The following is a 576,716-nucleotide window of genomic DNA, read 5'->3' as shown; positions in this document are numbered from 1 at the left end:
AGGTTTCCAAAGCATCATTGTTAGGCCTTTTCCAAAAATTCTGGGGGAACGAGTGTCTTCTGTTGCACACAGAAGAGGGTTCCTCATTTCCAACAGTGACACATTGTTCAGTATATTGGATGTCTTCCATGGGGTTTTTTCTCTGACGCTGTTTTTAAATCGTGAGTAGAGGTAACACCCTCTGTTTTGCACTAGTTGGAAAAAATGAATGTCCCTGGCAGCTGGACACCTGCAGAGGCTCTGGCCTTCCTGCCAGGCCAGGTCACAGAAATGCACGTCTCGGGAGGGTGAGCAGTGGCAGGTGGAAATGGGAAGCAGAGGAGCCATCCCAGCTCATGGGGAGCCTCAGTCCCAGTGTCTGGCTCTGGCAAATGTTTCAATGCTGAGCTGCCTAAAGGCAAGCGCACAAATACTGAGGCCATGAGTTTGGTGTCAGCAGCTGCTGACCGCTCACAAACAAAGCTCCTTTCCTTTAGCCACCTGACCACTGATTATACACGTCTAATTTTATCCTGCCAGTTTGAAAGAACTATCATTACTCCTTGACTAATCCTCCCTCTAAACATCCTGTGCTGGGACTGGCAGGCTGTGGCTGTGGGAGGCAGCAGGCATGCACGGTGCGAGAACAAAGCTGCAGAGGAGCAGGGATGGATGCCATGTCCTCGGGGATGGACCGTGGTCCCAGGTAGGCCTGGAGAAGGTCCAGGAGGTGCATCGCTGCTCACCTGCTTTCCACATCTATCGAGATCTCAGCAGCTTCAAAGCCCAGTCCTAGGGAAGTTGAAGAGCAGACCTCAATGCTGTTGATGTCCTGAAAATATACAAAGCCGTGCCCTAAAAATTGTGCCATGACATGGCAGGCCAACCTTCTTACCAAAAATACACCCTGCAGTATGCTGTGCATCCCTCTCCACGCACTGTGGGGAATGCCACCCGCCATTTCAGAGAAAGGAGAAAACAACCATTTGTCCTTTTCATGGTGAGAGATCGGCCAAAGTTGGACTGCTAGGAAATCTTTTGAAGGCCTGGAAAACATGGCTACAATTTGGCCTGTTTGCATAAGCATCAGTAGGGCCAGATCACCCTACCTCCTCTTTACCTGTTTGCTGCAGCCAGGTAACACACAGAGCCAGGCAGGGATCACCACCAGCTGGGAGTCCACCACCCTCTTTGGTGACCTTCTGGTTTTCCAGACCTAGGTCACGTGTCTCAGCTGCTTTCTGCTTTTGATCAAAACCATCTCCTTCCCCTCAAAACGAGATTAATTTTTTAAAGGCGTTGATATTGTACTGCTAAAGGAACGTCAGAGCTCTGTACTGGGCACTCGCTGGTAAAGCTTGTGTGAGCACCCTGGAGTGCCCACTCCTGCCCACATTCAGCCAGTGAGCTGCTTTGAAGCCATTGTGTTTCTTTACAAATCTCTTGCAAAATGTCCTTTCCTTGAACAAGGTAACAAGGAAGGGTTTCTTTACTACAACCCCAATGCGCTTTCAGCCAGCACTTGGCCCAAAGGCTTTCTCCCTCTTTCAGTGCTTTTTCATTTCCCTCAGGGATATTCTCCCTCTGGCTGTTCAAGCAGCATCCGATGCCACCTGGGTGTGTGCCTTTTCAAGTCTTCCTGCTGCTGTTTGTCACCGACGTGTGGTGACACATGTTTTCAGCAAACGCTGTTCTACCCCCACTGCCTGAAACCAGCAGCCTAGAGGCCCTCTCCAGCTTATATGTGTGTGTTTATATGTTCCTGTTTTGCCATGTGCATATTTTCTGGAGGGTGATATCTGTTGCTTCAGCTACCTGGTTTAAGGAAGGTAGTCACTGGCTTCTTTACTTGCAGCATCTGTGGAAAGGTGGTTGCTGTATTCCGCAGTTTCAGTAAAGCTTTACCAATTTTTAGCAATACTCGTGTTGGTTTAAAATTGAGTTTAAGATTTTCTTCTCTTTCACTTGATAAATGGCAAAACAAGTCAGAGAGTTGTAAAGTATTACACCAAAATTTTTCAGTTATGATATTTGGTCCAGGTCCCACAAGCAGCTGTGCAAGCTTATGTCTTAGAATTTTTAATGCACGCCCTTAACTTTATTGGAAATAACTTGGCAGGATGAACTTCTTGCAGAATGAGAGTCCCAGCATGAGACCAGAAAGTAATTTGCCTCATTGTGCCAGGAGTACTGTATTTAACAGTATCATGTTTTATCTCCAGCAATTCACTGTAATTTAGGAAGACATTTATGAACAAACAATATCCAGAGGTGAGTCTGAATATTTTTTCCAGTATTTCAAGAGCATGACATTGTAAAGAACCTGAAAAACTATGGGGAATGCTTGAAGGTACATGGCTGTAGGCTGGCAGGCAAGAAAGAAGCTGCAACAAGGGAAATTCTGTTTGGATATAATGATTTTTTTTTCTCTGTGATGATGGTCAAATATTGGACTATGTTGCAGAGAGCTGTTGTGCAATGTCCATCATGGAGATATTCCAAACTCAGCTGGCCACAAGCCACCTGATCTATCTGAACCTTCTTTGAGTAGCAGATTAGATAAGATGACCTCCAAAGGTTTCCTCTGACTGAAATTGTTATTATTATTCTGTGATTATACCCAGTAAAAGCACAGGGTCACCTTTCAGATATTATGGTGAATGCTGTGCTGTGTACAGACAGGAAAAGCATGGAATAAACTAAAGATTCAACCTGTTTGCCTCTTCCCACTAGTACCCAGCCTTTTACTTGCCTGTTCTCTACTATGCAGAGTAGGTATCATGTCTATACAAAGAACATCTCTTCTGTTATTGCCCCACTAGAGGGTGCTTTAGCAATATAAATCTTAAACACTTGATTTAATATTTCATAACAGTCATCATGCTAGACGACTACTTTTCATATTGAAGACTTCCAACGCTTTGGAGACACTTCGAAAAACTTTGCACTAATGATTCCAGGATGCTGCTTTTATGCATGTATGATAAGCATGCAAATAACACAAATACAAAAAAAATGTTAGGGTTTGTTTCCTGAAAGCCAAGAAACAGAAAAGACTTTGCACTATCTCTTTCAATAGCAGCTGTCCTGCAAAAGGACCTTTTTTTTTTTTTTTCAGTTTGCTGGTATCTGGTGTGTTGGGTCAGCTCTCTACAACTAAATGTAAGAGCTAGTCTATACTTGGATCATTTGAGTTGATTGGGATTGAGTTGAGGGGATTGGACTAGATGATCTTTCGAGGTCCCTTCCAATCCCTAACATTCTGTGATTCTGTGATTCTGTGAGTTGCTGTTGGTAGGATTTGCAGGGTTGTTAACTGTTGTGATTTCACTGTGAGTGTCCTGATACTGAGGTATTTTGCTCTTGTTACTGTTTTCAAAGGACAGCCCTTACGGTATGCTGTTTGCTGAAAAGTGTTAATGGTCCTTGGAACAAAAAAACACAATGAAAATACAGCCCCTCTGAAACCATCAGCAAAATCCTTGTGAACATCTGTGGAACCATCACTGGCAGACAGGCTTAAACAGTGACTTTTAAATCTTCAAACACAGAAGGCAAATTCAAATAGGTCCCATCCTGGTAACTCTGCTGAAGATCCTGGATACACAAGAACAGAAGGAAAATGTTCTTTAGCCCTTGTCACAGGAGTGGTTGCAGATGTCATGTACAATTTTTTCATGTTAAGAAAGAAATGTGATAGGTAACAGAGATTGTTGGTGACGCTGTTTCACCCAAGGTTTTACTTGCCATTATCTGCTCTGCTGCTGGAACTCAACACAGACCTGACATTTGTCATCAGGTAAATATGGCAAGTAGTGTCTGGAGCATTGTTCATGTTCACTCTACTGTAGCTTTTGAAATGCATGACAGCACAGTAATAAACCTGCAGGCAGTTTTACTGTAAACTACAAATCTGTCATTTAGCCCCATGAGCAAAGCGTTGTGCTATTGGCAATGGTAGTCCCGGCTTCAACAGTAAGAGCTCAACTAAAACCAGCCTTGGTTTTGGCGACAGTTGTGAAAACTTGTTCGGAATTAAATGCATATATATACACATACACATATATTTATAAAATAATGTGAGAAATGGTGGGATGAAATAAAGTCGTTGGAGCCTTACCTTCACTTTTTATTTATCAGCAATGGCTGAGTTTCAATGCATAAAGATGAGACCTGGGAGAAGTCCACTTCAAGTTCTCTGGTGCATCTGCCTTCATCTGTAAGCTAATCTACTTACCCAGTGATGGGCTAAAATAATCTCTGATTCCATTTCAGAGACAGAAAAATGTTTCACTCACCCTGGCTATGTCTCAGCTAGTCCTTTTTATTTCTTGAAAACTCTTCCTTGTATGTTAGCACCTTGTCCAATTCCATCAGAAGCACACAGCTAAGTGTCCAGGCATTGGTTCAAGGCAGGAGGAGCTGGATGAAAATGGGAAGGCAAAGGGCCATGTGCACTGTGAGGGTGTTGACAGCTCCTGCAAAAGGAAAGAGAGAATGGGTTTCGCAGGATTAAAAACCTGTTGCAAGTAAGTAAAATCCTACTGGAATTCTTGGAGGGAAGTGAGCTTGCAAGACTTGGGATCTCCTTGAGGAAGCTATATGAAGGACAGACAAGCAAACTCCCTCCTGGCAGAGGAGGCTGTGAAGCACAGTCACAGACCAGCACCACCAGCCACAAGGTCTTGTGCCTTCTCAAGGGAAGGAAGCTGCCAGAAACCTCATGTAATTATGGGCAGATATAAAGGATAATTGTGCAGGGACATAACTACAAAAGCTCAGGAGAAAACCAAGATACAGCTCTCCAGGGACACAAGTAAACAGAATATATTAATACTTTAGTAATGACTAAGGCAAGAATCATCCAGACTTGTAATGGGGCAGGAAAACTGGCTGATTACATTGTGAAAAGTGCCATCGATTGTCACAAAAAAAGGCCACCTGGGATCAGGTAGTTAGCATAGTTAAACACTAGCAGCTGAAAATAAGAATTCAGGCTACAGCAAGGTACAGGCAGATTGCCTGTGTTCATGCAGGTTAGAGGCTCTCAGACCTGGTGGTTCAGAAATACCAAGCAGTGTGTTGTGCTCTGGTCACACATTTCGGTTGAGGGGTCACTGCTCAAGCCACGTTAGGTGTTCACAGTCCTCCAGCAGCTCCCCTCCAGCTGGGAGACAGGCACTCCTGCTGCTTTGTCCCCAACAAAGAAAAGGCTGTTTTTCAGCCAAATCACAGTTCCTGGTCCATGTCCCTGCTTGGCCATGCCCGGTGGAGTGGGGGTAATGGGGCAGGGACCAATGGCTGCAGCCACAAACTGTGCTGAGAAGTCACTCTGCAAAGCAATCCATCAGGACCCAGCCAGAGAAGCCTCAGCAGAGAAATTTAGAGAGCTTAGATAATAAAAGAGATTTCACAGCAGAAGAGGGTTAATGCTGTTCTTATCTCTGAAAAGGGCAGAAAAAGAGACAAAAAAATTATTGGCTAATCAGCTTATCTTGATATCCTCTCCCAAATCTGAAGGAAATAATCAACCAACTTGTAGCCATCTGAAGGAGATAAATGACAGCCAACATGGATTTGCCAAGAATAAATAATGGAAAGTTTATTTCCTCCTATGACAGGGTAACAAAGCTCTGTGAATTGGAGAGAGGCATTCACTGTCATTGCTTTAGTACCTTCACTGTCACTATCATCTCTTTACTGACCTATACAACAGTCTCATAAACAAGCGAAATGTATAGTAGCTGGAGGTGTTATCAGTGGTATATGACTGACTGGGGAACCCTTACTTAGGTAATAGTTACACATAGTTCACAATCAACACAGAAGGATTTATCAGGAGAGATTACCCGAAAAGCTGTCCTCCATCCAGTATTATTCAATATTTTAATTAATTACTTAGATGATGAATTAACAAGCATACTTTGTTAAATTTTCAAGAAACACCAGTGCTGGAAAGGCTTACAAGCACGTAAGAGGACAGAACTAGAATTTTCAACATTCTTGATAAATTAGGAAAATGGCCTGAAAGTAATAGGCAAAAATTCAATAAGGGCACACAAAGTTCTACATTTATTTATCCAAATGCAGGATGGAAAATGCCTGGCTATGCAGCACTGCTGTAGAAAAGCACTGACCTTTACGCTGAATCACAAACTGATCAAGAGTCAAGAGTATCACACAATTGCAAAATAGGCAAAGAGCATCCTGATGTACCTGGGCTAGACTTGTCTCTGAGCTAGATGAAGAAACTTCTGTCTGTACTTGGTTATAATAATGGTCCAGTTTTGCACAGCACTAGTCATCAAAAATAGTGGCCAACTGGAGAAGGACTGGGGGAGAATGATGAAGTTGAAAAGAAGTCTAGAAAGCATGACCTATGCTATGAGAAGAGATTGAAGAAAATGAGGCTGTTCCGTTGAGAGAAGGCTGAAGAGAAATGATATCAGTTCTCAAACATGCAAGACGCAGCCAAAAATAGAGTATGAGTAAACTCTTTTCCACATCCCTCCAGAGAAAGACAAGGAAAAACAATAATGAGTTGAAATAAAAGGAATTTTGAATGGATATCAGCAAAAACAGTAAGACAAGCAAAGCCTTGAACAAATTGCTTAATGACAAACTCTGTCTTTAGAGGCTTTGAAGGACAATTTAGACACTCACCTATCAAGAATGAAACAAGTCTAAATCACACTACCTGGGGCAAGGGAATGCTCTCTTGCTCTTAAAAAAACCTCATAAGCTCAACTCTCTAAGACTTTAGACTGGTCGTATAAAAGTTTTCAATTAAAAATGTTTGACACAGCTTGAACTGGTTTGAAACCTTTCTACAAAAAATATTCATCAGCTTAAGGGAAGATACGTTGTTCTGCTTACATTACCACATGAAGTACATTAAAAAAAAAAAAAAAAAAAGACCCAGCATCCCAAAAATTTGCATCTGGAAGTTGAGAGCAGCTGATGTGTCAGTTCTCCAGCCTGGGCCATGGTGGGATCCTTCCACACCTTTCTGTTACCCTTCTTCCCCAAATACTCTGAGCAAGCAGACATAGGCAATGTCACTTGCTGGTGTGCCAGATATGTCTATCAAAGTATTTATCTTGTGTTTATACCAGCAATACTGGCATAATCTGGCCTAACATTTCTGACAGATTCTAGTCCAATCTGAGGTTTCTTCTTTTCTCTGTTATGCTCAATTGAAGGCAGCAGCATCTGGAGACTTTCCTTTGCTGTTTCCAGCATCTCTTGAGAGGGAGTATACTTGGGTGATCATAGTGCCCATATGCCACCCTTGGCAGTTGTGTAACTCCACTGCTTGCACAGATATGCAAGTAGGATTTGTAAACCATTCAGTTAAGACTGATTAGCCAAGGTTAGAAATGCCAGCCAGGTGTTTCTGAGCTGTGCAAGGGTCCAGAAGGCTTATAGGAAGAAACAATAAATAAGTTTCTCCTGCTCACTAAAAGTAGGTACCCTGAAACATGTTTGCAGGAAGTAACCTCATTGTACAGCTTTCATCAACAGCACTTTTACAAGTCCCTGCTGATCACTGCACAGGGGTGAGCTGCAGATGTGCTGTGCACATGCAATTCATGACAACTTGGAGTCGAAGCATTTTTTAAAATACCCTTCCAACTTGGTAAGCTCTTACAGTCAAGGAGAAGCAGGGAGGTAACTGGAAGGGCAGGAACTTCTTAACCCACTGGAGAAGCTTAACCTGCCTCCCCTCTTGGGAAGCTACTCATTCCTCACTGTGCAAAGCTCACTTTCCAGGGTAGGTCCAGGGAAAAGAAATGTCAAACAAATCCTCTCATTAAACTCATAAGTCTCTCCCCTAAACTGCTCATCCTGTTCGATCAAAGAATGGTGGAGCAACCAGATTCTGCAACCAGGTCATAACTTTGCCTGCATAATTATTTATCATGACACCATAGGTCCTGTCTTGCCTCTGAAAATTGTAATAGGTTCCACCTGATGTTATTTCAGATTGCTAATGAAATCCCATCTCATCAGAAAAAAATATTAACTCCTTGCCATTACTGGTCTTATTTCCTATCAGTAGTTTCTTTATTAAATTGATTTACTTTAAAGCATTCACCTAAGACACTGCCACACAGTAACCAAGGAACTGCATTGGGCAAACTCTGCCAACATTGACAAGTCCAATAAACTCCATAACCGAGGACATGCCCGTGTTACTTCATTTTAGCATGCTCTTGTGCATGCTCAACATGATACAGCATTTAATTACAAGGTCACATACTATTTCTTCCATGTTACTCCTGGACAACTTACTGCCCTGAATGGACAGCAATCAATTAATCAGCAATTTTATTTTGTCTTAATTAGTATGTGGTTTCGTGCACATGTGTTGGATCCTGACCTGAATACAGATTTGTTAATTTTCTCATGGGCTTTCTACAAGTGCTGTCCTCTTAATACCTTATAGGTCAATTCACCATCAGATTTAGGTGGCAAAAGTGGTCTGAGGAGTTGACCACGACTAATGAAATTACCACATCTTAAAGTCGTCTTTTCTGTCAGCTGAGCCACAGCACTGCATATTTTCTCTTGGCCTGAATAATTTGTTACACAAATAGATTACCTTCAAATTCATTTGTTACACAGGTCAGCTGAAGTATCCAGCTCATCTGTGGGAAGTTCTTAACATAAAGCAACTCAGCCACATATGGTAGGGCCAGCTTTCCCAGGGACCCAGTCGCTGAGAGAGCTGAAAGGCACCGGGCAGGGACCTTTCAGGATGGTTGGTGGGGGAGATGATGGGATCAAGGGATCCAGAGGTGCCTGAAGAAGACCGAAAGGGATCTGCGGTGTGCAGAGAGGTGTCTCTCCAAGGGCAGCTGGGAGGAGGTACTTGAACCATCCCTGGATTTTGGGACAGATCCTGTGGGGCAAATGGGAGTGAGGGAGCAGAGTTCCTTTTAGCCCCTTTGGCCAAGTACATGGAATTCATTTGGTAGAGACCCAGACATTTTGGAACGGGGAATCCATCTGTATCAATGTCCTTTATCACTTCTACATCCATTCCCAACCACAACAGACTGTAGCCTCAGCCTCACTGTCAGATCTAGAAGTGCTGTTACTGGGTTCAGTCACAAGTGAACACAATAAGCCCTTGTTGAAAATAAATATAATTGCATTTATTAGAGAAACCTCACTGGAATGCTTCTTTGCTTTGAAAAAGGTTTAAATCTATATATTCTAGCCCTATGTGGAGAGCTACACAGATGTGAGTGGATCATGAGAGCCCAGGAGTGTAGGGCTGGATCAGGGCAGCACTATGCACAGATTACGAATACAGTGACTATGGCAGGGACCTTGAATATGTTCCCTACAAATAGGAAGGGGAATCACAGTTTTCACCATACACACTATGTGTTTGCACACTGTGCCTGCTGCCTTTCAACATGTAAGAGAGCGGAATTAATGTAACATTTTGTTTGAGAAACAGTGGAATATCGTTGCAATATTTAAGCTATTGGTTATCATATTTTATATAGATACAAGTCGTGACCACTACTGAAGTGTGAAGAAAACAACATGTGTCATTATCTTACCTTCTGTGGGGAAAAAAAAAAAGGAAAAAAAAAAAGTGAGAAGCAATTGTTCAGCCTAATAGTTGTATTTGGTTGTGATTTCTATGCCTGTCAGATAGCAGTTAGCAGGACTATTAAAGTGCATTAGCTCTCTGTTGGTGTTAAATGACAAACAGACATGGTCCATATTCATCAAGTAATTATTTATATCACGACCCTTTATAGAGCTGTGAATTACCCTTAGGACTTTTGCAATGAGTGATATTTCTAATAAACTCTTAATTTTGCTCCATAAATCGTTCATATTTTTAAGCTGGGAAACTAAAAACTGTGAAATTAAACCTTCAGTGCAAGCTGTGCAAATGGGATCTATGAGACCAGGACACAATTTCAGGTCATTTTAATATAATAAAAGTGCATCATTACAACAGAAATTAAAGGGAGCTGCAGATATTAATATCGTCACAATAGACTTTTATGAGAATAAATGTATGTGACCTGCCAAGGTAAAGAATGTACACAGATTTCTTCGGTGCTGCCACTGGGACAGGCTCAGAGGTGGCATCTGCATCAGACTTACCCTCAGACCTTCAGCTGTGGTGGCTCTGTTAGACACCTTTACTCCTCACAGCTGCTCTGTCAGCTCAGGATGGCACTGACACACATGCTCCAAAGCTTCCTTGTTGTAGTAACACATTTATGCTGCAATTCAAAAAGTAGAATGAAATTTTGAGGGTCGGGCCGTGCACTTCTCAGAAAGGCCAAATGTTCTCTGAGGCTAGTGGAAGTGTTGTCCCAAAGAGGAGCACATGCTCCAGACACATGTGGCTCCTGTCATAGCGTGCACATCCCAAATCAGAAGCTTGCTTAGGCTTTGTTCAGTTCTGCCAAGGAGCCTGATTGTACAGGTTCTTCACAAACTAATGTTGCAGATGGGCATCTGGTGACTTTATCATGAGGGCCTTGGAGCTTAATTTCCTGCATTAAGACACCTAAATTATTTAAGGAAAAATCTGGTCCTAAGTGACCGTGAGTGGCTTTGCCTCCTTTTCAGAAGTGATGGAGGCTCTGCAGACCCTGTCCGCCAGCCTGCAGAGAGGCACCTCCTTCCACCTGAGTTTCCCCTAGATCAGCCACAGAGTGCCACCAACATCCTCCAATCTACTGCTGGCCATGAAGTGCCGTTGATGTCCAAGCCCCACCTGCATGGTGGACCAAGCCACACAGGAGCCCAAGTGCTTCTGAGTCCCAATCAGCCTCTGCCTTCTAAGGCTGGAGCCACAGAGACTGGCACTTACCATTGTATCATGCTGGGAGATACTCGCATGCATATTTCTTACTAAACACAATTTCTTCTCAGTAGACAGTTGGGTAATGTACTAATATAATCAGAATTGAGCACTTACTATTTGTCAAAAGCATGAGAATGAATCTTCAAATAATAAATTCTTACATTTCTCTAGCAGGACCCAAAACCAGGAGAATAAGACAACTCTTCTCCAAGACTGCCATCTTTATTGCTACATTTCAGCACAAAGCAATTTTTCAGAAACAACTTCAAAAAATAGAGTTCAGTACAAAAACACTGATATTACAGTTTTGAACAAGAACCTTATCATTCCTGTTTCTCATGAATGTTTTATATCTCAAAAATTTTCTGTTCCTCAGCAATGTACAGCACCAGAAAGCTTACCTCATTATGTGCTTTCTAAATGAATTTTCCTCTTCTTCTCAATGCAGTATTGCCTCATATCATGTGACTGATTTAGCAAAATACTTTAAATTTTGATGCAGAACATTAAAATGCAGTTTATATTCACTCATTAGAAACACATTTCTTTTGTTACCTGTTGCCTTGTCTTTATCCAAATTCCAGACTAAGAATCTGCAACTTTTCACCAGTACCAGGGCACCAGGGCTTCCTGGGTGTTGAGCTGAAATAACAACTAATTAATTAATTTTGAAGCCTGTGCCTCTTTTTGATGATACCCTCTGATCCCCAAAAGATACAGCATAAAGTAGGGCTCTTATTTTACCTTTCTGGGTGCCACCTGGGATGAAAGGGATGAAAGATCATGTTTAACCCTGTAGAGAAAGTACCGTATCAAGCAAAGGCTAAGTGCATTTTATCTACATGCATAAAGCAGCATTCAGGGAGAAACGTAACTGAAGCAAAGCACCTATTGCATCCTCTCCAGTTCACACAATCATTCCAAACTGGCATTTATTTGTGAGAAGATACTGGTGGAGTTAGTTCTGACTGCTTCATTGCTAGCAAGATGCAACCCTGAAAATAATGATTCAGAAATGTGTGGGGTTTGTTTGTTTGTTTGTTTTTTCTTCCAGTGCATCCACCAGGGAAAAAATAGAGTACTACGATAAAAACTGCAAAACCAGACTGTTATGTTTTCTAGCTGTCCACAGAGAAAAGTGAAAATAATTTCTTTTTTTATCACAAAAGTGCTTTTGTACAGTCTTACAATATCTCACGGTCTAATTTTGTTTCAAATCCCAACTCCCAAGAAAGTACCAATAAGAACTAACAAGAGAGTACAGTACGGAGCATATTTCCGTCATAAAGAAAAATCCTAACTCACTTTCAAGGCTGTTGTGATTCTAGTTTTTGGAAAATAATTGAACAATTACAGTACATGTAGCTTCGGTGGTGGGTAACTGTAAAAGATGAATACTTTCACCTTACAGTTAATGGAGCGATATACTCCATTTGCTTAAGACTACAGTAATACCATTGAATGCAATTGGTTTGTGAATCCTCCTTGAAATACAGGATGAAATGGCAAAGAGGGAAAAGATTTCTCACTTTGAAACATCTCAGGTGGATTAGTAAGTATCAGTAACATTTTGTAACTTCAGCTACTGATGTTATTTCTAAGTAGTAGAACCTCATGGCCTTCCTGGTGGCATTTTTCAGACTGTTGACAGTATAGATATTTGTGGACACAAATGTGAAGGTACATTTCATTACAGTGACATGACATTCCAGGAACTCTTTTTATTTATTTAGGCAATTGCCATTTAATTTTTATACCAGTTAATGATCTAGTAGATAAGATGCTGTTGATTTCCATAGCATGTACTGGCAAACATCCAACAGTCTCTGACTTCTGTAGCCCCACAATTAATTCTTTGGAGAGATGTGGCTAATTTAAGTAATCTTGAAAAGACTTCTTGTTGCCAGTGACTGAAAATAACTTAACCCTTAGAACTGACTGAGCTGTGAAGTTACCCTCAGGAAGGCCATCACAAAAGAAAATGTGTCCTTGAAAGCTGAAGAATCCTGAAAGCATCCTAAAACAATAGAATCAGAAGTGAAGCAGAAAAAACAGATACTTATTCTATGGAAATCTTTAGGAACAGAGAGACCTATACATCCCCACATGTCAGTGCCAGGCATATTCTGCTTCATGTACTCACAAACTGAGTATAAATAGGTATGAACCCAGTTTTACGAATAATGTAAGAATAAAAAAATATAAGCTGGTCTTTAGTGATAGTTATTGAAAGCGTATACACCTTCACAACAGGAATACAGCTCCAGTTTATCTCTTCAAAATGGAGCTGGGCAAGCTGATACTGAAAATACCTTTTTTTTTCTGAGATATTTTTCTTCAGGAAAGCTGTCAGCGAACAGGCTGGATGCTTCCACATTTCTTCCTGGTTAAAATATTTGATTGTTAGTTTAAGTAGGTACACTTCATGCCTTGAATTAGTTGCAAACGGTTTGCTGACAGGATTGATTCTCGTAGCCAGATTTCAGCCTTCAGACTGAACTGGGAGACCTCTACTCAATCAGTAGCTGTGTGTGCAGGTCTCAAGGGACCGTTCTTCTACTTTAGAGTGACCAGAACCACCTGGACTTGGAGAAGGAGTAAATAACTCTGGTCTTTGAGCAAAGGGCACCTGCCAGATGGCAGAAATGCCCCTGACAGATTGGCACCCAAAGTTTCATTCATCCTGAAGGCTTGTGTACCCAAGAAGTGAGTCTTTTATAACAGCCATTCGATTAGCTGTCACTGCTGACCAGCCAGAGCTCCATACAAGAGTTAACAAGTCCTCACTGTTAATCAAACATCAGCAGTGGCACAGCTTGAGAAATGACAGGCTTTACATAACATGTGAAGCTGCAAAATGACATGTGCATTGTCGATCCTGTTGAGAAAATTAGCATTGTGTTGACTGGACATTTTTACAGAAAAAAGTGTGACCTTCCTGTGACCTAGCAGCAGGTAAAACATCTCATTGTAAAATCACAGAAGTACTGTGCATTGCTGACCCTATGCCTATAAAGGAAAAAGAAACAAAAGAGTCAAAGCAGAATTACAAGATTTATAAATTTACTAATTTTGTATGAAGTATCGCTATTTTAAATGTGCTAAATATCAGCCCTGGGAGAAAAGAAGTAGCGCTACATCTATAAATTTATATATAAATGTCATGACTTAAGTAGAGAATCATATGATCAATACAGAACGACCTGAGGTGCTCAGATATGCCTCACAAATGTCAACTCTCACAAAAAGTCTGTGATGTAGAGAAAAACACCCTCACCTCCATTTTATAGAGAGGGCAGTCTTCAACAGAGACCAGGAATCACCTTCCTGACCATCAAGTTTTTGATCACTGTGTGACAAGCACAGAGAGAGACAGTTCCAAAGCACGAGCCGGTCTTTTAAGTAAAAATGATTTTCAGTGATGATGCTCTTCATTTAAGCATCTTTCTGTCTCAACACAAAAGGCTTTCCAAAGTGACAGGACATGGTGGTGCAACAAACAGGAGACCTCAGTAGTCCCAGTCTCTAATACTTCATTTGTGATTATTTCTTTCTGCAAAAAGCAGCTTTCTTGAGTTTTCTTCAATTTTTTTTTCCATAGTCATGTTTCTCAGACAAATACAAATCTGACAGATGTATTTGGCATTTAGTTCTCCTCTGTTATTACTCTACAGACTGCCTGTTGGAGTTACGTGACAGCAGAAGAGGGATTTAAACATTTGTTGTTACTTGTCTCTGTTACTTGTCTCTTCACAAGCTATTGGCCATGAAGGATTTGCCACAGGCTTCTCAGAGAAAACATACAGGTCCAGAAATAGTGTTTTGGTTTTAGCTGCCAGCTTCAAATTAAACTTCTTCAGGGTGTTAACTTGGAAGCAGCAATGAACCAGCATCCAGTGAACTTCAGATCTGCTCATCTCAGACCGGCAGAACAAATCAATGCATTTCTGCCCCTTCTAACAAGGAGGTCACATATGCTAAGACTAGGTACCATTACTTCTGTAATGGAGGGGGGAACATCTCTTCAAGCACAGCAGGATCCTCGGAGTAACTGACAAGCCTCTTTTCAAACATCCCTGAAACATGCACATGCCACCATCAGCATTTTAAAAGCATTTCTTGCAATCATAGAAAAAATCAGGTTGGAAGGTATAAAGACGAGTGATGCTTCTCAAAGGCTTTTCTTTGCAGAGATCTTTGAAAAGGGATCCTGTAGTGGTGGAGGACGGGCCTACTCCAGTATCCCTTTAGATAAGGCATGGACCACTCACTAGGGCAGACAACTGTGTGGCAAAGGGCCTCTAGGAGAGTGTTTTTCAGTGTTGCCTTGGAGCAATTTTGTCCCCTTTCTTTTTGATTAGGATTAATTGTAGTGGGAGTACAGAAGCAGGAACCTCAGGTTCCTCCTAAATCCCCATTCAGGGCATAGGCTTCAAGAGTATCAAAAAAATTTGATGGAAGATGCATTAAAGTCAATTTGCAGCACAAAAGAGCCTTCCAGCAACTTGCAGTAAAACACAAAATGTCTCAGTGGCAGGGATGCTTACTAAGCTAGGAGTGCAGCAAGGAGGTAAAATGGGGATTGGGATTGCCTTATTCTCTTTAGTAATGAAGGAATTAAGTCTGTGCTGTACTGCCCTGTTCCCCTTTTATACAACCAAATATGAGTGGTTTCTTCTGCTTTTTATTCTATCTTTTTAAACCACATATTCCTTGTGAAGTACTGAGGAAGACAGGGAGATCACAAACAGTGTAATACCTCCACAAATACATCTAACTCCTGTAAAAAGCAATGGTATGGGTTTGTGGGTTAAGAAATACAAAAGTATTTGTAATTGAAATAAGCTTTGTAAATTGTACTGATTTCTAAAGGCTTCATCCAAAATTCATAGAAGTCAGTGAAGACTTTCCACCAAGTTAGTCTAACTTGGAGATCAAGACTAAGTGATATTATTACTAAAATAATTAGGAATAATATGAAATAACTAAAATGAGTAATCTAAAATAATTATGAATACTTGGAGATCATTAGAAAAGTTAGGAATAATATAACTATTCCAAAGATAATATAGTTGTAAAATATATAATGAACATCATAACCCCTAAGTAAGATGGTGCCTAGAATCATTAATTATAGCCAAATGCAACCAGCTATATATCTGTTTAAATCCTTCCCAATTTCATCAGGAATTTTTACTTACTGGTGCAAATTATGGCCTGGTTTAGGGTAATTTTTTGGTTCACCAACTTTTTTCATGTAGGCAATTCAACTGCCATCAAAAGCAACAACATCTGAATGAAGTGCATAATCCTCAAGTGAAAAGCAACACATGCCATTTTCAATCTCCTTAGCCATCTGGTCTTTCATCACTAGATTATTTTTAATATTCACAGACCACAGCCACAGGGAATAGAGAAAAATATAATTAATTTCTATGACCTGAACTACATTTTTTCTACATGGAGGACACTGATTGTTTAATTAACATTTTGCTTGATTGTTCTGAAGCACTGGAGGTATTATTATCTGGACTTAATTACCGGCATTTCATAAAGCACTACATACTCCGATCAGAAACGTTTACAAATCGAACAGATGCAATATCTTTGTCTGGTGCACAAGTTTGTCACTCCTAATTAGATGTCCCTCAAAAAAGAATGCCAAAACAAAGCTTAGGATGGACATGACACTGTAGGCATCAACAGGGATAGACATAATTGCCTCTCTAAAACCAGAGGAGCATTGTGCCACTTTTTGTTCTTTTGAAACCAGCATGCACAAGGCAAATGCTCCATCAGAGAGCTGGAGGAGAGAGAAGTGTGTGCACATGCATGCGTGTGTGTGTGCAGACCACATGTGCTTCAGAACACCAGCTCTGCACCAAAAACATAATGGGGCTGCAGAAACTGCAGGTCATGGGTGCAGCCTTGTCCTAGGAGGTCCCCAGGGGAAAAAGCCCAAGGCTGAACCTGAGCCAGAACTAATTGCCACAGGCAAAGCAGTGGTCACTGAGTGGACATTAATGCCAGGTTATAGCGTCACTGAAATATCTCCCACTGGGCCAGGGGCTCACAGCCATCCCTGAGCACGTGTCCCCTGAAGGGCTCCGGCCTGTGAAGGGCATGGATCCCATCTGGCAAAACTCTTCACAAGCCTGTGCACTTCTAGCCCACCATCAGATAAAGAATGATGACCCTCGTGCTTATGCACGACCCAGGCTAGTTGTCCCTGACTGCAGCGAGTGAGAGTGAGAAAAGGAGAGGGAGGGTACAGCAGCTTGGTAAAAAGCCATGGCACAGAGGATGGAGAGGACTGTCCTGAAGTGTCTCTGGTGCCCTGATCTGCATATTGACCGCAACCAAGATCTTGCCATAGTGCCTGAGCTGGTTTTGGGGCAGGACCTGGGCACTGAGATTGTCTCCCTTTGCCAGGGACAGGTACAAAGCCGCAGGCAACTATGTTAGTCAGCTCCTGGAGAGCCCTGCGAACCAGGGCTTGGGGAGTTTCTCTCTGTTCCAAAATCCTGTCCATCTCCCAGAGGGTTCCTGACCCTCCTCCAGGTGTTTCCCTAGACAGGACACCTTCTCCTCTCCTCCAGGCCACGGCAGAGGCAAACTGCCCCTTGCAGAGGATGCAGTGTGCTCCAAGGATGGCCGTTTTGCTCTTTGAAGTGTGTGTGAGCCTTCACCAGACAGTTACAGAGCAGACCTGGTGGTGCAGCACTGCTCTGCAGGCACTCAGAGGGTGATGGGCCAGGATCACAGCTGGTGGGTGTGATGTCCAGAGGGACAGAATAGAGCAGAGGGGACAGGTCACAGCAACTGGTGAGACCAGAGCAGGTGCCCAGCCCCTGGGACGAGCTCCTGCAGCCAGTGCTGAGCTGCTGGGAGGGTGTATGGCCTCGGCCACATTGCAGGGAGCACAGCTACCACGGGCACATGTCCCTCACAGCCAAGACCAGACTCTCTCTGCACGTTTGCATCCAAGCAAGATCCCAGCAATTTGGTGCCAGAGTCTGTAGGGTGGGGCTGACTGTCCCTGACAGCTGTGCCATCAACAGCATAGGTCCCTGATGTTGCCACCCCTTCCTCTCCTGGGCTCCTGGAGCTCAGTAGCTCCTCTTGCTCTTCCTCTCCCGGGCTCCTGGAGCTCAGCAGCCCAACTTGCTCCCAGCAGACACTGCACACAGCCCACCGCCCCCGCTTTGCACGGGCTCTGCAACATCTCAGGCTTTGTCGTCCTCTTCAGAGAGGGATGGGGAGAAGAAGGGGAGGAAGGGAGGCTGTCACGACTAGTCTCGTTCAAAATGCAGTTGGTAATTTTGGGGTTTGAGAGAATCCCTCATGAGGCAAATCTGAAGTCATATGGGTTTCTTAATGAACCCTTGCGTGGCTTTAGTAAGGCACTTCTGGGAAGAGCTGATTAGACATAGTAACTTAATTTCAAATACTAAGATTAGACAATGATCTAAAGATAGCTATAGTTACAGGGCTCTGTGGCATGTCAAAGTTAAGTAAGGCAGAAAGGATATTTTTGTTAAAAATCAATATTATGACAAAGAGGTTAACCATAGAGAGACTGACAAAAAGCTGTACAGCCCTAGGGTGCAGCAAAGTGGTTAGTGATCTGATTCCCTTCAGAGGGAAGGGAACAAAATGATTAAGTGATCTTTGAAAATATTAAGATCTATGGTCTGACTTCCTAGAATAATGTGATTAATACTTTTCCTTACCTATTATGAATATGCCCCTGCTCCCCCCAAAAAAGATACTTGAATTTTTTAAGCTAAAGAATAAAAGTAGAAGTTAAGAGAGCACACCTGAGAGGGAGAGAGGAAGGGCAGGGAAGGGAATCACAATAAGAAGGTTCCTAGTTTTCCTCACTACCCTTTAAGAAATACGGTTTCCTCCAAAAAGGTGATTTCTGGTTTTGCTGACACTCTTTCTGATACACCTTTCTTGTAGTATGACTAATGGCTTCATTAGCACAAAAATCCATGTTTTCTTTTTATTATCCTTTAAAACTGGTTCCTCTCTAGGTTGCATTTAAATCGATCGATACATGGTCATCTGTGTTTGCAGCCCTCTGGCCTGGTTTCATCTTGTGTTTGCTCACTCTAGTGGAAAGATATATGCACACATGCATATAATCCTTTCTTCACCATAGGCCTTTAACACCTGTTTACAGCAATGTTAAAGGGACTTATCAAACTTATTTACTTAGACTCATTAAATTCTCTTCAGACTACCACACATCTGACAACCAGAGCTGCTGCACACCCCTCTCTGCTTTTTCTTTGTGGAAAATTTGCACAGCTTGACCAGAGTGAATATTTGCAGAGCGTTTTTGTTTCAGTCAGAAAAGAGTGACGTTGGCTACAGCCAGATGAACAATTGCTGAGCCCTAAGTGCATCAGTGGGTCCCCAGTAACCACCTTTGGGCACGTTTGTACCCACGCAAGGCAGCTGAGAGGCTGCTGCGCATCTCCCACGTGCTGCAGACACGGACGCACACCCGGGGCACTGCTGCAGGACGGCTGACATGCTGCTTCACCTCCCTGCAGTGTGTTCATCCCTCCCTTACGCTAGATTAGCTTAAATAGCAAAATCTGCGGGGAGCAGCTGGCCCCCGTTCTACCAAGGGAACCGGAGAACCTGTTTTACAGAGGGGCAGGGTTGCTCAGCTGTGCTACCAGCACACACACAGGCTTCAGCAAGTGTAATTAGTGATTTGTGGATAGATTTGATTGAAATGATGCTGATTTAGGTTTAGGTCAGACCTTCACGATCAGAAGTAAGAGTGTTTTAAATAAAAAGAAGACTGTCTATAGAGGCAGCTGAAGCAGGGTAACTAAATCAGATACAAGTTGCACCTGGAGGCTTGTTTTTTCAATCTGGACCATAGTTAATGAAGTGAAACTGAGCTGCAAAGCTGATGCTGGGCTGTGATTCACACTCCTTTTATTAAAAACCTATTTGCCTTTTAGATTGCTACTTCAGTTTTCTTTTCTTCCAATTTGTTTCTTCCATCTCCCTATTTTTTCCTTCCTTTGCTGCATTTTCTCTTCAGTGTCTCAATGATGGGAGAAGTACTGTGCCAATTATCTAATAAAATTCTGGCAGAAATTCAATCACACTCAATATGTATGACATTTAAAAAAAAAATCTAAATTATGATTGAAAAGTCAGACATCTGGTTATCCCAATAGCGATAAAATATCAGACTTCCTTTTGTTAACACTCTCGTCTTCAGAAGGCAGTTGGAAAGGACACAAAGGCGATTTGGGTAAATGCAATTATCAAAATATATTTATAAAAGACAGATCTTTTTTCTCCACCACCTGCCTCCTGCAAGACAACAGTATCTTGAGCTCAGCCTGTCAGTACCCACAGAGTCACTGCTGACAGTGCATATGACAGCTGTGGAACGAAAAACCGTTTTAAAGAGTTCTGCTTAAAAAACTGAAATCACTGGTGTAACTCACTACAAGGTGCCTGACATAGAGCGGTGAATGGGAGACAGCCCAAAGCTTCCAGGTAGCTGAGTCTGTGCTGTGATGGACACCAGAGGAAAGGTGGGGTTTGCTCCAGAGAACATTGCACCCTGAAGTATTCAATCACAGATTGTCGTTTTTACTTACAGAGTACTTTGAGTACAAACACAGCTTAAATAGGCTCAAAGGGTAGGTCAAAATCATGCAACTACCAGCCATCACAGCTTCCTGATGCTGAAGAGGTCTTCTCCTGTCCCTGTCCATCTCTGGGTGGCCCTGAGTGCAGGACTGCCCCAAAAGAGCCCTGCATGGGACCAACCTGGGGAGAGGGAAACATTCTCCAGCCCTCAGAAACCCCGATCCCACCACACCTGGTAAAACAAGTGGCCCCAGACAATGAGCAGGGAGTTCCAGAGTCAGTGGAAACACATGTGGTGCTCATGGATGCTGATGGTCCACGCAGTAAAGCGGAGAGGCTCCTCCCGTTGCTTGCGGCACAGCTCTAGCACGGGAACTGATGGCAACTTCTCTGCAAAGTGTGAAGCTGTTAAGAAAATGTCAGAAAAAGACAGCTCAGTGACCACATTTTTCAATCTTAACTGGCAAGTGAAAAGAAACATTAATTGTCTGTTTATGTCATCTCCTCCCACAGCTGACTGATGCAGAATACAGTTTAAGGTGGCATTAACATGTAAGGTGGGTGTTATAATTTGCCTGAAGTACTTCAGCAGATTTTAGGTTTTGTTCCAGAAATTATCTAAAGATTGCCATTCTACCGATGTCCTTGTAAGTCACTTACATCCTCTGCCATTCGGTACAGCAGTTTACAGCCCCATGATTTACGCAGCATTTCCACGAATGACAGAGCCTTAGTACATGTTGTACTTACCCACCTCTGATATGCTTTTAATGCAAAACAATGAACAAGTCTGGTACTCTGCAAACCTCAAAGCCAAATTCTGCCCCAGGTGCATCAACGCCTCCCACCCCAACTCCGCTTTCACCACCATGGGAGCTGTGCATAGGCAGTGATGCTCAGACTGCATAGGCTGGCACCCACCATGCCTTTCTGGAAGTAGATTTCCAGATTTGTATTTTAAAACATAGGAACTTGCTTGATACTCCTTAAATAGGCATGTTCCTAGCCTCCTAGCTTAACCTGATTAGTAGAAACTCAGCATCTTGCTGCTTTTTTCGCAGCACTGATGGGTCCTTTGCAGCCTTGAAACAGCTTTTCCAAGGTCTGAGTACATCTGTGCCTCCACCTGCCGCACTGAGATGTTCTGGCTGAGGGCCCCAAATCTGCCAATGCTGCGCTGAGTGCAGGAGGGTGCAAAAGAGCAGCTCACAGCAAACCAAATGCAAGAGTCATCCTGTGCATGAATCACCACTCCTGCCTGCACTCACACAAGGGAAACAGCTGTAGCCACCAACCAGGCAACTTAAGAGGTCATTGCCCTCACCAAGTATTTCCCTTCGAGCTTTTCTCTAAACAATATAGAAGAAATGTCTGATCATATTCCCTCCAACAAGGGGTGTAGACAAAGTGAGTAAATCTGCCAAAATATGCGATCCACTCACTGACCAGTGAGGTGTAACACCCGAATCCTGCTAACATCATTACAGTGAAGTCACCACCAAAAGTGTTCAGGTTTGTGAACTGTCTGTGGGTTTGGTTTTTTTTTTTCTGGACAGGCAGCTGACAATGGGGGGATTTGCAAAAATCCTGCTTCATGCAAGCACAAAGAGGGTTAGATTTAATTATCTTGGTGGCAGTAGATACACCACACTGTACCCAGAAAGGGGGGGAGTGTTCCCCCTGGGGATCACCTGGTGCAGCACTGACCAGGGGCTGCATCTGTCATACCCACTCTGAAGTTGTGCATCATTTACTTTTGGCTCCCTCCTAGGCTGCCTTGCACCATTTTTCTGCCGGGGTGGGAGCCATATCAGCTTTAACAAGCAAGCAAGCCACAGGCCTGTGGTCTCTCTTCAAACAATTCCCACTCCAGGAAATGCCCCATCTCCTCCATGGTTCATTTTGCTCCTCTGAAATCCCTCTCCTTCTGCAGCCCCCGAGGGGTCAGGCCAACTAGGGACTGAGGGGTGAAACCACTATTTCCACCCCTCTCCACGTACGTTCTTCTCTACCTGCTTGCGCCTCTTATACTTGTGCTCAGGACCCCTCAGGGCAGCAGAGCTGTTGCCTCCACTGGGTAGAACAGGTCAAGCTTTGGGTCAAGGCAGAAAAGAAGTGAACGTTGGACCACCCCTGGTGAAAATGTAAATGGAGAAAGCATCAATGTATAAGAGTCCTGAGAGGTTCTTCCCAAGAAAACTTAGATCTGCTATACATCAGGAGAGGGGTTTTTTAATATAAGCCTCTCAGGTATCCTGTTATTGGAACGTTTAGGTTGCGAAGGAGATCTCCACAGCATGCAGTGCCGTTTCATACCCATTAGGGTCCAGCAGAATGCTGAATATCTGAGGACATGTAAAATTATCATAAAGTGGCTTTTATATGCCATTACACCTGTTTTTCTGGAAGCAACTCTTCATCACAGAAATGTTCCCAATGCTATTTATACTACAGCCTGGTGAGAGGTCAGTTTTCTGCTTTGTATTCTTCTGAGCTGTACTTTTCAAACCAGCATTTATTAGAGATGGGAAGAAAGCAGAGACTGTTACACAGAGCATACACAGTATTAATGAAACTGCTTACCTAGACAGAGATAGGAATTGCCACAACAAGACTTAAAAACATTGAATTGAATTTAGTGCTATAATAGCTGGCTATGCTAGATGGACTAAGACAGAGGCATAAAAACCCTGAGGAGTGCCAATATGCTTTCCTCTAGCTGATTCATTCACTGAATGATCCCACTGGGGTTCTATTCTTTATTTTATTGTAAAAAATTATTTTAGTACACAAACAGTAACATAGAAAAGGTAAGGATCCCATGATTTTACATACATCTTAACATAAAAAGGAGCCACAAGAAATATACAGAAGAAAGAAATGCTCTTTTCAGAGCACAAATACTGATTATCTGGGATGCTGTGGCTTTTGCTTTTGTGTTTTTGAGTACAGCTTTTCTGATCACATTTACTTCCACATTGTAGGTGAGGATAGTCCAACAAAATCCAGGGACCCAAAGTGTGAGAACAGGAGTTGGTATTACCATTACTGACAAACTATAGGGGTTTGGCAGGGATCCCAGTTTGCGCACCAAAGGTCCGGGTTTGACCAGCTGAGCCATTTTGGTGAGGTGAGAGCTGTGCACAGCCTCTTCTCATGTGCTAGCACAAATTTGACACAGAAAAATTTCTGGGGCCCTTTCTTTACAACTGGTTGAAAGTGTACAGAGGGGAGGGGGAATAAGGCTGAATAGAAACATTTGTTTCCAGCTGAGCACCCAAAAATCATGAACCAGCTCCCTTCTCCCTCTTTCCACATTCACTATATAGAATTAAAACCCAGGGTATTTTAGCAAGCAGCAGGCCATGTCTTTTTAGAAGCCTCTTCTGCCTGAGCATCTAGGCACACATTTCATAGTTCCCTTCATATGCAGCTAGAAATAGCCTTGCTGAGAAAGGAAGATGAAATGACTGACTGGTGACGTCCTTCTATTCCCACGATTATCATAAATCCACATGAACATAGATGCTGGTGCTACCTGAGGCACTGGTGGCCCAGCCAAAGTGCACAGGAAGAGGATGAAGATGGGGGAAAAGGGCAGGGAAGTGGCTGATACCTGCTCCTGTCCCTCAGACCTGCCAGTGGCTTGGTGGCCACTTGAGGATGAAACCCCAGTTCACATTTGTCTCATTTCACCTTTGATATTTGCCAACCCTTTCAATGAAATGTCTCCCCTTTGAGTTTACACAGGCAAAGAGACATGCTCTCCAAAAGTCATAGGATATAACAGCTGCTTTGAATAATTTTTTACCTCTTTGTGAGCTTCAGTGGGGTTTTGCTCACCAGGTTTCCATGGCCAGCGTGTTGTATTAAAGCTCAAAAGACTTTTGCCAGCCCCCACCGCAGCCTTCATTCTGAACTGCAAAGAGCTGCTAGCAACCTGCATTAATCCAAGTTAGCCACGTACCTTTCCAACTCCAGCTGCCTGGAATTTGTAATTCCCACAGGGAGACTAAGACAAAATCTTGCTAAGATAGTGAGGCAGCCACCGTATGGCGATACAGAGCAACAAGGAGCTGATTCTCTGCTGCAGCTGGCAACCATCACAACTAAGTGTCCACCTTATAAGGCACTTCCTACCAGAGTGAAAAAGGGGAAAACACAGGTTCCTAATTACTGCTGATATAGCACACAGATTTCCACTCAACCAGAATCTACAGTAAAATTCTCTACAGTCACTTTAAAAAAAAAATCCCATTAATTAATTTGTGGTATTTCCAAGTGACAATTTTTCTATCTGACTTAGATTCGTTCCAGGTTACCTAATTAACTCAAATAATAGGAATTGTCATTACGCTGCAAGTTTGACAGGTTGTAGGTAAGCACCTGAGCAGAGCTCGCAAAGGAGGCACAACTTGGGGGGTTGGAGGGGGCCACACCACCAGGGAAAAGCCCACTCTATTGCATTGTACGTGGGGTAAGGTACTTCAAGTTTAAAGAACATGGCTGTAGCATACAAACCCGCGTGGCTGCCAAAATCACGTCATTAACCCTTCTTACTTCTAAGTTACATTAAAAGAGGTTAAAAAGTGCAATAGAAATACACATTTTCCATATAAAAATGGCCTGCTTTGTTAGCAACTGTGTGACAACGACCAGGGAAGGCAGAGGGCTGGGCGAATGCAACACCTGTAAGCCAGCCTCGTGTGGATAATAGCTGTCCAGTTGACGAAGAAATGAGAAACATCAATCTAAGGCACCTTAACTACATTTTAAAGCATAAATGTACATACATACCTCAGGTACACTTCAAGAGGAAGGGCTTGTATTTTTGCACGTTTGGTTGTTCTGCTGTAGGGTAGCTGACATTTTTCTGTGTGACTTGGCCTGGGGACAACCAAAGGCCCTTTGAAAAGCTTTGAATTTTGGGGTAGGTCTCCTATCAAATGATATAAAGGAGAAAAAAACTGTTAGCAGTCTGAGGAGGGAAGGAGGGTGGCGTGAATAGAAGCAACATTAACTGAGTGCCTGAAGTAATACTTGGTCAGGGAGAAAAATGCTTAAGTAAATTTAAATATAGCAGCACGTCATCTCAGCCCATTTCCTTGACAGCACATGAAGCTGAACCTCTTTTTTGTTGCAGGTGATTTTCAGGGGGGTTGGGTATTTTTTTCCTAAAGAAGCTGGTAAATCAGAACTGATAAATGAAATGAAAAATTATTTCTTCACACTTAAATGCAGCTCATTGTTAATACCCAGGTCTGACTCACGGTACAGGAAATATATTTTAGTCCTCGCAGGCTATTGTGACAGTCACCACGAGAGCTGAAGCTCAGACACTCTGACGTGTGCCGAGCTGCAACAGAGCCAGGTACCACCGTCCACCTGTGGGGAAATGTAAAACGTACTTCTGGCTAAGACAGATAAGGCAGCCAATTTAAGATGCATTTTTAAGCAGTTCTAAATGCAAATCATCTTTTGAAAACAGATTCAAGTTAAGGCCCTGGTGCAGCAACGCAAAGCTTCACATCAAAAGTCAGTAATTTTCTGCCATTTCCAATTGCTGTTTGGAAAGCAACAAACAATCCAGGTCAAAGTTAAAATGTTTCTAATACCAATGCATTAAAAGCGAGTTAATATTTCTGATTGATCTGATTATTTAACTTTGACTCTTCCTGCTTAGAAAAAGCTGGCCATACAAAAAGTGCCCAAGCCTTTGGACTATTAATATTCAATTAATTAAGTTTATATCTTGGTTTAGATGACTTAATTAGAATCCACCGTCAAGTTTTAAAATGCAGTGAAAGGAGTAGTGGAGAAATTATTTTCAAAAAAACAACAAAATCTGTGCCACTACTGATGAAACAGGATTTCTTACAGGGGGTGTGGAAATACAGTATTTCCAGCTGACTTCAGTGGGGAAGATAACTTGAACAACAGTAATCATCAGGAACACAGTAGAGTGAGTGAATGGATAAATTCAAGAAAATAATTCCTGGCGACAAAAAAAATTTGCATCATAAAGGCAGAATAACATCAAATTGCAATCCTTCTTTTCTGCCATATAAAAGAAACCAAACTCAGGACAGAAACTAAGAAGGTGCTTTTTAAAGGAAAAGAAGCCTGAAAATGGGACACAGGAACCTGTGGAAAGAAAAAGATGAAAATCTCTGAAAGAGGCGGTCACCTGCTTACACAGAGTTTCCTAAGCCCTCATTCTTAATTGATACAAACATATTTCTTTGACAAAGAGCATTTCACACCCTTGTACCTCTGTGAGAGGCTGCTGATTTACAGCTGCCATGGGCAGGCTGTTACAGCTGTGTTTAGTGTTGATCACCGTCACCTGCTTCTGCAAGGACATCTCATGGCTCTCCTGCTCCCATCAATTCCACTTTTTTGAAGGTGGGATGCCTCCAGCCACATTTCCAAAGGTGTTTAGACATCTTGAGACTCACACCTGAAAGACAGAGATGTTAACAGCATCAGCAGCTCACGGCCCGGGACCCTCTATCCAGTGCACAGGAAAAAGAGATTAACAAAGCAGTCTGAAATCCTCTGAGCTGACCACCAGTCTCTGTGTGAGAGTTCACAACATAGATCCTATATCCACAAAGCTTATTGTGAATTTAGGTGCAATCATATAGCTCGAGGTGGCCTGTGGGATTTCACTATGCATTTAAGCAGCTATGGATCATTAGGAATTAGGCAACAGAGTGCTTTAAAAAAATCCCACAGGTTGTCCATCTGCATGTCTGGGCACATAATTGTGTTTGATCATCTGGTCCAGGTTCTCTTATGGAAGACCATGGTAATTCAGGAGTTTTCATTCTCATTCTTGTTATCTGTCCTGGCTGTTGGCCCCATACAGGGCTCCAGGCAGAGATGCCACCTGCAGTTTCTGGTCTTCTTCCCCATTACCCAAAGAGCCATGTGCACAGCAAAGAGCATCTAACAAATCAAGGACAAGCAATAACTCTGACGTTTTACACTACAGAATAACCTGTCTAAAACGCAGGCCCAGCCCTGCCTTAACCCAAACCCAAAAAATGGCCCTAGATCTAAACAACCATCAATAACAACCTCGAGATACGCTAAAACCAATCATGCACAACAGTTATCTCTAGCCAGTTTCTCCGATTCAGAGTGTACCCAGTATACTCTCTGTAACCAGCACCAATAGGCTGGCCCCAGGCTGAGGCTAAAGTGGGCGGTGGGCTCACCCTGTACCTTCAGGACTGGATTGGCCTGGGGCATGTTTAAAATCTTGAATTTAGTCAGAGTTTAGCGCAAGTCCATGATCTGCAGCGATTGCAAGACCAGAGTGGGTGTCCAACACAGGCAGGTGGGAGCTGCCTATAGGTCCAGGCTAAATGTAGCTTGGAAGGTCTCTGGGCCTGGCAAAGAGCTGGTCATTAGAGAAAAGCAAATAACACAGGTGAGGAAAGGCTTAGCAAACACACATATTAACTGGAAACAAGATAATGTTGCGCTACCTCTTTTATAGCACATTCTTATTTGCTGTAATCAAAGAGTCTGTAAGGACAAGATTGCAGGTGCAGTAAGACCACTATAACCTACTTATCGTATTTATTTTATTAGCTTGAGTTTCCTCCCACTTTCTTTCTTTGCATATGGATGGAATATCTCTCTAGTCTAAGCTTATTTTTTATTGTGGTCCTACAGACTGGAGCACAATGAGCCCCATATCTGGAGTCTCCAGGTGCTGCTGTAGTACAGATAAATAAATGACTGATAACAATACAGCCAGATAAATAAAATACACTGGCCTGATGTGAATACTGCATTAGTTAGGCAATTTCCGCTCAGCAGCAATTTGTCACTCAGCATACTAACCCACCAAAACAAAGCAAAAGGGATTTTTTTTCAATTTTCATTACTGTGTGTGTTAAATTACACTTTAGTAATTTTTAATAGAAAACCATTATTAAATATTAAAATTAAACACCAAGATCTGACATGATTTCAAATTGTGATGTGATAATCTAGAATCTGTGAATTATTGACTGGAAGATACTGATTTATAACCCTGGGGCTCTTGAGAAGTATCCCAGGCTCATAAACTGCCCCCAGGTGATAGATTTTGCATTTAGTTTTATGACTTCGCTGAAATCCATACAGAAACTCTTTTTTCTTTGGTGAGAATCCACCTATTTGGTTCACACACAAGACATCCCAGCTACTGTATAGCTGCCATAGCTTTCATTTGCTTTTGAGATCCATCTGGTTTAGATGGCAGCATAGGGACTGATATAAACCACTTTCTTTTTGCCAGTTCATATCTCCTTTATCAGCTACACTTTCACACCCATGAAAGCTGTTTCACAGAGCTGTGTATCTACAAAAGCGGGCAGTCCCAGGAGAAGTTTTTCCTTTTCTTATTCCTAGACACACATTTTGCAGCTCTCAAGGCACATTTGGACTCTGACCAAACAAAACAAACAAAAAAGTAACTGTAAAATTAGTTATGGATTTACTTTTAGAAAACGTTCATTTTAATACCTTGCCGAACATCACTAGAATTCTATCAACATCCAGTAACAGTTATTCTAATTTTGTGAAACAGTTGAGTTGTGCGGAGTGGGAAGATGACAGCATCTTTTCCTCTCAGTTACCGTTTAGAGAAGAATATTCTGAACTGAATCTTGAAAGTAATCAAAACCTGTAATGCTTTTGGTTTCCAGAGAAAAGACAAATTAATGAAAGAAAATATTTTATAGGAAATATTTCCTAATAAGATTTTTTCCTAATACTTGAAAAATGAAAGCCTTTCTGAATGGAATTTATTCTGACTAGGTTTTTTGGTTGCGTTTTGGGGGGGAAAAGAGAAGGGGTGATATAAAGCATCTGTACAAAGGAAAGTGAAGAGCATCCACTTCTTATAATAGCTCCATTTGGAAGTGTAAAGGAGGCATGTTCTTCTCTTGAATTTTGCATTACAAAGCCATGACGGCTCATTCCTGGTATTCTGCTGTTTCTCATCTTCTGATCTCAGCTTTTCACTGGAAAAAATCACCAGACAAATAGAGAATCTGCCACAACAAATTCTGGCCCATCTTCTGCTGAATTCTGGTTTGAAATGTTTGTTGACTTTTAGTGACTAAGGTCATCAGGTGATAACACAAGGGTGAGAAGGGGAAAAAAGATCCTGTGTTGGTTTTACATCGGCACTTCTGAAGGTCGTGTGACCATGCAAGAGCGGGTGCAATCCCATGGGAAACACAGAGCAATGGTCAGTTCACCTTAAAAATCCCCCTCCCACATGTGCTGAGGGCTGATGGGCACCTCACCCTTAGCACCAGGGTGAGGGGCCAGCAGAGCATGGAAAGGCAGCACAAACCACTATGGAAAACATTCGATGCTGCTGCTGGAACTTATTTATTTGCCAGCTGCCAAGTAAATCCCACCTCACCCCAACATAATGAGACGGTTTGGGGCAGCACTACCCACCCTAGGGCACTGTGAGGGGGCCCTGGGACTCTGCAATGGGTCCCATCCTGCCCTCTTCATCTCCGTGCTGAGGAGTAGCTGCCTGCTTGGGGCAACCCATGCTGCTATGTCCAGGGGCCGGGACATCTATCAAGATCACTCCTACCTTGGATACCACCTCAATGTCACCAGCACAGTCCCCACCTCCCAAATCTGCTGTGCCCATGTCTTCTCCTGCTCTGTATCATCAGCACGTCTCTGCTTCCCTGTGTCTCCTGGCAGGTGATGGTGGAGGCTGCAGTGGGGGTGTCTTCCCCTCCCTGACAAGTCGTGATCCCCTGTGCTCGGGATTGTCTGGCAGAGCAAAGCTGCCCCGCCAGCAGAAGGTTGTGCATGCCTTCTTCATGCCTCCCAGATGACAAAGGATGAAAACTGAGTTTGACAGGCAGTTTTTTCTCCTTCACCATGGGAGGGGGACAGCAGGTAGCCAGCGGGAGGGCGGAGGGCACCCACGCTATCCCAGTTTGGTTCAACACCAGTCACAGGCACAAAGTTTCACTCCATGGCTGAGGAGAAGGGAAATACCCGTCAGAGGAGGAGTGGAGAATTTGTGTCTTTCATCACAGAAGACTTTCGGAGCAGAACGAGTTGCAATGGGCTGGGTTACTAGGGATGGGGATGCAAAAGGATAGAGAGAATTTCCTCTCCTAGCAGAGAAGATACATGGAGTCATCCAAATCCCCTCTTTGCTTACATTGGAGTTGGGCATAACTGTGACACATATTACAGAAATTGCCAAAGGCAAAGACAGACTGTCTTTTAAATGTTTTACACCTACCTATGTACATTCTTCATGATTTCAAACCCACAATAAACAAAGGAGAAAATACTATCACCTACTTTTGTGATTCTCACTTCTGTTTTTTCCTTGCACTTCCTCAGATTCTGACATAAATTTCAACCTTTGTTTTAGAAACAAGGCTGTTTCTCATGGTTAGAGAGAAAGAGATGAAAAGGTTAACCCTAAAGTCAAAATGCAGAAGTGAGGCCAAGCAAATCTAGCATTTGTCTTTATTTCACAGCTCGTTTTTGTAAGCCTACCCTGTAACTGGGAGAGCTGATTCAATATTTTCTGTGTCCTGGCCTGTCAAAAGTGGTATATGAAGTACACAAGGAAGCTAAGCATTAAGCAGGCTGGACTTCTACAGAAATGTTGTGTCCAACCCAGAGAACACAGGAAGATTTTAGAAAGAAAATCATAGCGCAGTATTGATAGATAAATATTATGTGAGTGCTTCACCTTGCTTCTGCCTTTGACAGCTTACAAGGTAATAAACTTGGCATTGTTTAGATTTTTCTGGCTTTGCTATACAGATGAGTGTTCTTAAAGTTCAAGAAAACTCAGGTAATTGAGTAGAACAGCTCAGCATGAACAATTACCAGGCACCAATTCTCCTTTAACACTTTCTTTCACCACTAAAGCACATTAGTAACAATAGTGCTAAGCAACATGAGTTTATTTTATCATCTGCCGATTTAATTATCTACATGGTCATTAATATACATATAGATAGTCAGAATTACCAGGAATTAGAGATATTACATAGCAGATACCTCACTAATTTCCAATTTTCATTTTAATAATTATTCAAAGCAGAACTTTATGTGGACTCTAACCCAGCAGGTCCTGGCCTGCACTTGATGGACTCCTGCCAGCCTCAGCAGCCTGTGGCCATCCTGGAGTCCCTCTGAACATCGTCACTTACTGCCTTGAGTGGCAACGGTTTGTACCAGGGGCCCCAAACATCTTTGTAGTGCTAGACTGCTCTTAATCATCAAATTTCACATGTAGTGCAAGCCTGTAAGTGAAAGTGCTGCTGCTGAAAGCAAAATTTGACCATTCCAGTGAAACCCACGTGTTTTATGAAAAGGAAAAATAAGTTATGCTTTACCGAAGACAGTGTGACCACAAAAACTGGCCACTCCTGGTAACCTGGTAATGCTTTGCGAAGGCACCCGGTGTGCATTTATAGAAATCTGGAACTTACTGGCACTGATGCATTCCTCCTGGGGGCAACAGCCGTGCAGAAGCATTTGAAAAGCAGGAACGAGATGTAAATACATTAAACCTTCACACCAATTCTTTTCCTATCTGGAACTTTTAATGTGCTTTATTACACAGTGTTTAGTCATAGTGTCTAAATAAAAGAAGTTGTGCCTAAATATCAGGAACCAAGGACCAGCATTTGTGTCATGCCCAATTTGGGACCTGACCGTGCTTCAAGATACATCTCGGTGAATTAAAACCACTTAAGAACAAGAGTAACGTGCTGACATTATTTTATCTTACTTTGGATAAAAACTCGCAGAGTTTCTTCAGAGGTCCTTGTGTCTAAGTCCCTTGTTAGGCTAGTGATGAAATTAATAAAATGAAAAAGAAAATAAATAAAAACCTGAAGATACTAACAGTTCCCCTTTTTCCTGTTTCTGGTACCTTCTCATGGTAGAAACAGAAACCATAACTGACTCCAAATGAGAGAAGCTCAGAGTGCAGGTATCCAAAGGGTTGTGATTTATCAGTGTGCCCCTTTACAAGGCCTTAGGCAATGTTACATATCTCTTTTCTGGCACAAATAGCTGTAGATTTGTCTTGGTTTATGAATTACTTCAGATATTGTTTTCTGCTGCTTTGCATATTGCCAAAACAAAGATGTTACATCTGTTTCATTTAAAATTCCTAATTTGGGCTTACAGCCAAGCTTCAGATCAGTTTTGAAGAGTTAGCAGAATTAAGCAGTGACTTATTCCTTTGTATTTTGAAAATGCTATTAATTTTAATACAATTGTCAATGTAAGTACTAAGTAAGTTTTAGTACGGTCATTCTGAAAAATTGCCCCTCAGAACACTATTTTCCTAAATTATGTAGTCTGTGATAAATTATTTTAAACAGCTTTGCATAAATCAAGCAACTGAGCTGAGTCTGAGGCCACAATAAATGGTGTCTTTGTCCTACTTTGCACATTAATTACTGTAATAACTGTGACACTATTGTTGTCCATACTACTTTAGAATGGAGAGAGGTTATATTTCAGTTTTAATAGTTTAAAACAACTCTTTGCTACACCAATGACACGGCTGTTTTCATTTAGTATGTTATATTTTGGAATGCACAAATAATTTATTTAAATAAAGGTATATACAAATATGATGAAGGAAAAACTCTACAGAATTCAGTACAATGGCTGCATGCACGGGGAATGATGCTATGGTTTGCTTCATAGGTGTGGAGTATGAACTGAAAACTAGGAAAAGTTTTGATGGTGTGCTGAAAATCCCATCACCACATCGAAGGTTCTTCAAACCTGTAATGCACATGATGAATAAAAAAAAAAAAAATTAAACACGTTTTAAAGACTCTTCTAAAAAATCCAAAGTTAGAGCTACCTAATATTTTCATTTTAATAATAGCAGCAATAAAGAATACATATGTGCATTTGCAGCTGAAAATTGTATATGCAACTCCCCGCAAAGCAGAAACATTCTGGATGACCAAAAGTCTATACTTTGGTACCAGAACTTGCCCCTCCATACTGCTGTCCTGGTGGCATGTTTTACACCACTGAGACTCACCCCAAAACTGCTTGATGCCATCAAGTAGCATTTAATGAATTCAGCTAGAAAAACTATGATTCGTTGAAATACAAACATTTTTAAGACATGTTTTCCACTCTAACTTAGGAGTAAACAATTTCCAAAGTGAATTCACTGAGCCAAACAAAATCATGTCATGCTATAAGCACCTTCAAACAAAACTGAAGTTCACAGCCACAATCCTAAAATATTGTTGTGATATTCCACTACTCAAGATCAAACATTTGTAATGTGTTGAAAGGGGTGCTGAGGACAGGATTTGATCCAGCGGTCCTCAGCTTGAAAACAGCTGTTCTGTCTACACAGAAAGAAAGTATGAAGTGGAAGAACATGAAAAGAGACCAGGAGAAATGCATTTGCCGTCATTTTTCCCATCTAAAAGCTGGCCATCTAGTCTTGATTAAACATCTAATCTGCCTCCACAGTCACTGGAGAGACACTGGCACCTTGAGAAAGCAACCAAGATCCTGCCCATTTTAGGACGGAAGGCTCAGTTTGGAGATACCCGTTGGAGATCCCCATTGACTGCAAAGGCAGCCTAGACAACTACTTCATGCTAGATACCTAACTTTTAAAGAGGCACCATTAGAAGAGGCACATCCTGTTACTGAGTATTAAACATTTTCTCCTGACTCCACAAGATCGACAAGATCAGAAACATGCCACATCACACGTTTTTAAGAACTCACTTGTACTCTGGTCAAGGAGCCTCCTTTGTTTATTCCTTAACTTTCTATTTTTTCAACTAGTTTCAATAAGAATCTCTCTAAACTTTCCTCCTATGGTCAGACATACTCCTAGACTGCCAAATACTTCGGGACATATTTTAGTAAGCAAAAGTGAAATGCCAAACCGGGCCAGCCGAGCTGGATACAATGAAGTCGCCTATTAATACCTCAATGTTTAGTTACAAAGTTCAGCTCCCGAGAACTCATGAAGTGTGTCTCCCTGCCACTGATTCACTGAGTGCAAATTACATCTGCTCCATAAGTGGCTGAGTATATCACTATTTCTAAAATATATATTTCATTAATTTAAGTTCAGAATAATACTAGCCTGGCTTTCATTCCTTCAGCCTGGCTTCCCTCAGGAGGAAGGCTTAGGCAGCCGTGTTGTACCTGGGTATATTTGCTGTGTGTGGAGCTGCCCACCCCTGCTTGGCTCCCCTAATTTCCCCACCAGCTTTCAAACCCTCTAGACAATTTCAGCCAAGCCAGAGAGGTACAGATATCTCAGAGATATGAAGTTCCTGATGTGCCACGAAACACAAGACTGGGTAGAAAGAAGATTGAATTACGTCCTCACATGGAGGAAAATGCTGGAGTGGGGTTCAGAATCCATACAGGGTTTTATCCTAGAAAACATATCTGTAGGAAACTAGACATCATTGTTCCCAGTACTCCCATAATTGTCATCGATGAATGACAAATCCAGTACTCAGTCTAAAGTGCTGTTACAGGGGGTACAAAATAAAAATCTGTTTCTCATCAATTCTTGATCTTAAATGCAGACTAGTTTGTTATTTTGCTCATGAATTTTTGCTCCCTGGTGTGTTATAAATAGCATTATTGAAAGAATAATAATAACAACCATAAAGTTTTGTTATGAAGGAGTGAAAATTACAGACTTTGTACTAAATTAGACTTTGTACTACCCTGTGTGTTGCCTCGAATTCATGGCAGTGGAAATTTCCCATTATGTGAGGGGTTGGCCTTGTCATTACCAAACACAAAATAGTCTAATACGTTTCACTGCACTCCATGCAGTTTTCTACATAAGCATCTGCAGAGAAAACTGCATCCCCGCAGCTGTGGTTAGTCATCAAACCGTAAGTCAATGGTCTCCCTATGTGAAGAATCGCAAGTGTCATGGACAACCCTCCTTGATGGCAGTAGAACTTTTGGTCACATTTCAGTGACAAGCTCATGGCCTAAATTCAGCGCTACAGACTATTATGCTGAAATACTTAACTAGTTTAATCGAGCCTTTGCACAGCTGGTGACAGTGCAGAGCCTTTGCTTGTAGATTTTGAGATGACTGTTGCTAAATGACTCTTGAGACGACTATTGCCCCTCTGCTGTGCACTGGTGCGGCCTCACCTGGAGCACTGTGTGCAGTGCTGGGTGCCACAGGATAAAAAAGATATAAAGCTATTAGAGAGTGTTCAGAAGAGGGCTATGAAATTGGTGAAGGGTTCGGAGGGGAAGCCGTATGAAGAGCAGCTAAAGTCACTTGGTTTGTTCAGCCTGGAGAAGAGGAGACTGAGGGAAGACCTCATGGCGGCTACAGCTTCCTCACCAGGGGAGGAGGAGGGGCAGGTGCTGAGCTCTTCTCTCTGGTGACCAATGACAGAACCCGAGGGAATGGCAGGAAGATGTGCCAGGGGAGGTTTAGGTTGGACATGAGGAAAAGGTTCTTCCCCCAGAGGGTGGTGGAGCACTGGAACAGGCTCCCCAGGGAGGTGTCACAGCCCTAGGCCTGACAGTGTTCAAGCAGAGACTGGACAACACCCTCAGACACATGGTGTGAACTGTGGGGTTGTCCTGTGCAGGGACAGGAGTTGGACTCGATGATCCTTGTGGGTCCCTTCCAACTCAGGACATTCTATGATTCTATGAAAACATTTGTTTCTGCAGTAGAAGTATCATCAGCAAACTTCAGGCTATCAGTAAAGGCTTAAACTGAGCTCATTCATGTTTGATTGTGAGTAAAATTGAAACCAATATTTTCTTTCGTGACCCAAAACTCCCCCTCCAACTTTCTTTTTCAACATAATTACTTTTCAGCTGCGTAAACTGCAGTCACTACTACAGTACCTTACATTAGAGCTAAAGTGTCATTACCTAACTAGATAAATACTGTATGTACATTTGAAATCCCACCGTTGCTTGAAACACCACTGTTATTTTAAAACAAGTGCAAATGGAAATATAAAGGCCTTTTTTCTCTTTGTAAAATAGTACGTACAAAACCAATGTGAAACACTATATTTCTTGCATTCATAGATGGTGCTAGCTCTTAACAAAAAGGAAATTTAAAGTGTTTTTAAGGACATGTTTATCCAGCCGTTGGTGGCATATGTTTTCTCCCTGTGAAACACATTTATTGATAACAAATGTAACTCTTAAATCTAAATGAGAAGTGAAAGCCGCCATAAAACCTCTTCATACATACCTGGATCTAGGAATATTTTCTGTGCTTTCCCTCAACAAGAGGTCTGAGATCAGTGTCTCTGGGCTTGATCTCTTTCCATATCTAAGAAAAGAGAAAAAAAAAAGTATATATTTGTATGTGTCAATTTTTAAAAATGAAGAATAAACACAGAACCATTAGACTTTTTTTTTTTCAGGAAAAATGAATAGAGCAGATATAAAGACAACTTTCTAGCAAGAATTTTAACTTAACTTGAATTAACCATGTGAGAAAATACTCACTCTTCAGTATTTCTTTGGATATATTTTTTTCCATAATCATGTTACATGATAATATTGAGGAACTCTGAATATTTCTCAGTTCAATGGCTATTTCTGGATACTCTAAGGCCTTGCACCTTACTGATGTGAGCATGGAGGGCGACGAAGGTGTGCATGACGTGACCTCTGAGCTTGTCATTCCTGCCTACAAACCCAGTTCCATCATCTCGTTAACTTTCACATTGTTTTAGATGCTGCCGTATTGTAAATGAGGAGTCAATTTTATCTATTAAGTGAATAGAAAACTAACTCAGATGTGCCCTATTATGCAAAGAACTGGCCAAGATTTTTTCAGATAGCTAGTACATTTGGGGCTGCCCAACATATAGCACATTAAGCTGTAAAATACTGAGCTACCCCAAGGTAATCATCACTTTTGAGTTACATGGCCATGGGAGAAAAAGCTTTCTGAATTTTCTTCAATTAAATGGAACCTTTGTCCGATATTTACACAGCAGTCTTTCTATTGCCTTTTTTTTTTTCTTTCTTTTTTTTTTTTTTTCCTTAAATCCTGGTTACTATACATTGCTCAACAGCTGAAAGTACTGCAATTCCTGATTCTTGGGAAGGCATTTGCTCTCTTTTCCTGAGAAAACAGAAGCAACAATGAGCAGCCAGCTCGACAGACACTTCATCACTATAAGGATTCATTAGCCTAAGAGTGATAACTATAAGCAAATGCTCCCTTGGTTGGAAAAAATTAAGATCATGGTTTGTAGCTTGTGTATGTAATGAGTCTGAATCACAAAGGACATTAACAGATAACAGCATTGCGAATGCTGCTTGAGTGAAATTCTGATTCCAGAGAAATGAAAAGTGTAATTAAGGATGTAGATTTTATCCATTGCTATCAAGATGTTTCTCCAATGACTTGATCTAAATTTTGGGAAATTAAAAAAAAAAAAAACTAAAAAGACAAAACAAAAAAAACCTTCCAAAACCATATTTAAAAAGCTAGCAGCTTTACCAGTTGATGGCATGACTTACTGAAAAGTGGAAACATATTTCACTTTGCAGTCATTTTATTCAAGTTTTTGTATTTTTACACTGCCTCGATCATTTTAGTACATCACCTGTTCTGCAGAAAGATAAAACATCAGTTTCAGAATTTTGAAGTAAATTTATTTATCTAAACTGACTGAAAGCAGGTATTTGAAAAGAACCAGCCAGACATAGTAAAATGCTATTAAATAACACAATCGAGCATGGTACTGAATCAAATACCTTGCACTCCATTACCACAAAGGGATTTCTTTCTTTCTAGTTCCCTATTCCAATTAATATGGATGTGACCTGGACTTCAACTGAGGGGGAATCTAATTTGCCATTGTTTTAAAGAAATTGATTTAACAAATCAGCAACTTGCTTCAACAGCTTACACTTGGGCAAAAATCCCACTAATCCCTCAGAAAGTTTTGTCTGAATAAGAAATGGGCAGCAACCCTCTGGAGTGCAGAGGTTTGGTCAAATCATAAAGGTGACTGTGTTGAAGAGAGACCTTTTGTAGGAGTCCCTGCACCACCTGGGCTAGACCAGTGGTGCTGCCTGTGCTGATGGACCCACCATGTCCTCACACAGCAAAGCTGCTGACTGTGACCAGCTGGGCTGGCCAAGGAGCAGCATCCTATGTCAGATGCCTGAGCCTCCTGCCTGCCCCGTAATTTTGCCCTTGAGAAACAACCATGCTCCAGCCCTGATAAAAAGGGTTCATGGAAAAAGTCAATCTCTTCTAACTGAAGCAAATGTCTTGGGAGATCTTTGCTCCAGCCGCTTCGTGCTTGCTCCTTGTCTACCCTGCCCAACACTGAAACAACACGAGCGCACGAAACTACACTTTCATCAAGTATCATTGCTGTTTTAAAAGAACAAGGCTCCAAGCTTTGTGAAAATATCTGGTCAGGTTTTATGCTGAGCTTGAGACATCAAGGCCTTTTTTCAAGCATGCTGATAACCCATGGTTCCAGTTGAAGTCGAAGAGATTCATGATTAAACATACTTATTCTGATTAGGGACACAGTATCTCAGATTTAGTGAAATCTCAAGCTTTCTATGAAAACTTGGGTCTTGGGAGTCAAAGCCCACCAACGTCCAAGGCTGCCAACAGGAGCTGAGGGATTTCAGAAGCACAATGTGGGTCTGATTCAGAAAACTTTAAAAAAAATGCAACCAATGGACCAAACAAGCAAACAAAACACACATACACACACACAAAAAGAAAAAAAAGAAAAAAAAAACAACAACAAAAAAACCAAAACCAAACAAGCTCTCAAGATCTGCTCCCTTCCACATTAAAGGGTGCTGACATGAAGTGGGAGCATCAGTACTGCCTAAGTCAAACGCACTTTCATATTCTCTGCCCTGCCTATAGTTCAAGCCCCCTGAACAGTACAGTAGAGGGGTATGAGGCAAGCACCACAGGATGGCTTTGAGGACAGAGGTGGGACTAATCCAAAAACACACAGACATCTGCAAGGTAGGAGTCTACATCTGTGCTGATCACTTTAGACTCTCTGCTAAGTCACACAGATCTGGAACATAAGGAACACGGGATCTCATGAGAAATGAGAAGTCTGAAACAGGCCTCATGACATGCACCCTACAAGTACCTGTTTCCTTCAGCTAACCTTAGAAGACTATAAAGCTGACAGGCTCAGGTGCCTAAAGCTGAGATGGATCTGAAAGAGAAGGATTTCAAGCGAGAGAGCAAAGCAGCCACATAGACAAGGTCTAAAGACAAGAAAAGATGGTCTGGAAGGAGGAAGCTTCAGGGAAGCTGGGGTGAAGACCTTGTGGGTCACAGTAGCAGATGGGAACAACACTCAAATGCTTTGGTTAGGTCAGAAGCAGAAGCCAGGAGGATGAGCCAGAAGGTTATTCATAACCACAGAAACATCAAACAAGACTAGACAGATGAACCTGAAGAGAAAAAAGCATCAGCCTCGTCTTTCCTGGTGTGCTCTTACTGGCTCCATCTCACCAGCTGCACAGTGACAAGGCTGCAGGCACCAGACCTGGTGCACAGCTCGGTCACACACCACCAGGAGGGGCAGGACGAGCCTCCAGGCCCCTCACCTTTCCCCGTTACAGGGCTCCCGACCAGCACCAAGCACAAAAGGCAGAGGCAAAAAGCAGAAACAAAACAGAAAGCTTCAAGCACCTCTGCTGAAACAGGCCAAATGATTTTTGGACCAGTCCAGAATGCTTCAGAAGCTATTGATTCATTCTGCAAGTGACTGTGCCACTGCTGAAACAGGGAACCTCCAGGAGCTCAGTTAAGCTTTCCAAACGGAGGCGGAAATTACTTTATTTCTGCACTGTTAATTCAGCACATAGTGGAAACAGCACGCCTCTTTTTTTTTTTTTTTTTTTAATTAACCTATGTAGTCAAAAATGTGTACCATGAAATTGCCATTGTGGTGTTTTTGTCTGCCAGTTTTCTTGTAATTCCAGGTCAATTCTGTTCCCTTTAAATATGAGGGAGAGGGTGGGAAAACTAGGTGAAACCTGAAGAACAACATATAAGTTCTGCATTGTTTCATCCATTGGTAACAACAACTCTTTTGGTTCATTTCAGAACCCAAATCCACATGGAAGAACAAAAGCAGTCCCACTCTGCAGGCTGTGTACTTGCACTCCAGAAATGAGCAAAAAAGCTATACAGTCAACACTAAAGCAAGTGGAGGCTGAATACAGAAGTTTTCACTTGGTTGGTTCTGGGGCTTTTGTTTGGTTTTTTTTTTAAATATGACCTGGGTTTGGACAGGAACTACCTTTGAAGTCAGAGATGAAAGAAACAAAAGAGATGAGAGACCAGCCTGGAGATCCCACTGCACACAAGGGAAAAGAGCAGCAGAGACAGAACTTGAGGAGCCAATTATTTTAGCATTAATCTAGGCAAAAAGTTATCCAAGCACAGACTATCACACAGAAGCGCACCCTACACGTGAACAAGTTGTGAATATTGCTTTAAAGTCCAGGACAGAAGAACTGTATTTCTATCAGCCTCTTCATCTGCGTTATGCTATTAGTACACTGGCAGACAACATTATGAGTTTGCTGGGAAAGCTCTCAGTTACGCAATAGCCTCCCTTCTAATTTAATTCTTCAGACTTCTAGAGGGACAAATGAAAGCCTAATTTTAGACCTCTCATCTGGTTTTGATATTAACAAATAGATAAAAACGTCAAAGCTCTTCTGGGTCACACACTGTTCAGGCACCTCAGGGGAAACTTCTATTAATCACAGAGTATAAACTGGACAGATGCTCCCAAAGAAAATTATTTCTTTATAATAATTTGCTCTTTTTTTCAGACTGAGCCTTTACCCCTACTTTAACAAGCACAGTCATCCCCAGAGAGCCACAGTTTAGAGCCAGGCAGGTTCAGGTCACACTCTTTTCTCTTTCAGCTTGGGCTTGGGTTCTTGCTTGTGATCTTGAGAGAGGTTCTGTTAGGACTAATGGGGTCTTTTGGCACTCACAGCTGCATGAAGTAGCTGGCAAACCACAAAGCATCTGAACTACTACAACTCCTCAGCAAGACTAAAGTGGCACTTTTCTCATCAAAATCTTCACTAGAGTTGGTAGCAGCAATAGAAGTGGGAAACTTCTCCTACAGCCCAATCTAACTCTCTCCAGCTCCCAGGTTAGTTATGTTTTTTCTCCCTTTTGGTGGGGCCAGTGCCTGTGCTAGAAAGGGCTGAGAGAGCAGAGGCAGTGTTGACACTCCTGACACATCTTCCAGCTTGGATGGTGAAAATTCACCTGTGCACCCAGAGAAGACTCAGGGGTGCATGGCTGTCACTCTCTAAAGGGAGTCTGTGCACCACCTTTCTCCGTGTCAGTGGGAGAAGCAAGGTGAAACACCGAGGTGTTAGGGGGCACGCCACTTTCCCCCCCTGAGCCTCGCCAAGGAAAAACACAGCTTGGGTAGCAGGAAAGGGGGATGCTAGCCGGGCCGCTCTGCCTACCTCTGCCGGGTGATGAGGTTGATGTAGTGCCTCAGCGCCGAGTAGTATCTGGCCATGTCCTCTGCGGGGGCGTCCTCGCCGGGGCTGTCCGGTTTGGAGGGGTACGCCTCTGCCAGCGTCCCCAGGCAGACCAGCAGCGACAGGGCGAAAGTCAGCACCGACACCCACAGCCTCACGGTACCCTGCATCTGCACGGCGGGGTGGGATGGTGAAGAGCCACCGTGAGCAGCTGCCCCGACGGCGGGAGCAGCGCGGCCGCCCCGGCGCGCCCCAGACCGGCCCGGGCCGCTCCCCGTACTTCTCCCCGTCCCCATCCCCGTGTCCGTCCCCAAACCCAAGCCCATCTCCATGCCCGTCCCGTCGCGGCACTCACGGCGGCGGCTGCAGCGGAGCTGCTCTCGGCTCAGCGAGGCGCTTCTTGGGTCGGGGCTCCCGAGTGCGGGGCTCCGCGCCTCGCCGGGGTGTTTTAAGGCTTCCCCGGTAGGCAGGAGGGGCCTCGGGCGATCACGCCTCGCCGGCTCCCGTCCCCCCCGCGCCCCGCTCCGCCTGCCCCTGCCTCGGGAGGGGCACCGCGGCCGCGGCCGGGCGGGACCGAGGGGGCGGGCGCCGCCGCCCCCCCACCCGCGCACCGCCGCCCCGGCAAATCCCACCCGCGGGCTGCAGCCGGGCGCTGCCCCCCGCCACGCGTGTCCCGGGTCCGGCCGTGGGAGCCCGTCTGCCTGTCGCTGTGGAGCCGCTGCCCGCTGTCCGAAGCCGACGGGGGAAGGAGAGCGAGGGTGGGGAACGAGTTTACCCCGCTCCTACAGCACCGGAGGGGTCCCAAGCTTGAGCTTATTAGCAAGAGCACTGGCGAACATAAAGCCAAGAAGGCAAGACGGTTTGGAGCAATCAAAAATACCAAGTCAGTGCCATAAGCTCAGACACCATACCTACTAAAGGGGTAAATCTTGAGACTTAACTCCCCAGGGACTGGCAGCGAAGCTGCAGCAATGAAATTGTACTTTCTTCCATGCCCATTCTGCCAGGGAGACCCTCTACACCCCTGCTCAGGGCTACCTTGTGAGTGGCTTTTCTGAAGTGACCATAATCTGTTTTATTTCTGTGCCTGAGCCACATGCCGCAGAAAACAGCTCACCAATGCCATGGGATCACAGCAGCCTTTCCAGTAGCTGTCCTGACCCAAGGGAACCGCTGCTGGATTTGGGACATGGCAACTTCTCTCAGCAACATGGGACTGCAGGGACTGATCTGACCAAGGTGCCAGATCTATGTGCCTCCCTAAACCTGCTGAGACCTAGAGTCAGTGGGGAGAGACAGGCACCCTGACAGTCACCTGATCCCTCCTACAACAGAGGCCTGAAATAAACAGAGCCAGTGGCCGCTGGTGACATACCCTTCTCCACTGATTACAGCAGCAGCCTAGGCCACTAGGCTAGACTAGCCACCTGACTTACCAGAGTGCCTGAAGTTGAGTAAGATGAATCCAACTCAAACAAAGTCGCAGAATTTGTTGAAGAGTTTGGTGGAGTTGGAAACTATTCATACGTATTAGTAAAATTAAGTCAATTCTTTTGAAACAGGTAATTTGATTAGCATCTTGATGACCAATGACTAATTCCAATTGGAATGACAAATCATGACTCTGATCATATCTTATTTTTACTTTAATTCGATGGTAAAATAACAATCACCCAAGTAAGAACATTAGGCATAATGACAGAAAGCTTTAAGACATATTCTAAAATTATATCATACATATACTACTGTAAATGCAGTTATTAATTTTTATAGTTATTATCATATGCAGTTATTGGCTTAATAATAATAATCCAGCAGATTCTGAAAAACAACATTCAGTTCACAAGGGGAATGCCAGAAATTGTTTTCATCAATCCAGAAACAGCATCTCACCATTATCTAAAAAAACCCTAGCAAATAAATGGCTCTTGCAGTGTGTGAGGCAGCTCTACTGAACTATGTCCATTTCAAGCCATGGAAGCAAAGAAAATTCCAGAGCTTTTAACATCAAGATATATTTTGAAATCTTCTTGACTCCATAGTCCACTGGCCACAAACCTCAGAGCAAGATTACAGGCTACCTTTTATCACATACCGAGTGAAGAATTTGAATGTGCATTAATACTTTTCCGTGCCACAGCCAGCAACTCTAGCTCCTGATTTCAGCAGATCTGTGCATGGGGTGACATCACATCTTACAAAGTGGCCTCACTGCATCCCCACACTCCCTGTCCTCCCAGCAACACTCCTGCACGTTCAATGTTCACGTTGTCCTCACGCTGGCTCAGCAGAAGCAGCTGATGTGACAGTCTGGTACCTGTGACACTGCAAATGCCCTAGAGAGCAATTGTGCTCCGGCTCCATCATTTCCCCTTTGCCATGCTGACTCCAATAAGCTGCTCAATGCAAAGCTTGCATTGATCCAGTTTATCAGCTTTTATGGGGTGTAGGGCACAAGGAGTGACAGCATCAGAGACTGAAGCACCTGGGAAGGTGTGCCACGATGACAGCTCGCACTCGCTTCAGCCTGATTCTGCCACAGCCATCTCCCACCAGCTCATAGGACTGGGGGTGACTTTCTCACTGTTACACTCTTTCACTACCTAAAACTCAGATTGCTTCTCTCCCACTAGCACCACTATTTTTACACTATCAATTTTCAAACATTTCAAAGAAAGAGGATGAGTTGACAGAATAGCAGCAGAGCAAGATGAGCAAGAAGTCTGGAATCTACATGCTTACTTGGGGTATAAGGAAGCACCAATATTCCCCCACCACAGGGATGTCTGTGCTGCTCGATGCAACAGTGTGTCATGCAGCTCCAGACCAGCGCCCAGGCAGTTGCCTGGTGACATCTCCAGAAACCCTGGACGAGTCCTTGCTCTTTTCCTAGTGCTGAGGTACAAGCAGTGACCTGCTCCCTCCAAGGAAATGGTTATCGAGTCATACCTGCTAAGGCCCTCTGCAAAACACTGGGTCAGGAGCAACAGCTCCCCACAAAAATAAGGTACACACCACACTAACAGTCAGTTTGCTTCACAGCGTGAGGAGGACTGAGGGAAGCACTCTTTCTTATGTAGCAGGAGGAATCAAATTTGCCTGACATATGAGACAGCAGCTCCTGCAACTGCAGGCTGCTTGGCAGGGTCTGGGGAGAGGCACTCCATGGCACCACAACCCTGGTCAACTCATCTGTTGTATCCTACCTTTGGATGAAGTAGCATCTCTCAGTTTGTCCTGAGTTTGCACTCACGTCCCCCCAGTCTGAGTGGCCTAAAGGTTCACAAGATGTCAAACCTTACCACTCTCGCCACACCTCCAGAAAAACACTTCTTTCCACACGGTTCCGGCATTTAATTTGGGAAACCCAAAACACTGAACGCAAAATTCCAAATACCCTGCCTTCTACAGTGCCTGTTTCTGCAACAGTATTGAGGCCCTGCTCAGCACCAGGTGTGTGCTTATGCCCCATTTCATCATTTAAGATGAAGCATTCACCTCAGAGCTTTGTTGAGTCTGGAAAGTTTCATGTTTGGAGCCATTCTGTAAGTTACTACAAAAATTTCCTCTCTCTTCTTCTGTTTTGAAACACTGGAAAATCCACACAGGCTCATAAAGTTCCTACCATAAACATATACTAAGCTTAAATAACACATAAAAAACATGATTTCGATACATAATATATTCATCAGCATAATCCCAGTGCAACGAATATTGACATTTTTAAATTGACTAAACAAACCTAAAGTTTAAGACACATATAGGCTCCAGTGTATCAGTGAGACTGAGTGTCCCTGTGTCACGGTGATCTTAATGGGTGTTTTACAAGTGGTCCCAGAGTCAAGGTCTCCTGCACCTTTGATGACTCCTGTTGATGATGACTCCACATGGTTTCTTGCCCAGCATTGCTGTCCTCACACAAAGCAGGCAGGGATTTGTATTCTGGCAAATGGCAGAGCTGCACTTTCCACAAGCAGCTTTAGGACGGACTGTAAAGGGGAACAAGAAGAAGGCGAGGGCAGCTGGAAAGAAATGAGTAATACTCAGAAGAACTGGTGAAGAAAGTTGGGATAAAATGAATGGAGTTCAAGAATGCAGCCTGGGAGACAGAGCAGAAAGACATGGGCTTAGCTCAAGTATGGCTGCACTTAGATATTAACATTTTTTCTTTGCCAAATACTACGGGCTTGCAGATGTGCATCTCCTAGCTACACTACAGCTGAGCAATGAAGAGCTTGAAGTGTATTGAACTACATAGAGAGAGAAACACGGGAGTTTCAAAGCTCCAAGCAGGTATCAGTGATGGGTACAGCACTGATGGGAAAAAAAGTGAAAAGGAACATGACAATCAAATTTTGCTTACGTTTTAGTGTCATTACACTCAAAGATTCAATAGACAGCTGTTTAGCCTACAAATTTCAGACTACGCTAAGAACAAGAAGACTTGTGGAATATCAACATGTTAAAAGATTCTATTGCTCTACAAGCAGCATAAATGTGAAAGAAAATTCAAGTTGTTTATTAATAGTAATATATACAATTGCATTAAACAGGGGTATGATATTTGCCTTAATTAAAACAAAATTTAGTGTGATTAACTTTCAACAGAATATTATTTATAGCATGCTTTGTGTGGACAGCACGGAATCAAACCTTTTCTTTATTATTATAAATACGTATCATGTCATTTTCTCACTGAAACAAAGTAAGGCTGTGTGCATCAGTGATGCTAAACTAACATTCCATAATAGCACATACTGTTTTAAATACAAGAACACAAGATCAATCTCCTAGTGCAGGGAAATTGTTAAAAACTGGAGCCCCAGGAAGAGAATATTTATGCAGTACTAGAGACCTGGAAATGGCAGATTTTATCAGACAATGTTGCCTGTGCTCTAGCAGTTAAAATGTCTCACTAAAGGTTTCCATAGCTGAGGGAAGCTTCAGAAATGTTGAATCTTTAGGACTGGAAGTTCAGTCAGATAAGTAGTGTATAATTATGCAGTAGTCACATGAATTTATCTGAACTTACTTGGACAGAAAATAGGGCTGTTAATCTCACAAAATCGGGTTCTCGCACACTTTATGGTATTGCTGATTTCAGTCTGCTTAGCGATACTTTGAGAAAAGCTTCTCATTGTGCTTTGGTACATGCCACCAGTACCCACATTTCCAAACTTTTACGCGTTCCTTCCTATACTTTTATTTGCTTCCACCTGTACTCACCAGTTAGAGTTGAACAGAGCACCCTCTACTCCCAAAGCGACCACCCCCTCCTGTCTGCTCAGCACTAGTGCTGGTTTCAAGAGGCATCCTTGTGAGCCCAGCAAGCGTTAAGCAGCTTTTTAATACTCCACCAAAGAGTAGAGCTCTGCCTAAGTACAAACTATAATAAATGAAAATGTAAGAAAAAATAAAAACATAAGGGATCAAACCAAAGGCCCATCTATCTTGTCCTCAATGGCATCTAAAAGCAGATTCCTAAGACTGTCAGGATAGGAAAAGCACATTACACCATTTTCCCACTACACTTTTCCCAGCCTCTAGAAAATTGTGGCTTAGGGACTTTCTAACTAGCGGTTGAGGTTTTGTACATTATAGTAAATTCTGTGCATCACCAGCCTCCTGTAGCAGTCCTGCAGCATTCCTGCTGTGGATTATGGAACAGGAATGGAAGTCATCAGCTAGCACCATCCCTCTGTTACTGCTTAATGTGACTACCTGGTCCCACATGTCCCGTCTCTCCAGAGCATTGGTACCCGGGAGATGGGTGGCATTCACACAGCAAGGTGGTGAGTGCCTCCACGTGCAGCCTGACACCAAGGTACCACGCCGAGCCACAGACCTGTCTGTGTGGCACCTCCTGCCCTCCAGCAGGAAAGAGGAAAAGCAACTCTTCTTGACGTGAATTGTGTCTAGTGATGCACGAAGGGCCCCTGTACAACGACTCGACTGTGAGCTGCAGACCCGCGATGTAACACAAATAAGTTCTTTGCTGTTTAAAGCAATGTTGTTCATAGCTTCACATCAAAGGCCTTGCAAGCGTTTGACTCACAATCACAGCAACATATGACTGGAAGCCAGAAAAATAAACCCGGGTTTCAGTGTAATCTTACAATGAAAGTTGTTGTTTCCCTTTTCTAAAAACAGTCTGAGAGACTTCTGAAATGCTGCAACAAGGTCAGAGGGGCATCAGCAATTGTCCTGAGGACACACAGTACAATGCACAGTTTTGACAGGAACACAACACCCAAATAAGCAACAAAACCAAACCCAGTATTTGCAACTGTAATGACATTTGTTTTGCTGTAGCGTCCTCCTTTTCCCACTCCCTCAGGACAGCAGAAAAACAAAGACATAGCAGGATGGAGATCAGAACACTACCTCTGGCAACGTGTCTACTGCTGAGACTGAAGTCAGTAAGGAATAGCTTACAAGAAGACAGTGGTTCAAAGGAAGTGAATCGAGTGCTTATATCAGAAACAAAAATTTCTCCACACTGAAAGAAAGTGATTTTCCATGTGCATAAGACAAAGAAGTGGGCAAAGCTATCATGACTTAAAGACAATCAGAATTACTAGAATTAACCATTCTCTGTTGCAGTGTATGTCTTGACTTCAATCCTGTTAAAGAGGGAAATGGATGAAAAAGTGAACGATGTCCAGACAGGCTACACTGTAAGATTGTGCTGCGTGACTCTGCCTGAAAATGAAACAGGACTTGCCTGAAACATAAGAGATATCAGAGCTTGATGGGATTGTGCCAAGGACTGAAGAAATCCAATCACACGTACATGGAAAACTGTCACACATCTTACCTGCTGGGAGTAAATCAGAGAGGCAGATATAAGAAACACATCTGCAAAGGCTTCTGAAAAACCCTGCTATGTGTGTTCATTCGCAGACCATTACCACTTACTGGTATGTGTACAGAAGTGAATTCATCTACATCCGAGGCACTGGAGCTGAAAAACAGTCTTATGATTCAGATGTGGATATTATACACAAAAACGTCTTCTCTCCTGGCAGGTTCACAGTCCAAGCACAGTCATAAGCACTTTTGCTTCCTGTCCTGCAACACAGACACAACCGAGAGTTAACTTTATCCCGGTTAGCTTCACCATTTTGCATGTGTAGAATGCTTTATTACTTGTCATGGCAAGCAGCACAGGAAATTTTAAGTGCCAAAGTTGCAGCATTTTTTAAAAGCAGATCTAAACTTGAAGACAGGGGTGATAGATTGATTAAATCCACAGTAATACAGAATGCTATTTGCCTCTGATAGCTTTGGCTACCCCAATAGTAGACTCCTACTTTAAGAATTGGTCCAGGCTGTCCTTATGTTCTACAGGCAGCTGCAGAGCAATTTGGCCAAGATGAATGTCCATCACAACTGGGACCCCACCAGGAGATGCTCCTCTCTCTGTCATCTTAAAACATAGAGATCTTAGACTATCAAATCATGCACAGTCAGAAAAACCAAAGAATAAACCACACGCTGGTGACAAGGAATCTTTTGGCATCACAAGGGCTTGGATACCACAGAGGACCACAACAGTTGTCTAGACTAGAGATCACACTTCGTTTGTACCCTGACATGCATATGACAGGCCTAGGATTTTAAAAAGGGCCATACACTTAAGACAGCATCATACTAACTGTACTGCTGTCACAGCAGGGACACATGGAAATGCCTTGATAGGCTCCTAAAAAAATGTCCAAATGGTTTTAGCTGTGCACTGGCTTTATGCAATTTGACTGTATCTTAGCTAACAGTTTTTCACTCCTGCTAAATGGGTGAGTTCCATCAAATAAACTCTGTGTTCAGCCATTCAATAATTCTGACGTCAGGAAAGAAATGTTTTTTCATTATTCTGTGTTTTGGTTTTTTTCCTTGCACACTGGTGCATTTTGGGGCAAAAGAACATGATATAACAGTAAGGGCAGGCTTATTTTGTATATGACAAGCATAACAAGAATATGGATTGCAAACTCTAGCATGGAAACATGCCTTCTAAAGGTCTTACCCTGTTAAAACCAATTATCTGTTCCACAGTTTAGCTCATATTGCGTCCTCTTAATCCACTCACGCAACTTTATGTCAGGCACTCAGGTCCCAGTAAAGTAAATTAAAATATGTCTTCAAAAAATATGACTGAAAATGGATTCTGTCAGATTTAAGCACATTTGTTCTTTTTTCCTTTGTTTGCATTTTGACACTGTGTCCTTATTTATTAATATCATACATCAGTTTATTAAAATTAGCAGTGATATTATTTATGCAAATGGCAGCATTTGAGCAAGATGTGATGTGGTGCTCCTCACTCTACTGCTGTGCTATTTGTAGCCTCACCTGTTAATTGTTGCCTGCTAAGAGACTGCATAAGTAAATATGGACTTACCCGCTTTGTAATCATCCTGATTGTATTTGAGTTTAAGATCTTGCAGAAATGGCTTTCTTTCTACTTTCCCATGAGGGAAGGAACAGACTTAAATACTTTTGGCTGTCTTTATGCATTACACTAACCTCCACCCAAAGCAGGAAAAGACAAAGGGCTTTCTAACAGCTGTGATGCTTGAATGGGAACCAAATTCTGGGAAGGATCAGTGTGGGTCGGATGACGGCTGGAAGCCAAAGGCGGCACACTGCTAGCCGTGCTGCATGTACAATACCAGGGCTCTGCTCATGGCTGGAGGGATGCTCTACAGAGAAGACAGCAGATCAGGTGTTGACTCTGCTCAGATTTTCAAAAGCTTCAAGCAATAGCTTCACAGGAGAATATTTTTTGGCCTTTGCTCTGCAAAATGCACCTGGTAAAGTGCAGACTTGCTACACGGGACGTCCATCCTTTGAATCTTGAAAGGTCTGGATGTGAAATAGCAGCGCTGTTGTTTATATAGGCATGAGCCTTTCATTCCCATTTGTTGACCATGTGTGTTTGAAGCAACTGATGTGATCAAGCTGTCATTTGCCAGAACTTTGCACAACTCCCTCAACAATTTCCTGGCCACCTGGCAATGGGAGACTGTCACCTCCCTGCTGAAGAGCCAGCGCTCAGTCACAACAAACGTACTGGCACAAAATTTATAAGTTTTACACATGGATTAAAGTATTATTAGTCAAATAAATATAATCAGAAATCAGAGTAGAACAGTATACTTCATTGAGGAGGAGGAAAGGTACCTATCCCCACAGTATTTGTCTGCAACCATATACAGTATGCATGTCTGTGAAATTATCTGTACATCTGTTTCTGGGCATATAAGAACTTGCCAAACCTGTGATTGTTTGCACACTTCAGTATGTTCAACTGGAACCAATAAAACATTGTTCTCAAGAAAGAAAATTTCAGCTGCACAGTACAATTCCCCAAATATTATTTGTTTCATCACAGATTCGATAGATATTTGTAAAACCAGCCAAAATTTCACCACTTAGAAGAACTGTCATGATCACTAAATAAATTGCAAAGATTTTCTGGCATTTGCTTGGATATCTGTTCTGTGGGGCGTTTTTATGCTCTTAACCATTCAGAGCCATTCTCCATTTCTCAGAAGTTTCCAGACAATTTTTGCCAAGCAGAAGAAAATCACATTCAGAAGATGATCCATTATTTAAAGGTGTTAGATCAAACCAATCCCTACTGTAACGTTCTGAAACTCAGCGGTGCTATTGAATTGTGGTAGCTTCACCATTGTGATGAATTAGCACATTTGCTTTTAATGTACTGACCTTGCAGTGCAAAATTAATATGACATTACTTTTGCATTGTCATGATGACATAATTATTGAGTTTATATTCCCAGGTTTTAGATTTTTTTAATTTTTTTTTTTTTTAAGTACAAGTAATAGCAATCCGTGGGCAAAAGTCAAACAAAATCTCTCCCCTAAGCCCAACCAGACAAGTGGAGGCACATAGGAAAACTTTTGGTAACATTGGCTTATCGTGGGGTTGTAGCTGCTTTCACTACTGGAAATGACCATACTAATTCATCCACCACCCAGGCTATATAACTACTAATGGAAATAGTTTTAAATATGTTGCACCAGCACACGCTAGCCTATTTAATTATAGTGTGGCCACCTGCTCAGCTTGTATGAGGGGATGGACTCTCATCAGCTATGTTTAAAAAACAATCTCAGGTATTTTTTCAGGTAGAGTTTTAATCTCGGTGTTTACTGTGTTCAAAACCAGTGTTTTCAGCATATTTGTGCCTCCAGAAGATCTTAACGTGCCCACTCAGTCATGAAATGGATGACAAAAGTACAGCACAGGAAACAAACCAAAAGGAGACACTTGGAGGCTGATTGCCCAGTTCTACATATTTTCCAAAAGTCAGACATTTATAGAATTGGTCCTTGCCCTTCTAGGGAGCTTGAAGAAAACTAAGATAACCCAAGTCTGCTTATGTACTGAAGCAGATCCATCCAAAGGGGCAATCTCATTACAGTGTGGTATCACCATAGGACTGGAAAGGTTTTTTAGTCCTGTGCAGCTTTTATGGACAAATTATTCTCATGAAGGACTCCCAAAGTCTCATTTAGCAGCAGCTTTGACTGCTAGTACAGGTCAGACTCACTCTGGGTGTATTTGACTAAAATGATATTTGTTAGCTTGTCTGTGCTGCTCATTACCAAAGTATCCAAGCATCTCATATGCAGCAGTAAATTCACCTCCACAGTGCCCTATGTAGTCAGAAAGTGCTGGTTTTGTGTTTGGCAGAGGAGTGACTAAAACCAGGGGAGAGGAAGAACCTTTGCAAGAGGAGCCCTGGCAAGAGCGGGAACACTGACTCCAAGAGGTTTAATTTGCCAGGGAAAAATACAGCCTCATTCCCCATCAAAAGCAAGTGCCCTAACAAAGTCAATGTACCTTTTGAGCAAAAAAAAATTGCAGTGTCTTCTGTAGGAGTTCAGTAGGCATTCTTTGCTATACCACATTTTGCTTGAACTAGAAACTCAGTGCACATCCCCTGAAGCTGTTGCTGGTCCCCCAGGAATCACACAGCCTCCAAATCTTGCCCAATGACTAGGCATCTATATCCCACCTCAATCTCAGTTTAGGTGGAACTGAGATAGTATGATTTCTGCTTTTTTTAGCTTGCTAAATTAAAACTACTCCTGAGATCAGCATGGGCACCAGGGTCTGATTGCATTGCATGTCTCTGCAAGTATGAACATCGGAAGAAAAGAAATCTAAGCTAAGATCACCTCAAATGAGGAGCTGCCTCTTCCTTGTAGCTCTGAGGGGCATTCTGCAACTTCCCTATAATTTCAGATTTCTAGGGGACCAGGTTTACATTGTGGTAGGGCTAGTGTAAGAGTTGCACCTGATGGTGATTCCCAAATTCCTCTCAGCTGGCTTCAGCACTGCTAGCAAAGGTGTGCTAACTCTTATCAAAAACACATTTCCACATGGAGGAGGTTGTGTCCACTAAACCAAAAAAATAGTGCTACTGCAGAGCATGCTGCAAAATAAATTATCCTCCATTGGAAAGTGTCTGGATGACAGTCTTATATCACTTCATGTGAATTACCTATTTGTAAGGGGTTTTTTAAAAGCATAACACATGCAGTTTACAATCATTTAAAAAATCATCATAGAACATAGTTGAAAAAATATCTATGTGATAGTGTGGACAAAGATAATTTTCTTCTCATTGTGTTCAGACTCCAACACTATTGATCTGCAATGTGACAGATAGCATCCCAATGCACCCATCCCCAAGCCATGGTGTCTGTGCAATCAACCACTAGCATCTGGTCTAGCTTTCCTTCTTGTTTTTTTTTTCATTTGGGTTCTCTAGTCACTTTTTACTCTGTTTGAAATCCCAGGCTCTTCTAATTACTCTAACACAATTCAATGGGTTTCTGTTTCATTCTTAAAACAGTTAATTCATAAAACAGTTATTGCATCATTTATGCCGGCAAAAGTCCATGCCAGGGCCTGATTAGCAGTCCTCAGGAAGGTGCTGCCTTTGTTGGGGTTTAGCCTGGGCCCATGTAACTTTTATTAAAGTATAACGTCACCTATAGACATGCTCCCATGAAACACTGATGAATCTGCAAACCTCCATGTTGTTTTTTGTCTTCACTTTTAGTAGCTTAAACATTTGTTGAGACATTACCAAGAAGAAGGACCTTTCTGAAAGAGAAACCACATCAGATTAAGTCTCAACGTTAACCTCATTTTACAAACAGGTAGAGAGAAAATGCACAGTAAGCTTAAAACAAAACAAAACAAAACAACACGGGTGGTTTTTAAATTTAAACATACATTTCCTAAGATAAATGCTGGCTGCTGTACTGGAACAGCAAGGACACGGTCACCGCAGAGTTTACATTAGCTAGCTTGGACGTGTCCCTATGAATAAGTCAGGCCTTTTGAGATCCACTGAGCTCATCTTTGAGAGCTGACTGCCCACGGTTTGTGGAGGTGGGAACACGCAGGAAAATGACATGTGGCCGTGTAGCAGAAGTGGCCACATCTGTGTTAGCAACTGCAATGATCCAGGGCAGTTCTTCAGCCATCAACACAAGGCGCCAGCGCAGCTTTTGTCCCCACAGCTAAACTGTTTTCTCATCCCTAAAACAGAGTAGTCTTGCCTGAACACCCTCTCTCTGTTCTGGACAGAAGTCTTGGCTTTTACTTCATTTAGCATTTCATTTACTCATTGGGATTACTTTTTAAGGATGTTGCTAGCCTCCATGAGTCCAAATCACTGGGGATAAAAGGATCAATGGGCCAAATGTGAATGACCATTTGGAGATGTTCAAGACCACACCAGCTACAAACACAATTCATGCTTATTTTAAAAGTGAAGGTCACAATTGAAAAAAAGGCAAAAGAAATAAAATGGATGATTATGTAGATTTGAATATAGATTATGAGCCATGAATTTTAAAGCAAGGAAACTGGTAAGTGAAGCAAAAGGCATGTTAAATAGGGCTAACAATAGTCAGAAAGACTTTTTGAACATAAAAGGAGCAAAAGGAATCTTAACAGTGGAAGTGGAAATTATAAAATTGCCAAAAATAATCCAGAAAAGGCAGAAGTGTTCAATAAATAACGGTTGTGTAGTTGGCCAAGGATCAGATTATGTGATCATTTCATAAGAAAATCATGAAACGATTTTCACTCCATCAGTGCATCAGAGGGATGTCAAATAAGAGCTACTGATTTTAGACATATTTATAGCACTAAGTCTCAAAACAAGCATATGAGAGTTTAAAAGGAACTACATGAAAACCCCTCAAGACCATTAGTGTTGATTTTTCAATAACTCTTGAAATACCAGGGAAGTTCCAGAAGATGAGAAAAAGCAATGTAACACCAGTATTTAAAAAAACCCCAACAACAGAGAATAAATGATACAACTCAGATAATTACAAGATTGTCAGACTGACTAACATCAATCCCAGGCAAAATAAAGGAATGGCTGATCCAGGACCCAATTAATAAGGAATAAAAGAGAGGCAGCATAATTATCGTCACTCAGTGCAGGTTTTTGGCAAATAGATCCTGTCAAACTAACTTGATATTTTTCCCTGATGAGATTATAAATTGGCTGATAGAGGTTATGGTGTCGCTATATTTGGGCTTCTACGAGACATTTTATGCAGTCAGTACCATATATTGCAAAAAACGTTGATTAAGAATGTTATGAATCAACACTGCACACACTAAATGGATTAAAACTGGCAAGTGGTTACATACCAGAACATCACTGTAAAGACGTGTGTTTTTAGTGCAGTTCAGTGGGGTCCGGTCATACATCAGTTAACTTTTTTGCCTGAGATGCAGAAGCATAAAGTCATCATTGATGAGAACTATAGATAACACAAAGACTGGGTGAAAAGTATGTAATTAAGATGATAGGTGGCTGATGCAGAGGGATTTATGGTGCTTTATGGTGCATCAGAGGTGACGTATGATATTACTGCACGTCAAAAAATACACGCACACTTTCTCCCACATATACACAGACCAGCAGGAAGACACAAAAAATGGGGAACATAAAAGCAAACTTTAAATGCTTATCCAAATTTTACCACATAGCAAGATGGACTGAAGAAAAAACCCCATGGTATTAGGATCAGCTGGTGGTCATACGTCTAGAAACAAAGGAAGAAGGGCATCTCTGGGGACTCAATTTGGAGAAACAGTGTCCCTTATGAATATGAGATCTCATCCAAGAAGGAACATAACTCCCAGGAAAGAACATGTGTTCTCAGTTCAGTTCTGTGGCCAAAAAAGGAGTCCCAGATCTCCTAAAAAGATGAGGTCCTGCTTTTGCACTGAACATTGATGTAATCACAACTGGAATATCATGTCCTGGAAAGGACATCGATAACCGAGAAGGATCAAGGCAACACCAAGAAAGATTAAAGAACAAGAAGTATCTGTTAGTAATACTCCAGGAACTCAATCTACTTAGTTAATGAAAGAAAAGGTTAAAAACTAATTTGATGAGTTTGTAAGTACCTACGAGGGAATACAACTTTGCTAATGGGTTATTCAGTTCAGCAGACAAAGAAAAGCAAGAAGATGAAAGATTAGGCTGGAGTTCTTTACAACAGAAAAGAGATGCCAAATCTGGTTTTGGTAGAAAACAAGCTTTGAAGTACATTTTCTGGCAATAGCAATTTTTAAACAAAGGCAATGTTGTTCAAAAGCCAGTACTCTAGATCAAACACAAATCAACTCGGGAGAGTCCTACAGCCTGTGACACACAAGAGGTCAGACCGTAGGACCTACTTCTGCCATTGCTACCTATTTATGGGGTAAAACCCGAGTATAACTGACATAGGGATGTCTTCCTGCATCTGCAGAGAGCCTGAAACAAGAAATCAAAGAGGTCAGCACTGCCACCAGGCTTAGTGCCAAGGCTTGCTGAGCCAGAGTGCCCTGTGCAACATCAGCAGAAGGCTGTAAATCTGACAGTAGGTAAGAGAAGTAGACAATCTTGCTGCTCTTGCAGGTGAACTGCAGTTGGCTGCTGGAGACCAGTGACCTACCACCCCAGTGATACAGCGTACTGGAGAAAGGAATAAAGCTATAGAATGGTGTTCAATGATTCCTAAGACCCCATGTTGATTTAGCCCTCTCTGGAAAGTGACGCTACAATGGGGTAGGCACCCTTACAAATTCCCTGACAAGAACAGTGCATTCTGGATGCTAGATTCTATGTCCTTACTATCAACACTGCCCTCAAAGCACAGGTATATAAAGAAGGGAAAATACTATTAGCTCTGTGAGAATAATGTGCAGCAGATGAGCAAAGAGGAAGAAATCAAAACCAGTCTATATATTACAAAAATATTTTTTGTATCTATTATCAAAAGGTACATGCACTGGGACATATAGAACGATGTTTGTAGAAAGGGTGTGGACAGAAAATCATGGGAAGACGAACAAAAAGAAGCAGTAAGAGGAGTAATTCTTAATAGAAGCAGTTTGTAATAAAAGGAAAAGCTATATCTAGGGCTGTGTTGTGTGGTATATAACTCAAGATTTAATCTAAAGGTACCAATTTCCTTCACAAAACAATAGGTGATATTCTAAACTGTCAAATTAAATGGAGGAAAAATATTATCTGCCACCCACTGCTTCCTGCATTTTGATAGTTAAAAACCTCCACTTTACTTGCAGAGTGCTTTAATTTGAGCCTTATGTTTTCAATTTCTCTCAGATTGAGCTCCTCATCTCCCTGAATTCTCCACAGATTCAGGGCTGGCGTGAGAATAACAGAGGCAATCACTTGTTGTTAACAATGGCAAATAGAAAATAAGCAGGAAAAAGACACATTCCTTGCCAGGCCTTGTAATCACAAATTTGGCTTGGTTCATGCAAGTTCAACTCAATCCAGATTTTTCTGTAAAAGTTGAAGGTCCAAATGCAGCAGAGAAATGTTGCTGGAATTACACAAAAGATGAATTTAACCCAGACAGCTTAATGCCTCTGGGTTTCTCCTATGCATGTCTCTGTTGGTTTTGTCATGCAGGAAGTGAATGCACAGAGTATAAACCATCAACAAAAGCATTTTACGGGGAACAGCTGGAAATTTTTGCCAGTTCCAAATACATTGCAGGTATGAGGGTTTTTTTTAGTCAACACACAGACTTTTTTTGGCTTTTGTACTAAACGCTTCAGTGCATGGGCACAGTCCAGTTATACTTTTTACTTCTTTCCTTTGGTTCTGCTTGATGAATTTTTATTTCTATTTTGCAGCCCCACCACAAGTAAAGACTCCCTTACCTTTGCCTCAGCAGTGCTCAGGGGAATGGTCGATGTGAGCAAAATGATCAGTGAACTGGTGTTCACCAGGAAGAACTTGATTCAAAAGTAGGTGGTAGACACCCCAAAAATGGGACATTTCCAGAGCAGTACCAGACTCCAGGAACATAGAGGGGATGAGGTGAGACAGAGGTGTCCTCCAGCCCAGAAGTGTATGTCACCACGGCAGATGACCTTTTTCAGGTTCAATTCAGGATGTTTGGTGTTGCAAGATACAAATATACAAAGTGAATATAAAATTAATTAGACTTTATCAATCAGATAAAAGCAAAGCCAAATTTAATCTTGTTAAATTTGCCTACACCTTCTCTAGACTTGCACCTTGCACAAGTGTGGGCTTATATATGCACTCTTTAGCACAAACAGAGTAAAATTTCTGCTGGATGCATGAAAGTACCTTAATTCCTTCCTGTGCACAGGCTAGTTCTTTAGTCTTTTTCGGATCCTTTTTGACATCTTTATTCTTTATCTTTGACCAAGAATATTTTTTTTTTCTTTGTAGCATGCATTCGGTAGAGAGAAACAGCTTTTTTTTTTTTTTTTTTCCTAGCCCAATCAAGCATATAAATTACCTCCTGGCTGAGTATTCTACAAATCAATCAACAAATAATTATTTTTTGACTAATAGTACTGTGTCTTAAATGTTCAAGGCGGGGGTAAGAAAGGCTATGATATTTAAGGAAGTGATCAATTTCCACAGTATTAACTGGTAATTCAAAGGTGTGGCTCAGGTCCTCCATAATCTGGACAGGTTTATTGATGCCCTGAGAGCCTGGGGACTGATTCAGCTCTGCGTACTAGAGTCTTTTCTGAGGACATACATGGTCCTTGGTCACAATTCTATTCCATTCAAACTTCAGAGAATTTCTTTATCAGTCCTTTTTTAGGCTAAAAGTGTCTATAAACCTCTCTGGTTTGTTAAACCTTAGAAAATATGAATGTTAAACAAGGATGGAACTTTTTTGTTTTTGCAGCATGCATATCCCCTTGGGGGTTAGTCAAACCTTCTCCCTCATTTTTTAGGAAGGGAGTGATTTTGAGTAAGTCATATCCTTCGGATCTTTTGCTAATCCAAAGGCTGGGAAGCTGTAGATAAGCTATAGTCTCCCCACTGTTCCCATAGCTATGCTGAGGTCCCCTATAGTGATGCCACCCTGGGACCTAATTATCCACCTGTGGCTGAAGCAGCCCCACAGTGAGGCAAATTATAAACTAACATTACAGATTTCAGAGGCCACAATCTCAAAAAACAGGGTAGTGAGTGCACGGACAGCTCCATCAATAGTCATTATAATGAGGGTACCTAACTGATTCTGGGAAATTATATTCAAATATTTAAACAAGACTCTTACATCCATAATGACTATAAAAACCCCTACAATGAAGCACTACCCACTTGTAATTGCTGATTATATGATGGGATTTTCAACTGAGGCTTTTTCCTTATTTGCCTTATTATTACAAAATTGGGCAGAGACAGTTAATATAATGCACACAAAAAAATTAGACCTTGCACAGAGCAATCTGTACTTTTCTTCCTCATTTTTAGGTTTATTAGAGATAACACTAAGCAATTTCATGTTAAGGCAGAGTGAGGCATAATTGAATACATTTTCTCTCATGTTGTGCATTGTTTTATATAGCAAAAATACGAGGAACAGGTTCGCATTGAACAAAAATAAGGATCGCTTCATTAACATCTTAAAGCCATCACCAAGCACAGAGGCATATATGCACCTGCCCAAATTCCATTGTTGGTTTTTTTCTCCTCATAGCTCGGACACCCACGTAGTTAAGAAATACATTGGGAAACAGCTATGCTTGCAAAACATCTCCCCTTCCAGGACAGAGAGCTGTTTACATTATAGCAATGTTTACCCAAAGAAAGTTGTGTGACACTTCATCAAGACATCGGGTGCATGAGCAGTGGTATAATGCCACCTACCTGCAAGATGAATGAAGACAAGGCTACAGTCCTGGTGCTGTAGGAACCCACTTTCACTCTTACCTTTACACACCGGGTGTCCCCCACAACGTATCCCCACTGGCTGACCTTCAAAGGCAGCCTTCAAGAACAGAAGGGAGGCATGTTTACGTTTTTTGTATCTGTTTGCTCTCAGTCCTGGCCTAAAGGGTCTCCATGTTCTTCCTGAGAGACCTGTGGAGTGGGAGGCTATGGTATGGCTCATCATGTACTTTCTTCCCTGGACTGAATGTTACCCTTTTAATCAACTTTTTTATGACAACAGTTGGGTTCCAAGGTTGCAACTGGCAGCCTGCAAGCTTTTTCTGTTGCACAACAGTATCTGCAGGGCAGATGTTTTTGTACATAATGATACCAGAAGATATATTTAGTGAGTGTTCATGAGCTGTTTCCTGGATGGTAGCCCAGTGTGCCTCCAGGTTCAGCTCAAATAAAGGAGAGAAATGGGGTGCTTCAGCAATGTCCACAGAGAAATGCACGAATGGCCAAATCCTCAGCATGAGAAAGGAGAAGAAAACACAGGTGTTTGGTCTTAATTAACGTGTTTCCCTTGGGAGCTCTCTGCGTTGTTGTCTTAGCTGTCTCCTATTTACTTTGACCCCAATCAAGTGGCTGGAGAGCAAAAGCCTTCAACCCAAACAAAGTTCTGCGAAGTTGGGTAGCCCTTTCTGAGCGTCAGTGAAGAGGTGTAGGCAGAAAGCAGGGAACAGGTGCTGTTTCCCTCCAGTTACTAGTCATGAACTCATGAGTAGAAGAGGAAAGTTCACCCTCACAAGGGCTGCGGTAACTTGTTTTTCCTTCCTGCTGAGCTGAGAAAGGAGGACCTCTGCCTGAGAGGAAAAGCTGAGACTAAATGGGTAGTGTTTGTATGTGGATGAATGGCAAATAGATACCTTCCCTCTTGAGGATGAGCAGTCATTTTGCTGGCTTGTATTGAGCATCTTCACTTGGTAAAACGATTATTTGAAAGGGATCCTCAAATGCCATAACCAGATACACACTAGGTGGGCATCTTGCTGAGCTACCTCGGCTGGTTCTCAGCCTCTTGTGTACCTATTCTTCTTGAGCTCCCTCACCTTCAGCTGCATAAACAAACGTGCTCTGCCGAACACCGAGTGTGATTTCACTTCAGGGAAGTACGTCTCATGTGCTTCCCATTGATTCTGTGGAGAAAAAGAAGAGACTGTATATTATTTACTACACATGAACTGAAATAGTAACTGAATTCTTCTTACAAGTATAATTTTAGTCAAACGAGTATAAAACAATAAAACTCTATTGTTTAAACTATTTAAACACTAATGCATTAGCATACTAGTACATCTGCATTAATAACATATAGGAAAAAAATAGTACATTCAGCAGTAATATGCTGTAGCAAGCTGCTAATAAAAAATAAATTAACATCGTGTAGCCATTCTAATTTAATAATCGTCAGCTTTTTATGATATACAGCAGAGTGAGCAAGCCTCATTTGTTGCTTACACATACACGTTTTATATGTATAAATACATTTGACATCAGTTTATATGCACAGCTATGTTCTTTCCTAAGGATTCATACATCAAATGATATTTGGCTCAAAAAAACACCCTGCTGGGATATTCAGCAACTAAATAAGTTCATTCAGAAACATTAGTGATCATTTTCAAAGAAGAGTTACAGAAATAAGGGAATACACATATTCTGTGTGACTAATCAGGACATTTTATCTGCCAGTACTTCTTAGAATAGCTAATTGGTTTTCCAGCATCTGTGCATGTTAGATCTTGGTTAGCTGTGATTAACAAAGGGCAACTCACTGACCCTGCACGGTCAGACATCATTATTTTCAATCAGACCAGTCAGTTTCTAGGGTAAATTACAAATCCATTGAATATTTCTGTTTGTTGTGCCAGTTAGAGAGCTCATACATTTGACCCAAATGGAAACTCGCTCACTTTCTGGCATTAAGAGATAAAAACCGAACTGAATTTCTTGTTTGTTTGATGATGTCTTTTAGAAAAATTGCCACCTGTCTTGTTTGGTTGGTTTGTTTTTACTTAAATTGAGTAGAAAATACACTTCTGATAACACCTGTGACTATTGCCCTACCTCTCAAAAAGATACCACTAGAAAGGGCAAACTTAGCCTTGACTAGCTGACATATTTGAAATAAAATATTACTCTAATCATGTCTTTAAAACTTGGTGTTGAGTGAAGTAAGTTGGGAATAGATTCTGTCTTGGAGAAGGCAGGTCTGCCTGCAAAAGTGTGTAAAGTCACCCTTTCCACTTTCAGGTACAATTACCCTGGTATTTTGCTCAAGTCAATAAAAGTAAGTGGATTGTTTATGTTTGATTTCTTCCTAGGAGCAAGCAAGCACAGGAAATTAAAATATCCTTTAAAACTGTTCAAGTCAACAGCAAACCTCCTCTTTCCCTCTCTTTTCCCACTTTCCCCTCTTTTTCTCTCTCAAAGAATAACCAGGAAAGAAATTATGATGAAGGTAGCTATTTGTTAGGCAAGAAATGACCAAAAGCTTCAGTTTATAATGCTAACCTTGAAATAAAAATGACAGTAACCATGTGTTAACAGCCAGCTGTTCTTCCTCAAGCATGTTTTTTTCAACACTTGGTTTAAAGTATTTACAGATTTTCTTTGAGAATATCAAGTAACCCTTGGAAAGAAAATGCTATAGTCTGAGGAAGGTGATGTTGGTCAGCAATCAGAAGTCCAGGAACACCCAAGTGAAGGTTTTGCTCTCTCAGCCCAGGCACGTGCAAGGCATTCCCTTCACCTTCTCCCATTTCATGGTCAGTGTAATGCAGGCGTTTGTGGAAAAATGCGATACTTGTGTTCCCAGGAGACAGGACATGAGCATGCTTGCTATTTATGGATCCCTTAGGACAGGAGAATCAGAAACCTGACCTCTGAGTTCTCTGAGACACCAAAGTACATTGACTCTTTGTGGATGCCTCAGCCATGAGGTTACATGCAGCCACGTGCTGCTGCCGTCTCTGCCATTAGCATCCCAGAGAGAGCTACAGAACACACCAGGAAAAGCAAAGACACATCACCAGCATCATAACTGGTGTAGACACTCAGCTCAACCACCAAGATGTCCGTGCCTTGTCCCAGCCATGCAGCGATCAAGAATGGCCGCATGGGAAAAGGTAGACACACCTCTGCAGATTGTCAGGGCCATTCAAGTTAAAGGTTCACCACTCTCCACTGACTTCATGGAGAAGTTAGCCTTGAGGTTGTCACCTTCCAGCTTCAGGCAGAATTTAAGAAAACTGGACCACCCAGCTGATTGTTCTAATAAACCAATACTTCCCTCTCCTTCACCCTCTTCATCGAGGTATGTTGAGGATTCGCCACTTCTGAGCAAGACACAAGGCTTCTTATGCCACGGCAACCTCTTCCAGGACTTTTAAAATGTTTAAGTTTCTTCAGAGCCTGTCTTCTCAGTGTAGGCCAAAAGAAGTTGCTCCATTAGAGATTGATAGTATTGGCTGCAATATGAATGAATTAGAGCCAAAGGCCAGATCCAACAGTTTCCCAGGGAGAGAGGATGGCCCAGTTACCTGGACATTAGCCTGGGGTTTAGGACAGCTGGTCTTCCCTCCCCATTTCACCACAAACCTCCTCTGTGCCCTTAGTGAGCTGCTTGATCCAAATCAAAGCAGTTTAGCTTCCCCGTTTTCAGATTGCCATTGGTTGAATAAGAGTCATGGCTCTTCTCTACTTCAGAGGGATGTTGCAAGGATATAACATGAAAAATTGTGAAGCACTACAAACATGAGTATTTAGGAGAACATCAGAAGGTATATATCTCTCCCTGCTCATAGACTAGCCTGCTCTTTCATCTTTTTGTTGATGATGAGTTGAAGCAGAAATTGTAGTTGACATGTATTTCCCTTAACAAGGTGCTAAAGCCATTTCTTTCAGAACGATTATTCCTACACAAAGCCCATTTCCCAGCTCCAGCTCGAGGCACGAGTCCTATTTTTGTGACTGAATTTCTTTTGGACTTGCAAAGACATTTGGGACTTACAGAGGGCTGTAGCTCTGAAAAACCTCTCTTACTGGAAAGGTTTCCTCTTCCTACCAGGGAAGGAGCTCTTGTTTAAACTCAAATATTCATTTCCAAGAGTACTGGTAGTTAAAATGTTGTGATATTAACACAATACCATAAAACTAACAATGTGACATTGTTTTTCAAGCAAAAAGTTAGGCTGAGCAATAAATCTGGCTTTTAAAATTACCTCTATCAGAATTTAAATCATCATTAATAAAAGATCAGTCCATTTCATAAATATATACTTTTTCACTTTTTCCTTCCCCTTTAGCAATATTTAAAGTTGTCTTCCCATCTCTGTCCAGTTTTTTCGGTCCAAATGTGTTCTCCCCCAACATTTGTAGGACTCATCTCTTGTGTAGGGTCTTACTCATATTTGCCAGGGCTGTGCTTCCCTCCAGTGATGGAGAAGGCTGCCCACTCTTTCGTACTGTTGTTTACATGCATTAAGTGAAATCAGATTGCTTTTACAACCTATTTTTAAAACATTCGAAGTTATTTACTGTTGCGTTCATAAAACTGTGAGTAACAGGGCACATATTTTGAAAGAAGATGAAGAATAAACAGTTTTGTTAGTGTATAATTATTGCGTATGAGTTTCTGGTTAGTTGTTTCTATTTCACAGGCAAATAGGATGCACTTGAAAGCTTCAGTATCAATTCAGCTCCAATATTGGTACAGCAGATGAATATTTTCAAGGAGGGGTGGAAATGTTAAGTCCACTAATGAATTTACAGTACAATATAGTGAAAGAGGAAAACAGCGTTTATGGATTGCTTTCTCCAACATAGTATTTTTTATCCTGCAGGATAACACTTTAAAAGCACATTGACAAAACGTTTCTCCTCTCACTGAACAGTCTTTATTTTTAGATTGGGTGCTTATTCCACACGCGTATTTAGATTGATCTAGCAAAACTTCATAGCAAATTACATTGCAAAAGTGGTAAAATTGAGGGTACACTGAAGGAAGCAAAACAGAGTCTCGTCCGCTAAAACCAGTTTGTCCAAACCAAGGTTACCAGCTCGAGTCCTGTCTCAGCTGCCTGGTCAGCCAGCTGCCGGCAGGTTCCCACACTGGCTGCCACTCTCTGGGGTAAGAGCACGGATGTACTCAGAAGAGACAAGCATGAGTAAACCCCTCGTCAGGAAGGACAGAAAGCATCAGGCAGGTCTCTCCCCGCTCTGCAGGGTGAGCTCCTGCATCCACCCCGCTCGGTCAGTGAGCCACCACCTCAGCCAGCACCAGCAGAAACACGAGAGTCAAGCCCCACAAAGCCACCCGGAATCCAGAAGGAGTTTGTCCTTGCAGGGAGCTGATGCAAGAACTCATTGCTCTTTCAACGCACAGCCTGCGTTATCCTGCCTGAATTTGAGATTTGGACAAACACTTGGCAAACCAGCCATCTAGGTTTTGAACATGAAAGTGTGCTGGGGAAACAGAGCAAAGAAATCTAATCTTTTGAAGTCCTCATCACACCGGATTAATTTAGCAGGCCACACTTCTGTTTTCATTATCACAAAGTGTTTGACCGACTTTGACATTAGAGTGAAATAGATGGATATTAATAAAAGGATACAGACAAGGAGCTAGAGACAGATACCGGGATCAGACCACTAATGCTTTTACACTCACACTTTATACACGTCTATATATAAAAGATTGCTTTTGCGAACATCAGAATGTTCATTACAGTATTCAGAAACTGAGGTTTACTGTGACAATCTGCTGAAAACTGCCTCTGCGATGATAACAGGAAATCAGTCACTTATTTTGCTGGATTGTTCATAAAACTGACAGGCAGGCTCCGACTGAATCCGAGAAGCCTGCACCTGGCCAGAAAACTGTGAGATCTGACAACAGTCTCTCTGTTGCTAATAATTATGCACCAGTTTAATTACCAACCTCATGCTTAGCAAAATGAAAGCATAAAACTGGGTAAATAGATGAAACTATAGGTATTTAAATCATACAGCAGTTCTTGTTCAATTGGCATGGTGATGAATTGCTCCTTTAAAAAAAAATTCTAGATGATACTGACAGTATTTAAGACTGACGTTAGAAATTACAGCAGAAAAATCTGACATGTGACACATGCCATCGAATATGTCATTTTGCCCCAAACTAAATATAGATTGTTGATCACTTAAATCAATAGCTCAAAACACCCGCAATGCAAGTAGGATTAAAACTCTATTTGTTCCTTCCTATGGATGATGGTCCCTTCTTTGTTTCCTATTTTGCATTCAAATTAGTTCAGCTGAGAAACACAGAGTACAGATGCAAGTTTGATTATATCATTAGTGAAGTTGTCCTGGATCAATTTAAATCTATTATTCTTCAGAAGGAATTGAGAGAGGTTTCCACGGGAGGATAAAAGTTAGTTCCAGCCACAAACCTCATCTATTGGCAGATGTGCGTGTGTTTTGGTTTGAGTTTTAATTTTTGTTTTGCCCTACAAGAAAGATGCACTGTTATGTCTTTCAAAACTTCATGTGCTTTTAACTGTGTTACTCCATCACAGCAAACTGTCTTCACTAGCACCATGCCTTCCATTTGACTGGCTTTTGGCACTGGTAAATGGTCACAAAAGTGAAAACCTAAGTACACAGAAAAAGAAAGTTTAAGGGAAGCAAAATAGGAGAACATGAGGCTCTTTTAGGAGCAGTAAGGACACTGATATAACTTCAATCTTGGTGTTGAACTAACACTAGCAAGTCAGTGCTAACACTCTTGTCAGCGGCTGATGGAGATACCAGATTGCTTTCGTGCAAGGTACACAATGCACTGCGAACTGCTCGTGCAGTTCCCTTCACTGTGAAATGCAGAGCTCTGCTAGCAGAGCCTGGCCTGCACCTGAACTGCACCTTCCCATGATTGTCATGTACGTGGTGTCTCCTCAGTCCTGTGGAGTGCTCCGCATTTTGCTCTCCTGGCGCCCCAGGTGAACCTCAGTCCAGCAGCTCCCAGGAACGAAGGGGCTGAGGAAGGGAAGACAGGACACCTCTCATGACATTCACTGCTCCTGGAAAGGATCGGGGGACAGCTGAGCCAGGCTCTTCCTGCACCAGACAAGGAAGAATAAAGGTGTAGCAGGCAACGTCTGCTGGTGGGACAGGCTGCCTCCAGTCATAGTCCCACCTCTCCCACCCCACCACACACACACACAACTTCAAAGAGGAGCAGCAAGCCAGACTCTGCTCTGGGCTGTGACAAGCTGGACATGTTCAGCTGTCCTAGCAGCATTTTATCTATCAAGTTGCTTAGTTTTCTTCCCTCTCCTATTGTAAGCCTGTCACTTATACAGAGCTGGGGCTATTATTTAACATGTACAGTACTGGCACTATTTGACATTTGACAGCTAGACAGTTTGATGTTTTGTTCAGCTAAAACATGCGTGCCGAAATCAGACTTGCGCTATTTACCTTAGGCCTTCAGAATACACAAGATAAAAACATAAAATAAATGAAATTAAAATACATCTGTATCATACGATAAATGCTTAAGTTTGCCTGAAGGCAGCCTACTGAACTGCCTTCCAGGTGACTATCCAGCTCAGAAAAGCTACTGGACACAGAAGGACTGTGTTTAAGAGCAGCTGAGACCCATCAGTTACTTTAAATTACTCTCATTCTTCTGCAGTAACGATTTCCCCTGTGGGGGGGAAAAAAAAAAAAAGGGTAGGAAATGATGGCTGGAGCTTTCCAGAGCAGTATGGAAGAGAGACAGAGACCTGCTCACATGTAAGAGTCCAACCTGAGCTAGAAGGGCACACCATTGTCACATGTCAGAAGGATGCAGAGATGAGATGCTGCCCAGGCACTCAGGAATTGGGGGATAATACAACAGAGCCTCCCATCTCTTGTTATTTTCAAAGATGTATAATTCTCAGTGCTTTAAGCATAATGCTTTTGTGGCACAAAGATATATTTAATTGCATCCTTTCTATTCTGCTCTGTCATTACCAGCCAGGTTAAAACATCAGCACAGAGACTCCCCAGCCTAGAAAATTCCCCAGGTAGGTGCCTGGAGCGATGGACGTGTTCACTGTAGGGTTTGGGGACGGGATGCCCCGAGAAACCTTTGCTGAGTAACAAGTCCATGGTGGATGATTCTCTTCTGTTCTTAGGATGCACACCAAATACTCTGAAGGTTGAGAGTAGATCCTGAAGTCTCAGTGCAAGAAACAGAAATTAGACTAAGGAGGCTTCTTTGTCTTGGAAACACGTGAAACCTAGAAACCTGTCGCATGGAGAGATGGCTGTTCAGAAAGGCAATGGACTGGTTTTGACCCCACGTCTGCAGTGAAGAGAAAGGTTATGGTGTTGCACTTAACTGCTAATGACTAATATCCATTTGGTTCATCCTATTAACCACACCATCTATAACAGTACTAAATAAACCAGAACTAAAGAGCACTAAGAAATGTTTAACCCCATTTTAGTAAATACACATTTTTATAACATGGACAAGACCCGGTGAATTTTGCATTGCTCATTATATTTCATGTTATCAAAATCATCATATTGTCAGGTTTGGGAAAATCTCAAGAGTTCATGCAGTATATAGCACACTTTTTAACAAACATTACCACAGCAGGTTCAGCAGCAAACTTTTATAGATTTATAATGATTTGTTAAAGACAAAGTTAATTATTCTAAGCCATGATTATAAATATTTAGGATCTGCCTTTAAAGAGATGCTTTTGTTTTAAAATGAGGTTGCTCTCAGCCCTCTGCACTTCTATTTGAAAGTTATCATTAAATGGCCAAATAAAGTACAACAGTTAACTTTAAAGACTTGCTGTTCTATTAATTATGTTGCAGTATATAACATTTCTGCACAGGGACCTTCTTCTACTACCTCCTAACTCACTACCTCATGAATTTTAATTATGTGTGGCAAAGAAAAGCCCACATCATTAAGACCATAAAAGATGTATTATATTAGCCCTTCTTGCAATTGTCACCACAAACCAGAACTTTAGAAAAGCAACAATTCCCCTCCCCCTCTAATTAATTAAACAATCAGTATCCCCAGAATTATTCTGTTATCATCTGGTGACAGATGATAGCAAGTAAAGACAATGGAACAGCTGGGTACGCATGTGAGAGATATCACAGGCAACACTGCCCTTCGTTCTGTTGTTTTTAAACGATTTATGGACACCTCCTTTGAAAAAAAAGAAAAGGTTTACTGGAAACTGAAGAAAAAATCTGGAATACACTCTGAAATAGAAATGGGATAACAATACATCGAAATTATTCTTTCAGTTTTGCAAAACCCTCTCAAAAAGGCCATAGTGGCATAATCAAAACAAAAGAAGGCATTTTCTCTAGGATGTTTACAGAGACTGCAGCACATGACAGAGAAACCTAACAAAAATCAAGAGTCCTTTCGCTTTTCATCTGCAACAGTAATCATTTATGTATTTAATGTAAATTCTTTTATAATTTTAATGACCTTGCCCTCTTATGCATTGGTGTTTATGGATGTCTATTTTACCTCTCTTTAATAATTTCTGTGAATTAACTAAAAACGGGCAAAGAGCCCAGGAGAATCACAAGGGGTTCTTTTAAAGCAACAATATCACCTACAAGCTTTGCCCTACTTCTTCCAATGGTTATAACAATATTTTTTCATATTATCCACAAAGTGTTACTGCCTTCTCTCCTGGGGATACTGCAGAGCAATAGCTTTGTGAGCTAGCTGAGATGAGCCCATACTTTCAGGATCTATTTTTCCCATTTTTATTCAGTCATGTAAGCACAAGTGTGCATTAACTCTAAGAGGACAACAGCTTAAGCATGACCAACAGTATCATATGCAAATGCAAAGTGTTGCACCATCTCATGGATGGAAGTTTAAACAGGGGTCTTAAAATTATCACATTGTTATTTATACAGACACATATCAGGGGTTTTTTTGCACTAATATATCTGCTGTCAGGTCTTCTAGCACAGGACAGAGATGTCTTTTGGCCTCTTACCACTGACTTCTGCAGGTGTTGCAGAAGTGCCTCCAGAAATGGCAGCCAACAGAAAGGTAATTCAGTTCTGCCTTCCATAGAATCATAGAATGTCCTGAGTTAGAAGAGACCCACAAGGATCATCGAGTCCAACTCCTGTCCCTGCACAGGACAACCCTACAGTTCACACCATGTGTCTGAGGGTGTTGTCCAGTCACTTCTTGAACACTGTCAGGCTTGGGGCTGTGACACCTCCCTGGGGAGCCTGTTCCAGTGCTCCACCACCCTCTGGGGGAAGAACCTTTTCCTAATGTCCAGCCCGCTCCCTTTCCTAATGTCCAACCTAAAACCCCCCTGGCACATCTTCCTCCCATTCCAGCCCTCACTCACTCATCATCAGTTCAGCAGTACACTGCTTCAAATGATGCTTATCAGAGTTCTGCCTCTTGCCCTGGAAAAAAAAAAAAAAAAAAAAAAGAAGTAGAGTCTGTGAAGAGCCTGAGAAGAACAGACTAACTCATATGTAGATACACTGACAGCCAGATAGGCAACGCAGAGAGTGTAAATCACCATTATCAGAACAGTTGACAAGAACTTGTCTTTACAAGCACAAACGTTTCACAGAAGGCGCCGTGTAGGCAAGCTACATTGGAGATTGCTAAAAGGTTTTTAAACCTTAAAAATCTATTGCTTTTCTTCTTATAATGGAGGTGTAATGTTTTCTACTAATAGTTCCATTTTGCAGTTCACAGAAATTAAGTGTATTCAAGTTCCAGATAATTAATTGTACGGCATATTATAGCCTCTTCAAAAGAGATAGGTAGTTGCTTTACTGTCTGGATGTTTAATGGATTAATACCTTGCCACATTACTAACCTTGGCGTGCTTAAAGTTCATTGCTTTAGTGTTTAATGAAACGAATGAGGAAGGGGCAATATGGAGCTCAGCTGGGAAGAACTGTACAGAGATAACATACTAAATTGCAAAAAATGAGATGGTACCCTACAATTATGACAATTACTAAGAAAGGTAGAGAGAAAAAATGAGATATACTTTCACTCAAGCAGATACTGGAAACTGGTACTTTAAAATGTAGACATAATGAACATTCATTATTTGAATTCATTTTCCAAAAGGTCTAAAACATTGCCTGTTTGAAAATGAAGGCGTGTAAAGACAATCTGAAATTCACCCTTCCTTTACGCATCTGCAGGTACAAAGCTTTGAATAAAATCTTATCTGAAATATCAATGCTATTTGCTGTGCAATTACACAGTGCTGCACAGAGCCGGTGAGAAGGAGCCCTCCCAAGACGTTTCTGCTCCAAAGCTGGGTAATAGGAGCCCTAATCAGAGTCAGCCCAGGGGTTACATGTCTGACCCATAAGTGATAGCCACTATTTACAGCACGCCGTAAGATCTGAAAATAAGGTCTTAATGTTCATATATGGCTAAGAACTAAATGCCATCCCAAGAGTTCAGAATCAAACAGACGAAATATTTATCATCTCCGTTTTTTAAATTAAGCCATGATTAAATGGGACTGTAGCAGATCAAACTGGACTTTGAACCCCCTCCCGCCACCAAGCTCAATGTCTTAGCAGCACAACCATCCTTTCACAGGAAAGAAAAAGGCGCCCAGCTGGAGAAATACAGGGGATGTGCAGAGATTTAGCTCCAATCTGGCAGCATTTTTCAGAGCATGATTAACATTAAGAGGTTTGCTTGATGGGGAATACAGTGCTCAGCACTTTCTAAGTTCCAGTCTGCAACTAGTACTTTGAAGAAACAAACAACTAGGGAAGGAAAAATACCAAGAAGTTGTAGGGTTTAACAATTTAAAAGCTGAGTTAACAGATGAAACTTTCCATGAAAGGATTTGAGTGTGTTTCAAGGAAAATTTTGGTAATGCCCTGAGAAAATCATCTTCTTGTCTGTGGTTACAGCTACAAAGCAAAAAACCTGCCTCGGTGTGCTCAATGCAGCTCACTCTGTAAAAGTCCCTCAGAGTGAAGGGCTAAAATGCTCACGTTTGAAGCTACTAAATCCATATTTTGTGACCTTAAGCATCTTTAAGTGCACCTTGGGCTTCTATGGAATACAGCAGGATTTCTAAAGAAAAGGTAATTAAATCCCATTTTGTGTATCTAATTACAAGATAAACAGACAAGCTTGCAAATTATTACCTTCAGGAGCTAACATAGCGTAAGCACGATTGAGACAGTGAAAAGCATAAGCCTGGGCATGTGTGTCAAGACAGGTTCCAGCCAAGGAGTTTGTTGTGTGTTGCAGGAGAATCAAGAAATAATAAGGGCTTAAGTTATTCAAAACTGAGCAAATGTCTGAACCATAAATTTTAAAGAAAAATCTGCATTAGCAGGGCAAAGGTGGTACTGAAGAGTTGCATGAATTCTCCTGACTGAATAAAAAAGGCCAAAATATTACACAACATTGTATTAATTTCAATTCGTTGCTTTGATTAAAAAGATCATCGTATATTGGAAAAATCTAAATATTTCACGATACTTATTTATATAACAGCATTTATATTCAAGGATTGGTATCCTGGCTTCTTTCTTCAAATACAAAGCCATATGTGAGAACAGCACAACTGTCAAAGGAAGGAGCAAATATTTCTTAAATCAAACATTCAGGTTAAGTATTTTCTTATTTTGCCTGGTTCTCTGTCTCAGCACACGTTGAATTTCCAACAGGGTACAAAATCAGTAATGTACTTCTGGGGCCACATGTTGCAGGATTGGAACAACAGCCTGATTAATTTTGCAGAGCACGTATTGTGCAGGCATAACCACACCAGGTGACAAATAGGAAACACTTTACGTATTTCCCTTCCTACAAACTACGTTTCAGGTCCAATCTGCCAGTCCTTCCTCATGACAAATTCCCTGAGAATTCACCATTTTACTTGCAGACTGCACAACTGGAGTTACTAATAGCAGCAATAAAAATAAAAATCCTGTAAACCTCACCATTTTCATTTTCAGTTGTCTTCCCAAACAGCAATTAATTGCCACAAAAAGAAATTATGCTTTCTTCACATTATTAGGCTCCAGGAAGACCTAACATAGCAGAACCAACCTTAGGCATAGAAATGTTTCCCTTACAGATTTCTGTCATGGTCAGGAAAAAAACCCCACAAGGTTTGTTCCAGTGGCCCAGAAAAAAATACTTGCTAGACATGAAACAAAAAAACCCTACAAACTGTGATAGTGTTTGTTTTTGGCATATATTCATGCTGCTGAGTTCTGTGGTAACTGCAACCATTCAAAAAAAAACCCCACCACACACCACAAAAACCAGTTCTCTCTGTATGTTTATTTTGTAAAGCTTTGTTGCATTTCCAGACTCAAGAGAAGAGACGGCTACAGTCATGAAAGATTATTGAAGTTTGAATGAATTTTCAAATTTACCAGGCTAGAAGGATTTAAAATAACATCATTTTGCACAAGGAATTACACCTGATTTTGAAGGAAAATGTATTTTTTTTTGGAAGTACTTCACTTAATGACTGATACAAGTCTCTGAACATGTGTTTTGAAATATGCCTCCCATATCGGATGGAATAAAGACATCATTTTATAAGGGTGAAATTACGATACTTTCTAATTTTAGCAGTATTTGCAATTATCTATATAAATTCTCTCTTGTGTTACATGGAGAAAACGACTCACGCTTGCTGCACCGAGGTGGTGACGTTGGTTCACATGAGCCGTCCCAGCTCCCGCAGAGGTAACATCTGACTTGTCCCAGAAATCCCTCAATGCTGCCATGCAGTGAATAATCATGTCTGAAGGCAGAAATAAGTTACCTACAAGTTCTCCCTGGGGCAAAATAAGGAGGAACATTTCATTTCTGGCAGGCTGCAACTCCTGAGTCCCACTGCACGTAAAGATCTCGCTTCAGGTTTATGAAGCAACGATGAGACGGCAGGAGAGACAGAAACCTCCCAGGATACAATCATTCACTTCTGTACGGACTGTTAATGAAGGGTCATTCAAAGGAAGTATCTGTAGAAACAAGGCAGGACAAAAATTCCTTCCAAACCTCCATAATTGATGCAATAGTAGTTTCAATTTAATCTCTCATCAAAGGAAATTGAATCTGGAAAACTGGCCACACTCTCTGTCTTGGGTTCTTTAGCATCAGGTCCATCACTTGTCTACCAGGAGGCTTCAGAAACAGATCCTGTGTTGCTTTTTAAGTGATGTATTCAGGTGTAATTTGACAGATTATGAGGAGCTCTTACTAAAATATCAGGATTATTGTTGCAGCCTACAACTCCTACAGCTGCTATAGGAGTTGAGCAAAAGCAAAATATTATCGCTTGTGTTACCCCATAATCCAGAGGCCCTAGTCAACAGAGTCCCATTGTGCCACACACATCTAATCTCTGCATGCACAGCCTGAGCCACATGCTACAAGCAATTTCTGAAGAAACATGCCAGAAGTGGCACAGGGATTTTGGAGCACCAGTAGGACCAGTGTCCTAAGCTCCGCGTTTTTACAAAACCCTCTTTCTAAAGAGAAAAGTTGAAAGGGTGGAAGAAAGCAATAACTTTTTACAGCTCTCCTTGTCCTCAGAGCACTCGGTGAAGAGCAAATCGGGTCACCTGGGGTGTGAGCCCACCACCATTGTTTAGATTTTTATTTATCACTTTAGTTCCTAGGGAACTTAGAAGCCCATTTCCCCAGCCAATTCCTTATTCAACTTCAAGATTAGCTACTACTTCGTGACCACTGTTTCTATCGAAATGCTGTCCGCAATTTGACGATTTTTTTTTTCTTGAGGGGTTTCCCTTAATTTTGATGTCCATCATTCACAGGAGTAATGCAGATCATAGATTTGTCCTGTCTTTATCCAAAATTTTTCTTCATCTACCATAAACCTTAACTGCCACTGTGATGCCCAAGTTGCTCAGCCCTGGTTAGATCACTAGAATTCCTTGTATTCTTTTGTAAATTCTACCTAAGTAACATTATATCCTTTTCAAAATCTAAATTATAAGAATATGAAGCATCAGCTTTAGTGCAGACTATTTCAGCTTTGCTCTCTCTCTCTCACTTGTTGGAAAGCTGAACATCTTTTGTATTTAGTCCTGTTCTTTTACTATTGCCTAGCATACTCCAACTGAGATCCGATGACCACCCGGCGTGGCCCTGCCCAGTGACACCAGGCTCCAGAGGGGGACGACTGCCCGCTGCAGTGAGCTTCCTGCGTGCTGCAAATACACGTCACTTGGGATAACTGCCAAACCAGCTGAGCATCTCAAGACTGGTTATCTGGCTGCGAGGAGCAGCACTTAATTGCATTGAGTAGGCAGATGTGCTGCTTGGTCATAAAAACCATCTCTTCTTTTCACGATCTGTTCAGAAATCAACTCTGACTTGTCTTCTCCAGCTTAAGTTTTGTAAATCTTTGACTTCATTTGCAAGAAACGTTGGGATTGAGCTTGGCTCTAGAAACAAAAACATGTGGGGGGTTTTCCTGATTTTACATCCACCAGCACTGATATAACCAGCTGTTTCGCCTCAGCACTGGACTACAAGGCACTCCAAACACTCCTTCACTTTATTGTAGAGCTCCTCTGTACAGGAGAACAGGCACAGGCTGCCCATGGAAGTGGTGGAGTCACCATCCCTGGAGGTGTTTAAGAGGTATTTAGATGAGATTCTTAGGGACATAGTTTAGCGCCAGAGTTAGGTTATGGTTGGACTCGATGATCCTGAGGGTTTCTTCCAACCAAAATGATTCTATGTTTCAGGAGAGCACTCTACACTCAAGCACACTGTCAGGATGGAATCCAATGACAACAGCATTCCTGCCCTGGCTAACAGCACAGAAGCCACTGATGCTCCTAGTCCCACAAACACATTTGTGTTCCTTTAGGGCTTAATTATTCTTGTACGAAGAGAGAAGTTGCTTCGTTTTTTCTTCCCACTTAGTTTGGTGAAAACTGAATGTAAAAGAAAGTTTAATGTATGTTTTCGAGAACATTTGGTTTTGAATGTTGGAGGTTCCTTTGTTTTTAGCATCAATAAAGGTCAGACACTCTGCGCCATCATTGACAAGCTCCCGTTCCATTTGACCAACACATTCCACTTAGCATCACACACAACAATCAGACATATTCTTAATAGTAGGAAGCAGCAGAAGAACAAAAGGCATGTATGTGTGTACTATCTAAGATTTCCTTGGAGTGAATTACACTGGATGAATTATTCTGAAAAAGAAATTGTTTACTATTCTATCATAACAGATGCTCCACACAAAGAAAAGAGGAAGCTGTTGCAGCCTCTGACTGAGCCATAGCTTTTCACAGCTGAATGTGGTTGTACAAATTAGCTGGTAAAATTTATGGAAGAACCCAGAAAGAAGCAATTAGAATTACAGTGCTGGTTAGAGAATCTGTACTTTGCAATCAACCAAAATTGTGCAGTTTTCCATATTCTCTGCTGATAATGCAAATGTAACCTTTGAAGGAAACTGCTCTGTATGTAGCACATCCTGAAAGTGAGAAAAACACTCAAGTCCAAGCAAATAGCTTCAAGGACGCTAGGTTGTATATGTCTTGGTCAAGTTATATGTGGGCATTACACAGATTGTGAACAAACTCTACAAAGCGTGTATTTTGGTCTTAGGCACAAGTAAAAGGGCAGAACGAGAACTATGAAAAAACATGGACTGGCTTGAGACCAGCAACTAGAGAGTCTTTAAGGAAAAAAGGACTACAATCTGCATTGTTCAGTTTAGAGAAGACTGAAGGGAGACATGACAACAGTTTTCAAGTATGAATGCAGCAAAAGAGGAATAGAACAAACACCTCAGGACTCTGGAAAAAGACAGAGAAATTACCTTCAAATGCAAGCAGAAACAGTATGTTAATATTAGGAAAAAAATCATCTAATAGGAAGAATAGGTAGTTACCGGAACAGATTGTCTAGGAAGATTGTAAAATTTCAGGCAATGGGACCATATTTGGGATCCTATTTGCCAGCTCTCAGTTATGTAGAGGAGATCCTCTATGTCACCAAAGTGCCATGGAGGTAAGGACATGTGTGAATACCTTACAGATCTCTTACAGATTCCCCTGTTCTACTTTCTTATGTTGCACCAGGCAAAGGGAAGAGATATAATTACTGAGCTTGTCTCATTTCATGCCCACTGAAGTTTTATCTGGATTTTGGTTTTGTGCAACATCTTTGTTCAAATAACGATGGAAAAACTGGCATGTACTCAGGCCCTGTCTTGGAAGACAAAGATGATACTTAAGGATAATTTTCAATATTTTCTAATAATTAGGCTGTACTTCATTTTACACACACTGAAGATCAGCTGTTGATCTGCTGTTACATTGATCCAAACCAGGTGGCTTCCCATCACAAGAAGCATTCCCAATCTTCAACTTCTTAACCTTGCCACATGCTTCTGACACATTTCTTAGGTAGAATCAGCTGATTACAAGATCCAGTCCAAGGCAAAAAGGAGGACTGGATGGTTGATAGTGATCTGGTTAGCAGAACTAACCCTTCTGGTATCATCTCAGCCTGACTTGCAATTACATGTAACATGACGCTGCATCTCAATATTAGCTGGTACTACTGCAGTATTACCCATTTGAAAAGCTGTCCAAGGTTACTGATGTTTACTATTTGCCCATTAAAATATACTGCAGAATTTGGAGACTGCAAGTTCCTACAAGTACAAGGAAAGTTCTACAGTATTGCTGCAAACTGTCTAGGCCAGGGGTGTCAAACTCATTTTCACCATGGGCCACATCAGCCTCATGGTTGCCTTCAAAGGGCCAAATGTAATTTCAGGACTGTATGTAGAAGTAGTGACTCTATGTAGGAGTAGTTACATCTATACAGTCCTAAAATTACACTTGGCCCTTTGAAGGCAACCACGAGGCTGATGTGGCCCCCGGTGAAAACGAGTTTGACACCCCAGCCTAGGACTTCCAAATAACTCCAGAGGAGAAACCACATGGAGATCTTGGACTGAGTTAGAGCAGTGCACGGCTCCACTGCGTCATTTTAGCCACATAAAAAGTTTTGACCTCTGCTACCTCCAGGGCCCATTCTGAGGCAATCAACATTTGACTCCTACTACTTACCTGACAGGGATGAGGGCAGATTTAATTAGTGTAGTCACTTGCTTTGAAGCCCATTGCTCAGCACAATGCATAATTACTTCATAAGTAATTATTATACAAAAGTGCTTTATTTGTCCATACTAAATACCTTTCCAAGTCATCAAATTAATCACTGGAGTTTTTCAATAATCCACCTTGCGCCATCTAGGGATTCGCTTTGTTTTAACACAAATTAGTGTAATCCAAATTCCTGTCCTTCTTATACCAGGTACAGATCATACCATAATATTTATCTGTCCTCCCCAGATTTAGGGCTTGTTTGTTTTTATTTCTTTTCACATGATTGTTCCAAACTCCAGTCTCTGGGTTTGGTTTAGGTCCTATTTATTAATTTTACAAGGTTTGTTCAGTTGCCCAGAGTACCAGTTGGAAACTTACAAAATTAAGTGAACATTCAGCTACATTATATGGCACAGAGATACAAGGTTCATTGATCCCTGAAGTAAACTAAATATAAATAATTGCTTTCTTCTTCACTGCCACTGTGGCAAGCTTTTTCCTCTCCATGTCTTGATGTGTGTTATTGGATGCAACAGAATTTCTCAAGACGAGGAAGGATGAATGTCAAACATATAATGATGAAAATACATAAAGATGTTCCACAGCTTTAGTATGCGTCATTGCTTTGGCAAGGAAAGGATATTTGTTATTGAAGTATATTGCAAATACTCTGAAAAACTGGCTAGTCACTAAAACTTTACTATTTTTGAGGTATCTTCATTAATGCAGATAAGTTGTGATAGGCAGCATGCAACCACAATTCCAGCTATATGATACGGATCAGAGAAATATTCATGAATAAAATTTGTATGTAGTCTGGGCTTCCAAAGATTAGAGATGTCAGCATACATAGCGAAGACTAAGCTGGCAAACGGTAAACACTTTATGTTCATGTGTAACTTTGCTTCCTGTTCTGCACTACATATAGATCTGTTATTCCCATGGAAACACAGGCTTGTTAAACTTTTTATTTGGTCTCACATAACCCCCAATGAATAAAGGAGTAAGAAGAGAGAACCTCTCAGTGCCCGGTAAGGGAGATTGACTGCTCACATCAACTGTCTTTGCATCATGAGGAGAAACCACCACCTCCTGTACTCCACAGGGCAACACAGCTCATTGCTTGTGGTACCCCAAGTCCAGAGAGATGAGTCCAGGAAACCTAAGGACTTAAATAACATTTTTAAAAGCACAGTATAGATCTGCCATCACTCGCTCAACATGAGGGACTGATGGCCAGGTAGCCATATTGTCAGCATCAAGCACTGTTAGCCCAAATACTGGTCTCATGACAGTATTCAGAAACCATTAGCACAGGTTCCCTCCCCTCACATATGGAAAAACCAGATAATCCTAAACAGTAATGGGTGTACTAACAAAACACCTGATGGTATAGGTTGGATATCATTATGTCTTCCCATCGTGCAACCATGGCCCCACTGAGAAATGGGCACTGCACAGGTACAGTACATTCAATTCAGCCCTGTAAGTGGTGTCACAAGAGGCGGCAGCTCACCCGGAGCCCAAGCAACCTCATCAGTAAAGCACCATGAGCCTACTTCACCATCAAGAAATCTTCACTCTGGAAGTGAGAAGAGACAGCGGGAAGTACCAGGCCTTCAGCACCTGAAACTGTTCTGCTGTAACAGAAACTATGGCAGGGACTAAAAGATCTTTTATTATGTGGGCAAAAACCCCCACAAAACCAAAAAAACTGCACAAACTTCAAAAGCAGCTGGTCTAAGCAAGAGGCTTTTATCAGTGGCTTTCCCTCTGCCCCCCTTTCTCACCATGCTGTAAGTCATGTGCAGATTGCTGTGACCTGTGAAACAGATCAATTAAGAGGAAATTTAGGGGCCAGCATAGGAACAAAAGAGGACACAAAATTACGATGATGCCCTACTAAACCATCCAGAGAGGTCAAGGTGAGAAGAACAACTTAATCTTTTGAGGCTGCTTGTAACCATGGGAAGCTCCATTAACTCCTGACGGTGCAAAATAAAACATCACCTCTTGCGCTGTGGGATGGACATAGAGCAGGGTCCCACCAGGAGAGACAACAGCCGTTCTGCGACAAGGGCAGCCGTGCATCAACCTCGGCACTGCCACCGGGGCACAAAGATGATCAAATTTATCGACAGAATTTACAGTCATTTGAGAGCGCATCAGTTGCAGAGGCAGGCACGAAAGCCAGAGTTAATATCAAACAACTCTCACAGGCAGCAAAACCTCCCTGTCCCTCACCAGCATTAATCTCAGACTCCTACACATGGTGAATGTGGCATCACAACTTATCCCAGGTTTGGAGCTCAGAACTGCTGCGACTGGCTGCTGAGGTCTTCATAACAAACTCACCAAGACCTCTCATTACAAACCCTTTGGAGACTGCAGCAACATCTTTCAGGAAAGGCATCACACAGGCTTCAGCCTGTAGCTGTGACAGTTCATGCCACATGATTAAATAAATTCTCATTCTGGGAGAACAGATTATCATAAATTGAACCATAACTGAAAATTCACTGAGACAAACACATCCTTGGGTGCCTCTAGGTCTCCACAAAACTCCTCCAGGGATTTTTTTGTACCTAAGATCTTCCAATATTTCTGTTAAAAAACTGAACATATTAAAAATATTTTGGAACAAACTGCACAAACAGGATACATCTAAATAATATAAATTTGTTTTGATGTTGAGCAACAACAGTTTCACAGAAATCTGTGTTACTGAATGTCTGGCAAGCTCTACAGGAGTTGCAGGTATATTCAGATAAATTTCTTTGCAACCACTTCCTTCAAACACATCTGCTGGGTTCAGGAGAACACTGGGGCAGCTGTGGTAAAAAACTCATTAGTGATGCCATATCACAAATGCCTGAAGATTTTGATTGTGATCACATTTTAATCACCTCTCTGGTATTTTTCCCTCATAACGTAACTCTAAAATCATGCAAACTGTCTTGTTAGCAAGCCACAAAAGCAAGACACGCTGCTTTTTTATTGGTGAAGTTTAACTGCAAATTTCATTTAGGCCAGCCCTGCCTGTCTTCACAGCAGGATATTTGTCATGTGCCTCCTTTCAAACATTTCCTATTGACAAACATCTTTTCCATATACGGACTCAAGAAATAAAACAGCACTTCAGAAATTAAAAATTGATTTTAGCTCCAAAAATCTGACTGTGCATGAAAAAAAAAAAAAAAAAGAGTAAAAGAAAACATCTCTATCTCTAAAGGCTGCTTTAAACATGAAAAGTGTTTGGAGCTTTTTTTGTTTGGTTGTTTTCACATTGCTTACGTCTCATCATGTTTCTTGGGATGACGACAGTCACTTTTTGAGATACAATTTGTCTCACACTGCCTGCTGGACTGGCTGCTAAGGGATTCATAACTAACTCCCCAAGATCTCTCGTTACAACACATTTGGTTTAAATCTAAGACATAAAAGGAAATTAGCTAGGCAGATGCAAAATAGAAGTTAGCCATAACTTATTAAAAAAATATTTTTAATAGTCTCAATAGGAATAAAGTTCATTATCTTCTAACCCACAGATGGCATTGGCACAAAGCATAAAGGGTTATAGCAGGGTTGGTTACAGCAGGCTTAGTTTCATATTTTTAACTAGATTCAGCAGGTCTTTGGGGTGGGGGTGTGCCAGAAAAAAATTCAAGACAGGTTTAACACATATATTTATACTGTCTGTATGTTTCAATTATGATAATTAGCAAAATGGACTCTTTGGTCTACAAAAGTTGTTTAAATTATATTTTATGATATAGTATTAATGAAAAATACACACCAGAAATGGGTCCTTTTTTTGTTTTGTAATTCAAACAGCATTCAAAGCAGGATTTAATTAGCTATTTTTCATTTTTGTTTCAAAAGGAAGCACGGAGTGATATGTCCACTCACTAATCAGGGGGTGAGGTTACCAACCACCCTGGCCTTACACAGCTCCAGTCAGAAGTCCCCAAAACCCGGCTCCCCACGAGTCCCCGCCACCCTGCAGCGAGGACTCCCCGCACGGTGAGGTTGTCCCAGTCACACACAACCCAGGCCCCCGGTCCTTCCATGCTCTCCTTGACAGCCAGCCACCAACTCATACGAGCAAACAGTGCTGACAAAAATCTTCAAACGGGCAGGAATTTTTCGAGTCTGCATTTTCTGGGTGCCGGCGAAGCGTTTCGGACTGATCGACTAAAACTGGAGGCACCCAAAATTACTGGATGCCAATCCAAAATGATGGCCTTACATATCTGGACCTAAATCCTGCAAAACTTCTGAGTCCTCTGCCCTCCCTTCATTTCCTGAGCTCTATGCCCAGTCTCTGCAGGGTTTGAAAAAACTGGGTATTTTTGGGTGTTTCTGCCGGCCGCAAGGCAGGACACAGCAGCCAGGGGAAGAGACGCCGCCTCGGCTGCGGTACCAGAGCGGGGATGCTGAGATAGAAACACAGTAATTAAAGAGCAAAATCTCACCTTCATCTGCAACAGATTCTTGCCCACAAATATTTATTTCCTCTAACAGCTTCTTTCAAGTTATCTGTGACTTTGCCATAGAACATTTGTCTTCCTTTTCTTTCCAAAGAAAATGCCACAGGAACTATGATGTCAGTTGAGGATTTATGGGTTAAATATGCTCCGGCCTATGGCACTGGGACAATTATTTTTTTCCTTACAGGCATTTCTTGGAAGGTACCTGTCTCCCTGAGGACTGTATGAAATCTTGTTAATACTAATGAGGCAGGTGCCCTAATTGCAAAAGGGAAGAAACAGTCCTATGTTAGATTAAGGGCACCTTTCTTTCTTTTCCCTGAGCCTCTCTGAAGTCCTATTGTTCAAAAAAGCCTGCAAGAAATTCATGTCTCTCTCCCACGAGAATTAGTCAACAATTATTCTGCTTCCAAGAGAAATTTATTTTGAGTCAATGTTTTTAAAATCTATCTGTTCGTCAGGCTTACTCATGCATTAAGGATGATTTTCAGTGTTCAATAGAAACTCCTGAAACAAGGAGCAATTAGAAACATCTGATTTCATGATGCATTTTCCCTCCAGCAAACCGAGCAACTGTTTCCACAAGGAAAATGTAAAGAATCTCCATCTTCTAAGCAGTCATTAAGTGTACGGCTAAAACCGCTAAATTTCAAAAGCTGAAATACAACAATAACTTGGCTCGCAATGAAAGTTGTCAAATGACTGAATTTAGTTGTACGACAGCAGAATAAACATAAACATTAATTCAGCTCAACTCGACTAAGTGAAAAATGGCTAACAATACAAGCAACAGCAGCCAGCCAAGAGCACAGGTCAGAAAGTCCCAGCTTTGCCCTGGGTTTCCTGCCTAAATTTGGGCAAGCTCTGCCATTGCTTTGCTCCTGTCCTGAAAACTAGTGACCCGGCCCACCCCACAGATAGAGCCTGCAAATTTGCCAGCTAAGCTCCGGGTGGTGTGAAACGCTGTAAAGGGCTGCTGAATGTAATTTAAGAATGAACATTAAGAGGTTAATGGTATCTGGTCCTGAAATTAAGCACATATTTAAGTGTCACGCTGGTACAGGGTCAATGGGCTGCTGCCATGAGCCCGTCTTCTACCCCCAGCCCCCTCCTGCAACCTGCAGCCTCAGCGCAGCAGGAAAGGGAGAAACACACAGGTATGTGGGAGTTCAAACAGCACCCTCTGATATGGATCTAAACTAGAGGAAATGCCCAGTCTCAATGACAGAAATGCGATTTGTTTGGCCTTTTTCTTTTGCAGCCAGCAGCCAGCTCACCAGCTTGCCGTAAGTTTATTAAAGATCAGAGATTAAAGGCAATTCTAGCCCTAGTTAAGAAAATAAATGAAAGGTTAAATAGTGCTTTCACCAGCGTTTCAGATTGTAATAGTTAAAAAAATAAGCAAAAGAGGTCTCAACAACATCCAGTCTTTTCTACAGACTGGTTAGTGGCTTCTGACACTATACAGTCTTGGGCACAGCATGTAACTAATAGTCATAAAAAAAGCAGCTTTTCTTGGTCAAATTACATAGCTTGGATGAAAGGGAACTAATCCACAAGGCTACACAGATATTATAATACATTGCACTTTTCTGTGAAACCATGGAAGATGGCCTGGCTAGGAAAAGTGAAAAATTAAACACCACGGCTTGCTTATCTGTTCTTTCTGCTTGCCACAACAAGGAAAAAGAGGCACATGGGGCAAAGGAAACAATCTCTAGTAGAGGTTCTGGAAAAGCAGTTTTTATAACGTCACCTTTTTTGCTCTCCCACACAAGCAGATGCAGAAAGGTTATGCCAAAAAAATATGTCTACTTCTACCTTCTTCTCCTTGCTTTATTTTGTGATTTTATTTCATTTCTGTCTTCTCCGGTTGCACAAATCTGGCCCTATGGACACACTGAGCCAGGTAATGTTCATAGGTGAATACTCCATTGTGCAGTAGCACGGACAAGGTTTCTCGAGGGAGAAATGTCAGCATAATTCACCAGCAAGTAAACAAACAGGACTAACGGGCAAGGACTACAGGCAATACATGTTTCCTTCTCACCATCACTAAGAAAAAGCCAAAGGAAGGTAAAATGGAAACAGGCAGCAGCCTAGGGTGCTAAAATAAATATAATACTTTAAAACAAAGAGAAAGATAAAGAGGGAAAGAGAGGGAAAATAAATTTAAAAAAAAAAAAAAAAAAAGGAGAAAAAGAGAATGAGTCATTTCAAAAACTAAACTGGAAATAGGATTATCTTTACAGAGAATCCTGAACTGGGATGTGCTCCATCTGAACACAAGAGTGGAGTATTAAGCTTCCTAAACTTAGTCTGGAAATGCTAAACAGCTCCATCAGTAGGATGCAATTCTGCAACAGTTTCTGCAGTGGGAGCTGTGGGGGCGAACATCCTCATTGGCTGGTGCATGGAGAATGAGACACTTCTCAAAGCCTCCTGTGACAGGGTCACCAAGAGCAGCCATGGACTGGACACAGGAATCCTGGAGAGCTTTTCCATTCCTGCACCCTGGGAGAGCCCAGCGCTCAACTGCTCGGCATGGGCAGCACCGTGGTTATGCACGTTCAGCACAGCAGCATCCAAAATGAACCCAGGCTCTCCTCACGGGAGAAAAGAGAGCCCTCCCAGAGAGTTCATGAGCTATATGTGTGAGCTGTGGCTTCACAGCATCAGCAAGGGCAGAGTCATCCACTGCTCCATAGTGAGTATCATCTGCCTTTCTCATTGACATTTGCTGCTTTTTCACCACATTCTTTATATTCTGGGAAAGTCCCAATGAGCCTCAGGAGAACCAACGTTTTGCCTCTTAATTGCTGGAAGAGGCACAAGGGGCTGTTTTGCCACCCAAATAAAATCTCACATTATACAATTAAGATGCGTTAACATCACCTAGAGTCCTTCCCACATTCTTGTGCTGCTTCATACATCATGGATTGGCTCAGTACCTGGGTATTTCACAGGAGTTCAATGAATCTGCCACTGGGTTAGGGAACCAGAACCATCTCCAAAGAGAACTGGGACACAGAAGTATTAAATGACTGGTTTATAAGATGCATAGAAGTATGTGGAGGAAGCCTAAGTCTCCTGAGTTATAGCCTCACATGGCCACAGCACAACCACCATGTGACAGCAACTGAAAAATGACATCAGCAGTGAGGTCATCATCTTCTAGTGACTTTTTCCATCTCCCACATGTGGAGGCCCTTCCCTACTCTAGTCTTCAGCCACTGTACATGTGCCAAACGGCAACTCGCTCTTCTAACAAGTTCCACAGAAAGGGAGCAGTCACCATCATTAATCATTGAAAAAAATAAATATATACAATAATTTATTCTCACAGTATCACCCTGTTGATGTCTTGCTTAGACTGTAGGCTCTTCAGAGCTGAACCAGACCACATTTTCTATCTTATTCAGCACACTGTGGGCACCAGCAGAGATGTTTAAAGCCTTCTGCAGTGTTCAAGCACATAGCAGCCAGAGAAACTAGGGCAGTTATGCAGCTGAATCCCTTAGTCATTCATTTATGCTTTCCCTTCCTTATAAATTAAAGGACAGGAAAGCAATTTAATAAAAAATAAACACAGAATTAGCAGTACAATTCAGCTCCTTACGCTCTTTCCTCATTGCTTTTGATAAATAGGGTCAGCAAACAACCAAACAGCAAAAGAAAAAGATAATGAAAAGTTAAAACCCCCACCAGTATCACTGTGCTGCAGATTTCACAAAGTCCCATTCCAGTCTGAAATAGAATATTCTTCTAGTTCAGTGCAGTCTGGCTAAGTTACTAGATTTTCAATTTCTTAATAAGGATCCGATAGTAGCTGTGCTACTGACAAGCTCTGAAATTGCAGGCTATACTTAAATATTTGTTTTATACAGATATGCGGTCCAATTGCAACGATGTGGCTGGATCTCCTTTACTCAGCATTCTGTTCAGATGCGATATGTAAATATGCTTGCTAAAGGACATGAGCAGGAGGTCACAGCGATAGCTTAGTAAAAATATAATAGGAACAGGCAATGGCAACAAAGGGAAAAAAAGCAAGCCAACTGTAAAGAATATAGCAATTAATAACACATAAAGCATTTCTGAAAAGGTTAAAGACTCCACTGCCATAGAAAACTGCCTCTCTATGGCCCTCCCACCTCACAAAAAATGCAGTCAGGACAGAATCCATCCTGTAAGGGCAAATAAAACCTTTAGGAGCACAGAAAGCCTACAAAGAAGGGTTGGAAAGATTAAAAATATTCAAAGAATAATTAATGACAGGATAAACAAGAGATGTATGAAAACAACAAACTCCATTAAATTAGCACTTTACCCTTTCTGAAAACATAAACGACAGGATATAGAAATAAACTAATAAAAATAATGTATTCCATGGGGGTGGCAGAAGTTTTCCCACGGGGTTATCTTGGGGGAAGATTCTGTCAGAAGATACCATAAAGGCTGAATATCTTTAAAGGATTCCCAAAAGACACCATTTTCACAGAAAAACAGAAGCCTTTAAGTAACATTGGGCATGCTAAAATATAGATGAGAGATCAAAAAAAATATTTTTTTAAAGTGTTTTACTGAATAACCTAAATCGTAATTGCTCTGAATTAGGAGGCAACTTCCCCTCTAGGAAGATTATTCTGCAGTGTCTATCAGCGGGACAAACTATCCCCTTCAGCATTTGCCATTGGCCCCAGCCAAAGAAAGAGCACCATGCTGGTCTGAACCCTTCTAACACCTCCTATTTTATAGCAAATTTTACTAACTGACTCTGGCAATTGTATGAAAAAAATTATGAATCTGCCTCAGAGCTTACAGCAATGAGATGTTCTGAACAGAACAACAGGCAAATTAATAAGTACTCCACAAAGGGGATCACGAAGAAGAGCACGCACGCTGTGCTTTCGGCTGCCACCACCAGCCTGAGTGGTCACAGGGGCTGCTCCAGCGCACGCGAGGTCTCTGGCAAAAATCACTAAGAGTCTCGGTCTCTCCTAGAGCAGATCTTTGCTGTCCCCACACTCCCAGATGCCGCTCCGCGCTCCTGAGAGTCAGTATCCATCGAGCCCTCTCCCGAAATTATCCCATTACACCTAACACACTTAAAAATTAATTAATGCTCCTTTGCAGTAAGATGCCGTAATTAGACACTCTCTCTTTTTGTTTAAGACTGAATTTAAATGAGGGTTGACAGCGTTGCAGTACAGTAACAATCACAAAGGCAAAACTGTCCTGAGAACTTTGTGAAGGGTTTTGGCCACGTAATTGCCAAGGGCTTCCCACAACATCAAGATTTTGGCCTCCAGCAATATACATTTATAACCACCCCAGCTTTCAGTGATATTGGCTGAAACGCATGCTTGATTATAGCGATCTCCTCAAGGAGACAATACAAGTCTCCGGGACGTTTTCCTCCAAGCTGAGCACGTCTATCTCTCTCTCCTACACAAGCCAAGCAGTGACCCAGCCTTTATGACTGACAATGGAGAAGAATAAGATGACATTTCCTGACCTTTAAGAAGCTTTCACTGATCAGCACTAACTGGACCATTTCACTCATCTTGTAACAAAACTGAAATTCAGTATATTTTGCTCTTTATGGAATACTACAAGCACTGTCCTATTCTCAGTGCCATGATTACATGTCTTCAAAACAAGGGGAAGCCCTGGTCTGCTGTTTGCATTCAGCATCCACTGGAGACTGGAGGGCTGAAAATATCTGACATCAGATAGGACATTTAATGTACATACATTAGAGAAGTGGATTTATTAGCAAGGTTTAAAGAAAAATGGTAAAGTTTCAGTCAGAATGGACGGCACACTTTTTTTCATTAAAGCCTGAATTAAATAGCAGTTAAAAGCAGATAGTTCATAAGTAAAACAGGTTCAAGTTGACTCCATATACATGGTGCAAACATATCCATACAGTCAGCCACACGAAGGAAGTATGTCCTCAGTGCAGTCAGAGCACGGGATTGCAGTTTACACACAGACATACAGATAGCTCTGGACAGAATCACAGAACACTTGGGGTTGGAAGGGACCTCTGGAGATCATCTAGTCCAACCCATCTGCTAAAGCAGGTTCACCTAGAACAGATCACATAGGTACGCATCCAGGTGGGTTTTGAATGTCTCCAGAGAAGGAGACTCCACAGCCTCTCTGGGCAGCCTGTTCCAGTGCTCTGGCACCCTCAGAGTAAAGAAGTTTCTCCTCATATTCAAATGGAATCTCCTATGCTTCAGTCTGTGTCCGTTGCCCCTCATCCTATCATTGGGCACCACTGAAAGGAGTCTGGTCCCATCCTCTTGACACCCACCCTTCCTGATCACACTGGCCAGAGCAATGAGGACATCAGAACCGGCTGGCTCTCCAGGGATTCAGCCAGGACCCTACACAAGCTTTGCAACTTGCATTAAACTCCACGTAATCATAGTTTATCTGCTCCATACACAAACTGGACAGCTCAGGGCCACTCGGTGCAAGCACTGATTGACCTGGACATAAAGAACCACCTTGAATTCAGCATCCAAGACGGCACAACACACTGAATCTCATTCAGGGCATTCATATGCATTCAACTCACTGCAAAGAAGTTTTTTTGGCTGTTCAAGCAAAGAGAAAAGCCTCAAAGTAAATGACTCATTTCTTTCTCATGAAGACTAACTTCGGCTGAAGATAAAGCAGACTGGAGAGCACTCGCAGTTGCTCCCAGCAAATCTCTGTTCTCACAACGCTGCCCATAGGCGTGAGGTCTTGTGATGGGTCTTCTAATGTCACTCTGGCACTCACCATGCTCTATGCATCCTCTCAACACTTCTTGATACAAAGAAATTAGGAGGAGTTTGCACAAAACACCAAGCTTTAACGCAAACCTTATCTGCACCACTGCTGCCTGCCAGCATCAAAGGATGATTTAGATCCCTGAGAACGGACTCACCCCAAAGACAGCAATGCTTTCAGCCTGTAGGCCAGAGAAGGAGTTAGAGACAAAAAAAGGTCCAGCTGGGCAGGATGGAAGAGCATGACCTCATTTTTTGATGGGAGATACTGGAGGGTGGGAAAAGGAGACAGGAAGACCCTCCAGTCTCCTTGTCTGGACAGCCAGAAGAACAGTGCTTAATGGAATGCATTTTACCTTCTGTCCCCAGCTCTGCTCTCTCACGCGTATATCTGGATTCTGACAGAATAATTAGGGGCTTGTAAGAATTTGGCTTGACCAGAATATTCAGTTCATTTCCCTTTCTGGGGGCCAATACTACCACCAGTTTCCTATTATAAGCCACCTCCATGGGCAGGGTCATTCACTCACACAGCTCTCATGGGGATGTTGCAAGTAGTTTTCAGAGACAATAATTTACACAGGTCAAAAAGAGGGGTTTCAGCTACCCCACTAAGCATATGCTAGCGAGATATCACTCCCTAGTATCAGTCATGTTATCAAGATCATTAATTCTAATTTTGCCAAATTTTTAGGCCTTAATTACTCCACATCATTAGTTCCTTCATTATAAACAGGCCCGTGTCTTCTACTTATGTTATAAATTTATACATGTATATCTCTATACACACACATAGATATTTTTACATATGTTATATATTGATATATTTTGTGTATCTACTGTTGTATTTTAGCCAGGCAGCATGCCAGGAAAATAAACATTGGCAGATGTTTTAAAGTACAAAAGCAAAGATGCGGAAAACTAAGAAATAAGATTTGGCTTCCAAGTGGTGGGCTGCAATACTTGGTAGTGGTATTAACAAGTACCCCTGCTCAGAAGCTCTTACAATGGGAGTATCCCTTAGCAGTTAAAGATATGTTAGACACTCCTACTGGATTTGCAACATGAAACCCAAAACAATGACAAAATCTGTGGATTTGAAATTAGTTTTCAGCAGTTCTGTCCTCTTTTAAAATGTCTGCAGTTCCTTTTTATAAGTCTCTATGGCCATTCCTAAAAATACCCCCTTTATTTGCATTTTTAATTAAAACAAATTCTAATGGGATTTATTGCTGAGCAAGGGTACAACGTCAATAGCCCCAAGGAGATAAAACCTTCTCTGGCAGTAGCCCTGTCAGAACAATCTCACACATTCTGACCATTTTCACAGGCAGACACCCAGAGAGTGTGGGGCTGTGTTGGTCTTCAAAACCCAGTGGCTTCCCTGCTGAACCTGTCAACACAATATCAACAAATAAGCACCATTTGTGAAGACTGTTTCAGCAACTACTCACTGGTTCATTAGGCAACAGACTGATCCAGTGAGGATTTCTGTTCCGTATCTCTAAGAAAATCACATCTATGGATTCATCTTCTTCTCTCAGTATCATCATTCTCTGTTTTCTGCCTTCCTCCAAAAGCATATTAAATCTTTTTCTCCATCTTCATCCCTTCATCCCATTAAATTCAGACCACTGAAGATTATTCTTACACTTCTCAGATGCACCTAACAATACTTCGTTTGCAATATCTCCATTACCTTGTCTTAAAAAGATGGTCCACATAGTCAAAATTGTTTTAATCAAGTCAAGCAAGAAAATAATATTTGGAAAAAAAATCGAGACTTTGCACTACCTGTTCAGTGGATGACTATTGCATTTATGTCTTAATATTTATGTTCACCTATGCTATACAGTTTTATTGCCTCTTACATGTACTATTACTGATGAAATAGGCATGCGAGACTCTTACTTTTTATACAAATCAGTAAACCTCAGAGCCTAAATCAATATGGAACTAAGGTAGAAATTATATTCTTGCTCCATGGTAACACTGACTGGAAGCTAAACAAAAAGTGGGATTAACAACCTTAAAGCAAGAAGCTGAAGGTACTGTAAGCAGCATGGGTTTCAGCCAGGCTCTCGATAGGCAGTACATCACCTCGGACTCATGACAGCTCTCGGAGAACAGCACTCTAGAGACACAACTGATGGGAGGGAACCAGAGGAGCGCCCTAGAAACTTAATGAGGGAAAATTAACAGAGAAGGCAGCGAGCAACACAGATACACACCCTGTGGAAAGGAAGGGGAAAAGGCTAACATCAAGAGAAAGCTGTTGAGGGTATTTTCACCCCCAGTATAATATGTGCATGAATTTCCTGACTTCTGCAAGCCAGTGTGGATATACAGCTCCCAGCAGAAACAGCAAAAATACTACCAAGTTATAATGGTCAACAGAGTCTTTAAATCTGTGGTCAGAACAAGAGTGGCCGCTCTGGAAAACAGACTGCAGGCATTCAGCAACTGCACCACAAGGAGAGTTTGCCAGAAAATCTGCAGAAAACATTGCATCAAAACTACATGAAGGATGCCCGCTCATTTTTCTCTGCTTAGATTAGTTGCGGAGAATAATACTGCTCAATACAGACAAGCTTTTCATTTAGGTATTCTTTCCATACCCATGCTGGCTACCTTTCAAACCCAGTTTGATCTAGGCTCAGACCCATTCCTGACCGCTGTCCTGGTGTACACGCTGAAGTACAGCAATGTCCGTCTGTCCAGCTGTAACAGAGCAGCCAGACCCTTGCCTCCCTCACACTCTCCATAAGGAAACAAAAGTCCAAGAGATCCACAGATAAACAGGGAATGATGGATATGTCAGTCGTGTGGCTTCTGCTGGGTGTAACAAAGCCCAGCTATTAGGTGGTGCTGGGAGGAAAGAAAGAGAGGACAGACTGCTCCAGGGCTGGACTGCAGACCACTGGGGTGAAAAACAAAGTGGAAGGAAAGGGATACTGATGCCTGTCCCAGACAGCACAGCCTGAAAGGAGGAATGTTGTGGAATTGGTTCTTCAGCAAAATAGGAAAGCATTTGAGGGCAGGTGGACAAGGGAGAAGGAAACCTTGGGGAAGACTCACCGGAGAGCTGCAGGCAAGGTTCCCATCTCAGGATGAGAGGGCAACTACATCTGTGGAAGAACAAAGGAGGAGCAATTTGGGTGGAAAGAGCCAAGAATGTAGTGATGCTCCCCTGTCCACCATCACGAGAGAGAAGAAAAATCAGGCTCTGTTCTTTTCTAGGTTGAAGCCAATACATGATGCCAAGGGAGAGAAGAGGCTCCAGCTGTTACCCAGATGTGCACCGATCAGCTGAGCACACAAACACTCTGGTTCCAGGGGCACTGGCTGGGAATGCAACAGCAAACCTCCACAGGGACTCTGGCATACCAGATTTACCACATCAACACCGTTCTCCTTTTCAGATCAGGTGCACCTTCTGTGACTCTTCATGCACATCTAAACCAACAGAATTAAAACTAATCGCGAATACGCCAATCAAAAAATTATTTGCACCACTGTGACAATTACAAACCATGACCAAGGAACAAACCAAGGCAACAGAACTTCACAGTGCCACCAGCCCATCAAAAGCATGAAAACCCAGCTAACACACCCTACCACACATTAGAGAGTGACCACTGCTCCTTGGGCAGCTGCCACAATCCACCAGATACTACAGCACCATGGCAAGTTAGAATGAAGTTTCCGAGAAGTTATCAATTTCAACAGCAGAATTAAATTTCCTATTTCTCCATTCCTTGATTTTTTCATGAAGACAAAGAATTCCAACTTAATTCTCCATTTATTTACACCCTGTTCTTTGGTGGTGGTGGTTTGGTGTTTTCAATAGCAACAAAGCAACTGTAACCACCAACATCCTGAGATTAAACTTTTGCATCTCACTTCTCCTCTTGATCTCCTGGCTTAGCTCAGCCTGGTGGCTTTTCTCCAGCATTAACTAATTTTTCCTCATTTTTCTTTGTTTCTGTCATGTTCTCTGTACACAAAACTGTAAATCTGAAGCAGACTGCATTACTTTCACAACACAGTGAGATCCGGCAACTCCCCTTGAAATCAGTAGGTCTACTCATTTAACACTGCGCTTCTCAGCCAGAGCAAGCCTACCATCGTCTGCCTAACCTGATAAGTCTAATCAAAGTTTTCCAAGTGGAATATGCAAACTGATAGTCTCCTCTACAAAGTGAGTTTCAGCAGAAGGTGGCATTTAAATTTCCTGAAATCAGACTTGATCAAATGTCCAAATCTCACTTCAAGTACCTTTGTCTTTAAAAAAAACCAACCAAACACACACCAACATGGCTTGTATTTTCTTTTCCTTTTTTTTTTTTTCTTCCCATGACAACCATATTATTTTTTAAATTAAAAAGTGTGTACCAAGTCAATTCCTACATTCACTGTCAAGGGAACTTGCCTTGTCATACTACTTTTCAGCACATTCCTTTTCTTCCAGATTTTCAAGACCTGAATAAAAATGAGAAGCTATTATACAGCAAAGAATAAAAAGAGATTGCTCTGTACAATTTCTTAGAAATGACAGTTTCACGCAAATCAGCACATTTTAACAAACAGATTTGTTCTTCAGCTTCAGCGTGTACAATTTGAGTCCATGTCAGCTTGGATATTTTTCACATTAATCTTCCTTAATCTTTTGGCCACACCATTTCAGTGTACAATAAAGATCACAGTAAAGCTTCAGTGCAGGCCAGGGAGTCCCACGAGGTCATGGATCTCCCTGAAGAGCATAATCCAGATCTCATTTCAGAGGGACCCGGTAGGGTTTACATTTCTGAATGTGCATATGACAAATCTGTGGCCATCCAAGAAAAATCCTGCAGACTCTTCCAGCGGTGTTTTGTCCCAGTTATGCTAAAGCACCTTTATCACCAAGCTGCGTAAGCAATCAAAAGGAAAGTTTAGGGATTGGCGTTTGTTAGTTTTTTCAACACAAAGTATGTATTCAGCCTAATGCACACTTCTAATGCCTTGGCAGGAGCGAGGCAAGTTTTCTACGTTCTCTCTGTTTTCTGTACCTTTTTTCCTGGAGTTTCTCGAGGAGAAACATTTCCTTTGCTGGAGTAAAGACAGAGGCAGTTCCTGTCTCTGGAGTGCTCCCTGTTTGCATGCATTGCTGCAGAAGATAGATAGCATCCCTTAAGAGAGACAAGACCCCAGGCTATGGATCCGTGCTCTGTAGAGCAGAGGGTATTACACCCCTGACACACAGCTTGATTTCAGCTACTTTTTCCTAGATTGCAGATTAAAAGAAAAACACAGCGAACCTCTAACCTATCAATAACAAGTACATCAGTGCCCACAAAACATTCAACCACCACTGCCCTTCTCACCTGCTACACTTCACAGTAGCTGAACTGTACACATCCGTCCCCCCAGGCTCGGGTGTACACCCCGCTACTGCCAGCCCCGCATCACAGCAGCATTTTTCTCCTTTTCAGAGGAAAGCACCGGGTGAGGCAGAATCAAACCTTTTGTCCCTGTTTGATTGTAAAGGTCTGAAACTCTTGAGTTTTCCATTTCCCTAACTGTATACTGATGAAATATTTTGACAAGCCCAAATCGAACTGCAGTCCATAGCCTATGGTAAATCTGATCTTGATTCCATCACTGGACTCTCAAAAATTCATTTTCTTATCTCTAAACCACAAAAATATGAATGAAGCAGATTGTGTTGTATTTATCTTATGTCAAGATGAACTAGCGGTCTGAGCAACAACCTTTCTTCTTTTGCTGCTAACACATGCAAGGAAATCTGCTGACCTGGTATCTAGAACATTCTTCATTTTCTACCTGCCAATTGCAGCATTCCTCAGAGACTCTATTTGTCATTATCATAGAAAAGTGATTTAAAATACCTCTGGAAAAAATGCCAGTCCAAAATCAACATCGATGTAATGATTCAATACATATATGTTTATCACACAAAAGCAAAAATTTTACTTGTCTGTCATTATTCCATTTTAATCAAGACTTTTTCAGGAGGCTGAATGAAGCCATTTTCTGTAAAACTGGTTTTTTTTCACCTCCTCTTTAACAAAAGTTTTACATAACAATACATTAAAATACCACTGAAAATAATGTATTTTATTAGGATTAGTGTTCAAAGTTATGATTAGGCATGGACTTCCAGGGAACAGCAGAAGAGAGATGTTAGGCACCTCCATTAACACCTTCCAGTACTACACACCAACGCATATTAAAGTGTATGACAGTGCAGCTGTGCATAGATATTGCATAGATAAATTACTCCAGCTAAAAATGCTGAACTGCAGGCACTTAGCCAAATTAGATATGCAATACCCACCTGCTACATGTTTGCATGTATGTACACATCTGCATATAAGGCACTTCAACAAAATCTTTCCCCTACAGCTTTCCATTAGAGAGCTGCAACGTGGCTGCACTGCAGCCAGCTGCTCATGCAGACACAACCACTCCAACACTGATGGTTTAATCACAGAATCTCTAAGGTAGGAAGGCACCTCCTGATCATCTAGACCAACCTTCAACTCAAAGCAGGGCCAGCTACAGCAGGACACTCAGGACTGTGTCCAGTCACGTTTTGAGTGTCTCCAAGGATCTCCTCAGCCTCTCTGGGAGACCCATTCCAGCGTTGACCACACCTAGCATAAAAAAGGCTTTTCTGATGTTTCAGTGGAAACTCAGTGAATTTCCTGTATTTCAATTCGTGTCTATTGTTCCTTGTCCTGTCACAAGACAAGAATGAGAAGAGTCTGGCTACATCTTCTTTGCACCCTCCGTTCAGGTATTTATACACGTTGACGACACCCTCTCCTGAGCCTGCTCTTCTCCAGGCTGAAGAGTCCCAGCTTGCTCAGCCTCTCCTCGCATGTCAAATGCTCAGTGTCCTCATCATCTTCGTGGTTATTAATGTCCAGATATACCTACTCCTCTGACCAAGTCACTAACACACTGGCAGCCAAGACTGGCCTGCTATAAATGCTGTCTTAGGAAGAGGTATCAAACTCAAGGTGCAGCCCTCTGGGGCCATCAGTGCTTTGCTAGAACAAAGTTGTTAACCCTCAGGTGTCCTGAGCTATTCTGAGAAAGCTGACAATAAAGCTGATGTGAAACTTATCCCCCAGGTACCATGAAATTCACACAACAGGGTATATTCAAAGCCCAGATAACCTAAAATGAATCATGTATGATGTGAGGGTACCCATTATTGCCATAGAAACCATAATTTCTGCATTGCTTGATGCATCCCTGCACCTGAACTGTTCATTTTCACACTGGACACAGCACCAGCTGGACTGTTGGCTAGATTTAGTATAAAGACACCTTCAGCACGTCAAACAAGCAGCCTATTTAGCCCTGTATATTGTCTTTGGCAACCAGTAGCAGATACCAAAAAAAAAAAAAATCCACAAAACAAAAAAACAAACAAAAACAAGCAAACAAAAACAACAAAAAACCAACCAAACAAAAAAACAACAAAAAAAAACCCCAAACCAAACAAAAAAAACAACACCAAAACCCACCACCCATGAGAATACTCTCTACATGTCCTCATTCTTCCTGAAGATGTTTTTCCCACTTCCTACAGTTGGTACCTCGGGACCTTCCCATAGCCATGCTCTTCAGAAGCAAGGAATAATCACTTGCATTCTCCACCTCTTTATTATTTCATGTGGGCTTTTTAAAATTTCTTCCTTAGTTTCTTTACAAGCTGAAGTCCTAATCCAGGTAGTCTCCTCTCAAGAAGCAGCTATTCCATACCCTCGATCATTCCTGTTTCCCTTTTCTGTACCCTCTCTTAGCTCAGCTAACTCTTTTTAGAGCAATATTCAAGATATGAGGGCAGCATTGCCTATACAGTGGCAAAAAAATGTTTCCTCTTCAGTTCTCACCTTCCTTCTTAATTTCTAACAGCCTATTTGCCTTTCTGGCCACCGGAAAGCACTAAGTTGGTGTTTTATGAAAGCTGTTTAGTATAATTGCTAGTAATTAGAGCCCATAATTGTCTAGGTACAGCACGGATTTTTTTTTCATCACGTGTAGCACTTGGTATTTAGTGACCTGGAGCTTCATCAGCCAGCACTTCTCAACTTTGCCCATGATCTGTTGATCCTGACTGACTACATTCTGCTGTTCTTATAAAAATAGCTTGTGAGGTACTTCGAAGTTATTGTAGCTGTAATCTTGATGACCACTAGCACCGGGGAACTGACTGTCCATTCTCATCAACCTCCAGATAACAACCACCTCTGTACCACAACCTCTGCTAGATGAGGGATGAGCAGAGGGCTCGGGATGCTCTGGTTGACAATGGAAATTGCTTAATACCCGCAGCTGAACCTGAATTACAGGCAGCACGGCTTAGCAAACATACAGCCTGTCCCCATCGTGACGCGGGAGGCTCCTCAGCCGCCTTTAAGGACCCAGACTGTGTGCTCAGCTGTATCTTCTTACAGGCTCTGAGCCCCAGCAGCAGTTTATTTCCCAAATGTTTTCATATGTCTTGTGTGCAGTTTAAATATATGTATCTTCACCTTTTTTTAAGTATTCAATATTTTCTAGAGCTCAGCAGACTTTCATTAATCTCCTGCCCCCTCATCTTGCCCAACAGATTCCCCAAGTACCTGCCCTGTTTAAATCAAGGATTTTCACAAAGAAGTTCTGAGAATACAACTTCAACTCTTTTACAGGCATTTACAAAACCAGAGATATACTTGCATCCTCATGCACACACACGCACTCAGCCACCACTATGTAACTATAGTGCTATATATACGTAGCTATATAACAAGTGCTAAAAACTTCAGTATTTAAAAATACATTCTTGTCTGCTCAGTTTTTCTGAGAGTGCTTTATAGAATGTAATTCTAAATTATCTGAACACAAAGGGAATATCTCCAAGATTTCTTCCACTTTCTCCTTCTCTTCTCCAATTAAGAAAATTCCATTGATGAAGATATTTTTTGCATGGTCTCTTCAGCAAAACACAATTGCATGGACTGCTGTTTATTTGAAAATCTGCTAAGGAAACCAGCAAGAAATCCTCCCCTAAGGTTATCACAAAAGAAAGAATTATCTCCATATGTGGAATTCCATGTTTTTGTGAGCTCATAAAGAAGTACAACATATACTCTTGTACTCAATAATTTTTACTCTTGCTTTAATTTCTTGCCCAACTTTAAAATACTGGGTTTGACATTTTACCTCAAGGAAGTGTTGCTCAGTCTGCCAAAAGGGAACCAGCATGAGCTCATGCTTTATTGAGAAGGTGAAATTTTATTGTGCCTCTCCCACCTTTAAAAAATTGTGTTGTAAAATCTGGCATTGAACACATTATTGTACATTCCAAATTCCATATGTACCCACAGAGGCTTACCTAAGACAACACAGACCAGGTAAGCTTTTAAGCAAAAACTACTCCCAGAGCAAAAGCTGACACATCTGCACAGCTGGAATAGGTTTAAGCCCTGACTCTAAAATATTTTGGAAAGCTCTTCCCTCTCCGTATGGACTCTGAGAACAGAAATTCTCCAGAGTTGATCTAAACTTCCAAGTCTGGATCCCTGAAGTTTCAGCAAAGAGGATGAGAACTAATGGTAAGAACTGTCATCTCCAGTGAAAGGAGTTCCATGGGATTCCTTTGGGATACATTATATACACATATATATCTCTCAAAATCCATGAGTATCTGAAAGATATATTCAGAATGGAATTTGTGGCTGTTGGTTGTGTTTCACATCACTGAATCGGTTGTCTACAGCCAGAGCCCTAAAATACATGCCTGTACCTAACCAGCTTTCTCTTCTTCATCATTTACTCTATATCCCTGAGCATTCTGCATCACTTACAGTCTTTTGTAGTATATTTGTTTGTTATTCAGAAAACCTTACTGTTTCGCTGCAAAAACATCTAGAGCCCTCCTGACTGTTTTCTGGCTAATGTAGAAAAAAAAAAAAAAAAAACAAAAAACCACACACACTCTTTCAAAGCTTAGATTTCACAATGTGACTACGCAACCTGTATTAACGCTGCCGGGGGTCTCCTGGTTTTGCACAAGGTAAAAATCCAGCCCTTCATTAACGTACATGATATTGTCTCTGACCACATCCCACTACAGAATCACAGAATGGTTGGGGTTGGAAGGGACCTCTGGAGATCATCTGTTCAAACTCACCTGCTAAAGCAGGTTCTCCCAGAGCAGATCACACAGGAATGTGTCCAGGCGGGTTTGAATGTCTCCAGGGAAGGAGACTCCACAGCCTCTCTGGGCAGCCTGTTCCAGTGCTCTGGCACCCTCAAAGTAAAGAAGTTTCTCCTTATATTCAAATGGAACCTCCTATGCTTCAGTCTGTGCCTGTTGCCCCTCATCCTATCGTTGGGCACCACTGAGAAGAGTCTGGTCCCATCCTCTTGACACCCACCCTTGAGATATTTGTAAGCATAATTTTGTACAAAAATAATTGTACAAAACGCAACACTCTGAAAATCTGGAACCTGTAAGACCACAGACCCATATTGTTCTCTCCTTTTGCACACATTCGCTTGACCATCCCAGCACGTCCACCTTCTGTGCTAACCCTGGTAGCTATCCAGGAAAAAACACAGGGTGGAAGCATTTTATATTTCACTGTCTCCCCTCCTCCTTAGGAAAACAGCACCTTTAAGGAATGTGCTCCTCCAGAGGGCCTTGCAAAAATAATCAGTACTGTTGGGGTTTATCTGTGCAACCATCCTGTAACCTGGGTCAAAACTGTCAGTCTTTAAACTGTAAGGCTCCTTTTCTGCTATGAAAAATGTTAGCCTTCCAGTGAAGAGTCAGAACTACTGTAAACACTTCTCAAGAACTTCAGTTTGGGTGCCCGGTGCTCCTACTCTCCTTTACAAACAGCATCCTCTGGTCGAATTAACACCCCGAACAGACACAAGCCACCCATGAGAGCCCCACAGCCAACATGCTCCATGGGAAATAAAGTCCTGTTGGTTACTTCCACCTCCAGAGAAGACCCCAGAGAGCTGTAACCAACAGGAAATACCACGGCTTTCAGCCAATGCTGGTTTTGACAGAGCATTTTTAACCTATCCTATGAGGAGATCTGAGTCCTGCTGCCTTGCTGAGGCAAGAAACTTTGTTGACTTGCCCTAAGCAGCAAATACATGAGAAAAAACTTTTTGAGTGACAAATCTAGAGCCTGCAGCTGGGAAGTACCCGCTGTGGAACATCTGGAAGAGCTGTGCTAAGGCAAACGCTGGGAACACAAAGCATCCAAGTCAGCTTACAGCACGAGGGCACTCACAGTGCCAGCCCTCCAACAGCACAGAGTTAATGGGAAGCTGTTATATGCTGCCTCTGTCTCTTTTTTGGCAGTCCCCCAAATTCATAATTAAGAATAATGCAAGTGTGATTAGAATATTCAGCAAAATCTGAATAGTTTATGGTTCCTACTAAGTTATTTCCCATGAATCCAAAGAGCTCATAAGATCACTCTGAATAGTAAAATAAGTTATTCTTATAGGGACAAGGTATCATTACCTAATATTCATCATTACAGAATACAGTCATCTTACAATTTATGCTGCGGTATCCAAGATAGTATCTAACATCCATTATCAGCTATGTCTTAAACTGCCTATATTACATTTATTGACAGAAATTCAGACAGGTGAGATGTTCTACAAAGACGCCATTTTCAAACAAGCAAATGGGGAAAAAAGGCATTGACTGCTATAAATGTAATGAACTCCTACTGACGTCTCAAACTCATTACGGTTCACTAACAAGCATAAAGGCTGATTACGATGATAAACGAAATAGAGAGAAATAGCTTCCTTTCCTTTATAGGAAAGGAAGTACGATATCTAGTCTTCATTGCGCCAATCCACCTGGCTGTTACTCTTGGCATCTGCCCAATGTGCTTCCCATCCTTTTTGTTAATGCTACATTCACAAAATAACCCTTTCTCCCGTCCCCCTGTTTTGTAATGACAGGCTTTGAACACAATTAAAGATATAAGGGGTGCAATTTGCAGAGCTATATTTACTATTTCTAGGGAAGTAATTTAACTGATTATTTCTTTCTCAAGTCCGAAAAGTTAAAGAAATGATACAGCACAGCTGATATGCCAGTTCCTTCCTCTGGCTTACTGATAATAAGATGCCAACAAGATGAAATTTAGCATCATGCAACTAGGCGACAAACAGGTTTTAAAGGATTTAATCCTGATGAAAATTGTGCATAGAAATATAAAATCCACCAGGTATGTGATCAGAGGTAGAACAGCTAGATTCTTCTATCCTCTCAACCCAACTAGCACTAGCCAAAAACACGTGGCTTGTTTCCCCTGTGGAAAAAACCTGCTCTGGAATAATAAGAGTTAATGTCTGTCAGACAAACCTGACAGGATCCTGATGTCAAAATATGTATCTGGAAAAGCTTTTTGTGTGTGGTGACTTTTCCCATGTTTTGTCCCTTGCACATCGTCAGGATTTTTATCTTGCCTGAAATTTTCATAGCCACATTCTTACTGATGATGTCAAAAAGACAAAGTCAAACTCAGTAGCGTGCAAAGAGAGGGTGAGGTTTCCCCGGAGCCTGGGAGGAGCTGGGGTAGTTCCTGTCTGCCCACAGGTGAGCTCAAGCATCTGTACTGGGGCAGGTGAAGCAGGCAGGGAGGCTGAGCCCTTCCTCCCTTCTCTCTTCTCTGCTCCAAAATCCCTGCACTGCCACTCTGAAGCTCAATTTGCCAGTGGTGCCAAGATGCCTGAAGAGCAAACAGGGCAGGTGGTCCACGCTGAGCGCATGTATTCATAGAATCATACAATCATTTTGGTTGGAAAAGACCTTTAAGATCGTCGAGTCCAACTGTTAACCTAACACTGCCAAGTCCACCTCTAAACCATGTCCCTAAGAACCTCATCAGATGAAGTCTTCATAACGAATAACGCAGAAAAGAAAGGGGCAATTTCTTCGAAATCGCTCCCTCCAAAAGGCTCTTGACAGTGCCCCAAAACCAGCACCTGGCCCAACACCCCAGAAAAGCCATGGAGCTGCAGACCCCAAGCACTCTGATGCAAGGATGGTCCATCACTGTTTCCAAGAGCCATCACCAGTTGTGGGGAGCAAAAAAATTCTGGTTCTGCTTGGCCATAGGGTGAGCCTTTGTGTATCTCACTGAATCAAAGAAAGAGAAAAAATGCTACCGGGGTGCACAGGAAGGCCCCAGCCCCACAGAGCTTTGCACAGTGGAGGTCCTCTGTTCCCGCAGCGCAACTCAAAGGACTACAGTCAAAAAATGTTTAAAGAATCCTTTTCACCATTAATTCAAGCCTTTTCATTGCTGTTTGCATGTAAGGGATAATGCATTTAAGTGCTAATTGCACCAGTCAGTCTTGACCTCCAAAAAGCCAAGGGAAAGTTACTTTCCCTGACTTCTGCGCACACAGTTGGCATGCACGAGCCAGTGTGCAGACTGAAATAGCAGAAGCAGTGGGTTTATCTGTTGGAGCCTATTTCCTTCCTCAATTCCAGGCTGCTTTGATGACAACGATTCTGGCTGGATTTCTGGTCTCTTGCTGCACAGTAGTTCTGTAATGTGAAAAAATAAAAACAGAGAAAACTTTGCAAAGCAAGCTTTTCTTCTATGAAGATACCATCCTACCTTTAAAAATGGGAAAAAACAAAAAGAAAAAGAAAGAAAATATAAGAGCAAACATGCAAAATAAAAGGAAAAAGTGTTCAATCTTTTAAATACAAGAACAAATACCCAGATCCTAGGTCTGTAAATTGTTCTGAAAACATACAATGTGGTTCAAGTTTGGCTATAGCACAGAAACCTAGTCAATCTTGAGGACAGATGCCAGTGATTTTGCAGTGAGCAATGTAATTCAAGTCTTCTGTGTGAGCTGCAGGCCTGACAAAAAAGCCTCATGGTGGTTCTGAGCTGTTGTTATTATTAGGCAATAGCATCCTTGACACATTCAGCTTGTCAACACATTTCAATCTCAGGAGGAGTCTAAATAAAATCTTTGCCTAGCATGTTCAATAATGGTCTCAAGAGGGAAAGGGGAGGGCAAAACTACGGCGTATAAACTGCGGAGATCTTGGATTTTGAGTCACCCAAAGCAATGAGAATCAGCAGTGGCTTGCTTCATCTTTTATTTCCTTTCCATAATGAGCCTGCCTCTATGTATACAGTTCTCTTGCCTTTCAGCTGTTATCTGCCACTTCATAAAGCAAACACAGTTTCAAATTTGACAGTTTTCTTGTTGTTAGTCTTTGTTCTGAAACAAACTCCCCCGTTGATCTAAAAAGCCAGTGGCTCTCAGCCCCATCCTATCCTGATTACAGTTTTGTCTCTCCAGTGCAAAGACTTTCTTCAACTTGCTGTTTTTTCAATACTTTATCTCCCACCCCACAAACCAGAGCATGTCTACTAAACCCTACCAAATTTGTATTTCTCCCTTAATAAGGGAAATCAAAGCTAGAAATACTGCAGGACAGTAACAACACATTCTATAAACTGTCTGGTCTACAGCTGATCAGAAATTTTTCCAGTAAGATATTTTTCTGACAAGAATCTTTTTCTGACAACTGTGAAAACTTTTGCAGGACAAGGACAGCCAGTTACAAATTCTACAAACGCCCACAGAAAAACTGCTTGCTTCTTCCATCAAACAACTTCTGGGGGAAGACACATCTTGGCAGTTGTCGCTTCTTAAAGTCTGCAGCATATGAGCAACGTTAGCCAGGTTTGTAACATCTTGTTGGAACAGCCATATTTAATAAGAACAGCTTCTCTGGGTCTGACAGAGGAGTTGCCTACCCCACATCCAGGCTCCCATAGCAATGAGCAGCAGATGCTTCCAATACAGAACAAGAACTGGGCAAGCATCAAGCATGCCATGATACCTCCTCCAGTGCAGCCTCCCTGCCTCAAACGGCCTGAAGTTTCGGCACATCCTCAAGCAAAAATATGATCTACTGCTTAGCAGGCAGATGATTTTTCTTCTTTTACTTTTTCTATGTTTCTGGGAAATATAAACCTTTGGAAATAAAGCTTCTCTCACAGTGATTTTCATGATTGGGCAGATGCTGTGCCAGGAAGGACCTCTTTTGGTTCATTTGCTGCCTTCGCAGACCAGTTCAGACTGCTTATTCTTGTAGTATAAAAAGTTGTAGTGACAAGCACTCCCTTTTCACTATACCACTGTGCTGTTTAAATCATGGGGTATGCATCATTTCAGAAACTGATTACTCTTCAATTCCAGTTAATTTTCAATTTCATACTATTAAGCTCCATTGAAGGGTCCTAAACTTTCATAAAAATGGCAAACCAAGGCATACAGGCAGTTTCCAACTTTACCAAATTCTTTAATAGTTTAATTTCAATAAAATATTTCATTTTCTTTTTTTTTGTCTGTTTGGGTTTGTTTTTTGGTTTTTTGGGGTTTTTTTAATAGACAGAAGGAAAGAGATGAAGATATTTATAACACCTACTAGAAAAAAAAAATTCTTTAAAAATCTTTTTTACTGAAAGAAACTTCTGGATTCATGCCTAGAAGCCAGGCATTTGAGAAGAGTCTAAATATAAGTATTTTAGCACTGGTGATTGGCCACCTAGTTTCATGTGGATCTGCTGGGGTGCAAAGACCACCATGAGAAAGCTTTCTGGCCATTCCCCATTAAACAAGGCAGATGTTGATGTGGCCCATCAGCTCTTCTACACATCAACTCTGCAGAACCTTTAGCTGCAGTATTGGGCCTGCTCCAAACACAGTCACGTGTGTTGAAACACAGGGACATAAGAAGATATGGAAAAATCACATTTAAACGTAACAAAATAATCAAAGATGCATTTTAGACACTTAAAAAACCCAAGAAGTTTGTTTAGGGCACCAACATATTAAATAAAACCCAGAAAACATTGCAATACATACACGCAGCAGGCTCCAGACTACCCATGGGTGTAGACTGAAGGCGATGCAAACAGACCAAGCCAACAGCTTTAAGTGCCTGAAAGGCTCCAACTTAAGGATTTTCCTTTATCATCTGTCCCTCTTTGCCTGAAGTGAAAACAGGAAGGTGTTGGTTAGATTTAATTAACTGAAAAGCACCTGAATATTCAATGCATGGCACCTCAGCCTTCTTCACCCAGCACTAAATACTCCAGCAGACTGACTTTTCCATCACTGTACTTGTCCAAAACTTGGAAATTCCAGTTAAGTATCCAAAATTATCTGCCAAAGTACAGTTGTGTGTCCTTGTCGATTCCAGCAGCTACGGCCAGAAAACTTGGGTGAACACAGCACCACAGCAAGTCCCAAGTGCAAATGAAATAAGCCACATCGACGCAAACACAAGACACAGAGCAAGCTTCCTGTGCAGATTTACTCATCTACACTTGGGGTTTGCTCCTTACCTTGGGGTAAAGAGCTGGTGTCACTACTCCCTTACTCACTGTCACAGGTTACTCAGCCTACACACCTCAGTATACCAGAGTCAAACACCCTGACCCCCCAGCACACTTGTCTACATGGTCACTTCTAGCCCCAAGCAACTGTCACTAGAGGAAGGTTGATAACATGTGTAGCCCTCTTGTGAATATACACTCTGCAAAATGCTTCAAATGCACCAGCGCTTGTTCACTTCTTAGTTACGTAAGCAGAGTTACGCAAACTACTCTGTTTGGTCATGCAAGCACACATGGGGAGACAGGAAAAAGGCGACAAGAAAAATGCTCCTAATTCAAGGGTCTGATGATGAGAAATTTCCCAGCAAATTGCATTTGGACTTCAAAAACAGAGAAACAAAAAAAAGGCCCAATTCTAACAGAGTTAACTTCAGTAAGCTTTGGTAAAGAAGCACAACAAAAAACACTGGAGACATTCCAGTTTTTACAGATGCAACTTTCTCCCTTTAAATTAGCAAGTTAAGAAGAAAGCTAAAACACAAACTGCAAAACCTTATTAAAAATATCACATAATGAGACTAATCAAAGCTTAATCATGACTTGGTTAAATTCACTCATAATCATCAAAACTATAAAGCTTGTTACTAGAGCGGCCCAGGTCTGGGATTTCCCCCCTGGAGATGGTACCAGCAGAAATGGTTAAAAAAGACTCCATAGCAAAGCTAATTGAAAGAAAAAAAAAAACAAAACCACCACACCACCACCCTTCCAGTGGTACAGGAGGGGGAAAATTACTGCTTACAGTCTTAATACGTAAGGGGCTATTTCGAGTGGCACTATCTGTTCCCTCTCTTTCTCCCACACAAAGCGACTGTTCTCACGATGAGCCGCGCTGCCAGCGTTAACAAGGCAGGTCCAAACGAACTTGTTGTTCGTTACCTGCCAAGCTCCTCGGCCCAGCAGGTCGGTCTGTCCCCTCCTGGTGCACTTTCACGGTCGGGTGAAGACGATCGAAACCCACGTTGTGACGGGACAGGGCAGAGGTGGCCGCAGCCACACGCTCCTGGCCTGTGCCAGCGGCCCTGCTCACACGGCCACCTGGTCGGCCAGATCCGCGAGCTGACAAGCAGTGGAAAACTAACCCTGAAAAAGGTTGCTGGCTAACTGAAACCAGCCCACGCATCAATGCTGGCACAGGGAATGGAGCAGAAACAGGCAGGCAAAGGGCCGCGGTGGCCATTTCAGAGGTGGCACAGACTGAGGTGAACTTAACCTGCCACCAAACTACACCCTGAAATCCATCGCTGAATTGCTCGTGAGGCCCCATCTCCCACGCATGTCGGTTTGTGATGTCTTTTGTATGAAAATATGTGCGTTTGTAACAGGCAGGGCACCTACCCAGGGAAGTGGGGGACAGAGCTCCATCTTCCACCTGACTATCCCCTCGAGAAGTCCTGTTCAATTTCCTCTGCTCTATGCTCCATCCATACATTGCGATTATACTTAAAATTACCTGGATCCCTACAGATTAGCACTTGAAATAAATCACTGTTGTAAAACTCCTCAGACTACACAAAAGCAGAAATCCTCCTTTTCTTTTGGTGTAGCTTCTCTTGAGGACATTTCTCTTAGGACCACATTTAGCAAAATGAATTAAAGTTTTCCTTGTTCTTTCACAATCTACCTTCTCTGGTTTACCTGGTTTGATGTAACTGGGACATTCAGCACAAGTTACACAAATATAAGTATGGAAGATTCATGTCAGGAGACAATAAGTGAAATGTGAAAAATTATTATGAATTGCATTTATTATCAAAAGACTACTGGTTGGTCATCATCTCACTAACTAATGGTTATTGTCTTCCACCCCAAAAACTCCTGAGGTTCTGCCTGAAGACCGGGGTCCCTTCTGGTTAGCAGACAACTTTTTTAAAACTTAAAGGTACAGACAGAAGACAAATACCAGAAATTGGAACAAAAATGTAGTTCAAAACACAGATACCGCAACCACCTGCCTTCATCACAGGATGTAGCAGGTTGATCACAGGGAACTCCCACAGAATCTCACACCAGAGATGAAATTACGACCTATACAAAATGAGGGACCTCACAGATAATTTATAAAACTGTTTCCTTCAGAAGTCTTTCTCAGTGCTCAGGGAACAGCCCTGGAAGTTAATTACATGGGATAAAGTTCCCTCCAAGGATGGGAAGGTCCCAGAACTAGACACTGTAGGAATATAGGCACTTTGTAAAGCCATTTAAATCCTATGTGACCATCATTTTGGAGGCCTGACGAGAATAAGTATTATGTTGGTCCTTATGTGTATGCAACAGATAGAGAAGATGCAAACTAAGCCTAAGATTATATTTTTATCACACTTCGGGGCTGTAAGATCTCCACATAATAAGGTCCACAGGACATGCATAGGAGACAATTCAAACAAAAAGCCAGAGAAATATTATATTTTCCAATTTCTGAAAATAAAAATAATCAGAGAACAATTATCAAAGTTTGATCTATTTTTTCCCTTTGAAAATAGAACAAAGCAAGAGTTGATGACTGAGTTGTAAAAATGAATGATTCAGGCTATAACATGCCTCAGAGGAGGAAAACCTGAATTTAAAACAGTTTCACAAAAACAGGCATGAAGATGCCAGCCAACCAGAAAGGGAGTTTTTGCCTCTTATTTGATTACTGGCATGAAAGTCACTAAATCCCAACTCTCCTGATGAATCACTGAGAGTGGGTTAACATAAGCCACCACTCTATAACTTTTGTTTCTTCAAAGTTATATATTAAGGTCCAATAAACAATTTTTTTCTTGAGTCATCAAGTAGTCAGCTATCAGCATTATTAATAGACTTATTCTCACTTGCTGAAAAGCGCTAGGGAAGAGCCGCCATCACTTAAGCCAAACAACTTAGTTTGTTTTTGCTAAAGCAGACAAGAAATCTAAGTTGTTCTAACAACAGAAAAGGGCAATTTTTTTTAGATCATACAACATGGCTGCTTGTGGTAAAAAGATCAATATGCCAAGATCCTTTTTGAGTACCTCATTCTTAGAGCTTCCAGGAAAGCAGTAAGTCATCGACACATCTGAATATCAGAGCCTGAATCTGAAGGGATCCATGTCCTTGACGATATGATTTATAGCCATTTGTTATCACCGCTTGTAACCTATACCTGTTTGTCTATGCCATCCATATTGGTACATAGTGGACCAAGAGCATCTATAAAGATTTAGCTCTACAGGGGATTTTTGATAGCTGTCAATATCCTACATGGTAATAGCACTTCCAGACAACTAAATCCTAGACAGAAGCTATCACTAGGCCCTTGCTGGGAGGGAGAGAAAGCTATTAAACATACATTAAACCAGCTGCCATGCAATCTAAAATACAAGAAGAAAATGTATCTTTATAGAAAACGTCAGTGAGAAAAATAAACAAACAAAAAACCACCCAAGAGCTCAAGGTGAATAGCAACCACAGTTTTTCAAAGTGCGTTCACATGCGATAAGCAACAGCCTTCACAACTGCCAGCATTTGCTCTCTGGCCTTTCACAGTTTAAAATGAAAGTAGGTCCTTCAGACTGCAGCAAGGAGAGGAGAGCAGAAACATCTCATAAAAGGAATAAAACCGGGTGCAGCTAACACTCCGTTAGTCACTGCTACACTTAAGTAGGAAAAGTGAAAAACAAGACCTTTTGATCCCAATACACTGACCACACTGCAGCCCATTTTACCAGAATGTAGAATTTGACACAAAAAGCACACAACTGATCCAGGACCCAGTTCTTGAAGGTGAAGAAGCACCTTCATCTTCATGCAAGATGCATGTTGATGGGCATCAGGTGTGTTCAGCACCTTTCAGGATCTGGAGTCTGATTGCAGTCAGACAAGAAATACTTCTCTCTCCCATTTCTCCTTTCAACCAATTTACTCTGTGGTTGCTTTGTCAGAACTCACCCTTGGTAGGAAACATGTTATTTCTCACAGATGACCTTTGCAGATATAACCATCTTTGCATTAGTCTATTCTACGACTGTTCACGGAAAGAAAGGGCTCTTTTCAGAAGAGCTACAAGTGAGGAAGATTGTGGGAGTCTCCCTGCTTGGAGATATTAAAAAGCTGTCAGGACATGGTCCTGGGCAACTGGCTCCAGGTGACCCTGCTTGAGCAGGGGGGTTGGACCAGATGACCTCTGGAGGTACATTCCAACCTCAACCACTCTGTGATTCTGTGATATGCAACCTCCTCTCAGGCACCTGGAGAGGGATCTATAGTTCTGAGTTATAGAGAAAGGCTCTCAGTACGGAAATAATTTCAAAACACTCAATAGACTCATCTAAGGTACACAGCAAGGAAGTTCGGTGTTCATCCCCAGTCTTTCCCAGAGCTTAAACACCTGTATCAGTTTGGGATTCACAGGTTTTCTAGATCACACCAGATTATTTCCAAAGCCATCTCAGACCTTATCTGAGAGTAGCACAAGCCCCCAGTCTTTGCAAAGTAAAAATCACTGTCCAAGCATCCTGGCTGTGCTGTAGACAAGACTTCACACACCCGGCAGTCAGAGAGGACTCAAATCCACACGCTCTGTTCCTAAAGCTACTGGAGACTTGCAGCTGTTTAGAGGGAGGAAGAATTTTAGCCTGCCAGAAGCCACATTGTTGGTCTGGGGCTGTGCTCTTTCTCATGAGTCAAAGGAACCAGCAATGCTTTTGCATAGACGAGAAGAGCCATTCCCACTTCAGCATCATTAGAGCAAGGTGCTGAGAAGGAAATGGATGGCTGATTTCATGCCAGCTCTCATTTCTCATAGATAAACGTCATAACCACCAACAAACTCCACATACTTGGGGACAGGACAGCACTACCTCTCTTTTAGTCATGTTTTTGGGCAAGACTGTCTATGACCATTATTTCCAACAGACCTTTTATTGTACCAGCTGCTGTCTTGCAGACACAGGGACTGACAGATAGGATGGAAACTCTACAGTCCACAAGCACACTCAACATTTAGGTCCCAAACGAGGTTTGGAAACAACTGAAAATCACCTTTTAGGACTCAGGCACCTAATTTTGCTAGATCTTAAATGACTAAACCTTTTTGTGATTCTCTGGGATATGACTGAAGGTAGGGACACACAAGTTAGAGAAGACAGGAATGAGAACAGAATATTATTAATCAAGCAATAGTAATATAGGAGAATATGAATTATGTAATGCCTGATAGTTTATTAACTCATTCTGCAGTGATTAATCATGAGGAAAGATACAGTAGACAAGACCGTTAGTGTCATTTGTGGGCAAAAAAGTTTGAACAATTTAACAAGATCTGTCATACCCTTGGAGAAACAAGTACTGTTCAAATTCACCACCTGAAACAGGTAAAGAGAGGTATCTAGAGTACTGGATGTTAAATACTGGCATATTTTTGCAATTTATAAACCCCAAATTTAAAATTCACCTAATTGCAAGCAGAATACAGTCTCCCCAATGTATAAAATCCCAAGTTCGTCACTAATGATGAACAGCATAAATTTAATCTTGACTCCATAAAAACGTTCTTTCTTTTTCTTAGCAAGGGCCACTGAGAAACACCATGCTAATAAAGGTAGCAAGATTTATTTTTGAGAAATGGTAATACAAAGATGCTGCTCTAGAAGCAATTGTAACGTTTATCAAAGGCGCCCATAGATTTTTATTTCCAGACAGAAAGATTATGACTAAATAGTCTGGGCTGCTATGAAGCACTGATGACAGACAACAATTTCCACATCAAAGCCCATAAATTCCTGTTCAGACGCTTCCTCACTTCCAGAGGGCTGCCTTGATTTACAGTTTTTATATCGCTATACCCTCGTGTGACACAATGGCTATTAGCCCTCTGTTAAATATGCACCCCATGTGCACAAACAGCGTGTCTGTGTATACATGTATATGGATTGCAAAAATGGCTGTAAATTAAGAAATCTTATCTCTCTGAGGAGAATCAACTGGGCCTACACTGAAAGCCTATGTGAAGGCTCCTCCTCTTCTTCCCCTCCACCCCTTCCAAACTGAACCAAGCAAACCCAATGTTTGTGTTACCTGATTGCAAGCACCTCATCATCTGGGACTACGTTCTGGCTTCACCTTATTTGTAAAAGCTGGATCACAATTCCAGGACACAGGCCCAGCCGAAGTCTTCATAAATACATCTCCATTAGGGTGCTGTACCCCATAAATCAGCATTTTCATTACCATTAAGATATCTGTGAGTCCTAACACCTTAAAGGACACAAAAAGAAGTCTTTGCATCACTACGGCAGGAACTTACACTGAAACAAGCAGTAATCTTGTCACGGAGTGAATTAGGTGTAGGCTTAGGCCTCTCTCTAAATAACATCCTTTGGGTTGGACCATGAGCTGCATTTAAACTCCAGGCCTTCCAGAACCAAAGGGGAGGCCAGTCTTCATGAACAGGTGTGGTGGGTTGGTCTTGACTAACAGCCACACACCCACCCAGCTGCTCGTTCACTCCCTGCCCCCACAACAAGACCTATTTACAGGGGAGTAAATAGCAAGAACAGAAATTAGAAAGCTTGTGCATTGATCTAAAAACAGGGAGATCACTTAGCCTTACAGACTCAAGTTGGGGAACATTAACTTAATTTATTGCCAATTAAAAGCAATATTTAATTACTGATTCGGGTAGTAGGAAATAAAAAGACAAATACAGAAACACCACCTTTCCTCCCCACTTTCCCACATTCAACCTCCTTCCTGCCTCCTCTACCCACTGCAAGAGGTATGGGGGTGGATGGGGATGGGGGATTATGGCCAGTACACAGCAGTGTCTTCTCTGCCACTCCTTCCTCTGCTCTGGCATGGGCCTTCCATGGGCTGTGGTATCTGCTCTGGCACCTGGAGTGCCTCCTCCTCCAACCTTGTTGCTGAACCGTGTTGTTTCTCATTCTTTTTCTTCCCTCCTCTTCTGAATGTCCAGTGTCTTCTGCCCTTTCTTGAGTACATTTTCCCAAAGGCACCACCAGCTTGGCTGATGGGCTCAGCTGTGTCCTGCAGTGGATCCACTGGAGATGGCCATGCCCAACATGGTGCAGCCCCTGGCCTCTTCTCACAACACAGCAGACAGAGATGTCCCAAAAGGCAAGGGTCACATCTGCACAACAGGATCCCAGTCAGCACATAGGAGCCGGAGAGCAGCAGAGCCAGCAGCTCCCTCGCAGCAGCACCACACTGCCAGCTTCTTTTCTGAAACCTGCCACTTGGGAGGCACTGGAAACATGGGCAGAGCATGAGGTTTTACTACATAAAGCCTTCTAAGAAAGAAATGAGTGAGAACAAAGACGTCGCGTTTGCTGTTACTTGGAGAGAACATCCTTGCTGGTTTCAAAACCCTGCCACGTAACTTGGAGAAATCCAGCCTGCTCAGACAAGCAGAAACATGGAAATGAGCTGGTGAATCTCTAGTGTCGGGAAGGTGAGGAAATGTTTTTTTAAAAAATGCAAAGCATCTTAAGAGACTTTTAATAAAATCTTTGCAAATATATTGGTACTTCAGTAAAGAACATGCAAGGATTTCATTTTAATACATTTTAAAGGTTCTGAAGTGGTACAGGGTGGAGCCCCCAGGAATGCATGTCCCCACACTGAAAACAGATGCCTAATTGTGCAAATTACATTTATCATCAATACCTGGAAGAAATCCCCCTTCAGTGTCTTCTGTCACAAGGAACACTGAGCTCCATTGAGGGTTTTGAAGACATCAGTGCTTCATCAGATGAAATTTGGTAAGTGTTATCACTACATATAGCATCTACTTGATGGGAAACCCTCTCATCTTGATATGATCATATATTCTGTATCACAGCAAAAAAAAAAAAAAATTAAAAATCTCAAAATCTGAAGAACAAGACTGAGATAGAAGAGACTGATGGAAGGACTGTTCTGTATCCTGGAGAATTAGACTACATGTTTATTACAGACCTTTCTTAATCATATGAGAATACCACACAAGAACCACCCTGGATTTCAGTATTAGGCAACATCTGGAGACATTTCAGGCAGCAAAGTTGTGGAATGAAAGAACTATTGGTCTGGAATTAAATTGGTAAAATGTTGCAACTAGAATGCAAATGATTATTCTGTTTGCTTTGAGGACCTTTGTAGGACTGGAGCAAAAGTCTGGCCACAAAATTCTGCACTTCTGAAGACTAGGCAATTTTCAGAAGTATGGAAATATTCAGAGAAAACCAATATGTTCACTTGTGCCCAGGCAAACTAGAGTTTAATTTTGGTAGTCTTAAAACAAGCAAGCAAGCAAACAAAAGCAAAACCAAACAAAAAAAACCACCCCACACAAACAAAACCACACCACACACACAGACAAAAAAGACCCTCTCCATTTTCTAGTCACTTTCTCTCAAGAAAATCCAAAGGCATTATTCTTTGCTCTGCCCTACTTTTTATTTTTCCCCCACAAGTAATGCCCCCAGGTTTTTCTTCTTTATTCTCATCATGGTTTTGTTTAGCAGCGGCCTTGCTGCAGCAAATTCACATAGCGCTCCTGTTTCTCCGTCAAAACTGAGAAGGTATCTAACTACTTTAAGCTCAAGGAAAACTGTGAATAATCAGTGTTGCTGTTGTTCTGGAGAGCACCCCAAGGAGCAGGTCATCTAAATCTGATCATACAGAATAAAATCTTTGCAATTCTCCTCAGAGCAACTCCATAGCAATCAGTCTCCACAGAAACACACAACTTCTTCTAGTGCAACACAGCCTGATGGGATCCGAAGATACCCAAAATTTGGATCACTGACTTGTATCAGCAGTGAATCCCGAGATATCATTTCAAGAATAAATACACAGAACCATAACATTTGCTTCTAAACACATTTCCTTTGCTACCTGGCTGAAAGTTACAGTGTTTGTACTTTCTTTCTTCTTCATTTTTAAATCATCAGTAGTATAAGCAAGCAGCTTCACAGATTGTGCTCAGCAAGAACAAGGTGAGCATTGGATACAATTTCAGGATCTCTGTGGCATTCATTTAATCCTCAATATGTAGGTTTTGGCATCCAGAGTCAAACAACATTTCTGAGATTAGGTCCTGGAGGGAAGGAGCCAAAGAACAAAATAAAACAAGCTGAAGGTTTCATCAGCACAAAGCCAGTGGTGGGTGAAGGTGGGCTTTTGAGCAGTGTGCTGTTCTCTTCTAAATGTCTGCTAAGTCTGAGGGCACTGACTGAATACAACTGCGTTTGAACAGCTGCTCCAGCTACAGTAATTAGTCCTACAGTTGCTGCATGCAGGTGTTTAATTATCAAGGTCCCGCTAGCTACATGCTTTTATTAGATTGGCTTTTTCCTTTTGCGGCCTTTCACTGATGCGTGTTCAGACTGGATGGGGATGGTACCCTTGAGAGAGCAGATCTCTGATGCTCAGGGTTGATTTCGGACACCCAAAGCAAGTAGAGGGAAACACCAGCGGCCACACGCATCCCGATGGGAGCGAACAGGCTGCGCAAACGAAGGTCACTCACCACAGCACGTCCTTGGGCAGGCAGGGAACTCCGCTAGCTCCTGTCTCCCGGGACACACATCACCGCTAACCAGGCATGCCGACATCAGGAACATAATTTTCCCTCGTTCAGAACAGCACTTAAACCATGCGCACTCTGCCAAAGCCATTTTAAAAACCTGGTTGCTATTTCACATTAGATCAAAACCTGCAGAATGACAAACTACAACCAAAAAATCTTTCCTTGTTTCCATAAAACAAGCTTGAATGTATAATCTGTTGTTTTACTGCTTTAAACCATCTCCTAAGTGTCATTAAAAATCTTGGAGCTCCTTTTTAAACAGCCATTTGTAATCAGCTTTTCATTTCTTTCCAGGAAGCACAAAATTTCTATTTCAACGTTATGAACAAAACGATCTTCATGCTGAGACAGACAACTAAGCGGTTAAAGAATGGCACAACCACCTTCACTTCCACAGGAAAAATAACCAATTGTTTATGTGGTTTGTTACCTTCTCCTCAGGAAGGCAGGTGATTTGGAAGAAACAAAACGTAGATTTGGGCCAATGGAGTAAGCAATATTCTTAAACATTTCTGCAAATGAAATTCAATGCTCACATCTGTGACCATACTTTATTTGCTCATCTCTCATTCCTTCTTTTCTATAAATGCTTCCAGTGACCACAACTGAACTTCTGAGAGCCTTCCTCAGGGATTTATTCCCAAGAGCAGCAGGAATACACATCCCTGAAGACATTTCACACCAGGAGTTCCAGCACTAAACCCATCACTTCCATCAGAAGTACAACACACATCTTATAAAGATGTTTAGCCCTGCTTTAATTGATGGCAGATCCATCACACTGAACAGTAAATTGCCTCCTTAATTACCTGTGCTGTTAATCTTGAGCACCAACACACACTCCCAAAAATCTACAGCGAGAGACAGCAACTCAGCATGGTGTTATCCCAAAGCAGCCTCCTCACTGCTAAAGGCTGAATGCGCCAGCGCTCTCCTCCTTCCACGCAGATTCAGCAAAATTGAGCACCAGCACAGTAAGAAGCATTCGAGCTCTTCCACAGTTTGCACGTCGGCCAGACAGCTACTCCTGCACTCCCACGTGAAGGCAACGGATCAGATGGAAAAGCCCAATGGATCAGATCTGGCTCACAGATGCTCCTGCTCAGCTCCACAAATAAGGGACAGAATAAAGCAGCTGTCTTGCTGCTGGAGGTGCCACTGGTGTGACCATTCCCGCAGGGGACACACCAGGAGGAGCAAGATGTCCCCCGAGCACATTGGACACTAACACTGACAGTCAGCTTGCCCTTCCCCACCTTTAAAAGCATTTACAGCAAAGTTACAAACCCCCCTCACCGTGTGCACAAGAACATCAGAGGCATTTTTATCAAATGAAGGGCTGCCAATCGAGACCAGCTCTTTATCTAAAGGATGTGATTTAATCAAAGGATAAACCTATCCAGGGAAGCCCTACAAACTGAGCTATGGAGGAGGCCACATCTGACAACTTGGCGCCTCTGACACTGGTGTGAAGTTGGATGCAGAGCTCTGAGCACCTCAAGCCCATGATGGCTGGACACCTAATCTACACCCAGTTCTCACCGCTGGCAGCTTCAAGGTGCCCTGGGATGCCAGGGTCAGAAGGTTTTTCTCCTGGGCTGCCATGGTTTGGTGCTCAAGAGACCTCAGGAGATGGTTAAGGAAAGCTGGAGTGTAGGTTCCCTCTCAACAGCCATGACATTGTGCCTGAAAGCTGTTCATTCCAAACCTTCTGCTAGAACTACCCTAACCATAAAATTAACAAAAACCATAATTGCGTGTATAGTGTTGGCTTTCCAAAACTGCAATGGAAGCACTGAAGGCTGCAGCGTTCATTTTACTCCTGACAAAACAGGAGTAAAATGAAAAACCTGGTGCTAGAAAGAACAGAGTACACGTGTGTGACTACTCCCATGAGACTGAAGCACATGCTGCCACAGGTTTGCTCCGTCCTCACTACCCACATTTGTGGACATACACAAGATATATATGAAACACACTTGTAGAAGCATCAGGATTAACTCCGCGGAACGCACAAGAGCAGTGCTGGGTTCACACCTCGGAGCAGCCCAGAAGGTCCTTTGTGTCTCCTCTCGTTTCAGCACCAGCCTTTGCCCACAGAGCGATGTCCAGGCACAGCCTGTGGCCAGAGGAGGGTGCCTGCAGAGGCCCAAAATGAGAGGCCCTTACACCACTCCTGTACCCACAGAGCACGTGCTGTCCATGGACAGGACTGAGACGATTTGCCTGAAAACTGCTTCCCGTTGCAATCAGCTGCAGCACACGAGGAGATCTGCCGATGGGGCTTGTTGGGAAATCTGAGCTGTCAAAGGGCTGAGCAAGGCTCACCCAGACAGCCTCTCGTCCATATATGTGGTCGCTTCCTTAACGTCAGGATTTTATGTGACCTCTGTCTCTCACAATGAAAGCAACATCTCTATCCACAAAGCAAGACCCTTGTTTTTATTCATCAAGATTTCAGAAACAAAACCACAGGTCTAAGCAATTATCCTTGGAGAAAAAGCAACAGCAAAACTGGAATGCATTAGCCATAAACGAGGCAATTAAGTCTAACCTTTGCTAACCTGGCAGGTCAACAGTACAAACAGTATGCCAGGAGTTATTTGGGTCCTATAGATGCCCTTTAAAAAGCCAATTATCTGGAAATGAGTGACTCTGTCAGATGACAATACAGCTGTCCTTCAGAAAGTGCTGGGAGGGTGGGGGGGTCTGCAGGCCCACCCCACATGCAGCTTTCCAGGATAATTGAACAGCTCTCACTGTTCAGAGGAAGGCAAAGGTTTCCTGTCAGCAGAAAGTCTTTGGAATTAATTACGCTGCCTCTTACCGGGGAATGGTAGGGCACATTTGCTTGGATGCTATGTCAACATATGAGTAGGTTTTTAAAATGTACAAAAGAAAGTACAAAAGCAAAACAAAAAAGAGAGGGGATGCAGCAAGCTGTGTAAGAGTGCCAGTTCTTTCAAAAATTGCAGGATGAGATGAAACACGACTAACCGAGCTTGAGTTACTAAAAAAAGAAAGCACTGAAATGGCTGTCAGGGCACACATGCAGATCACGGTTACAAAGCAGGCAGGACAGGGATGCCCATCCTCAGACAGGTGGGGAGGGGGAAAACAGGGCCTTGATTTTAGTTTGGCTTTCAAACTAAAATACTCATCTACATGCCATTTCAGAAAGAGCCAGCACATCAATCTCACCCCAGGGGCTTCTCCAGGTGACATGGCTGGCCTCACAGCAGGCATCTTCATCAAAGGATTCCAGGTCCAAATATAGATTTGGGCTCAATTTGGCCTTGGTCCTGTTGGGTTTTTTTTAAGTCTGTGAAACAAACTAAACCCAGGGAAGTGTTAAGAATGAGCTACAGCCCTGACTCAAAACTAGACCTCCCGTCTCAGACTCAGCAGGAGGGAACCAGTTAAACCTGAAACGAAGGCAATGGAGGACATTGACCTGCCGTCTTGTATCCTGACTACTGCTCTCTTCTGTCTGCTGTCCAACTTACTCCCATCTTGCCCCATTGCCTTGACCATCCATCCCATTTGCCCTTCACTTTCACTTTCCAGCATCCTTAAGCAGCAGAGGCTGCAAAAGTGCACCAGAAAGAATGGCCATGAAATGCATCCGTCAGCTGAAAAGGACCAGGACAAAAATCACTACCTGCAGCTCCTGCCAGCAGGAAGCAAAACCCTGGGGATGAGCCAAAGCCTCACAGAGAGAGCCTTTCAAAGCTCAGCCTTCAGGGTGGCCTGGCCAAACACTCTGGAAGGCAGATTTCTAAATATTACATCTGTGAATCAAGATAAGCCCTAGGGCCCACTCAGGCAAGTACTACGTCCACTCAACTGATGAAGCTGCTCACAGTCACAAACGCTACAGTTGCTCACACCATGGCTCATCGCCTTCCTGCACCTCCCCAGTTCCAAAGGGTGAACAGTCCACAGACCACAGTCTCTTCCAGATATTCATCCTTGCTACTCCAATTATGCCACTGTAACGCAAAAAAATCAGCACTATTTTTAGCCTTTGCGATACAAAAGGAATCTGCAAATGAGCAGTACAGATACCTCCTGCAAGACACAGGCTACTTTAATGCCACACACGAACACTGCAGGAACGGCAGCATGTTTTCTGCACACATCCACAGTCAGGACTATGCTGCTGTCACGGTCTGCGCTGGCACCGGGACGCAGGCCAGCCAGGCCAGACCACACATCTGTAGGATATTCATAGAATCACAGAATGTCCTGAGTTGGAAGGAACCCATAAGGATCATCAAGTCCAACTCCTGCACAGGACAACCCCACAGTTCACACCATGTGTCTGAGGGTGTTGTCCAGTCTCTTCTTGAACACTGTCAGGCTTGGGGCCGTGACACCTCCCTGGGGAGCCTGTTCCAGTGCTCCACCACCCTCCGGGGGAAGAACCTTTTCCTAATATCCAACCTAAATCTCCCCTGGCACATCTTCCTGCCATTCCCTTGGGTTCTGTCATCGGTCACCAGAGAGAAGAGATCAGCACCTGCCCCTCCTCCTCCCCTGGTGAGGAAGCTGTAGCTGCCATGAGGTCTCCCCTCAGTCTCCTCTTCTCCAGGCTGAACAAACCAAGTGACTTGAGCTGCTAATACTGCATATTGTTGTTGCTTATTACGAGACAGGGCCTGACTATCTGCATTACACACAGCTCTTGGGGACTCATCTTCTCTAGACCATTCCTCTTCTGTCTGTGCAGAACGGCAGGCTGGTTCACTCTGGTTCTAGTGACACACAAGACCCATTGCACAAGAAAAGCCTCTGAAGCGGGAAGAGCACGATGCTGTCTGGGGTGAAGAAATGACGTACAAAAGCTCTGTTGCTACTGTAAGCTCCCAAGCTTGCGTCTTCACAGGCCAACAAGAGAGAATACGAAAATCCATAAAACATCGGCAGAGAGCAGGCAGCAATCGGTAAACATGAGATCATAAAACAGAGAAGTACTGCAAAATCATTATATGCTCAACTCTGACACACAGACTGTATGGCTCCAGCTTTGAAAAACAAAACACAACTACCACAGCACCCACCGAAAACAAAACAAGCAGCAAAACCAACCACATTCATCAACGCTGTAACTATCCCATACAGCCCTGCCCCCCAAAACCCTTTAATAAACATTTATTAGTTTCTCGGCCTGAATTCAGATTTACAGCAGTAGACTATTTTCTCCCAGGAATCCTTGGCTGCACACTTCACTCACCGCCCAGCAGCTGCAGGTCTGCAGCAGCAGCTGCTCTGTGCACCAGCCTGTTCTAATGCACAGGTGAACTGAACAAAAAGCATCTCCTGGGGTGCTGCACATTTAATGAGCTGGGATCTCTTAACAGAAGGAAATTTACAAATTGTATGTATATTAGAGATCTCAATATAAGCAACTGAAATGTACAGACCATTAGTTAAGCTGCTTTTTTAGCTGATCGCGCTATCTTATGAGAACTCCCTATGGTGATCTGGCTACACATTACTCTATGTTTAATGGCAGTAACTGTTGGTGTACCTGATCTGACAATCATAGAGCTTTACAGTTTCTTTTCTAAGCAAAAATATCTCCAGAAAAAGTGAGCCTGTGGTCCTGTCAATGAATTGTAAGACAAAGAGCACACTGAGCTCTTCTCAGCAACACCAGTCTCCTCTGTTATGAACTTCCCACTCAGTCCACATAATGCATGTCCCACTGACACAGGACCCAGCAGCTTGTTTCTCACAAGTGCTTAAAGTCCTACCAATTCATCTCAGTTCCCATTGCTATTATTTTTCCATTTCATTGACTGCTTGGGTCTGTTTTTTCCCCCCCATTTATCTTATTATGGCTGTAGTTTTCATACACCTCAAGCCACCTCCTGTTCAATAATCCCCGAGGTCTCAATGCTGCTACTGGCTCTGTCTTGACCCAGTCCTGCTGAGACAGCCCAGATTGGGTCTGCTCGCACTACAGCCTGGACGTGCACTGCCACTGACTTATAATGAGAAAAGCATTAGTACAGAAGGTAAAAAAACTTATGATCTCCACTTGGCACTTTTGAAATCAATGAGAGCTCTTGCTTAGATCTGACCTTTAATCAAGCAACAACGGGACAACAGCAACAAAAAAACCCAAAGCCCTAAGGTTACTAATGAGCAGTGCTAGTATATCTCAGTAGCCTCAGAGACACTCTTTGGAAAACAACATAAAATGTGGAGGGTCGACCTAAGTATTTGGCATCACTCTAATACTGTGCTGCAAGCTCAGCAGAGCAGATTTTATTTGTGGATGACATGTTATAAGTCAGCTCCTTTTGCCATTTAAGCTTTACACGTGTCAAGGAACTGGATGAAGCTGGAAAACTGAGAGGAAAGGAAGAAGCCTTAAGGCTTTTCCTCAGAAACTAAAAATTGTGTTTGATTCTAGCTCAATTAGTTTCTTCTTCAGCACACAGAAACAAATCCTGTCCTCCCGACGTCATGGCAAGGGGTTGACTGACAAACACCAGAAAGATGGCACTCATAGGGCTGTCTTCACACACATGCCTTCTAGTCTGAGATTACTCTTCTCTCTATTCTGCATTCAGTTCAGCTTCACTTCGCATGGCAAAAGTGACCAGAACAGTTTAGACACACCAGTGGTCTTGTGGTTGCATGTCAATGTCCAGCCGCAGTTCTCACTAGATGCTGTACAAACTTGATCTCTGTCTCTCCTGAAGACCAACTTTTCAGCCTTCTTACCACTGCTTCCTGAAATCCGTCTTCGCCCACAGCATGTGCCTCCACTCCCATTTTTCTGGTGCTTCACAGGATGTTCAGGACCCTGCGGACCCTCGGCATCCTCTCTCTCTGCTGGTTCAACCCATGCATGACCAGTGCCTGCTGCCCCCTCTTCCAGAGCCTGGAGAAGTCATCCTTCTCAGAGACATTTCTTCAGCACCACTGTCCGTCTAAACTTATCATCTCATGTTTAAACATCGGCATTCCCTCAAAACTTCCTCTGTGCCATTTTTTCTTACGGTCTGCCATAAATGTTTTTCTCTCATTTTGTCCAGTTCCTTATTCTTGCCCACATGGGGACCTGACCCAATCTACACTGACCATACAGTCTTTCTCACTAATTTTACCCATTGTCACTGCATATTGTCCTTTCACAGCTCATTTATCCCATTTATATGTTTTTAACCTCTGGTTCCAGCCACAATTTATTTTTTTCCTCCTCTTTTTAAAGGTTTAAAACATTCTTTGTTGATTAATTGCATGTTGCTCTCAGTTGGTTTTGGCCAAAGACTCAAATAACAGGTCAGAATCAGAACATTGTAATATCATGGCTTACTCCCTCTTTCCTAGCTTGTTAATAGGACTTCGTGCCACTGCCCTTTTCTTGTACCGGCCCCATTCCCCATGGTAATTAATGCCCGCTTGTGAAGTGCTCCTACTGCTGAAACTCCGGGAGGACCACGTCAGTGCAGATGAGTCCTTCAATCCAACTGCACACAAACATGCCAGAAGGTACATGGACACGTGTTATACGTTTCCACGAGTAAACGGTTTCAATCTCTCCTCGGAAATCCCCACAGCTTCAGAAGAACAGGTACCAAGCAGTCCAGTCACCCAAGAGCATTAAACACATCACGGCCATGGGTAGCAGGAGGTACCTCAAGTACCAGCAGGGAGAAAATTGCAGCAAAAAGGAACAGCACCAAAAATAGAAACCACTTTACCTGAAAGACTTAATCAAAAGCAACCCTTAATAGCAATCCCCAGAAATCACAATGTTCCTTCAGTAAAATGTCCATGGTGACAATTAGACTGAAGATAAATTCTTGATGCAGCATTTGAGTTTGGAATTGTAACAAACCTTTGCGTTCAGGTCTATGCTAAACCCAGGTTGCCTGCATTCATACAGAAAAAGTAATCAAGGAATTGCTTCTATTCATCTGTTGGGGTTATTCTTGCCTCCCTGTGCTGGAACAGACACTGAATTCCTTATTCCTTTTTCCCAACAAAACTGCCAGTTTGTTTCCACAGCCGAACCTGAAATAAAAACAAGGATCCCACACACTCCTTGTGCAGCCTCTACAAAGTGACTCCTTTTCTCAGAACAAGTTACAGTAATATGAACCTTGTTAGGCAGAGACTCAGCAAACAAAAAGAAAAGCAAGGATTATTATTATTTTCTATTTTATGTCCTGGAAAAGCAGTCCAAAGGGTTTGTTTTGTTCACTGTAAGACTTCTTTTTGTTTAGCACTTTTGTCAACAAAATGTAGAGATGTTGGAAATGTTCCATCTTTTCTCCGAAACAACCCAGAAATACCAGATAGGAAATAGAGCTCTGAACGTTCAGCATTAACAGCTTTTCTTCCATCTCCCAGGATTTTAAGATAAGTCTATTTTATAGACAACCTACAAAAGAGTACTGTAAATAGTCTTGAAACAAAGAATCATGCTGCCTTCAGTTAACCAGATTCATTTGCTTATGACGCATGATCCTACTAGTACTCCAATCTTTCATAAAAAATAGGGTAGGCAAGATTGCTTTCATATTACAAAATTAACAGAAGGAAAAACTCCAAATGGCATTCTAATACGTCTTAGAAGAGTAACAAAAAGTCTGACTCTTTTTCCCTTTTGCAAATAATTACATCAGTCACTTAGGAGCTGCACCATCATTTCCAAATGCCTTCTCTACAACAGGAAGTTTCAATTAAATTAGTTATTAAACCAAATCAATTAAAGTTGCACAGTTTCTATACAGACGCACTTGGTTTTGTTCAAGTGGGTCTAACTTACTTTCCGTCCTCTTTCTAATCAACCTGAGCAAAATCAATATCTGAGACTTGATACAGCCTGCTGGTAGTTAAAGGATGAATTCCAAGTCATTTAGTTACAGTTAATTTGGAAAAGTTTCTCTACTACACAAACCCTACGCAAATTGCCACTTGCTCTTATCTGAGAATTGATCATTTGACTTGATGATGGAGAGGGGTGGAGGTACTCTACAGTATTAAATGACTAATTAATGTTTTCCAGGTAACATTTTAAGTGAGGAAAAGGAGAACTTGGACCATAACAATTTGCCAGAGCTTGAGGAAAACCTCCTGACAGACAAAACAGCCCCAGCTGTTTAGCCAATACTATGAGCTCCCAGAAGATGCTTCACACAAGGCCTAAGACAAGAAGGTTCACTGTAGTTTTTACTCATTCTCCCTCTCTACCCACTCACATCCCACTAGCTTTTCTACGTGGTTTTCATTTGGTTCTTTCATTTAATGGTTCCTTCAGGTTTTTCTTGTGTCTCCTACATTTATTCCTTATCCCCTTCAAATCCTCTCTTGCCCTTCTTTCCTTCTTTCTCCTGCCTTCTCCCACTTCTCTCTCCTTTTCTTCCTCCCCAAGCCCATTTCCAGGTATTTGTAACTGTGACTGCTCAGCAGTTAAGCAGAAAGGGAAAACCCAGGCACCAAGGGAACCTTAATGCTTAGGCCTAACCTGAAATAGACTGACACGGGAGCAATTAGAATGCAATTTTATGTAATAAGATGATTTATTCATTAGTACAAGGCAGAGATAAAAGCTTACAGCTGATGAGAGAAGCAGGTTTGTTACAGCTGTCAGTTCCACCAGCAAAATGTATTAGTCATTTAATTTATTTTTTTAAACACCAAAAGCATCCTATGATTATGTGTATGTGCCCTTCCTTATAGAAGGAAGCTTTGCACGGAGTTCTTTATTTTCATAATGAAACAGCAGCTATTAAAGTGTCATGAGATGATTGGTCTGTCAGTGAGTTTGATTGACCCATGTACCACCAAAAACCATATATTTTTAAAAAAATATAATACTAAGATCTTGGAGTCAAAATACCTATCTACTTCTCCATAGCAGGAAGGTTAATAAGTATCAGGTACTTCAAGCACACTCTTAGCCAAGACAACTACACAAAAATTCAGATGGTTTCTTTTCAAGGACAACTGTATTAACAGGAGTTACCTCTCATTTCTTTCCTGCTTTCAAAGCAATTTCAGCATAGAAGTCTGAGTACCAACACCTAAAGCACTTCTAAAGCTGGCCTTCCAACCAATGCTGCTAAGTTCCAGCAAAGGATCACCATGAATAACATCTGGCACGTGGACTTTGAGGCTTTGGTTCATCATCTCACACACTAGCCACAAAGCCTGAGAGTCTGTAGCAAGTAAAGTGCACTCAGCTTGATCTCTCAGTGATCATGACAGGAGAGCACACATCCCCCTTTGCAGCAGCTCCTATGTAGAATTCACGTCGGACTGGAGTACTCAAAGCCTGCACCTTTCCTATCTGCTAGAGAACAATGGGAACACTTCGACCTCAGCAAAACCATACCTGAACACACGACTCGGCACTTGGTGGGACTGAACTGGCAGGAAAAATGGGCAGAAAGGACCCTTGCCCAGTACCAGCTCCCCGGGTCATTCCACCGTTCCCTTACTTTCCCATCTGCTCCCTGAGGACTTTGTGCTCTTCAGAACACAAAATTATGGACTAAGCACCAAAGAAGGGCGTTTATCACGGCAGCGCTGGTGATGGTTCACTTTAAGCAAGATTCTCGACCTGTATGAACCAGCCATTGTTCCTGCTGTTCACCAGTCAGCAGAAGAGCAGAGAGCATGAGCACCACCATTTCATTGCTATGTGGGGTCTTGTTTGTTTTTACACACGAAACCAGAGCAATGATATTAGCATGTGTGGCCCTGTTAACATTTCAGATAATTATGTTAAATCCCCGGGATTCAACCTGCCAGATAAAGGAAGGCAACCGGTGATTTGTGAGGCTGGTAGAAAAACATCATACACTTAGCAGAATGAGACCTCAGACCAAAAATAAAGTGAATTATGACAACAGGAAGGTCCCCTGGGAAGCAAGGAAAAACAAGGAAGACTATGTTCCATCTGTGAATTTCTCAGTGCAAGAAGGCCATGTTGGTAACCTCATCCTGGATAGGTTTCAGACTGCTTCGATGTCTGACCTAGGTAAGTTGCTAAGAACATAATCTCATCTTCAAAAGAAGAGTGTGAAGTCTAACCCAATCGGCAGAGCAGGTGCTGCGTTTGTGAAGAGAGCTGTGATAGGTGGGTGATACATATAAAAAAAAAGTAAAGAACATAAGCACCTTCTCAAATTTGTTTGAAACCACTCAGATTATTAAATTCTGTCCTTAAATGCACTTTCTTCGTGATCCTTTTTGTGAAAGAAAGGTGTCAGAAAAAGCAAGCCTTTAAAAAAAAATTACCAATATCTTCCTGGTGTTACAAATCCCATTCGTAGCACCCTGTTCTGCAAGGAGACCTCATCCCTCACTGGAAGGAAATAATCCACCACTGTAACACACTGAGCTTGCCACACTACTCCAGCAGGAGGTACACACAGTAGTGGAAGGGGTGTCTGCCTCTCTCCAACTGCAGAAGCAATACACAGAAAGAAATAATGAGGTCTAGTCGTACAGCACACAAGACACTTTGTTCTGTACTTTATGAGAAAGCATCAATTACGGAAGGGAAGGCAGCAGTATAACGTGGGAACAGACCGATGCTTTGCACCGACCACAGTGAGCAATGAGACCAACAGCCCAGAAGGGCTATAGGGAAGAGATTTCTCAGAAAAACTCCCACTTCCATTTCAGTTTGGATCTACCTTTCATCGTGGCTGACTCCACACTCATCACTTAGGACAGAACATCCAATGCACTGTGCTATTTAGAGATGGAAAATGGTTCATTCATGTAGCTCACTACAGGCTTTGTCCTGAAACAGTTTCACTACAGAGAGGTTCACCCAGGCATGTCCCAAAAACCTCTTGCTAATGGATGGCTGACGCTTCCCTTGTAGCAGCTGGGTCAGGCCTCTTCCACTTTTCCTACACCAGTGACCCAGTTACAATGAAGACAGCGGCTCCTTATCAGTAAACCCATGATGAGATTTTAACTTTAAAATAATAGCAAGTCTGCCCTCAGTTTCAACAGTGCAGCTACTCGCTTTCACCCTCTAACCAGCTTTAATCTCCCATTTTTCCTCCCATTTGCTTGTTTTTAGCTTACAATGACATACCTTTCTAAACAATTCCCAGATACATTTTCTAGATCCTACATTCTTCTCCAAAAACCTGTATTTGACACAGAGTCTCGCAGTGCATTGGCCAGGGCAGAACACTACCATCCAGAAGTGATTACACAAGACCCATACACGAACTCGTCCACATCCCTCAAATACTAACTGGCAGTTTTGTACCTTTATCTCGCTTTCAGATCCTCTTTGGCATGCACTCCTCACCTTCTGGAGAAGAAAGCACTAGGGATGTGCGCAGGCTGCAATAGCAGAAAGGCTGGGGCTCTTCACCTGAGGGCACCAACTGGTGGCTGTAAAAAACATACTACAGAAAATGTAAGTGGGAACGATCTGCTCCACAGTCTCAGTGCACAGCAAAGGGAACACTCGATCGATCCAAGGCCAAAACATCAGAAGCTGTAAAATGCAGACACTTTTTTCTATCCAGCCTCAGCTTTTACCAAAAGATAACTGAAGACAGACACAGAATTAGACACAAGTTCCAGTGGGATGAAAATCAGGAATTAAGTGCCTGCTGTTACCACACTTCCTGAATAAGTTTCACTAGGATGCCATGGAATTCCCATTCCATAAGAAGTTACGATTTCAGGGTTTTTCGCTTTCCTTTAAGATCAGGGCTCTAGATCCCAGATTTGTCACCCAAGACTTGAATGTGTCAACTGGAAGCTAATGTGTGGTTTGGTACAGAAGTAAGATATGCTTTCAAAGCAGTCCCTTTGGGAAAAGTATCTGGCCCTCAAAATACTTCAGAAACTATAATCTGCTCTATGAGGTGCAAAGCATCTGGCTTCCAAGTCAGCAGGTTCTGTGGCAATAAACTGATAAAACAAGTCATCTCCAGGGTCGGCAGTGCTGGTGCCTTTCTGCAGAGATTAGCTGTGCACACCTGACGGTGTCATAACTGAGGGCAATTAGTGGGTTTACAGCAGCTTTCAGCATGTTAGCCTGAAGACACAGATGCACGAGTCACAAACAGGCTCTTTTAGGAAAACATTGGTACAAACATTTCTGCCCTCTATACAAAAAGCACTACTGTTTAAAGGTTTAAGGTGCTGATAAGCACCTCGGGAAGTGACAAAATACTGCATTGAGGGTGTACTGTAAGAAATAGAAAAGATACTCTGCAAACCTTTGTGCTGAAACATTCAAAAATCAAAGAAAAATCCAACTAAAGCAAGACTGTGTCTTGTCGGTTCCATAAGCAAATTAGTAAGGGGAATTAGGTGATATACACCTTTGGAGAGACTTGGTTTATTAGACATCTTTGTTCGAGATCAGTGATACAGCCTGAAAAACTTATGTCCACTTCTCCCACAGGTGGCAGGATCCAGCATGAAAGCAAAGACTGTTCTTGAAGCAAACAGGTGACTGAGAATAAATAGCCTCCTCCAGGCAGCAGACAAGGGTGCTGTACAGTTCATGATTTAACTGCACAGAGGTTTGCAGTACCTGTGCAGCAGGTAAGGTACCACCCAGGCTGAAGCAGCATCCAGAGGCTCCTCTTGGGCTCTGGGCTTTGTTATAGAATCACAGAACAGTTTGGGTTGGACCCAAAGGTCGTCTAGTTCAATCCCCCTGCACTGAGCAGGGACATCTTCAACTAGATCAGGTTGCTCAGAGCACCGTCCAGCCTGGCCTTGAATGTCTCCAGGGATGGGGCATCTACCACCTCTCTGGGAAACCTGTGCCAGTGTTTCACCACGCTCATTGTAAAAAAATTTCTTCCTCATGTCTAGCCTGAATCTCCCCTCCTTTAGTTTAAAACCATTACCCCTTGCCCTGTCGCAACAGGCCCACACAAGTTCACACACACAAACCTTCCACACCAGCTTTTCTAAACCAAGTGGAATAAATGGGTAACTAACAATAAGTGAACAGAGAAGAGAAACTGAAAACAAGAGATACGTGATTGCAGGGTCTTACTGTTTATAAGGCAACAACAGCTCCAGACTGGACTTAAAACACACACATTGAGCTCATTATCTGTAGCTGCTGCTCAGTCTGGCCCATAGCCTAATTTCTTATGGACAGTACAGAAAAAATGTTACCGTAAATCTCTGCAGTCAGATTCATTACAAGCACCCAAACCTCCCACTGAAATGCCCCCATCAGTGCCCACACATCGTCCTTCATCATTCAAGTGACAAAAGATTCTCCTTTCAGTTTAATTACATCAAGTGTTCTCAGACTCATATTTGCCACTGCCATAGCCTGCAGCTACCAAAATCACACCATGTGCCCATGCAAAGCACTTACACAACCAGACAGCTCTGCAGGGGCACAGCAGTACATCCAAACACCTCACCCCAGGCATCTTCCCTTCGCTGGCTGAAAGACCATTGCCAGCAGGTCTCAGGGAGATGATCCTTCCCCAAGGACTCAGCACCACTGAGTCCTCTGGAGCACTGGGTCCAGTTCTGGGCTCCCCAGTACAAAAGGGACATGGACATACTGGAGCGAGTGCAGTGAAGAGTCATGAAGATGGCTACATGGACTGGAGCATTTACCACATGAGGAGAGGCCAAGAGCTCAGCCTGAAGACCAAAAGGTTCAGGGGTGATCTTATCGAAGTGTATGAAGACCTGATGAGAGGCTGTAAAGAAGATCGAACCAGACTCTTCTCAGTGGTGTTCAATGAAAGGACAAGAAACAAAGGGCATAAACTGCACTATAGGAAATTCCATTTAAACATAAGAAAAAGCTTTTTTTTCTTATTGTAAAGGTGGTCAAAAATTGGAACTGACTACCTGGAGAGGCTTGCTGTCTCTATCGGTAGAGATATTCAACACTGGACTGAGCATGGTCCTGAGTAACCTGCTTTGAGCAGGAGGTTGGACTAGACAACCTCCAGAGGCCCCTTCCAACCTCATCCACTCTGTGATTCTGTGACACGCCAGTTCTGAGTGTCTGTTACAAGCCCAATACTCAAACAAGCAAGCGGAGCCTATGTCAGGGAGAGTAAACACATAAATAGATACAGAGGCTAAATTAAATCATCACAAACTTTTTTTTTTTTTTCACTTTTTTTTAGCATGTGTACATCACACATCTGTCTACCCACACACTTGTGACAGTTGTAAGGTTTGCTTTGGCATGCCCTGAGTTGCTCACATCATCTTGGGGAATATTAAATTAAAATGTCAGCTTTCAGATTAGATACATCTGAGTGCCTTTCTGTATCTTTGTCAGCAGCAGAGTTAGGAGACAAAGATCTTGGATGCAAACTGGCTTTGCCCTAGCATTTACTGACTCCTGGAGAAGAGTAACCAAGCTGAGTCACAGCACAAAAGAGAAGTGAATTTGATCACACACGCACACACACATTTTTTAAGCATCACCCCTAAGAGGTTGTGCTTATTTCACACAGCAACACTTTGAGAAAGTACGAGGATGCAAACCCCTGCTCCTGCATGAAAATCGACAACTACAAATACAGTTTCCAACAGGCATTTTACATAATTGTTATGGAAATATATTATAGGCGTCAGCATCTGGAGAAATTGAATCTCTCATAAATGGTGCAAGTGAACCATGGATCTGCGTGGCAAGCTAAATGCCTGATGCTGCAAAGAGAGTGTTCTGCATCCTTTAAGTGATCTGCTAAAGAAAGTAAGGTTTGAGCAGACACCTGAACATGAACAGAGAAGCATTCTGTGCCGCTAGCTAGCACATGAAGAGATGCAGCCCCGTAAAGTTGCACTCAAAGGAAAAATACCCAAAAGACACACAGTGGGGTCAAGGGATTCAGTGGAGAAGACGACAAGATTAAGCAAGACAAAATGCACAAATTGCAAACTGAAAATCAGATTGAGATCGATCATTACATTAATGAAAGTGGAACAACTCCTTTTGCACCCTGCTCCTGCAAGGAACAGAACGTTCCTTCACATGGAAGAAACTGCACAGGTGATGTGAACTGATACATTAACTTCATCTGAAGAGGACAACGAAATTTATCCGAAATATGTCCGTGTCAGTGGTCTACTGAGTTCCACTTTCACAAAGAGCATACTCTCGAAAATCTGCCCTAAGTTAAACAGTAGCTTCACATTTCCTTTTTCCCTTTGATTTTACATGCATTTCTTCAAACTCCTAGCTTATCGCAAAAAATCTTTTTTCACACAGTGTAGTAACACAGACCTCCTCTCCATGCCTGATGACGGCTGTCCTATGTCAACACATAGCACATGGTAACAGTTAGATCAGCAGTAACTTTAGAGAAGGAGACTTTCAGCCCTAAACGTGATGCCCCTGCCTCTCACTCCAAACACATATTTTTCTTCCTGTTTTCCATTAACAGCATATAAATTTCCATCACCATTTCAGTTAAACTTTTTTAAAAGACTACAAGAAACTTTATAAGAATATCATTTCAGCTTTAGCTCCCACCAAGAAACACTGGATGGCTAACAAAAAGCCACCAAATTCACATGACACAGATTTTGCCCAGGTATATCTATACTGGACCTACATCTTTCCTATATATTCAGGATAAATTGATTTTCATATTTTCCAGGAAATGAAAAAGTCTTTCTTGTGCATATGTAATTTGAGAATTATTACAAGATCTGTATGTTAATGCTGTAGCCTAAAAAAAAAGTACATGCTTTCATCCATAGTGTTCTGCTCTAGGTCAGCAACACAACATGCACAGCATTCCTGTGCAGAAATCAAACACCTCCAACACCTTTATCCTCAACCAAACTTACGTGTCCTAGGTCAACACATTGATTTAAAAAGCAGACGAACAGAGGGTAGTTAGGCATTAGACCTCCTCATCACACAAGAGTTGCAAAGCTTTGAGTACACAGCAGGGGAAACAGTGACACTGGTCCAAATTCACCACACCACTAACAACAGCTGTTTCAATCCATCTCCACTCAACAAAGCCTTTAGAAACAGACTTAAGCATTTTCTTGATGTAAAATCCTTCTGATGAAGTGGGAAAATACTGCACATTGAGAAACAGAGAGTTGGGAGACATGGGAGGGATTAGCCAACACTTTGAGCCCACTGCTTGTGGTGGACTTAGAGCAGTGACACATACTCTAAACTCAGAACAATTTCTAAGGTCACATCAGATGAGCAAAAACTCTTCCAAGATAAACACTGCCCTGATTGCATGGATGCAACGGACAGAAAGACACTCATGGCCAAGACTCTCTCAACAAGCAAACTGTGAGAGAGGGGACACTTCGATTTCTATTTACCCAATTTAATGAGTGCGAAGCGTAGTGGGTTTCTTTGCCTTCTCCTGGTTCAGGATTCACCCTTGATCTTTGATTTTCAGGCTTCATGAGAAAGATGCTAATAGTAAAAATTCAGTATAAGCTAATAGTATAAAACATTCTACAAACTGAATCTCTTCTGGAACGCTTGGAACCCTTTAAAAACAAGTCTGCTTGCATCATACTCTGTGTACTATTATTTTTTAATAGTACTCCTACCAGGGACAGCTGAACAAAAGCAGGAGGTGTATTTCTCAGTTCACCTCCTTCTCCTGCTTATTCCTCCGCCTGAAGGCAATTGTGACTAGATCATTGTAACTACTTCTGCTGCAGATATGCCAAACAAGCACAGCAGATGGGGAATCAACAGCAGATGACGACCTGTATAGAAAGATCCTGTTTTCACCATCAGGTACAATTTGTAAAAAAAGAAGAGCTATAAAATCAGCAGATAGGATTTTGGTAACCTCTCTCAAGGGACAAAGTCAGTCTCACTTTGAAGCAGATTTTTTGGGGGGTGAGTGGGGGTCCCATGTACATATGGATGTAAATGCAGCTTCCTGCCCAGCCCAATGACAATTTACCAGCAGGCAGTGTGTTATCTGGCAATTCTTCCCCCATGGCAGATTAGACATATAGGCAGTATACTCTAAATAGAATGTTTCCCAACAGGATGAGACATCCGTGGGTGTTTTCAGCCTTGTATCCAAACAAAGCTCGGTATCTTACTAATCATATACCCATAACATTCTGGCCACAAAAGACAGCTACTGCTTGCAGCAATGCATTTGACAACTAGCTAGGGACAACAGGCCTCTACATAAAATAAATTAAAATGCTTTAAAACTAATTTAGAGCTGTACTGAACATGACTTTACAAATGATAAAGCCTTTGCTGAAGTCATGCTTACAGGCAGAACCTATTACTTCGAGCGCTGCACGTCTCTACAAATGTCAAGCTGCCTTTGGTACAGAGCAAGTCCTGTGTGCAGCTTCCAACAGAAAAGGCCAGCCACTTTTTAAGCTTCCTGGGCCTGGAGCTGCAGAAGCATCTCAATTCCATGCAGTTAACCTTGGTCTTCTTTCCCTATCATCTCCAAAAGAGAGATTCTGACCCAGGTTTCTATTTTTTAATTTACTCAATTCAAGGTACTCCAAGTTCACACATGTTTTCTTGATGAAACCATCCTACCTAATAGCGATAGCTTAAGGCAAAGTGATACATTAAAAAAAAATATATATTACAAAAGACAGATCTAAGTAGAACACAAAAAGAGCTATCCAGCTCATTTTCCCCACCACAGTAGTTACACATACCTGCCATTCCCGCCAGACAGTTGCCTTATCTCACTACAGTACTGGATGCTTCGAGCCTCCTCAACTGTACATTCCAGCACTTAATTACGCTGAATTAGAATGCTTCTTTCCCTAATGCTTAACCTTAACTTCCTTTGTTGTAAAAATCAACCCATTAATCCTCAGAGGGCAGAAGTAGTAATAAGTACATTTTGTTCATCTCTGTTCTAGGCTTTTACCTCTTTGAAGACTTAAAATCTACCCCTTCTTTACCTAAGTCTTTTTTCTATTACACAGGTCTCGGTTTGTAGACCTTTGGCTTTCTCATACTCCTCCCTGAATTGTCTCTGATGAGTTTTTATTCTTCCTTGATGTGTGATGTCCAAGTCTGGAAAAAGTACCTCAGCCAAGTAAAAGGGTATCTCCATCCATTTTACTGAAAAGATAGATATAGTAGCATTGAGGTCACTGGAGATGTTTTAAGTCTCCAAAAATCCCGTCTTCAACTGATTTACTCTGAAGTTGCTTGGCATTTAATCTGCTAAAGCTATCTTAACTTGTTTATGGGGCTACTAGGATAGTCAGTGTATGGTCAAAAGACGTGGTTTTGCATATTCTTCAGAAGCGACCCAATCTTGCACAGCAACTTATGCAAATGAAAGTGAATTACCATACTAAGATTTATCAAAACAATGGAAAAAGCAGTGGTATTAAACAGCTGTTGACAATTCACAGATCATTCTAGAATTAACGTAGCTCTTCTAATGGCACAGTTGACCAACTTATTCACAGAGCCCCTCAGAAAAGAGACATGAGTGGATGAAATGAAAGCTGGGAAGCCGCAGTCCTAGAAGAATCTAAATCCAATCACCAGAGCACACACAGGTATGCACACATGTAAAGGACAGTTTCACCTGTCCTGAACACTGGACAGACGTGGCGGAAGGGGAGCCTGCAAGCATTTTATAAAACCAAGGTTTGTTTCAGTGAAAAGTGCCACCTCTTAGCAGCACACTATGGTTGTATCGTTACTTTATCAAGCCTGTGCCCAGAGCAAATATCTCAGCACTTTAAGCTTACATGACATTTACCTTACCATAAACTTGGAAGCTCAACAGGAACTGAGGATACTGATTTTGTAATGAACGACCATGGGTACAAAGATGTTGGTCATATGTTTATATGTCCATAACCTCTTTCTCCTCACCACACTGGTTCCTGAAAAGAAGTAATATACATTAGTAGAGCAAATTCATTTTCCTGAAGAATGCAAGTTCTGATTCAGTAATGTATCTCTACCCACCTCTATATAAAGACTAATCCTTTCTGTAGAGCTTTTCAAACTTCAAGATGAAGTTAGTAGGTGGCGGGTAATGTGCTGGCACGGCACATAAAAAGAGGGGACATTCAAAAAAAAAAAATCACACCTTTTGAGGATTTTAAACTGAAAGTGAAGCCACAAAGAGTAACAAAAAGATTATGTTTTCTCTAATTGAATTAGAGACATCAACCATACAAGGGCCTGACAGTACTTCTGTAGCAGCACTGACTTCACATTAAGCAAAGGCTGATTACTTCCCGCTTAAGTGAGCCCAGGGCCACTCTGTAAGTGTCTGTGCACTGATCTATGGTGGTAGGTCACCTTCAGCAAATGAACAAATGCATTTCAAAACAATCTGAACAAAGTGTAAATTTTAGGTTGAGGTAGCGGTCATTTAATAATCTGGACGGCTTAATCAGCAAATGCTCCACTGAAGCACGGGAAGTTGTTTTGCAGATTTAAGAGGTCAGAGGGACAGATTTACTATGTATACATAGGAACAATCAAACCTGCATTCTCTCCCACGACTGGGGTGAGACAAGACAATTCTGACACCTAACTGCTGAGCTATTTATCTGATGACACACTAAAAAAAGAAATGAATAGACTTGTGAATCATAAAATGATACTAACTGCAGCGGATGATGAAATTCATGACTCAGGCTACTAAGATTACCGTGTTCCAAATTATACTACTTGCATTTCTTTTATGTATTCCTTTGCAGCTAGGATAATTTGTAGTTACCATCAATTAAATGAGAGTCATAAATGGAACTTCTAAAAGATACAAAATGAATCGTGATGTTGAGCCAAAAAGCAAATAAAAATGTCAAAAGATTAACTTTATAAATACCCAAAGGCATAGTATTAATATATTAACAGAACATGCTGGTCTGTCAGTACGCTCTGACTAGAAAATGTTTACATCTTTGATAAACCAAGTTCAGCATTTTGGCCCGTTTAACAGCACTAACAGGTTGTTTCCTGCCACTGTGTTCTTGCAAAGGACTAAAGCAGTAACTTAATGTAGAGTTAGGACCAGCAGGAAATAATACTGCTACCTATGCTTTGAAATAGTGTATGGGTGGTACGTATAGACACTGACAAGTACTCTTCAAATGTACTGCTTAGAACAAGTTTCAGTGCACACTTCTTACGCTTCCTATTGAAACCTGTCTTTTTTTAGAGAGACTTTCACTGAAACAGAAATACCCAGGAAGGAGAAGTGGTATTTGAAAACCAAGTCATTGGTATCCAGTACCTCCTGGAGTTCCCTACGCCGTTTGTCTCCAGCAGTGCGAGCCAATGACTATAAATAAGACTGAAGTTTTTGATCCTATCTTTAAAGATTAGCTGCTTCCCTAGTAAAAGAGTGGGGCAATATGCAGCACACATCCAGACAAGGGTGGAAGCCTATTATTAAGTTGGAGGAAAGAAGGCTGCTCCGTGACAAATCACTACAGCGTACTCAAATGATCAGTCTCACAGTCACGTTACTTGCAAACAGCACCATAAAGTAAATAACGGTGTCTCCAAGAGAACATCAGCACCAAACCATTCTCACCCTCTACAACAGTGATGTTTGTAGAGACAATGTAAGGAATTAACTACTGAAATACAGAATCACAGAATCACAGAATGTTAGGGATTGGAAGGGACCTCGAAAGATCATCTAGTCCAATCCCCCTGCCAGAGCAGGAACACCTAGGTGAGGTTACACAGGAAGGTGTCCAGGCAGGTTTTGAATGTCTCCAGAGAAGGAGAATCCACAACCTCCCTGGGCAGCCTGTTCCAGTGTTCCGTCACCCTCACTGAGAAGAAGTTTCTTCTCAAATTTAAGTGGAACCTCTTGTGTTCCAGCTTGAACCCATTACCCCTTGTCTTACTGTTGGTTGTCACTGAGAAGAGCCTGGCTCCATCCTCGTGACACCCACCCTTTATATATTTATAAACATTGATGAGGTCACCCCTCAGTCTCCTCTTCTCCAAGCTAAAGAGACCCAGCTCCCTCAGCCTTTCCTCATAAGGGAGATGCTCCACTCCCTTCATCACCTTTGTGGCCCTGCGCTGGACTGTCTCCAGCAGTTCCCTGTCCTTCTTGAACTGAGGGGCCCAGAACTGGACACAATATTCCAGATGAGGTCTCACCAGGGCAGAGTAGAGGGGAAGGAGAACCTCTCTCGACCTACTAACCACCCCCCTTCTAATACACCCCAGGATGCCATTGGCCTTCCTGGCCACAAGGGCACAGTGCTGGCTCATGGTCATCCTGCTGTCCACCAGGACCCCCAGGTCCCTTTCCCCTACACTGCTCTCTAACAGGTCATTCCCCAACCTGTACTGGAACCTGGGGTTGTTCCTGCCCAGATGCAAGACTCTACATTTTCCCTTGTTATATTTCATTAAATTTTTCCCCGCCCAACTCTCTAGCCTGTCCAGATCTCGCTGGATGGCAGCACAGTCCTCTGGCGTGTCAGCCACTCCTCCCAGCTTGGTGTCATCAGCAAACTTGCTGATAGTACACTCAATTCCCTCATCCAAGTCATTGATGAATATATTGAACAGTACTGGTCCCAGAACTGACCCTTGAGGCACTCCACTAGATACTAGATTCTGAACTCCACCATCTCATGGTCACTGCAACCAAGGCAGCCCCCCACCTTTACTGCTTCAACCAGACCCTCCTTGTTAGCGAGGACGAGATCCAGCAGCGCACCTCTCCTAGTCGGCTCCTCCACCATTTGCATCAGAAAGTTATCGTCAATGCACTGGAGGAACCTCCTAGACTGAGGCTGGCTGGCTGAGTAGTTCTTCCAGCAAACATCAGGGTAGTTAAAATCCCCCATAACAACCAGAGCCTGTGACTGTGAGGGCTACGAAGGCTGTTGAGTCAACTATTATGTTTGCTGGAAGAACTACTCTTTTGAAGTATTTTGTCAGCAATATTTTGACTTTGTTGTACTACAGTGGTATATCTTCGAAGCTGTTAAATTCTCGAGACATCTTGTGCTATCAAGGCGTCATAGTCAGGTAGCCAATCCTTGTGCCAATGGAGGAGTTAAAAACTGACAAACAAAAGGTTCTGACAAGGTTTAAGAAAAAAATAAAAATAAATAAAACAAACAAACAGCTTTACAGAGGAAAGGTGGTAACTCGAAAAACAAATTAATAACAGCTCTTCCTCTTGCTGGTAAGGACAGAGGATAAAAATGACAGGCAGATCGATGAGCTTATGACAACTGCACACCCCCAACATAGACAGTAGCAACAACCAGTCTTCAAAATGAGGTTGGCATTGCTTTTGTGGAATCATCATTTTGACAGTGATCCTAAATTAGCAGAAGGAAGAAAAGTTGCTATGGAGCAGATCTGCATTCCCCAACAGAAGACTTCAACTTTAAACAAAGTCCTATGAGGAAAAAAAAAAAAGTTTTTCAAATAAAACCAATAAAACCACTTCCAGCAGCCTCCACCTGCATCTCCTGATACAAATCTCAGCAGGCTTTTGTGTTGGAGTATTCATCCAGCTTTCATCACAGGAGCTGGACCAAAGCATCTTCAACCTATTTGCTCCAAAGGTATTCTCCTGGTTTCTCTCCTGAAGGAGACGGGATAGATTCTGTAAACTGAAAGTGAGATACCTGTACATGAAGAAACCCTCTGAGTTGTGCTGGCTATACACACAGAGTATGTGACTTCTACGCTGCAGAAGGCTTCTTTCATGTTTGTTCAGTGTCTCAGCTGGTAGCATTTGCACAGCTTGCAATTTACCACAGTTCATGCAAGCACAGCATAAAAATTTGAAATGTGCTAATTACCAATTAAAATCCTTCTGCTGAACCTCAAGACACTCAAAAGACCATCTACTGGGTACGTAACTCTTATATTCTCCTTCAAGGATTGTCCCTGTGCCTACTCTACTCCTGCCTTGGCAGATCAAGGTGAGGGAGCAGGCAATAACTTAACCCACCACAGGGTACATAAGGCAACAGTATTAAGAACTTGCATTTCACAGATTTTCAGGTTGTGGTAACACCATAACAGACTGTCTTTGAGAGCTACAGAGAAACCTTATGACCAGAGTGAGGACAGGGAATAGAAGGAAAGTTCTCAAGAAGTTGGTTAGAAGGAGAAGCTGCAGCAATGCATGGAGGACTCAGTAAGTGATGGAGAAGACATTAATTTTTCCCTCAGCCCTTGGAACTAACCACATGCAGCCATGTACCGCTTACAAGGCTGTAACATACAGTTTAACAGCACAGGCATCCTAGGCCACACCTGGGAGAACAGAAAGTCCAAGACATACCTGCTATGGGCAAAACCAGCTCTTGAGTCATTCAGAGGAATAATATCCTCCACCTCAAAGCCCCAAGGCTCACATGCACCATCTTCCTCCATTTCACACAAAGACTCCTTCTCCAGAGCTATCAACTCTGCTGGTATCCCATATACTAAAGCCAGGTGGTACAGCTCACAGCTCTTGGTTTTGCTGAAACAACAGGCCAGAGACTTGACAAAGATCATAAAGAAGCCAGAGGGCTGCTAAATTGACAGATTAAACTTCTAATACCACATTCAGGATCCCAAAAGCTTCTGGTCCACACTGGCACTGTGTGGCAGTTGCACAACCCTCTGAGATCCAGAACCTTCAATAGGAAGGGGCTGGGAGGCAGGAGGGGTGGGACCCTCAGTGAATTGACAGGGTCCTCAACAAAGGAGGTGCCCAGGGAGGCTGAGAAGCTCCTGGACCATGTTGTAATGCCCACAGCCAGATCTGACCAGGCTATAAAACAGGGTCCCCACGGAAGACCCCTTTGAGTGGTCTTCTCGGAGCAGCGGGTCCGTGAACTGGAGCGCTCCCCTTAGACTGGGATGCCATCTAAGGAGACTTCCCGGGATTGAGAGCGCCTCACTTGTGGTGAGTGGTTAATTACTGGAGATATCCTTGAATGAGCCCTCACCTAAGCCAGGCAAGTGATTATTTCTTCTGGGTACCCTTGAGCGAGAAGCCTCTGGTTTTGTTTCTTGTGAGTGAATGCATGCACATTGTGGATCCTCATTATTCTTATGTTGTCATCCCCCAATAATCTCCTCAACTGATATCCAAATCTGTATTTTATGTTGTCGGAGTGCTAAATAATTGTATAAGCCCTGTTTCTAGTCGGTTTATTGGCTATAATTTTCCGGCTAGAATAAAGTCTGTTTTGGAACTTGTTGTCTGCCTAAAACTGACTTTGGGGTGCCTCCGTGACAGACTGTCGAGACAGAACAGATCCAGTCTGCTTGACCATGCCACCGGTCGCTAAAATTGCAGGAAAGTTGAACAGCTGGAAGTTCACAAGTGAAGAAACGCGTGTCAGGGAGTTTTGGCAAGCTTTCCCTGCTCTGCTGGATAGCAAGTGGAAGGGGGTCCCAGTCACAGGCCTCAGGCAGCTAAACCAGCTACTGGCAACACAGGGGAGAATAAACACAAACCAGCACCACGTCTTCACACAGCAGGGCAAACCCTGTTTCTGCCCACCTACTGGTAACACACCTTCCAGCTGTAGCACACAGATGCCAGGCAAAAGGGATCATAAAATATATTTTTTTTAAAAATTCAAATCCACTGGTTTTAAACTTATGGAGATGCTTCTATATGGTGCCATCTTGATGTATGGCAGGCATTGAATCTAAAGCTGCCAAAACCCAATTCCAACACCTGAGCCCATTTGCGCTCACCACAGTGCAGGCTGGCACTAACAGAACAGAATTCCACGTTGTAACAGCAGATCTGCCCACAACCCTGAAGAACAGGACAATTTGACAGTTGTTTTCAGTCTATCTAGCCACGGTGTCTGCTGTGAAAAAAGCGTGCTTCAAGGCAATCACTGCAGGAGCTGCAGGTGAAGTGTGGCGTGGTGCATCATCTTAGTGCCTGTAAGCCACACATATATCTGAGGAAATTTTTCATCAGTGTTTTAAATTATACGAATGAAGACTGCCTCTCAAACATCGACCATGGTCTAGAAAGCCATCAACTTGCAAGCTACTGGACTCCTGATTTGTTGAATTCATACCAACTCCCTTGCAAGTTGGGGAAACGAAGTGACTGCAGATGAAATAAATCTTTGCCCATTTAGGGGAAGTCCTTGAGGCGGTTGCCTATGAAGGAATAGAATTTAACCTTCAGGCTACACAAACTTGCAGGCACCATCATGAAGAAAAAAAAAAAAAAACTGTTAAAATACTAGTGAGTACTGTTAAGAAGTACTCTTTACAGGCAAAAACTTATTCTGAAGTACAAAAAAATCCTTCTCTAAACTACACAGGCAGAGGTGTTAAATATTAATAGTGAGCAGTAAACTACGTGGAAGAACATAGTAATGTTATTATGGGTGGCAGGGTGGGCACGAAGATTAAGAGGCTATGAACAGAACAGCAAGTCTCCAGAAGTGATGAGAGATGCAACATTAACAAAGGAGTAGTTCCCATAGCTCCACCCAAACCATGCAGATAAGAAATGTTGTTCTCCCAATCTGCTGAAAATACTTCTCTTCCTAAAGAAAATCAGTCCTATCCCAGATCTGCAGGCAAAGCTAAGTAGAGCCAGAGGAAACAGTTGCTTGCAGGTGCCTGAAGAGAGTAATTCCTCCTAAACAACTTTGTTGCCAGATCTGCAGCCTAGAAGGCTGTATTAGAAATAGTGTGGCCAGCAGGACTAGGAAAGGGATCGTCCCCCTGTACTCAGCACTGGTGAGGCCCCACCTCGAATCCTGTGTTCAGTTTTGGGCCCCTCACTACAAGAAAGACACTGAGGTGCTGGAGAGAGTTCAGAGAAGGGCAACAAAGCTGGTGAAAGGTCTGGAGCACAAGTCTGATGAGGAGCGGCTGAGGGAACTGGGGTTGTTTAGCCTGGAGAAAAGGAGGCTCGGGGGAGACCTTATCGCTGTCTGCAACTACCTGAAAGGAGGCTGTAGCATGGAGGGAGTTGGTCTCTTCTCCCAAGTAGCAAGTGATACGACATGGCGAAATGGCCTCAAGTTCCGCCAGGGGAGGTTTAGATTCATTATTAGGAAAAATTTATTTATTGAAAGGCTAAGTCACCATCCCTGGAGGTGTTTAGATGATGCATAGACGAGGTCTGAGGGACACAGTTTAGAGGTGGACTTGGCAGTGTTAGGTCAACGGTCAGACTCAATGATCTTAAAGGTCTTTTCCAACCAAAACAATTCTATGGCGATTGTAGCAGCTGACTTAGGTATGACGTCTTGAGCAAAAGCCGAGACTGATGCCGACACACAACTGGTGGACACAAAGGTGAGGAATGCAGAGAGAACACAAATCTGAGCAAGCTACAAAGCCAACAGTCCTCCTGAAAGGGAGTTGTCTGCACCAATACCTGGAACTGCAGGCTGGCCATCAGAGGTCATAAGAAGATAAGAATGTGTTGGGCCCATGACAGCAACGGAAATCCTTCCTTCCCAGTGAAGCAATACTCAGCCCTGAAGGTCCCCCACCAAGCTGGTCTGTGCAAGGACACTGCTCATAACTGCAGAATGCTAATGGCAAGCAAGATTGCAGTAAGTTTCATTTGGGCTTCTTAGAAGCAGCAGCAATTAAGGAGACAGACCATTTCTACAGCATGATTTCAGCCTCCCTCCTCTATCCTCCAAGCACCCACGTTGTAGCCAGAAGAGATGCAGATGAAAGAGGTGTGTCTCAAACTAAACAGCAGGTTGGCCACTACCATGGATCAGTATTCAGCTTTGTCAAGGCAGCTGTGCAGCGCAATCCTCAACCAACCTATTTTCTTAAGGCCTCTGGCAAGTAAGAAATGAAGAGAAAGCCAGACCTACAAAATTACCATAGAAAAGGTCAAAGTGGAAACAAACAGAACCAGTGACACTAATACTGTAATCAACATTTAATGGAAAGGCTGTCTCGTACCCTGACACTCATATGTACCAAAAGGTTTCAAAACTTGTATTGCATTTTTTTTTTAATTCATCTCATGTGCTACGGTCCATGTGTAAAATTAATATTACAGCTGGTGAAGAGATTTTGAAGAGACTGCAGTTTTTTAAATCAAGCATAGAGACTTCTGGTTTCAGAAAACTATGGTGGTCAGCAATTTGGGGATTTAAGAAGTACACTTTAGGTTGCATGGACTCTGGAGCAGAAAAACTGGGCAAAAATTTATTCTAATATACATGACACAGCACAACAGGAACCATCAGGTTAGTCTTCTAACCTCTATTCAGTGTTTAACATTAATTCAAGTTCGAGTTAGCCTTTTATTAACAGTGAAAGACTGCAATCAGTATTTGGAAAGCATCCCACAAAATTGCTAAACCGCTTATTTTCATTGACAAAAACCAAGGTATTATTCTGTGATTTCTGTAATGAAAATATCTATCACACTAACAAAAAATTCTACATAAAAATATTTTTAACAAAGGTTTTGCTATCACTGATTATACACACAGAAATTTAAAAATCATTATTATTTAACAAAAAAAGGATGAAGCATCTTGCAAGCTATTCCACATAAAAAACTAATTGGTTTAAGGATGGAAAACCAAAACTAATATCAGAGATGGTTCTGCCAAGTTGGAATCTTCTATCCACTGCAGACTGTACCTGAGGGCTCCCCAGTTCCCCTGATGCTGCTTCTTGCCTGTTACATTTTTGCATTTTTACACTCTTCATCTGACAACATGCAGCTTCAATAATTCCTCTACAAAACACCAGTCTGCCAACAGCGCTGTCCAAGAGCAACACCCAGAGGCTAAGGATATTGCTACAGCAACTCTGCACATTTTGACCTGTTTCTTTCTGAGAAGAAAGGAGAACTTTCGTAAAGTAACCATTTCCTGTAAAAATAAAGAGCTGACAAAACTCTTTCAATGGTAACATTAACAGTGAAGTGTTGCAGGCAAACCTGCTCATGAAAAATCACACCTTTCTAGCTATTGCAAACAACATTTAAGAACAGATGATATATACACACACACAGAGAGCAAATAAGCAGTAGTTTTTGCAAATGCCTGCATATAGTATTTTGGTTACTAGTAGCACTGAAAAGGAGCAACTAGGAGGATGCCGGCTCTCTTCTCTAGAAAACCAGTCGCATTTTTCAAATGCAGAAAGAAAGAAAAGAGGCAGGCTACTCTCCACTTCCTTTACCTGTTGTCCAAGTAGTATTTTTTTTCTTAAATCTCGAAGGCAGTTGCAGGAACAACTTGTCTATGCAATAACAAAAAACCTCCAGCAAAAATGTAATACCCTAGGGCATCTTTAAGAGGAACATGTTATCTGGAATCACAGCAAGAAGAGGACTAGAAAACTGGATACAAAATTAAATCACTTGAAGATCTCTGGCGTCTAACCAGCCTATTCTCTGTAAATGTAAAGCCTACGTAACAGATGAAGAAAAACGCTGATAAACTAAGAACACAATCAGTAAAACCACACTTACACCTCCAAACAGTTATTTAAAATAAAACATATTTAAAAGAAAACTCAGTGAAGATCGTGTAAGCACAAAACATTACTGCATCTACCAAACGTTTTATATTTCGAGATTTCAGATCAGAAAAACTATTTGAAAACCAAACAAAACCACAAGTCTCAATAAAACACCTGATGGAAAAGTTCCTCATCTATTGAGTAGGGTTTGCTCCATTCTCAGTTAATCGCATTTTCATCTGTCTTCTCAGAATCGGGTTCTTCACATGGCTCATGCTCTTCGCCTGGTTGTGGTGAAACTGGAGTCGCATCAACTGTGAGGAAGCAATCATCCCTCAGCACCTGCTCAGCTGTCAGTCTGTTACAGCAGAACAAATTCATGAGAAGAGATTTAACTTTATCATCCTACAAAACAGAGGGAGAAGGATTTCATCGGTAAGCAAAACAAACTGGACTACAAATAACAACCAAGTATTTGAAGAACACATCGTGCAAGCGCTTAGGGCCCAAAGCCCTCACAAAAGGCTGTGCCACAGCATTCCCAATGGTCAGCAACACTTGACAGCAATAGCGCTCATTAACAACAAAACCAAGCACTCAGCACCCACTCTGTTTACCTGGTACCAGCAGATTTCACAGAAGAGCATGAGTTATTAGATTTTAAAATATCAATTCACTGAACTACTATAAATTTGAGAAATATTCAAGTTGGTCTTTCTACTGAGAAGGAACAGAACAGGCGCCACTCACCTTCTACAACTACTTCTTTTAGGTTTTGTCACATTGGTTTATCACTCTACAAGAGCACAGGACCAAAAAAAACCCACACCAAAGTAATGGGCTCTAAATCACAAGCAGCTATTTTGCTATTACCGCATCACTTACACTTAGGCTCTTTGGATTTATCAGAAGGGATTACATGCCTAGACGCTCAGCACATTAACAGTGCTGGACCCCATATACAAAACATAAAACCACAGCTGCTACACTTGTGCATCAACATCAGCTGCCAAGGGAGGAAGAGCACGCACTGCCTTTGGACAAGAGGACTGCACGACAATCTTAAACGCTTATCTAGAGATCTAGATCACCAAGATTCAATGGGAACAGAACCTTTCCATAAGCAGGCTTGTTTGTTCTTGCTTGGCTCCAAGCCAGCAAACCTCTGAGCAGGGTGAATGGAACAGCAAAGCACAAGGTACCTGCACACCACTCACCTATCCCCTTTTCACCCAGACAGAGAATCACTGTGATGCAAAGGAATGTACACAAGTAGTCAAAAACTTGAAGACAGAAACAAGCAGACAATTTCCAACTCTTCTACGAATTATCAGAGTGACTCTGTAGAATTGGTCACTCCCCAGGTAATCTGAAATCTGGGTGAAAATACGAGATCTGAAAAGTGTTGATCTTACAGGTGTAAAGGACTGTTAAACATTTATAAAACATTTCAAATGCTCAAAAGAAAATCTCTAGTTAAGAACCAAACACGTGCAATGAAATACAGGAGTGAACCATGACTACACACTTCCTCTGTAAAATTAAAACTGAAGAACACCTGAGCATTTAAAGAGCTTGAAAAGCTTTGTGCTTGTATATTTGCATTTCATGACACTATCAAATATCTGTCTACAACAAATATCCCCTTCTCACCATCTTCTTGCACCAAGGAAACTGAAAATTGATTCCATAAGGAATATTGCTGTGGGACAATAACATTGCACCATGTTTACTCCATTTCATTGTGTTTGCTCTTTTTTTAAATATGCAAAACTGGATGCTAAAACACATTGAACACTGAAGCTTGGCATGGCTAAATGAAAGGCTACAAGATCTTAACTCTGAACTTTGCTTTTCCTCAACAGTTAGCTAGCGTTCATATCCCTGTTTTAAAGCTTAACGTCATTTTCCTAGGGCAATTTTACATTTGCTGAAAACCACAAAAATTTTACTAGTTACAAGTGTGCAATTCCTCTGGGCATGAGACTGAGATGCAAGGGAAATTACCAGCCTGTCAAGAGCCTGCAGATGGGCATGGAGATTAATTCTGAATAAGCTGATTATAGATAAAGCACTTAAAAGCAAAATAGATTTTCCTCAAGAACTGGGACAAGGATTAACAGCCAGAGGTCTAAAAGATTCCCCAAGAAACAGCTGAAAGATATTTATTAGTATTACATTTCTCAGTAAAACCCTGTTGTGTGTTCATGTGCACTGCAGGCAGCACAAGTTGCTTTCCAGCAGATTTTGGGGGCTGGGGCACATGCACACACACGTGTCCAGGATGGATCCTTAAAAACTGCCACCAATGATAGAGTCATTAGGACTGTGTACCTGACACGGTCAAAATCAAATGCTGCTTCATCAGTGAAAAAAAGTTAAAGAAACTTGCTCTTATTAAAAGCTATAAAATTAATTGATTCCTGCTAAGAACAACAATGGCTAAATGCATTAATTGTTATTGAGATACAGGGAGCTGTTTGCACTTCAGAATATACCTGCTACAGCAGAGCACAGAAGTATGATACTCTGAAACTGGCCATTTAAACTTTGATTTGTATACATCAGACCTCATTTGTAAAACATTATCACAGCAGAAATTTTACGGAAAACAAGAGTGAACTAACTCCTATTTTTAATGTCCCAGGAAATCTTTTCTACTTCTTTGAACAATTAAGTTTCCCTTATGCAGGAAAGTTCTTTTTTTCAGTATTATGCATAATCCTGAATGACACACCAGGCAGAGGGTTCTGTGCAAGTTTTGTGGAAGAAATTTTAAAACCCCTAGTTAGCTCTAATGGTGAATCATGAAGTAGTGAATCTTCTTTCCTATAGTACTGTGTGTTTCATGAGATTAATTTAGTTTTTAATAAGAAACAAAGCAACTATAATGAGTGATAAGAGAGACTATTTACAGGATCACCTCCCTGCTCAAATGCTGCATGTTTGATTCTTTTGTTTTCCATCATAGTGTCACACTGGAAATAATTTTGCAGAGGGATTTGGAAGATAGTCCTGTGCTTTACCAGTGATGCTTTCATCACTTGAGAAAATTGTTGAAATGAAGTTATTAAAAGACATACTGTAGAGGATAAGAGTCATGTAATAGAACAAGATTATTTACAGTACTGTGTTTATACAGTGATACACAAGATACCCTGCCTAGATGCTGGAACCACTATGGCTGTGTTAGTCTGCTACTGTGTCATGACAGTTTCTTAATCTAAACACAGTAAACAGGCTACTCTAAGCTCATAATGAACACAACTCTAGTAATGTAGCCCCACGCTTTAATAGTTATCTCCACAAAGCAGGCAAATCATTAATACACAAGTATAACCAATAAAAAGAGATTTTTTTTTAATCTGGGTTTCTTTTTCCCTTGACAAAACAAATCAAATTCACCTGATCAATAGCAAGTCCACTGCTTCGTTTTCTACCATTCCATTTACTTTTCCATTTACTCTTCTGGAAAATAGGAGGATTAACTTCTTCCCTATAATCCTTAGAAAACTCTATCCACAATCCAAGACTTCACTTAAAAGCTAAACAGAGTCACCTGCTTGCAGGTGTTTTAATAACAGTATAAGGCTTAAGTTAAGGAATTCCATGGCCTTCTCAAATTTAGGTAAAGCAGTAAGCTCTCACTTAAAGTAAAACCAACAGCATAAGTATGGTTTGAGAAGTAGTCCATACGGATTAAAAAAACCACCACCACCACCACCACAATGGCAATCCCTTGAGTTAAGGGAGATGGGAGAGACACAGGACAAGAACAAAGACATCAGTAACCAGACAGGCAGAAGTACAGCAAAAAGTATGAAGCAGAAACTAGTCTGGGAAGGCTAATGATCTGAAAAAGGTCCATAATCCTCCCAGTGAATTTCATTGAACTATATGGTGGCATGTCTTTCATTATTCCAACTTTTACAAGGAGGAAAAGGAATTGCCTGTAGCAAGGGCAGAAGAGGTTGACAGCGGGCAATAAAAATGGTCTTAACTCCTGGCCAGAAGGCCAAAAGCTTATGGGAAAGAGAGTTACAGAAGAAAATAAACCCAAGGAAAGACAAGTGCTCAGGTAACTAAGCCACACAGAGAGAAGGCCAAAAAAATACCTGTTTATGATCAACATCCAAGAGATATGTAAGTTAGCAAAGGATTGATTTCAAAGTTGGAGACCTACATTGAATAAAATTAAGGCACATAGGTCTACTTCTTATTCCCAAAGAGACACTGAGACACTGAGCAAGGATAAGCTTCAAAAAAGGGACTGAAAATAGAGTTCAAGGTGACAACAGTTGCTGGCACACAGTGCACGGAGAACAACAGTTGAGAGTAGAAAGAATGAAAGCAGCAACACAAATTCATATTGTGCAGGGTCCATCTGTGCATTAGTTTCAGAGGCATAGGAATGTTTGTTCCACACACAAAACCAAAACAAACAAAAAAAACCCCACCACCACAAAGAATAAAAGGCACGATGCACTTACACGACTGCATTTAAGTGATTAAAATGGAATTTGGCTGTTTTATTAATGCTCAAGCACTGTGCAATCATTACATAGGAAAACATGTACAAAGTCAATTCCTCTGACTTCAGAAAAGGTAGGTTCCTAATTCAAATATTTCCTTGCAGGTTGAATCTCAGTGACTTATTCCCCAATTCTGTAACTTCATGTCATTCAATTAATAGTTACCTGTGAAGAAGCTGCTCCTCCTGAGGTTGGAGTTAAATATTAAGAAACTCCGGGGTTTTCTACCTTCTCAAACATCATTTTATTTGTGCATGATGTTTAGAATTATTGAAATAGCCAATTAAGAACATTTTCTCAACCCAGCATTTACAATGAAATGTTTGACTTAATAAATAAATTAATTAATTAAGAAAGAAAGAAAATCAATTCACCACCCCTAAACAAGAGCAGTCTAATCTTCCTCATCTGACAATTGACGTACCATGACAACCACATCCACCTCAGGTGTTCCATCTTCTCTTAAGCCAAACTCCTGGTTTTGAACGCAAAGCTGTAAATGAAAAGATACATAATGCAACACTGGTGGGTTTTTCCCTTTAGTTTAACAAAACCAAGTAACAGTCAAGGAGATTCCAGGTTTCAAGTGATAATGGATTGTTATGGGAAAATGGGAGGGAAAGGCTTTTTTCCTAATTTCACAGTAGGGTGAAACATGCACGGGGCTCAAGTTGCCCTTACACAGAAACAAGGGGAAAAATAGTATCAGAAGAAACTTTTCAAGGTGAAAAGAAAGAGACTTTTAAAAATACAACTCGAAGACCACACCCAAGCTGTACATTTCATTATATACTTCTCTTTAAGAAATGCTGAGGTAAGTGCATTCTAACAGATAAATGTGAATCCTGTACCCATAAACAAAGTAAAATTTCCCCAGCCTTTACTGTTGCCTAGAACCGTGCCTAAGTACAGCATTTTTCAAAACCCTGCCTGCAGGTTAAGCTGAAAATGCCTCTATTCTGAACAATTACACAGACAGCAAAAGGAAGCGCCTGTTGAGTCAGCGCTGGGCTCTTGTGCCACACATCAGCAGAGAACTCTCCAAACCACTGTCTGAATTTTAGTGGTGGCACTGCTGCTCAACGAGGGAGAACACAATTTCAGACGCCCAACATGAAACTGGCAACTGTTGAACCTAACAGTAACACTTGAGCCAGAATTTTCCATCAAATGATCAATACACCACCAAGTCCAAGCTGAAGATCGGGTACATGTGGGTTAACCTGAAATTCAGCTGGTAAACTTGGATGAGGTTTCAGAAGAATGCCAATCTTGCTGCATCTCAGATATTCTTTTCAAGCAGAGCCAGCCATTTGTAAAACTGTCTTTTGTTTCCTTTTTTTAATTTTTACTGTTTGTGGGATTTTTGTTTTGTGGTTGGTTGGTGTTTTTTTAACTCACTTCTAATTGCAAAGACCTGTTTTCTAGAACAGATGAAGATAAGAATAGTGGTACTGAAAGTGTAATAACTATACCGTACCACATTAATAAATATCTATATTAAGCTACACTTAAGTTCATCTATTTCAGTACAAAAAAACCTTAATTTTAAGCAACTGCTTCCTAAATTGGGAATAAAACATAGTAAAGAGTGACTTTTATATGAACATGGAACTGTCAGTGGCCACCTATCAACTTGCAGTTTATGTCTCTGTTAGGAAGCGTTTTTAAGATGCTACAGCACAGAAGGGATTGCTGAAGCCACCACTGCTGGCGGAACAGCCGGTGTTTCCCAGGAAGATCCCCATGAACCTGGAGTTCCAACAGGGAGTCAATGAACCAGTTCAAATACACCAGGCGCTCATGCAAAATCACTGCCTGTGATCATCAGCACTTGCTGGGCAGCTTGTGGCTTTGCAAGTCTGGGAGATGTGAAGTTTTCTCATTCAGAACCCATGGCACTGACACCCTGAGTTGGGGAGGCAGCACTACAGTGCCAGAAGACAAAAAGGAGGAGGAGATGCTGTGCAGCACACCACCCGACACTGGAAAGGAGATCACTTTCTCCTCCCTGGCACAACACACGCTAAGAAACAAAACACCTCTCTAAGCATTGTTGCCAGCAACAAAGTACGACAGTCCCATTCTTGCCTTCATCTTCCCTCTGTTCTGATTTGGGCAATTCCTCAGGGACAAGGTCACAAACTAAGAAGAAAAAGGCTCACAAGGAATGAATAGGAAGTGCAGTAAGAACTGAAAATCTGCAGCATGAGGAAAAAAAGCATTATTTTTGTTCATATTACTATACAAATTACATTGTATAAGTTACAGAAAAATGCACTGTCTTCTGCCCATGATCGTAACTCTGATTTGTTCCACACTTACTACTCAGTTGAAAATATTAACACTTATTTTGCCAAACTAGTTCAAAGCAGAAGCTGGAGATAACATTTTTTGCTCTTTATAGGTCTGCTATAGTTCCATAATGTTACTAGAAGCTCTCCCATGAGCCATAACATACCCAGAAGAGGAGGCAGCCATAAGCATACATGTCAGAGGCTGGAGAAGCTGGCTGTCCCATCTTCAGTTCAGGAGAAACTAAGCTCAGGGTACTGACCACCATGGTGTTTGCAGCAGCACGTTCTTCCTACGTGGAAAAATACTGCAGTTGTAATTTCAAGCAAGACCGACAGCACATTGAAGCAGATGTATCTCCTTCTCGTTTTTAATGTGTCAGACAACTTCACCATAGAGTTCTGTGCTGACCCAGACTGAAATGTAAAAACCTCCTTTAATGATAAAAAGGGGTGTGCAAAGGAAAAAAAAGAGATAGCTTGACACATCTATCATTGTAACTGTAACAGAAGAATAGAGATGGCAGATTTTACTCCATACTAGAACTATTACAGCTCATAAGGTAGTAAAGAATACAAATTGCAAAACTTCTCAAATTAGGAAAAAAAAAAAAAAATCACAAATTTTAAAAGACATTTGCCGACACTTTGGAAAACTTTAGCTCTAAAGTTCAGTTCTGTCGGCTTTCCTATTTTTATTTCTCTGCCTTCCTGGTCTTTACCTGAAACTAGCTGCTTCCTCTCTCCTGCTTTCCAGCACATATTTAGGACTGCCTACTCTCAAAATAAAAGCTAGACTCTGAGTTTCTATCCCCCTCCATGACAGCAGCCAGCACCAGCTATAGCCAGGCTGGAGAAGACTTGTCTCCAGGTTGCCAAGAGCACTTGGTGACACATCAGTTACCAGCTCCACTCAGGCATGAGGGTGCCAGAGCACTGGAACAGGCTGCCCAGGGAGGTTGGGGAGTCTCCTTCTCTGGAGACATTCAAAACCCACCTGGACACATTCCTGTGCCATCTCCTCTAGGTGAACCTGCTTTAGCAGGTGGATTGGACTAGATGATCTCCAGAAGTCATATAAATGCAAGTAAATATAGGCAACATATAAAATCCTGTTAATTTACCAAATAATGTCACAGATTAAAACACATACTAGAACCCCATAACCTATCAAACAGGAAGGCAAAGAGCTTGGCCAGCCCTTCTTCAAACATGAGTTCCTATTCCCACCTCTGATGATGCCGATTACCACTAACTACACAAGACAGACAGCCAACGAACGAGTACTGCAACTTCTTTTTTGTTCCACTGTTTTGCTTAACCAGAGCCCACACTCAGTAATTCTGTTTTCCCCTCCAAGATCAGATTGTGTTTACAAAAACTTCGACAAAACTCAAACTGCTCAACCCTATTCAGAATATGAAATGAGTCCCACCACTGAGCAAATGTTTATCAGGAAGTATTTAAAATTGCAAACACAGTTGTGTTTTGATATATAATTCTGACTAAAAGTAACTAAGAATTTTTTACCTCTGATTTCGTGAAATCGAAGTCTCCAACGATTCCCTGTTTACGATTCACAACAAACACATTATTTCCATGCAGAGATCCGTGGACTATATTAGCTCCATGTAACGTTTGCAGACCTTGGGCCACTCCTTTCATCACTTTTAATGTCTCCTGATGATTCAAGTGTTTATTGCAAAGACAGATATGGAAAAAACAAAGCACAGTATCAAGTAAGCTTCTATCCAGAACCAAGACTACTTTTTTTTTTTTTTTAAGGTTTGTACACATTGAAACCTCATGCTAATTCAATTTTATGAACTATGGATTAATTCCCAGTAAGATTATTATGACTTCCACAGCAGGAAGGAAAAAATATGCAGTCACTGATTAATAAATCACTAACACAAAATATATGGAGAGAAAAAAAAAAACAAAAAAGCATACAACTTGGACCTTTACAAGTAGCTCCAAGTCAGGAAAAAGAAGCTTCAAGTCATCAAACAGAATTAGAGAAAAGACTGTATTGGCTTCCAGCTACTGCTTCTTTGAGAAGGGACGATGATCCAAACTGCCCATACGCTGTGTGGGCAGGAGGGAAAAGAAAGGCGGGGGGATGAAGTGAGGGAGGAGAGGAAAAAAAAATAAAATTACACACACAGGAGTCCTCTGAAACTTCAATACAGAAATGCCTGTCCCTGAACATCTAACATGTTCACCTCTAGTACTTTTAAAATGCACTGGTAATACAGCCGAGGCATTAATTTCAATAGAAAAGTGTATCCAAGTAAAATCTCTTTGAGAAAGTTATAAACTGCTGCCTGACCAAATGCTAAGAATGCCAGTCAAGCTACTCTGTGCAACTCTGTACAGCCACTGTCAGCCACCAAAGGAAGTACACTGGTGAAACACCATCGGCATCACAAGATACAGCAAAACAATAAGAGTTCAGTTCAAAAACATCCAAAATACAATGCTGATAGTCTAAGTAGTTATACTTACTTCCAAAGTTAAAGGTGTATCAGCCTGTAAAGCTCCCAGACTTGCTCCTGGGTAGTACGGGACCATTAAATATATCAAAGGATCAGACTTCAACAACAATTAAAAAAAAAAAAAAAAAGAAACAGATTGTTTCAAATATCAGGAATATTGGGAAGTGTAACATGCACCAGATGTGTGATAAACAAGTTCACTATGTTTACTAAGTAGACAGTTTAGATAAAACTCAGAGAGAAAATATTTTTCTGATTCAATGCTCCAACTTAAAATATGTTAAAGCTTTAAGGTCCAACTGCAAATCTTTCAGTTTAAACCAGAAATTAAGATCATCAATTTGAATCTTGCCTTGCAGAAAAGAAGGAACAACAGTTGTAATAATCCAGATTTCTCCTTCTGCTGATCCCAAGCTCTGTGATACTTGGCAACTCGTTCTATGACTTTGGCTTCTGAGCTTACATCTACAGAGTATCCCTTAAAAACAAAACAGATACCCAAGCTATTACTCTTAATGCCTGTAATATTATTGCATTAAACTTTTTTTTAATTGAAGAAATGCGTATTATTAGATGCCATCAGATAAATTTCTCTTCTACTTAACACAAAACTCAAATTCCAACTGCATAGACTGTTTCCATATTTTTTATTAAGTCTTAGAAAATCTGTACCAACAAAACAGGGAACATGTCTCTAGTCTGAGATTTCAATAAGCCCAGTCAAAAGCAAGAAGAATATTTGTAACTGTGCCTCTAAAAATACTACATCCCCTAGTTTCCCAATTACTAGCACACTGATAGAGAAGCAGAGCAAGGGAAAAGGACCAGTTCCTGAAATTTCTCAGTGAAATCATCAGGAAGACAAACCAGCATTTGCAAAAAGAAACAGAAGTAATGAACAGGATAAAAGGTCCATCAGATACGAGAAAGAACAGACAGTAGAGGGGAAGGACTGTGCACTACAGCAGTCCTCAGAAGTAGTGAGAAAAAATCAGTAAGCGACACAGAAGCAAACCACAAGGAAAACAGTGCTTCGTATTCTACAGAACCCAACAAAAAAATCTGCCATCAGAAAAGGGCTGATAGACACAGAGATACGAAAGGAACAGTGGAGGCTCATTCAGAATCAGCAGGTTAATAAGTCAAAGCCTCATCTGCAGCAGTAACTGAAAACCAGTGCCAACACTACCTTTAAAAGAACCTTCTGGCCCTGAATTTCTGAACACACTAATGGTCGCTTCGTGCTCAGTTCCTTCATGGGCTCAGCATCCAAAAGGTCTCGCTCCAGGCTGCAGGCCAGAAGTCCTCCAGAGTTCTGAAGCACATGCACAGGCAGATATCCAGGGTAAGCACAGGGCATTTCACAGCTGGCAGGATTCAGAGGCTTCGACTACCTCTCCTCTTCCTCAGTCAACTTAGCAAAGCACAAAACCAGTTGGGACATCTTAAAAAGTTACAGCATTTTTTACCAAGAGGTTTGTCATGATGATGCAGCTAATGAAATGCACTCCTTGAATATCTCCCAGGAGAGGGGGAGAAGGAAGAAGACCACAACAAACAATGCTCAGGGTACATGTCCCCCAAATGGACAGAGACTGTGCATTGTCGGTGCAGAGCCTTGATAGTGCCTGAAACAATAACTGACAGTGCATGCAAACACAATCTCTGCTTACCATATAGTTTAGAATTCCTGCTTCTGGATAAAGAAGTGGTAACTCAGGGAACCATTTCTGTACCAAATATGTAAGCTTCTCCTAAAGGAAGGAAACAAGGCTCACGGCTTCAGGTCACTAGTTTCTGACACACGTATGTACACACACACTGATATTTGCTATGTATACCCAGGACATTCAAATGTACAGTGACCACGACTGCACCTCAACAACACTACTCAGAATAACACTGTCATTTGCTTTTAGACACACACACAAAAAACCACCCAACACCATCACACACCCAAACCAAAAACAAAACAACCAACTGCACACAACACTAATACAGCCAATTTGATACAGACAGATTTTTGAAAGCTCGGAGGGTGGGTAATGTTAAGGCCCCAAACGACTCATGCGCTATCATGGAAAACATTTCGTCTTTTCTACAGGTAGGTCTAAAGAAAGGAAAATAATTTCACTAGGAGTAAGTGGAGGAAGATTGAAATCAAGTAGTACCACAGACTGGGACAGCATCTCAAGCGACCCCAGATCCCACAGAGCTGTAATGCTGCAAGGTAACTATTACACAAAACTGCTGCAGGGGTAGGAATATCAGCATCACAAATCCTGGTGCCCTTCTACTACTCACAAGGCAATGATTTCCAATTCTTCCCTCCATATAGAGGACTTAGAAAACAGGTGATCTCCTTCATGACAGTATAAAAGGCTGTCTTAACCTAGTCATAAGGAAACAGTTCCCCTTCCTGCAAGAAATACAGTCTCTCTTCAGCAACTCAGCTTACACTTTTACCTGCAGCTCTTCTGGGTTGGGAACTACAGCTCACTTTTTTTTTCTCCCCTCATTCCCTTACAGAGGGAGGAAGGGGGGAAAGGTCTGAAGAATCAGTGTTCAAATAGATATAAAACTGATGAGCTTCCATGCCTTCTCCTATCAGTTTCAGTGGGCCATCTTAACATTCAACATTACAAAAATAACTTTTTTTTTTACCCAGAGCACACATTAAAGCAACAGAAACATAGACGTGCCTCATACAGGTTTGTTTTAGTTCCCTAAGTAGTTTAATACTTACATATTCTTCTTGTTCCTTGGATATTTCCTGAAGAACCCTATTTCGCAGATCAGCAATTTCCTCTTTTATTCTCGTCATTTCACACTCACTGTAATCATCAGACTGCATCAGGAATAACAAAGTTAGTGTATAATTCTCATTCTGCTATTATACCAAACAATGGTAATCTACTATATCAGGATTAAAAAACAGCTTCCATATCACCATTCTAGAGCTGAACATATTCTCAAATGTGTATTTTACTCAGTTTCCTTCCTGGAAACCCAAGAGAATCTCTTAAAACCTAATCATTGAGAAAGGCATTCCAAGACCAAGTGTTCTAACCCTTTGTCTACTTAGTTCCTAAGTCAAAGACCATTTTTCTTTTAAGTAGCTGATTACATATATTCGTAACAGCAACATCAGTCATCTACGAGCAATGCCTGCTTGTATAAATCATTCACTTTTTTTCTCTCACAAGCAAGTTTTTTCTTCGTGTCACCTCATTATTCAGGAACCCTCTTCCCAATGGATTTCATTAGTGTGCCTCATTTTAAATCCCTCTTGGAAGCTTACTGCCCCTTCACAATGCTTACAGAGAGGCCCACGCAGGTTCTTTTTTTCCTTAAGCATCATCAGAATAATTAATGTGCGTTCAAGCAAACAGCACTGAAACTGGGGTAATATTAACATTCTTTTGACTTCTCTGAGAGGTAGTGGGGAACCCTGAAAACTAGAAGACTTTGACCTCTGTCACCAAAGCGGAGATGCGGTCACTATTAACAAAGTCAAAACTTACAGTAATCACACAGCCAGCACAGTAAAAAGAGCTGGACAGAACTGCTCGTGCTGTGAGCAGCAACCGTCACCAGAGGGACTTGGTTAAAAGCACAGTGGCATAGCTGGGGACTGAAACAGAAAAGTGGCTTTGGACCCATTTTTTTTTGTTTGGTTTGGGTTTTTTTTAAAGCCATTCGGGCTTGGTCTCAGGGGACTGTAAAACTTCCACAATTAAAGGCAAAATTCAGGCCAGAAAACACAAACTGTTCTATATAGTTACCACTTACTTGGAACAGAAAAAATTCATGTTTCTAAACCAATTTTTAAAACAACAGACAAAGCCACCAACACTGTAAATATTTTCACACCTCCTCCAAGTTGTTCTTCTCAACCAGTTTCCACCTTAACTGGGCCTTTAAGCTTTTCACAGTTTTCTTAACTGATGATAAGTTGTTAATATCGGGTCTTTTATTCAGCCATTCCTCAACCTGTTTTTTGAACTAGGAGGAAAAGAAGGAAAAAAAAGATAAAAATCAGAAAGTGTTCAAGCATTCTATTTTTACATGTTTTAGTCCAATGCATTAGAGAAACTGCCTGAAGCCTATTTGACTTCAGCTTTTCCGGGTTTTTCCCCACAGAAGAGGGTTTTATTGTGTTTCACTTTAATTACATCAACCACCTTCTGGAAAACCAGCATTCCACTTAAAGCTCAATCCCTTTAAGTTACATACTACTGATTTGTAATGAATTCAGAGACTTGAGCTTCCACTGCTCTGTTTTTTAAAAAAGTATCTTTGTATTTAACCAAAATGAAGCATTGGTTGAGGTAATGCACAACTGCAATTCTCAAACTATAAAAACATAAGAAGACATCTTTCAAAAAGAAGTTATGTCAGAAAGGGTTACTCATATAGATCAGTGTGACAGAAATCAATAAGGCTCACCTCAATACTGGCCAAGTATCTATTCTGTATGGCAGCGATCATGCTTTGCTCCTGACGAATGTTATGTACAACTTTATTGTAAGCGTTCATAACTATTCTCTTCTCTGCTTCATCATGCTCCTGGATTGAGTTACACAGAGGGAGAAAGACCAACAGTCGTTCTTAATTTATACACACCAGTGTTTAACATGTAAAACCTTTACTGAGAAATTCCACTGTTAATGGAAAAATTGTTTATCAGATTTTTCTCTCTCTTCTTAAGGAGATTCTATAAAGGGGAGTTAGCAAGTCTAAGAGTTCATCCAATAGTTTCAATAGAATAAAACTCATTGGCACTTCTATGCAAAAGTCCAATTTCATATTCCATATGGTATGCAAGAATTGTTGCTTAAGGACGGCACGGTTAAATAGATATGAAGCATTAAAGCACGCAACCATTCTTCTAAAATAGTCACCAGTTCTATCAGAGAGCAGTCACAAGCAGAATAAACTACTGGTTTGTTGTTAGTATGATGCTACACTAGAGGACAGGTTCAGCTTTTGCTGACACAACCATTCTCTGGCATAGCAGGGACTCTCATTGCAGAGACGACACAAGTATTGTAACTCAAAGAGCCAGCAAAAGAGAATTGAGGAAATGCTTACCAGAAAAGGTAAATAACTGGGAAAAAGGTTAATACAAGCGTAGAAAAAAGATTACCAGTAAGGCGAGAACATTTGTCCAATGCAAAATGAGAGTGATGAAAACCTATTCATCTCTTAAGACTGGAAAAAGTAAATGTATTCATACACATTCACCCAGAGAGGCAATTCTATTGTTTTAAACACAAAACTTTTCATCACCTGTATTCTCAACACAAGCAGCGAAACTCAGTAGAGGTCAGAGAAAGCTTATCTGCCCATAGAGAGGGAAGAACCAGTTTTCCTAGTATTTCTTAGTTAAGCTAACACACAGCTAAGCTTGAGCCTAGTTAAGCTTACATACAGCTAAGTTCCTGTAACGCAAAGCTGTCCTCTCCCTGTTGCCTGGAAAACACGTTCTCTTCTCTCTAGGGAGCAACTTGAGTAATTTTATCACATTTCTTTGGGAAAAAAAAAAAAGAAAATATGCTGCCTTGTAGTTAATAAACTCACCTGATACATTAAGAAAAGCATGAAACTGAAATCAAAGATGTATCAAATATACAGAAATCATGACACAACAGGCATGATTAGAACTCACATTTAAGTCAGTATCTAGTTCCTCACAAATGGCCAACTCAACCTTTTTGAGAATTTCATCCGCATTGCTGACCGCTTCCTCTAAATCTGAAGATGCTTCTGACATCAGGTCAAAACACTACAAAGAGAAAAAAAAAAATCAGCCTTGGAACTGAAAGAAAGAAGTCAGCAAGTAGACCACGAAAACAAGCAAGAAATACAAATACTGTAAATCTAATCAGGATTTGTGTCAGATCTCATCTTTAACTGCCTCACCACTTGAGTGATAAAACTAACAGAGTTAAGATTCACCAGGCGAGAAGGAAGTTGATTCCCTAATCACATTTTGATTTTTATCAAAAATGAAACAATAGAATAATCCAAATCCTTCTCCTGCTGAGTTTCATGTCAAAAATCAATGTGTGCTGCCCACTCAGTCACACAGAAGATGCTCAATATGTCAGTTTCACTATCGAGTGAAATAAAGTTAAAGATTTCACCAGGAAACCCAAACAGTTTTCACATAAGTCAGAAATAATTTACCTTCAAGATATAAAGATACAGAAGGTGCCAGAGGAAAAAAAAAAAATCAGTAAGATCAGCTTGTAATTACGTTGAATGTTGTTTTCAGCAAAATTTTTTTAGTCATATCTGCAGAAAAAGAGATATTACACTGGCAACCAGAACTAAAATGAAAATATGGACCTGTATTTAACATGCAAGATACACAGTCATAACAGTAACCTGCAAACCTCACCTTGTTCATTTACCTATCAAGCACGTGTATTTCCCTAAAGGTTGTGAAAATATTTTATTGCCTTAACCTTAAAGGAACTAAAACCAAAAACCTTAAACAGAGCCAAATTCAAACAGCATGTTGCTCCCCAAAGCCTGGAGTTGCACACTGGAAAGGAGCTGCCCAGTCTCTGAAAATTTCCTTGTCTGCCATTGACCTATTTCCTATTATAGCTTCTAATTGATGTTATATGACATTAACTTGGATTCAGAAAGGGAGGAAGACAAGTATCTATTTAAAACATGGGGAGGGGAAACACTTCAAAGAAACATCTGCTCTACGTGAGTGCTCACATTTAAGAGAAGAGCTAGAACTTAAACTGCAACAGAATAATCACATATCAAAAGCTGAAATGATTAAGATGGATAAATGAAAATTTCTTCCTTGGTCTACCTACCAGTGCTTTACCAACCCATGCCAAAAGTCTGTACATTTCCTGTGTCTCTGAAATGTTTGTGGAAAAGTTCAGATTTGAAACAGTTAAATTAAAGTTCAGCACTACACTAATGAACTTCAGGCACTTTCATACACACAGAAGAGCACCGTGAGTTACATCCAGCAATCACAGAAACCCAACTGCAGGTTTGTTTGCCCCTTTAGTAACTTATATGATTATAAACATCTGCAGGTAATTATATTCATTAACATTATACTGCACATGACACGTATCAAGTCTACACTGCTGCTGAACAGCATTTACTGTCAGGTCAAGGAACATGGTTATTCGTAAGAGCATCTCTGGGTACAATGAAATGCAAGGGCAGAAAACCTGTTCACCATGAAAAGGCACGAGCCTGGTGGACTCTCTACAATTCACATGGGCAGGAAGGTTACACTGATACAAACTGAGAACTTCTACACACAACCGCAACAAGACCAAGGAAGCTGGGCCTGCAGGAATGGAGGAAGAGCAGCTTACAGTCTTCCCAGGAAGACTAAGAGTCCTAAACTGAGCAAGAACATAGATATTGAGCACAGAGACAGGAAAGCCACAAAGTTACCTTCCCTACTTTGCACTTTCTTTACAAGCAGAACCAAGTGGATGGTAACCTACTTCCACCATCCATCTGCTTTTAAGACAAGTAACACACACTCAACTTCAATGCTCCAAACCTCCCACAACTCAGAGACACAGGATCAGAATGGTATTCAAGAAAATATTACAGGACATGCAAACAAAAGCGGACAATTTATTCGCATCAATTCTTCACACTCAGCGTTTCAATTAGGAAAAAAATTCTATTATATATTTGTCTGCATCCTGTACTTAGATCATGTCAAGTCAGACTGGCTTGTTCTTTGCAGTGATTTTTCATCACCTCTTTCAGCAGCATTTATGAACCAGAACCTTTTAAAATCTTAAGTCTTTCTATCCAAAGGCCACTTGAAAGGACCACTTGAAGAATGTCCATCACAAAATGAACAGATAGAGAACATCCATATAAAAGTTATACTTGCATAAAAGCACTGATCTTTATACAAAATATAACGTTTCATAAAAAAGCATAAACTCTGGCTCACTGCAAAGCTACACTAAGAATAAATTAACACTCCATTCTTCAATGTGTTACCTTTCCCTCTGTATTGAGGCGCTGCTCATATGCACAATCTCCCTGCCGTAGGTGGTTGTCCCTACTACAGCCTACTCCTCACAAGCTCAGTTAGACAGCATCATTCTTCATCTTTTTCACCAACAAGAAAGATTTAGGGTTAGCTTTACCTTTAAGATGCCACCGAACCAGTCAGCAAGAATTTGCAGAGCTGTGTCTGTATCATTTCTGACGCAAATTAACTTCTTCATTTTACCACTCTTCCACTTTAAGAACTGTTGAAATACGTCCTCAGAGTCATCTGCTTCAGAACCCTGGCCATACACCGTCTCCAGAGAAGCAGACAGTTCCTGTGCATCAAGTGAATGAATGAAAACAGGTTTGCGAACCAGAACAATTTTGTGACAGTATACTATCTATAAAAATCAAGACATTTAACGCAGAAGAAGTTAGCACTGCTTTCTGGCATAGAATTATTTCCACTGTAAAGGCAACTTTCTATATCCAGGGAAGTATATTTTATATTCCACTTTCCTCTCAGATCTAGTGGCAGTATGTCAACTCGAAAATACAATGCAGAAAAGGATCTCGTACAGAGATCATAGAGTCTGATTTTTCTCTTCAAAACATGGAAGGAAAAGATGCCACAAAAAGCTTAACAGCTCATAAGAAGGCATTTGTAGTCTAGTTTTTTCTTCCTTATGGATTGGACTTCAAAGTCATGTCCATCAGGAGAAAGAGCAAAATGGTGTTCAATTTATAATGCTCCTCATAGAACTGCTCAAATTCAGAAAACCAAGTGAACTTGTACTAAGAAACAAGGTGAGCAGCCAGACACCCAAGGAATGCTTCTGGGCTGGTCCCTCCCTTCAAAAGTCACTAGTCCAATCTCTTCTGATGCACCTTCATTGTCACACTGATTCCCAGATGGAACAGGCATTACCCAGGTGTCTGACACTTGAAGGCCCTCTGGAACAAGTTTCGCAGTCTGGAAACTTGTATTTCCATCTAAAAGCCACGTATTCTGCAAGTATATGAAGCACAAGGTCCACCTCCTTTTCACTTGTATTGGAAAACAAGCTGAGTGCTACACATAAGGTAAAGGCATCCAGGCTAAAGCTCAGGGCAAAGAGAAACCACTTTTAAACAAAGGGCAGTCTGTCAAATGACCTGAAGAACAAGCGGGGTCAGAAAGGAATGTATCAGTCAATTGCCAGTGGAGACAATGTCCTGACAGAAAGCAGCCTTCCTTGCACCTGGGTGCAAAGTCCCATGCTGGAAAATACTTGAGACCTACGTTGGTGTTTGCAGGCAATTTGCTGTATTTCACAAGAGAAAATGCTCCCTAAACAGTGGGATATGCCTGAATGAACCTGTGCTTTTGCAATAAATAGCATCCTTCAGCTTTCAAAATACACCATTTTACTAATCCACATCATTCCAGACAAGGTGACTAAAGAAACCCTGAGAAAGGCTGCTGACAGTTTGCTTATATATGGTGTTTCACTATTTTTTCTTTTCTCAGACCCCAGAACATTTGAATTAAATATCAGAGACCTTCCCAAACAAGACCTCCTAGGTCACGTAGATGAAAAAAAAACAAAAACAAACAACACACACCAAAAAACAAACGCCACAACACCTCCATCTCTCCTTCTCTTGAGAGAGGTTTTCATCTTTGCATCCCTTGGGACTCAACAGCCAATACTATAAAAAAAGCGAGACGACAGAAGTTGATGCCACTTGTCAGGAGCCTTTCAAACTCCTGAAACACAGAAGTTATACAAGAAACCAAGCGTAACTCAAAGGCAAACAGACCAGCTGACAGTATCACCACAGGCCAGAACGCGGCCGCAATGAACTCCCCTGGCCAGGGCCTGCAGGTGCCGCGGGGTGAGGACGGGAGCTTGACCCATTTCACAGAACTACACAATGACACCACAACCAGGTCCCAGCTCCACAGACACAGTGCGGCAAAAGTTGCATGAGCTTTGTACAAATACACTTGTCTATAAGCAAGTACAAAAAGTAGGTATGTGCTAAATTCATGGACACTACTTAAATGACTCGAGTGCACAACAGATTTTTCTCACGTTCTTTTTTGAACAGCTGGATTTTAATACACCAGAGTACACAGAGATAGAAAATGTCATGGCAAGGGCGAGGCCAGATTCAAATGGAACAATCTAAAGGAGGGAGAAAAAAAACTGGCCCATTTAGCAGCCAAAAGTGGGTAACAGAACTGAGAAAAGTGTCCTGTAACAGCTTCATATCCAACATCACATCCTGTTTACAAAAACAGCAGCACTAGTTACACCAGAAGAGCACCTGCATGCATTCCACCAGACTGTCCTCATGGAAAGAATCCAGTAAGTTACACCCTATTTCTACCTGTTTATTTTTCATACTATACTCTTCCCTAAAACACAAGCAACTTCACCAGCATAAGGATACAGAAACAGGCTCCAGAAGGACAACAAGCTGCCATATAAAGATGGCTCAGTAGCCTACATGCACTTGTCCTGGTCACTATCTCCAAGTGTGGTAAGTCAAAACACAGAACGTCCTGAGTTGGAAGGGACCCACAGAGACCACTGAGTCCAACTCCTGTCCCTGCATATGACAACCCCACAGTTCACACCATGTGTCTGAGGGTGTTGTCCAGTCTCTTCTTGAACACCGTCAGGCCTAGGGCTGTGACACCTCCCTGGGGAGCCTGTTCCAGTGCTCCACCACCCTCTGGGTGAAGAACCTTTTCCTCATGTCCAACATAAATCTTCCCTGGCACATCTTCCTGCCATTCCCTCGGGTTCTGTCATTGGTTGTCAGACAGAAGAGTTTGGCTCCTACCCCTCCTCCTCCCCTGGTGAGGAAGCTGTAGCCACCATGAGGTCTCCCCTCAGTCTCCTCCAGGCTAAACAAACTCAGTGACTTAGCTACTCCTCATACGGCTTCCCCTCCAAACCCTTCACCAACTTTGTAGCCCTTCTCTGGACACTCTCCAGTAGCTTTATATCCTCTTTATCCTGTGGCGCCCAGAACTGCACCCAGTGCTCCAGGTGAGGCCGCACCAGCGCAGAGCAGAGCGGGACAATCACCTCCCTGCCCGGCTGGCAATGCTGTGCTGGATGCACCCAGGACACAGTTGGCCCTCTTGGCTGCCAGGGACACTGCTGGCTCATGTTCAACTTGCCATCAACCAGAACCCCCAGATCCCTCTCCGTGGAGCTGCTCTCCAGCCTGTTGTTCCCCAGTCTGTATGTACAGCCAGCTGGTGATTGCCCAGTTCTCCAATTCGTCCAGATCCCTCTCCAGGGCCTCTCTGTCCTCAAGAGTGTCAGCAGCTCCCCTAATTTTGAGTCATCAGCAAACTTACTAAACAATCCCTCACATCCTGCTTCCTAGTCATTTATGAAGACACTCAAGAGTGCTGGCCGTAAGACGGACCGCTGCAGAACCCCGCTAGTGACTGGTTGCCAGCCCAACATAACCCCATTTACTAGAACTCTCTGAGCCTGGCCCGTCAGCCAATTGCTCACCCACTGTATTGTGTGTTTATCCAGCTGTGCACTGGACATCTTGTCCAGGAGGATTCTGTGAGAGACAGTATCAAAGGCTTTACTGAAATCCAAAAAGATCACATCGACAGGCTTCCCTTGGTCAACTAAGTGGGTAACCCTGTCATAGAAAGAAATTGAGTTTGTTAAGCAGGACTTTCCGCTCATGAACTCGTGCTGGCTGGGACCAATGACTGCGTTGTCCTTCAGGTGGTTTTCACCTGGAAAGTAAGCACAGAACAAGCTACTAAAGGCTGTGCCTGGGGCAGAGGAAACGTGCTTACAGACACCTAACGCAGAACAGCTAGCAACTGTCCAGATCACACCCTCGCTTGCTTTAGAGTAATTTAGGTGCATGCGCACACTCTTCACCTTCCTCTTCACCAGTGCAGTATTATTGCTTGGAAAGCATGGAGCCCAACAACTGTTTATTTCGATTCTAGCAAGTCAGATCCAGCTGTGGCTGAAGGTGTTTGAGTTTGTCTGTAGTTCATGCCAACAACAGTTCTCACTGGAAGGTATAGAACATAAGTCAGAAGAGATGTGTGATGTAGTAGAGTTTTGCAGTACACACCTCAGGGAGAGGGGCGTTAGCTCCCACGCTCCTGTTCTTCTGAGAGACACTGGAAAAATGCTTGTTTCTCTAAGACTGCATAGCATGACCTCTTCAGCTCTATAAAACTGCAATCAAGGTTCTCACTGATATTGGGTAAAAATTTCTGGTTTGCTGCTTGGGAAAACTATTTTTATCTTCTAGCTCCTAACGCAAGAGAGGATGACCAACACAATCAAGCCAGAGCCCAAAATACACTTAACACACCTAGCAGCATTTCAGTTCCCCGTCAAGTATTTTCAAAAAACTATTAAAATTTCACTGCAGTACAATTACCCAGAAGATGCTTAATGCCTACCACCTAGTGGATTAGCACAGCACAACCTTTAAACGCACACCAAAAAAAAAGAATCAAACACAAAACAACACCACAACTTTCCTCTGCCTGAAGAAGCAGGATCCACACAGGGCCTCCAGTGATAGAAACTCCAGTGATAGAAAGCCATGAAATCCTACCCATCCAATCTCTCTTCTAATTAGACAACAATCTGCATAACAGACTATAACCAAAAAAATAAGTGTATCAAAACATTTTTTTGAATGACATTGAAAAATAATTGCATTAGAAACTAAGTAAGTAATTCCACGAAAATCTGAATGCTTCCATTTATTAACGCTGCTCCAACCTTATACAAACCGATGTGCAGCCTGTAATCTCTTTTCATTTTTCATAAGAACCCAATCTCATACGAGTGTGAACAAATACATCTCTGGAATTTGTACAGGCAAATGTCAAACTATTGCCAGCCTTTCTCCCCTCTCCACACACCTCCACAATCAAAATGAAAGCAAGTAACATTTCTAAAGTTATAAAGAAGTAAAGAGCCTATTTCTAATAGCAAAGGCCAGAAACACCAGCATGGTAATATTTCTATTGATGAAGTCCTCTTCAAAAGTTCTTACTGCCTCTACAGAGCCTATTTCCCTGTCTACTTCCCCACTTTCTGTTGTTGGTTTGGCTGGGAGCAAAAGATACGCTTGGTATAAACGTGTGCTTCTATAGTGTTTAATTCTCACCTTTCCAGGAAAAAAAAAAAGGTTTAAACATTTTACACTTTGCTACACTAGTCCACAGTATACAGCCACCTTAACAAGGAAAGTGTATAATCCAACCATAAAACCCACTGCCACAATCTGCAGGACAACTGCACTGACCTTTTAATTGTAGGTTATTTTGTTAACACCTGCCTTCTACTAAATATTCTGTGCTTTGTGAAGTCTTGGCAGTCACCAAACACAGAACCATAAGAGAAAAGCTGTTTTCAAATCCATGAGCTAGGTAATAACTTGCCTCTAGAAAAAAAACATACAGGAGACAGGATCACAAGTAACACTGAGAACTACAGGTGTCGGATGTACAATTTAACTTAGAAGCATTATCCAAAGCTTCATCTGCTGCTCTCAAGATCTCCAACTATAAAATGTTTAACATTTAAGAAACACCCTCCACAGGTGTCTCAGAATCAATACTGATAAAAGCAACCTCCTTACCTGTAATGTTCTTGAGCGGTCAGAGAGGGGCAGTTGATCCACTTCCAAAATTAATTGTTCCACAGCTGAATACAAGCTCCGCTGCACTTCATCTCTCTTGTTAATCAGTTCATCTCTTTCAACCTATGCAGAAGGAAAAGCAAGTCAGCAGCTCACACCCAAATGCCACATACACCATGTGGAAGGTGATACAAAAAAGCGTTAATCCCTGCAAAGTATGAATAGTACAATACATCCCTGACTAGGAATGAGTGAAAAAGCAAATTTTGTTTTTAACCTCTGCTCCTATGACATGACCACCTTGCACAAATACAGCATCCTTCACAGTGTAAAAACTATGACGTTATCAGACAACTAAAGAAACAGTTTCTGCATGACTCTCGATAACAGTGGGAGTCCTAACTGCCACTGTAAACTTAGAATGTCCTAGTTGTCTTACAGGTTTTTATACTATTACAGAAATTAGAATTTGGATTATCCACACTTGGCACATGCCAAATTACATTCGCCAAGTCAGACTGCAAAAGATTTATTGCTGGAGAAGAATACTCTAGAATTAAAAAAAAAACCAAAACATCACACTTTTTCCAATTTTTTTCCTTGTCTTCTAGCAGGAAAGACAGGTGACCTGTAAACTCCCTGTTGATTATCTGCATTAAGATCATTAAATTAAAGATAATTTTCTAGGAACAAAACCAAAGTTTCCCTTGGATGACTGGCAGGACTAGTTCTGCTAATTGGAGAGGAACCCTACATTCATATCAGACGAGGTACTTAACAGACTCACCAAAAACAAACCTTTCAAAATGGATGAAGCAAGTTACTGAGAAGCGTGTTTGCAGTGTTCTTTTCACAGTGATTTAACCCAATATGCTCACAGAAATAAGAAACTATACATGAACATGGAAGACCAAATCACAGTTTTACAGACCTGCTGTGAAGATTTGCTATTCCCTTCTACATCCATCTCCAAAAATATAAGAAGTAATATGACTCGAGTAGCTAAAACACCCTGTCCTGACACTCATTTGCTTCCCGATCTCCCCTCAAAAAAAAATTAGAAAGCCTAGTGTGGAAGGCAATTAGTAAAGAAACAGAAAACAACAGAAGAGTTAACCACGGCACTAATACCAGTTTTATATGGAGCCAAACAGTCCAATGAATACTTCCTACTAACAAGCAATATTTAATATAAATATATCTGTAATATAAATATGTATACACAAACACAGATTCTCAGAGTCTTTAAATTTAGTTTATGCAGTAGAAAGCTTAGCAGTTGACTTAATCGGGAGTTGGTCAGTATCCATGGAAGACAGACTAGAAACCTTCTGTCTGTAACAGACAAAATGAGATCCAATGGTTGGAAACTGAAAGATGGACAAACTCCAACTAAAAGTAACACTATACACTGCTTTCAAACTTGGATTAGCAATCGGACTGATGTTGTAATTCAGCCAGACAATGGTGGGCTGAATGATAAGAACCAGTGGATTGAGTTCTACTACAGAAGGTGAACACGACGTATCACTTCAGCACTTGAAAATATGAAACAACGACAAGAAGATTTAATAGGCACTTCTGCACTTTTTGGGCACCTCTGGTGACCAAAAGCACACACAATTTTTACAGACTTCCTGCTGTTTTTCCTGCATAAGACAGGAGCTAGTTTGTAAAAGAATACTGTATCATACTACACAAAAAGTATTATTTATGACACAGGGTCCTCATTCCTTTATAAGACAAGATTTCTGCAGAATATTACTTCAAAACCTAGAGCAATAGAGACTCGATGTAGTAGAAGATTTAGCCAGGCAACCAAACTCCAATTAATACCAGTTCAAATACCAGAGTAAATTTAACATTCTACACCTGACTAAATGACAATCCAGGAACTCCAGACAGCTCGGGAGCCACAGGACAAGTCTCCTTCCAACATCTGCCATTTAACAGGGTACATGCGACACTTCACGGCTCAGCTAATGCCTGTTAAATAACAATAACTTCAGAGAGCATTTAGTACACAGGCAGTATTTTAATAGTCTGCTTTACAAAGATATAAACTCATCACAACAGCAAACAGTAGACTTAAACTCCTTTAGAACAGGCTAAAGGCTTCTCAAACTACAAAATTCAGTTTATGTTGTGTCTGGTCCATCTTATACCTCTCTCTCAAAAACAAACAAACAAACAAACAAAAACTCCACAAACAACCACAGACTCTGTCATACCAAATGCCACGCTAGCTTACCATCTTGTTTCTGGTAACTATTGCAAAGCTTATGAAAGTCCACAAAAGCAGGTTATGTATAATGCAATCACCTCATAAACGCATTCTTGCTTTAGTGTGATTTAATGACCTCATAAGCAAGACAAAAAAATGAATCCCCTCCATGCATAAGTTCTAATCCATTTTTAGAGTCTATTTCTACTTCTGGTCCCAGGTTTTGGCTCCCTTCAGTCCAAGTTACTACTTTGCAGTATATGGAATAGCTAAAACTAGCTCTGGCATCAGCATCCTCATTAAACAGCTCTATTTATACCACCCTCATTCACTTTTTTAAAATAAGAAACTGAATAGTTCCCTTTTTTTTAAACACTGGCATGATTATTTTTTCATTCTTCACACAAAAAATGCTGAATATGTACCCTACAGCCTCCAATAAGTTTCTAAATCAAAACTATAAATTAAGCAACACATCCATAAAACACTGTCCATAATGTCTGAAAAGTCAGAATTTGTATTACACCCTACTACTATGAGTATCTGCCTACACTGCAATCAGAGGAAACTCCTGTTATTATTATTCCTGTTTTTTCATCCATAAAGCTGCCATCCTCTCCATAACATTTCATAGGAGAGCTGGTTAAGTCATCAGGACCTCTACCTTCCTATTTGGACACACACTTTACATCAAATTCTGTAATTAGTTTTGAATATACTTTTAGGCATTTCCACCCCAGAAAAAACATCTTTGTTATTTTCATACACACCATGCCCCAGAACTAGCTCAGTTCACTGATTATTTTCTTATGTTTCCAAGACAATACCTTATTTAGAACAAACGCTCCAGTTGCTCATCTTCATTTTTGGGACAGTATCCAGGAGAGACCCAGTTAAACCAGTATAAACCAACTACGAAAGCATAAACAATGAAAACTGAAATAACGCGATTTGCTCTGCACTTGAACTTCATTGGGTTTACTCATGCCAGTGATACTTGTTTAAGATGGATTAGGTTCCCCAAAAGCAAGACAAGACGTTCGCACCCAAGAACTTACAAACAAATGACGCTTGTGACAGTGAGAGAGGGCATCAGCGCTCCAGGGAGGTAAAAGGAAGAGCACACTGCTTAGGCAACTGAATAGCAAGATTTAACTTAGGGAAACCCCTTTTGACAGCTAGCTTGGGAGATTAAGCAGAGTTCAACAGTCTGCTATAGTTTAATCACCAGCTATTTCATCCACCTGTTTGGGTTCACTGGGCTTCCTGTATAGTGGATTTACGTGTACCTGGTTTTAACTGAGCAAGAAACAAAGTTAGTGACATCAACATAGTCGGTTGCACTGTCAAAAATATTTGCCAGCCTATTTAGAGTCAGTATCATTTAAGTACGGATGACAGGCAGAATAACAAGCACACCCTTCTACTGTGTGGATCCCAGACATTCTTTGCATTTGAAAATAGAAGAGCCAAGATTCCATGGCATGTTACAGCACATAATATAGATCTTTAAACATCAAAATGATTCTCAGGGAAAAAAGTTAGGTCACTACACTGCGTATTAAAACAGGACAACCTTTGCATTGTGCTAGAGCTACACTGTGGCAACCAAAACTCTTGTTCTGTACCCTTCACCTACCAAAGTCTTCAAAATACTTAAGACAAATTCCACAAAAGCCTTGAGATGTCCTGCTTCCAGCTGCTACCAATTCATCTTGAAAATGAAATTAATTCTCCCCACCTGCATAGCCTTTGCAGCTCTCAGGCACTCTGGAGGATGCCCGACATCCAGCAGAACTCGCATCTTCTTCATTTTTCCCCCTTTAAAATATTGGTGACACTACGAGACAACTTCCCCTCTTCAGATAGCAAGGTGGGTTTTTTTGGTTTTTGGGGTTTTTTTTACAACAGCATGCTCTTGAAAAGTGGTTAGATTTCATGCCACCGTTCACGTGCACCTTATCTTAGGCAACCAGGAGCAAAGTCAGAATGGGCGGGGAGGTGACGAGGGGTGTGTTGTTGATTTCTGAACAAAACTAGTTTTCAAGCCATGCGTGAGGCTGCACCTTGTCAACACAAAAGAGGGCTACACAAGCACATGGGGAGCTACCAGAAGCAGCATAGCGCCATTAGCTCATTTCAGCAGTATTTCAAATATTTTGGCAGTGTAACACACTACAAGGCAGGTGACAATGTCCAGACTGTCTTAACATATTCCAACAAACTAGTCCATCAGAAAAACCTCAAGCACTCTCCAAGAACGAAACTTCTTTTCATGATGTTTCTCATGAAAGAATGCTGCCTGCTTGGGTTGGCAACTCAAAAAAAAAAAAAAAAAAACACAAAACAAAACAAAACAAACCAAAAGCAACTCATATACACTGTCACCTGAATGACACCGAAGCAACCATCTCCTCTACTAAATAAACATTTTGAAACTCCCCAGCCACGCCACTGTATCTGCATCTGTCCTGACTCATGCCCACATTAAGAGATTTCCCTCTACCCCCAGCCCTAACTGAGTCAAAGCAAAACTGGACGAGGGGGGTAAAAACAAGTTCTAAGACAGCTTTGCTTTACTTGCCTGCTGTTGCTCAACAAGGCTTACAGACCTGCTTGAGCTCAGCCAGCCCACATAATCTCCAGAAAATTGCAACTGCTACTATTCCACGTGGGATCAGGAATTCACCCAACAAATGCTCGTGCCAGTGAATCCCTGGCTCCCGGGTACCTCGCAGTTTAGCTGTTCTTCTACACATTGCTCCCCCATACAAGCTGCAACACTAAAATGTCACCTGCTTATTAATGCTTATCCTATCATCGTCAAGTTTAAACATTTGAGTTTCCTTCCACCTACCGCAATCAAATGCATGCCATGCCATAGATGTTTTAATACTTTCCCCCACACAGGCAACAACAGGACTGACTTGGGTTCTCCTCATGGCTCATTATTTTCTAGTCCATTTCACGAGCTGTTAAATTCCACCTAATATAGCAATACTTCTTAAGTAAACACGTTCAAAAAGTTTTCTATTTGAAAACAGTCACAACACACTTGCTGGCATCCTCCCCGTCACACAGCTACCATCCCTTCCCAGCCTCACCGCCATGCCTGCCACACACCAGGGAACCTGCCCGTTCCCAAAAGCAGCATCACCCCACACGAGAGACACAGTACATATAACCTTATCCCCACAGCCTTGCCTACCCAGCCAGGAAGGCTTTTCCAGATCTGTGGTTGCTGAGAAGTTGCACTAGATGGCAGCTTTCCCCTATACAAGTCCATCCTCCTATACAACTGTATTTGCATACAACTCTCCTTACATCTCCCCTATGAGGGATCCATACACTAAGTAGCGGCAGGCTGCTTTAACAAAAGGTTTTAAAGACAGATATTGCAGCTGCACAGATAAAGCAGTTTCTAATTATTACAGAACAGAAACCTATTAGCTACCATGTTCCGATTTCCACATACTTCTTTACAAAATGAAGGGCGTCAAAAAGTCTGGGTTAAACACAAAAAAATAACACTCCAAAAACGCATCAGTTGTGGCAAAGGCAGCAAAGCCTCTGACATTATCAAGCAAAGGGCAGACATTTCCAGGCTGTGCTCATGTTGTCCAGGTACACTTATAAGACTAAAATACTCTGTCAATAGCTGTTAAATTATAGCTCTTGAGAAAAAAAATAATTCCAACATACCACATTTCTGCATAACTGAATCCTCTCCTGGGCCAAGTCATACTCTGTCCATATCTTCTGCAGTTTTTCCAAGGAACATGGAGCAGTGAGACATCCTTCTGTAACTGCTTTTATGGCTTGTGAGAGCTGCTCTCCAGAACGGGTGTTCTTATTCATGTGCCTGAGTTGTAAGGAGGAAACAACATATTACCAGATTTTTTCGAGACCTCAAGCAGTTTAAAAATGCTATTCAGGCCCCTTGAACATATTAATTTTGAGACAGTACGTGCCATGTTAATAGTCTAGTTTCTTTCAAAAGGTAGCAGCAGCAACTTGTCTGATTCAGCTGTTAAACCTTTTTTTGAGGAAGAAGGACCAAGAATACATTCATTGTACCTCAGTATTGACAAGCCTGTACATGGAAAATCTCCCCTGATTTTAATTTCTCTTTTTTTCCTATTTCCTCTCTTGGTATTGTTTTTTTAAACTCATCTCCCACAAACACATACAGCAATTTATATATTCCTTCTTACAGGAGCTGATGGTCATTTCTGTTTCAAGTCTTCCCACTACAGTTTTGTCTCTTCTTTTAAAACTAGAAGAGTCATTCGAACTACCCAAAGATATACAGGTCTCACAGCAATACAGATAACCAAGGAATTCTGACTACACCGCTACTGTGAACAACTAGCTGCATTTACTAATTGGCATTGTCCTTGAAGATGGAATTGAAAGCTCTTCTTGCAACAGCTGCGGTGAAGGAACAGAAGTGAACCGAAGCCATCTGATAAACACTGTGAAGCAGGCAATGCAAATTCCAATGTGAGCTTCCAAAAAGCATAGGTTTCAGCCTTGCTTTTGGAGAATACTCCTCTCTGTATATAACACTACATTTTTCTTCAAAAATAAACAAAACTTTCGGGAAACAAACCAGAATGCATGAATTTAAGATATAAACAGGGCAATGATAAATAGTACTATTTTAGAAAAAAAAAAAAACATACCTAACTTCTTTCAATGACTTCACTTTAGCAGCCAAACTTCTCATTTTTGTTCCAATGTAAGTACGTAGGGTTTCCTCAAAACTTTCAGCAGTTTTCCTAGATGCTTCCTTCTCTTTCTGAATTATTAATCATTGTTGGACCAGTGATTCAACAGAAAGAGGTAAAGACAGATCAACAGTCACAATGCTCATCCAGGGTTACCAACAAGCAGACCATAATATAGACTTTTGATAATTAGAGAGAAACATACACTTGTGCACACACGCACAGAGCTAGCCCTCTTTAAAACACTAACAAAATGCCTAGAAAGACATATAAACCAATGAGAACAATTTTATTTTCTTTAACAGTTTCTTAAAGATTAATGTTTCTTTTTTTTTCCTCTCATTCCAGTAGTGATGTGTTCAAGTGTATTTCTTCAGTTACTCCCCAGTTGCTAGCAAGTCTTCAGACAATGTGGAAATTTTTCTTTACTTGCTGGAAAATTCCATCCCCTTAGTTTAGGGAAATCAAGTCCAGGACCTCATTAAACTCTTTACTCTCATCACTACCACACCTCAAAATGGTGCAGCAAAAACAACAACTCTCACTGTATGGACAATCATTCTGACCTTCCTACAAGGAATATTCTTGACCCAAAAAAAGCCCACACATCACATCAAGCTACATTCAAGGGGCAACCTAAATTTAAAAGCTCTTGGTCTCATACCACAGAGATGCTTTTATAAACTTCACTTTAGGTAATGAAACACAGTCTTTAAAGGTTGTTAGCCTTTCAGACTTGCTACATATTAAAATATACACCAACAAAGAAAAAAAAAAAAGAACATAGAATTATTTAAATAGTTTTGTATTTACAAATGAGCATCCAAAGTCTTACAGCTGCAAGGTGGTTTTGTTAGTACCCCTCAAAGCCACCACCACACATCGCCCTTCTAGAATAAAACATTGACTCCTATAGTGTTTTTTGCAAAGAGCAATTATTTTCTTGCGTAAAAGAATATCCACAACCTTTTCTTTTAAAGCAGTTTACCTGCATTCAACATTTTTTAAAACTAATTCACGTTTCCAGAAAACAGCTTTTAAAAAAACACCAGACTATAGATAGGGAATGCTTCTAATAACCCCTTGCATTGAAGTACTTTTTCTTAGCTGCAGACATGTATTCTGTTGCTTATTAATTTACTTTGCATAGAAGAGCACAAACATCACATCCTCAGTTGATGGAGAATCGGTGCAATGACAGCTTGGTATATGTAGTAGCAGAGGTGTTCTAGGTAGAGGTAACTGAAGAGGAAAGCTGGTTATGAACAGTTTTATTCCGCAACAAAGAAAAAGGAAACAGCTGTGTCCAAGTTCAGGTTTGGGGGTGTCAAAGGGATTTACACAATGGTAGATTTTCCTTTGGTATCTATAGAGATAAGAGTTTGCACAACATTTTTCTGAATTCGTGCAAACACAACATCCTTTCACACAACCTCTACTTACTACTGCTGTTTATCACACTTCAAACCATTCACAGCATTTTTAAGCCTATCAGTAACCAAGTACTGTGCTTCACAGATAGTGCTATGAGCTTCCCCTGGAAAGAAACATAAGCATGAAGCAGCAATTAAGGAAATAATCATTTTGATCCAGTTCTAAAATTCCGCAGCTGCTATGATTCTGTGATGCTTATGAGTTTTTAGCCCAGCACACAGAAAGCTGGTTTTTTCCTCTAAGTGAGTGAAAAAAGGCAAGGATAACAGCCTTATACCCAAAGCATGTTTTTAATCCCCAAGTGCAAAAGTCCACCTTCAAACTGAACGCCTACAGCCAAACCAGCAGTTGCACCAAGTGCGGCAGAAGCCAGCACACACACCAAAGGGAGCCCGGGTCCAACCTGGGCTGCTGCAGAACCTGTGCTGACACACACTGACACCACCTCCCCGCACCAGGGCAGGACGAGTCTCCACTCCACAAGTTTAATCATTCTCTACTCCAAACAACAGGGCACAGATGAACTGCAGTACGATGAAACCATAAAGACAGAAGCACTGACAAAACACAACAAGGAGAGAAGCATCTTCTTTGCTTTTCCACATACCTGAAGTTCACATTTCAGCTCTTCAACCTTCAGTTCAAGTTCCTTCTGCCTCTGCATGAGATTTACATTCTCCTTTCTGAGAACTTCTTTCTCGTCAGACAACTTCTGACCTGCTCTTGTTTGTGCCAAGCTGGTATCTGGCACCGGGGTAGAAGCAAGTGTTTTTTCCCTTTTAAAAATGAATGAAGAGGAATTAATTACAAAATAAAAACAAACGCACCAAACTACAATATGCATTCTTTCATGTTTTTGTAATTTCAGTAATGACTACAGGACACCACATCAAAAATACTATAGAAGTACCTACACAATCATGTTTCACTTCTTCAGAATTTGTCTTCCTCTCCACACCAGTCTTTACGAAGACTGTTACACAAAACCGAGGAAAAAAAAAATACACCATTTGCAGACAACCCTTTAGATGTTTACACAGTCACTAACTCAAAAGTCTTTCCTGAAACAGAAATAAACTTAACAGCAGAGTCAATTATACTGTTAAGCCGCATTCTTTTTTATCAGCGCTGGGGAACACTGGGGATCATCCTCCGTAAGTGCTCCAAAGACTGGATGCTCTTGCATCGCTTATATTCACATTAATTATTACATATGCATTACAATTTTTGAAAATTTTGACATATATCTATACCAAGAAATAATTGATTATGTTATTACAATTGGTTAGTTTCTTACTTACATCTATTAATTATTAGTTAAATATAAACTAAGCACTCTGCTTCTAAACAATGTATTACTTTATCTTCTGTCTCCCTCTTGTCATGCAGAAGGATCTAAAACTTGAAAAATATCCCCTTGTATTGCAGGTGCTCAGAGAGCATTTATCACATCAATTGGTTAATGACGGGTACTTTTGTAACTTAATCACAGTATATATTAATTTAGCAGCTTCTTTTCATTCCCATCCAAAAAACATCTTAGAATGACCCAGAAAAGTCAGGGTGCATTGTAATTCAAATCTTCTATCTACTAAACAAGCCAAAGCTGGTGTTTTGGATCTATACCCTAAAAGTTATTTTTATAAAGAAAAAGAGGGATGTGAAGCCATCCGTCTCAGCGTAGCGTGACAGTATAGTACAGTACCAAAGCTCCACTGGACCACACATCACCTTCATGGCTTTGGTTACCTCCCAGCTTCTTCTCAGTTTCCTTCACAGGCATACTACCCCAAAAATGCCTGCGACGTGCAAAAAGTTAAAGGACACCAGAACATACAGAAATGGCACAGAGAATCTGCTGGCTGCTCAGGCCAGTCAGGATAGCTTGGTATACAAAAGTATGTCAACACTGAGCACAAAAAAAAGAAAAAAAAGCAGCTTGCTTTTTAAAAATCAGATTCAGAGCATATCTACAACTCGGAAAACAAAGCAGATCAGAATATCAAAATCATTCCGGATGAGGCACTTTGCTATAGACTTTTTGAAGAGCACCTCATTTTATATTCTAGTAATATTTTTTAACAGCATAGACTTGCCTAAATGATCTAACTGTAAAACAGACTTGGCGTCATTCTGGTATGCGGAAAGGCGTGCCCTCAGGTAATTCATTAAAATGTTTTGAGAAGTTCAAATTATGGAACATTAGCAAATTCTAAACCTGTTTTTCTGAGAACATTACTTTGTACACCATCTCAACTTTCTGAACGCCAAGTACCACCTTTCCAGCCCACAAACGTTTCTCTCAGCAGCCTGTTGCCATGGCAACCCCAGCAACTGTAGGACAAGTCTCTTTAAAAAGATTTCTGACAACAACTGTTGTAACTGCCAACTTACCACCACCTCTTGTCAATGTAATTACAAACTGCAGAGACACCATTATCTCCCCTAAAGCTTACTTCAAACTGTGACTGCTGGCTTTATTTCTTATAAGCACACATGGTTACATTCCTACACAAATAAATCACCAAAATACGTGTGTCCTGCTATGTAAGTGTACTTTTACATTCCACATTTGTGTCCAGTGAGTTGTTAATAGAGGTAAATAAACAGACAATAGCTACAAAAAGTCTCAAGGGCCAGTCTATGGAAATATCACAGGTGCTAAAACGAACATCATTGCATCACCTATCACTGTCAAATCTGCTAGAGGCCTGATGTCCTGCAGCCTTCGCTTTCAACTAAGCTTCTTGGTACTTTCTCCTCTGCTGACTACATGCTACTCCTCCCTTCTTTTTCAAAATCTTGTATTGAGATACCTAAGAGCAGTCTGTATCTGGAAATCAGATGAGAAAGAACAAGCTATCCAACCAGCAACAACACTAACAAACAGTTTTCTACAGATTAATGTCCGAATTCATGCACACACACGCAGACTCACATATACTTCCCTTCCATTGAGTACTAGTGTGACTTGATGCTGGAAAGACAGAAATTGAACTTCATATTTTAGATACTCACTTCCCCTTCCACCTTCTCATGCACCCATATGCCAGCAACCAAGCTACTCAGCTCACTCAAAGTTTTCTATGACATCTCACTGCCTTACTTTGGGCCAAACATAAGGTTTCCAGTAATATTGTGATTCCTTGCGCTGGCAGCTACTTGGTCAAGGCGTCCTCTGGGGATGCTGTACAGCACATGATCAGACCTGTTTACCCACAGGGGAACTGGGACTTTTATCTTCCGATGTAGGTTTTGCGCAACATCTACTTTTCTCTCTTCGGCATCTTTTGTGTTTCCTGGAGATGAGCATTTTTCAGCAAACCCTGCCTTGGCCACCTCTTCTCCAATATCTGTTTTTTCAAATTCTGCCTGGGCAATAATGGTACCATCTTCATGCTTGGCTTTGTGGCGTATTCTTATTTCTTTTTCAAAAACTAGGCTGCTCAAGAACTTCTTCCCCTGTAAAATAAAAATACAATGAAGTTGTGTACTGGACACTCTGAATGCTTTTAGCTGCAATCAGTCATCTTTCTTCTAAGAGGACATGTTTAAGATCAAAACCCAGAGAGCTGCACAGGTAAAGTCTACACTTAACGTATTTATTCTGAAACAATACTGTATCTGTACAACTATACCCGATCTAATCATTGTCAATGCCAGACTGGACGTCAACACCAATAGTTTTCCCCCAGTGTTCAGTTTTGAAGAATTCAGTATTACTGATAAGTGACAGAAGTCCAAAGTCCCATCAACTCTCAATACAAGTTGGCAACCAGGTTATTCAAGTCTTTTAAAGAACACTAGACCAAGAATTTAACATTATTATACAAAATAAAATGAAAAACATATTTTAATTATTACATTGTTTAACAGTCTTTGAATAAGTGGTCCAGAAGTTGAAACAGATCATAGTGACAAATGAATTACTACGTGTATTTACCCTACGGAAATCTGCCTTACTGAAACTACTCATTTAGAAATCAGGAAATGCCAGAATTGGCAGCTATCAGTTTTATCAGTAATATCAAAGAATAACAGCTCTGGAAGACTAAGGAATGCACTCAAGACCTTCACAAGACATCTGGGAGAAAGTTATCTTTTATTAACAGGGGTTTTTTTTCTTTTTGCCCCACCACTTCTGAAAACAAGCTGGTTTTGTTGAAAAATAAGAAAGGAAGGGCTGGAGGCAGGAAAGCTACACTGAGCGAGCAAATAAAGCTTTACCTCAAGCAACAAGAACTGTTTAAAAAAACATCCACACCACTACACAAAACCAAGCCCCAGGGAATTGAGAAGAGAGATTTTCACCTGTCTGAAGTAATGAGGTTAAGAAATGTCAACAGGACCACAGGGACAAGACCAAACACCGGGGCTGTGCGGATCTCTTCTGGATGACAGAGGGACGGGACAGCAGCGTCCTGCCTCCTCCTTGGCAACTGCTGCTCCCGAGCCACCAGCGGGTTAAGCAGGGGCAGTGACAGCGACAAGCATTGAAGCATTAAGACTGTGGTGCCTCAAAAATGCAGACTGCCACCACTAAAACTTGACCAACAGTCACCAGTGCCACTCAAGAGGGCTCAAAGCTTTTACGAGCACTGTTGGCTTCAGCTCCTGAGCCTGTCACGTTCATTGCTGGCCAGGGATGACAGGGCTCCTGCTGCCACTCACATTCACCTGCTCTTCTCTGTCCTGAGCAGAGATAGCTACAGTACCCAGGCAAAGGGCATTCAAGCACGTCACAGACGTCAGTCAATTTATCGCAGGTCCTGTGACCAAGTAGAGGTATTTTTCCCTCTGAAGGGAAAGAAACAGAGGTACTTTTTTTCTCCAGTGCCAGAAAGAACTCAGAAAAGTCAGAAATAGACCTCAGGCTCTGAAGATGGTAAAAGCGTACTCTAAAAATCACCTCCCAGCACAACCTGAACAGTTTTTGACAAAACCATTTTAGTTTCTAGAATATGTTCCGGACAACAGATCGGACAGTTGTTCCCAGCATGCCCTGCCTTCACAGTTAAACATCCAGCTCTTAGAAGATTCCTCCTGGTGACACTGTGCTGATACTTGACAATATCTGTTACAGATCCCATAATCTAAATGCTTCAAAATGTGTTACTCACCTGGTCAAACATGTTTAGGTTCTGATCAGTTGGTATCTGCAGTCCCCAGAGTCTGTACTTCTTGGCAACACTCGGAGATTGCAAGTTTGGTGGAATTTCAACTATGTCTGATCTATTCAGAACCTCAGAATTTCCGTAGTCAATGTACAAGACCTGACACTGCAACAATAATATAAAATATAATCAGCAGAGGTTACACAAACCTCCAACAGAAATATGCACTGACAACTACTAGAATATAAGCATTTTAACACACGTGCATGTTGCAGAGATCAGGATCTTCTGGACAAAACACAGACACCCTTCAGAGGAAGGAACCAAGTCAGAGAAATCTCTTCTGTTGGCACCTGTCTAAAAGCTTAGCAACAAAACTTTAAGTAACAAAACAGATCTTTGCAGATTTTTTTTTCATCTATGGGCTACAATTGAGAAGCAATATAGAAGACTTACTTCAATGGACAGATATGCAATCTAATGTTTCCATGCCAACCAGTCTGTCTAGAAATTATCACTTTAAATAGGAACTACTAGCCTTCTGCATCAGTCACTAAATGCTGACTAACAGCTGTCTCAGGTCATTTGCATCAGTGCTAACATGTCACATGAACACTGCCATTTACACCACTCAGATGTTTTGAAATTAAATTACATTGCTTAACATCAACTACCACTTGTGAATCTCTTTATCAAGAGATACAAACTGCACTTCGCAAGTATGTCATGTATGCCAGTCCTTTTATAAGTATTTTTCAAAATTACAGGCCACCTGAATTCGCATCCCACATGTATGTTCACTGTTTTAAAATGCATTTACACAGCAAGTTTCAAAAAGAGGAGTTGCATTTATTCCTATCATCCTGCACAGAGAACTGATACACAATTAAAGACTTTAAAAAAATGGTTCCTGCCTTTTCATTGTTGATCACTTGCTGTACCATACATCTGTACCAACATCTATCTTCTGAAAAACAGCCACCATAAATCTGGAAAGTGGGGAAAAAATATCAAAAATAGCATTCTGAAAATATACCTCAAAATATTTGTAATACATTACAAATCCTATTTTCACATTCTGCTATAATTATCCCAACATCAGTATGAAAACAAAGTAACGCATTTTATATTTTATCTCTCAAAACAATATATGCTAATGCTTAAAAAACATAACCCTTTACTCCAAAAACAACAGCTCAAAGAAAATTTTGCAACTAGAAAAACACCGCCATTTTACACGGCAGGCTCCTGTGGCTTTTCTGTTTATGTGTTGCTACAACATTTTATTGACACCGACAGCTTAAGAAGCCTGACAAAGGAACAGGCCAGTCACACCACAAACATGCTGGGTTTGCTGTTGGTGCTTTTTCTTCCTTTTCAAGAGGAGCGTAGGTCATTTACCCGCACACACAAATAGTTCAGACATTTTATTTAAGCCTTACTTTGCAATAAGCCATCAGTAGTTCACACACAATCACCAAAGTTGCCATCGCTCTTTGTGTGCTTGCCACAGAACTGCTATTAAACGCACCCTTGTTATCTTCTTAAGAGCATTCTATATGTTACCCTCTCGTAGTATTTCCTGAGTGTTAAAAAAAACCCCTATGGTTGCATAATTTAAATTAAGTCTGAAGTGAAGAAAGATTTAAACTTGCTCATAAAATATAAGTGTTGTCTTTAGGAAAGCCAGTAGTTCTTAAAGAGATCTTAAGAGACTACAACCAACAGCACCATCTAATATCAAGAAAATACCTAAGAAAATGGTTGCATGGAATTAAGGCTTTTACATCCAGGTGAAAAACAAACTCCACATATACACAATCTACTTACCTTACTAAAATCAGGTTTGCCAAAAACTGCATTAGCCCGAGGGCAAGCTTCTGCCAGCGCACAACTTAATTTCACGAGGTCACTACATCTATCAACATTCTGAGAAGTGTGGAGAGAGGGTGTGAGTTATTTATTGTCACGTTTAATAGACGATGGCTTATAACAGCCCCAAATTAAATCAAAACTGTTGCACTGCTGTCGAGACAAGTGATACCCCACCTTAAGCTTTCAAACTTCATGATTTTATTTATATTTGTAAGCCTGCTCTCATTTTCTTCCCCAAATTAATGAAACAGATCAGGGGCAGGTAACGTATCCCAGATAAATAGTTAGCAATGAATGTTTTTAACAGTTTAATTACCAGCTTCTGCTAGTAGTATGCAGATCTTACTTATCAATCTATCCTCAAGAATTTTAGTATGTATATGGTGGTGTTCTTCTTTCTCTCCTTAATACAAGGAGGTAACAGCTCTGGCACGCCCCTCATTCTCTTTACATGCAAGACTTGGATTTTGGTTTAGCTGAGAAGCAGTCTTTCCAGTTACAACTTGGTATCTGAAACACTGTAAAACTGCGTAAATTCCAGTAACATGACATTTATTAGATAACATTCTACTCATAATTCAAAGGAAAGGATCCAGAGCTCAGAGTAGGAAAGAAAACAGTAGTGCAACTAAACTTTGTGTTAAGCTTAGAAGTACACTCCTAACCTTATAATATTAAAACCACTGTGACTGAGACTCAGAATGTCAGAGCAAGAACCTAAAGAACTACCTATGACTATTACATCTAAAAATCCCTTTTAGAAGAAGCTACTCTATATACAGAATCAGTGAAGTTTGGTCCCCTCCCCACATTCTCTAATAGTACATAACAAGTAGCATTACCTCCTCTAACTGTCTCAAAGCTACACAGGTGCTGATTAACATGCACACACCAATTAGCCAGCAGACCAAATAGAAAATACAAGTTTTGGTACTTCTGGATTTTCCCCTCTCCCTGCTGCACCCCCCCACATTAGTGTAAACTACTCATTGTTTGGGGTTTTTTACTTTTCTTCACTCCCCTCTTCCAACATCCTCTTGCGCATCTGCACAAAACTCAAACGGACGGAGCATCTCTGAACCACCTCCATGTCAAGCTTCATGGACACTGCTCCACATGCTCAGCTGATAGAGGACAGGGGATGCACCCCCAGCAAGGCTCCAACTGCCTGCTATGGCATTCTTCACCCAGCAAACATTTTAACCCTCAATTTACTTTTTTTTTTTGGCATAGGGGCTACCAAATATTCAAGAAAACCCAGCTGTAATTCAAATGGATGGAAGAACAATTCTTTGTGACATTTCAGAAAATAATAACAGATTTCAGTTTAAAACGGCACAATAAAACTTAACATTCCGAAATCAAAAGTAACTTTTTTTTTTTTTCCCCAACATCATATACCATAATTTATTCTGACTTCTACAGAAACTTGGCGGGGGGGAAATAAGATGAAACACCTCCGTTAAAATCAAATAGTTCTCCAAATTCACCTGTGCCCAAAATGTCACAGCATCTTCAACGTGGCAGCCCACGACATCTTCAACTTGAGGGAGGGGAAAGGAAAAAAAATATTATTCTCAAGTGTACGACTATGTGTGTGTTTTATTTGGTTTGAAAACCACCTCGCATTACCTTCGTCATACTGTGTGTCTCCATCCATGACAACTGGCTCTGAAACATCACAAGACATGTATAGTTAAACGAGAAATTAGGGCGTTTTTCCCGAGGCCCGTGGCGCGGGGAGGCAGCGGCGCCCGCCCCGCAGGCCCACACCGCCCGGCCCCGAAGGCGCCGGGGCTGGCTGCTCAGCGGGTTCCCGCTCTGCCACCGCCTCCCCCCGCGCCGCTGCTCGGCCCTTCCCCTGCCAACGCAGAGCCGCCCGCTTCTTTACTGAAGCGCACTTTTTCACGCGAGGAAGCGCCACACGGCCGGCCCGGCCGCCCCTTCCCGCCGGCAGCACAGAGCCCCCTCCTCACCGCGCCCCCCCGGGGGCCCCGGCAGCGAGGGTCCGGTGAGGCCTCCCGCCCACCGAGCGGCCCCGCAGCTATCTCCGGCGGCCGGGCGGGCTCGGGGCGATGGGCTCCGCCGCGGCCGCATGTGCTCCCGCTGCCGCCCGCAACTCCCGCCACCCGCCCTGCGCATGCGGCCCCCGCCCGCCCAGGCGCTGCCTCCGCTCCCCTGCGGCGCCAGCGCCGGGGAGGTCCGGCGGGCAGCCCCGGCCGAGCGGCCCCGCGCTGGGCAGCTCGCAGGCCGCAGGCCGCAGCTACAGGCCGGTCTCAGCACCCGCACGGGTGGCGGGCAGTGCGGGCTCGTCCTGGGCGTGGAACAAACCCGGGGGCTCCGACACGCTCCCCGCGCCCTGTGAAGGTGCCGATCCGATTCCGCCTGTGCCGCGCGTCAGTGCTCGCCGCTTGGTTTCGCGCACTGTGATTTGCTGTTTTCCTGTCTTATTTGGTATGAGAACGAAAATTGGCAGAGCCGTTATTGAGGCAGCGGTGCCAGCGTTCCACGAGAGACGTGGTTGAGGCTGAGGCTTCCCCAAGGACGTGACTGCAGGAGCACATGGGCTTGGTGTCCAGCCAGGGCGGACCTGCACAGCGTTGGCGGATGTAAATTTAGAGCTAAAATCAGTGTAAAGCAAATAACAATTTACCAGAAGGCAAATGCTAAGGGATCCAAAGCAAATGTAGGCTTCTAGACAAAAGCACTATCTTTTGTGACCAAAAAGACCCACAAACAGGTACACCTGTGTAAGGCCTTTTAGACTGGAAAGCCTTTGTTGTTTTTTAGAATTATATTTGTGCTAAGAAAAACTACTATCACTACCTGCAAAGTTCTCTCTTTCGTTAGGCTACGTGGCTACAACTAAACTACCACTAAAGACTTCTTCACTCTGAGGGTGCCAGAGCACTGGAACAGGCTGCCCAGAGAGGCTGGGGAGTCTCCTCCTCTGGAGACATTCAAACCCGCCTGGACACATTCCTGTGTGATCTGCTCTGGGTGAACCTGCTTTAGCAGGTGGGTTGGACTGGATGATCTCCAGAGGTCCCTTCCAACCCCAGCCATCCTGTGATTCTGTGACTCTAGGGACATACAGACAACACACCTGCAAACCATTGAATACACACAACCTGCTGCAAAGGCACTGACGACTTGCCAAGTAATTCTGCACGGATGCCGTCACTGGCGGTGTATTCACACATTACATTCCCCTTCCTCCCAAACCTCAGACAGACACATTTCGTATTTAGTATCAGAGAAGCACAGAAGGGGAAGGAGCCCCTTGCCCTTCACTTGGGATCACTGACCAGCCTCTACTGTCATAAATAACCAAACTACATGTAAACCTTTTCATAGGGTGATTAAAAGTAGTGAAAAAATGCTGTTCTACACTCTGGGAGTGTTACAGTAATGGCAAAAAAAAAAAAAAAAAAAAAAAAGGAAAGGCAGGTATTTAAAAAAAATGAGAAGTGCTGAAGTACCACCTAAGACCTACACACCAGCCTAGAGTCCTCCATTGGTGACAACAAACCATTTCCCCTGTGCCAGATTCCTTGGATTAGATTCAGAAACAGCTCATGCATCCAGTTAAATGGCAGGTATACGCCCAGAAATAAATCATACAGATGAACTGATAACTTATCTGTTCCATGAAATCATGGTCAAAGTTCTCAACTGCTCTCAGGAAAACAAACCATCAAGGAGTACATGTTCAACTGACCTCTTTATGTAATGACCACTGGTAATGGCAAACATATTAGCATTTGGTCTCTGCTTTTACCTTTACAAAAATTTTCTTAAAAGAATTATTAAGAGATTTTTCAATAGCATTGGAGTCTGCAATTTTGATCCTACAAAATGATGCCTTTTTTTTTACTATAAAAATGAGTCATTTCAGTTAAGTGCAAATTTCACTTAAAATATGACATCTGTGTCCAGTTTTCACAGCAAGCAACATTATGAGATATATCATACCTGCCTTTTCACATATAGATACGAATAAAAATTCTGCAAAGTACTACATGAGTACCAAGAAGTCAAAAGTAAGCCTTCTAGTAAGAAAAATGAGTTTCTTTTCCTTTGATGTTATCAAAAATGGTCAAAAATGATCAGAACTCCTAAGCAATACTTAATACAGTTGATATTTTAATGATCCCACCTGTTTTTCAGCTAAAAAGAAATAACCATGAAATAAATGTAATAACTTTTGTATAATTTAAGTGGAAATTTTAGGTAACCTTAAGCATAGAATACATTTTTTTTAAATTGACTTTGATAAAACCAGTTCGTGATGATCGAAGTAAAGTTTAATAAGACTGAATTTGTCGAACTTTTAAAACTGACAAATATTTTTACCTCAAAATGTCAATAAAAGCACAATACACTGTTTCCTAAAAGTAAAAAGGAATGTTATCATTATAAAACAAACACAAACTACTAGTTTTCTGTAACTATTAAAACCTCTATCTGTAACATTATTTTGCTGTGAGAAACCTCATCTTTGAAATATACACATACATTTCTGGAACTGCATCCCCTAATGGATAGAGCTATGGAGATAAATAGGAGAGTAGAGTAAACTTCAACTATTAAGCTTGTAATGATCTCTCTGAAGACTGAAATTTTTTTTCTATATTTTTATTTACCTTTTTTTCACTAATGCAATTTACATTTGTTTGTTTCTTGTAATTCTGTTATGAAATCCCCATTTACTTATGAGACCAAGTGTCTGTAGAAACGATTACTTATTAGGACCAGAAGAGGGAGCTGAAATTAATGTTTTTATTTAAGTTAAAGCAGTATTTCACAGTATAGGATTTAAAGGTAAGGTACTTTTAAAACATTAATTACACATTTTGATATTTTCTGCATTTTAATAAAAGTAACAGATTAACCTCTCTGACTGGCAGCTGTAGTGATGGCAGCATAGCTCAGAGTTAAGGTAAATGGCCTTTTTTAGTCCCAGCTCTTGATATAAAGTCTCAGTCCATACATAACACCTGAAAAGTCTTCAGTCCATGAGCCATCTTAAAGTATTTTTAAGGACAATGACTTGCACCTCCCTTCTTTCCAGAGAGACTAAAAAAGTTAGGCCTTAATCATAGAATCATGGAATCATTTTCATTGGAAGAGACCCTCAGGATCATTGAGTCCAGCCATAACCTAACCTAACTCTAGCACTAAACCATGTCCCTAAGAACCTTGTCTAAAAGCCTTTTAAACACCTCCAGGGATGGTGACTCAACCACTTCCCTGGGCAGCCTGTTCCAATGCCTGACAACCCTTTCCATGAAAAAATGTTTTCCAGTATCCAATCTAAACCTCCCTGCCACAACTTGAGGCCATTTCCTCTCATTCTATCACTTGCTACTTGGGAGAAGAGACCAACCCCCTCCATGCTACAGCCTCCTTTCAGGTAGTTGCAGACAGCAATAAGGTCTCCCCTGAGCCTCCTTTTCTCCAGGCTAAACAGCCCCAGTTCCCTCAGCTGCTCCTCATCAGACTTGTGCTCCAGACCCTTCACCAGCTTCATTGCCCTTCTCTGAACTCTCTCCAGCACCTCAGTGTCTTTCTTGTAGTGAGGGTCCCAAAACTGAATACAGTATTCAAGGTGAGGCCTCACCAGTGCTGAGTACAGTGGCACAATCACTTCTCTAGTCCTGGCCACACTATTCTTGATAAAAGCCAGGATGCTGTTGGCCTTTTTGGCTGCCTGGGCACACTGCTGACTCCTGTTCAGCTGGCTGTTGACCAACACCCCCAGATCCCTCTCTGCCAGGCAGCTTTCCAGCCACTCTTCCCCGAGCCTGTAGCGCTGCCTGGGGTTGTTGTGACCCAAGTGCAGGACCTGGCCTTGTTGAACCTCGTACAATTGGTCTCAGCCCAATGATTCAGCTGGTCCAGATCCCTCTGAAGAGCCTTCCTACCCTCCAGCAGATCAAGACTCCCACCCAACTTGGTGTCTTCTGCAAGCTTACTAAGGGTGCACTCAATCCCCTCATCCAGATAAAGATATTAAACAGAACTGGCCTGGTACTGAGCCCTGGGGAACACCACTCGTGACAAGCTGCCAGCTGGATTTGGCTCTGTTAACCACAACTCTTTGGGCCCAGCTGTCCAGCCAGTTCTTTATCCATCGCAGAGTATACCCATCCAGGCCATGAGCTGCCAGCGTGTCCAGGAGAATGCTGTGGGATACGGTGTCAAAGTCTTCAAACTAAAAGAGGCGAGATTCAGGCTGGACATGAGGAAGAAATTTTTTACAATGAGAGTTATAGAATACCGGCCCAGGTTGCCCAGAAAGGTGGTAGATGCCCCATCCCTGGAAATATTCAACGCCAGGCTGGACAGGGCTCTGAGCAACCTGATCTAGTTGAAGATGTCCCTGCTCATTGCAGGGGGGTTGGACTGGATGAGCTTTGAAGGTCTCTTCCAACCCAAACTGTTATATGATTCTAACTTAGCTCAGGCTCTGCTTTTGCTTCCTAAACTGCAGCCTCTGCCAGTTATTCTGTACCGAGTTCCTGCTGTGCTGCTTTGCAGATTTAAACCACCACACAAAGTTACCAAATTTTTAATTTTCCTGACCCCTACCTTTGACAAAACATATACTGCCACAGCTGTGAATATGGACAAAAAATACAAAAGCACATCTACCTTCTTTAGGGGCTCAGTCTGTGTTGGATTAAACGTTGGTTTAATAAGTTGATTAAATAAGTTTATATCAAACACTATATAATTATTTGTTTACATGTAATAAATAGCATATCCATTTCCACTTAATGTTTTCAGAAGTTTAGTGTATTAGAATAATTGTTATGGACAGTATCAGACAAACAGAACTGGGAGAACAGTACTGCTAGAGAAATCTGGGATAAAGTATACCAGCAGGATCCCTTCAAGTAGCTAAGAATTATGTGTGCAAGTGGGTTTACATGTATACAGAATTTGACATGTAAAAAATATACATTGGCAAGAACAGAACCCAGAGAGGTGTGAGAGAAGAAGGCTGTGTTTGAATTTTATGTAAAGGCAATGAAACCAAGAGAAAGAAAAAAATATATTTAAAAGAAAATATTAAAATGTCAATATTAACAGAACAAATCTCACCAAGTAAAAATCCATGAACAAGATGAGTTCTAAGGACTCTGCAAATAAAGTGTGTCATAGAAGTCTAACAACAGGGCATATATTTTCTTTGCCCTACTACAATGTAATATTTAAATACATGCTTATTCTCTCAGATCTTAAATAGTAGCTCTATAGATCTCTAAATATGACTTCCCATTCTCAAAGGAGTATCTATGTGACAATTCTGGAGATTAGAAACAAATTGATTAAAGTACCGATTTTATTACAAGAAAATAATTTAAAATTAATTTCAGCAATAGACCAAAACAGTAGAATAAAGAAATTAAGAAATACAAGTATGCAGGTAGGCACAGCAAAAACTACTCTTCAATACAACACTTAACACTGTGCCATGTAATAAATATTTCTTTATTAGTCTCATGGCTTCTTTGACGGCACTGGACTTTTCTCTTTCCATTTGGCAGTCTTCTCCTTTTTCAGCTGTAACAAAGAAAGACACCAACAGTGGCTCAAGCATCAATTTGCAAGTCAGCTAGTAATGCAATATTAAATCTCTACATCCAGTCATCAATTTATGAGAGTGATACATACAATGGAGAGAGCTACAGATCATTATTAGCCCAACCTAGCATTGCTGTGTTTTGCATCATAGGACAAAAGAGCAGTTCCCGAGCTCTGCAGCTCCTCCCCTATTCAAACCAGGGCTGCCTCTATCCCTGATAATGGCCATCTAGGTATTTACCTATCCCTCAAGGCCAAAGTGCCTCGCATATGTTCATGGTTTTATCTTTATGGCAATGAAAGGTAAACAAGTTTTATTACAAACGTAGAACAGGCACAGACTAACCAGCATGCACAAAACCACATAGGAGGTTTGTTGCTGAGGTGGATGCTAAACCTCCACCGCAGTGTCTCCTCACTGACCCACAAGGTCAAGTCTTCCTCTCGTAAGACTTTTCTGCACAGTAGGCTCTTACAGTATGGTATGATTTACCAATACACGTATATTTAACTCTGCCATTTTGCAGTAAGACTGTTAATCCAAACAAATACCTCTGTTGTTTTTAGAAGCAACAGTCAGTTGTACTTGAGTATTGTTACATTAGTGAATGAAATTCTATTTAGAGCAATCATATAAAAGGGATGCATGGACTTCTGCATCTTGTCTAATATATCACGTTGCTTTCAAAAACACAAGGAAAAATAAAACAATATTTTAAACATTTTTTCCCCATAAAATAGTGTCAAAGGAAGCAAGGCCCCAGTCCTTATTTGGATGTCTACAAATGAACTCACTGCTAAGCAATCCTGTTGTCGGTCTACACAGGAACTAATTTAAAAACATTTTTCCATATTTGGAGGCTTGAGGTTTGTTATCTGAAATTCCTACTACCTTTTGCAAAGAAAATAAAATCTTGGGGGGGAAAGAAACATAGCAATTTGGATTTGATAGAAACGGGTTTTCTTCTATAAACTGATACTGTATTTGTAATATATTACCATATTTTGTGATTATTTCCAAAATAAATAAAATAATTTAAATTTTCACAAAGCTCAAACAGCTGCCTCATTAACAAACACCTTGTTGCAAGCAGCAAGCATAATGGCAGTTAAGATATTAAAAGTTAATTATGCAACATTGCCTTGCAAAAGCATTCCAAAACAGTCAAGACATTCTTCCAGCCGAGATGGTGGAGCTGAGGAGCGAATGTTGGGAAAGAACAGGAATTTAAGCATCTAAGTAACCTATATTCCAGGGCATTTAAATTCAAGATAGTCAGCGGGGTGGAGGAGGCACCACTAGGGGGGTGATTCAGGTCATCTAAGAAAGACACACCAGATTTAGCTTAACTACACAGATATTCTTAAGGAAAAGAACATCATAAATTTTTATAAATGAGGTAGCAAACACACATTCCTAAATGTGACAGGGGACTTTCTGGGAGTCTGCTTTGTTGTGGTTTTTTTCGTCAGATAGGAAAATATTTTTTCTATAATGGAGTTACCTCAGTGAAAGGTAAAGTAAAGGTCAATATCATCCCAGACATGAGTGACCTCTGAAATCCTGCAATAGCTCATAATTGTATTTAAAACTTTATTTTAAGAAGCTAGTGTTTTCTCAGGAAGAGAACAAATGATATAATTCACTTATATGCCACTTAAATCATACATTCATCTTTTTGAGACATCCTCTTGTGAAAATCTATTTGAATTAAGCAATAAATGTAGTAACTTGCCCGTTCTTGATAACGTTTTTCAAAGTAAGCCATGTCATCATCTTCTGAATGCTTTCCATGAGAAATTTGCCCTGTGGCACTAGAGCTACCTGAAAAACAACCAACCAACCACACCACCTTTTTCATTAATGATACTTGCTATTCCATTCGTTATGTTTTACATCTGGCAAAACACATTTAAAATGAGAACTCACTCTTATAGGCAAGTAACAAACTCCAGCAACTGAGACCAAAGAGTAACCTCTTCAGTCTAGGCTACCACCTATATAAATAGTCTGGGAGGAGTTCAACAGTTGCAGTAATTGCTAAATACACATACTAAATAAGGGACATAAAATAAGCATAACCAATCCATCATTCCATAAAAGACTTCCTGGCAGAAGGCAGTTTCACAGGACTGTGCTGAATATGTAGGATCCCTTCAGATATGATCAGCTTACCAATCAATAAATGACAACATTAATGGGGAAGATACCAAATTCTAGAAAAAGATCATTAAAGTTAAAAAAGCATACCATGAGCAAAAATAACAAGCAGTAACGAAACAGTCTAAGCACTTCAAGTACCCGAATGTCGTACTAACTTTTCACATAACAAGGCTTCAATATTCATTTTAATTTTTAACTTTGATTTTAGCACTAAGCATCCTTCGAGTCATAAATAAAACCAATTAGTTTGATATTGAATACTTATTGTAAAGAGTATTATCCTACCAATATAGTACCTGCTATCTGTGAGACGGTTTGAGCAGAACTAGAAGGTCCCTGAAATGCTTTTAGAAATGGATGATCCATGCTGGTAATAGGGGATTCTAAAAGTTCAGCAGAAGGAGCCCCTGTTAGAAAATAAGTAGAATGAATACAAAAATTAACTTCACAAGATATATTAAGAACATACAAGATGGAGTCAAAACAAGGCTAGAGATTAATATCTACAACACTCAGTGCTTTATTTTCTAAAGTTCAGACAAACCCAGGAAACCAGATCAGAATTTAAAAAAGAAATAATGAGTACGTGGCAATAATAAATAAAACAGTATCTCGGGACAAAATGTGTCCATCACTAAATGACACAAAATCACAGAGCAGCAGAGGTATCAAGGCCAACTAACATGCCTGTCAAAATAAAGTTCTACAAGTGACCTCTTTTTTTATATACTGAGGAGCTATTAAACTTTGAGTTTGAAAAAGAAAATGCTGTAACTGTATAACCAAGAAATACCTGGGCAGTATTAGGGTAAATGATTAATGTAAATATAACATGGAAGTATTAAGAGAAAAACAGAAGTTACAGAGTTCTTTCTAAAAGATATGCCCCACTTCAGTCAGAAGCTACTGGGCTGAACATGAGAATTATTGATAAAGTGTTTTTTTATCAATTCACTACAGGAATTTGGACAAGATGATCATAGTGGTCTTTTCACACCTAAAGACTGCTTGGAAAAAACAAACAAACAACTGTCTTAGGTCCTACTCCTATTGATCCAATTTGCCTTTGAACTTTGAAAGTCTATGTTGAATTACCACTTTTCAAAATTTCATCTCAGGTCAGCCGCACTTACCTATTCCACTGTCATCGAGTCTCATGTAGCCTTCTGCCAGCGAACTGAACCCAGTCAGCCCCCCCATGGCAGCGTAAGGCACGTCCTGCCCCACCGGCTTCCCCTGGGCTAAGCGCTCCTGTTTGGTTTCCACCACTGTTTCGTGAGCGTACGTTGGCTGACCACAGGCACAGGTAAAGCAACTATGAAAGCCCGAACACTTGGAACCTAATTAACAAATAAATACGTGTAATGAGTGAGACGATAATGGAATTTGTACTTCATTGCAGACAAAGTGGTGTTTCCCTAAACCGATCTTGTCAATAACTGGAATTCCTTCACTGCAAAAGCATCCAGCTCTGCTTTCTGTTTGGAAGCACATACATGATTTGGGGCGAAGCAATCAGCTGTCTTTGCTGCAACCATTTACAGCTTCTTTACATCATGGTATGAAAATGCTGTATAAAACAGGAGAAAGGACAAACATGGGGATTAGATCACAGAGGTTATCCCAGTCTCAGGGTCTCATTCAGTTAAATTTTGAGTACCTCCAAGGATGGAGATTCCACCTCTCTGAAGAGCCTGGACCAATGCTGGTCTTCCCTTGGAGCAGGCATTTCTTTCCTAATATCTAATTGGAATTCCTATGTTGCAATTTGTGCCCATTGCCATTAGTAACACCTTTCTCTATCCCTCTCCTGACGAAAAAATAAAAGAGAAAAAGTTCTGTCACTGGGTAAAGAAGAAAACGTGCCAGCATTTAGGCAGTATTATCTTCAAAGGTGTACAGCACGTGTCCATGTTGCATGGCCATAAAACTTCAAATCGCATTTATGAGACAAATCACAATTTAAATGTCTTTTTAAAATTGCAAAATTAGTAGTAAACAGAGGCTGTGGCAACAGCAAAATAGGTTCTATGTAAGAGTACCATTAGATGGACTTTCAGGTGGTTTTTTTAAGGTTACATAGCCACGGGATGTAACTGAAATAGTTATACAAATGACATGTGACATTCAGAAACACAGAGTGAAGTGATCTGTCTGCCCTCGCTACAGCTAAGACAGTCATCAAAGTCCTGCTGGAGCAAGATATGAGCAAGAAACTGAGGAACTGATTTTGCAAATGTTTCATTATACAAATTACTCCAACTGCCGGTTACAATTCATTTTGCAGAGCACCAAGAAAGATTTTTTTTTAAGTCTTGTGTAATAGGTTCAAGGGTCGCATTCTTGGAAACGTTAAAGGTTTTTTCATGTCATTTTGGGCACTCTTCAGTAAGAAAGATCTTACTCTGTGTTTGGATACAAATTAAAGCATATATATAATATATAAAGTGCAACAGCAATATTTTTTCCATTAGAATTTATCTGTCACATTAGATTAATACAACACCAGGCCAGACTAATACCACCACAAGTCCAAAACAGAAGCAAGTCTTGGCACTTCTCTGTGTAATCTTTGAAGCCCTACCAAGTGTCAGGTATTTTTGAGAAACACTAGAAAAAGTGTGTAATGTAAATGATTATTAAAACCCCTGTATTCTAAGGAGTCAGTCTGAATCATCCAATTACACATTTAATACTTTCACATTATTTAAAGCAAATTCTTGAAAGGATGTCATATAAATATTTTATGTTTTATTCTGTGGGACATGAATCTCATCCAGCAAAAACCGTTCATGATTTTTCCTGTACAAATTAGACTTCATGACAGAAATTTACAGAACAAAAATATCTTTAGCTTATGTAATTTGAGGTTTCAAACTAAAACATTTTTATGCATTATTTAGTTTCTATGGTTAATAATTACTGCTGTATCATTACAATAACCTCAAACGACTGAATCAGAAAGCCTCCTCTTAATGCCTTCTCAAACCTTTTGCTTGAAACTCCATTCCCATTTGCATTTCTGGACCCTCGATCTGTATGCTTGGGAACTGCTTTGTTAGAGTGCTAACAATAGTACTATTAGGGAACAGAGCACTACTTCCTAGTGAGTTGAGAAAAGATGTAAAAATACTTTAATGTTATATTCAACCAGGCAATAGAGAAACAAAGATCAACACTTCTCTCTCTCAAACTATGAAGTTCAAGCAGAAAAGTCAGGTGTACATGGTAGTGGAAGTGACAAACTGCCAAGAGGGTGCCTTCATGCTGCCTAACTTCAGGCGGCTGTCCACATATGTACCTAACCGCATCATTCGGAAACTTGTGCTCCGTCACAGGACTTGGGGAAGCTAAGGGTGTTGTTCTGAACCCTCCTGTGCAACAGGCAATGTCTTCCTTCCCACTTCCCATCCTTCTGCAAGGACCAAAACACACATCAGTGACAAGTGCGGCACATAGCTAATGCTCTGGGCTGAATATAGACCCCTAACACGCTGTTCTTGGTGAGTTGCCCAGGCACAAATGCTGCAAAGCCCACCAGGAACTTACAGGAGTTACATGAAAATCCAGGTGCCGCGCTGTGCTGGTCTGCAAAGTGTTTGCATCTACAGCGGATGGGCTGCGTGCCATTGAGAGGGACATAGTGGTAGGACTGGCACGGACAACGGCTCACTCTGCAAGGCACACAAATGGGACGGTCTTCGGGAATCACTTCGTAGTCCGTTTTGTGTTGTTTATACCTAAAACAGCCAAAATAATACCTTTTATAACTTCGGTAGTATTTATTAGAACACTAACTGAAAGGCTTATATTTTACCTTACAAGTTCTGCTTTGAAGTATCTTTATATTAATTACTGTTAATTGGTATTTATCAAATGCATAATATCAAGTGCTTTTACATCCATTCATTACATCAATATCACAGATCCTTATGTTTCATTTTGACAACACTACCAGAATCAATCTGATCTACAACTCATGCCTTGAAGCCAAATTTACTGAAGACTGCAAAATCATTTTAGTCTTAAAAAAATGTGTTGAGATTTAGATTTAAGAACAGTTCTTATGATTTAAAACCTAATTTTCTCAAGCCTTAGACCTTAAATTAACTTGCCTATTATGTACTGTAATGTATTTGGAAACATTTTTAATCTTCCTGATTTTAAAAAATACAACAGTTCAAAAAATGAAAATATTCCTACCGGTGAGTACAAAAGCACAGTGTCTCTGGTCCCACAAGCTTGCAGTCCATGCCACTTGGTGATCTCCAGCTCACATACAACCTGTTCTGTAACCGAATTGGTAATACTTTTCTTTTGTACTCCTCATATTCCTCAGGGGTAAAGAGCTTTCCTCCATCATCGTCGCCTACAATTCTGTAAGCACGTCATTTAAAAAAAAAATGAAAACAATAAAAGTAGGTTTCTTGAGATATTTTTTCAAATATATATAACACCACCTTTGCTGTAAATGCAAAAGAATTATTATCTTTAGTAATACCATTCTAGTGATATTGACAGCATAGTTGACAGCAGCTGTTTCCCACCCCTCAGGCCCTGTGTTCAAATTCAAGGTCACTGAAGAACTGGAACTCTGGAGTAGCATCCAAATTCTACATGTATGGAGACAAGTGAAGACAGTAAATATAATCCGTAAAATACAATTTAGACTTAATTGCAGCACTTAACTACACTGAAGGTTAATTTATTAATGTCTGTAAATATTTCAGTTATTATTTGTCGGGCACGCTAAAACATACTGAATAAGTGATTCTTTGTCAAATATTCTGTGGATTTGGACATGGCCAGTACCGCACAGCACCAGAACAATCTGTCAACACACCACTGTCATTAGCCCAGCTGACGCCCACTGAATCAGCACACAGCTGCTTCTGTAAGAAACACCACCGTGGCTACCACCTCTGACGTTTCACTCAAGGCTTTTAAGCTACATTAAGACCACAACACAGTGACTGGGTTTGTGTTTATTTTTGCTCGACTCTCGAAGAGGAGCGAGGATGAGTGAAGACACGCAGAGTATAAAGGCACGCGTTTGTACACTCGTGGTGCACGAAAGCCTATGTTTCCTCGAAGCGCAGTACGGGTGGCGGGTGGCAGGTGACTGTCCTGCACCACCCCAGGCAGACGGACAGACTGCGGGGATGTCAGAAACGCCGCAGACAGCCCATACATCCCACATGCCCTCACGCCGGCCAGGCGAACAGGCCGAGAACCGCTCCCGGGCACCGCACGGGGTTAATCGCGGCAATAAGCGGCGCGGGGGTGTGCGGTGTGCGACACAACGAAGCCGCCGCGGACCCCGAAGAGGCGGCTTCGGGAGGAGCAGCGCGGCGCCCGGGCCGCCAGCATCTCCGCAGGGGACGCGGCGCGGGGGGAACCGCTGCCGCCCCCGCGGCTGAAGGCAACCGGCCCCCGCCCCAGCGGCCGCCACCGCGCCGCCCCTCTTCCCTCCGCAGCGACGGCCCGGCCCGTCTCCCCGCTCACCGCCGGTACTCCGCGTACTCCTCCAGGGCCGCCGCGTCCACCCGCAGCCGCTCCATTCCCGGCCCCGCCGCCGTTGCTCCGCCAACGGGCCGGGCGCCTGGCAGCGGCCGCGGGGAGCGGCCGGCGGGGCGGCTGCGCGGCCGCGGCTGCTGGAGGGCGCGCAGCAGCGCGTAGCGCATCGGTACCGCATCCCTAACGCATCCGTAACACATCGGTACCGCACCCCTAACGCATCGGTACCGCATCCCTAACGCATCCGTAACACATCGGTACCGCACCCCTAACGCATCGGTACCGCATCACTAACGCATCAGTAACACATCGGTACCGCATCCCTAACGCATCCGTAACACATCGGTACCACACCCCTAACGCATCGGTACCGCATCCCTAACGCATCCATAACACATCGGTACCGCACCCCTAATGCATTGGTACCGCATCCCTAACGCATCTGCAACACATCGGTACCGCACCCCTAACACATCGGTACCGCATCCCTAACGCATCGGTACCGCATCCCTAACGCATCGGTACCGCACCCCTAACGCATCCGTAACACATCGGTACCGCACCCCTAACGCATCGGTACCGCATCCCTAACGCATCCATAACACATCGGTACCGCACCCCTAACACATCGGTACCGCACCCCTAACGCATCGGTACCGCATCCCTAACGCATCTGTAACACATCGGTACCGCATCCCTAACACATCGGTACCGCATCCCTAACGCATCTGTAACACATCAGTACCGCACCCCTAACACATCAGTACCGCATCCCTAACGCATCGGTACCGCATTCCTAACATATCGGTACCGCACCCCTAACACATCGGTACCGCACCCCTAACGCATCGGTACCGCATCCCTAACGCATCCATAACACATCAGTACCGCACCCCTAACGCATCTGTAACACATCCGTACCGCACCCCTAACACATCAGTACCACATCCCTAACGCATCGGTACCGCATCCCTAACACATCGGTACCGCACCCCTAACACATCGGTACCGCACCCCTAACGCATCGGTACCGCATCCCTAACGCATCTGTAACACATCGGTACCACACCCCTAACACATCGGTACCGCATCCCTAACACATCTGTAACACATCGGTACCGCATTCCTAACGCATCGGTACCGCATCCCTAACGCATCCATAATGCATCAGTACCGCATCCCTAACGCATCTGTAACGCATCTGTAACGCATCTGTAACGCATGCATACAGTTGAAATTTGATGATGAAAATAATGATTCGCTTAGCAAGGAGAAATCAGACATACGAATACAAAATTTGGGATAACTGCCTAGGCTTAGTACTGTGGAAAAAGATTTGTAGAGAGTATGGATAGACAAGTAAACAAAATTCAACAGTGTGATACTACCGAAGTTAAGACAAGAAGAAAACAGGCTAATTCATAAGAAAGATTATTTGCAGTGGATATTAGGATTTATTTTTTCATTAAAATACACAGTGAAAGACAGAATTGAGAAACCTTCCTAGAGTTTTGTAAGGAAAAGGTAGATAAACATCTGTCAGATGTTCTTGGTCCTGCCCAACTATGTGTTCAATAACTCAGAAAGCCCTTTCTAGCTTTTTCACTGTATGAATTTGTATGATTTCTATTTATTTTTAAATTACTATAAAGTATCATCACATATGAAATTTGATTCATCTGGTAAGGTCAACTCATTTTTATAAAAGGATGTACTTTTTTCAGGCAATTTTGATTCTCTCTGATGATGTAACCTTCCCTTCACATACCAGTAATGAATGAATGGACTCCTACATGCTGTAAGGTACCACTCTTTGTGAGCAAAGATGGCAGGGTCTGACCTGTGTTTTCCTGGGAGTTTTACCTCTGCCAGTTCACTGAGGTGCTGATGATGTCATTCCATACGTCCTTCAGCGTCTGTAGCTCGGTTTGTATCACCTTTTGTCCTTCCTCATTGCTGCTTCTAAGTGCTTGTTCTCCTCCAACCGTCCTGCCTTTGCCCCTGCACTCACATTACCCTGAGCTGCTGCTACTATTTACACCTCACCTTGACCACCAGGTTTCTGGTGAGAGGTATTTTAGGTTGATCACTGATTCCATGGCATTCAGCTGGCAGATGTAAGGTAGGGAAAACCTTGGGAATGCTCAAGGTGGAGATGGGGAGGGCTCAGGACCTCCTCTCACAAAGGCAACCTGCATTAGATCCCTTTAGGTACACCTTGAAACCACACCTTCACTGCCCTGCAGTTCTGTGCCCAGTACGAAGCACACAGAAAGGCTGAATTTACACAAGAGGTATGTTACAGGCATAAGAATGCTTCTACAACACCCTGGCGACGTACAAAGTACAATTGTATTCTTTGCCTACTAAAATTGCCACCAGCCTGCCGGAACTAAAAAAAAGAGCCTTACTGCATTTACTCCAGAAGCACAGCTGTGATGATCTCTAATTGCTCTTAGCTGACACTGCTGCATGGAGAGAAGACTGTTGTATGGATGCTGTGTTATGATGTGCACTGCTTCTGCATGATAAGGTCTACGTGAGCCTTGTTTGTCTCTGCAGTGCAAGGCAGTATATATTTGTTCTGCTACTACATGTTAGCTCAGAGGTACAGGTTTTCAGCAACAGTAACATTAACCATGTTAACACTATGATTGTAGTAGCAGGGTGAATTTCCTCCTGCAGTACTACGTCCATCTTCCTAGAATGTCAGGGGACTGCCATCACTGCAGTCCCACTAGGAATAATTGGTGTGTGTTGGTAAGACTTACTCAGGGTCGAGTTGCTGCCATAGTCTTGTTTAACCTTTGAATTCCTACTCAAGCTAAATAAACAAACCGTGCAAGTTAGTAATTTTCACAAGTTCAGTGCTCCAGGCAATACTCATCCCTGTTTGCCTTCCATGCCGCTGTTGTGCACTGGAAACAAATAAAAGATCCTGGGAATGTACTATGTGAAAGAAATGCTAACAAAATCATGGATGACTTTAGTTTTCATTCCTTATTCAAGTAATATAATGAAAGTCAAGAACATTCTGTTAATTAGGGGTAAAGGGACAGGGTGTGGTTTGTAACTGTTGATGAGCTGTAACCAAGCTGACTATTGCCAGGCAACAAGTCTTCTCTTTGTTGTGGATTACGTTCAGTTTCACCAACTTTGTTGAGAAGAGGTAACGTCTTTTATTAGATCAACTAATACAATGGGAAAAACAGACAAGCTTTATGGCAAACAAGCCTTTCTTCAGTTTTAGTTTTGACAGACAAGGTCCTACTGCAGAAAAATGGTTGTTTTTTCACAGATCAAGTTGGTGGCAAAGATGCTAGCAAAAAGAAAAGCACTAGTTCAAATGTTAAATTATTTTCCTGTCTTGAAATTCTAGTGTTCAGTTTGTTAACTAGAAAAAAATATACACCAAGGAGAAGTTACAGCCTTTGTATAATGCTTACTTGAAAAGGCATCTCTGAAAACACAATTTTGGCATAAGCATGATGATTTCTCCATGTTTTTTCTCTATTCCAAATGTTTTTTATTTTTAGTTTGAGTAAAATGAGGTGACTGTAAATAAATCCATTGCAAATATATACTTTTCAATAAACAGCTTAATATTTAATATTTCGAGGCAGGTCTAAAGAACATAAACAGCGTAAGATACAATGTATGTTTAATTATTGATGTTTAGCACAATGCGTTATATGACTTGTCCCATAATGCATACATTTAACAAAGAAAACACCTCCCCTGGGTTCCCCACCATCACCTGCCAATCCTTCGCTTGTTGTTGGTTTGTGGATCTTGAATCTCTAAGTTACCTCAGCAGGTAAGTTTATACCTATGGAGAGTTTCATTCTTAGTGAATGGAGGAATCCACAGAGAATGTGAAAAACATGATCCAGTTACATTATCAAGGAACTCAACTGTAAAAGTCTTCAGAGCAGAGATGGTCCCTATCTTTGTGCTTTAGAGAGAGTCTAGAGCTGTTGATCAAAAAAAAAAAAAACAAAACAAAAAACCACCAAAACCTAACCCCTCTCATTTATCTAGAACAGTTTGAAATATTTATTTCATCTAGAACATGCAAGCAGCCCCTTGATATCATAAATCTTACCTCTAATTCACTGATGTTCTTTGAAAGCTATTCCGTGATCAAATGTGTGTTTTGTTCATAGTTCAAGACAAAAGGAGGCCAACTTTGGGAAACACTTGTAACCAAAGATGGTTCTTAGACCGGCAACCTGCAATTCCCCGTTCCTCTCCGTGTGCCGCAAACACCACCACCGTGCTGAAACAACCCCTCCGATGTGTTTGAAGGCTGCAGTAAAGGGACCACAGACTGCTATTTCTGATACTGCGCTATCTGTGTAAACTGACCGCTTCCTCTTGGTAAAAACATATTGGTCACATAGTGACTGAATATGTGAGCAAAAGATGTAGTGTGTGTTTTTCTTAACTGAGCTTTAGGAAACGGATATTTAAATTGTACCCTGCATGTTAGCAAAAGCTACAAGCCCTCAGACTGTCAAACTGAGACCCAAGAGGGTAGGCTTTTTCCATACAATAAAATGACAGGTGCCTGTTGAAAAAGGTACAGCAATTCAAGGAAATCTCCAGGTTGCTTTGCACTGGGCAAGTCACCAGCAACGAAGCAGAAGGTGAAGAGAGATGTCACAAGGACCAAGGCAATGTTTTGCCAAAACATCCCCCAGAGAGAGCTGAAACAATTGGGAAACTCTCAGGTTTCCAGCAGTATCTAAATAAGGTGATAGAGCATATGCTCTGCGCATTTGTCCTGTGGCTGTGCCACATGCATAAGAAATTTCAGCAGAGCAGCCAGCACTGCAGCACAGCACGTGTGTTCTGTCACACCGAGATCTGAACATGAACAGGTCCCTCTTAAAGGCAGAAAACAGATGGGAGCAAGTCATCACTGCAGTCAATACATCTTCAGGTAACCACATTAGAAAGCCAGGATTGCTTCTACAGGGAAAATAAAATTCATCCTGTGACCAAAACTTTGAAAAAGAAACAGACGGAGAAAAGGGGACCTTGAAGCAGGGCAAGAAGCACTGCAGACAGGGAATTTCAATGTGCTGAGGAACAGGCTGCTGCACAGGAGCTGCACAAAACTGAAGATCTTTGAGATACCTTATCTGTATGCACATCACTAGTGGGGTTCCGCAGGGATCCATCTTAGGGCCAGCACTCTTGAGTGTCTTCATAAATGACTAGGAAGCAGGACTTGATGGAATGCTAAGTAAGTTTGCTGACACAAAACTGGGAGGTGCTGCTGACACTCTCGAGGGCAGAGAGGTCCTGCAGAGGGATCTGGACGAATTGGAGAACTGGGCAATCACCAGCCACATGAAGTTCAACAAGGGCAAGTGCAGGATTTTGCACCTGGGACACAGCAACCCTGGCTGTACATACAGACTGGGGAACAACAGGCTGGAGAGCAGCTCCACGGAGAGGGATCTGGGGGTTCTGGTTGATGGCAAGTTGAACGTGAGCCAGCAGTGTCCCTGGCAGCCAAGAGGGCCAACCGTGTCCTGGGTGCATCCAGCACAGCATTGCCAGCCAGGCAGGGAGGTGATTGTCCCGCTCTGCTCTGCGCTGGTGCGGCCTCTTCTGGAGCACTGGGTGCAGTTCTGGGCGCCACAGGATAAAGAGGATATAAAGCTACCGGAGAGTGTCCAGAGAAGGGCCAAGAAGTTGGTGAAGGGTTTGGAGGGGAAGTCGTATGAGGAGCAGCTGAAGTCACTGAGTTTGTTCAACCTGAAGGAGACTGAGGGGAGACCTCATGGTGGCTACAGCTTCCTCACCAGGGGAGGAGGAGGGGTAGGAGCCGAACTCTTCTGTCTGACGACCAATGACAGAACCCGAGGGAATGGCAGGAAGATGTGCCAGGGGAGGTTTAGGTTGGACATTAGGAAAAGGTTCTTCCCCCGGAGGGTGGTGGAGCACTGGAACAGGCTCCCCAGGGAGGTGTCACGGCCCAAGCCTGACAGTGTTCAAGAAGAGACTGGACAACGCTGGTTTGGTCAGACTGGGTAAGTCTGGCTCAACTAACACAGGTCCTGTAGCATCTAGCCAACGTTCAAACCCCTGTCCTGTAGAAACTCCTTCTGAATCTTACGTTTCTGCTGCTGCTGCTGCTGACGATGAATAACTGGCTTTTGCTGTTGCTTTTTCTGCTGATTCCTCAGTTCTTGTTAGATATACTGTTGCTACAGTTATTGGTGCTGGTCCAACTGCATCAGGTGAGGAGAATCCACAGAGATACAAACAAGCTCTTTAGCAGCCAAGTGAAGAAACCTGTAATTTTACAAACAGAAAGCCAAATTTCTAGTGATCAACAAGTACACAGGAGGTATAGCATAGCAGGTCACTGTGAGAAAATCCCAGACAAGACCTGGAAGTGGCTCTGTGTCATAATGCTCTAAAGAAACTTGGGGCCCTAGGTTTTGGGTTTGGTTTTGTTTCTATGTTTTGGGGTTTGGGTTGTTTGGGTTTTGTTTTATTGTTTTGTTTGGTTTTGGTTTTCTACAGTTAACTGAAATAGCCATGTATTTGAAAACCAAACCAAACCAAACCAACAAAACAACAAACCAAACCACCAAAAACCCCAAACAAACCACAACTGAGGCAAGATCTTTGCTTTTTTGGTGTCACTGATTCAGACGATTCAGATGTAGTTGAGGTTAGTAGCACAAATGGTCACTATCAGAGTCAAATTGTGTCATGACCACAAAGGAATTAGGGCTTCTCAGTGGAAAAAGGTGGTGGGATCAACAGCCCAGCTGAAGTGCATCCATACAAATATCTTTATCAATGGTTGGGACAAGGGTATTCGGTGCACCCTCAGTAAGTTTGCAGATGGCACCAAGTTGGGTGGGAGTCTTGATCTGCTGGAGGGTAGGAAGGCCATACAGAGGGATCTGGACCAGCTGGATCATTGGGCTGAGGCCAATTGTATGAGGGTCAAGAATGCCAAGAAGTACCGGGTCCTGCACTTGGGTCACAACAACCCCAGGCAGCGCTACAGGCTCAGGGAAGAGTGGCTGGAAAGCTGCCTGGCAGAGAGGGATCTGGGGGTGTTGATTGACAGCTGGCTGAACATGAGCCAGCAGTGTGCCCAGGTGGCCAAAAAGGCCAACAGCATCCTGGATTATATCAGGAACAGTGTGGCCAGCAGGACTAGGAAAGGGATCGTCCCCCTGTACTCAGCACTGGTGAGGCCCCACCTCAAATCCCGTGTTCAGTTTTGGGCCCCTCACTACAAGAAAGACACTGAGGTGCTGGAGAGAGTGCAGAGGAGGCGATGAAGCTGGTGAGGGGCCTGGAGCCAAGTCTGATGAGGAGCAGCTGAGGGAACTGGGGCTGTTCAGCCTGGAGAAAAGGAGGCTCAGGGGAGACCTTATTTCTGTCTGCAACTACCTGAACGGAGGCTGTAGCATGGAGGGGGTTGGTCTCTTCTCCCAAGTAGCAAGTGATAGGATGAGAGGAAGTGTCCTCACGTTGTGCCAGGGAAGGTTCAGGTTGGATATTAAGAAACATTTCTTTATGGAAAGGGTTGCAAAGCACTGAAACAGGCTGCGCAAGGAAGTCCTACAGGTGTTTAAAAAGTGAATAGATGAGGCTCTTAGGGACATGGTTTAGTGCTAGACTTAGGTTATGGTTGGACTCGATGACCACCAGGGTCTCTTCCAACCCAAATGATTCTGTGATTCAATGATACAATGGCCAATGCAATGCAAGGGGCGGAGACCCGGAACGGTGCAAGGATCGAATCCAGGGGGCAAAGGAACCCGGGGGCGGAGCTACGGGGTGAGGGGCGTGGCTGCGGGGTGGGGGGCGGGGCCACGGGGCAATAGCGATGGGGCACCGGGCTGGTCCACGGGGCGGAGCCAGGAAACAGGGTGGGGCTACGGGGCGGGGCAATGGGGCAGGGGTGTGGCAAGGGCGGGGCCACGGGTCACAGGGCAGGGCCACAGGACACAGCGCAGGGCAGCCCAAGTTTCTCTAGAAGCCCCTGGAGGAGGTGGTTCTGTGTAACCTTGGTTGAGAAGATGAGAACTAGACTCCAACATGGGCCACCCTGCTCCCTTTCGGCCCCTCCTGTCGCTGGTGCCGGAGATCCCAGCTCTGCCCGTGAAGTGGGGGGAGAGCTCTGGCAAGCACGGTTCACACAGGATGGGCAGAGCTCCCATGTCGTGGGCTGATGTCCCTCATCTGTGCAAGTTCTTTGCTAAAAAACAGTGCTCTGCAATACAGTTCAGGTTCAGAGAGCAGAGCCATATTTCCGAACTGGGCAGCTTTGGGTGAGGGCTACACCTGTTAATCTATATTGTGCATATAGTATCTGATTACCTGTGAAATGTCGGCGAGAAGGTATTGAGAGTAGGAAATCAAAAGTAATTTTTTTGTGCACCACCTGTCCTATGAACAACCTCCCATCTTAAAAATTGAGGATTTGTTCCCAGATTTGGTCACAGGAAGTGTTTTCTGTGATAAAGACACCATGTTCAGCTTATTAGCACCCCACTGTCTGCTTGGATCCGCATTTGTGCTCATAGACTTACTTAGGAACAGATCTAAAGGGTGAAAAACTTTATAATTAATAAATTGATTCCTTCGGTAATAAAGCTATTTCAAGCACCCACTGTTTTACTGTGCTACCATGAGTATTGGAATACCTTTTCGATTCAGAGAAATCTCTCCTGTCTCTCGCCCCTTCTACGAGAATGTTAATGGACACCTAAAAGAAAGTTCATTAAAGACTGAATCAACCTAGATTTTCCATGGTAAACAATCAAATAATTTTGAATAGTAGGACAAAAAAAAAAAAGGCTTTCTGCTACTGTGAAGAGGCCATGCTCCAAGGTAACCACGAGGAACAGAAATCCAGATGGCGTGTTTTACCTCCTGTGGCTGTGGTGTAGCATACGGATGCTGCTGGCCCAGGATCTCTGAACATATCAAAGTGGGTTGAACATATGGACCCTCGCTTACAGAACAGCTCTGTGAGCCCTAAGGTGCTGCCTACACATCAAAGGCAACAGCTTAATGCTGCGTAGGGTGTTGACAGCCGCTCTCGACACCCTCTGTTAACAATAAAATGTGTGGCCCTTTAGATTTTTTAAAATCCTTACAAGTTTGACAAGTGCTTTAAAATTTATCTCAGTTAACTACCTATTGTAAGCTGAAGATAGCCACTTTGATAATGCAAGAATAAATAATCTAGAAATAACTTTTAAAATATTTTAGACCTCAAGTCATCGTTTTCAAGTAGTTAGTCATTCTATTGCTATGCAATGACTGTCTCTAATTAGCTATTCTGAAAATGAGAAGAATGGAAGTGGTATAAAGAATAACAGAAGCGGTTTCCATCAAATTGTTTCCTCCCTCCACATTTGTTATGAATATTCTGATACACTTAAAAGCAAATGCAAACAGTACTCCTATGATAAACTTCTAACCATGACCATACATTATGCTACTACAAAAATGAGTTTGCATATTATTAACCCTCATTTACAGGCATTTAAAATATCAACATGTTTCAGTTTTCCTATTAAAGAAACAACATGATTAGACATCTACTGAACAGAATGAGTTGATGAATGCCACAGGGAATATGTAAGCTCATATGCAAGCAAGGGTCAATTAATAATGAAAGGTTTTTGCTGGAGGTACTGACAAACAGAGTTGGGAAATTTGTAGTAATTAAGATCACTTACAGATAAGATAATTCAGTAGCATGTGATGCCACTGGTGTTTAAGTGCTTTTCCCTCTTTGTTTTTTTGCTACTGACTTATTACTTGCTGTTCATATTTATTTTAGACTATGGAAGTGATGTTAGACAAAAAGCAAATTGGAGCTATTTTCTTATTTGAGTTCTAAAGGGGTCGTAAAGCAGCTGAGACAACTTGCAACATTAATAACGCATTTGGCCCAGGAACTGCTAACAAACATACCGCGCAGCAGTGGTTCAAGGAGACAAGAGCCTTGAAGATGAGGAGCATAGCGACGGCCATTGGAAGGTGACAACGACCAACTGAGAGCAACAACTGAAGCTGATCCTCTTACGACCGAAGAACTTGAAGTCGACCATTCTACGGTCATTTGGCATTTGAAACAAATTGGAAAAGTGGAAAAGCTCAATAAGTGGGTGCCTCAGGAGCTGACCAAAAATAAAATAAGTCATTGAAGTGTCATCTTCTTATTCCACACAACAGCAACGAACTATTTCTCAATCGGATTGTGACATGCGATAAAGTGGATTTTAGATGACGACCGGTGACAACCAGCTCAGCGGCTGGAGTGAGAAGAACCTCCAAACCACTTCCCAAAGCCAAACTTGCACCAAGAAAAGGTCACGGTCACTGTTTGGTGGTCTGCTGCTGGTCTGATCCACTCCAGCTTTCTGAATCCTGGCACAACTGTTACATCTGAGAAGTGTGCTCAGCAAATGGATGAGATGCACTGAACACTGCAACACCTGCAGCCGGCATTTGTCAACAGAAAGGGCCCAATTCTTCTCCACGACAATGCCCAACCACATGTCGCACAACCAGTGCTTCAGAAGTTGAACACATTGGGCTATGAAGTTTTGCCTCACGCGCCATATTCACCTGACCTCTCGGCAACTGACTGCCACTTCAAGCATCTTGACAACTTTTTGTAGGGAAAACGCTTCCACAACCAGCAGAATGCAGAAAATGTTTTGCAAGAGTGTGTCAAATCACAAAGCATGGATTTTTATGCTACAGGAATAAACAAACTTATTTCTCGTTGACAAAAATGTGTTTACTGTAATGGTTCCTATTTTGATTAGTAAAGATGTATTTGAGCCTAGTTATAATGATTTAAAATTCACAGCCTGAAACTGCAATTACTTTTGCACCAACCTAATAGCAGACTGCATTGTTTTATAAAGTACAACCTAATGAAAGGATACAATCATTAGGTAAGGACGGTCATAAGTGGATTGTTAAAGATGTCAATTGACATTCTACATCACCTTTAAAAATACCACACCAATTAAGAAATGTTTTAGACATTTAGTTCATTCCATTAATTTGAGTATTTTGAGGAATTAAAATGTTTTTAAGAAAACATAATAAACCGGGATGTTAAATTTTATGTAATCATTTTTCTAAATGAACTTCTCCTAGAGGTTTCTAAATCTATTCTGTATCTGCATTCCCACAAAACAAAAGCCACAACAGCAGCAATTGCCTCCAGGAATACGTACCTGCCCAGGAGGCACTTGGTCACTTGGGGAACTTGCACGTATCACAGACATGATGCAGTTTGGAAACCTCTGCTCTAGCCAATATTTTCAATTAGAATTTAGATCTATCTAGCCAGCTTCTTTAAACAGTTGTGTTAATAAAAAGCAAGTATTTAGCAGTTACTTGGAAAAACAGACAACTGTGCATATGTTAGGCATATCACTGGGTGCCAAGGATACTGATGTTTCACCATGCTGGTTACAAGAACCTCTACATCCTTGTGCCATGTTTCTGTATTTTTTCAATTATTTCATTAAAAACAGATCAGCAAACTTCTGTGATCCTAAGAGTGGACAAGCAGCTTGCTAAGAGCCATCTCAGTGCATTTCAGTGGAGTATCAGTCCATCTGTTCATCCCAAAGTTTCTTTAATGTGGAACCACACAGCACTTTTTCTTCTTCACACACAACTGTGAGGCAATGCTTGGATATCTTAATTGCAATAAGGTTACAATGGTGCAATTCAAAAATGATTTATTTAGATGAGGAAAGCAACAAAAAGAATTAGACAATCAAGACAATCTTCCTCAAGATATTTGCCTGTCAGTTATTTGGTTGTGGAACTCCAGAACTATAGTGAGACCTGTGATGCTTATAGCTGTTTAGAGAGCAATCAATATAGTATTTTCTTTCCATTTTTCTTCATTAGAACTTTTGTGTGGGAGTGGATCTTGAACATTTTTTTGCTACCTACATTAAACAGTCATTCACAGGCACAGCAGCACTACCAGTTACCCAGTGAAATCAGCTGGTAAACACTCATGAGGCAAATCACAGCTGGGAAAATTCAAGTCTCATAATTTACCAAAAGATTTCAAGAACAAACCCCAAACAAACACCACCACCCTTCCCCCACCCCGCCCCTAATCAGAGACTCTTTATATAAAGGTTATATGTGCCCCTGCCCTCCAAAGAAAAAAACAAAACAAAAAAACCCCAAACAACAACAAAATGCCACACAAAATCCAGACTAAGAACCAACCAACCTTAAGGAGATTCCATATTTCACAAAACTTGAAGCAGATCACTTTGGGGGCATTTGTGATGTCATCTGAAGTGGGAAATACATAACTGCATCATAAAAACCACAGCACAGCAGAAATACTGTTTAACTATTCCTTTAAAATAATTTTTAAATGTTTGGCAACACAACAAAATGCTGTGATGCTATCAAGCATTTCGGACCTGGAGTGAACTGTAGACTTCCTCTTGCTTCTTTCTCACAAGCCCTTGGGTTCTTCACACAACCTCCTGTCACTGCAGGGCTGCTACGCCTCTCAAAATATCCTACAAAGGAGGCTGCAGGGTAGAACATGCTGGTGTTTTCTTCCTACTGTTGTTGATAGAAAAGGCAGCTGAGACCCTCCCCTTATCCCTGCTTACCCTTTTTTCCTTAGTCCGTACACCTGGAGTTTCATTTTGCCACTCTGAAAAGTGCCATCATCTCAGCAAAGAGGATGAAGCTCAGCTCAGCTTCACCCTCAGCGCTGCTGGAGCACAAAGCCATGGAAGCAGCGCTGCGCGAGATGGTTGGCCAAGGGAGGACACAACTCAGAGCCTCAGCACAGCAATAAAGCTCAGAACAAGATCGGCCACTAAAAGACGAGCAAGATGTATCACAGACACTAATGTATTGCTGTATCAACCCCTAATAATGCTGGTTTCATGTAAAATTAGATGTAGGGTGCTACTGGAGTATTTTTAACTTGCTTCTTGACAAACATTTGTTTCAACTATATGTGTGAATGGAATATTTGTGCCACAAGATATAGGTAGTTCACAGTTCTCCCTACATTTTTGTCAAGTACAAGCTAATTCCAATGAGCCATTGTACTACTGAAACCTGAGAGAAAAACAACTATTTGCTAATGGCACCATGACCTACTAAGAGTGCAGAACTGCACGTGAAGTAGTGCATCAGTCTCTGAAATTCCTGCATAAAACAAGCTGCATGCGCATGTAGTGACAAATTTTCACCTTGCAGCTTCTGTTACGCTTGTTTAACGACCCCCAATAACTTTAAGACTTCACATAGCCTTACAATAAAAGAAAAAAGTCACCTTGCAAACACATAAAAACTGCTTATACTACCGTTTATAGCACAAAGGGACACCACCACCCAAGGTCTGGGTTGGTACCAATCAAGTACTCAGGAAACAAAAAGCATAGAAAGATAGATGTGAAAACCTATCTTCACATTGTCCATAGAGACTTGCAGATTCAAAAGTTCTGCACCTGTCTTCTCCTCTCTGAGATTAAAGATTATAGACCTAAACCAGTTATTTTCATTCTCTCTCCCCTCACCTCTAACCTGAGGAAGGTATCAGGGCATAAGAATTTCAAGAGCAAAAAAACTTAGTGATTTAGCAGGAAGAATACTAGACAACTACTAAACTTCAGAGGCACGCAATTTGCCAATCCAGAAACACCCAGAGCACACATAGCAAGAATGACAAGATTGTTAAAAACAAAACCAAACAAAAAACAAAAACACCCAGGAGCCTTTACAAGTACAATTAAAAATTTATTTTTCTCTTTCTGCATTGAAGTGAGTGCATGTTTACACACAATGTGACAGGAAAAAAAAAAAAATCTGGATACTAAGGTTGTAACTGTATTTTCCTTTTTAATAGTCCAGAATATCAGCATGGAAATGGAAGAAAAGAAAACACACGTAACCTTGGACTGTATATCATCCAGCACCTCCAGTTTTACTGGTGGCTTTTTTCTTTAATATAGGATTACATCACCCCCACCCACCCCCAAAACCCCACTCACAGCACACTTTTGACAAAAATCCCTGAACGTAACATACCCTCCCCTCCCCCCCGCAACATTCAGTACAATTTAAGAAACAGGCTCAGTGGCACTTTCTCTTTAAATGACTTCAGTGACATTTTGAAATCCAGTGCATCCACACTGCAGCTCAGTGCGCTGTAAGGCTAATGGAGACGTAAGGCAAACATCACCTTAGCTCTCACACATTCCATTAAGACACCCTTAGTACACACATCTCTGTTAAATGCAGAGATGCCTGGTTTCCCTTCGTTGCTTTTCCTCCAGATCAAAAAGCAATTCAGGGAGATAGTATGCTATACTTATCACAGATTGCAAGGTACTAAAAAGTTAAAAAGAAACAGCAACAAATAAACAGTATTCACAGATCCAAAACTTATTTCCATCACTTAAATAATTTTAGCTGCAATTACAAAATACATACACTTAAATATATTTTTAAGAAATAATCATCTAAGCTATCACAGACTATTATTTGCTTTTGATAATCTAACTGCCCTAACTCGGGTATAAAGATATACCTGGACAGTGTTACTACCTAGGATGTTTTCCTATTGAAATTAAATTTTTTAAATATACAGTAAATTCTCTCTAGCTATTCTGACAGATAGTGCAAATAAAGACATTCTTTGGGTCGTAATTTTAAAATGCTATCCTTAATTTAATATTGTTTTAGTAAATGAGTAAAAATATAAGTACACACATTTTCTAACATCTGTTTAACAACGCATTTTCCTCAGTTACCTCAGCTTAACATAGATCACAAAAAAAGAATGAACTACAATACTGCTCACCTATCCAAAGGATATGTTACATTTATACTTAAATAAATATCTTTAGAAACCTACAATTTCCCCATTGCTTTCCATTTATTGTTATTATCCAATGGCATCCTACATCAAATTATGATATTAAAATATCTTTAAAGACAACAAAGATCATGTCAGCAATACTGCTCTAAGGCAATGAAATAATGCTTTGAGAACCTATGCACATAAGTTAGGCCTACATAGATCCAGCACATTGTATAATAAAATAGTTTATGCTTCTTTTAGAGTCAACTACCACTTTGTCATAGCCAGAGATAAAAAGCTTATTTTAAATATTATGTATCATATGCAACAACACAAAGCAGCCCTGTTTGCTATCTAATGTTGCTTGCTGGCTTTACACGTTTATTTGAAGTTACTGGCACCTGATTGCTTGTTCCATTAGTCGTATTTGTTGCTGAGCCATTCACAACGATGTAATCAACTTTGTTTTCCAATTTCATGAGGCGCTGTAAGATGTCATCCAGAAGAACAGCAATTGTTCTCTTAAGATCAGCTGAAGATAATGGAAAAAACCACAATTAGATCCTATTATTTACTCTGTGTGGAAAACAACTGCTATTTCAATATATTCACATCTTAAGACTTGCTATCCTTCCTACTATATTTTTTGGGAAAGAGCGCACATTAGTATACAAGTATAGAATAAAATACCTGCTTGATTTTTCTTCAATACCATTTCTGTTATTTTAAGCAAAGCAGATACCATAATGGTGAACTGTGAACAAAGCCAATTAAATATTCAATTTTAAGAACAAAACCATCACTTGGAACATTAGACTAGTGACTACTCAAAGTAAATATTTCAAATTTCATCCAGACAACAGCACTAGAATATCCAGCTAGGACACCTTTCAGCCTTGGACAGTAACAGAATGTATTTAAATACTTTCCAACATCAAAAAAATGTAGTGCTCAAAAGCTTTCCTCTAAATAAGAGATCTATCTCACAGAAAAACTGCTATGAGAAAGTATCTTATCACTTCTTCCATAAGCTATAAAGCAGGAAAAAAATTCCATATATTTAGGCCTACATTGATTAGAAAACACAAGAAAAAAATTCCCATATTCTGCAACACAAAACCAGTAACAGACCTTTCGACAAAAACTACTTACACTGTTGTCAATGTTCATATCACTATCTTCTCTCAGATTTGGAAAACAGGAACAAACTTAACAGGCTTTACAAGGTGTTAAGATCCCCTCAACACACACAGACTTTCTCTCTTCCTCACCCCCACAATCAGTTCTTCACTAACCAGAAAAATTGGGGAAGAAAAACACAGGTATGAAGGTGAAAAAAAAGACTGACCCAGATAAAATTAAAACTCTGGTAGTAAATTAAAAAAAAAAATTCTCAGGTCAGCCCCTCTCTCCAAATTTAACTAGTTCTCGCTTAGGAGTGTATATCAGGTAAATCAGACAGAGATATGATGCAGCAAGACTTAAAGCTCTAGGGACAAGGGCCTCATCTTTAATGGTACTTCTAAAGCAAGGGAAGATTCCACGGAATTCATAATTGCCTTGCAGTCTCAAGACTGCAAACTCAAATAGTATGTTGCGCTCTGCTGCTTTTTTACTACTTAAAGAGAATTAAAGAAATAAAAGCAGAAAGTTAGCAATGAGGCATAAGAAGAATCTGGAATCTCGAAGTGAGTTAATCTAAAACTTTGTCCCTGTACCAAGCATGTGCTTATTCCTCAAGAGCTTAAATTCAGAAAAAAACCCCACAGTGTTACTGTTAATCCTATAAGTGACAGTAGTCATATACCAGGAGATATCTAAAAAATTCCTGGAAGACAAAAAATCTCATGTTGCAAGATTGATCTTGCACCACATCTTAAATTTCAGTGAATAATCTAAAATAAAATCTATTAATACAGTTTTTTACTCTTAAAGAGCGGTATATATTACTTTGAAAAAAAAGCGTAACTTTATGGTTTTCAGGAAAAAAAGATATTTTAATAACCAGTATAGTTTTTTTTCTCTTACCATATCCTGCCATAGAGGTTCCACCGCCACCATTCATTAAATTTTTATTTTCCTCTGCCAGTGCTTTGACATATCTTCTACTTAGATCTAATATCTGTCCTCGCAACTCAGCACTGCTTTGGCGTCTTGGATACTGAAAAGTGTAGCGTAGCAACATCAAACCCCAAATGATTCCAAACACTAGTAAAAACATACTCAGTTTCTGGGACATATTTTTTCTTGAGAATGTTAGAAACATTTCTGATGAAGGCCACAGGTGTCTTAATTTCAAGGTAAGTAACTGAACTTGGCTTTTTCAAATTATATCACATATTAAACAAAAATGAGATTTCTATGAAGTGAAAAATCTTCTGGATGGATCATCTTGAATACACCTTCTCATGTTTTAGTTGGTCTTGATTCCTGAAATTTGTAAAATGTCACATGGTTATTCAAAACTGCTACAGTTGTTGAGATCAAGGACAAATACCAGTTTCCAAATGCAGTATTTTTGCATAATGCAGTAAATAGTTGTGGATTTGTATCTGCTTAGAGGTACAGTCATCTTTCTATCTCAATTGTTGTTTGCAAGGTTTCTTCTTATTATTTTTACCAATTTTAAATTGGTATTTTAAATACCGTAATTTGAACTGACATGATACCCAAATGCGTTTAAAACAAGAAGAGACCTGTAAAACTCTTATACACAACATTTTGAGGAGTTATATGCATATATCTATACACAAGAAAAAGATCTTGTGAAATTATTCACTTGATTCTTATTCCTCACTTAGAAGCATAAGGCAAGTATAAACGGATAAGATACAGAGCAAAGTTTCTGGGTTGGTTAGTTAGTTAGAAGTTGGGCATCATCCTCTTCTGGTTTTGTACAGCATTCAGATTTTTGTTTGGGGTCTTTCTAATAAAGAAATAAAACCAAAATGAATGGGCACACTGCACTTTAAGCATTTTACTACCACTTCAAAAAAGTCTTACCACAGCAGCCAGTTCTGATCCCTCAGTAGATTAAGGCTTCAGGAGAAAAACAAATGGTAGGAAAGCTTCAGCAGTTAAACAGCAAATGTCCAGACAGTTTGAAGCAATATGAGCCAGACATCTTCAGGGAGCTCTGCAGTGGAAAAAACAAACAAACAAACAAAACTAAGTGCAGGGCTAAAGAGACATTCATTTTCACATGGAGTGGTTGAAGTTGAGGACTTCAAGCCACATGCTTTTAAAACAGAAATACATTTTTTTAAACTAGCTTGAAGCTTGCTAGGGGAAATCAAAGAACCCATTTCCATTTTTTTATAAATGCTTACATGCGAATGCCAAATAACTGATTTCAACATACTTTAAAAAAAACTTGGTAATAACGTCACTGAAATGTGTCCCTCTTCTTGTGTTATAAGACAGTGAGAGATTCATCATATACGTATATACACACATATATTTACATCTGTCTCATTCTCCTCTTCATTTCCCTCCCCAACCAAATCCGATCTTTCCAGTCTCTTTGCATGTGTATACCTCTTATTTCTCATTTTTCAGCCACCTCTGCAACTTCTCCAATTATTCAATACTTTATTGTGAGATAGTTTATTTATTTAACATAGTCTGGATAAAGCTACTCATTCTACATAGTAGTTACGTTTTCCCTGTTATTCCCCTTTCTTCCCCACATATTACCTGACATGAGTGCTTTTCAGACTGAAGTTACGCATTTAGTAGAGTTCTCTAACAGGCTTTCTGTAGTGGTACTTCGGTCTCTGTTTTTATTAGAATATTGAGACCAAATTTCTTATCCTGCTAAGCACTAATCTAAATTTAACTCCACCTCCACAGTATTTTCCATTGTCTCTGCTGGCCAGTCCAACTGGCCTTACGCCGACACACCACGGTCCGCGGCAAACACAAGTGCCACCGCCAGCCGGGTTCGAGTTGTGCTTCTCACTCACCCTTCACCTTCACCCTTCAGATAATACTCTCAACAGGCAGCCAAACAGGACTGATTCACATGGCAAATTTATAAAGCACTGTAAAATCAACATGCATATCTAAATTATTCTGAAAATGATCAAGCCAAGGCAGGGGCAATATTAGGACTTGGACACCAAAGTCAAAGTAAAGTAACTTATTGCATGTAAAACGCCCTGCAGTAACTGCCAGTACATTAAACAAACAAACCAACCAACCAAATCTTACTTTTGCTGCTGGGTGTACTAATGTAAGTGGTTAATCGCAAGTCACTGAATGAGGAATAGCTTACTTCACCTTAATTGTGGTGTATGACTGCGCACATGGACAGATAGCCGACACGCGGTAATTTGAAATCCCACTGGAAATTCAGTGGGATGTACTTTGTTCAAAGAATGTGCTTATCCCCCCAAAAAACTGGTTTAAGACACAAATTAGTCTTAAGTACAAAAAAACCCCAATAAAAACTTATATTCTACAGTATCAGCATGAATATTTGGAGCTGTGTGGTTTAAGATTTCCTGAAACAGATCCTCCCTGAACATGAGCTAACCAAAACCTCTTTTCCCTAGCTTTTTGCCAAATCCATGGCTCTGCACTCAGATTTTAAAGCATAAACTGCACCTACATCATTATGCATCTACATATTCCCTGAATAGTATCAAATATGATGGAAAACATTTACATGAAGTCCAGAAATAATGTATTCACGTGATGGCTCAGAAGACCAGACAGTATCTCTCAAGGAGAGATGACAAGTTTCAACCCCTATTCCCAAAAACCTACAATTTATATTATTTTTTTAAATGGCTGAAAGTATCAGATAGCTCCTGCAGAATTTAAATTAAGTTCAGCTCCCCGCAGATCTCCAGCCATATCTCATCCTGAAGCATTTGGACAATATCACTACAGAGCTTTGGAGTGGAAATAACTCTGCCATCATGCTGTAAATAAGACCACAAGCCAGGATAAGAGTCCCAGCCAAATGGAACAGATTTAATAAACTCCCGCCAAGAAGCAGCAGGAATTGCAGACTGAGGCTTTGCCATGTAAATGTGATTCAGGGCGCACAAGCTGACAGCTGAAACCAACAGAAATCGAGGACTTCACCTGCTGGGCAGAGGGCCTGACACCCAAATACCAACACTGGGCAAAGACTGGGAGTCAAGTGCACCAAAATGAAAGGAACTATTTGTACTTGTCACTTTTCCTAGGCATTTCTAGGGGCCATTCCCCCTTAATGAATTCCAGTGTAATTTCAGACTTCTGGAGGTTGGGTCTCCTCTTTCTTCCTCAGGCACGTACTTCTAGTGACCCCTAACACTACTTGCAAGAGCCTTCCCAGATTACGGTGTGGTGGGAGGAAAAAGGGGAGGCAAGAGGGGAGGCAATAACACAACCAACCAACACTCCCCCCCTACCCCTGCTGAAAAAAAAAAAAAGAAAAAAACCCCACAACAACAACAAAAGCAAGCTTATACCCATGTGATTTGCAGGTAGGAAAAAAGGGTATCGGAGTAGCAGGTGTATTTATTAGGAAGAAAATAGCACAATAAATAAGATGGGTGGATTGGAATATACTTTCACCTCTGTTGCCCTTAACAGTCAGTGCTTCCCTACATGAACATTATAGTTGAAATAAAACTTGTACTCACAATGGACCTCTATTTTCAGTAATTCGGAGGTAATATCCCATGAGATAACAGCATACATGCAAGAAGCAACACTCTCTCTTCTGATCTTTCTTCTCCCCCGCCTCATTCTCCCAACTCCTCCTTCCCCACCCCTCCCAGCACAGGGGAAAAGGGAAGCCAAGACCTCCTTCCTCATACACCCTTAGCCCAGGTAGGAACTCAGGCTTTCTGTTCTCCCAACCGCAGCTGAAGGGCTTTGATGCCAAAGGAGGTCAAAGCACTGCAGAGAGCAGTAGAGAAAGAGGCACTTCAGAGCTACACCTTGTTGGAATTCCTACCATCCCTAATCATAGAGACTGAGACAAAAGGATTACAACTGTGAAGATGAAGGAGTACAGCCAGGACAAAATTTGAAACTCTGAGGAGGGAAAGGAAAACAACAAAACCAACCAACAACCCAAACACACACACACAAACCCCGACCCAAACCAACCAACCAACACCACAACAACAAAGAAAGACGGAAACAAAACACAAAAACCAACAACAACAAAAAGCCAAATCGAACAAAACCCCTGACCTGACTGTGCGGGCAGAACATCAATCCAAGAATCCATGACGAAGAGAGTATTTTCCAGATAATCCTTTCAATAGGCAGCCTTCAGTGACTAATTCAAGTCGCAATTTTTCAAAGTTCTTGAAAAATCAACATGCATATCTAACTAATTCCAAAAATGACAAGCTCAAGTCAGGGGCAACATTAGAACTTGGAACTACAAGCAGTTCCTGAATAGAGGATCTGAGACGAGGTTTGCCTTTCACATAGAAAGAGTTTGGTTTTCTTCACTGTTGCCACTGCTGGTTGTCTAAGAAATATATTGCCAAAGCCAAATGTATTGCCAATGTGGATTTAACATTGTCCAGTGGTACCACAGCAACCACTGACATACATCTGGCAATGACAGCAATCAACTAAGGCACTCATCCTCTCCAAAATAAAATCGTATCTCTATCCTCTGAGCTGTGCTCCAACATCAGTCGTGTATAAATTATATTATCGAGCACATGAAACAAAAGGACCAACAGCCAAAGAAAAAGCAACAGAAAACCCATTATATGTTCCATAATAAAGTTCTAGTATCTCTGATGCTACTCATCTAAACAGCAGCATTGGACTTTGGTTTGAATACTGACCCTTCTCCATGGAAACCACGCCACACTTACAAAACATCATACTTGAATTTTGTTGTAAAGTCTTCCTCAGATTCTGCTTTCCTTATTCCCAGCAAAACCCAGAGATTATATTAATGTCCAACACCAAAAAATGCAAGTCTGTAAAACAAAAGAATGTTTCATACATTTTCTGAAACAATCTCAGGGTATCATGAAAGACCAGCACATACTCATCATCATTTTTATAACCTGTTGGAGCAATCCCAGCCTTCCTAAACCACTAGAAGAGGTTATTGATGTCAACAGGGCAAACTTAAAACTGTGCTGCAGAGACAGTGTGTACCGTCTAGTTTTGAAAAATGTACAAGACAGATGAAGATAATTATTTATAAGAGAAAAAAGAAAGGAGCAGGCCCATCAGGTATTTTTGGTAGTTATTAGTAAGCAGTTTTAGCAAACAACTAACAAAACAGAGTCAACAGGAGGTGAAGAATAGAGAAAACTGAAGCCTGAGAATTCCACTCCATTCAAGGATCAAAAAGACTCTCAAGTAAAGCCAAGAAAAATGCACTGAAAACAGTATTGTTAACATACAGTTCAATAAAGTAACCTGTTTGGTTTTATATTCTAAAATATAGAATGCCAAATACTGAGGCAGTAGCTCCTCAGTGATACCCTAGAGACCTATGCAGGTTTCTAATGAACTAACATAGTAAAGAAGTAGACTCAATAAATGGGAATTTTATACCATAATACTTATCTGTTCCTCACTGCCAAACTATGATCACCAACAACATGACACAGTGAATTCAAAAGCAAGTCTGGCTTTGTGACCAGTTATTATATTAACTGTATAAATACAATGAGTGATTTACCAAGACAGAGATTAAAAAAATAAAATGTCAGACAGTCATAGGAGACTGCATCCAACTAGAGGAAGGGGAAAAAAATACTGTAACAGAACAGACTGCAGACAGAAATTAGGACAGTACAAATAAAAGCTGACATTAATAATTGCTATAATTCTACAGTATAAAATTAGAGTTTATTACAGTCTCAGTGGGAGCATAACAAGTTAATTTGAAATCCTTTATAATTTCTTAAACATACTAAAATTATGTCTATATGAGAAATTTCTATTAACTTCATGGCAGCAAACATCTCTCAGTACAGTGAGGGTACTGTATTAGTAAACAATAAGCTGTGCTGTAAACAGGCACAATGACACCTCACTGCAGTAGCCAACAAACATTTCAAGACAGGGCACTGAAATATTTCGACAGTTCTATCACCTCTATCCTATTAGTTTTCTTTTTGCATCTGTTTCGAGTGTGCTCTCCCAGCCCATTTACCTCTGTGACATTTAAAATCTTTTGTTTTCTTATTTTTCCAACAGAAAACTTTGAGCATCACAGTCACTCAGCTGACAGATATCACGCTGACCATTCCAAGAGCAGGAGCAGACAGTCTAGTTCTAGGTTATTTGGAAACCTATCGGTGCAGTTGCTGTACAGCAATGAAAATGGGAAGTCTAAAGAATGACTGACACACACACAAAAAGCACAGAACATATTCACTGGCCAATTAACCTTTGAAGACAAGGACAAAGAAATAAGCACCTAGAAGCCCAGGAGCTACGTGCCGAGACTTTTTGGAACAGCAAAAATGACATTTCCATTGTGGTAATTTGCAGTCTTAGATGGCTGTCGGTTTGGCAGTAGGAAAAAAAATTTGCATGAGGTGCAGCTGACAAATAAGTGCCCAAAGAAGGTAAGTACATCCCATTCCACAGGACAATTCCTGGTAATGCACAGAAACTTCAGTTCTCCCTTCCCATACCTAACACAACCCCCCTTTAACAAATCATCTCTCCCAAATCATTCATATTTAAAACTGGTGCCCAAGGAAGAATCACACTCATATTTTTAAGAGCACATGAGCTCTTGAATAGATGCCAATAAAACCATTTTCCTGTACTGGCACATCCATACTGGTGACTTCTGCAGATCAACACTGCCCTTTGGCTCCCAGGTTCACTCAGACAGCTGCAAAGCACCATAAAAGAGCAGAATATTCTACTAAGAAGCAAATAATTAACAGTAATTCTTGTCCTCAGAGAAGTGAAAGCATATTTGAGATGTCTTTTGACAAGATCAACTCTCAGCATGTTAAGGACTCCTATTATTGTTGCTGTAAAATTTGGTCAACAGAAAAATGTCACCAGCAGAGAGGGAAAAGATAAGGATACCCTGTTGTCAAAACCTCAGCAACACCTGACACAGAATCCATTAAAATGCTGTACCTGTGTGCTGACAAGACCTAAGGGTCTTTCAAGACTGCATCATAGATCAGTCAACGGAAGAGAGAATATTAATACCTGCTAGGCTCAAGTGAAAAGAACAGCACTATACAGCACACCGACATCTTAAGAACAGGTAAAAATGCATATTTTTTGAAAAAAAAAAAAAAGCCGCCCTATCAGTATGACGGCTGCTGGATTGCAGGTTTTAACAGTTCTGCATGACTTTTGGAATGCACTGCCAAAGGAGTCTGCCTAGCGCTTGGTGGTTTTTCCAGGACATCTATCTTTACACCTTCTCCCACAGCATATGTTCCTTCATGCCCTGCTTCTGCATGCCCTAGACTTGCTGCGATGAAGGAATGCTGAAACACCAAAAAATTATTCCTTTGAATTATTGCTACCATGTCTTTTGGGAAATACCTTTAATGGATATTCTGAGTGATTTCATAGAAAGATATTAGCTTTAAGGGAATAGCAAAAATGGGTAAGTAACTGCCAAGAACACCTGTGCTTCTACAGTGCTGCAACAAAGAAAGACAAAAATCTCCTTGTATGCTCCTTCCAGTCCTTGTCTCTCAGCACAGCCAAAGGACATCTGGGCCAACAAAAGTCATAGCTCACCAAGCAGAGATACCGTCACTGCTGACCAGCTGCTGCCACTACTTCAAACATATCTTAAACCACAACAGTTTTATCTCCTACAGGCTTCTAAGAACAGCACACAACCAATTTGTTTTGCAGCTAGACTTTGAGTTAAAAGCAAAACCATATCGCTTTAGACTTGAAAACTCACACATCAAGTTTATGGTGGCTCTGGTATAAATTCATCCGAGTGCTCAGACACTAGATTAGCTTTTGTATTTCAGTATTTTAGAAATACCAGTGACTTGTTTCTATTTTGAATGCATATAGCCCTACTGGTATTGTTTTTATTTTACACTTTCTGCCAACAATTGTTTTGATTTAGCATTATGTCTAAGGAGTCTGCTTGAGTACTTTTTCATACCTTAAAGTATCCTGGCTTTTTTTCAGAACTCCCTCCCTTTCCTTTGCCTACTATTGTCAGTGAATGCTTTTAAAATTAACTATTTAAAAACACAAATTCTTTGTTCATTGCCTGTGGGCAGTCAGCCAAGATTCAAGATTTTGAGAGGGGAAATGACTTGACAAGGGTTGTGAAGAAAATTAGAGCGCAGATATCAATAGGGACAGTATATTATACTTGCTGAAGTTCCCCTGCTCCCACTAGGTCCATGTGGGCCTCAAAATGTTTCTACATGTCTGTATCAGCTTCTTAAAAGAAAAAAAAAAAATCTCAGCTTCATTCCATCTGGGACGCTTTTCTTTACGGTTTCTTTATGCTTTGTTGCTGCCATTCACATCATAGAAGGACCCTGGTTCCTAAGAACCACAGTTATGACAGAACATGAGGTATCCTCTTAGCTTCCCATTTCCCAGTAAGATTGCCACTTTTTTCTTTTCACTGCAGTTGAACACTAGGCTATGAGAAGCACCCCCTTGCAAAGTCCTAACTAGTACCTCTACTCAGTTGTGAAATTTCACAGCTGTCTTTGTACCACTCTTCCCAAAGCCCTCGGGACTCCAAAACTTCCTTCTGAGATGATAACATTTAGCTAATTTTAGCTAGTTTTACAGAGACATATACCTGCAAGATCATGAATGTAGGCTACTGAGAAGTGAGGGATTTTCACTGAACTTTTTAAAGAGAACTAAAAGGAAAGGGGAGTGTCAAAGAGCACTAAAAGGGGAGGGGGGAGTCAAAGTGATGACTACAGTGGTAGAGAGATCGCCACTGCAGAACTGGTCCTATGTGTACACACAGTACAGCATCCACACAAACACTATTCCTGTAGAACAAAAAGGAGCTTGTACACCCAGAGAAGACAAGAATAATTTAACTTCCTTCACTTTGTTTCAAGAAACCTGCAAAATCCACACTGACTATGGATGTGCACAAGGTGTCCACCAAAAGTACATTTCAGTGGTAGAACTACAATACAGACCAGGCCTCAGATTCACTCTCGCTCCCAGGAGGCTGATCTAGTTGAAGATCTTAGAAAAACAACACTGGAGGCAATGTTAAAGGAAGATAAGTTCTTTTCTTCTACATATTTTATTATTTCTAGATTGACTTGTCAGTTTATCTTAGCATAGTAAGGGTTATGACAGACAGTTAACCATAGCACCACAGTGGTATGCACTGCAAAATAATTTATTGTTAAAATTAAGTAGAAGGTACCCAGAAATGTAACTGGATTATTTATATCACAATAGCTTCTTATTTCTTTGTTATTACTGAAGATACTAATATAAATTGATTAAGTTTTAAGTCCTCTTGCTTAGGCCTCTAGTCTAGACTTTGTTTAATGTAGGCAAAGAACCCACTCAGTCCTGAGCAATCAAAAATTAATCTTTTAAATTGCGTAGGCAAATGGTAATACATAGAATTTTTTGTAAAGTTGACAATCATAAAAGAAAATTAGAGCAGACTATTAATAATGCTCAGTTGAGGAGAGCCAGCCCACCTAATGGTACAAGTTTTCAACCACAGGTGAAAGAGCTTGTCAAATAACAAATACCACATAAAGTACATTTGAGCAGTAAACCTATACCAGCGCAAAACACGTTCATTTGAATGACCGAGCTCCGCAGATTTTTTGACAGCTACTGGAAACAATTTGATGGCTATTTTTGACACTTACTAGTCTTCCGATAATGTTGACTACATGGCTGACAATTTAAGCTGACAGCATGCATTTATCCTACTTACAGTTTGGGCAAGATGCAAGAACTAGTGCCCTTAACCATTCTTGGAAAAGGTACAAGTGATCATGAACTCCAGGGGAAATATTTTACTTTTAGCAGTTAAATGACATCCAGCTCCCAAGCTAAATCATGATATGTGATTACCTTATCCAAATGCCTCCTCCGAGAAGCTAAAAGCCAAAAGAAATCTCTAAAAGCCGAGACTACAAAAGCTTTAAGAAGGAAAAGAAAAAAAAAAAAAAAGGAAAGGAAGCAGCTTTATTTCCAACTGCAAAAGCTTTAGCAAAAACACCTATTTACTAGACTAAAGGAATTCCAGTATAATTGCATAATCCTCTGGAGTTCTCCAGTACCTGAAATGAATTATTAAACAATTATATATTGTAACACATAAAATAACAAAAAGAGGCCAGAAAAATTTAGGCTTTATACACATGGGTATCTCCAGCAGTCAAAATGGGAACAAAGGTATTATAAATTTCCACATTTGATCTAAAGCTGCAATTGCTCCTCTTCTGGCACTAGAACAAGACGCTGCTTACAATATATTGTTATCACCTTCATATTGTTTCCTTTCTGTGATATTCTCATGACAGTGAAACAGCAATTCACAACATCTGCTCCAAAATAAACACTACATTACAATTAAAACAAATCATATGCATGCTCAGCTATTATGTTCAGCATGATCATATTCTAAAGGTTCTGTAAAAAGACAAAAAAAGTAAAAGTCACAGTTCCTACAAAGCTCACTTTCCACAGTGAAAACCTGTCTCCCCCCAATTTACCTGCTGAGGGGGCAAAACAACAACAAAACCCCCAGTTGTTAACCTGATCTAAACTGCACTAAAGAAACTCCACATCACATCATAGGGTGGAAAAAAAAATTCCCTCAGCTTTGCTTTGTGCCACACAAACACAGAATTACACTCCATTCAAGCTGTCAGTATCTTTTAGATGACAAGATACATAAAAGAGAATTTACACGATGCTACCATGTTAGATTAGGAAACTGAAAAGAAAGTCTATTAATGATTAATGATTAACGGAGCTACAGAAATGAGGTAGAGATAGTAGTGTGCTATAAATATTTACAGAAATAAACTTAATGGAAAATTTAAAATGTAGTTAAAATATCATCAGATATTACGTATAAATGGATTTTTATTATATTGTAAGAAGGAAGAGTTATTCCACAGGTCTTGCTGTCAGGAAGTTTCATATATTATAATTAAATATATATAAAATGTAATTATAATACATATTATAATTAAAACAAATGTTTCGCCCTTTTTTTTTTTTTTGCAAACTTTTTAGTGCCAGATGATCACTTAACCTAACATTATTAAGGATCCTGCCTTTGCTTGAATATGAATTAAAAAAAAATTTTCTTCCTTCTTCAGTTCCATCACATCACCGTAAGGACGGTTTGCCTCTTTGAAAGTTACATCCTTACAGCACAAGAAAGCCATCAATCTTGCAGAGTCACTGCAGTCATAGCTTACGACAAGAGGGCCACTGCAAGTGGAGAAGGAAAACAGAAAACCCTTGTTTCCTTCACTGCTTCCTCACCCCCCAAGGACACCATAGCACAGTTACCCACCCGCGGGAACACGGAGCCTGGACGGGCAGCAGCGCACGCCGCAGCCCGGTTCCCGGGAGCGGGGCCTGCGCTCGCCCCGCCGCCAGCCCGGGGAGCAGGCTGGTGGGGCACGGGGGAGCCCGGCCTGCAGGGAGCACCCGGAGTCCACGCAGCCCAGGAGCGCGACCCGCCGCGCAAGGACACGCGGGGGAGGGCAGGAGAAGGGGAGGCTGGCGGCTGCAAGAATGCCGGCGGCGGGGGGCGAAGCCAGAGAGGGAAGATGAGCCTGACCCGAAGCAGGGGGCAAGCCTGAGGCGGGGAACAGAGCGGGGCGCTCGGGCCAGGTGAAAACCTGGGTTTGCAGCCAGCCTGCGGCCACCCGGCTCCCGCCTCGCCACCCCGCCCGGCAGAGCCGCCCCGACTCCCCACACAGACTGCCGCGCCTCCGCCACCCTCACGCCGCCCCCACGCAGCTGGAGGCCCTTCCCCGCCCTTTCCCCAGCCGAAGGGCACCGCTCTCCCAGTCCCCGCTGCGACGTGCCGCCCTGCGGAGCCCCCGGCGGCCCCGCGCTACCTGCGCTCCCGGCCCGCACCCGTCTGACAGGCGCCGCCCGCTCCGCTTCCGCCCGCCTCGCGACGCGACGCACCACCTGAGGCCCCGCCCTTTCCTCCCCCCAGCCCGTCCCGCTCGGGAGCGCTGCCGCAGCGCCCCTCCCTCCGCGCTGCCTGCCGCGCATGCGCGGACGGCGCCCGCCCCTCCCGGCACGCCCCCTGGCGGCTGCGCGCGGGAGAGGCGGGAGCGTGAGCAGCGGTGGCTCGGCCGGTAACGGCCGGTAACCGCCGCTGCCCCTGCGGGCGCCGGGCCTCACACAATCACAGAATGCTGGGGATTGGAAGGGACCTCGAAAGATCATCCAGTCCAATCTCACCGCCGGAGCAGGAACACCCAGATGAGGTTACACAGAAAGGCGTCCAGGCGGGGTTTGAATGTCTCCAGAGAAGGAGACTCCACAAGCCCCCTGGGCAGCCTGTTCCAGTGCTCTGGCACCCTCACTGAGAAGTTTCTTCTCAAATTTAAATGGAACCTCCTGTGTTCAAGTTTATACCCATTGCCCCTTGTCTAATCGCTGGTTGTCACCGAGAAGAGCCTGGCTCCACCCTCGTGACACTCACCCTTTACATATTTATAAACGTTAATGAGGTCACCCCTCGCTCGGGGCCAGGAGGGCAGGCCGCAGGGTCTGTGCCCGCAGGGTCTGTGCCCGCAGGGCGCGTTGTCGGGAGCGATGCAGGCTGTGTGCGGCCCAGGCGGGCGATAGCCTAGCGCTCCTTCCTGGAAACACTCACCCTCCTTTTCCAGACAGGAACCCCTGGGAAGCCGGGAAGCTGTGCGGCCGTGGCTGCCACTTCCCATGGACATCCATAACTAAAGATTTCTTTCAGAAGTACAAACCGGGAAAGGTGTCGTTTCTGCCCTCTAACGGCCTAAACGCATGTTGACAGTGGCCTCGGGAGTGAGTACTGTCCCTCAGGTGTGGGGCAGGGCCAGTTTGCCCTCGTCCATACTCTCGGTCTTGTAACCTGAGGCTGCACAAGCTGCACCGTTTGTGGCTTGGACAGTGCTTAAACTCCCACCGTAAATGAAATCCACTGTGGGTATAGGACTGTGCAAGTAGCCTCAGGCTTTTCCTGCCAGGTGATATTTAAAGGAAGTTGGTATCAGCTAACTAAAGGAAAACATAAGGGCATGTTCAACAGCTGCAGTGTTGCTAATATCCAGGAGTATCTGTTGTTCATCCCAGCTCGATCCCTTCGGGATTGTCCCTACGCAGACAAGCTGAGGTACCACTTACAGGGCAGATGTTGCAGGTGAATGTAGGGGAAGGTTCTACTTGCAACATTGCATCCTCTGTAAAATAAACACAAGTACAGCAAGTGTTGTCCCGGCAGCTTGCTGATCCCGTCACCACTCCACCTCCCCATCTGTACCATACCACCTGCCCCGCAGCTTTCTCTCCTTTCTAGTGTGTGGCAGAGGCTGCCTGGCTCCTGTCTGGTTTTCAACCTTTTCTGCATGGATTAGATGCAGGAAAAAAAGCATTTAAATCCACTGGTCTAATAGAAAAAGGGATATTGATACGTCAGAGAGGTTAGTGGCCTAGAGCTAAGTAGACAGACAAAAGTGTTGGCAGGTGGTATCATGTCAGCCAGTCAATCAGTTGCATATAAAACTTTTCTAACATCAACTAATTTGCAGTCCCTTATTTCAGAGTCTTGTAAAATATTTTTTTGAAATGTTTGTTTTCTTTCTCGAAAATATTTGTGTTAATTCTTTAAATTTGAGAAAATTAGGCAATTTTTGAACTGAATACTGTGGGCTGTATTCCCACAAAGAATTCAGAAGAAGCTGCATCAAAGGACTGATATTTTTATTTGATTATGCAACCCATCCCATTGACAAAAGCCTTTTGCTAAATTATACAGTGTTGAATGAGGACAGGCAAAAAAAAAAATTAAAAATACTTGATAAGTAAGCTTTTGAGTGAACAGATTGTATACTGTGCAGCACCAATAAAATTATTGATAGAAGTATATTCTAAAGCAGAATCACCTCAACAGTTTCTGTAGGTATTTTCTTGTGAAGATTTCCCCTCGAAAAGAACAAAAACAGATGGTCTGAAATGCAGTTCACATAGCAAATGTACTGCAGCTATTTACTTTCATTTATTACTGTACTATTTGCTCTGTGATTAATCCTTTATTTTCACAGACATGCAGTGAACAGCTGTAACGTCTTTGCAAATATAATTTATGTGATATTTAGAGATTAGTAGGGAAAGGGAAATCTGTCAATGGTGTAATCACAGGAAGATTTGCTTGTGGAGGTCAGAAAATTGTATTAAGAAATATGTATCCATTATAAATGTATCCTCTGTTGACAGGAATTCTCAACTATTAATAATGTTCTCAATTCTTCTTGCCTGAAGGCCTCATGTATTGGGTCATCTTCCATGAGTGTGCATCTCACAATATTATCTGATACTTTTTCTCCTTATCCAAGATGTGTGGTAAAAACTATACCACAAAACAATATCAAGCACCTTTTTTCTCCTCAGTAACATATGAAAATCAAATCTTAACACTGTTTACATGGTCCTCATATTTACGGGTAGTAATATTCTTGGGATCATTTCAAGAGATAGATAAAAGCCCAGGAATGTGGGAGTAAAAACTTGCTATACTGCTCTGTATTATTTTTCACAATGCGAAAAAGAAAAAATAGATTGCTGCTGCAATGTTATCTTTGTTCCTTTCCTGTGCTAGTCACTATCTGAAGACTGTCCTTCTGACACTAATTTGCATAGCTATTGCTCTGTCCTTTTCAAATATGTATTAAGAATTGCCTCTCTCATGATACGTTTAAACTGCTTAATGGTAATGGCTAGAGAACAGCACTCTGATGAATATGCTTTGTGATTAGTGTACCTGCTGCCTTCCTACTTAACCGATTAATCCTCTGCTCTGTATACTTAGATAAGAATATATGCAACCTTCTACTCACCCTACTGCCACTCCTATTTTTCTCTCTTCCTGATCCCTTACCGGTAGTTTATACACTTTCATCTTAAGGAATAGGTCTGATTGGGGCCCATTTTCCCCCCAAAGTGCATTTTTTCCCCAAACTGTGAATACTGTATACTCACTACTACACGATAACTAACAGTATAACAGTATAACAGTATATTAATGTTGCTTGAAAAAGCTCCATAAGGTATGCTTAAAGTACATATAATTATGTGATGTTAGTGAAGAGCAGAGATGCTCCTAAAGACACAGATCATCTTTGCAGTTTTACCAGCTAATAAATAGTGAAGGTTTAAATGTCATATCAAATCATTATTGTCTTTATATTCAGGAAACTGTGGTGAAGTTATTGTAGAGAACAAAGAATGCAGAAGAGTTATGGAAAAACAGTGAAGAAAACTAGTAGTTTTCAATTTAAAATGTAAACTTGGTTAGACTTTTTAAAAATAAGTATTTGTATCAGTGACTGCTATTTTTATTTTAGATTTAATTGCCAGAATATTTTAGTATCACAGCGATAAAAAAGAATCCTGCTGGAATAATGCAAACATCTTGAATACGTGCACTAATATGACTGTAACTCTCAGGAGCTGCTTTCAAAAGGTGGGCTGTAGATAGATCTTGTATATGTACATGTTAACAAAAAGTATATTCCTGTCCTATGTTCTTCTCATGACCTTTTCCCTCCCTCCTCTGCTTTTGTTTTGTTTCGGGGTTTTTTGTGTGTGTAATCATTATGTATTTGCAATGGGTTCATATTCCATTTTTTTTAAGTGATCCACATTATAGTGGAAGACTGGTAAGCATTTTCCTCTCAGAATTTAAGCATGACCTTCATGCTTGTTCCCTTTTGTTCCTGGAGTTAAATTATAGGCAACATACATCAGCTAGGATCAGAATCAGATTACACCAGAACAGTATGCAATCTTGCAGTAGAATAAGTGCTTTATTAATAAAGTTACACTTGAAAGGGGAGATAAGCAAATCTATCTACTGGAGCCAAATGGAGTAGAGCTGGTATAAAAGACAAATTATGACATGGATTCAGACTGACTTTTGGAAAATGAGGACCAACAGAGGCTAAAATTCAGGCCAGCCTCCTAGGAATGAAAATGTAATTGTAATTAAACAAGAACTGGCTAAGGAGTTGACTAAAACTTTTGAAGTAAATGACATGCAAGAACATGAAAACTTTGCAAACCTAGGGGACAAGGAAGATCTTTCCTCGATACTGCCCTCTTTACTATTGTGAGTTAATTTGATTATTTACTTCTGATTCACCAAGCAAAAAGAGAAAAGTCTGGCACGTCCAGTTTCAGCCTTCCATTTACAATGGACTCAAGAAATAGTCAAGATCATTTATGGTCCAGGTGGGCAGTAACACGAACCATTTCCATAAAGACGAGCGTGTGTCAAGGCTCTGTTGCAACTTCAAGCTGTGGGTCGAGCTATGTGTCGATGAGCTGCATGAACGTGGCTTCTTCGTGGGGACACTTTGCCAGTGGGACCACCTTGCCAGGCTGTGGAAGAAGCAACCTGTGTCATGGGCACTGCCATTGCCTAAAGCCCCAGGAGTGTGCTTCATGTAAAAATGAGGTTTGACTTCTAGGAAAACACCTCCTGCCAGTGGATCACCCTTGGAGCTCCTCACTCCTTTTTGGGAACACTCACTTACATGAGCACTCAGTTCAGCTGGTCAGTCCTTGGTTACAACCATGATGAACTGAATATAACCAGCCCCAGCCAGTGCAGAAATTTGGGCAGAACAGCTTTCCAGCCACAAAGGGAAGGTCTTGCTCCTGGAGAAGTATGGGAAAGATGCTGAGCTGGGGCACAGAGCAGCGGCTGAGCTTTCTGCTGCCGCTGCTGGCAAGAGGCTGGGAAAAGGAAGTGGACGCTGCTCCTGGAAAGGGCCATCTTCAGCTGCTAGCCACTCGTCTTCATTTGCTCTCTTGGCTTTCCAGTGTAGGCAGAGCAAGTCTAGCTGGTTTGTCATCTTTGGAAATTTTCTGACCTCAGGAACTACCCATCTGGCCTCAGTGCTGAGCCTCTGCTGCCTGCAAGGTGCGGGCTGCTGCGGTTATTAGCGCGCGCTGGAGGAAGAAGTGCCAAAAACGCACAGGATCCAACAGGAACGGGGACACCCTTGCGATGTGGCTGAGTGGAGATCAGCCTTTCAGCAAAATTCTGGTTGACAGGAAATTCTCCAGGCTGCCAGTGAAAATTTAGGCCTTTGTTTCCTGCAGGCATTAATGACTGAATCAAATGGGTTCATTTTCAAACACGTACAATAAAAGCAGCCTCCCAGCCTTGCACATTAACCTTTTGCCATGAAAAAACCCACCACTGATAACGGGCACCTAAAAGTATCAACTTTTAAAATTATTTCCTGCAGCGCGGAATCCCTAAGAACGTGCCGGGGGAAGCGAACGCGGCCGGAGAGGACGACACATCTTTACAGATGAGAAGGTTGATTGTCACGACGGGCGGCAGCGACAGCGCTGACGAGCGCGCCTCCCTTTGTACGCGGCGGGGCGGGCGGCCCGCGCGCTCCCGCGGCGGCGCGCCCCCGCGAGCCGCCGCGAGCAAGCGGGTCACCCCGCTACCGGTCGAGGAGCGCGCGCGCGGGGCGGGGGCTGCGCACGCGCGGCGGGCCCCCCCGCAGCTTATCGCAGCCGCCGCTCGTTGTCCCGCCGGCGGCGCCTCCTTTGTAACAGGCGGGCCCGGGCGCGCCCCGCCCCCCGCGCGGTGTCGGGCGCAGACGGAGCGGAGGCGCCATTTTGCGCTGCTGCGGGAGGCGGTTTGGGAGGCTCTGGAGGGGGGGAGGTGGTAGCGATATCGGTGGCGATAATAATAACAGCAACAGTAACAGCGGTAGCGGTCGCGGGTACAGCTGCTGCTCGGGACTAGCGTCCCCGTTCGCCCAGCCCCGTGGCCAGGACTCTGCCGACATGAGCGACGTGGAGGAGAACAACTTCGAGGGGAGGGTGAGTGGCCGTCCCTGCCCGGGCCGAGCTGCGAGGGGTGACCTGAGCGGGGCAGGGTGGGCGGGGGCGCTCTGCTTCCTGCTGCCCGGTGGGAGTGGGGGCAACGCAGCTCGTCTCTTAAAATGGCTTCTTCAGGCGCCTAAGTCTCGACTGGGCCGTGGGCGAGCACGTCTGTCTTTATCTCCCTTTTTTTTTTTTCCTGCTTTTTTCCCGGCCCGGCGCTGAGGAGCTGGCCCAGCCGGAGCTGAGCTCCGCTGTCTGCACCCTCACACGCTTCCTTCTCCCATCACGTCCCCGTCCCCCTCCGCCGGGGTGCGGGCCCCGAGCGGTCGCGCTGCGGGTTCGCCCCCACCCTGCCAGCGCACCTTTTTTCTTCCAGAACAGGGCTCGCTCAGGGCGCTGCGGTAGCCCCGTGTTTCTTCCCGCTTCTCTCTTTATCTTCTTCCCCTGGTCCCGAGGTTGTCCCGGCCCTCTCCAGTCGGCCGGGTGCAGGCCCCGGGCCCGCCGCCCCTCCCCGCCCGGCTCGTCCCGCGGGCAGTGCCGGGCTCCGGCGGGGCTGGGGGAGCGCGGGCCCGCGCGGTGTGGCCGCGGCCTCCGCCCGCCCGGGAGGAGGGACGGGGCCCTTTGTGAGAGGTGCGCTGCTGCCCCTGGCTGCCCGCCCGCAGCGGGATCTCCCTCGGGCCAGGCTTCCCGAGCCATCGGGGAGGTTCGGCCCTCGTTGTTAAACCGTTCAAACTCATTGATCACGCAGCTGAAGACTTTCTCTCAACGAGCTGCTATGGTTTTGTCACCTTGTTAGGCCGGTTTCTTTTATCTTCCCTCTCATTGCTGCGGTTTTTCATGTACAACTATGACTGGACCCTTCCATTTTCAATGTGTTGTTTGGTTTTGTTTCTTTTTTTTTTTTCCTTAGTTATGATCAGGGCAAGCAGGAATTAGAAGCTGCTTGAAACAGGAATGAAGTGTGTGCTTTGTGCTCACTCCGTCACTGTTTACTCTTTAATTTTGCAGAGTTGGTGTTGTGGGTTGTTTTGGGGTTTTTTTGTTCACTCTTTAGGAGATGTTTTAGAGCAGGGCTGTCAAACTCATTTTCACCGGGGCCCACATCAGCTTCGCAGTTGCCTTCAAAGGCAAGACTCCTACGTTGATATAGTCCTAAAATTACATTTGGCCCTTTGAAGGCAACCGCGAGACTGATGTGGCCCCGGGCTAAAATGAAGTTTGACACCCCTGCCTTAGAGGAACACCTGAGCATCCTTTCGGTGACTTTCTCTGATGAACCAGTGGCAGTAGCTTTGCCGTTATATAGGATTACTGTCTGAGGAAACAAGCAATAGGATTTTGGAAGATCATTTTACACTAATATTGTTACCCTTTTGTAGTGTTATTTAAAAAAACAAAAACACAAAAAAAACCCCAAAAACCAAAAAACCCCACATTCCCTAGGCTGACAGTGCTGTACCTGGCTGTGCAGTGATTACTGCTGGTTCCTCAGGTGAGGTAAACAAAATCTGTTCTTGTGTCGATTGCTTGGACAAAGATGGCTATATTGCTAAGCTCTTTTCAGCTCAGTAAACAAATCTCTGAAATGAAAACCAACTAAGTCTGACAAAGTTGAGCAATAAGTATGCTTTGTTAATTTAAAAAAAAATTTACTTCAGTTTCCCATCTTACAGTAAGAGTTAGGAGTTTTTTATTATTTTATTGTGTGTATTACCACTGTGGTTTATTGTTAAGAAATATTTATGTTAGGTTCATCCACAGAACATTTGTGTTAGGTTCCTTGGTGGATCTGTTGTTCTTATTACAAAGCTGATATAGCTGTGTGGTTTCAGTACTTCTGCACACCACCTTCTGCCAAATGTAGAAATAAAATGATGTTTTGAGAGTATGTGAAGTCTGAAAAGCCCTACGTAGCAGTTCCTGTGATTGCTACTTGTTAGTTGGCGTGCCTTTTTTTTTTTTGGTGATGGAAAATTTACTTGTTGGAAAGAGCTGCTGACCATGTTGAGTCTTCATTTGGAAAACTTCTGTACTTTTATCTCCTTAACACTGGAATTTTTCAGTCAGTCTGGCATGTGGCAGCGTCTTGCCTACTGGTATTTTTTTTTTTTTTTATAACTGAACATGATGACAGGTACCTGATTCATTTATAGTTTGGGGGGTTTTGTTCTACTAATGAAGAACACTTGTAAGCAGTTCATTTTTTTTTTCCTTCACTAATACTTTTTTGTTGTTGATGCTACGAAAATACTTGAAATAAGGAATAGTATTTCAGGCTGTAACATTTCATATTTCATTGTCACTGGAAGTGCTTGCAGGCATAAAATGAAGCATGTGTAACTTTTCAGCTTTAGTGTTTAGTCTGCTATTCCTGGCTGGATAGAACTCTATTACACATGGAATGTCCTGGTGCTTCAGTTTGCTACATGAAGGCACGTGGAACTCAGAGAATATTAAGTTCTTGCAAGTAGTGATGAAGTCTGATACCAAGATGAAGGTGCATATTGTTATGTATGAAGATTTCTTTTAAACAGAGATTAATTAGAAAGTGTGTTCCTGTTTTGCTACTTTGTGAAGAAAAATCGTTCATATACCAGTAACAATAATTCAGTTAATTTTTAAAAATTTTCCACAGTATGATAATGATGTTTTTTTAAAAGCTTATTTTAGCAGCATTAAGATACTGTCCATGGATATGCTTTGCCTCTAATTTATGATGTTAAAATCATAATGTTAATTAATCTGAACAGTAATTTTTGAATAATCATGGAAATAACTTTCCAATGAGACTCATAATTTGCATTGTTGAAAAACTTGCATTTCTAAAGTGTTCAGTACAATCATCGTAGACATTGTAGAGTTTTCTTTTTATTCTTGAGCTCACGTATTCCTTTGAGTTTTTTTGTTAAGCAAATGTTAATCAAATAGACTAATTAACATCTGCTCTGTGTCATTTTGTTTCAACTTAAGCGAGTTCTGTATTAAGAATATGGCTGGTTGAACAGAAGAAATTCCCCCCTCAAGCAAGCATGGTGATTTAATGGAAGGAAATTGTCAGAAGAATTAGAAGTATAGTGGATGTGCTAGAGCTAAGTTTACGTATGTTAAGAAGAAAAAGAGATTAAGTCATGCTTCTCATCTAGTGACTTGACTTTTGGAAAAGTCATAGGATTTTATCACCATTGAATGTTCTTTGTCAGCAGGTTAGACAAATGTGGCTTTTTTATCTTTTATTGCTGTCAGATGACAGGCAACTCTTATTTCCTTTCATATTTGTAATTACTTTTTAACAAGACATTGTTCATTCGGTACACATTCTGTGATGCAGATTTATTGACATGTTTCCCAGTGCAGTGAACAAGTTGGAGTCTGAACAAACCTGCACTTCAGAAGCTCCGCTTGAAACTTTGATCAGTTATTTTTTGAGCTTCTGATAATGTTTGATTTCTGTAATCTTAAAAGTTTAGTAGTTTTCTACTAATATTAGTATGCTGTTTGTCTAAATAGATGAAACTTTTTATCAGAACAAAGAATTCCATTTTAGAACTCCACATTGTTTGTCTTAATTCTCGTGAGAAGCTTCTTCCTGCTTTATGCAGAATCACAGTGATCTCAGTCTAATAAAGCACTGGAAGAAATACATTATTTTGTATGTGAGCTTTTTTTTTTAAAGGATGTCTGCATAGTTCATATGTGTGCAAGTGGCTTTTGGATTAGCTTAACTGTGAATGTGTCTTATATTTGCTTCATGAAGCTTGTAGGCAAAATACTTAATTTCATATGTGTTCTAATGTTAGCTACCTAAATCTGATCAACTTTGCAATTATTTCTTTGGAAAAAATGAATAGCGGGAGGGAAGTCTGTTTAGTTATTGTATCCAACCTCTGCTATAGTGGCAATCTGCCATGTCTGTGTAAAGGAAGGCACATTGCTTTACATACCTTTTGAAATAGAGGCATGACAGTCTGCTTATGCTCAGGAGTTCTGCATTCACTTGGATAGTGCTGTGATCACCCTGTGGTTTCTAATGACCAGTGTGAGAAAGGAGGCTTTTTCTGGAAGTCTTTTTTTCTTTTTTCTTTTTTTTTTTTTTTAATCAAGCTTAATAAACTCTAGATTTTTCTGGACCGTGTGGCTGGGAAGACTGCTCTTTTTGAAAACAAATTCCATTTCCTGTCTTCCTGTTATGGAGTGACTACAGAACCCTACATCAAGGCATATTTTCAAGCCTCAGTGAGAAAACTAACTTGTAATTTCAAAAAGTTTATTGCTGAAACTTTCTATTAATTTTTTCCTTTTTTTGAGTCAGAGCAGTATCATCAAGAAATGCATAAAGTTTGCTGATCTTGGTAACATTTAAACTGTACATGTCTTCAAGATAGCACAACTTATGAGTTGCTTTTTATACAGGAACTTATTAGGTACACTACTGACATATTTACAGAAGAACAGTTACTTAAGGGGTCAGTTTTATTTTTAGTGTAGAGTGACAGAACATAGTATGAAGCAAAAAATATTTAACTTTTCTTGTGAGTTCTGGGAAAGTTGGTAGATTCCTGTCAAAACAGTGGTTAAAATGTAATCTTGTTCTTTCTCATAAATGAGACATCGTTGACAGTTTTATCCAGTGAATGTAGGCTGTTGCTGAATTTCTGTTTCTTTTTTGACTGTTTATATTTTTCTATCTATTTATAAAGTTGGACTTTTTTTTAAATTATTTTTAGTTTGGACGGGATTTTTGTAAAGTCCGAACTATCATTTTGCTGGCTTAATGGTACTGCTAGACTACTTGTTGGCATGTGCCTTTTCACCTCGTGTATTTCTTCTTAACAAGGTCAAATGAACATGAGCTGATTTTTTTTTTTCTTCCCATTTAACTTCTCATGCTTTGCTGTAGAAAGAGTAATTCAAGCTTATTCAGTTCTTTTTATTTAGCGTCTCACATTAAATTTTTATATCCTTTCTGTTGTATTCTGAAATGATAAGGTGTGAAGTGAGGTAAGGTAATGACAAGTTCGGAACAGAAGGAAAGAACAATTTTATCTTTCTTCTCCCCACCCCAATGTTCTTTATCATACCTTCCCATGACAGGTGGAAAACTGAAAGAGTACTTCTTAAAGACTTTTGCAGTTCCACTTTGCATAGAGGTGTTTTCAATGCTTTTAAAATAGTAATTATATTGGCAAGTAGCATTTCTTTTGAAGGATTTGAGGAATATGAATGGTAGATATAACTTGCATCAATTACATGGTTTAAACAGTTGTACCAGTATTGATGAAATGCATTGACATGACTGACATCTTGCTCGGCTGGATCATCTAAAGTTGTTGATCGTTGCTCAGTGACTGGGTTTCCATGAGGTAATGGTGAGGGGGGGGAGATATCCTTTCCATACTACTTTCTGTGCTGTTCTTTCTAGGAAGAGAAAAGGTAGAAAGGATGAAAAACGCTCTTCAATGCTCTCTTAAAATGATTCTAGCTGTATATTTTATGCAGAGAATCAGTAACAGAAGCTGTAGTCCTTAGATTTTGTATTCACCTACAATGATTCGTTTGGCTCCAAGTCCACATCTTGGTGAATTATTAATCCCATTTCCCAGTATGTGCATGAGGAAGCCACCACATTGTATTCAGAGGAAGCATGCTGTTATGGTTAAGAATTTTTCTGTTTAGGTGGGTTTTTTGGTGTGGGTTGCTTTTTGGTGTGGTGGTGGTGGTATTAGTTTTGCCATGGGAAAAGTGTTGCTGAGAGATGTAGCACTTGTTTTGAAAGGGAAGTCTGATCTGAAGAATATTAGGAAGTCGGCTGACTGTCTTCCTACAGGCTGTAGTGACAGCAAATCTAGATAGTTTGACGTGGTCACAGTAAGTATCTGCCTATAAATTTGTAAAGGTGAAAGTAGTGCCTGGATCATTGCATAATAAAGCTGAAGGCATTAAAATACATAGTGTTTTGTAAGACAGTTGTGGGATGAGAAGCTGAGTTAAGACCTGCAGTCTTATCTGTAGCGCTTGAATGGCTGGGGATCTTTAGAACAGGAGGAAATGAAAATGTTGAAGATCCAGAGAGAAGTTTTAGTCTTTCTTAAGCAGTAGTTATATTAATTTCTGTGATAATGGTGAAGTTAAGATCAGAATGTCTAGATTGCTTAAAGTCTAGTAGAGAACTGAGAGATTTTAATGATTTGGATAATAAGGGTGTCTGTTTTCTGTTGTTTAAGATGAGGTACTAAGAAAGGGGTTAACTATTTGATTTTCTCGTTCATTGTGCAGAATGGATATAAACTGTTTATGCAGAACAATTGAATCTGTTTGTGATACAGACTAAGATATATCTTCCTAATTATTTCTTTCTAATAGGGAGTAGAGGAGAAAAAGTCTTTAAAGTCTCCCTTTGTTACTCCTTAAAGCTCTGAATCTCTTAAACCCTGCCTATAGTCTTGCTGATACAAATCTTATTAGGTACTTTTTCAGTGTCATCCTGAAGTCCTTAAACTCTTGAAGATTATTGTGATTCCCATAGTGTCTCTTTTTGAAGCACTGTAGGAGTTATAACTAGGTGATCTATGTTGCATCAGAAGATGAGATGTAATTGCCTGCCAATGACAGGCACAGTATGCAACTGCTAACAGGTTATCTCTCTTTACCTGCAGTTTACATCTACAGTTACTTTGAGGAAGTTTTGAAATGTTTAAGAACATGCTGTCACCTCTGTCACTCCAGTTTCAAAGTTGTATGTTTGTGAGTGTAGCTTCTAAAGGTCTTAAACAGATAGTTCCAAAAGGACTTGACTAACTTGAAATTGTGTAACGTTTGCTTTTGGCAACTTAATACAGATCATTGCCATAACTGATACTGTTAGATACTCTCTGGATGGTGTCATAAGATGCTTCAGTTGAATAGATGAGGACACTAAGCTAAATATTGCATTGTATGGGAGTGATTGGGTCATTGGTATTTTTGGCATCTCCCAACATTTCTAGATCGTACAGTATCTGGTGTGGTGGGTGGTTGTGCTTGTGGTTTGTTGTTGTTGGGTTTTTTTCTTCTTTAAGTTTAGAAAGTTCTTGTTGTTCCAAGAGTTGATCTTTCAAAGGTAAAAAGTATGGACAACACAATATCCTCATGAAGGAATGACTGAGGAGGGTAAATTCTTCGGGTTTTTATTGAAGGATGTTTTTAAAATCTGAATGATGTCATGTTAAATGTTTCTCTGTAATGCTGATCACTTTTACTAGGGAGAGAAGTAGAAATAATTCCCAGAGAAGCTGATGATTGTTGTAGGGGATGAAGTGTAAAGGGAAGAATTAAGGAGGCTTTCAAACCGTGAAAAATATGAAAATAGAGGCAAGATGATTAAAAAGCATGTTAGGGGTTATAAAAGGAAATGTATTTTTTTAATATAGTGAACAGTGGATTTAAAATGTAAAAATTAAAATGGCAAATAAAATTTGGCAATATTTAAGTGCACTTGCAACCTTTTATTTTGGTGGAAGTCATGTAGCTAGATCAACAGCTTAACAAGGGCAACTTGTAATGCAGTCTTGATTATATGGTCCATGTGTCACAGCCAAGCATTGAATTTGGCCTTCATTTGGCAGGTATGTCATCCCAAGAAGTGATATTATCCATGTATCGGTTGCCCTTTTTGTTGAGGTAAAGGGGAAGGGTAGTGTAATACTTGTTAGTAAGAAATCTCTCAGGTTCCATTTCTGTTAGATTTATTGTCTTGAAATGTGAGGACAGCATCCTTTGAGAAGAACTTCAGGCCAAAGTACTGAAGAATTTAACTGCAAAAGAAAATGCAAATCCGGACATAGGCAGAGTAAGAAATAAGTTGAGAAAAACATTGTGAGGACAGGCAGGAGGAGAAATTATGCAAATGAACATGAAATGTGACACTTATGAGAGGGGAAATCCGTATGCATTTTTTTATTAAGAATTTTGCAGTTACAGATGTATATAGCATACTATTCTGTAGGGTGTTGTTTTGTTGGTTTTTTTATTGTTTTGGTTTTTTGTTTCTTTTTTTAATTAGCTGAGCTCCCTAGAAATGCTGTACACTGGAAAATGTGAGGAAATCTTAACCTGCTCTGTTTGCTTGTTTTCCTAGTGTTGTTTTTTTTCTTGCATGCATTACCATGCAAGAAAAAAACCCTCCTGTCTTTTACTGGATTGCTTTGAACTGTGCTATTATATTTCATGTCTTATATGGATTAAGTTGTATGCAAGGAAAACAGGATAACAATGAGGAAGAAAAAGTAAGAACAAAAATAATTTATCTTGCATATATCTGTGTACATGTATTATGCAAGTAAGTATGTGCTTAGAAAGGTTTTGTCTGGAAATCTCTGGCCATTCTATTGAACTGAGAGTGTCTTAGTAATAATGTGTAGGAGTAGAATTTGGGATATTCAATACTGAGAAGTGTATAGTTATTATTTTAGGGGGAAAATCACAGTTATTGATATGAATACTTTAATATATTTGTGCTAATTAGTTTTTAGTCTATCTGTGTATCTTGCAAAAAAATCTGAAAGGGGAGGAGGGTAGCTTTGAAAATACAGTAAACCACTGAAAACTCAGTAAGCTTGTTGTTAGAACATAGACACTTATATATAGTTTTAAAGATTTTTTTTTTAAGTTGTTTTATAAAATAGTTTCTTTCACTTTACCTGCTGGTTTTTCAATTTGGTAGATAACATCTGAACTCCAGCAGAGTTTTATAATCCCCACGTGCTTAAATATACTAAATGTTCTTTTTCCATTAAGGTTAATGTTCGTGAAGAAATTGAAGAGTTTTTTCCAAGAATGTGGAAGATAAATCAAGATAAAAGAAGGCTAATGAAAAGTATTAAAGATCAGAAAATTAAAATTGAATGGGGGAAAAAATTGAACAGAAGATTGGTCAGATAGAAGCACTTGAATGTTTTTTTAAGGCTATAATGAATTGTTTGAATTGGGGAAGAATACACGAAGTATGAAAAATGAAAAACTCAATGAAGAATGAAGAAAAGTAGAAAGCAAGAGTGAAGTAGAATTAAAAGAATCTGGAAGAATGAATGGGTCCTAGGTTAAGTAAATGTATGGTTTATGTTCCAGTGTCTGTATGATCAAGTTGTAGATGAATTTGCATGATTACATAGTTAATAGAGAATTGGTGATCTGGTTCAAGCAGGGACCTATTTGAGGAAAGCATACAATATTAACAGTGGGTTAGCAAAATGAAATTTGTTTTGGAGGGTATTGCCTAACCATTTGTTTTTCAGGAGCAATCAATATAATAGAGTTACTGTACTTTAAATGTTAGGAGTTAGGCATTTATACAACCAATACCATTTTTAATACTGTCTTTTTTGTTAGGAGTCTCGCTCCCAGTCAAAATCTCCAGCTGGGAGTCCTGCTCGTGTAAAATCGGAGAGCAGGTCAGGATCTCGGAGTCCATCGAGAGCTTCCAAACATTCTGAATCGCACTCTAGGTCAAGATCAAAATCAAGGTATGTACAGGAAGTTACTCACGTTAATTCAGTGTTACGCTTATGCCTATTCTTTTGTTGCATTGGTGAGATTTCTCCTTGTAAAAATTACAGACTTCGTGAGATGTACCAACAGAGCTATGTTAATTTGCATGTTAGCAGTTATATAGGTGGACAACGTCAGGGAAAGATTCCATGAGTAATAAAGCATAGATATAAATAGAGAAAGTAATAGAAGAAGAGATGTAGAAATCACAACTAAAATCTGTAGGTTTATCTCTTCTGGAAGAGACAGAAGGGATTGTGTCTCAATTATGTGAAAGTTCCTACCTCCTTCCCCCAGAATCTTTTGGGAGGGAACTCTCGTGTGGACTTCTCCTTTAGAAAAAAAAGAAAAGTCAAGTTAGAACAGCAGCAAAGGTAGTCTGGGTTAGATAAAAGGAGTAAGCTCTGTAGCTGTTGGAAGTGTTGGAAGATGCTACTTGGGGAAGTCCTTGACATTCATTCATTGAAGGCTTTAAAAACAAAATCCCAATACTATGGCTTAAATTGGGTGTGGATAGCTTCTTGATTTGTGGGAGCTTTAAGATTTAAATGCCTCTTTTGATGTTGCACATATCCTTCTCTGTCCTTTTCTAATCAAAGTGTGTGTGCAGAGGCAAAGTTTTACAGTTCTCTGTTCTGACAGAGCTTGCTCAGAACAGAGGAGTGTTTGTCTTTTTTTGTCTAAATATGTCATAGATATTACCTGGCTTATACTACCTATATTCTCTCTTCCCTTGCACCATCATACTGGTGAAAATGGGGAGAGCTACTGAATCCATCTTTCATCAGTGGAGAGAGAGAAGCCAGAAAGCAGCATTTATAGTTCTGGAGGGGGAAGAGGAGTTGCATAGTATTATGCTGTTCTTCCTCCCCAGTTCTTGTCTTCCCTGCTTAGACACTTTATACTATGTCAGCTGAAAAAGAGTTACTGTGCTCTGAATTCTAAAAGTTCAGCCACATGTTATAGCTTCTCTTCGAAATGTTTAGCCAGATAACTAACTACCTGTTGTTAGGATATGTGCATAAGAAGTCATGCAGCTTTGATGGAATGATGCCTGTTTAAAACTGGGCTTATCGTTGGCTAGATGTCAGCAAAGAAATGCTTGAGGAATTAAGCAGTTTTGGTGTGGTTTTTTTTGGTCTTTAATAATTTTCAAGCCTAGGTGAACTTTGTAGATACTGGAGCACTGTAGTGCTGATAGATCTTCCCATTTTTCAGACAAGACAGTATTTTACAGTGTGGCATATCTGGTTTCTGTATCATTGTTCAAGTGTCAGTTACATGTGTAGTCAAACTGATACAAGTTTGAAGTTTGAACTTCCCAAAAACTGTCATGAATATAATCCTCATTGTATGCCAGAAGCACTCTCACAAAGTTAAAAATGACGCTACTGAGCAAGTTTATTAAAGAGCTGAGCAATCTTTAGATGTGCAAAGTAGAAGAAACTTAGATATTTTAATTGTAGAGAGCCTCTAAAAATGACTTTTCTCTAGGAAATGTAAGGCTTACAGTTCAAGACATGATGTGCATATGACCTAACTAAAAGCTTTCTCTTTGTTGAAGATCCAGGTCCAGAAGACATTCGCACAGACGTTACACTCGTTCCAGATCCCATTCCCATTCTCATTCCCATAGGAGACGTTCTCGAAGCAGATCATACACTCCAGAATACCGTCGTCGAAGGAGCCGTAGTCATTCTCCCATGTCCAACAGGAGAAGGCACACTGGCAGCAGAGTATGTCACGTTCATCAAGGCTGAGTATCAACAAAACAATTACTGCTTATGTCACTGTAGTGCAGGTTACTTGCAAGCTGAATTTGACCTGCTGTCTTGTCGCTGGAAGATACAGGAATTTGGGGGCAGGGGGAGCAATCTCTGCCCTTACAGCTGGGTGCTTATTTCTTGGGTCTGGCAACCGGCAGGGCAGTTGTAGAAATTAATTGAAAACCATACCATTGCAAGTCAGTATGTGCAGATAGGGTGACATCTGCTTCCATCTGCTCTAGAAGTTGAACCCTTTTGATTTTTTTTATTTTTGTTAACAGTTCCAAGCATATATACCTTTCACAAAAACAAGACCTTTTCTGTGCATGCTTGCAGCCTGACACTATTGATAAGATTGACTAGAGGAGCCAAAGAAGAAAATTCTTATAACACGCAGCATGTAGTGTTGAAGGTTGCTTGTGATTTTATACATCTGAGTAATTTAGTTTAACTTGAAGAAATAAACCCATGTGTTATTAGCTAACGTGTAAATCTTAATAGACTAGAAAAAAATTAATTATGAAAAGGATCAGTAAACCTCTCAAAATGTAAATTAGAAGTATCTCTGTATGGACACAAGAAAGTATAGGTACACCAGCCAAGACCTAAGATACTAATCTTATGTCGTTCTGAGAGATTTCTCCCAATTGCCTTCTTTATAATCCTTTTCAGTGCCTTAGCTTCTGGTTCCACATCGCTTCAGGCTGATCTAGATGAGTGCTGTTAGATGCAGGTCTGCCTCTTCCTTGGTGAGGGCCATTGTACTTTCCTGATCATTTTAGTTTTAATCTGATTTAGTTTCCCTTAATTTTTTAGTAATCCTGTCAAAAAAGAGTATAGATTTTTTTTTGCAGGCTTACCTTGGTGAAGCAGCTCACCAGGACCAGGTAATACAAATGTGAGCGAGAAAACAAGTGTGGAAAGAGGCAAGACTACAGCAGTGCTCACATGCAGTGGTTTAAGATGTTGTGAAGCAATGTTCGTAGATACACTTTTTATGGATTGTTGCAAGTGTGTAATCATGATGTAGTAAACATTAATCTAATGTATTGAAAAATTGGCAGGAATAACTGAACTTCAAAAGGGTTAGTAGATTTTCCAATGAAAGATGAATGAATCCACTTTACTACTCTAGGAAATATTGGAATATTTTGCTTTGTGAAGAAAACATTTTGGAAATGATTCTGTGAAACACAAAACTTGTTTTCACAGTGAATTTCACATTAATTCTAAGGAGTACTAGAGGTGTCAAAATGAAACTCATATCAAGCATAGTTGAATCACCTAAATAGTAAGGTCCCGAAGACACCAGGAAAATGGATAGCAATTTTGCTACTTCTGGTCTTGTAAAGAGCTGCTATACTGTGTTGATGGGAGGCAGTACAAAAACCTGACATAAAAGCTGTGTTGTAGTCCTCCACAGTCAGTTCAGTCCTTCCAGTGGTGTTGTAACTGTCACCTGTCACTTGGGGTGCACAGATTCTTAGTACTCCCCTTGCCTCAGAAAAAGATAAGAGGGTTTAAGTGTAAGTGGGATGTTAAAAAAAGGACAACACTGACATGTACTGTGTGGAGGGACTTGTCCAAACTGATTTAAAAGACTGAGAGATTTCATTAAGCTAACAAGAGTTTCAGTAATAAAAAGAGTATAGCTGTTAATGCCACTGAATCATCAGATTGAAATATGGAGTAAAAAGGAAACCTAAACCTGTATAATGAAAACTTTCAAATTACAAACTGCCAGTTTTTGTTGTGCTCTTCAACTGTAATATGGAATTGTAGAAGATTAATGTCTTAAAACAAAAGTTTGAACTTGGACAAATGGAAAGAAACTTCAAATATATGAGTAGTTTGAGTATCTTATTTTCACAATGGATTCCTGAACGAAAACTCTGAAAAGAATGCGACAGAAGACCTAACCCTGTTCATTCTTTGAATCAGACTGAAAGGCAAGCACTGAGGCATAAATTACAGCGCATCAGTGGCTTTGAAATTTGTATTTCAGTTTGAGATTTTCAACTGTGTCGGCTTTTGGTTATTATTTTAACAGAAACAGTAAATCCCTATGCCTGTTGCTGCCATTTAAAATTGCTGCATCTAATATAGTAGCTGCCAGAAGCTCACCTGAAAAAAAATGTTAATTTTGATCAAAATAAGTCTTACAGTGGAATTGGCATTAGGTGAACTCCCTGGCTTGTAGAGAAACTCTGAACCTGAAAGAGAAATTATACCTTGTACAATTTCATATTTGACTTCCTTTAGTTGAAGTGAAATGTATTAAGTAGGTCTGTATCCCGCATCATGTTAAAGAATCGAGTGGTGCTGCAGAAAAGTGTGCGTGCTTTCGGATTACAGTTTCACAGAATGGGCCTTCAACGCTTGTTGCTGTCCAGATGAAAGAAGCAGGTGATTTTCATCTAGTTTACAAGTGGAAAGAGATGAACTTTCAAATGTAAATACTGACTTTCAGTATAGTTGCATAGGAAATGTTGAGTGGGGAGGAAGTTTTGGTAGAAGCTAAATTACAGTTTAACTGTCTGTGCTTAGGAGCTCAGATGCATTTTGTGTGTGCGACTGGAGGCAGCGTGCGCTCTTTAGTACCAGTGGTGACTCTGCAGAAAGGCTGAAAGTGGGAGCTCAGGCTGCCCGTCCCATTCTTAGCACAAACTTGTCTGTAACGTCTGCAGCTTGTTGGTCATTCGAGTGTGAAATACTAATAAAATAGGTTCCTGTTATTCTATAGCTTTTCTGTAAACAGAACACCTGAGTTTTCTTAACTGAGTTAGTTTTTCACCAACATGATAAATTAATATTTGTCTTTTTCTAAAATAAAAATGATTAAAGTAGTTGCTTTTTGAAAATATCTCATGATTGGAATGATAACTGTTGAAGTATTAAACTTCGTAATAAACTGTGTTTAGCTTTCTTCACATTAAAAAAATTGATAAATTTTGATACGAGAATCTATAACTTGTTTTTTATAAACTTAATTGGAGTTGAATGTTTGTCTTACCAGGCTAATCCAGATCCTAATACATGTCTTGGAGTGTTTGGTCTCAGTTTGTATACTACTGAGAGAGATCTGCGTGAAGTCTTTTCCCGTTATGGACCTTTGACTGGTGTCAATGTTGTTTATGATCAACGGACTGGACGATCAAGAGGATTTGCTTTCGTTTATTTTGAGAGAATTGATGATTCTAAAGAGGTAAGTTCATGCTTTACTCCTTTTTAACAGTTGTGCTCCTTGTGCATTGTCTTTATGGATATCTCTGGAAAAAAACCCACAGCATTTTTGAGTGTGTATTCACTAGCAGATTCTCACAGTGAGATTAATTTAAAATATCTTGTTCAACCATGGCACTTTCAGACAAGTGAAGCATTTTAGTTCAATGTTCAGACGCTTGGGCAGATTTTGAGTATGAGCTGTCTGTATTGAATCACCGATGAGCATTGTGCTTTTATATTAGTCTGTTACTTCAAAATGAAAATAAATCTTTAGACGTAGAAACCTCCTAGCATTTTTGAAGTACTTTGAAAATTAATTTTTCAAAGTAGTTTTCTGTATATATCAAAATTCGGAAGATCCTCTTTCAATTTTCTTCTCTAAAAGGATGTCATTGCGCATTTGAAAAATAGTGGATTTTGTCTTGAGTTGTGCCTTGGTCAGTGACCTTGCTAGTTACACAGATAGCTGTTTACAGCTGGACGAAGTTGTTAGTATAATTGATCTATAAGGAAAGAATCACAGAATATGAAGAGCAGCCTCTATTATGGTTCACCACAGTAAACAGTACTCTTTTTTTACCTGTGTAAGGATACTGTGAGCTTTACTACATTTACGGAAAGATGAAATTGTTGTTAAAAGTAAAGACGCACCCTTTTTCAATTTTTTTTTTTTTTAAATTTAAGCCTTCAGTGCAGGGTTCTTTCTTGGGCAAACAGTCTCAAACTTCAAGCACCTTGTTTATGTATGGATTAATGGTTTTAGGCAGATGTTTCACATTTGCTGTTTGATTCTGTTTACATTAGATAAGTATATTCATAATGTTTGAATATGACTCTTCTCAGTGTTGAAGGGAGAGAGGATGACTGCTGTGGAATCTCCTATGAGTAGCTGGAAAAATAAAAACTCTGCTAATAGACGTTTTAATGAGAAAAAAGTGTTTAATGGATGACTTGGTTGGACTAGACTCAGTTCTGCTCTTTGATTTCTGGTGTGATGCAACAGAATCAGTTAATGAGAAGAGTAGGGTTTGTAGATGTATACGTGTGGTGGTTGCAGGTTGTAGGTGTAAGTAAAAACACACAAAACTTCCTTTAGTGTCCCTTCTCTATTTTCCCATTATCACTTTGACAAGTTGAGAGAGGATTTAATGTGGATAGCTGTATATCCATCTTTAGTGGGATTTTGAAAATGCAACTGTTTTGTAGAACATATAACAAAAAATACTTGCACAGTATTTCTTGTCACATTCATATGCCAGTCTTGTCTATTTTACAACTTCAGATGTCTTTAGAAGTAGGGCTTTTTTTCCTAGTTGCCATGAGCAATGGTCACGCATGACACCATGCATTTCTTCAAATGTTCCGTGTAAATAGCATGAAATAATTTGTCTAGTATAAAGCTGTTTTGGCAGATACTACAAAAACTGGAATGCAAATTTTTTTAAAAAGGGTATTACTTGCAGTCAGAAATTTACAGAAATAAAGATGAGCACCTTAAGCAGGAACTGAAAAAATTGGGAGTGTAATTAAACCTTTTTTTTTTTTTCTTCTTTTCCCAATGGGCTGTTGCGTGAAGAGGGGGAAAGGATGGAAAACTTCCCAACATTTGGAATTTACATAACTGTAATACTTTGGCAAGGAGGACAGGGAAAAAACTTGTTTATTTCACTCAATTTCATGGGCTTTGAGAGCAGATTGTAAGATGGCAATAAGTGGCAGCTAGTATAGATATAAGGGGATATAGTTTTAAGTGTGAAACTCTTGTCACAGGCCCCGTAGGAGAACATTGAAGGACTTGAAGTAGTTCTCTGTGTGGAAGACAGATCAAATCTGAAAAGTTGAGTATGCATAAAAGCAATGGCACTTGAATTACTTTTGTTTTGAGTAAATACCTTTGCTGGTTTCTTCAGGCAGTTAGAAACTTATTTTTTGCAGCTAGCTCAGTCATCATTTGGATTTAGTTGAGAACAATAAGATAACGCCCCAGGACAGAATTAATGTTTTTCTTCAAGTAACTTTCCAGTGTTTTTGAGTTGGAACAGAGAGAATGTAAGAATTCAACTGTTACCTTAGTTGTTGTCTGGGAGCCAGGGTCTTTCTGAACCTTCCGTCTGCAGGTATGAGGAAGGTAGGAAGGGGGACATGGATGGGACAGACCTTGACTGACATCCAGGCTGATCAGTGAGAATATTCCATGCCATTAGCATCATGCTTCATATTTAAGGAGAGTTGGGTTTTCCAGCTGTGGAGGTCTGTTCTGATTCTCCTTCATTTTGATTGGGTTCCATTCAGGAGTTCCTTTAGTTCAACGTTTTGCCATTCTGCTGCTTTTCAGTGGCCTCTGGGCCTTTTTGGCTTTTGCTCTTGCTGGAATCAGCTGTTCGGGACCAGGGTGCTCTATTCCTGGGACTGGCTGCTCAGTTCAGACAGAGTTCATGAGGAATTGCACTATCACTTATTTTATGTTTTATTTTCATTTTATGTATATTAGTATTATTTTGTTATTTTATTAAGCTGTTTTTATCTCAATCCATTAGTTTCTCCCTTACCTTTCAATTTTTTCCTTTATTGGGGGAGCGGGAGGAGGGAGTGAGCAAGCAGCTCTTGTGGTTTTGATTGCAGTCTGGGGTTAAACTGCCAGAATACCTTTCCTCTTAAAAAACAAAACTGCACAACAGACACCTGCCCCGTCCCCTCACAAACAAACAAACAAAACACCACTCCAAAACCACAATACCCTAAGCCTCTGAATAAAGAGACTATAAAACTCTACGTGAGATGCTGAACTAAATTCCAGCCCTCTTAAAGCAGTCATAGATGAATTAAATATGTGTAGAACTCTACCAAAAAAAAATGACAATTTCCCATTATCTTCACGATTGTCCTTCCAGGAGAAGTAACACTGGAGAGCCTCTGCTTTCAAACACTGTTAATACTAAAATTTGACACCAAATGAATTATGTTTTTTAAACTTCCATAACTTGGCTTAAGATAGGTTGATATTAGTATTGTGTGGATTCTGTTGCAGCTGAAATCTCTTAGGATCTTTGTGATCCCTGGTTACCATTATTGCAGATCAAATCAGTTATTGAGCTGGTTTAAAAGTCAGTATATGTCAAGATTCTGAAACTAAGTGATGCAATGTTGCTAGCCGCATATGGTGGTAAAGACATTCTGAATCGTCAGTGGGCTCAATGGGATGGTCATCCATAGGCAATGTAAAATAGCATTTTTTAAAGGTGATACTTTGCAGTGTCCTAAAAAAAGGGACAGCAGTAAAGTGTATTTTCACTTAAGCTGTTTTAGACTTCCAGAACTTCAGATGGATTATGACACCGTAGCAGCCTTGTTGTTAGCTGTTTATGATCATCTTGGTTATAAAGAGAAGCAGAGGTTTTGCTTCTGGTAACTGCTGGGTAGAGCAGCTGTCAGAGCATCACAGTAGCTTCTGTCATTCCACCTCAACAGGACTGGAGGAGAAATGTTTGGTACATGTATCCATGCTAAGGGAGACTTCTTGTGGAATCTCTTCTGCTCTGTTTGAAACTCTGAGATTGAGCTAAAACTTTGCGGTCTGACAGAAGGTTCATTTTCCATCAAACGTCTTTTATTGCAATGATCTAGTGTTTGCAGCATAGTGCTTGACTAGGTTATGTTCTAACCCATGCTAAAGATGCTCTTGAACACTGTCTTTAGATTAAAACATGATAGCAGACAATAAATGTTGGGGACTGACATTTATCTGTCCAGAAAACCTGAGCCTTTACTGTGCTAATGTTCTTTTTGGTTTGTTCAGACAAAGACTATTTGAAAAACCTACGTGTTATCTACGTTTTTCTAGAAGAAAAGGTATTCTCTTATGGGTGTAGTGTGTTTAATTTTTTGTGAAGTTTTGTTGCTTTTCCTTAGAAGGAAAAAAAACCCACAAACCCACCTTTTCTAAGTTGTATTTGGTACTGCGTTTTTTTCCTTATGCATTGCAGTGTCTTCTCTTATGTTGGCCACCCTTCTACTATGTCTTCAGAACCACATGCGCAACATAATGCAAAAGGCAGGACCTGTAAACATCTATTGAAGCCCTGTTTCTCTTGATTGGCATTTTTATATAGTACTCAGTATTGGCAATACTGGCACTTAGCCATGTTGTAATATTGCAGTTTTGCAATATTTTTACTAAATTGTAGAGGATATTCACCTGCCTGTCACATTAGGATTTTCTTCCTGTGTTTAGAGGAGCACAAACTTTTATGTACTGGAGAGAGGAAAAAAAATGTTAAAGGATGTATTGATTATCTCAGAGTTAACAATAAATTGAAAGGATTATGAGCAAAAAGTGCTGGCTGTTCTAGGGAGATGATTCTTACTACAGCGACCAGGGATTTCATATGCTGCTCTCCAGCTTTTCAGTAACTCAGAATATGAAGTCTTAGTTGTTGTTTAAACTGAGGCTACTGGGAATGTACTATGTGTCTGCAGCAGTAATTCCTTTGAGAAGCATTAACTACAGCAGCTGTTGGCAAAATGGAATTTTCTAGCTTTCTAATGCTAGTTAGATGCTCTTTATAGTTTTGAGTGCCTTTCAAAACTGTTTTCTGAAGTAGTGTTCATTAGCAATCAAGGGAAACTGAACTATTAATATAATTCGGTTGCCAAAGACCAGAATAATAACAGGAGGTTTTATTTTAATGTGCAAGTCATTTAATCTGTGATGGAAGCAGACCAACTTAGAAGCATCATTATTGACCAAAATTTCTCACGTAAGTTGTTGAAGAAATGCTTTAAGTATTGTTTGTGGTATCAAAAGGGACCCTTTATAATCCCAGATGAGAACACAAGAAGGTCTCAAATGTTTAGAATTACAAGTTACAGACTTCTGGAGACTCTGAAACACCATGAAATTGCTAATACTTGCAGAAACATATCCAGTTACTCATTCTGGTTCTCTAAAATCCTGTATTTCTTGACTCTGAAACTCTTTAAAGTATGCTTTAAAGAGAATACATTTAATCAATTGATGTTTGTTTAAGCTCAGAAGTTTATATATTAAAAAAACTATAATTGACAATATTCTAATACTATTTTTAAAAAGAAAACCTCAGGCTAGAGAATATAAATTGACTCTCTTGCAAAGGTGAAATGGACACTTGAATTCAACTTGGCAGACTGCAGCAAGTGTAAAAAAGTTTCGCTTCTTAATTTCTTTATTCAACCCATCAGATTTTTTTTTTCCAGAGTGTCCTTTCAGGTGTCCTCATTGAATCCAGACCTGAAATAGTGATATCAATGTACAGGAGGTGGAGGGGGAAGGTAATCTATTACGTGTCTTCATCTCATGCTGTACCTGTGATACAGTGGAGAGGATGTTTTTATCAGTGGCAAAAACAAGAAACCCCCAAAAAACCACAAGTCCCAACATATATCACTCATGTTTGACTGTTCAAGTGTATTCAATTTGTACGTACTTGGTAGTGATGTCACATTATTGAAGTAATACAAAGCAGCCAGACGCAGCTGAAATGAAGGCTTGATCTTTCATACAACGCAAATGGTACCTTGGATTCTATTGCAGTCCAGTTCTCTCCCTCCCTTCTCTTCCCATCCCCCAGTGACTACAGTACAGGCTGCAGAAATTTCCCACATTGTTTCCTTATCGAAGCTGCCATTTGTGGCATTATCCAGACTGAAACAGTATTTGATTTATTTCAGTGAATTCTTGGTTGCTTAACTAATACCAGTGACCTGTGTAAGTTCATGCATACAATTAAAAGTTCTGTGTTTCCAAACTTGTTTTACTCTACAGAAATGCTGATACATGTAGAAAACAGCACATACTGTAGTAAATATAAAATGAAATATGTTGAATTTAATGCTGACTGTTTTGAGCCACTGGAGATCATGATCCTGTAGTTTGGGAACTGCTCATTTTGTTAAACTAACACCTTACGTGCAATAATTTGTAGGAGTTCTGTTGTTATGGGTAGACTGCTCTAGATTTAAAACCATAATCTAAGATTGAATTATTACCAGTGTCATTTCCAATTCTCATTCTGTTTTCTGACTGCAAACATGTAAATGTGTATTCTGGCCTACAAAGTCATTTTTTTTCCTTAGAACTTGCAAATCTAATAGCACATGTTTATAGAAATCCTGTTGGCTTGCTTGCTTGCTGTCACATTGCAAGTCTTTTAACAATATTCAGATATTTGGAAGAAAATCCAGGTTGAAATAAAAATGCAGCGTTAAAGGCTCCTGAGAGGGTATTGTGTGTCTTAAGCCCCAATGTAATTTGATTTTTCTCTTGAAAATGTTTCATTTGGTGGTCTGTAAAATACACTTCTATCTTTTAAACAGTATTTGAGAATGGCTTCTGCATTGTTAGAGCATGTGTGCATTTTTTTCCCTTCGTTTGAATTTTCTTAACACAGCACTCATGAGTACCCAAAAACAGCAAGAAAAGCAAACTGAAATTTTTGAATATGACATGCTAGTCTAACAAAATTGTAAAATCCAAAACTTTATTATAAACTGTTTTAACTTTAAAGATATCACAAAAATGTCGGTAACTAGAATCACTAATATATTTTTACAGCCTTTATACAAAATAAATACTGCTGTATTGCTTGTCTGAAACCAGGTTTTCAAATAGGGCTTTTGGTCATATCACAGCAGTTTTTAGCTGATGTCAGCTTAAGTACTTTGTTTCAAAGAGTTGAAATTTGAACAGGAAAAATGATGCAGAGAATTTGAAAACATTTTTGGAAGGAATTTCCAGTTGCTAAGGACTGAATGTGAATGATACTATTGATTATCATTGGAATCATAATGGCTTATTGTAAGTTTGGGCTTTTCTGCAGTTGGGGGTGCAGACAAAACTGTAGAAGTCTTCGTTATGTTTGTATCTCTATTAAAAGATTTTGATTTAATTTTTTTTTAGTTGGTAGTTATTGCTGACAGCTTTTGAAAGCTAAGAAAACTGAAGTTTCAGTATTGCCTGGGTCATTAGACGATGTGACCAGGACCAGGATGTCTGAGTTTCATGCAGACTAGTAACTATGAACTGATCTTTATCCACTGAAATGTAAAATGTGGTGCTTTGAAAACAAACCATCAAATCTCTAAATTTATTCATCTGTCTTGCTGGGATGTTCCTCTTCTCTGTACTCTATGTCAACTCTTCCTTTTTAAGAGATGTTTGTTCTTTTAACTAAATAAGACACTTACTACATGTTCTGGAGCTGAGGTGGCTTCTTGTCAGCTGAGCTTATTATTCTACAAGTTGTTGATCAGATGTAAAAATGCCATGAAGCAGGAAATTCCTCACCTTTCAAGACAGCTTGCATATAATTGCATTTCCAGAAATATGCGCTTTGTCATAAAGCTAATTTTTCATCCAGGTATTTGCAGCCTTCATTTTTAGGTTTGTGCACACACACATTCCTAGGATGTGTGCCCAGGTTTATTTTAATTGTGATCATCCTTGTGGAATGGGACTTCTCAAGGCTAGGAAACGAAAGCTAGCAATCATGTTTTATTTACAAAACACAGTTTAGTGTATGTTGAAAGATTTGAAATGCTTTGTGGCTCTTCCTTGCAATTTGGTAAATGTAGTTGTTACATTTCTGAATGGGAACAGAACTCACTAGGTGGCGATATAGTATAAACAGCATTATTAAAACACGAACTAAGTGTAGTTAAATAGGTTAGTGATAATTCAGTCACTTCGAGTTTGGGGACATCACAGTTAAATCATGTGGGTGTTAGGCTTTTGTTTCCTCCTCTGTAACTCGTATGTTAATTCAGTAAGGTTCTTCTTAGAGATCTGCAAAAAGCTACATTTCTGAATAGTTGTTTCATTATTCAAAAGAATTTTAAAAAATGCTCTGCTGAGTTGCAACTTAATATTTCGAGGTTGTCTATTGTTCCTCACAGTTAAAAAATAGTCCAGTATACATTATTTTCATCAATCATGTGTGGAGAACAGACACTGTTACAATATTAAGTTAAAGAACGCAATCACTTTGCTAAGTGCTGTGCTTAGTGTCACAAACTAAGTGGTGTGTATTAGTATTTCAGAGATCCTAGAGCAGCTGATGAAAGGATCCAAAGAAAATCTGCTTTGCAAATTCTAATAGCTTTTAACTCCAGCATTAACTGTTTGTTAAATTCTTAAGGTTGTGGGATTGTTTTGTTTGTTGGTTTTGTTTGTTTGTGGCTTTTTTAGTTACTGTTGCATTAATAAATTCTCAAAAGTACGCTGTGCTCCTTTGAAAAAGTATTTTCATGATTTTGAGTTTGCGAAAGGCCATTGTATTGATTCTCAAAGACTAGAGAAGCAGGGGCTGGAACACCCAGTGAGCGTGTGCAGGGGCTGCGCGCGGGTCTGGAGGCACAGGCTGCTCAAGCACAGACCCTTCTGTGTATCGCCTTAGCGAGCTGCTATTGTGAGAGGGAGTGGGGAGGAAGGTTGTAATTAGGTATCCATGTAGGCTGAACCCGCCATTTTACTAAGCTCTGCTGGAGTAGGTCCTTGTAAGGGAGATGGCAGGGAGGCTGGGAGAGCGTGAAATGGCAGCCGACTAGCAGTAATCCGGCCATATGCACCCTACAGGAAGCCACTGTTTTGCACAGCTTTGGAATCCGCCTGTCCCCTCTGGGTCAGAGTCGGCGGTGGGAAAGATGCAGTTTTTAGAGAAAGCTGTTCTGGCTTTCAGTTTACCTTTCTGATGGGTAGAAGACAAAGTCTAGGGAAGGTGAGCGTGTTAGTAGTTAGCACCATGCTCTCTTAGGAAGGGATTGCGTGTCACGTTACTCCGGCACCCCGGTGCAGGCAGTCTTGTAACACCGCCGGCAAACGGGCCAGGGGACAGATGAGCCATTCGCCACAGTGGGGCACTAGTAACCATTCTAAATAAAACCACTTCAGCGCCTGTTTATCTGATGGAAAAGAATGTGTTTTGTACATAGCCTTCCATAGTTACCAGTAGGTTGCAGGTTTCACGTTCCTGTTCGTTGTCTCTCCTGCAGGCAATGGAGCATGCAAACGGCATGGAGCTGGATGGCAGGAGGATTCGGGTGGATTACTCGATCACCAAGAGAGCACATACACCTACCCCAGGCATCTATATGGGCAGGCCAACACAGTAAGGAGTTCACTCATTTCCTGTAATGGGACTAAAATGGATTTAAACTGAATGTTTGGAGTCCAGTTGAAGAAATGGAGGGTTTTGTAAAAAAAATTTAGTTACGCCAATTGTATTTTATCACAAATTTATTAAAGGATGTGTTACTGTGGTTCACATCCACTATTAAATACTACTGTAGTTTATTGTATCTTTCTTTTTAAAAAGAACTCCTTCAGTATTTTTTAATAAAGTACATCCAGCACAGTTAGTTAATGCACCTTTAGCTTCCTGAAATAATGTGCCCACTTGCCTTTGATGGGAATTAGGCTTAAATCCCTGGTGGGTTTCTGGGGTTTTTAAAGGTGTGTTTCATAGCATAGTTTTAAGTGTCTGATTTACAAGAACACTTAAACTTTTAAATAATTTAAACCAAGATGAAGAGTAGATATCTAAGGTAATTTTTGTGCTTTCTCCCTAATAGCAGTGGAGGAGGTGGTGGCGGTGGAGCAGGTCGTCGTCGTGACTCATATTATGACAGGGGGTATGACAGAGGATATGACAGATATGAAGAATATGACTACAGATACCGGTACCTAATCTTTATTTAATTTCTGTAGAAACAGAGGATTCATTGGAAAACCTGAAAAGTTAGGTGACAAAAATGCTATGCAGTTTGTAGCAAAGTTCTGCATACAGCCTTGCAATGTGTTAGAACCTCATTATGTTAGGTTTTGTGGGATTAGTTGTAATATTGAGTGTTAATGTAATTTGGTTTTACAGTAAACAGTTGAGCAAGGGGTTAATTTTGCTACCTGAAGGAGGTCAAGCATGTGCCCTGTGAATCTGGTGGACAGATAGAAAGGGAACTCGTTTTTCCATGCTGTATATAGAACCAGGGACAGCTGACACACAGTGCTGTTAAAAAAGGAGTTATTTGTAGATGGGATTTTCAATGCTTGACATCTCGTAACCATCTCGCTGTTTTGAAAGTTACTTAGTTTCAGAGAATTTTTTTCAAGAAGCATTGCAGGCACCTGTAAAAGCACTTAATGTGTTTGCAAGGCTAGTGAGAGTTTATTAAATTCCATGTCTGGGAATATCTTGCAGTTTTGAAAACATCAAATAGAGAAATATAAAAGCATTTGTTAAATAACTGTAAGTCACAGCCAAATAAAGCTGAAATCATTCATGCAAGCCAAGTCTTTCAGTGCTAAGGAAATGGTTCTGTTCTGTGGAAGTGATGTGAATAAGGCTTCTTTTATAATGGATGTTGTTGGGTTTCTTTTTTAATTTCCTTTAAAGGAGACGATCACCATCGCCTTATTATAGTCGATACCGATCCCGATCAAGATCCCGTTCCTATAGTCCGAGTAAGTAAATATAAGTGAATAAATAGAATCTGACTGGCGTAAACTTTGTTGTTACTAGTATTATTTGTCCATGGAGATTCTGAGTGTGAAAGCTAAAAAGCTGAGCACATTAGTGCTGAGTTGATGTGTGTACAGTTAGTACTTTATAGTAATTGTGTTATCTTTCTTTTTCCCCAGGGCGCTACTGAAGATCAGAAGAGTTACAGTTGAGGACATGATTTTTAAATACAAAGTTCACATCTTAGCTTCCCTCCTGCTTTCCCTCCCATCCTTCCCTTCCTTGTCCTCCATCCAACTCTTTTACAAGTCTTTGGTTTGTTTAGAATATACATATTTTCGGTTGAAGTATTCATGTTTTCCGTCCTATTGTAATACTCTTAAATATTGTAATTGTTGTAGTTTTTTGTGTAGTAAAACATCTTAAGGAAAATGAGATAGAGAACCCAAAGTGCTGATACATTTTGGAAGTCATTCCTATTTTGTTTTAAAAACAATTGGACTCCTGACTAATCAGAAGAGAGCATTGATATTTTTAAAGCTTGCATGTCATATGTAATATACACACTCAGATACTTTAATAAAAACCTGCATTTCCAAGTAACTTGTTAATCTTTCTGTTAAAATGTTTACCTATTACTTTGATAAACAAGTAATGACTTTTGAGCCTTCTCTGTAATGACGAACTTACTTAGATAGTCATGAACCAGAGGATTTTTTTTTTTTTTTTTTGCTTTGAGTGTAGACTATTTGAGCTAAAGCAAAATTTGGTATTTGGGAAAATGGATCCTTGTATGCTCAAAATTAAAGCTGTGTTTTACAGATAAAGTTTCTGTATTGCTACACAGTGGATAACATTTGAAGTTAAAACTGTAAAAATCCTGGGGTTCTTATTGTACTTGGTTTAATATTTCCTCTTAATTGGCACGGGATTAAAAAAAGATATTTATTGAATGTAGCAATTAGTTACATATTTCGCTGTTCATTTAAAAAAATAAACAACTTTTTTTGTATTGCAATAACAATTAAGCAAGTTTTGTTTCCAGTCTCTTTTGGAGTTTTGAAAGTATGGATGGAAAAACCTACAACTACATGTAAACCCCTTTTCCCCTCAATAAAAGTTAATTCCATTGAGATTTGTTTTTCTTGCCTCTTGTTCTGCGTTTTGTGTCACCTTGGATGTAGGTTAAACAAGGCGTGATGTTGCCATGTGGGTGATCAAGTCAGCGTTTGTCTATCTTAAGAGCTCAGTCTTCCCAGAGAACCGGCCTGCGGTTACCTGGGGTGGCCAAGCAGAGCGGGGAGCCAGCCCAGCCTTCTCATGCACCATCTCTGGCGCTTGCTGGAGTCGTGGCGAGAGGGTTCAAGGAGAGAAACACTATTGACTTTGTTTAGATTTCTGGCAAGTTTTTTCCTCTGAAATAAATTGTGATGTGGCTGGTGGAATGTCGATGTTGGCGCAGCGAAAGGAATAGGGCTACAAAGCCCTCACAGCAAAAATAATGTCATTCTGACTGTCAGGAAATGCCACCAAAAGAGCTTGTCATAATTTTAAGAGGGTAAGCCTGTGAAGTGTGATTTTTTTTTTTTTTTGTTAACTATTTCTGAATGTCAATGCCAGGAACTATTTACAAGTAATTAAAAGAAACATAAACACATCCAACTCTTTTGAAGGCCTGATATGGTATGACACGGGAAACTGGTGACAAAAGAAGTTCTAACTTACTGGTTATTACTCAGTACTTTTTATCCATAAATTGTAGTTGAAAAACTCTGACTAAAAGGAAAACAAAGGACTTGAAACACTGAAGTTCAACAAATAACCCTCCAATTCTGAAGATATTATGGGTGATCCAGGAAAATCAGGAAGAGTTAAGAAAATTATTCTCTGTAAACCAAACTGATATCTTAATCATGGAGAACTCTGGGTATTTTGGTTTAGTTCTTTCAAAATGAAGGGCAGCAGTGTGCAGAAATAGCGAGGCGGCTTGATGCCAAGCATGGGAAGTGGCTGCAGGGCTGGCTGGGGAGTGCTTGGGCACAGGGAACCAGGAGGGTAAAAAGCAAGAGAGGTGGCTCCTTCTCGTCAGGTTACGGTATTTGTGGCCTGCAGTTGTCGAGGCTTGAGAAGTCGCCTGGGTCAGCTGGGGAGCAGCAGTTGGGCAGATCTGCTGCCTGGAAGCTGAAGCCAGAGAGGAGCGTCTTGGTCCTCAGCTTGGAGATCGTTTCTTCCAGCAGTTAATTTGTCATGAGTCCGTATGAAGTTATAAGTGACAACGGTGTTATGTTACGTGGGGTGTTTTGTGCTTCATGGTGATGGGAGTGATTCGGTTCATGGGAAGAACAGGTGAAAATGCTAATTCTTACTGCATCAGACATACTTGTAGGTGTATGTAATGTATCAATAACTGTTAGACTTCAATTACTGTTTCTAAAATGATCAGTCCTGAAATGGGAAGGATAATTTGTAGCTGTTTTCTCATTTATGTACTTTTATTACTATTATTATAACAGATCCCATGAGCTGAGATCTCGGTATTAGCAGTTTTTGTAACTTCTGTGGCTTGCATCCTCCAAGGATGGGAACCTCATCTCTGCTTTGTTGTGAATGGATTTAGGAACACCATTTATTTAAGCTCCTCTTTCTGTTTATGAAACAAAATAGCTGGGGGAACTCTCATACTGTGTCTTTAAACACAGCTAGTTAGACAGATACATAGTTTCTCTAGTTATTTTTATACTTTCTTTAGTTCTAGATGAGGAATTAGAATCATAGGCAGAACTCTGATCATAGTCTGAAGTTTTGTAACAAAGTAAAAATTAGTCAACCTAAGTGACAAAGCTTGGTCTTACTTTGTGCTAGCACACAATAAGCTTAAGTTCACAATTGAATTGTGGGCAATATGTAAAATATTGACTTCAGGCAAACCTGACAGTTTATCTAGGTTTTTATATAGCCTCAGTTCTAGGCCTAGGATATAGACTGCAAGGAAATACTCTTAAACATACTGTGTTCCCAAATGCTTCAAAGAAGCGGCCACAAGAAGTTCCCAACAGCTGCTACCCAGGCTGGTCGGAGGCTGCGTGTCATGGAAAATGTGCACCCAGTGACAGCAGTTGGTTTACATGGGGGGCCAAAATAACTTCTGAGAGAGCGTGTGTGTGTGCAGAGATGATGTGCATAAGGAAGTTTATCAAGGCTGTCATTTGTCCTGTGTAACGATATTTCAAGTCTGTAATGACATTAAGCCTTCGGTCTCGCAGTACTTACCAAAGCATTTTGCTGCGGAGCTGCATGACGGGAGAGGTTTGGGCCAGTCAGCCGAAGAACGCTTTTTGGAAAAGCACCGTCTGTTGCACGGCTGGGCAAAGGAGGAGCAGCGAGGGGAACAGCGAGGCGTGCTTACACCACCACAGCCTAACTAGCGGTCTACTCTCGTTAGCTGCTGCAGTCCTCTAGAACTAATGTGAATTCTCTGGACCAGAAGAGGAAAACAATCTGGGATAAACATTTTCTATTGCTTCCTACAAAAGCAAATTTTTGGTTCACACGATGTGAGCAAATTTTCCTCGTGTACAGTTGGTACCCTTGTCTTTCAACCAGCAGTATAAAGGAGAATGTGAAATGCAGACTCAAGCCACACCATCTGCAGTACCTGTAGACATAATTTCTTGCATTTTGCTTCTGCATAAACTATTTCACATAGTTCTACCTCTGTCTATGGACAGGTAAGGACTGTTAGGTTCAGCAGAAAAAATATTTTTCTTTATCTCATACAGTGGTGTAAATACAGTACTGATCAAGTTTAGGTAAAAAGCAGTTTCCTTTAAATAGGCCACTAATATGTCCAGATAGTGCAAAAAACCCCCTATAATTACCCTTCCTCCGTTTGTGTTAAACTTGTTATTAAACTGGACCAAAAAAAGCCTTAATGCTTTTCCTTCTGCTTTAGATATACAAGATGAAACATTCATCCAAAAAACGTGCCAGAGACACTAGTGACCTAGAAAAAGCCGTGAGCCATTTCAGCAGGTTTGTCGTTACATTTCGTGAGGAAGTGGGAGACCACCTTACACAGAATGATTTCTTAACCCCTGTGGTAGCCACTGGGGATTACTGCCTTTGGTATCTAATAGCAGATACCTTTCACATTCAAAGGAACAACAAAATTTATTCAACAAAACATTAAAGAAGATATTTGTTAACTAAGATCTGCAAACCTTTCTTTAAATCAGTTCTTGAAGAATAAGTGGCTGTGGTGGAATTAAGTTTCCCACTGTGAAAAACGTGTTAGTGGTGCTTCCTGCATAAGATTACCTTTTAAGCTTAAAAAGTAGTTATTTCTCTATTGTCCCCCTTTTTTAAAAAACACTATTTTTCTTTTGGTTTGGGTGGAGCTTTCCAACTATGAAGGCATCTAATACATTAGAGATCAAGAATGGAGAATTGTGGTCACCAAGAATCAATATTGATAGAACTGTTCTACCAGCCTGATCTGCAATTCCACCCTCATCCTCCTCCCAGTACTGCATTAGGACCAGGATGCATGTTCTCTGCACAGCATCTCAAATTCAGTAATTTATGATCTGCCAAAACTTCCAGGCTGAATTTCCTCCTGTCCCAGAAGACATGGACTATAGCATCAGCAAAGAGCAGCACGGACACAAGATAACCCTCCAAGATGCTTCAGTATCTTTGTCTTTCAATATTTGCCCCAAAGGAAAGCACCGACAGAGAACTCCTCAAGTTGCATAAAGATGTGTCACGGGAGCTTGCAATAGGTCTTTACTTCTGCTTTAAATGTCAGGAAAAACAAACAAATGAACAAACAAAACAACAGAACAAAACATACGAACTTATTGGGACAGAACAATGGACCAGTGCTGTGTAGTGACTTGCGAATCTATAGATGGAGGAACCATGGGCTGTTTGGACCACTCTTTTTCACGGCTTCATCTTTGCTCCTGTTCTCAGCATGATGAGAACTAACCAGTCTTTGATTGGTTTGTGGATCCAAGGTTATGGGAGATGCTTATTTACAGTGCTTCTTCAATAACTGTAAACCGGCCCTCTCTGCCTCATGGTAGAAACCTTGTGAACTCATGGAGATAAAGGGAACCTGAAGGACGGCTGAAGGTAACTGACATTTATACTCTCTGTGGTGTCAGGCTTTAGCAGTTTGCAGTGGCTCCACCATGTTTTACAGGTTCTGTGGAGACAGAGATATCACTCTGGCAGTACTGCAGGGAAGAACCACTGAATGTTGATTGCTAAATCGCTGATGATGATGCATGATTCCACTACGTTAGCAGCACAGATCTTCACAGAGATCACGTAGTGTATCTACTCTCACAACACACGAAATACCTTCATCGGGGAACATTCGACTGGTTGATGGCTCTCACGTGCGCTGCTGGGATGTGTTGGTGTGATCTGGAGTGCGACGGGATGGCAACAGAATGGAGGGCTTTGTCAGCAGCTGCTGTCTCCTGCTTGTCAGCTTTCACAGACTAACATGCTTTCCTAGTGCTTCTATTTATCTTCTGCTCCTTGCCCTACATGTCAGCTCCTCCCTTTCTCCAGGCTACTGGAGTCAGTGCAGGATTGGGCAGAGAGGAGCAACACCTAGGGAACAAAAAGCTGACCTGTTGCACACTGAAAAATCCCAGATGCCAAATCCCATGGTTGCTTTACAGCTGAATTCCTCCTGGTTGAAGACTCTCTCTTCCATAAGGAGCTGCCACTTTGGATTTCTAGGTTGTGGCTTTAACAATATTGTGTAGTAAATGCTTAGAGGCTGGTCTTTTAAAAAAAGGAAAAAACAAAAACAAACAACAGAAAAAACTCCACCAAGAACCTAAAACCAAACCCCCAAACCTCCAAGATTTTAACAGTGCATCAAATACAACTTCAGTATGACTGATTGGTATAGTTCCACAGGGCATGATCACCTCTAACAGTTTTTCTTCCTTCAGAGCAATTAATTCACTTTAGACAAAGGTTAATTACAGGTAGTTAAGCCCCCCATTAGCAGAACACTGACTTCCCTGGCTGCTGCCCCCAGCCAGGTACCGCGGTTGCTGCTCGGCACCCCTTGTTCTCGCTGGTTTTCTTCTTCCCCCACTGCATGGTGTGGTGCACTGGGTAGAGCACCAAATGCTCTGTTTTCCTTGGCTGGAAGAGAGAGGGGAAAAAAAGCAGAGATAACAGGTCCTAACCTGCATGTCAGGTTCCAAAGCCTTTCCTCCTTGTGTATCGGTGGATATCAGAACAGTGAAGGTACCAGCCTCGTCCCGGTGGACCATGTCCAAAGAACATCTAACAGGCCTGCTGTCTCTTTAGAACAGGTAAGGAAGTTACTTGCCAAGCTGGGGACTAGCTTCTTGCGTGTGTGTCCTTCGTAAGTTTACAACAAATATAAGTAATAATCAAAGTGGCTGATGCCAAATCTGCTGGAGCAGCGATGGCAGCACGAGTAACTGCTGCTGTCACCGCATGGCTGGGGTGGCCCTGGCCCTCCCTCTGCTGCCGCTGTGTCTCTCAGGGAGCGTTTGATACCATCACGTTAGCTGCTAGCGCTCGAGGGAAAAGGTAGCAAAAGCAAAGCTTCACTAAAAACCAATAATATAGTGCTGGGCTCACAGTCAGTGGAACACAAACTGCAGGGGTTTTTTCTTGTTTTAAAATAAAACATCCTTTCAAAGTCTAGATTTCCAGGCAGTCTTATATACAGTGTATTTGATTTCCATCCACTTGGGGCTAGAAAGGAACCCACACAGCAACCCATCTGAGGATTCCATAGGAAGGAGACAAGAACAGTAAGTCTTCAAAATATAAAAAGACAAAACCTTATAGAAGTAACAACTAGACTAGATATTGATGTAGCTGAGAATATTCCCTGGAAAGGGAAGTTCATGCTGGGATAGTCACCCAGTGTTGTGGGAATGTAGCAGGTCTGGATCCAGTTCCTAACTCAGCCTGTGTGGGTAACCTTGGAGAGAACATTTAAGCTGTTTTCCATGTATGAAGAGGAGGTTAATAAGTACATTTCTTACATATTTTTTTTAATTTGGTCTGTTCCACCTTTGGAAGAGAGTGGGCGATTTGTGAGAGGATCTGTAGAAGATGATTAAACAACATTATATAAATCTATAAGTAGTTTATAAAGTCTATACCAGTACTAACAAGTATAGAACATATAAAAGCGGCCACACATGCACAGGGATATCCACAAGGACTGGTCTATCTGATATCAAGCAGACGTTGCAGGAAAGGACATGTTTGCAGGGAGTCCAGTTCCAGAATTAAAACACCAAGAGCTTTCGTCTTCCTGTGAATGCAGACGTTGAAGGAGTAGACAGCTTGCTTCAGTCTGGGGAAGGGGCTGAGCTCTGTTTCTCCAGGCAATAGCAGATTTCCAGCTACTCACAGAGGAGAAACCTTCATCACCTGTTGGACTAGCACAGCAGGGGATGCAGAGGCTAGCAACCACCTGCTTCTTCATAAAAAGAAGTCTTCTTTGACTAAGAATATCATAATCAATTTAACTAATGGAGGCAAGTACCTGAGAAGTTGCTAGACCTATGAAGGGTCCTGTTTTTTGGATGAAATCACCACAGCAAACAGATCCTTTCTTAATTATTTCCTCTTTTAGTTTCTTCAAAATATTTTTCTGGTGTGGCCATTGTACCTTTCTCTCTTGTTACGGTCTTCACCGTGGCCACTAGGCTCCCACTTTCCGGGTTTCTGTAAGCTGTGTAGGAATTGGGAAAGTGCACAGGGCACCTCTCATGTGCAGGAGGAGTAAGTAAGGAAAAATAATGTGAATGAAGTAGACAGTAGAGCTGGAGTATCCAGGATGGGGGAAGAGTGTAAGAACCAGCCAAATTAAGACTTAGCTAAAGTTTGCTGCAAAATGGGCAGGTCAAAACTTAGCTGAAGGCAAAAGCTTAGTTTTCTACTCATACACCTATCCATCTGCGAGGGGTCCTGAGCCCAAACGCCCTGAAAGAGTGCGCAGAAGAGCTGATGGTTTTGTTCTAACCTGCCTCAGAGCATGGCAATTCCCATGCAGAAACGTACCTTTGGGGAGGTGGACGGCATGGACACCAGCTTTGGAGCTTAGCAGGTAAAGCAAGCAAATGTGAGAGAAGGTTTTTTAAAAGGATGGGCATCACAGAGATCTGGAGGAGACAAATCTTCAGGCATCCTTCAGGCACTGTCACAGGGAAGACTCCTGCAGTAAGGCTAGAGATGACGGGTAGGTTAATGACAGACAAATAGGAACTGGCATGTTCTGCCTTTAGTGACGTATGTCACTCAAACACATTTCTTATTGCTCCACTGTGACATGAGGAGCGCAATAGTGACTCCTTTCCCCTACCCTGTGGTCAGAAACCCACTGGTGGTCCATAGCAATCGGGACTCATCCTTCCAGCAGGAGCAAGAGTGAGCAGTGAAGCATGGCCCTGATTTGGGTTACCACCCGGCACCCTGTGTGCCCCCAGGGGCAAAATGCAGCTTTTCCCTTCCAAGTAGGACCAAACTCTGCTCCAGCCTGGATTCAATATCTCTGCTCTTTCTTTAAAAAGCATCTTTGGCTTTTTCTTGACCAGAGCATCTGTTGACAGCTATCCTTTAGGGAAGCATTAACAGTGACTCCCCTTTCCTCTGGAAAAGGTGCGGTTTCTGTAAATTCCTGTGACAACTGTTGGTCTGCTGAAACAGAGGTGCTGCAAAGAGAAGGGAGGATGAGGATGGGAACAGGAATGTGTCCCACCACTTGCTTCCTGGAAACAACTGCAGCTTCCTCTGGCTTACTAGAGTGATAGACTGAGAAATGTGGCAAAACAGAGTGTAGTATTTATTAACGTTCTTATTTTTAAATAAAACTGGTGATGTTAAGCTATCCTAAGTGCAGGGGTTTTTATTTATTTAAAGTATAGTAACCATCTCATAAGGATAAGCAGAACAGGTCTGATGGGTTCCCACCCCTGCGCTTTGTCTCCTGAACCGAGACACTGTTTTGCTCCATGGCTTCTCCACCCCATCCAGCCATTGTCTTAGTGATGTTAAGAAAAACTGCTGACACTCCAAGAATTTAAGATATTGCCTTTTCAAGGTCTCTGTGTGTATTTTTGCATGAATAAAACCTACTCCCTGTGGTATTTTTTTTTTTTTGCACAGCGCTGAGGAAGTGGGGAAGTTTCTCAGGAGTGCCCTGTGTGTCAGTTGAGTGCTAGGAAGGTGCCATTGCTATCTGCACAAGTTTGGAAATATGCTTGTTGCTTGCAGATGGATTGAGTACAGGAGTTCCCCTTTAGTAACATCATGGCAAAGTTTGCACAGCCTTTTACAGGAACAGTGTGGTTCCAGTGGTGTAACTGGAATGGCTTATGAGCACGAAGTTACCCAGGTGTTTGATGGCCAGGAAGATTATTTGTATCCCAAGGACACTATAAAAACCTCTCCAGCTTCTGTAAGAGCTTGCTTCCTTTTGGGGATTGGTCTGGCTGAATTTTCCTGCAACACCTTCTCCCCTTGCCCTGTAAAGCACACAGAGAGAGGGAGCTCAGGGAAAGCATCCCTGGAAGGGCTGCAGAGAGCTCGTGTCTCCTGTTTGTGTAGGACAGACCTACAGCCACAATCCTCCAATACCTGTTGTGTGTGTCACAACGATCCCTATCCCACTCAGGAGGAGCACCTGGCTTCTGCCCCCTGCCCTCCCAGCTTCTCTCGTCGCATGGTACAAGGCAGGAGTGGTGCTCCCTGCCAGCATAGGCTTATGAGCCTTGTCCGAGTGTCACCCCAAGATTAACGTGGGCTACAGGTGACAGAATGATGGCTGTCTCTGGCAAACGCTGGGTCCCAGAGATGAAACCCACTCCCTTCTGCAGCTTCAGGAGGAAAAAATAACTCCTGACTGCTGCTTCTGTCACAGCACTCCACACGGGGAAGCTTAGCACAACCGAGGGAGAGGGCTGTAACCATCGCTGGTTGAACCGGGAGCAGCTGCCGGTGGATCCAGCTCTGGGCTTCACCACCCACCTACCCCATCAGGATGGGTGAAATGGATATGGGGAGGTAACCGGGGTCTAAAAGCAGCATCTCTCCTCTTCTCCCGCTGAGCCTGGTGAACAGCAGAGAGGATTTCCACTCAAATACCTACCCGAATAGCTAAATCATCCTCTGCGGCATGTGGAAACATAAACCTTCATTTTCCCGCCTGCTAAAGCCACCTGCTGCTGTCTCCTGTTTTCTGCTTTTAGCTCATTAGTTCCCCGCGACTACACTGCGCTGTCTCACTGCCTTTTACCGAAGGCATGTCAGAGGCAACTAAATGCATCCGAGCAGCTGTTTGACCTGCTTGCTGCTGAAAAGCAGCACGGACCAGCATCAAGCCCCTGCTGAATAACAGCCCCAGGGAGGGAAGAAGCAGCCCCAAAATTCTGATGGCTCCAAATGCTACCAAGCTCTTTTTGTCACAGTCTCCTCTCTAACTTCTCTGAGTGAGAAAGATGAGCCTCTGTGGCTATAGCGATAATTTTATGAGTTGGCTTCTTAAATATCACCACGACAACTGCTCATTGAAGGACGCTGCCAGCTTACTTTTTGGATGGTGATATCCATGCAAAAACTTCCTATAATCTTCTACTAATCACATGGAATGTGAGAGGGACTCTGAAGAGCTGCCCAAGCATTTCCAAAATTTCACCAGGTTCAACAGATCAGGCTTAATCAGGGAAGGCTCCGCTTTGATTCCCTGCCTTTTCTGGGAAGGTGGTCTTCCTGTCTAACAAGAGAGAGCATTATCTAAATCAGCATTGCCTTTATACTCAAAATACAGTTCCTCCTTGACAAAGATGGAAGAGAAAAAGTGTCATGTAGAAGAGATAGACAGGCAGGATTTGCTGATCATCTAGGTGTGTGGCAAAAGCTGAACAGCATTCATGAGCTTCAGCAATGGGAAGAGTAGTGAATGCACCAGAAGTGGAGAGAAAGGAGGTGTAAGGAAGGAATTTCTCCTTGCTTTGCTAAACCATACTGGAACATGGACAAGGAGAGAGGAAAACAAGCTGCAAGGCTGGAGACGGCAGTGTAAACTGGAAAACTGAGAAGCGGCTCAGGAAGTTAATGAAGAAGGAGGAAGGAAAAAGGAAAGCAAAGGTATGTGGGGGACAGAGGCAACAAAATAATCTGGAGACCAGTGGCTTATGGAGAGAGGAAATTCTGGGACACATCGGGGATGATCACACTGCGGTGACAGCAGGTGGCTGTGGAAATTTTGTGACTCTTGTCTAGAGGAGAGTGGGACTAAGCTGGATGAAGATGCAGAAGACATTATGCTTTGTTCGAGAAGTCACCTCTGGTAGTGGACGACACGACCTGGAGCTTTCTGCTTGATCCACTTTCCACAACCAGTGCTAAGACTTTCCCTACCTGCCAAGCCCTTGCTGTGTCCCCTTGTCTCTCTGCAGCACTGAGAAATAAGTCACCTCCTCACCTCCAGATGCGGTGAAGTTTCTTATTACAGAAAGTTGTTTCGTGAGGAATCCATTTGTATGGTATTTTGCTGAGTACAAACTATTAATATTCGAATCAACTACCATGGAACTTGTAAAATTTCAAAACAACAGATAGATTTACAGAGAAGAGAAGGTGATGTTTACAGTCCTAAAGGGTTAGCAATAATAAAGAAGCAAAACTTCGGCTTCAGAGAGAGCTACAGAAATGGACTTACTTTTCTTCCTGTAACTTATACATTGTTTATCTTCTGGAGTCAGACAACTCTTTAGTTACTGAGTGAACAATATGGATTTTTCACTACTGCCCTTCTCCTTTTTTTATTTCCTTCGCACTGGCATGAATTTGCTCTTCCTGTCAGACATCGGTTGCTGCAAAGCCACAAAGATCTCATCTGCTTTTAACTTCCTCCTCTCAGCTCAGAATCTGCACTGCTTCTTCTCCAGCATAGTGCCAATTTCTTGCCAGAAACCAGCTCTGCTGTAGCTAGCATCTGCCTGAGCTTGAGGGCACGCTGACCCCAGCTTTTCCGTCGGCGGCAGCTCCCCGAGCCCACAGCTGCTCTACCCAAACCTCTGGTGAGACGTTACCACCACTGGAGTCCTACTCACAGCAGATCAGTCATCAAAACAGCGCTGTAAAACATCCGAGCACTGTTTTTGAAGAACAATCTCCTGAAGGGACTGCTCAAGCATGTTATGTTGAACCAGTCTTTAACCACCTGTTGGTGCTGCCTCTTCTCTGCCTGCTCCAAAACCCGATTTGAACACACAGGGTTTCCCTAGAGCAGCAGGAAGGCTCCAGCAAATCCTGACTTTCACCAAAACTGGTCTCAGTGGCAAGTGGGACCTCTGCAAATGAGGTTACCCACAAAGACTCGAGGAGTGGTTTTCCCCATTGCTTAAAGCACAATCATATTTGTGCTGATGGGAAAAAGTGTTGCACCAGCTGCCCCAAAGGCAAGTCTAAAACCAGGTGCAGGCAGAAGGCAGTGCCCTGCACAGGGCTCCCCAGGCACAATCTATAGAGGCAGCGATAAAAGACTTCACTTTCTGGCATGGATCAGGATGTCCATACAACTCTTGCCACAGGACACAGGTACTGGTGCACAATAGGACTGAACTAAACCTCCCTCAAGGAGCAGAGGGATGAAGACACAAAATACTGTTCAATAAAGAGGAGAGGCAAGGGATGCAGATGGAGCAAACATGAGACAGGACATAACAGCTGGGGAAAGCAAGCTGGGTGGGAGCTTAAGGTCAGTAGTTAAAAAAGGAAGCAAGGTGGAAAAAAACCCAGATGAAACAGGAAAGACATGACTACAAGTTAGGCAAAGGAGAGCAGAGACTGGATATGAAAGAAAGCAGCACCGGAGGTTTGCCTCACTTTTGCTGTGCAAACACACAACAAACTTCACAACTCGTGTTAAACAGCAAGGATCTTGTTGCCTTGAAAATGTAAATGTGAAGCCATTAGGGAGGATAAGACTGTATTTTATGTAAAAAAGAGATGCTGAACAGATCTGCAGTGACTGTGACAGTATCTTGGGTGTGTTGAATCCAGCCTGTCTGTGGAGTACATCTCCCACGTGGCGCCTTGCTCTCTGGTTTAGCGCTTGCTACCCTTTTCCCTTTGGCTTTTGTTGGGGGAAAAGGAAACACTCTGAAAATCATTGCCTAGGATGTCAGTCTTTCTAAGATCAGATTTACCTATAGCGCTTGGGAAGGATGGTGTGTTCTGTCTATGCAGGGATGTAAAATTCACTTCCTTGGGTACCACACATGTACACACTCTTCCTCTGGCTCCACTATCTTCTCTTGAAGACCACAGCCAAAGAAAATAAGAGAAGCCAGCACCCCTGCTAGGGGCATATGTCTGAATAGGCACAAGCTTAATAATGTCCCTGTTTAAATATCTATAGAGCAAATTGTGAGTTGTTAATGTAAAGCACGCACATGCTAAAACATTTTGGGGTGCTTTGGCTTTCCCTTGGTGGCGAGGCTAGGGCACCTTCCGTGAGGTCAACACAAAGGAAAATATTGGTGTCTTCCCTTCTCCCGCTGCTTTGAAACCAGGATCTCTGGTTTTGTTCCTGGGCTTTTGTGGCTACCGCGAAGGAGCATCGTCCAGAAGGCACCGTGTGCTTCTTTTCCAGTGGCTGCCGCCCTCCCGGTCCTTTTCCAGCCAGGGGCCCCCGCTGCAATCTGCCGACCCTCCCCGGCCCCGACGCGGGCAGCCAGTGTGGGCAGGGGCCGGGGGGGGAGGCGGGAGAGGGCTGGGGAAGGTTTTCGGTGGGGTGTGAAGGGACACCGGGCGGACGAGGGGGGATGGGAGAGCAGGCGGCAGCTGGGGAAGGAGGGGCGGCCGGGGCCGCGGGGGGCCACGCTGGCGCGTCCCAGGGGGCCCCCCCGTGCCAGCGCTCTCGCCGCTGCCCCACGGCAGAGCCGGGCGGCCCGTCAGCAGCCACCCCCGGGCCGCCCGCCGCCCGCGGGGGCCGCACGAAGCCCCACCGGCCATTTTTGGAAGGGAGGGCTCCCTCGGCTTTGTCTGGGCGGCCGGCGGGAGGGGGCGCGCCCCGCGCTCCTCGGCCATGTGGGGTGTGAGGCTGCGAGCGAGGCAGCGCTACGGGGGCCGCGGGCGGCGGGGGGGGGGGTCTTCCCCAGCCCCTCCGGCTTTTGGGCACAGCCGTGCAGGCGGGCTGAGCCTCACACGCTGTTTCAGTGCGTGCAACCCCACCCCGGGAAGCATCTGACTGTTGTTGGAGGGGAAGGGCGCCCAGACGTGATCCCACATTCGCCCCCAGCAGCCCCGCTCCTCGGGTCTGCTCACCCACCGCTCCCGCTTTCCCGGGGAATCCAAAGCGGCATCGGCCCTGGGCGTCTGTTGGTGCAGCCCTGGTTCAGCTCTGGTTCTGCTCTGCCTCACCCAGCCCTTCGCTTCCCAAGCCAGAAAGATGTCTTCTCTGCTCAGCTTCCCCAAGTAAACTGGTGCCCCAACACTTCGCCAGGTTTCTCAGTTAATCGTTAGGAGGCAACTGTTGCTCTGAAAGGGGAAAGCGAGAGGGGAAAGGGTCATCCATTGATTTTAGAAGCCTCCCCACTCATTTGTGGGGCGCACTGTAGGGTCTTTGCAGTCAATGCCTCACTTGTTCAGCTGGATTGTAGGTGAACTTAGTTCACCCCAAAGAGTTTTGTGTCCGAGCACCCGGCCGCAGGGGGACGGTGCCTACGCACACCCAAGCTCCACCACCGCCCTTAAATTATCTGTTAGATTGGCCATGTGTCTGCAGAGCCTGTTTTATGGGCTTGTAAATACCATTAAATCTGTTGGGTTTTAGCAGGTAGTGCACATTTCTAATCCAGCCTCTATTCAGGATCTCCCCCAGTTAAGCAGGAATATAGAAAATTTACATTTTTGAGTTGAAGTCATGTATCTGGAGCCACCTACCACCCACAGGACCAATGTAGATTTGACTCCATTGGTGGGGCATGGCTGTTCTTTCTGAAAAAGATACTACATGATGAGTGGAAAAAGGATGATTTCCCCCCATTCCCAAAGGGCAGTTCTCCATGCCCACAGGCAGGTGTTTTGGGATGTGTCAGAGAAAAGGTAGCATTTCATCTGTGATGCTAATGAGCTGCACTGGTCACTATTGCTCTATTTTTTCTCTAGGACTTGGTGGCTCCAGTCAAAGGCAGCCCCATCACATCTATCCAGGATATTTCTTACAACTTTATGTTGTGGTGGTTTTTTTCCTGAGAATTGTTGAACTTCCTAAAAACCAAAATTTGCTAGAACGGAACCCATTCTTCTTTTAGGACAACTCCTTACTGTTAAGGGAGAACATTGACCACAGCTGAAAGGGGTTTTAGATTTTGTGTTAATATATTGTCTCCTGGTGCTGTTTTCTGTTTAATTTAGTTACATATAGATCAGAGTTTAAAATAGTAACTAAGCACAATGCAGGTTCATACTCCAAGGCTTTTGTCTGTCACTTGATTAGTCATTGATAGGGATTTCTGATGCAGTCAGGAGCACAGTGTTTTGCCATATTTAAAACTTATTCCCAGTTTATTTCAGGGATTGTATAAAACGAATTATGGAAAAGAATGGATTTCCTGAAAAGCCCAAGTGCTGTACTCAGTATTTAACTGCAAGAAATGCTTTACTTCTAGCACAACAAAATAAACAAACAACCCTTTTGTTTTGCTGTGCTGTTACTATTTCTTGATTTTTTAGATTATTTTTTAATTTTAGATGCACTTGTTCAAGATTAAAGAATGTTTGTATCCTTAAAGTGTATAAAAAGAAGATTAATAATATCAATAAAGATATAATCTATGAAGTTTGTTTTGAGATTACAAAATAAAAAAAAAACTTATTAGAAAATTTGTTAGTAAAAAACGTTAACAAATTAACACTTTAGCAAGAACGAATTAATACAGGTGAAAAACCATACACTTACGAAATATAACACAGATCCAAAAGAAAATATCAGCTTTATTAATTCAGAAATTCAACAGTTTTGAAAATAAACCCTGGATTTAGTATATATTATTAAATTTCATGTGGAGATTCTACACGTATGATGTTTACAACAAGAAATAGTCATTTGATAACCAGATCTCAAAGGTGTTCAGAGCTTTCCAGTGCTTGACCTACAACTTCAGAACTGCAAAGCAAGTCCTGGCTTGTTTTGCCTTTTCACCAGGCTCTGCAGAAGTTTTAAGATGAGACTATGTGTACACAGATATGATGTCTTATGCTATGGGTTTGCAACAAAATGTGCAACAAAAAAAAAAAGAAAAAGAAAAAAAGAAAAACGAACCAAACCCAACCGTTTTGTGTAAGAATAAAACTAATCAGTTGCAACTTTATCTGCAGCAGATGGAAACAGTGCGCATCTGTACAATAGGGTTCTTATGGGGATTTCAGATATAAAACCTCATATCTTTTTCACTCCTTTTTCACTCATAATTTATAGAGAAAACAAAATCTTCCCTTAGGCTACAGTTTGTCAAGTTTTTTTTTTTCTTCATGCTCAAAACAGTTTCTAAACTGTCTGGGAGCATGTATGGGGCAAAACGTATTTTTCTGATTGGAAAATAAAGAGTTGTTCTTTCTTTCCTAATTATTAAGACAACTGAACTTTGAAACTTGACATTTTGCTGCTTCTCATTGAAATACACCCATGAACCACTTCGAAGTTAGTTTTGAACCTCTGCAACTTACTTACAGGACATGGGGAAAACCATAAATTAGGTTGACAGCATTTGCATCCAGAAAGCTGATCTGGTTTGTTCTGTTTCTTCAAAAGGCAGCATTTGAAAATCCCATTTGCAGCTCATGAGCATAACCTTTCAGCCAGGCCAGGGAGCGATTCCCCAAGAAACTGAGGGGGCACCTGTTGGCCTTTGACTTAACAGAGCAAGGAAACACTTTTGTCTTATTCTTCCCACTGCTTCGTCCCGTCTGCCCACACTTTTCTGCTTCTCAGGGTAAATAACCACAACTTGCTGAAAACATGTGCAGATTCAAAAGCAGCAGTATTTGGGCTAGTTTTAGCTTTCTGAAGCTTAAGGCAGCATTAAAAGTGGGCAATTAAAATTAAAAAGTCAGGATATAAAAAAGTTATATTTGATCAAATGAGTAGACTATACTAGTGACATGAAACATCCACATTTAGTCTTATCATCATAGCAATAGATTTTTTTTTTCACTTTAAGAGAGAAAGCTGTATTTTTACTAACTTGCAGTGCTGCAGGAAATTTAACTAGAATTTCCTGAATTTCAGGGTTTAATTAAGCAACTTGAACACTCAATTGAATTAAGTTACTTTAAGTCTATGTTTCGTACCATCAGAAGTGATATTTGAATTTTTTTGTTTCAAAAAGAATTAAGATCATATTTTGACTTGAACCATATTTCAATTCAAAATTAGATTTTCAGCATTGAGTATTAATACTAGAAACCCGCGCAAAGCTAAAACAAAGTGGTATGAAACACTTCTGAATTTTCCTGGATCCATCATTTAATGTAAGAACATAGACTGAAGCATGCAATTTACATTTTTTTTCACCCAAAGAATGAAAATAAACAAATTTTGGCACTCCTTTGCTAACACAATTTTGACTGTATTTTTACATTTTTAGCTTATGGCAAATAAAGCAGGTATTAGCCTCGCCTCTAGCTGTTGCCTATGAGAATGTTCCACTGGCTGTTTACATATAGGCTGGGGCTTTATCACAGGTCTGATGCAAGAAAGCTGAATTTTTTCTCTGGCCTCTGTGACCCCATTATGGGACTTTGTTAGTGTGCATTCTGCGAGCTCAGCCTCACTCCTACAGCACGACTATAAGTTCAAACAATGGGCTCAAAGCAGCCTTCCAAAAATAGCTTCAAAGTAGAATTTGCAGATTTAGGTTTAACTAAATATTTAATTTCTTTCACGTTTTCTTACTTGATTTTTTAACTTTGGTTTAAGCAGTACTTTAAAAGCATTTTTTAAAGTCAGATATACTGTTTACTGTTGGAAAACTTTACAGAAACCAAAAATGTTTCTTGAAGAAAAACTTGCATCTGAAATTTGTAGAAACTGCTACTTAGTCTAAGATATATTTGTGTGCTTCCAGTTGTATCAAGGATTGCTCAATGGAGATGTAAATTGAGCTTTAAACCAGGAATTAATTAGCATGAAAGTAACGCTATATGTACGCACTTTAATTTTGTCACACTAAGGCTTGTATTTATTTTTACAGGCTATGCCTTATGGGGATGCAAGGGATTTTTGTTTTACAGATCTCTATTCTCCTACTTAAATACTTACTTTTGTAGAAGTTTTAGTTACTTGTCTTAGCTACTTTTGGCAATAACTAGGCTGTACAGAAAATGTTTTAGAAAAAATAAGGTCAAACTTCATTGACTAATTAACTGTCAGAGAACCATGACTTGGGGGAAAAAATATAGGTATTTCCTTACGTAAAAAGATTGTGCCAGCCATTTTGTACTGACAATAGCTACTCAAATGGATCTCTTGTAATCAAAATTCCCTCACATTTTATACATAAAAATATGTATAATATACTAAGGTGACCCATTGCAAAGGAAACAGTTACGTTTTGTTTCATGAGAAATACAAAAGACTAAGGCTGATTTATTTTAGACCAGACAAAGAATAACTGAAACGACCTAATGAATTTATTCAGATACAAGCACTAATGTCTGCAGGAGGAGCCAACAATCCTGCAGCTCAGCCTTCAGCCTCACAGGTAGTTTAAAATTGCTATATACTCTATAATTCAGAGACTCAACTAATTCAGTCTGCTTAAGAAACAGAGCAGAAACCAGAACTCGACTGTATTTAACATTAGGTTGCTTTCTGAGCTTGAGAAAAATAATCAGTGGCAAAAGATAAAATATATACTGTGCTGGGAAAACACATTTTGAATACAAACGTTCAGGACCACATTCTTCAAAGGATTCATGTATTAATGGCCATTTTAAGCAGCTATTTTCATGAATGTTACATCAAAATTGGAACACTTATTCCTGATGAAATTTGTAAAAGACAGAATCAAAATCTAAACCAAACTATTGCTTGAACTGGAAGGCAATGAATTCTTATCAACCTCAGGCAACAGAATAAATTTATTTTAAGATACTCAACCAAATTAAAACAAACAAACAAACAGAAATGTAAACTATTAAACTTCAGCAGCTAGCAAATCTAATTTTGCTTTAACACAACAAAATAACAAATTTATATAAAAAATAAGATTTTTAAAAATATTAACCCCAAAATGTTAGAGTTTCTTCAAAGACCAGCATTACACCAGAATTTTTAGAGAAAAAGAGATGGAGATTTTTTTCTTATTAATAAATAATGGCTACTTAGAAGGAACCCTGGGCAAAATCTAGCCAGTACCAGGTAATAAAAAGCAAATTAAACACTCTTTCACTATAACTTTAAGATACGGAAGGTCCTGAGGCTGAATTCACCACAGACCCATGAAGCTAGCTGCAAACACCACTATCATACTAGTAAGGCAAACCAGATTCTGGAGAGGAGGGTCTCATTGTTCTCACCGAAGGGATTTCATGCTTGGGTTACTGCCCCATTTTACTCCCTTACTTGATTTCCCCCCACACCCCCTTGGCAAAAAGATCCCTGTGATCAAAGGAGGAACAAACAAGAAATATATTATTATTTCTCTAAAATGTAACAAAAGAAAACCAAACAAAACCAAACCAAAAAACCATCTGAACCGAGTTAAAATAATCAGTGAGAAACATTTTTACTTCTGAAATAATGTCTTCATTTTCATTTCTCCACTCCTTGTAAAAGCCCCACAAAACATTTTGTAGCTAGAGGAAGCCATATTGGCAATTCTTCCTGTCACTTGATCAAATAAACTTCTGATTTTGTCTGGCTGTATTATATATGATATATTTGTATTTTCTCTATGTTCTCTTTCCACCACAATTGCAAAGATATCAGGTTTCAGATATCAAACGGAAATACGATAAGTTCTATTTTGAAAATCCCATTTTAAATCCAGATGCGTAAAGCAAAGTGAACACTGATGAAAAGTTTGTGTGTATACATATTCAAAGAGTCTAAGTTATTTTTGTATTATTTAAATGCACATGATCAGAGTTCTGTTTTGTAAGATCCGTTTGCAAATGTTTGAAAGGTGAAATTAAGATCGACTGAGGAATCAGTACTTCGTTAAAGAGATCCCCGGGCAAAAGGGAAAAAAAATAAAATACTTTCAAATCAGCATGCAGAGGTTCATTCTAATCCACAGTCACTAAGTTTTATATACTGAAATACTTATCTAGAAACCGTTTGTATAGTTTTAGTACAGTAATACTGTGATAACACGGCACTACAAAACAATGAATTCCTGTAACTTTCCGGTAGGCAAAACAGCACAGACAGCTCACCTCTTTATAATTCTTTTCTTTATTGGGAAAAAAAAATAAAAAAAGAAAAAAAGAAAATCGAACAGAGCTGGCTACGATTTTTTTTTTTTCTCAAGCCCTAGAACTTCCGATGCAACCGTGTAATTTATTTGTTTCATTTCACACCCGCACAGGCAGCCGCCGCGCTCCCACTTGCAAATTCACCGGGTTTTGCAGTATTTTGTGACCGAAACTTCCCGGTCGGAGCGGAGCCGGTCCCGGTGCTCCCTGCCTGCCCGGGCAGCCTCGCCGCCCGCCGGGACCCGCACCGAGCCCGCCCCAACCCGGAGCCCGACCGGCTGCGGGCACCGAGCCGCCGCAGCTCCCCGAGCTGTCGCGCCCCGGGAAGGGCGGCCGGACCCGCCGGCGGCACCGCTCCAGCACCCGGGGACACGGACCCCACCGGCCGCTTGCCGCAGCCGGTCCCCCCCAGCGGCTCCCCGTTGCGGGCATCCCGCGGAGCCGGCCACACGCCCCGTTCCCGTCAGGCGCCCGCACCCCACCGCTCCTTTGTTCCGGAGGCCGCCGGAACCGGCGCCTCTGCGGCGTGGCACCCACTTACCGCCGGACAAAGCCCCGGCCCGCCGCCGGGAGGGAGCGGGGCCGCCTCTCCCGTCCCTGCCCGCCCCCCGCCGCCCCCGCCGCGCCACCGCCGCCGCTTTCGCGCCACGCGCGGCAGGGGCCGGCGCGGGAGCCAATGGGCGGCCGCGAGCACCCGCCCGCCAGCCAGTGGCGGCCGCGCCGCGGCAGCGGGCGGCGCTGGTAGGCGCAGGGCGCAGCCAATGGGAGCCCGCGCCGCGCCACGCCCCGCTTTACTACGAGTTACTATGGCTGCCCGCGGCTGGGCGCGCGGGGCGGCTCCGCGCCCCCGGCGCTGGCGGCGCCTGGCGGGGGGGGGACGGAGGGGGCGCGGCCGCCCCGCCGCGGGGACCGGGCCGGGGGGCGCTCTGCGCCGCGGTCCCGTCCCGTCGGCGGGGGTGGCGGCCCCGGGAGCGGCGGCGGCTCCGCGACCGCGGGATGAGGCAGGGCCGGCGGCAGCGGCACCCCCGCGTCGTAGCGGCGGCCGGGAGCCCGGCGGGTGGCCGCCCCGCCGCCGTTAGGCCCCGCGGAAGGCGCCCGCCGCCCCTGCGCCCCGCGGTGGCTGCCCGGCCCCCGCTGCCCGTCGTGGGCGGCCGCGCCTCAGCCACAAACCCACGCGGGAGCCTTTGGTGGGCGGCGGCAGGCAAAGAAAAAAAAAAGACAAAAAAAAAAAAGACATTTGATGATAAATATTGAGGCTGCGGACGGTCCAGCGTGCCACCCGCCCGCCCTGCGCTGAGGGGGGAACCCCAGCGGAGCGGGGGGGCTGCTGGCCGCGGGAGGGAGCGCCCCGCTCACCCGTGACCGTGGAAAAGGGGGCGGACGGACACGGCGGGGGCTCTCGGTGTGTCACCCCGGAGGTGGGGAGAAGCACATGGCTGAGTTTAATTCTAAATGGCAGACTGTCGTAAAAGCCCTTGCTAGTTAAAGATTTGCTTTGCTTCCTTGCGTAGAATATTTATGCTTTTTAACTTCTTGTTTTGCCTGGGCAATAAACATAAACATCTGAAACATAAAGAAAAAAAAAGAAAATTTGTATAATGCCTTTTCATACAGAGATGTCTCAAAAACCAGGTTACCTGTGAAAATGCTGTGCTGTGTGCTCATGTAGTTGATCTGTGACTGACAAAATAAATTACGTCTCAAATTGTAAAACTGTATTCTCAATAAGGTTAAGATTTGGGAATGCCCAATTGATCTGAACTGTGTCCATTTGTACTGGAAAGTGGAGATTTGTCAAGCAGCATCAGCAAGTTGGTTTTTTGTTGATTTGCCTTTTTTGACATTCAAGATTTGGATTTACTCTTGAATCCACTAACCAACCCACACTTCTCGACAAACAAAGCTATACATTATTTAGCTTTACAGAAAATATTTCAACTTATTGGCAAGATGTTTTCAGAGTATATCTATAAAAAAAGGGATTGCTAATAAGCAAGGGTGGGGTTTTTTCCCCCAATCATCTGATTACAAAGAGGTTTTTGATATTATTAGATAACTGATACATACTGTTATAATGAACTCTCAATCTTAATTTATTTTTTAAAAATTCCAGCAAAACAGATTATCGCACTAGAATAAATGAAATATACACACTCCGTTTAGCAGTTTTAAGAGGAAATACCAGATACTGCCATAGACTAACCATGCAGAAATGAGCATATGCAGGCTGCCTTATAGATTCAGTACAAATCAAATTTATAAAGAATGTAATGAATCTGCAAGAAGTGACTAATTCCTTTCACAAGTTTGACTAAGAATTCAGTAGCTCGGAGGGGGCTGTTTTTAACGTAGGCAATTGTTTATTTTAGCCAGACTACATAGGATGGGGTTATGAAATACAAATTCATTTAGGAAAAATGCCACATCCAGCATCGAAGAGTCATAAACAGGTTGATACTGTAGAAAAAAAATATTTCTCCCTATCTCCAAGATGATTATTTGCTAATTTTCTACGAAATGGAAGTTGTGATTAAATTCTGATGAGTGGAACACAAAACACTTGCATTCCTCAATCACAAGCTCACAATTAAAAGTTCATAAAAATGACACTGAGATTAACCAATGGGTTGAAATCACAAATATTAGTTTCTCGGTAAACCAGGCGCTTGGATCCACACCACAAAAAGGGCCGTATTTCCAACTTACTGCAACATTCACCCAGCCCCTGATAATTTCACAATGGTTTGGGGCTCCAGCCCTCATGGTGAGCCATGTCTCCTTGCATCATAACCACCACCAGCGACATCTCCAGCGACTTGCTCTCCTCCGAGCCCCGTGTCCCACCGCCACAGCCGAGCGGCAGCGGTCGGGGACCGGGTGACAAAAGCCTGTCCCTCGCCCGCCTTTCAAGGAGATTTAAATCCCCCCCTCTTTAATTGTAGACTTGGTAGAAGTTAGGCACAAAACTGTGAAGCATTCCTGTTTACTACGGATTTCCAGATGTACTAGAGGACATGTGGAAATCCATTCACTGCTCACTAATAAAAGTATTTAACCATTTTCCATGGATATACCTATTAAAACCTACCACAAGAAGCCTACCATGGAATAAATGAAACCTTCGGCTAAAGTGTGTTGAATTATTAAACAAAACCTACTAGATCGCTATATTAAACACAGTGCTGGCTTTCATTTCCGTATCCTTTCTTCATCTTCAGGCAACATTTTGTTTGCACTGGAAAGGCTCCACACCCCCAAACCCCTCCCCCACAAGCCCACCATTGTATCCGTACGAATGTGGAGAATTATGAATGGTTCCTTAAACCGGGCTGGGGAGAAGCGGGGGGAGGAGGGGGGTCGCCAAATCCCTTTGTGTGCCGTTACCAGCCGAGGGCAACGGTGCCTTCGCGTTCCCCCCCCCGCGCCGTCCACCATTACCCAGCTGGAAAGGGAGCGCGGTCCCCCCGCCCCTCCCCGGCCGGGCAGCGCCGGAGCGCGGCTCCTTCGCCCCAGGACTCTCCCCTTCATCATCCCCCAACTCTCCTCCACCCCTTTGTCTTTTTTTTTTTTTTTTCCCTCTCCTTTCCTCTCTTTCTCCTCCTTTCCGTAAGGCTCAGCGCAAGGGGCACTGCGAGTGATGCAGACACATTACCATATGGGGCTCCTCCGAGGCTGGAGAGACCCCCCGCCCCCGCCCCGCCAGCCCCCCAGCACGCAGCCGCCGCTGCGCGGGAGCGGATCCCCGCTCTCCCCCACCGCCTCCCCCCACATCCGCACTCCCTCCCCCCACTTCTTCTTCTTCTTTCCCCTCGTCCTCCTCCTTCTCCCCCCTCCTCCCCCCGCCCGACCCATGGTGCTGGGGAGCTGGATCGCCCAGGCACGACCCCAATGAATAATCCCCACAGCCTGGCACGGCGGGGGAGGAGCGGGGTGGGAGGGAGGGGGGGGGCGGGCATTGCGGTGCCTTTTCCCCTCCCTCCTCGGGATCACACCCCGCTCATACGGGGGGAGGTGCGGTCGCCCAGCCGATTTTGGGCGGTGGGGGCGCGCAGAGTGGACTCCCCCGGCGGAAGGGCAGAGGCGGCGCAGACCGGAGCAGCGCCGGCGCCCACCCAACTCCGGTTTCCCCTTCCCCCGCCCTCGGGCCCTCTCTAAACTTGTCCTGTCCAGCCTCCCCCCACCCTCCCTTCCCGTCCTTCACCCCGGCCCTCCTCCTCCTCCGTGAGTGTGTGTGAGCCACATCCACTCGCTAATTGAAGGGCTGGGATTCCTCACGTGAGAAGTTGATTTGTAGTTTGAACACGTGGCTCATTCAAAAAGCCGGAATATTCAAGTAATTTTTTTTCTCTTTCCCTCCCTCCTTCCCTCCCCCCTAAGCCCCTTCTCTGTTTTTTCTTTTTTTTCCTTTTTTTTTTTTTTTTTTTATACTGAGAGGCGGCGCCTGCACGCACGTAGTGTGACATTTTCATAGTCCGCCTGCTGCTGCCAAAGGGACTTGGGGGCAAGACAAAAAAAGTAGTTTTTTTTCCCCTCCCCTCCTTCTTTTCCTCTCCTCAGCCCGCCATCCGCGGCCCCGGCGCTGGGTGTTTCCCCCGCGCCCCTCATGCGCCCGAGTAGCACGGCAGGCACTTAGGGCTCCCGTTTGGCTACGCTTTTTTTTTTTTTTTTTTTTTTTTTTTTTTTTTTTTTTTTTTTTACCCCGAGAGAGAGGGAGGGACACAAGCTGCAGATCTGATTTTTTTTTTTTTCTTTCCCCTGTCCTCTCTCTCTCTCTCTCTCTCTCCTTCCTCCATCGCATTTTGTTTTATTTCCCCCTTCCTCCCCACCTCCTCTCGCAAGACGAGGGTTGCAGCCCGCCGTGCGCGCCTCCCCGAGCCGCCAGGAAGATGAACAAGCTCTACATCGGCAACCTCGGCGAGAACGTCAGCCCTCTCGACCTGGAAAGTCTCTTTAAGGACTCCAAGATCCCCTTCTCGGGCCAGTTCCTGGTGAAGACGGGGTACGCCTTCGTGGACTGCCCCGACGAGAGCTGGGCCATGAAGGCCATCGAGGCACTTTCAGGTGAGCGGTCCCTTCCCGCTCCCCCGCTCCGCGTCTTCTCCGCAGCACCGACGGCCCCCGCCGCCCGCACTCCTCCGCGGCCGCGGAGCTGCTGCAGCGGCGGGCTGGGCCTCGCCGCCGGCCTCGGCGCGGAGAGGAGGGGGGAGAAGGTTGGGAGGGGGGGGTCCCTGCGCCCCCGCCCCCAGGTGAGGTGCAAACTGTTGTTTTCCCATCGCGGCCGGAGCCACCCGGCCTTCCCACGGAGGCTTTGCGCGGGGCTTGCGCGGCGGCGGGCCCCCGGGAGGGGCCGGCCCGGCGTGGCGGGGGAGAGGGGCCGGGGAGGGGCGGGAGCCTGGGCCCACGGACCCGCGGCGCGGCGGCTCCCATGTTTTTCCACACCCCACGGCCAGCCTTGCCCTGCCGGGGGTCCTCGTTGTGTTGGGGGGGGGGGGTGGGTGGGTCGGCGGGTGCAGTGAGGCGAGGGCGCTCTGCGCGGGGTGCGCTGCGCTCCGTGGGGCAGCGGCTGCACACCCCCGCTTTGGGCACAGCTGGACCCCCCCGCAGCCCCTCGCAGGGGCCGCCTCTCCCCGGAGCGGGCTGGGGCTCCCCGCGGCTTGTCGCAGGGCGGAGGGCGAGCCGCCGAATTGCCCCAAACTTGGGAGGGGGTAGCCCTGCTGCCCCCCCCCCCCCCGCCGCTCTGCTATTTATTTCGGTTTCTCTTCGCTGCTCTCACGCACCCATCACCGCCTCCACCAGCGCGCCGGCTCTTGGCCCCGACATCCTGTTTTTGCGTGCTTAAAAAAAAAAAAAAAATATATATATATCTTTATTTTCGGGTGAAGCGGTTTTGCGGAGATCTGCTGAGAGAGGCTCCCTTGGAAAAGATGGGCTCGGGCTGCGCTCGGTGTCTCGTTTCGGCTCCCTTCCCGCCCGCTTCCGAGCAGAAAACCGCCCGAAGTTGGAGGCCCGGCGGCGGCTCGGGGGGCGGCGGGAGCCCCCGCTCTCCCTCCCCGAGATGGGGCGGCCTGGCCGGCTCGGTGGGGCTGAGCCAGGCTCCTGCACTCGGCGTTTCGCGGGTCGTTTGGAGCTCGGGGCTGGGGCGGAGGAAGGGGCCCCGCCGAGGGCAGCCCCGGCTCCCCCGCGGCAGCGGTTCGGTCGCCGAGCTGTGTCGCTTTCCCGGGTGCCGGTTCCCCGCTCCGCCAGTGCCCGGGTTTGCCGATGAATGGGCTAACGTGTTGCGCTCCCCTTCCCTGTTTTACACCCCTGCAAAGCCGCTCCGAGAGATAGGGACTCGCAGCCGCGCTCAGATATTTTTCCCCTTTCCTTTCATCTCTGCAGGTAAAGTGGAGCTGCATGGGAAACTCATAGAAGTTGAACATTCAGTCCCTAAAAGACAAAGGTAATTTATTTTTATTTCCCCCCCCACCTTGCTCTCGGTTACCCAGTGAGAAGCAATTTGAAAAATGCTTAGGTTTGTGTTTCTCTTCCCTGTAGATAAATGGACTGCTTTCTTAAACCCACAGGCGTGTATTCTGCGCTGTCTTAGAGGATTTTAGAATCATCCCATGTATTTCTAGTGTTGTGTCTTGGCCAGGCAACAATGGCAGTATTTAATTCATTAAGAAAAAAAAAAGAAAAGGAAAAAAAAAAAGAAAAATTGCCTTTTTGTAGGAGAACCAAGTTATTATGGTCTGATGGCAAATGATTGTGAAGATTTTAAAATTTAAAGTTCTGTCAGAAGCGTTAAAATCTGGTGTGTTAGCAGGAAATGAAATATGGTGTTGTGAACTGTATAACGGGCAAACACATGAGCTTTGCTCCAGGAAAAAAAAAAAGCATCTTGTAAATACACTAGTATACATATTTTTTTGATCCTGCCATGTTGGAGTCTCCAGCATTTTATAGGCACGTAGTAGAAGTCTCATCTGTATTTGAGACGATTTTTCATCACTTTTTTTGAGCTGGTCTATAGAAGCAGCAGGAGAATGACTGCTTCCCAATAACGACAGGATTTATTCATCCTTAATTTCTAAATGTATGTTTAATTTTTGTAAGGTAGTAATTTTGTTGGGCCTCATGTAAAGAAGCAATACTTGCAATAAAGGAGGGTAGTATTTTTATACTGCCTATAGCAATTCAGCCTGCTTCTTTCACAAATATTTAGATTATAGAAAACCTGGCATGCAGTAGAGAGTAAAAGCAAAATAGATCAAACTTTCCACGTGCTTGTTCCTCTACTCCATTATTCAATCTGGGAAGTATGTCTGTCTGTATAACTTTGTTAAAAGGGGCTTCTACTATTTCACGGTTATATTTAAAACTACAGGCTTTTAAAAATAGTTGATTTGAAAAGGTGAATTAGCTGTCTTGATGGGCACTGTATCTTGGTATTTTGAGAATTAGAAGTTTAATCACTATTTAGTATTAGAGGGAAGCTTCACTTGAGAAAGTGTGGAGGATTTTTACTCTAGTTAAGGAGGGAGAACCCCTATCTGGACCAATTTGTAGCATGCTAATCTTTATGGTTATATTTATTTGATACATTTAATTGGAAATTAATATGCTGTATATGCTTTCTCATTTAATATGCAAGGTATATGGCTTTGATTTACAGTAGCCTCTATTTCAGATCTTTTGGTATATAAAATACTGTTGTAGGTGGAAAATATTTTTAGATTTAAAGGGAAAATTCTGTGGGACATATAAGAATTGATAATTTCCTGTTAGTCTCTGTAATAAAAGTATCATGATTATTAACCTTAAACTTGCACAAGTAATATTCTATTTATGCTGTTGAAAACAAGTCCATTTCACTCAAAGGTAAATTTAAAATCACTGGTGCTGCCCTCAAACTTTTTTTTTAAAAAATAATCATTTAATGCCTTTGAAAGTATTTTCCTGCTCTTTCAGCTGTTAGCTGAAGTGGTGTAAAAATCCATTCTTCATATGGGGTAGCATGTCTTCCTATTTGTGAGCAATTATCAGAAACATGCATCTGTCTGTAACTTGTTGAAAAGAATTCTACACTGAACTTAAGCGCTTTTCTAGGCATGCGTTGCCTACATATAGGCGTAATATTGAAAGAATTGCAAATGTAACTTTATCAGCATACCCGTAATGCTTCTACCAAGGCAGTTATTTGTTAAAACATTGTTTCATCGCGTAGTGTCATGCTGGAATGTACCAGATATAGTTCAAATTTACACTGCTGTTTAACAGAAAATTAAATTGCATTTCTCATAACTGCACTTCCTTCCCCTTTGTTTCCGCTCCCCCTCTCCCAAAATCAAATATAGAAAGCCACTTAAAATTTATTCAGTGGCTTCCATACGTAAAAGTGACTCTCTTGTTCTGTTTATACATGTCTAATACTTTTCTTTTTGGGGGGGGGGGTCAAAAAACTGGAGACTTGTTCCATGTCTCTATAAACATTGCTTACTTGGTGTATATTTAGAGTTGTTAGGTAAGTGTAAACCCACAGTTTTCAAATGCTGAGTATTTTGGTGAAACTGGTTATTAAGGTGCTTTCAAACTAACTTATTTGGAGACTTTGTATCCTTTTACTCAAGGGAGAGGTGTCAGATTCAGCTGGAGTGGGGGCCCACCCAGTGCATTTGCAGGCTGCAGGGCCAGGGAGGTGAGATCTGCTTAGAGCAGGGATGCCATTAAAAAAAAAAAAAAGTTATGTCAAGTCTGTTCTTCAGCATGAGCGTACGATTAATAGTTTGGTCAAATGATTACTTCATAAGAGCAAAAGTTGTTTTGTAGTGCGTGGAAATTATTCAATACATTGTATTGACCTCTGCTGCTGTGAGGCTGCTTCATGGAGAATCCTAGCCCCTCCTTCCTTAGAGCCTCCTTAAATATGATTTTTATTTTTATATTTAGCGGACTGGGTATATTATCGCTCGTGAAGGTAGTTTGTGAGTATTTCTCCAGAGGTGGCAGAGGTGCATGGGAGGAAAGGGTAAGGGTTTGCTAATCCATATCCTCGTCACATAAAGGAAGGTCAAGAGGTGGTGTCAGCTGGGGTTGCCATAAAGTTGAGCTGAATCCAGAAGATGGTGGAGCGTGCCTGGCTTGTTGTTCAGGGTGAAATACTTGGGCCCAGTTGTCACTGCATTCCAGCCCTTGCTGGATCTTCAGATTTGAAGTGGTCACACCCAAGTTTGCAAAATTACCTTCCTACCTGCTGTGGAAGGAAGAAGAGAGCCCATGTGTGAGTCTTTGCCTCTCTCCCTGCCCTCCTCCGGAAGCATTTAAAAACAGACAGGGGGATATGCTGTGGTTGAAAGAAGGGGCCTGGTCAAGGTTTCCTAGATGGAAGGGTGGAGAATTATTTTGGGGGAGGTGCAAAGTGTTTAAAAAGCTCAGAGTAGATTCCTGACTTACTACTGAAATCTCAAGGGAATGCTGAAGGAATGCAGCATTTCTGCATTCAGACCCCTCAGTGTGGAGGAAGACCATTGCAATATTTAAAGCTTTAGGTCACTTTATGCAAAACTTGGAGAAGGCATTGTAATAATTTTGACTGCAAGTCGCGCTCTGCAACAGAAGGCAGGGCACTGTTAGTCACTATCGTTTCTTAGATGGGTTTTCTTCTCGCAGAGCAGCCATGTGGGAGGAGGATGGTGGCGGCCCATAGTATACATTCATTTGCCTGTGCCCATGAAACTTGTGGCGCCAGGCTCTGGTACTACCTTGCCGCAATCCAAGAGCAGCTGGTATCTCACAAGGTGATGTACGCTGCAATCTGATTATTCAAATGTCCCTGATGTCACTTGTGTGTGATGAGGGGGGAGGGCAGGCACTAACTCCGGGCACCTGGGGATGTGCCTGGTGCAGCCTCCTGGCCCCAGCTCCCACCTCCAGGTGGGCTTCCCACCCAGACCTGGTCCACCATGCCAGCTCCTGAGGCCTCTGGGTGCTCAAAATGCTCACACCACCTCAATTGTGGTAATGATGAGGTGTGTGTTTTCCAATTGGAAGGTTAATTTTTTTTTTCTCCCCGCTTTGAGGGCTCTTTGTTGAGAATATAAATTCCCTATGTCTCTTCTGGGGGGGTTGTCTCGGAAAAGAGAGGGAGAGGAGAATAGCAAAGGTGCACCTGGCAGGTCGTGCTGCCTCTTAATGAGCTGTGCTCCACCCCTCATCTGGAGGTATCTGAAGGCTGGTTTGAGGAAATCAGGCTCAAAAATCCCTCATGCAACCATCTCTGTCCCAGCAGCAAGTGTTACGCTGTTGGATGGGCATCGGATTGTGTTGCTAATTTTCAGTGTAATGAGGGTTTGTATCTTGTGTATGCAAGGCGATGGGAAATGGCTTCACAAGGCTAAAATATGTATGGTGGCTGCAATGGTCACAGTTTGTGTTTTTTTTTTTTAAAGTAGTGGCATTGATTTTTAGTTTTGCTTCTGTAAATATCAAGCAGGGAGAAACATACTGAATGTAAGATGACATGACAGAAAATATGCCATTTATTTGCTGTATTTATCCTCTTTTCTGTGGAAGGAAATGGAGTACCACACCTGGGTCCAAACTAGAATATTTTTGAGAGTGAAGGGCCAACATTTTGCATAGTGATTTTGGGGTTTTATTCTCTTTTTCTGCATTTATTTTTGCAGATGTGAACATGAATTTTTTTTCTTTTTAAATCTTTGAAAAATTACAATTAGAATGAAAACAAACCTGGATAGTTGTGGTGATTCCTACATGGACAACAAGTCATTATGGGAAGAACAGATAATTCTTCACTAACTCTGCTAACTGATATGTTGTTGGAAGCTTAATTTTATAACTCTTCATACTGTTTGATCATTTAAAAAAACCTTTGCAGTTTAAAAAAATAAGCTAGATGAAATAATGAAAAATTATTAATGAAACACAGCTCTAAACGCATGTCCTGAAAGGTTGGTCTTCCTCTCTTTTTGCTGCCTTCCCTTTATAAAAGTTACTCTGAGAACATACTTGTAGTGGAGCTTAAATCCAGCGTAGATACAGTAGATTTTGAAGTGGTGGAATAAAATTAGCATTTTGGAAGTGTAATTCAAGGGTAGTAAAATATAATCAAGAAACGTTTACATTTTTTTCTACCTTTTTTTTTTCCTCCTCAAGCATGCGGTTATAACATTTTCCACTTTTTTGAGACCTTGAAGGTGATATTTCTGTAAAATGGGGCTGTGTTCATTTCAGCTGCTCATTTAAGTGCAGAACATAGGACTCTACAGTGCTGGAGCATTTTTATGGCTTCTAGCTAGCTATTGGGTGGACTTCAAATGCTTAGTTTTGACCTGGAAAATTCTTCAGTGACCTGGGATTTACCTACCTAACAGAAAATGCGAAGCTTCCCATAATGGTCATGAGAGAGGGACCCAGGCAAGATGAAAATACACCTAACAACCACAGCCAGGGCTGGCCCTTAAGGGAACCTCACAAAAAAAGTTCTTCACTCCTTAAACCTGCTTCTTTCCTTCATGTCATCTTAGCTTTTAGGATTTGATCCTCCTGTGATTTTGGTGACAAATACATAGCTCCATGGGCCAGAGTTAAAGGCGCTTTTTCTGGCAATTTCATCCTTAACATGAGCCCAGCGAGACAGGCACAGGACAATATTGATGTGTTTTTTTTTTTTTCCTTGTGATTTACAAGTCAAATTTATTACTGGAATTTGATTATTCAGCATCAGTAAATAGATGGTGCAAAGATTAAATGCTGTAAAATCTAAGGGAGATAACTCTCCATATTTTATATATAGAGATGGACAGGTGGAAAAGTTTGAGTAGGATTGATGCACTTAGCAATATTGAGGTGCTTTGTGTAGTTCCAGACAGCTTCAATACAGTTCTGTTCTAATGCGTTCTCTCACTTTGTTTTCACACGCAAAATGTGCATTTGCACATCAGTCCATTCTTTATCTTGAATGATGCAGAGTATGGAACTGAATTTTGAGTTATATGCTAATTACTGTTGAAAATGAAGATAAAACTGTAACTTCCCCTTATTTTGTCTAGAAATGTGATGTTTTTACCAGAAATATTTGTGTTATTTTATAGTTTTAGTCTGCGGCTCCCATTTTTTTTTTTCCTCTTTTGAGCATGTCAAGTGTATACGCTTGTATGCCTTTCCATCCTGCATCTTTGCTGTACGAGTCTTACATTTGGTGTCCAAATAAAGAAACTTTTGTTGAATGTGCCATGAAAAATCTCCCCAGATGTCTGGGTTTGGGGTGTGCTGGGGAGACTAGTAAATCCAGTGTTTACTGGTGTTACTCAGCCCCTCTGAGCAAGTTTATCTGTGTGGGTATTTCAGCAGCAGTTGTTCCTTCCCATCACCTGGAATAGGTAATTTGGCTTTGAAAAGTTTCTGTATGGGAGCAAGAGCTCCTGTGTGTTTGGGCACGTTTCAGGTAATTGACAAAAAATTACATTATTATATTCCTTCTGTATTTTTTTTTCTTTCCAGATCTGCAATATTGGTTTGTGAGTGTGAGTTGAAAGATGCATACATTTAACCAAGAAGAAAACCTTCATGTTCTTAGTTCTATGCTTAGCAAATAAAGTGTGTTACTAGGGCCAATATTAGGATAGGTGTTAAAATTCTGTACACATAATGGCAATAAAAGAGTGGGGCAAAAATGGTGTTTTCAATTTTTTTTTCTCTGCAAGTACATTGAAATTTCAAAATGGAAAATTATATTAAATTATAATATTGTGTTATTTTGCTAAAGTGTATTATCACAGCAGCTGGCACAAGAGAAACCTGTAGCATAAAAGGTGCCTCCTGTGCCACGTAACCTCAGCAGCAATGTGCCTCCCTTCTTGCCCACCTTCATGGTGAAGTGGAATTGGCTTCAACTAAAACTGTCCTTCTGCAAATCTAGGTGGAAAACTGCCTCTAACAGGCAACATGAGGCATTCCATATTTTTAATCAAGTTAAAAATTGGATAAGAGCACAGATAACAATATGTCAAAGAAGGGTCTGACTCTTCTTGGGTATGGGAATAAGTATCGAAACAAAATGTCTTGAAATGAAAGGGCTTCAGCTGGGAAGGGCCTTACTCCATTTAAAATTTTTTGGTATCTGGATCATTTTGTGACTGGTCTGGTGAGAAATAATGCAGAGAAGTGTTTCAAAGAGGATTTGTGTGTGTGTGTATATATATCTGCACTTGCATTTAAAAATATTATTTTATCATAAAATAATTTGCAGTTTAAGAATAAACCAGCTAAAAATATCTGGAGAATTTACAAAAATAGTAAGGTGGCTTTTTTTTTTCCTAGTACTAGTACACTTGAACACAGCTGAAGCTGAATGTTCACTTTTGAAAGATTAACTTTCATGCTCAGCTGAACTTTAGGAACGCCATTTTAAAATATATAGTCTACACCATGTGTCCAATACATTTTTCCCCTTTGTGAAAATAGCAGTGCTTTATTGTTTTGGTAAATTAATTTTATTTTAAAATGTTAAATGGACAGGTCCTGTAGGTTCTCCCTCAGAAACAGAGCTCACTTCACCTTAATGGAGCCTTAAATATTGTGCAGAAATCAAAATTCCAGTTGGAGGTAATTCTAGTCTGTATGAACAAAAACTTCTGTTAAAAAAAAATCTTAACAGAATTACTTATTTGCATGTAACTTCATGCTAAATAGCAGTTAGTGATGAAGTGGAAAGCTGCTTGTGTTTGGATTTGGAATTATCTGGTAAATATCTAGCATGCATGGATCAAAGCAGGACTGATTTTCTAGGAATAAGCAGGACAAGAGGACTAGCGATAAGAAGGAGCCGGGGGGAAAAAACCCCAACCAAACAAACCCTTGAATGAGTTGCACTGTGCAGTTGTTCCACGGAGTTTTCATCCAGGTGCCTGATCCTGGGTGCTCTCTGCCCTCGGAGGACGCCCTCGGCAAACTGCGGGGAGGCTTTTGGGAAACCGAGTTCACAAAACTGCTCTAGTTTTGACAGGGATAATGTACATACTGTCTAGAAAAGTCAAAAGTTTGGGTTTTTTTCTTGTTTTGTTGTGTGTGGTGGTTTGTTTGTTTTTTTTTTTTTAAATCTGTTTTAAAAAGAGTTACAGAACAGATCACAAAAAAATACATTTCTGGATGACAGAGTGGATTATCCGGGTTATACGCACAGGGGAGATTCTCTATGTGACAGTGGCTTCCTGGTTGTTGTGGAAGAATAGTTCAATTTTTCCTCCTACTTCTAGAGCAAAAATTTCAAAACAATGTCTGTTTAAGATAGTACTTGAAAAACATAACCTGTAGGATGTTTGAGGAATTTAGGTAGTAGTTTCATCCAAGATAATAGACTGCACTTACAATGTAAATCTAGTCTTGTTTTTTTTCCTAATGCGAGTTAAAACTGATAAAAATGCTTTAAATGATTTTCCAGTGAAAGTTTTGGGGCGACCTGAAGCCAGGTAATGGTTAGGAAAAAAAAAATTAAAACCTGTCTTGGAATATTGCTGTAATGAATATTGAAATAATTTTTCAGATGAGTTCACTAATTGTATAATAGCGTACATGTGCTCCCCTGCCATGGAGGCGTTGGCCTGTTACAGATGGGTACAGCTGCGCTGGAAAGAGCACACGGATCTTTCCCATTGGATCCCAGAATGAACCGCATCTTTCTTTGTGGAAAACCAGCCCTCTGGTGTGCAGAGCGAGCTATTTGCCAGGGTCAAGGGAGAGGGATTCAACACTGTCTTTTAGTGGTGTTGGTCACAGTGGGCGCTGGTGCTGATCAACAACAAGAGTTCTTATATGGTGAGCTTTGCATTAATAGAAATTCGGTTGTTTAAGCAAGTTACAGGCGATGGTGGGCAGTAGCATAACTCGGTGACAGAGCGCTAAAACCTGCCATTTCTGATTGGGAGACGCTGCTTTTGATCCCAACAGAGGTACTGAAATATTTCAATACTTGTTTGTTACCTGACTGTATGAACTTTGCATCTGCACAGAAATTTTTAATGTAGGATGCTTTTAAGAAATGTGCAACTTTCAAGGATGACGGGCATTTAAAAACTGTCTACAAATTCATATTCTCTTCCAGTTTCAAACATATATGGTAAGCATGTAAGTTTAACATGTGGTGTGTAAATTTACTAACACCTAGTGAAGGAACTGGAGGCTCCTAGGGTACAGCACAGGTATTTAAGTTGATCCTAATAACCTGTACAAAATACATGAGAAATGGACAGCTCTTAAAGTCAGAGCAGATTTTTTTTTTGAATACTCTGTACTCATCATTAAATTTATTTTCAGAGTTTAATGCTGGCGCTCAGTAGCAGTGGTGTAAAATTGTTCTTATACTACTAATACTGCGTCATTCAAAGATGCACCTGAATGCTTATCATATTAAACTATTTTTCTTAAAAGCAATTCCCTCTGCCCTCAAAAACCAACACCCAAACACCCCAGGTTAAGTTATGAGAGCTAAAAGTAGGTGGCCATTTACTTATGAAATACAAAGTTTGTTTCACAGTGATGGTTTGAGCTCTAGTAGCAAATGGTGAGGTCCTGTTCTGTTTGGTCACTTGTTTTGAGTTGCTGTTTATTCTGCTTGCATTAACAATGTGTTTGCTCAGAGTGAGTGATACATCTATTTAGAAGTTTTTGATTTTTTTTTTGTTGTTTTCTGTTACGCAGGTGAGAGGGAATTATTTATATTATAATGTGATTTCTACCCCTTTTTCTGCCCTGGCTGCTTTCTTAAACAAGTGGCTGTTGATGCATAAATACACCCCAAATTCTATGTTTAACATAAAACCGTGGACTTCAGTAAAAGTTGCGGAATACACACCCTTTGTACAACTGAGTTTGATGGCAGTTGTTCAATTAAACTCAAATCATGAGCAAGATTATCTTTTCAGGTATGTAGCATGTGGTTAACCCATATAAAGTTGAAGCTACCCATCACTCTTTGGAAGTAATCTTGGGAAAAGTTTTAGAAGATTTTCATTATAGCTTGTAGAACCCTTCAAGCTTTTAGATTGAGGGAAAGATTGCTTTACCTTTGTGTTTGAATAGCTCCAGTAAAACCCTAGAACTGCATTCCCTTGCTGTGGTTGGCTTTTTCTTGCCCCTGTGGCAAATAATAAGCTTATGTACGTTGCTTTTCTTCGTGGCCCTTTCGCTCACACCACCCGGTCCACGCAGTTCGCTTACCACAACTGTTACTGGTTTTGCATATGTTGGATTAAGTGCAGCATCTTAACATGAAAACGCCACGTCTGAATGCATGAATGGCAGCGCAGACCCCGCGTTGCACGTGTGCTGATGTCAGGCTCCTGCTGGGCGGCGGTGCCGTGTGTCGCGCTGCAGCTCTTCAAAATGGCTTTTCAAATGAAAGCTCAGGCTATCTTTGATTTTTAGCTATAGTGCTGGTGGAAATCGCATGTGGTTCTGTATTCCAGAAAAGCCGCTCCTTGTTCTGACTTGTGTCACTGGGTGTGTGATTTTTTTTTTTTTTTTTTTGGGTGGTACACTCAAAAAAAAAAAAAAAAAAAAAAAAAGGCAGGCATGGAAAAGTCATGTTTCACCACAAGGAAACTCCACAAGTTCCCGAGGAAGAGATGGTGTGTGGGCAGTGATGTTTTTCTGGAGATGGCTGTGGTGTGTGTCCCACCCGATGGGGCCTGGGCCAGGTGAGGAGACCTTGGCCTGGTTCGGAGGGGCTGAGCAGGTGCCCTGGCCTGTTTCTTCATCCCCCTAACATCCAGCTCTGTGAACTTCCCTTGCCCTCCCTAGATAAGTGCATGTGGTTACAAACTATTAAGGCAGGTCTTTGAGGTTTGGGGGAGGAAAGGGAGGGAGCGATTGCTTTGTTTGGAGGCTTTTGGTAGCTCTAGTTCTGGTTGTTACTCGTACTTGTCTCGATGTACAGCATCGTTTGAAATGAGCTGAGTTTTGGGGGGGTGATGGTGGCAGAAGTGAATGAAGACAACATGTAAACTGAAGATGATCAGTAACTCCTAAAGAAAGATAACTTCTTTTTGTGGCTGAATATTTCTCTTAACGCCATAGCCTTCCTTAAGCTGATTTTTTTTGTTGTTAATTGGTTATTTTTAGCTTTTTCCTGCTCTTTATTTCTTTAAAATGTTCTTCTTAAACCCTGAATTGTTGGGCATATCTATATGCAGACAGAACAGTTGAATTTCAAAGCTTTGAAAGACATTTAAACTGTGCTAAGATATGCTCTCAGGTAAAAGCAACTTGATCTACTAGTGCGGGCAGGCACTGCCTAATTTAGGTATCTCTGTTAACATATCAGTAGTAGATGATTGTAAAAAGAAGATAGCAATTACTGGCTTGGTGTGATAATAAGTTTACACATCTGTATACAAACTAAATTTGATGTAATTAACTGCTAAATAATTTATTGAACTTGGTCAAAATTATCATCATCATTAATATGAACTTTGTTCCTAATCTTAATTTCAATACCTAGCAAACTGCTATGCATTTGGAAACAAGTTACTAAATGCAAATAACCCTGATGTTAATGATGATTAACTTGTAAGTTGTACTTATGAATTAACTAGTTAGCTGTAACATGAAATAGACCTCTCTTCTGCTTTGAAACTAACTGATCCAAATTTACAATTTTGCTCAGTTTAGTACAAAGTGTGTTAAAATAGTGTAAGTGTTAAATGCCACCCTATGTAAGGAGTGTGAGTTTCAGTGCAGAAATGTAAACTCTGATCATAACAGTGTATTTAAATGTACGGTGATAGTGGAAAAAGTCAATACTTGCTGTGATCTTCATCCTCAAAGCGTGTGCTATATTCTATGTTTTCTGTGGAAAAAGGAAATAATGGGATTATTTAAAAGGCGATAGTGGCTATCCTGTAATTGCTTTATATGCCATTTCTTAATGTCACAACAGTTTGTTTATAGTATTATGAAAGCAAGGGGAAACTATTAAATATTAACTGTAAAGGCTACTAAAGAAAATACACTTACACCTCTTCTAGACAAGCAATTTTTCAACATGCCTTTGAAGGAACTTGCAAAATTGAAATGTTGCAAAATTTGAAATTTGTGTACAATTGAATTTTAGTTGTTGACTTTTCCAGTTGAACAGAATTAAATGATACTCTAAGGCTTTTATCAAGACCTGATATGAAAGCTCAGGAATTGCTTTCATATATTATACTATGTAAGCCTGTGTCCACTAATCAAAGCTGCTATGACAAAAGCATGGAAGATTGTTTTGGTAATTCTTAAAAACAAAGTTTAATGAAAGATATAATTAACAATATTTTTATTAAGTAAATATAAAACAGTGTGAAAGACTCTTTATGCACAAGCTGTGATGCTTTAGCTGTGCCACTACAAAATATTTACTGTGAATGTGGATTTACTAGTGTAGATGTACTTACCATGAACAAAATCATTGCCCTATCAAAAAAAGGAGAAAATGAGGTTTGTAGACAATAGAAAACTTTGCATGGTTGTTATTACTTTATACATTTCAGCTTCTTAAAAAGTTACATTTTTTCCAGTAATCTGTCTTTAGATCAAAACTTAATGTAGGAAATATTGCATATGTGTGCAAAATGTGTATAATATTTGGCTCTACATCCCAACAGAAAGATGGTGCATTCTGCACTTTAAGGGTATAAAATTTTTTGAGGGGAGAGCACACAGTTCTAAAAAACTTGTGCCCTTTTGCTTTAAGTAGAGCTATGACATAATTTTATTTGGTGCTGTTCTGTCCACACAATTTTTGTGTAGTTGAACAGGATTTCATTTCTGGTGAGAACTCTTCAGAGAAAATTACTTAAAATACTTGCAAAGAGAAACAGATTAGGCTCATGGTTTTCGAACATTTTTGTCACTTCTTTTAAGTATAGAAAAAGTGATGGTGCTTTTAAAAATTCTTCACCTGGTGACATTCAGCGTAAAAATGACAAAGCCAAACAGCAGAGTGGTCACTTTCTATGACTTTTGGGTTTTGAGAGGGCAAAAGAAAGGAAGGAAAAATGTTTGGTCGTAACAATCCAAACCCCACACATTGTAGCTCTCCTCCAGCAGAGGCGTCACATCTCATCTGCTTTGGGTCACTTAATCAGTTTAAAGCCACATGGAACTGCCATTAGTAAGGGCCAGTGCTTGAGTGCTATTTCTTCTTGTTGGTGTTGAATTAGTTGAACAAAGTGTACTAGTAAAATAATTACTAGAGCATCAAAGTGACAATGGGTATCTGTGCAGTGTCTTAGCTCTTGTGTGCATCAGTTTACACTTTAAAAGTTTGTGTGTGTGTTTTTTAAACTTTTTACTTGTCAGTAAGGTTTATTGTACTAAATCCTTTGAGAAGAACTTATTTTGGAGCAAAAAATAATAGGAAACGTATAGTAAATTTGATGTTTCTTCTGTTGTAAAACTGGTGAAGTATTAATTCTGTCTAATTTGTTGCTGTTAGTGTGGTCTAGAAGATTTAAAAGAAGCTATTTGCCTTGCCGGTGCTTTTTAAGCTTTTCTTGGTTTGTCTTGTGATTGAAGGTTGGAAAGTAGTTATGAGGAAATTTTTTAAAAATTATTATTTTATTTAAAAAAACCCCTTAGCCCCATGAGCAGGCTAACTGCAGGTCTTCATTAGGCTTTGCTGGAACCCCTGAGATACGGGTAAAGCATATATCTTAAATGCTCAATTATCATGTCAGAATAAAGCTGTCCTCTTGCAAAGTTGAGTAATATACATATTTATGAAAAAAGTAATAAAAATGGAAGTTTCAGCCAGAATGGATGCAGAGTGAAACCCACACATACATCTACATGTATATGCACATGTGCACTACATTCTTCTAGAGTGGCTTTAAACACTGGAATGAGCCTGAAACATGTGGCTGTACATTTGAAAGTGTTGATTTACTCGGCGCTCTTGTTAACTCTTCATTTAGTTTATTTTGTCCTTTAAAGCACTAGGGGTTTATTAATATTTTTAGATATTATAATATTACATAGACAGTTGCCTAAATGAAATAGTTTGCCCTTGTTAATATCCTTCTATATAATGGAAGAAACTCGAAAATGCTAGTGAGCCCTTCTGTTAGCTGAAGTTTACATATACACTTAAAATCAGCCTAAGCAAGATTTTCCATTTATTCTAGTGACAGCATGTAAGCTTTTTTAAGTTAGACGGTGCTTTCGGCAGCACAAGTGTTTCAATGTGTTTCCATTTCCCAGACCCCACAGGAACCTCCGTTTACTGAGGCCATTTTAGGAACTGGACATTAGTTTGTGTCACTTCTTGTAAAGTATCCTGGGAGGCAGCAAACAGGATTTTCTTTAGGACATCTGTGTGCGAGTGAAACGGGGAGATGGTGAAGTGTGCGCTGGGGCTGGGTCCCTGAGCTACCCTGACACCCCGCTCAGTTTAAGCTCTGAAGTAGCTTGCTCTTAACCTGAAAGGTTTAAATCAGATATTTAATAGCAAAAAAGTAGCAAATAGAGGCTCTCCGAGCCTATGTAACAAGGGTCTTGCAATTACATGCTATAAGTGTATAGGCAGAGCAAATCTTGCTATTTTACTGCAAGCCTTGTTTTGCTTCCCCTCCACCCCCCAAACCAGAGCTGAATGTGACTGGTTGATCTGGAGCGCACAGTGAACTTAAACTTGGTATGAACAACCTTAGCTTCACTAGAGTCTGACCCGAAAGACACCAAAATGGATTAGTCTCCCTGTTTATAGCTGTGGTGTAAGGAATCTGGAAAGCATTTCTGATGCTCTCTGCAAACACAGGCTCGCGGTTGAGCAAGTTGGTCTCAGCAGCATGGTGGCTACTGAGCTTGTCTATGAATGCTGCTAATTTTATTTAGATATTTCAGTCTGAGAAGAGTGGAACACTGAGCTATTGTTAAGACAAGATCTCTTGTGCCATATACCTCTTGTACCAAAAAAAATTTGTGAGAACTACATCTTATGTGGGATCTGTGTCACTTGTTTCCATCAGGTTTCTAACCGATGTGCAAACTTCTGTGGAATAGGTGATGTTAGTAGGGAAGCCACACACAATAAAAACACTATGAGGGTATATACAACAGCTGCTTTGTGGAACAAAGTGACTTGTTGGCTTTTTAAATTATTCAAGTCTTAGTACCTTTTTTTTGCTTCAGAAATGACACTGAAGTATCCTACACCATTTCTTCCTCCTTCTTGGTCTCTTTAAGAGGAGCTGAATTCGCTTAAAAAAAAAAACCCACCACCACCAACACATGAAAAGAGAAAAAAAAATATTTTCCTTTAGCTGTCTAAGCTCCCCAGCCTCTAACTTGGCCGTGTATTGCAGGGACATCATATGCAAGTTTTGGTCTAGAACTGCCTCTTACAGGTGATGTAAAGCTTCACAGTTAGTCCATAAAGGAAATATTGGCTGCCCCAGGTAGCAGCCCTTGTGGGCACTAGGCAAACAGGTGAGGGGGGAGAAGTAGCCTTTAGCTACTTTGGTGGCTTAAAGAAAGGATGGGTGGGGAGGAGAAAGATAAAAGATGACCTTTGTGTCTCATCATTAGGGGATTACTAGTTCATACCAGTTGGGATTTTAGATAGACTTTTCTTTTCATGTTTAGAAGCACTTTTGCATTTAAAGATGTTGTTTACAGTTCTTCGTATAACTCCTGAATGCTTTCAGTGTTATCCACATCCCAGTTAATTGCAAGTTAGTGGTGGGGTGGGAGAATAAATGGCAAGTGACTGTAGCTCTAAAAAGTTTGGTCAACAAAATCAGCTCAGTAGTACAATTATCTGAGGAATACAGACCCCTACTCTGAGAAGGAAAAGAGAAACTATGGCTTTAAAAAACCTAAACACCCAGAAACCCCACCCTCAAAAAAACCTAAATCCCAACCCTTCCAAACAAACAGGAGGGAAAAAAAACCCAACCCACCACCGACCAAACAAGAAAACTTTCAATTTCTCCAAAGGGTTGGGAGGTTGGGGAGAAGGGAGAGGCAGTGGAAAGAAAAGGCCTGAAATGTCAGAAGCTACAAGGGTAGATGAAAAGCCATTTTCCTGAAGGATATGGGAACTTCCCATCAAATTTAAAGCAGTGCTTAATTATTTAATTTAAAAAAAATCTTAACAGCATTCTGTCATTAACAACACCTGGATAATGAAAGGTGTTGTGTGTTTTTTTTTTAAAATCAGGAATTCATCATTAATATGGTAATGGCAGAATCTTTAGAATTTTATTTTTAAAATGTCTTTATGGACCACTCATGGGAATTTACAAATAATGAATATAAGCTTTTAGTCTAATTAGTGATGTGAAGAATTGTTGAACTGAAATCCTGAAACAAATGCTAATAGGTGAAAGCCTACTATCCGCCTTTCCTACATAAACATAAGAACTACGGTCAGGCTTACATCAGCTGCTTTACCTATTTTGCATGATGTGACTTGGATGTGGCAATGTAAATCTTCTGGTTGTGCTTCTTGAGCTATCATATCCTGCCTGGAATTTCAGTGTGTCTGAGTTTTATCCTGCAAGGAGAGCGCGGCCTCGTGCCCGGCTGTTTGGCTGGTGGCTTTAGGGAGCAGAGCTGTGTGGCGGCCACGGGCAGCTGTCTGGGAGTTCATCCTGGTGGAAAGTAGTAACCAAATCCTGTGTTCCTCAGGCACTGGTAGGAAATTTGATCATCAGCACAGCGGGGTCTGTGAGGTAATCCAAGAGCCAGATTTTTGTCTTGAATGCTGAGATAATACACCTCTCTGAAGTGCCTGTGCTCGTGGGTTGTATGCGCAAGATGAAAGGGGAAAGGTGTAGTTAGGAGCCAACCTTTATATCTTGCATGAGCTTTGAGGAAAAAAATTCTTTGTATAAATTTTATGGAAAATCCTTATTCTGAGTGGTAGTACAGAGTGCTTTTAAATCCAGGTCTGGGATTAAATAATGAGGCAACACAAAGAGAAGTATTGCTGCAGTTTGCCTGTGGCTTAGCCAAGCTTTATCTGCTTGAACTGCTGAATTGGGTCTGAAATGTGAGCCATAACATTTCCTCTTCAAGTATTCTGCTGTCCAGATCAGTGTGGGGTGGGGGGGGAAGTAATATTTGTTAACAGGTCAGTACTTGAAACTATTCTCCTTCCTTCTGTAGGTAAGGCATCAAGATGAACTTTCTGGTTCACAAGCTAACAGCTTTATTTGATAAAATACAGTAACTGTGTCATCAGTATGCCTTGTAATATACACTAGAAATTAATTACCTTTTAACAGAAGTGATATAAAAACCTCTGTCACTTTATTGAACCCGAGTAGGTTTTTAACAGAAATTCAGTGTACCTTCTTTTTAAGGAGGGGGTGTGACTTTTTGCTTTTATATTTATCAGAACAACTTGTTAGGAATAAGTGAATTGAGATAGATAATTGTGTGTCTATACACATATAATTTTATATAAAATTGGCTTAGAATGTACATTCAACAAGCTTTGTTTGGATAGACTTATTACTATTCGTTAGGTTCTTTCAGGAATCAAATGTGAACAACTTAAAAAGACTGAAAGGTTTGTTTAAACCCACGGAGTTTCAGTGTGAAGAGAGGAGGCAGGCAGAGACTGCAGCATCACTTACAGGACGAGCTGCTCCAGTGGCTTAATCTGCAGCATTACCGACACTTACCACGAAGAAAATGATACGAACCACCCCCTGCCCTCACCTTATAACTAAAAAAAATTGCTTCTGCTTTTTCCCCCAAGTGCACTAATATCAATTGAGAGTTAAGGTTTTTTATTTTGTCCTGTAAACCTGTGTTTTTTTTTTTCTTTCCCCACTAGAAGAGCATTAAAAACACTGATTCACTCTGTTGTGATCAAGCATCAGCTAATTCAGGCAACTTGAGGGGGAAAAACTAATAAAATCTGTGTGTGGGGGTGGCTTTTTGTGTTGGGTTTTTCTTGCATGTTTTTATTTTACTGGCTGCGGAGTAAACAATAAGACACCTCTTCCCCTTCCCTTATAAATTCCATTGATCACCAGCAGTTTTCCATTTGGTTACAGGAGCTGTTAACTTTGTTTCTATGGCTGTTCGTGTCAGGACTTTTTCTACAGTAGTTGTTCCTTACCGTATGGCATTAGCCACAGTCCATAGTGGTTTCTTTTTGTTGTGTTTTTATATTTCAACTCCAGCTGTCTGTGTCAAGTTTGTGTTGTCAGTGAAGTAAGCTTGAGAAGTGACAGGTTTTGTCCTCATGTGGCCCTTTGGATCTCAGGGAAAAAATAGGTTGTTTTGGTGAGTGGGTTTTCAGGGGCATCATGTGTAGCTGTCAAAGCCAGGGGGACCATGAACGTGGAGGCTGGGGAGTAGCAGCACTCGGTGCTGATGGGTCTTGGCGTCCTCTGTGTCTGTCCTCTTGGTGTGAGGTGCCAAGACCTTTTCTGGATTAAATGAATAAGTGCTTGCCCTTTGCGTGTTCTTAAGAGTGGAAAAGGTAGACCATTTACTTTCTATCCCATAGGTATTGAGTTCAAATAACTGAATGGACTAACATTGTCGATGTTCACTTGATCTCCTTTCAAACATGTTTGATGCTTTTTCCAATAGGCTCTTGTTTAAAAAGAGTAGGTTTGCGCTCTGTGGGTTTGAGGTGTTAATGTTGTATGGAGTTCATATGGCTGCTGAAATGAGAATATTACGTAGCATTGTTGTTGAGAAACGGGGTTTAACGAGCAGGAGGCAGCAGATCTCTAGGGGGAGGGAGGGGGTGAGAAGGGTCTGGTAAGATTGTGGGTACAATGACAGTGCAGAAGTGCAGCTCCTTTGATACTTGTGTGTACATTCCCCTCTGAAACAGCCAAATTTTGACACAGGTTATGAGATACGCCATGAGAAACAAAAAAATCGGGACTGTGAGAAAAAGCATGATACTTCATTGTTTTCTGCTTTATGTTTTTCTATCTTCTGTTTTCTTAAAATTATCGTCCCTTTAGGGGAGGTGCGGGTCTCATGTGATTTGCCTTTGCTAAATGTCACCTAAAGCACACAGTGAGATTGTATTAGTGAGTGAAAGTGTATAGTCAGTTTTTATTTAGTGTAAAAATGGACAATTTTCAAGACCTTTTTGACTTGAGGATTTTGATAGGTTGAAATGAGAAAAATTGGGAGAGCAGAGAGAGAAGGGAAAAGTACACATGAAAGAAAGAGAATGCTGAATCTGGGGGTTTTCTTCTTCCTTCCTCCCACGACGTTTTCCCTGAGACATGTTTAGTATTGTTTCCTATGTGTGGAGGATTCTTGTGGGCTGGGAGCACTGGATGCTCCTGTACATGTGTTCTCTACATTTACATATGAGAGACTACCCCTTCAGAGATCAGCAAGATGGCTTTTCGTAAATTAACCGTCTTTGTGGTACTTCATTCTTTCTGTGCACGTGTATAGCACAAATACGCTGCCTTCCTTGTGAAGGAGCACAATGATATCTATTTGTTTTACCTGCTTTCAGTGTTGCAGAGAGATTCCCATGTCCCAAACACAAGGCTCCATGTCTTAACATTCTCAGAATAAATATGTTAATGTATGGTCATCAGCAGTAGCTTGAAGTAACTGAATCCAGTTATCTGCACAATACCTGAAAAGAAGAATCAGAATGTGTGCAATTCCTCTTAAGAGAAGTAAATTATCACCAACTAATTGCTTATGGACTAACCTTATACAGAAACCAGAGAAGTCTGTGGTGGTTTTTTTTTCTTACTCAAGAAAAGGTGTTCTGGGTGTCTTTGATAAAGAGAAACAAGTGGGAATACCTGTTCACATGCTGTGAAATAGAGGTACCTTTCAAAAAACCTTCATATGATACAGAGCACAAACATAATTTGCCCACACCTTTCTCCCCTGCCAGCCCCCCAGTTGAAATCTACTTGCAATGGCTCTTTGGAATGGAAGAAATGAATTAAGAAATCTGCTTAAACTGGAAAAAGTACACACACAAGGCTTACATGAGTCACATTGATGAGATATGCTGGCAATGTTTTAGTAAGGATTTATTAAGACTAGTTGAGCCATATATTAAATGCAACTATTGTAATAAAATACCTTCATAGAATTTGAAAGGACTATTTCTTGTCTTGCACACCTGGTATGACTGCAAGTAGTTCTAATGTGAGAAAACTTAAGGTTATATCAAAACAAAAAAAACACCCAAACCCTTTGTGGGTTTATGCTGTCTGGGATGCGAAATCTACTAGGAGCTTTGAATATAGCGCACTTTGCTGAAGAAGATAGGATTATGAGAAAGGTGGAAAGCAACTTAGATGAGCTGATGTTTGCTGAGGTGAGAGACTATTTCCAGGAAGATGCTCCTGTATTTTTTCTCTTTCCTATACCCACCTGTCATTGTAGAGTTTTGTCCCTGTCTGAAAGCGTGCTGTCAGAAGTCGGAATCCATCCTTGTGGAAGCTTTAGCTGCTCTGGTGAATTCAGTCAGACCCAGCTTTGTCCCTTGCTCTTTGCTATATATTTGCATTCACTTTGGGATTTTTTTCTTGATGTTAAGAGCTGTTTCTCAGTGGGTTCACGTGCATGCGGTAGAGATGACCGCAGATGGTGAGTGCTGCCCCGCAGTGATGTGCTGTGCGGGGCCGTCCCCACGCAGGATGAGCGATCTCTCCGAGGAGGAGCTGCGCGGGTTATTGCAGCTTATGGGACGTTCGGTCTCCATCTACTCACTGCTCATTCTGGTCCTGGAAACACAAACACCACTGTCATTTCTTTTATATGTTCTTTGTGTGTGGGGAATGGCAGAGGGGGAAATGGTTTACAAGCTTTGTGTATTTTTTGGTTACTTTTAAGAAATACATTTAGAATATTTTTTTTTTAATGGGAGCTGATAGTAACTGAAATTGAGAAGTCTCAAAGGTGCTCATGTTCTTTTATCTTACGCTGGTTCAGTGTGAGTCCTTTCTTGGCCGTGCAAAACTTTATTTTTTTTTTTTTAATGATTGCTAATTGTGATGCAGCACTAATGTAGGAAAAAAAAATCACACACATCAACAAAACCAGACTTCAAACTTGTGCAATGGGTGACAAGTTAAAATTACTTGCAGCACAGCTAAGCAACTGATGAAGATGTAAATAGTTTCAAATTAAAGGGTTCATACAGCTATTCTTACAGTTTTGAAGTGACCTTTCACTCTTGCACTATAGGTGTCTCACTATTGCCATAAATTGAGATGCACTGTGGGACTGTACCCATTTTGTACTTGACTTGCCATTTTCTTTGGCTCTTTATCAATGTGGCAGAGGAACTGATGATTTTAAGGTGGCATTTCTTCCTTGCTACTCTCCCTTCCTTCTCTGCCTCCCTTTCAGGATGTTCGAGCTATTTCTGTGTTAAAATGTTGACTGGCAAAAGTTTTAAATTGCATCAGACTTTTCAGTCCCTGAAAGTCATATGGGAAGAAAAACAAACAAAAAACAAACCCAAAAAATCCCCACAACAAACTCCAAACCTTGTCTATGTCCTTTGATTAAATGTAGATATTGCTTTTTTGGTTTTTTGGGGGGACTATCTTTCAGGTATTGGGCAGTAAAGGAAAAGAAATGTAGATTTTTCTTCTGAAATAAAATGTGAGGTGGCAGTTGTGTATGTGAAACTTGTATACGTGCTTCTGGAAAGGACTTTCCCCCTCTCCTCACCGATAGATATCCAGTGCTCAGTATGAGCATTTATTGCCCAGCTCGGCTTGGAGCTGGGCTGAGACCTGTTGGTGGTGAACTGGCTGGGCTGTTGTGTGCTCAGATCCTTCTGCGAGTGGCATTCCTTGCTATGAAACTCTCATGAATTTTAATTTGAATCTACAAGTGTGAGAGACTAATGGCACAACAGTTTGAAGCATATTGAATAGCATATTGGCTGCCAAATTTGTGGTTTGGGATTTTCTGCATTAAAATTTCTCAGTATTTTTAATATTGAATTAACATCCCCTTTTATGTTTTACTTTGGGACCCAACTTCTAAGTTTCAGGTTGCTGTGTGAGATTATTTTGATATGTCAGAGCAGTATATCGCTACTTTATGGTGATTGTTTTGTACCAGTATTGTTAGTTCAGATTATAGTTTAAGGAAACCTTTACAGACTTCAAGGAAATTTTCCCTGCTCCACATTACAGTGAAGCAGCTCCTGACTCTTTCTTTGCTTTATTGGAAATGAAAGCTTAAATGGGGTTGTGTGTGGTTTCACGTTTGTGTGTGTGGGGGGTTTTTTTTTGTGTTTTTTTTTTTTTTCCCTTCCTTGCCTATTTATATGATCAAATCCTGAATTTGGGTCTATCTTGCTTGAGGAGGAGTGGAAACAGCTGAGAAATGCTGCGCAACAGAGACCTGCTCATCTTTTCCGGAAAAAGTGCCCCTGTTGTTTGCTCTGCTGTTGGGGGTGACACCCCTGTGTGAGGAGAAATTTGGGCAAGGCAGCTTTGTGCAGAGTTAACTCGGGCTGTGCCCTGAACAAAGCCTTTCCAGAGGAGCATTTCAAGATGTAAAACACTCAGTGCAGGCCTGTGTGAGTGGTGGTGTTAAGGAAAGGAGTAGATTTTAAAAGGATTTGAAAGGGAAAATGAAAGCTTTTGGTTTTTTTGCTAGGGAACATCTCTAAAACTTATTTTGTCACAAGATTCTACTGACCTGTGTAAGTTTAACAGACGCCTGCTATAAAAAGTCCTTAAAATGCAAAGGGTTTTTCTGTGAGAGGTCAGTATTGAGCAATTAAAACACTAAAAGTGTGTGTTTGAACACAAGATGCTCATTTTAGCTGCTTTGGTGAACTAAAATGTAGTTGAGACTTTCCAGGCTAGACCGCTCGGTGTTGTCCCTTCGTCCCATCTCCCTTCCCCAGATCTCACCAGACTGACCCAACCAGCAATGCCCTACCTGAGCCCAGCCGAAACTCTGTTAATCTACACATTCTTGTAAATCCCAAGGGTTTTGTGGCATCTCTGGCATTTATTTGTTCTCTTACTTTGGGGGAAGGGAGGAGACAAAGGACTTGGCTGTGAAGGCAGCCAGCACACTGTCAGGCTTTGCAGTAGCACTTCAAAGTGATTTTTTTTTTTTTTTTACTATATAAGTGAAAACTAATGTAAATTTGAGGTACAAATACGATTAATTTACTGATTCTTACCCCCTCCTCCCAAACAGAGATGGAGAATGCCAGCTATATAAATGTTAACATAAAGTCCGTCGTTAAGTTTTTGTTATTCTAATATCAAACCAGATATATTTATATAAATTTATATTCTCTTCTTTGAAGTGATGTAGAATGCTGAAGTATCCCCGTGAATAAAAAACAAACAAACAAACCAACTAAAAAAACCAAAACAAAAAACCCCAAAAACTTAGACTGTGGAGGGGAATCCAGTACAAATACATGAGATTATCACATCCATTTATAATGGAGAGAGTTAGATACTGAAGGTCTTAAAGCTGAAATAGAAATAGTTTTCAAGAAAAGTGGAGACTTCATGAAATGTAACAGCCGTCAAATGTGTAACAAGTATTTCTATAATAGCTCTTTGGACTTGAAATGGTTTTGACCCGACATTCCCCCGTCAGTGACCTATTAGGTTTTTTGAGTTGTGTATTTGGTTTTGTCTCTCTTAGTATGACAGATGCTTAAATGTGGACACGGCTATGTATAGTCTATCTTGCAATAATGTCTTCTTTTTGTGGTGTGTTGTGTGTTTATTTTTTTTAAACTATTTTCTTTAATTTATCTGCAGGAGTCGGAAGCTTCAGATCAGAAATATCCCGCCTCACTTGCAGTGGGAGGTAGGAAGTTACTTTAAAATTTGATATCTGTGCTTAAAACTGTTTCTGTCTCTCTCTTTATCCACAAGACTTTTCCCCTTCCCCCACCTTTCACTTGCTTTGCACACACCACCCATTCTGTTCTGGGGAAAAGTCCTTTGGAAGAGGGAACAATAGAGCCTTCTAAGCAATTCAGATAACTGCCTTCATTTCTGCTCTCCGAGTTAACCATAAAAAATGTTGAAATGGATTCTTTGGTGAATGCTGATTTCCTGATTCAGTCAGTCACTCTCTTTGACTGAAAGCTTGTCTGTTTTGGACCTTACTGGTGTGTGAGTTCAGTGAAGCTAATGTAAATTCATATTTAAATACTTGGGCAAAACGTTTGTAAAAGCAGAAACTTAATGCTGATCCTTTTTCTTTTTTTTTTTTTCCTTCCCCACCCCCCCGCCCTTGTTCCTCTGTAGTGATGTCATTATGGTAAATTGTTTGCTCATGCTATTACAGTTATTGGCTCTCACTGATATATGGTATACTTGCCGTTTACACTCCCCAAATGTTGTTATTGTTTTTGTAGTAGCTGGTCTACTGGGAAAAGGGATCTGTTTACTGTTTTTCTACCTTGTATGTGTTTAAAATGTTGCTTTTATGTTTTACTAGTGGTAAGTCATCCTTTTGTCTGAGGGAGAATGGAGGGTTTGAGGACAAAGCTCCAGTAGCAGTAGTGTTGTTGTCTGAGCAGGTTTGGTCTCCTGCCTTCATCTGACTTCCCATCTGCAGCTACTTTTGTTGCTCTGCCCAGTCGCTTTCTAGCTTTGGAGAAAAATGGCAGCGTTGCTGTGTCCACCGCAGGCTGCCACAGGGTGTCTGTGAGGTGTCAGCACATACCACCTCTCGTTGCTTCAGTCTCTCCATATAAGCATTTCCTCTGGTCTTCCCAAACCTTGTGCTCTCCTCAGTTGACCTGTATCCACCTGATACCTTTTATTTCAAATTCATAATTGCCTTTTTATTTTTTTTTTTTTTGGTGAAGCTTTTGGGAAGAGTAGTAATGGAAATGGTTGAGCATGAGTGATGTGAGGGTTAACTTTCCTTTTGGTATTATACAAACTTCCTCTGAGGATTTTGTGTAGGAATAGTGAGTGTCAGAGCAGAGGCATATGATTCAGAAAAATGTGAGTAAACACAGAGGTAAGCACTGTTGAGCAGAGTACATCACAGTTATTCTACCTGCTCTTCCCTCCTTTCATGTATGTAGCTATTACTGTTTCTATGTTACAGGTATCTAAGCTGTTTCCCATTTGCTTCCTGATGTTTAAACTACTTTCCTCTCCTCCTCCATTGCTGCAGTTTCTGTGGGGACATCTGGTCTCGGACAGATATTCCCTCTGCCCCATCTTTTAAGAACACTCTCGTCTTCCTAAAGTTCCCAAGGAAAAGTTAAAATTGTCCCTATTAACATAATTTCAACCTTGCCTAGTTGTCCTGAAGTTGCTCGTACAGACCTGAAATGTCTGGGCACAGAATTTTATAGAGATGAGGTCCCAAAATAACTTATACAATACTTTTGCATTCTCTTACAACATCAGGGCTGCTTGCCAAGTATGGTTTTTCCACAAACTTCCCAAAGTTTTCCTTTTAAGTGCCTGTGGTTTGTTACTTCTGCACGGAGCAGGTAAGTTGTGTATGCTCTCAAAAGAGTGCTGATGACAAAATACAGCAACTGATGACTAAACTAATCAGGGAATTGTCTAATACCAAGCTTACTTTGGGCTATGGTGTCTTTCTTTGGTGCTAGGAAACCTTGCAAAAACTTCCTTTGGGCTCTGTAGGAAAGTTTTGGATGATTTCTCATTAAAACAAGTCTGTCTTGCAGCCAGTTTCTTGGTAGGGAGAGTAAAAATTTATACATGCAGACACAGATTTACATTGAAGCAGTGTTCTTGCATAATGTTTTCTGAGGGGATGGTGTGTGTGGCAGCTGGAGCAATTTTACTTAAATTGTTTCTTATAGTCCCTCTGTGCCAATCTGCTTGCCTCATCACTACTTTGTTAATTGCTTGAATCAAGACTGACTTCTTCTAATAGGGGTGAAATCCTTAAAACCAACTAAAAAACAACTGATGAAAGAGATCTCTAGGTTAGTTCAGTCTATCAGCCCTCATGTATGTTTGATATCAAAATACAGAAAATATCTAGTACCCTGCAAGACCTTTCTTTTTACAGTGACATAGAGCTATGTGAAAAGAATGGAAGAAATATTAATGTTTCTGTGAATTTTTTTTTTCTGGTATAACCAGTATTAGGAAGATTATTTTTTCATTCTTTGCAAAAGTATTCTCTTGAACAATTATTTCATCAGACTTTGTTTTAATTTTGTTCTTTATAGAAAAGAAGCATTTTATATGGGAAGCCTACAGGTGTGTCCCTAGCAGGCAGTGTGCATGCCTCTGGTTTGGTGCTTCGTGGCTGTTCTTGTCCCCAGTGTGTCACACAGTGGTACATGTGAGACTGGGAGCCAGCAAAAGGTCTCTGAGCCTACCCACACCCAGCAGAGATGGTCCTTGGCTTAGAACAAATTCCCCAGAAAACCTCTTATAATAAGGAGGGCATCCATAATGTTCTCAAATGGACCTTGTTGGCTTTGGAGAAAGCAGGTCTAGAAGGGCAATAGGGATGCTGGTCCCACAGGGACATAGCTGAAGTGTGAAGTTTAACAGAGTTTGATAGTACCTCCCACTCTTGAGGACCTCCAAGAATAGTATTGCCTCCTGGTTTTCAAAACCAGAAAAAAAAGTTCAGACAATAAATTGAAGCTTAATCTGAATTGAAAATGTTTTGCAATACATCAGCTGATGAAGGTGTTCCATCACCAATATAGGTGCTTTGTTCTCCGTGCAGATGGGAGCTGGCTCTTAAGATTCATGAAATGCTGGAGTAAATGAATTTCCTGTGAAAACCTTGAAACAGTTCCACTGATTTACCTTCTTATCTTTCTAAGAGGCACATGCGTCTATCTAGTGCCTTTAGTTGCACGGAAAAGAAAAAACATTGAACTTTAGTGTTAAGGAAACCTTGACTTCACCTTGGAGGAAACTAGGAGCTCTGAACACTCACGTGAAGTAGGATACTTGACCCATAGTTATTCCATATAGATTGGGAAAAAAACAGTGGATGTAAATGGCCACAGAGTAACAAGCATTTATTAATGACTTTTCATAAACCAAATATACAAATTCAGATTAACTATTTGCCTTTTTGACTGCCTTTTTGGATAAAAATGTTCCAGCTGGTTGAAGCTGCTGAACAGAACAGTGACTCTTAAGCCAGCCATAGCAATTGGATTTGTTTCCTCTTTCTAATGTAAGGGTTCATTGTGTACTTATCAGACCAACATGGTGTAAGTAAAAAAGGGTAACCCTTTTAGACCATATTCAGGGCTAAGTGGCATAAGAAAGATAGATCATGGTCTGCTGCAGTCTCCTGAGTTGCTACATTGAAACAAAACCACAAGGTTGCTGTCCTGAAGAGCTAGCTCTTAAAGTGCAGCTGTAGATGTTATAATTCTAAAGTATTCTAAGGCATTCAAGGTGAAGTTTGTACAAAACTTGCCTGGTAACTAATTTGAACTTCACAAGAAGATTTTTGGCAAGGTTCTGCAGGTTTCTGTACCTGTGGGTTGGGTACTCTTGTACTCCTTGCCCAGCCAGGAGAAACTGGAGTTGGAGGGAAGGCAGCATCTCTGTCTGAACTAAGAAAATGTGGGACTTGCCTCAGACTGAAATTGGTGTCTGGACTGGTAGGGGCTTATCCAGGATCATGTTCTCTACTCATCCGGGAGGTCATTTGCATTTTCCCCCTTCCCTCAGTGGACGGTCTGGGTTTGAGGACTCTGGATCAGTGCCGATGTTCCATAAAAGCATCATCCCTTTTGGAATGCATCTTCTTCCTTTTATTCTGCTTGCATATAAAGAGCATATAGAGGTTAATATAACAATTTAGTAATTTGAAGGACATGTGCATGATCGGATTTTATTTTTCAAGTGAATCAGTTTCACTTGTTACAAAGTTTGTTTGGTGAAGCAAACCCTCAAACAATGTGTGCCTTTTTTAGTGATAGGTGGGTCTCATTTTTAAGCCTTTTCTTCTCCTTACTCATCAAATACAAAGCCCAGATTGATGCTAAGAATCACAACAAATGAAGGATTTGGCACACCACCTTTTCCCATTCTCCACACACTCCAGTCTCATCTCATCTCTTTCTCGTTGGAAACAAGCACCCTGGCTCTGCGTTCTCTGCAGAAAAGTAAATAGATGTCTACTGCTCTTTCCTGAACCGCAGTCTGTAACTTACTGTCTTGACTCCTAATTTGTAACCGCAAGTAATCTCTCACTTCAGCTTGTGAGTATTGTGATTTAAAACTGAAGTACCTAGAGTTTGTTTTGATTCAGCGTGGAAATGATCCAAGTAGAAGTCTTCTGAGACGGAACCATTACATGAAATGTCACCTTTTTTTTTTTTTCTTTCTTTTAAAGCATTTTAAAACTAGCTTCCTCAGCGCAGAAGATGCCTCCAGATATTTTCTTTCCAAATATTTTTTCCATGTTTAGCGAATAAAGCACTAGAGAACAGACTTTAAGGACATAGATGGGGCCAGAAACAGCACTTGCTGGCTCAGCAGGAAGGTAGCTGGTGAAGAGTTCCCACTTATCTTCTGTGGGTTTATTTCCTTATTGGTTTGTATGTAGCAGATAAACAGATACATTGTTGATGAACTTTGTAACAAAAAAAGGCAGACTAAAAGCCCAGACTGTGGAGTGTGAACCTGTTGACTGAGGCATGGAAGCAAGAAAAACATTGTGAGTGTGTATTCCTGGCTTTGCTGTGAGACTTGCAGGTTGCTCTTGGGGCCAGAAGTGTGTGAGAAGTGAGGTCCGATTTAGTTCTTCCGAAGGCAAAAGATGTTCCTAAACAGGGTTTGCTTTCCCTCACCTTTTCTGGAAAATGAAAAACGAAGTCTCATGGTTATGCCTCTGATGCTGAAAGATTCTCCAAGCAGAAGTAGTAATGGAAAAGGGTTTCTGGATCAGAGTCGAAATGTGAGTCCATGTTCTGTATTGATATTTCTGTCAGCGCGAGAAAGGTTCAAGCTGTCTCCATCCATCTGAATACTTTGTAAGGCAACTTTCAGTTTCTTTAGAAGTATGGAGACTGATTCTGATTGTGAGTACATGTTACTAAACCTTCTTATAGTGCATGTAACTGTTTGTTCTGAGGATCTGTAGTAGCTTGTGTCACTTTTTTGATTAAAACAGCTAAGTTGTGTGGGGTGGGTTGTTTGCTTGTCTCTTCTTTTTTAATGTAGAGGTGCAGTGTAAAAACTAATCTTGCCGAATGGTACCTGTTCATGGTGCAGCTTATTCTAGAATACCAAGGATATGAAGAGGACAGGTGAGGAACTTGTGCCTTTTAATAAAGGAAAATAAAACCACGAAACCATTGCCATTAAGAATAAATTAGGATTATACAAAGCAGAAATTTTCTCATAAAGCAAGATATAAAGGGGGGATGCAGGAGTGAGTTGAGCTACAATGAAAAGGATTCTAGAAGAAAGGTGAATCAACAGAAAAAAGGCTTAAAATGTATTGAAATATCTTTCACTCAGTAGGAGAACGGGGAACATGTCAGTCTGTTCTCTGTAGCAGTGTTTTGCATATTTGAAGACCTATGATATTTAGAGAGGGTTAAGGAGAGAGTTTTAAGTTCTTTCAATCTTTTCTCAAGACTCTTATTTCTAGGAAATTGATTGTTCTTAAGTCTCTCACCTGAAATGTCCAATGAGGCTTCTCCAGAGTAGTTTCTGCAGTTTAAGATCACTTTGAGCTCCTGTCTTGTCCTCTGGTATGTTTGTACTCCATTTCAGCCTTGTGCCATCTTTGAATTTAATAAACACAAACCTGATACAACACTAGATGTAGTTTTGCCTGAAAAACCCTATGAAATGGAGCTCTTTGGTTTGAGAGTAGGCTGGCAATGACTATTACCTGGCAGTGATCACAAGGTCAACACCTCACCTGCTGTTGTAGTGTTTATCTTATGAGTCTGCTATACAGGACAGTGTTAAAAGTCTTCTGAATAGAGATCCCCCACACATAGACTGTTAATTCTGTTGTAATGAGAAACTGGAGAGATTTATCAAGAATTACATGTGCCAAGCAGGTCGAATGTTGATTGCCTGCTTATTTTGATTTCCAGCTACAGGACAGAGGGTAGAGCAGCCCCTGGGGCAATGCAGAGCCCCTGGGCAGCGCTGCCTCCTCTGGACTTGGATCTGTGCTCAGGGGAGCATGAGGGCTGCCTTTGTTCCTCTCCTGCCAAAGGGGAGTGAAAGGATGTTCTTTCTGCTATCTGACCTGGGCCCCACGCTCTGAATTTTGCCTGAGATACACGCATTTCCCATCATCTAGCTGGGCTTAGCAGCAGGTGAGGCAATCTGATATGGAAAAGTGATCACGTCAGTGGTAGACCACCCATTCTGCACTTCAGAAAACACATTGGCTTATGTTGGGATTTTAATCACCTAGCTTAATTATAGGGGGTGATATTTACAGGTATATGTGAGGTGAGAAACACCTTTTGCAGGTGTTTAAAATACAGACTGTGGGAGTTAATGTCCCTGGGTAAACATGCAAATAACCATATTTCTCACTTGGAATGATTTATTCATACAAGTGTGTTGGCTACAGTGGTGCTGATAATCATCTTACAGTTGTAAACAAGGGGAAAAAAATCTAATGGGGAAAGCTGTTTTTTTTTTTTTTTTTTTTAATTGGACTACAGCATTTTTTTACTTAAAATGAAGTCAGGATCTTCTTAAAAGTAGCTGATAATGATCCTTTTATCAAATATCTGCTCCCATTTAAGAGTTAATATCCCAGATGTCCCCAATGAAGATACTTTGCTGTGCTTTTATGATAGTTGTAGGCTTAGAAGGGTAGCATTATGTTAGTTGACACAACTTCTTTCTTTAGGAAACTTGTATTGCAGTAGCTTAAGTAGGAATAGAGAAGTTAGAGGTGAGGTCAGGGCTCTGCTGTGCTAAACACCTAGAAGATATGGAAGGTGGTCTTCCAACCACAAGAACTAGACCTAATGCTAGTAATATCTTTCAAACAAATCAGGAGACTCACTAGGTCAGAGCTGGCTTGATGGACATGGTCTAGAGGTATGAAAGTTGCTCTTCTTCCTCCAGGTGTCCAAGGTGATAAGTTGAAAGAGTCGGAAGTGGAAGATTTTGGGCTCATGGTGGAGGAAATCTGATACTGGGTGGTTGGTCAGGCAGCCACTTTGATTCGTATGGCAGTGGGACGAAGTTTGGCTGAGCGACTTTTGAAGAAGGTGCTGATGTGCCACAGCTTTTTGGCCAGAATATTAAGCAAGCTGAAATAACTGCTGGCTTCTGTGAATATGCTGAATAGCAAGCTGCAGTGACTTTGGGGCTTGTGTTGTGAGCTGTGACCAACCCTGTTGTGGAGGGGGCAGGACCAGGAATGGAAGCAAGTGACCACTTGGACCTGAGACTTTTAATCTGTTGTCTCATATGAGTCACACAGCTTTGTGAGTCAGTGAGTTGCCCAGATATCTGTGTTGAGGCATGACCTGCTTTTGGCTGTGATGGGCTCTAATGTCAAAGCACAGAAAACCAGTGAGTTTTAAGTGTTAAATGTGGCCATTCCAGCAAAGACATGCAGAAGCTTTGTGTTTTGGGACTGCATTTATGGGCCTATATCTTATTTTTCCTTCTAATGTTCAGTGGGAGAAATAGCTAAGTGAAAGGTTTAAGAGATAAAGGAATGATTCAGTGTGACTGTTTGATCAGTGCAACTGTTTGATCCAAACTTTTCCACCCATCCAAATTTGTTCCGTCCTGTGACTGAGATGAGAAATATTTTGTTTTCATGACTAGATTTTGATCTTCTAGGATAAAGGCAGGCACAACCTGTGATCCCTTAACTTCTCAGAAGTGTTCTAATATTTAAAACAGCTATTAGTGTGCAAGAATTTTGCCATTATCATTATGGGGTTGTTTGACGTTGTTAGAGCTATGTGTTGCTTGTAAGCCTAGAATAATATGGTTACTTGTTTACCCTGTCACTAACAGTGACTCCAAAACTTGAGAAAACTTAAAAGACACACAAGACTTGCTTGGTTCAAAGCACTTTTTGGGAAAACAACCACCAAATCTTGCTTTTTATTTGCAATTCTAGAAAGGTGTCTGTGAAGACCTTTTGTTCAAGGGCTCAGTTGCCAAAGTCTTGCACCACTTACCTGTAATTTTTACTTAAGGAGTCACTTTAATCATGCTGCAACCTCTTTATCCAGTGTTGTATCATGTCTTTTCACAGAATTGCAAAACCATTCAGGTTGGAAGTGGTCTCAGGAGGCCTATAGTCCAAAGCAGGGTCTGTATTGAATTCAAACCACACTGCTTAGGGTGTTATTCAGTCTTGGAAACCTCTAGGAATGCAGTTTTCACAACCTCCCTGTGTGGCCGGTTCTAAGGATTAATTAATTATTCTATTAATGGGAATTGTTTTCCTTATACCTGCTGAGGACATCTGTTGTGTCAATTTAAGCCTGTTGTCCCTTGTCCTCCCACCCTGCACCTCTTCTCAGAGAGCTCTGGGGCAGGCTGCTGCCATGGTCCCCTCAAAGCTGTCTGTTCTTGGGCTCAGCAAGCCCAGTTCCCTCAGCCTCTCCTCACTGGAGAGATGCTCCAGGCCCCAGTCGTCTTGGTGGCCATTCACTGAACTCATTCCAAGTTTTCAATGTGTGTCTTGTACTGGGGGTCCCAAAACTGGATACAGTATCTACGTGTGAGTGATTATCCTCTTTTACTGAGCGTTCATTAACTTTCTTCCATCTGTTGCCTGTGTTCCTGTTAACACAGCCCAGGTTGTTATTGGCCTTTTTTGCTGCCAGGACACAGAGTGGCTCATGTTCAGCTCACTGCCCACCAATACCCCACATGGTCTTTTCAGCAGAGCTGCTCCCCAACCGGTCAGTCCTTGGCCTGTACCAATGTGCAGGGGATTATTCCTTCCCTGGTGCGGGACTTTGCATTTGTCCTTGTTAAATTTAATCAGGCTGCTGTTGTCCCTGTTGTCCCATTCCTCTGCCCTGCCTAGGTATCTCTGGGTGGTAGCCCTGCCCTCTGGCTTGTTGACAACTCCCCTCATTTTGGTCTCATCCCCAAACTTGAGGAGAACGTGCTGCAACACCTCCTCTGGGTCATCAGTAACGATGCTAAGCAGGACAGGCCCTGGGACAAACCACTTGCGACTGCCCTACAGGCAGAGCATGGCCAGGTGGAGTACTGTCCTCTGAGCCCAACTATTATTCATTATACCATTATTGTTGGAAATTAAGCTGAATGTGGAATATCTGCAAGTCTGTCGCCTGCATGCATAGGAGGGGAAACATGTCTGGGAATGGTATTGCATCTCTGCAGACAGAACTTAGGCTACATGCCATTGCTGGCTAAATTTCCTTAAACACAATGATAAATTAACCAATTGTTTAAACCACCCTTAAGTGAGAGAGCCTGGAAGTGAAATAAGCAGCATCAACACACCACTGCTGCCTTCATTTCATATGTAATTACACAGCGGCCTTGTTTCTCACTGGTACTCTAATAGCATAAAAAACCAAACTACCAAGGGACTGCTTGGTGAAAAGTGCACCTTCTGAAAACTTTCTATTTTGAATGCAAGTTGTAATGAGAGTCCCAACATATCTCTTTGACCAATGAAAGAATATACTTTTTTTTTAAGAAAAATGTCCTCTTGTCCTTGATAAAGCTATTGACATAGCTTTTCAGTGTTTTTCATATGCAAACTTGGTCTTTCATAGTTAATTATCCATACTGCCTGATATCTTAAATCTTGCTTACATTAGTTTTTCTCTGTGAAATGAAGAAGCACTAGTTCTTACAAGTGTTTGGTCTTCAGTGGAAGTGCTGGTTTTAAGTGCTGGGAGTGCAACCCAAAAACCCTGATGAAATTAGGTGTCAGTATCTTTTTTTTTTTTTTTTTTTTTTTTGGCACATATGAAGCTGCTGGTAAAGCTATATGCTTTTACAAACAAAGATGCCCTTTAGGTGTTGTAAAATTAATGTGATTAAGAAGCTAGTTACTCTTGTCCTGCTCTCAGAGAAGTTCTGAACTAATATCAGTTAACTGCCTTGAAAGAAGAAGTCACTAGCAGGGATTGTCTCTTTAGAATTACCAGTAGTATAATTTGAAAATAATTGAAGGAAATGCATAAATGAGTTGTTCTTCAGGCAAGAATAGGAGAAATGTTATGATTTCTTGTTCATGGTAGCCAAAGGAATAGAAAAAATGTTAACTTCAAGTGGCCTTGATGATTCTTTTCTTAATCCACTTATCCAGTTTGTGCACAAAGAACATAAAATCACCAATGCTGGGTCAGAAAAGGTTTATGTGAAGTCCTGTATCCCACCCTGACAATGCCTTTGGAAGGGTGCAAGAATAAGGGTAAGGATATAGTGATAGGTCACCAGAGCAGCCTCTTGGCTTTCAGTGTTTTGTAGCTCTGTAACCTACTGACCCAGAAATGCTGCCTTTGACTTTGAGAAATTAATCTAGAGCTTCTGCGAACATGCTCTCGAAGCAGTGCAAACATGTAGCATCCGCAATATACTGCAGTGAGGAATTGCATGGGTTTAGGGCATGTTGCAGGAAGAACCATCTCATCTCACATGCTTTGAACTACCCGCCTTCCAGCTCCTGTACTGCAGGGAACAGTGAATAGTAGTAGGTCTGTGACATTCTTCTCCATCTTTACTTCCCTTATTATTTTAAGGACCTTTATTCCTCAGCTATTTCTTTTCCAGGCTGAAGACCCATAGCCTGCTTAATCGTTTTTGTGTGGAAGCTGTTCCTTATCCTTTGATCATCTTTGTCCAACTCTTGGAAATTCTACTAAGTGATTCGAAGTTTAGGGACAGAATCTGCACACAGCTATGTCATTCATTTTAAGTTATTTCATTTTATGAAAATAGTTGTCATCAGAGATGTCAGTGTATGTCTTAGTTTTTTTCCCCCTTTTTTAAAAAACCAAAACCACACCAAAAACACAAACAAAAAACCCACACCAAACCTGCAGTGAAACCAGTGGAAAGCTAATTGATGGAACAGGGTTTGCTGCTTATATCTCAAGAGATCAGCAGACTTCTTCATGACAGCAAAGGGAAAAATTGACACTATCAGTAGTGCAGATCCTCCTTTGAGCTTGCTGCTGTTTGCCGGGAAATGTTACATTTGAATCATATGCGTATTGCATGTTGACCTAACTTTATTGCAATTGGCTTTTGTGTGGAGGGAGGGAAATAAAATATGCTTATTTCCAAGGGGCTGGCTAATTCCAGCCCAGCTGATTCTATAAGGCAATGGTAGTCAGCACATCTCTCGTCACACTTGTGTTTAGGCATGTGGGGTGGTGTTGTCTTGTTCACTAGACAGCTAGAAAGTGCCTCTCAGGTTACTTCTCTGATGAGCAAGTCTGCTGAGGCTGTTGCAAAGGCTGTAGTGCTACTACTGCTACAAGCCTTCTACTTCATGGCCGCTGGTACAAGTGCACTGGTTCCCTTCCTATGTGTTCCTCTTCCACAGTGACTGCTTTGATTGCAGTCCTGAACTTGGCTGTTCTAGACTGCGGCCCCACCTGTGTCTTTTCTCGCAGCACCGACATACCTTCATCTAGTGCTACAGAAAAAAAATGAATTATTTCTTGGATGCGTGGGGAAAAGGAAAAACAGGAGCTCAGCTGCAGGATCTCCTGCAGAAAGAGGGAGACACATGACCAAGGCAAGTAGTGAAACTGTTGTACCAAGCAAGGGGAAATGCCACAGGCTTATGGGAAGGCAAGAGATGCCAGCTCAATCTGCACCTGCATCCTGCCATGTCATCCAGTAGCCAGTGCTCGCTGCAAGAGTCTGGATGCTGTGGTGGGTCAGGTACTGGCTGCTGGGTTGGGGCTTTGGAAAGCAGCAGTGAGGATGTGGAGAATAGTTATGAGATCTTTAAGGTCTAGGTGAACACCAACCAAGCCAAAAGCTGCTGAGCAGGGAGAAAGGAGATGAAGTTGCGTTAATGTATTTCTTTTTTTAAAGTTTTTGTGTTATTCTGAAGCCTGAAGCTCCCTCTGATCCGGTGTCTCAAATTGGTAGACAAGTACATGTGGGCAGGGAAGGAAGGCAATGGAACTTGAAATAGCTCCCTTATTTTCAGATGCTTTGGATCTTGTGGCAACCAAAAGAGGGGATGTGACTAAAAGCCATCAAAACCACTTCCAAGCACGCGCCTTTTAATGGAGTAAATGAGCAGGGGTTTTAGAATATAATGCAAACAGGCAATCACTCTGAAAACTGGCACACTATTAACTTGGGGGGGGGGAAGATATATTAAAACTATCACTGCAAACAGCCACCTGGGGGTGGAGATTCAATGCATGTGTAAGAAAAGAATCCAAATCAACATTTCTTGGGACACCTTTTATTGGGTGTTGGGTTTTTTTGTTGCTCTGAGTAAGAGAGTCAGGCCGTTACGTGAGTAGTAGATAGCTGCTCATGCAACACTTTTGCTTATTTGCTCACATAGTTCCCTTACTGAACTCATAGTTATCTAATGTGAGCAGCAACCAGGAGGCCAACCTCAACTGTGTAATCTGAAGTGGAGGGTTACAATGATGTGCCAGTGGCTCCTAGGTAGGTGTTCTTCAGTCCTTTGTTGAATTGGATGTATAAATAAATCTGTAGCCTTCAACTGACTGCATATAGCAGCTGTTGCCCTTTTGGATGTCGTCTGAGTTGTGAATCTGCTGCCAATGTCAATGTGTACTAGTGTCCTTGTGTAGATTCAGCAGGCTTTGGTCTGGGAAACATGCTACCTTCTCAGCACACCTTTCCTTTTCTTGGCATGCTGCTTTCTGGTAACTGTTTCTCCACCCAAGTGTGTAGAAATCCACAGGAACCATTCATGCAAGCTTAGATAGAAGTGTTGTTTATTACATCCTAACTACAGGATTTTTTTTTTTTTGAGTATGTGACTTCTGTGGGCCTGTAGGCAATGTGGTATCAGCTCCTTATCCCTAACTTTGATTTGTGGGTGTTGGTTTTTGTACTCCAAATGGTTCCTGGTTTGGGTTACTATCACGAACTGGGATGAACTGTTAAGTACTTGAGTGACTGCATCTTTTATTGGAAACTTTCTTGTTGCCCTTTCATATCAACCTCTTACATTCAGTAATCAGTATACCTTGTCATCCATGAGTAGGTTCGGGTTTCATACCCAGGAGGCATTTGTTCCTGGTGACAACCTCTTTTTTTTTTTAATACATGTAGTAGAAGAAACAGTGTGTGGGGGGAGAGATACTGAAGACTTCAAGTAGCTTCATGTCTGGGACTGCAACGGGAGTGTGCGGAGGGAATTCATGACAGATTAGTGACTGGGACTCTTCCGACTGTGTGATCTCCAATGAGTTGTGATGGACTGCAAACACCTTTAGGAATATATGCAGATGGTTGCATAGCAGGTATGAACTTCTTTTAGTTACGTTGTGTATACCCACTACAACCATCCCTCAGATATCTGAAGTCCACATCTCACTGGCTGTGAAATTCATTGTGGGATCTAGAAGGAGGATGGAAGGACTACAAAATGTATCAGAAGAGAGCCTGAACTTGTGCCAGCTCAAGAGTTGAGAGGAGGGGAAAAAAAACCCAAGCCACTTGGTGTTGCTGCTAAATGTTAGAGACAAGTGCCTGTGACTTCCACAGCTTTGCTACATGACTTAACTTCTGATCTAAGACAATGTCCAGTGGTGCCTTTGTACTCTGTAAAAATCCAAATGTTGGCAGTTGTTTTGTGTGGCAGGATGTTATGAAAGTAACTTGTCTTCATGAAACAGGAGAGCTTTCAAAGTGGTGTCTTTACCTGACTAATGAAATATGTTAACCTGCTTCAACATGGAAGTGTGGTTTTATTTACAAAACAGATATAAGCTATGCAATGCTTTGCTTCAGCTTGTCAAACTGTGGGCTTCCAGCTTCCTTGGGTTGTGTGAGCCATTGATGTGCTCACAACTGTCCTTTATGTCTTGCTGTTTAAAGTCGGCAGGCAGTCCTCTCCTCTGTCCTTCTGGGAAGTTACTGTCTGTTGCAATAGCAAAGAGGGGAACAACCTATTTTCTTCCTACAGTAGGAATACTTGATTTTTTTGAGATCATATGTACCTGCATGCCAACAGTTGCCATTAATTTGCCAGAATCAACTTGCTTAGCAGCCACCCTTCTGTTTGATTGTTCATGTTCCCATTGTGAAACTGCTATTAATGTGCTGTCCGTTGGAGAAACTAACGCAACTTCACAGAGGTGAGTCAAGCAATGGGTTATTGAGACTGTAATGCACAAGGGATGTTACAGCCACAGTCTCCAGCATCCTTGGACTGAGCTGGATGCTCTGCATTGCTCCCAGTCCTTCTGCATGGTATTAGTTTCTGAGCTTTGTGGGATTAAAAGCACTGTTCTACTATGTATTGCTTGTTAGAGATCTGTCTTCTGCTTGACAAAGAAGGTCTTCTGCATTTTTGCTGCAGTGAGACCAGCTATTTTAGTAGTCAATGGGAGCTCCACAAATGCAGAAGATACATTCTGGCCTTGAGATCAGGCAGGGAGATCACCAGGTCTCTCTGGCCATATGTGATTTCTTGAATCTGAAAGTTTGCTGCTGGTAATGCCAAGCTGCTGATGCAAAGCTGCTTGCAGCTGACCCCAGGCTTCTGCAAGTTATATGATGATTTCTGTACTGATGCAATTAAAAAAAAAAGTGTTTGGGGAGCGAGCAGATTGTAGACTGCACTGTAACTAGTGGAGTGACAAACCTTTGAGCTGCAGTGATATTTGACACTTTTGCTCTTTTGGATTTCTCATTTTGGTGGACATAAATGCAATCGGAAGTGATCAACAGCTGTTCCAGCAGCACTTTGACTGCTTCCTAGTGTGTGGTAGAAGAGATGGTGTCTCCAGCCTTCTTACATCTAACCGAATTCAGGTGGTTGGGTTTTGGGACAGAGGAAATTTCCATGTTGCAAGTAATAGAAAAAGTCACCTTCAGTCTCAATGGGAAATTTTCAATGAGTAATGATGGGGCTAGTACATAAAATGTAAGAGTGGGCACCACTGACTTTTCTTCCAGAGAGCTGCATGTATGTGTGGGGAAATCCCTTAAAAAAACCCTACTGACTTGTGCAGCACATTGGCTTGGTTCACTGTTGCTCCTTTTGGTTCATGGCAAATGCACTATAGCTGTAGAAGTGAAGAGTTTGCGATTTTTGGAAGTGTTGAAAAATTAAATACTCCTAGATTATTTATCTCTTGTGATCTAATTGAAGTAAATAAAGGCAGCAACTTCCTCATGAATTTTCTCTCATTCAGGCAATGGTAAGTTTATAATCAAGTGAAGGATCACTTTAACAATAGTTTCAGGACAGTGATACCATCACATTCAGATTTTGATTAACGAGTTAATTATAGATATTGCATATTAGTTTTGCTTTTCTCTTTGACATATTAAACTTGGCAAAGGAAAAATGTAGGTTATAAAAAGATTGAAAATTAAAGTCTCTAGTTCAGTTCCAACATCTCATGCACAGTTACTTAAACTTTAAAAAATGCTTTTAAATAGATCTTCCCAGACTGTTAGTCTGATGCCAGATGAACAGTTCAGAGGTATTTCTATAAAGGAGCAAAAAAAAAATTTACTGTGATACAAATCCCAAATTTTGTCTGCAAAGAAGAAAAGTTAAAAACAAAAACCAACTCTCCCCCAAAACAAAAAAAGCAATAAAAACCCCCTTCTCTCCTTGTCTTTAAACCTACTAATAAGCATTTTCATAACACTATCTGAAACAAAAAAATTGTGCTTGCCCATGAATTATTCTTTCATTTGAAGCCCCTGCTTTCCTCCTTGCAAAGTACTTGCTATTGACCAGTTCAGTTTCTTTCTCTGAGCTGAGCAAAAAGTGAGCCAAGTAATAAGCTTCCCTTAGCTTACCTGTTTTCTAACCTTTCTGATACTGATATTAGTAGAAAAGCAAGTGTAGGTGATACACATGGTCTTGTCACACACTGAACTTTGTTTTTCCAGTGGGCCATTTGGACTGCAGCTTTTAGGCTTTCAAACTATTGGACGAAGCTTCATAGTTGAAGGCTTACTGCCCCAAAATAAAACTCCGAGCCTGTGAGCCAAGGTCCTGTCCTTTTTTGCTCTGTAATTCCTGTTTTGTTTTCATTTCAACTCACTGTTGGAAGAAGCTGCTTTCTTCTTTTCCCCACTCTGTTCTCTAATCACATCAGCTACATGGTAACATCCTTATGCTGTTTTCCCTGGATGCTAGAGAGATTCCTGGCATTTGCAGGACGTGCAGCTTTCCTGGAGCTCTTGCTTCCATCAAAGACCAGGGCAGGTGTGAGGGCAAAGGACATCTCTTATCCTTGCCCTGTTTGCTAGGGACCAGGGTCCAGTGACATTGGTATGGGAAAGGTGTTTTATGAGCTTGAGCTAAAGAGCTTTGGATCTGTGTGCATGAATTTTCTAGTTTTTTGTGATATCCTGATGCCAAAGGCGTAGTGCTTTCCAAATCATCTGATAGCAGAAAGCTGGAGAATACAGAGACTGCTACCATACCAGCAGTGCTTGAAGGGGCATAGAACACGGTGAGTGTGGAAGAATCTTAAATCTACTATTTTTGGGAGTATGGGGAATTGGTATCTGGAATTATAAAACTGTGAGTCTTTATTTCACAACAATAGGAAGTTTTTCAGATCACTTTGGCCTCTCTTGTTTTCTACTAAGAACATGACTTTAAAAAGTTATAGAAACACTGTAGTTGTTTGTAGGCATAAGAAATACTTATGGACAGTGCTCAAAATGTCACTTTAGACTTAACAGACTCCTTCGCTAGCAATTTTGTGGATGTTTTCTATGAATTCAGTCTAAAATTCCTGCTTCTATTTAATTTTAATGAAAACTGGGGTTAAGTTTCTAAATAATAATTTAAAAATTCTCTACAGTCAGAACTGAAAGGAAATTTTATATTGTGCTGGTCAAATGAAGTATTCTTAATACAAAGCCTTTATAGCCTATGCTAACCTGCAGCAGGGATCATTGCACCTCTGATAAATGTCAGCATGTATATCAGCTGCACGCAAGATCCTCAATTACTAAGACTTGATATGTTGTGGCTGTTTTGTGACTAAAGCCATAATCTATATAATACTCAGCATCCATCAAGTGTTTGTGGTGCACTAAGAATGCAAAAATCTACAAAGTTGAATACAGAGAAAGGAAGTGACCATAAGTAAGCTTACAGCTCCTCATTCTCTATTCATTACTATCAAGTCATACTATCCTATGGTTTTAGAAGGATACCAGTTGAATTCGGGGAAAGGGAGCAATAAAATAAACTATCAGCACTACAAAAGCTTCCTGCAGAATTGAATGTGGGTCACATTGTTCTGCAAACTACTTTCGGAATCAAATTCAAAGGAGATTTCTTGTAGTTTTGCAGATTACTTGTCTGTTCAGAACAAGCATGAGCAACACTTTCCTTGTTTATGGTTTTCAAGAACTACCCTACCCTGTGTTCATAAAACTGCTCTTCCTACCCACTGCATATGTTGTTGCTTAACTACCCATCAACTGGTTGTAACTAATTTCTAGCAATCAGCGTGTTATGTGATGCCTGTGTTTTTTCTTGCCAAGGTATGGAGATCACCTGAGCAGAGGTAACTATCATGCTAATGTGCATTAACTTCTCCTTTATTTTTGCTAGTAATTTTATTCATGTCATAGCTGCCTCTTGCTTGCCTTTGTGGCTTTGGTATATCTAACAGTGTATCTTGCAGAAGTGTTTCTTTTCATTTCCTTCTGAGAGTGATCCAGATGCAGCAATGCTGGCTAAGGAAATCCTGCCACTTGACTCTGGCTGCAGCTATAAGGGGGTCATTAACGTGGTCTTTGTTCCTTTCTGCTGCCCCCCCTTCCCGCTATTGTAATTGTCTCCTCCTTTGTGTGTCTGTTAAGCAGCCCAGCCCATTGCAGCTCATCAGTGAGAAGAACTTCATTCTTGGGAGCATGAAGACAAAAATTAGAGAGGAACTGTGGGGAAACTTAAAACACATAGGTTCCTCCTTTCTGTTTTCTTGGGGCACAGGTTGTATATAGTAACTTTGGAGTGCACAGGAATGTTAAGCTTGTTTCTTGCTACTAATGGTTACTCCATCAAAAAGATTGCTGAGTGCTGTAAGTACCTGTGCTACTACCAAAATACACGACCCGCAGAGCCAGCGCTTTGTAGGCTGCAGATACTGTGGTGCATCCAGCTTGCACTGAAGTGGTGTGATCCATGTGCATTGTCTGTTTTGGGATCATCAAAAAGTCATTTGCATGAGCAGGACATTTGCCTGGGTGCCCTGCAAAAGGGTGATGAGATATTTCAGTGTGTGTTGGGGTATGTTTTTTTGTTTGTTTGCGTTGTGTGTTTGTCGTTGTTGTTGTGTGTTTTGGTTGGTGTAGTGTGTGGGGTGGTGTGGTGGGTTTTTTCCTTTTTTTTAGTGGAATGCAATTTTTTTGAATATTCCTGAAGTGTTTTGCATTTAGAGATTCATGGCAGTGTGTCCTGCTGCTCACAAAGAGCCCACTTGGTGTTCTGCAGCTCTTCAGAGCACCTTCTACAACACTTGAAGTATATCTATGCTCCTCCTGTTGTAATCTGTGATACTTCATTACAGATGTTGCCCATGTCATCCTCCCCTGCTTTCTCTGGGCTGTGCTGCAGTTGGTGGGGCTTGCCAGGGTGTGGAGATGTGGTTTCCAGCCCACAGGAGTCCTCTGGGTGGGTCTGGAGGCCAGCAGCCCTCCCTGGCACCAGCAGGCTCTGAGTTCGGCTGAGGCTGAGCTGTTCCTAGAGTGCAAATGCTGTATTTTGTGTGATCTGGACTGGGAGACTGCCCATTTGGCTACACCCTTCCCTCCCTCCCTCAGTGATGGCCCAAAATAAACATTGCGCAAATCATGTGTCCCTCAAACAAGCAATCAGTGAAAATCTCTGTGCTTCCACTAAGATTAAGACTAATCAAAGTGGGCAGTGATTGCAGGAGTTGGGCTTTGCTTGGAGTTTGTTCTAATGAAGTCTTTGCTGCCCTAAAAAGGCACCGAAAGAATATGAAATGACACAACCTACAAAAACTTTACCACTAATTGCTTTTTATGTTCTTCTGCTAGACCACAATCTCTTGGTCTCATTTATTTTGGTGGAAAACCCTTCTGGTAAAGAGGAAAATTTTGTGTAGGCTAAGTAAGTAGGAGACGTTAAGTTTCTGCTGTGAGGTGAAACAAAACATCTATGGTAAATGTACTTTAAAATTGTCATAAGTGAGCAAATCTTTAAAAAAAAAAATCAGTAGATTCCTTTGTGGCTCTAATTAGTTTAAGGTGGAAAAATAGTTTATATTAGAAATGTATACAGTTTCATTTTATGAAGTCTAGTTTACTGTGTGAATAATTCCTTATAAATATAGCTGGTGATTTAAGAGATGACTCATTAATGGTTTAAAAGCAGTATAGTAAAAATGAAACTCAGTTGTGTGTGTGTGAGCTATTTTTGTGTGAGGGTGTTGGTTTTTTTTTGAAAGTTATTTTGGGAGTTACTTTCAGTGGAATCTGTCTAACTGTTCCCTATGGTGTAACTGGGATTGCCCATCTTGTTGGTTCTCTCTTTGTCTTTAATGCAGTAGCGGTGAACTGGGAAATGTTTATGTTGGGAAAGTATGGGCGAATGTACAGCTTAATGGGAAGGTTGTAATGAAGCTGGTCTGAAAATTATGATAACTTTTATTTGTTGCAGTACAAGATCAAATGCTGTTACTGTATTGAAGTAATGATTAAAAGCCAGTATAATGCTGACTTCCTGTATGTCATCTCAGTGAGTGAGGTTGTTGGCTTGTCTGACTTAATGCATATAGTTTTCCTTTCCTTCATGTTTTAGTGATCCTTGGCTGACCAATTCCATTATATGCAGGAAAATTCTTCTCCTTGAACATTGGTAGTAATCTTAATAAAAAGAAGTTCAGCTGTCATTAAGCCTGAGAAGAGTTAAAGCTCTGCATCTTATATATGCTGTAAAACCAGCTCTTCAGAGTGAGACTTCTTTTCATGATTAGTTATATAAATGACTCTGTTTTATTTGGCTCTTTACTGAGAGTATTTGACTTAAAAGAAGTATGCGTATCTTCTAAAATTTGCATCAATATAGGAACAGAGTTACACTGACAACAAAAGGAATGTATTTAAATTTCAGACGAGTGTCACTACCTGTCCGTTCTTCTACAAAGGCCTGACTATACATGGAGTTGCAAGAAAACCAGTTAATGGAGGCTGGGTTCTGCACTCAAGCAACATGTCTCTTAGGAATATTGTTGCCTTCACATCTTCCAATTAGCAGAACTTAATTCTAAAGATAGGCATATAGGCTGGGCTTAAAGTAACGGGAACTCCAAATTCAGTGACACGTGGGAGGTTCTAAAGCAGTCTGCTTTTCTCAGCCTTGTCTCTTCATGTGTGTATAATCAGGTCTTGAAATCCATAGTGTATTTCTGTTATCTAAATATGTAAATGGTTTTGGGTGAAACTTCTGCCAGACCCTCTGCTCATCTGTAAAAACAAAACCAACCAAACAAAAAACTCCCACCAAAAAAACCCCACATTTTCAGAACGCTTCCAATGAAGATTTAGAGTATTAACAGAAGTTGTAAAATGAAACACTTGCCTTATATAACACTGCAATATTTTACTGCTATTAGATTAGAAATACTGAGCCATGATTTATAAACAAGCTATTGACTTGTTGGACACTTGGTCTGTTTGACACAGTTTTAACAGTTGCCACTGTTGGTGCATTTTGTATTAAGAGAGGTGGTCCTTTTAAATTAACATTTGCTTTATTTTTCTAGGCAAATTAATTCAGGATTAAGAATTTGCTTTTTGAATTACTTACGAGTTCGAGGCGAGGTGGAAAAATAACAAGTGTTAGAATAACCTTGATTCTTTCAACATTATGCAACTATATACACCTATTTCCCCCTTAGTTCTTGTACTTTCCTGCTGCTTTTCCCTTTTGCTGCTGCTTCTCTTCCCTGAATCTCGCCTGTTCTCCCTGGTCCCTTTCCCAGCAGAGTGTGGTACTGATGAACTTGGCTCCCATGTGCCAGCCCTCCTCCTGGGGGGGTGCTGGGGAGGGCAGAGCTGGGGGGCCAGCAGTGCTGGCAGGGGCTAGCTGTGAGCTTGGAGCTGAGGGTTAAAGGTGGCCTGGAGTGAGATGATTTGTGCTTTTTGCCTGGTGGGGAGAGAAGGGCAAAGGTAACCACGTGCAGTGCTGGAGATCAAGGTTTTTAGGTCACTGTGCAGCAACGCAATTAGCAGCAGCTTTGGCGCGGAGGGCAGGTTACCCATGTCACTCACTCCTGGGATTTAGCTGGGTGTTTTCTTGGCACTAGTGCATCCAAAAGCTTGAGTTGGACTTTCTAAGCTGCAACCACGCGGATGCTCACAAAGCAGCCCTGCTGCACTACTTTGTTAGAATGTAACCTATGGTTTGTATAGATGACCTGAGTAATGGTCCAGGAGTAGACCTACATGTAGTTGTCTTGGGAGAGAAACTGTAGTATGGGGATTAGGCCTGCATCCCACTTAGTTTAAACAAGCACAGAAATATCTTTTGATATGGAATGGGTTTTTGTTTTATTTTGTTTTCCTTTAGGCTTTTAGTAGCATGTTCTGTGTAACACTTTCTCTATAAGAAAGTGTTGAAACTGAGATGTTGTTGGGCAAACATCTGTTCCTATGGAAAATTAATGGGATGTGTGTTGTTTGGCACCTTATTTATGAATGCACCCAAAAAGGTGATGCAAACATCTCCCCCATCCTCCCCCCGGCCCCAGTTGTGTTTGTTTTCTTGCTTTGCTGGCAACAGTAATTTTACACAGGTTCCTGTGCTGTCCCTATTTACTGTCCTAAGAAGAGCACAGTACGCAGGTAAGTCACAACAGACAAGGCCATATGAAGCTGTTAAAGCAGAACTGTCATCCTGATAAAGCTTCAGAGCCGTGTCTGTCTGCATCTTGTGCTGCCACTCCTGCTTTCCAACCTGTTTGCTGGTGGACGTTGTCGTCTTTCCTGATCTTTGTATGTACAGCACTGGATGTAGTTGTCACAAGTACCTGCTGTTGGAGTATCTATAGTCTGGGGAACATATTGGTCAGCAAACAACACTTAAATTATTCATTATCTGCTAGAGTTTAAAAAGAAAAAAAAACCCCAAAACCTGAAGATAGTCTTGAAAGTCCCGTGTAAAGTTTCCTAAAATAAAACTTAAGGTGATATCTCAAACTGGTGAAAACAGATGAAGTCGTCAGTGTGGCTGTGAAGAGTTTCTGCACAAGCAGACGAGTCAAAGAAGCTGACAAGTTAGGTTGTGTGTTGGTGTTGTGGGTGTGTTCTGTTGTGGGTGTGTGTGGTGTGTTTTTTGGTGGTTGTGTTTGTTTTTCTCTCTTCAAAATTATATCTTCTGACTTCAGTCCTTGTAACAGTTGAACAACTTCTTTCATCAGAACTCTGGAGAACACATGACAGCTAATCTTGATAGCCGCAAACTTGATCTTTGTGTTTGGAATGAGCTGAGTATACCATGGGCTATTAATTATTACCTGCTCTGGTATTTCTGTTCCTTGCAAACATGCCAAGGATGCTGCAAACCATATATTTAGTAAATTGTAAAGTTTCTTGGTGGAATAGGCGCTGACATAACTTTAAAAAAACAAGCCAGCTTTTGGGTACAGAAACTGCTTAGTATCCTTAGGTAGAACGCTGCTTTTCTAGCTAGTACCTTTGTCATATTAAAATCTTATTTCATATTTATTGTTCTGTTTCTTGCCATGTTTCAGGTGGCTTATGGCTTCATAGTTGTTCTGTTCATTTATATATGGCAGATCCTTTTGCTAGCTTTACCATTCAAAAGTGAGCGTTTGGCTATCTGACATTACATTGGTTTAACTGCTTGTAGATGGCCTAAGCACAGCTTTTCTGGCATCCCTGTGCTGCTAGAATGGAGGAAGAACTAATTTATATTCAGTTTTCTGTACTTTCATAGTAGCCTGTGTGTCTCTTAGTTCTTGTCTTCCTCACTGCACAGCTTATTAGCGAAGTGTCAGGATACTCAGTGAGTCTGCCAGTGTCGCACAGTAAAAAATTTGCTTGAAACTATTCAAATGATACTTCAAATAAAGGACACTTGCTAATGAAAAATACAGCAAGCTTGCCCAGGAGAGTGATTAGAGATGATTGCAGGTATATAGATACTACTTGAAAGTAGAAGGTTAAGCATCATATGTATTGGTAACACGTTTTGTTTGATAACTATTTCTATTATCAAACCAGAGCTACCAGATAATGCATGACTCTACAGTATTACACACTATGGTCTAGTTTTGGAAGTATTGAATAATGTTATAAATGGTGGCCAAGATGATAAGACTTCTTGCTTCCTTTAGATGATTCTGTACAGACTTTCATGCACAGATGAAAGATTTCTCTGGGTTTTTTGAACAACTGATGCTAGAGGTACTGATAAGTTTGAAAAATAGTCATAGATCGAACCTAAAATAGAAAACAAGTGGGGAACGTGAGGCTTTTTACAACACTTCACTTTTTTTTAAATGCAGACCCTTTATCATTCTTGCCTATCTGATTTTTTTTTTTTTTTCCACTTGAAATCAATTCAGTCCATTTGCTTTCGGTTTGTACTGCCCCAGCCCTCTTGTGCTCTTTTGGGATTTTTCAGAGTGTCATGCATGCGTTTCCTTCCGACATCATGGGAGTAGTGCCGAGCTTCAGGGCTGCGTCAGGAGCTCCAGTGAGTCACCCAGTAAAACTGAAACAGTCCCATGTGATTATTCACACATAAGATTCAGGATCATCTATCTGTAAATAAGCGTGTGCTTGTCTACCTTGTTTTTCCTCTAAACTGCTGAAGCAGTGAAAGTGCTTTCTAGGCATGTGCCCTTGACACACAATGCTAAAAATAGGGCAGTTTGACATCATCGTAAACTCGCAGGCTTCCTAGTTGTCTAAAAAGACGCTCCCCTATTTAAGCAATCATTTGAATGGGCACTTTTTTTTTTTCTGAAACTGAGCAGATACGCTGAAGTACTTGGGGTTTTTTGTGTTTTTTTTTTTTTCTTTCTTTTTGTGCTCAACTCCAATTCATAGAGCTCCCACATTTATTTCTTCAATATATGGACAAATTTAGGTGGCATATCTGTTCATAATGTTCTCTGTAACTTCTCATAATCTCACTAGGAGCCCTCCCACTGGGAGGTGGGTTTCAGCCTTTTTAAGGTATCTATGCTCTTTCTTTAGAATTTTGGTGCTTTTCTGATCATTTTTAAGCAGTGTTATTCCGCTCATGAAGTCATGCTGTTGTCTTTCATGCTGGTTATTGTCACTGGTACTGAAACTACTTCAGATGCAGTTGAGACCTCACTAGAAGAATAATCAGTTTTATTAGCCAAAGCTTGTCTATTTTTAAGACTGTGTTTTTGTCACACCTTTTTTTCTAAAAGAGCTGAACTAGTTAAGCCAATGAAAGCATTTCAGGCTGTTCTTTGCTTGATGTGACACCTTGTGCATCATGTGAAGATTGCCATACTTCCCTCAGATGTGTTCCTCAAAAACTTGTGCTTTGGACCCATGTGGTTTTCTGTGTTACCAAATGACGCTTCCGCGATGGTGCGGGAAGCGATCCCTCAAAGCACAGCCTAGGACTGACTTAAGTACAAAGCCTACGTTAGAGCCTGACCCAGAGGGGCAGCTTGCTGTGCTCAGGGTGGGAAGGGGGATGTTTGGAGCTGGGTGTGTGAGGCTGGGGGGAAGGGGAGGGGAAGAGAGATTTATTTTAACTAACTGCAAGCTTTATGTAGCTTCCTTCCTTGCTTCCTTTGCCCTTTGCTTTACCTTTACAGTAATTGCATACAAGAGTCTGTGCGGCTTTTAAAAAAGTTATCACTGCTTGCCCAAAAGGAACGGGTGTGGGGTTTTTTTTCCCCCAAGTCCTCCCTGGGGTGCCTGTGACACGTGTGTGGCAGTGGTGTCTGGATGGCACGCGTGTGGCCAGGCTCTGGGCAGGGGAGAGGGCTGGGCCTGGGCCCAGCCTGCTGCCCTGGGGAGTCGCCGCCACGACAGGAGCCGAGCGACGACCCTGCCTTCTCCCCCAGCCCCGGGGGAGGCGAAACGCACGGTCAGACCGTGAAACTTCGAGGGCAGCGGAAATGCGGTGTGTGGGGAGGGGGACAGGGTGAGCAGCAGCGTCCGTGGGCCAGGGCCAGGCTGTGAAAATGTGGGTTTTTGGCAAGGCAGGGCTTCGTTTTGCTCCGTTGGTGCCATTGTTGCTGATGAGAGCAGTGGTGGGATCTCGTGGCCTCCTTGCATTGCCCCGCTGTTCCACCTGCCATTCCCGTGGTGTAGCTGTAGCCTGTTTACTGCTCAGCAGATCGGCTGCAGACGTGGGGAAGGTCCCTGTGACCCCTCTCTCCGCTCCCTCATGTACATTTGCAGGCTCAAGGCTTCCCTCAGGTTTCTCTTTTGTAGCCGGTATTACCACAAGTCTTTCAGTTGTTTCTTAGGAGTCATGTTTTGTGGGCTTTGGAGGGCTCTCACTCCTGTGCTGCAGACGCCTTCAAAGCAGTTTGTGTCTTCAAGTGGTGGCACATGGCGAGCAACCAGGGCTGTGGGGAAAGACCCCATAAGACTAACTGGGGAGAGGGAAGAGCTGGGAAACAGCATTTTGCAGACTTGTCTCTGCAAATATAATCTGGCTTATTCCAAACTGATTGCTCTTGCAAATGAAATAGCTCTTCGTGCTTGCACTGTAACCTGCCTTATACCAACCATTAGTTGCACAGGATTTCTTTGACACCTATATACATCAAACTCTTGAGTGACTTTCACTTTAAAACAATCCAAGATCCTTAAGAAAATTAATGTTTAGTCTCTGTACTTCATCATTCTCTATTTCTTTAGAGGCAGAACTGAGGAGTTTGCAAGCTGTGCTTAGTTTCCTTCCCAGCTTGAGCCAATATAAAGTACAAGTTACACAGCATTAAAAGACAGAGACCAGGCTCTAAAGCAGCCCAAATTAAGCTGTGCATTTCTAAATCATGAATAATTCTGAAAACCTTGTTGTAGTAGAGAAACGTGTGTCCCTGTTTTGGCATTTTTGAATCAGATACAGAAAGAGCATATGACTGGGACAAAGAAAAGAGGAAGAAGAATGTGACTCGTGCTGCATGAAAATATATATTTTGCTGTACTATTTCACAGTTCATGAGCAACAATCTAAAAGGAGAAGAAACACAGCTTTAAAAAAACCAAACCAAAACAAAAAACAACAAACAAACCCATACAAAAAAAACCCCATCCGTGGGTGAAAGCGCTTCCTTTGTTGGGAGCCAACAGGTTGACACCCTTGTTGGGGTGGCTGCAGAGCTGCTTTGTAGGTGGTGCCAGGACTCACTCAGTGAAGCACAGGGCCAGTAGCCTCCTCCAGCCACTTGCCCTGAGGTCATCATCTGCCGTGGCTCCTGGGCTTGGCCACCGCAGGCTTGGCCGGAGCCTTGGTGTGGAGCCGGGGTGCAAGAGAGCGTGGGCTGCTGCTGGTGCAGCTGCTGAGCACATCTGGGTCCTGCCTCAGACTTTCCTCCCCGCTCTCTCCTGGGGCCAAGGCAGCCTCTCCCTTCTTGCTGCTCCCGTGCCTGCTTCGCTCCGAGGTGTGTGGGCAAAACAGAGCTCTACCCGCGTGCCATGACCGTGGCCACCAGGAGATCCTGCGTGGGAAGATTTGAGGTGTGTGTTTGCGCTTGAAGTGCTGCGAGTGCAGCCTCCTCGGCATGGATGAGTGTTGCAGGGCATGAGCTCATTTTCATGACACTTCACACAGCTGAGCGAGGCTCAACCACTGCATCTCATCACCAGCTTTGTGGTCTTTCTAGCTTTTCTGGGGAAGTTATTGTTGTAAACAGGCATGTGCTTCACATACACGGTTTTGTGCTGGCATTTTTAATGAGGGAAGAACATTACATGCTATGCCAGTAATGTGCATTGCAGGCGTTATACAGATGGCCAGATCCTCACGTGGTCTGTTTCATACCAGATTTACAACTGCATGTTCATTATTAGACTCAGAGCTGTGCCTGAGTGATGTCTATGTAGTTGCTCGTGTATTTAAAGGTTAGCACACATACAATTATTCTTGGTAGTGCCTAGTAGAGAGCAACTTGCTTTATCTAGCAGCTGACGCTTGGAAAAAAATGAATCCAAATAAACTTGCAGGGGGACTTTGGTTTTCTAAATCCAAATAAGTAAGACTGGAGCTGCTTTTGAGGATCTGGAATACTTGCTCTTTCATGCTGAGAAGGGCAGGGAGGTGCTGAGCTCTTCTGCTGCTTTGTTATAGATTAAGGAATTTAACTTTTGACATCAAAGCTGGAAAACCATGCATTTTTTTTTATCTGATAGTTTAGTGGTTTGTAACCACTGTTACAGCACAACTTATACTTGCATGGGGTAGTTTAGAAGTATACACAATGGAGCATTTATTCAGTTTTTATTATTATTGGCCAGTGTGAAGAGGTGATGGTATTTTAGATGAGAAAATATAATATTTCATCCTCTCCATGCACAATTTACCAGTTGGAATTTTGTAATTATGGTTCTAGTTAAGCTTGTAGTTGGTGACTCCAGAACTTGAACCATTTGTCTCTCTTTAATGTTAGAAAAGGAGTGTTTAATTTTAACCATTTACAGTGACCAATGTCTGCTCTTTCCTCATGGTGTAACAAATGAAGGACAAACATAAAGATTGTTTCCCGCCTGGAATGTTTGTAGTGCTTCTTGGGGGTGATGGGCTGGTGATGTGTCCTTATATATGGCAGTTTAAACTTTTGTAGGTTTAAAGCTGGAATTGCAAGTTTTTCCCAGAGTTTTCTAAGCAAATGTAATAATAACAACTTTATTTTTCAAAGCTGATTATAGTTAAGCATAGAGGGGTTCGCAGCTCCTGGTAGTGTATCTCAGTGCATCTCCGTTACAAACTCAGGTTGCTTTCTGTCGCACTCATGGTATTGCCACAGGAAGTAAGATGTTCTCATATTGTCACAAGCTGGTCTGCAGTTTTTTATGGTCAATTGCTGTACTTATAGACTTTTTTTTAAAGGGCAGAAAATTAATTTAAATTTTAAAAAAGGGCAAACCTACAACCCCTGATTCAAGCCTTTGCTGTTCTTTACTGTTTACGGCTGCCATAAACTCTGTGTAACTTTAGCATCCACCAGATCTAGACTTTGTTTTCCCTTTTTCTTCAAACCACTGTGTACCTACTTGATACTTTTCTTATACAGTACTTTTCATTCCCGTTTAAGGGTGCAATAGAAAGTAGATTTTGAAAAACTAGAGGGGAGGAAAATGTCTAACTTCTGGTAATGTTGTGTTTTTTTCCTTTATCTATTTCGTATTTTAACTGCAAGTTTTTACAGAGCTGTCTGCATTCATATATGTCTGCTCCCCCAGTATGTGAACTGTGTAATAGATGGATGATAATATTCTGTGCCGATGCATTCACATACAGATTTATATTAATAAGTCATGTTCTACTTTACATCCCAGTTTCTGTGTTTTAATGCTGCATAACTTACACTTTGTAGTTGGCTCAAACTGGGAATGAAACTAAGGAGCTTGCAAACACCTTGGTCTGTTTCTAAAGCAATAGAGAACGATGAAGAGCAGAGTCTAAACATGCACTTTCTGAAGTATCTTGCATGATTTTTAAAGTGAAATTTATTCAAGGATTTGATGGATATAGGCTTACACTAAACCAGTTACTGATATATCAGATTATATTTGTAGAAACAAGAGTTCTAGCAGATTATATTTTCCCAGTGCTGAGTGGAATGGCTGTAGGTATCTCCATTTGTTTCACACTGCCATCTCCGTGAACATCCTCCTCTCAGCTAGACCTGGCACATTAGTCTCTTTAGCCAAGTGTCTCTCTGAGCCCTGGATTTGTTCTTCATGTGCTGTTGTAAGAAGTACGTGGACCACTCTGAGGGCATTTCCAGCAGGGGAAATGAAAACTCAGCTGAAACATGACCTCCAAGAGAGACCTGAGGCCATTAAGTCTTTTTGTTGTCTTCTGTGAAGATGAAAATCTTCAAGTGCATAAAATACGTTGGTATCTGTTATAGACAAGTGAAATGGTAGAAGTAATTTTAAACAAGTATAAAATCTGGGATGATATGGGAAGGGTATCTCGTGGTGAGTGTCTAAAAATCACCCATACCTAAAAAATCTCAAGTGGTTCAAATTCAAACACTAGCTTGAAATTACTGTGGTGTAGCCGATTGTAGCTTATGTTGGGTAAAATGACCTGTTTAGATCTTGAATAGCTCTGGTGATGGTGGCTTGTATAGCTGGCTGTTTCTAGAATTTGAGGGACACACACCAAAAGTCAAACCCAACTTCAGCCAAGGATCTAATTCATCAGACCAATCTTGGCTCTGAAACCACGTAGCCTTGGCTGTTAGGGGACAAGTTCTAGGCTTGGTCTTCCAGCTGCAGTCTTATTGTCGTATGAACACTGGTGGTTGAATTGACTGGACTTCAGCAGATACAGAAGGTCATTAAAAGCACTTGAACTTTAAGTCAATGCTTTTTCCATGCAGCTTTCAGTGTGTCTGTATTGATGTTGTCCCATTTGAGGTACTGAGGGTGAAAAAAAACCACCGCAGACGCCTCAATATTAGGATAAGGGAACACACGTACAGGGCGTGTGCATGGACAAAGTACCAAGTTCAGATCTCAGAGTACGGGGTTTCTGTGTATTTGCCAGGCAGTGCATGGGGCTACTGTACATCTCTTTCTGAACTGGTCATTCTTTGTGTTTCTATCATGTTGTAAAACTTTTCCTGGGAGACCTGCTTCAACTGCTGACTTGAGTTCTAGGCATGTTTTTTCTACTTTGTCGGAGGAGTATTTAATTTTGAATATCTTTAGGAGACCAGCATGAGCTGTATTTGTCAAGTAGTTTAAGCCTATGATAAGATGCTGAATTCAGTAAACAATATTCCTTATATCCTACCAGACTGAGATGTCACTTATTAAATGAGCCATTTGTGAGTGAAGTGAACATTATTCATCTTACGCTAATGCTATGCAGAGCTCTTTGAGATGTGTGCACTGTGCATACATCCCACAACCTATATTTTTATGCCTGAAGCAGCTTCTCATATGAGCTTGCTCTTCCATGCTCTGAGTCTTACTATCCTGAAAGTGGGTGGGATATGAATGAATATGTATAATATCTTGTGTGTATATGCACATATACAAAGAAATATATGTAAAAGAAAGGTATTAAAACTTAAAAGTGTAGTAGTCAGTTGCACATATTCAAGCACAAGCAGATGTAATCCACATATATAGCAGCAAGAGTGAAGACCTACTCAGGAGTGTGAGAGAAACAGGGGGGATGGGTCACCTTTGTGAAGGAATCTATTAAATCATCCTGAGGGTGGATTTGCAGAGACTTTTGTCTGTCAACTGCAGAAACCAGCTTGAAAGTTTTTCTAAGTGGTTTCTAGGAGAACATACTAACATGGTTAACATAACAACTATATTTGTACTTGTGAAGTATTTCTGTTTTCATTCTCACATGGTACAACTGGAGGTGAGCAAACCACTATCTTCATATTCTTCTTGCTGAAGCCTGCTTTTAGCATTTCTCTTGTGATGAAAATCCAGCTGAAGGCATTGGTACCTGCACTTTAACAAGGAAAAGATCAGGTGAAGTGGGTGATGTTTATTTGTTAGCTTTTTTAAAAAATTAAGGACTGATTATTGATGTAACACGTATTCACAGATGTAGTCAAAGAGTAGATAAATCAGGCTTCTTTTTTTCCAGAATTTGGACAGAGATTTGAGTTATTGTTCCCTGATTTCTTGTCTGAAGGTATAAAAATACCACAACCACTGAAGCTTTTAATTGTAGTTTTAATGCAGACAAAACAGTGAGGAGCATAATCTCACACAGGTGTCATTGTCCAGGGACTCAAGTTCTCTATCAGTGGCACGTGAGCATTTCTTCCTGTCTTCTCCAGCTAGACATAAAAAAAAATCCCCAAGCTACCTTTGCTTTTTTACTTTTTTTTTTAAAAAAAGGGGCCATGGGGACGAGAGGGGTGAGTGATTTCTGATTCCCTTACCCATCCAAAACCTCACTGCTATCTTTGAACTGCTCATTATTGCTTGGTTATCTCACATTGGATCCCTGCAAGTACTATCCCCTGTTCTGCTTGCAAATACAGAGAGGAAAAAGATGATGCCCCTAAGTTTTAGGCAAGACTTACAGAATGAAAATAAACACCACGCCCCCCCAGAAAAATAAAAAAAAAAAAAGGCACTGTGGTTAGTATTGCGGTGAGTTCAAGGGCACGATTGCCAGAGTGGAGCAGTTGGTCCATCAGTCACCAGAAGGCTGGTCTTTTTCCCGTCTAGAAACAGGTTGCTGCCATTTTTGTGTCTGTCCATCCCTGTGATGATTCTTCTGAAACAGGCAAGAAAAAACAAAACCCAGAAGACAAGTTGAAAGTGAAGTATTTTTGTCTCTGAGCATGAAGAAATGAGCATAAAATGAACCCTTTTTATAAGTTTAACCTCAGAAGACTCCAGTTGACTGAAATTGAATATCAAAGACTCTGTATAGAAATGTCTGCCAGAAAAAGGAGGGTCCAAGCTAATTTTTAAAAGTTAAGTTTATCTGTGGTAATGCCTGGTGTGCACTTTAGGAGCAGCTCTGTGACAGTCACTGCTGATCCAGGTTAAGGGATGCCCTGCATTGTATTGGTGGGAGACAATACAAGGAATGAAGGTGATGTGTCTCCTTGTCACTATCTATCTATATTTTGAGAGTGTCAACCCTGGGGCGATTCCATTATTGTATTGGAAAGCATGAGAGCCTTTATTAAAGATAAAGAGGACACACCCTGTGCATGTTGTAGTGTGCAGAGGCAAAGCGTGTCTGCCTTAATTGCACTTTTGTTCCTGAACCTCCCAGAAACCAGGCTGGAGGGTGATAAGAGGAATGTCTGGGTTGGTTTTTCCCCCCAGTCTTCTTCTAGGAAAAGGTAATATCATCATCAAAATATATTTAACTACCTGCCTCTTTCTTGTGAAAGCTCACGGTTGCAGATAAGGTTACAGGCAGAAGTCTTCCCACATGCCGGTTGGGGGTAACAGCAGATAACTTGGAGCCCGCAGCTAAGATGAGCATGTTGGAGTGTCTGTTTACAAATCAAATATCGGCCTGGCATGGCCTGCCCTGGCAGCACAGCCCTGTGCCTGCGCTAAAATTAAAGAGGAGGCTGAAAAGGGAGACATTCCTCATGTTCTGGGCTGGTCTTGCTGGTTCAACAGCGCGTACCGCTACTGCACTGCTGGCTTGGTCGCCAGCACAGCTACAGTGGCACATTGTGCGCTGGTGGGTAAGAGCTCAACAATAAGGGACTGGAAAAGACTGCTTTCCATAGAGAGGTTTTTAGAAGGCTGATTATTACCAAAATTATTTCACAAAGCTATATAATCTGAAAAGCAACTGAAGTGACTGCCCTTGATCTGCTGCCAGACCTCATAGGGGTATTGCTTTCCACAGGCTGCTGCAGTACACTCGGCCATGCTACCCCATCTCATAAATTTATTTTTTTCTCTGCCATAGCTGAGCTTACTATTTATGCACATTTGAAAGTTAAGCATGCTCTTGGGTAAGCAGAGGGGAAAGTGATTTTACTGTTGCTATGTGGAAGAATGGCTAAACGCTTGCATGTATTTTTGGGGTGGTGCAGAATGTTTAGACTTTAAATTCTCGCAAAAGGTGTTTAGATTTCTAACCCAGCCTCTGGTGCTGGCAGCAGCTCTTCTAGTGTTGTTGTCTCCGCTGCCAGAGATGTTGTGATGTCCTGGAGGGGGCAAGACAGCAGCCTCTTAGTCTGAATCTCTCAAACCCATTTAAAGTCAAAAACCTTAAAAAATGTGGGTAAAAGGTCCTTAACACAGTGGACTTATCTTTTAAAGAAAAAAAAAAAATCCTCAGCTTCTCCTCACACCTTGTGGTTCCTAGCAGTAAGTCTGCAGGAAGGTGTTATTAGTGGAGCTTCCAGGAGTTGTGCTGGCTCAAAGGCCTGTTCTTCAGGTTCAGTGTCCATATTTTATTTAGAGCTACTGACACATCCTCTTTGCTTATTGCGAAGTTTACTTCTAGCTTCACATGGGGAAAGGGTGGTTTGGGTTCTCGTGTTTTTCTCGGCATTTCAAATACTTCTCATCTCCTCTGGGATGCTGCGCTGTATGCGTCTCGTGTTTGTTATTCATAATTTAAGAACCTGTCTTTATAGTAGATAGAACATGTGCAACGGGCCCATCTTTATTCAGTCAGCTGTTGCCTGAAGAGCATCCTGGAGTATCTCTGTGCCGAGCACAGCTCTGCCATGCTTTGTCAGAGGCTCTTGTCTGTCATGCTTCGGACTTTTTTTTTCCTTCTCCTTTTGGGTATCTGCGTAATGCAAATAATGCTATCAGTGTTTTGTGTCTCATGCTTTTGGGCTTCAAGGCTTTTTGTATGTGGTTGTTTTCATATGCTGAGCTGTTTCCACCTCCCTGAAAAAGAGCATTGGTGTGTGTGTGTATGGTGGTATTTGGTTATTATGAGAATGTGTATTGGTTGATTTATGAGGCTTCTGCTACTGCTTTTCTCCATATCTCTCATTTATGTTTGTCCTTCATTCCCTTACACCCAGAAGTTGCTCTTGCACGATCACCAGCCTGGGATCCTGATGCTCCTATCTGCTCCCTTCTCTGACGCGGTTGTGATACAGCTTGTCCCTAAATGCTGTTGTCTGGATTTTTTGGAGAGCTTGCTTTCATGATGCCCCTTACTTTTTAGGGGTAACCCCAGTCCTTATTACTTCCCTCAACAACCTTTCCTACATGGTGCAGATCCAGTTCCCTGTGAAATCCTGGATGCGCCCACCTCACTCTTCATCCCCATTCCCAGAAGACGAGGCAGTGGTTAGGCCACTGGTCCCTGGGTCACTGTGACCTCTCCGCCTCCCAGCTGGACTATTCTTCCTTCAGCACTGGAGCTGCCCGTTCTCCATTTCCAGGGCCAAGCAGTAAGGAGGGGCCCGCTCCAGGCTTTTGGAGCAGGTCAGGCTGGCTGGGAACAATGGTGAATTTCAACCAAAATATCAGATGGACATGTCCATTTGGTGCACGTGTCCATTCTGTGCTCTGACTTTCCCAAGTGGCTGTTGTACTCATTGACTACACCTTGCAAGCCCTTTGAGGCAGGGGCCACTCTAGTGTGTCGCTGCTTTTGTTATGCACAGCTGCTGTTTAATGCAAGAGGTGTGTGCTGCTAATGGTTTGAAATCAATTTTCCCCCTGCTCTAGCAGGCCTCAGCTACCGCGCTGTGTCTTGCTATGCTCAGCTCTGAATAGCACAAGTTTCATTCTCATCCAGATGCCATGAGCAGGGATTTAAGAGCTGTGGCTCCCTAAATATTCAGCAGGCGAATAACCAAGATTTCTTATCTCCTCTTACACCACCTCCTCTTTCTTTCCATGTCAATGGCAAAGCACTGAAGTACTCTTTCCCTCTGTGCCTAAAAATCTCGTTCCCCTTCTGTTGGGCTGAGTATTTTGCTATGAATCAGTGAAAAATCAGAATGAAGTGTACATTCATAGAGGCGTATACTGGGGATTTACACTCCCACTTCCCTTATTTTAAACAGTGCTGGCTTTTTAAATGTCAAAAAATTTTAAATTTTAAGCTTCTTAAACAGACTGAGTTGTTTTGACAAGAGGAGGTAGTTTACAGTATAGTTAGTTGTATGCCGTTTACCAGTTTCACACTTCTTGGTGCCCTGAAGTATTGTTCACGTTTACTTTTAATTTATTACAACTACAGATGTTTTTGATTCGTGTGTAGGGGAATATTGCTGCAGAGAGTTGAAGTACTTGAAGTGGAGGATAGCTCGTGGAGCTACTTATGAAGCAGCAGTGAAACAGGATGGGAACCACTTATCCGAATAGTGGCAGTGCCTGTTCCAGAGCATAAAAAAGAAGTTGCATTGAAATTGAGCGTCCAGATTTCTGGAAAATAAGTGTTTCAGTCTAGTACTTGGTGTTACCAAACTGCTCAGATGCTTGCACAAGGGTGACTTTGCAAAGGACAGCTCTAATGGCTTTTTTAGTTTCTAAAGCCTGATATCTTGAGCGGAGTGGGTTATTTAGCTGAATTGAAAACTTGGCTATAAAATAAGGCAGAGACTTACGTCTGAACTTTCCTGCGTGGCCATTGGAGCCAGTTAGAATAGAGAAGACCTCTGCTGTGCTGTATTTGATTTATAGAATGGAATCATAGATTCTTTTTGGTTGGAAAAGACCTCTAAGATCATCGAGTCCAACCATTAACCTAACACTGCCAAGTCTACCTCTAAACTATGTCCCTAACAACCTCATCCATGTGTCTTCTAAACACCTCCAGAGATGGTGATTCCACCACTTCCCTGAGCAGCCTGTGCCAATGCCTGACAACCTTAAGGTGAAGTTATTTTTCCTAATATCCAATTTAAACCTCCCCTGGTGCAATGTGAGGTGGTTCCCTCTTGTTCTATCAATTGTTACTTGGGAAAACAGACTGACATTCACTTCACTGCAACCTCCTTGTTGTTCTTGTGCTTTTCATAAGTAGACCTGAAGACTAGCAGACAATTTAATGATCTTCCAGGCAAGCAATTCTCTTTGAATAAAAGAACAACAAACAACCCCAAAACATGTATCATCTATATTAGTTGGTAGTCCCTCTTTCCCTCTATGAATCCTGGTGCTTGTGAGTAGTAAGGGTATTTAAGTTTTCAGGTCTGTGCAACTATAGGATATGAATTACTGCAAAGCTTGTGGAATAATGTAAACTTGCCTCCTTGGTGATTGCATCTATTTTCTTTTCTCTTTGTAAGAGGGAAAACATTCTAATTTTATTAATAATGAGACTGTACAATAAACTTCATAGTTGGAGAGCTTGCTGGTGACACATCCTGCAAGGCTGAGAATGGAAAACTCTTCCACCTTTCTTTGCAGAAGGCTCTGAATGCAAGTAGATGGAAGCAGAGATTACTCTTGAACCACATTAGGTGTAGTTAACTCATTTAACTATGGCCATTTTCCTTGAATTGTTCCAGTCATCATACTTGTCATTCGGTTGCTCCTTCAAAATTGACACTTAAAAGTAATTTATAGTCTGCAAGATGTCAGCTAACACTCAGCATTCACACTCGGAATTGTTTTGTTTGGGTGTATACAGGTCAAATGGTATTTGCATAGTGCATCTCTTGGAATCTTAATTTCTAGTTTAGATAATCACATTCAGAAGTTTGTGGGGTTTTTGTAAACCCCAAGTGCTACTTCCCTCCTAAACCTTACCTCTCAGATTAGTGCATCAGTTGGCCATAATGCCGGGATATTTTAAACTACATTTGGAAATCTCATAGATCTTGGTAAATGTGTGTTAAACAGAATTTCTCTTTAACTTTTTTTAATGACTTGGTTTTGAGTGTTTTAAGTATGTATATTTTTTGTTTTTATGACTGTCTGAATCATTAGGTAACTGCTAGATAAGGTACTTCACCACAGAAATTTTCTACACTCAAAATTCCTGCAATTCCCCTTTGCTCCAAGATTCATGTTTCTGCAACTTTGGCAGCACTTAATTGTTGTTCTTTGCAAAGGTATCATCTCTGTAGATACCTTTACTGTACATTTTATTTTAATCTGATTCTGCAGCTCAAAGTAATCCAAATGCTTGAACATGGTGTTCTTGCTTTACCAAGAACTCTCCTCCTTGCTGTAAACTGTCTATAAATGGTATTTTTGTCTGACCCCAGGCTTGAATTCTTGAATCCCACTAGACCTTCTCTACTTCTTTTAGCACCCAGTCCCCCCAGCAGGGACTAGATAAGGTCCCTTGCTCTGAGAACAGCCATACGAAACAGGAGAGGTGGATTGAGAAAAAGTCTTCTCTAGCTGTTGAGATGACTTTAGCAAGTTCAGGTGTAGCTGTGACAACCACCCAAGTGACTGAGCTGCCCTGTGTGCTGTGACTGCTGCTGACACTCTGTGTTCAGGTACAGGATTTTTGCCATGCCAGCAAAATAACTGAGGCGGGGAGTAGGTGACATACACTGACAGCTCGAGGGGAAGTTCCATATGAGAATATCCAACAACCCAGCCCATGTGTCTGTAAGTCTCTGTAAAGGCAGATGACAATTCCTTCTCTTCAGTAGTCTCTTGTGCTTCAGAGACTCGTTGTTTAGAGGTCAAATCTCTTAAATGTCTGGTCCACAGCAGTGCTGTTCCTTAGCAGGACTGCTGGGAAGCCAAAGGCATGGTGTGCACTTACGGATGACCAATTTAAAGAAAGGGAAGGGGGATCCTGTAATTGCAACTCAAGTAAATGCTTCGATCTTTTTATAGTTTTCCCTAGTTATAAAGAGATCTAAGATATTCATGAAGTGGTTGTTAAGGACTTCTCTTTTTTTCCTGAAAGCTTGTCATCTTGAGTCTTGTGCACAATAGAGGGAACGTCTCGGATGTGATCTCCATCTGAGTTCTAATATACTTTATTTTTATCTGTGCTAATCTGTGAACTAAATCCATTTTGCAAGATTTTCCTCTATGATTCCCTCTATCATTTTTAGGCAGTTATAAGCAGATTCTAGAGGAAGTGCTTAATGTTAGAATGTGGGACAAGCTTCCCAGGAAAGGTTTCTCTGGTATCAAGCACTGACTTGGCTCTGTTTCTGCAATGCCCCAGCACACCTGTACCAGAAGGAACATTTTTTTTTTTTTTCATACACATGGACTCTTCATGAAGTTATCCCTGTGTTCTTGTTGAGAGATTTCTTGGAACTTGTAACTGTTGATTGGTTCCAAAAGATGATTCAAAAATTTGATTTTTTTAGTCTGACAGATTTCTGTTATATTTGCGGATTTCCAACTTCACAGAAGGCTTTTTTTTTTTCTTTTTAATAGCTACAGAATATTGCTTTCAAAAGTGCCTTTCACACATACATGCATGCACACACACAGGGAAAAGTGTATAGGAGAAATACAATTATCCCTGATAAATCTTCCAATTAAATAGAACATATTTTTCTGTAATGATAATTGTTAATGAAATTGGGAGGACTGAAAGGTAGAGGGGGGGAAAGGAAGAATGTAACCGTTTCCTTTCTGGTTTTTGTGATACTGAGCGGGACGTTGCAGGTTGCGCGGTGGGGCTGAGACACAGCCTTCCTGACAGAGCCCAATGCTGGATGCCTCCACGGGAAGGTGTCGAAACTGCCAATAAAGCACCAATTGTATTTCAATAATAGTACTGTGAGTAAAGCAGAAAATTCCTCCTTTATCCCAGTATATTTTCCAAACATTCTTTTAAAATTTGCTGGCTCCCTTGCTTTTGTGTATTCTATCATTTAATCAAAGTTGGGCAACGGATGTTCGCTGGATAGTAATGCTTTTATAGGTTTGGGGTGTGTGTGTGTGTTGTGTTGGTGGTTGGGTTTTTTTTCTTTCCCTTTGGCAAACTACAAATGAGATCGCGGAAGCGGCAGAGAGTGTTTCTACTTAAACTAGCCGCCTCGATGCGAGAGGAGGCAGATGAACACGAGCGAGTGTTGCTGCTACTTCCCACCACGTTTCACAACACCCATCTGCCAGCCCGGCATGTGATCCTTCCCCCACGCCAAGCCGCAGAAATGTCCTGGTAGCCCGTCTGCCCAAGGAGGAGGAAGAGGGGGCCCCAGCAGTGCCCACGAGGAGACCCTGGGAACAGGGTTTAGCTCCATAAAACAGCCGTCGCTGCCGTTAAGAACCGATCTGTGTGACGGTGCTTTTTAATCCTCTAGAAATAAGGATGAGTAGTGAATCGGGAGTGTTTGGGTTAGCGTTAACCTGGTTCACAAACTCCGACACGATCTGAAACTGCTCTTGAATTTACATCTTTAGGGTGAGGAGAAGGGAGATTAATGAAGTATTGTAACAGATATTGTGTGGTGCTTAATTGCATTCAGGTAATGTCACATAAATACTTATTTCTCTGTGTTTTCAAACTTGTTTTCATTTAATTTAGATGAAGCATGAATAGAAGCTGCCAATTTGGCCATCTCTACATGATTCGTTATTTCGTAATACCTGTATCATATTCCCTCTCGCTCCTTTCCAAACTGAATTATCCTGCTTCCTTTAATCTTTTTGTGAAGGAGGCCACCCATGCATCTAATAAGGGGTTTCTTTAACCTTTCTATAAACACTTCTCAAGTACTTTTTTTTTTTTAAGCCTTCGAGACCATTTAATGCCATTTGTCAGCCTTGATGCTTTTTTTTTTTTTTTTTTTTTTTTTTTTTTAAATCCCATACCTTGGTGTATTGCACGCTAATCTTTCCTCCCTATCACACATTCAAGAGACTACTTCCAGTTCAGGGTGTAATGTGGGAACATGAAAGTACAAAAGACTTTTTGTCTGTTGCATTCAGTACCTGGGCCAGCTTTGTAGCCCAAAAGTTTCTTTTGAAATTTCTTCTATTTTCAGAGCTTCACTAGAATACTTTCTTAGTGAATTTTCCTATCATATGAAATATTATTTAAAAAAAGGAGGGGGAGGTAGTTCTGATGCTGATCTTCATCTGTAATGGTTTACCAAGTTGCTCACGCTTGTTGGATTATTCTTAATTTTTTTCTTTAGAAGCTAACCAACCCGCTTCCATCTGTAAATTATGCTAATCATAGTTCGTGATTTTTTTTTTTGACTTCGTAGATTTAAAGCAGGTCCTTTTAAATGTTGTTCTTGAATACTACTGTGGTTTTAAGGCATTTAGTCCTCTCCATTACCTTTTTATTTTATATACATCAGGGAGGGGGGTGTGTGTGTGTATATATATGTATACACACATATATACACACACATATATATATATATATATACACACACACATACACATATATACACAAATTTAAATGGTCCAGCAGTATTATCTGGAAATACTTACAACCACATGTGGTATGTGGAGTTGATTACAATAGTTGTAGTCATGGCTGCTTGTGAGTACTCTACCTGAGACCTATTTTCAGTTACTTTCCATCTTGGGCTTAATTTGAAACACCAAAGCTGAAACAGTCCACATCATCTCTTCCTTATTTTTTTAATAGGGCATTTCATGTGTTCCATAATGAGAACAAGGTAAATAGAGACCCAGTGTTTGCTCTTAGCATTGTAGGGAGGGACATTGGCTCGGGCCAGAGGGTGGTTCTGCTGTCAGCTGTAACAAGTCCAATGTGTGCAGTGAAGATGACTTGTCTGTAAGAGTTGTGTCCCAGTTACTCACCACACACTTTCTTAATTTTGCAGCAAGTCGAGGACTTTCAGGAAGACAAACCCTTTTGGTTAGGGGAATCAAATGCTGCCATGGCAAATGGAATTCTACGTGTTCTGATCTCTGGTGCTGGGCAAACTATTTTAGTAGAAGTTGCCAGTAGTTGCTAACAGTGTGTTTTATCTTCAGTTTGTCTTGTGACAAGCCTCAGGTCTCTCTTGCAGAAGTGTCGTGTTCTCCTTGCTACCGAAAGTGGCTTTGAAGCTGCACTTTGAACACACAGACGTGCTGAGCGCTATGGAAAATCAAGCCCTCAGTGTCCAAATTGGTCACTCAATTAGTAGTTGTTTGACAATTTTGGCTTTGTTTTCTGTGGTTCCACTTTACATTCTTAAAACCCTGGTAATGCCACCTAAACAGAATTGTATTATAGGGTAAACTTATTAATAGTTTTGAACATTTGGATATAACTGTAAGTTCCCAGGAGAAGAATTCACTCCAGGGTTTGTATGGGATGTGGTAAATAAGCCAGAGTTATTGTTTTCAGGCGCTGCCTTTCTGGTGTGTGCAAACAATGACTTCAGAAGCTTCCAGACTTATTTTTCTGATTCTTCCAGACTATGGTCATGGTTTCATGAGACAGTAAACTGGGTATTGGAGGGCCTACAAGATGAAAAACACCATCGCCACATGTTGCAATGCATTGAGCCATTGCAAACTGGTGTTGCCTGTTCATATGCCTTCATAAGGTTTAGGAGGAACAACTTTGTCTTGGCAGAATGTATGTTGATTTGGGTACTCCACGTCCATGCTGCTCCACCTTTACAAGGCACCAACATGCTCTGACCTTCTTTTTGGTAAAAATGGGTGAATTTGTTGCGCCTGGGCTCTGGCTGGTTGACACTGGGTCTGGACAGGCTGCCTGGGATGGGAGATGTGCTGGACAACCTGGCACTGAGCTCACTCATCCACCATGGCCTCCGCACAGGTGTTGCAGTGATATCCAGCAACATTTTTCAAAAATTACTGCTTCCTCAGGGATTTATTAGGGACTTCATATTTAATTTTCCTTGTAAAGCTATGCTAGCCAGGCCCCTTTTTTGGGATGCAATTTTCACCAGCAAAAAGATTAAGCCAAACCGAAGGCACTTTCAAGAACCTTTTTGCCCTTGTCAGTCATTGGCGGGCCTGCAGCAGAAATGATGGCTCTGCTGAGGTCCTGTTTTACATGTTGAAGTCACAAATTGCTAGCCCTGTTCGTGCTGTGCTGCAAATTTTAGCACACCAGGGCCTGGTGAGTGTCACATCAGGCTAGTTGTGCTACATAAATATAATTAATCAGAAATTGCCTTTTTTTTGGTAGACTTAAATATACCAACAGAGTACTTCAAGTGTGCAGATGGCATTAGTGGATCAGCCAGGCTTGACATCTGGAGTGATATTAGCATTGCTCTGCACTCCCACCCTCTCCTTTCCTTACCTGGCTCTTTTGTTTTCTTTTACCCTGTCTCTCCTCTTTTAAATCAAAAAGCCACTTGCACCAACAACTTTGTTACTTTCCTCATGTTGTTGCCTGACTTTTTTTTTTTTTTATTCTTCCTTTCTTGTTAAATCGCCTGAAACACTCAGTTTCTGAAGCCAGAAATTTCCATGTGGTCTCTTACTGAATGACCATAATCCTCCTGTCTTTTACTGCCTCCACTATCTGTGATTTCAATTGTATTGTCTAATTTTAACACCCAGTCAACACGATGGGTGTCATGGAAGCAAAGGTGGTGGCTTAATGGATTTGCTCTACATGTGTGGAGAAAATAACTTCAGGTTCTACCACTGTGAAATTCCCATCGCTAAGTGTGCGTGTGAGAAAGAAACAATATGGATAACTGCTTATGGACCAGATGTCTTGAGACTAATTTGCTTATGGTGTAGGGCAGAAATCCTACAGCACAGTGAGATGATGTGTATGAAGTAGTCTGTTCTGAAAGTGTAGGAAACAACTGCTCTGGTTTGTTCAAAGGTGCTACTTCTAAACCTGTGAAATCTGCTTTGAAAACCAGGATATTTTAGTGTGTGCTCCAAGCTCTTGGCTCTACTGAAGAGTAATGTTTCGTTGTTTCTATTTTCCTTTGTAAAGCAGCCTCGATTTGTGGGGCTTGGTGTAGGGTAATGCTGTTTATAATGAAGTCAGAATTGGCTTTTAGAGCCTGATGAATGAAAGTCCACAGTATAAGACTGCAGCTTTTTGTGAGAGAGACATCTGTGCTATAACAAGAGCAGGAGACCCAATTTAGACAACTGCTAGAAGGAGAGCTCAAGAGAAGGAAAGACTTTTTTTTTTTTTTCTAGCTTAGATTAAATATTTGTACAAATAAACTTTTCTTTTCAGCTGCTCATCAGAATTGCTGCTGCACCACCAACTTGGCTTTGAATTTTGTTCTGATTGCCCAACAAGGCTGTACACGAAGAGTGTTACGGAAGAGCAGCTTAAACAAAACATGTTTGTTTTGTAGCAGAACTAGAGGCTTTGGGCTAGAGAAAGAATTTAGGGAGAGGGAAAAGACAGTGCAAAGAGAAATATGAACAAACGAAGGATGTGACTAGAAACTGGCTGTTGCAGTAAATACTTGGGAAGCAAGAAACACATGCAGGAGTTGAGTTCTGTGTTTTGAAAGTGAGTTACGATAGACGATCTGGCTTTGAATACATTTGCAATGACTTCTCCCAAGTGCCTCGGCCAGTTCAGTTAAATGTTCTCCCTGTAAGAAGGTTGCTCCTCACATGCATACATCAGCAACTGCTCCTGATACTTTTTTACTAGTGCATTTTAAACACAGCCTGGTTAAAAGGCTGCCCCTGTGGTGTTGATCTTGTTTAAAACCTTGCTGCATGAGACTGATGGTGATGAAAATACAAGTGCCTGCTGAGGACAGTGCTATGGAGAGCAAGTGTTTTTGACCCAAGACGATTGTTTCTCATTTCAGTTAAAGAAAGGTCCAATCCTTTGAGGAAACTTCTCACAAATCCGTTTGGTAAAGCAACTCTCTTAAGAACATAGGAACTAAAATCACTTGGATTAAAGCCCAGACGGACACAGTCTCTGACTGAGATAGCTCAGAAGAGGATTAAGGAGCAGCCTAAGTGGACGACTCCTGGTGAAGAGGAGTGGGATGCTAAATGGGCTGTTCTTGGCTATTCCTCAGCATTAATGCTAAAGGAACCTTTCAGTCCCTAGGCTCCTTGGAGCAGTTGCAAGGCTAGTGTGTTGAGAGGTTTCTGATGACTGATCAGAAATATGCTGAAAGTTAGTTTTTAGAGAGAGTCTCTCTTTAAAAAGTTGTGTGAATTCAGCTTTAAAACATTATTTTTCTTGATGAAGCTGGTGACTTCAATATGTGGGTCTTCATGAAAAGGTGTCCTTATCCCAGAACATCAATTTAATATGGAAATAGCTTACAAAATATTGGTTAATTTTTATCCAGCAAAGTCTCGTGGTACCTCTGGAATTCCAGCTTTGATCTTTTCCTGTGTGATTAAAGACGACAATGATTTTTTTTTTTTTAAAGTGATGCAGCTTTGTAGCAGAGTGGACATGAGCTGGTGGTCTGCACAGTTCACATATAAACAAAATTGTAGTAACTACCTGAAGACATCAGCTCACATTGTAATACAGGCCGCTGTGTAATACAGCATGGCTGTTGACATTCTGTAGGGACAAAGAAATTGCTTTATCAGACTGATGAACTCGCTGGTATCCTGTTTTGAGTAAACATTTCAGAATGGGTCTCTGAACCAGTGACTTGCCTTTGCTCTTCTTGTTCTAAAACCCTGATCCCACCTGAGATTCTGTTCACCTGCTGAGGTCAGTGGAGGCACAATTACCACTTAAGGTGCCTGAGGAAGACGACTTTCCTCTAACCGTGTGGAAGTGCAGCCACAGACCTGCAAGATCTCACAACTCTCCCTCTTCTCTGTGCCAACATTTCAATTATCTTAACAGGATCTTCCGTAGTCTTTTAATTTATTTTAATCCCCTGGAGCATCTCTACTTTGGTAATATTTGGTGAATTTCAGAGCAAACTTTTCCTTAGTTTTAAATTGTCAGATTTGAGGTGTGGCAGAAATTTTTTTTTTTTTAGGAGATTGAAAAGGCAAACTCTCAAACTAGGCTAATCTCTACTTGTAGGAGGAGAGGACAATTAACAACTTGTCTATGAAAACAAAACAGTTGCCAAGAAAACTTACTAGATCCTATACAAGAAGGATGGGGGGATTCTGCAGTTAGAAGAAGTAATGCATTGCTCAAACTTGGTGAGCAGTGCATTACCTTTTAAATACCTAGCTTGAAATATTACCTTTGAAATGTCTGTGTGCAATTTCAATTTTAATAGGTGGTATAGATTGGAAATTATACTGATGTATGTTGTCATTAAGTTTGGGCAGATAAACTGCAATTTATCCTAAAAATGTCTTTTATATTGTAGTAAAAGTATACTGTACATTAATAAATTATAATTTTGAATTCTTAGTTTAATGAGGATGTAGACTTTGAATTTCACACTTTTATGGACTGAGGTTTTGTGCACACTCAGTTACTGGTTATAGCAAGTGGAAGTGGACTGCAATGAGAAGCTGCACTGATGTGTTTTTATGCTGACTGCTTCCCTTCTGTCCCTGCTTCCTTGTTTCCTTCCTCTCCCCAAAGGGTTTCTTTCCTCCCTTGCATTCTGACGTTTTGCTGTAAGAGACTAATGGAAGCACAGAATGGCACTTCAGTCACAGAAGAATTTGCAAGTTTACCTTTTCACTCTCTGGTGTAAATGGTGAACTCTTCCAGCATCATTTTAATTCTTGAGACAAAACACTAGGATGCAACAAACCACAATGATGTACTTGTGTTCTGTGCTAGTTACTGCCACGGTTGCTGTTTTCTGCAACATTATTTCTCGCCATGTGAATTTTAGAAGTGATACAACTGTGGGTATTTTAATATTTTAACTGGAATATTCTGACACCTTGATTTTCCTAAAAGTCTTATTGTTTCCTGCCCCTTCTTCATCCTCCCTTTGACTAGCATAAAGCAAATTATGCCAAATAAAACTACCTGATTTGGATTTCTTTTGCCCCTTGTCATACACTTTCATCTATTCCTCCCTAGCTTTCTGACAATTTTTCAAAAAATTGTGAAGATACTGTTGTGAGTGGTTCCTCTGGAATGGGTTTTTGGGAAAACTGTCAAAATATTTGCAGAACAGCTCCTGGTGTGCTGGTTTGTCTGGTTAACTTCTCTGTGTAGGCAAACCCCCACTAAATAAGAGAATAAGATATTTTTATGTATTGTCTATGCTTATTAGGGGGGAAAACAAGCAAAACCAATGGAACGTTATATACTTATAATATGTATGCTTGGGTTACATGGAAAGATTCCAGATTTACTGCTCTTTAAATCTTTCTGCCTCTGCTTGTAGCCCACTATGAGAACAGGTGATTTGAAGGTTGATTTTCAAAGTTTGTAACAGCGCAGTGTGATTTCTTGGAGTTATGTTCCGCACTTTCAGATTCATGAGGTTTTAAACACAGGTTTTCTGTTGTGAGAAAGAAAACTAGCAATGTGTTTGTTCTTCCCCAAATAATTAACGTTTCTACCTTATTGGAGCAGGCGTCTTGAATGCTATGTGTTCTGATAAAATTATTACAAACCTCGGTGTTTTCACAGGCCTTTTTGTTTTGTTAATTTGTTTTGAAACTGAAATCTGTTATTTCTCTTCCCTCTTGATAGGTGCTGGATAGTTTGTTAGCTCAGTATGGAACAGTGGAGAACTGTGAGCAAGGTATGGCTCTGCTCTCAAGTTGCTTTCAAATTTGTAGTGGGAAGTGAGTGCACAATGAACTTAACCTTTTTTCATCACATTTTCCTCTCTAGTGAACACTGACACGGAGACTGCAGTTGTAAATGTAACATACGGCAATAAGGACCAGGCTCGACAGTAAGTACCTTATTTACTTGTTACTGTCATTTAACTTTTATTTTGGAATTCATGTTGTTGCAATTTTTATATGCAACTTTGCTTCTGATTAATTTATCGATAAAACGATCACGTAAGCATTAACTCTTAATGAAGTCTCTTGGTCTTCCCCACGCCAAGCCTTGTGTGCATTACCTTAATTTGCTATATTTTTTTTTGTCATCAACTTTTCCTGCGCTTTGATTAAAAATAAATTAATAATTTTGAAAACTGCAGATTGGGGTAAAATTATTTGTCTGGGGAGGGCAGAAAGTCAGTGATTTACCAGTGACAGAGGATGGAAGTTATTGCTTAATGACTTTAGCCATGTTTTAAAAAAAGCTCTGTGATGTCCTTTTACAGTGATTGTTCTCTCTTCTGGTGAGCAGCTGCATTCTTCTCCTATTTGATTCTGTTGTTTTCCATTAAGATTTTTTTGTTTAAATCAGAAAATTTAATGCTGTTTCCAAACACAAAAAATCATAATCCAAATACCTAAAATAATTTATTTGGTCTTTTTGAATTTTAAGTCACATTTTATGCTTGCTTGTGTCTTCAGTAATTCATAACTTTAAATCTAGATATTAAAGTTTAAAAACATAATGCTTTACTTAACCATTGTATATCCCTTTCCTTTAAACATCCACATTACATATTATGGTATAAGTTTAATTTTGCTTTTCCACCACAGGTAGAAAAATGAGTTGTGTGTTCCTTAATTTCTAATCTGGTGACATAAACATATTTTCCTCCTCTTTGTAGCTGTAGCAGGTTAAACAAAACCAAACTCAGGGAAGAGCCTACAGTGATGTTTTCATTTTAACTTTGAAATTTCTGCCACCTTGTGGCTAACTAAAATCAGTGGTTAAGATGCAGAGTATGCTTATGGTATGCATTAATTCAAAATTACAAATGAAATAATATTTGTACATATAATTAAGTAATTATGACTTCTGTGTGACTTGAATGCAACACATGTATTTAATCTTTCAAAGTGTTAGGTTACTTGTTAGTATATTCTAAACAAATGTGATGGGAAACTTGTGTCAGTGGTGTCTCCTTTGTACGCTGAAGCCGAAGGATACACTGTTCTTCTTGAATTCACTATCTGACTTTTCTCAAAACCTGAATCATCCAGGTTCTTCTGTTGTTTTTAATTCTATTGTGCAGTAGTTAAGAAAAATATTGAATTTCTAGTTCTGAAGAAACCTATGGTGCAATGTTAAAAATCTATGCTACGTGTGCCAGTTCCTTCTTCAAAAATGTAAGAAGGAAGTACCTAAAATACCATGGAAAGAAGCATGATGCATGCTTCAGAGCTGTCTGTCATCTGTGATTTGGCTTCCTGGACTTCTGCTCTCCCTTCTAAAGTTGAAAACAACAACAGTTTCTCCCTCCTCAGACTGTGCTTGTAAAATTTTAAGTTCAATCCTGAGGAAATGCTGAGATAAGCCAAGACTGTAAGAGCATCTGAAATAAAATACTGTTTTGCATGAGAAATCTCATGACAATAACTGAAAACATCTTGAATTTGAAGCAGGTTTGAAGCATAAATGTTGGTGGAGTGTCTGAAGAGATACAAGTTGAACGATGACATAGTTTGGTTGTCTTGAACAGTAAAGTGAGTGAGGAAGCCTTGCTTTGCTTTTGTGAATGATTTTATACAGACATAGGGTTCAGGATGTGGCCTTGCAACCATACAGAAACCTCTAAGAGAAGAAGTGGCCAGACTGAGGTTTTTCTAGGAAAAAACTGTGAGGAATTGCACTGAAGAATCACTACAGACCCGGTGCGTGTAGCTTTTCTGCAGTGACGGCGGTGGTGTCAGTTGAATGGCTTCCCCAGCCATGACCTAGCTCTGCTGCTTGGAACTGGCTGCGGTGGACAGCAGGTCTGTGGAGGGGGTGGTACACAAGTGCCGATAGCTGATAAAAGGCAGCTTTGGTCAGCCTGTGTGGTACCAGGAGTAAGAAGAACTGACTTTATCAAAAGCTGCTCAGAGTTGTTGAGAATCATGCAGCTGATAACAGGCTTCGTATTTTGTAATTTAGCTGTTTAGGGTAAATTATACTCCTAGCCGTGACTTTCAGAGCAAACACTGACATTAAGTTTTCTATGCCGCTGCATACAGTGGTTCCCCAGTTCTAATTGTGTCTTTTCTGCACTTTTTGCAACACATGTGCTAACCTCAGAGTTAGTGCTGGCTGAGAGAACATGCAAAATTGGCCACTTTCCCACTGGATGGACTATATGGCATTGCTGTGCCTGTTGGAGTGTGCACTGGCAACGCTGTGCAAAGGTGCTGTAACACAATCTGGAGATATTTTTGATAAGCAGTTCTAAACAAGTGTGGTATGCATTGCTCGGAGGATGTTACTTTTGAACAAAACTTTTGGTTCCACCCAGCTGGGGAACTGAGCCTTCTTCTGTCTTGCAAGTCTAATTGTTGAGGCAGAGGCTTTTTTCCTCTAGGCTGGTACTGCAGTTGCGGAATATTCAATACAGGGCTGTATCCAAAATTAACTTGGAAACTGAAATTGGTGAGGAAAGCTGCAGTGCTTCTGAGAAACAAGTCTTGGATGGAACATGCAGCACCCAAAATCTGAGATGTACACGGTTTACTGACTTCTAGTTGGAATGGAGGTCTATGGCTTTGGCCTATTGTAGTGATGCCTCTTCCATAGTTGGACAGGCATGAGGCTGCCTTGACAGAAAAAGCAGGATGCTGCTCCTCATCTTTATGTGGTCAGAGCAGGGGAGCCAGGTGGCCAGCCCGGTATGTTTGTGGAGAGGTGTAGAGCAAACAGAGCCATGCACGGGTCTGCAGAAACCACCCTTCGCTCTCTGGGACTGTGGATAGCGAGGAGAAGGCTGGGACTGCCAAGGCATCTATATGACCTCATCCCTCTCCTCTCTTGAGAGGAGGAAGGCGTTGTTCGAAGTCGGAAACTGCCGTGGCCACAATCCTACCCAGAAACTGGAGAGGGCCTTTCAAAGCACGTGCATGCTGCTGGGGCACACGTAACTACTGAACGTCACGGTGGGTTATGGAGTATTTGGAAGAGGGGAGTTCAGAGGGTGAGAAGTAGAGCCTGGAGCCCATGGCTCAGCCTGAACAACCCAACCAGGTGCATGTAGGTAGCTTGTGACCGGCTTGTCAAAGGGCCCCTCGTCCTCTCCCGATATTGATCCCTGACTGCAACCAGCATGATGTGCCAATCATGTCCTTGTGATGTGCTGCCACCTAAGTTATGGCTGTTATCTTCAAAAGTTACACCACCTCCTCTTTCCCACCCCAAAATGTTCTAGTGTGTAGGAGTCTAATGCATGCTACAGGATTTAGCTCTACCCAAGATTTTGGAAGGGAAATTTTGTGCAAAGTTGATCTCATATATATGAAGTGGGTGTGTATTCTTTTTAGTATGGGGCTGGGTGGGTTTTTTAATCTTATTTTTTAGCTCAGGAATGAAGTATGTCTGGTTGTGTCTCATAACTGATGGTGTATTTTATATGCAGGCTGCGATGTGAGGAGTTCAGTATCTGCATCTTTGCGGATATTAGTAGGAATATAAGTAGGTACATTATTTGAGTGTTCAGACACTAGTGGTCACTTTTTAATTAGAATACTTGCAAAAATTTTTTTTTCTACATTTTCAATGAAGCACAATGCTCTGTATGTGTGTAGACACAACATATATCCTTGATGAACAAGAGTTGACATAACTGATACTTTTACATGCCGTCATGGGTCAGGGCTAATGTTGCCATAGGAACGATAATACTGAAAATTCAGTGGTGTATGATTACAAGCTTAGATTTATTTTTTTGTTTTTATTTTCAGAAATACTAATGAAAACTATATTTTAATGGAAAAAAAATCATTATGCCAAAGAAAAATTGCCCTGTGTATCTGTCTTCTCAGTATGCAAATGTATCTGTTCAGGGAGGAAAAAAGAAAGGTGGTGTACGTATAAGCTGCATGTGGGAGTGAAATATGTTCTCCATCTAGTGCTTAGTGTCATCATGCTATCAGTGGATGAATGATTTCCAGCACAAGACTTGGTGCTTTTACTGGATTCATTTATCTAGGATGCTTAACCTCTGCTAGCATCAGAACGGAGAAGGCTGGGCAAATGTTCTCTCTTAGGGAGCTCATGAGAGGACAGTGGTGAGATGTCATTTTGATGGGAAAAATTCAGGTGACTAATTTATGAAATATTCATTTGAATGTTTCATTTTTATGTAGGGACCCTCTTCTGAGCAGGTGTCACGTGAACATAAGCTAGGCTGCTACACATTTTAACAGAGTATAAGCAGTAGTTGCTGCTGTCTCTTAATTTGTTTTCTAAAAAAAAAAAAACCTGAACTACACTGAGATTCCTGTGCACCAGCTCTTGTGGGTATATGAAACGGAAGCATTTTCAATTTCCACTAAATATTGAATTTTAAAGAAGATTTGAAGGAGGAGGGCACCGCTTAATGAGGAAATTTACTGAATTTTTCTCCACCTTTGTCCTCATGAAGTGATTAAGACTTTTTAGCCCTTGTGCAGAAGATGGTTTGTGGGTTGTTTCAGTAGGTACCAGTAGTGCCCTCAGACAGAGGTAACCTGCACAACTTTCATTAACTTGAGGCCATGGAAGGAGCCCCCCAGCCCTGTTTGGGAAGGCTCAGGTCTCTGTGGAAAGACAGAGGAGGTGTTGCAGTCATTTGGACTTGAGTTTCTGAGGTGGTCAGTCTATGTGAGGATGTGCTTTTCAAAAGGAGCTGGATTGAACAGGTGTTTGGACTGAAACAGATGCTACTAGTGCTGCGAAGAACCAGTCGCTTTCCTCCGAGGCTCAGGCTTTCACAGGGAATGGAGATGGCTGTCCTGATAGCAAGTGCTGCCCTAAATGCTGTTTTACAGGAAATTTGCACCCACCTAGAGGACAGTCCCTAATCACTCAGTTATCTTTTTGATTTCTTCTCCCCGCTTCCTCCCCGCCCCTCACCCTGGAGTGCTGCTGAGATACCTCTAAAACTTCGGGCTTGTTATGGTGCTCAAGGACTGCTGAGCCATCATCTTGCCCAATTCCAGTCCTATATTTTGTGCTACAAAAAAAAAAAAAAAAAGAGTTCAGAACAGATAAATAAAGGTGTATGGCAATACTTTAAAAAACCTAGTGAAAACTGTCAAAGGTTGGAATGTGAAGATGAGGCTTGACAGCCAAAGTGAACTTTCAAAAGCTGTGGTCTTGCGTCTTCTGTAAGAAATGCACCAAAACTCTGTATTTGGGTGCATCACTGAAAATAAGTTATCCTGGAATTCCCCTGTGTGTGCCCAAATCAGAGTGTGGGACCACCTACCCAGGAAACGTCAGTTCCACAAAAGGCTTGGGAGAGCAACATTTAGTGACCAACTCTTCTGCTGACTTCTTGTCCCTTGAACAAGTCAAATTATCAAATGAGTCAGCCTATGAAATATGAAGAACTCTCTGACTCAGAGAGTGAATTAGTCGTTTTAAAGCGTTCTCTATAAATATCTAGACTAATTTAAACAAGTGATACTACTGTAGTTTCGCTAGTATACTGGAGAATCCTAGCATACAGTGCTATAGACACTGTAGTATCTCTAATATCCAGCTAGAGAAGTGAACTTTAAAGCAGGTTTGCCTTCAAATACTTGCTCAAAAGCAGCCCATCCAATATTTTTAGTGTGTTATTTTTCCGTGTTATCATATGGCTTTGGTGGCCAGGGATTATTCACTGCTGACATAACTGATTTTCCACAATGGCAAATGAACTTTTCTAAGCTTGCTTTGAATTTAAGGTACTTACATAGAGCTATTTAGCAATTTACAAGTTGTTCTTAAGAAGAAAAATTCCAGTCTTCTTTCTAGAAAAAGTATGACATATATATATGCCAGTTGTTGTTGTATATTTTTTTTGGTGAAAACGTGATAGGTATGTAGCTTGGTTGCAAACAAAAAGCCTAATGTTTTCCTTCTATCACTTCTAAGGAAGTGTGAGAAGTCTCATGCACTGATTTAGTGTAAAGCTTTGTATTAGTGCTGGGATTCTGGTCTAAAGGTGTTTTAAAGCCAGAGGAGATTGAAGCATTTTGGGAAAGAAACAATGTCTGAACTTGTCAAATGAATGCATGGAAGGGAATGAGTTGGGATGGATATCAATCTGGAGCCTAGCAGCATGTTCATGAAATTATTGATGCTCATCTCTCCAACATCTTGAGGTTTGTTTCCAAAAGAAAAAGGGCTTGTTCAACTGCGCTGTCTGCTGGTGCCATTTCTCTCCCTCATAGCAGTTCAGCTTTTTGTCTTATTTCAATAAAACTCAACCCAGACACAGAAGTCTCATATTTGCAGTCAAAAAGAACTTAATATGTTCAGGTTGCATAAAAAGGAAAGGCTCCGGACCCCTTTCCCAGATAGGATCTCCATGGAGAGGGACTTCGGCAGAATGCCTTTTGGGCATTGGAAATCCATGCAGAAACTAAAGTTTGAGAGAGAAATCCATAGGAACGCCAGTTTTGTTAATCCTGCTGCTCACTGCCCTTACTGTTTTGTAAATATAACTTTCTGTGTAATAGAATGCTCTTCCAAGTCCACAGAGTAAAAGTTAAGAAATGTCAGCTTTGAAACAGCCTGAGCAAATTTTAATCCAACTCTTTTGCCATATTCTCGAAGAGATTCTTCTGTTATGGGAGCGATTACACTCCCCCTTTTCCCAGACGACCTGTCTCTCATTTAGTGAACAGAAGCATTTAATGAGCAGTGATCAGTTATTCAATATCTTGCTTTCCTTGTTGTTCAATGGTATTGCCTTGAGCCTTATTTATTACCAGCCCTTATTACACACCATTCCAAAGACACAAATTACCTGTTTTCTCATAAGCTCTTTACTGTCCGACTGAAGTATTTCAAGAATACTGGTTCAACACCTGGGAGATGAGGGGTGTATTATCCCCAGTACTTGTATGACACTTCTCACCTGCAAAGCTGCTGTCACAGGGAACACCCGGGAGATGAGCAGTACTTTTCACTGGCTACCCTTGAAAATTGAAGTGGTTGGCTAGCATCATCCTTTATCTCTGCAGCAGAGGCAGGAGTAAACTGTTGCCGAAGGCAGAGTTTAGTAAACTGGCAGTAACCACCCACAAATGTATGTGAACAGAAAAACTGGAAGAAGTTTAATTTTCAGGGAGCTTGCTCTAGAACATATGGTTATTGGAGCTTTTTAAAGAAAATGTTGGTGGGTTCTTCAAAATGGGATGGAAACCTCCTCCCACTAGTGTTTTTAATTTAAATTTTGTCTTTAAACAAAATCCCCTAGTAAACTTTGGTCCAAGATTAAGCCTGGCATTTATAAACAACCCCAAATCAACGCACGTTCAGTGATATCAATATATCATATTGCTAATAATCTGAATAGTATACCTGCTGCAGTGAAATTGAAATGTCTTTCTTGGACAAATGCATTAATTTTATACTACTAGCTTACCAGCAGGCTGTGTGTAGCTTTAATTATTCTTATATTTTTTCTGGATCTTTAACTGCATTGTCTCTATTCTGTTTGTGAGTGGAAGGTCGTCTGCTCTTCAGAAATCTGACCCTTAAGGTGAGGGTTGTGCTCCCTCTGGGAGGCAGAGGAGACCAGCAGCTCAGGCTGACTTGCAAACTTGGCCTTATCTTGGTTAGACAGAGGGGCTGGGCAAGGGGAGAGCTGAGCGACCAGGTGGGTATTTGGCACGATGGACCACAGCGTGTTGTGTGCATTTGGGAGACATCCCTCTGTGGTATTTGACAGAGGGCTCTGCTTCGCCTAAAAAGCACAAGAGAACCTGAAACACTGTTTAACTGCCTTCTCACACCTCTGCATCTGTGGAGAGTTTGACAGAGGCGTTGGCTTTCATTTGCTAGTGAATTTTTAAACTTGCTTACAACAGGACTAGTTGGTAAGTTATGAGGTGCAGTTGTGGTCTGCGTAGTGGTGTTTCAAATGACGTTGTCTGGTTTTGAAGGCTTTTTATTTTTTTTTTCCTCCTGTCATAGCTATGTCAGTTATTGCAAAAACTCCAGCCAAATAGCTGTGCTGGCAAAAACGCTAATGAAGGTGCTGTGATACCAGCTAAAAAGTTTTCCCTCTGGTGCAGCTTTAATTCTGTTTGGGAAACTGATTTAAATTAAATCAGGCAAAAGAATGCTTTTGAGTGTATAAGCTCTGTCTCCTGTGAGGTTTTGCTGATAGGGTTGCACCAGCAAAATCTTTAAAGTGCACAGAAGCCCAGAGGAAGCAAGAGCTAACTTGTAGTCCTTAATATCGTGCCTTAAATAAAAAGAAAAAGTTGTTCAATCAAAATTTTGACTGAAGAATTTTGAATGTGACTTTTCATATTGGAACCAGTTTTTAGCTTTGTCATGTGACTTAGAAAGAACAAAAGTCTGTATCTGAATGACTTGTCATTTCATAAGGCCCTGCATATGATTGTGTGTGGTTTGTTTTGTTTTGTCTTTTCTTCTCTCTCCTCCCCTTTGCAAACAAACAGAGCAATAGAAAAACTGAACGGGTTTCAGCTTGAAAACTATTCCTTGAAAGTTGCATATATCCCTGATGAAATGGCAGCCCAGCAACCTCCGCAACAACATCCCCAGGGAAGACGTGGATTTGGACAGAGGGGTCCTCCAAGGCAAGGATCACCCAGCGCAACCACGAGGCAGAAACCACAGTCGGACGTTCCTCTACGGATGCTGGTTCCCACACAGTTTGTAGGAGCCATCATCGGGAAAGAAGGAGCGACAATCAGAAACATTACAAAGCAGACACAGTCCAAGTAAGTTGTTTTACAAAACTGTAATTGTAAGCTTTAATATTGTGTCCTCATCTCCTGTGTGAAGGGAAACTTGTAAAACTTCACAACTAAACTGTGTGGTCAGAGAGCAAATGAAGATAACGATGAAAAGGAAATATTTTGCAAGATTTATTCAAGGATTGGATTCTTTCTTTGACACATGTTCAAATACTAGCTGACTTGTATCTTTTTTTTTTTTTAAAAAAAGAAATTAGGCTATGCTAGTAGGATGGTATTTGATGCCGGAGAATTTGCTTACAGACGTACCAATAAGGTTCTGGCACAAAAAGTGAAACTGAAAAAACTGTAATATGTTGGTCTGTGGGATGTGCAGTCAGTGTGGTGACATATTCAAGACTTTAAGTGTTTATTCTAGCTTTAGCTTAATTTAGGGCATTCTTAGGACTTAAAAAATGTTTTCCATTCAAGAGGGGGGAAAAACCCAACCAAACAAAAACCCAACCAAAACCTAACCTTCCTATTTTGCATCACTGCTCCTTGCACCTCATCCCCCTGTATTGCTGATGAATACATTTGTTGCTATCAAGTTGCAGACCACACCAAAACACAGGTTAAGGAAATGCACGGGAAGCAAAAAGCAAGCTGCTAAGTGACCTAAGAAGCTTAGAGCACTGGAGTCTAGAGATGCTGGAGGAGATTGTTTCCAGTGCGTGTTAAATCCCTATCCACAAGGAATAGCTCAGTGCAGGCACAGAGGGAGGTGGGGATTGTCTTCAAAGTATTCTTCCAGGATACCCCTGAGAGTGAGAAGTGAAAGATGCTGCCTTCAGCTGGTACAAGCCCCCAGCTCTGTAGTTACAGCAGGCAGGACCTGTAAATGAGCTGTAAGCGAGGGGTGTGAGGGTGGGTGGCTTCAGTTTTGAGCGTAGTCAATGAGGATGAGGGAATCCTCTTAATTATACCCCCCACAAACAAGAAGGCTCGCCCTCCTCCCTCAAACCCAGGATTATCATGGTGCTCCTTTCAACCTCTCATTAGCATGTTGTATCCCAGGAGACTACTTGTGTTTAACAACACAGATTTAAGAGATTTGCGGTGTCCTGACAAGACTTGGTTGTAGTTTGCCTATGGGCAACCAATTTTTCAGGGGATATCTAAAACATCTGACTCTGGGACTATAAAAATCCTGGAAGACTGGCACAAGGTCAGCTTTTATCTCTTAAAAGAAGGCTGGATAGAGCAGAAATAATCACAGGCTGCTGACTTTACAGATACATGACTTTAAGAATGTTTTCATTGTTTTGGGGTTAAAAAAAGAAATGTCATCTACTTCCAGTTGATGTAAGGATTGCCATGGGCTTCTTAGAAAACATTACATCATGAAACAAAATGAATTTTCACTATCAGAAAGCACAGGAAAAATAAAGAGGCTTATTGAAAAGCAGCATAGTTGTTTGTCAGGTTTGGAAAAAACTGTGGTTTGGGGGAGAGGGCAGAAAGCAGAAGTGGAAAGAGTATGTGACCTGCAGTTACTGGCAGAGGACAAATTATATTCAAGGCATTGTCTTGAAGCAGGTCATAATTAGTTTTCGTTAAATTCCTGGAGCAAACCAAAACATGGTGTAGACTAAGACTAGTAGTTATAGGGTGGTAGAGAGTGAAGCTAGAGGAAAGGTGATGTCAGGACAAATTTTTAGGCTTAAAAAGCACAGAAAAGTAATCTTGAGGATGAATGCAAATACCTGCATGGTCATTATTAGTGAACTGACTGGGTTGGTGATGGAGTATTGAGAAAGCCTAAGGAAGTGCTGTCTTCAGTGGTTTACCGCAGATTGTCTATCTAACAGGTCCCCTGAATATCTTGATGGGAGTTTGATGTGGAAAAGAGATCCCAGTGTCCATAAAGACAATGTTTAGCTCAGGGATGTCCACCTCATTTTCACCGGTGGCCACATCAGCCTCGCAGTTGCCTGCCAAGGGCCGAATGTGATTTTAGGACTGTATTAAGCGTAGGAGTAGTTACACTTATACAGTCCTAAAATCACATTCGGCCCATGGCAGGCAACCGTGAGGCTGATGTGGCCACCGGTGAAAATGAGGTGGACACCCCTGGTTTAGCCAGTAAAATCAGGATAGGAGAGGTTCTTTATCACACAAAACCCTCAGTATTTAGATCTTTAGGCAATTGTATCTTTTGCAAAATTAAACTACTTAAACATTGTCAGTGTTAGCTCAAAATAAACTAGTTTTATGAGAGCTGGAAATATGCAAAGCTTACCATGCAGTACATGGTTACAGTTACTGTGTTTCTTTCAAGAATTGATATTCATCGTAAAGAGAATGCAGGTGCTGCTGAGAAACCAATTACCATCCACTCAACTCCTGAAGGCTGCTCAACGGCTTGTAAAATTATTATGGAGATCATGCAAAAGGAAGCTCAAGATACTAAATTGTGAGTAAAAGGCATTTCATTGTGGAGGCATTAAAAATTCTGAATTCTTGTTGGCTCAATTTAAAGATGTAGTCTTTTAAAAAAAATAAACCAGTCAATCTTTTTCTGAATATTTTTTGCCGTTTTCTGTATTTAAGTAGGTAAAGGAACTAAGGCTTTTTTCTTTTCAGGACAGTTTACTTGTTTGATTAGCCCCAGCACAAATCTGTGCTTTTAGCCATTGTATGGCTGTGATTTTTGAGGTGAACTGGAGCCAATACTGCAGTTTCTTGAGCAACTACTAGTTTTTAACCAGAGTAGTGTAACAAGTTGTGAGTTCTCATTAAAAGCTTTAAGGTATATTTCTTCCTTCCCAACAGCTCTTGCTACTTCAGTCTGACTTATTTAGCAGGTATGTTACAAGGAAGCTATAGATGATAGTGCTGAAATATGCATTCCACTTGGACTCATTTTGCTTATTGTATAAACATGTATAAGTGAATGGGACTTGTACATATTTCTATGAAAATAAAATTTATCCATAACATACATAAAAACTTGCACTCTGATCTCCAAAAGTCTCACTGCATTTAACTTCTATTACAGTACGGAAGAAATTCCCTTGAAGATATTGGCACATAACAACTTTGTTGGTCGACTTATTGGCAAAGAAGGAAGAAACCTGAAGAAAATCGAACAGGACACAGATACTAAAATCACAATATCTCCGTAAGTTTTCAGTGGCCTTATCTTTCTGTGAGATGTCTCAAATAGCAACAATGCTGCTGTGGTACATTCAGGTACAGAGTTCTTACAAAAACACTACATGTGTTTTGAAGGCTGAGATAACAGCCTTTTGGAGGCCTTTCCATAATGTGTATTAAACTGTTACTTAAGCTCAGTTAAATTTAATGTAAACAGTGAGTCTTCATTGTAAACTCAGTCAAGAGCAAGCCTAAAAATATCATAGGCTATGTGGAGCCTGTGTTATACTATATTTTAAGTGTCAGTTGTTTTTAACGTATTATACCATATGTAATGACGAGTGTTTTAAACCGTAAGCCTGGATCAGTTCTAAGATGTGTGAAAATGAGTGAAAGTACTGATGTTTCAGTTTCTGGTATAGATCAGAATTTTGGACAAGAAGGAAGGAAAAAAAGCAAATGAATATTAAGTATTTTTAGTAGCAGTTCTGTCCCTCTGGCCACTAGCAACCAAACTGGAATACATGGACTAGTCTTCTAAGTAATAGCTTTTGGTCTGTGAATTTGTGAAGGTAACTGAGACCCGTTCAAATTTAGCTGACATTAAACAGGACTGAGTTTTCACCTTCACTGCAAATCTGCAAATCACTGATTAGATCAACATCTCTGTAGAAGCCTGGATGTTAATAGTAGTTTTACTCTGGAGCAATATCCTCAGACAACCTCCTGTTTTGAAAAACGAGTGCTCTGATGTGAACTTACAATCATTTGAGGGCATCTAAGGCTTTAGCAGGAAAGGATGAGAGTAATGCTTGTAGACTTTAGGAAATGGAGAAAGTTTAGAAGACACATGGAGGTATATGAAGAGATGTGAATATATGCAGGAGACAAAAAAAAACGTATTGCAGAAAATAGCCCAGGTGAAGGCAAGGAAGCTAAGAATGAATGAGGTTCCTCAAAAAGAAGAAATTCAAAATTGTGTGAAAGAACCTGAGACCTTCCTTGAAGTCATGTAAACATTTGTGGAATTAGTCTGAGGAAGAGAAGTGAATCCACTGGAGAAAAGGCACCCAAGTAAGTGTTTCAGGAATACATTTTGTAAGGCCAGCATGGTCCCTTAAATGTGTTGGCATAAACATTTTGTTTGCAAAAAGTACTCAGGCTGTTAATGCTATTTCTTAAAGGGAAAAAAAAACCAACCACACATGTACAGGCTAAATGGGATAATGGTTTTCATTCCGTGAAACCAACTTGTCTTTTTTGATGACAGAAATAACACATTGTCTGTAAACATTTGCAGACTACTTCTTAATTTAGCAAGTTAATGGCTTATTTGCATTAAAATCTTGGCCTCAAGAGCACACTTGTCATGCTATGCCCGAAATAGCCCCATGAAGTCGCCTGGTTTAATTGGTACATAAAAGAGGGCAAATATACCCATTGATTCTGCTTTGTGTAATTAGTCTTTCTTGTGATCTCTTCATTCAGGCTTTTTGGTAAGCTTGTCCATAAAGTTAAAGGCAGCTGGTTTGGGAAAGTGTTTCCTTTCTCCTTTGGGGTGTTCTCCACCACTTTTTCCTTCCTGAGGCAGTAACTCAGTGCTTGCACACCAGAAACTTAAGGATTGCTCTGTGAATGCATTTTGTGCTTGCTGCCGCTTAAGTGAGATGCGCAAGTTGCAACACGCTGCCCACTGAGCAAGAAAGCAAGCCTTGCATGCTGCTTTTTCTCTCCTTCCTACCGTGGGTTTCACCACCTCTGTTGTACCACGCTCTATTTCTTTTTTTTTAGGTTGGTTGGTTTGTTTGTTTATTTGTGGTTTTATTTTGGTGGTGTGTGTTTGTTTTTTTTTTTATCTTTGCCACTTCAGCTCACCTTTTCTCCATACGTGGATATACCACGGCTTCCCAGTTGGTTTCTTCCATTTTACCACAGTAGGTCAGTGTTTGTCGCCTAACAAAGCACTAGTTTAATGCTGTAGCCCTTTCATTTTCCTGCAGGAGATAAGTGTTTTGCAGCAGATGTTGACTTGCACACAGCTGGGGTGTTTTTTTTCCTCCCTCTCAGGATTTGGAGGCTCTTCTGCAGTTTCACTGAGGGTTGGGCTTTTTCTCCCTCCTCAAGGAATTCACTATTGTTCTCAAGGAAAGAAAGTTTTTTATGGTCTGTTTCTGGGATGTCTAAAATCCCTGAAGCCCTCTCTCTGCTAGTAGGGCTGGTGTGGAGTGCGAAGCTGAACCTTGTGCTCTGCAGCTCATGTTCCTACGGAGCACGGTGGTTTCCATCTTGTGTTACACATAAAGCACACCTCAACCATCTGATGCCAAACCTCACTGCGGCGGTTTTTGTTGAGTTTGCTGTGAGGACAGAGTTTCTCCAGATTCTCTGAGAACTGTGTTTGAGCTCTGTTATGAACTGATACAACAGTCTCTGGAGGGCAAACTCCACATGCTCAGATGTCATCCCACTTGAATCATAAATCTGGATTAGCCTTTGTCCGCTAATTAACCGTGCTTCTGTTTTATCTGCAGATTGCAGGACTTGACACTCTATAATCCGGAAAGGACCATTACAGTTAAAGGCAGTATTGAAACTTGTGCCAAGGCTGAGGAAGAAATTATGAAGAAAATCAGGGAGTCTTATGAAAATGATATTGCTGCTATGAATGTGAGTTGTCTTGTTGCCTGGGCCCTTTCTAGAACTAGAACCATGGAAAGGTTTAGGTGTGAGGGATCTCTGGAGGTCACCTGGCCCATCGAGGGGTTGCTCAGTATGGGACCCACTTCAGAGTTAAATGAGGTTGTATAGGGACTTGTCCTCTTTTTGAACATCTGCATGGGCAGAGAGTTCACAGTCTCTCTGGGCAGCCTGTGCCCTGGCTCAGTGCTTTCATGGTGAAAAGTTCTTTCCCAACAGCTGATGAGAATTTCCGTGTTGCAACCTCTACCTGTTGCCTCTTGTATTAATCTGTGGGGCTTGGGCAAGGTTTTTTTAATTAATTAATTATGTATGTATGCTATTTTAATTAAGGCTTTTTCTGATTTGTTTTGAGTAGGGGAACTGAGAAACTGAGGTAATGAATGAGCACTTTTCAATTGTTGCAAAAACCTAAAAGAATGTGTGTTTATGTACTATTGTGGTTTGTGTGCTCTAGTTTGTATATATTCCTTAAAGTAGTGATTCCTAGTCTCTTCATGTTAAAAGTGTAACAACACATGGATGAAGGATCTCTCCTGCTTTCAATTACTTAAATTAGGAATGCTTTATTAAGGTTTTTCTTAATATAGATGATAAAGATGAAAAGTTAATCAAAGATGATTGGTGATTATATAACAAAACCCACACGTCTGATTTGTTTGCCAAAGTATTACTAATGCATATTGAGAAACTATTAAGATTTTTGATAAGTTATGTAGAGCTTTTTGCATGTGTATTGAAATCTTAAGGTCTAGAATCGGAGTGAAAATAGTTTTTCAGTTTACAGTAGTCTCTGATTTTCTAGAAATGGCTGTTCTTCATGGTTTCTCTGCCAGCTGGAGAGAATATTTTCCCTGCTTTTCCTCTCCCTCCCATACTATAAGCAAATCGCAGGATACAAACTACACATGAGGACAAAGTATTTTGTAGTGGTACATTTTTGCTTCACATAGTGAGCAGAAACATGGGGTGAGCTTGAGGCTGCTCTGCTGTTTGGCAAAGGTGTGGGTACACAGAAAATCGCCTCTGGTACTGGATTGATTTCAAGTTTAGTTCGTAGTGATTATTAGGGTAGTTTTTCAGTTGGTGAAGCTTTTGGGGTGGTTTTTGGTATCTCATGATTGGCTTATCTTGATAGCTTGAGATGGTGTCAGTCTCTAGCTGAGGTATTTCTAAAGCATCATCACGTTACTGGGAAATAATCTGGAAAAGTAAAAAAGGGTACTGAAAGGTTTTGTGTCATGGTCAACAAATGCTTCCTACCACATGATGCTTTTCTCAGATGTGGTCAGATAAGGAACACACAACTTTAATAGCTGATGATTTCCCAGGAAATTCTTGGAAATATATTGGGAAAAATCAAATACTTGATTTTTCACATGGTGTGGGAAGGAAAGGAAATGAGGAGGAGGATGGGGTTATAGTGTGGCATATACCCCTAGTGTATGAAAAGTCATGGCTTGTTCATGGGATTTCTCTGTTTCTACAGGGCTGTCTGTCCTTTTAGTATAACGTAAAAAACCCATATATTTCTCCGATAGTTCTGTTCGCTCTGAAAGCAATTGTGCTATTGCTTGAATTTCTTTCTACAAAGTTTTTCATGAGCTTCAGTGATCAGGTTGTAGCAAGCGATTCCCACCTGCCTTTCCTACTACATATTTTTAATGCTATTGGTCCATGTGTATGTCTGGGAAATAGGTTTGAAGCAGAGTCCTTGAGGTAATAGAGTTGAATTTTTTTTTTTTTTAAATAATACACATCTTCTGAAAAGGTTAATAGCCGATGCCAACTAGGATTGTCATTAAAGTTAATAACCAAGACTTAACTCTTCTGCCATTGCAGCTTCAAGCACATTTAATTCCTGGATTAAATCTGAATGCCTTGGGTCTGTTCCCACCTTCTTCTTCAGGAATCCCACCTCCTGCAGTGAGTGTTGCCTCCGCTGCTGCTGCTGCTTCGTATCCACCATTTGGGGTAAGGGAAATCCCTGATTTTGGATGGTTAGTGGATGGTGATAATCTGTGCAATGCTGCTGTTCAAAACTAATCAGTTTGCTATATTTTTGCCAAATCACCTCAAAGATCTGGGAGTGATGTTTCAGTAGCTCCGTTCTGTTGGTTTTCTTAATGTTGTCTGTCTTCCTGCTTGTACACTGAAAGTATTTCATGGGGCTGCAGTTGGAAACAGACATTCATTGGTCATTTAGTGAAACGCTCAGTGAAACCAGAAAATGGTGTTTCTTAGAAAAGTGTTAGACCTTATTTTCTAGACAACTTGAATTACTACAGAAAGAAATGTCATAAAATGGAATGTAAAAATTGCTGGAATTTGCAATTAATAATGCTACTCTGTAGTTGTGTTCCTATTGATATGGAAGGAAAAAGTGATCCCTTGTCATAAAGCAGGGTTCCAAAATGAAAATGTTTGTTTGAATGCTGCAGTTTTATAAATGTATAAGCTCTGAAATGCAGTATTGTTAAATATATAGGATTTAAATTACATAGACTAATCTCCAGAAAGCTGTGATTTGCTTGCTACATTGCTCTCTAAGAAATACATGAAAAAAATTCAATAGAATCTTATTCGAATCCAGTCCTTATTAGTAATCATAAACGAGGTCTTTTGCTATGGAGCAGAAGATAATTTGTTGTATCAGAAAGATCCAGAGTCTTTCTGGAAAGAGATGGTGCTCTGCTAGTCAAGACAAGACAATCTCATTATACTGAGAAGAATATTTTTCATGTCTTCCCTGTTTCTGGTGGCGGTTGCTGTGGGCAACTCAATGGAAGATGAATTTTCAAAATGAACCCTAACAAGTGGATAACGGAGATTTACAAACTCTGACGTGGCTGACTGTGCCCTCTTCTTTGCTCAACAGTAACATCTAGAGAGTTGAGTCTGAGATTCCTCATGACCTAGAAAAGTGAAAATGTGGCACAGCACACTGAAATTTGTCAAATAACTCAAGCGGGTCTATATATATTGCACTAAAGGAAGGTTGTTGCCTAAGTACTTTTCCCAGAGGAAGAAGCCAAGAAAATGTCATTTCAAGGAACAGGAAAAGTTCCACACTTGTAGCATTGTTTGTGGGAATGAACAACTTGGGTGTTACGAGTATATTAAACTATATTGAGTATAATAGTGGCTTTATCAGGAAAAGGTGCTCCGATGAAAACTACAACGGAAATATGTTTATACTCTGTTATTTTATTGCTAATATCAGTGCCTCTATGACAAAAGTTCTCTCCACCCTTAGTCCCTGTGCACTTCGATTAGAGTGGTGGACTCAACTAAAAAACCATGGGTTTCTGCTTCATTGTATTGTACAAAATGACATCTGTGGTAATGGATTGCCTTGATTTACTGTTACTTTTTAAAGAGAAACTAGAAGTGATTTGTTGATAGTGTATAACTTTAGTGTTATGAGAAGCGTAGCTTTTCTTTTTACTCAAGGTTTGCAACCTACTTTGCTATTCTTGATATTCACACTATAAGCCTGCAGGTTCTTTTCCTCACTTGGCTTATTTTCATTTCTTTCCCACTTTTTCCTTTTGTTGTGGTTTGTTCTTGATTTTTTTGCTTTAAACATGCACCTAAACAGTGCTCAGTTTAGTGATTTCAATCTTAGTCATGTCTGTCCCTCTGCTAGTGCCTATTTTTCCCTGCCAGATGCACCTTTTTTAGCCTGCTAGGAATCTCTGGCAGTTTCCAGGTTTCTGCAAATAAGATAGTGGCAACATCTGGAAAAAAGGCATCGAGAAACAAGTGTCATTGTGTAAAAGTGTGGGAGCTTTGCAGCTGGAAGGACCACAGTGTCTGAACTGTCTTGCTCCCGTTCATGCTGTTTGCTCAGTCCTCTGAATAAGCTCCCGTTCCAGATAGTCTGGAAGTATGACAAGCTAACATGCAAAAAGAAGGGATAAACTCACAGATTCAAAGGATAAACTGGCTTTTGTGGAGGTTGGGGGTGGTACCAGGACAGCCCCTGAACCTGAAACTAAGGGCTTCTGAAACAAATGCATGAACAGTTGAAACCATTTCACCTTTTCTTACTTATGTGACCTGATCTGGAAAAGAGCAGGTGGTTCTGTGACCTTCAGGCAAGTCAGCCCTTCAGATTACTTGGAGTAGTTGTCAGTCTCTGGGGAGAAGAAAACAAGGAAAAGTATGAGTTTATCTTTTAACGGAGGCAGTTTACAAAAAAAAAGGTTTCTTTTTTTTTTACTTTATTGGACAAAGACTTGTAAATCTTGTTTGTGTATGAAGTTAATTTTTGAGTTTTACTTCTCTCCTCTATTTTTTTTTTCCTCTAGTAGAACAATTTTTAAGACGCTGATTAAATAAGCTATTGGGGCATGTAGAAGTACAAAGGGCAGAAGGAAAGGGCTGGCTATGTTTCAAAGAAATGGAAACAACCTGAAAAGCTAAAGGTAACTGCAGAGACTGATCTAGAAGAGCTCACAAGGGACTTAAAAATAAAAATTAAATATTCTATATGAATGAGAGAGGCTTCAAGGAAACAGTCTTAGAAGAAGCATTAATTGAGAAATCACAGGGACACTTAATGTCCATTTATCTATGAGCTACTTGTTACCAAGTTCCTTGTTTTGGCAAAGGTGTTTGGGCAACTTAAGTCCCTTTAGCTTGAGTGGATGTCTTTGTTCACTTGGAGCACTGGTTAGCTGCCACTGAGGATATTCCTTCCAGGCAGCTGAAAACCTATTCTGAAAACACTGCTGGCATTGGGGTATGAAGTGTATCCTGCTGCAATCTTGCTTATTTTTAAGTGCAAATTTTGCCTTCTGCTCAGGGATGGGCATGGGTGGCTCTTCCCTGTCACCTGTTTGTCTGAGCAAAGGTGCATTCCACAGCTATACCATCATCAGGTGCCTCTTGGCATCTATTGTCATTGAAGTAGTGTCATGAATGTGTGCTTATAGGGAGCCTTGGGACCCCACCGTGGTGTGCCTGAGGGTTATGAAGCTTATGTTTGAGTATCTTTGAATGCATAGACTCTTTCTTCACCCTGTTGTGGGGATGGACTCACAAGTGGCTCTTTGAGTCAGAAGAGTCAGGTGGGTGAGTTTTAGGCTTTTGCAGAAATTTCCATATGGAGATTATTCTTCAGATGTGCTGTTTTCTAGTCATAATGTGTTGCTATGACCTCGTGTAGGACTTGTTCCCAAAGTAACCTGAGGTGTCATCTTAATAATTGAAACAAGTGTCTGTCACATTCCTGATCCCGTTTTTTTTTAATATGGGTGGAAAGAGAAAAGTCTGCATGGTAAACAGATCTAGGATTTTGTTATGTTGTGAGAGCTTAAAGTGACAGGTATGAACACCCATATGTACAGCCTTAGCCAAGTATTCCTAAAATGGAGCATTCAGGAGTTAGGGACTGAGCAATTTGATAGGTTTTGCTGTGTTCATGTGAGCTGTGTGATGCTTCATCCTCTTCCTCTTCATGCAAAACTTTAAGGCATATTTGACAAGAGCATAAACACTGTTCTCCAGCTGCTTCAGGAACAGTCTGGTGTCACAGACTCAGTGGATGGCGATGTTATCAAACACTGGTTTGCATTTAGCTCCTTGGCCTAGGTCACAATCAGGAGAGCAATTTCCACGTGACTGAGGTACTTCATTCTCTATGGTCCATAGAGAGCCACCATCGAGGACATCAAAGTCTTATTGCACAGAGCCTCATCTAATTTAATCTAATGAGATGCAGTTTCTGTCTTACTAAGAAGTTGGTTGTAGCTTTACCCTCTGTCCTGGCAGGAGAGGCCCACGCAGGATGGCACAGGCTGTCCTTGGTTTTGGTTTATGGATATAAACATGCAAGTGTCTGCTGCACGTGGCTAACAGCGTCCGAGCACCACATCTGGTACAGGATAATGATTATTTTTTGGGATGTTTACCTGTCATTAGCAACAAGTCCTAATATACTAACTGTCATTTATTTGCAAAGTCCAAGCTCTGTTTGCTGGTTTAAAGCACTTATTTTGTGTAGTGATTTAAAAGGGATACAATGGAATTGCATATTGTGCTTCAATTCCTGAATTTTTCTGTCTCTTTTTGCAAAAATCCAAGATCTACATACTTTTCTCTATCTTCCTAAAAGGCAAGTAAATTGGAACGTGGGAATCATTGAAATGTTTTAAGGTTTGAGGAAAAAGTAGGACTTGAGAAATGCCTTGGTTCAGAATATTAGGAACTAAAAATTCTTGTTATTCTCAAATGAGCATGATTTTACTCTTATGATCCTGGTGATATGACAAACTCTTTTTTTAATGATTGTGTGCCCTCGTGTGACCGTGCTAAGGACCAGTAGCCTTTTTCTGCTTATTTGTACTTGATGTCTTGTCCAGCTGCTTTTGGGCCTGGAGAACCACCACTTTCTGTTTACCCTTGAAATCTTTCTCCTTAACTCTGTACTCTAAATGCTTGTGTGTGGTGCAGTTATGACATTTGTGAATAGTTTCATTAGTCTGCCCACTGTTACTAGTAATGAGTGTCATGAGCTGAGCACCTGCACAAAGAATTGGGATTTGTATAAAGAGGAGAGTAAGATTCTGCAAAAGTGAATATGCCCTGTGCTTATGTTTTCCAGACAATACCTTACCAAAAAAAAAAAAGTTTTAAAATTCTCCCAGCCAAGCAGCTTCAGATGTAGAATTGTACCGCTCAAACCAGTTTTGATGAAGTTGTTGCTTACGTCTTCTGAACTTTGGGGAGAAATAAGCACATGCTTATCTCTCAAGAATAAAAGTTTGTTCTGCAACGCTGAAGATTTTGAAGCTCTAAACAAACACAAATTCCTTGTCTTAGGGTTCAACTGCGTACAGTCATGCAATTAAATACACTTGGCCCATCTACTGGAGTTAAGCAGGTTGCACCCTTCCTTTTATAACTGAAACTTTGCATGTTTAATTGTACCTCTGATTGCATTTCTTTTGTAGCCTTTGGGTCTGAAAGCTGGCATCCCAAGGGGGTGGGGGAAGGAGGGCTAACCTCTGGAGGGTTCATCCTGCACTTGAATGTCCTGAAACGAGGTGGTAGAACTAATTCTCCTGTTAAGGGGTCCCTGCCTGTCTCATGGCAAATGTACTCAAAAACATGTAGGAAGGTGAGAAGCAGGTAGCTTTCCTTACAAGAGTTCACACCAGCTGTTCTCCTGCATCTGTAAGGTCCTGTGAGAGACAGCTGGACTTCTGCTGTGTGAAAGGTAGCTAAGGTGAAGAGATGCTCCTCCCCAAGCTGTAGGACTGCTTTCTCTACTGGTCTTTTTGCACACCCATTGTAGCTTCTTGAAGCTCTGCCCTCAATGTTCTCTTTCTAACCTTTTCTTTATTCTCACAGTTTATTTTCAGGTTATGTGATGTGCATAGAGGCTTCTAGGAAGGAAAAAAAAAGTAGTTTCCCACAACAAACAAAACGACAAAATCAAATCACGTTTTTCCGATGACAACAACAAAAAAATCATACAGCTAGGCTGATAAGTTGTTTTCCTTTATTCTTTTTGCCATCTCTCGAAGCTTTTTGTTGCAGGTGAGGAACATGCCAATGGAAAACTTTCTCCTTAGAAGATGTTGTGGGTCGAGAGAGATTCCTCCTTTATTCTCCAGTAATTTTCTTAATAATAGTAAAGATCTTCTATATCGCATAGACGTGAGAGAAGAAATAACTGTATTGTGCTTTTGGCAGGAAAGAAAAGTAATTTAAAATGAAAAAATTTCTTCATTGAGGGCCTTCATTTGATGCCCTGAGCATAGATGAGAGACAAGGAAGAGGAAAAACTGTCCTATGTTTCCAGGTACTTTGACTCTTACTTGGTGGAGTTGGGCTCCTTTGGATGTCTGGGTTTGATAGGATTAGCTTGTGCAACTGTTACATCTGAACTACCCAGGGGCAGTAATGTATGTACATCTATAATGTGTGTAGTTGTAAGTGGTTTTGCCCCAATTTGGCTAGCTTGTTAAGCAATAGATGATTTCGTGAGGAGCTATCTTACAGCCAAAAGAGGATCTGGTTTGGGAGGATGAAGGAGGATTTGGCAGTGTTTTTACAAAATGGTTTTGTATCTGTGAAATTAAAACCATACATGTGCAGCACACACAATCTTGAGAAGGGCACTATAGGACAACAGCATTGAAAAAAAACCACTACCAGCTAATTAGACTTCTTTTGATGATTGTAACCTCAGTGCCTTGAATGTACCTTTCCTGCTGCTTAGTTTCTTCAATTCATTAATGATGCATTTTCAACAACTGAGAAATATGCTCCATGGTGCATGACATTGTGGGATTGTTCTGCCCTGTGGAGAAAATGGTTGGTTCTCCCACTGCCTCCAAGTCGCCTGCTCCTACCATGCTGTGTTGGCAGGGACCCATGTCCAGAGTAATCAGAAACTATTCTGCCTCTGGAGATGGACTGGCCCCCAGTGAGGGGAGCGAAAATGCAGTTGGCACCATATGACATACAAAGATCTGGCAAGTTGACGGTGTTTGTTTTTCTGAGGTGTTGAAGCCTCCAGTTATTCTTAATAGCTCTTTTTACAATTGTCATAATGCATATAGTGTCACTCACTAACTAGTAATGCACTCTTTTAAAAATAAAAATGGCCTCTTCCTCGCTGCAGGTTCGAATACTTACAGTGATATTTGTAACTCCTTGAAACAAGAGATAAGAATTTGTGGTGGTCCCCTGCTCCCAGATTCTTGTTGTGGAAAGAAGATTCAATCAGTGTTCCCTTGAACACCCCAGACTCCCAAGCTCCAAGTACCAGGCTCAGCATCTTCTGAATGTTAAACTAAATGGGAAATATAATTCCTTAAGGTGCCAAATAATATTTTGTTACTAAAGCACGCTGAGCTCCTTCAGGCCAGAAACAAAAATAGGTCAAGTCCTCATTCTGGTGTAGCTGGCTCCACCTCTGATTTGTTTGTTCGTTAAATGTGATGGAAAAATTAGTGACCTTTCTGTGTTTTCACAACCTGTTTTTCTTGCAGCTGCCAAGGAATCTGAGAGCAGTGTCTTTGTAAACCAGAGACGATGAGTACCTGTATCTTTCAAAGCCACAGATTTCACGGGCAACTTCTAAGAGTCTGGTGTGTCACAGCCATGATTTTTTAAGTGGAAGTGTTTTCTGTACATAAGCACTTTTGTTCTGGCGGTCGTGCAGTGTTGCAACACCAAATACCTATGTTTGCTGCTTGTGAATGACCAGCAAAATCACTGCTTACGTAGTTTCACAATCTGTTCCTTATGTTGACTTCTGCTTTTGGCTGTCTATTCAGAAGAAAAGGTGGCAGATTGCTTTTTTTGGCATTGTGGACAATCAGATTTTGCAAAAACAAAAAGTTCATGCCATGTTCAGAAATATGTCAGACCTGTTCCTGCTTGTGAAATGCCTTATAAGCAGCCTGCCAGAAAATGTTCCTTCTCTGCTTCTGTGATTTCTACGCCCTCGTTCCTGGCTAGGTTTTCTTGTTGTAAACACTTCTGATAGATGCAGTCCTGTTAGTGACTTCTTGTAGTCTGAGGAGATCCCCATGGCTTGCCAGGTAGAGGATGATGGTGATGAAAATTAGTCAAGTTGAGAGCCAAGAAGTGAGTAGCACTAAGTGAGATGATTTTAGTAGCATCTCACTTAAGGTACTGACCATTGTATAATAACCAGCTGTATTTGGGTTTCAGGTGTTAAAATGCAGTAGTCCCCAAATTGGAAAAGCAGGCAGGGATTATTGCCTAGGTTTTCAACCAAGAGGAGAGGATGAGCTCAGCTAGCTGGACAGTTGGCTCCCACCTGCACAGTGTACTTTCTGGGTGTCCAGTACTGACAGGGAAAGAGAGGTAGAGCTGCATGGCCTTGCTGTGGGCTGATTGCCTCAGAAAGTGTCGATCTCTTGGCTCATTTAATGACAAAAGTGTTTCCTACATGATGCAGCAGCAGTAATGCTTGCAGGTGATGGGGGACCAGCTCTGGTCTGAACAGAGCAGGCTGCCAGCCCAGAGACCTGGATGGTGGACGGTGGTGGTCTGATGAGCTGCTGGCCATGCTGGGTGAAGGTTGCTGCACGCATCATGTTGAAGCTGCTGGGCTGGTAGTTCCTTGTACTTGGAAATCCTTCCCACCACTCCTGCCTCTTGCTTCCCTCTGGGGTTCAGGTGAAGCTGAAGCCCTGGGTGGATGGTGGCAGTACAGTTTGTGGACAGGAAATTGGGTGATGCTTCAGGGTGTCTGGAACAAACTTCAAAATACATGTTACTTCTTTTAAATAATGTTTTACTAACTCTTGACTGACTGAATCCAGCAGTAAAGAACTCTGTTACCTTCTGCATGTAGTCCCGACTTCTCAGGTAGTGAATATGGCACAAGGTTCTAGACTCGCAGCATGGGCTTAAATGTGTTCTATGTAAACCTGAAAAGCTAGAAGGGTGGGGGGAGCTCAGACTTCAGTTTTTTTAATCTACACTGACAGCACCACTTCAGCTGATGTACAAGGTGGTGACCCAAAAGGTATTTGCAAGGATGTTGTAAAACTATTGATCATGTTAGACCTATCTACTGAGACTTTAAGTTTTCCTTACTGAGCCTCTTGTTTCCAGCAAAGGCTTAAGCTTTTAGCATTAGTACTGGAAAATGAGTACACTAGGATTTCTTTCACCAGTGTCAAAAGCTTATTTTTTATTCAATGCATTGAATCCTACTGGAATGTCTTCAAGGATATTTGGCTTAATGTTGGTTTCCCCTTGCTGCAAGTTTTTATTACTAAATAAATAAGAGCATTTAGTATAGCTGGTAGGCCAGTGTAATTCTTCACAGTCCATTGCAAAAACATTGCTTTAATTTTGGCTTTGGATTTGGTAGAGGGTTTGAATAAAATGATACCTCACTTCCTGATAAAGCTTAGAGTATTCTGAAGACTAAGTGAGTCGTCTGTCTGTCTGCCTGGCCTTGGTCATGGTGATCATGGCAGCTGGGAAAGGGGAGCATGGCAAAAGAGAACTTGTTAATGCAATCATCTGCGGGTTGTATTTTTATACTTTACAAAGTGGATTTGTTTACTATTTAAAAAACAAAAAACCACCAATATCCCTCTAGTCTAGATGGCAGTTGAACAGTGGCTGAGACTGTTCCATGCAGTCTTGAAATAGTTCTTAATTATTTCCCTCACAGCTACAAAAACTGATGCTGGCTAGAAATGGATAACATGACTTGTGACTCAAAATAAGTGTCTCATCTTAAGGTAATTCATTTGCAACACATTTAGAGTAAATGAAAACATAAATCGGAGATGCATAATGGGTTTAGAAACCAGCAAAGATCTGATTCTGCTCCTATTGATGTCTGGCACAAAATCCTGTTTACTTCAGTGGGTACAATGTTTTTAAATATTTACAACCTTATCCCAAATTTTACCATGGATTTACCAACTACATCTACTGGATGGAGTGAGGGATCTGTGGAGATACTTAAACATGAGTGCAAAAATTTTGTACTGTTGGCAGGCTTCCAGAGAAAGACTGAGATTAATGCTCAGTTTAACATGAGGGACACAGATAAGAAACATGTTCCCTTACTAGCCCTGCGATGGCTGGGATCACATGTTCATCCAATTCCTATACAGTGTCCAGTTCCCCAAATTTTGTGGTTTGGGACCTATATTTTTGTCTACCACCATCTATCTGAAGAATCGCTATTACATTTTCCGGAGTTTTCATCCTTACTTGGCCATGCTTTGGCTGTTATGCAAATGCGAGATGAGGAATGCTTTTCCTTTAGATGATCTATCAGATAAGGGAAAAGGTCTCCTTGTGTGTGATTTTGGGCAGTTTGTAGGACCGAGGCACTGGGCCTTGGCAGAAGAAGAGTTAGAGCAAGCTTATCCCAAGGGCAGCTATATAGATCTTTCGAACTCCGCAAGCAAGAGTTTCAGAAAGAAGAGTGAATCTGCAGATTATCTTGGCTAGGAGCATCCTCAGCTTCCAGCTCTGGTGTGGAGCAGTAGCCCTCATGCTGAAGTGCATGGGGCAATATCCCAGAGAGGGGAAGAGCCTTACCCCAGCTGAGGCTTTGGAAAATCAGAAATGATGTCTCTGCTAAGCCAGTTTGCTAAGAGTAAACTGTAAGATGATAGGGGTGGCAGCAGAGAAGTGATTCTCTCGGGAAAATGTTGTGTAGGGCGGCAGAGCCCGGTTGGGGTGAAGGGGACCTTCCTGATGGTACCTGCAGTGCAGGGGCTCCAGGCAAAGCCCAGCATAATGGGGAAGCATCCAGGGGTTACAGGATTTAGGAACAGATTAGACTAGATCTTGGATGAAGGCTGTGGGAATTTAAGAAATAATTTTTTTTTTTTAATGGTATGGGCTTTCAGGCTAGGGACAGATGGCTGGTGTTCAGGGACTTGCAGGAGGTATGGAAGGAGGTGTATCCAAGCTGCTACAGGAAAAAGAGCTGGACTAGTTTTAAAACGTTAGAGCTACTGATGTGAAGCAGCAGTTGCTTAGCTTCTTCCAATGGGGTAGATTAATTTACATCTCTGTGTTAGATCACAGTTTTCAATCATGATTTAAATGAGCAAGCAGGAAATCTGATTTGACTTATCAAGTTTTACATCTGTACTTAGGTTACCTTTCTGAAAGCCTTAGTGTGCCTGTACCACCACAGCTATCCTTGGCTAACACAGTGAATATATGTTTCTATTTAAACAAGTATGCAGTTTACGATTTTCTTCGGTTAATATATTTTTTCCATTTTTTGTTAAAAAGTGATGAATGGTGCTTTTCTTATTTGCTTGATTAATTTTTAACTTCTGATTTTCATCAGGCTAAATTTGGAGGGAAACTAGAATCCAATTAATGAACAAAACCAGCATTTAAAATTGTTTTCATTAGTTAAATGTGCTGGATATAGCTGAAAATTCCTTATCAAGCCTGTTTTGTGTTTAAAGCACACTGATGTTTGTCGAAACAAAGCAAGTATTATCGGCTGTTTATGAACTGAATTAATGGTTTCTGGTCACCAGGCTCTTCAAGAAACTGTTTCTTAGAACTAAGAAATCTTGGTTTCTTTGGTTTCTGGACCGCTTTCTCTTTCTCTCTCTCTCTTTTTTTTTTTTTTTTTTTTTAATTCTAAGAAACTAAGTTCTCCATCTGAGTGAACATCCTGGTGTTGTCTGTGTGTCACAGTTATGTGAGACAGAAGCTTCTCTTCTCAAAGCCGTATTCCTCTAGTGTCTGCGGGCCTCCTGCCCCATCACCCAGGAGAGGATGCAGCTTTTTTTATGTTTTATGGACCTGTTCAATGTTAGTATGGACTAGTCCTGAGCCCATCCCACAAGTACTGCAAGGGCAGAAGAGGTGGTCTGTGCATCATAGACTTCTGATACAGTTACTGGTGAATTAGGGTGGACATGTGGATCATACATCTTGGAGAACCTAGGTTACTTTTTTTTTTTTTTCCCCCCCCATGTTTTTCTCATTTCCCAGGGCTGGGTTGGTCTTGAATAAACTGTTTTCTTAAGTGGGGGGAAAAATAAAGTGAATGGGGAAGAGAAGAAAATTGCACAGAACTCTCCATGTACAGGACACCTTACCGTTGTCAAAAATTACTTGATGACTAATTGCATGACTTAATGAACTTCGCAACTTTAACATTTAAACAGAAAAGTATTCAAATTTATAAATATATTGTTGGGGACCTTTAAAAATATGAAGTAAAAAAGATGAACTGCGGGATGCTACTCAGAGTCACTACAGACAGGTACTCTGCAAGATATATATATTTTAGTCTTTAAATTCTAAGTATATGTTTGAACAAACTTGGCTTTGTTAAGGGAGTGAATGTTGAAGCTCAGATTCCACGCAGTGGGAAATTAGTTCCCTAAATTTAGTGCTTGTAACATATGTTTAAGATCTAGGAATCTATTTCTGATATAACTCACGCTAGAAGTTCCTGGAAAGCTCTATGACTTATGTGGCATGGCGTGGGGAAAATTAAATTATAGTTGATTTTCTTCCATCCTAAGATCCCCAGAAGCATCTGTAAGATTGATGGGTGGTATAGTCATTGCATTATGTTTTGATTGTTTCTTTTGGAGGATAGTCTTCCAGTAAATACAAAAGGATTTTAAAATTATTGTGGGTAAGGAGTTGGACAGATAATAAATTGAACTTGGTGTTATGATACTCTCTCAAAAGTCTTAGCTGGACTTGATTTCTGCCAGAAGAAAAAAGAGCTGTTGTTTCTGATGTTCATGCTTTAAAACCAAATAAAATGGTGTAGTTTTTTGAGTGATTAAAAATCAGTGAGGGTAAGGAAATGGACATAATTCCTCTAAATCCTGCATGATGTTATACTGGAGATGAATTTGGTTATACGTATGTGCCAATGTGCTTCTGCAGACAAAAATTCAAAAAATGACAGTGAATAAACAGTTCAGCATCGACAGATTCTCTACTGTTCCTTAATAAACACATATCACTGTTACATCAAAACAGAAGTTTAATGCTAAAAAACCTCACTAACTCACACAAAAACCAATAACAACAACAAATAATTTTTCGGAAAAAAGTTGAAATGTGTCAACAAGTTGAAACTATGGGGAGGGCTGGGGGGAGTGCTACAGTGCCTGCAGTTGGAAAGACACATGTACATCTTCTGTCTTTCATTGCCTTTGCTGCCCATGTTTCATGTTTAAGGGTGAGGCAGCAGAAAGGAATTCTGGTGGTGAATCGAATCTAGCCAAGAAAGTGGCTTGAAATCAAGCTTGGGGAAGAAAGGGGGGAAAACGGTGCTGCAGGCAGAAGGGCAACAGAGGGAAGGCAGGGAATATCTGCAAACAGAAGTAATGAAGTTTGATTTGTTTCTGTGGTAGAGAAATGTATCTGAACGTGGGTTTAAGTAGAAGCTGTGTAAATTCTTGAAAACCAGGTCAAGTTACGTGTTTGATTTGCAGCAGCATTGCATGAAGTAGCTGGAAAGTTTGTTGCGTGTTCACTCGAAGTTCAGCTGGAGGAGGGTGGCTGGAGTTGAATGTGGGAGGGAAAGCTTTGGAGGGAACTGCAGGAGCTGGAGCATATGTGGACAACTGAAAGTGGAGTCAAGGAGACGAGTGAGCAAGGGGTGGTGAAGCTGTCTGCACCTGGGCTGGAAAGAGGTCGCCTCTGCAGCCAGTGAAGTTAGTATGGGTCCTTGCAAAAAAACCAGAAAAAAACCCAAATGCCTCATGAATTTGTATCCATTTAGAAACAGTTTTCTGAAGTCAGGAGATCAACCAAGTACCTGCAGTAGCGTTTCCAAATTACTGGAAGTCTTGCTGGATTCATGATGAGTGTGTAAAAGGAGGAGTTAGTACGAGTACACTCACAGGATGTTTGTAATAACAGGAGGACAATATGAGTAATCTTCTGGAAAGCAGTTTAACATATATACTGAAGTGACTGGTATCTTTCATTACAAATATGTAGTTTCAGGGTGTAGTTTTGAGATCATTTTAAACTGATCTGTAGGCAGATTAAAAGGGGTGTTCTCACCTTTTCCCGTGCCCTGACCTAAGCATTCTTGCTTCCTGCCTTGTTCCAGGACTGCCCCTTGTGCAGCTCTCTGGTTATTCGGGTCAGGGACTCACTGCCTGCCCCAAAAATCAGGTGGATCTGCAGTCCTGCTGGCCACAGCCCACAGGGCAATGGGGAGGCTGGGTGTGCAGGGCTGCAACCTACATCCAGGGAAAACAGGGGCGTAAACCAGCGTAAACCGACTGTGAATCCTGATGCTTTGTACGTGTGAAAACACAACTGCTGCGATCACCTGAAGCAGCTGGCAGAATGTGTTTCTATTCTCAATATCCTATTTTGGGGTTTCTTCACCTGGTACATGGAGCTGTGCCTGGAATTTGTTTCCCCTGAGGTTACAGTTGACTTGTGTTTACCCAAAATAAAGTAGTAAAACTTGGAAAGAAGCATTTTGTTCTGATTTGTTTACAGTTAATGCACTGGTACTTTGCTTCCTTTTGAAAGACGCTGCTGAAATTTAAAAATAAGTGGAGATAACTTTTCTTTTTTTTGATTGCAGCTGCTTTTTGCTTTGTGTTGCACATAGTATATCTTTTTCTGAAAATATCCCAGAAAAAGCTGCTTTGGTAGGCTTCTGTATGTGGGTCTGTATCCTTATCAAAACATACAAGTGAGCAAAGCTAAATGAGCATGGTTGATCCCATGTGCTCAGGCTGGTCTGTGTGGTGGGTGCTGAGGAAGTGAGGATGAGGATGGCTGCGTTGCCTTCAGATACCTCTGAGGGAAATGGGCTTCTTGGCTTTGTCTTGTTGAAGGTGAGCGAAACAAATTTTGAAAATAAATGAGAAGGCTACATTGAGGAAGAAGTACTTTAAGGGGAAGAGGGGATCTTCAAATACCTCCTAGTTCAAAGAAAGGCTTGTGGGAAATGCTTTTGAGAGGTAACCCTGACTTAAGTGGATGGATTAATGGCACGGTGGCTCAGTGGGTATTTGGCGGTGCCCTGTTAGTCCAAGATGAGTTTTTCTGAGGCTGGTAAAATAGTTATGGCTTATTGTGGCATATGTAACCCTGTGGTTTGAGCATCACCATGCAGCACATAGAGAGGTTCTCAAGTGTTACGTTGTGCTCTCCAGCTGTGGCCTCTGCTTGAAAGCAATAGGAAGCCGCAGTGGTGCCTGATATCCAGTGGGTGCAATTTTAGGGTCTTCTCGTTTTTAAGAATGCCTAATCTGGCGTTTAATTTACTAGCCTGCTTGAGCTCTGCTGCCAAGGCTCCAACTGTTGCATAATGTTACGCAGGAGGAATCGCTGGCAGTTTTCAAGCTGGCTATCATTCCATATCACTCCCACACAAAGGAAATTGTAGCATATATGTAATTCTGAGGCTTTTTGTGCCACTCTCAGCACAATCTAAAATTAAAAAAAATAACTAGGAAAACTAGAAAGAGTCTGCCTGCTCAGGCTGTAGCCTCTCCGCTTGCAGCAGCCTCCTCTGCAGAGCGTTGCATGGGGAAAAGAATCCAGACAGTGACAGGTAAGAACGAAAGCCTTGCAAAGCAGCAACACCTCAATTGTTTTTTAAAACTCTAAGCATTAAAATTGTGAGTATTTCATAAAAGATGAAAGAATCCTCTTTTGGCTCAAACTGTTCTTTCATGTTCTGTCAATTTTGTGATTCCCAGAAAAAGCCAAACCCTTAATATTCAGACATTACAGGGCATCGTAAGATTTACCCCTCATTTCCATGCATGCCTGTTCTGTACCCGTTTTCCTGTCAGTCTGATTCGTAATGTTCAAAAACATTCACTGCATATTTCCTTCTTCCCCGCAGCAACAGCCCGAGTCTGAGACTGTTCATCTGTTCATCCCAGCCTTGGCAGTTGGAGCTATTATTGGCAAGCAGGGACAGCACATCAAACAGCTTTCTCGTTTTGCAGGCGCATCTATTAAGGTATTATTACACTGACTAACTTTCTGTCTATTCTACATGACACTTTCAGCAAGTTTGCACAAGCAGTGTTTTCGTGAATGTCCTCCCCTACTCTGTGCTTAGAATGTGATGTGATAAATGGTACGCTTGTTTATAAATCATCTTTTAATCTTCCTTGAGACAAGATAATTAAAAGCATGTTTTCAAACGTCTCCTGAGGTGTGAAATATAAGCTGCAAAGAAAACTACTTTGGTGGTCTTGATTTCTTAGAAACAGACTTAAGTCTTAATGATGCAGTGCTTGAAGGCTTTCTTCTTGCTTTTGGTAAAGTGAAAATTGGTGAGGTGAATTCCCCTTCTAAAAATAGCAGCACAGGTGAACTCTGCTGCTGCTGTGACCACTCCTGCTCTGTTCCAGATGGATTGGTCTGGGCTGTCGAGCTTGGATTGCTCCACACTGAAGTGTTCATTTTTAAAATCACCCATGTACTCCAAGCTCCTGGGGTCGCTCAGTTCCTTTACATCATGTTTACCTCAGCACCTTGCTTTAGCAACCAGCTGTTTGTGTGTTGACCACCTCAGTGTAGCTAAGAACAAAATGGTTTGCAGAGGCTGATCTAATGGAAGCTTACATTTGAATTTTAGTCTATCTGGTGAAGTTTTCCTTGGCTGTGTATATGGATTAGTACCAGCTGCAGTTGTAGGAAGGCCTTGGGTTCCTGCTACTAAAGCCATTGTAACCAAAAGTATCTTCTCTAGATGCTTGAGCTTTTTTCTTGTAAATAGTTCCACTATTCTGTGCGGTAAAGACGATGTTTTGGCCTAAATTAAAAAAAAAAAAAAAAGTAAAAAGTAGTGTGTAGCTTTGCTATATGCTGTTAGATTGACATTTTTCTGCACAGATGAAACAAATGTTTTTCTTCTCAGTTCTCTTTTTGCTCAGGAAATGTGGCCCGTTCAGTGAGTGCCATGGCAGGGATCTGCCAAAGGTCAGGAGGGGCAGGAGCTGCTGGTGCTGAGTTGAGCTTGGTGAAGCCAGTGAGGCTGGGCTTGGCTTGGAAGGTGTTCAGCTAAGTGTGCAGAGCAAAATAATTGGGGAACCCTGATGAATGAGTCTTGTGTGTGGTGTGCCGAATGCCGATCCATTTACTGGCCAGTCAACCAACTGGCACACGGCCCAGTTCCATCCTTTATTGAGCAGTACGTTAAATAGTTGTTATGCTACCCAGATGGTTCATATTAGTAGAGAACTAATAGTCATATTTTTAGAGGGAAAATGGAATAGAAGAAAGTGAGAGGTGTTGATTTTTCTTTATCAAATCTATCTTGCATGGAGGTGTGATGTACTACACGTATTTCCTCTTTGTCTCTCCATTCCCATAGTGAGTATCTAAAGATTAAGTGGAATATGAAAGGTACAGCTAGGTGGAGAGAGAAATGTGAAATAACCTGGACCTCCAAGAACCCGTCCGAACTAGTTCTTTAGTTGGTTCTTGGAAGATAATTTAGTGGAAAGGGAGTTTCCCATGTTTCTCACGCATCTGGCTAACAGTGGCCTCAGGCTTCCTCTACTGGCTGGCACCCCTCTACCCAACACGTTTAACATATCTGTATTAATTGAAATTCAGTTAAAAGTTTGCTAAAGCTCTGGTCTTTTGTTCTTTCAGTAGGAATAAACTAAAGAAGATTTTTGTGGAAATAGGATTAAATCTTAACAGAACTGTACAGTTATAGGGTATGCTTGCTAAATTGGGAAGTTGTGTGTATGCTTATCAATTAAAATAAAAATGCAACTTCGTCTGTAAACTGACAGAACAATATGGAGCAGCACACTTGCTTTGCTTTGTGTGGATGTGTTGAATAAAACAGTTAGGAGTAACTTATTCAAAACTGAACTTCCCTTGTGTTGACCATCTGCTCTTTATCATAACTTTTGAGCAAAATAAAACATTGTGGATCATCAAGGTACCTGTGCTTTCAGCTAAGAGTTGGAAGTAGTGCTGAGTAACTTTTAACATTCTGAACTGTAGTAGTCCTACTTTGTAGAGTAATTTTGTGCATGACACTCTGAACCTGTTTCAAGTTGTGCTGTAGATTGTTAGAGATGAAACTGTTTTACATCCCCAAGCGTCGTCTTTGTGCTTCTGTAAAGCTTTGCAGATCTGATTAAACTCTTTAGCAATGAAGTAACACTAAATAAACTGCAGATGCACAGAGGTTCTGCATAAGGTGACAGTGTCCAGCCTGTCACTTCAGAGGTGCATGTGGCTGTTGGTGGAGCTCAGGTTGTGTCCCTGTGCTGGGGGTCATGGCTTGGTAATGTAGGCTCAGCGTGGGGCTCCGGCAGCCTGGATTATTCAGCAGACGAGCCAGGCAGAGACTTCTGGGCTGTCTGCTGCCCACCCTGCACTACAGTGCTGGAACCTCTTGGGAACCATTGGCATCTCCTTGGTTGTAAATAATTCCCAAAGTCGCCTTTCCTGGCTCTGCAGGAGCTGGGATGAGTGTTATAGGCTTGGAGCGCATGAAGTTGTCAGCTTGTAACCCGGCATATCCAAGATTCATTTTCTGGTTAGGAGTGTAAAACTATTTCTCTCAGAAGTTAAATATTCACCTTTTGTATGTATATAACTTCTCCTTCCAAGGGCAGACAGACAAAATTAACACTGAAGTCTCTTAGGTTGCCCCTTCAGACACTGAAATGTCAGTACACGTTTCTTTCACAGCCCTCTGCCATGTTTTACTCCAGCGGCTGAGAACCGGACATCCTAAGATAAAAGCAAAGCGAGAAATGTCCCAGAACATTTAAACATGTGAGAGACGTAACGAAGGCTTGACAGAAAATACCTTTCTTAAAATTTCAATAAAGGCTCTGGTGTTCACTAAGAAAACATGAAGTGACTGAGAGGAAAACTACAATGGCTGTTTTCCATGAATAGCAATTATTGGGCTGAGCTCTGCTCAGTCAGCTGCCTCCAAATGTCCCTCGAAATTTTGCCCCTCTGAAATACTTGTGTTCCAGAGAATGAATGGACCTAGTCTGTGTTTGCCCTTACCACAGCGTTGTGTCATATAAATGTACTGCTGTAAAATGAATGTGTGTTTTTAGATATAGCCAATCGGAATGCAGAAATCGTATGAAAAATAAATATGCAAACCAAATAACTAGTATGTAATGTCTTCTCCATCTTAGGGTACAATATGAATAATTATATAAACTTTGGTTAGCAAAATTCTTTAGTGAAAATGATGCATGGTGACTGGTAATTTGTCTGAAATAAACTACAGCTGTTAAATATGAATAACATCCCTATGCCAACAGCTAAGATGAAATCCTGTAGTGTTTAATATATTGCCCATTCAACAGTGGCTATGTAATACTAGACGCAACAATGGAAATGTCAGTTGTGATAAACAAAAGATTCATCCAGAATGTCAGAGGCTAGTTTGAATTATTTAATGCCACTGGAGTCTGAGAACAACACCCACAGAAATCTTACTTTTGTGGTGACATGAACTGCTAAAGACCCTGCAGGCATCTCTGTCTCAGCTCTGGTGGAGCTTAATTTTTATTTGGGTCACACAAATGTGTGTAGATACAAACCCCTTGGAATCTGTGAACTCATTGTCCGGTATAGAGGAATGTTTTGGATCTGATTAGTTACAACCGTGAAGTGATCTGTTTTCAAGGGGGGTAGATGCAAACTTTTGCTAATGAGCAAAACTTGTCAGAAAGATTGTGTAAGTTAGTGGGTAGGGATGAGAATCTCGCTCTGTTAACCATACTTGTCTTTTTGAAGGCTACATGTCTTACATCACTCAGCCACATGAAAATGGCTTGTGGGATTTTGCCATATGTGGATGAGTAGCTATGCCTTTAGTTTTCAGAAGTAAATTTGCTTATGATTTAGCCAATTTCTCTGTATTTCGTTATAGTTAATTAATGCACTTTAAAGAGAACAAGCCCGTCGTGACTGAAGTGTAATGCTGCTGCTGTAATGAATAATTTTTCACTCTTGAACAGAATGTGAGACTGAAATGGGGAGGAGGTGGCTTTAAACTATTCCTTCAAAAGACAGTTACCAAAAGCTATTTTTATCCATTCCAGATTGCCCCTGCTGAAGGACCAGATGCCAAACTGAGAATGGTTATCATCACTGGACCTCCAGAAGCTCAGTTCAAGGTACAACATATAAAAACTTGTCAGTCTGTAGTGGCCTTTGGACTGTAAGGGACAAAACAGAAAACAAAACACTGGGTTCCAAGCACTGTTTTATTCATAATTTTAGTAAACACTTGATTTTTGCTTTCCTTTTGCCAAAAGGTATCTCATATGAATATGACTAATACAGCACTATCAGAGGCCATGTTGTGGTCACCTGAAACTGGTGGGCGTTTCATGTAAGTTAGAATCAAGTCTAGCACGAAAACATGGCCATATCACATTCCCAATTTTCATTTTTATCTACAAGCCACAGTAGTTCAGTCTTTCTGGCCCATCTTATGAAACAGTTTAGTGTGTTTAATTGAAACAACAACGATGAAACTGCGTCTTCCCAGGTTACTGTTGTGTGTCAAATGGAAAACACTTTTTGGGTAGCTCCACAGATAAATGCAAGATTTCCAATTGTATTTCCGCTACAACTGCAACGAGATACTCAACCTGATTATCCCATTCGTGTTCAAACTGAGTTCTGGAGTGGCCTTCTGCCTTAAGTGCCGAGGGATAAATCTAGTTACCCCAAAAGGAGTTGACCGTGTTCAGAGAGATGCCAACAGCTCAGTGAAGCAGCCTGGCCTCCTCACAGGTGAGGCCCAGAGCAGGTAGAAAGTCACCTGAGACTTCATGTCCTGGCATCATTCTCCTGCCTGTTCTCGTTTTTGTATTTTTGCTCCAGGGCATCTTGCCTGAAGGACATGTACAAACTTAAGGCATATCGAGAATCACTAATGCCTTTAGGAGTTTTGGAGAAGTATCAAGGCAGGTATTTTGCAGTGGTAATAGCAAACTAGATGCATTTGAAATTATTGCTCTGTTACCATATACATTTGAGAAGCTATTGAAGGCAAAGCATAATTTAGCAGCTCTGCCTCCTTGAGGTTTTCTGTGTGCATGTGGGCTTGGCCATATGGCATTTTCCACATATGGGGTGCTCTTGTAATCTGGGATCAGCACAATGTCAGATTCTGGCTACCTTTTCTCTCCATTAGATGTCAGTGAACTTACCCTCAAGCAATAGCAGGCTGAAGTAGATTTGGGTGTCCCTTATGCAGTCTTTTCATGCAGGCAAAGGCTTGTCCTCAGCCTTCTTCCCTAAGGTAGACCTGAAGTCCCACAGTGTTCTTTTGCCAGCTCTTATCTCCCACCTGTATCATGCAAGGAGGAAAATCTCCCTTTTCTGCACCCCATACGTTGGTTAAAACCACATCAAACGGTCTCCATGCTTTGGCTTCTGCTTGCAAAGAGGGATCAATGTACTAGCACAGCTGATGCTTCTGAGTATGCTGGTTTTGTGAAGGAGAGGGGTTACCTATCCCTTGGGGCTTCTTTCAGCTCCAGTCCTCATAGTCTTTTACTACTCTTTGAGCAATGCCCTCTTGACTGACACGGGCAGAGGCAGAGTTCAGTCCGTCCTTTTATCACCACTGTTAACCTGAAGCATGCCTTACAGTCAGGCACAAGCTTCATTAATGCTCTCCTTAAGCTCTGTTTAAGAAGGATCTCCTCTATCTTTGAGCGTAGGCTATTGTTAGGCAGCAAGAAAGTAATCTGGGTGCACGACAACTTGAAGAGGCAGTAGCTGCTGCTCGGATGAGTAGCCAGCTCTCGGAGAGGCCGTATCATCCCAGAGCCTGTGAGTTTGGCATCCTTTCCCTGCTACATTGTGTTCTGCTGCCTGTGATTCATGTTGGTGGTAGCTGCAGCGGCTGCACCCCTTTCTGCCTCAGCTGCAGTAGCCTGAGGATGTTGCGGTATGCAGGGCTATTCATTAGCAAGGCAATGGGAAGAGAATGCGCCGCTGTTTACAGCCTCTGCTGCACTGCTCCCTAGAGTTTAGGCATACCCGTGACACCAATATTCAGATATGATCATGTTGCCTCTGTTCTGGGACATGTGGAAGTGAAGTGGAATCTAGTGTAGACAAAATATTTCAGCCACTGTTTCACTATGAAGGAGCTTCAGTCCAGTTAGGTGGTTGTTTGTGTGGTGTGTGTTTTTTTTTTTTTTCTTTTCTTAGACTTTTTCAAGAGCTAAAAGACTTGGGATGCTGGAAACAGATCCACTATCTTTTAAAAAGTCAATATCCCACTCTGCTTTATAATTCAGCAGTAATGCATGTGCTTTTCTTAGAGGACCTCTCCCACTGAGCCCTGCAGCCTGTGCAGCTTGTCAAGGTGTTATGCACACGAAAAGCTTTGCTAGTGAAATAACGAGGGCTACGCTGGCTACTGTCTGTCTCTAACAGATTTGGAAATTGTTTCAAAATGTACAGCTCAAGACAATGGCTGGGAGTAGTATTTTATCTGCTCTTGGCAAACCCTTTTGAAGTGTTTTCCTGGAGCAGGAATCTCTGATTATGGGACTACTGATGGTACCAGAACGTGGCAGTTGTACTGCGTTTTTGTATGGCTTTTTTGTGTAGTGTTTTGTCTCAATGGAAAGATGACAGTTTTTGTCTACTGTGACAGTCCCATGACCCAGGTATGTGGCCCAGGTCAAAGCTGTGTGCTACAGGTTTTTCTCTGTTCTTCAGGTAGAGTCTGACTTACCCAAAATACTGAATACTTTCAGCTCTGATGTCACAAAATGTCTTTCATCCTACTAATTCTAGAGTAGCATGAACTTGAGTAGGCTTTTAGGACATGAGCTAGAAATAAGGTAAAATAAGCTGCCACTATTTAAAATAATTATCACATAATGCAATCTTTTTGGACTTTTCATATTCCATTGCAGTGGTGATCTATAAAGTGGTTGGCTTTAGCATGTATAGAGTGACAAATCTGATGAGCATAATTTAAAGAAGGTGATAAAGAATCTGAACAGGAAAGGCTTCGTGGTCCTAGGTGTATGGTCTTTACAGAGCATCTCTCTTCAGTATCTCAATAGAAATGTTCTTTTGATGCTTCTAGGAGATGCAGAATAGAAGATCTAGTTACCATTTCTCAAAAATTCACTGATCAATTGCAGGGAATAAGGAAATAAATGTGTTTTAAAATCAGCAAGATTCATGAGTTTAGTCTCAGTGGACATTTTACTTGTGTATTCCCCAGAAAAGGGAACTGTGTGCTGGTCAGTGTTACACTGTTCCCATGGTGCTAGTTAGATCTAGGCAGTTTGATTTTTCACTTCAGAAAATTGAGCAAACTCAGAATTATTTATTTTTAAACAACATGTTGTAATGGATTGTAAAAGTAAGCTGTTTGCTCTAATTTGAGTATTTATACTATAACTTGTTTGGGGAGGTTGTGGTTAGCCTCTTTTTTTTTTTTTTTTTTTTAATCTTTAGTTTAGCATCCTTAAAAGAAAAGTTTTCTCAGCCAATTAATTGCATTCTGTGCTTCTGGGTGCAATAAAACTGCTTCAGCCAGACAGTTCTCTCAACCACTCTTTACAGAGATGTAATAGTTTCTTTTAAAAGCAATATTTCTACCGAAAAGCATAATAATAATAATGATCTCAGTTAAATTGCTCCATTATTCCCTGGTTTGTCATGCAATCTTTAAAGCTGGACAGTGGTGTTTCCTATTTTGGTACAAAAACTTATTTTAGAAAAATAGGTTTTGTATTTCTCAGGCAAAATGTTTTGTTAGGGTCATGTACTGAGAATTCTCCTTTCTGTGGAATTTCTTGACGTTAACTAGATTTCAATAAACACATTCTCTAACTAAAAGCATTTTTTTTTTTTTTTTGCAGGCTCAAGGGAGAATCTATGGAAAACTTAAAGAAGAAAATTTCTTTGGACCTAAAGAAGAAGTGAAACTTGAGGCTCATATAAAAGTGCCATCCTATGCTGCTGGTAGAGTTATTGGTAAAGGAGGCAAAACAGTAAGTAGCTGAAATAAAACTTTTTGTGTTCAGTTATGTTTCTTATTTCAGTGTGTGTATATATGCATAGGGTTTAAACATTTAGCTAACTAATAGAGAATCCTTTGAAGTTACATTAAAGCAGGTGCTATTTTCTTAGCTGTACTTGTTAAGTTTTCCTTTCTTGTAGTGCGGGGGTCAAGAGAAGTTGACCTCATAGAATGATTTATTTCATCTTAAAAGAAAAAAAAAGTCTAACAAAAATTGATAGTCCCAGTCAGATCTACAAGGCTTTTATTAATAGAAATGTAGATCTTCTATTTAGAATGCATATGTTCCCACCAAAGACCTGCTTCTGTGAACATAATCTTATGCCAGATTTTGTAAAAAGCTTTCGCTAATCTCAATTGAAATGAAATCTCATGTGTCCAAAGGTGGCATTTCTGGCCAAAACTGAGTGAAAGCATAATTTCTAGTGGCAGGAAATTAAGATGTGTTCAGACCTCAATATTACAATATTTTTTTTCTTCAACTTAACTAACGGCATTTCTTAGGCTTAGTTTGTTGCATAAAATAACATCACCGAGATTTTTCAATCCTGAAAAGGTGCCGATACTCTAGAATCTTCCTATGGTTGTAAAACCCAAACTGGCTGATATTTTCAAAGAAAGGGGGGTTCAGTCTTGGGTCTCCACCTCTCAGTGCAATGGGGTCTTGAATTTAAGCGTCAGGAGGCAAAGCTGCCTCATTCATTACTTGCAGTGGTAAGAGGTTTAAGGACAAACACTTCTGAAAAGTTGTTCATCTAAAACATTTTTGATTAAATAATGCTATGCATTTCTAAAATAAAATGAGTGTAAGCAGGAGGAAGACTCTAACCATACCTCTACTTAACACTATGGAAGCTGATAGGCTACTGAAAATAATTTGGATGCTTCTCGTTGTTCTGTCTGGAGTTCTCCATCTTGTGGAAGTTTTTCAAGGAAAAATGTGTAAATACTTGGACTTTTTTTTTTGCTTCCTTGCATCGTATGAGTTTTCTGAGTTTAAACTTGTGAACTGAACTGTAAACACTGTGGCATCTATTTGCTTTTTTTAAGTCATGTATTTAACACCTCTGTGTGTTGTATTTAGCCTTTGAAACACTTCTACAAACCTAGAGAACGTGGTGCTAATTTATGTTAGAGACACAAGAGGCTCATCTGGGAAAGTGCACACTGCTGCACAAAGATGCTTTCTGTTAGTGGGTTTCTTTTTTTAAATGTAACTTAGAGGGTGGTGTGTCTGTGGTCAGCACATCTTTAAAGTTTGGTGGTTGTGGGATACTTGCTCGTTTTAGAATTCCTGACTTCTGCTATCCGTTTATAGGTAAATGAGCTTCAAAACTTGACAAGTGCAGAAGTTGTAGTTCCTCGTGACCAGACACCTGATGAAAATGATCAGGTGGTTGTGAAAATAACTGGTCACTTCTATGCATGCCAGGTAGGAGAACTGGAATGAATTTCTGTATTACCTTGATGTTTCTATGGTATCTTCTTTTATATCCACGTGCAGAGCCAAGGGACAGAAGACTTTTACTCAGGATACAGAAAGCACTGCTTGGCAGGCTCCTCTAATTGTCTTGCTGTGATAAACCTTCCTTATGCCTGTGGGAGAGATTTATAACAATTGCACTTTTACTTATATCAAACAATCTTCTTAAATTCTCCTACAAATATATGTGGGCTCTGGCACTGCTAAAACTTTCAAAGCAAAAGAAAACCCAAGTTGTGATCAGACTGAAATTCAGATGGGAGATACAAACCATCTTGTATCTGGCAAGAGCTCCATGTATGTATGTGACTTGTCCACATTGCCTAATCTGTTGATTTAATATCATAAAGAAAAGGATCACGAGAGTCCTTCCCTCGTTTAACTCTCAGTTCAGACCAATTCCTTTTGCCACTTTGCTACAGATGACTTGTAGTTCAGAAAGGAGATGGGAGAGCTGGTAAGTCTTGTCAGTCTGACCTTCCAGATTCCCTGGTATATATATAAAAAAAAAAAAGGTCCACTCTCTATGAGAACAGTGGTTCTTATAAAACACTAGTATGTCCAGAGGAGGAAAATGAAAGTAGCCTGTAGCTTCAGTAATCATAATGTCGGTAATCATCTTCCTATGCTCCTGCTTTCTGTACTACAGATGTGAAAACTGACCACGCAGGTAGTTGTGGTAGGTGGAATAAGAAGAAAAATTTAATTTTAAATTGTTCATCATGACAAACCCAAGTGTATTTAACTAATGAGTAATCTCGTCAGTACTAGGAGTTTAGTTATTCTGGATTTTCTTAATCCCAGTAGCATCTATAGTCAATCGTAAACAGCAGTGTCTGTGGCATGGCATCATGATGGGTTGTTTCTTCTTTATCTCCTTCAGCTTGCTCAGAGAAAAATTCAGGAAATACTGGCTCAGGTAAGAAGGCAGCAGCAACAGCAAAAAACATTGCAAAGCGGACAGCCTCAGCCAAGACGAAAATAAAGGTTTAGGAAATGGCCCATCAGAGACAGATGCCAGACCAAAGACAGACTGTGCGACAGAGACGGGTGGTGAGCACCTGTTGAAGTTATATGCAGAAGATCCACCAAGCCAATCACCTGTTTGAGGACCAGGCAACCGTTGAACGCTGTCTCTGAGAATGTATTCTTTAGGCTCTCTCAAACTTTTGAAACCCAGCTTTAAAATAAGGACCCCTTCACTTCCCTTTTGTTCTATTCTCACAATTTAACATAAACTTGTTAGTCTTTTTTATTGTTCTTATTATTCCCCAACAATTTTAGAACTTGGTTTAATGAAGCTTTCTCTTCTGAGTTCACTGGTTTAAAAAAGAAAAAAAAAAAAGAAAAGAAAAAAAAAGAAAAAAAAAGAAAAGGCATTGCTCTTATAAGTCCAGCTATAAAAGAAAAAACACATTTGGAGGGTGGGATTCTGGGTGGGCTAGGGTTAGAGCAAGGGTATTGACAAGAGTTTAAGTGTTAGTCCCAATGTTAAAACAAGTGGCATTTTTTAAAAATAATTTGGTTGCATTTTTACATAACACTGCCATGAATAACCTAAGGGAAGTGTTGAATGGTGTTGGCCAGGGCATAAAAAGATAAATATGCATTTTACTAAACTACCTCAGGCATTTAGTACCTCAATGAGAAATTGTTCCTTTTTTGCTTTTTTTTTTTTTTGGTATTTTGTATACTTTATAAAGCTAATAGTTCTTGAGCATTTTATTTTTTTAAAAAAATTAAAATTTGATCAGCCACCAGCCAGGAGTGCTACAGACTTATCGGGGAAAAATATAGTAGAGCATTTCTAGCTGCTGGCTGATGGGAGTAAGGTGGGTAAAAAAAAACACAGCCTCAGATTTTCTGAGGGCTTCAACACCATCATTTGTTTAAAAAAAAATTCAGTGAATGTTCAAAAGATAGTGAATGATGCCAACATTCTGATAGCAGCAATGCCGTTTAGTTTTCTTTTAAGATGGGATGAAAAAGTTTGTGACGGTACTTTTTTGGGAACAGGACAAGGAAGTGATGGCAAGAGGCTGGGGTTGGGGGAAAAAATTTAGAAGGCTGCAAGAGGCTGAATTTTTTTTTTGTGCTACTTGATTGAGTGCATGAACCCTTTGTGCCTTTGACCATCACTACCTAATAATGCTACATTTAACCATTTGCAGCCCATTTGGACTTTGCCATTTTGTTCAAAGAGCAAGCTTCATCTTCAGTTTGATAGAACACTCGATCTGCTCGAGCGGGTTTGAGGCCAGAAGTGTCTCCGCTGCGCGCAGATCACATCATACTGCTTTCAGTTACCACGATGGGGGAAGGTCAAACAGTGTTTGATCACATTGAAAGATAATGAAAGGCTAAGTTTACATATCCAGCCGCTGTTATGGGCCACACTAAGCCACTTTGAAGGTTTGAAAAACTATTACAAGAAAAAAAGAAACCAAGCAAAACAACCACCTCTATAGCCTGGCTTATAATAGATGCAGCAGGATTTATGCACATTCTGCAACCAACCATTAGAGAAGGAGGAAAAAAAAAAAAGTCAAAAGGCAGGGATAACAGGAAAGTTACCAAATTTTTTAATTTCCGAATGTAATTTGAATGATGATTGTGGTAATAGTGACACATTCAAGTTTCTACAATAAACTTCAGTCTACCTCAGTTTAAGAAAAAAAAAAAAATGTGGCAACACATGGTGCATAAAGACTGCTGTGTGTGTGTGTGTGCGCGTGCGCGCCTGTATGCGTGTGGTCGACAGAGCCATGCTATTACCTCTGAACCTTTTTTTTTGTGATGTTTTTTTGTGCATGAGATGATCAGAATCACCATGCTGCACTGATTTGAGGGGCACAACGAGCAAAAACATTTGTTTCATCATTTTGTTATCTACCTCTTAGGTTCATGTTGAAATAGAGGCATTACTGCATAGACTAGATAATTTTCCCAAAGATCATTGTTGTACAGATTAGATAATTTTGAAAATGGTCTGAAGTGTTTTTCCTGCATCTCTTCTTTACTAATCGGTTTAAAAACCACAAACTTACGTTGTAGTTTTAGTGAAGAAAAAAAATGAGTTTCTTTTCCTTTTTTGACAGTGACCTTCATCTAGCCTTTAGGGTAATTTTTTTTTTCTTACAATGAATTTAAAATTACTGAAGTATGAAAAGTTCATAGCGTTTTAATTTTTGTTGAGGCTTAAGTCAGTCTGACGTTCCTTTCTTAACATTTGAGAAGGATTTGACTTCATTATTTTCCATAAAAATTACTTTACAAATAAGCGCTGCATTTACATCTGCTGATTTAAATACTGTCACCTCTTAAATTTCTAGACTTAGTATGGTAAATCATGTTTTTCTTTTCAATTGAGACTTGGTAATTTGGAGTATTTGGGAATAGCTAGAAAGTGAATACTGTAAATGATTTCAATATCCACAAAGTATGGATCATTTTTCATCTGTAATGTGCCCCCCAATGCAGCTCCACTTGCCAGATGCCTCTGAATGGAATAAAGAGTTTAACTCCTATCATCAGATAAAGTTGTGTGGTGTTTTTTTAAAGTAACGAGGCACAGGGACAGGCTGTTCTAATAACCGGATAAGGACGAGCAGTCACCCGCAGGTATCCCATAGCTGCCAGGCCATCCAGCAGCCAGGTGACATGTTTGCACTACAAGCAGTGACTTCTGTGGCTTATAATTCATTGCCTTCTCATATACCGATGCCATACAGTCTGGAGTACAACCTATAGTTCATGGTCTCAGTCTTATGCAGATCATTTAGGCTGGTTTGCTGTGGAAGGGATGTGTGTTCAACAGTTGTGACCCAGGGCAAACATGAAAATCTTCAACAGGTTTGAAGCAAGATCTGAATGGTAAACTTTTTTTTTCTTTTTTTTTGGGAGGGGGCTCCTTTTTACCTAATCTTCATTTTGGTGCTGTCAGTGTGATGAAGCTGTGTAATGACCATGGCCCTAAAGTCCAGGATAGGCAGAACCAGTCACACTAGCAAGCAAATGTGATGGCAACCTGTACCTCACTCCTACCACCACTGCCCAAACGCACACCAATTCCAGTGAGGTGGTACTGCCTCTCCATTTAGATCCTTGTCAACATTATTTAGAATAGAAATGAGACTAGATGTTTAACTGAACACTTTAAAGTGTGAGGGAGGGCTTGAGGAATGAAGAAGTGTCATCCGTAATATAATTCTGTATCTTTTAAAGAGGAGTGGAAAACCAAACTTGTTTTCCAACCTCTTGCATTCTCCCACTTGTCTTCAGCTCATTTGCTGGGACCAACCAGCAGAAAGAGGGAATTGAAGAACTGGTGTCTGCAGAATCATAGAATAGTTTGGGTTGGAAGGGACCTTCACAGGCCATCTAGTCCAACCCCCCTGCTCTGAGCAGGGACATCTTCAACTAGATCAGGTTGCTCAGAGCCCCGTCCAGCCTGGCTTTGAATGTCTCCAGGGACATACCAGCATCTACCACCTCTCTGGGCAACCTGTGCCAGTGTTTCACCACCCTCATTGTAAAAAAAAAAAAAAATTCTTCCTCATGTCCAGCCTGAATCTCCCCTCCTTTAGTTTAAAACCATTACCCCATGTCCTATCACAACAGGCCCTGCTAAAAGTCTGTCCCCATCTTTCTTATAGGCCTCTTTTAAGTACTGAAAGGCTGCAACAAGGTCTCCCTGGAGCTTTCTCTTCTCCAGGCTGAACAACCCCAACTCTCTCAGCCTGTCCTCATAGCAGAGGTGTTCCATAGGATATTGCATTTCACAGGGAACTTGAAGCTCATGATGCCAATACTGAGCTATCTTCTCAGAACAGGCCTCCCTGCCATTTGAGCAACACAAAAAGCTAAGCCTTCCTCTGTATTGCTGGTGCTTTTGTGACAACTAAACCCCTGATTGCTTTAAGCATTTGCTTAATCATGATGCTTTTTGTTTGCTTCTAACCTTCCAAAGCTTTTATTCCTGAGCTGCAATTCCAAAGGCATGCGCTCTTTGTATTAGTTTCCATTAAATGAAGCATGTATGCTGTGCAGGACAGCATGGTCTTGACATGGTCCTAGGGCACAGGATTTTTATACAAACATGGAAAACTGTGGAGTAAGGACTCAAGCTGGGCTGTAACAGGCGTTAGCTCAACTGATCAACACAAACACTGCTTGATAACAAACTCACTTAAATGCAATGCAAGAAATCAGTGAAATGATGATGAAAGCTACACCTTGGTCACTGTTTCTCCTGTTCAATCCATCATCAAGGGATCCTGCACGGAGCCAAACTTGCACATAACTCTGTACAGGATGAATCTTGACTCATTGGACAAGATGCTCAGTACTTTTATTTTACACAGAAATCATCTGATTGGTAGAAATGAAACCATTACCAGATGTTTTCCTTCCAAAGGGGTTTAATGTTGCTTAGCACCAATCACTTACACTTTAATTCCCAGGTCTCAGGCAGTCAGGCCAAAGGCTCCCAAGCCTGGCAGGTAACCAGCCTGAGGCACAGATGATGATGCAGAGTGAAGAACCTCTTTTCCTGAGCTGGCACTTCTGATTATTTAACAGCAACTACTGGATGTTCCATATAACTCCTCTTTACAACATGCTTTGGCAGTAAATTCAGTTATACTTTTTCATTTATTTTACTGGGTTTTGTCTCGGTTATTTTTTTTTTTATCTTGTCTTCCAGATTATTTCCCCTTTTCAGCTGCAAGTCCCATTCTGTTCACATGGAAGCTGTTTCCTCTCTTACTGTTCTTTTCTGGGTGTTCTTTTGTTGCTGTGTTCTTTGAGACAGGATACTGCATGTGGTTCTGGTTACTTAAGGCAGGTTCATGTAACGGTGTAATGTTTGCTGAACCTGCCTCTATTCATCTTGTAGAACTTATCTTCAGCAGTAAAAGGCAAACAGTTTCAGGGAATGATCCAAACTTACTCCTACGTACCCCTCCTAGGAGGAAATGCCTGATTTAGAACCCATCTCTGTAAGACAGCCAAGGTTATCTTTCCCCCATGTGGATGACTTTTTGACAAGCATCATGAAGCATTTTGAAAATCTTTCTTTGCAGTCAAGTCTTACCACCAATATCTTTATTTCATGGGCAAAGATGTTTTATCTGCATAGTTTAACTACATTTAATAAATGCTTCTTGCTCAATTTGCAGAACTATTTGCTGCCTCATATCAAACAGCAGGTGAACTTGGGGCAGAAGAGAGGCTGGACACAGCAAGAAAATGACCAGTCTGAAATGAGGGAGAAGACTTTTACTTTATTATTTAAAAAAAAAAAACCTCACCCACCCACACTCTCCCTTCTTCCTGAACATCACAGGCACAAAACCCAAGGTCACTTTCTTTGAGCATTGCAAACAGCAGCTGCTGTGCAGGGAAGAGATGCAGACAGGGCTTGAAGTAGTTTGTGGGGCTATGGAGGAAAAAGGTGATTACCCTCACGATCTACTGTTGCTGCTTCCTGATGCACAGCACAGCAAGCTTCTCCAGAAGGAAGAGAACCTCACGTAGTGATGAAAGCCCTGTACCATAGTGGAGAAAAGCATTTTGTCTTACATGGATAAGGCTTGCTACAATCTTGAAGTTCTAACTGGTTATCAGACCATGCAGCAGTCAGACTAAAGACACACTGAGCAATGACTTCTGAAGGTGCCGAACAGTCCGTTAGCAGCAAATAATGTCCAGTGACTCAGGGCTTCCTTCAGAACTACTTTCGCCTGCTTCAAAGGAGCTGAAGGTTCACACTGCCACAGCATTGCCTCTGTGTCCTTTTCCAGAAACTAGGTGAGAGGAAAACTAGGAGAGGGGCCAACTGCACACTCAGAATGAGCTGAGTGTTTTAACCTGAAGACAAGGAATTGAAGCTCTTCAGGTTGTTTTTTTATCGTTATTAAAACCAAATTGGCCTTGGCTGAAAAACTGACTTATTGTTAACTCAAGACACATTTATTTGTCACTGCTGCTCTTGGCTTCTATGTACTCAGTAACACCAGTCTGTTTTTTCCTTCAACTCAGAGCATGACTTGCTTCACTGTGACAAGAAGCAAGTGGTTTAATACAAGAAGCTTCATCTACACTGTATTATCTCACGTAGTTTTTCCTTGCAGCACTCAAGCCTTTTTTGCACTGCCACTATAGTCAAGTCTTTCAAAGACACTAGAAAAACTGTAGAGGCCAAGCAGGAGTTCCAGGGTAGGCACCTGGCTTTGCTCTGGTCTTCTCACTGCAAACTCCGTTGAGACAGTGACTCCCTCAGGAAGCTCCCATATGATAGGATTCCGCCTTTGATATTTTTACAGTTGTAGAACACCCGTAAGACTGAATCCAATCTTAATTGTTCTATGACTCTTATTAATTTTTGTAGCTTGTTCAGATCTGTACCTAGGCACATCCAATAAATACACTGGTACTGATCAACTGTAGCGACTGTTAAGGTCAGTAATCAAGACTGTACGTCTCTCAGGTCTGTGAATACACACTCATTTCTCTTTCCACGCAGCAGCTGCATCAAGTTCTTTTCTCAAGATGATCACTGCTGTCAGGACTCAGTCCAAATATAAAGTCTTCTGGCAGTGACTGTGGAGTCATCTGTGTTAACTGGTCATCATAGGAACCAAGAGTCCAGAGCTTTTCCAATTCATAAACCTCTCGTGTCTCTGGCAGCATGAAATGGATCACTATGCTACCTGCACAGAAGAGAAATTCACAATAAATTAATGGGAGCTGTAAAGCACTACTACGCTTCCAGCTGCACAAAGAGTTCAAGTCGTCTACCCTCATTCTGGCCAGATAAAACAGGTCGGCTCGTGGAGGTCTCAAGTTGCTGATTCCAGTTCTCAAACAGAGTTAGGAATTGGTCAGTCCTTCAAAAGGCTCCAAGACTACAGCCAGGAGAATGAGAGGGACAAAATTCTGGGTTAAAGTAAAACAATATCACAGGACTCCAGACCAAAGGAGCTTTGACTTCTAGCAGACAGAAGGAAATAAGCTCATAGAAATTTTACTTGAGAGAGTCCCCTCCCTAAGGTTACAGATGGACTTCCAGCTTTCCTGTTTTACCAACAACATTCAGCTATGGCCACGTAATTTTCCTTAGGTGTGTTGCTCACGCTTCTCAGGTGGTTTTTATCGTGAAGCAGGTCCAAACTTGAACATCATAAGGTTTTTCTTACAGGTTTTTATTAATTCTGTGCAAACAACAGTAGAGAATATTAATTCCAGTGTACTTCTAATGCACTTTTTTCTAGTTATGCGCTTAAATTTCTATCAGTTTTCAGTTATAACTATCAAAATAACTGACAGTAAAGCAAGGCTTAATGTCACTGGCTGAAGTGCTCCTCACTCACCCACGCTCTCTTTTGAGCCAAAACACCAAGTTAGAGGGTGAGATTCTAGAGCTAGCAGTGAAGGAGCAATGCTTTCTGAATGCAAAGTCTTTCATGTTTGTGTAGAGAGTTTCGCACTTGTAGAATAAAAGAATTAAACTCAATTTCTTAGGACGGAGGTTTTACCCTCTGTCAACTGGACAGTGGAAAAGCTGTTCAACAGTTCACTGTTAGGGCAGCACACAAAGAGCCCCCAGATACGGATTATCTCAACTAGAGAAAACTGACAGAAGTAGCTTTTCTCTTTCCACTACTGTTACCTTCAATTTCTTCCATCCTGCTTTAGGCACTGAAGAGTAGCTACTGCTTTCTTATCAGTGCCAATGATCTTCAGTGAAAATTTATTCAGTATCTCAATGAGTTCCAGCAATAACAACTGGAATTCTAAAACAGCAGAGTATTGTGGATTCTCCACAGCAACCAGGGTTCACAGTGAGATGCTTCCTTCAACAAAGAGCTCATGCAGAACTTCATATTTGTCAGATTCACAAATATTTACCAAAATCAATGCACAGCCAGTCATCCGTCTCTTTCCCTTCAATCTGAGTATGAGGATCACTTTCTTCTTTGTGATGCTTGTACTGAGAGAGAAGCAATGGCAGAAAATTAAATACTTTGCATTTATTTAAAAGCACTCAAATCTAACAGATAAACTGCACTTTGCTGAGTTGCCTAGAGTTGTTCTAAATCCGAAATGGGTTAGATCACTCAGTGTTGGTTCTCGGCTCTGCACAAAAAAAAGACTAATATACACTTGCAGCAGTGGAAAATAAGTACAGATTTCCCAATGGGATTTAGTATCAAATCTAGTGTTCTAATGCTCAGAATTCCTGTTATGCGCTAATTTTATAGCTAGCAATTTTTTCTCAATATGAATATTGAATATAATTGCTTATCATTAGTCTTTCAGTTATAGGTTCCCTGTAACTGCCATTACCACTAAGTTTTATTTCCTTTCAGACACCTTTCATTGTTGGTTTACATTGGCTAGTTCAGGATGCAGAAATGGAGCTGCCAAGCTTATCCTCGGATGAGGGAGTGGGGAGAAAACAGGTTTCAACCCATACCGTGAGGACGGCACTCAAACAAGCCTCCCGTCTCTTGAGAGCAGACCCTCAACGCTCATTACAAGAGGCGAGTAAATCATGACGGGCACACAGGTTTCCAAGCTAGGAAGCACCGAGAGAGGGGAGAAGGCAGCTCAAAGCTGGGCTGCAGAAGTTCAGCCAGGACAAGGCAGCTGGTTCCCTATGCAACACGGTAGCTTTTGTAGATGACAGCTTGAGAGAAGCACCCACCAGAGCTGAAGAAATTTGACAAGTAGAGGCTTAAGTACTGTCTCGTTTGGATCTGGCCATAACCATTACAAAAAGCATCAATAGAAAAAAAAGAAAAAAAACAAAACCAAAAAAACCGGCTGCATCTTCACAAAGCTCCTTTATTCAAATTTCTACCTTATTTCTAGTTTAAGCAGCTAATAAAAAAATATGGAAACCTTTTTCAATCTGAAATTAAAAAAAAAAAAACCCAAACCTAAACATTTATTTCAGCACAAGGCCACACGGAAACATAGAGCGAAAATGCATGGTTCTTTCAGCCATGAAAGACAAAACAACAGGTTGAAACAGCATGGCTGGCAAGCAAATGAGTCCTCCTTCACTGGGAAAACAATTATCATAAAATTCAATTGCTCTGGTCGTTCCCACAAAATGCTAGCTGCTGGACAACAGCCCCAGTTTGCAGACCAGAATTAAGAACTTTCAAAATGTAATTCAGAACTAGTTCTACCTTCCTTTCCTTAAGATAGCCTGTGAGATATCCTCAAAAATGGGTCATTGTCAAAGACTCTCGGAAAGTCTGCTTAAAATATTGAAGAGCCCAGTGTGCACTGCCATCAGCTATGTAACAGAGGAGGCAAAGGCTGATCTGCACTAGAAGCTTCCTTCAGCCTTGTCTTTAAAGGCTGTGTAATAGTGAACAGGTTATAATAAAGCCAAGTGTTAGGTTCTTCCTCTAACAAGAAACCAGATGGGAAGGGGTAAGCAGTGGCTGGGACTTTGCCATTTGCAAGCTACTGGAAGAAAAGCACGAAGACTTCACGTTACACATGAGCACCTCTGCATTTTAGCGTAAACCAGCATTACCATGGTGTTTTAGGCACTGTAATGGTAAAGTTAGCCAGCTGCTCAGCAGCACTCCTGAGCACCTACTCTGCTTTACATCTTAAGCTTCAGCTTACTTTTTGCCTAGAGAACTGTCAATGCCAGGCAAGTTCAGCCCCTCTTGGCACCTGGTGGGGCTCCCCGGTTTCTCAGGCTGCCAAGGAGGACGCCATGTCTCCCCAGAGGCTCTACCCTTGCAGAAGAGCTGCTCCCACAGCCACAAGAGGGAGCAGCCACCTGTAGCACAGCCACATTTTTGCAGGGTGGGTGGTATTCACTGATCTCTCCTGGTCTGGGGGAGGTGGAGCACTGTTGATTTAAAACTAGCAAGCTATTCAATAATAGAGTACACACTAAACACTTATATTGAGTACATTCCAATGACACTAATACAACTTCTAGCTTGAGGTAAAATTTTAGTTTGCAAAGATGCATCAGTTCCTGCAGAGATTACAAAAAACTCCCCTCACCTACTGAGAAAGGCACTGAAAAGCAATCCCACCTCCTTTTCCCCTCAAGTCTCACAGCTGAAACCAATGGGACTGAAAGGAAGAAAGTAAAACCAAGAGTCAAAGGAAAAATGGGGTCAGGAAGGGAAGGAAAGTGTGTGAAGAGAAGGTGAAGTGCGGGTTGAGTACAGACAGCTGATTGAGATGAGGGCTACTCATATTCCTCACACTGTGCTTTGTAAGTCACGTGGCTCTTTTCTGGGCATAAAGTTTCTCCCTCCCTGAGTCTGGTCCTTTGTTCCTAAGCTCTACCTGTATTTTTATTATGACCTCTATTCTCTTACTGAAAAGCTCACATTCCGCCCAAGCCCAACAGTGCAAGATTTCTGTGCAAGGATGTCTGCTGCTGCTGCTTCTCCTTTCCTCCTGTGCACACACAGTATGGTGACTATTAACTAGCAGTTTGCTTTAGTAAGCCCATGAAGGGATCCTATGCCTCCTGACATGCCATCTTTTTTCCAGCCTTATGACATACCTGAGAATCTGGAAATTTTAGGGATTAGAGTTTGAGAATAGTCAGATTAAGCTATTTTGAATAAGTCGGAATAGCTATGAAGCTTGCTTGGATGGAAGACAAAAGTGGACACAGGTCATCATCCCCATTTAACATCACTCTTGTTCTAGCCACCAAACTGTGCTAATGTCATCTCTGCTCTCAATACAGAGAGGTCTATTTTTAAAATATATTCTCTATATTTCAAGTAGTACCACTAAAGGAAAAAAGGACAGTTAGTTGCTAGATGTATCCAAGACTAAATGACATAAGGATAATTCGCTTCATCTTGTCTGGTGCACCCCTATACTTGCAATCCTGGAAAAATTCCTTTATCAACATTTAAAACCATTCTTCAAAACCCAGAAAGTACAGAAAGAACCGTCTTACCATTTTCAGCATGTAATGTGCCATTGCATGGAGGTGACGTGTTGAAGATCCACTCACAATTATAAAGTAATCGCAGTATTTTATTTCTGGAGGTAGCTGGATGACACAGACATCTTTAGCATTTTCTTGCCTCAGCAGAGCTACAACAAAGTCAATGTTGAACTTTGGAAGAACAGTATCTGGAACAGACAGAAAAAATAATGCAGTGGCAATTTGTCTTTTTAATTGCAAAAATCAACCACTTAAAATGGCATAAAACAGCAATGAACTAAATTACAGCCTAAGCTAGCCACTCACTATGGAGTTTGGTTTGATACTGACAATGTAACATGAACTGCAGATTTTTAAAAATAATTTTTAAAACCAAAGTTGAGAACTAAGCACTCTCTTGGTAAATAACATCCCATCACTAGATATAGCAGCTAGCAAAAATCAAAATTTCTTTTAGGCAGCTTACTTATTTCTTGTTGTTAGTACTTAAGAGTCAATGCTCATCATCAGATATCTGTCAATTGAGATGAATGAAACCTAAGTATTTCAACAGACATTAATAAAACAGACAAAATTACAAATATTTCAGAACAATACTTTTCAACAGGCCTGTGATAACACATGATGTGATGAAATTACTGTAAGATCTTAAGTAGATTAAATCAATATATTGAAAATGGAGCTGATGTGATGCAGCGAGAAGGTACTTTGTATCTTCACAATGAATAAAGCCACTTCTTTTTCTTTTTCCCTAGCCTGTTCTGCCACAGAGGACTTATCATACTGTAGACAAAGCTTTAGTCCTTCAACAGTTTAAGCAAGCCAGCTTAGAAACCAGTAAATTAGCGCAACTACCTTCTGCTCCACCATTAAATCAGTTTATTTCTAATTTGCCCTAATTAGGTAGATGCAACTTGGGTGCAGACTTAAGGCATAATTTGAATCTGTCAGCAACACACGCCTGCCACTATAAAGTGAACATTAGTGCAGAACGAGCATTAGCACAAAGCCAAGCTTTATATTTACCAATATAAAGAAAAAGTCAAACAAAAGAACAATAGCTACATACAATTATTTGCATGAATGGGGATATGAAATTGGATCAGATCTCTGTAAATGAAAGCCTTTAAGCTTAGGGGCTCATGCACTCTTTCAACTTTGCTGTGGTCACACATGCAGAAAATTAGCAGCGGCCACAGCTCCTCCAGACACAGCAGTTACAAAAGTTAAATATTTGCCTGGTAGCCACATGTGAAGTCCCTGGTGCCTACTTAAGGAACGAATGTTCCAAACAACCCCAGGCACCCTCTGCCACACTGAATGCCATGGTCAGATCTAGGCTAGAAAAGACTTGTGGAACAGCTACAACAACAAACCAGCTCCGTGCACACAACGCTTATATCCATAACCAGTCGCCGTGCTACTAAACCCACTATCTATACGAGGAAATTTCTTTGTGAGGGTCTACGAGAGAAACACACCTCCAGCTCGGCAGCACCGCCCTCACAACAGCTCCCGCCCGTATCCACACACGGGCTGGTCTGCGCTGCCACCGACCCGTCCCGTCCCAGCGGGGCTTCGGGCGCGACGCTGCTCAGCACACATGTCGTGACCCCGAAGCCCGCGGTCCCAGCCGAGCCAAGGGCGATTCCACGGCACTGGGCAACCCCAGGATCTCCCCGCGGCCGCAGAAGGAGATCCCACCTGTCCCGAGCGGTTAATTCCTTCCCGAGGCGCCACGTTTCGCTCAGGGCACCACTTCGCAGAGCTGGAGCGCCGGGCAGAGCCAAGGGCCGTCGGTGTCGGCAGCCTCCTGGATGTGCTGCCCCACGGCCACGCGTGGGCCTGCCAGGCCAGCGCCTCGCCTCCTGCGGAGGATCTGACACCGCGTTACCCAGCGCCTCAGCCGGCGGCGCTCCCCGCCCTGCGGGGCCTGAGCAGCGCCCGGCCCGCTGGGGAGGCCTGCGCGGCGCCCGCGCTCCCCCGCCCGCCTGCTGAGAACCAGAACCATTAAGCTCAACAACAATCACGGCAGAACCAGGCCGAAGCACCAAGCGGGAACCCAAAAGGGCCACGGCCTCGGTGTCGCGCACCGAGAGGACCCGCAGGTTTACCGCGGCGGCTCCTCCCCCCGGCCCGGCTCGGCCGCCCTTCGCTGGGCCCTACCTGCTGCCTGGCGCCGCTCCGCCGCTGCCGCCAGCACCCCGGCTCCGCCTCCGCCCCCTCCCGCGCCCCGCGTCTCCGCGCAGCCCCCGTGGGGAGCCCCGGCCACCCACGGGGGCGGCCCCGGCGGGAGGGTGCCCCCCGCCGCGGCCCAGAGAGGCCGCAGCAGCCGCCGCGCCCCCAGCAGCACCCGCCACATGCCCACCGCCGCGCTCCCGCACCGCGGCCCGCCCCTCCCCGGCATGCCGCCCAGCGATTGGCCAGCGGCGGAGACGCCCCCCTCATTCTACTGGCTCATTTTGCTGTCGGTCGGGAAGGGCCGTTGGGCGCGTGCGTAGTGGCCGTCTTGAGGCGGCGGGTGCTGGCTGCGGAGTTTCCGCGGCTGCGGCGGGGCCGGGCGACCCGGGTCTTATTGGGTCTTACTGGGGGTTTGGGTGTGTAGATATGAAGGTCGGGGCGGGCAGTGGCTCAGCCTCCCCTCTCCCGTCCCGCGCTTCAGGTCCTTGTTTTCTGAGGATTGTCTGAGCCACGAAGCGGTAAAAGGGGAGGGGTCAGGGCGAAGGGACGGGACCTGGACACCAGAAGCCGACGCTCTGCTCTGGTGGTTTGTTTGTGGGGAGGCTGGAAAAGAGCAGACGCGAAACGTGAGCGCTGCCGTATAAACCCCGCTCACGTACCCCAGTTTAAGCCTTGTTCCCCCTTTTCAAGGCTATGGTTCTGTCTAAAAAGCTGCAGCTGGTTTGAAGCTAATAGATATTTCTCGAGGAAGCGTATTTTACATGTGTGCAATTCCCACAGAGTATCGATGTGTGCAGTGTAGCAGTCTTGCTATGTTTGCTTTGTATTGGAAAATGTTGTCAAGGCTTCAAGAGCTATGACCCAAGAAAATTCCAGTGTTTGTATTTACTGTATTTACTTCACCTGCTTCCCCTGGAGATGTTGGCACTTTGACAGTGAAAGTAAAGAATTACTTTTCAGACTGTTTTTTCCTCGCTCAGTTTGATGGTAGAACAATGGTATTAAGACTTAAAAGGCATAATCTTGTGAATTATAAAGACCTGTAGTGATAAAAGCTTTAGCTGTAAAGGAAATTTGACTATGCTGCACAACACTGGAGGCAGTCAGTTGTACTAACAGACCACAGTGTCTGGATGTGTCTTGCAGAATTTAATTTGATTCCTCTACAATTTCTTCAGGGGCTGGTGTTTCTTAGCCTTAGTTTCATCTTAGGAATACTTTTGGTAAGAAAAAAGTGTTACATCTGATGAGTCTCTTAATTGCGTGCTATAAAAAGTGTTCAAGAAGAAAAGGGGGGAGGAACAAAACTGTGGTTTGAAAGAATACTTCATCTTTTAAAGTCCTTTTTGTTAAACTTGTTACTCAACTAATGTTTCCATTTCTCTTGATAACAGGTTTGAAAAGACATTGTTTCTCAAGATGATGTACATTTATGTTTGATGTCATTCTTTGAAGTTATTTCTCCAAAGGGGATGCCTCAAACCCATCTTGTAACATTTGCTGACATTCACAAATTTGTTGTTTGTCAGCTGTTCTTGCCTTTGAAGGACATGAAGTTCATTTGTATCCTAATCTGTTCTGAAATTGGGTTCCTCGGCTGTCATCTGCTTGTTAAGAAAGGCTCCTCACTTCTTGGGTTTGTGGTGCTGTTGCTCTGAGTACACTTGAAGGAAGACTGCAAAGACTACTCAATAACCAATGGTAGTACCAAATGTGCTTAAGTGAACTAAGACTAAGGCAGGTCCAGTTGTGTCTTCTTGAGGTAGATACTGTTTTGGTCATCAATTAGGCAACTCATCATGTTGCTTATCTGAAAGTAGCTCTTTCTGAGACAAAGGAAATGTACTCTTTAAAATCATTAGGTGGTTTATTTGTCAGTGCAGCAGTTAGATTCCATTGTATAAAAGTAAAGATGGATGAAATGAAAGTTACAGCTGAAAATGCAAAATCAAACTATAAAAAATTAATATTGTGACATGATATTTTAAGGAAGATAGTGCAAGCCATTCTGTGTACTTAGGTTAAAGGATAAAAAAAGTTCTTAAAATATGCCCCAAATTTGTTTTCTATGCAAAAGCCTAAGATGTCTCTGAGCTCCTAACATGCAGTGTTTTACTGAAACAAGATGCTTTCTACATAAAACCTAGAGCAGTGAGAGCCTGTGTCATCACTGATCCTAAGCCTTATAGCTGTGACAAACCTTATTTTTTCATGCTGCATTACACGTCATCTTAAGTTTTTGACTAAACCTCTGTCCTGCCTCAAGCTAGAGCAACAAATACAAACTACAGTCCTTCCTGTCAGCGGTCTGACTGGTAACAGAGGACGTAACATTGACAGTAATTTTTGCAGTAAATGTGTTTTTTAAGTGGGAGAATAGTTTTAGATGTCCAGTTGTGGTTAGATAATGTTACCTATAAAGAAGATGGAACCATAGCAAATATGGTTCTTTCAGTAGTATAACTGAAATGGCCACAAAAGAATTTAAAAAATTGGACAACAAAAGAAATGAGACTGTTGAATTTTATAACTGTAGAACTGATCTGACAGGTATGTCCCAATCTACATTTTTTATATCCTCATTTAAAGGTGTCCATGCACACTGGGGAAGTGGTAGTGAAGACTACATTCAGATTGTGAATGAAGAGCATTTGACAGGTCGGCTAACATACCGGGAAAATATGTTTTGCTGATATAGTGCATCAGGAACTGAGAACAATATGTATCAGAGATGTTCCAAGACAGTAAATAAGCTAAATATTTTGAAATGCAGATCTTCAAAGAATTCAGTTATTGGAAATGGATTGTATAAAGTCATTTGCCCAGCCCCCTGTTGAAAGTTAATTTCATTTTTCATTATAAGCTTCAATATTATCAGCAAGGCTCTTATGGAAAATGAGCCTTTTAAAGCATTCTTTGGTCAGTTTTCGTGCAGAAGTTTACACTTTCTAAGCTGCGTCATGCAAAAGCAGAAACTGAAGCATAGTGCTTTACTTAGATTGGGGTTTTCATGCATTTGATTAGGTGGTCAAAGACAGCGGGATGGAAGAACAAGCAGAAATTAAGGTATCTGTCCCGCAGCAGAGAGAGAAATGGGAAGAGAAGCGGAAAAAGGGAATCCAGTGCTACCCTTCTGCTGACCCTTGTCCTTGAAGCACTTCTCTGCCCTCGGGGGAGTGGTGGTGCCAGGCCAGTATCTCAAGACCAGCAGGGACAAAGGAGACAAAGCCAGTGTCAGCCATTGCCTCTGAAGATGTTACATGGGACTCAGAGTAAGGTTTCAGCAGGCAGCGCCAAGCAGATGGGCCTCATCTTGTTGCTTGGGTGTCTGTGGTCTAGTTTATAGTGAGACTTGTGCACTGGTAGCTCTGTCCAGTAGGAGACTAAACATGTCCAGCCCTGTTTTCTGGCCCTGAGGCCAACAGGTATGTGATGAGCTGCATCCATGCTGTTGAATGTCATTACCCTGCAAAACAGGGTGCCTGCTGCCAAGCTCCTGGTGGGGAACGGTGCCTCTGGTGGTTCCCAGAATCTGGGGTTTGCTTGGTGAGGAGCTGGTCTGCCTGGGGCCAGACCGTGCTAGGACATCCCAAACAGCGGAACAGTGTCAGCAGTGCCATGCTGATGCCTGGGAATAGGCCATGGCATGTTTCATTCCACAGATGTAACATGTGCCTGCCCCCATGTCTGTTTTTCTCACAAAGGCATGAATCCTGCTAAAGCAGTAAGCGGCTATACTAAACTGTCTATTTAAGACTAAATATTTACAAGTAGTTTGTTTGTTTGTTTTTTGGTTGGGTTTTGTTTGCTTGCTTGTCTTTTTTAAAATCTTTTTTTTCCCCCCTCCAGATTATGCATCTGATTAAGTTTTGCAGGTAGTTAACCTAGAAATAAGAAAACCCAGATAAAAAGGGGGCGTGGTGTTAGTTATTCAGAAGAGTGTGTCCTAGATCACAAGCAAGAACAGCAAGTGCTCAAAACTACCTCCTTGTTTTCTACTATTTTAGTACCTCTAATTGCACCAAGCTCCCAGAAGTTACCATCCCATCTATATGTGCTTTCACCTTACCCCCTGGTTTTTTATAACAACAAGAAACTCCCATCAAAGTACAGTCCAGATACGAGTCCTGTACATAATCTAATAGCCAGTGTTAGACTAAAGGTTTAAACAATGCCTGGTTTGCTTTTCAGCAGAGGATTTCTCTCGGTGCTACTAGGGAAGAAAATGGCTTTGAAGTTGCTGAAGTAAGCAGTACGTCCCTCCTGGTTCCCTGCTTGTCCCGCGCTTCTCTCAATAGGCTTGTACTGCTTGTATCTCCTGCAAGGAATGCGCACAGTTAGTTGCTGAAAGACATTTAAACAAAGGTCAACATTTAGCATGTGACAAGTGCATAGGAGAATTAATAATGTATTTATAGCATATTTTTCCTCTTCCCCCTTTCAATTCCATGTAATGGTTAACTGCCGTGGGTTGGTAGTGGTGACTAAGGCCTGGTTACTGAGCAGGTGCTGTTGCTCAGCGGAGCACTGTTGCTCTGTGGAGGTGTTTCCTTCTCAGCACTGACTGAAGGGTGAGCATGCTCTTGACTCGGGAGTCTTGGTGCAATGTTAAAGTTCTGTGAGAAACATCCAAGCTAATAATGCAGTAGCATGTGCTTCTTTTAACTACTTTCCTGCATGCCCAGCACCTTTTCCCCAAATAATTTATTTGTCAATTATTTAGTGAAGAATTTTGATGATTAATTCTTGATCTGTCAGTCATTTGCAAACACTTCTTTTAAGAGTTTTAGATCTAAATTAAAATTTCTGTTTGTTAGATTTTACTGCATATATAAATCCCATCATACAGTTTGAGTTTGCTTACTGCTTACATGTACTTCCCAGGCCTTCTAGTGTTACTAGAATGTGTGTGCTTATAAATACAGAATGTAATTTTCTATGAAAGTCTTTAACATTTGCATATTTTCCAATGGTTTTGTGGCTGAAGGCAGTAATCTCGTTTTCTTGAATATTTGCCAGAGTATTTGTGAACAACAATTAAAAAGAAACAAAAATATAGATACAACAAACTTAAGTTGTTGGTTTTGTTAATTTAAACCAATATTTTTGACAGTTTCTTGAACTATTTTTAATCCTAGAAACTAGCCACTTACTTGTAAAGTACAAAAGCCCCAATGGCGGCAAACACTGCCAACAAACCAAGGAAGATAAAGACACCTTCTGTTGTTCCTGACGATGACCCTAGAGTTCAGAAAGTAGTTTGATTAAGAGTTAGCCCTTTTTTTTTTTTTTTTTTTTACAGTGAGAGAGATTTTCTAAAGAAAGCATCATTTTTACTTGATTGCTGTACAGATTGAAATAGGCCTAATACTTCTAATATGCTTTGCAGGGGGTGGTGCTTTCACATCCTAATCAGTTTAATTCTCGGTTCCAGCAGAGTGTGAGCTGGGCTTTGGCAGTTCTCTCATATAAGTCATGCCCCTGTGACACGTGGTTGCCCTTCCAGCATGAAAGGGAACGGAGGGTCTTGCTGGCACCCCACAATGTGAGGCTAATTTCCTCCTTGCCAATTTCTATGCCAGGGAAATGTTTACGCTGCGAGTATAAAAGATGCACTCTCTTTATGAGCTTTAATGTTCAAATCAGCTTCATCTTTCTCTTAAGAATGATGGCCAGGAGAAAAGGGGATGAAAAAGGAGTTTTGTAAGTGTTATTGTTTGTTGCAGTCCCATATGCTGAGATGGCAGAGTGCAGCAGAGAGCTTGATGGACTTGGGCTTCTTTGCCTTATCTAAGAGCTGGGCGCTGTGCTTCTTTAATGTGCTTGTTCTGGGAAATTAACTTTGGGCCCTGCCTGTCATTGAACTCTGCCTTCTGGTTTGCCATCAACCATTTCACTCACATCTACTCCTAATTCCATTGTATCTGATGGAAGAAGCCAAATCATTACAAGTTTGTTTGTTTAAATTTTTGTTAAATATCTTAATTTTCTGGTCCACAGGTTGTACTTTTAGCAAGTTTACTGACACTGAGACACATTCTTCGTCTTCTTATTAACACCAGTGTTTATACAGTGAAGTAACCTAGAGGTGAATGTTGGTTTACCATTCCAGTTATTAATTGATAATTGCTGTCTTTGAAAATCAAGAGATCAAATCAGAGTTTACCATTTACTTGGTACATGTGCCTCATATATCTCTTAGTTTGTTGATATAGTTGTTTGTGAGGACTTAACCTCATTCCTAGTTTACACAATATTTTTGCTGAGACTGTAGGGATTTGCTTTATTTTATGTATAAAGTAGGTCCTTGGACTAGTTTGCAGAGCAACACATACTGATGGGATGAATCTAAATCATAGGACTGCAACCTATTCAACAGCAGTTTAAGCAAGTTAAGGGCGGATGTTTTGTGCAATGCCCGCGTAACACAGACACAGTCCTGCTCAATTTTAAAGGCCAGATATTTAGGCACCAAATTACGGCAATTTTGGAAATTGATAAATACTTGGTCTTCTCTTGAAATGAGTGGAACACATGAGGAATGTTTGCAAATGTTAGATGGGCTCCTCCAGAAGGTGACTCAAAGCAGCAATCCCTCTTAGATCCTAAGTCCGCTTTGGTTATAGCGGAAGCCTCAAAGTACAACTTAGCTTTGATTTCTGGAGAAAACCTAGGAAGGCTAAGCCTTGTTAGGCTAAAGTTAGCCTCTCTGAATACAGTTTTGAAAAATTCTACTGCTTGCCTATTTTAATCTTTAAGAGCCAGAAGGCACTTAGAAGTCAGGTGTTGCGCCTTAGTCATTGTTAACTGATTTTGGTACAGCTGAATTTATACCCAGACTAAATAAAATCAACCAAAAATACTGTGGCAAATGACCACAAAGGCTCAGTTGCTTGGCTGACAGTAACAACAGAGTTCAAAAGAGCCACTAGGACATTGTAGCGGGAGGCCAGGAAGGCAATGGAGTGGGAGCAGAGGGATAGCATGATCATTTAGACTTGTGACTGAGGCTGAGTTTAATACCTGGTTCTGTTAAAGACTGCTCAGATAACCATGAGCAAGAAGACCCAGTGATACTCACTTGACCAAAAATAAACCTCCTGTTCTGAAATAGTCACTCTGGGCACACTCTGTAGTCAATGAATGTTACACAGACCTTTCCAGAACCTGATTCATCTTATGTAGAAACAGAAACCTGGTCAAGGTCACTGCGCTATAAAGATGGCCCAGGGCAGCCAGCTCAGCTGCAGACTTTGATTCTGTCTCAAATGATCTGAATTCCTCTCTTGTATTTCTCCATGTGTGGAGTAGGCTGGCTGGCATGTCCCCCACCTGCTTCTCTGCCCAACAGAGTTATTCTGTGGAAAAATACATTATGACTTAAGAACTATTCATATTCTGTGATACTGAAGGGTGTGTATAATTACTGTACTCATTGGATTGTAAACATAAATCAAACCAAGTTCTAACATCTAAAATTCCTGTAGGGAAAGAATCATCTCTTTATCTTTGCATGGACCCTCACACAAGCTGGTACAGTCTCAGCTGAGACCTCCAGGCATAATAAAAACCCCATATAAATTCCTGTGCTCATCCCCCCTGCAGGGAAATAACCACAGGGAGAAGCTATTCACAGCCAACCGGCATCTGCTCTGTGTGGACTCACCTCCGTTTACTGAAATCAGTGCACTGGCAAGGGCTTGACTAGTGTCATCCCCCAAGGTGATGTTTACACAGTATGTTCCAGGTTCTTCAAAAGCTCTCCTTATGGTGAGTAAGCATTCATCAGTGACAGTGACGGGGTCGCATACCACACTCTTGGACACCTGGCACGTGGGGTCAGAAACTACTGTGCAGACATCTGTGGGGAGACTTGGGGTGGGAAGAGAGAACACGTTGCATCTGTGGAGTCCTGCTAGTCCAGTTCATAGACACATTGCACTGATGCCCCAGTTTTATGCTGGTGCCTGTTTACTGAAATTAGTGACACGATGGTGACTTAAGAGTGTTTTATTAATACATTATATATTTTTTCTACATACCTATGCTTTTTATAGATACACGTTTATTTTATATAAAATGCATATATTTAATCTATAAAATTATGTTTGTTTTACATATCATTTGACATTTTGCGGTGATCACAGAATTACCTGCTTCGAATCAGCTTTTAAATTCTGTTACTTTTAATACACATAATTAAGAAAAGAATGCATATTCTTGTATGTAGTATCATGTGCCAAAAAAGTAAACACTAACTTAAGAGAGGTTAATTGTTTTCCAGTTGCATTACCAAGACAATTCTTGTACTTCTCAGTCCTCTAAACTCTAATCCCCTTCTGGGAGCTAGGAGTATTAATGCAGTGTTTTCCTATCCAAGAAATTGCTTTGACACACCCGTTTACTCTAAGTGCCAAAAAATCATGTCCAAAAAGAAAGTGTTTCCTTCCAGTTTCAGTAGACTACTTCCCATTTTACAGTAAGTGCTGGAGTCTTGTCTTGGCCAGGGAAATATAGAATTGTTTCTCCCCACTATCTAGTTCTCTTATTTTTAGTGAGGCTTGATATTTCTTCTGAATCCTAACAGCCTGGCAGTAACCTCTGTTGACATAGCTTACAAATGAGACTTGCATTATCTTTAGCTCCAGTCAAGAAATAGAAACACTGCAGTTCCCAACTTTTGTTTGTGCAGTTGCATCTAAGTGCAGACAGTGTTCCAGCACCTAGTCTTATTTAAAGAGGGACAACTGACAGTTCTATTCACACACTTACCTCCCTTGGCAGGTAACAACAAAGTCAACCAGTGAGTTTTCAGCTTGACTTTCTGTTGTCTGGATGCTTGTCATCTGAATAATATTTACCTCAAGGATTCCCTCTGGGAGAGGAAACAGATGTCAAAGGTAGGACACATGACAAGCTCTGAAGTCTGTGCGTACAGAACCTCAAGTGTTTGGCTGATGCTCTGTTCAGATCTTGTTTTCCATAACCTCCTCCCTCCTTTAGTACTTCTCTTGAAGGGTTTGAAAGCTGAGAAGTTTTGTAGTGCTGTCGCTATGAGGCTGCTGCTTTTCTATTATTATTATTTACTTATTTCTTTTACAAAATCACCTGCCCTTTCCACTAACCATGATTTTTGTGCATGCCAAGGTCCACTCAACCTTGTGTGGCCCCCTCAGGCCAGCACGCTTCAGGTCTGGCAAGTTCAGAGGCTGATGATATAGAAGGTAGTGATATGGTGCACATGCCCACCAGCCATTTCCCAGCCCAGGTGCCTGAGAACATCACGTGTAGGATGGTGACAGCCATCAGCAGGCATCCAGAGCAAGGCCCAGCCTCGCGTGTCTGACACCGAGGGGCCATAACCTGTGCGGCTAGATCCTGGCACAGTGTGTAAAGAAAGCCAAGTCAGCCAGTTAGCTGTCTGTACATTAACTTTTAAAAATGTCAGCAAGGTCCAAGAGAAGTATCTTATTGTGGGTTTCACGGATTTGTTAAAAAGGAGCCTAAATAAATGTTATTGCTACTGTACATAGATGTACATTATTAGCCCCATTCCTCTGTTCAGTTGTTGACCCACATCCTTACCTACAACAGAGATACCAGTGCTGTAGTATCCATTTCTGTAAATATGGCAACCTCCATCAGGATTATCTTCCATTGTTTTGACAGTGGTAGAAGAGTCTGAATTAGAAGATTCTCCGGTCGTTACTGTTGAGTTGAGGGAGAAAGAAAAAGTTCTGCACAGAGGTATTCTGAACGTGGCCATATGTTTCAACTGCATTAATTACATAGGTCGTTAGTGAGTTTGGTTTGCAGCTGTGCAGTCATGTATGTATCTGTATGCGATCATGGTAAAAGCCTTAAAGAAAACATACACCCAGCTATAGAACCCTGGAGTGGCCTGGGTAGCCTCACTCTAAAAGCCACCTTGCTAGTCACCCATCTCTGTGAAATGAAAGTGAGACTGCAAGGCTTGATATAATTAAACACTTCTTTATAATTCCCAAATCAATTATAGAAGAAATCCAAAGGCCAATAAAAGGTTTAAAACGCTCTCTTTAAAAGCAGGTATTTTCCGATTGCTCTACATTACAGCTCGTGGAAAAATGAAGGGGGAAGTGGTGCAAATTATAGCTTTCGTTTCATTTTTCATTCTGGCCGAGCATTTTTGTAAAAGCACTTATTAAAATTTGGAAATTTGAAAAATAGAGCCACATTTACATTTTAATAGTAGTAGTATTGTAGCTACCCAGGCTGAAACTGCAGGCCTTTTGCAAACCTTAAAACCCTCTGAGGTGATAAACCAATGCTCAACATAATTAAAGTTTTTCTGAAATATGATAGTGCATAAATTTAAAGTGGAAAAACCATGCTGGGTTAATGCCATGTGGAAATCCCATATTTTGGAATATCAGTAAGTTTTTTCTAATTCAATCCAATCTCATTTTGTGTGGAAGTTAATGCAAACCAGAAAGGAACTAGTTATAAGAGTGTTCTAGTTTACCTCTTTCTCGCTTAAAATTGACGTCTTGCCTCAAAAGATGACCCTGAGTAGGCAAGGCTAAAACCGCTTGACCTGACATGGCAGAGGATGTAAAAACAAATTTATATGTACTGCATGTCCACCTCAAGACAGCAGACGCTGTCACTGTGGTGGTACAACTGGATGCGTAATGTATTAAATGTGTAAGTGATGCCTATCGTAGAAGAGTTTATGGTTATTGATTCTGTCTGTAAAACAATTTATAGAGGGTTTGCAGAGCCTTGCAGCTCTTTCACTGATGACAGTAAAACTTCTGAAGATATGAACTTAAAATGTCAGAAATTAAAGTCTTAGCATAGCTCTTAATATCACTGCTGTTCGGTAAACTCTTACCTGCTGAGGTGGGCGGTGGTGCGGTAGGTGTTACTGGTTTGCAAGGTACAGGTATAATGGCTTGGACAGTTAAATTCAGAGTGAAGTTTCCTTGCAGAGTATAGGTGTGAGACGTAGTGGAACCACTGGCTACAAATAAGCCACTTCCATCTCCGAAGTTCCACTTGTAGGAGATGGCAGAATTATTAAGATAGTAGCTGGGGTCATGGATCTTCACCTCAAATGTGATTGGTGAGTCTTTGATAAAAATGGAGTCCGAGATGTTGCGGTCGTGTTTTTGGAACATACTCACAGAGAGTGGAATTTTGTCTGTGCGGGAGAAAAAAGTAAATAGATAAAGCATACATAGCTGGCTGTAAACAACAAACAGCTCTGAAGTCCGTGAACAGCAAGTCAGAATATGAGACATTAACTTCTTTAACATGGGTTTCTACTTTAATTTGATTTACTGATCTGAGGAGTGAATGTCAGTAGGAAACAACTACCCAGAAAAGTATGGGAACAAATGAAGAATCGCAGGCATCTGTAGAAGATTACATTTCCTCTCGTGAATAATTTTTCATTACGAAGTTACAGTGTCACAACTGAGCTAGATACAAAGGTAGATGACACTATGCAAGGCAATTTACCAGAGATTCCACATTCATATTAAAAAACTTTCTTGGGCCAATGTCTTGTGTTCATGCCAGGTGATGCTTGTGCTGAATTCCTTTACCACCTAAACGACACATACCCCCAGTATTTTATTACAGTTTATTCCAGCGTGCTCACCTGTTACAACATAAACGGCAATTGCTCTTGCAATTGGAACATACGCTGAGTGCCCTCTCCTGTAAATGCGTACTGCCATCACGTGTTTGCCAAGACTGATATTTGCTGTGTTGACTGAAAATGTTGCTGAAGATCGTCCAATTGTTTGGTAGTACTGACCTGAAACAGAACATGACCTTACAATATGTTCTCCCCTTCGGCCCAGCTGCAAGCTGTTTTAAGCCAAGCAATATCTCTGGGAATCTTGGATTGTCTAAATCAAAATGAATGGTTTAGAATTGTCTTTCAGTTATCTGGCAGGTGTTTTTGGAGGGCTGACTACTTTTACAATGTGTTTACTCCCATTATTTCTGTGTTTTTTCAAAGGTGTCAGAAAGCTGTCCCAAATTTCACTGATCCAAGAAAAGGCATTTGCCAAGGCATCTACATCTTTCCAAAGCAATTACATTACATAGTTATTAGGATTATGTAGTGGATAGTGTTACTACTTAAGCATTTTAAGTGATCATGTGTTTGTATACTTTCAGTGTAGCCAGAAGATATAATACCTCTTGCTTCATACCCTAGAGCACTTTGTATAAATTTGCTTGTTTGTCTTTGTAACAGTGATGGAGGTAGGTAAATGCTATCACTCTATGTAAAATTTGGGACACTATTATTATTATTATTATTATTACTCATGCTGATACTGATGATAACACTGATTTAGCCAAGCTAACTTAGGCTACTAAGATTTAGTATGTGGCCAATGTCAGGATTAGCCCAACCGTTATATACATAAGAACTAGAAACACTGAAAATCAGCATCTGTGACCAGATCGGTACCACATGGTCAGTGGCCTTTTCACCTTCTCCCCAGAGGCAAGAAGTGCTGCACTGTTAAACTGGCTTGAAGACATACAGTGCTGTGGTCTCTCTTAAACTTAAGAATCTGAAGTGACAGTGAGCGGTCAACAAATCATCTCACTGACCTGCCCAGACCCTCTCTTTTCCTAGAGAAGTGTCTTGAGTACTACTGAAAGGAAATTTATTTTCTTCAGTGGTAGTCCTGTGAATGGAGATTTAAAGAGAATCTCCTGATAATCCATGCTTTCCAGACCAAACAGCTGATGGCCTCTCTGGAAAGTGGGGAATGAATTCAGGATTTCCACTCGAGAGGGTTGTGTTGCAGTACTAACCAAATGTGTGAAACACGTAGACAAAGTTCCTCCTCCTCCAGCCAGGAAAATGAGGGAAGGGTCTGCCATCTGGGAATACATTATGGCTGTGGTTGCTTGTGCAGTTTTCCCAGCCACAGTCGTCAATCCATTCAGTCCAGTTGTAGACATAGACTTGCTGATCCTGGGAAGCTGGAGGATCTAAGTGTAGAAATAGGACATGTTCCCAGTCAACTGAGAGATGTGCAGAAAGTCAGGAAACAGGAGACAGACACCCCAGGTTAAAGCAGTTACTGCGTTTAAACAAGTGAAGTGGGGTATTTTTAGACTGACATTCAGTTTTTTCTAACATTGTGCTTTGTGGTTGGTTGGTTGGTTGGTTAAATGTAAACACCGAATTGTTCTGGCTTGGCATTCTAGTTTTATTTAGAAGCTTAAAAAGTATTACTGTCCCATGGGCCAGGTACAATTTAAAATTGCTTGCCCAAAACTTGCTGTTGAGTACACAGGACACTACTGTTTCACCAGAATTAGTGGGGCTATCTGGATATTTTGCAAGCAGAATCTAAAATTTTAAGTAGAAGTGGCAGCCACGGAAGCACTGTGAGGAAGTGACTTAGTTTGTTTTGTCAGAAAAGTTTTCTATGGCACCTTTAAGTAACTTAGACATGAATTTCAGTTCCTTCCTGAATAATAAAAAGACAGTTTCCTTCCCCAAACAGCACAACAGATATTAAGTAGAGAATGGATAGCAACCATTAACAAAACATTAGACAGTCAAAAAGTTGAACTCAGGCTGCCAAAAAATTTACTGATATGTCTTGAAATGAAAATTACTTTGATCAGTAAAAAAAAATTATTGAACATTTATGAGTTCAGAGAAAGAAAGGTGCAACAGCCTGTTTCACACATTGGAATTATTATAGGGTTTTTGCTCTGTGTAACAGTAAATAAGATGGAAAAAAAAGTGATTCTCTGATGAAAAGATTGCTTGATTTTTAAATGATTTATTTTCTTGTTTGTTTTTAATTCTTAAGATGTGGGAATGTGAGATTTATTCTTTCTTGAGGGTTTTGCAAGATGCAGATGATGGTTAGTGAGTTCTACAATTCCTAATTAAAAAAAATAAATCTCAATTTAATAAACTGACAGCTTTACGAATTTGGAAGAAAACCGTGTGACTGTGCAGCCTTGTGACCAAGCTGAAAAGCAGTAACAGTTTTGTTAGGAAGCCAAATTAGCGTCACTGTTTTGGGAAGGCAATTTTATAATGAAGGCAGATCTTAAATTAGCTGGTCGTTATATGTAGCGGGTGCAGAACAATACAAATACCACAGTGATCTCCTGAGGAAAGAAGCTGGTGTGGCAAGGTGATGCATGAGTGTGGTTATCAGTCAGAAGTACCATGGCTGTTGTTCACAGGATGCGCTTCTGATGTTTTCAGAGATTCGTGATGTGTTCCCACCAGCACCACAGTCAGACACGTGCACAGTGCAGGCAGATTGCCGTTACCTACCCTGGGTGCAGTTTCTCTTGTATATTATGTTGCTGTCATTATCTTCTGTCTGGCACTTGGGAAACTTGAGAGTCACAACAAAGGTCACGTTGGATCCTACCAGTGCTGGACTGTCAGTGTCCAGTTTGGCTGTCACCCTTCCACCTGTAGAAAGGAAAATTGGTCTTCATGGCAGTAAAGAATGCATCAGAGCAGCATCTGCCTTCAACTGTGCACTATTTACATTACAAATGCTTTATTGATTCCTCTGTTTCCAATGGGTTTTGTGCTTGTAAGTCACTTGCGCTCTTACCAAAACCCCAACTTAGAGTAATCAGAGGGCCTCATCATATCCACCCACATCACTTACTGGTCTGTCATTCATTTCCTTCTTAGAGCTAAGAATATGCATTTTTTTACCCATGGGGGTCAATATTTTCCATAAGAGAATATTTTCGTTTCTCCCCGGGTTTACAGCTGTTAGACCTCAGCTCAGACAAGGTGATAATAAACAGGGTCTTCACCAAAGTCACCAAACTGAAGCCCACAATGCTCTAGCAGTTGGAGCTATTTGTCCTCTAAGGCATGTTTCAAATAAGGGATTATCCTAGAGTCCTGGCCATCAGTACTTCTTAGTAAGTATTAATGTCTGAGACTATGAGTCACGGGAAAGCATTTACTGTAACAACTCGCTGTTCTTCTTCCCCAGACAACCTGCTGGGAATGGTATCAAAGCCAATCGTCTCTAATTTGCTGTTCCTTGCAGCAGTGGTGGATATTGCACCTAAGAAAAAGCACTATAGCACCTGCACTCTTCAATAAGGTGGATTTTTCTGGCCAGTTTTCTCAGCGTCTTTGAAATGCATATGCGTGATTACCTTTCCAGGAGTCATTCCATCTGGGATCTCCTTCTTCCCAGAAAGGATAAAGCTTTTCATTCCATGTATTTTGATCACTAGACCAGCCTTGTATCTTCTTGTAGGATGTGACAGGAGAAGTTGTTCCACTGGTCAGCACATCTTGATACCCTGGAGATGAAAACAAACATGCAACATAACAGCATTTTCACTACCACTCTATAAAGACGTTGTTCTTGTGCTTAACAGCCTTCTTATCATGACTATATTCTTGTAGGGATTAGAAACCACAAGTAGAAAGTTATGGAATTTTATCATTGCAGCTATAAACACATCAACTACGACCAATATGAAGACAATTCCACCACTGACAGACTGACATTTTGCTACTTGCACCATTGGAAGCTTTTCAGAGAAAGAATTAAAAAAAAATTATAACATTTTGACCATGTCATAACCATTGTTTGTATGAAAGGAAAGAACCTGGCAACAATCAGGCTAGTTGTACAGAGGTTGCTTGATTGCTGACTGCTTTGTGCTTGCCTGGTAATAAATCCATGAGTAAAAGGCTAACAGCATAAATTCACTCTGTGTCTGCACTGTGCTCCAGTGGAAATTATGCCAGGAATTAATTTTGACCCAGTGAAGCTTCTTTGGTAAGTTGGCCGGTGGTTTGGGTGGGAGGGGTGGAACCAATTGTAACTGAAGCTGGTATTTCCAGAAAAGGAAATTTAGAGCCGAATAGTAAATTCAATGTGTTTATAATATAAAACCATAATAGCTTCATGCCTATTACTTTAAAATGACTCAGATATTAAATAATTTTAATAACCTCTTTCTTCTCATATTACTACAAATGATAGGCTCAAACTTTTCCCAGGCCTTCTAGGATCCCCCTTTATGTCACGAAGTACACATACTGAGAAACAAAGTAAATATCCAAGTAATCTGTAGGAACATGCCAACCACTGTAGAATGCCGTAAGTATGTGTTTCCAAGTAGACCTATAGGCAGAGTTCCATTAAAGCTTGGGGGCTTTAAACAACTGTCATGTTAATGAGGGAACTGCTGGGTGTGTCACAACATCAAGGGACTTAGGATTTCTTCTGCTTTTCGTGGCTTTATTCTATAGGTAGCTGATACTGAATGCTGCTGAGATTTATAGCCAAGTGCAACAAAGAGCTGGATGATTTTAAGGAAAATGCAGAGACCTGTAAGAAGGGCAGGAATGGCCCTATGCGCTCTAATGTAACCAGCTGTGTGGGAATTCCTCTGAGTTTTGGAAAAGGCACAGAGCAGGTGTAGCCAGTCTAAGCACGGTCTTTGTGGGCATGTGACTCCTAATTTTACTTCAAGGGGGAACCCCAGAAAGCACTGAAGAAGAGGCAGGAGCTGCTTTCTTTTGATGTTTATTGCCTAGTGAGGTTGCTGCTGGGCAGGAAGGATGTCCCTTGGCCAGTCGCATCTCAATGGTCACTCTGAACTGATGCTGGCAGCTCCCTCCCCAGCCTCTTGAGTCTTGAGGACTGAAAGGTTTGAGGAAAAGAACAAGTTTTCCACTCAGAGACATGGTCTCCCATGGTCTTTCGCCCTACAGGAACTCCCCACAGTTTCACTTAAATCACTTGAATTAAGTCTTTCCTGCAGGTTTAATAAATTTTGATGTGAGCAAAGCATAACATCATGACTGGCATTTACTTAATGGCCTTTATCACATGCTGTATTGTTTTAGTCTTGGTCAGAAGAAGAGTTGGGTAATGTTGTCTTTCAGAAACTTTTCTCAGGAAAAAAACAGATTAGCAACTATAAAAGTATTTCACAAAGGCTTATCAAGTTCAATTACATTTTATGTGTTTAAATTAATGTGTTGTCTTATTTGAAAGTAAGTACCTAGGGATTTTTCCCAATTTATTTTTCCCATTCTCTTTGATTTTATCTAAAAATCATTTAATGAATAAAAATATTTAGATTTTGTCACATCAAAATATTTCAACCATTATTTTTCCCAAATGCTCATCAAAAAGAGCTGGAGCACTTTTAATTTTATAAATGCTTTTGATTTTGAATTTTCAATAATAATCCTTGAATTCAGAAGACATTTTCCTGTCCAGCTTTGGTAACAACTGTGGTCACTGCTTCTAAATCAAAAGCTCCTTAGGCATTTCTGTGCCTCCCTGATGTGCTTTGTTTATTTCAATCAAATATAAAACATTTCACAAGCTTCAGGACAAGACAAAGACATTTTTTCAGATGAGCAAAGGCTTCAGTACTAGTTTCTCTAACACATGGAACTGAAGATTTTCAGTTGCCGAATTTAAAGGAACAAAAAGATTTAATGTATTTCTTCTTTAACAATGACAAACACTCAAGAACAGATGTTGGCAATAACCACAATTAGAGCAATTCAGTTCAAAATAGAGTAATATTACACTCTGAGGCGTTGATTACTGTACTAGTTTTGGTGAGGTAATCATAGAAGAAAAGAACTTATACTCTGACTTTCTTCTTTCTCATTCTGGTTTTCATTTTGATGATAAAAGGAGCAAAGAAAAAAGTTCAGCATTTCCTGATAGGGTGTGTTAGCCATGAAAGAGAGAACGAAAGCCAATGTTAGAACAACAGCAATAAAAAGATGATCCAGCTAAAAAGGGTGTAAGTGTATTAGAAGTAAAAAGACTGATGTTATTGCCAAACGACGAAGACAGAAAATAATGTAAACTTTCTAAAATTACGTCTGGAAACATAATAAAGCAGGATGAAAAAGGATTTGAGGAACAACTTGCAAAATCATAAAAACTACTGGGTTTTGGTTTTTTTTTTTTTTTTTTAATACAAAAGTAGTGGAAAGCTTGCCAGAAAGTCTGTAGGGCCAAAAGATGGTGTAGATACAGAAGCAGCATTCAGGGAAGATAAAGGGATAGCATGAAGGTAAAAAAAAAAAAAAAAGTTTACGTTTTCATTCACAAAGGAGGAGCGTGAGAGGTTTTTGTGCTAGAATTTTCTTTACAAAGATGGAGAATCTCAAAATGAAGTGCTGGCACCAAACAAACAAACAAAACCAACCAACCAAAAGTAGAACAAATAACAAACTGAAGAAGTTCTCTAGATAGGATGGCTCAAAAAGTATGGAAGTTATTCGAGGGTGAAATAAATGAGCTCTTAACCATAGCATGTAACATCTTGCTTAAAACTGCTTCAGTGGCTGAGAAATAAAAGTTGGCAAATGTGATGACAGTTTTTAAAAACACTTCCAGGAAAGATTTAGAGGATTATGAAAAGTTTGAGGCTCACATTGAAGAAGTGGGTAGGAACAGCAGTGAAGAAAAGAATCAGCAGATACAGTGGATAATTATGATATGCCATAAAAGGAGTGCATTCCTCACAAATATATTTGAGTTTTGCTGAGGGAGCCAGAGAGCATGGGAACAAGGCTGACCTGCTTGTCACAGTCTGCTTGACTTCCAGACAGCATTTGTGGAGGTCCCTCACAAACGGCACATAAAGAAACTAAGTTACCATAGGATAAGAATGAAGGATTTCCCATGAATAAGGAGTTGGTTAGGATGAAGAATAAGTGGCCAGTTTTCTCAACTGTTGCAATAATTTTAAATGTTCATAATCTGGAAAACAGATAAACAGTAAAGTTCTTTAATCTGCTGAAGACAGCATCTTAAAGTAGTAGAAGGGAGGACCACGTCAGACTCAATAACTCAAAACCGTGTGAAATTCAGAATAGTTAAATGGAACTTTACTTACAGAATGAGGGGCTCTAAACCAGCTATCACTGCTCAGAAATGAGATCTCATAGCTTTACAGTTTTGAATGCAGTGCTCATTAGTAGCTAAAAAAACTAGGAAAAGGCTAGATAGAAAACAAAGATGAAAATGTCATTACAGCATCGTGTAATTCCATGTGTATCCATGTCTTGAATGCTGTGTGCTCTGTTCTCTGCAGCTCAAGCAGGGTTTAAGAGAACTGAAAAAATACAGAAAAAGGTGGCGAGGATGCTACAAAGGGATAGAATTGTTTCCGTATGAGGAACAGCTAAATAGACCGTGTCTTGAGCCTGAAGAGGTGACAGAGGAGAATATAAAAACAGAATCAGGAACAGCATGGAGGAAGAAGCAATTTGTCGCTATTTCTGAAAGCACAAAAGTTAAGGAGAATCAAATGAAACCAGCAGGTTACAGTTTTTAAGCGTGTAAAAGATATTTCTTTATGTAAGGCACAGTTAAGGTGTGAAATATCTTGCTGGCAGGATGTTGCGTGTGCCAAAAATTTATACCGGTTGCAATCAAAACTTAAGTGCATGAACGGATGGAAGGAAAGTCCAGTAAAAACTGTTAAAGATGAAGACTCTGCATCTGACAGAGGCAGTTCTGGTGCTATAAATCATCACAGGCTGGAAAAGTGTCCTGGGTAAATACCGGTATCCACTTGCCCAGTTATGCTTCCATTACTGTTTCCCATTGGAGACAGGTGTAAGGCTAGATGGATACTCAGCTGGACCTCAGCTTTTAAGGTCTTCGCTTTCCTTACTGCAGACCCTGGAACTGGACCCTAAAATCCCATTTCTGGGTTCCCAGCCCTGAGGTCAGCGAGTCAACCTAAGGCTTGAGTCAAACTGGGGACCCAGAAAGAAGCTGAGAACAAGCCCAGTGCCTGCACACCGTGGCTTGAGGATCTAATTTCTTGACTGGGCTCCTTGAAGTCGGGGACCCACAGGTCTGGGCGTCCCGGCAGGGAGCACAGCCTCTGACGTGGCTTCTCCCAGCCACAGCTGAGCTGAGCAAACTGGGAGAAGTGCATTCTGCATCTGCCTTTTTAGCCATGCTTGAGCTGGGGAAATATCGTTAGAAATTCGTTGAAATGAGCCAAGGCTTAGCTCCGGTCAGCTCTGTGTATTTGCAGCATGTTTCTCCAGCTTTGGTGACATTTCTACCCAGAGCTATGCAACCCTGAGGTGGAGCTAGCTGTTGCCTACCTGTTACCTGTTACCTGCAAGGAGCAGCCGTTTTCACAGCACCCACTCAGGACTTCGAACCCGAGGAGGCAGGGAGAGAGGACGGGGTGAAGGAAGCACTCACGTGTGGCGGCAGCACACAGCACTGCTTCGGCCAGGAACAGGAGTCCGAGGTGGTGGCAAACACCGCTCATGGTGCCGGAGACCCTGCGTCGAGCTCAGCGTGCGCGGAGGAGCAGAGAGCGCCCGGTGCCTGCTCACGGTAACTCCTCCAGTCCCCACTGAGAAGCGAGAATGAAGTTTCTCCGCTGCTTTGCTCTCCAATTAAATTAAGGGCCCCAGGACTCATCATGTGATGGAATTAAGCAGAGATGCATGATTTTGTCTTCAGCTTCTTTCAGCTCATGTGCTTATGACTCACTCCCTTTGCTTTCAACATTCCCTGGGATTTCTGAGAGACCTGTTTAGAGCCACACCGTTTACCTCGCAGGCATTTTTATACTAGTTTTACACTATGATCAATTTTTGTACTTAATTTGTTTATAAATTAGGAACGTTTAGTTCCAGAAATCCAAATTAACTCTTACCCCAGCCTGATTTGCGAATGTTACTGCAACAGCTCACTGCTGCATTCGATGGACCCTTCACCACTTAACCGTGTTTCTTTCCTCACATGCTGGGCAACAACTGTGAACAAAATGGAGACTGGCCAATTCTAATAGATCCCTGGGCTGCACCCCTGATCAGAGCTGATTATTAAGGAAAATGTTATTTAAACATTTAGTGGGCATGTGTATGAGCCGTCTGACCACAGCTGCACAATACGATGTGCCCATGGTTAGAGGTGCCATCGCAGACCATATGTAGTGATGGCCGGTCAATATCTACCTCACAAGTTGCCATGACCTACACGCAGACAAGTACTTCATGGTGCGTAGAGATAAAGGAAAAACAGACTTTGCTGCCCAGCCTATATAATGAGTTACAACCAATGGCTCAAGAGGAGCAGGGTAATATAAGCAGATTGGCAAACACTTCACTTAGTGGTTTAAATTCAGGTTCAACGTGCTCTACCAGCCCAGGTGTTCTTCTGCAGGCAGTGCAGCAACTGAATTTCATTGCAGCCCTGGCAGCCTCGTGAAGTTTCTTGCTTTTGTTTGCAGCAAAGAACAAACTTTGGTGAGACGACGTGGCGTAGAAGCAAGTATGGTCCTCAAGACGGGAGTTCAGTAGTGGTTTCAGTGAGCCCGAAGCATAGCACTGGCAAGTGAGACACTGGCTAGCCAGAAACCAGCAAGCCGGGCAACACTAGACAGTTTTTATTTTGGGCAGGGCCAGCAGAAGCCTCTAAGTCCAAGGCACTGTCAACAGAATGAAGAGATTGCCTAATGGAAGGAGATTCTACAACTGTGACTACTTATTATTTTTAGGGTTTTTTACTTGTTCTTAGTTTCTTCTGTATTTCTAGCATTTTCTATTAGCCGTAAGTTAGTGTCGCTACCCAGAGCCCCCCAGCCAGCATTTCTCTCAGCTACGCAGGCTCTGATGTCCAGCCCATTTTGCACATGCAGACTCCTTGCTTCAGCACCCTCCTGGCTGGAGCCAGCCCTCCATCCCGCTGCCAGCCCAGGAAAAGGGTGAAGGCAATAGCCTTAGGGATACCAGGCTTGTTTGAACTAAGCCCTCATCATCTGGCAGAAAGGAGAGGGAGCATAAGTCAAAGTCAAAGCTGTGACTGACTACGCAAAAAAATCACATGATTGCAGCATCCTCATGTGATTGCTGCTTTTTTTTGTTGTTATTAAATCAACTACATTCTCAGTTGAAATGTCAGGTTTCGAAGCCATTCACAATTATTTTTTAAACCATGTGGGACATTAACTTTAATTGCACTCCTTTGTTTCCAGGTTGCTGATCCTAGAAGTGAAAAGTGACCTTCAAACACTGTGTTTCAGCACTGAAGGCCTGATCCAAAGTCTGCTGGGGAGAAAGGAGGTTTGAACACTCGTTTCCAAGAGAGTTTTGAGAACCTCCACAGGATAACTGCTGACAACAAATGCCTGGTAATTAAAACCAAAAATTTATCAGCCTAAAAACAATAAAGTTGGTTAGGACGGAGGTTTTTTTCCGTGTTATTTGATACATGAAAATGTTACATAAATACTGACTGACACTCTCCATAAGGGCCAGCTGGTGGAAATTATTAAACACGTCGTAAATAGACTTCGGGGGCACTGAGGATCAGGCCTGTGGTTAGAGCAATCCAAACCCACCAGGGCTGGGGTAATCACTAAAAGGTGGCCGCACTGTGACACTCTGGTCCTTCGCGTTCTCCCTCCTCAGCGCCTGGGCCTTAGACTACACGCTCCTGGAGGGCTGTCACAGAAAATGTTTGGATCTGCTTGTGCTGTAGCTGACAGTGTTAGCAAGAAAAGAGGAGAGGAGGAAGCCCTAAAAGAAAGGAAGAAAGAGCTAAGAGGAACAGAGAAGTAAAAGGAGTGAAGAGAAGAATAAAAAAGCCGAAGAAAAGTATGAGAAGTGAAGACCGATGTGGCCATCTGAAAACTGAGCTGACTTCTCCGAGTGTCCCAGCTGTAGCTATGTCTGAAAATGGGTCCATCTGAAACACTGAAGAGTTGCTTGAAACCGGTTGATCATCACCAGATCTTAAATTAACTTTATAGATTTTACATTATTATTCTTGGTCTCTGAGAAACAGCTTGGCAGTTAAAACAACTGAACTGAGTTGTGCAGCCATAAAAGAGAAAAGATTTTAAATAAACCCAAAATATTCTCCCAGCAAAGAAGCACACATTCGGAGAGACTTAGGGCTTAATCTGACAAAGAAGCGGGTGGGTAGGAAGTGCTTGCTACTTCACAGCTTTAGCACCTCAGTTATTAAAACTCATTGGGCAGATATACATCTCTGCTACCTGAAGGCCTGTCAGATGACAGGGTGTGAACACATCATGTGTACCTGCATGTCTAGACTGGGACAGAGCTGGCACGCTCGCACTGCTATCACATCGCCATCTCCACAACACGAGTACAGGGATTGTTAATTAGTGCTCGCAGGAACTTAAAAAAAGAAAAAAAAAAAAAAGGATTTGAAAAAAAGAACTTGACTTCTGGCCAAGCCAGCAAAGGAAAATGAGACAATCTTGTTTTGGCAACCAGGTACTTTTAGGTAAATCCTGTCTGCTGTTACCAGTGGTCTCTCAAAGGAACTCTGCTTAAGGCTGGACAAGTTCCCTTTCTGAGAAGAAATCATCTGTGTCTCGCTTCATGTGGGGCAGTGGTCATCAGCTGACTGAACCAAACATGTAAACACAGCAACGTTAGCAGTCTGCAGTTTTTCTTTTTGTATGGAGGAAAAAAAACCTCTACAAAAGCTCCTGATCAGTTTACGGCACCATCCAGCTCAGTTTATCACTGAAAAAAAAAACAACCCTTGCAACTGGACGAAAAGGCTTTTAATAATTCCAGTGTCTCTGTGTTTTGCCTTTGTGGTAGCTAAAGTTATGTATTTTACCATTTTTTATGGGAAGGTATTTCCTCGCAGTCATACTTTTCTCCAAATTCCTGTGTTGGGGTTGATGTTTTCCAAACTTGGCATTTGACCGTAGCATGCAATTCTGGAGGGGTTTTTGTGATGAAAGTGTAATTTTTGGCCTGATTTCCTTTAGAAGGAAGGCTCAAATGAGCACACCAGCTCTCTGCCTTTTTCAGGGGTATCTCTCTGTTGGTCCCTCCCTACAAACACTGAACTCACTGCTCAGTCACAGCCCTGTCTGTCAGATTGCCCCAAAACGCCTCCTGAAAGCAGCTTGTGGGGAAGGTAGGGAAGCCCAAGAAGTCGTCTGCAGTGCTTTAACATTAGTAAACATGCAGGAGAGCTCAGAGAGCTCAGCCTTGAGCTTTGGACCCACAGAGCACCCTGGTCCACTCATCCCCTGCAGGTAGACTTGGCCTTCCTGCCCCTGGGAGCACTCAATAGTTTGTGCCAATGACCAGCAGCTGGAGATAAGCACAGTGACAGACACCGACCCTCCAGACTGCACCACACGTCTTTTTTTAAATGCATGTAAACAAAACAAACTCATTCAATGTCTCTAGGCAGCTGGGATTTTTTTAAACTATGGTGTCAGTGAAAGGGGGAGATGTAGCTGCCCTGGTAGTCCCAGTACTCTGGTGCCATAGCCCACAGTCCTCTAAAGGACCTTGTAAGCTTCTGGCTCACTTTTTGTGTACCTCAGCTGACCCACTTTCAGTTTTAAAGCTGCCAAAGTTCATTTACAGTCTGGACTTTGATTTTACTGTACTACTTTTCTCATATTGATTTAATGAACTGTTTTATATTCACAATGATCACAGAATCACAGAATGGCTCAGGTTGGAAGGGACCTCTGGAGATCACCTAGTCCAACCCATCTGCTGAAGCAGGTTCTCCCAGATCAGATCGCACAGGAAGGCGTCCAGGTGGGTTTTGAATGTCTCCAGAGAAGGAGACTCCACAGCCTCTCTGGGCAGCCTGTTCCAGTGCTCTGGCACCTCAAAGTAAAGAAGTTTCTCCTCATATTCAGATGGAACCTCGTGTGCTTCAGTCTGTGCCTGTTGCCCCTCATCCTATTGTTGTGCACCACTGGAAAGAGTCTGGTCCCATCCCCTTGACATCCATCCTTGAGAAATTTATAAGCATTGATGAGATCCCCTCTCAGCCTTCTCTTCTCCAGGCTGAACAGACCCAGCTCTCTCAGTCTTTCCTCATAAGAAAGATGTGCCAGTTCCCCAGACATCTTTGTAGCCTGCCGCTGGACTCTCTCTGGTAGTTCCTTATCCTTCTTAAACTGGGGAGCCCAGAACTGGACACAGCACTCCAGATGTGGCCTCACCAGGGCAGAGTAGAGGGGGAGGAGAACCTCCCTCAACCTGCTGGTCACACTCTTCTTAACGCACCCCAAGATATCATTGGCCTTCTTGGCCACAAGGGCACATTGTGGGCTCATGGTCAACCTGTTGTCGACCAGAACTCCCAAGTCCTTCTCTGCAGTGGTGCTTTCCAGCAAGTCCACCCCTAACCTGTACTGGCGCCTGGGGTTTTCCCTCCCCAGGTGCAGGACCCTACACTTGCCCTTGTTGAACTTCATCAGGTTCTTCTCTGCCCAGTCCTCCAGCCTGTCCAGGTCTCACTGAATGGCAGCACAGCCTTCTGGTGTGTCAGCCCTTCCTCCCAGTTTGGTATCATCAGGAAACTTGCTGAGGGTACACTCAGTCTCTTCATCCAGGTCACTGATGAACAGGTTGAACAAGGCTGGACCCAGTACTGACCCCTGGGGAACCCCACTAACTACAGGCCTCCAACCAGACTTCGCACTGTTGATCACAACCCTCTGAGCTCTGCCATCCAGCCATTTCTTGATCCATCTCACAACATTTGTCCAACACACAATTCCTGAGCTTACCTATGAGGATGTTGTGAGAAACAGTGTCAAAAACCTTGCTAAAGTCAAGGTAGACAATGTCCACTGCTCTCCTCTCATCTACCCAGCCTGTCATACCATCACAGAAGGCTATCAGGTTGGTCAAACATGATTTCCCCTTGGTGAATCCATGTTGACTATTCCCGATAATATTCCTTTCCTCCACATGCTTGGAGATGACATCCAGAATGAGTTGTTCCATCACCTTTCCAGGGATGGAGGTGAGGCTGGCTGGCCTGTAGTTTCCAAGGTCACCCTTCTTGCCCTTTTTGAAGACTGGAGTGATGTTGGCTTTCTTCCAGTCCCCAGGCACCTCTCCTGTTCTCCACAACTTTTCAAAGATGATGGAGAGTGGCTAAGCAATAACATCTGCCAACTCTCTGAGCATTCGTGGGTGCAAACCATTGGGGCCCATGGATTTGTGGATGTCCAGTTTGTGTAAATGATCTCTAACCTGATCCTTCTCAACCAAGGGAAAGTCTTCTTTTCTCCAGACTTCCTGTCCTATCTCCAGGGTCTGGGATTCCTGAGGGCTGGTCTTAGTGGCAAAGACGGAAGCGAAGAAGGCATTCAGTAACTCTGCCTTCTCTGTATCATCCGTCACCAGGGCACCCACCTCATTCAGCGGCAGAACAGCATTTTCCCTAACCTTCTTTTTGCTGCTGATTCATCAAGGCACAGTCTTCTTCCAATCAGGAGAGCAGACAATTGGTGTGAAAATGCATTATTATGACAGTGTGAGACCCATATTTTACATCATATAGTAATGAACTCCTTTCAGGCCTCCCTGTTACTCAGAGAGGTTTTAAAAGGTAGATGTTGTATTATTTAACTCAAGAGAGAGTAACCAAATTGTTGATGGAAAGTTCTGTTTTCTCTAAAGACATTAATTGATTATTTGGTTAGGAAAAAGAGAAAAAATTCTTAAAAAAAAAGTAATCCAAGAACAATCAAACCAGCAAAACCCAAAGAAAAAGGTGATGTATCAAAGAAACTAAACAAGAACATCTGCTGTGTAGTCATTTTGGTGGGAGGGCATTGAAGGAGAAATAGTCTCACAGCCAAAGTCTGCTCCTTTAAAGCCTTTGTAAGAAATAGTATAAACTGAATGGACTCAATTGTACCTTATTCCCTGTATATGTTATGTCTCACTTATGGGCTGGGGAGAAGAGTTCAGCAGAGGAGCTCAGTTCTTCTATGGTCCAGTAAAATTGCCTTGACTGCTCAAGAAATAACCTCAGCACTTCTCTGAAGCAGAAGTCAGAATAAATGAAAATGCTGACAGCTGAACTTTAGCATAACATACTCTTTAATATGTTAATAGCAAGGATACGGGCAAAATTCTGCAATTTTTGGATGGTATTCCCATTGAGTCATGGCATTAATTCAGACAGTAACCTCTTCCTTAGAGGCTGGACCCACTAGTGAACATACAGGCAACAGAGAGGGGAAAAGAAAGATGAATATTATATAGCAACCATCTTTCTGTCTAGAAGCCCAGTTTAGATAGTAAAATTTACAGTATAAAAGGAGGGCAAATTCTGAGCAAGTGGAGCTGCTGTTCTCCTAGTGATGTGTTGCTGCCCCAGGACTTAAATCCACCTGGATCCTGTTTTGGTGGCTGACAACATTGGGGAAGTTTTGTTTGGGGGCCTGGAGGGAAATAGAAGGTGTATGTGGATTTTTGGTTTGGTTTGGTTTGGCTTGGTTTGGTTTTTTTTTCAAGTTTACCTGCTGTCACTTGCAGAGTGGTCACGGCTTGCTGTATCCGTGGGTTGACTGGTGAGGCAGAGGAGGAGCAGTCTGGTTGTGCCATGAGTTGCCCATTCTCACACGCATGCACACATCGCGACATCCACTTGTTCTCGGCTGCTGCAGAGCAGTGGGTGGCAGGATCAGGCTCTGATGTCACGATACGGTGCTGGCAGGTGACAGGGGGACATCCAGTGCAGCCCCCAGACCAGCACGGGTTCCTGCACCAGCCCTCCGACACATGGCTGGGGGGGTTCCTGCTTGCAAAAACTTGAACAGGAACTGCTGGTTTTCTTTCACTGGGGAAAAAGTATATTTTTAATGCCCTGTTCCCAAATGCATTACATAATAATCTTCAACAGTTCTGATCACATGTGGGCAGGGAAATATATCATTACATATATTAAATATATAGGAGTTAGTCTTCTGAGTTTATCTTAAACACCAACAGCCTTTATTAAAATTCTCTGTGATGGGAGCAGTAAATTTGCACTGATTCTGTTTTAAATCTGCATTGAATATGGATATTTTATTTCAACTTTCTTTGCCAGTACTGGAAAGTCTAGCATTACTTTATTGTGTTACTGCATGAGAACCAAAAAATTGATTTAATACAGCAGCCTACTTCCAATCCCTGGCTTAAGTGAAGTACTAAGGGTAAAATCTCAATGTCTAGCATGTGTAATGCACTGATTACCAGAGCTATGAACTCTGCATGGGAAACACTATATGACTTGATAAGAATAATTATAGAAAATACATGTGCATCATGTAACAGAAAAATCTGGTTCTTAGATCTATAGTTTAAATTGTCTCTCCTAAGAGAGCGAAAGAGCTTAACAAATCTTCCCTCAAATCTTCCCTCAGCCACGCTGCTTAATTGCAGCTGGTTGCTCGGAGCTCTGCTGTACGCCAGTGGTCTGGAAGGAAGAGACAGATTTTCCATGCCTAACGCAAGGGGTTACGTTTTCACTGTAAATGGCTCAGTTCTGCTGCACGTGTTGAACAGAAGTTGAACAGTTGTAAAAAAATAATTCAAATCCAATATAAGATAGTTGCAGTTCTTCTTAGTAAAAGACGTTAAACCCAATCTGAATAGTCTGAATTTAATTCTGTAATGTAAGTGTCTGATATCAAAGTATAAAAAATGGAATAGTCCTGAAGAAAAGAAAATAAAGAGATGGGAAGTGTAAGTGAAGAGGAGGAAAATGTATTGTACATTCAGACCTCTATATATTTACACTGATTTTTCATGCTGCAGTTGTAGTGAATGGTGTTTGATGAAGGTTAAAAAAAAAAGGTTTAAGAAATAAGAACAAAATGATAAAATGAAAATAGAGATAATTTGATCTCTTAGTTACCAATTGTTTGCTACATTTTCAAGTACCTAGTTCTTCTATTATTACACAATACAGAAGAACTTTTGTCAAGAAAAACTAGTTATTGAATGGTGCTTTTTAGAATGAAAAATTAAAACATAAGAAGAACCAGCATTTGCTGAGACATCAACAAAAAGGAAACTCAGGTTGTAAATCATTCTTCGCTGAGCAATTTTCTTAATAGTTCAACTTCTGTGCATGTTCTGATAACAAAGACTACATCAGATGGGTGCCGAGGACAGACTAATTAATTGCTAATACATTTCCATGTATTTGAATTTTATACAAATCAAGAAGTTTAATCAAGACATTGACAAAGGTAAAGAAACGCAGTATACAGCCCAAACAGCTATATTTATTTTACTTAGAATATAATGAGAAGTCAGAGCTTCTTTACCTTGTTGTGGTGTTTGTTGTCTAGGATGACATTCAAAAGTCTGAAGCTGGAAGCAAACTTGATGAAGCTGCTTATGCGTTTTGGCAGCTGGATTCCTGGATTTCACCCAGACACACGTTTATGTTCCCTTCTCCTCTCATGCCCCTATACTTTCACTTGGCACATACCAGTGTTTACATTTTTAGGCAGAAATAATCCACTGAGTAGTAAAACTCATCTGGAGGTCTCAAATGAGTGAAAACAAGCAAAGGAACCTCCGGGTGAGAACACTGGCTGATGCCATCAGCTACCGTCATGTTGCTACTTGGCAGCGGGATGAAAAGAGGGAACAGCGTCGCGGAGGGACCCTGTGAGTGGGCTGCAGCGCTGGCAGCAGCAGCTTTTTTGCGTTAGTATTTTGCATGGGTATGGTTTTCACCAATACCTCAGCAGAAATCCAGCTCTGTGCTCTGGCAGAAGTCTTTAACTGTACGATGTTTCAAAATCGTCTCCTTAAGCCACAGCTGAACCATCAGAACAGCGAGATGAGGTTGTTTTTCGTTCGTGTCTTAACACTTGGCACAAAAGTGACTTACGAGGCGTAACTCCCCATCTGACTGAAGCAAGATAAAAATCTTCATAGTAAATGCACAGGGCCATGTGACTGAGAAGGTAGAGAGATATATCAGACAGAAAATCATAGAATCATAGAATTGTTTTGGTTGGGAAAGACCTTTAAGATCATTGAGTCCAACTGTTAACCTAGTACTGCCAAGTCCACCTCTAAACCATGTCCCTAAGTGCCACATCTACATGTCTTTCAAACACTTCCAGGGATGGTGACTCCACCACTTCCCTGGGCAGCCTGTTCCAATGCCTGACAACCCTTTCCAGGAAGAATTTTTTCCTAATATCCAATCTAAACCTCCCCTGGCATGACTTCAGGCCATTTCCTCTCATCCTATCACTTGTTACATGGGAAAAAAGACCAACACACACCTTGCTACAACCTCCTTGCAGGTCACTACTGTCTGGGGGTGTTTGCAGAGAGTCTGTAAGAGAGATTTCTTCATCATCTTCTCCATTTCAGCCATCCAAACAGATAGAGGGAAAGCATGATGAGGTGAGATGTTCAAAACATCTGCAGCTGGGAAAAAGATGCATGAATATCAAGAAGACTCCACTGCCACTCTACTCTTTGGGTAGATAACTTACTCTGCTTTCTACAAGTAAGGGAGGAAAATCAAGAAGAGGAAGGGTTAGTAATACTTTAAGTAAAGTGAGGGCTGCAACAGTATGTAAAAATGCCATATCTGTAATTATCAATAACCACCATCAGCACTCTGCCCACTGCACTGAGCTGTTCCTGACCCTAAACACCTTCCCAGCGCCTCTAATACCCTGTTAAGGACTCGTGCTCACAGTGGTTGAAAATGTTTAATGGCAACTTTATTTCTTTAATTCATCTGAAATGGGAAGGTTCTGAGACAACGTGATCAAAGACGAGGTTTTGGTTTGGTGGAGCAGCTCACCAAAATGTCACAAACCAGCTTGCCTTCCCTCTGGATAACCCAGCATGGTCCTCCCAGGAGCTAATACAGCCTCTCCATGGGATGGACGCTACACTGACAACTGCTCCTCTGTTTAAGCAACTAAAAAAAGTTTCTGGCTATCTAAATTCAGTGGAAAACTGTATGAAAATCACAAAGTATTTTATTAAGAATTTAATGCCAGCTCTTCAAGGCTCTTAGAATTACAGCAACTGGAAATAAAACAGGTAAGGAATAAACTGCACTGTGAAATATTTGTAGCAAGGCTTGAGGACACTGTTTGAGTATCTTGAAAGGCAGAGGGAGTATATTTACACTGTTACAGTTGCATGCTTTGGACATCAGGTGACATTTGTTGGAAAGCTTCAAGACGCTGTGTTCATGCAGATAGGAGTCAAAAGCCCCAGAAAATATAACCTTCTTGAAATTTTTGCTCAAATTACAGAACCTGCCTCTTCATCACAGCTCTGTACTGAAACAGAAGGATGTGTAAACTGTGTTCTATTTATCTATGACACATTTTATAGCTTTCATTCTGATAGTATTTGAAGGCTTTTCATGTGTTTTCAGATTACACAGAACTCTCTCTCATAATATATTTGTAAGAGCTATTACTTTTAAATAAGAAAAGTGATTTTCTGTTGGGTGGGACCACCAAGTCATCCAGAGCTTTGAGATGGCTTCTCCTTGAATAAGCATCCCTGACACAAAAGAAACGCTTTGGCTCTCAAGAGCTGATTCTGGTTAGAACATAAGTAAGAACTATTCACTATTTAAATCAGAACAAATACAGAATAAGACAAAGGAGGCAGCTTAAAAGAGATTCTGTCCCTACTCATTGTGTTCTCGTTGGACAGGTCCTTTTCTTTTGCTACATCTCAGGCAAGGGCCATTTCAATGGCTGTAAGGGCTGCAGTAAGTCTTTAAGGGTCTGTTTCCCAGTTGTGACCTTTGCTGTGTTCCTCTCTGAATCCTGATTCCTTCAGTTGTGTGGAGAAAGAGTTGATGGACACAAGTTTTTTGCTAATATAATAATAATTTACAGAGATAATGCTGAGAGCAGATAGCTCTGTGCTTCAAGATACATCACAGTCTTTAGGGAGAACATCTAAATTCAGTTTAAAAAATGACTGGCCTAGGGAATTATAATGGACAGCTTGGGACACCAGAAGGGTATTTAATTCTATTTCTTATGTACCTGCAAACCATTGAAATGAAGCAATTTTGTACCAGTCTACATAACCTTTCATTTATCTTTGAAGCCTCCAAATAAGCATGTATTGATTTAAATCCTGACAGCCTACAGCAGGTTTCAAACTGAACAGGGTGGGGAAATTTAAAATGTCATAGGAACATAGACAAGAGTTATCTGGTTAGGGAAAAGGGTTCCTTTGATGTTTATATCTTCCCAAGTTTCTCTGTAATTAAGAACTAGCAAAACAAACTTGCTAATAGAACCACTTAGTGTTAGTACCACAGTAGTATTTAGTGGGCATAATCAGCTATCACTGCTTTGTGCTAAATGCTTCATGACCATATACTGATCATCCAGGCAGCCAAGCACCAGTATGGTGGGAGTGTTTTCATGTCCTCTTGTGGTTCTATGGCATGACTCAGCTCAGCCAGTCTTCTACCATGCCAGTTTTGGCGTCCTGGATAAACAAAACCCTACTTAGTATTTGCCTATTATCTACACATTTCATTGATCATAAGCAAAGGTTACTCTTGTATTAACTCAAGCTCTTGTGGTAGCCATAGTAGCAGCAGGTAATTTTTGGTGGCTTCTGACTTGACCAATACAGGTTGTAACAGTTGGGAGGCACAAAGAGAGCGTGGCAGCAGTGAATGAGGGTAAGTAGCTAAGTTACACCTTTTTTTCCTATGCTTAGGGTAATACTTTGATGATCCAGGACACAAACCTCCATGGAACCTATGTGCCCACAGAGAGAAGATGCACAGAGATGCAATCCTCTGCTAGAGACCTGAGCAAACTTTTACAATCATCCTTTTGTCATTATCCTTGTAAGGGACTTCTCAACACCTGCTTTGCTTTCACCCTCTCAGGCTGCAATGGGCCACAGCTGGAGCAAGTGGGAAGGAGAGTCCGTCCTCAGGCAGTGCAGGTATTCTAGGAGCAATGCAATAGGGAGCAGGCTTGATCTGATGCTTTTCTGCTCTTTGCTTTCTCTTCTTTTACACTTGAACAGGGGAAGTCTTGCCTGACTGATTCAAAGGTTTTATCAAGCCCTGTATGATAACCGTGTAGGAGGACACCACCTGGAGATCGTGGTATATGAGCAGGCAGAAGCTATGTCATGTTAGAGGAAATGTGGTTGCTGGTTCAGTGGTTTCCTGCGGAAAGCCCATCAGAGCTGTGCCCTGGAGTCTGCCTGAGCTTCAGTTTACTGGTGAGTCTGAATATTCCTACTTGGACCTGGGTTGCCTTGAATGTTTTGGAGTCTTTGCGGGGGGCAGTGGTTGCCCTGCAAAGTAAACGAGGCTGCATAGAGTGATGCATGGTCAGCTCCATCTGGTTTGAACAGAGGGAGTCAGTGGCTGTTTGGGCTTATTGAGTTTGCCTTGTGTGACGGAGAAACATCTCAAATCATCTGAGTTTCATATTCAGTCTCTCCTGTACCTTAAGCCTTATGAAGTAAGTTTTGCTAGGTTTAAGATTAGGAGATGAATGAGTACGTTGCAAATCTCCTCAGCTGATATTTATAGCCAGCACTTTCTTCAAAATAATCTGAGGATATGTGAAATGTCTTGCAAAATTTCACATGTGTTTTGGCAGAAATGGTATTCTCTGCTAAAGGAAAGACAAGCAAATTAATATAGCGTGTCATACAATAGGATGAAGGATTAGTGATACAGTAATGGGTGCATGAACAACTGATGCTAGAAACTGTCCAGGAGGCAAAAAATACTATAACAATTGTTTTATTTTTAGCAAGATTGTTATTTCCAGTGTCAGTTAAGTGAAAGATCGTTCGCGGGTTTTGTTTCATTGCAGAAGCTCTTCTGCAGTGATCCTGTTTTCCACATAAGCTCTGGAAGGCTGGAAGGTCCTATGTGGCAGGATCCTAGGAATTACGGGATTTAGGGTCCATCAGCACAGCTCTCAAATCATGGATAATTTCATTGATTTCAATTAAATACGAAGCTGGCAGCAAGTCAGCAATCCAGTGTGAAGTTAGGAGCCTCAATTCTTTGTTATATCTGAACTTACAAACATAGTCTTGCTCCTCATTTCTGGGTTAACTTCATGTTTGAACATGGAAGAATTCTGCTTTGATATTTGAAACAAGTGGGGTTTAACCCACACAATGTGCATATGAAACTTAGTTTCCTATAGACTGGTGCCCTTTGTCCTCCATAATACCCCAAAGGGGCAAAAGCCTGGCAAACTACTTTAGACACTAGTTTTATATGTGTGCTGATCAGCCAGCCAGTTGCTCATGGTAATCATAGGAGCTGAGTTTTGCCTGTTTTTTCTTTCGGTTGCAACACTAACTTTGGTCTCCTTCCTCATCCAGCTGCCAATTCTTACTACAGCTATGAGAATACAGTCATCTTCCAGACTTAAGTGCCTGGAAAATGGCCATGGGGTTAAAAAAAGTGACTGGTGCAGAAGGAATCACAGACAGATGATTAGAGAGTATAATCAAAACCATGTTATTTTCTTAGGAAACCTGCTAAAATTGAGTAATTTGAATATAAACCAGAAAACATCATGAATTGGACCTCGGCAGTTTTCTGGCTCCTGTGCACTTAGTCAGAAACTTAAATTGCCATTTGGAACTCCTGCTTCCATAGGGAAATTTTGAGATGGCTAAAAGCCAGCATCATAGCTCTGGGGCATCTTTTCTAGAGATGGGTCCACGCTGAGGGTCTGCAAGAGCTGAGCAGGACACATGAGATGTACAGCGTGCACTGGAGCTTCTCGGCTTTGGAGTCCTTCGGGTGACCTCCAGGGCTGCCTGAATCATCACACATCCCACGTCAGAGGTGGGAATGCTGTAAAAAGCAATTTATGTCCCCTTCCTGTATGCCAAGTACTGCAATATATAGACTCCTAAGTAAATGACCTAGGATACATAGCTATAAATTACAGCTGCACACACACACACACACACAGATTTTTAGAAACAACAAAAAACCACCACATATTGTTCTCATGTACTCTTTAGTTACTTTATAGGACTCCCCCTGTTCATGACTGTTTCTGTTATGTTATTGTTGGAAGAATAAACCTTCTCAAAGTAGATCATCATAAGGATGGAATGTGTCCAGTGACCGCTTAAGTAGGAGAAAATCTCTTTGCTGCCAGAACCAGTTTATTGCAGCTGTGATCAAGAAGTGTCTTGTGTGCATGTATTTATTTGTTCTCCAGTACTGTATTTAATATTGAGATGCTCTGCTAATCTATTTAACGTTATCCAATATTTTTCCAAACTGAAAGTAGATAAATGGAGAAGAAAAGGTCAGAGAGAGCCACCTGTTTTTTCAGCACAGATAGGACAGCCTTGTATGTCATCAAATGTCCAGCATAACTTGGTTATCTCAGTATAGACCTATTATTGGCAAGCAAAAGTATTTCCTGATGCAAGGGTTAACTTATATTGCTTGTCTTGTTTGTATAATGTGTGCTCTTTGGTAGGCATTGCTCTGTAGTTTTACTGTGAAAAGATGGATGGACTTGTGCTTCAGCTGTATAACCAAAAATTAGGGTGTTCAAGTGTTTTCCTCTGGCAGTATAATGGGTTTCAGCAAACCTGCCTGAGAACTTTGTGCTCTTTCCCTCCGCCCCCCCCCCAACTCTTTTCCTCATCCTCTGTACAGCATTGCTCAGAAGGGAAAAATTGGAGAAAGTTAACCTGATTGTTAGCAGATACAGACAATTAAGCAACTGTTAGCAGACAGACTACAGTCATTATTGTGTGGAGGCCTAGAGATGCTTCCTCCTTCCCTGGGATTGTGCACCTGATGGATGACAAAATGTTGGTGCCACCTCCTTCTCCACCGTACAGCTCGGGATGGAGACCGTCCCCATAGCTCCCTGTTGAAGGGGTGGGGGACTAGAAGACAAGTGAGACAGAAAGGTTCATCAACGTATCCGTGTTTTTCTAGGAGAAAATAAACCTTCTGACCTGTTCCAGACAAGTGTCTGGAGAACCAGAAGCATTCTCTTGTCATGGGCTGCGGAGAGCTTTAGTATCTCGGAGGTTCTAGGTGTGGTCCTCAGAAGACCAGGCAAAGGCAGCTGCCTGAGAAGAACAGGCTTGAGGAGATGACCAGTGGTTATAGAAGATGATTAAAGGTTAGGGGGGATTCATTTTGCCAGAAATCTCGTATGATATAGAGTTTGAATGTGTGAGTAAAGCTCACTAATGGGACAGAAGTGTGAAACAGCACCAGCTGGAAAGATGAGTCATGATGGAGCTACCAGCACATACCTGTGATGTACAGCTCTGCTTGTGTTCTCAGGCTGGCTTGGAGGTGTCTCAAATAATTCATGAACACTGTGTCCCAACAGGGTCATCAGCATTGTATGCACATGTGAATTCCTGTGTCGGCTTCAGGAAGAGGCACAGATCACTAGGGAGGTGGGTCTTCTGGTGGCCATTTCCCTCCGCAAAACCTGCACGAGGAGGCCAAGGGAGCCAGAGTCAGGTCCATTGGTATACAAAGGCAGGGGACCAGGGAGCTTGTGGGGAGCAGGATGCCTGCAGGGCAGGGGTAAAGCATTTTGGTCTCCAGGACGTCAGGCAGGTTAGACAGAGATGTCTGAAGAAGACTCCAGGCAGGAGGATCTACAGTGAAATCTGAGACAGCCTTATCTCAAGGCAGGCAGATCTGCCTGCAGGCTGGGTCTCTCTTTTATGCTGCGCCAAGTTCCTACAGCCAAATTCAAGCAGCGCTTGGCTTTGCCAGGGCCTGTTGGCCCCCACCCCCGTGGGAGCTGCTGAGCAAGCACACAGGCCATGGGAGAACACTGAGGGCTCTCTTCTGCCCCCCAAAAGTTAATGTGTACTGAATACAGAGAGTTCTTTTCCACCTCATCTACTGTCCATTTATCATATGGAAACAGTAAGTGAAAAAAGACTTTTTTTTTCTTTTTTGAAATGCAACCCATGATTACAAACTGCTATTTCAGTTTTACGTAATTTTAGTTCTATTTCATCATTGCAGAGATTTCAAGAGAAACCTGTATTTGAAGAAGTAAACTGCAACAACAAAATCTCATGTGACTATAAGGGGTGCTTTAATTCTGAGGTGCATCACAAGCCACAGCTGTACAGATACTTGTCAGGCTGAGAAAAAACACAACAGCACTGCTTAGACAGAAAAGATCAGCTCTCAGAGATCAAAACTGTACCTTGTTAGTCTCCCTTAAAAGTGATGTGACATGTGGTTTTACATGCACATATGCAAATGTTGCTTGTTTGATTCATACAGGAGGGTGGGTTTATTTTGTGTAACTAGAACTAATCTAATTACTTTGTAGGGCATATGCAATGGGCACATTTCATGTGATTTGCAAAGATAAGGCTGCATGGAAGACTCCAGAAGCATGACTCGATGCTGACTAGAAAGCGTTTAGTTTGCTAAGAGTGCACCACAATAATGAGACAGAAATTCAGGTGGAACAGGATATAATTGCTGCAGGTACTTTAAAACCACCAGATCAGTTTTCTGATGACTACTATGGAATTAGCAACGTAACAGATCTGCCTGTTGGAAGGGGTAAGGCGTAAAACTTGTTTCTGATGTCTCTCATGTGACATGGTAAGAACAAACCCCATTGCCTGCAGAGGAAAGACAAAGCAATCTGTGTACCCAAACAAAAATCTTGATCAGCCAGTTAACGTTTAAATCTGGTGGTTGTTTTTGCTCTTGTTCCCTCTGTTTTAAGATCTGGTTTTGTTCTTTTGCAGGAAGGTAGGTCCTACCGAGGAGCCTGTTGCATGATACAGAGTTGTAAAAACGTGCCTAGCTTAATTCTGCAGACAAAACTGAAAACTTGCAACAGCACAACAGATTAAATAAGAACATTGCCTAAGACTGAGTTGCTGAGAAGTATTCTTTTTTTTTTTTTTTTTTTTTTACTTGGCTATTCTGAACAGGAAAACCAGGCAATTGCGAGTGAGAGTTGAGAGACCAAGAGGCATATTCACTGCCAACGTTAGGGAGCTAATCTGCCTCTTTAAACTCAATGCTTTGAGAGAACTTCCCTCTTCACGGCTCCCTGCAGGACTGGAGGCTGCCACATAGAGCTGCCTGCTCTGGATGCTCAGTGTTGCACTCTCGGCACTATCTTCACAGGTGCTCGTGTATTTTGGCTCAAAGGCCAGGGATCAGATCTACTTATGTTGACTTCTGCATCTCTCGGGACATGTTCTGTTAGTCCTGACAGGTAGGGATTTGTTTCTAGTGTTCTGGGTTTGGCTTGGCCAGATGTTAACAGAGGAAGAAAAAGGACCCAGTTGGGAAACTTCATGTCTAAGGCATTGCAGAGGAAGTATTGCAGTATTCTGGTTACTAGTCAAGATGCCCTGAAAAAATCCCATGTCTTCCCTTCTGAGAGGGTACCCTTTCAATAAGACGGCCACTCCACGCCACAGCCTCTGCTTTCACTCAGCAGTAATTTTTCAGCTCTTAAGTTTCCTCCTCAATCCTCATTTCCAACCAGCAATCACTTGGTCACTCTCTGAATCGCCTCCTACTCCTCACACAGCTCTATGGCAACCACCTGCCCAGAACCAAATGCAGCATCACCAAGTTGTGCAGGGAAGGAGATTCCTAAAGCTCACACTACATTTTACTGATCTAATCCACTGCAGCTTCTTATCTTCCTTACTGTCACCTTAAACCCTACACTTTTCTCTGTCTCTCTGAATACTAGTAGTATAATTCCTTTCCTTTAGCTGCTGGCTTATATTAGGACAAATACAATTAGATATCTGTTTAAATCGACTAATTGTCTATGGCTTTCTTCCTCCATTACTGTCCAGGTAAATATCAAATTACAGTTTCTCTCTGTCTTCTACATTAGGATATGGGAGGAGGACTAGAAACAAAAAGCATTCTCTCACTTGCCAATGTTTGTGACTAATCGCTAAACCTAATCACTGTTATATAAATATCTGACAGCTCTTAAATGCCTGTATCAAATGCCTAACTAAAAGCCAGATGATCTGTCTTTAGAATCTCTTCAAATTATTCATAACCATCAACAAAGTAAGTACCTTTGCTTGCTAAGATGTATGATTTCCCCCATCTGCTGGCACATCCCTAGTGCTCTATCACTTATCCAAATAATTATCACAACTATGGCAAGTCCATTAGCCAATTCCATTACTGACCAGTACAGCAAATTACCTGGACTCCCATGGTGCCGCAGTGAGCTCACGTTTCACAAATATTTTCTTACTGGCCTTTTATCAGTAACTGCATTACATCCTCATTGATTTTTCAACAGTCCCTCATTTCAAGTATTTTAAAATAGATTTCCAGCATTTCAGAGTTATCAATCTCACTTCAGTGCTCCTGTATTAATAGGCTTTTTGTATTCCTTTCCCCTCAGACATGTTTGTGGAAGCTCTTCTTTCCTTATCCTTCTGGCTGCTCTTAATTTACTGTTGTTGATGCCCTTAGCTTTAGTCTCTGAGGCTTAAATCTAGCCAGCTGATTATCTGCAGTCCATCTTCATTCAACGTAAGGCTACCTCGCCACTTTGTGCTGCATATAGTGAAACTACAAAACACATGGATACTATGATTCACTTTTAAGACAAAATTGTAATGCTTTCTGGGGCTCCCCTTATTTCTCTTCTTCAATTTTGAGTTTTCCCAGTGCTGCTACTATCATCTGGAGGAAAAAGGGCATAGAAAATTCCATTTATTATATGCTAGGTTGCTTTCTCCATTGGGACAGTGGAGAGTTTTTTCCCCTGCATATAGGCTGTCTCAAGTACTGTTATCTGAGGATTAATCCACGATCTCTTGGAAACCAAAACTTCAAATAATTTTTCAAATAAGTTGTTCGTACCACACTGCAGGAACTTCAGTGACTCGTAAATCCTGTTATTCCAAAGTGAGGGAAGTACTTGAAAGTATCATGTGGAGCTTGAATGTTCCAGCCTAATTCACAGACTGAGTTCTACTCATCAGGACACGTTACACCTCTTTGCTTGGATGTTCACCTTACGTTTTCTGTTTGAAAATGAGGTACAGTTAAGTGAGATCTGCCAGTTTGCTGCCACTCTGCATGTGTTTTTATATGCCAGACCACAAAATTATGACTTTCTGGAGAACAGCCATATGCCAAACAAAAAAAGCAGTTGCAAAACACAAAAGTTAAGAAAATGAAAGGATTTTAGCTAAAAGGAAGATATTATTTAGCCACCTTTGTACTGCCAGCCAACTTTGATATCAAATATACCAAAATCAGAACAGGATGAACAGCAAAAAAAATTGCTTCTATCTACTGACAAATTGTTTATTTTCTGCAGTTTTGTAAGCCCACTAAAGCAACACTATTTCCTTCTATTCTAGCCTATCCTTGTCTCTGCTTCTGCAGCCAAATTCACAGCTTGCCTTTTGCTAGGTAACTCATATCATGCTGCTCTCTGACACCTTTTTAGATGCTTAGAAGCCCATTTGAGATGAAACACCAAGTCTTGGTATCTGAGCAAGAGTGATTTTTTTTTTTCTTTTTTTTTTTTCTTTTTTTTTTCCCTTTCGGTGTGAGGAGATGACCTGAAAAAATGCATTCGTTCAAAAAATTTGATCAAACATTAATCTTTATATACTGTCATCTAAATAAAGAATACTTTCTTTAATCTATTTCTTAATCACAAGGTGATCTAAGACTTCAAAATTCCCTTCTCCCCTTAGGTCCCTGTAGGTTAGGATGATTGAGGACATCCAGCCAATGTTCTTTTGGGTACGTACAGTAGATTATTCATATTTTTCATGGCCTTACTTTTTTTTAAGCAAAAGCACTTCCACTTAGAGAAGCTTTTATGCACTTTTGAGCCTTGAAAGCTCTTAACGCAGCTTAGCAGCAACAGCCTGCTGAGATACTTGAAGGACTAAAAGATTTAGCTCATAACTTAAGTTCAAAAGCTGCTTTAAGCTCTTATGTAGCACAGCAGCAGCACTGAGGTATAGAAACTCAAAAATCTTGCAGTGGCCCTGTGTATAAAGACAGTTCAACTTAGTAAATATAGCTTTGGCATTTGTCAGAGGTAGCCTATCCTTAACTGTGACTCAGAACGCCCCTCTCTTGGTTTTTTTGGTTAAATTAGTCATTTAAGAGGATGAGCATTAGGAAAAAAGCACAGGTGAGTTCATAACTATTACTCCTTTAAGTGTAAGACAGAACCATCTGTAGTTATCTAAAACATGCCATGGGATCCTTAAGGTTATCAGCAGGACTTAATTCTGTACCTATACTCCAAAATACATTCTTGCTATACTAGAATGTTGCTTTAATACAAATAATAATAAAAAATTACAGCAACTTCTAAAAAAATCTTGTAGCTTCACAAATGAAATAGGGGACAAGGGTATAGCATGTCATATTAATAGAATGAGTTCAGGCAGTTATGGCATTCATCTCACAAACAACAAACACTTTGTTGAATACTATCTTTTTTTACAAAAGTTAATTTAACAACTTCTGTAAAGATGGGGGTTTTCTGCAACTACTGTGGCATAATGGATTTTGGTATGTTCCTCAGTTCCTGTGTCAAAATCTGAATAACTGGTGTAAATGATCCAGAGCCAAGTGAGCCCTGACAGATGTATTGATTTGTCCCTGTCTCAGTACTGCTCTGGGGGGCCTCCCTTGGAAAAACACATTTCATAAGAATTAAATAGGACTCTGGGCCAATATATCAGTATTTTGTTTGTGAGTTGCAGGAAGCCAGCCCTGGGTCATTCACAACACACTAACAAAAAGCAGGTGCCGCCTTTCATCTACAAAACTATCACCAGAAAAATCCCTATAAGCAACCCAGTACTGTAACATAACATTTGCAAGTTTCTGGTACATCTACACTGAGCACACAGACAGGGGAACCTGGATTTCTGGTAAACCTGCAGAATGCCATGGTCTATTATCCTAAATCTTAAATATGTTCACAGTGTTTCAGCAAGCCATCTCCCAGTACGTTATGGCCCTTGTAGGAAACACAGCTGGAGTGAAATTTTAAGTAGGACTGTGGTCCATAGCAAGAACTGAAATGTTATCTTCAAGGCTTAAAGCAATAAATTGATTTATTTAAGTATATCCTGGAGCAAACTTCTGCTTTCCTCTTAAATATGAGGTTTGGTAATTTTACACCATTAATGGGAGGGCCTGCTCAAGAACAAATGTTCTTTTCACCTGACTCCAGTATTATACCTCCTCTGGAAAACTTCTGATCCCTGCTTTATAGCATCTTGGCAAAATATATACCTTAATATAAACGGTATATGGCTAATATGTGCACCCATCAAGTTTAGAGAACCAGACAACAAAAGTCTATCAATTTACATAAATCTAGTAAGTAGTTTTGCAATTGTTTGCAAAGTTTTATCTAAGAGTTGCCAAAATAGGAAACCACGAGCTTCTTATTTGTGATGACTGCTTCCAAGGCTGTCCTACCCCCCATACTAAATCAATGCCTGCATTATGACCTCAAGCAGAACAACTAACAAAAGCTGAATTGCATCAACTGGGAGAGGTAACCAACTCTCAGCGACAGAAGCCTGTAGCTGGGTATAGACCACACAGGAGCCCTCTGTCTCCAAACACAATTGTCAAAGGCTGCCCAAGCCCTTAAAATAAGAGGCAAAAGACAAGGTTGTCCAAGCAGTCTTGCACTGCAACTGGTTCTTTCCAGCATTCTGCTCAAAGTAGGCTGTGTGCATTCTTACTTTGAGAAAACCTCTTTAATACAGTTTTTGCTCAGAATTTCACAGTATGGAATTTAAAAGGAAGCTTCATTCGTTCATTTCTTGGATGTAAAAGGTCCATTCCAAAATAACCAAGAAATTATAAAATACAATGTTCAAATGTTTATACCTGTGAGTTTATTATTGGAGAAGACAGAGATAAATGCTTCCATTTGAGTTAATTTTCATTTTTTATTTCATTACTCAACCACAAAAGTGTGTAGTTGAGGTATCAGGGAAGTTACAAAAACATGTTGTTTCAGAATAAATTTAAAAGTTCTAATGGTGGTGGCTTAAGAGGAATCTTTCCCATTGTAAACTTTTTTGCTTCGAATTGTTTTAACTCTTCAGCTGATAATTCGCTCTTTGGTGTAAATAACTTTTCTGATGTAGTATTGTTTGTGGCTGCAGACGACGCTGATGTTATGTTATGTCCAGAGGCGCTGGCAGTCTGTCCAAATAAAGCACTGCTTGAATGTGAGGCAGAAGCTGCTACTGCTGCATTAAAAGCTCCGAAGGCTGGAAGCGGAGTGCTGCTTGATGAGTTCACAGCAGAAGAACTGCCAAACCCTGAAAACCCAGAAGTTCCAAAACCACTAGTTGTTTCAGAAGTTTTAAATGAGAAGGAGGCTGCAGATGGAGCTGCCGGGCTGCCAAAACCAACAGAATGGGATACGCTAGGAGGGGATGTCACACCAAAGGCGGGAGGATTACAACCAGCAGAAGAGCTCCCAAAAGCAGGGGGGTTTCCAGATGATGTGCTGCTGAGACTGGAACTTGTTTTAAAGGAGAAACTGCTAGCACTGGTACTGCTGCTGTTCACAGGAAAGCCTGCAATTATAAAATGTATAAAAAATGTTAGAACGTACATTCCTGTCATACTAAACCACTGCTGTATTTCAATAATGCAGAAGAAGAAAAACTCAATAAAATGTTTAACTGTTAGTTCTTAATGCAGGAACTTACTTGATGACCCAAAGCTTGATGTCTGCTGTTCTCCGAATCCAAAGGAAGGCAATGGCTGAGTGACCGTGTTCTTTAATTCAGATAGCTTAAAAAAATCCAAATACATAAATGAAAACTAGATTCCAAAACAGAAATGTCTTCCGATAAATATGTGAAGCAAAAATATAGCTGCTCAGTCCAATTTAATATACCTTAGGCAAAGGTAGACATTGATCGCTTTCATCACTATTGCGTACTCTTGCAGCAATGAACAAAATGCTTTAAGGCACTATTCTCTGTAAAACACTCTAGAAGCACAAATATATTACAGTTTACAGATTTTTGTTTGTCAGTCAGTGACCTGAACACCTTTTCCAGCTCTCGTTCTCATCTCTTACCTATTTCAGTTACTGCTTTATGATCCTATGTCTTTGCTTTGACTTAGTCTGTCCTCTCACCTTGGCACATCTGCTCTTCTGGGCCAAAACCCAAAGCCCATTTCTTCAACTTCAGCACTGAACGTACCAAGGGATATGACCATATTACTAAAACTTCAACGCATTTCATGCAGACTCAACTTAATCTGCCTCCCTGATTATTTAATGCTGGCCTGAGTCAGGTGCATGTGGAAGTCTATGAACACAGTTTTGGGTCTTACATCCACCTTTCTCTGGAATAATGAAATCAGTGAATTGCAGGCAGGTATTATAAAACCCTTTTGTTAACTAAGGAGAGCAGCGAATCAGGATGGTTCCACATTAGCAAGGCAGCAGCTAGAAAATTCAGTCACACTTCTATCGCCTCTAAAAACACATGCAAACTGAGAGATGGGGCAGTTTTCAAACTGCAATTGTTATTCTCTTATGTAATATTCCTCTTTACACCCTTTCCACTTTCTCTGGTGTTCCCAGGAGCATTCTAAGATGACTGTCAAGCTCTTTGTGCCATCAGTCAGCCAAACGCTTTCATGCCAGACGTTTTGCAAGGCTGCGGTGCCAGAACATAACACAGCGCAGTTGAGATTTTCAGAATAGTTCATAGATCTATCCTAAAATTGCCAATGAATCAAGGAATCAAACATTTTGGTGTCTCAGCTATTTAGGTGCAAAGAAGGATGCCCGAAAAGAATAATGTATGTTTGGTTGTAAAATATAGTATCCTGTGATCTTCGAAGCGATACCTATCACCTACTTAGATAGAAGTTAGTAGCAGTGTAGTTAAGTATGTTGATAACAGTTGAAGTTTCTACGGAACATTTGCAAGATCTCTTCATTAAAAACAAGGTGGCATGTTAAAACTATCATGTTTTTAGAAATCTTTGCAGCAGAAATTAACATTGACATTTGCAGGACAGTTTGGTGGGATGTGTCTGAAAAACCATGAATCTAAGAAAACATTTGCCCAAGATTAATACAAAATGACATCAGGAACAGAAACATTTTACCTTTTATTAACACTTACCAAAGCTGCTTTTGTCGATGCATTTAAATTTTTCAACTGAAGCAGCCGATTTTTCCATTGTTTTGCCAGCTGTTGGACAGAATCGATCTAAAAAGGGGGAAAAGAAAAGCACGTTTTTATTGCTGGTGATGACTTAAAAAAATAGAGTGATCTGACAACTAAACTGAAAGAAGATTTCTAGAATTAGAAAAGAAACTTCATTAAGCCAAGAAAACAAGACTTTTGCTTCCTTGAAACACAAGGCGAGAAGCTGAAATTTTTGTTATTAACACAGAATTCCCTTTCAATTCTCTCACTGTTTCCCTTAAATCAACTTTTTTACTTCACATAACAATAAGATTAAAAAAAAATGTCCTGGGGTTTTCTAAATCTAAGCTCTATCACCGTCTGATTTAGGTGCTTGGGGGAAAAAAAAAAAAAAAACCAAAAAACAAACGCACAACAAACCACAAAAAATATGTAAGTTTTAAGTATAAGAGAACAAATGCTTCAATCCTTGTTTTATTTCTGGCTTGTCCACTTACGTGCTCACTCATTAAGCTGAAGTCCTAAGATTTGCCTCAGCTTCTCCAACATTTTCAGAAAAAAAATGCCCACTTTCAAAACACTATAATTCAGAACACTTTAACAGTGTCATTCTAAAATGTCTAGCTTTGCAGAAATTAACTTAATTTAAATCAGGCCCTTTAATGTGCTATCCATCAGATTACTGCAAAGAACATATACAGCAATAAATAGTACCTGTGTGTAGCTGATAAGTGTGATTAAACGAGAAAATTGAAAGTCATTAAATAATATACTTCTCAGGAATTTGAATTTCCTATATTTAAGTCTATCAACACACCTATTGAAAGCCTGGCCTAATTGAACTTTCCTTAAAAACTAAGTAAAACATACAATGTCCCAAATGCCTGCAAGAGTGGAATGAGTAATCTTTTTGTAAACAAATTCCTTAATTTTTCAAAAGGGTCTTAGATCATGAACATCAATTATTCTTTTGTGTCTAGTCACATGCTAGAAGATCATGTTTCTTGGTATCAGTTCTTATACAACAGACTGGAAAATCCAGATTTTGACCCAGTTTAAGAATAGAAACACATGCTTTGGAAAAGACATGTTGTACTTTTTTGTGAGAGAACTGTATCATACAGTTATCATCTATACACCGTGGCTTTCATGAACTTGCATTCAGTGCTTCAGAGTGCTTCAGTGAGGCCACTACTTTTTAAATAGCCAGGCATAGTGTATTGTTTAATCATTTCGGTTTATTTTTTTTAATTGAAGTTGTTTTTTTGGTGCTTGGGTTTTTTTTGTTGGGTTTTTTTGGGTTTTTTTAAATCTCTTCTGTCTCTGAAAATGCAATTCTAGTAATTCTAAGCACATGAAGTACGAATGGTGACAGCAGCAATTCCTTCTATAATGCAGAACCAAGGTGAAGAGGAAAGAGTGCAATGTAGCTCAAATTAGTTTCTACTTGCATCGATCCAATAACGCAGTTCCTTTCCTGGAGCAACACTGAACTGTGCTAGCTTCCTTGATATTGATAGGACTAAGATTTATAAATAAAAGACATTTATTAAGACATATAAATTTATATTTTATATACATATAAACCCACATATATTACTTCTTTTCTAGAAAAGTATATACTCCTCTTTAGAAGTATCTGCTATTTTCAGCATTAATTCCCTGCAATAAAGGAATGTAAAAAACCAAGGTCAAATAAGCCTCCCCAGTGTTCTACCTAAAGGGCCATATATCCAGCTATAACAATCAAACTGACTAGTAGCATACAAAGCATTAAGCTTTTCATATAGGATTCAAATAACTTCTACAAATAACACACAAGAGCAAGGACAAGACTAAGATAAGGAGTGTCTAGGTTTAGAAAGACCTTACATTTAACTGAGAATAGCTAAAAGTTTATTGCTACCATTTTTCGTAGGAGCTGATGTTTCTAGACATTTAGGCCATCAGTTTTAGAAGCCCATATCTGACAGTTTTAGCCTGTGATCTCAGACAGGAATAAGAAGTTACGGAAGAACATACAGACTAACAACTATTTTTGCATTTTATTTGGTGCACAGTAATTCAAAAATATTCTAGTATTCCGATAATCTCCTAGAGTTTGGTAACTATATGAGTCAAGAGTTGCCACCTGAAGAATAGTAACAAGTCCCATCTTGAAACATGTTCACATAAAAAGTCAACATTTTAAAAATACTTACATAGTTCTGAAAGTTATTGTTTGCTCTGCAGTTATAATACTCCAGATGTAACTCTTCTGGCGAGAAATCTGAAAATCCTGTAAGGAGAGGAACAATCAAAAACCTCCAAGAAAATACATTAATACTTCCAACTGCCCTCTATAGTTATGAAGAAATGGGCCTTGGTACGTGATCTGTAAGTCAGTTACACCTGGAGGTACAAAAAGGACTCATTACGGAACTTCAAGGATGTGAATGTCCAAAATGAATTTGCCATAATCCAATATTCCTTTTTGTTGCATCACAAGGCAAATCATCACCTAAATATCACATCCTAAACAGCAGCAACATGCGACAACACTAAAAGTATTACCTACCCGAGACATTTGGCTTTTCTTTCATTGGTGAGTAAGACGAAAATATCCATTGTCCTGAAGATTCCCAAATTTCCATGTCTTTTGCTACACTTTCGCTATTAAACAAAACCACAGATGAAGGTAAGGTAAAAATAAAACCACCAGGAGCAACTGCCTAGCTTGAGTTCAAAGTCAGATACCTGCTACCATGAAAATTAATGAAGTGTGACACAAGTCAGAATGCACAAGAGAAGTACTCAGTTCTTGGTGGAGGAAATGCACTTATTCGGCAAGATACAGAAACGTCCCTTCAAAGCATTTTTCTTTATTATCTAACTGCAAGTAAATCAAACCAGATCTTATTAAAAAATCCCAAAATGCACAAAGAATTTTTGAATCCTTGTATGGCGTATGCTGTCACAGGATTTCCCCTGATGGTGTAGATCACAGTACAATTTAAAACCTTCTCAACAGTAGATGATTTTACAGTATAAATGAACATGCACAGTGTTAAATAGCAAAATTCAGAAGAAAAAAAAAAGAGAGAAACAAAAAATAGAAAGAAATAAGTGTTCCACACAAGAGTTTTGGAAAGGAATCGAAAGCATAAAAATGGAGACACTGCAAAACCAGAGAAATAAAAGCTACATCAACAAAACTAAATCCAAAGGTAAACAAACAGTGAAAGGGTAAAAATTAAAGTGGACAAGCAGATCACTACATAGTAACAAATGAGCAAAGATTCTAAGTATTTCAGATGTTTGTAACACGATGTATGTTCATATTTGAGAAACTGAGTAAATAATCTGTTAAGCATTTTCTTAATTTAATCTTAAAATGGAAAGTGGTTCCAAAACCTTGCTGCTTCAGGAAATTACTGCCTGTTGCATTTCATCATCTGCCCTGTAATTGCCTTGAATCTGCTGGTCACTCTCAACTGACTCTACAATACACGCATGTGAAACCAGGTTTTTCAATAGTTTTGCTATTGGCAGAACAATCTGTTACCTTAAGTGCCAGGAAAACTAAGTAAAATAGTTCATTTTCTCAAAGAGGTGTTGATTTTTTTTTTTAAATGGTTGAACTGCTGTCCAAGGGGCTCTGACTCCTTATTTTGAAGTAGTGAAGTCTTCATTTCTTTTCTTATCCTTCTGCCCCCAACTTAAATCCCATACCATCTTACTAATATCACAGTAGTCTAGCTGCCCAGCCCAGGTTCAAAACATGCCGGCATAACTCAAGAGAATTAAATGAAGTTGTGTTTTCTATGGTTCTTACTACATGTCCCAGCTTTGCCTTCACGATTATGCCCTCTGTATTAACTCTAGTAAGTAAGCAAGATTTTAAACTGCTCATTCTAACTGCTTTCAGTGAGACAGGACTATAACTTACAGAAGTCTCTCCTCTTCATCTTTATAGCCATCAGCGATATTTTGACTGTTCATTAATGCAGAGAATCTGTTCTGCGAAAAGTCTGCATTTCTGCTGCTGCCTCCTGATGATCCAGAATCAGAGGAGCTGAAAAATCCTCTTCCATGATCTCTGCTGCCACCCCATGTATTAGACTTAAAGGTCGATGGCTGGACAACATTCGTGTATCTCTGGTTAGCAGTATCCCATCCTCCTCCTCCTCCTCTGTTAGTACCTTCCAATGGAAAAACAAAACAAAACAAGATTCTTAAATCATTAAGATATTAACAATACAACATCAACAAAAACTGTAAGTATTCTTATGGCGGCGATAAGAAACTTGAAAAGAAAATGTAGTTTTTTCCTAACGAGTTAAGCTGATTATTTAATGAGCTTAACCTAGCGAGTTACGCAGGGTAGTTCTGGAGTCAGAGATAAATGTGAACTCCTCCCTGCATGCGCATGCCAACAACAACTCGTTGGCACTGCAGAAAAGAGCCCATTTCAGTTTTACTTATATTGTTTTATAAAACAACTACCCCAGAATTAAAAACAAAAAAACTTGCAGTACGTTTACATTTGGGGCTCCTGCCTACAGAGCTGCAGCAGGGCCTCTGTTGCACAGTGAAGACCTCCCAAGTTTTGGGACCTTGGTCACTCTGCAGGTACAAAGATCACAGAATCACAGAATGTTGGGGATTGGAAGGGACCTCGAAAGATCATCCAGTCCAATCCCCCTGCCAGAGCAGGAACACCCAGATGAGGTTACACAGGGAGGCGTCCAGGCGGGTTTTGAATGTCTCCAGAGAAGGAGACTCCACAACCTCCCTGGGCAGCCTGTTCCAGTGCTCTGTCACCCTCACTGAGAAGAAGTTTCTTCTCAAATTTAAGTGGAACCTCCTGTGTCCCAGTTTGTACCCACTGCCCCTTGTCCTATCATTGGTTGTCACCGAGAAGAGCCTGGCTCCATCCATGTGACACTCACCCTTTACATATCTATAAACATTAATGGGGTCACCCCTCAGTCTCCTAGGAAGATAAGGAACTGCGGCCGTGTTACCGCATCCCTCTGCTCCCCACCGTGCCTCTTGCGCACCTGAAGCTTCCACAGACCCGCACCCGACCAGGGTTAGAACCACCTTCACGAGGTGCTTAAACTCGGCTCACCGACCGCCCTTCCCGCACGTTTCCTCTGTTCTCGCAGCCCCCCCGCCGCCCCCCGGCGGTACCTTGGTAGTGGGGTGCAGAGGGCCCGTACCGCCCGGCGCCGCCGCGGGGATGCTCGTTCCAGCAGCGTTCGCCGAAGCGGCAGCGGCCCTGCAGGAAGAACTGACAGATGGCCATGGCGGCGGCCCCGCGGCCCGCCGGACGCCGCCGGCCTGACGTCAGCGGCGGGCGCCGGGGCGGAGCCGCGGCGGGAGCGCAGCACCGCCCCTCAGCCGCGGGCAACCGGCGGCGCGACGGGCCCTAACGGCCGCTAACGGCGGCGCCGCGGGATTGGGAGCCCCGCGTCACAGGCGGCAGCGGCGGGACCCGGGCGGGGGCGTCGCCGTGGGGGACCGTTTTCAGTTCACACTGAAAGTGTGAACTGAAAACGGTCCCCCACGGCGACGCCCCCGCCCGGGTCCCGCCGCTGCCGCCTATCGCGACAGCCGCCCCACGCTACTTTTCACAAGCCCTTCCCTTCTTCACGCTTAGAAACTTTTCAGTACCTTAAAAAAGAACTATCAACCCCTCGACAACAAAGTTGGATGCTTCACAATTTTAAAAGCAGGTACAAAAAAAAAAAAAAAACACCACACCCCACCAAACCTGTACAGCCTGAAAAGTGCGCAGTTCACTCCAGTTTTTTTCTGGAATTAAGGATCAGAAACGCAAGTGGCGCGTTTGTTTCGTGGCTCAGAAAAAGGGAAAGGCAAGGGGGAACAAGAAGAAAGGGTGTTGTAGCATTCACTTACTACTGAATAAAGAACTGAGTTGCAGGAACCACGAGTAAGCCCAGGAGTGCACCTACTACCTTTAGTACATGCAGAGCTGTTATGGTGATGAGGAAGAAAACCAGGAGGAAGTCTACAGAGAAGCACTGACTTTGAAAACTGGAATTTATACTACTTATGAGAACTCAGAGGATCTGCAGAAATAAAACAGACTAAAAATCTCCACCGCCAGTGATGCACAAGGTAGAGGTAGGCAAGCACCAACTTTTAAAGTTAATTCAATAGTCTCATAGAAACAGATCTGAAAAAATTAGCAAGTTAGAACAGAGGTGACAGAATTAGGATGAATATATTAATAAACTAGCATGGGAGCAGGACAGACATGAATACATCATTTTTATAGTTTCCCAGAAGTTGGAAGATATACACAGTGTCAATAGCTTGACAAGCTAAACTTCTGTGCTGGAAGCAATTTACTATTGTGTTGGCTGGAAACATGTACAGAACTATATGCTTATAAACCAGAGATTAATAACCATGTGCAACTTTAGAAGACTTCTATAAAGTATCTTTAATGACTTGGTTCATGCCACTTTAAAAAGTCATTTTCAATAAGAAAATCAATACAGTTGTTGTATTGACTTTGCTTTCCCATTCCTATTCCCATCTTCGCTAATGGCTTGGCATCCACAATATGTACAGTCTGACGCCTGGGAAGATATATTGAAAATTAATCCCAAATTTCCAATTTGCTAATTACCAGTGCACAATTATTGTGGACTTGCCCCACCACCCCCCTACCTCAGTATAATTAAAAAAAAAAAAAATTTCTGTGACAGCTCCCCAAAATGCCAAAGATGTCATTAGCAAAGTGTTCCTCTAATCTATATATGGCCTGTCTTACTTTAAAAATTGATATGCAGCCATGCAAATGATGGAAGAGAGTCACTGGAAGAGAGCAGCCATCATAATCTGGAGAGCTGTATAACCTATCCCCATTCACCATGGAAATCTTTATTATACTGCCATCCTTGGTCCTTCCTGAGGAAAATCTTCATTACATCCTAGTAAGATTTCTGCAGGCAGGTATAAATGAGAAAAGGTTTTGCTCATATTTCTCATGAGCCAAGCTGCATTTACTCACCTTTATTAAATGGAGAATCTCTGTAACTGAGCTTGGTAAAGTGTAATTTAACCAGAAATCTTATCTTCATCACATGCTTTGAGTTCTTCTAAATAATTGGCTTGGGTCTATTTTTGACAAGGCCAAAACACAGAGTATCTTTAAAGGAAGATGCCATATGATCTCAGCTAGGTAAGTGGATTCTCAAAACACATCCCCATCTCTTAAAACAGACAAGAACATGGGCATGAAAAAAATCCATGTTATACAATATGCTGTATATACAAATTGAAAGACTGCATCTCATTTTTTTCTGTTACTCAGTTCAACAAGATTCAGTAAAACATGGAAGCAAAACACCAGTAGCCGTCTCTCCCCAAGTCCTGAAGAACGTCTCAGCAGCTCCTACAGGTCTTCAGGTCTCTACAGTTTCTTCATTTGCCCCACAAGTGTCTACAACACAGATCAAACAACTTGTTACTGGGAAAGCACGGACTTTGGAGTTGGCTATCCACTTGTCTGTTTCAGTATTATATTCAAGAATGTGCCCTAATCGACCAACACCCTGAAAACCAGCCAGGACATAGACTATAGATCCCACAGCGGCACACTTCACTGTTACACCTTTCCATGGCATTGGAGACACCATCTTCCATTCATTCATCTTGATGTCGTAATATTCTACATTATCAAGGCCACCTACAAAGCAATGAAATAGATAACTGCTTATTACATTATACCATATGGACTGAACTAGAGCATACAAATGCTTCATTAAACTTAGTCTTTATTTTCAAGGATTAGATTCAAACATAAGTCCTAGAGTAAAAACAAAAACAACTTGAAAAAAGGCCACAGGTTTCTAAACTAGCAGTTTATCCTTTTATAAATACAGAAACAGAGAAAAGTAAAGAGGAGATGTAAAGTGAGATGTGTTTTAACAAATTTCACATTATATGCTTTCTAGAGGTTCTACCGTGTTACTTCATGAACAGAACTAACAATGCCAAATTTCTTGTGGACTTGTGGCTAGTAACTAAAACTCGGGAATCCACCTCAAACTTCCCTATAGTGAGGGCATTTTATTCCAAAGGGGTCACCAGTACCTTTACCTAAATTGGTACTTTACTGATAGCAAATGTCTCTCTTCATTATGATATTAAAATCACTGAAGTTGAAAAGCCTAAGTCCCTTTCAAAAGGGCCAAGGGAATCAAAAGTTATTAGAGGAAAGTAGTTTTTGTGACTAAGATTTGCTTCGTTAGGAAACAGGCTAGTAATTACAAAATCTACAAACATCCTGTTATCCCTATTTAACAATAGTAGTATGAGTCACATAGTTTTCACTTCCAGTCCTGAATTATTAGATCTGAGAGATTAAGAAACCTCTATATAATGTTAAGAGGTATGAATATTTCACCCCAGATATAACTCTTTCCTGTTATAATAACAACAATTAGTCAGGCTACAGAATATGAACAGCAAAATAATATTATTGGTTCAATAGTACAGACTTCTAAAATGAGCATTCAGTGAATACACAAACATTTTGAAAAGTAGCAGCTCTGGCTATAACTGGTTGATAAAATATTAGTGCAAAAACCCACGTCTACTGAATTTTTGCATGAGGAATCAATCACGCTGGAATAGTTTTAGTAGCTAATTAAGTGCAAGCTATATTCTAAAATAGCATTAATCTGAAATAAAATATTTGAATTACTATAAGTAATGATTAATAAAGCTCATTGCCAAGAATTTTCCATTTTGAAAAGCGCTTCAGAAATGCTGTGTAATTAAAATTAAGTTATCCTGGGAAATAAACTATTATTATTATAGCTTTAAAGACAAGGAGACAGGCAGATCATAAATGAGCTGCCCATGACAGTAAGTCGCATTTCAAAACCAGGGCAGTCAAAAAGTTCTCACTTTTTCACCACTTTAAAATAGCTGACTAGCTTTAAGTCTTTAGACTGAAGTTCCCCAAATAGTGGCTACACCTTTACCTATCTCAAAAGAATGCTAAAATCTGTCAAAATACATAATGAAGAATTTAAAAAATTAAAAGGTTATATTTTCTCAGATGACTGGTTTAGCCATATTAACTACTGCAGAACTGGCTACAGCATGGGTGCGTATCTGAATTTGACAGTACTGTCACCAGTAAAAGAGCTTGAAAAATAAGATACAGTAAAGTAGGGAGGGGAAAGAAGGCAACAATGATGTGACAACAGGATATGTTTTATGGTACTGCTCAAAGTTCTGCAGCTGAACAGAGTAGAATGAATTATTTGCAAAAGAAAACGGCCCCAACAAAGCCTTGTGTGACCAGCTAGAGAATTAATAGAAGTAAAGTACCTGCACCATTTTGTCCACCCACGGCAAATATTTTGTCCTTTACAAACACCAGCCCGTGATTCTTCCTGGCTTCAATCATGGGACACAGCTCTGTCCAACTGGGGAAAAAGAAAACCAAACAAATCAGGGAAACTCACTATTTAGTTTCTAGAAAATAAGTATAAAATGTGTAAATAAAACTTAGCATTAGGAAAATGAAATACACAAGAAAGCTGCTTAAGAAAAAACACCTTTTAAGTAAAACTACAAATAACTGGTTTATTACTGCTTGACTCAGGAAAATTCCTTACCACATAGAATTCTCCCTGTTCATCTGTACTTCAGTTATTTATACAGCAAGCAAAGCCACAAGTGGCCAAAAATAATCAGAATTGATACAATGCTTACCTTTCGGTGGCTGGATCATAAACTTCACAGGAATTTAGGACTCTTCCAGAAACATTGTTTCCCAAGCTTCCTCCACATACATAAATGAGACCATTTGCCTCTACCATTCCATGGCTGCATCGCGGAGTCAGCATGCTGGGCTTCGTGTGCCAGCTTTCTGTTCTCGTGTCGTAGCATTCAAATAAATACAGTGCAGAATTTCCTTAAAAAATAGAAACCCACCAAAGTGGTGTTAATTTTTATGGCTGTCTTTCAAGAGAAGAGTCTAACAGTAATTATCAAATTGATGTTTTATTTGTTAGTTGAAAAGGGAAAGCTGCTTTCCCACCTCCAAAAGCAGAACTAACCAACTTGAAACTTGGGACTATTCAGAAAGTGCATACTTGTAATTCTTTTGTCTCTTTTGTTCCAAAATATGCAAGTAAGTTTATAAAAATTCTATTTGTGTTTGAAAAGGCTTTTTTTTTTGTGGGGGGGTGGGGCAGACTGTGAGAATAAACACTGGAGAGATGTATATAAATTACTGATCATATTATCATCATCACATGCTGCTCTCACTACTTGGAAATATATTGAACTTTCAGATATGAAGATGAAAACAGCTTTGTAAACTTCATACAGATTCACGAGTCTTTAAGCAATATTACTTGCCCGGTTCCCAGAATACTTGTTGCCTTTGGAATTACATAGCTCAATTATGTCATAACATACTCTTAGAATTACTAGCAACCATAAGACAGCTACCCCTCACGATTTTACTTTCTGGGGACTGGCAGATACTTATTTTCTGGAAGTGCAAGGTCTGTGTACTCCTCCCTCAAGGGCCAATAAAACCCTTACTAAAATCAAAAGCAATTTTTCTAATGAAGATAGGTGGAAGCCTAAAGACTTGTACTCAGGTAATGAGCTGAACCATAGCCAAAGCAGAGTAGGCTGGATACAACTTTCTCAGAAAAGAACCAGGATCCTTCTCCCCTTTGTTTCAATAGATATATTCACCTAGAACAGTTAAAGATGCTTTCTCTTGTGATCTTTTTCCTTGGCTTTCTACTTCTAAAAAGTGTGTCACACTAGCAGCACTCACTACTGGTTGGGATTTGAACCCTCAAAACAGTGCTACATTTCCAGACCCAAAATACAAGAGTAGACTTCTAACTCTGCATTTACTCCTACCAGGTCATTCTCAATATCACGAAGAACTTAGAGCGGAACATATTTTTTTCTTGATGTAAATACACATCCTTATTGCTTTGAAGTTGTAGAACTTCTCATCCATGGGAAGTACAGCAGAGCTGTCTTTAATGTCTTTTTTTTTAAAAAGGGAAAAGCTTCCATTTTCAGTATGCTGTCAGTATAACGTTAAATATTTTTCGTGCACCTGGATATAGTAGAAGAATTTAGTATGTTTAGCTTTCAAACTCTGCTAGCTATTGCAAATTCAAAAAGAGGGAAAGAACCCTGTTTTCCGTAATGGACTGGCACAGTAATTTGTTTTCCAAACTCTTCAATCAATTCCAAAAGCATGCAAATTTTAGTTTTCTTTACAGCTAAGCACATTGCAGCATCTTCTTCGATTAATGGTTTCACATAATTGTCTGTTCCAAGTTAGAAAATATTATATTCAGGATAGACAGACTTTCCCCGAACACTGGATTCCAAATAAGAAAAGAAGTACAGGGAAAATAAACTCAGTTTTTAATTTTTAGCTTTTACTATGCTACCTTGAATAATATTTATGGAAAGCAAAGTGAAACTGTGCAGTGAGGGTGGATTTAAAAGCAAAATTAAAATTTCCATTATAGTTGTATTAACTAATTACAATGTATTGGACAATAAACTATACAATCAAAGTTTGTATCATACTCCCTCATGAACTGACATGTGGGAAACTAGGAAGGTTTATGAGATTTTGTAGAGTTGCAAGTTTCCCAATGCAGCCTTAGATAAACCTATTTCAAGTAATGGGAAAGGTGCTATTTCACATGTACCACACTAGGTGGCAGCTAGGAACTGGCTAATCTGCTGCTACATTAGACCTAAAGTATTTTAGAAGTCAGATAACATTACCTAAATGTCACACCTCCCATTAAGTGACTTACCAATGTCAAGCACCGACTATGACCTTTTTCCTGTCTGCTCACCTACCTCTGCAGCAAGGCAGAACTCAAGAGGATCTACTAAAAAAAAGTGTCCCTGGGTCTAGGGTTTTTTTTTGTTTGTTTGGGTGTTGGTTTTTGTTTTTTCCCCAGAACACAGCTTTTTTTTTTTTTTAAAAAAAAAAGCGCTCTATGTTTTTGTGGATACAGCATACCTACATTCCAACTTTGGTTTGTTGACGTTGTATCAGATTTAGACAAATAAATTAAAATGTTGCTATAACACATAGCATAAGCCATCCGCTAGGTTTCTTGGGGAGAAAAAAACACCACCCCGGTGGTCTTAATTTTTTTTACTATGATGAGTAAAAAGAAATCTAAAGGTAGTATTTCTCCATTTACTGAAGCAAACTAACAGACTAGCGAACTAAGAGAAGATAACTTCTATCATTAGACAGAAAAACTGGACAAATTCCTTTACAGGGCCAGGTATAATTTCACCACCAAAAGTAGTAGGTTCAACAGCTTTTTTCCCCACCACCCCTCCCCCCCCCCCTTTTTTTTTTTCCCCCTCAAACACCCTCATCAGGCCCAACATACACAAGGAATGCCATTGTCAAAATGCAACTATTCTGGCCAAACATTGCAGAAAATTTTAAACCACATTGACTTCTGTGGATTTATAGAAGTAAGCCAAGAGCAGAGTGGGACTCTCAAAATACATTTGCTTGTCCGTAAACTCTTAAGTGCTACAGTGTACTTTATGCTCTAGTTAATATAAATAACCATTTTAAAAACAAAACAGAAACAGATCATTGGAAGGATAAAATCCTAAACATGGGAAAACAAACTCATTAGGCTAACATGGCAACGTGCAGTTTCTTTTCAACAGTCATGCAAAAAACCAGAAAAAATTTTCAGGTATCTTTGTTTGTGCTTTTTTTTTGGTTTGTTTTAAAGATTTTTAGTGTCTTACCCACTTCTGAACCACCAGATGTATAAATTTTGCCCTCAGCAGCACAGGCTGCAAGGCTATCTCGAGGTGTTGGAGGTCCTAGCTTGGAATACCAGCTATCCTTCACCACATTGTAGCAGTCCATTCGCTTTATAGGGAAGAGCTGGGAACCACCCAAAATATAAACTACGTTGTCCCAGAAGACACAAGCTGCATCCCTGCGCTTTTCAAAGGGACATCGGATGTCTGTCCAGCTGTAATCCTGCATTACAAAGAACAGGTAATGTCTAATAGATTATAACACTTACCTGCACAGCGAGTGTTTTTCAAACAGAGCTTTTCACAGAGATTTAGATATGGTCAGTTTTAAAGTTCCTTTTCAAAACAAACATGAATACTGTTTATTGAAGAATACTCCTCAGGCGTACTCTTGAAAAATTCTCTTAGACACAGACAGAGTTAGCTGCAATGAACCATGACATTATCAATTTCTACTTCCTTATTCCCTGTGTGCACCCAGTACGGCTTCCCTGAAAAGCAGATCTTTTTTTTCCCCAACAAAATTGACCTCGTGTTGCTATGATATCAGAAACAATGCATGTGATAAATAGAGCAGGACTGCATTTTCTTTTATAGGCAATGAAAAAGACATCTTACATATAGTAACATTATTTCTAAAAAGAAAAAATACAGAATGTACCAAACAAAGGTGAAGGAAAAAGGAGAAGATAATATCCAAATTGACAAGCAACTCAGTTAAAAAGCTCTGATACATACTTTATTACCATGACAACTAGAAGCTTATTTACAGAATTTACAAAACACAAATGATCTATAGCTATCCACAGCTGATACCATGAGAGAGTAATGCTCCATCACAAATACTGGTAGTCATGTTGCCAAGAAACTGATTTTGCATGTATTGGCAAATCCAGCAAGTATCAAATACGGGCAGTAATGCTACCCAAAGCCTTAAGAACACCAAACTCAGCAACTGATGGCAGATCAGGATAGCATACAGCACAAGAAACACTTCTTGAGTAACAGCATCTCACATGTTCCATGAGCATAGCTTGTATCCTATACCAAACAGGTAAGTATGGGACCTTAACTGCTATCTGCATCACCTCCGTATGGTCTAGCTAAACCTGCTGAATGACCTCATTGTAATGGTTCACACAAGACGTTACATCATTACATTTTCTTAGCAAGGACATACTTCAAACACCTTGGTCAATGAAGAAGAACAGCGACTCCTACATGGGGGTTCAAAGAAAGAGGCAGAGCATGTTATAGTCCAAAACCATCTTACAATCTTTTCTTGTAGCATCCCCCATATCAAGAAGAGCTGGCAGGTGCACGTGGCCCTTTATGGTGAGAAACAGGTCCTGGGGCATCCTAGAAAGGAAAGCCATACTACAGCATGGCAAAATAAATAGCTGCATAAATCTTAAGAAAATGTCTTAGTGCACTGTGCAAGATCAACGTATTTTTCTAGCTCAAACTTCTGGCACTTCTACAAAAAATCCTGTTTTCCTTTCCTGTTATAAAGGGCTGTGATCTGACCCACTCTTATGGCTTCAGTTCATAGCTACCATTTCATCCACACCTTTATCAAATGAAAAGACACAGGTTCTCCCATAACCTGGACATACTCAGTACCCTCTCTCAGCAGGAGGCAATTTACGTCATTCTCTTATAATGCTCTTCAGTGTTACTCTGCACCACATAGAACTGATTTCAATTTATGCGTTGTACACACTTAAGAATTATGCAGAAGACTTGCTTTATGCCACAGTCAGGATCCACAGAGCCCTGGGCAGTGGCAAGCCTCATTTTCGGGGGGCTCAGTAAGGAAAGAAAGAACAAGATAGGTATATGGTGACACTTTCCCTGCTGATGTTGGCTTTCAACAAATTGTGATGCAGGACACCAGAGGCAGAAGCTGTACCTTTGTATTTAATAGTTTTTGAAAGGCTGTTTTTCTCTTTCATGAATTTATTTAATCACTTCTTAAAAATACCTGAACTCCTAGCAGCCACAAGACCCTGTGACAGGGTACATGTGTAATTATGGGCCATGTGAAAAAGTACCTAATTTTCAGCTGATACCTCCTCTTCCAAGTTTGTCAGGGAAAACAGCAGACATGCCTAATATGGGCAACCTCCCCACCAAAAGGTTATTGACTATAGCTCTATCCCCTCATAAAAGGTATGCTGGTTCCCTTCATCATCAAGAAATAGTGATGCCAGATACCTGTTACTTTTTACTTGCTATTGCTGGACTTTGCGCTGTTAAAAAGTTTAGACTTCCAGCCATTTCTGGTCACTAGAGACAGCAATTTCAAAAGAATAAGCATATTGCTGCCTCAAAATCCCCAAGAATTTATAAAACGAAAAGTATTTTATTCCCAACTTGGAGAAAAGGAAAAAAAAAAGCTTTCTTAAAACATTCTGTGGAAAATTGAACAAGAAAATGCTTCCCACTACAGTTAATAGGACATCTAGGATTTCTAGTATTATTCTGAAAACAAACATCTCAAAATAGTGCCAAATTGCTCCACAAATTTTATACCAATCTGCATCTGTCCTGTTGCATCATTTTTCTCTCTTGATGAAGTACATGCACCAATAGAAATATCAGTTACAGTGCAACAAAGACAACAAATACAGACTTAAAGTAATACTGTTAACAATTTCAACAAGTAACATTTAGTACCCAATCCATTCTTATTTAAGGAACCCTTTTTGACAACAAGGAAATGAAAATCAACATTAGAGACTAATTTTGCAAGCAAAGCAAATCAGTGAAAATTCAATTTTTTTGCACTAGTTTTATAGTGTTAGGATTCTTGAAATTTGTATCACTCACAACTGCGCAAATATTTTCAGGAGAAACATGACCTTTGTTTTGAACTGTTTCTTTATCTGAGAGATAAGAATTTAATTAAATTATTGAATTAAATTAAAATCAAAAGTGAAGGACTAGGTCGCTGTTCCATCAGTTCAGACAACTGAATTTCAGTTCTTTCCCAAGGTCCTAACCTTGCAAAAGTACATACACAGGCTTAATTCTCTGCTGTGTGACACTCCCACCATCTTTTGATGAGACTAAAGCAAGTAAATACAGTCTTTGCAGCATTGGAGCCACTTATTTTGCATGCACGTGATGCTAATTCAACAGGGATTCTGGATCCTTGCTTTGCTGCATTTAAGAAGCTACTGTCACAGTTAATTAAAGATCGAACTCAGATACTCAAGCAAAACATCCAGAGAACAACCTTTAAATAGGTTAAAGTTGGAAATTAAGTAAGTAAAAGCTATTCAACAAGACATGACAGGCTAGCTAAGAATACCCAAGAAAGCACATAAGCACTAAGACAACATTCAAGGAAGACATGCTTGTTAGAATCAAGATCTACAATTACTCACTTTTTTCCTTCTTCCCACCTCCCCCCTTCCCCATTAATCCACATGCAAGGCCATAAAGCTTGATCAAGAGGCAGTTCTGCAAAATTTCCTCCAAACTCATGTCTGTTTTAGTGTTAAGCCTGGGTAAAAATAGTCTAGGAAAAAAATGAGCTATTTTATCCTATGCTTTATGTAGACTTATATAGACAGGAATTTTTGTCCACAAAAATTTTTGTGTTATATTGTAAGTTAAGGTCTGGCTGAAGATCATCTAAGTACATACATAATTTTCCATTTAGCTGGAAGTCTTTGCCTGTTGCTCCCACTCAGCATGCACCGAGATTATTATTTTTCAAACAAGATTAAGTTTTCAGGAAACACATGGTGACAACTGGGGGAGTTTATATTAGTTTATAAAGTGATGAAGCAACAACTCCCATCTTTTGAGTTCTGATCACCGTTGATGTTAGGCACTCATGGAATTTAACCTATCAGTTAGGACGGCAAAGAAACCACCTGCATGCTATGCTGATAATACCATTGCCAATTAACGACTGGGACAAAAAGTCGCAAAGCTAGTTTCCATCCTGCCTAAAATTAGCTTTGTTCCAACATAAATAACTGGAGATTAAGAGAAAGAAACTTTGACCTGATTTCCTTCTAATAAAAGAAAGGTCAGAGCATATTAGCTGAATTACAGTGTATTAAAATGCCAAAACCAAGTAACTGTTTGAAAAGGATGAATGCCTTGATCAAAGATTTCCCCAGCTCAGACCCTGGACAGGAAAGAATTATCTGCTCTGTTCCCCTCACCTCCTCACCCCCAGTTAGAGTACCGCTTATCACTTGATTATGTATGTGTATGAAGGAAAGAGGTGGTCATTATTTAGGAAGTTGAAATTCCCAACAAAAATACAAATTAATGTCTCTCAAACTAAGTCATCAAAGCTGGCAGGGTTTGTTCAAGACTTGAGTGGTGCTCAAAGAAGGTAGCTTCAATTTTATCTTGCATAAAGGAATGTGAATGATGAGTTCAACACACATCCCACGGGCTCATTCATTCTGAATTAGATTTGACAGGGCTCACATTGACTACAAAGTTCATACAGATAACGCACAGAACTGTTTGAAATTATAACAAGCATTTAATATGCTGAGATAGAACAATCAGAATTTCTGCAACAAAATACTACATGTATGTGATCTCATAACTTAGAGAGCCCTAATGTTTATGTGGCAACTTATTTCTGTATTATTGCATGTTCTTGCCTAGTAAAACAGAGTATGCATAATCCTTTTGCATGCAGCTGCTGTTTCTAGACCATTTAGTCTGTGTAGCTGAAACATCCATCATTCCCGGGGCTTGATTTATTCAGGAAACAAATTTCAGGCAAAGCAAAGCTTGCTTGCTTTAAATTGGCCATCTTTTAAGTTTTTTGTTGTAGAAATTCACCCTTTTCCACTTAGAGAATACTTGCCTCTCAGTTCTCCTCCTTATATACTCTTAAGAACAAACAAAATTGTGAACCATTGGGATTTGTAAGGGGTTGCACATTTATAGTAAATGCATTCAAAAAGCACTTTGCTTTCCAAAACTGGGTTCTACACTAACATAGGAGCCAATAATTTGACTTGCGCTAAAAGGAAATTGCTTCGAGTTATTCTCTGAACACATACATGCATGCACATGCATACAGACTTTTATATATTCCTAACTGATTGCTTGATGTTTTGATGACCTTTTATTTATTTCCAGCTGTGGGATACACATACCAATCGATTCTCAATTCAGATGGATTTATCTGGACTCCATATCTAATACTGCCAATACACAAACACATAATCATTCTATTAAAAATGAAGTTATTACATCTAGGTACACAGATTTGAAAACACCTAATTAACCATACTCTTTTCAATTCTATACCCAAGAGGCAGGGAACACATCCTTCCTAATACCATTTTGCAGATCATTATGTCTTAGTTAATAACATCTGCAAATAAAACACATAAGATTACAAACAGTGAATCTTAATGCATTCTGAGGTAACGATTACCTTTGGATTAAAATATCTGCAGGACTGGGGCTGCGAGCCTCCAAACAAAGCAATGCGATAATCATGTTTTTTTCTTCTTGGCCGTGTACCTTCCACCAACTCTTCTCTGTCTTCTGGGGAAAGTAGATGGTACCGCATCCCACCTGGAAGGAAGACAACAACTGTTGCAGATTCAATGTAGCTCATACAGGGGCAAGGACGTTTCAGAGGCAGGGATGGGGTGGAGAGGGATGGGACGGAAAAGGAGGAAACCAATTTTCTACATTAAACCTATTACAGCTTTGATTTAAGGGGGAAGAATGCACAGCAGCACATTCCAATTTAAACCCTATTTCAGATTGCCTGCTCCATGTGAAAACAGGACATGGATTTGGACTCATGTTATATACCAATTTGTTGATCAGCTTATTTAACCAATATTAACAAGCAACTAAGTTTGTTGCATTGAAACAGGCAAAAGGAAGCAAACCAAAGAAAAGGAACAGCAGAACTGTGAGCCTCAAGAGGACAATACTAACATTAAAAGAAGGGACTTGAATGCAATGAGGACTCAGCCATGCCTGCCTCCTCAACCCCCAATTTCTGATTAATAAGGAAGGCATCTCTAGCATATTGTACCTCATGAAAACCCCTCACTTCCATTTTTAGCTTGACAACACAAAATATTGGTTACAATTGGTATAAGAAAATAAGCATCCTCCTAAGAAATTTTCCTCATAATGCAAAAATATTAGTGACACTACAAGCCACTAAAACCAGGAAAACAAAAAGCCTTATTTCTTAAACAATGCGTCCAACTCCATGTTACACAAGATTTATGACTGAGATGTCGATGGTCAGCAAACACCAACATATAGGTTAATTTGAATCTTGCTCATTGACTGAAGGAAAACAGTTGCATACAGTTTTTTAGATGTACACTAAAATGAAGCCAACTAGTTAACCACTACTGAAATTTTGAAAATTCCTTCCAGAATATTTATCAACATCTAGGCTTTTCTTTCCTATATGATAAAGTTTTGCAAATGGTGTCTAAAAACAAAAGTGAAGCTTGTTCCCTATTTCATCTGCACCTTAATGCAACTGTCTGTCAGCTCAATGGTCAGTATATATTAGAGATTAAAATGGCACAACATATGCTTAACAATTTAATTTGCTTAGGGAAACTTTGTAATATTCAAAGTTTTGACACAAAATATTTCTTTTATAATTCACACGTGAACATGAACAACGTTGAAGTTACTAGTCTGTCTAAAAGGCACACTAGCACTTCCAATTACAGAATCACAGAATGTTAGGGATTGGGAGGGACCTCAAAATATCATCTAGTCCAATCCCCCTGCCAGAGAAGGAACACCTAGATGAGGTTACACAGGAATGTGTCCAGGCAGGTTTTGAATGTCTCCAGAGAAGGAGACTCCACAACCCCCTGGGGCAGCCTGTTCCAGTGCTCTGGCACCCTCACCATGAAGAACTTTCTTCTCAAATTTAAGTGGAACCTCTTGTGTTCCAGTTCGAACCCATTACCCCATCTCTTACCATTGGTTGTCACCGAGAAGAGCCTGGCTCCATCCTCGTGACACTCACCCTTTACATATTTCTAAACATTAGTGAGGTCACCCCTCAGTCTCCTCTTCTCCAAGCTAAAGAGACCCAGCTCCCTCAGCCTTTCCTCATAAGGGAGATGCTCCACTCCCTTAATCATCTTCGTGGCCCTGCGCTGGACTCTCTCCAGCAGTTCCTTGTCCTTCTTGAACTGAGGGGCCCAGAACTGGACACAACATTCCAGATGTGGTCTCACCAGGGCAGAGTAGAGGGGAAGGAGAACCTCTCTCGACCTGCTAACCACCCCTCTTCTAATACACCCCAGGATGCCATTGGCCTTCTTGGCCACAAGGGCACAGTGCTGGCTCATGGTCATTACCCTAATGACTCATTGGCAAAATCTCTATTTCTTTACTCTTCATGGAGTTGATACCATTTGCTAGGAAAAAAGAAATGAAAGTCACATTCTGTTATATAAACTGGGTTTTATTTACATGATAATCTGCTAATCCAACTTCAACTAAACACAGCATCCTAGAGGGAACACAGATTAATTTAATATGAAAATTTCAGGGCATTTTAAAACAATTTTCAAAAATTCCACAGTATTTTTTGGATTATACAGAACATAAGAGATTTCAGCTAGAGGTAAACTTACTGATCACCATTTTAAGGCATTCTGGGTTATCCTGAATAAGTGGTTCAGCCTGAACTGTTTTACTTAAGAAGTTCTTTGATATAAGAGGAAATCGGACTTTAGCAAGAATATCAACCATGTACGGCTGGCGATTTGGCTCATCATATTTCAGCCATCTGACCGCTGCATCATACACCTTAAATGAGAGAGAAGAAAAGGATAAGGTACATCACCACACAGTAAGACAAATAATGAATCCTTAATGCTTCAAACTGATTCTTCTGCCTGTTGGAGGTTAACTTATATTAACAGTTTAGTATGTGGGGATCCATCACCATCTTCCAAAATAAAAACCAAAACCACCGTAACAAAACAACCAAACATCAAAAAAGACAATGCTCAGACATGAAGTAAAACAAATGCGCAACCGCAGAATAATCCATCTATAAACCTTACCAAAAAAATCAACCCACTACTTCTGCTATTTAGCCTTTTTTTCCTCCGAGTGGGAAGCACGAATCTGCAATTTACATGAATGTGGATAACCCCTGTACCAGGTTAAGACTAATATGCTTGCAGTTCCATGTCACAAATGCAGGTAATACTTCACCAGAAATGTTGAAATAGCTTCTACTTGATATAGTCTCCTGAGCTCACAAACTGCTTCTGTTACCAAATCATAGTGTTGTGGATCCAAATATACTGTATTGTTGTGTCTTAGGGACCATTTAAATTAAAGTTTTTAGCTGCAGACTATCACAAATTTACCACTTGGAGAGCCTTCTCTCTGTCTTCTCTTTACAGGAAAAGATAATGAGTTTTCTTAGGAGGTAGATGAAAACAAAAATCCAATATTACCTATGTACTAAGATACTCCCATGCTGCTCTCAGACATAGCAAGCTTATCTACTAAGCTGCCACTTCAGAGTCAGTACCAACTTCATTACAAGTGATAGCACAGTCAATACCAATCAGAGCAACCAGTGGTAACTGAAATATAACATGGAAAGGCATTTAATGGCAGAATTAGAGTTATTCAGGACTGCTAAACCACCTCAGCTATAATTCTGCAAAAGGACCAGGCAGTGAGGGAGAGTAGAGAAATAAAAAAATACTTAAGGCTCAATTCCATCAGCTAACAAAATTCAGCACAATGACTGTGACAGGAACATTGTATCCCTTCATCGACAGAAACACTATTGCATACAGGAAAAATAAGACACTAACTAAAGCTAACTTCCTTTGTTTGCTAAATGTAAACATGCTTTACACAAATACAAGAGTATAATGTCAACTTTCTAGCAGTACTCCTGAGAAATAAGATTCCTACAGTATCACTAGCAAACTTCTGCAGTTTCATACTGCACACTGCCACTTTCCTGAGGGAATTTTAATGATGCCATGCTGCCTACACTAAACTTCTACCACTGCTGCCAAGTTAAAGCATGCTGTCCTACCTTACCAAAGCTTCAAGAATGTAAATTCCAAAGTGTCATTTTGGCTACAAGCCAAACACTTCCAGCTTTGAGAATGTTACCCTGTGACCTGGACTTTTTCCAGCTCATGACAAGAATACTGAACTGTGACATAGCTCCTATTTGTATTTGTAACTAGCCAACTATCATATTCGATCGCCTGCTATTATCCCCCACTCTTAGTAATTCTTATTTACATTTAAGCTTTTTACTGCAATGGATACATTGAAGAAAACACATTAATTCTGTGAAACCTAACACAGTCAGGAAAACATCCCTTTCTAATTGGATACACATGCCATCTTAGCTATGAGATCCCTTTGTTGCACTTCAAATGTATGAGTCAACTCATTATGACCTACTCAAATTACCCAGTTCAAACACCAGAACAGCACAGCTAGAAAGGCAAGATTTCAGTTTGTTTTCAACAGATTTCACTGAGAAGCTACGAAAAGTACCCAGCAGCTGCAAGAATTAGCCAGCAGCTACAACCATCACCTCTTGAGGCTGCAGTGCAGACACACCTATGCTCTTATTTCCCTGCAGTGGGAAGAACAAGCTGCCGAGCAAGCATTCAGGGCTGTGCTATAAGCTGAATCAAACGGGACAGCTGCAAACATAATTTCTATCACAGGTTACAACTTTTAATTGACTGAAACTGCAGACTTCTTTCAGCCACCTACACTTTTCTTGTATGCACTCCCTAAATAAGGGCCTTCCATCAATGTGCCACTGTCAGTGCATCTAGCTTTCGGCGTTTTGTTCACCTTGCTTCCAAGTCCATCAGTTCCCCAAGCTTAACTTGTGTATGCTCCTATATTATGTTTCCATCAGAAGCAACCCCTCTCTGAAATGGGCTGAGACCATACTCTGGTAGAGACAGCCATTAAGGTGTAGTTTGCTTACCACTTCGAAGTAGTTCACTTCCACTGATAGCACATGAATCCCAATCTGGGAGCAACTGCTGTAATTCAAACTTAATTCAACTCATGTACTACGCAATCAGAAGCCCTATGGCTATCTTGATAAAGAAAACACTTTTGCTTATTCCCCTTATGATCTCTCTCTTTCTAGTTTGCTGAAACAACACATAAAATAACCACACTTGAAATGTGGATATTCACTGATGTTTGGTTTTGACCAAGCTACAATGCATCCTTTATTCTGCAATTTAGCAAGCACTATGTGCATCAAATACTGTAGGAGCATCAGAAATGAGATACTTTAAACTAGCTCTTGATTTAAAAAAATATACTAAAGTTCAATGCTCTTAGCTGATATGAAACAGAGATCTCACCTGGTCTTCTGCCCTCACTGTCAACGTATCTTGGTTCAAGAGGTGTGTCACACGTTTAACGTCAAGCTGAAGAAACTCATCTGTCTTGTAAACTTCAGTGAAATGCTGATGGATAAAGTCATCTGCAGTGGCTTTCAGTTCTGGACAGTCTAGGCATTCTGCTAACACACTTATACCTATGAAGGAAAAATTTAAAAAAACACCTTTCCAAACTTGAACTGTAATTACCTTTAATATATTAAAATATAATAAAATTACTGTAATTTTAGAGATACTTGCAAGCCCAGTTTCATATTTATTACCACAGGGTTTTTTTCATTTAAAACACATACTGTCATAACTCGCATGCAACATAAGGCAAACTAAGAAAAGCACAAGCTTCCGATCCCTATCCCCACTTTTCTATACAGGTAGCACAGTCAGCTGCAGACAAACACAAAAATTTGAGCTGATGCTGCTGCAAGGGCAGAAGGTTGGCATAAAGGTTTAAATGGCGACTGCTACTGAGAAGCACCATTTCCAATCTTCCCATTATTAACCAGGCAAGCACACAGTTTTTCAGCAGCAACTTCTGCTCATCATGCTACAGTCATCTTCCTTCTATGGTGAAGATAGCACTTGGGGTAGAAGCAACTCACCAAACCACTGGCTGCAACAAGCCTGCTCTAAGTAGTAAAATGCAAACTACAAAGATAAAATCCAAGTGTATAACCTCTTGACAAAATTTCAAGAGATTAAAAATAAGCCATGGTTTCTATACTTTTTTTAAATTAAATGAACTGCGGACTTGCCTATGAGCCTGCACAGAACACATTTCAACTTGTAAACAGAGCCTTGAGGAAAAATTGATCTAATCTTTATTTCCCTTTTTGCTATAAATTAGCAACAAAATATGCAAGTATTAGAGAGTATAATTAACTTTCTACTTAAAAAACATAGAGGAAGGAATATGCCTCAAAGCAAGCATAAGTGGCATTTTCCTTAGAAGGTAACGTCTTCCTTCCAGCAGTTGTTTCAGAGCCATGGCTGTTCTGCACCGAAGTGTCAGTTGAATCATTATAATTCGGATACTCCGCAAAACATTTATATTGATATTATAAATATCTGTAACATGATCGAGATGTTTCTAGGAGAATTACATGACGAATGTCAATAAGAAACCCTATGAACAAATTTAATCAGAGATTAAAGTGCACCAAATCTTAAGCATCAAAAAGCATTTTGTTCTTGTTGTTTACCTTTTCTGTAACAGAGTTCGCGTTAGAGCTACAGAACATACTAAATATCAGACCTACCCAGATGACGTTCATGGATTTCAGTCAAAATGAGAAGCAACTAAAACCAAAAAGAACCTAAACTTCTCCCGTTCATATTTGTAGAATATATGCTTGTTTTGTAGAAATCACAACTCTGTGTAAGTTCTGTCTCCAGGTACAGTAACAACAATTGAAACTCCACCTTACTAAACAGCTGAGGTTCTCTGACAAACCAGAAGCTCCAGGGTGCTGCCAACCTGGGACAAGACCTAGTACAGCCAGTGGACCCTGATACTAGCAAAGAAAACTGTCAGACTGTTTTGTCCACCGCAAGGGATGACAGTTCAGTTTCAGAGCAAAATGATTTATATACCTGGATTTAGCCAAATATTATTGTGTTTTAGACAATACCATTTTTCAGGAACAGCAAAGTTAACAAATTCACGGGGAATTTAAGTCTGCATTTCTCTTACCAAGACAATTGGAAGCATCAACTTGTTCTTTTAAAAAGTCCACACACATTTTTTTCACAGGTTCAATTTGATATTGGTTTGCTGCATCTAGTAAAGACTGGACATTATTGCTGTTAACTGAGATTCTGCAAAACAGAAGGTGTAAAATTAGCATCACTAAAATTACCTACCCTGTTGTAGTAAAAAAAGCAACTTACACGAGTTCACATAAATGGCAAAATTATTTCCCTGCTATTTGCCCAAGAATCTTTCAAACACAGCCTGAAGACACAACCTCCCTTCATGATCTTTCCAAATTGCTTTCATTTGCTCTACTTTACTGAGGAAGGGCAAAGAGTAAACAGTACTGGATTCTGAAGAATAAGCTTTTAACGCAGGCCCTCTGCAGTATCGTACTATCACTTTGACATGTGTGATTAACCACTTTCAGAAAACAGAAAATGAACAGAACCTTTTTTTTCCTCACAGTCTCCTACTCCCAAAACAGACATCAGCATAATCTGTCTAAACTCATTGTCAAGACTGCTCTGGCTGATTGGCCCAGAGTGCAGACGCAGAACAACCGGTTTGGCAGTGCTTCGGGAAAAGGCACAGAGCCCACAGACAGGGGCTTGGGCACCAAGGGAGGCAACCATACGACTGGGGTGCTGACACTGCCTGCCTCTCACCACTGATGGAGTATCCAAGATTCCTCTCAAAGAAAAGAGAAAGCCTTCCTTGGGAGAGTTAATCCCATTAGTACAAAGACGAAAGGCCTGCCATCCATCAGTCATGAGAGCGGATTAAGAAGTACTGTTTACAATCAAATATCTGCACAAGCTCCACTTAAAAACCAAACACACACAGACAGCCTGAGATAGGAGGGAAAGGCTGTTCACAGAAGTCATCCACCCTGCCTGTCCTGAGATGAAGGTGTAACTCCTGGAAATGGTTCTGTGTGATAGCTACCACAGCCATAAAGAAAAGCCATGCTGATACCAATAAGTACCTGAATTTCAGAAAAATAAGAAATATCATTTGACCCCAACACTGCAGTCAAAAGACAGAAGTGCTTTCAATTGCTTTCTGGAGACAACTACCATGCTCTTTAGTCTGCAGGGCTTCCTACTGGTTAGATAAAAAGGTAAAGGGAAGAAGGATAGAAGGTCTAGTCACACTGGGCTTTAAAAAATGTAATTAATTGTAATAGTAACAAAACTGATGAATCATATTTTAAGATTTTATCATTTACAATTGGCAGGCTTCCTAGAAAAAGTGTCAGCTTTAAATAACAAAACTACCTTGCAGTATAAGCAAACTCCACGAGCTGTTCAATAATGTCAGGTTCTGCGTCTTTCAGCTCCACTTCAAAGGACTTTGATTCAAGCATATTTGCTGCAAATAGATTAAAAGACAAACTGCATCAGTAAGCCACTCTAGTTATTGTACATTTTGCACAGTAGATAATACAGTGATTATACAAAGTGGGAACCAAAGACTGCACACAGTTGATGGCTGTTTTCCCAGGATTACAATGCAAATCAGTAAAGAAAGCAGGTAGTGGGACAAACAAAATAACTGGTGTGTGTGCATGGTTGTATTATGTAAATGATGATAAACTGTATTAAAATAGTACTGGAAATGGTTAGCGACCTGCTACACCACTTAGACACGTGAAAAGGTACTGAGGGAGCTGGCAGAGGTGCTCAGCAATCCACCTTCCATCATTTCTCAGTAGTCCTGACTAACTGGGGAGGTCCCAGTTGACTGGAGGCTGACAAATGTGACACCCATCTACAAGAAGGGCGGGAAAGAAGATCTGGTGAACTACAGGCCTGTCAGTCTGACCTCGGTGCCAAGGAAGGTTATGGAGATCACCTCAAGTGCCATCACACAGCATGTACAAGACAACGAAGCGATCAGGCCCAGTCAGCACAGGTTTATGAAAGACAGGTCTTGCTTGAGTGACCTGATCTCCTTCCATGACAAGGTGACCCACTTAGTGGATGAGGGAAAGGCTGTGGATGCTGTCTACCTGGACCTTAGTAAAGCCTTTGACACTGTTTCCCACAGCATTCTCCTGGAGAAATGGGCAGCTTATGGCTTGGATGGCTGTGCTCTTTGCTGGGTGTATGGGAATAGCGGAAGAACGGCAAGGAGGACCATTGTAGATAGGCTCAAGCAACTGCAGCTATGGTGTAGAAAAAACACACGCATCACACTAATTGTTTTACTGACCTTGTGTGCTTGACAAGTAGAACCTCTGTGTTAGATAACACAGGCCTGTGAGAAACTCTAAGGCACCTTATCATTACGCCTGAGATTCCTGCTTTGTTGTGAGAAAGAGCAGAGCACAGCGGAAGGCTGCGCCTGCTGGAAGCCTTAAAATACAGGCAAACGCAGCAGGCCCAGAGATCTTCTACCAGGGCTGAATTCTGCAGCACCTGTGTCTCCGCTTGCATCACCTCTGCCCAGGAGCTTAGGTGCTGTTTCAGAGATCCCTCCGTAGCAAGGTAACCAAAATAAATTTGCTCTTTGCAATTGCATTCGTGGCCTTTGGTTGCGACCTCCCTGCATTGGCTCACACACTGAATAAAGAACTGGATGGAAGGCTAGGCCCAAAGAGTTGTGGTGAGTGGAATATTGGTATGACACGATATCATCATGAAAGCTTATAATCAAGCAAGTTTGAACAGACTTACTAGTAAACATCAAGTTAAAAAAATGACTGGCTGAAGCAAGCACAACACGGTGAGCTGGGATTTTTCTTTCTTGAACCATAAGAATGACATCACACAGAGTTTTCTAAATCAGAGGAAAAAGTAGACAAACAAAAAACCAAAGATCAGTATTTTCAAAAATCTTTCAACAATATTTCTGTAATAACAGCTTATGGAAATTCATTGCTTTTCTTAATCCACACAAGAGTATTATGTAATAAAAAAATGTTTTGGAAAGACAAAGTTAAGAAAAACTGAACAGCCTTGCTTCATAAAAACATGAATTAATTTTCGACTACTACCTTAACTTCATGAACTACTATCAGAAACACCTGTCTGCACCCAGGCCAACGCCGACCCCAGAAAAGAGCACTTCTACTGTGGGAAGCACATACTTGTTTAGAACAGCATGAGAATGTTTTCCACATACAGACAGTATTATCTAGGGCATGCTTCACAAGGCTGAGAATCCATATATGCATCCCCTTCAAATAAACATAATTTTCAGTTTCTTAAAGGAAAGAACACTCAGAGGCATGAATTGGACAAAACATAAATAACACTTTTTTTTTTTAAGTTTGAATTCAAAGTTAGATGGGGTGACATACAGCTTCCTTTGTACATCTGTAGCTTTCAACAATTTAGGACTGAAACAACAACAAAAAAAAGGAACATTTGAGAAAAGTTTCAGAGGAAATCCTTTAAAACTGAAATTCCTAGCACATCTGGTTCAAAACAAGTGTTGGAAACTAACAGCGCAGACACCATAAAACCCCATGGCCAAGCTTTGCTAAGACTTGCAACTGCTGCTTGAACTTCGTACTGTGCTTTTAAGATACCTTTAGTGCCTCAGCCCATCATTTGAAGCACCTCAGGCCGCTCTGGGTGTGAGAAAAAATATTCATCAACCAAAACATCTTTCCCTGTGATGTTTCTGGATGTGACTGTTCTGTTTCAACTAATGCTCTTCTGAGGATTTCTGTACTTCTTTCCAGAAGGACCCATTGGTGTCACTGAATCACGTCAATGAGGCAAGAGATGACTGGTGTTACATCAACCAAAGGACACACCCGAGTGTGAGCTTGCATTAGGGCACTTCATCTTCCAAATAACAGGTTCAGCAACACCTTGCAACTCTGTCCCAGCTTCATTCTCAATTACTTCACTCTGACCTGATCTCCACTCAGCTGTAAGGTTGTGACAAAGGATTTATGCACATGCTGTCAAATAGCTCTGCAAAAACCTCAACGACATGGGCCATCTCATGTTGGAGATGAGCAAGAAGTCCTCCATGCATTAAACACACTTGCTCCCAACATCCCACCAGCACTAAGTGCAGGTATGTCTATAGTTTAAACTCCCATACACATGGAAGATGCCTCTAGATACCAGCTCACACAAAAAACAGCCTTTTAAAATTAGCTGTGCTTTCCAATTGGCCCGTTTTCCTACAGCATTAAACTAATGCAGACAAATAGCTAGTGCTCCACATGCGTGTTGCTATTTCCATCACAGGAAATGTTTAACTTGTACCATATTTAGGTTTTACAACCACAGCATAGCCCTTGACTTAACAAAATACAAGAAAGACCTGCCTATAAATCCTCTTAAACTTTAGCACAACTGATCAGTTGAACGACTACATTTTCCTGTGGCTTCTGGTGACTTCCTAATTTTATCCTATATAATCACACCTCCCCCTGCCCGCCCCCATAATAGTTAACCTCCTTTTACAAACAACTCCTAAAACAAGCATGAGTGTCACAAACTATGTAAGAATTTCTGGAGCAGTCAGCACTGGGTGGGATATGCAAAGCCATCATCTGAAGTCAGATTAGAAGTTTCCAGAAAACTCAGCGGGCAGAAACTCAGAGTTGCATCCAAATGCAACAGACTTTGAAATCTGAATGAGAAGTACACACAGATTTCACAGCACTGAAGTGTGATCCTCTCTCTACCTTTTTAGAGTAACTTTTAACTAGATAAGAGTTGGCACTCCACTGAGACGAGGTATGTACATGGTATAACAACAAGTTGCCACGTACTGGAGTAGTGACATGGTAAAGCACTGTGATTTCCCTGTACTAGGGGCTGTACATACATTTGAAAGAGGGCAATATTTCCTCTACCTACTTAAAAAGTATAAAAGCACCTGGCATTCCCTTGTCAACAATAACAGAGGTGTGAGGTAAACAGTGACAAGCAGAGTTACAAACTCAGTTACACCTTGGAATATGTTTACCCAAGTAGAACAGAAACAAAGCCTACACTGACAAAGTACATCATAAGCCTGAAGTCTCAACTCCACTGCTGAAATAACTGAAACCGATTTGGTTTTTCATAGAGGAGCTTAGTTGCATGAAATCATAGAATCGCAGAATGTCCTGAGTTGGAAGGGACCCACAAGGATCATCGAGTTCAACTCCTGTTTCTGCACAGGACAACCCCACAGTTCACACCATGTGTCTGAGGGTGTTGTCCAGTCTCTTCTTGAACACTGTCACACTTGGGGCTGTGACACCTCCCTGGGGAGCCTGTTCCAGTGCTCCACCACCCTCTGGGGGAAGAACCTTTTCCTAATGTCCAACCTAAACCTGCCCGGGCACATCTTCCTGCCATTCCCTCAGGTTGTGCCATTGGTCAGCAGAGAGACCAGCGCCTGCCCCTCCTCCCCTTATGATTTGCACATACACAACTGACTGTGTATTACTGAGAGAACAGGGCTGACATACCAGAGAAAAGCAAAATCAACACTCTGACATCACTTGTTAGGGCAGGACTCAGACTGCTGATGACCACATCACTAAAAGCTTGACTGAGCCTTTGGCAAGGCTGGTACTGGGAGACAAGCAGCTAAACCCTAGAAGATACAACACACGACAGTGCCAAGTTTGAAGCCCCTGACTGTTCTCGAACAGCTGGCTTCAGAGTCAGCTTTAATTCTGGCTACATGTCACTGTTTTTAAAAGAACCATAGTACCACAATCAAGCCAGCTCCTCCTCTCACAAGAAAGATTTCTTCATATGCAAGGAGTTACACAGATCATCCTTCTGCTCTTGTACCAGAAGTCTGAGCTTTTTAAAGGGGGCGGGGAGGAAGAGCATTTATTTCAGTTTGGACAGGTCAACTGTAATCCACTTGTGCAATTATAATTTTGGTTACCGCTCTTGCTCTATTGGTAAACAGAAGAGTCACCTTTAATAATCATTAGACTAGTGATTTAGGAATCTGATCTGCCAAAAAGGTCAGAATTTGTAAAGATGAGGCCACCAAGGCCCCTTTATTACCACTGGCTCCTTAGTGAGACAGCCAGGTGTCATCAGGAGGAAGCACAAGAAGAAATGCTACCTGTGAAACTGAAGTGTGGTTCCAGCCATGCCTCTCCTGTTGCAGCTTTGCTATACTGCGATACTGTCCACAGGGGTACACAGCAAACATGTTCAGGGAACAGTACCTGGTTAAAATTCAGCATCACCGGCTTTTAACTGCCCTCCAGTTTCTGTTTGAAAAGCGCCATGTGAATAACTAGCAAATCTCAGCAATCACAGCCTAACACCGACCCTAGTGAGAGCACAGACCTACCACAGGCAAGGCGTTATGAGGTGAGGAAGCAGATCCACCGTGTCTTTGCCTTCAGCACCAACAATAAGCTGTTGCAAGTAAAGCCTGAACTTGTCACGCTGCTCGTGTCAGTGTGCGGGCAGCGTTCCGGAGTTACCTTCCACAGTGGCCAAGGGCCACCGGAGCGGCTCGGGCACCGAGCCTCCCGGCTCGCCCCGCCGGTAAAGTCCCCCTCAGCATTCACTGCACCCAGACGGAAAACTCCAGCCAGCCTCCACCGGGGAGACGGGCTCTGTCCATCGGGCAGCCCCGACAAGAACCCTTCTGCTCGGCTCCGCGGGAGCCCGACACGGCGGCGGAGCCGGGCGACAAGCGGCGGCCCGCGGGTCGGCGCCGCAAGCGCCGGGTCCCCCGCTGCAGCCGCCGCGGAGCCGTCGGGCGGCCCCAGGCCCCGCCGGCGCCGTACCTGCTTGCGCATGGTGTTCATCACCCCCATGAAGCTCGCCAGCAGCTTCGCCTCCTCGCGGGCCGCGAGCTTCTTCTCTGTCTTCTTCTTGCTGCTCTTCTCCGACCCGGGGGCGGCCATGCTCCCCCGCCCTTACCACCGCAGACACCGGCGGCCTGCCGCCCCCGCCGGAGCACATGCGCCGCTGGGGCGACGCTCGCCAGCTGCTGGGCGGCGACCCCCGGCTCCCAGCGCTCGGCCCCGGCGCGGCGCTCGGCGCCGGGACGACGCTCGGCCCCGGCGCGCTGCTCAGCCCCGCCGCGATGCTCGCCGCGGCGGAAGCGGCCCTCGCGCGGGGGGCGGGGCAAGGCGCACTGACGCCATCGGCCGGCGCGCGGCCCCCACGCGGGATAAACAAAGAGCGGCGGGGTTTGGGCGCGTCACGTGGCGCGCGGGGAGGCGCGCGTGCGCGCTGCTGCGGCCGTTGGGGGCGGGGCGGGGCGGGGCGGGGCGGGGTCCCCGCGGAGGCGCGTCTCGCGCCGTGCGCGGGGCTGCGTGTTGGGGGGCCGCTCGGCCCACGCTGGCAGGGTGGGCACGTCTCAGGCTGGAGTGGGCTGAGAAGGGAAAAAACTGTGAACCCAAGACAACCGCTTCCCTTGCTTAGCGGCTGCGCTCACCCCTCTTCCAGAAACAATGCGTCAGCCGAAGAATTTGGTGCTTCGATCCCTGGTTTTTGAATAGGGTTGTGACAGCCAGAGCTGCGTTCCAGCGTAAATGTGCTGTTTGCCTGTTGGTGTGATGCGTCCGGTTTTAATCCCACTGGTAACAAGGTGTTGGACAGTGACTGGAAGGGAGACAGATTTGTGCAGGCAATAAAGTGAGGCTTTGTTAATTAAAGCAACGAGCTGTTTCGTTCCTGATGTTGCATAGCTTACGGTAAGCCTTAATAAAACAGACTTTGGTATTATCTTGTTCTGCCATCTAATAATTATTCCTACATGGAAGCAGTAAGAATTTTAGCACATCCCGTATTTCATTGAAGTAAACACGCTGACACAGCTATCAGTTGACTTCCAATATTTTATTTATAACAGTAAAAATGAGAACTCTATGCCTCTTTTGCCAGGGTTATCTCAAATTTGCCTGTTATCTCAAATCTTAGTACAGCTGTTTTAGTGACAGATTGAGAAAACTGGGAATGTACATCTGGCTAATTTCAGATTTCAGTGTAAAGTATTTTTAATTTTAGGTCGAAAGCGATCATAAGATGCCTGCTTTATGCATGGGATACACAAAAATAGCTGTGTTGGGCCCCCAGTGCATTCCGCTGTGCCGGGAGCTCGGTCAGCTGAGTGAAGGAGTTCAGCTTGCTGCATCCAAGGTCAGCTCCTTTGCTGATAAGAGCTGTGCTGAGGGAAGCAAAGAGCGAGGGCCTGCCCCCGCTTTCCCTGGGGAGCGGCTTTTGAGCAGAGAATTTACCGCTGGCTCCTGTTCCAGTGCTGGACACAGCGTGAGGGGTTCAGCGCACTGGTACCGCTCGTGTGCCACCTGCCCTCGTACTGCGCTCTCCCTGGGGTGGGCAGCATTACCCGACCTAATCATTAGCATCAATAATTAGCATCAGTCATGCTTGCACAGTCATACAGCACAGTGGCACTAGTAGTGAAGTCCTATAGCATTAGTCACAGCGTTAGAGGAGACGACTGAGGAGGTGCCTGTAACACAGGCAGGCAGCTCAAGCGACGTGCATATCCCCATCGGGCTGGATGAGGGGTCAGCCCTACCCAAACCCTGCGAGCAGCTTCCCTGGGATCTCAGACCGAGGGTGAGCTGTGATGCAGGGAACCTCTGTATTCCACATGGGGCAACGGCGTGCCACAAAGCCCGTTTCTCTGGGGAAGTTTTCGCTACTTCAGGTCACAGCACAAGATGAACAGCCTGTGGGGGAGCAGCGAGGGCTGGCCGCTCCAAAAAGGATGGTGAGGCAGGAGCAGAGCGTGATGCCATGGCGGGTGGGAGCAGGTGCTTTACCAACAAGGAACTGGCATGCTATGCAAGAGAGCTCTTGGTTTAGTTTAAGTTTAAATGCTCTTAAGATTTAATATCATTTTACCTGAGATTCTGTATTCCTTTTTGATGAATCACAGAATCACAGAATCACAGAATGTTAGGGATTGGAAGGGACCTCGAAAGATCATCTAGTCCAATCCCCCTGCCAGGGCAGGAACACCTAGGTGAGGTTACACAGGAAGGCGTCCAGGCGGGTTTTGAATGTCTCCAGAGAAGGAGAATCCACGACCTCCCTGGGAAGCCTGTTCCAGTGTTCCGTCACCCTCACTGAGAAGAAGTTTCTTCTCGAATTTAAGTGGAACCTCTTGTGTTCCAGCTTGAATCCATTACCCCTTGTCTTACTGTTGGTTGTCACCGAGAAGAGCCTGGCTCCATCCTCGTGACACCCACCCTTTATATATTTATAAACATCGATGAGGTCACCCCTCAGTCTCCTCTTCTCCAAGCTAAAGAGACCCAGCTCCCTCAGCCTTTCCTCATAAGGGAGATGCTCCACTCCCTTAATCATCTTTGTGGCCCTGCGCTGGACTCTCTCCAGCAGTTCCCTGTCCTTCTTGAACTGAGGGGCCCAGAACTGGACACAATATTCCAGATGAGGTCTCACCAGGGCAGAGTAGAGGGGAAGGAGAACCTCTCTCGACCTACTAACCACCCCACTTCTAATCCACCCCAGGATGCCATTGGCCTTCTTGGCCACAAGGGCACAGTGCTGGCTCATGGTCATCCTGCTGTCCACCAGGACCCCCAGGTCCCTTTCCCCTACACTGCTCTCTAACAGGTCATTCCCCAACCTATACTGGAACCTGGGGTTGTTCCTGCCCAGATGCAAGACTCTACATTTTCCCTTGTTATATTTCATTAAATTTTTCCCCGCCCAACTCTCTAGCCTGTCCAGATCTCGCTGGATGGCAGCACAGCCCTCTGGCATGTCAGCCACTCCTCCCAGCTTGGTGTCATCAGCAAACTTGCTGATAGTACACTCAATTCCCTCATCCAAGTCATTGATGAATATATTGAATGGTATTGGTCCCAGTACTGACCCTTGAGGCGCTCCACTAAATACAGGCCTCCAACCAGACTCTGCCCCATTGACCACGACTCTCTGGCTTCTCTCCTTCAGCCAGTTTGCAGTCCACCTCACTACCCGATCATCCAGTCCACACTTCCTCAGTTTTGCCGTGAGGATGCTGTGGGAGACGGTGTCAAATGCTTTGCTGAAGTCAAGGTAGACCACATCCACTGCTCTGCCATCGTCAATCCACCTTGTTACGTCTTCATAAAAGGCTATGAGGTTGGTCAAACACGACTTCCCCTTGGTGAAGCCATGTTGACTGTCCCTGATGACCCTCTTATCCTTGATATATCTTAAGATGGCACCAAGGATAAGGTTTTCCATCACTTTCCCAGGGATGGAGGTGAGGCTGACCGGTCTATAGTTGCCCGGGTCCTCCTTCTTGCCCTTTTTGAAGACCGGAGTGACATTTGCTTTCCTCCAGTCCTCAGGCACCTCTCCCGTTTCCCATGACTTGGCAAAGATGATGGAGAGTGGCCCAGCAACGACTTCAGCCAGCTCCCTCAGCACCCGCGGGTGCATCCCATCTGGACCCATGGATTTATGGATGTCCAGATTGCTTAACTGGTCCCTAACCCAGTCCTCATCAACTGAGGCAAACTCCTCCATTGCCCTGCCTTCCTCTGGGGCCTCAGGGGTACGGGGCTCCTCAGGACAGCCTCCAGCAGAGTAGACAGAGACAAAGAAGGCATTCAGTAATTCTGCCTTCTCTGTATCTTCTGTCACCAGGGCACCCACCCCATTCATCAGTGGGCCTACATTGCCTCCGGTGTTAGTTTTATCTGCCATGTATTTGAAGAAGCTCTTTCTGTTGTCCTTGACCCCTCTTGCCAGGTTTAACTCTAAGGAGGCCTTAGCTTTCCTAGTTGCCTCCCTACATCCTCTGACAACAGCCTTATATTCTTCCCAAGTGGCCAGCCCCTCCTTCCATGATTTGTAAACCCTCCTCTTCCACTTGAGTTTGCCCAGCAGTTCCCTGTTTAACCATGCAGGTCTCCTGGCTCCCCTCCTTGACTTCCTGCGCGTTGGGATGCACTGATCTTGAAAAGCAGCTATCATTGATGTGTGTGTATACATATATGTACATACGTACATGCACTGCCATGTGTAATTAAACAAAGCCACAAAGGAAGAACACATCAAGATTTAAAAAATTAAACGTATGGGAGTCCTAGATTTCAGGTCCAAGGTATCAGAGTTTTGGAGGAGTGGCAGAAAATGGTGCACTCTCAGGGAAAAACCTCTTATTCAGAATTTTGAGATGAGGACTGGAAAGAAGAAGAAGAGTTAGTTCCTTGTGAAATCTGAGAAATTAAATTCAAATCATTTAAATGAATAGGCACTTTGTAACAGATTTAATACAAATGAGAGCATCATAATGTGCTGTGTCTCTTCTAAATACATTGTAATTCCCAAAGCGCTCTACAAACATCAACAGTTTAATAATATTTTATCCCCTGATTCACAAACCGAGGTTCAAATTAAAAATAGAAAAGGATTATCTTCTTCTCTAAAGCGCATTTTATTTCTGACTTTGACAGGGAAATCATTGGCCTGGCACAAACAATATCATATCCATTGTGGTTTTGAAAGTGTATCAAATTACATTTTGAGCGATCAGCTAATGCTGCTAAACAGGCTGGTGCAGGGCAGCTGGATATCCTGAAATGTTTTAGTGAACATTGTTTGCTTAATCCAATAATCTCTAATCCATAGTGTGGCAGAGATGTTTCCATCAAGAAACTGGAGTAATGAGCCTATCATGCTGAAATGTAGAAGATTAGCAAGGCCTGGCTCCACGGTATGAATTCAGAAGGACACAGGGTACCTACCAGCCGTGTTCAGCTCTTTAGGCTGGATTGGGACTAGAACTCAGAGTATTTACAACATCCTTTTCTCTCAGGGGTGAATGTGCTCCTCAGTTACTTTGACACTCAGGTGAGATTGATTCCTGTTGGCATTAATAATTTGTTCTATACTGTCTATGAAGCGTAATGTTCACCTCTGTCTTGTTTTTTCCAGTTCACAAAGCCAGAAAAATATACAAGTTCTGAATCTGAATGTCTGTGATATCTCATTATGTCGCATATGATATGGACTTGGTACGGAAACTGTTGCCACAACGCAGATACATCTGTCATTCAGGTTTTATATCTTGTTCTCTTGGGCCTGGGTCTACTCACCCTTCTCTCTGTGCCTCTTCTTCATTCAGATGAAGCAACACTGTTCCCAAGGCTTCTCCCTTCTTTCCCTTCCCATCCTCCTGCCAGCAGTTCCTCTGCCTTTTGTGGGCAACATGTGCATGTCTGGGAAGATGGGGAAGCTGAGAAGAGTTGTGGGTCCTGGAAGGAATGCAAGAGAGAGGGGAAAGGTTATGCTGAACGTGGAGGACATCTCATGCCAACTTGCAGTGCAACTTTTGCCGTGAAAATAAAACTTCCCCAGGGATCCTCCTGCTCTTCCCACAGAAATCAGGAGAAATCCCTCCTTGCCACACCAAACCACCTCCCTTCAGAAGCACAGCGATCCTCTCCAAAAGATTTAATGCTGTTGTGGCACTCAGCGCTATTCCGATCCTATTTCAGGCAGTACTGTAGCCAAAGAGTCAAATTCCTTGGGTCAGCTTTTGTGGCAGGTCGGGTGCCCTCTGCTTACGCGGGGATGATTGACGGGTGCAAGTGATGCTGCCGTCGTGAGTAAAGCCGACAGCCCAGGTGAAGCAGTGAAATCCAACAGAAACCTGTGACTTGGGGTTGGTAACAGGCCTTGTCCAGTGGATATTGACTGAAGAGGAGCTGGCACATTTGGCATGAAAGAAAAATTGCCCAGATGAGGCCCTAATTATATGTTTAACAGACACTGCTTTTAAAATCAGTTTTCCTCTTGAGTTTGTGATCAATTCATATTCAGTGGATTAGAGAAATATGAGCCAAGGAGTCACAGCAGAGAGCAAAAAGATCAATGACAAGCCCTCAGATCAGACACTACTGGATTAGTGGAAATACAACTTCCAAGATGAAAATAGATGCTTAGTTGGGAATAGTATTAAGTCAGGGACTGTCAGCACATTTGATTTTTTTAAGTGGGCTGCGTGTGCGTCTTGGGTATATTATCTAACAAAGTGGCAAAATAATTTCCAAATTTTAATGTTTCTGACTCTTTTCATCTTAACCCATACCAGATATATTTTTAGTTTTAAAAAAACCTCAAGGCTGTTCTTTATTTACTCCAGAGCAGTTCTTTTTTTTTTTTTTTTTTTTCCCCATACAGCTACATGTAGGAATTTTAACTGTGTTATGCCAGAAGAAGCACCAGGACAAGTCATAGCATTGATGCTCACAGGAGCCATAAACTTCAGGGATAAAATGGGCTTATCACATTAGCCAGGGTGCCTTACTGTATGCATTAAGGAGATCAAATATTTATCTCCTTGTACTCCCAAGAGCAGTGGGAGAACTTAGACTTCCTGAAATCAATATTCTGATTTTGACTGGCACATTTTTAACTCTTGCTGGTCTTCTTAGGAGCATGCTTTAATTGGGTGCCGGTGGCCTCTTCTGGGCAAGGACACCTTGTCCCACATTTTGTCAGTCCCTTCAAGCTGTGCCAGAGCACAAGGAGAATTTGGTCTGAACTGTTTCCTCGTGTTTGAAGTATTTCCAGGATACTCTCTCCTGTACAGTTTACTAGAGGTCCTTCTGATGTCTTGGCTTGGAGAGTTGTTTTAATGACATGAATTAAGACTTACTTGCTGCTTGTTTCTAGAGTCCAAGTACCCTTTTCACATGGCTTTATTTATTTTTTCATAATGAAAGTCTTCACGTGCCTTCAGTGATAGTGGAGACTCGTTTTCTTACCATGCTGTGAACTGTGGCTTACAACATCCCCTGGCATTCCAAATTTTCTGTTCTGAGAGATGTGTCAGTTGCATTAAAGCTTTAAAGGCAGAGGGAAGAGAGACTAAAATGGATTTATACTTGATTTGCTTATTCACGTTGTAAGGAAGTCGAGGGGGGGGTTCGCTTCCTTTTTGCATTAAAGACTAAAGTCCCCTCTGAAAACCTGGACCACGAAATAATTTACAAGTGAACCCCCAACTGGCAAAGTGATTCTTTTTCACACCGTGTAACTGCTGTGTGTACCGTTTGATTTTTACTGCTTTTTCCCCCAAGCAGTGACGCTTACCCAAAAGCAGCCGTGGGGCGCAAAGAGCGGGCCTGCCCCAGGAGGGACCCACTGGTTGAGGAGACCCCAGCCTACCAGGGCACCATCCCCCATGTCCAAGCAGGGCCAGGGTGGTGACAGGACCTGTCAATGGTCCAGTGCTCGTCAGAGGAGGTGAGGTGACAAGAACCTGCAGCCCTGGGGCAGCAGGCAGGGATCCTGGATGAGGGTGTTCAGGGCACCGCATCCTGCCCAGGGCCCCAGTGGTTTGGATGAGGGAGGTTCTTCCAGTGAGACAACACCTGATATATTTGGTTTCAAAAGTGCACCTCCTGCATTCTCCTAAGCTGAATTAAGTGTTTAATTGCACTGTGCTTGTAATGTAACTCACCTGTGTTTCAGTGGCGAGGCTGGGGATGTGACAGGTTAAGAAGCGAGGGCATCTTCGTCCTGGCAGCCCAGGTTGGTACGTGCCTCTTGTCAGGCACCGGTCCTTTTTCACGCCAGCACTTCCATTTTAGATTATTGCGGAATGATTTATTGCTGGAGCCAACCAAAAGAGGCAACTGTGACAAATGCATGTAAATACTCTGGAAACTATTTTCTGGAACAGATAAAGCAAACAAGACAAGGAAGGCAGAGGACTCCCTGGATCCCTGTTTGGCTGACCCCAGCCAGTGGGTGGGATGAAGTTAATTCTGCTGTTGCACAAAGTCATTAACATCTGCCATAGGATTAATACATCTCACGGGTTTCGGTAATGTTTGAAACTAATTCCAGACCTTTTCCTTCATTTAGCTTTTCCACTCTGAAGAAGGATAAATATTTAGACTGTCTACAACACTTCTAATCCAACCCACTTCTCTGCCTCTTCCTCAAGGAAAAAATAATATTTGATGTGTCTTCAAGCCAGTTCAGTAACTGCTGTAGCACGGGTTGTAACGACACAGCAGCAGAGCAGCTGAACATCGCAAGCCTGTCTCTGAAGCGTGAGGACTTGGGGTTGGCTTCGCTGTCAGCCGGTAGCAGAGGCTGCTGCTCTCCAGAGCTGACCTGAGGCAGCTCACCAGGATCTGGGACAGCGGAGCCTGAACCTGCTGCCAAGTGTCTGGATACTGCAAAAGCCCTTGCCCATGAGAGGGGAAAGCAAGCAGCCCTAGCAAGGGAGACTTCGTAGCAAGCTCATAATAACCATAGGATTAAAAAAAATGAAGATCACAGGGGGATTAATTGGAAAAAAAAAAAGTACCCTTCTTGATTTTATTTTGATTTTGTTGCTTAAAGTTACTGGGCATCAACTTGATGAAGACTTAAACATGAGTTCTTTTTATTTACCTTTTTATTTACCATTTATTTACCATAACCTTAAAGTGACAACATACAATAGGATATTACCCATCTTCTCCCAGCACGTTCTGCCCTTCTGCAAGTTCCAGCAACCAGAGTCCTCCCAAGGGCCATCTTCCACTCTTGAGAACTAGTCTTTTCTTGGGAGAAACCTAGCAGAAAAAGGGTTACCTACACCTAGATAGCTCCTATTGGGAATGGCTCTCAGTGTTAAGAAATCTGCTAGCTAAGTAGGGGAATTCAGGCAGTATGTGTTTAAGGGTCTGAGCTTGTTTAAGCTCACAGTTAGGTTAGTGTCCCAACTGGGAACAGGATCGGGGGCAGTAGAGCTGTTTGTGCCGAAGTCCAAATCAATGGGTAGAACTGATGCCTTGTGTTACAGAGAGCATCAGTTTCTCCACAGCTAAGGTTTCAGCAGTTCAGAGATTTATTTTCAGCCAAATAACAAACACTATCTGACCTTCCAGAAAAAAAAAAAATCTGTATTTGAACTCTTCGAATGTGATTATTTTCAACATGAATTTGTAACTTAGCAGGGTTTTTTTGGTTTGCTTGTTTATTTGATTGTTTGTTTTTGTAAGGAGGAACATATAGGACAACGTAGAAACAGTGAAGCCAGAGACTGAGTTTATCTGAATTACCTTTGCCCCTGTGAGCTTTACCCACAGCTAAACTGAGGAACAGCAGAGGAGCATAACAATAACAGTTGACTGAAGTTTATGCCATCTCATCTACCAACGAAGGATCGCAAATGTTGGATTTCATCAACAGAAAAAGTTGCTATCAGCAGTTCCGATTTACAGCTTTTTACCAATATCCCAGAGTGAACAAGGGATATTCCTGAGACCCTTCTACTTGACTAAGACAATGAATTGCTTATTGTTCGAAGACCAAAAAAAGAAGAAAGGATTGCCCTTGTGTAGGGAAAACAATTTTTAATTTTTTTAGAAGCACACTAGGAATAGCAGAACTGTCTTCATAGTGGTGTTGGATTCCATCATCATTTAAAGGAACTCACTGTCTCTACACCCCGCCAATACATGTGATGATAGTTCTATATATACATTTTTAAACAAATCAAATTTTTCCATTCCAAATGCTGCCTGGAATGGGATGCCTTAAAGGAAACAATGTGTGAGTCATCCTTGGGAGACGTGCAATTGAGGCACCTCCTTTGGAACAAAGTTATGTATATCCAACTAAAATATCCAATTATAAACGGTCTTATGTTACTCACATAGTTGCCCAATGGCCTCAGAAGCAATCTGTTGGGGTTTTTTTTGTTTATGACAGTAAGAATTAATGTTGAGTTGTTGATGTTAGAATAACATCACAGGAAGATTAAAATGACATTTCAGTGATAGTTTGTTCTGGATTATGTTAAGAAAAAAAGTATGAGCCTGTGATCATTTAAGACTCATAAAACTTTTACTCCTCATTAAACATTTGTTCGAATGACTGAATGTAAAATATACTTTCTGAGAGTTAGTTCTTGTGGGAACCTCAGGATGGATGGAGAGCTCACTATGGATTTTCGTGGGTAACATAGCAGCACTCACAAACTTGTGTGGCGTGGTTTTTTTTTTCCTGTGTACCTTTCTGTATTATGCAAATACTATTTTAGAACAGATTTTCACAAATTTCCAGTCATACGTGGGCTTAGTGCTGGCTGTGTTTCTCAGCCCCTTGATTCTAGTTTTCAAGTTTCTAGTTTTCAAGAAGAGAAAGGTTTGAGAAGAGGTAAGTATATGTTAGAGCCTGCTCATTGCAGGTGTGGGATGGAGGGTCTCACAAATTATAAACAAATTATAAACAAACAGTACAGCTTGTTTAGGAAGAGCAAAATCATTCCGTGTGACCTGATGCATAAAATTCAGGGAGTATGGAATCCATAAGTCCAGCCAGTGGGCCCCCTGCTTGGCTGTAATACTTTCCTGTTATTGCTGCTGTTTCATTCTGCTACTGGAATAGTTCCTGCTGCTCCCTTCATTCCTAGGACAGCGTGCATGTGCTGTATGGAGCCAGCACAAGTATAAGTGATCAGCCCAACTTCATGCACTCTCCAGAGAACTGACAGGACCCAGGATAAATAATAAGGGCTGTGGAAGGGAACCCAGAAAACACTGGTTAGCAAAGGGACTACACAGACAAGCTCCTTCCTTTTGGTATTTTCTTGAGGAAAACAAAATACATAGTGCCTCCAACTCTCATCTCCCCAGTCACCCACCGGGCTGAGTTTTTTGGAGGTTTTTTATAGCACAGAGGTGGGAGACCTTGAGAGCCTGGGAGCAGCATGGGCTCTGAACTGCTGCAGGAGCAGCGATCCTTGGCGTTACTAACGTGTGCGCTGTTGGGAGCAGCTAGCTTTGAGGAGTCACTTGGAATGACAGTGATGTATGGATCATGTTCGTTTGACAGCGTATTTGCTTTGTGGGTAGGAAGAGGCTGGTTTTGAAAGAAGCAATTAATGATGATTAAAGGAAGCTGTTCTGCAGTCGATCGTAGCTGCTTTCTGGAGCAGATCATGAGGGCTGCTGGATTGCTGTCTTTCACTGAGTTCTCCAGTGACAGCAGTATCTCCCTGCTTCCCTACCTGTAATATTTTATGCCTTTTCTTTTTATTGTTCTTCCTCTTGGATCCTCTTGGAGCTCTTAACTACCCCTATTCAATAATCCTACCTCTACAATCTGCTCTTTATTTTGCCCGGACTTTCTCACAGCTTTTGGTCACAACCTAGCAGTTCTCTCAGAAGTATGAGCCAAGGTTATACAGAAAAGCCATATCGGATTGGATCCTTGGCATAGACAGCTGAACCCCTTGCAGGTGGCAGGGGGATGACAGACGGGGTGACCAAGAGAGGGTTGAAAGACGCACTAGACAGGAGGTTATAAGATGCAGTAGATCTGTCTGGATCCAAGCCCAGATAGTGCACAGGTACCGGGAACAGAACGGCTGCTTTCAATAGCAAATCGTATTATCCCTTCAGAAAATAATCCAAAATTCAAACAAATTAATAAAAGTCTTTATGACTATGTAGAGGTCAGACAGTGCCTGTTACACACTCACCTACGGTATCTCACTTCTTCAGGACAGCAATGTGTCAGTCTCTCCCCAGTAATACATGTGCAACTGGAATATAATAGGGGCTTTACTGGTTTCCACTGGGCAGTGAGCGGGGCTATGACACAATCACCGACCCACTTTTACTGAAACAAACAACCTTTCTCTCTCCCCCACACAAACACTAAAATTGTTAGATCCAAGGCCAAATTCATGTTGTTGTGAACAGCTGCAAATCCACTGACGTCAGCATAGTTGTAACCACTCAGTAAAACAGCGAGTCCAGCTTGTGGTGGTTTTTTGGATGAATTTAAGTGGAACAATTGCATTCTATCTATCTAAAATTTGCCTGAGTTTTTCTTTAGATGTGTTTTTCCCTGTTCCATGGAATGCGGCCAGCAAGAAGCATATCTATAAGGTTCAAGGGCTGCTCAAAAGAGTTGTAATCTTACAAGATGCAGTCCACTCTGGCTTAATCTTGCAAAGTGTCCAAAAGCCTTAGTCTCATCAACATAGACCTTGAGTTACACAGGTCTAAGTGAAGCAGAGAACCAGCACTGCAGTAGTCCAAGCTTAAGAACAGTCACTGCTGATTGCAAAGAATTCTTTGTTCTGCTGAGAAGAGGAGAAACTCTAAATGGGAATGGAGAAAGTGCTGGGAGGATGTAATGGTCTGTAGTGGCTTCAGCACCAACTTCCAGACCAACGCTGCTATGCCTCAAGTACAGTAGAGTGAGTTGATTGACCTTTGGCAGAAGAAATTACTTCTGATAGTCTATGTCTACATGAGGTTAGGTGGTGCTGATCCCATTTCCTAATCAGAGGAGCTGCATGGGAGCTGCACTCCGGTTATTCCCATTAAAGTTGTGTGTGTCTCAGGAATTTGAATTCTCTGTGTTGAAATGGTAGATAAATAAACAGGATCTTTCAGGGGAGGAAAGGTATTGCTTCTTTTAGTTTAGTCAAAACAAGTTTCCGCATGGACATTTGCATAAGTAAGAAATTCTGATAGTGTAAGAATGTTTACAGTTCTAATCTTCATTTAAGTTATACAATGAAGTATTTACAGATTACTAAGGCAGACTTTCTAAGGCTGACAGGAGCACAACATAACATCAGCAATCAGGGTCTATTGATGTTGTTCTTTGTGCCAAGTCACGTTTATGCTGATCTTTGATCCAAGCAGTGTGAGTGACAGTGGTTTGGGATGCTTACAATGGGTAACTGACAAAAATGAGGACATACAATAAAATTCTTAGTACTGAGATGCAACAATTTGATGACAGGTACGTCTGAATCACTGAGGGAAAACACTTTATGTACAGGAGGAATTCTGAGTGTCCCATCTTTGTCTTGCTTAGCCTGAGGCTGTGGGAAGAGCAAACAAAAAGCATATAATTGTTCCCACACAAGAGCAGACAAGCCTACACTGAAAAGATAATGAGTGAAAACTAGCAGTATTCAGGGACATTGCATGCAGTCTCCAAGGAGAAACAAACTTCAGTTTGAGACCTTGAACATCAAAAGGAGCCAAAACACTTACAAACCTTTCAAGAAGACACAGGAGGGGAAGTTCACCTTTCAGAAGCTCCCTGTGGAGACAAACTGACAGAGACAGAAGGAGAGAGATGGCAAAGAAAATTTAAATACCTCCAGCTTTCCTACACCAGGCGGATGGCAAGCCTAGCAGTTGTACACGTGGACATTTTCACAGTTGTAGAGATATCTTTATCTTTCATATGCAAGTAACAGCAGGATTTAAGCTGGCCATTGATCACCCCTGTCATTGATACTAGAGAAAACAGAGGTACAGTTATGTATGAAGGACTAGGGGAGTCATAATTAACAGTGTGGAAAGTGCAGACAGGGCCCCAGCAGGAAGCAGAAGCATCATGATATGTCATCACACACACACAGATAGCTAGAGGCTTGGGATGCAGGAAGACACCTGCTCAGACAAAGGCCAGGGCTATTTTCCAAGTAGAGCAATGCTAATAAGCAGCTTTCTTTTTTTTTCCCTTTTTTTGGTTTTGTTTTGTTTTGTTTTGTTTTTTTAAAAAAGGACTATATTCTTCCCTTCATGTCTTCTTCCTACTCCACAGCCGTGTCTTCGCCTTTTTCTATCTCCTCTTTTTTGATACATATAGTCCTCATAAGGGTAGTATTTTAGGTATGGGGGTGTTAAATAGCTGCATGTACAAGTAGCTCTTGCAACTACTACTTCAGCGATGTGGCGGATGTCCTTCAAAGAAAAGGCACTAGTGTTTCCTAAAAGTGTGATTTAACTTAGTTGTTGGCTAAGTGGGGTTGTTTGAAGAAGCTTTTTGTAAAATCCTTTTGAAGCATCTTTTTTTCCTTTTTAATAGAGGTAGGTTATTTACTGGGGGTGTGGTGGTTTTCTTACAGCCCTGTGACTGGCACCTTGCAGCACGTTTCTAAGCTGCTGAGCATTGCAGTGCGTTTCTAGCCTGCCAGCCCTAATACCTTGGGCAGTAGGTGGCTGTTTTTAGCAGCAGTCATCTGCTGCCAAATTACCTTGCCAATGCTCTTCTGATTTCTAGACAGCTTGAAATCTAGGGCAGGCACACTCGGGGAGTTTGATGGAGGGCAGATCAGGCTCCTGCCCATTCACAGACTGAGCAACAGCTCATCCACGGTGCTTTTCCTTGCTGGCCTCCCAGACACAGCCATTGCTTCTTTCCAGTTTGTCCTGCATTATCTCCCATTGCTGTCAGTAGCAATAGCTGTTTTTGCAGTTTGAATCCTTCAGGGTATCTTTGCCTGTTGTCAAGTTTAAGATCCAGGGCCTTCTTGTCAAAGCCCCCTGGGACACACACACTAGTCTCATTTCCTCTTGCTTTCCACCACATTTCTCTCACCACTGATACCATCTGCAACAATTTCTTGATGTTATTCTTCTGTCTGCACCTATCTCCATTATTCCAGTGAGTTTCCTTCATGTGGAAGAATTTCCTGACTTTGTATATTGTGATTTTTCTGAATAATTCATTAATTTCAGACCACTTGCTCATCTGCAGACACCTGTTATTGTTTCTTTTCCTGTTTGAGAAGGAAGGGGGAACTCCAGGAGGCAAACAACCTTCTTTTGTTAAATTTAAGCTTTTTTGTTTTAGGTTTTTTTTTCCGGTGAGTCTGGCTTTTTGCAGCGTTAGGCTGCAAATTTATTTGACCAGGACTGATTTTGTTTGGTTTGGTTTCGTGGCAAAATCTGGCCCAGTGTGTGCATTTCTTTCCCAGGAAATTATTCTATGAACTTACTCAGAAGCAACAGCCAGAATCCACATGCACCCTCTCCATCCCAGACACAGCCTGAGCCTGCAGATACCACCTGCTGGCACTCAGCATTGCCCCCACATCGTTATTCTCTGCTCCTCTCCACTGAAAGGGGACACAATAGAGTGAACAAGAGGACAGCAGATGACTTGGCACATGCCATCCATCCCGTGGCACTGGACCTCCTCCAGCAGGGAGGAGGCTGCCATGGTGTGGCCATAGTCTGGCAGCAATGAATGGGCTGAGAGGGAAACAAGCGTGCTTCCCTGAAAAAATTATTTTGAGAGTGCACCTTGAATGGTCGGCGGCTCCAGTTTCATCTGAACAAATCGCAGAAACTCATTTCCAACAAAAAAAGTTAGACATGATGCTTCAGAAAACATGTTCATTCTCAATTCTTCTCTTCGTTTAATGTGAAGATCTATTTGTATTTGCCAGTACAAAGTCAAAATGTTACAAGAATATGAACTATTTTTTCATACAAACATACGGTATTTTTATTCTTGACAAAATTAAAAACCTCACGTGTAAAGCGTTGCACGTATTTTTGTGGGAAAATAATGGAAAATTGGTGAGGAGGATTGTAAACATGCTCAAGTGACTTGCAGCTGGAGTTGAGAAAAACATATATCATACTGATTGTTGTTTAACCTTGTGTGCTGGACAAGTAGAACATTTGTGTTTAGGCAACACAGGCCTGTGATAGACTTAGAGGCACCTTATCTACATGTTTGAGATTCCTGCCCTGCTGTGGGAAAGATCAAAGCACAGTGGTAAATGCCGCCTGCATGAATCCCTGAAATACAGGCGAAAACAGCAGGTTTGGTGATCCTCTAGCACAGACTGAGCTCCATGGTACCTTCATCCCTGCTCGTGTGCCTCTGCCCGGTTGCTGCTTTGGGGATCCCCTGGTTGGCGAGGAAACAAAAATAAATTTACTCTTTGCATTTCATTGGTGGTTTTGTGGTTGTTCCTGCATTCTTCCTGTGTTGGCTGACACAGTTTTCTTTTCAATGTATGCTGTTTTGCAGATTTCTAATATCTCATCTGTTTTAACAAACCCGTGTTTCAGAGTTACATATCTTTGGAGTGCCACAATAATACATATTCTTCTAAAGTTAATGCTTATCTGTATCTTTCAATAAATATTTAACAACTTTATTTCCTCTTCATGTATTAATTTAAAATTATCTGGCTGGGCCATTTTTATTTACATGTATTAGACGAGGTCCTTTTTTATAACGTGTCTCTTGAGGGAGTTGCAATTTAAAATATCTAGAACACTAACATTGTCGTGTTTCTTTCTACACATTTCAATACTGCAGTGTGTGAATTTGCACCAACCTGGCTGATGTTAGAAGTGTCAACAGTTGGACAGAGAAATCTATGTTCAACCTCATCCCCTCCAGTAGATGTCATTGTGACAATGGAGAATACTGCTGGGGATACTGGTGATGAGACCTGTGCTAAGGCAGGAAAAAAGCTTTCCTGTAACAGACTTTATACTGTCAAAACAGAGTAGTTCTTTCAATGCTTAGTATTTATAGAGAGCTTTTAACTTCTATAAAGCCTTGAAAAACAGAGCGACTATTAAAACACAGTCACCAGTCAGGTCACACAGGGCTGTGGTCTGTGGCAGTGATGTCTAAATGCTCTGAAGGTGGCCATTAATATACATAAATATGGGTGCACATGCAAGTGCAATACTAAGTTTGTCAACTGCCTTTTTTTTTTTCAACTATATAGTTTCATTTGTATGACACCCCTTGTTCAAAGCCATCACATCCTTTCTGTTATACTTCCCCCTTCTCTGCCCTAATCCTCTTTTGAAGTAATTTCTCCAAGGGAAACCCCAAATCTTCCTCCTTCATTTTTGCCGAGAATGAATCTCTCCACACCTATCAGCACCTGAGCTGCTGGTTGCCCAGTCAATTTTAAGGGTCATATCTGCCAAGTGAATGATGGGTTTTGAGTGGTAAATCCACAACCTTATATTATTACTAGGTATAATTTTAATCTCTCAAATAGAGAACAAACCCTCAGAAAAGGCAAGACACAAGTCATTCACTGGCAGTTTTACATGTACAAGGGCTGCAAGGCTGCAACATACACACCTACAAAAGAATTTGAAAAACATGTTGAAAATATGTTTAGCTGTTGTTAAATGGCTGATCTGAGTTTCTCAGGCAAGATCATGAAGTTCTGACTTAGAAAAAAAAAATCAGACACCTTTTCCTACCTTGGAAGTCCCAACAGTTCTAATTGAATGTGTGATACATATCTAGTGTGTGTTGTCCATTTTTAATTCCAGCCACATCTGCGTTCTTCATGACAGAATGATAATATGTAAGATGCCATCAGATAAAATAGAGCACAAGCTGAGCCAAGTGAAGCAAGAAAGCTGCTGAGCTGAAATGTGACTTTATGAAAATCAACAGCTATATCAAATATCAAGTCCATAATTTGAATGTTCTCTTTTGTCTAGATAATAGCCCTATGAATAATCAGTTTGTCTTCTTTAAAATATCAGGCTTTGGGGAAGTAGACAGCAAGAAAGTGGAGCACTAATGGCCTGATTAACTTAAGAGTCTGACTCTCCTCCTTAGTCCAGTCTTTGAGACTGAAGCAAGTCTCTGTGATCAACATTAGAAATTCTAGGGAAAATGGCCAAATGATTAAACCAAATTTGTGACCTCCCACACTAAGAGGAAAGCGAGTCTTATTGGCAAGGTTTTTTTCATTGTTCACACTCTTAAAAAAAAGCATTGGCTGGAATTTTCTCCTTGACCCAGTGGAAAGGATCTCTGCTGGCAGGAAAACAAAATAGTTAATCAAAACAAAGCAGCTGATGCTCTTGACAGAGCAAGAACAGACATCTGTCTGGCTGTTCAGAAAAGCCCCATAAAATTATATTAAAATAAATGAGTTAATGAGAGGGGTGCAAAGAATGCACTTGTTTATAAGTTATCATCTCATTTGGGCACTGTCGAAGTAGAAAGTAGTATAAAACCTGGGGAAAAAAAAGTATGTCTTTATCCTCAGGAAATTTAGGGTGGTTTACTATCAAAGTTAATAATGAAAATGAACTGTAAAAACCCCCACAGTAACATTTGAGGAACTGGGAAGAAATAGCTATAGACTATAAAAACAGGAGATGTAGCTATAATCTATCAGAAAAGGTAACAAAGATAACTGCCTACCTCATGCTTGCTTTGGATTTTGCTTAAAATATGTGAGATTTTTGCTACACATATATTTCTTTTTAAGAATACTTATGTTCCCATTAACAGTGTTCTCACAGTTATGCTAAAAGCATTTTGTAACACTGTAATTTAGCACTGAATTTCACTTAAGTCTTAAATATTCAGTCTGTAACCCATTACTTTGAGAGGAGAGAGTAAGCACGGCTGATAAAAGCCCAGAAGACCAGAAGATAATCACAAAGAGATATCGTTCAGTTCTCGGTATCTGTCTTAAAGCAGGGTCAAATATACCTAAACTGCTCCCAAAAAGCTGAGCTGATGGTAATTCCACACTTTCTTCCAGAAACCTGCTCCAGCTGCAGTGCTATCTGTACACTTAGAGCAGGATCTCCTAATGCCCATCTTCTGTCTCCCTTGCAGCTTAGCCCTGTAATTTGTCACTTTATCTGCTTTAAAATAAACATTATCCTCTCCCAGGGTTATGAAACTTCATAATCTAGCTGAAGCCTTAACTTTCCCTGGGGGGGAATTGCTTGACATGTGAAGTCTCCAGACTGGTTCTTGCACCCTGGAAGAGCTACAGCTGGGGGTAGGATGGGGCCATGGGTCAGACCAAAAAGATGTTGCTGTACAGAGACACTGATGCTGCTTTGCAGGGCTGCTTCCAGCTGTTCTGTATGGAACCAAACACAGTACACGTGCCATGGGCTTACTAACACAGGCCAGTGTCAGGGTGTCCAAGCAGGATATCAAGTTGCTTCTCTGGGCTAGCAGAAGACACATGCACTCTGTAGGCTTGGCTCCAGCACCCTGTTTCTTGGGGCTGATGGGATTACGCCAGGAGGGAGGGCTTTCTTTATGAAAGCGTGTGCGTGTGCTTCCAGCTCTCGTGATTCAAAGGAAAAGCTGACAAGCCTGACCCAAGACCAAGCAGTAATGAAATGTCAGCTGGTCGCTCTGAGCCCAACCGCACCCTCTTCATCTTCTCACCACACGCCGAGGGAGGAAGTGGTGAGAACAGCCCGACCGGCCTCCTGCGCCCCCAGCGCCCCCGAGATGCTGAGCAGCTCTGCCCCGGCCCAGCTGCTGCCCGGGGGGACAGAGCTTCTCATGGGGGATCCCCCGGGTCCCGCCATGGGCTAGTTTGCTTGCTGGGACACAATGCAGGACTGTTATTATCTCCTGAAAAGAATATGCAGATCTTGGGCTGGTCAGGGTGTCTGACAGCCCTTGTAAACTGAGCTGTTTATTGTCTGCAGTCCAGCAGCGAGACGATAATACACACACTCAAAATACTGTCAGCATGCCCAGGCACATGTGGGTCGGGAGAGGAATTTTCTGTAGGAATTACAGTTAGTGACCATCTGAAGAACCATGAAGATGTAAAAATCCTTGGATTGCCTCGCATGATTTTTTTCTCACTTTTACTTGCACAGCATCTCCATCAGCCCTCCCTGCTCCTCCTCCCAGTCAGGCACTACAAACAGTTGTGGTTAGAGAGAGTAAATCCAGCTCAGCTGTGATAATTAAAGTAGCTGTGATACTTTAATTGAGCTGCTAATACCAATGTAGGGATGTTGCATAAAAGGCCTGGTGGTTAGCAGCATTTATTTTGATACTTCAGTAAGCAGGGAGGGCTGTAGTGATACGGAGGGAATGTTCTACAGCACTCCCAGGAGGTGTCGTGCTGGATCCTTGTCACATTTTCCTAGTTTCCCCCTCCCAAATACAGCCTTTTCTGCTCTCATTTCTGTACTTCTTATGAAAGCAACCCCCATGTAATTCTCCTCTCCACCTTCCTCACCTCTAGGCTTATTTCTAGGATTCTGGAGGACATGAGCTTTGATACAGTGCTCATGTCTTTCCACTCAAACAATTAATCTTGTGAACTACTGCACTAACAAACCTGCGTATGTGCTTTTAACCTCTGCTTTTAAAGTGTGAGGAAGAAGTAGTAATGGTTTTCCTAACTCTCATGTAGTAAGGACAGCTGATGCATTATTTATGTTTATTATGATTTGGTTGCTAGGTTTTTAAAATTTTGCCTTACATTACTGGTACAGTAGGAAAAAGCTTTTTCTGTTATCAAATCCTCATAGTAGCTTCTCCTTAAAACTTGATCAAAATCAGGAGCTTTTATGTTTTATTCACTAGTATTGTAAGCATCGTTCCTTAGTGCAAAATACTGATACAGAACATGTTTAGAGAACTGGCCTTCAACAGCAAGTCAAACTTGGTTTAAAAATTGAGTTATGTGAATTTAAACTTTTGGAAAGCCTTGGAATAGTAGAATAAATTAACTATTTTGGTTTTAATTCTACTGTAGTGTTTTCATAACAAATATTTTTTTGCAATATTAGCAAATCAAGGTATAGTAGTGTTATGCTTGTGTGTAAGTTTTGCCAAGAAAAACTAAGGAGACCTAAAGAGAACTCCAGGTTGCCAGGAGAGCTCCAGGTCAGTAGAAAACATAAGCTAAATGCTATCTTTATTTAGAATAAATAAAACATATCATAAACTACTAAGTAAAGGAATTTTTTTTGGTAGTTCTATGCCAATGTATGATTTAAAAAAAAAAAACCCTGAAATTCTACTAAAAGGACTTTATTCAATCAATTGACCAACAAAATGTTGATAGATACCTTATTTCTTAAACATTTTCCTTCTAAGTGTTTTGTGATAATATGAGAAATCTGAGACTGTGAGATCTTCAGTGTTTCAGAGTCAAACAGATGTTAGTGATTTTTCACTTTCCTGGAAGATCTGGTGAAGAGCTTTCTGCTAGAGCTGTTTTCTATCAAAACATGGATTTGATAAACGAAACTGCTATCTTCCTACAAAAAGTTACATTTTACGTTTTCAAGAGAAAGCTTTCAAAATATTTTATTTGCAGTTGAAACTGGAATATTAAGAGGAAAACCATAAGTCAAAGCTAAACCTCTGACACTGTCAAAATATTTTATTTGTCAGTTGTTTTAGAGCTCCCAAAATAAAAATTGCAGAATTTGTGTTTTTGTAGGAAGTGTTGGCTTCTTATTTCTATTTGAAAGGAAGTTCCAGAATATCTGTTTTTTGTTCCCAGGTCAGCACGATTCCGCCCCCCCCCCGACTTTTTACATGCTTTGGTTACTGAAACTGTTTTCATGGAGGATGCCAGACCAGGACTCTCCAGAGCCCTCTGTGTTTGATACAAAGCTCTTGGAACTCTGCTGACTGGAAGAACGACTCGATGCTTCCTTGCAGTCCCAATTAGTGGAGTTATCAAAGGCTCTGTACGAGAGCGATGTGAGTTCTGGGCATCTTTGAGAATGTCAGCTGAATTTCTAATCAAGACTACAGACCGCTTTTAATTCTGAAGTGAGTGTTACTCCATCCTAACCAAAAGAGAAGCTGCTGCACAAACGTGCTGCCATCCATCCAGCAGCGTGTGCGGTTGTTACGGTCACAACCAGCCCGGCCTAGGCTGGCACCGTGACAGGGGACCAACAAAATGTCACTTCTGGAGTTCAGTCTCTCTCCCTAAATAGTCCCCTTCTCGGTGTCTTGCAGGCCATGGATTTGCTATGAGATCAGATGACTGGAAATAACTGCTGGTTTTTTCCCAATGTCCAGATGCACTATCTTTTAAAAACAGACTGCGTTGAATTGAGCTTTAAGAACATAGTCCTATGACAGAGATTACAATTGGTATCAAGGATTTCTATTTTTAAAGAAGCTTACAACTCCATTATAGTTCACAATCTAAATATAAGAACTTATAACGCACAGAGCAAAAATAATGAAGCAGACAGAAGCTGTAGGTTCCAAATTATGTTCCCGAGCAATGAGAATGTTTTATGAAATGTAAAGGAAACTTCTTCCTGGAAATACTGTTTCTGAAACAACACTGAGCAGCCCTGACTGGGGAAATGGAACAAAAGTTCTGATTCTTTGTAGCCCTCCTCTTAGAGGTCAATTTGAAATGGATTGCTAATGGCAAAAAACCTGCCATGAACACAAGACTAAAAGACAGGAAATGATGTGAACGTCTATGCACAGAAATATAAACACAGTGAAAAAATGTATTGCGTATAGTTTTGTGCATTTAGAATATTTAAGGCTAGTGTGGTAAGAATGCCTGAAACACTAAAATAATTCAGGAGTTATTAAAATCTGTGAAAGTAATATAAGGTGAAATATTTTCTTTTGACAATGTGACCTGACATTGCAGAACATTCACATTGCATATGAAGAATTTGCCTGCCTTTTGTTTGTGGGTGATTCATTACTTTTTCTAACCATTAGAGTCATAACACATCAATAACAGTAAAATTAATAACTAATGACAGTATGATCTCAGTACCTCTCTTTGCAATTATCAGGGTTACTTAGTATGTTGTGTGTGTCACAGGCCACATCAGCGCCCAGTTCTCCTCCTGACACTGTATATATAGTGGGTGTGAGGATGCAGGTTAACAAACTGCTCCTGCATGGCTCTGTCTTTGCTCCCATCACTTGTTCTTTGGTCCGTGCTGCTCTCGGAACTGTAGGACTGAGTGTTAAACCAGCTCAGGGAACAGAATCGTGTTCAAAAAAGCTTGGATTTTTTCTATTTGCTTCTCTTCAAACTGAATTGATTTGGTGTTCTGTGTAACTGCAGGGTGACAAAAAGCAGAAGGGTCTCAGGAATAGGTACAGGCAGCAGGTGTGGAAAACACTGTGATGGGAGCTGCGTGTGCCTGCACTGTTGTTGGCAGAAAGAGTGGTGGAAGCGCAGAGAAACTTGGATAAAGAGCTTGAAAACCCCCAAACTATTAAGTATTCTGGCTGTGATTCAGATGTATATTCTTCCTAAGGTAGAAATTTATTATCTCACTCATAAAGTTCCATTTGGTTGTTCCCAAGATTATGGCATTTAATTGTCTCTCTTCATCTTAGTAAAATAACAAAGCTCTTTTACACCTTTGTTGGAAGTATCATCATCTTTCATTTCAAGAAAACAGACCTATTTTATCCAGTGTCATAGAAACTGATGCCAGAATGAATTTAGATTGTACCACAGCAGGAGTATTCTGAAGACAAATGGCTTAGTAAGAAAGGTGTATTTTAAAAGCAGATTTTATGTATTAGAATTAGTATTCTAAAAGAACCTTGAAAATAATGCGTGCATTTTATTGTCAATAAATACAAAGGATACACTAGATACCTGTGGAAATAAATGGTACATCACCACAAGTCTAGATACAGCTCAGACAGAAAGGTACTGACGTGCATGCACAGAATGACCAGGAAGTCTTGAAGAAATGTGTTGAACCTGCCATTTTCTCAGGTTCAAGGCTCCAGGGAAGTCAAACTTTTCTGTGACCAGGCCATCTACCTGTACAGAGTTATTTAGGAAACAACAACTAGTAATGCATAGAAGAGCATGATTTTTAAATGACTAATTGTATGGGGCAACACTTTGTGACAGTGTTGGTGGAGCTAATTCTGGCTCTGTCATTACATGGTATTTGACACTAACCAAATCACAGTCTCCTTGCTTCAGTTTCACCACACAGCAATTAGATTACTGATTAATTTAATCTTTATTAATCCTGAAGATTACCATAAGCATGTGCTTCTGAGGATTAAAACCTAATCCTCAAAGCATACTTGCCGACAAACCCTAGTTGTAATAAAAAATGTAAACTCAACTTTAATTAAAACAAAAAGTAGCTAAGTGTGCAGTATTCATTTTTATTTCAAGATCCTTCCTCAGAACAATCCAAGGATGAAGTCAGTAGGAAAAAAAACCCCAACCTTTTAAAAAAAGAGAAAAGTAATTGAAAAAAGGCCTTAGACTACTGTGGACTGAGACCTGCCCTCAGGTGCTCCACTTTGTGAAGGCTGGTAAGAATCCAGCATCTAAATAATAATAAAGAAACGCCTGTTAAAAATTAAGAGGCATTGAATTATGAGACATTCTCATTTAGGTGCCTGGAAACATCCCTTGCGGAGCTGTCAGCCGGTATAATCGTCTCTTTGTTAGGGCTGGGGAAGTTAAAGACTTTATTTTGCTTTACAGGCTCATTAGTCAGCCCATCGCCAGCTCTGCTGTCATTTCTCAGCGCTGGTAGCCGGAGGGCCGGGGGAGGAGGGGGTGCGTGTTTTCGGACAGCCTCGAACACAGCCCAAGCGCTGCCGGTGCGTGTTTTGTTCCGTGTGGCAGCTCCGACGGCGGGCACTCCCCGCAGCCCCGGGCGGGCAGCATCTCCCCTCGGGGCACAACCCTCCCCGGCGCCCCGGGCTCCGCCTCGGCTTCCCCCGCGGCCAGGGCTGGGCGCTGCCGGGCGCTGGAATCACGTTCCCGATTCAGCCCCGGCGGGGAAACAATGACATAGTCTCCCCCTCCGGGGCCGCCGCCGCCTCTCACGTTCCGGGGCCTGCGGCGGCGGGACACGGTGGCGCCCGCCCGCCCGGGGCGCCCTCCCGGCCCGGCCGCCCCCTCCCGCCCGGCCGCGCCGCCGCCCGCCCTCGGAGCGGGGCAGCACCACCCATTGGGGGAGAGGAGGGCGCGGGCGCCCGCACCGTCCGCTCTGCCATTCTATTGGCTGGCGTGACCGCGCTTCGCCCTTCCATTGGCTGCGACCTCCGCCAGGCAGCAGCGGGGTCGGGCGGTGCCAGCCAGCCCCTGCCCGCCCTCGCCGCTGTCGCTCCCGGCGGGCGAGTAAGTCCGCGGGCGGCCGCGGCGGCGGAGTCGTTGTCGGGCGGGAGGGGTGAGTGTGACCGGCGGCCGCTCCCGCCGAGCCAACTTTTCCTGCGCGGGGCAGGGGCAGCCCTCTGCGCCGCCGGGACGGTTGGCGGCCGTTGGGCAACTAGCGGCCGGTTGAGGAGAGCCCCGTGGCTCCGGGTCCCGCTCGCCGCCCCCGCGGCGGGCTCCGCCGCCCCGCCCCGGGGCAGCCGTCGGCGCGCCGCTGGAGCGGCCGTTACCCGCCGGGCTCGCGCGTGGGGAGGGAGGCGGCGGCGGAGTTGCCGCGGCGGGGCCGAGGGACGGGCCGGTGCCCGGGGCGCGGCGGAGGGGCAGGGCAGGGCAGGGTGGGGGGCCGTGACGGGCTCGGCGGGCCCCCTCCCGCTTTGTCGGGGAGAGCCGGTCCGTGCCCCCGGTGCGGGGCGGGGGGAGCGGGGCCACGGGGTGGCGCTCCGGGGAGCGGCTTCAGGCTCCCCTCTTCCCGCGGGTCCCCTCGGAGCGCCGCCGGCAACCTGGCCGCCTGCCGGCGTCCTGCCGCGCCCCGTCTCTCCGGGCAGCGATCGGGGAGCTCCGGCAGAGGCGGGAAGCGGTGGCCCCGCCGGGGCGGCTCGGGGCTGGCGGGGCAGCGGGCGCTGGTGTCGCCTGGAGAAGGCAGCCGGGGCAGCGGGCGAGACAAAGGAGCTGCTCCCGCTCGTCTCCGCGGAGCAGGGGCGGCCAGCGGGGTGCCCGGCAGCCGCCTGCCCGCTGCTCCCGTGTGCCCGCTCCTGGGAGATTTAGGACGTAGTTTAGTTGCCTGCTGTGAAATGCTTTCGTTCTCATCCACCTCTTCTGTGTGCGTGTTTGGTTTTTGTTTTTATTTTATTATTATGTTTTTTTCCCCTGCCGCATTGACTTCGGTGTCCGTGGGTAGGGATGCGAGAGGTGGCAGCAACAGTTACAATTACTGAGAGTTTGCGGTTGAGGTTCCTAAGAAGGAAGTGTCGCAGACTGCAGGGGGTTGTGCCTGTGTAGGCTTCGTTATTTAACTACACGCACGTTAAATTAAATTGCTATGTGCTTTGTGTTTTAAAGGTAATGGTAAAAGCAAAGGTGATGCCCATGGACTTATCGTGTTCCCTGTAATCCTGAGAGCCATCATATTTGTGTCCAGTCCCATTGAATTCAAACTCTATCCTGATAAAGCTCTTCGAGTCTTAAGTTCACAAGGAAAAGATTTGCATACTCGGGGATTATTGAGCCTTGTTAGCACTGATCTTTCATCATTTTTAATATAAACTGCTAGTGTGTAAGAAGAAAACTACAGAAGAACAAAATACGAAAGTTGCTATTAAGTGATTGCTGTTACGAAGTTTTGTTAGGTGCAAATTCAGATTTGGTGATTAGTTTTGGGGGTTTTTGCCTTTTTTTTTTTTTTAAGAAAACTGGAACAAATGACACTGCAAAGAAGCAAAAAGCAGTTTTATGTAGCAAAGTGTAGAGCGACATTGGTGATTGTTTTTCATTGCATCTAAAAGGCTTTTCTGCAGTTTTTCCCTCCAATAATGCAGCTAGATGCTGCCAAGTGTCTTTTCAGAAGCTTGTGCTTTTCACAGAATGCCTTCATCTATAATACTGCTTTGCTTTTGTTGTACTCTCCACCTTCCAAGTTCTTTTATGTTGTGTAAAGTAAGTAGCATTATAAAGCTTAGTGAAATTAACTTCCAATCTGTTTTACTTTCATCAGTGAAATACTTTTGGTTAAAGTAATATTCTTTTAGTTTTAGATCCATCTGGCACTGTTGTTGGACATATTTTTCCTCCAGAGTAAGAAGACAATAAGAAAATACTACTTTACAAATGCAAAACTCATCTGCTTCTCTTCTGTGATAACCTCTTTGTGAGACAAGGTACTTTTAACAGGCCTTTTATCAGAGGGGTGGCAGTTTTGAGGAAGTTCAGTATTGCTTTGGATGATTTATTAACTGTAGCAATTCGCTTGCTCTTCAGTGTTAAACTGTTTTGAAGGTACAAGTTAAATTTATTCAGAATGCTTCTTACAAGCAAAAAGGCTTTCACAGGCAGAATTGTGTTGAACTTCAGCCATAGTCTCCTGAATGGGAGAGTTTTCTTCCACTTGAGAGTGTCCATGGTAGACATGTTCACAGGCATAGCTGGGTAGTTAAGTCACTGGGATTCTAATTTTGCAAGGACTTGTATCACAAACAAGCATGTGCGTGAGATATTGCAAGGCTGGGCACTACCAGTGGCATGTGTCATCTGTATTTTTCTTAGCACAATGGGGCTGGCTCTGAGCTGGGAGAAGAGACTGTTTACTGATGCATATGTTATGACTGTATCAAAGTTGCTGAGTTAAAGTCTAATTCTTAGTACATGCTAGTGTAAAACGCCAATATCTTCTGCCTTCTCTGTATGTTCGTGTCAGGAAATGCATTTTCATTAAATCCTGCCTTAAGGTAAATATTTGGTTTTCTCTTAACCTGTGAGTTTAAATGCATGCAACATGAAAATGCTTGTTTGTTCTGGAGACTTATTAGTTATCGAATGTTGACTAGCGTCCGGCTATTTTAATTAGAAAATAAACATACTTTTTATGGCCCGATGTGACAACTATTTGTTTCAGGTTGTGTAGAAGATGCATAGTTTGAGAAATCTGTGTGATTTGTAAGAGAAAAGTCACAGTTCCCATGCTTTCCTTTGGGACTATGAGCCTATGGCGCACTCTTTATATTTGAGGCTTTTAAATGGAACTTTTATGAGGTGTAAATGTTTATATTGATGAGAATATTAAAATGCAGTAGCACTTGGACTCTTAACAAAGATCACCTGGGTGCTCTACAAAAATACAAGCTTAGACTTAAATCTGTTAGGTGGATCACCAGGCCAGGTTTCATTCCCAAGGCTTTACTTAGGCAAATATGCTCTCTGCGTAATGTGGCACGCTTCCTCTCTTAACAAATGCATGATTGGGTACAAAGCTTGTACTTAAGTCTACCATAGGATTTGTGCGGGTGGTTTTGCTAGCATAGGTGGAGATTAATGCATATGAATCACTGCACTTGTGTATCACAGTGTTACCAGTTACCAAGCAGTCATTATTCTTGGAGCAACAGGCATGAAGTTTAAGCACGAGATCCCATCATACTGGATAGGAACTGGGAACACAGACGATCTGACCTTCACTGTGTGTATGCTTTGTTGTCTGTGAAGTGAGGAGAACTAGAGTCTGAATCTGTTACACTTTAGAAAAATTGAAGTCTGCCAATTTGTATTTATCTTCTGAGATACAATAGCTTGATGACTGGAGTGACTCTGTGTAATCTCTAAGATTTCTTCCATGGTATTATGAAAATACTATGTGCTTAAAACTTGTACTTTATATGCAGTGATTTTCAGTGTGTTGGTTTGTACTTGCTAGGATGTACTTGAAAGTATTTGTTGTTTTACTGGAATCTGATAGTTTTCCTGCTCAACAAAATTACAGCTTTTGATTTGTTAATGCTGTTGTGTTTAATTATGTGAGTATAAAAACCCCCACACCTTAATTAGAACTGCACGCATGATATCTTTTATTTAAATTCGTATTTTCTTTCTTTTCCAAAAAAAGTGGCCCTTTTGGCAGCTTGCTATCCTCATTTGCCAGAATTGAAATGGTGACCTATTAAGTGCACGTTTGGGAGTGGAGAATGTGTTGGAATTAAAGCATCGTTTTATTAGCATCAGTTAATTAGAAACTTAAATTGGATTAATTTATTTGAAATGCTTCTTGAGATAATCTTGGAAGGCAGTAACAAAGTGGTGTCAGGACAAGGACTGAAAGCTGTGTCAGATCTGTGTTGTTGAAGACAAGGAGTACTGAAGTATGAAAACATTTTGAATGTGTGGCAACTGCACATTGCTGCAAGGCCATGTTTAAAGCTTCTAGGCTGCTCAAGCTCTGCATGCTGTTAAAGTGTTTTATTAGTTCCTGCATTGACCAGAATCTTCCCTGTACTCTAAGGTATACTATAAGTGTAGGCCCACACTTTTAAGATGTACTCTGCACGCTCTCAAGATTTTCCTTATAAATAACTGATACTTTAAATGTTTGAAGTTACTTGAAACATTGGTGAAATTTAAGAAGTTTTTCATGAGGCTGAAGGCGTGAAATGCTTCTGCAGTTGTTCTTATTGTAAATCATCAGATTTCTATTATAACTTGTGCTGGAACTTTGTTAGCATGAAAACTGAAATACTTCTGGATTAGATTAAAAAAAAAAAGAAAAGCAACATCTAAAAGATCCAACAACTGTAATAGTTTTCAGTGTATAGTACATCTAAAATAATGCAGGGTATGAAGTGTTTTCTTGTACTTCTGGTGCAAGCATTGTGAAGCCTTTGTCCTAATTAGGACCATGTTCTTGAGCAGCAGAATAAAAATAGAATATCAGCTTAGTCTGGGAGGGTGACTGTTATTTACAGCGATTTCTTAAGATACATCCCCACATGAACTTATGTGGTTTGATAACAGCTGGAAAGGTAGTGAATAAAAGCAGTATTGCTTACGGCCCAAATGAGTACTGAAGTTGTCCAAAAGTAACCCTTTCTTGTCATTGCAGTGGTAGAAATGGGAGGATGTTGGTGTATTTGATTCATCGTGATGAATTAAGAGTTTCATGTAAGGCTTCAGTGTAATTTCTAAATGGTGTACAAATTTAATACATGTGGGTTTGATAAATAGTACTCCTAGTAACAACTATGTATTAGAACTGAAATCAATAAAGCATGTGAAATTTGGACAGATATTTAATAATCGTCACTTTTCTATATGGAGAATGCTGTGAAAAGTGAGGGTGTGCATGAAAAAATTTCTTAAGTTTATTTTAAATGACCAGTATTGCTGGAGAATGATCTGATTGTTGAGAGGAAGACTGGAAATGAGTTATCTGTCCAAAACAAATGTATGTTTGTCTTCTTCCATCTCTAACCCCTGGCGAGATGAAATGCTATGTGGCAATCAAAGCGTAACAAAGAAATCTAGGTAAAAGCAATACTAGCTGAGTAGTAAAACATGCGTTTTCCTGATGCAAACGTTGCTGAGTATTTGTTTTACATCCTGATTAGCATAAGAGCTCTCATTCTAAATTTAGTGACAGAAACTGTATATTTTGGGCACTTTTGATAGCTACTGAAGAGGGCTCTTTTAGGTAAGAGGTAAGATATCCTTTGCATTTTTAAAGTTTTTTTTCTATTTGGAAGCTAACCTTTAATTAAAAATAGCATAGTATGCTCTGAAGCTGCACTGGATACTAATTAACTCACTTCAGTGCCTAAAGCCATGCTGTCTCCTAAGGTTTCCTGCTGTTTGCTCTGGATAAATATTTATGCTTCAGCAAGACATTAACTTCAACCTGACGAATAGTGCATACAGCTTTAATATTTTTGTTAATACTAAACACCATGAATCAGTACTGTTACTATATTTTATTGCAATTCTTTTTTTTAGAAAGGGGACAAGAAGCCCGTTACACTTTAAATACGTGACAGAGAAATCTAATACTCAATAATTAATCTGTCTAGCAGTCTGAGTATTGTATAGAAGCTAGTGCTGGAAAATATAAGGTCTTCGTGAATGTCTTGTTAATGGACAAGACTGTACAATATCTTTGTGGTTTGTTTTCAAGTACTTGAACCCTGTTCTCATATGTAAAGACAATTGTTTTGTATTTTAAATTCTTTTTAATCCTGTAGTATTTTCTATATTAAAGGAAATGACTGGAATATGCATAAAAGCATTAAGTTGATTTAATATATCTTTAAAAAAATGCTTTTAACAGGTTTTTAATACCAGCCACTATCTTTGAACATTAGGTTACTGTGAATATTTTCAAACAGTCTATTATGAAAGACTTGTTGGGTATGCTATACTAACATCTCTATCTGAAGAAGCAGGTTATAGGATCTCCAGATACAAAATTAAAAACTTTTTTCTCCAGTAACATTTCTTCTCAGTGTTTGTTGGCTGAAGGATATTGTGTTACTTTTCCAGAGTTGAAGTAAGTTGCAAAATCAGACTACAACATCATATATTTTGTGTTAGGCTGATAAAAGGAAATTTTTTTTAAAGCATGGGGAGGAGTGATGCTTAGGGATTCCTTAGCTCTTGGTACTTAGTGCTAAAGCAACAATTTTATGTTCCTTACACTAGCCCTACAGTGGATTTTACCAGTGAAATTCTGAGTATTATTCTGCAATTTATGGTTAGTAGCACATCTGGCTGAACCAATTACTGTCTGCTCAGTTCAAATAATACCTTCCGTGTTTACTTTCTTTAGGTTGTGCCAAATTGCCTATCTGCTTCATGTCACATGCTGCAGATGTGCTACTGCTTTTACTCAGTTACAGGTTTAGGCTCAATAAGCTGTAGTCTTTACACCTATGTCTCTCATGCTCCCAGTTATATTGACTCCATATGTCAGGTCTAGAAAGACTGATAGGCTCCTGCATTTTTTTTCCTGCTTTGAACTAAATTCCCAGTGCAGCAGCCAGAGGAGCAGGTGGGAGGCTTTTGACAGTAATTCTGTGTGTCCGCTTACACATGCATTTTGTAGCTTTGCCAGTGCTGGTATAGTATTTACCAATTCCTGCTGCCTGTCTTGAGAGAATGAGATTTACATTTAATTGTAAAGCTGAGGGGAAAAAAAAACCAAGTCTTTCCCTTCTCACTGTTTTCTCTGCAACATTTTATGTCAGTACTGTAAATGATGGGTATTATTGCGATGGTGGTGGTGTAAAGAGACTCTATACTTCAGACAATTGAATTTGCCGTGTTACTTAGTGAAACACAACAAAGGGAACATCTGTTTTGCAGAGTACTTAATGATACTGCTCGAAGTATCAGAATTCTGTCTTGTGGGGTTTTGTCTTTTTTTTTTTTTTTGGCTAGAATTGGTTGAAGTTTTGTTGAATTTTCTGTAATGTGTGCAAATATAGCAGAACTATCCTTCCAGCACTTTTCCATCATGTTGGAGATTGACTGAGTAGATTAGCAATCTCTACTACTTTTAATTTTTTTGCTGCCTTAGTAATTTTTATTTGGCTTACATATTTTCAATACTATTCTTTGTGTCTTACACCAAAATTTAAGAGTGTCTGAAGCAAGTGCATTTTCATTGTTTACCAAGAGTTCTTACTAGAATGTAGTGGTTATTTGCGCAGGGATATTTTATCCCAAATTGATATTACTGGCAAGCTGTAGCTGTACAAGGAAAACTGATAAGGATTTTCCACCTGAAACTTAGCATAATCAGAGAATGTCTCTATACTGTGCAGTTCCTTTGCATATGTAATGCATACATTCATTTGTTCCTTAAGAAAGGAATGAAAAACTTTGATTCATTCCCATTTATTTAAAAGTCTTAGATATTTTGTCCTATTCTGGCAAATAAGTGGATGATAGTTCACCTATGTTCACAAAGTTGCAGCAACCCAGTGAAACAGTGACAAGGACTAACTTACTTAACCATTTGGAACTTCTTTTCCGTGTGGTAAAATAAAAGTCCTATATAAATTCAGTAGCAGCAGTAGGATGCGAGTTTACTTGACATCAAGGGAAGAAGGAACACGTAAAAGAAAGTCTCTGCTTGTGCAGTAAACAGAGGAACTGACAAAAGTGTGAATAGGAAGTTAACTGATGAAACAGAAACCAAATGATGCCACTTTTACCCTTCGAGAGGTTCCTTAAATGTGTCTGCTGATTTTAAATGATAAATATGATCCTTTTGTGTTGTGCAGTTATTGTCCCCACCCCCCAAATGTCATACTGTTTATAATCTCTTCACTGAGATTATATGTGGTTTTTTTCTCTCATGTAATATGGCTTGCTTTGTTCTTGGATCACTGCAACTCTTCTTTCCTATGATATGACTTTTTTTTGAACACAACACGTTGCTTCCTAGGGTTATTAAGCTGTATTGATGTCATTTGGCTCTGGTTCATTTGAGTCCACTGTGTCCCAAATACATGTGTAGTCAATGACCAATTTGCATGTATTGTCATAGTTCCATCTGCCATTCAAGTGTCTTTTCAGTTGCTGCTTTTAAGCAGAATACACTAAATCAAGTTGCAAGTTCATAGACTTCGGATTATTATAGAAACAAATTTTGACTACTTTGTTAGGCTACAGAAATATTTGTCAGGCTCTACATCATGAAGTCTGTGCTCTAGACCAGGGCTCTGAATTTGTAATTGAATATTGAAATACCGCTCACTTATTCTAGAAATATTAGATATGAAGGTCTTAAAGAATGCACTTAGACATCAGACCTGTCTTGAGCAGAAGACATCATGAGATTTAATGACAATGCAAATAAAAGAAACGAGAAAAGAAAATGAATGCTTGCTCCATTATTTTTAATCTTAAACTCTTTTCTGCTACCTAAGCGATATCAATATAAATTCAGTAGAAACTTTCTGTTATGGCTTTGGAACAATGGCAGATTACTTGATGATACCTTTTACCTTGGAAATCTGTACTGAATTGCTCAAATAAAAGTCTCTCCAGACCCTACATAACTTGAGTTTCATTAGATTTGTATTTCTTTATTCAAATAATTAATATTCTGAGCTTTAGATGCTTTCATCAAGTGGGAACATTTTACTTGAAAAGCTTTTTCTTCTAATAGGAATTCAACCTAAATTAATGTGCCCTACAATGTAAGACAATTAACACTTTTTTTCTGCTCTGCTGCTATTATGCTTTTGGGATTTGACTTTTTAAAAAAACATTACAATACAGAGCAAGACGTAGAGGGCAATAAATTGTCTGAGACTTCAAGTTGTGCACACGTTGTCTGTACTACAGCATTGAAATTATGTGACAACAGAGCATTTAATGTGTTGGATGTATCTTTTCTGAATGAGACAGAAGTGTGGGGCCTGCTGTTACTTTTTAAAAGTTTTGCTAAAAAAGTAATGTTTTTCTGTTGCTTATAAAGTGTGCAAACAAACAAACAAAAACCACCACCACCAAAAAACACCCCCAAAAAAAACACCACAAAGTTTTTCTTGGGTGTTCCGAAATGTTTTTCAAATTAAAATGTCCAGTCTTGTGAATATAACAGGCTTGTGCAGGAAGGCTGTTGTTGGGGGAGGCAGGGAAGGGATGAGGAAGAGAACTGCCATGGAGAGATAAAGCATATTTTTCCTGAAGCTGTTTAACACAGCATTATGTGCACGTATTGATGATTCATTCTAATTCTGTAACTTAACAGGGAGCAATCAAAAACCACTCAAAACAAACTAAATCCTAGGGTTATTTTCAGTATTGATCATAGAATCATAGAATCATTTTGGCTAGAAGAAGCCTTTAAGATAATTGAGTCTAACCATTAACCTAACACTGTCAAGTCCACCACTAAACCATGTCCCTCAGAACCTTGTCTATGCATCTTTTAAACACCTCCAGGGATGGTGACTCAACTGCTTCCCTGGGCAGCCTGTTCCAATATCTGACAACCCTTTCTGTGAAGAAATGTTACCTAATATCCAGGCTAAACATCCCCTGGCACAACCTGAGGCCATTTCTTCTTGTCTTATTGCTTGTTATTTGGGAGAAGAGACCAACACCCTCCATGCTACAACCTCCTTTCAGGTAGCTGTAGAGAGCGATCAGGTCTCCCCTCAGCCTCCTTTTCTCCAGGCCAAACAGCCCCACTTCCCTCAGCTGCTCCTCATCAGACTTGTGCTTCAGGCCCCTCACCAGCTTCATCACCTCCTCTGCACTCTCTCCAGCACCTCAGAGTCTTTCTTGTAGTGAGGGGCCCAAAACTGAACACAGGATTCAAGGCAGGGCCTCTCCAGTGCTGAGTACAGGGGGATGATCACTTCCCTAGTTCTGCTTGCCACACTATTCCTGATATAATCCAGGATGCTGTTGGCCTTTTTGGCCACCTGGGCACACTGCTGGCTCATGTTCAGCCAGCTGTTAATCCATACCCCCAGGTCCTTTTCCACCAGGCAGCTTTCCAGCCACTCTTCCCTGAGCCTGGAGTGTTGAATTGGGATTTTTGTGATCCAAGTGCAGGACTCAACATTTGGCCTTGTTAAACCTCATAGCCCTCCTCTGGAAAATGCACCTTCATATAGCTTTTTTCTGTCAAAATGAGCTACTAAAACATGGATCAACAGATGACCATAAACCTCTTTTTGCTACGAAGTCTGTGGTGTATTCCTGCTTTTGCCTCATGATCTTTAGTGATATGGTAGAATGGTATACTGGAGATAATATTTTGCAAATACTAAGTTATAAAGAATGCTAATGCTGCTGCATTAGTAAGGTTAAGGTGATGGGATGTATCATAGCACTTGTTTAAAATAAGTGCTTTGGAGTAAAAGTAAAATCAAACTCTTACAGTCATATTTGATCATGGTTGATGTTATTACACTACACTGTAGATCTATTCTTGGTAAGCACACCATAAGGGTTATTCTTCAGTGTACTAAGTTCTTTAAAGCCTGTTTCCAGGACATCCAAGTCATTGACCTGTCCAAGGATTTATGCCAAAGGCGTAGTTTAATGCTTATTTCAGATGCAGTGTGTTGGACTTTTTCAGCTACAAGTGGAAATGTTTTGAAAGGATAGTTCATATTTGTGGGTACATGAAAATTTATGAATGCCTGCAGAGTAGGAGACCAGGTTGCAGAGAGAAGTTGTAACTAGACATGTGCTACTGTCTGATGAAGGAGTGTATGATTTCAAAGCAGACAGAATTCTCTTTAAATGCTTTTCATGCTAGTCATACTCTTTTAAAAAATAATTAGAACTTGTAACAACTGATTTTTAGCAAATAAAAATAAGTCACTTCTAAAGCACCTTTAACTTTTGTAACCTAGTTCTTAGTTTGTGGAGCTGCCCACATTTTGTGAAGGCAGAAGGAAGATTCAGTTGAAATGAGGTCCCAAGAGCTGCTACTAAATTTCTTCCTCATGGGGCTTGTGTAGTATCTTCTAAAGTCAGTCCATGGCTTGCAGGTAGGCATCTCTGCCTTTCTAATTAAATGAGGTGCAGATAATTAGAATGGCATTGGAAATAGGCAGAATATCCTGAAGTCTCATTCTTGGCCAGTGGCATGGGGAAGTTCTGGCCAAAAGTGTTGCGTTCTTAATGTTGCTACTAAAAGTAGAAGGTGAAGAGTATTAAAAATGGGAGGTGAAGAGCCTGCTCAAACTTCCGTCCTTACTTTGTGAGCTGAGTCTTTTCCTTGTGATAAGTCACTGCTAAACTACTTGTTAGTTGGATGCTCTAGCTGCAACAACATGCTGTAATGATAGAAGGCGTTGGAATTGTACCTTTAACAGTTGATGCTCAGAGGTGAAGTACAGCCTCTGCTCAATTCTCCATATGCTTTTTAGGTCATACTCAAGCTATTGTGCAGCATCTGCTTATGCGTGCTTTACACTGAGAGTCTTTCCAACGAGCTGAATTACCTGACACCTTTTTTTGACATGTGGCTGAAAGTTCTGAACAAACTCTAACTTGAGATGACTTGCAGTTTTCACTTAGAAAGGAAAACATGTTTTTAGAATTAGCTTGCAGCAAGCAGACTTCACAAACAGCTAGATTAAATGAATAACTGCCAGTAAAGGTATACTATAGTAGCACTGAAGTTTGAGGAGGCAAGGAACTAGAGGTCATGGCATTGCTACCAAGATAGTGCTCTATGCTCTTGAAAAGGCCGTTGGTTGGTTCGAGACTTGTATGCAACACTGAAACAAGAGCTGCAATGTGGTTACGCTCCCTGAATATCTTATTTTATTTCAGTTCACTATTTTAAATTTAAGTTGTCTTTAAGTTTCAGGGAAATTTCCTGACTTCTCTGGCACATAGCATACTTTGGGCTTAGGGAAACTAGGGCACATGAGAACAGTAAGTTTGCTTTGCTTGGGGTTCTGTAGAGAAGGTTTCTTGTAAGTGGCGAACTTGTGCAGCGCTGCTTTCCCTACAGAAGAGGTGAGAGCACTGTGTCGTCTGCTGCAGTATTGCCTGCTCAGAGATGTTCTTGACACAAGTTGTAGGAGTGCGGATACATACAGGCAACACTTCTGAAGCTTTCTAGTTCGTTCTTACCAGAGCATAAAGATACCTTTATTTTATTATTATGGAATTTTGTTTATTTTAATACTATGGGATTTTTGTGGCTAAAGCAAAAACTGGAAAACCTGTGTGGATTAGGTCACTTTTGTAGTATTAGCACACTGTTCCCTTATACACATTTGTTTTTGTTGTTTCACATATGTTTGGCTAAGCTTGTGATTGTACTCACTTTAATGTTACTTTACATTCTCTTTCCTTATGATGCATATAGTTATTACCTTGTGGGTTTTTTTGTTAAACTGTTAACTATATTAATCCAGAATAAGCAAGAACATATTTTAAGACAACATTTTTCAACTACCTGTGTTTTAGTTATCTAAGAGTAGGCTGTTTATATTTGTTCTTTCTTAAAGATTTAACAAGATGTAAACAATAGTGTTTGCATGGGGTAAAAGAAAAAAGGAAACAAGTATTTTTCAGCTGCTAAGAACAACTATTTTGAAAGTAATAGCTCTTATTTTCCTATAATGAATGTAACTATTGGTATACTGTAGATGATAGAAAAGCTAACACTTGAGGATATACTGCAAATGAAACAACTTGAAAGACAGTAAGGCCTTTGCAAGCTGCAGAATGGGATGTAACTGGAGCAAGTTGGCTTGCAGATGGTCAGTTTTGACTTACTCTGCGGTTATCAGCATGGCAGTTGTACTTACAGTGTGCTTTTGTGCGGAAGGCGGCAAGGAAGAAATAGTAAAGTAGGATTTAAAAAAAACATTCAAGCTCTAGAAGTTATTTCATCTTCAGCTTGGCACTGTACGGCTATGGCTGCTTTTTTACTGCTTTAACAATATAAATCTGATTTACTATGGCTTGTATAAATTCAAGCGAATATATCAATGTGTAATCTCATATGTTTATCTCAGTGAGTTGTTCAGCTGGCACGAGTCATTTGATTGTCTTGAGAGAGTTATCTCCTTTCTGGTAAAGGGCAAGTACAAGGTTAGTTATGTGCAAAGGTGGTTTGTAATTGTTTGCTAATCTGAAATTGAGCAAATATAATTGCCTGGAGTCAAAGATCGGGATTAAAATCTTCAAAAGCCTATGCTTATGGGGATCCTACCTTCTGCTCAAGACTTTTTAGAAAGCTTTCATCATTAATGTTTTGGGTCATGTGTGCCCATATGACTATTTGCACGCATCATAAATGGCATTATGACCTCAACTGTAGGCATGTGTTTTGTTTTGTTTGTTTGTTTTTCCTGTTGACAGAATTGGAAGGTTGTAGAAGGCTGAGTTATAGTTGGATAAGCCACGCATTTCTGTGTAGGTTTCTGGGCTGCAAAGCATCTATACTCTACGGTGCTGGATCCTTCACGCAAGAAACAACTGTATTTAAGACAGTTATTTATAGTTTCTGTACAGTCTAGTTAATGTATGCTTGCTTTCTTTAGAGTAACTTTGTTTTTTATTTATTTGCTGGCATCAAAACCAAATTGAGGTCTGTCATCCATTTGTGGCTGAATATTATTAGCCCTATGATTCTAAAACTTTTTAACGGTTATCATTCAGGAGGACTTTTCCATTTGATGGGCAGATCTCTCTCACTTGTCATATTCCAAGTGTAAACTGTTCAAGAAGCATATGTGCACAACCCCAGGAAATCTCATTTAAATCCATTGACTTCTTACTCTTGGAGGCTGATGTTCCACATTGTGATCCAAAGTGTAAGCTGCAAATAAGGCAATTGTTTCTAGCAGCAATGGGGTAGGGTGGGGGAGAAGTAGCAAAACTGAAAAACGCCCTTGGCAAGATGAAATTCAAATTGATGCATTTTCAGTTCCTTAAGGTTCAGTAACCTTTACAAACTGCTGGGAACAAACATGTTTAAAACCATTATCTTTGTGTAGGTTCACTGCCGTATTGTGAAGAAAACTGCACTAATGACCATACCGAATCAGACCAGAATTTCTGAAACCTTGTTATCTAACAGTGGCTGTTAATAGAGGCCTAGAAAGGAACTGATAGGAGAAGCTCCAGGAGTCTTCTGGGGGAGCAACTTCTGGCTTTAACTTTCTGAACTGGAAGAAGTGCTTACATATATATATATATATATATATATATATAGGGGCTGTGGATGGATTCTTCCATGAATGTATCCAGGCTTCTTTTTACTGTGCTTTTAGGTAAAGTTGACATACTTGGACTTGGGACTGAATGCATACTATGCATTCCTTTTGGTAACTCATTCTCTTTGTTTTGAGCCTCTCACCTATAGTTTCAGCTAATGCTTGTTAGTTCTCTTGTTAGAAGATGCTGAACAGCCATCTCTTGTCATTTTAGGAATTTGCTTGAGCCTCAGTCAGTGATGCTTGGTGTACCGTAGCTGTCTTGTTGACGCTGCCTGATTTTACACTGAAGATAGCAATTATCAGAGAATTTTGATACTGAGTCTTTGAGCACTGCTTGCATTGTGTATTTGAATAGAGCGTGTGACTGTTTCAGGCTTAACACAATGGGGATTTTGTTTCTTTGTGCAAGTTTGAAAAATGTCGAGAAGTCAGACCTGACCTTTGTGGTTTCTGAAATTTGCCAGAACCTGTGATTTTCGGAGTCCACAGTAGCACTGGTTTCTTTTTCTCAAGAGACTTTGAATGATTTGCTACCCATTACTGCATGTACAGGTATCTGTTTGAACAGGTTAGCTTGACCATATTCAAAATTGTATAGTAAATGAACAGGTCACTGTATCACTAGAGTGAGTTGTGCATTAACATCAGGAAATACATTCTCTTCTTTGGCAATTTATTCAAGAATATACTTGCTGAGTGCTGTTCACTGTTCTGAGGCTTACCAAGGATTGTGTCCTTGTCTCTGAAACAAGTTGGGAGAGAAAAGGTTTCAGCAATGTAAATTCTAAGTATAGACTCTAGTCCTTAAGTGAAATTGATGTATGATAATGATGTATGATGCTGATTAAAAAGTTTTTAATACTACTTGTACCATTTTAAAGGGTGAGGAAAGTTGAGTCCTAAGTGGCCCTTCCCTACTTTATGTATATGAACTACTATAGAATACAAGATCAATGTATACCAGGGACTTGATGTCTTATGGGTCTAGTACATCCTAACACAATGCCCATAAGTTTATTTCATTTCTCTTCTGGGATGAGTTGACAGATTTGGCTGATAGTTTATAAAAATTTTAATTTTCTGCTCCATGTTTCCCTTAGGCTAAAAAAATGTTCTTAGCAAATAGTACAAACTTCCAAGCAGATACTTTTCAGATTAGGTAAGGACACAGTATACGTTTTCCATCCTCTTCAAGTAATTCCCAGGGGACGGGACTTGAGCGGTTTTTGGCTCCTGGTTTTGTTTTTTCCAGCTCTGTAACTTCCACTAGCAAATGTGTAATGCTGTGTTTCCAGAAGGTCAGTTCTGCAGAACTCAAGAGTTCATTCTGTGTCCAAGTCCAGCCTCCTTGTACTTAATCCAGATTTCATTTACACACATGTGTTCTGTGGATGAATTCTACAAAGGCTGGGTAGCTTTAAAGAATAGGAAAGCCACCTATTGTGAGAATTTCTTTTTAAAGAACAACCTGTGCATGTGTTCTCTGCGATTTGATTCAAGGCTATGATCTGATATTATTGTATTAAAAAAGTCTAGAGTGACAGGTATGAAAAATTGAAGCCATTTAAGTAGGTAGATCTGGTAGTGAGTTTACCAGAGAACACATCTTAATTCATCTTGACCCACCCTCCACCAGCTCATTGCGTAGCAACTTTTTCTCTCCCCTCTATTAAAAGCAGTAAGTTCAGTAAGGTCCTGTTGTATTTGTGCTGTAATGGAAAACAGCACAGTCTTTGTACAAGTCTCTTCCAAACGAGACTTGCTTTCGTCAGATAAACTTGCTTGATATCTTATTCCAGTTGTACTAGTCATCTTGAAACAAAGCAAAAATTGATATCTCCTATGTAAGGAGAGTTTTATGTTAGTATTAGAATAGAGTAAGATCAATTTACAGCTCTGAGAGGCTGCTTATTACTTGGAAACAGATCCAGAGAACAGTCTTACCTCAAGCTATATCAAAATGGATCGCAGACTTTGAGTGGAATGTAAGTTAGTCTTATTTTCCCCTTGTTGCTATTAGAGCTCAAGTTGCATATGTCCTAGCATTCCAATGTTAGAGATTAGTAAGGGCTCTATGGCTTTATGTGTGCTTACTTTAAATAGATGTTCTACTAGGAAAGCTAGTTTGTTAATTATTGTTTAGTATAAATCCTATTTCTTGCTGCTAATCCAAGCTGAGAGTCTTGTGGAAAATACTCCAAAGTGCTCTTAACTCACAAGGCATAAACACACAGATAAATTTGCCATGTGTTAGCTGGGCCGCAGTGGATATATGTGCTTTCATCAGGTGGCAAATGTGAAGTAATGTAGTAGGACCTGCAATGAAGGAGTGTCACCTAAAGTTGCTCTACTTCATGTATGATGTAAGCTAAGAATAGATATGTGTCTAATAAAAGCTCAACAGAGATGAGGCAACTGGACTATTACTGAGATCCATCACAATTAATTTTGTGCTATAATTTGAATCTTTGGCACTTTGTCCTCTTTCCTGCAACTGTCTTCTGTCAGGACATCCAAATGACTCTGCCTCTTAATTTCACAGAGCGGGGAGTGGGCTTGATCCTGTCACAGAATGGTTGGGGTTGAGAGGGACCTCTGGAGATGATCTAGTCCAACCCACCTGCTAAAGCAGGTTCACCTAGAGTTGAATTTTTGTTGAGATGAGGAGCATGGGGACATTGGAAGCTGCTTGTCAGTTTTAGTCAAAGTATTGTTTGATTTGTGGGGACGAAAGCAATTAATTTTTAAAGAAATTCTCAAACTTCACTCATCTGAAGTCTTTCCAGGGACTCAAGAGCAAGAGATCAAGGAAAAAAGTCTATTCAAAGGGAATTACCTGCTGATGTACTTTAAAACAAGTATTTAATTTTTGGAGGAAATGCTGTGTAGTGCTTGCTGTATTGTTTGAATTTTCGTTACAGTTTTGGTATTTATAAAGTACATACTTAATAAAATTTAACAGCTTTTTTTCAAAGTAGCATACATTTACTTTATCCACTTTGTGTTGCTTTAATTCCATAGTAACTGGGGCATCTAATGCTTACAGTGGCCTATATCTTGCAATTGAATCCACTCAAATGGAGCTATAATTAAGGGATGCTTTTTTAATCCTTTTGGGATTTTCTTTTCTGTAAAAGGTTAACAAATGCTATGAATTAGGCCTTATTTTGATCCACTTTGTGTTAAAAATTCCATTTCAGAGTTACTTTTTGCAAACTTTCTATAGGCTTCAGAAAAAATTGTATTGTTAATTGAAATTTGTTAATTCTTCTTTAGAACAGTCTTGGGTTTGCTGACTCTCTCCATACATTGTTGCAGACCAACAATACATTATTTAGCTAGCAGAAAATGTGGCAATCCTCAGCAAAACAGCAAGTGTCTGCCTGTTTTAACAGATCCCACACACCTGATGTGTGGAAATGAGGTTTGTTTCCTTCTAGGGAGAGATCAGTCTAACAGATAATCTTAATCTTTGTCTTCAGGGAAAATAATTATAAAATTAGGTTTCTTACTTGTGACACTCAAATGTGTATTGCTGTGGATGCATATGTGCTTGAGGTTAAACAGTGTATTCAGAAGGGTATATACATGTTTCAATACTTGCAGGTAAAATAAGGACAGTCTATTTTCTGTGCGTCTCAACTGTCTTAACTCTCAGTGGAATGTCTCTGCTACTTTAAAAATCAAAGACCTGATCAGCAAAAACTTCATCCTGTTTCTTTTAGTTCAGCTTTTTGTAGATTTTGTTTCGAAAGTTCATGTTTTTGAAAAGAAAAAAAGAAGAAAAAGACTTGTCTTCAAATATACTGTCATAGAAGTTTGAAGTAGTGTCCTTAGTCCAATGGATAATGCCAGTCGAGGATGCTCTTATTGTTTATACTGGTCAGATGAATCCTGTGTTCTCTGGGAACCTTTTGATCTGAATATAATTCTTGATGGATCCGTAGAAATAGGTGAAAAAATGCATCTCTTTAATAAATGTGGTGTCAACTATGAACTGGAGCATCCGGGACTTCTCTGGACACTTTTAAATCAGGAGTTTCTTGCTTTAAACAGTCAATATTAGCACGGGCATTTGTGCTGTTAATGGGGCTCAGTAGGGAACAGTTACTATTGTCAGCTCTGCTAAAGCATGAGACATTGCAAAGGCCTTTGTTCACCTTCACAGGAATGAAAGTAGGGCTAGCAGAGTGTGCGATTCTGTAGGAACTGATGGAAGTTGTTGCTTCAATAATTGTAGTAGGACTAGCCTTTATGTTGGTTAGCACACAGTATTATAGAATGGTTTGGGTTGGAAGGGACCTTAAAGATCATCTAGTTCCAACTCCCCTACTGTGGGCAGGGACACCTTCTACTGGACCAGGTTGCTCAAAGTGCCATCCAGCCTGTCCTTGAACACTTACAGGGATGGGGCATCCACAGCTTCTCTGGGCAGCCTGTTCCAGTGCCTCGTCACCCCCATGGTGGAGAATTTCTTTGTTATATCTGATCTAAATCCCATCCTCTTTCAGTTTAAAGCCATTATCCCTTGTCCTTTCACTATGTGCCCTTGTAAAAAGTCCCTCTCCAGCTTCCCTGTAGGTCCCCTTCATGTTGGAAGGCTGCTATAAGGTCTCTCTGGAGCCTTTTCTTCTCCAGGCTGAACAACCCCAACTCTCTTAGCCTGTCTTCATAGCAGAGGTGCTCCAGCCCTGTGATCATCATTGTGGCCTCCTCTGGACTTGCTCCAACAGGTCCATGCCCTTCTTACGTTGGGGGCCCCAGAGCTGAGTGCAGCATTCCAGGTGGGGTCTCACAGGAGCAGAAGGGGAGAATCACCTCCCTCGACCTGCTGGTCACTCTTCTTTTGATGCAGCCCAGGATACAGTTGGCTTCCTGGGCTGCAAGAGCAGCATCATTAAAAGCCTCACTTCACAGCAGGGTTTGACACATGACCTATACCGTACAGAGGCCACTAATCTGTATTGTCATCATCGTACCTTTAGAAACCAGCAATGCTTCTCAGAAAGAGTTGATATTTAGCTAGATGAGTTTCCTTCATTGCAATCCTTCTTATTTCTTTGTAGATAGAGGATGACAAAGTGGGTGAGGTTTGAATGGACCTCTGGAGATCATCAAGTTCAACCTTCTTTGCTCAAAGTAGTGAAAATTGGAACAAGTTGCTCAGGATCTTGTCCAACTGGGCTTTGAATATCTCCAAGGATAGAGACTTCTCAACCATTCTGGGCAGTCTGTTGCAGTGTTCAATAACCCTTACATGAAATTACATTTAAACCCTTTTTTAGTGTATTTCAGTTTTTCCCTGTTGCCTCTTGTCCTGTCACAGGACATCAGTGGGAAGAACCTGGCTTTGTCCTCTTTATTCCTTCCCCTCGTGTAATTGTCTACATTCATAAAGTCCCTGTGAGCTTTCTCTTCTCCGGGCTTAACAGTCCCAGCCTCTCCTCATGTAAGAGATGCTTCAGTTTGTCCATCAGCTTTGTGGCCCTTTCCCAAACTCTCTCCAATATGTCCATGTGTCTGTTGTGCTGGGGAGCCCAGTGCTCCAAATGTGTGTCACCATGGCTGAGTACAGGGAAGGATCACCTCCCTTGACCTGCTGATGATCTGGGGCCTGTTGGGCATCTTTGCTGCAAGGCTCTGTGTTGCTGGATCACGTTCCCCTTGTTCATGAAGGGGCTTTTTCTGCAAAGCTGCTTTCCAGCTGTCTGACCCCTGTGTGTGCTCGTGCCTGGGGGGTTTGTCCCCAGGGGTGGGACTTGGTGTTACCCTGTAAACTTCCTGAGATTCACGTCGGCTCATGTCTTGTGTATCGACACTTCCTCTTAGTTTTGTGTCATCTGCAAACGTGCTGAGGGTGAGCTCTGTCCTGTCATCCGCCTTCATTAATGAAGATGCTGGATGGCCCTGGCCTGGGTGTTGACCCCTGGCGTACCCCAGTAAGGCCAGGCCTCCAGCTGGGCTTTGTGCCACTGGTCACAGCCCTTTGAGCCTGGGGACTGAGGCAATGTCCTGTGCTCAGAGGCCTGGGATTCCTGAGGGCTGCTCTTGCTGGTAAAGGCAGCAGTGGGTACCTTGGCCTTTTCCCTGTCCCTTGTCAGCAGGTCCTCTGCCCCACCCAGCCATGGAGCCCTATTTTCCCTACTCTTCTGTTGCTGATGGTATTTTTGCAAAAGCCTGTGAACCATTTTTGAGTGGGTTTGATCCTGCTTGCTTTGACCCTTCTTCCTCTTGGAATCTTGTGCTCTATTTATGTCATGGTCAGTGCAGCTATAGCTGCCCCAATCTTCACATCACTGCTCAGTTTTCCATGTTTGTAATTAGGATGTTCAGCAGAGTGCCAGCCCTTGTTGGCTCCTCAGTAGCCACTTTCAGGAATTTAAGATCAGTGCACTCCAAAAACGCTCTGGGTTTCTTGTTACCTGTTGTGTTACCCTTCCAGGAGATACCAGGTTAATTCATGTTGTACGTGAGGACCAGGTGCCTGTAAATGTGAGGCTTCTTATGTGAATAAGGTCTCGCATATTTTGTCTTGATCGGGTAATAAATAGCAGACACCTGTCAATGTCATCCATGTTGGTCTTGCCCTCTCATCTGTGACCCGTCGGCTCTCAGCTGTTTCATCATCCATTGCAGGGTAGAGCTCAATCCCAGACTGTCCTTGCAGAGCCCATATCCAGCCATGGCAGTACTCTGGTTGTGTGAGCTATGCTGTGGCGTCTCAATGATCCCATTGAGATTGCAGCCCTGCAGTCACACTCAGACCACTAATTCCTCCTGCTTGGTCTCTGTGCTGCGTGTGTGTGGGTGTATGGGCACTTCACAGAGGCACCCAGTTGTGCTGATTTGCTAGAAAAGATAAGAGAGCTTCCTCTACCATGCTGTCCTGCAGGCAGTGCTTTGTTTGCGTGCTTGCATTCGAGGAGGGAGAAGCGGGGCTGGTTAGCTTCGTTACCCTTTGCTTGCCAACCTGGTGTGTCACTTTCCTCATTTGGCTGTGCATTGTCATCTGCCTCCCCTGATGTTGCTGGTATCCTTCTCATGGAGCTGCCCAAATCTCTTCCTGCCAGGAGAAGCCTCTTAGTGGAGCTGCTACATTCTGCAGCCTAGGTGTTTACAGCTACTACTGCTGTTGTTCCCAGAAATTAAATCTAGCCCAGTGTGGCTCATATTTTCTTAGTCCTTCCTTGTTGCCCTTTCATCCTCAGAAAGCACTGTTCTTTTATGCTTTGTGCAGACTTGCGTATCTTCTTGGGGTTGTAAGAAGAGTTTGCCCTACCTGGTTCCCCATGGATTCACCTGACCGGGTAATTTATTTAATGATGGTGCTAGTGAGGAGGTATGCAAATCTCCAGCTGCTTACACTGTTATTGTATATCAAAATGGTTCAAGAAGTTGCTGGACAGCCTATTCAATTTTATTCCTTTTGGCATTCATGTCTGAATATTAATTTCCTCACAACCATAACTGATGCATTGAAAGATTTTTGTTGCTTTCTCTTTACTTAAAGTCTTACTTGAGTATTTTTTTTTTTCTCCTTGCTTTGGAGGGTTATAGTGAGCTCTCACTATTATCATAGCTGCTTCTTCTCCCTTTAGACTTCTTTAAATTCTTTGGATATATTCTACTACAGTCTGGATTTCAGAACAAAATACATGTTATACAATGCAATTCTTTCTTTCCTCTCTTTTCCTTGTTTGTCTTTCATCAACAAGCCCATACTTTGGTATCAGTACTTCATAACTAATTTTAAACTGGCAAAGCAAAACTTGATGGGATATCTCATGTAACTGAACATTTCACCGAGTAAGTGTTAATTTTTTCCTCAGATGAGTATTTAGTCTTGTCGTTGTTTGAAATCCATGGTCACAATTTGTGTAAGCTAATGTGTATTCTTGAATAGTTTACCTATGCCTAGGGTATCCCCCACAGCATACTATTTTAAATTTTAGTACTTTTGTATCTTTATGTTAGTCTTTGTTTCAGAATAAGCTGTTCCAAAGGACAGTTGTTTTAAAATGTTTTCTCAAAAACTAAGAGAAATCAGAAACGAGTTTCAAAAGCCACTCTGCTTGTCTCATGTTCAAGTCTTAGTACTAATGAACTTGCTGTGTCTGAGACTGTGCAGGACGTTGGGCAGGGAGTCTGTCATAGGCTCCATGCTGAGGCAGCAGGCTCGTTGTCTTGCAGTTGCCACGGTGGGGGAGGATTGAAAGATTTTTCCATCAGCCTTTATTCAGTGACCTTTTCCAAGTTAGGAATAGCAGTTGACTAGAAAAAACCTGAACAGTCATTTCTTTTCAGGGAGTCCATACAGTTTTCTCTTGAGTTCTGTAAGCTGAAAAACAAATTGAAATTGAGAAGGTAATATTTTCTTTTTTCAAAATGCCATTTCTGCAAATCTTCGACTTATTGAGCTTCCCACACAATACATATTTGGAATTTATTAAACTGCTGTATGTGAAGACTCCCATGCTGAATACTTCCAGCAGCTTGGCCAAGTGAGGTAGAATAAAAGTTCAAAGTAATGTCAGTATCTGAAATGTTAACAAGTAAAAGCATGATAAGATTTTTAAAAAAATATTCCCAGGAACTTAATTTTCATCATCTGCTTAATGCAGTGATTACACAGTTTTCACAAACTGTTTGCTGCTTCTTTCAGGCTGAAGGTTTGGAGCGGATGTTGGAAGATGTTAGCTGTGGATACTGGGACTGTGGAGGAGTGGTTATCGGAGTTCAAGGTAATATACTGTCAGATATTTAGCCACTAGTGTTTGAATCGCTGCTGGAGCACTGTACAAGAGTACTTGATAACTGTAGAAAGTGAAGAAAAATAGTAACCTTGGATTTTGCTGAGATAGTGTGATATATATATATATAAATGTCTGTTTGAAAGAATTTTTTTTCCTTGTTCTCTTTGGGATTACATACTTTCTGATACAGAGAGTGAAAATGTGTGTCACAGATGAATGGTCTTCTTGGTTGAAGTATGGACTTGACTATAGGTTTTGCTCCTTGTCTGCTTAAATACACGGGGAATGTGTTTTCCTATCTGTATAATGGAGTATGATCTCCTTTGAAGGACTGCAGGTAAGAACTGTTGTAAAAGCTGGGAAGAGTGTAATAATTCTAAATGTGCAGCTTCCAAAGGGTTGTTAAAAAGCTTAGACTTTTACCCTCTTGATTACTGACAGAGAATGTGCTTAGAGGGGTTGTACCTGTGAAACACTTAGTTTTTATCTGTTTCCCATCCACCGTCATTACATTCTGTATTAAACTGTCTGCAGTGATAAAATGCAGTGTGTCTTCTGGCCATTTTGCTGTCCTGAAAAATGTTGATTTCTGTAGTAAAGATTTCTTTATGAAACAAGTTTTAGTTTGTAGTAAACTGATAAATAGTAATATGTAATGGAAAATTGTTGAAATAACAGTTATATTTTTAATTATTGAAATTGCTTTTTCTAGACACTGCCAGAAGCATCCATATCCAGCTATGCTACAAACTTGAAAGACAAGAGTGCTTTGATTTCATCTCTTTACAAAGTAATTCAGGAGCCACAGAGTGAAGTGAGTATATGGGATCTCTCACACAAAATGTCTGACATAACACCAGCAGAACAAAATAAGACCTTGCGCGCTAGTTAATTGTGTTCTAACTACGTGAATTACAGAACTACATGAAGCATCTCCCTCAGAATGTTTGCTCTTAGCAATGATGTACTACCATGGAAACAATTCATAAGTTTTATAGCCTACTGATCATAGCTAAGCTTGTAGATCATGGGCTTCAGGACTTGAGTATAGAACTGAGAAATATATTAAAGAATTAAAGAATGGAAAAGATGTTTGAGACTGACAGAATTCTTTTTAAATTCATTGTCACTTGAATGTGAATCTATAGCTGTCACAAGCTTGTCTATTACAACCCAAGAGAACATGCTAGATAGATTTGCAATACTTTAAAGTTATTGCTTAGGTTTTTGGTGTTTGTTTTTTTTTTTTTTTTTTTTTTTTTAGTTTTTATTTTAAATACATGCAATATAAATATACACAGTTATACAGTGGATGTACACTTGCTGAAATGATGACAAAAAAAGAAAAACCTGGCGGAGGGGGTCAGGTTTGTTCTGTACCTGTGCAAGGAATGTTTCCATGCCACATGACTGCATTTGTTTTAAAGTGTCCAGCTGAGTTTGGAACATACTGAGCTCTTTTTAGTTGTCTTGTTAACTGTATTGCCTGATTTTTCTACCATCCACCAAACCTTTGTGTATTCTTTAAAAATTGCACCAAGTCCTTAATTCCTTCTGTGAAAAGACCCAGCATAAGGAACCTTTCCAAAGTTTGAGACGATGCCAGTAATGGTCAGAGGATAAAATACTTAGAGTATATACATTTTTAGAGAGAATGCTGATCGAGAAACTCCCAAGTTGAAGCAAAGAAGAAATGTAATTTTACTTTGCTGCTCAGAAAGGCGTTCTGAGTCATTCCAACTACTGAGTCAAGCCTGTCTGGTCTTCAAAATGTGTATCAACATGTAAATTAATCTGATGAGTCTCCTTGTTGATAGCCAAATTGATACTTTTGTGTGTTCATTGGTTTCTTACCGCTTTTGGCTATCACTAGGTTTCTCAGGGAACTTAGTAGCAGGGTGATCAAGGCCCTGCAAATTCTGCTTGAAAAGGTTGTTGGGATAATTCTGGGAGCAAGGTATTGAAGATTTCCCTGTTAGCGAGACTTTAAATTGAGATGAAAAGCTAGTGCTGACGTAGGGTTTGTGCTGCCTTGGGAGAACAGTCCCGAAATTGTTATTTGGACTGTTCTCCAAGTACCTGGCACTTTGTGGAAAGGACTACTTGGAGCTTTCCATGTTGTAAAAACAGTTATAAACTAGCAGTTTAAAAAGTCAAGTAACTTTTCAACTTTTTGAGATCTATTAGCTGCATTGTGTAATGACAACTTGCTTTACAGTGTAGGATATATGCTGTCCTTTTTTATGTATATAAAGCAAAGGAAAAGGATTAATGTGTGAACAGTACAAATACTGCTGAGACTAAAAACAGACAAACAACCCCATCTATACACCTTTGAATATATGTACTTCTACTATAATAATTATCTGTACCTTAACATTGTGATTAATCTTGTTTTGGGGGATGGATGTGTTCTTTTTTTAAACATTTGAAAAGTAACCATATGTATTTGCATCTGTGACTGCATTTTCCTACTGGTTCATATTTGCTTTTCATATGTTGGGGGTTTTTTTGTTTGTTTGCTTTGCCAAAAATTTAATAATAAATTTGTGAGATAAATGAGGCACTCGTTTGTTATAGCAAAGAAATACCCAATTTATAGTAGCTTTGTTAGTAAAGACTTTGTTAGTTACTTTTGAGGTACCTAGGCCGCTGATAGGTGAAAAATGTCATTCAGTACAAGGAGAGTCTTCAGTAGACTGGAGGATTTAAAGGACTTTTGACTCATGAGTGCAATAGTAAAAAAAAAAAAAAAAAAAAAAAAAAAATCTGAGGTTTGTTTCTTCAGATTCAAGATGTTTTGCTTTCTACCTAAAGCACTATTGCTGTCCTTTTAGATAGCAGCCATGCATGCATTTGCATTAGGAAATAGAAAGTGTTTGGAGTGTCTAACACATTTGGATGCAACTTAAAAGGAAGAGGGATGAAATTGGTTGAAATTTCTCCTGTTCCAGCATTAAAAATTATTTCAGTCTAGACACCATTTTAGAACTGGTTTAGTGTAAAACAATATCTTGAAACAGCAACAATCATTAGCGCGTTTTGATATTAGGTTGTAGCATGTGGTGGCATTTTGAGGAAGAAAATCTGGTTTTGTACTGATTACCGATTTAAATGTGCTAATATGAAGCTGTCTCAACTGAGATAACGATGTGAACATGGATACCTGTCATAGCTATTTATGTGCCTTTTAAAGTTCAAGCACATCATTCTGAACTGATGCTTCATTAAAGGGAGCATGCAAATTATGTGAAGTATGTAAGCTGAAGATGGCACGTATTTGTACTTATGGTAAAGTTTTCTAGAATGATCTTCTGTATTTTGCTCTTAAAACTGATGACTAGCTTAGCTTTGCATGTTTTTTTTTTTTTTGCTTTTACTGTAGATTTTTTCACAAGTCTTTTCCAAAAAGAAGCTCTATCTGTTAGAAGCTAAAAGTTCCTCTTCATATGAAAGGATCAGATTGTCCCAAATTACTTCTTAAAAAGAACTAAAACCTGCTAAGATCCTTTGGGTTCAGAAGTAACTTTGCTGGGTACTTCTGAGTTTTTACTTGGAAGTTCACTGTTCAATTCAGCTGGCTTTGAAAGTGCCTACTGGTTTTGACAGTATTTTCCACTTGGGTTAGGAAATCTCCTTTCTAAGTGACAGAAGAAAAATATAACTTCCATACATTGACACATGATGGTTTACACTATGTTTTGTCCTCTAGCAGAGGTAGGTGGTAGCACAAGAATGTGCATTAAATCCAGAAACATAGTGCAGGCTGTTTTGTTTTTAAGATGTTTTTTTTTAACTTGTTCTAGCTCAATGTATTACTTCCGGTTCAATGTATTACTTCCATTGGTATCAGCCTAAAAAGTTTGACTATAAGATTACTCTTGAGGCTTCCCATTTCTGTCTGAAACCTATAAATACACTGAAGTTTCTAGATTTTAATGAGAGTGGAAAAGTGAACTAATTCTGCTGTATCTAAGTTATCGTCGTACTTTGAATTTGAGTGTTATGCAGCTCTTCTCAGTGGGTAAAAGCTTCTAGCACTTTGTGTATACACTGTTGGAGTTCTAGAATATCAAGACCTTTTGTTCAGGTACTTTTCCTGTATATGAGAGTTATTGAAGGCATGGTATGAGGTGTGGTGATAACAAGTATCTTCTATTTATGCCTTGGAGACTGGAGGATGTGAACCAAAAAAGGCCGAAAGGAGCTATTGGAATTCTTTCTTCACATGGGATGGAAGGATCTACTTTTATCATCTGAAAGTATGTTACAAGGGATGAGAAGTGTGTAAGGCGACTTGGGCAGTTATTGCATCAGTAACTCTCTAGTAGCTAAAATGTGACATTTATCAGTGTACAGTTTTGTCCAAAGGACTGATCCTCGCAAAGTTGCAGTTTCTTGTAATGTCTTATCCGTTCACAACTGTAATTTATATTTCAGCTTTTGGAGCCAGTTTGCCACCAGCTCTTTGAGTTCTATCGCAGTGGTGAGCAACAATTACTACGGTTTACGCTGCAGTTTCTGCCGGAGTTGATGTGGTGCTATCTTTCTGTCTCAGCCAGCAGAGATTTGCAGAGCAGTGGATGCATAGAGGCTCTCCTCCTAGGAGTTTATAACTTGGTTTGTATTTGCGTGTAATTATTCACACCTAAAAATATTAGTGTGCTTTTGAGGGATACCGTAGAGTATTTTACTGAGGAATAATTAACAATTTTGTTTCAGAATTGAAATTGAGTATCTCAGTTTTGACTCTTCAAATTAATGTCCTTGTCAGAAATCTGCAACTTGAACTTTTATTCTTTTGTTTTGGTGACTATTTCCTCTGTTCTTCTTGTGGTTCCTGGAAAGTGTTAATGCATTAATGGCTGAAGGAACCAAAGGAGTCCTCGTATTTTTGTTTGTTACTTAATTCTTGGCATGGTGATTAAACTTACATTCTGCTTGAGAACTTTTAGAGGTACTACTTTTGAAGTGATTACCCGTATTTTCTGGGGTGTTTTGACTATCTTGACTAAAAAACACAAAAAATCACTTTCAACAAATTCTTGGTACTCAATTGCTGAACAGATTGCTTAGCTTTGAGAAATTAAAGGTCTCATTTTGTAATAACCTTGACATCTTTTTCATATTTTGTATGAAAAGATACTGTTTGTTACTAAATTATTGCTTGAAGGACAGAATTATGAAGGAACCTTCAAGAGCACCATATTTTAATTATTACGGCAAAATGCATTTAGTCTTTTTATGGCTATTATAAGAAGCTTAGAGTTATTATGTCTTTTAGGCTTCTCTTCAGTGTAGTTTGTATGTTCTGGATACTTTAGGAAGGCTTTTTGGGAAGTGAAACAATGATGAGCTTCAAGTCTCCTCTTCCCAGCCTGAAAATCTGAAGAAGGCAGCTCCCCATCCTTCTTCTAAAAGTAATCTTAAATGTCTTTACCAAGCAAGTGAAAACATTTATTCTATGTAAAAAGGATTCTATGTAAAAAGATTTGAGCTCTTATATTCAACTCTTTTTTTGGCAGAGTACATGCTTCATGTGCTTTCTGTGTGCTTAGTTGTATCTGAGAAGAAAAACATTCCTGGAAAGCATGTGGTATATCTTATGCTTTAAGTCAATTCACTCCTTTATTTTCGTGATGAAGTTATCTTAAACAGGTGATGGATATGGCTGTAGTCACTTGTCTTTCTCCTAGAAGAGATTACATTTACAGTTAAGTTTGAAACCAGTCCGGTGCTATCTTCTCCTAGCTATGAACAGTTTCTTACTGAATTGGTAACAACCATCCATCTCCAGCTGCTTGAGGTTGTAAGAATTTTACAGCAAGCTTCTATAGGAAGCTGTAGATCGATCTGATTTTTGGAAACATTTATTCCACTCCCCACCTCCCCCCCCAATAAATGCTTATGCTAAACTAATGCCCTGTTACTGATGCTGACTTCTTCCCCTCTGTTGATGTTGTATACAATTTGTAACTCAAACAAATAAGATGGTACTGTTCTTCAGTATACAATGTTGAAAAGGTAGTAGGTGACCTGCTTAGATACTTATTTTCTCTTAAACTAGCTACTTTATGTTTTCAAAACCAAGAGTTTTAATAATTCTTATGTGAAGTTCAGCCTTCCAAGGCATGGGTATTAGGAGACACTGAAGCTCCTCTCTAATCTCTACCTTTGGATATATGAAATCTGCTGCTGAAATTTAGGAAAAAAAATCTCTTGTGTGTGGTGTTGGTTATTGGTCAGGTCTGCTTTGGAACTTCTGAAGTTTTTTTATTTGAAATACTTCAGTGCTCTCTGCCAAATTACTGCTATGGTGGTATCTTACAGGAAAGTAGCTTCTCTAAAGCTTTGAATCCATGCATCTTTTAGCTCTCTGTAAGTATGGAATTACCAAACTTGGGCTTTTGCAAATACCATGATGTCTGCTGCTATCAAACCATATGAGGCTGCAGTCATTCCAGAGCTATAATATTTCCAAAACAAATTACTTGTAGACTCATTACTTGATGTGTAAATAGTTTTCAGAGCAGAATTATTGAGCATTAACCTTCACGATTAGTAAATAGTGTATAATTTTTAAAAGGCAGCGCTGTTGAAACATACTGAGATTTCTAGTTATTGGTTTTAAGGTGGACTATGTATGCAAATGCATGTGCCCTTTGCTAAGTCATTTGAATAGTTTTCATAAACAAAGCAAATGCACTGTGCTAGAAAGCAAATACAGAGGTAATTTCTAGCTTGTAGCTTGGATTGCCTTAGTGTCCCTGTCTGTCCCGATAACAATTTGTTTTCTTTCTTTATGCATTCAGCCCTATCTAGCATTTAACATTTATGAATGTCTGGTTTCTGTGGTACAGTGTAACCATTGGTGTCTTCTGTCTTTTTCAGGAGATAGTTGACAAAGAGGGACACAGCAAAGTGCTGAGTTTCACAATTCCATCTTTGTCCAAACCTTCAGTCTATCATGAAGTAAGTGGCTTCTACAACATAAAGCTGTTACTGACTGAGAAAGGCAGTATGCTTTGGGGGACTGTTCGTTAAGAATAAAAATGAAAATTAGTTTTAGCGTGTTGCATGATGACATAGCAACATTCTTCTCAGTCTTCTGAGGACTACTAACTGGTCTCTGTGACCTCTTCAAGACTGAATAGTCATAACTTCATAATATCTATGCACCATCTGTGTGTGCGTGTTGGTTTGTGGGTTTTTTTTTCTGTTCTGAAGCCATATACCTTAGCTGCTGTGAAATAACTTTTCAAAACAAAAGACAGCTAAGCAGTCAGATAACCTTAAGCCCGTTGAAAATTTATGTACAAATATGGTGATGCTGATCATTGTCTATTTTCACTTGCTTTGTAGCAAGACTTCAGGTGGACATGTTTTGAATGACTCTTTTTCCGTTAGCCTTCCAGCATTGGCTCCATGGCTCTCACCGAAGGAGCTCTGTCGCAGCACGGTTTGTCCAGGGTTGTGTACAGTGGGCCTCATCCTCAGAGGGAGATGTTAACAGCACAGAACAGGTGAAATTGTATCATAGGATTTTGCTTGAGAATCACTAATGAATCGTGACTGCTTATAATTTTTAATATAGTTACAGACTGAAGGTGGTTAGGAGTATGCTTTTGTTTTGTGGTGTTTTGTTTTTAAACACGTGTAAATATAGATGCAGAAAGACTAGCAGTGAATATTACTACATGAAGAAGAAAAGCTTTGCAGAACCAAACTACTCCATCGTCAATTTTATTGCAATAAAATCCCCAATCTCTTCAAATATATCTTGAAAATTTATATGTAAACTTTTCTTTTCGAAAATAAAATTGGTAATGTAATTCTAATGTTTCTTGTAAATCCCAGGTTTGAAGTGCTGACTTTCCTCCTGCTCTGTTACAATGCTGCCTTAAGCTACATGCCTGCAGTTTCTCTTCAGTCCTTGTGTCAAATTTGTTCAAGGTAATATCTGTAGGTTGATTACACTTAAAATAGTATTTTCAACTTGAAATGCAATCAGTTTGAACTTTTTTCGTGAGTGTTTACAGCTGCATTATTTGCTTTTAAAGTATCTTTTCTATAACTTTGGGTTGAGATCTCAAAATGGGGAAGCAAAGACCTGGCAGCACTGGTAAGTGGAGAAGTCAAATCAAGGGAACTGTTTTTAATCAAGGTAGTTATAGGTGTGTTAACTAAATAAAATCAGAAAGGTATTCTAAAATCATGGTAAATTTTGCATTGCAAGCTTACTAAATACATTTGGATGCTGTGCAAGTTGAAACTTTCTTGAAGTTGTATCAGATCTTGAGACTAGAAATATATTCGTTCTTACAAATACTTGTGAGTATTTCCAAACTCTGCTGTTATTTCCAAAAAAAACCCCAAACAAACAAAAAGACAACCCACAAACAAACAAAAAACCAAACCAGTGTTCAAGCAGTATTCAATTTAGATTTCTTTGGAAGATCTGTGTGAAAGCAATCTACAAGGAATTTGCATTCTTCTAGTAAGTCTAATTCAATTGTTATGACTTTTCTAAAGAAGCAAAAGCTTCTAGTACTTATTTACAAACATGAATTGTAAATGTGACAACTGCAGCACAAAATATTTTGTGCTGATCTCAAGTGTTGTAAATACAGATTTTTCTTTTTTTTTTTTTTTTGCATTTGGGTATCACCAGTTGCTAAGTCTCTTTTCATAAGAATATTATCTTATTATGATGTAAAGTGAAGCAGTTCTGCTGATGTCATTTTGGCCTTTTTAGAGGAAGTAACTCAGGTTAGAGTGGGGCTTTTTAAAACCAATCAATACTGTCATTAATAGAGGGTCCGTATTAAGTTCTTTTCTCTATAACTGTCAGTGTTAACCAATCACATTCCTACTGTGAGTTCACTATTTCCCCCCCGAAATACTTACTGTATCCCTATACAGTAACATCTAGTAAATGCATGAATATATACATCAGCATAAAAATGTCCTGGTTAGATGTTTTTTTAATGTAAATTAGCATTTTTGTTTAAACTCGACACTTCCTTGCTGCTGCCTCCACTCCCCAGGCTTTACATAATGCTGAAATGCTTATTATTTTAGTGGATTATAAGTGTTTGAGCCAAACTATTGGTAGAAATTATGGACTATCTGTGACCCGAAGTATTGCCCAAGTTGCATAATAATAGTCTCTTCTGGGGGATAAAGAGGAGGAAAATGGGATGGGATTTTTGTGAGGGACTTGTTCAACGTGTTTAATTTCAGTAACTGGCTTGTGTAGTTTAGGACTAGGTAAGAGTCGGAAAACTGGCGTTCATGCTTTAACTTTTACCATGTATGGGCGAAATGAAATACGAAAGGATGAACTCATTTGGTTCCAATATCTTAAGCATATTTAACAGAAGAGTCAATTTTATTCACTTAACTAGAAGTAAAATTTGTTTTAGCTAGCTGTGTGTATACTTTGCAGGTGCACTCTATGTATTTTTAAGATAAAAATATTTTTGTTTTCTGGTTTCTAAAAATTTAGTTTTAAGCTGTTTGAATAGTAGAGACACAAATTGCAATACAATCTGAAGTAATGTATTTGTAACAAAAATAAAATTGGAGTTTAAAATCCGAGGGAATAATCAAAGAGTACTTAGTCTGTGCTTCTGGCCAACAACACTATCAAATTTAGGGGAAAACTTGCAGTTAGTTACAAATTAATGTTTGGCTACTTTTGAAAATAAAAATTCAAAACTAAGCAAAATTTTTTTTTTTAAATATGATTTTTGAATTGTTGAATTCAACCATTTAAATCTTTGTTTAAGCCAGACTGAGAAGTTTGTATTTAGGTTTGTAAATTTCTGTGAGAATTATAACTAAATACTGATGCTTAGAGCAGCTGTTGACCAACTTGGTGAAGTGGCAGCGCAAGCCCGGGGTTTGTGGAATTACTTTCAATGCCAGATGAGGGCATAGAGAGTACTTATCCTATACCTATAGGTATCTTGACCTCATGAAGTTTAGCAAGGCCAAGTGCAAGATCCTGCGCCTGCATTGAGGCAGTCCCTGATATCAGTACATTTTGTTTGTTTGATCTGTTTGGGTTTTTAAATAGGCAAAGCAGAAAATGAGTTGCAGGATAGAGGAGGAGAGGAAAAAAGTGCAGTAGGTTAGTGGTAAAGTTAGTATTAATAAAAAAGTCTGCTGGAATATCTTATTACAGATGTAATTTGAACAGTACTGCGGTACGATCTTAATTCATTCTTTTTCTGGAAAAAATATATTTAATAAGAGTTTTACAAGATCTCTGGTATTGAAGCTGAAGAATTGAAATTTTTGAGACTAAACCTTCTAGCTTATGTTTTGGAGAAGGAAATACTTTGATTAATGTCATTAAAGGTCATTTCTGAAGTCCAGTAATAGCCAATGAATCGAATATTTAACTACCCAATATCTTTGATTTCCAAAATGTGATGACTACAGAACCTAATGTGGAATTTGGTTCAGAATTAAGTTCTAAAGCTGGCTTTTACTGGATTTTGGAATAGTTTTATGAATGTGACACTCCCGGTCTCTTTGCTTGAAAACTTGTATGCAGCTTCCATGTTATATGCAATGATACTTACACTTCTGTCTGTAATATTAATAGTTGCTATTCTGCTTTATTTCCTTAAATACCATTAACTTCTTTTTTGGTCTATTCTGCAGCAAATGCGTGGATTCAGAATTACTTTTACTGGCACTTTTCTTTCAGGTTCTACTGTAGTATAAATGTGACAGGAGTGCTTAAGATGCCTCTATTTTGAAGGATTTGAACTCTGCCAGTAGAGGGCATACCCTCCTTCCGCAATGAGAGTGCTTCTGCACAGGGTTGCTGATGGGGTCTGTTGGGGTTAAAATGCGTACTGAACACCGAGCTTTGTACTGTTCTGTACAAAGGTGGTTCTGCATTATTTGCTAATGACAAATGCATGATTTCTTTAGAATTTGTGTCTGTGGATATCCTCGCCAACAAGTGAGAAAGTACAAGGGAGTCAACAGTAGGATTCCAGTTTCATCTGAATTCATGGTGCAAATGCTAACAGGGATTTATTATGCCTTGTAAGTTGTTTTTTTGTTTTTTTTTTTTTAATGTGCATACAAAATAAAAGAAATGTCAGCTTGATTTTCACACTCATTTAGGCATGCTACCTTTGAAATGTTTTATTTTCTAGTGGGCAGATGCTGTGTCTAGCAATCAGGTCCTCAGGAAGAGAAGATAGTTCTCCACCTAGTTGAAGTTACCTTTTTAATATTGGAGAAGGAGGGCTAGAACAGCACTTAATAGGTATAACAGCTAATGTAAAAAAATCTTTTAAAAAACCCTTTTCCAGCCATTGTCTGCTCTCTGCATTTTTGCATGCTTAGTTTTGACATCAGTCTTGTTAAGGAAAAAAGATCTTCTCGTTCTGCCTGTAAAATGCTGATGTCATCTACCTTTGATAGTCACGTCAATGTATGAACCTTTCTTCTTAATTGAAATAATTAAGAGACTAGTAACACAGGAATACTCAAAAAGCAGAGTAATATTGAAACAATCCTGTTTGAATTTCAGAATATTTCATGACTAGCTGATCAATAACTAGTTGCATAATTTTTAAACTGCTTAGAGTGGCAAATGAAAATAAACTTTGTCTCCGTAGACACTACTTCAGAACAAGTTCTCTAAATAGCAGACTTACTGCTAATGGGCACAAGTAGTTCCACTCCTCTAAATTATGCTCTCAAGGAATACTCTAATCTGTGAAGGTTATGTAACCAAGAAGGCTCATCTGTTGATCTATATACTTATTACTATGTATGTATTTACCTTTGTAGTTATAATGGAGAATGGGATCTTGCTCGTAAAGCTATGGATGACATTTTGTATAGAGCACAGCTGGAACTGTATCCAGAACCTCTGCTGGTAGGTGTTATATTTCGTCATTTTTTTGAGTAGAATTTTTAGTCTAGAAAATCCTTCCTGTAAATATGTATGATGCAACATCACACCAGGAACCTGAATCCCATGAAGTCTATGTGGCCGTGCTTGTGTGAATAGCTAGGTCTGCGAGTCTACACACGCACACAGAGATACTTTCAACGTACTTAGTTATTTTGTCATCTTCCCTAGTGAACTGCCTGTCTTCAGTAGAACAATTCTAAGTCTTGAAAGCTTAGATGATAGTGCAGAAGCACTCTGAAGTTCATGTTAAGTGACCGCCACAACTTTAAACTGGAAACTGTTTAAAAACCAGTGGCACATATTGAATGTAACTTCGTTCTGAGAGGTAATTGCAACCAGTATTCTTTATAATCCATGCAAAAAGCTAGTGTGCTTTTTGACCTTAAACTGGAACTGTACACAGTATTCTTCTTGGAGCAATAAGAATCCCCTGTCAGAATTATTGTAAAATTTGGATTTTCATGTTAAGAACTTAACTGCATCTTTTCTGTTCTAGGTTGCTAATGCAATAAAAGCTTCACTGCCTCAGGGTGCCATGAAATCTAGTAAAGAAGGTACAAGGTGCATTCAAGTTGAAATTACACCTACTTCATCCAGAATATCAAGAAATGCTGTGACTAGCATGTCTATCCGAGGGCATAGATGGAAAAGGCATGGTAAGAAACCCATTTTGCAATGAGTTCTTAGCTTTTACTTGTGCTTAAAGTAATATTGAGAATTGCCTTATTGCACATCTTCATTGCTAGTAAACAGGCGGCAGTTTGGAGGTTATTTTCTTACCTGGTGAATGAGAATCTTAATGCAGTTCAGATGAGTATATTCTTTATTTCCTTAATCATGTTAAAAACCAAACCAACCAAACCCACAAAACGTTTTTTTTAAAGGTAGCTGTACAAAGTTGTTGATTCTTTAAAGAGGCCAATGTTCCTGTTTTCTTCTGAAAAGTAGTGTATAGTACCTGAAGCAAAGGAAATATTTCACAACTTTACTGCAGAGCCTCATCTGTCTTAAATTACTTGAATAAAAATCAGATTTAAGGGTAGAGGGATAAATTATTATATTTTGGTGTCACGGTTTAAGCCCAGTCAGCAACTAAGCACTGCACAGCCATTTACTCACTCGCCTGCTAGGGGGTTGGGGGAATCAAATGGGTTGAGATAAGAACAGTTTAATAGGTAAAGCAAAAGCCATGCACATAAGCAAAGCAAAACAAGGGATTCATTCACTGCTTCCCATGGGCAGGCAGTTGTGTAGCCATCCCCGTCTAGCGTAACTGTTACTCGTGAAGACAAATGCCATCACTCCAAATGTCCTCCCCTTCTTTCTTCTTTCCCCAGCTTTCTATACTGAGCATGATGTCATATGGTCTGGAATATGCCTCTGGTCAGCTGGGGTCAGCTGTCCTGGCTGTGTCCCCTCCCAGCTTCTTGTGCACCTCCAGCCTGCTCACTGGTGGGGTGGTGTGAGAAGCAGAACAGACCTTGACTCTGTGTAAGCACCGCTCAGCAATAAGAAGAACATCACTGTGTTATCAACACTCTTTTCAGCACAAATCCCAAACATAATCCCATGCTAGTTAACTATGAAGTAAATTAACTCTATCCCAGCCAAAACCAGCACATTTGGGCAAACCAATATAAGGTCTTTCACAAAGCAGAACATAGGTCTGGGCTGAGAAGTAGAAAAAATGGTGCTGAATGTGCTGCAAAAGGAGAAACATTATGTTCCACTACTTCTGCTATCTTCAGATGAGGAAAAAGATGCTGGACCAGCAATCAAAACTGGCAATGACCTGTTCTGCTGGGCTTGTAATTCTGATAACAGACCAAGCAAGTGAGCATAGACAAGAATGCTCTTTTAATAGGTTCAATAAAGATTTTGAAATAGTATCATAAAAAATTTGGTATGATGTGTACCACATGAGCTTTTGGTAGCATATGGACAGTTCGGTTAGAAAAATATTGCCAAGTTTAATTGTAAAGGACAAAGAGGTAATTCAGGAAAGTGTTTAGAAAATTATTTATAAATATGCTGGTAGAAGATGACTTTAAAACAACCATAGAGCAGCAATGATACACATTGGTGGTTGTAGTACCAATAGTAAGCTGCCAGAGCGGGCAAAGGGCGAAGAAAGGTAAAATAACCCAAGTTCTTTTCAATTAATTAAAAACTGCTTAAAACTGTCAGACAAAGCTGAGCAGCAAAACATCTGGAGTGAGGACCAGTAGCAAGTCATTACTGAAATCTCAAGACTTCTAAGGAACATTTTAGTCTTTATTATTTATTTTCCTTTCTTCAGGCTTACAGTTAAGCAGGGATTATTGACCAGGTGCAAGATAATAGTATGATAGCTCAGCTATTAAATGGACAAATGCCCTCTGAAGCTTGGCAATTTTGTCAGCTATTATTTTTGAGTGGCTCTGATGCTTGTTCAGATGAGGTGGTGGAGGGGAACACAGATTAGAGTGAGTGCTAGTTCATTCAGAGGAATTGAAAGTGTATTAAAATAAATATTCCCTTCATCTTTAGGTTTAAGGGAAAAAAAAAGAAATAAAAATGTTAGAGAATCGGTATTGGAACCATCCTTGTAAGAATGCAAATTTTTCAGCAAATACAGAGATCTAGAAGTTTTTACAATTATTGTCCTCTTGTGGGGGTGGTGCTTGGTGAAGTTCAAGGAAAAATGGGTGGGACAAGTGTGCACTGCCGCAGATAACAGTAAGGTGAAAGGGAAATGAGAATAATAGCAGGACTCATAGAAATGCGGGGGAATGCTGTGTTTTATGGGAGTCTCACAAAGCAGGACAAGTTGTCAGAAACAGTGATAATCTAGTTAGTATGACCCAAGTGAGTAGTCAGTGTTTAGGGGTAAGGATTGAAAGATTAAAGACTTTTACAAAAAAGCTTTTGTCAACATCTCGTTTGGGTTTTTGGGAAAACTTTACTTGGATTTGCCTCAATGGTACAGGATTTAATGAAGAGAAAGAAAATCGTTTGGTGTAGGGGAACTTTTATAGCAGGTTATAGGAACACCTGAAAATTTGAAGGCTATGTAAACATTAGGTTAGTTTAAAAGCCAAAACTGAGTCTATGGTATCTTTGACTGACTATCCAACTGTTTTGTTTTAAAAGGTAAATGTTCCATGTATACACCACTTCAGCTAATCTCCTCAAATACTAACAAAATTGTTGTTTGTGACTTGAAAAGCCTTTTAAGGTCGGAGTGGTCGTCTGATTTGAAAATTCCTAACAACCTAATTCAGTGCCTCATAATTCCTTATGAAAGAAAGATATGGAGTAGATCTTCAGGGTCAGCATGCAGCAAGAGTGAGGCCTGTGCTTACAGATGCTTGTTTGAATTAAAATAAATACTCGAATTGGTGAAATCAAGTGACAGACCTTGTACCTCCTGACCATGATTCTTTCTCCTGCAGTGTAAGGGGGGGAAAAATGTATTTGGGAGTTTTATTTTTGTGCTTCAGTATGATGAAAATGAGTTGTACAAATGCATTAGGAAGCTAGAGGAGACAGCTGAGAGGTAGTTCATTAGAACTATTACTTAGAAGGACTTTTTAAAAAATCAAATTGGTATTGTAAATTTGGACTTCTAAGGTAGGTAGGTACTTCAGAGATACTAAAGGTGATCCATCTAATCAAAGTGGATCCATCTAATCACAAAATGATAGTATTTATAGAGTCAGTTGACACTAGCCACCACTTCCCAACAAATTATTCAGTGCTGTTGAATTGGATTGCCTATCAATCATGAAGCTTTGAAAAGAGGAGCATTAGCTCCTCTGTCTGGCATTAGTTTTTGTAGCATTCATGTTTTAAAAACAAGCCCTGAGTGGCATCTCCATTTCCATTCACAAATAGAAGAAAACCAGAAAAATCATACAGTGTGTAAGGGACATAAATAACCGTTCATTTAGGTGTTTATGGAAAGTAGGATGAAACTGAAAGCAAGTCCTAGCAATGCTTTCCTTATTAATGTAAAATCTGCTGAACAGCCCCATAAAAGGGTTGCTGGGGAAAAACTCCTGTGTGTAAAGGTAATGCATGTAAGTGAAATACTCTGATGTAACAGACTGAGTAAGAAGAGCAAAGCAGATGTTGGTATGATACATAACACAAAACCAAAGACATCAACTAGAGAAGAAGCACAAGGTGTTATTTTGTTCCCCTTTGCAGAAACAGACTTTCATGTAGTACACAAGGTTTAGAAACATTCGTTTTAGAGTCTCTTTGGAGAGAGTCTTCTTACTTTTTTTGGAACAGTGTTAATCTCTGGAGAAGTTAGTATTATTTTTTTTAGGAATTTGGACTGAATGTTCATTTTGGGATAAAACGCTGATGCTTTTGTGAATAATTCCAAATGTGAACATTGTGCAAGAAATGCAACTTGAGCTTGTGATGGTTAAAATTGAGTTACAATCCAAATAGGCAGTTTCCTTGTGCAATCTGAGATATATCACGTAGGCAACTGTAACAATGTGGTAAACTATGACTGAAATATCTTTTGAATCAATTCTTAGCGAGTAATCACGAAATGCATTTATCAAGATTGGTTGTACTACCCAAAACATTCAGAAATGTGATTCCAAATGCACTTCCCTTCATCTACTGTGGGCATATTTATATTAACTTTCAAACCAACATAATTATTTGGTTTTGTCTTCATGCTATTTAGTGGTGTCCTTTGTTTTCTCTTTTGTTATGTTGCCTTGTGCACTGGGTATTTATATCTCTTTCTCAAAGGATAGACCCCCAGAGTTGTCCAGCTTGATGCAGTATTGTCTTCAAAACCAAGCACTACGAAGAGAAAGGTTTGGTTTAGGTGTTATTGAAAGTTTTAAAAAGAGGAGAGGATGCTACTATGAAGAACATGGATTGTGTGGTCTTATCCCTGCCACAAGACTGCAGATGCTCTAGTAGGCGGTATTAACAGGAGCTGAGATACCCAGTATCCTATTTTTTCATTAATTTCCTCCTGTAGTTCAATGTTAAACTCAGAGAAAGGCATATGCCCTTTCCTTAAACAAACTTAATAGCACTTAACTAAAAGATTAGACATAATTGTGCTGAGTAAAACTCTTAAGTTTTTCAGGTTTTTTTTCCCCAGTTCATTGTGGTAATGGTTACACAGCTGTGGGAATGCAGCAGTGATGGGTAAAGTGCTGATACCACATTTAGAAATGTGACAGTAGGTTTAGAAATGCACACCACCAAACAACAATAAGTACCGCTATTATACGAAATCTGTAACAAAAAAATTCTTCCCTTGTTCCTCTGATTTCTGCTGTGCAGTCTGAGGTTCCTTTCTTTGGAGCTGGATGAGGTTACGTAGTGATTTTCTGCTCTGGGTGGGGAAGGGGCTGACGGCAAGGTCTGTTCTGCCCTCTCTTCTCTCTGGTGTCCTGACTCTAAATGAAGTTTCTAGCAGAATCAACTTGTGCATGTGGAGATCAGTGGATCCTGGGAAAAAGTTCTGCTGACATAAGGTGCCTGTAGCTGCACTGACAGGGTAGCAGGAGGGGGTTTTGAGGTTGCCATAGGGGAGGCACAGGTACCTCACCCTAGTAAAATTAGACCAATGAGGCCAATCAGAGCATTGATCTTCTCTCCTCGCTAATCTCTCTGCTTCTGTGTTTTTAGGAAGAAAATACTTCATTTGATTGTAGTATTGTTTTATTTGTTATTATTACTATTGCAGTTCAAGGTGCTCAGTTGTTTCCTTTGTTACATATAACGGAGGACTTTTGCAGAAAGCGCTGTTAGAAGGAGTAACACTTGGAAACAGTTCTAACTTGATTTTCCTGCCAAATATCAGGAAGTTAGTGGCTCACAGCAGCAATTATTAATATCACTTCGTTTGGATAGTACAAATTGTTAAATAGATACTTTCATTAGTAGTTGACTAGTTGATACTTAGCATTTGCAGGGAGAGTTCTTACGCAGGTTGACAATGACGTCCATCTCTGCCAGAATAACCTTCTAGCTCTGAGGCTGATTTCATTGTCCTGGTAAGTGCAGACAGCACAAATGCCAGCAAAACACCCAGCGCTGTAGCTGCACAAGAGTCCTCAGTGGGGCCCAGGGAGGGGAGAGGACCCTTTCCAGCTAAAAGCATTGGAGTTGCTGCTGTGAAAAATCGTCTTATCTTAAAGTCCTCTGCTTTTAGACTTCATACTGTCAGTGAAATGTCTGTGCTGCCAACTTGTGTCATGTGCAGTAGCAAACTGGCAGCATCATCTGAGCGGTCCTTACTTAATCCTCAGGTCTGAACGAGCTGTGATATGAATAAAGCACAGGGATTCAGTTAAGCTTTATTTTGAGCAGTACTTTTAGTGCAATTTTAGTCTTGTCAAGTTTGTGGCCATAGTGTTTGCATATAGCATATATGTAAAATAACTATATAACATATAGTGTAGCTCTTGCTCTTCTTCACTCGTATTTGCATGGTATACATCTTCCTGGAGGGTGTGCTGTGACTATCTGTAACTGATGGCTATTTTTCTTCTCCAGGTCATCTAAATGCAGTTTTGTGGTTTTAGAGCTAGTGCTGATAAAGCAATTCTGAATACCTTTTTAAAAGACCTTCAGACACTGAGAATACTTCAAACACTGTGGAGCTGACAGGTTGCTGGGATTGTAACTTGTTAATTGCATGTACTTGGAATTTCCATTAAGTTTAAATTCTCATTTTCCCTTTTTTTCCTCTCAAGAGTTTATCCTTCTCAAACCTGTCTTCATCTAATGTGGACAGGCATCTTTTGAGCTGGGATTTGTTTTACCAAGACCTTTTAGAAACTACAGCATTCTTTTCACTAAATATCATTATTGGATCTCTTGTACTTGCAGCCATCATTCTCACACTCTGAGTAGCAGTCGAGTTTTCTGTTTGCTTGGGAATTTTTGGCTATGTCTGCAAGAATCTTTGACTGCCTTGAAATAATTTTTTGGCCAGGCCGAGCACTTGTGTATCTGCTGTTGATGACTCAGATGAGAAGAAGTAATCTTAGAACCAAGCTGCATTGATTTTTGCCTTTTTTTTTTTTTTTTTTCCCTGTGCTGTGGAAAGTTTTGGTGCTTCCCATCCCCCCAGCTGCTTCATCCCTGTTTTCTCAACTATACTTAGTAACTGACTTGTGTGACATAAATAAGTTCGTTCCCAACCAATGTAGTTACAAGCTTATACAAGAAGCTTAGAAAGGCTGAGAAGATCAACATCTATGTTATAATATTAGTAGGTGGTAAAAACTGCAGTAAAACTCCATAGATTTTGTCTGAATAAGTTGATTTTAGTAACTGGAGAATTTTCCTACTTGTAAATATGTTTCTGGTTGAAAATAGGGGTTTTTTTTGAAATGCAGAAAAAGAAAGTGGAAGTCAAAGTATGCTTGAGTTGGCTTAGTTGTTCCTTTATAGGTTTTCGGGCTGACCACTGTGCAGCATCGTGACACTGTATGTGTAGAATTTCTAGTCTTACATGATAACAAATGAAGTTGATATGCCATTTCATTGCAAAAATAAGTTTTACTTTAGCATGATGATCCAGATAATATACTTGTAAAAGTGAATTATGGAGAGTTCTTTGATTTCTGTTATTCTCTGAATGTTTGTTTCACAATCCTCAGAAATTTCAGTTTTGAAGGATCAAGCGTGGGTTTTTCCAGTACGTGGATGCAGGCCAATAATTTGAAGATTGAAGCCTACGATTTAAAAATAAAGCAAAATTCCATACTCGCTAATGTTGCTAATTAACAAGAGGTTAATGTGTGAACATCTGCTTTAATTCATAATGCTTTAGTCATCTGTATGTATTGGCTTTTGTTTCATGTTTTGTTTCAGTCATCTTTTGTTTTTGTTTTTGTTTTTTTTTCTTATCCGTCTTTAATTCTAGAACAACCAGAGAATGGTAATGATGCTACTGAATTGGGCAACTTTATCATACCTGAGATTAGTGTCACAAGTGTGGCTGGAGAGAGGACCGGGAATGGGGAAAAGAGCAGAGCACTAGCAGAGAATGATGTTCAGCATTTACAGGGAGTACAGGAGACAGCTACAGATCCTAGAACTGACAGCAAAGGCATGCCAGAAATCAGGAGACAAAAATCTGTAAGAAAAATGATGGAGGATGGATTAAACTCATCTGGCAGAGTGCAGTTTTAGCAGAGCACTTGTAGCTGCACTCGAAGGTATCACTGTTGATTGAAAGGGTCACTGCTGCATGTTTGGAGAATTAAAGTATGCAGTTAATATATTTGCATGTGTAATAACACAAATGCATGTGTTGCACACAGCTTTGTCTGTGCCACAGACAATGGCGACATACTTACAAGTAGATTCATTTAATCTGGAGAAAATACACTGTGCGACTCAAAATATCTTTGAGTCTATTAGGCATATTTATTGGGTGATCAATGGTATGAAGAATCCATCGAAATGGATGTGAAAAGTATCTCACTGTGTACCTCAGATTTACCAAATTCCACCTCTCGTGGTATACTGGAGATCTCACGTTGTGCTTGAGTTTCCAACTTGTACCACCAGACCTGTGATGCAGAAGGTGACCTTTCAGTCCTAAAGCATTCTTGGGTTGCTAAATGGGCAGGTGCCATATTGGGTGTCCTGGGGCATTGATCACATACCTTTATAATCAACGAGCTTTGCAAAATCATGTGTTGGAGCACTTGCTCAAAAGAAGATTTACACTTTCTTTGTTCTGTGTGGTATCTTCTAATCTATAAGTTTCTGATCTCCTGCATGAATTAACAAGACTGCATTTTTATTTTCAAAATCACTGCAAAATGAGATTGTGGGCATGCTCTTTGATCTAGTTAATGCAGCACTATTTGCTGTAACTTTGTATCCTAATGAACCTTAATTCCAAAATATAATGGAATAGGTAAGTGTTTTGTCGTCTTTGTTCTGTTGCTTTATGGCTCTGTGCTTGTAAATATCAAAATCTAGCAACAAATAAAATCAATAAATGTGAGAAAGTCAATCGCTAATTCACTATTTCTTTTTCTACCATGCAGGTAATACCGATTTAGCAATTCAAGAAGAACTGATCGAAATATCTGAAACTGATGAAGGGTTTTACTCTAGGGCTACTTCTAGTACAAGTCAATCTGCCCTATCTAACAGCAGCAACACGAGCAGTAAGAACCTGTTAGGGAAGAGCCAACGAAGGTCTGGAGGAAACAAAGCTGGAGGGAAAGAAAAAGAAGGAGAAACCTGCAGAGAACACTTGTCACGAAAACAAACTCAGAGAGCCATGAGTGAGAATCTAGAGCTGGTCTCTCTGAAAAGACTGACACTGACAACTAGCCAGTCCCTGCCTAAGCCTGGCAGCCATAGTCTGGCCAGAACCACCACTACTGTGTTTAGTAAATCCTTTGAACAGGTCAGTGGTGTCACAGTTCCAAATAATCGTGGTGGTGTGTCTGGTACAGAGGCAAACAGGTTTTCAGCTTGCAGCCTTCAAGAGGAAAAACTGATATATGGAACAGAAAGAACAGATCTTCCAATTTTAAGCAAACAACCTAATCAGCAGCGACCTCCTAGTATTAGCATAACTTTGTCAACAGATTGATACCGTAAATTGACAAGTATGAAAAACAAAACATTGAGGGTTTATGCTGATGTTGGTACGCTGGTACATGAGGCTCCTTAATGTGCTACACATTATTTTCTTGAACCTCAAGCCCGTCAATTCTTATTTGGCTCACATTTGACAGTATTAGTGAATAGACAACAGTTGTAATCATTCTGCATCAACTTCATCAAGTTTCTTCTTGACTTACTATATTTATACACCGGATTGCTTATGGCTTCATGTGAAGTTTACAACTTCACCAGTTTAACAAGCACTGATCAGTTATTTAGCCACTGACCAAGATGTGGCTTTTTACAAGTGCACAGTGTGGGAACAAATAGACCCTCTTGCCCAGAACCTGCTTTTTCACTACCACTTGACGTAGGCAAAACTGCAAGTACTTTTCTTTAAGAAGAATCTTGCAGTATGGGCATGAAATTGTGGAACAGCATTGCAAGAACATAAACATTCTCTTATGTTACCTGTGAGAAAGCTGTGCTTACGTGTAAGGTTAAAACTAGAAGCATCGGTTCAGTGTTTGATGTTTTGGCGGGTTTTGTAATGGTGGTTAGTACATGTTGCAATGTTGTTCTTCATGCCACCTGTAAGAGTCTGAATCACAGATGCATTTTTGGGTTTCTGTAAGTCTTTGAAACTGGGCCAAAAGTCACACAGCAGCAGTACTTGTGAATGGAAGTTCTTATCAGTTGTTACCAGTTGCTCCTTAAACTTATAAATTGTGTGACAGACTCTGTCTTTCAGATTCTTAAATATCAGGCACAAAGCTACTCATTGAAAAGTCAGTGTCATCAGTATTTTTATTATTTATGGAGAAGAGCTGTGCTTACGTAACAACATTATGTATAAAATAATGTTATGAGCCCTTTGCACTGACTCAAGAAAATCAGGAGTGTGAATGTGTTTAACATGAACTTCTTACTCGAGACTAAGAGAATACTACCAAAGGATGTGTACTTTCAGTAACTTGCAAGCACAAAGGGAAATTATAATGCAAATGTAACTAGTGCTCTAATTGCTACTCTTTTATATCCATTATTTTTCTAGTTTAATATTCTAAACCAGCAGCCTGTTCAAAGTTACTTAACCTTTAACCTTCAGGTAGTTTGGTGACCTTGTTTGATACCAACTTTTATAACATTAAGATTTTAATTAAAAATAGACATTAAAACTGATTATGCAGAAATTTGGAGACGCAATAGCTGACAAAACCACTCCAGAGCAGTGATTAGCTGATAAACAGACAACATATTATTATGAGTGGGGAAACAGAAGAAATAGTCATTCCCAACTGTCCAGGTTTCTGCAGCAAGTGATCCCTTATTGTCAAGAACCTGGTAACAAAACAAACACTAAAGTTCTGGTAGAATTTCCTGTTTACCTGCAGAAAAGTTTAGATAGCCCTTTTTGACTTAAACTGAAGCACAAGTAACTTTTAAGCAGCTAACGTTATTCAGGTTCATAGAAATTAATAAGCTGGTTAATTAATGAAGAGAGATGAGGAGACATAGTTGATAGAGACAAGTCAGTTGTATAATTCTACTTCTAAGCCTGCAGCCTAGATGTGTACGTTTCTTAATATTCACCAGAGTCTGTGTGTAGAAGTTTGTCCTCACCTGAGAACCTGAGTTTAAATGAATGTGCCACACTTTGTCACATTCTTCAGTTTGTTGTGTGACACTGTTCTATTCTTGTAACGCAGTATTCCACCTTTTTTACAGTGAAGTGTTCTCGTAATTGTACATGAAAACTTACATTCCTAATGTGAAAACTACAAGTTTGTCTTGTTTCATGTGTAATACTTTGGCCAGTGAAATAAACTGGTTCTTTGAAGTTGTATGTTTTTGTAAAAACTTTGTACAGCAGAAAATTTTGCCTCTTTTTCTATAGGTTTTTCTGCAATATGCATTAGACAGCACATTTGTTTCACATTGACTAAGTAGAATTTTTAAGTAATTCTAGTGGTTTTGTTTTGGTTCATTTAGTCCATTAGTGTTTCAGTTGTCTCCACAGTATATGCTATTTCAAGTGGGTGTTGGTATAAAAGGTGTTTATTATACTGGCAAGATTTAGTCACTTGACCTATAAATAATTAGAATTTTGACTTATCTAAAACAGCATAAAATGTAATCTGTGACATAATGTTTACAATACTGTTGGCTACAAGTCAAACTATGTTAAGGTAAAGTTAGTTTATCTTTATCCAGCTAACTATTCTATACTGTGGTCTGACTGGAACCCAAGACTTCGACTCATGTTGGCACAAATGAAATTACATAAAGCTTCATACTTTTTTGAGAAAATGATAGAAGGAAAGGTTCTTGGAACTAAAGTCTCCTGTTTCTATACATACGTGGCTTCATATAAATATGTATGCGTTGGTCTCTGGAGCAACTTACACAATGAGTGTGTTTTTTGTGAACTGACATCACACCTTGATACTGATTGAGTCTGAAGAATTTCTTTCCTGATGTGAGTAATCAAACTTTCAGTTGTGCTTCTTTCTTTTCTTAAAACTGGAAAGAAAAAACAAACAACAGAAAAAGCCCACACCACAAAAAACCCCGCCAGAACAGGGAGGGGGAGGGCAGAATTATTTGTTGTCCAGATACCCATGTGCAGTACTGGGGGTGGAAAGGGAGGAAGTAGTAGGGCAGGAAGCAGATATATTAATTCTTTCACAATATTTCAAAAATTGTCAGGCTCTTGGATTTTGAGCATTATCACTTTAGACTGGTGAATGAAAAATCTATATTAAAGAAGCAGAGGTCTTCTAACAGTGTAAAGAAAACCTATTAAGGCATCCCATATTGCAGTCTGCCTGGGAGTGGGTAGTTCTGATAAATGCGCTCCAAACATCATACACAGCTGCAACATTCTGCAGGAAAAATGTTTTGTAGGAGTGAATCAAATCATAATAAGAGAAGTTATTTTAATGCTCACACTTAAAACTGACCTGTTTTAAAGCAAAGGGCACTGTTTCCAATGATGGCTTTGAGCAGCAACATTTTCAAAACTGTATAGAAGCTGAAAAGAATTGTTTTTGTTGTGAGAATCTAAAACATTTGTGCAAAAAGCGTATGGCCTCTTACCACTTGCTGCAGCGGTGCAATGGCTTTCCTGAAGGGTATGAAATGTTCTTGAATTGCCTTGAATACCTGCCAGATAGGTACAGAAATATGTACCTATTTTAGCCACACATCTCTGAGGAAGTCTCTTCTGATTTCTGTGAGGACTCTAGAAATTTCTAGATTATTATGTCTGATACGTTTTGTCAGTGTTTAAGGCTTACAGTGCTGTATATAGGTGTGTAATATATTGCCCTTTGGTTTTGTATAATTCTACTTCTAAGACTGCTGCCTAGATGTGTACATTTCTTAATCTTCACCAGAGTCTGTGGAATAGCTGCATCAGCCTGTAGAAGTTTGTCTCCACCTGAGAGCCTGAGTTTAAATGTGCACCACACTTTCTCACATTCTTCAGTTCATTGCGTGACGCTGGTCTGTGTTTTAGTAATGCAGTATTCCACCTTTTTTACAGTGAGGTGTTCTCTTAATTGTACGTGAAAACTTACATTCTTAATGTATGAACTACAACATTATCTTGTTTAGTGTTTAATAATTTGGGCAGTAAAATAAACGGGGTTTTTTTAAAAGTTGTATGCTTTTGTAAGTACTTCATACAGCAGAAAATTTTGCTGCTTCTTTATAGGCTTTGTTGAAATACACATAAGATAACAACATATTTGGTCAGCTTTCATTGTACATATCTAGAAGTCACAGTAAGGCTGACCGCATTACTTCAAATATGCTAAATACCCATTTTACAGAGTGGTGGCTTTGCAAATGCAGCCTTGTCAGGTTAAGACCCTGTGCCTAACCCACTTGTCTGAGGAACACTGACTGACAGGGGAAAGGTGAGTTCAAGCAGAAGGATGTGTAATCTGGTTGATGGTAGAAGTACGTGTCTGTCTTGTCAGTAATGTTGCACTACTTGGGCAACTGGGTAGTTTTGATGGTCTTAAAACAGTGGTTTGATACAGAGCCATTATCTGCATCATTTCTTTATTGTTAGATATTCTATCCAGCAATCTTCACTGTGTGTGTGTGAGCTGGGGCCTGTTGGGCATCTTTGCTGCAAGGCTCTGTGTTGCTGGATCGCGTTCCCCTTGTTCATGAAGGGGCTTTTTCTGCAAAGCTGCTTTCCAGCTGTCTGACCCCTGTGTGTGCTCGTGCCTGGGGGGTTTGTCCCCAGGGGTGGGACTTGGTGTTACCCTGTAAACTTCCTGAGATTCACGTCGGCTCATGTCTTGTGTATCGACACTTCCTCTTAGTTTTGTGTCATCTGCAAACGTGCTGAGGGTGAGCTCTGTCCTGTCATCCGCCTTCATTAACGAAGATGCTGGATGGCCCTGGCCTGGGTGTTGACCCCTGGCGTACACCAGTAAGGCCAGGCCTCCAGCTGGGCTTTGTGCCACTGGTCACAGCCCTTTGAGCCTGGGGACTGAGGCAATGTCCTGTGCTCAGAGGCCTGGGATTCCTGAGGGCTGCTCTTGCTGGTAAAGGCAGCAGTGGGTACCTTGGCCTTTTCCCTGTCCCTTGTCAGCAGGTCCTCTGCCCCACCCAGCCGTGGAGCCCTATTTTCCCTACTCTTCTGTTGCTGCTGCTGTGTCTGCTAATGTTTTTGTTGTCGTCTTTCACCTCCCTTGCCAGATTCCACTTCATTTGGGCTTTGGCTTTCCTAACCCCATCTGTGCGTGCTTGCATAGTGCCTCTCTAATCCACCTGAGTCCCCTGTTCTTGCTTCCCCCTCTTATACACTTCGTTTTCATGTTTTGGTCAAGAGCTCTTTGTTCATGCATCCATGCCTTTTGCAGCTTCTGCTTAATTTCCTCTGTGTTGGGGTGGACCATTCTTGAGCCTGGAAGAGAGATGGTTTTTGAACATCGACCAACTCTCCTGGGCCCCTCTTCTCCCTAGGGTGGTCTCCCATGGACAGCTGCTGAGCAGATTCCCTGAGTGACAAGTTCTGTTCTTCTGTAGGTCCAGGGTTGTGATCTTGAGTTTTATTCAAGGTTTCTTGTTTCCTCTCCCTTCACAAATGCAGTCTCTGGTGCAATACTGTAGAGAAACCTGGATGAATGGAAGAGCTGTTGTAGGTGACAGCGGTGGGAGAACTTATGTTTTGGGTACATTGTGCATTTTCTCTCTCTCTTTTTTTTTTTTTTTTTTTTTTTTAGGCTCAAATGTCAATCTTAAAACCATTCTTTTGAATGAGCAAAACTCAATTTCTCTTTATGAATGAGTGAAAAAGGAAATCTCAGATTCCTGATATTTCATCTAAATAAGTTAAAAAAAATGATTTTCCAAAGGGTACAAATTAGTCTTGATGCTGTGATTGTCCTGCTATTTCAGTTACAGTGGGTAAAAGGCCGTTCTTAGAATGGGCTCTTAGATGGTTTCAGGTTGCAAGTGTTATTGACAGTGAAAGACCATGTGAATTTGAATACCTCCTCTCTTCCCAAAATGTGGTAGGGAGTACAAAAGAAACTAATGGTACCCCGAAGTACAGCCCTGAATGGAGGTTGAGAGTACCTGAGACCCCGCTGGATGACCCGCAGTGAGAGGAAGGTTTGAAGGTAATAAAACAATTAGTAACCAGTTACAGAAACTATATTTGTTTCTGTAGACTTTACAGGTAGGTGTCTGCATTAAGCTTGTGATAATTATTTTTTCATGTTTTATGTTAATCTAGCTCTGTATTAAAGATGACTTCAGTATGGGGGTTTTCTCCCAACCCACAGCTCCCGGGTAATAAATATATCTGCTAATTCAGGATAGTGGGGAAAAATGTCACTGTGACTCCAGAAGCCTTTGTGAAACAAGCCTTTACATTGCACAGTGCTCGCTTCATTAACTTGATTCCTAAAATGAGGTTGTGTTTAATCATCTGTTACTCTAAATGTGCTGGGACAATACTGAAATTTAATGGTGCGGAAAGACTTGCGGAATTTGGTCTGAGTCACACTGTACTTCTGACAAGCTGCCTGGTTGTTCTTGTCATTAGTGCCGACTAATACTGGCAGTCCCCTGTGCAGAGTTTCCTGGCCTGGACTATGAAGGTGGATTTTTCTAGTGTGAGGGGATAGATTTCAGAGGAGGTGAGAAGAAGTATCAGCTTTTACCTCCACAACACACAACAAAGTAAATGAACAAAGTAAATGAAGGAGAGTCAGGTCTTGGCACAAGGAGTCCTCAGCGTGGGTGTGATTTTTCTGATATTTCCACAATACAAATAGCGAACCGAAATAAAGAACGAACGTTCTGTGCTGCTTCTGAAAAGATACTTTGCTCAAGCGTGAAACTTGAATATAATTTTTGATTCCTATCAAAGTAGGAACAGAATAGGGACTCGTTTAAAATATACATATAAAAACATGTTATATACATGTGTGTATATACATTTATGCATGTATACATGTGTATATGGTTTCCTCTTCAGCTAGTCAAGGTATGGAGGTTGTAGAACTGTTGGGGAGACTGTTGGAGCTGGCAAAGACCTGGACCAGCACTGATGTCAGTGACCTATGATACCATCTAAAATAAACATATTACTGCTGGGTACTAAACAGTGGTACTCTCACTGGTGTATTTTCCTTGTGGTTTTATCTGCCAAGAGCAAACTGATTTGAATATAAATGGTAAAGAATCTTGCACTTATTCCTTAAATATGTCCAAAAAAAATCATGCTATTCATATTTTTGTTTGTTTTTGAAATGCATTGTGGTTTCATTATTGTTAATAACCTGCAGTTCAGACTTTGCAAATAATTCAGATTGAAAAGTTGAATTGAGATAACATTATATACAAAACCATTTTGGAATGAAGTGCAAGCCAACTGTCATACCAAATGTCAGCTTTCAGCAGATTGTCCCGCCCCTAAAATGTTGGTGTTTGAGAAACCTGCTGTAATAAATCACAAAATGGAAAGACTTTCAAAAGGTAACAGGATGGATATTCCCCAGAAGATTGTTTACTGCTTAGTTCACTGGGATTTACATTACTCATTTCAGAAATTAAACAAAACCAACTCAACAGCTATTTATCTAAGCTACTAAATTCAGCTCCCCCGGTGCTGCCTGGAGAAAGAGCACTGTCAAACTGGTTAAGCACATCCTGAGACAGAGAGATCCTCTCTGACACTTGGAAAGGGCTCATTCCGTCTCTCGCCTCTCATCCTGAACGACTAGCTTAGTGCTGCTGCCTCCTTACTGACCTGAATCCACACATCCTCCTTGCTGCATAAAGTCTAAATAAGCTTTAGCGTCGCATCAGTCGCTTCAGCACAGCTCCGAATGTCAGCAGCTGCCCTATTTGTACCGAAAGCCTCGCAAGCAGGCAGACGTCTAGGAAGAACAGATCTGGTTTAGTAGTTCTGCTGGCCAGGATGTAAAGATCTGCTTGAAATAATGGGGACGGGTACAGGGAGCTACAATTCAGGTTGTATCTGTTCGGATTCTTTGAGTAATGACAAAGTAGTTGCATTTCAAAATGTCTAAAGCAGGGAAGAAGAAAAGAACCAGAGCACAAATCTTTTTATTCCTGTTTCTGCCATTCTTTGTTCAGGATCTCACTTAAAATTGTGTAGTAGCTTTAGCAGCTTATGGATTTAAAGGTAGAATAGCAGCAAGGCTGTTAAAGCATTCTTATAACTGCGGTACTTGTTAAGCTCTAGCTGAATCATCTGACAGATCTGAGGCTTGGTTCTTGACTCTTCAGCCTGGGAAGGAGCTTCTTGACTGCCTCACAGACCATGTCAAATTCATAACTTTGAACTCTGGTTATCTGTGAAAACCTTTCCTGCTACCAGTGTAGGAAGCCATGCTACAAAAGTGTTGGCCTTAAATCTAGCATGAACCTGACTGCGTTTCAGGTGTTCAAGTCTTCTCCAGCTCAGTGAAGCATCTTGGTAATGGTGAGATGAGTAACTTCTTAAATACACCAACAAAATTAGTTACTTGGTAGATCCACTTATAAGGCATTTGATGCCATAATTTAATTCCAGTCAGAAAAGCAGTGACTTAGGTGGAAGAATCTTTGTTCCATCTTGAGATACAGAACAGCTTTAATACGCCTGGATGTTCAGTACCACATTCATAATCCCTGTAATTATTCCTTCCTACTCTAATAAGAGCAGGTGCTGTACAGCACGAGTACTGAGGGACAGTGTTGTTTCATGCTTGTAAGGAGGAACACGTTGTATAAAGCACACTTTGTACCGAGCTGTGGGAAAAGAGGTGAACGGGAGACTGAACCAGAAGCTTGAAAAGCAGTTCAGAATGTCTAGCGTGCTTCTGCTCTGTCTCCACAGGCAGATTTGGATGAATGAAGAAGCTGCACACAATGGAAGACGCATCAAGCTGAGAGTTCACCAGAGCAGGGGGAGCTTTTGGAGGAAACCTCTTCCTCCGGGGCTCCCACCTGCCCCCAGGAACAGGGGTCCTCCCACAGGGCAGGGCTTGTGCTACCCTGTTCTGCCCCTTCCCTCCCTCCACCTGAAACTTGTGCCTCTGCTTCCTTCTTGAGGAGGAACCTGAGCGCTGGCGCTACCACAGTGACAAACACAGGACAGTGATGCTATTCGTGGGTGGAACTGGCAGCCGTGCTCTGTGCCATAGGCTTAGGCATTGATGATTTTCTTGCCCTGCTTTGGTGTCAAGGAATGCACGAGGCGTACCTGAACCCACAGTGTCAGGAGCTTCTGGGATGTTTCTATCAGAGGGTTGAAGAAAAGGAGGAGAGACAATGAGTTATCTGAGGAATTTTTTTACTTTGCTAAACAGGGTGGCCACTAGGCTGGCTATTGAGGTGACACTTAAACTGGGGGAAACTTTCAATAAAAGATTTTGTGCATGTACTGGCCATCAGCTGGATATCTGAGGGAGTTCATGGAAGAGACAATGCAAAGGCTGCAGCCCTTGGTCAGATCTTGCCTGACAAGGTGTGAGGGAGGAGTCAATAAGGATGGAGGGTTGGAAGCTGTGAAGACATCTCAAGATTGACAGATATCTATCAAAGAGGAGAATGAGGGGCCTGCGGCTCACGAGGTCATGGAAACGGCAGGTCTGGTGTGGTGGAGGAACAAAGCTGTCCATGTGGTATGGCGTAGCTCATCTGTCCACCCAGAGCAAGACCAAGCTGCACATCTGACTCTACGAGAGATACCAATTTTAAAAATTGTCGATTGTCTCACCGGCTTGGCCAGCGTGACACGACTTAGAAGGTTTTTTCATTTTTACTAATGCAAGGAGTTTCTGTAGAAAGACTAACAGACCACTCGTGCAGCAGAGAGACTAATACACAGTCTGTAGGAAAAGCAACAGCGGGACAGAAAATACGGACTCACATTCAACAGCAAACCTGGAGCCCTTGTACTACTTTTCATGTACCGCTCTGCCTGTGAGTGCCAATTGGGATGAGTTCCCAATTTATATTTCTTGGAGAAACTTTCTTTTTCTGTCGAGTTATATAGAAGGTGACTGAACTACCTGGAAAAAACTAGGTGAAACTATATCAGAATGTATGATACAAGCGAAATGCTGCATAGCTACTTAATAAAACTGATAAATCCTAACTTCTTATAAGCTGCTGCATTGTATAGATGAAATGATAGTTCTGCTGTCATGGTTGATCGGTGCTAATTACAGCAATTATAATGCTCGTGGAGTAGGAAATTTGCAAAAAAGTATATTAAGTGTTCAGCACTCAGCTGCCTGTCAGCTGAAAGGAAGGTGAGTTAATTGAATGTAACAGTCTATCCTCTTTCTGGTGTAAATCAGTGGTTAATTATAGTGTGCAGCTACATGGCCGTGTGTCACTTGCTCTGGCATAACAGTGGTGTATCATGTTATTGATCACTGCACTGGTGGAGGTGGAAGTTGTGATACCCCTGCACCACATGCCTTACAGAAGCCTGACTGGTTTCAGTGTTGCACAAAACTAATCTTCATTCAAAGTACAGGAATTGAAATTACACCAAATATTCTGCCAGAATCTAACATACATTTGATGTGTTATATTAGTGTGTGATTTTTTTTTTTTACTACTGCTATTTACTGGAAATAGATGTAAATATAAAAGAAAATAGATGAAGTGGCAGAAATATCCCCTAGGAGCAGGCACAAAATTACTGAGAAAAGAGCTGTTGCCAAGTACAATTTTCCTGTAGACTTCTTGAAGCTAGCAGAGCTGTCCCAAACTGACTTAATTTCTCCAAGTATCTGAAAATTGGCTACTTTTAATGTATAGCAGCTTTGATTGCCCACTGAAAAATGCAGAGCTCTCTAAAAGACTGCTTTTCTCAAACGTTTGTTTTCTATTTGATAATAGACTTGTGCCTGATTTAAACTACTGCTTAGAAACTAAGCGTGGTTTTCAAAGTAGCGTCCCACCTCTCCTGATGGATTTTCAGGCCAGAGGACTGGCCTGTGTAGGTGCAGGTACCAAAAATGGGTGTGAGAATGAAGGCAAAGTCTTGTTGTTTGGGGCAATAGAGCCCGGGGCTGCAACCTGCAGGCACTGGGAACCAGAGGTAGTGGCACAGTTACCAGAATCTTTAGAAAGGATAATAAGGAGTACATTGCCAGACATTCCTGTAACTTTCCCATGTGTAGGCACTTCTCATCTGTGAGGATAAATCAGAATGTGACAGTACGTATTTGGAATAAAGGACAATATAGCGTGGTAGAGAAGCAGGATTAATGAAGCTCGCTAGACTAGTTGTGGAAGGGAAGCACTTCCCAACACACATCAGTCACGTTCTCTGTTCTGCTTCAGATAGCTCAATGTTGGACGGCATTCAAAAATGTGACATTTTGGGGTGCTAGGAAAACCATTATTAGTCCAGTTTATTAGACTGCGCATACCATAGCCGGTGTGTTTAAACATCTTTATTTCCTATTAACTAGAATAAAAACTGGTGTGTAATATGAGGTATTTTGTTGAAGAGGGAAGTAGTCTTTACAACATTCGGTTGCTTGAAGGTGAGAAAGGATCCAGCTACCTTCAACTAGAGGAAAAAGCACACCACTTAAATGTTCATTTATCCACCTGTGTTTGGAAAACAGGGAGTCAGGCACCTGTCTACATGTTCGCACTAGTTTACACCAAGGACTGAAAAGCATGGAAGGAAAAGTAAAGGTTATTTAATGCTTTGTCCATTTAGCCCACAGCCCTTGATGCCACATTCTCCTCAAGACAGCTGCAGCCAGACAGGTTTGCTCCCAAAGGACAGCACAGCATTGATCTGATTTCAATAGATCAGAGTCTCGCTGAAGACTTTGCAGCATGTGCCATGTAAGGCAGGAAAAACACATTTCGTTAACTTAGCCAAATCGGCACAGCGTAATTCAAATACAGTATTGCTTTCTTCTGTCAGTGTTTACACCATGTAACTGGAGGCTCCGGTACCCTTTCACAATATTTTCACTCACCCAAAGTAAAAGTGGATGTTCTTTTTTCTGTCAGCAAACATTTTGACTTCTGAATTCAGTAAGAGTGGTGGTGTTGATGCCCATGAGAGCAGAACGTTGTCCTTCATCCTAGATTGTCTGTTTTTATCGCACCTACCTTACCCTTCCTTCTTTGGGTACACAGTTTCATAAATAAGCATCCCGTGCATGCAGATTATTACTTGAAAGTCAATAGCTTTCAATTTTTTTTTTTTTTAATTTTTTTTTTTCCAGGCAAGCCTTGAGGTACCTCATGGAACCAGAGCTTTCAATATGCCAGCTCTGAGCTTTCTGCAGTGGCTTCCTCTGCTTGGTCCTATGTTTTTGGTGCTGTGGCTCTGGTTTTGGAGCATCTCTGGAGCTCACATTTCAGTGATACGGTGGCTGCTCAAAATGTAGCTCACTTGCGTACATCCTCTATGGCATAAGAGCACTCTGTAGTTTGGCTGCTGTTGGCCTTGGGTTGCTGCCCCTCACCTTTGCCCTCATAGGAAGCCACAAGCAGAAAATTAGGGGCCTGATGGGTATTGTTCTGGGGCACTCTGCTCCAAAAGGCCAAGACGAATATAATTTCTGAGAGGCATTTTTAACTCTGAAAGTACAGAAATCTGTCCAAGAACTGTTATCTACTCAAGCACCAGACTGTTCGGGGCAGCATGCCCAGAAATGTTGATATTTGAGCTAAAAATGTAAGTGTTCATGCATCCCAATTCCTGTGTTTGTCTTTGTGTAGTTATGGTACAGGTCTGCTTTGTCAGGCAGAAAAAAAAAAATACCGTTCCACCTTTTCCAGTTTACTCATAAGTCAGATGTAGTGTTTTGCAATGTAGGTATCTTTCACAGAATTACATGGGAATAAGCTCTTCCTGGTCGCTGTTCTTGAGTTAATGGTGGCTGCCTCCATCTAGTTGTTTGTAGACTTTCTTGGAAACTGCAGTGACAGAAAACAAAGACATAAGGAGTCCTTCTGCATAAGGAACAGCTGCTATTTACAATTCCTGTGGAGGGCAGAAATGGAATATCCCAGGTGAAGAGGCAAAAGCAAGACGTGACAGCACTAATGTCACTGAGAGCTTGCACAGATGCCACAGTGTTACAGCCTGAGGTAAAAGGAATTTATTTCTTCTTGTCACACTATGGACTACAGAGTCTTTTCACAGTGTTTATTGAACTTTTTGCTTTCCCTCTGCATCAACAGAAGCTCAGTTTCCCTGAGGTGAGTGAGAACAAACGGCAGTTTCCGACTTCACTGCAAACCTGGCTCTGGAGGAAGAGAACCAATCCCACTGATTCAAGGTATTTTGTAGTTACAGTGTCAAGACATTGGTTCCACAATTGCAGTTTCTTCTCACTGGCCTGACTAGGAAAAAGGGTCTTGTTGCTGAACAGCGCTGTGTTTTTCTGATGTTTTGTACTTCACTTGCCAGACCTATCCATGATCTTGCAATCTGAGAAACACCTGGCATCTGTATAGGGCTGGCTGCGAGCATGAACTTCTCTTCCACAGAAATGCCAGTGTTTTGAAATGCTTTGTTCGTAAATGAGACTTTCACAAGAAAAAATACTTCAGAAACACTAATATGTGTGTTTTCCATTGTCTTTCTATGTGTTCTATGTAAAAAAAAATGAAAGGAAATAATCTATTCCATCTCCTGGCCGCTCTTGCCAGCTCCCAAAGATGCCTGTGCAGGTACCACAATTCTGGACCTCATGATCAAAGATCTGCCCATTATGTTTTTTTTTAATCACTGTTTCATATAAACTTGATAAGAGAATTGTTAGAGGTGCCTGCCTTTCTGTGAGCTTCCCTCAGATTTCTCTCTTTCATCTTAGTTGGCCAAAACTGTCTTTAACCTGTGCCTATCAGCAGGTGACAGACTACCCCTTCCCTCTATAGCTAGAGTAAAACCCTAAACCTTTTCCTCAGCATGTCCCTCATATTCTTGGATATTTGATAGTTTGAATGTCATTTGCAAGTGGTGCCTGGGCCACACTCTTTGTGTCACATGTCTATGTGGGCAGCTTCATGGGGCTTTTCAGGATGGTGATAGGGTTTGTCCAATAAGCTTTTTTATTTTCTAATGAAAACATTTCTGTGATGGCTTCAAAATAGAGTTGTTACCTGGCTGGATGAGAGCTTCTTCAATGTTTTGACAGCGGCTCGTGCACCTTTCAGCTTCACGTTATCGCCTTGCTGCCCACTACAGATGCTGCAGTCTCGCACGGAACTGAGGCTGAGTGCACGTGGTTTGACTGAATTACTGAGAGTACCCAGCGCTTGGCTTCCTTCACAGCTTAATTAAACTGCAACCGTGTAAACCTGGGTCTCTGTAACTTAGTCATGCCTGAATTATGACTCTTTATCCTTGGAGAGAACCTAGAAAATGGATTCTTTTCTGCTGGGCTGCTATGACCTTCAGTGTACAGTAGTTGTGGTTGGCTATGAGGGACCAGAGACAGCAGGAAGGTCCTGAGCACAGTCAGTGGAGCAGCTTCTGTAGTCACCGCAGGGTAGGCTGGACCTCTTGTGGTCCCTTGTAGCCAGCTCATGTCCTACCTCTAGGAACTCTTGGTAGCCAGCATGACTGAGAGTATCCCTCAGGTCACCTACGACAGTGACAGAACAGTCCAGCTGTGTGAGGAAGCAAATGAGGTTTAAACTTATTTTTGCACATCACTTTTTCCCCCCAAATACATACTGTTTAACATCTGGCAGATATGGTTCTTAGCAAACCAGGCTTTCCCCTCCCCAGTGCTCATCTTTCAATTTGAGATAAAGCATATGCCAAATGGATATTGGGGAAACTTCACAAACCTTCTAACATCAATTGCAAGAGAACAAACATGGAGTGAAATTCTGCTCTTGAGCTCTGTAAAACTGGAGGCACTCCAGAGAAGACAGTTTTGAGATTGCTTTGGATTGAAGACATTTTACTTGGTTAGAAAATCCAGTTTGGGATGTCAATAGCAAAACATTTGAGTGTTTGGCCACAAACTCAGGCTCTGAAAGCTTTCACATTTTTCAGGGCTTTGTCTGTCTGTCTCTAAGCAGCATAATTTCCTTATAGCACCTGCCCTCCCTCCTTGCTGTCAGGGAGTCTGTTACGCAGAGGTGACCATGTTACCAGCCTTGACTAAACCAGCAAGTGTAAGACTGTCAATAAACATTTAGAAAGATGGGTTCATGGTTGTTTCTGGGCACACCAGAAGCCAACTGGCTGGTGAGCTACCAGTAGTCTTCTCGCTTTCTGCAGAAGCCCAAACTAAATTTCAAAGAATAAATATATAATTGTGTAAGAGTGAACTTCTAAGCTTTTTTGTGTGTGTGATGTATCTAAAATCAAACAACTGGCTCACAGCTAACGTCTAATGTTTAGTCCTCTGGGAAAAAGGTTTTTGCAGTACTTACCACAAGGACATGGAGCCTCACTGACATCTGAGTGACCAGTCAAGAGTACATGCTATAGCTTGTACAGGCCATACTATAGCTAAATGGATCTAGATACTACAACTTCTTTTAATGCTACTATGGTAAGAGAGAAGAAGGACAAGGAAATATAGTTCTTCTCCAGATTTTTACTGGGGAGTGCAAAAGGCAGTGTACTTTGTTATCCTAACCTTGTCATTTAGAGGACTTGATATGTGAAGCCTGTCAAAGCCCATGAAAGAAACACACCCCAGTCTCCATTTCTGAGTCCTGTCAGCAGCCTCCTCCTAGTGTGGGGTGTGGGAAGCCATTATTCAAGCATCCTACCAACTTTGAGACATATTGTGTCTTTGCCCAAGTCCATATCATCCTTGTCTCAAGCCAACATGTTATTTCCTCATTTTCATTAATGTTTAAGGACTTAAAACAGACCTTTCCACCCTTCCTCCTTTGCTTTCTCTCCAACTCTTTATTTTTCATGTGGCTTTCCATGAAATAACTGTTCTTTGTCAATGAATTATGATTTATTATCATTTTACTCCAGCAGTTCATGGAGGGTCCTTAGAGAATCTTTAACTCCATGGCATGAAATGCTGTACAAACTCCATGTTTGTTGAGCAAACCAGGCAATTAGAAAAAAAAATATCAGGAGGAAATATCGTCTAGATACTTATAGATAAACTGACATACCGTTTGTTATTATGTCACATCTAGGAATGAAAACAGCAGTTAGATCAAGTCATGAAAATCTCTGCCTCTGTCTGTGGGGGACTTATGATATAGTTCTCAACATGAATGACACTTCATTTGTATAATTGGAAATTGCTGTAACAGAGTGTGAAAATTTCTGCATGAGATCTCATGAAAGGGGAAGGGGGTGTTTGTTCACAAAATCTTCAAGCAAGTTGATTTTATCCACTCACACTCATTCTCCTATTGATTTGATTCTTTCACACTCTGACACTCACACACTCATGGGCATCAAGACATACGTGTCCAAGTGACCTGGCCAGAAGCCCCCGGTTTAACACAAAGGAGCAGGGATGCCAATGGCTGAGCCCTCAATACATGTCCAAGATTCCCCTTGACTGAGGACAACAAAGTAGTTTCTGGACAGATCTTTCATATCACGTAGGAGGCATCAGCTAAGGATAATTCAGGTTGCTGCCCATTGCCTGTTTTTCCCTGTTATTAAAGCATGTGTTTTCGTGACAGGCTAACAGGAAAGGCAAAGTGCACCTGATGCTGCAGCCTTGTTACCATCTTCCTGGGGTCAGGATGCTGGGTCTTTTGCTGACAGGTCAGCTGTGTTGTGGCTGTTCTCGATGTGCAGACCTTTCAGCCCTGACACGAACAGAACAATTTCCTAATTTTACTGCTGGGAATGGTTTCCTTTGTTAACAAAACAGTCCATTCTCTTAACCTTCTGTTCTGCTGTTCCTGCTGGTGCTTGCACACATTTCCATTCATACCAGCCTTCATTTTTTCTGTTACAAATCTCTACAGCTGTATATTCCTTCTTGGATTCCTGATCCTCTTTTATTAGGATTTATAATCTCTCTAAAATATATAATTTAATGCCACACAAAGTTTTTGACAGCACATAGATGAATGCTCTATTGAAATGTAAATGAAGCTTGTAAATGTTCAGGTATCATACTCAGTGAAAGAAAACTGTAAAATCTGGGGGGGCTACATTCCCCACATCTGCTGACTTACCAAAACGCTGAAGTAGATGTGAAATAATTAAAACACTGAGGTGGCCAATATAAACATCTTGCAAAATAACACAATTGTGCCTGCCAAAATAGTGAATGGGAAACTGATACCATGTATTTCTCATGACATGTGATGGAAGATTAAACACACTGCTCCCATTGGTGTTGTGAAGTTACTGCTCTAAATTTATTGTTAGTGAGAGAAAAGCAAACCATCCGTGGATTAATATTTTCTAGCTTGTGCCCAACAATGGAAGCTGTATGTTACCACTGACAAGAAGTGAAATCCTGACTTTGCCTTAAATCTTGAAGCTGTTGGCAAGTCTCAGTCCCTGCTGAGTAAGGAGTCAAGCGAGGTGAGTCTGCACTCAGCAGCCAATGTTAGAGCACGCTGCTACATGGTAGCATTAGACACTGTGAAATGCAGGATAGCACAGTTAAGTCACTGATTAGTGTTTTGCAGTTAGTTATTAAAAACCAATGGTGATCAGCTGAAAACTGACCAGCAGGAGCCTGCACGCTCCTGCCTTTTAGCCCTATTTTAGCTACTTGCCCTTACTTGGAAGTAGAATCTTGAAATCTTCTTCTCCCAGTAACCTCGTTCTTCTTTCTGTAACATTTGTGACACTGAGGCTGAGATGTGTTTCCCATGCCAGTGACTTGCAACAGGGATGCAGATGAGCAGGAAGTGTGAAAGCTCTAGCTGCACAGTTTCTAATGCAGAGTAATGTTGTCTTGGGACAGGATCTGTACAGCCCAGAGGACTAAAGGTGCAAGGCTGGATTTATCTGAGTTGGAGATAAACCAAATTTTGCACAAGCTAGAATTTGTGTTTCTTTTCTACTGTTGAGATCTAATTAAAAATGGAAGTTAAATGTAGTTATGATCCCACAGAAGAATGTATAAAGAGAAGACACATGCTATCCCATTACAATCTAAATGTAGGATCCTTGTTCACGACCAAGAATGCAATCATAGAGCCATCATCTTTGACTATTTTTGTCACCACATATTTTCCGGCTTTTTCAAAGTTTGGATTGGACTCTGATGTAGATATTTATGATAGATATTTATGATACCAAACTGGGAGCAAGGGCTGACACACCAGAAGGCTGTGCTGCTATTCAGTGAGACCTGGACAGGCTGTAGGAGTGGGCAGAGAAGAACCTGGTGAAGTTCAACAAGGGCAAGTGTAGGGTCCTGCACCTGGGGAGGAACAACCCCAGGCACCCGTACAGGTTAGGGGTGGACCTGCTGGAAAGCAGCACTGCAGAGAAGGACTTGGGAGTTCTGGTCAGCAACAGGTTGACCATGAGTCAACAATGTGCCCTTGTGGCCAAGAAGGCCAATGGTATCCTGAGGTGCATTAAGAGAAGTATGAACAGCAGGTCGAGAGAGGTTCTCCTCCCCCTCTACTCTGCCCTGGTGAGGCCACATCTGGAGTGCTGTGTCCATTTCTGGGCTTCCCAGCTTACGAAGGACGAGGAATTACTGGAAGGAGTCCAGTGGAGGGCTACGAGGATGATTAGGGGCCTAGAGCACCTTTCTTATGAGGAGAGACTGAGAGAGCTGGGTATGTTCAGCCTGGAGAAGTGAAGGCTGAGAGAGGATCTCATAAATGTTTGTAAATATCTCGAGGGTGAACGTCAAGAGGATGGGACCAGACTTCTTTCAGTGGTGCCCAATGATAGGATGAGGGGCAACGGACACAGACTGAAGCACAGGAGGTTTCATCTGAATATGAGGAGAAACTTCTTTACTCTGAGGGAACAGGCTGCCCAGAGAGGCTGTGGAGTCTCCTTCTCTGGAGACATTCAAAACCCGCCTGGATGCATTCCTGTGCAATTTACTCCAGGTGTACCTGCTTCAGCAGGTGAGTTGGACTAGATGATCTCCAGAGGTCCCTTACAACCCTAACCATTCTGTGATTCTGTGACAGTATACATCACAATTGTAAAGTAACTGCAGAAAAAACCTTTTTTTTTGAATTTGTTGTGGGAAGTGGAATCAGAAAATGCAAGAGGACTCTCCCTGACTCTACCACAGAACTCCAATGTATCAACCTAACCAATCAAAATACTAATGAAGTTCCTATTTTTCTAATGTCAAATATTGGTATATGTGGTTCTAGGTGGTTGAAATGTTGAGTACTTCCAAGCTGCAGCTGAGGTTCTCTATATGTGCGTATATGCGTACCTGCATAAACACATATGCTCAGTAATGGTGTTGGTATTGACATCCAAGCTGGCTCATTTTAAGTGAATTCTGATAAACCTACAGTTCTATACTGTAAATGTACATTTATGTACATATAATGCATGCCTAAGTGTCTATGTACATACATGTGTGTGAGCTGCAGGTTTTTCAGAATTAACTTAAGGACGGCTAGTGTGGATACCAACACCATTCCTGCAGCAA

General features: G+C 41.3%; 11 protein-coding genes across 26 annotated transcripts; 3 read left to right on the top strand and 8 right to left on the bottom strand.

The window, feature by feature from the left end:
- Positions 1-33,150: 33,150 nt before the first annotated feature.
- NPY (neuropeptide Y) lies at positions 33,151-42,458 on the bottom strand. The gene is made up of 4 exons (XM_065629756.1): positions 42,378-42,458; positions 42,005-42,192; positions 36,738-36,818; positions 33,151-33,274 (listed from the first exon to the last, which is right to left on the bottom strand). The coding sequence occupies exons 2-4, from the start codon at positions 42,190-42,192 to the stop codon at positions 33,250-33,252; spliced, it is 294 nt and encodes a 97-aa protein (XP_065485828.1). The 5' UTR covers positions 42,378-42,458; the 3' UTR covers positions 33,151-33,249.
- Positions 42,459-144,222: 101,764 nt separating this feature from the next.
- On the bottom strand, positions 144,223-185,635 carry STK31 (serine/threonine kinase 31). Its single transcript, XM_065628349.1, has 24 exons — positions 185,551-185,635; positions 185,207-185,245; positions 185,065-185,117; positions 183,530-183,628; positions 182,614-182,688; positions 181,706-181,864; positions 179,692-180,047; positions 177,193-177,361; positions 175,107-175,222; positions 174,124-174,283; positions 168,198-168,320; positions 162,707-162,886; positions 160,213-160,329; positions 158,991-159,110; positions 158,415-158,546; positions 157,288-157,389; positions 156,215-156,295; positions 155,731-155,856; positions 154,894-155,019; positions 154,552-154,638; positions 153,574-153,723; positions 152,211-152,336; positions 150,174-150,242; positions 144,223-145,622 (listed from the first exon to the last, which is right to left on the bottom strand). The coding sequence occupies exons 2-24, from the start codon at positions 185,232-185,234 to the stop codon at positions 145,437-145,439; spliced, it is 2,940 nt and encodes a 979-aa protein (XP_065484421.1). The 5' UTR covers positions 185,235-185,245; positions 185,551-185,635; the 3' UTR covers positions 144,223-145,436.
- A 5,448-nt stretch (positions 185,636-191,083) lies between these two features.
- On the bottom strand, positions 191,084-199,019 carry FAM221A (family with sequence similarity 221 member A). The gene is made up of 7 exons (XM_065627724.1): positions 198,837-199,019; positions 197,535-197,708; positions 196,881-197,071; positions 194,465-194,671; positions 193,628-193,738; positions 192,904-192,992; positions 191,084-191,146 (listed from the first exon to the last, which is right to left on the bottom strand). The coding sequence occupies exons 1-7, from the start codon at positions 199,013-199,015 to the stop codon at positions 191,084-191,086; spliced, it is 1,014 nt and encodes a 337-aa protein (XP_065483796.1). The 5' UTR covers positions 199,016-199,019.
- HYCC1 (hyccin PI4KA lipid kinase complex subunit 1) lies at positions 195,471-559,481 on the top strand. 9 transcript variants are annotated; one of them, XM_065627718.1, is made up of 12 exons: positions 513,046-513,100; positions 514,879-515,007; positions 535,985-536,063; positions 536,788-536,889; positions 540,516-540,695; positions 542,967-543,047; positions 543,483-543,598; positions 543,933-544,028; positions 547,026-547,142; positions 547,899-547,986; positions 548,522-548,681; positions 557,067-559,481. In XM_065627718.1, exons 3-12 carry the CDS (start codon positions 536,013-536,015, stop codon positions 557,621-557,623), a joined length of 1,548 nt encoding a protein of 515 aa, XP_065483790.1. In that variant the 5' UTR covers positions 513,046-513,100; positions 514,879-515,007; positions 535,985-536,012; the 3' UTR covers positions 557,624-559,481. The 9 variants fall into 9 exon arrangements, with proteins under 9 accessions (XP_065483794.1, XP_065483790.1, XP_065483787.1 ...); XM_065627717.1 differs by having other exon boundaries at positions 513,074-513,149; XM_065627723.1 differs by lacking the exons at positions 513,046-513,100; positions 514,879-515,007 and adding exons at positions 515,493-515,574; positions 555,929-556,143 and having other exon boundaries at positions 557,067-557,166.
- On the bottom strand, positions 212,973-227,846 carry CCDC126 (coiled-coil domain containing 126). Of its 3 annotated transcripts, none has more exons than XM_065629413.1 (4): positions 227,766-227,846; positions 216,733-216,865; positions 215,758-216,159; positions 212,973-214,261 (listed from the first exon to the last, which is right to left on the bottom strand). In XM_065629413.1, exons 3-4 carry the CDS (start codon positions 215,993-215,995, stop codon positions 214,080-214,082), a joined length of 420 nt encoding a protein of 139 aa, XP_065485485.1. In that variant the 5' UTR covers positions 215,996-216,159; positions 216,733-216,865; positions 227,766-227,846; the 3' UTR covers positions 212,973-214,079. The 3 variants fall into 3 exon arrangements, with proteins under 3 accessions (XP_065485485.1, XP_065485486.1, XP_065485487.1); XM_065629414.1 differs by lacking the exon at positions 227,766-227,846 and adding an exon at positions 227,213-227,264; XM_065629415.1 differs by lacking the exon at positions 227,766-227,846 and adding an exon at positions 217,426-217,472.
- TRA2A (transformer 2 alpha homolog) lies at positions 233,500-259,372 on the top strand. Of its 4 annotated transcripts, none has more exons than XM_065628097.1 (9): positions 233,503-233,763; positions 242,539-242,839; positions 243,130-243,263; positions 244,925-245,024; positions 248,071-248,259; positions 257,304-257,419; positions 257,883-257,990; positions 258,704-258,771; positions 258,949-259,372. In XM_065628097.1, the coding sequence occupies exons 4-9, from the start codon at positions 244,992-244,994 to the stop codon at positions 258,957-258,959; spliced, it is 525 nt and encodes a 174-aa protein (XP_065484169.1). In that variant the 5' UTR covers positions 233,503-233,763; positions 242,539-242,839; positions 243,130-243,263; positions 244,925-244,991; the 3' UTR covers positions 258,960-259,372. The 4 variants fall into 4 exon arrangements, with proteins under 4 accessions (XP_065484167.1, XP_065484165.1, XP_065484169.1 ...); XM_065628096.1 differs by having other exon boundaries at positions 242,539-242,850; XM_065628095.1 differs by lacking the exon at positions 242,539-242,839 and having other exon boundaries at positions 233,500-233,763.
- IGF2BP3 (insulin like growth factor 2 mRNA binding protein 3) lies at positions 283,519-398,646 on the top strand. 2 transcript variants are annotated; one of them, XM_065628231.1, is made up of 16 exons: positions 283,519-283,610; positions 284,117-284,338; positions 285,656-285,716; positions 309,037-309,085; positions 355,505-355,556; positions 355,649-355,712; positions 364,276-364,560; positions 366,857-366,991; positions 367,577-367,699; positions 370,206-370,341; positions 372,214-372,345; positions 387,722-387,841; positions 391,929-392,003; positions 395,736-395,867; positions 397,215-397,328; positions 398,263-398,646. In XM_065628231.1, exons 2-16 carry the CDS (start codon positions 284,164-284,166, stop codon positions 398,362-398,364), a joined length of 1,755 nt encoding a protein of 584 aa, XP_065484303.1. In that variant the 5' UTR covers positions 283,519-283,610; positions 284,117-284,163; the 3' UTR covers positions 398,365-398,646. The 2 variants fall into 2 exon arrangements, with proteins under 2 accessions (XP_065484303.1, XP_065484304.1); XM_065628232.1 differs by lacking the exon at positions 283,519-283,610 and having other exon boundaries at positions 284,084-284,338.
- MALSU1 (mitochondrial assembly of ribosomal large subunit 1) lies at positions 402,904-411,742 on the bottom strand. The gene is made up of 4 exons (XM_065628635.1): positions 411,502-411,742; positions 409,345-409,523; positions 406,290-406,371; positions 402,904-405,091 (listed from the first exon to the last, which is right to left on the bottom strand). Exons 1-4 carry the CDS (start codon positions 411,740-411,742, stop codon positions 404,913-404,915), a joined length of 681 nt encoding a protein of 226 aa, XP_065484707.1. The 3' UTR covers positions 402,904-404,912.
- Positions 413,386-431,975, bottom strand: GPNMB (glycoprotein nmb). Its single transcript, XM_065628716.1, has 11 exons — positions 431,760-431,975; positions 426,694-426,843; positions 425,837-425,980; positions 424,342-424,521; positions 423,164-423,322; positions 422,393-422,701; positions 421,102-421,224; positions 420,289-420,391; positions 419,183-419,388; positions 416,670-416,757; positions 413,386-415,834 (listed from the first exon to the last, which is right to left on the bottom strand). The coding sequence occupies exons 1-11, from the start codon at positions 431,827-431,829 to the stop codon at positions 415,681-415,683; spliced, it is 1,686 nt and encodes a 561-aa protein (XP_065484788.1). The 5' UTR covers positions 431,830-431,975; the 3' UTR covers positions 413,386-415,680.
- On the bottom strand, positions 454,252-461,868 carry NUP42 (nucleoporin 42). Its single transcript, XM_065629043.1, has 7 exons — positions 461,726-461,868; positions 460,479-460,731; positions 459,108-459,202; positions 458,752-458,828; positions 456,524-456,610; positions 455,084-455,168; positions 454,252-454,948 (listed from the first exon to the last, which is right to left on the bottom strand). The coding sequence occupies exons 1-7, from the start codon at positions 461,838-461,840 to the stop codon at positions 454,377-454,379; spliced, it is 1,284 nt and encodes a 427-aa protein (XP_065485115.1). The 5' UTR covers positions 461,841-461,868; the 3' UTR covers positions 454,252-454,376.
- On the bottom strand, positions 462,980-488,439 carry KLHL7 (kelch like family member 7). Of its 2 annotated transcripts, XM_065628902.1 has the most exons (12): positions 488,226-488,439; positions 484,180-484,282; positions 482,779-482,872; positions 481,499-481,623; positions 479,770-479,945; positions 477,019-477,193; positions 474,816-474,958; positions 469,370-469,610; positions 466,298-466,499; positions 465,911-466,008; positions 464,181-464,255; positions 462,983-464,009 (listed from the first exon to the last, which is right to left on the bottom strand). In XM_065628902.1, the coding sequence occupies exons 1-12, from the start codon at positions 488,343-488,345 to the stop codon at positions 463,972-463,974; spliced, it is 1,590 nt and encodes a 529-aa protein (XP_065484974.1). In that variant the 5' UTR covers positions 488,346-488,439; the 3' UTR covers positions 462,983-463,971. The 2 variants fall into 2 exon arrangements, with proteins under 2 accessions (XP_065484973.1, XP_065484974.1); XM_065628901.1 differs by having other exon boundaries at positions 462,980-464,255.
- Positions 559,482-576,716: the final 17,235 nt, after the last annotated feature.

The sequence above is a fragment of the Caloenas nicobarica genome, chromosome 2 (assembly GCF_036013445.1).
Source record: "Caloenas nicobarica isolate bCalNic1 chromosome 2, bCalNic1.hap1, whole genome shotgun sequence".
Lineage (NCBI taxonomy): Eukaryota > Metazoa > Chordata > Aves > Columbiformes > Columbidae > Caloenas > Caloenas nicobarica.
Note: the sequence above shows the minus strand (reverse complement) of the source record. Positions and strands in the feature narration are given on the sequence as shown.

Bases quoted from the DNA above. Each gene is read 5' to 3' on its own strand.
- NPY (XM_065629756.1), bottom strand. From the start codon at position 42,192: ATGCAGGGTACCGTGAGGCTGTGGGTGTCGGTGCTGACTTTCGCCCTG. The intron at 36,819-42,004 runs GTAGGCAGAGCG...CTCTTTTCTTAG, and splicing joins AACCTCATCACCCGGCAGAG to ATATGGAAAGAGATCAAGCC. The intron at 33,275-36,737 runs GTATGTATGAAG...TGTGCATTACAG, and splicing joins GAAAATATTCCTAGATCCAG to GTTTGAAGAACCTTCGATGT.
- STK31 (XM_065628349.1), bottom strand. From the start codon at position 185,234: ATGGATGGAGACACACAGTATGACGAAG. The intron at 181,865-182,613 runs GCAGGAACCATT...TTATTGTTGCAG, and splicing joins AAGTGATCAACAATGAAAAG to TGTCAGGTCTTGTACATTGA. The intron at 155,857-156,214 runs GTAAGCAGAGAT...CATGTGCTTCAG, and splicing joins CAGGAATTCTAAACTATATG to AACTCTGGAGGACTTCTGGC.
- FAM221A (XM_065627724.1), bottom strand. From the start codon at position 199,015: ATGCGCTACGCGCTGCTGCGCGCCCTCCAGCAGCCGCGGCCGCGCAGC. The intron at 197,709-198,836 runs GTGAGCGGGGAG...ACGTGCTTACAG, and splicing joins GAGTACGCGGAGTACCGGCG to AATTGTAGGCGACGATGATG. The intron at 192,993-193,627 runs GTACTATATTGG...GTTGTTTTTCAG, and splicing joins AACCGTCTCACAGATAGCAG to GTAGCTCTAGTGCCACAGGG.
- CCDC126 (XM_065629413.1), bottom strand. From the start codon at position 215,995: ATGTTTCTAACATTCTCAAGAAAAAATATGTCCCAGAAACTGAGTATG. The intron at 214,262-215,757 runs GTAAGAGAAAAA...CATTATCTTCAG, and splicing joins AACCTCTATGGCAGGATATG to CTGATCTTAAGAGAACAATT.
- TRA2A (XM_065628093.1), top strand. From the start codon at position 233,728: ATGAGCGACGTGGAGGAGAACAACTTCGAGGGGAGG. The intron at 245,025-248,070 runs GTATGTCACGTT...TTGTCTTACCAG, and splicing joins GAAGGCACACTGGCAGCAGA to GCTAATCCAGATCCTAATAC. The intron at 257,991-258,703 runs GTACCTAATCTT...TTTCCTTTAAAG, and splicing joins GAATATGACTACAGATACCG to GAGACGATCACCATCGCCTT.
- IGF2BP3 (XM_065628231.1), top strand. From the start codon at position 284,164: ATGAACAAGCTCTACATCGGCAACCTCGGCGAGAACGTCAGCCCTCTC. The intron at 364,561-366,856 runs GTAAGTTGTTTT...GTTTCTTTCAAG, and splicing joins ACAAAGCAGACACAGTCCAA to AATTGATATTCATCGTAAAG. The intron at 387,842-391,928 runs GTATTATTACAC...TATCCATTCCAG, and splicing joins TTGCAGGCGCATCTATTAAG to ATTGCCCCTGCTGAAGGACC.
- MALSU1 (XM_065628635.1), bottom strand. From the start codon at position 411,742: ATGCCGGGGAGGGGCGGGCCGCGGTGCGGGAGCGCGGCGGTGGGCATG. The intron at 409,524-411,501 runs GTAGGGCCCAGC...TGTCTGTTCCAG, and splicing joins GGAGCGGCGCCAGGCAGCAG to ATACTGTTCTTCCAAAGTTC. The intron at 405,092-406,289 runs GTAAATATTTGT...TCTTCTGTGCAG, and splicing joins CTGGCTGTGCATTGATTTTG to GTAGCATAGTGATCCATTTC.
- GPNMB (XM_065628716.1), bottom strand. From the start codon at position 431,829: ATGAGCGGTGTTTGCCACCACCTCGGACTCCTGTTCCTGGCCGAAGCA. The intron at 421,225-422,392 runs GTAAGAGTTTAC...TCAACTCAACAG, and splicing joins ACCACCGCCCACCTCAGCAG to TAACGACCGGAGAATCTTCT. The intron at 420,392-421,101 runs GTAAGGATGTGG...TTCCTCTCCCAG, and splicing joins CACTGGTATCTCTGTTGTAG to AGGGAATCCTTGAGGTAAAT.
- NUP42 (XM_065629043.1), bottom strand. From the start codon at position 461,840: ATGGCCATCTGTCAGTTCTTCCTGCAGGGCCGCTGCCGCTTCGGCGAA. The intron at 459,203-460,478 runs GTAAGTTATAGT...TTTGTTTAATAG, and splicing joins GATGAAGAGGAGAGACTTCT to CGAAAGTGTAGCAAAAGACA. The intron at 454,949-455,083 runs GTAAGTTCCTGC...TTATAATTGCAG, and splicing joins ATCAAGCTTTGGGTCATCAA to GCTTTCCTGTGAACAGCAGC.
- KLHL7 (XM_065628901.1), bottom strand. From the start codon at position 488,345: ATGGCCGCCCCCGGGTCGGAGAAGAGCAGCAAGAAGAAGACAGAGAAG. The intron at 469,611-474,815 runs GTAATCGTTACC...TTTGTAATGCAG, and splicing joins GCAGATATTTTAATCCAAAG to GATTACAGCTGGACAGACAT. The intron at 466,009-466,297 runs GTAAGCATTGTA...CTTTTTCCCCAG, and splicing joins TATGATCCAGCCACCGAAAG to TTGGACAGAGCTGTGTCCCA.
- HYCC1 (XM_065627714.1), top strand. From the start codon at position 515,531: ATGTTCGTGTCAGGAAATGCATTTTCATTAAATCCTGCCTTAAG. The intron at 536,890-540,515 runs GTGAGTATATGG...TTTATATTTCAG, and splicing joins TTCAGGAGCCACAGAGTGAA to CTTTTGGAGCCAGTTTGCCA. The intron at 548,682-557,066 runs GTAAGAAACCCA...TCTACCATGCAG, and splicing joins GCATAGATGGAAAAGGCATG to GTAATACCGATTTAGCAATT.